The sequence below is a fragment of the Hyperoodon ampullatus genome (assembly GCF_949752795.1).
Source record: "Hyperoodon ampullatus genome assembly, chromosome: 7".
NCBI lineage: Eukaryota > Metazoa > Chordata > Mammalia > Artiodactyla > Ziphiidae > Hyperoodon > Hyperoodon ampullatus.
The window spans coordinates 5,524,870-6,066,041 of NC_136920.1; the positions used below are offsets into that span (position 1 = coordinate 5,524,870).

Here is a 541,172-nt window from a genome sequence, read left to right on the forward strand (position 1 = left end):
GTAGAGGAATATTTCAGATTTCCTGCCATGTGTGTCTTTATGCAGTAAGTACCTAGGGCGGCTGTGCTCGGTAGGGAACTGGCCTCTGGGGGACGTGCCCTGGAGGCGTGGGACACGGCTGCTGCAGGAGATGACATTTGTCCTCTCCAGGGGAAAGCGTTTCGGGGGCAGGTGCTTTTGGGAAATGCAGCATTTGCCACTCTCTGAGGCGACCACTCTGATAAATTCTACGGTAAAGTGATTGGTGCATTTTTGTTTAATCTAGTTATGTTTCCCAAACTTCTTTGACCAGGGGTGGATTGGAGTGTATGTGATGGAATGGTTCTCAGAACACTAGCTGGGAATCACTGGGGGTTAACAGGGAGGTGTGGACAACGGGTATTCCCGGGAGAGAGCGAGGAGAGGGGAGGAGAGTCTGTATAGTTTTGGGAGTCGGGTCTGACCTGGGCTGGGGTGAGCCAGGCTTGAAGGAAAGACTCAGGGAACTCGGGTGTCTTTGAGATTCCAGTTGAATAAAAACCTCTTTTTTGCAAGAAAATCATCACACACACACACACACACACACACACACACACACACACACACGAAATAAACCAGAGCTGACGGACCCTTTTCATTTTTAAGGTGATCTTCATATAGATGATTCTTGCAACTTTGACCTTGATAAGGTCAGCCTCGGCCATGGGTTTTTTGGTTTGTTTTTACTACCAAAAACAAACTGTCTTCTGTCCCAGGTCAGGTTTCATGTTTTCTCTGTGTCTAGCTGCCTGTTCCTCACAGGTGTTAGGGGACTCATGAGACAGTTTAAGATTTTATGTTTTCTTGGAACGATTGCATGCTTTCCTGGAACACTTCGGCAGCAGAACATGGAGTCTTTGTTAAAATTGCTTTTACCACCGTTATTTTCTTTTTCCCTTATTAATAGGTACCCAGCAGGGCCAATGAAACAAACACATTCTAAGAGACATTGAACTTTATCGACTTGTGTTTGTAGAGCCTGGTATTTTCCCCGAGAGGTTAGTTATACTAGAGACGCCTGCTCGTGGGTGGTGAGTAACCTTCCCTCCCGTGTCCTGGCGCTGACTTTTCCTGGGGGAGCTGGTATCCAGACTGAGTTTTGGTCTTTCGGTTCCTCTCCTCGGAACCTCCCCCGCCCCCTCATGATGATGGGGTTAGAGAAGCCCCTCCATCTCCCACGGCATTGCCAGATGAGATGCAGGATGCCCAGTTCTGTGTGAATTTCAGATGGATGATGTTTTAGTGTGAGTACGCCCCATGCGCTATTTTGGAAGTACTTAGGATAAAGCGTATCCGTTGTTTATCCAAAATGTAAATGTCCTGTGGTGCCCTCTGTGTCACCTGCGATCCCACCCACAGTTAATAATTAAGTGTTTTCCCAGGTGTTTGCTTTTCCCATGGATCAGATGATCACGTTACCCAAGCCCGTTATTAAGGTCAAGACCTTCTTGCTGGGGCTTTTGGTCTGAACTCCTAGGACATCCCGGAAGGAAGCAGGTGCCGGTGCTGCGTTTTCCCTTTCAGACCCTTCCAGTGGGTGTTGATGGCAGACACGTCCCTGTGTGACAATCATCCCTAAACCGATGTGAGGGCCACGGTGGGGTCCTCATGGCCAAATGATGTCTGTGGCCGGTGGGGACGCAGGACCCCTTCCCCTTGGTGTTGTCAGTTCTGTTCCCAGAGTCAATTTGATTGTAGCCTGGCACGAACATCCTCAAACCACCACCATCACCGCTTTTGCTTTTCTGGAAAGAAGACCCTGGGGTCAGGCACACTTTACTGTTTAGGCCTGCGTGTCCATGATGGGTCACCAGCATGGGGTCTGCAGCTGCAACGTCACCCTGGAAAAACAACGAATTTCCAACATTTGTACATTCCAAGCTTTTGCCTCTCATCAGACCTGTCTCAAAACCACCTGCGGATCTGGAAATGTGGGCTGTTCACAGTCCTGCCCAGCAGCAGTGGCTGGAGATTAAAGGCGGCTGACGCCTGCAGACTCAGCATGTGGCTGAGCTCGGAGCTTCCGCCAGAACTTGGCACCTCCCTGAGGCCTGCTGCCCCCACTACTGCCCAGGGTGCATCAAGTGTCCCCTGTGCCCCAGATGAGGGAGGGACGGTGAGGATGGATGGCAATGCTGCATTAGCAAGAGGATGAGATGGAAAGACATCCGAGGGCTTTAGAGAAAATGGACATGGTGGAGGTGAATGATCGGGGCACAATTATTTTTAAAAAATTTCAAGCCATGGTAGCTGTTTCTGGAGGCCGGATCTGGAATGCACTTGAGGGAGGCACACCAGGGCCTGGCAGGGATGGGCGGGGGCTGTGTCTGCTCTGACCGGGCTCTCCACGCACCTGATTCTCGAAAGCTGGCACTGAGGCCCACACTGCCTGAAGACGATGAGCTTTCTGGGGTCCCAGCTCATCCTGCATGGGAATGCTGCCCCAGAGACCCTCACCCTAACCCCAACTCCAACCCTAACCCTACCCCGACCCTAACCCCTACCCCAACCCTAACCCTACCCCACCTGCAGACGCTCCTGCCCCTGCCCATGCCTGGCCTCCCGTGGACCTGACCGTGGTCCCTCCTCATTTGGGACGGATCCCCAGCTGCGATGTGATGTCCCGTCCCATTATGTCTCTGCCTGTTTTCTGCTGGTCCCTGCTGGGTCCTGAAGCAGCACAGACACGGGGTCAGGAGGGGAAGAAGCAGTTCTTCCTGGGGCAGAAGCTACTCTGCACTAACTTCCACCCATCAGGACAGAAAGAAGCCACCGAACCCCGGAGGGACCAGACCCGACACCCGTGCCTGTCCCATCCACCACTGACATGGCCCCTCACCCCCCAGGAGGAGGCTGGGCTCATCCCCCAGGAGGAGGCTGGGCTCATCCCTCTGTGTCTCTCTGTGCTGATGCCTAGTGCTTCACAGTTACAGGCCAGGACTCCGCTCCAGGCGACCTGGAGCTCTGACTCATTGCATTCAGCTGGGGGGTGTCTAAAGATAATGTCGATATTGGGGCCTCACCCAGACCAATTGAATCAGACCTTCTGGCACCACTGTTTTTTTTTTGTTTGTTTGTTTTTAAAGATCCCAGGTAACTTCCCTGTGCAGCCAGGATGAAGAGCCCCTGTTCTAGAGGATACGCTTCATAGAAACCTGGAAACCTAGTTGGAAATAATTATGTATACCCAACTGTATAATACACAATTTACATTTATATTACATTATAATATATTATGATAATTACATACATATAATTATATGTAATATAATACTATACAATTATTTCTATATTATAATTGTAACTGTATTATATATTAGATAGTGTATATGTAGCATGTAATTATGCCAGGCACTTATTTTTTTCCTGTATAAATGGTGAATAAGCGAATGCAGGAGTGAACGTGTTAGTAAAAGTTGCAGCCAGGCTGTCTGGGACCTTCCTTCCTAAGGTAGAACCTGGATGGAGTATCCAGACCCTGCCCTTGGCCACAGCCCTCTCCGCCCTCACCACATTTTGCACTTGTATGGTTGGGAAAACAGTAAGCTGAAATGACAAAGGCATTTGGCAGTGAATACAGGAATCCCCAAGTGCCCTGAAATTTTAATGCAGAACGACACTGGGGTGAATTTTGGAGATTTTAATTTAAGAAGTCAAATCTTCCTGGGTGATTTGGATGATCTGCTGTTTGAGATGTTTAGCTGGGAGCCCCTCACGGGTGGTCTGAAGGCAGAAGACAGAGGAGAAGGCCAGCCTGGGGGATTGGGTGGATCAGTCGTCAGGTGCTCAGACTCATGGCCCGTGGGCCAGGGAGAGAGCCGGGCAGGAGGGACATCTGGCAGCATGGAGCCTCTTGGTTCCGGGAGGACCTGGGATGGAGGGTGGGCTGGCCAGGGAGGTCACCGCAGCTGGCTCCTGCCCCGAGAGCTGTGTGGCCACCCCCAGCAACGCCAGATTCTCCCACTGGTCACAATGAGCCAGAAATCTGTGTTTTCATGTGAAGCCTCTGGGTTAGGACACATTCTGAACCCTCTGCAGGCCGAACAGAACAGCATCTGTGGGCCGCACTATCCTGGCCCCTTGCCCAAGGATGGTCCAGATCCTCGTGGCTGTCAGGGAGCCCCTGACCTAGTCATGGTCTTGCCTTTCCCTGGGTGAGGGTGCGTTTCTAAAGTGGCTCCTGCACGTTGCTGGGCTGTGTGTGCCTGGTCAGTTGCTGCAAATGTCCAGGGACCTGGTGGACGAGCAGAGAAACACTTCCCGGGGTGTTCACCGTCCTTCAACGAACTCTGGAAATAAATGGTGGGCATCAGCCTTCCCAAACTGGACACCGAGTTGGCAGTGGCCGAGCTTTGTCCTACCTGGGACTTTTCTGAGGCTCCCCCCAAAATGAAACAGTGCAGGGGCCATGCAGCCCAGCACCTGAGGCAGACGGGCAGGCGACCGTGTTCCTCCCTCTCCCCCCTCCCCCTCCTGCTTTTCTCCCTCCTTCCTCCCTCCCCCATCCCCTCCTTCTGCTGTGAAATGTTTCCACCACAGTGAAAGGAAAGCACAGAGAATAATGTAGCAAACGTCCGTGTCCCCAGGTTTGTCGAAGTTCGGCGTTCTGTCCTGTTGGCTGGAACCACACGTTACAAGTGGCGTCACAGGCCCTGTGAACCCCTTTCTGCCCCTCCCGACTTTAGGCCTTTGTGTTTCCCATCGGTGCCTCTGCCCTGTCGCGCACATCACACTCACAGTCAGTAGACAAGTCTGCATCTTTCCAGCCTTTGTGAACAAGGACGCCATCTCTCAATGGTCCTACAGACCGATTTCCTTTCTCAGGATTACATTTGGGGTCCTGCGTGTGTATCTGGGGTTCAGGCCTGCTCACAGCTGTGCAGTCCATGGGAAGAAGAGACCACGCCTTGGTCAGGCAGACCCCAAATGATTAGGGTGGCCTGTGAGCCAGGTCGCCCAGGACACCCTGGTTTTGCAGGGAACAGTCTTGGACATCTTTCCTGTGCACGTGACCTTGACCTTTGACCTCCTTTACCGAGTCACGCAGAAGTGCAACTGCTGGTTTGGCACGTTCGTTCCCCACCAGCACCCCCGGGTCGCACTGGCTTTTATCCGAACCTTTCTGGACCCCTGCCCATAGAGCTGGGGGTGTCCCAGTGGGCTGCCTGCTGCCCAGTTCTGTCCCGCGAACAGCCGTGGTCCAGGGTGGCAGTTGGCCTCCTGACCTGGGTCCTTGATGGGGAACTTTGAACTTTCATTGCGCTTGATGGTAAGGAAGCTGCCCTCCCAGCCTCCACGGGCTCTTGGGGACCCCCGAGCCTCCCCCATCAGCCTGCCCACGACTTTGGGTTCTGCTGCACTCCTGGGCCTGGAGATTATCTCATTTCTGAGCCTGGCCCTGCGCGCTGGGTCTATTTTTACACGATACCCATCGTTGCTGTGTTTGAAGCAGAGGGGTTATTATAGCAGGAGCTCAGTACCCTTCTGACCTGAGGCCGGCATCTCTTCCTTTCCTGCTGCTCTGTCCTCCAAGAAAAACAAAGGGAGCCTTTTCTCTTACCTCGGAACGTTTCAAACTGCCCCACTGCCCCTTTGGTTAATCCCCGTAAGCTGTGGTCATGGCCACAGCGAGTTAGGGCTCCTTTTAAATGCTGGGTTTCCAAGCACCGGGGCAGACAGAGCTCACGGGGTCCCCACTGGGTCCTGGCGGCCTCGTGGCTCGAGCGCTGGACTCGGGTCACTCTGCCTGGGACCACGCCCACACACGAGGGAGCCTGCCTCACTCAGACGCCCCCGGCTTCTTTCTTCAATTTCCCCTAAGTCCGTTTTCCTTCTCCCCCTCCGTGTAGACACCAGCAGCCATGCCGCGCAGCCCGACGTCCAGCGAGGACGAGATGGCCCAGAGCTTCTCCGACTCTTCGGAGGAATCGGACTCGGACAGCTCCAGGGAAGAGACCATCTACGACACCATCCGGGCCACGGCGGAGAAGCCGGGCGGCGCCAGGACGGAGGAGAGCCAGGGCAACACGCTGGTGCTGCGTATCGTCATCGAGGACCTGCAGCAGACGGTGAGCCTGCGCCCGGCTCAGCGCCAGGCGTGACCTGAACTCCAGATGCCCCTGGGCCCCTCTGCCCGGCCGGTCCCTGTGGCCCACGCGTTGGGCTCCAGCCCCCTCCCCACCGAGCTCCCCGCCCCGCCTGCCCCCTCCTGGTGGTCCCCACCACCTCCCCCTCCGTCCTGTTTGTGCACTGCCAGCAGCACCTGCTGCGCGCAGGGACGGAGGCCAAGCCTCGGGGGCACAGAGACCAGCCTTGCAGCGGCAACGCGCACAGTGGGCGCCTTAGCAAGCGGGCTGCCGGCACTCAGGAGGGCCCTGCCGCTTCCCCTGCCACTCTGTGCCCCCCACTTCCTGGGGTGTGCAAGCTGTGTCCGGTGTGCCCTTCCCCGCACTGCCTGATGGCCACCTCCTAGCTGTCCCTGGAGGCCCAGGCCCGATGCTGTTTGCAGCATCGCCCACGAGGAAGACCGTCGTTCTGGGGTGAACGTGCGTGAGGTACCTGGGGGTGCAGGAGAGGGGTCTTCCCGGCCGTGGTTCCATTTCAGCGGGGCCTCGCAAGATGGAGGAGGGTTTCCCTCTGGCGTGGGCATGGCAGGTGACAGGGACGCACGCGGAAGCCTGGAGGGGGGGCACCTGGCAGTGGGGAACAATGTGGCAGGGGACCCATTGGGCTGGGCTGGGCTGGACTTGAACCCCCCGAGGACACTGTCCAGGGTCTGGCTACTGGGTACGGCGTCTGGGCCAACGGGGAGGCTGGGATGGGTCGGGGAACCCAGGAGGGGCTTTCTGGAGGCCGGCAGTTCGCAGACCCACAGAGTGGGCGCCTCTGGCTGGGAATTCTTGTCTCTCGGATGTAGACAGCCTCTGGGGCGCTGTGGAAGGGGGTTCGGGTGTGCTACGTCCAGCCTTTGTACTTGAAGGCCCTGATGGGGAAGGGGCCGCGCTTGGGATCAGAGGGACTGTGGGGTGAGGCTCATCGCGCCACCACCTGGCCATTTGGTGCAGGTGCAGCATCACGTGGCCTCTGACCCAGGACCTCATCTCCTGGTGCCCTGGGGGTCTAATGAGTAGGTTTGGTGCCTCGGGGGCTGGGTCTCTGCTCTCCCAGGAGACCTCTGCTCGTGGTCTCCCCCGGCCCTGCTCTCTGGGGAGGGGCCCTCCGTGGGCCGAGGGTGCTGTGCTGCTGCCACCGGTCATCTAAGAGCGAGGTCAGACAGCCCTACCTTCTAGGGAGAGCTCAGGGTGACCTGAACCCCAGAATGAATCCAGCAATGTGGCTGTCCTGGCGTTCAGCTCTTCCTTTTTTTTTTTAAGATTTTAATTTTTTTTGATGTGGACCATTTTTTTTAAGTCTTTATTGAATTTGTTACAATATTGCTTGTGTTCTATGTTTTGGTTTTTTGGCCCAGAGGCATGTGAGTTCCTAGCTCCCTGACCAGGGATCGAACCCACATCCCCCTGCACTGGAAGGTCCCAACCCCTGGACCTCCAGGGAAGTCCCAGCTCTTCTTCCTTCCATGTCATTTAACACCTCGTATAAAAGTTAACAAGATTATTATAAAAACTTCGTCATATGGAAAAGCACAGATGCCAGTGCCAGAAGTGGTTGTCAGTAACATTTAATGAGTATTTCAGATGTGTCTCTCCAAAGGGTTACAGGTAACGGGTGGCCGTGTACGGATAGAAATACGTGGGTGAGGCTCAAAGTACACACAGTTAATAAATCAACATCATTATGATGATTTCATTTGACTCTAAAAGGAGAAAAACTCAGTGAAGGAAATGCTAAACTTTAGTTATTTTATTTTATTTATTTTTTTGCCATAAGGGAGACTGTTTCCAAATGAATCTGTAAACTTAAGAGAAACAATTACAAAACACTGGAAGGCTGAAATCTTTATTTGTCGTCATTTTTGATTACAGCTTTTTGCCTCCTTTTTTATTGCTGTAAGGAACTTAGTGTTCTCTCCTTGTATTGTTTGGGGTGGATTAAGCTGATAGCTGTGATAAACAACCTCTAAATCTCAGGCACTTGACCCATAGATGCTTTATTTCTCAGTCCACTGGGGATTGGCAGGAATGAAGAGGTGGCGGTGGTAGTTCTGATCCATGCAGCCATTCAGGGACTCAGGCTCCTCCAGCTGGGTAGTGGGGACATGCCCTGGCCTCTGGAGTCCTCCCCCGGGTCTCCTGTATCTGGTCAGAGGATGAGGCAGGGAAAAGAGATAAGTCGTGGACCACGTCTCTCCTCCCACCTTCTCTCACGTCCTCCGCAGGCTGCACCTGACCCCAAGCACCTGACCACAGAGGAGGCTGAGGAATGTAGTTTAGCTCTGAACCTGGGAAGGAAAAGGTCACAGTGTGTGGAGAACAAGCAGCTGTTTGCACGTGCACACACATGCACACACACACACGTGTACATGCGCGGCCTCTCCTCCCCACCCCCCAATTCTTGCTGGTGTAGAGCTCTGTGCACATGGTCACTGTCCACCCCACGTAACGCGCATCCTGCTGCAGCCCTCAGCGCCCCGGCATCTCTCAGGGCCTCTTCCAGGGTCACTGCTCATTGCTGGATGGACAGTGGCCTTCTCGTCACAGCTCTTTATTTCATTTCACCTCTTAAGTGGATGGAGTTGACTGTCCAGGGTTTTTTCAGGAAGACGTCCTGGGGGCAGTGCTTCCTCAGTGAACGGCCCACTGGTCTCGTCACTGGCGGTCGGGATGCTCTTTGAAGTCACCTTGATCCAGGGAGTCCTGGGCCGTCGTCCGCAGGTGACACACAGGTGAGGATCCTGCGAGCCTCTGGTTGCATCTTCATCCATGGATCAGTATGCAGCCTTGTTGTAGGTGCGTTTCTGCGTGAAGAATGTTACTTAATACATAGAGTTGACTCAGTTTTAACACCAAGCTCACGGCCAGCAGCCTGTAACTCACACCTGGGTGCAGCTCAGCTGACACGTGGTGATTTCTCCCCGAGGCACGTCACAGCCTTTTCACCCATGGACACCAGACCCCACTTCAGCATTGTGCCCAGGGACCGTTTTAAACAGCAAAATCAGCAACAGAAAGCACAGAAATGCAAAAACAGAACACTGAATAGACTAGGATAAGGACACTTGTTTACAAGATCACAGCTGACACAGAAGGCAGCAGGTCCTCTGTTCAAACTCGGCTGGGAATGGGCATGTCTGTGCTGTGCCTGTAAGTGGTCACAGAGGTGCCACAAGAATTGATTTGAGGTTCCCAGTAAATTTCAGCAAGTAGGCAAATTCCCAGATACGGAATCTGCAAATAACAAGCATCAACGATATGCTTGAAATTGTCGGCTTGCGTGTGGTTTTCCTGTGTGATCTTTGAGTCAGTTCCTGCCCCACATTGCCCCAGATTTGCAGGGATGTTGTTCCATGGTCCGCTTGCCCTGAACTTGGACACACCTTGTCGGGGACTTGATGTTTTTCTTTACTGGATTCCTAAAGAATCAGTTTTAGTTACTAGACCAGGAAGCGTTTGGTGCTGGCCATTCTGTTTTTCCTGGAAAAGCTTCTGATCTGCAGATGCTTCTTGCCCTCTGTTTCACAGATTTTTCCTTTTTTCTCCTCTCCTCTGGGGGAAGCGTCCTCTGTTTCAGAGACAAAATTGCTCTTTTTTTAAATTGAAGTATAGTTGATTTACAGTGTTGTGTTAGTGTCACGTGTACAGCAAAGTGATTCAGTTATACATATACATATGTATCTATTCTTTTTCAAATTCTTTTCCATTATAGGTTATTACGAGATATTGAGTATAGTTCCCTGTGCTATACAGTAGGTTCTTGTTGTTTATCTATTTTATATATAGTGATATGTATCTGTTAATTCCAAACTCCTAATTTATCTCTCCTCCCACCTTTCCCCTTTGGTAACCATGTTTGTTTTCTATGTCTGTGAGTCTATTTCTGTTTTGTATATAAGTTCGTTTGTATCTTTTTTTTATTCCACATATAAATGATATCATATGGTATTTGTCTTTCTCTGTCTGACTTACTTCGCTTAGTATGATAATCTCTAGGTCCATCCATGTTGCTGCAAATGACATTATTTCGTTCTCTTTTATGGCTGAGTAGTATTCCTGTGTGTGTGTGTGTGTGTGTGTGTGTGTGTGTATACCATATCCTCTTTATCCATTCATCTGTCACTGGACACTTGGGTTGCTTCCATGTCGTGACTACTGTAAATAGTGCTGCAATGAACGTTGGGATACATGACTCTTTTTGAATTATGGTTTTCTCAGGGTATATGCCCAGGAGTGGGATTGCTGGATCATATGGTAGCTCTGTTTTTAGTTTTTTCAGGAACCTCCGTGCTGTTCTCCGTAGTGGAGACACAGTTGCTCTCATATGGGCTTTTCCTTCTCTGGTTCTGTCATCTTTTCTCTCATTGCTTTGATCACCTGGCGTTTTCCCTGTTGGTTCTTTCTTTACAGTGTTTTCCGGTGCATCCATTCTGTTCTGTGCCTTCTGATTTATCACCGTCTTGTTATTTTGCTTTTCCATTTGTTTTCATAGCCCTGTGCTTGCTGTTTTTGAAGATCATTCTTTTGAGTTATTTGTTTGTAGAGTTGGTTTCATGGCTTATTATTTTCCTCCTTAGCAGGAAGTACTGATACCTTTCTTCTTCCTAATCGGGGTGTATTTTCATCCAGAACAGACGAACCCGGTGTCTGATTTTTGCACGCCGTTCTTCTTCCTTTTCGCTGTTTCTTTCCCTGTAACGTCTCTGTTATTTCTTTACTGTTTCTCCCGACCTGTTCCTGTGGTTTTTCAGTGACTTGCTCTTCTCTGTTGTGGTCACGAGAGTGAGTGACCTGGGGGTCTGTCTCTTGGCTGTCTTAGACACTAAGGCCCAGGGGTGGGGAGTGTTGAGTCTTTTTAGGAGGTCCAGGCTCTTTCTTCTGAGATTTTTCTGGTGCAGGGAGCTGTCCCGTTCTTGTGCATGGACACCCCCAGCCCTCGGAGCACCCCCAGTTAGCAAGCAGCCCTTCCGGCGGGGGGGTCTCCTTTTGTCTCCCCAACCCTTGCCCAGTCAGAGGAGGGAAGGGAGAAGGGCCCCATATTCACGTCTGTCCAGGTTTGAGTATCTTGATGCAAAATGTCTGGATTTTTGTCCCTGCCAGAACCACTTCCGGGAATGAAGGTTGGGAGTTTTCCCCTGGAGGATTCAGTTTCTCTGGGGTGTACGAGAAGGATGTTTATGGCCTTAGTTGTGCCCATTTTCCACTTTGGGTGCTTTTGGGGGTGGCTTTCATTATTTGGGGTCACTGGGTTGGACCTGGCTTCACCTCTTCTTGGCCCCTGGGTGCTGAACTGCTCATCCAAAGACCCTCCCTGGTGGGGGCCTGGGTGACCCCCGCTGGCCTGGCATGGACCTGTCCTCACGCTGCAGGGTTTAACCCTTTGAGCCCCTGAATTCTGTTACTGTTTATCGATGCTGGAGGGGTTCGGGGGACTGGAGAAGCACTCCCCTCAGACTTCAGACCCCAGACCTAAGATGCAAATGGGAAGGTGGGGGAAGGGGGGATGATGTGTCCCTTCCCCACCCGTCTTCGTTTCTGTGCGAGGGTTTTCTCTAGTTGTGGCAAGCGGGGGCCACTCTTCATCGCGGTGTGTGGGCCTCTCACTATCGCGGCCTCTCTTGTTGCGGAGCACAGGCTCCAGACGCACAGGCTCAGTAGTTGTGGCTCACGGGCCTAGTTGCTCTGCGGCATGTGGGATCCACCCAGACCAGGGCTCGAACCCGTGTCCCCTGCATTAGCAGGCAGATTCTCAACCACTGCGCCACCAGGGAAGCCCCAAGAGCTTTTATAGACGGAGCAAGAAACAGCACAGTCAGCTCTGATGGTCATCTTGACATTGGTCATGCAGTGGTCTGATTAGCATCATCTTGATTGTTTTAAGGACAGTTAATCTTCAGTTCCAGGATGGGTTTGTTCCCATTTCCTTGAGACCAGTTCTCATAATTGTGGCAGCTTATGTCACGGCCACAGTCTGGTCATCATGTAGTTAACTTCTTCTACCTGGTGGGGTTTCTGTATCTAAAATAGCTCAAAGGACATGGCTCAGAATATTATCTCTAGCCCTTGAGGAGGAACTAAAGGTCCTTGACTTTGCTTAATGACTAAACTATTATTATTTGGTCTCGTTTGACTGTTTTCCTTTGTTTCTGCATTTTCTCACCTCTCTGATTAAACCTATTGTTTGGCTAACGTTTTTTTCCCAGATGAAAGGCGGGCGGGGGGAAAGGCCATAGGGTCCTGCTCCATTTCACCTCCCCAGGTGGGGTCTGGACCTGCCTCTCCTTCTGAGTGATTGCTGTTTCTGCATCTCAGTGGGACTGGAGTGTTGAACCTTGGATGGAGAGTCTCTGGCAGCACTGATCCTCCTTCCAGGAAGGCTCCCCGGGGGCCACCGCACGCACTGATGAGCAGAGTCCCGGGTGGGTGGGTGGGTGGGTGTGCAGGCCACGCGGGGACGACAGGTGGGGTGGGCTCTGGAGCGTGGCAGGCGGGCCTTCCTTCTGCTTGCTGGAGCATTGCAGATGCACAAGGAGCTTACGGTGGGGTTAAGCTCTGGCACCTGTCGGTAAACTTGGCCTTTTAAGCAAGAGGCACGAGCCAAAATCAATAGAAACTATATAGCTCTTGTGCTATTTCTACTTGGGAGCACAGCACACGGGGAAGTGGGGACAGAGCTGCCACCAGGACCTTCACAGTCCCCTTTCCAAGCCTCCCTGAATGTCACATCACAAGGACGGCTCAGAGGAAAACAGAAGGGGACAGTGACGAGCTTTCGGGATCCCCCTGGGTGTGTACAGCATCCGCCCTCCACGCCCACCTCCGCCCAGGGGTTGGCACCGAGTGGCTGCGGGGAAGCTGTCAGTCCACGTGTCTGTCCCCACGACCCGTCTGAGCCAGTTAGCGGAGGTGCAGGAGCCTGGCCCACCTGGCAGAGGCTTCTGGAAAATGCCTTTTTGCTTTAATCAATGCTTCCATGTATTAGATAACTGCGTCTTCGAGTTTATTTCATTGAGGAAAGAGCATCTCAGCTGCTCTCCTGACCCCTCAGCCACAATTTGTTTCTGTCCACCCATTCCTCCCTCCCTCGAATTTCTCCCCGAGAGCAGCAGCCCGTAGCATCCCCGATCCCCGCCGCATCCTTCATCCCCGCCGCATTCTTCATCCCCGCTGCATCCCCGCCTTGCCTGCCTCCCCCGCCCTGACCCCCACATCAGCTGACTGGAGTGCCCCCCTGATCCATCACTTGCCTCCAGTTGGGCTGTCAGGGCTGCTCGATCCAAGTGGCCTTGGGTCCTCCCGCTCATCACTGAGAATCAAAGCAGAACTCCAAGAGCACAGAGGGCTCACTGCCGCCTCCTTCAGGTTTTTAAATCCCCTTTATCCTGTTGCCGCAGACAACCGTCGTATTTGCTTTTTATATCTGAGGCTTCCCTGGTTTTTGAATATGAGGAGGACTTTGCCTGTCCTGTCTGTTTTTGAGCCCATCTCCTCCTACAGTAGCTGAAAATCCAGCCCCGACGGCTGGCCTCTCATTCTGCAAAGACCAGGAGGTGGGCATGCATCGTGAGAGAAGGTTCTGGAAGGCCGTGCAGGAGTGGCTCGTCACCTTGAGAAGCTCCGTCGGAGCACACGGCTGGGCGGGTATTCAGTCCATCACTCTGGGCCCCTTGGGAGGTGAGAGTCTCCTTCCAGGAGTTAATTGCAGCCTCTGAATTCCACACCCAGGAGGTTTGTCCTTAACTGCCAAGGACTCATCTTTCCAGAGGGAATGTGGTTGGCTGGGTGGACCCTCTGCCACGTTCTCTGGACATCCAGGCACTGGGTGAACGGAGAGCGGGAGGCTCGGGCCGAGGAAGCACAGGTTGGCCGAGCCTGGCCCCTGCAGCCTGGCCCTCCCGGGCTCCCTCCTGCCTGGGTTTGTCTCACATTCAGACAGGATTCCTTTTCCTGGGATCCCTCCCCGGCTCCCTCATCCGTCCACCTCTACTCATGTCTCACGGCAACCAAGCTCGGCAAGGCCTCCCTGACCCTCTGGCTAGCGGGAGGTCCTGTTACCACATCTGTCCAACACCGTCCCAACCACGGTCACGGCCCCAGCTCGACCTCCCATCCGGGGCCTGGACCTTATTTCTTCCTTGACATCTCTGAAAGCTCAGAGGCCCCTCGACTCACATGGTCCAGAGCAGATGCCATGACCCTTTGCTTCTTCCCTCTGACCCCACAGCTGACCCCACTGGTTTCCCTGTCTTGGCCAGTGGTTACATTAAAAAACCCAGCTCTGGGCTTCCCTGGTGGCGCAGTGGTTGAGAGTCCGCCTGCCGATGCAGGGGACATGGGTTTGTGCCCTGGTCCGGGAAGATCTCACATGCCGTGGAACGGCTGGGCCCGTGAGCCATGGCCGCTGGGCCTGCGCGTCCGGAGCCTGTGCTCCACAACGGGAGAGGCCACAGCAGTGAGAGGCCCGCGTACCGCAAAAAAAACAAAACAAAACAAAAAAACCCCCAAAAAACCCAGCTCCACTGAGGTGTAATTTACAAGCCGTGAAGCTCACGCAGTTTAAGGGCCCTGTGCAGTGGTTTTCAGTAAGTCTGCCGAGTGGCCCGGCCACCTCGGTCTGGGCTCTTCCCATCACCACCTTGTGCCTGTTTGCAGTTCCTCCTCGTCCCCACTTCTAGCCCCGACAACCACTAACCGTGTTCTGTCTCCACGGAGCCCCCGCTTCTGCACCACCCACGTGAACAGGTCACACGACGTGTGGCCTTCTTTCACCCAGCGCCTTGGGAGTGAGGTTCATCCATGTCGGGGCATCCGTCCATTCTTTCCTTTTTATCGCCGGGTAGCAGCCCATCGTGCGGTTGAATCCATTCCCCGGTTGGTGGCCAGTTGGGTTGTTCCCACTTTGGGCTGCGAACCTTCTCTGATTCTGTTGTCTGAGCCAGAGCCCAGGAGCTATCCCGAGCCTTCCATCGCCCGTCAACCAATCCACTCCCAAGTCCTGCCCTGTGACCTTCTGAATCCCTTTGCACCCGTGTCACTCTCTCCCCCACCCCAGCCCTGTCTCTGCCACCTTCCTCCTGGACCAGGGGAGCTGCAGACCCCTCTTTCCTCTCAGAAGTTTGGCACACAGTGCTGAAAGCAGGTGTTTTTAATGCGAACCCGGTTGCCTCTTTGTTGTAGACCATCCCCGTCCAGGAGTCTTACTGTTCTTAGAATATGATCAAATGCACAAACTTATTTACAAAACAGAAATAGAGTCACAGATGTAGAAAATAAACTTATGGTTACCAAGGGGAAAGGGGGGAGGAGGGATAAATTGGGAGGTTGGGATTAACGTATACACACGACTGTATATAAAATAGATAATCAACAAGGACCTACTCTGTAGCACAGGGAACTCTACCCAATACTCTGTAGTGACCTATATGGGAAAAGAATCTAAAGTTTTTCTTTATTTTTGGCTGCGTTGGATCTTTGTTGCTGCATGTGGGCTTTCTCTAGTTGCGGTGAGCAGGGGCTACTCTTGGTTGCAGTGCGCGGGCTTCTCATTGCGGTGGCTTCTCTTGTTGCGGAGCCTAGGCTCTAGGCACGCGGGCTTCAGTAGTTGCAGCACGTGGGCTCATTAGCTGTGGCTCGCGGGCTCTAGAGCGCAGGAGTTGTGGCACACGGGCTTAGTTGCTCCGCGGCACGTGGGATCCTCCCGGACCAGGGGTCGAACCGTGTCCCCTGCATTGGCAGGTGGATTCTTAACCACTGTGCCACCAGGCAAGTCCTGGGAAAAGAATCTAAAGAAGAGTGGGTATATGTATACGTATAAGTGAATCACTTTGCTGTACACCTGGAACTAACACAACGTTGTAAATCAACTCTATGCCAATAAAAATTAATTTTAAAAAGGGGATCAAATGCTAGACGTCTTATGAATTCATCTCAGCCCTCGCCTGCCGAGGTGACATCTGAGCTGAGCCCCAGGTGATGAGAGGTTGGCTTGTAAGGATCTTTGCCCAGAACATTCCGGGCAGAGGGTCGCAGGAGCGGCATGCCTGGGGTGGGAATGAACTTGGTTGGCAAGTCAGAGCAGCGGGGAAGGCCGAGGCCGCCGGCTGGGCGGGTGCACAGGGCGGAGGGCAGTGGGTACGGGCTGAGGCGAGGGAGTGTGATTCCCCCTGAAGAACAGTGGGAGTTTTGGAAAGGTTTGGCACGGAGCCTGTGACCTCGTTTATATTTGAAAGGGGACCCTGGCTTCTTTCGGGGGAGGAGGGAAGGGAGCAGAAGCAGGTAGGAGGCTTCTGCAGGAATCCAGGGGGTACGGGGTGTCGGAGGCTGGGGCCAGGGGTTGGGGGAGAAAGTGGAGATGGGGACAGGTTCCTGATGACAAAGTCGAGGTCATCAGAGCACATGTGGCTGTTGCAGGGGATTGTGCTCTGGCCAAGGAAAGGGTCCTTAAGGGTGACTTGTATCAACACCCTGCCTGCGTCTTTGCAGTTTCTCAGCACAGGAACGAAAAAAGACTCCTTTTCTTTTAAAGATTGAGATGTAATTCACATACCATACACTTTGCCCATTGAAAGTGTACAATTCAGTGGATTTTTTTTAACATCTTTATTGGAGTATAATTGCTCTACAATGGTGTGTTAGTTTCTGCTTTATAACAAAGTGAATCAGTTATACATATACATATGTCCCCATATCTCTTCCCTCTTGCGTCTCCCTCCCTCCCTCCCACCCTCCCTATCCCACCCCTCTAGGTGCTCACAAAGCACCAAGCTGATCTCCCTGTGCTATGCAGCTGCTTCCTACTCAGAGTGAAGTAAGTCAGAAAGAGAAAAACAAATACCGTATGCTAACACATATATATGGAATCTAAGAGAAAAAAAAATTCAGTGGATTTTAGTAAATTCACAAATGAGGGTACCCACCACCACAGTCAATCTTAGAACATTTTCATCACCCTAAAAGGAAACCTCATACCTGTTAGCAGGGTGTCCCCATACCCCTCCCCCAGTCCCTGGCGACCACTGATCTGCTTCCTGTCTCGATGGATTTGCCTGTTCTGGACGTTCCATGTCAGTGGGATCAGGTGATGTGTGGCCTGGGAGGCAGCACATATTTATTCACTCTTGTTGTCAGCTTCTCCTGTTGGAGACAAGCCCATCCCGCTAGGTCTTCCCCTGAAAACAACGCTTATCTCATTGATGCCTTAAATGTCTCCATTAAATGGCCTCACGGGTCACCCAGTAGCCCAGGCAATACAGAGGTGAGAGACTCTTGTATCAGAATATTCTTTCGTCTTTTGTGCTGCCATTTTGTTTTCAGATTTTCCTGTCCCAGATTTTCCTTCCTCGCCTGCTTGTTGGCTGACCACAAGGAAATGTGTTTGGGATTTTAGACTTGATTAGAAAATTAGTTGTACATGACCCTGACTTGAGTATATCTTCTGCCCTAAAAAAGTCATCAAAGAGGACTTGATGGGCAGAAGGTGCTAACGGTGATGATGTTCTTTGTTCAGGAACTTGGTTTATGGCGTGGAGTATGGCCCAGGGCCAATGCCAGTTCAGCCAGGGAAGCCCCCAAGAGGCCAGGGAACGCCTTAGGTTCCAGATTGGTGTATCTTTTTTTCATTTAGAGAAAATTTAAAATATAGGAAAAATACAAAGAATAATATCATACATACCAGCTTTATTGTTTATTATGTAGAATTGACAGTGGTTAACATTTTGTCTTTTTTCAATTATAGGGTTAAAATGTTTCTGATAAAACCCAAGTCTCCCTCACCCTCCTGCCCAGGCCCCTCTGCTCAGAGGCAGATACTGCCATGATTCACTGTGAATTCCTCTTGTCCCTTTTCCTCTTTTTATATGTATCAGTGATCTCTATATACTGTTTTGTTGTTGTGTAAAAATGAATATTTATATACCTGGTATCACACTGGGCATGTCATTTATAACTTACGTTTTCCACTTGATGTTATATTTTTAAGATTTGTCTTTATTTATTTTATGTATCCACTCATCCATCCATCCATCCATCCATCCATCTCCCCTTTTGGCATTACAGAAATATATGGTTTGGATCTTTGATCTTTACTTTCAGCAAGTCTGTTAATGTCGTTTGTAGCATATGCATTTGGATCACTTTGGGGGGTAAAAGCACGGAACCTTGTTATCTTGTGGTTTCATTAATTGCTTGGTAAAGCCAGAGAGAGCCCACCTCCCCACACCCTTTGACTCCCCTCTGCCTCCATTTTCTCTGTGATGTGGTGATAATCAGCCTCATTGTCCTTATTGTTTTTTGTTTTTTGGGGTTTTTTTGGCCAAAACAAGGTAATCATTTTATTTTTTTAATTAATTAATTAATTAATTTTAACATCATTATTAGAGTATAATTGCTTTACAATGGTGTGTCAGTTTCTGCTTTATAACAAAGTGAATCAGCTATACATAAACATATATCCCCATATCCCCTCCCTCTTGCGTCTCCCTCCCACCCTCCCTATCCCACCCCTCTAGGTGGTCACAAAGCACCGAGCTGATCTCCTTGTGCTATGCGGCTGCTTCCCACTAGCTATCTATTTTACATTTGGTAGCGTATATATGTCCATGCCACTCTCTCACTTCGTCCCAGCTTACCCTTCCCCCTCCCCATATCCTCAAGTCCATTCTCTAGTAGGTCGGCATCTTTATTCCCGTCTTGCCCCTAGGTCCTTCTGACCATTTTCTTTTCTTTTCTTTCTTTTTTTTTTTTAGATTCCATATATATGTGTTAGCATACGGTATTTGTTTTTCTCTTTCTGACTTACTTCACTCTGTATGACAGACTCTAGGTCCATCCACCTCACTACAAATAACTCAGTTTTGTTCATTTTTATGGCCGAGTAATATTCCATTGTATATATGTGCCACATCTTCTTTATCCATTCATCTGTTGATGGACACTTACGTTGCTTCCATGTCCTGGCTATTGTAAATAGAGCTGCAGTGAACGTTGTAGTACATGACTCTTTTTGAATTATGGTTTTCTCAGGATATATGCCCAGTAGTGGGATTGCTGGGTCGGGGGAAAGCTCAAGGGCCCTCCTGTGAAAGGCCCGCAAGCAAGTCAGGCCCTGAATTTGTTGGTTACCATTCATGTCACGGGGCAGCTTGCTAAAGGCTGAGAGGAGCTTTATTTTCATATGTACCATCAAGAAGCGAAAAGCCTATTTAACCAGCCCCAGTGTTGTGTGTTGTAAGGATTCCATGCTGCGTCTTCCTGTTAGGTGTGAGGCTAACGCTCCGTACATGAGCGTGATCAGGCCAGCTCACTCAGTCTCAGTAGCCCAAGGGATGCATGTCTGGCTTGGTGAGCTCTTCTGCTTAAGCTTACTGTCAAAACCCGCTTAAATCCTTTCAAGAAACTAATGCCTGGGTCTGGAATTAGTACACATTCTGTCAAAAGCTTTGTAAATCCCACAATGTGGTGAGAATATTGTGGTTCAAAGGTCACCCTCGGGAAGAGCAGAGCTCTCCTCCTTCCCTGATGTCCCGGGCTGATAAGAATGATCCAGAAAGTGGCAATAAGGGCGCACGAGTCATCAGAATTTAATTCTGTGCATTAACGCCAAGGGTGAGGCTCTTTTCTAGCACCTTTGCTCTGTGGTTGCATTTCCGTGGCTCCTTCCCTCCCAGTCCTGACCGTTCTTCTCACAGTCCTCCTTTCTGGGTGGACAGACAGGAGCTCTTAATTCCACTTGGTCAGCACAGCCTCTGCCCCTGTGTGATGCGGCCACCACCTCCCCTATCTCCCTTTCACTGCCTGGAATCCACTTCGTGGCCCCGCCTGGTGAACCCTCCTGATTTGCGGCTCCGTCCGGTGCAGTGGGACCAAGTTGAAACTCATCAGTCCTCTGGTCCATTCATTCCAGACCCGCCTCTGGCAGCTGTGTGACGTGGGGAGCAGTTCCTAGGGTTTACGGCATTCCTCTTTGGGCTTGGGGCTGCTCACACCTCCTCCAGGAGAACATAAGGAGAAGAGGGTGCATTTGACACGCTTTCTTTGCTGGGCTGGCGGGCGCACAGTGAGTGCTTTGTGTCTGCGGTCAGGACGGTTTAATTCTCCCCTGCCTGCTCTTACCCACCTCCACTTACTGCTTCTAGAAGGACCTCTTTAGCCATCATCATATCCTCTGCTTTGCTCTGAGCCTGCCTGAAATCGTGGGGACCAACAGAGGAAAGTGAACTCACCTCCAGGGAGGGTGTGAATCTCTGACAGAGCCCAACTAGTGCCTCTCAGTGACTATGGCCTTGACAGCCGCAGAGGACCACTAGCTGGCCCCTTAAAGGTCACCAGGATGCACGGTCCACCCACCACTTCACTAAAGCATCCAGGGCTGCTGTCAAGTTTTTATTCTTTGAAAAATGTTGTTCCGATTGGAAAAACCCTAACCCTAACCCTAATCCACAGCCACTTTGGCCTTTAGTGTTTAAACATTCAGAAGCACTAGTGTGGCTCCCGGCCTTCAGCTTCCTCGGGCCAGGCTGTTCTTCTCGGTCACAGTCACCCACCGTTTTCCCCGTTCCACATACATCCTTTCATGTGTTACCCGTGCCAGCATCTCCATGTTTTCCACCACAGGTACAGCCTGGTGGGTCTTTGTCCACAGCAAAAAGCATTGTTTCATTTGGATGATTGCCTTCGGAAACCACCCCCTCACAGTTTGGGGGGGCAGAGGTTTGCAGGTGTGCAGATGGCACGTGAACAGCTGTTAGAGGCCAGCCACCCCTCGATGCACCTTTAAATGACTCCCGGCAAGTTCTGTTTATTAAGGGTCTTTGAAATGCATCCCGAAAGAATTGAGGATGATGTGAAATGAGCTTCTTTTGTAATGAACGATGTGCTCAGAAACTGGGGTTTCTTTCAGAATATCTTGCGTTCCTCCTGAATGCACTGGGGTCCGTGTTTCCGGCCCTGTATCCTGAACAGGTGAACGGGGGTGATGCAGGGGGCTCCCTCAGCACCAGGACCCCTGAATGCTTTGTCAGGCCTCCCCCCAATTCTTCTCGCCTTTTCTGGGAGGCAGTCAAGAGTGAGCTGGATTTAGGTCTCACCTGAGGACCCTGAGTGAGCAGATGTGGCGGAGGAGGTGATCTGAATAGATGGTGTAATTCAACCCGTGTTGTCGATGCTTCCTCCCTTGGCCTCCAGACAGCTCACTGTAACAACAGACATTTTACACAGTGTAATATTTACCATTCCTCAAGCTTTGTCTAGACACGTCTTACCCTTCTGACATCTTACAAAACAACCATTGTCATCATTTCTGTTTCGCAGGGCCCAGGACAGATTTGGAGAGCTATTTACTCTCTTACATAAAATTCTCTCGCCGTGTTTTTGTGAATCACAAGAGCTTTGTCCAACTTCTGCCTGCTTCTGCCCTGCGGGCCAGCCCCTCCGGTAGATACACGTGACCCCAAAGCACCAGGTTGTGTGACCCTCTGTGGATCCTGTGAGTTAGTTGGCCACACAGACATGGCCCAGTGTGGCCCTCTGTGTGTGGCAGAGGCTTGGCCGTGGTCACAGTGTGATGGGCTGCCTTGTGTCCCCGTAAAATTCATATGTTAGAGTCCTGACGCCCAGCACCTCAGAAGGTGACTGTATTTGGAGAGGAGGATCTTTTAGGAGATGGATAAGGTAAAATGAGGTCACTGGGGTGGGGCCCTAATCCCATAAGACTGCTGTCCTTATAGGAAGAGGAGGTCAGGACACAGACACACACAGAGGGACGACCCCGTGAGGACACAGGGAGGAGACAGCCGTCTACATGCTGAGGAGAGAGGTCTCAGGAGGGACCAGCCCTGCCCACACCTGGATCTTGGATTCTAGACTCTAGACTGGAGACAGCACATGTCTGTTGTCTAAGCTCCCCAGCTGTGGTGTTTTGTTACAGTGGCCCAAGCTGACTCATACACACAGATCCAGGGTCTTACGTGGTTGACCCAGGCTGGGTGCCTGCCTCTCTCTGTCTTCAGGACCAGGGTGCCTCCCCTTGAGTCAAGATATTTCAGGTTTAGCCTCATATCTTGCAGAATAGCTCCAGCTCACGTTGACCATGTAGAATTTCTCTCACTCTCTTCATTGTAGATTTCAGTTTGACCATGAGCTCTACTAGCGGAAGGGCCAGAGTTTCGTGTGGGTTGACCGCACGCCGACCGCAGCTCTGCTCACTTTGGTGGTGTGTCTCTCCTCTCAGGATTTTTGGATTGTTCAAGGAGCTGATGAGGTCTCCGTGCACTTGGTGCAAAGCGGGGCCCCAGAAATGGTAGCTCCCACCATCCTCGCCTGATCACGGGTGGACCTTGCTTTACTGCTGGGTTCTGTCACCTAGGACGGTTCCATGTATGGAACTTTGTATTCAGTGCAGTTCACTTCCAGTGACATCCACTGAGCTGCATGGATATCAGGTATGGTTCTGCCAAGAAAAGGATGTAAACCCTGTCGTCATGCAGCAGCTCAGAGGGCCAGGGAGTGCTCTCGCCCGCTGAATGCCGGTGGTGCCAGGATCCGGGAGAGGGAGAGGGTGGGGGATGTGAATGGGTGCATCTTGGAGGAGGAGGAGGATGTAGGTGGTTACCTGGGCTTGACTGTGCCTCCCTCTGGAGGATGCTGAAGCTGGCCTGCGGGCGTCCTCAGAGCTTCCTGGATGCCGGGCTGCCCTCCTGTCATCCAGGCTGATGCCGGTCACAACCCCTTCTCTCTCTGTTAGAGTGCACGTCTCTGCCCCTCCCATTTCCAAACCACCCAGATCCCGTGTTGAGCGCTATGCTTGTCAGGATGTAAGCGAGAAGCGCTCTGATGTGGGTCTTGGAGATGTCCTTACATCCTCCTGCAAGTGTTCTGTATCTTAAGCCACCCAGCTCAGCCAGACCCACTGGGTGGCTTTGAGATGGATCTGGATGTCTTGGCATTTAGGCTGTCGCAGCAGGAGATCAGTGAGTGACAGGTACTGACTCCTACCTGAGTGTCAGGAGAAAAGGAGGAGGAATACATGCGTGTCCCACCTCCCAGGAGACAAGAAATGCAGGATGTAGAGGCTGTGACCTGCAGGCTGGACAGGAGGGGGCAAGGGGGCAGCCGGATTAGCTTGAATGGTCCGTGGGCTGTGGGTTCAACTTGGGGAGCTCAGCAGTCAGCTCAGCTGGGAGACCAGAGAGGGTGAGTCCCTGACCCCGTGGGAGGTGTGAGTGCAGTTTCAGCTGGTAGACGAGGTGGGGAGGGGACGGCCAGCTGGAAGCACAGGTGCACAGGTGCTGGAGGCTGGGGGCTCACGTGGCCTGGCTTTCCAGAGGACTGCCCGCGCATTGCTGGAGTGTGTGTGTGTGTGTGTGTGTGTTTGTCTGTGCATATGTGTGTGTGTCTGTGTATGTGTGTGTATATGTGTTCGCTGTGTGTATGTACAGGTATATATGTGTGTTTGTATTTGTGTGTCCTTATATGTTTGTGTACATGTGTTTGTGTGTGTATGTGTGTGTTTGTGTATGTTTTTATGTGCATGTGCATGTGTGTGTGTGCCAGCGCACACGTGTGTGGGGCTGGGGCCAGGGCAGAGGTGGTACCGACAGGCAGGACGAGGGGAGTTATTGGCTGGAGAGGGGACCCTGCCGGCCACTCAGGGAATCAGGTTGTGTGGGCCCGAGGGGCGTGGGGTGAGCTCAGTGCAGTGGCCGCTGGAGTGACCTGGTGAGAAAGGCTTGGGGCTGCTGGGCAGTGGAGGTGGGACAGATGAGGACTCACACACCCGAGGTCGTGGATTAATGCAGACCAATCCAGAAGCTGCGGGACAGGACGGAGTCAAGAGGTCCCCCTGGGTGTGTGGCATGGGAGGAGGGGCAGCTGCTGAGATCGAGAAGCGGGAGGGGGAGGGGCAGGGAGGGACGATGGGGAGGCATCTGTTTGGGGGTTGAGTTGTTAGGTTGGTGTCATCACTTAGCCCACACTGGAGCCACTCATCTGTCAGCTGGCGTCCAGGTCCCTGCGTCTCCCTGCTCGGTGAACTCAGGTTCATGGTCAGCACCTTCCTTTGTGTCCAGGGTCCTGCCACCGGTCCACCACGGTCACCATTGCTGGCTGAGGAGCCTGTTCCAAGATTTAGTTAGTCTTGTGAATTCACACCAGAGTGAAAATCTTTGAAGTGCTTTGTTGTCCTTCGGGGGTTTTCTTTTGTCCATCCTCCCTGAAGCCCAGCTGTTAAGTGGAAGAAAGGACACCGCGTCCGTGGCGCTCCCTCCCCTGCTTTTTCTGGGAGACATGTCCGCGGCTAATCTCCACAGCACCACATGCCTTGAGACCTGTGACGTTGTCTATTTTTAAAAGTATCTCGGAGCGTAGCCTTTACTTCTTTGAAAAAAGTTATTTAGCATCTCCCAAATAGTGTCCCTTGCTATGGAGGTGAAACGGCTTCTCCCTTGTAACTGTCAACATTTAACATTGGGGCAAGTTGACAGGTAATTGGAAAATCTGAACGAAGGCAGTATCTCCCTGGTCCACAGAGGACCTGAACATAAGTATTCTCTTCCGTTTTCTCAGTGACTAGACGTCTGATATTTTATAATTTGTCCGCACTGAGGTGCCGCGTGCACAGAGAAGAAATGACGTGTCAGTTAAATAGCGAGGACTTCGGAGCCGGGTCGATTCAACTTGGGTTCGGATTGAACCTCCACCATTTTCTAGACACGCGACCTTGGGGTAGATACGTGAGTCTCGGAGGCTCAGCTTCCTCATCTAGAAAATGGGAATAGTAATCATTGTTATTACATTGTATTTTAACATATAATTATATATTAATTATAGTTATTAATATAATAATCACACTATATCAATAATAATGATTATAATAATAATGACTCTCCACTCGTGGTTGTGTTGAAGGTAAATATAGTTATAGCACAGTTTCTGGCATTTAGGAGTCAATAAATGTCAGCCACGACTGTGTCATCATCATGATCATTGTCATCACCATTATGTTCACTGTCACCATCATCAACATCACCATCATCAACACCACCATCATCAACACCACCATCATTATCACCATCACCATAAACATCATCAACACCACCATCAACACCACCATCTTCAACACCACCATCATCATCACCCCACTAGGCTTTGAGCCCCTTAAGGGGCAGGAACCCTTATCTTCTGGGGGGACACAATTCAACCCATAATGACATGTATTATATATGTTCCGTCTGCTTCTTACAACTGCCCTGCAAGTTATGCAGTTACCATGGTTTTCATCACAGAAACAGGGGGACCACTGGGTTGGTAAATTTGCCCAGGATCACGAGGTTAGTGTATGCAGTTGGGTTGGAAATCCAAGCCTTTCTGACCTCCGAGCTCCTGCTGCTTCTATAGCAGTTTCTCAGTGGAGCCCTCTTGGCATTTTTTTTGGAGCAGGACATTTCTTCATTGTGCTGGGCTGGCCTGTACACGACTCAGCATCCCCAGCCCTGCCCCCTACGTGGCAGTGGACACCAGTCTCTGGGGTCATCTACAATTGCCACACAGATCCCCCGGGGGACAGTTTTCAGACCGTGCTCCGCTCAGCACCCACTTGCTGGCAGGCTCCTTTCTGCCCACCGCAGGGAGGGAGCCTCAGGCCCTCTTTGGATGCTGGTCTCTAAAGGAACTTGAGTTCATGTATCCATGTAGCTGGAACCAGAGGCCAACAGTGATTCTCAAAGCAGGAATTGGCGAGATATCCACGGCCCTCCTTGGTCACCGCTAATACAGCTCAGCTGTTGTGTTGGGAGTTTCCAGACAGTCTTCTCATTCACCCGAGGATGGCAGGGGTGCAGCTGGCAGTCACTGAAGCGAACAGCCAGCCCCCACCCAGCCTCGCAGCCCCGAGAGGAGCTCTGAGCCTTACTCTTGAATTCAGTCTTTGCCATCGGAGAGGGACAGACGGCACATTCATGCCCGTGGGGTCGGGTTTCCTGGCAGTGGGATTCCGGGCTGCCTGCTCAACCAACCTGTTGTTGAGAGTAGCGGTATCCTCTTACCAGCAGGGATGGGCTCCCCCGAGGCAGAGGGTCGGGGAGATAGCAGGGCCTTTTGCATCCTTGGGCGAGCAGAATCCGCCTGCAGAGAATTGGTTCCAGCCTCATACGCAGTCAAACCTCGTCGTTCTGAACGCTTTTACAGTGATTAAGCACATTTTTGAGCCCGTGCTGATGGCCGTGCAGTAGAATATAATTTTAATTCAATAAAAATTAGAAGTGATGGTCAGAAGCAGATTTGGCCTAACGTTTGTTTTCCTGGCTTATTGGCGGGTCTTACTGAAGGGACCTGGGAACGTGACCAAGTCGTGTCATTCTGGTTCTTAGCAGCTCCGCCCTGTTCTTGAAAAGTGTTCGTGGTTGGTTTGCAGGAACCGTCTGTACTATTTAACTTTTTCAAAAATTAACTTTCACGGCAACTGATACGATTTCTAAATCAAATCATTCTTCATAATTGCCGTTCTTCCTGGTTTGGGAGGGGCGGTGTCAGTGTTTTTACAGCTGTTACGTTCAGAGTCGGGGGTGGGGCGCTGACGCCTGTGCCCTGGGCTTTCCCATCAGTGAGGTTACGAGAGGAGATGCCCACCTGGGCCTGAGGTGCCAGGAGGGAGCGATCGGGGTAAAAACGAAGCCGCGCTGTAATTCGCTCGAGCCATGGTCCTCAGTCTGTTTCCGAGACCAGCTACAGCAGCATCACCTTGAAACTTATGAGAAATGCAGCTTCTGGGGCCCGACCTAGACCCGCTGCCTCAGACAGTCTGCTTGGAGGGGGTGCGGGTCAACAGTCTGTGTTGAACAAGCAGGGAGGTTTGAGAAGCTCGTACAAGTGAGAGAACTGCCCAAAGCAGTAGGTGGTGGGGCGTGATGACCAGCAAACACGGCTGGTCCCAGAGATTGGAGCCAATGGTGAGAGCTGAGGCCACAGAATCAGTGACTTGATCTGAGCTTTTCCCCTTTTATATTTACCGAAGCGACAAGAAGGTCGTATTTTTCATCCAGAAAAGCCAGGGGGTCCAAAGCTCAGAGGAGCTCTCAGGACGGAACCTTTGGCATCTCTGACCACGTGCTGGGCTGGCATCCTGCACCACTAACCAGGGGTCTCTGTCCTTCCACACAGAAGTGCATTCGATTTAACCCAGATGCGACGGTGTGGGTTGCGAAGCAGCGGATTCTGTGCTCGTTGAACCAGAGCCTGAAGGACGTCCTAAACTACGGGCTGTTCCAGCCGGCGAGCGACGGGCGAGACGGCAAGTTCTTGGATGAGGAGCGGCTTCTGCGCGCGTACCCGCAGCCCGCGGGCAGGGGCATCCCCTCCCTGGAGGTACTGGTCACCGCCTCAGAGCCTGGGCGTGATGGCGGAGGGAGGACCTTCCCCCAATTCCACATTTGATTCGGACTGGGAAATCGCCCTTAGCTCAAAACAGTAGTGTGCATTCTCAAGGTCGCAGTTGATTTTGTCGTGATTTGCGGACCAGTGTGCAATTTTTAGCCATTTGTTTTCCTACTATGGATTGGATGAACTTGTTGGAGGGACACCTTGGTGTGAGCAGACCGTGGGTGTGACTCAGGCTCGCGTCACCAGGAGCTGTGAGCCCTGGGGATGCAGAATGGGGTTTGCTTCTACCTCCCTGAACCTCCCCCCCGCCCCACCCTTGGGCATAGGGTGGCCCATGGCCATACAGCTGTTGTCAGAAGCATGACTCCCGGGAATGACCTGTGGGCTCTTTGAGCTGCTGTGGCCAGTCACGTGTTCTTGGGCTGCCTTGTGAAGTGGTGGGTGCATACACCCGGCAGCCTTACATCCACAGAACGTGTGTCCCCCGGCTCTGCCCTGGGGAGCCTGGGCTTGCTGCACCCTGAGTTTACATATGGTATTTCCACATGGTATATTAAAATTTTTATTATTATTATTATTTTTTTGTGTGTGTGGTACGCAGGCCTCTCACTGCTGTGGCCTCTCCCATCGCGGAGCACAGGCTCCAGACGTGCAGGCTCAGCGGCCATGGCTCACGGGCCCAGCCGCTCCGCGGCATGTGGGATCTTCCCGTACCGGGGCACGAACCCGTGTCCCCTGCATCAGCAGGCGGACTCTCAACCACTGCGCCACCAGGGAAGCCCCACATGGTATATCTTTAAATTAATTTTTAAGCAACTATACTCCAATAAAAACAAATAAAAAATTTTCATTGGCGCATAGTTGATTTACAATGTTGTGCTAGTTTCAGGTGCACAGCAGAGTGAATCAGTTATCCATCTACATACAGTCACTCTTTTTCAGGTTCATTTCCCACATAGGTCATTACAGAATATTGAGTAGTGTTCCCTGTGCTGTGCAGTAGGTCCTTGTTGGTTATCTGTTTTATATATAGTGGTGCGTATGTGTCAATCCCAATCTATCAGTTTATCCCTCCTCCCCCGCCCCACAATTATTAAGACAGCGACACAAGTAGGTGGAAATGTGGTCGTTTCTACTGTGACCCCATACGTCGCTATTATTATCAAGGGATCGTATTAGTTTCAGCTTAGTCAACAGTGAGAGCCTGTGAGTGTGGCATCGTGGGTGGCATCTGGGCCCTCGAAGGGGGTTGGTCTGAAGTCAGAGACATCCTGGACCACGGCAGCACCTCATCTGCACATTCCCAGGTCTGACAGTGACTTTGAAGCTGAGGTTCTGAGACCCCCCAACGTGTGTTGGACCAGAGAGAAGAGTTTCCATCAGGAAAAGCTGGGATGCCCCTGGGGAGTCAAGTGGTTCCCTGTTCTGGCCTCAGTTTGCTCACCTGTGAACTGGGTGTCCATTGAAAGACCCCTTGTCGGGGGCCTGCTCACAACCGGCCCCTTTCTCGGCATGGCCCACGTGCATGGGACAGTCAAGGTTCTGGTCTGATGGAGCTTACGCTCCTGTAGGAGACAACAGGCCAGGAACAGTAAACAAACAGCTCATTTGGGGGCTGATAATTTCTATAAAGACAGTAAAACAGGGGGAGAACAGGAAGTCCGGAGCCGACCCTTGATCAGAAAGCATCTTGGAGGAGGCGACACGGGCCCGTCCCCCAGCCCCCGAGAGCCGAGCAAGAGGAGGCCTGGGAGAGCCCGGCGGGAGCTGGGCAGGGCTGTGTCCTGGCTTTCAGGGCAGCCGGCACGCGTGTCCTTCTGCTGTCCCATCCAGGGACTCATGGCAGCCGAGGCTGAGAGGCGAGCACGTGAGCATTTGTTGCCCCATGTGGACGGGTGGTCTGTGACATCAGATGGACTTGGTCCGGTCCTGGCCACTGTGGGACCCTACATGCCACCCCACAGCCTCTCTGAGCCTCAGATTCCCAGCTTTGAAATCGGGGGAACATTACTACCATCTTCTCGGTGGCTGTGAGGCTCGGGTGAGCTATTCCTCTGGACAGCGGTCTTAGTGTAAGGCCTGGGGATGGGCGAGCACCTGCATTGGTGGGTGCTGCAGCTGCTCCTGCCATCAGCTTTCATTGCCATGAAGGAGTCATTTGCATGTATGTTCATGCATCTCCTTGGACCACCATCCTGCCAGGTGGTCCGCTGTGTGGGGCTGAGCCGGGCCTGGAGGTGGACACAGCAGGGGCAGCCTGGATCTGAGCTCTTTGCCTTGGATCGTGGCAGTAAAACACAGTTGGCTACGTATGAAACACGGAGAAAAGAGCAAGAGCAAGAAAAGGATGTGTGTTTCTGAGCTTGCATCCCTCTAGCCACAAGCTGTAAACATTTATGACTGTGGAAATTTATGACATTCTCCTCCATGTGTCCCCCCCCTACTAAGAGATTATATCGACCCTAGCATATTTCTTTTTATAACTGAAAAAGCACCCATTGACTTGAATTCCTACAGATCCGTCAAGTTAGCAAACTCTGTTATATCCCCTCATGTCACTCTCAGTGGCTTCTGAAGCCTCAGAGCCGTGATGCATGAAGATAAGCAATAGGGAGATTCACGGCCGTGCCCAGAATGTGCTGTCCTGGTTGAATCTAGAATCTGAGGGCTACAGTCCTAAAACGGCCTGCGTCTCCTCCTGTCAGGTCAGTTCAAGAAGGCGGACACTTACCGTTTGCGACGGTGCACGTGATCCAGGAACTGGGTGCAGCCTGCGTTTCACGGGACTTTCTGATTTCACTGGTTTAGTTTGGCACCTAAAAAAAAAATATATCAAGTTTTGGTCTGTGGCACCGAGGAATTTTGTCTGTTGTGGGATTGCTCTTTTGTTTGGAGTGGAGCGGAGGAGATGATAAGGTGGTCGCTCTGGAAACTTCACATGGGATGAGACTTTCAGGGTTAGGTCACCCCCTGTTCTGCACCTTTTGTGTCACGCCTGTGCTTGTTTAAGCTCCTCGGAGTGGGAGGGAATCAAGGGAAGTTGGGGAGGGAAGGGTAAGACAACATTTGCCCAGCACCGGTTCTGTGCCAGGAAGCTCACATTCAATCCTCGGGGCACCCTGGGAGCTCTGTGTTGTGATCCTCGTGTGACAGACAAGGAAACAGAGTCTGAGATGGGGGTGTCCAGCCCAGTGACTCAGCTGCTAGTGAAACAGAGCAGGACCCTATGGGCCTTCCCTCCCCGCCGTGTCCTCCACCTGTCTTTTGTCTGTGGAAAAACTTTAATCAAAGAATATGTTTGGGCTTCCCTGGTGGCGCAGTGGTTGAGAGTCCGCCTGCCGATGCAGGGGGTACGGGGTCGTGCCCCGGTCCGGGAAGATTCCACATGCCGCGGAGCGGCTGGGCCCGTGAGCCATGGCCGCTGAGCCTGCGCGTCCGGAGCCTGTGCTCCGCAACGGGAGAGGCCACAACAGTGAGAGGTCCGCGTACTGCAAAAAAAAAAAAAGAATATGTTTAATCAGAGAAGTGAGAAAATGCAGAAACAATGGAAAACAGTCAAAGGAGACCAAATAATAACAGTTTAGTCAGTAAGCAAAGTCAAGGACCTTTAGTTCCTCCTCAAGGGCTAGAGCTAATATTGTGAGCCGTATCCTGTGAGCTGTCTTATAGATACTGAAACCCCTACCAGGTGGAAGCATTTAACTGCATGGTGACCAGACTGTAGCCATAACATAAGCTGCCACAGTTCTGAGAATTGGCCTCAAAGAAATGGAAACAAACCAACCCTGGAACTGAGACTAACGGGCCCTAAAGCAATCAAGATGCCGCTGGTCAGACTACCGATGACCAATTTCAAGATGACTGCCAGAGCTGACCACGCTGTGTCTGCATGTAGCCCCCTCCCTCTGTCTATAAAAGCTCTAGCCCACTGACTGTCAGTGTGGGGGAGTCGGCCTTTGGACGGGAGTCCACCCTCCCTTGCCTCCAGGCTGCCAGTATCCAACATAAGGCAAACTCTCCTTTCCACCAGCCTGGCCTCTTTATTGGCTTTTGAGCAGCGAGCAGCGGGACCCCCCCTTTCCGTTACACTAGGGCAGTGGGGGGACTGGAGTTGGAGCTGTGTTTCAACTCAGAGTCCCAGTGACTCCCAAGCTGCCAGCCTCCTTCCCAAACCCGCCACAGTGCATCTACTACAGAGGCAGCCAGGGCACCCAGGAGAAGGAACAGGGTATCGGGTGAAAGGAGCTGGGGATTCGGAAGCAGCCTGCGGCCCCAGTGCACCCTCCTGGGCACCGTCACTCTACCTGAGCAAGGTAGACTTGCTCAGCAAGCCCCTCTGTTTCCATGACGTCTCTGCCAGGTTAGAGGAGGCGCTGCCGTTTGAAGGAGTGAGTCTGAGCCCCAGAGGCCCAGGCGGAGGTTGTGGGCTGAGGGCAGGTGGCTTTGCCAGGCTGGGGCTTTTGAGTGTGTTTAATAAGGGTTGACGATGTCGAAGACAGAGCCCACGTGAGAAGCGGGTCCTGATTTAGTGCCATGCTGACGATGCAGAGGACAGCAGAGCGCATCAGGCTCCTGAGTCCTCAGCCCTCTGGGATGCTCTCATCTCTTTTTGTGACTTTCCAGCCGAAACGGCAGCAGCATCTCTGCAGAAGTTACCCTTATGCTGTCGTAGGCTCTGTGATGCGGACACAAGTAGTTTATTTAACACAAAAGGGTTTGCTAGGGAACCCCCGCCCTGGGTGAAATACCCACGGACAAGGCAGGTTTTTCCTCTGAACGGCTGCGTGAAATATTTACCTGGTTTTCTTTTTGTCCTGTTTGTGTGTCTGTGCCAGTTTCGCTACAAGAAGCGGGTGTATAGACAGTCCAATCTGGATGAGAAACAGTTGGCCAAGCTGCACACGAAGGTAAGCAAGGGCTGGTTGTGTCGACCCTTGGTGTTCATTTCTGCATCATCATCTCAGAGATCAGGGGAGCTCTTGGGCAGAGGGTTCTTCTTCCTGTGAGATGCTGAGTCTGATGAGGCACCTGCTGCCGCCAGAGCCCTGTTAAATACCACCATCGTCTCCTCCCGTGTGATGCAAACACAGTCGATGCCTGCACATAAGGGAAGTAATATCCCTGAGAGTGGAGATTGGGGCCCTACTTTCTACTCACCTCCTCCCGGGTGTTTCTGGGAAGAGGGGTGGCCGTTCCCTCTGAGCCTTCGCTGCCGAAATAGGGGACAACACTGAAGTAGGCATCTGGTGCTGCCACTCTCGTGACTAAGGTGCTGTTTACATAAACTGCACGGAGGTAAGATGCACAAGGGAAGCAGGGGAGAAGGAGAGAGTTAAGGAAAGGGCTGTGGGCTGTGTGCCAGGCACACCTGCGCTCCGTCAGGGATGCTGTGCCTGTCCAGGGCGTGCAGGAGCTGGAGCGTGTGGTGGGCACCTCGCTCAGCACGGAGGAAGATGTGTGATACCCAAGGATGCTCTCAGATGCCCTCCTCCAGGTCCGGCCCTCCCCGGAGAGCCTGGAGCATTCCCTGCAGAGCACAGGGAGAGCCAGAGTCAGGACGGTGCCTGGCCAGCTTACCTAAGCCAGCCCCGATCTGCCCAGGTGAGCTCACCTGCAGCCGTGAGTCCACAGAGAGCGCCCCCAACCTCTGGGGTCCCCTTGTTTTTGTTTCATCCCCCCATTCATATCAGGATGGACTGTGGATTTTCACTGTGTTCACTGGGTTATGACATGCCATTCTCATGATTTATTTTTCTGCTCAAATTGTCCGGATGTGGCCAGTGGCCCTTCTGCCTGGCTCTCCTCCCTCTGGCGCTGTCCCACCATCCTTTGAGTACGGACGGCTTTCAGGCACAAGACGGTCAGGTTGCTCTTGCACTCTCCCTGCCCAGCTTGGAATCTGCCCACACAGGGGTATTTAGACTCCAAGTCTGGGCACTTCGGGTTTTTTTGATTACTCTCTGATGTGTACATGAAAATGTGTTTGTGCATTTAAAATAATGTCGATTAGTAAATAGCAATGAAGGTGTTCAGTGAAACCAAGTGTATCCTGTGTCCTTGAGCATTTGTTAATGTTTAGTCCCAGAATGTACAGAAAGCATCCAGGTGGAGATGCTTCAGCCCAGGTGGGCTGAAGGGTGCAGGGGTTGGTGACTGGGAAGGGGTGTGGAGTGCGGGTGGAGAACTGGGCCAGTGAGAGCATTAGAGTCATCTGACAGAGGCATCTCAGATACTGTGATTACCATCAAATAGCCCAGGCTATCTGCTAGATGGACAGAAAATTATTATTTTCCTTGCAGATGAGGCTGGGCAACCTGGTCAGGGTTGAGCCCCTGGTCATTCTGATCTCACAAGGAGTGACTGACTCCCTCACCTTGAATCGCTCGGTGACCCAAGCATCCCTGTGTCCACCTGCAGGTCACGGGATTACCCACAAGTGGGTTAAGCTGAGTAAGCAGTGCCCTTCTGCTCTCCGTAGCAGCCACCACTTTAGAGATTAGGAAACACAAATACCAGTCCTCGGGCCTCGCTCAAAAGAGGATGGAGTCAGAAGACCTGGGTGCACCCTGGAAAGTGTAGTTTTTCAAAGTGGTCCAGGTGGCTCATCCTTTTGAAAGTGAAGGAACATCCTGTGACTCTCGGCAAGCACAGAGATCGGTGGGGGATTTCTAGAACATTCATCCAGGACAGGCCAATTGCGTTTGCCATGTGCTGGGCTCCGGGCTTGGCCCCGGGGTTCCAGATGCAGAAGGATGCTGCCTGGTGAGCCTGGGGACTGCAGCGGGGCCCCATCAAGGGCCAGCTCTCCTCTCTGCAAAGGCGGCCAGCCAGGGTGCACCCCACAAAGAGCCTTCCTGTGGCCTGAAGAGACGTTTCTCTGTAAGACCAATTTTGCTTTTCTCTTTAGACCAACCTAAAAAAATGCATGGATTACATCCAGCATCGTTCGGTGGAGAAGATCGTCAAGATGCTGGAACGAGGCCTGGATCCGAATTTCCATGACCTGGAGACCGGAGGTAGGGGCTGGTTGGAGGGACTTGAGGAAACCCCGCAGGAACGTGGGTTTGGGGAGGAAAGGTGATTCTGTCGTTCGGATCACACGTGCATAGGCAGCATCACACTTTACTTGGTTTTAAAAGTGCATTCTGCCTCCTCCGGGAGCCTGTGTTAGCTGCATGGAATCGCCAGCATCCGGGAGGTGCCTGGCAAGTGGTAGGTGCTCAGCGCGTACCTGAGTTGAAGGGGAGAATGAGTGAATGAATGAATGACAACACAGAGCAGGCGTCTCATGCCAGCCCTGGGAGACACACGTGCACCCGCATGTGCCTGGCTCCCCCTGCTGGAAACCAAGTCCCTACGCGTGGGACCTCAGATCACGCGTGGGATAAAACGGTACAGGGCTCTCATCCTCCGCCCCGCTGACATTGGGGCCGGACGATCCTTTCTGTTTCTTACCAGTTCCAAATGGGCATTAACTTTTGTTTAATCTTATCTCTTCTCTTTTCATTTCCAGTTTTATGGAAATACAATTGATGCAAAACATTGTATTAATTTTCGGCGTACAATGTAACGATTTGGTATATGGATATACTGGGGAATGATCGCCACGATACGTTTCGTGAACATCCGTCACCGCTCATAGTTACACATCTTTTTTTATGATGAGAACTCTTGGGATCTACTCTCTTAGCCACTTTTTTTGGGGGGGGGCGGTACGCGGGCCTCTCACTGTTGTGGCCTCTCCCGTTGCGGAGCACAGGCTCCGGACGCGCAGGCTCAGCGGCCATGGCTCATGGGCCCAGCCGCTCCGCGGCATGTGGGATCTTCCCGGACTGGGGCACGAACCCGTGTCCCCTGCATCGGCAGGCGGACTCTCAACCACTGCGCCACCAGGGAAGCCCATCTTAGCCACTTTTATATATACAACACAGTATTATTAACTGCAGTGGCTGTGCCGTACACAACATCCCCAGGACTTACTTATCTCATAACTGGAAGCTTGGACCTTTGAACCCCTCCACCCATTCCGCCCACCCCACCTCCTACCTCTGGAGACCACTTTCTCTGGGTTCAGTTGTTTTAGATTCCACACGTAAGCGAGATCATACAGATTTGTCTTTCTCCGTCTGACTTATTTCACATGGCATTATGCCCTCAAAGTCCGTCCACGTTCTTGCACATGGCAGGATTTCTTTCTTTTTCGTGGCTGAATGATGTTCCATGGCGGGGCTGGACAGTCCTTTGTGCTGGGGTCTGTCCTGTGCACCGTAGGATGTGTACGGCATCGCTGACCTTCACCCACAAATGCCAGTAACACCCCCGAGTTGTGGCCGCCAAAGATGCCCCCAGACATTGCACAGTGTCCCCCCGGGGCGGGGGGAGGCACCATCATCCCAGGTGAGAGCCCTGTGCCCAGGGGACACGTGAACTCGACCAGCTGAGGTGAGGCTGTTGTGAGAGCCGAGAGCGGCTCAGGTGAGGGTTTCCATGGCAACTCGGAGCGTTCATCCGGGCAAGCGGGTGATGCTGAGCGGAGAATGTCTGTCTTGGCCTCAGCGAGCGGGGCCTCCCTGCCCTCGCCTCTTGGGTTGGGCCCGTCCTCCCTGTGCCAGTGTCACGTATATGTGACCCACCTCACACTTGCTGAACCCACAACAGGTGCGTCAGCTGAAGAAGGGAGCTTTCTCGTCACTCGTGGGGACTCTAAAGCTGGGGCAGGACCTGGCACCTGTGCTCCTGCAGCCGTGCACGTCCCCATCCGCACACAGGTGGCCGTGCTGTAATCACGGTCGACTCCTGTCTCCTAAATTTAACTGAGCAACGTGAGAACAGGGCTGCTGGCTTATCGGTGACACAGCTTCAATGCCCGAGATGCCAGGGGACAGGACATGCTTGGATGGGGACAGGAGAGCACAGGCCTGGAGGGGGGACGTGCGCAGAGGCCTGGCTGAAGGTGAGGAGGGTACCAGCCCAGGCAGACACTTGGTGAGACAGGAAGCTGGGGGTCTATGCGCCGGGAGCTGGGGCGGGGTGACGTGGACAAGCGGGCTTCCAGGCATCCTGGTGGGTGGATGGAGCACAAGGCAGAGGTGGGCCCTGCCGTACCTGCACAGGGCTGACCTTCTAAGGTCAGGAGTGATGGGGCAAGACCCCAGGGGTGGGGAGAAGGGCCTGTAGCAGGTGGTGGGTCAAGGGGGCACGGGCCTCTGCGGAGAGTCTGGACGGGGAGTGGGGCAGCTGCAGGGTTGGATGTTCTGTCTGCGGGGGAAGCAGGTATGGGGCCAGCAGCAGGGGTTCTGCTTCCTTCCTAGCTGAGCAGAGGGTCTGAGCACCAGGGCGGGGTGGGCACACGGTGAGCACGTGCTGGTTCTGGTCCCGTGGTCAGCGGGTGGCTCCTCTGTGCCCTGTCACCTAGGCTGGCTCCCAGCTCGTTGGGCGGGGGGTGGGTGGGTACCGTCCATCACTGCAGTGTAGCTCCCAGCACTTAGGCTCAGACCACCCATGGGCCTGTGGATTCCTGAGCATGGACTTGAGGCTTCAGGGACAGTGGCAGACCTGAGCCAGGCCTGGGGTCTGTGGTCCCTGACCTGGCTTCTCTCCTCGGGCAGCTTTTGGCCTGGGCTCCCGCTGGCCTGGCCGCGTCCATGGCTGTTTCCCGATGATTCCCCGGGCTGGACACCGCCCCTCCTGCTACCACCTCCCCATCCTGAAACAGGCCTGCTTCACTGGCGGGGTTGTCGCTGGATGCCAAGAGTTTGGGTCGACTGTGATTCCAGAGCCGACCCTAACTGAGCTTCTGAAAACACATCAGCAGAGACCCTAGATTATTTCAAAACGGGGGTCAGCGGTCACTTCTCCTGGCCCCGCCCGTAGTTAGAAACGCTGTCCTGGTGGTGGTGGATGGCCTCCTCATGAGAGCAGATGCAGTGGAGCCTCGGGGACCCGGGAAGGAGAAAGACGGAGGCAGCATGTTATCCACTCTTCTCAGACCTGGGATAGACGTGACCCGGGAGCAGCGGCCTGTGGAGAAGGTGGCGTGGGGTGAAATGAACGCCGGGATTTCCTGAACTATCCCCGTGACCACAGCCTCTGGGCTCACCGATCAGGAAGAGCCAACTCTGAGAAAAGAAACGGAAACCTGTTTTCCCCTGAAATCCGTGTAAACTGGCACCTGACAAAACACAGAATTCAGGGCAGGTGTTCCAGCGAAGGCTGAGACCAGGCTCCGACCCCATCCGACTGGGGACCAGGAGCGGGACGCCCGCCTCCCAGGCAGACAGTTCTTGTACAGGACTTCCCGGATCTCAACCAATAACTAACAGTAATCAGAAGATTTTGGTTGGATTCTTTTTTTGGGGGGTGGGGGTGGGGCTCTGGGCAGATCAATTATAAATTATTATTTATTTTCAGTTTTAACATTTTAAAGCAGAATTATTGAGCAACTCCCACATGGTGGCTGCCAAATGGTAATTTTCTACATCAGTTTTATGTCGTATAGCAAATATTCTCTGTAAGGCAGAACTTTCCCTCCCTTCACCCCACTCCCATATTTTTGAAATTAGCCTTCATTTTTTAGAGTAGTTTTAGGTTTACAGAAAATTGAATGTGAGAGTAGGGGGTCCTGTATAACCAGCCACCCCCAGGCTCCCCCGCTACTGACATCTTGCATCAGTGTGACCATTTTTACACTGATGAACCTATATTGCTACATTATTATTAACTCGAGTCCACTTTTGTTTTCAGTTGGGGTGTAGTTGTTTTACAGTGTTGTGTTCGTTTCTACTGTACAGCGAAGTGAAGCAGAATTCCCTGTGCTCTACAGCAGGTTCTCATTATTTATCTGTTTTATACATATTAGTGTATATATGTCCATCCCCATCTCCCAATTCATCCCACCCCTCCTTTCCCCCCTTGGTGTCCATACGTTTGTTCTCTACATCTGTGTCTCTATTTCTGCCTTGCAAACCAGTGCACCTATACCATTTTTCTAGATTCCACAAATAAGCGTTAATATATGATACTTGTTTTTCTGACCTAGAGACTGTCGTACAGAGTGAAGTAAGTCAGACAGTGAAATCAAGTCCACTTTTACATTAGTGTTCACTCAGTGTTGTACATTCCGTGGGTTTAGACACATGTATAAGGACATATATCCACCGTCATGCAGGCTAGTTTTCCTGCCCTGAAAATCCTCCGTGCTCTGCCTGTTCGTCCCCCCCTCCCACTAACTCCTGGCAGCCACTGATCTTTTTACTGTCTCCATAGTTTGGCTTTTTCCAGAATGTCATATGGTTGGAATCATATAGTGTGTGGCCTTTTCAGATTGCCTTCTTTCACTTACAAATATGCATTTATGTTTCCTCCCTGATTTTCATGGTTTGATAGCTCATTTTTTTATATTGAAGTAGAGTTGATTTACAGTGTTGTGCCAGTCTGTGCTGTACAGCAAAGTGATTCAGTTATACACAGAGACTTTCTTTTTTTATATTCTTTTCCATTGTGGTTTAACCCAGGAGGTTGGATATAGTTCCCTGTGCTCTACAGTAGGACCTTGTTGTCTATCCATCCTGTATATAATAGTTTACGTCTGCTAATCCCACACTCCCAGTCTTTCCCTCCCTCATTTCTTTCTAGTTCCAAAGAATATTCCATTGTGTGGATGGACCACATTTTATTTATCCATCCACCTACTGAGGTGCATCTTGGTGGCTTCCAAATTTTGGTGATTATGCTTAAAGTTGCTATAAACCTTTGTGCAGGTTTCTGTGTGGACAAAATTGACAGTCATCAAACATGGTGGGTTTTTTCTTTAAGACAAAAGACTATTTACAACAAACAAAAAGGGTAAAGGATGTAGTGAACACGGAAAGTTCTGAACCGGAAGCTGAGGGTGGACCCGAGATTCTGCTGCAGGTCAGCGCCTCGTCCAGCATCACTGCTCCACTCTCCACACCTAGAGAATTTTCACTCACATCCCCAGCTGAGAAGCAGACTGTCCTGGTTGAGAGGCAGGGAAAATGGGGACCAAGGGCAACACGTGAAATGAGAAAAGCGAATAATGGGGTGGACATTCTTGGAAATAAACTAAGTCATGGGCAGTTCCCCGGACAAGGGCGTATAGTGACCCAGTTACAAGCGGAGAAAATATCAGGAGAGGATGTGACACAGGCTCCACCGAGAGGCCAGCGCCTTAACGTCTGGGGGACAAGCACACAACTTCCCTCTCGCCTCTGTCCGCTCCATAGGGTGACGGTCCCCGCAGGGTGGGGACGTGTGAGTATTAGGTGAGTAGCATGTGAAGTGTCCCCGTGTGGAGCGGCTCACGCTCGGTGGGGTCTCCGGAATGTGGCTCTCATGTCAGTGGCGCAATGGAAACTCAGTTACATGTTGTTTTCTCCTGGCTGTGGACCCAGAGGGAGGAAAACGGGGTTGATTTTGTGGCCGCCCCCAGGTGATAGGTGGTGTGACCAACTTGTCCCAGTTTTCTAGGGACAGCTCTGGTTTTCACACTGAGGGTCTCCGTCTGGGAAGCCCCTTGGTCCCGGACACGCTGGCACCCTAGGCCTGTCACCTGAGAAGTGATGGGGGGCACTTAATAGTGACAGCCGAGGTGAAACAAGAACCTTCTGGGGCCCGATGATGTGCACAGGGCGTGGTAGGCCTGTCTCCCTCTGTCCTCGGGCTCCCACCAAGCAGGGCGTCTGCGAGGCCAGCATCCCTGGAGGAGCGGGGGCTCCGAGAGTGGAGGCCGGGCGCCAGGTCGCCTCGAGGGAGGGGGCCGAGGTCGGCTTGCTTGCCCTTGTTTGCCAGGCTCTCACCTGGGGTGGAAGGGAGGCGGGGTCGGCCGTGGGCTCCCTTCTCCCGTGCTGTGGCTGCTGGGATGTGGCTGAGGCCGTGACGAACACAGAGGGTCCGGGACTGGAGGGCCTGTGGTCGCCAAGCTCCTGGATGAAGTCGCCTGCTGCCGTGCCAGGCCGGCCCAAGGGGGGAAGAGCCGCCCCCATCCCCGTTACTCCAGACACTGCCCTGTTGTCCTCAGCGGCTCTGCCAGCCCCAGGCTGTGCCTCTGTCCTAGCAGCTCCACCCGGAGTTCTGTGACTTTCTTAAAAGCCACCTGGTAATCGGCAGAATCTGGCTGAGAACCAGACTTCACGTCCCAAGCAGAGAGCTGAAAGCAGCTTCCTTCCTAAGTGCAGGAAGTGCGATGATGCTCATACCTGAGCTGTATCCCTGCACTTGGCCTGCGTGGTTCTCAGGTGCCCCTGGGCTGAGCTCGGGAACCCGAGTGGGGCGAAGCATCACTTCTGGACTGAGGGACGCACAGAAGATAATTAAATCCTGGAGGAATGACCTGTCAATTAAAACAAAGCAGCCCGTGTTATTCCGACCTTCTAGTACCTTTTCTGATGGAAATTTGGTCAGGTAAGATGCCAGTAGCAGAAAGAAGTAGACTCGTCTGCCAGGCTCATCTCCTGTTTCAGCTGGAACCTCTGGGATGAGATGGATGGTGTTTCGAGCCCTGAAAGGGAAGTAAAACTAACAGCTCGAGCAAAACTTCGGGCTTCTGTTTTGCACTGTCTTCCCAAACTTGAAAGAAGCCCAGGCAAAACAAAGGCAGGACTGTAATAAAGCTAGAAACGTCTCTCAGCCCTTGAAGCATGTCGATGAGAAGTAGAAATTGAATAAGCGTTGATGGGGCTGTTTTTGCAGAGCCCCTGTGGTGAGTCGGGGCTTCGTTTCTGAGATCCAGTGACTCCGTTAGCCTCCAGGCGGGGATAGTCCAGCAGCTCGTCATCCAGGCCGAGATGTGCCTGCTTCTGCCACATGCCCCTGTAGCCGGGCTCCCGGGGAGCCCCTGCCCAGCTCCCACACGGCCCAACTAGAAGGTTTCTCGGACACTGGATTGCTGTCTGCTGATGGTGCTCCTTTGGTCCATATCCTACAGTCTCATCGTAATCCCTGAGCGAGTCCCTGTGTGAAATTCCCCAGGAATAGCACCTTGGGGACACAGCCCTGGGACCTCGTAAGCATCAGTCTGCAGGGGGTCCAAGACGCACAGAGTACCCAGTGCCAGTGGAGTTAGCTTGAGGGTTGCCGAGCCAATGACCCCGAAGACGTCTGGGTGTATTTGGCTTGTTGGGTGCAGTTTCTGGTACAGAGACCTGTTTTTAAGTGAGAGCTCCAAACGGCATATTCGATTATTGACGACGTTTTCTTATGTGTAATCTGCCATGTTTCAGAAAGGATTATAGGTGACTCATACAGGTGCGTGTGGTCCAGGAAGATGCAATGCATTAACTAAGAACTTGAGGTAGTAGGGAAAGGGGCGGTGATGTGGCGGCAGAGATGGGGCCCCCGGGAGTGAGCCTTGGCTTTGGGGATGGTGGCAGAGCCAGCCGGAGGGGGAGGAGGATGTCAGCCCAAGAACTCAGGTGACCCATGACAGGCACACACAGCCTTGGGTAAGTGGTGTCCCCAGGGGGCCACGTGGGGACAGTCAGCAGCAGCATTTTTACATGAAATGGTTAGCTGAAACATGAACCTTGGGGTGTTTTTTTTTTTCACAGCTCTTTTAAATGATTACTTTACAGCAGTTTTAGATTTACAGGATGTCTCCCCCTCCATGCCCCACACCCATTTTTCCCTGTCACTGTCTTACGTGAGTAGCGTACGTTTGTTATGATTAATGAACCAATATTGATGTGTTATAATTAACTCACGCCCATGCTTTCGTTAGTAGTTACTGAATGTCCTTTTTCTGTTCCAGGATCCCTCATGACAGTTAGCGCTCCCGTCTCTGTAGGCCCCTCTTGGTTGTGACAGTTTCTAGGGCTTTCCTTGTTTTTGATGACCTTGGCAGTTTTGAGGAGAACTGGTGCGGTGTTTCGTAGCATGTCCCTCTGCTGAGGTTTGTCTCAAGTTTAGGTCATGATTAGATGGGGCTGGTATGTAGGTTTGGGAAGAAGGCTGCAGAGGCAGATGCCCTTCTCATCGCACCGCATCAAGGGCACACTTCTCACTGTGATGTGGACCTTGCTCCCCTGGCTGAGGTGTGCTTGTCAGGCTTCCCACTGTAGTTAACTCTTTCCCCCGCTTTATGGACTGTCCTCTTCGGAAGGAAGTCACTAAGCCAAGCCAACACTTAAAGATGAGCAGTTCCGTTCCACCTCCTGGATGGCAGTGTAGCTCCATAAATTACTTGGAATTCTTCTGCAGAGGAGAGAATTCATTTATTTATGTAGTTATTTTTATCAGTGTGGACTCATGGATATTTAACTTACACCTTGCGTTATAATACAGTACTACTTTACATATTTTTTTGTTCAAATGGCTCCAGCTTCGGCCATTGGGAACTCTTTCATTTGGCTACTGTGTCTTTTTTCTTTTTTTAATAGAAGTGTTACTTCTTTTTTTAAAAAATATTTATTTATGTATTATTTGTTTATTTATTTACTTTGGCTGCGCCAGCTCTTAGTTGCAGCACGGGGGATCTTCATTGCAGCGTGTGGACTTCTTACTTGCGGCATGCATGTGGGATCCAGTTCCCCGACCAGGGATCGAACCTGGGCCCCCTGCACTGGGAGCACGGAGTCTTACCCACCGGGCCACCAGGGAAGTTCCACCTGTGTCCTTCTGACACATACCCATCCATGTGGATGATGATGAGGATGAGGATGATGATGGTGGTGGTGATGATGATTTGACCTCTTTCTTGCTTCCTGGCACCAGAAGGTGTTTCAGGCTCATTCTGTATGTTTCCTGCCCCAGTCCTAGAATCTGCTGTTCCTCCAAGTGCCCTGGAAGAGTGGTCTTAGGAACCAAGATCTGGGTACTGGGTGTGCTCATTGCCACTGGGAAGTAGTTCCTTCTGAGCTCTGTCAGAGGAAAGAACAAGGAGATCCATGTGTGTACCAATCTATAAATGTTTCTGTGTGTAACCACCTGAATCTGTATTAAGCTAAACATGAGTTCATACTGACCTCCCCAGTCCTAATCCATTGCCAGGGGGATCATTCTCTCCTCTCCTTGCTTTTTTGTAACCTCCCGCGTAGACAGTGAGAAGCCTGGCTTCCACTCTCTGCCGTCTGTGTATTTAATTGCTCAATTCCAGGGCACCTGTATAGTGGTTTCCAGATTGTTGACCTGCACCCCACAGTGGAAAGCAACTTTATCAAGTAGAGAACCGTGCTTGCGTGAAGTTCTTTTGCCTTTTGTCTTTCAGACTCTACTCATTCCCACAGTTACGCAGGTCAGCACGTTACTCCCCCACCTCCTCCAATGAGGTTGTTTCTAACGTTTTTAATACAATTAGACTCTTTTGTCACATTCTGCCTTCTATCCTGGGATCCCACATCTCCTAAAGGAGCTTTTAAGCTTTATTTTAAAAATTTGCATACATTATGCTTCACTCTTTGTGCTGTAGAGTTTATGATTTTGACAGATATTTAATTGTTATACTCACCATTACAGTGTCATACAGAATAGTTTTGCAACTTTTTAAAAAAATCCCCTGTGCCTTTTACCTATTCAATCCTGCCCCTCTCTGGAGCCCCTGGCAACCACTGATCTGTTTACCATCTCCATAGTTTAAGTTTTCCAGAATATCATATCATTGGAATTATACAGTGTGTAGCTTTTTCAGACTGGCTTCTTTCACTTAACCAAATGCATTTAAGATTTAGCCGTATCTTTTTTATGACTTGATAGCACTTTCCTTTTTAATTACTGAATAATCCACTGTATGGATGTCCTGGTTTTGTTTATCTGTTCACCTATTGAAGGGCTTCTTGGTTGCTTCCAGCTTTTGGTGAATATGAACAAAACTGCTGCAAACACTTGTGTGTAGGTTGTGGTGTAGACATAAGTTTTCAAATCAGTTGTGTGAATACCAAGGAGCACAGTTGTTGGATCATATGGTAAAACATTTTTTAGTTTAGAAAGAAACTGCCAGACTGTCTTCCTAAGAGGCTGTACCATTTTTGCCTTCCTACCAGCAATGATGAGAGTTCTCTGTTCTTGCTCTGCATCTTTGCCAGAAGTTGGGTTTGTCAGTGTTTTGGATTCTATCCATGCTAACAGGTGTGTAGTGGGATCTCATTGTTCCAGCCTTGAATGTTTACTTGCTCAAAATGTCCTGTACTTTCCAAATTCTTGGTTTGATAGGTCCCATGTGTCTGCTTCAAACCACATTAGTACCTGTGTGTCTGTGTGTGTGTGTTTTTTTTTTGCCCAGGGCTTTAGTTGTAAGAAAATCACAGCCTATTGGGACTTCCCTGGTGGTGCAGTGGTTAAGAATCTGCCTGCCAACACAGGGGACACGGGTTAGAGCCCTGGTCTGGGAAGATCCCACACGCCGCGGAGCAACTAAGCCCGTGTGCCACAACTACTGAGCCTGCGCTTTAGAGCCCGCGAGCCACAACTACTGAGCCCACGCGCCACAACTACTGAAACTCGCGTGCCTAGAGCCCATGCTCCACAACAAGAGAAGCTACCACAGTGAGAAGCCCGCACACCACAACGAAGAGTAGCCCCCGCTCGCCGCAGCTAGAGAAGCCAGCGCACAGCAACGAAGACCCGACACAGCCAAAAATAAATAAGTTAATTTAAAAAATAGTAATGCTTTAAAAAAAAAAAAAGAAAGAAGGAAAATCACAGGCCATAGACCACTTCTCAGAGCCTGCCCTCCTTGATTTTGCTATTGGAAGGACAAAAATCACAACTTCTCACCCATGCCTTCTCCACAACCTGATGGACAAATGGGACCGCATGGCCCATTCCCCTCATGGTCCTCGCAGCCGACACCAACAAGCCCCGGACACCTGTCTGGGAGCAAGAAGCATCCACTTTTAAAAAAAATTTTATGGAAGTATAGTTGACTTACAATGTTGTGTTAACTTTTGCTGTACAGCAAAGTGATTCAGTTATACCTGTATATATATATGTATATACCTTTTCATATTCTTTTCCATGGTGGTTTATCACAGGATGTTGAATATTTTTCCATGCGCTCTACAGCAGGACCTTGTGGTTTATCCGTCCTCTATATAATGTCGATAGTTTGCATCTGCTGATCCCAAACTCCCGACACTTCTGCCCCCACGGCCCCTCCCCCTTGGCAATCTCAAGTCTGAAGAATCATGCACTTTTAAACTGTTTGATCTCCAAGCAGTTGCTATGTGCGTTCTACCTTCACAGGCCTCATTCTATCTGACGTAATTCTATCAGGGGAACGAAGAACCTGCATGCGCGGCTTTCCTGGTGCTGTTGGAAATTCTGCTCATCTGGGTCCAGCAAGGCCAGATCCGCTAACTTTTATGAAATGAGCCAAGTCACCTCTTGGTAACAGAGATTTTTATCTGGAACACGAGACTCTTGTTCTTTTCACCAAAATCTCTTCATGTTGCCTCCATGCTTTTGTTCCCTGTTGTCAAAGATTCCCCTCGCAGAAAAGAGATTTGTGTCTGTTTCTCCCTGTCAGTTTCTGACCACAAATCTCGGCCTCATGAACCCATTCGGGACTGTCTGCTCTGCAGCACATCTGAGCACCGAAGCCAGAGTCAGGGAGACCGTGAGGATGGATGGTCAGGACCGTTCCGTTTGTGGCAGGTAGTGGGAATGCAAGGATGGCTCTGCTGGCTTGTGGACCCACATGGGAGCCAGTCGCTGGAATGCTCGGGGGTGCTGACAGTTTGGGGGAAACCCACCATCACCATCCACTCTGCTTAATGGCCTCAAAGGCCCTTGGGTCGTTTGGATGAGTCTCACATGCTGGCCTGGGAGCTCTTCACGGGGAGGTGTCCTCGCTCGAGAGCCATGACTGTGCAGAGGAAGATAACTGTAAATCTCATTCTCTTTCATGGTCAGGGGTGGGTTATTAATCAAATATTCTGGTGGATAGGGATCCCTATTTTAGCATACTAGAAGATTTTGTGATTTTGCATGATTCACTCATAACGAAATAATGAACACTGAAGCACTGAATGCAGATCAATGTCAGAGGTGCTGGTGTATCCAAACAGGTGCTGTCCATCCTGGTAAGTGGCTTCCATGCCCACAGCCACCCACCCACCCCACTGTCTGTGATAACAGGGCAGTGAGTTACCCCCTCCTGTGCACCCTGTGACCCCGAGTGCCAGAGGTGGAGTGGGGGGCCGAGTTAGCACACCTGGTTCTCACAGTCACGTGAGCATTTACGTGGACCAGGCAGGTTGTGTGGTTGCTGTGGACAGGTGTCAGTCGGTGAGCTGGATGATTGGAGAGCCTTAACCTACAAGACATTTTGGACTCACTTTCGCCGTCCTTTCGTCTTACAAAGAAGGCACAGATGACCACTGGGGTAGAGCAGAAAACACCAAACGATCTATCTCCCCATTTAAAAACATTTTATCTATGTGTATTCTGTAATTTATTTAATATATGAGTGCCATAGGGCGTGTATTTTTTATTTAAAAATTTTATTTTAAGGTATAATCGGCGTACGATTAAAATTCAATTTTTGTTTTTTGTAAGGCTTTGTTGAAACATTTCACGTACCATTAAATTCACCCATTTAAAGTGTGCAATTCATTGGTTTTTAAAAATATATTCACAGGTCTGTGCACCATCACCACTGTCTAATTCTTTTTAAATTTTTTTTTAATTCTTTTTTTTTAATTTCTTTTTTTTGTGGTACGCGGGCCTCCCACTGCTGTGGCCTCTCCCATTGTGGAGCACAGGCTCCGGACGTGCAGGCTCAGTGGCCATGGCTCACGGGCCCAGCCGCTCTGTGGCATGTGGGATCCTCCCGGACCGGGGCACAAACCCGCGTCCCCTGCATTGGCAGGTGGACTCTCAACCACTGTGCCACCAGGGAAGCCCACCACTGTCTAATTTTAGAACACTCTCATCGCATCAAAAAGAACCCCAGTACTCACTAGCAGTGACCCCCCTTTTCCTCCCACTCCCCACACCCCCCAGCCCCTGGCAACCACTCATCTACTTCCTGTCTCTGGATTTGCCTGTTCTGGACGCTTTGTAGAAATGGAATCACACAATATGTGCCCTTTCGTGTCTCGTTTCTTTGACTCAACATAATGTTTTCAAGGTTCATCCATGTTGTAGCATGTGTCAGTGCTTCGCTCCTTCTGATGGCCGGGTAATATTCCACTGTATCTACTCCTTTTGTTTATCAGCTCATCAGTTGATGGACATTTGGAGTTGTTTCCAGTTTTTGTCTGTTGTGACAATGCTGCTGTGATTATTCTTGTACAAATTGTGTGGACATACGCTTTCCCATCTCCTGGGTATATACCTGGCAGGGGGCAGGGAATTGCTGGGTCAAATAGTAGCTCCATGTTCAACCTTTTGAGGGGCTGCCAGATAGTTTTCCAAAGAAGCGGCACCATTTTACATCCCACCAGCAGTGGATGAGAGTTCCAGTTTCTCCACATCCTCATCAACATTTACTATTATCTTTTTTTTTTTTTTTTTTTACTATAACCATCTTAGTGAGTATAAAGTCATATCTCATTGTGGCTTTATTTGCATTTCCCTAATGACCAGTGATATTGGCTGGTTATTCTTTTCATGTGCTTACTAGCCATTTGTATATCTTTGGGGAAATGACTACTTGATCCTTTGCCCATATTTTGATATTATTGCCCGTATTTGTCTATTCTTGTTGAGTTGTAAGAGTTCTTTATATATTCTGGGTACAGGTTCCTTATCAGATATATGATTTGCACATATTGTCTCCCAGTCTGTGGGTTGTCTTTCCACTTTCTTGATAGTGTACTTTGATGCAGAAAAGTTTTAAATTTTGGTAACATCTAATTGATCTATTTTTTCTTTTGTTGCTTGTGCTTTGGGTGTCATATCTAAAAACATTGCCTAACCCAAGGTCACAAGGATCTAATCCTGAGTTCTCATCTGTGAGTTTTATAGTTTTAGCTTTTACATGTAGGTCTGTGATTCATTTTGATACGTTTTGTATATGGTGTGAGGTAGAGCTCTGACTTCATTCCTTTGCATGTGGAAATCCAGTGGACCCAGCACCACTTGTTTAAAAGACTGTTCTTTTTCCCATGGTCATGTATGACTTATAAATAAAGGGATAAATCCATATGGAGGACATAGCACCATTTTTCTTGGTTTGCTTGTTTATGGATCACATACGTGATAAAGTGGGAGAGCTGTGCTCTAGGTCCATGCATCTCAGACTTGATGTCTATGAGTTACCTGGCAATCTTGTTAAAAGTCAGTTCTGATTCTGTAGATCTGGAGTGGGACCAGAGATTTTGCATTTCTAACCAGTTCCTGGTCATGCCCACGTGCTGCTACCCATGGAGCACATTTGAATTAGCAGGTGTTTAGAGCAGAGGGTCTCAAACTCAGCTGCACGTTAAAAACCACTTTGGGAAGTTGTACGCATCCTGACACTTGGGTCATGCACCACACCGATTCAATTAGTGTCTGGGGGGTGGGAGCACGTGATGTCACCGTGCAGTCAAGTATGTGAAGCTGTCCTCTAGCAAAGTGCACCCCTTGGACCTCCAGGATCACTCTCAGAGATGCAGATTCTCAGCCCTCCAGTCCTATGGAAGCGTTTTTGGGAATGGAGCCAGTATGCTTTGCATTAACCAGCTCTTTGGGTGATTCTCACACATGCCAAAGTCTGAGAACTGCTGTTCTAGGTAATGAGGAAGGAATCCCCGAATCCCGCCTTTCCTCTCTCTGGTCCTTGGGAATTTTGAGGTGTGGCTGAGGTCCCTGTGGGGTTCAAGGCTTCTGTCCAAGTCACAACTGAGCCCAGACTCGAACTTGAAGTTTCCGGCCCCAAGGCCAGGCTTTTCCCACCTGTGTCGTTTTGCATGAGGCAAATGGGTACAGGGAATGGGGTGGGCGTAATCTCTCGATTAGGAATAATTCAGTAATGGGTCTTATATTCAGTAATGGGTTAATTATTTACAAAGATAAATTGAGTGCACTGTTTGTGCTCCCTCGGACAACCTTGAGATCAAATATTAATCTTGTGTTGTTTTGTTCAACTCATTTTTAACCGTCTGTGTGCATGTATGCATCTCTGTCTGTGTACCCTTCCTTTACCCATCCCTCCCTCCCTCCCTCCCTCCCTCTCTCTCCCTCCCTCACATCTACCCACCCACCCACCCACCTACCTATCTACCTGTCTGTGTATCCGTCTGTCTTATAATAGCTCGAGGAGATATGCCTGGTTCCCCCTGCCGCGGGACAGCCACCATCCCCAGCACAGGGCAGGGCACTTAGTAGGCCTGTGAATGCCTATTTCATTTGGTCTGCATCCTGGGGGCACCAAGACCATCTCTTGCTGAGAAAAGAAAGACAGTCATGAGGGGTTGTGCCTGTCCAGGGGGAGGGCGAGTGTGAGAATAAGCATTGGCTTCACAGTTTATTTTAGAAATCACTTTTATGATTATAACATAATAAACGCATGGCACAGGTTTTTAAAAATACAGGGAAAAAACGTAATGAAGAAAATAAAGCCCATTTCTAGCTGAATCCCCTGGAGAGACTCTGACTGTGGGCTGGGCACTGTTCCAGCATCACACGTGACATTCGATCCTCACAGAGCCCCACAGAGTGCAGGTCCTGCTTTTACCCTGACCATATAGGTGTGGAAACTGAGGCCCAGAGAGTTTGGGACACCTGCTGGAGGCCACCCAGCCTTTCAGGAGCAGAGCTGGGCTGTGCTGGCTCTGCGGGAGGTTCTCACCAAGCTCTGGTCCCCGGGTCCTTCCGAGGCCCCCGGATGCGCCCCTGCACCCAGGCTGGTGCACACTCCCAGCTGCAGGACTCGGCGGCCGTCCTGTGCCTGCACAGTCTCCTGCCCAGGTCTCCCCCCACACGCAGACAGACCGCAAGCCGTGGAGCTGGCGCCCTGCTGCTGTGCTCGTAGGCACCTCCCTCCTCGTGCCCACCCAAAAACCTACCCTTCAAAGCACGACCTGGTCATTCCCGGAGCCAAAATGCCAGCAGGCAGTTTCTAGGTTGGAGGGAGTTCTGTCTTTAGAGTCATCTCCAAAGATGAGAGACCTCGGTCCCCTGATGAGGTTATATTTGCGGAGGTTCCTGTGTATTTTTTATAAAACTTAAAAAATTACGAAATGCAAAACCAGAAAAATTTTCAAAGCACTGTGGTGCCAGGGAACTGCCATTCCCAAGTGCATTGGAGGAGGGACCCCATGTAACCCGGTTATACAGACAGTGCAGCAGCTGATTGATGAGCATCTTCTTGGTGGTCCCATCCGCCCATGTGGAGTTTCAATGGACGCCCCCTTCCTGAACCTTCCTGAACGTGAGGTCTAAGCTGGGGGCCCCCCTGACCTCGCCAGCGTGGGTCCTGGCCGGGTCTGAATGTGGCGGGTGTGAACGTGGCAGGTCTGCAGTGTCATTCAAGGAGGGTCTCTGGAACCCTCGAGATGCTGCCACATGCCACTCGATGTCCCTGGATGGCGTCCATGGGCTGGAGGTCCCAGCTCGTACAGGAGACGCACAGCCAGCGACGGCTGTCTAGTTCTCTCCACTTGCTTACGTGCCCAGCGCTGTCTGCCCGGCCGGGCCACAGGGGTCTGTGATTTGGAATTTTACCATTTGCCAATGCCTCCCTCTGAGACAGTGTTCTCATTGTAAAATGACCTTGACGCCGTCAGCTATGAAAATAGTGCCGTATAAACAAAAAAAAAAATCTCCTTTGGACCGCCTAGCTTTTCCGCTGGCCGCGTGCAGACAGCCACATAAGAAAGAAAAGCCCGAATCGTTTGGAAGGTTGACCTTGCCCCAGGTGCCATCATCCCGAATATGCTGACCTCAAACTTGAGGAGCTGCTCTGAGGGACTTGGCTTTGGAGGGTAGTTGCTGGCTGCTCCCGACGGCCCTGTCCTTTACGCCCTTCCCAGATCACCCCTCACCCACTGCCCTCCCGTGCTGTCTTTTCCCTGCAAGGAACCCAGACCCTCGGATGCTGCTGTCTCTCTCTGAGTGTGCTTCTCTCTGCACGTCTGCCCCGTTTCCACATCTCTACCCCTATTTCTCAGATGGTCTGGATTCCCAAACACCCCTCACCATGCCACGCTTTCCTTGCCTTGTGGATGATTTCTGTGAGGGCACATTCCCACTGTCACCAGAGTCCCCTGGCTGTCCCAGAAAATGCCTATTTTTATTTTTTATTAATTAATTAATTTATTTTATTATTTAGGCTGCACCAGGTCTTCATTGCAGCACGTGGGCTTCTCCAGTTGTGGCGCGTGGGTTCTAGAGCGTGCGGGCTCAGGAGTTGCGGCATGCAAGCTCTTAGTTGTGGTATATGGGATCTTAGTTTCCCGACCAGGGGTCGAATCCGGGTGCCCTGCATTGGGAGTGTGGAGTCTTAACCACTGGACCACCAGGGAAGTCCCCAAACTCCTAATTTTCAAAAACCCCCACGTGAGAAGGTGCCTCTCATAGGTACACAGCAGGGATGTGTCAGTGGCATTCGTAAGCATCGTACCACCTCCCTTGGGAGAGAATGCATAAGTTGCACTTTACACATGCTCTAGGGTGTGTCTACCCGCTGCAGATGAGTTTCAAGGAGCGGGGTAAGCCCACGAGACTCACCACGAAAAATCAAGGTGCAGAGGGATTCCAGCGGTGAATTTTAAGAGCCCCCCAAACCGTGCCCATTTATGGATAACTAAATGTAACTGAAAATAGAAGGGAGTCGTCAATCTAAATTCGTGATGAAGTTGCCTTTCCTGGGGATGGACGGTGACGTGACGATGTGTCAGTGACAGGCGGTTAGCAGGGCGTTCCACCCCGTGGAAGATGCCCCAGTCCTTTTACTCTCAAAACGTGCTCGAGGACAGAGCGATTCCTTATTGACTATTAGTGTTTGGGGCCACGGGAACCTGCATGTGTAGTTGTGTTCCTCTTTGCACTTTTCTGTAACGTAAGAGCCTCTCAAATTAACCACATCAGAGTCACGCGCTCTGCTTGGCGGTGGCGATGGCGGGCGCGTAAGGGTCACTGAGGAGGGATGTCTGATAACAAAGACTGACATCCTCGGCCATGGCCACCTGCAGCCTGGTCCACCTGCACGGGGTGTGGGAGCCCCTTCCCGACCCTCGTCGCCACAGAGGCGGGCTTCAGCCTTCGGCCCCCTGGGCTTCTGCTCCACTTCGTATGTGGGTCCTTCCTTGCGTTGGTCCGGTCCCATCGTGATGACTGCCGGGGTCTCTCTGCTCTCCCAGATGGAGACCCCAGCAGGGCACGACCCTATGTCTTACTCACGTTTGTTTCCCTGCAGCTCAGTCCCTGGCATCTGCCAAGATACCCGTAGATGCTGTGAAGTTTAAATGAGGAAAGGCGGGCATCTGCCTTTCCAGTCTTTAGCTGCAGCCCCGACTGACCCCTCCTCCTCCTACAGGGCAGCGTCGGCTGGGGCTGCGGGATTCTGTGTACCGAGGGCAGAGGCAGCCGGGGCAGCTTCTCGAACTCAGAGCCCACAAGGGGCTGATGTGGAACCCTGCCTCTGCCCCCGTTTTTATTTGCCCGTGACCGCGAGAGTCACCGCCATCGTCACTAGGGTTGCCAGAGCCATGCTAAGTGCACAGACATTTGGGGTCGGCAGGTGGGTGGGAGCCGTGATGCCCTGGCGGGTCAGTTTGTCAAGCTCGCTTTGGGACGTTTGAACTTGGTTAAGGGGGTCATGTGACTTGGCAGCTTTTCCCCAAGTGCTGGTTCTGATGTGCATGTGTTTGGGCCCCTAGAGACTCCCCTGACCTTAGCCGCGCAGCTGGACGACCCCGTGGAGGTGATCAAAGCTCTCCGAAACGGCGGGGCCCACCTGGACTTCCGCGCCAAAGACGGGATGACGGCCCTGCACAAAGCCGCCCGCGCCAGGAGCCTGCTGGCCCTGAAGGTACAGGCGGGGCCCATCTCACACGGTGACGCCCCCCCTTCCTTGATCCCCTGGGTACGCCCTGCCCCACTCCCCATCCCACGACAGCCACCTGCAGTGACCCCAAATTGTGTCTGACTAGAGCTCAGAAGTGTGGTCTGACCCTCCCCCCCACCCTTGGTGTGGTTGCTTTTATTATAGAATCTGCTGCTCACAGAAAGTTATCTTTCCCCTTCTGATTCCGCCTAAGGGCTCGTATTTTCAGCTCAAACCCACCTCCCTCCACGGGAGGGGGCTGCAAAGCCAGCCCTCCGCCACTGAGCCAGCCTCGCTGCTGCCAGAGCCGCCCCAGACATTGGAAGCTGATGCCGAGGGAGGGGTGAGGGCGGACCTCACCCCCGTCTTCCTCCCCACACTGTTCTTCGAGCATGCTCTACTGGCCCTGGCTCTGTGCCTGCGGGCACAGGGCGCATGCCCCCAGCCCATGCTCTATCAGGGCCCTGGCGAGGAGGGGAGAGGACCCGCTGCTGTGGGGTGACGACCCCCAAGATGGTGCTTTTCTGTAAAGCAGACTTCTTAACTGCATAGCAGCTGCACACTCATCAGCTGGCTTCCTCGGAAATCAAGTGTTCGTGACAATGCTTGCTAGTTTTGCCAGCTGCAGGACGTGCACGGAGATGGTTTACACTGGACTTTTAGGTTCACACCTTTTTCCTGCAAATGTCACCTTCCCCTCGTTGCTGTCTGCTGGTCCACAGGGACCAGCCGGGCTCAAGCAGGTAGTGCCCAGAGGGCCACGTGTGCAGAAGGCCTCCCCATCTCCCGGATGTGTAAGCACGTGTGCGTGCCTGGCACCAAGTGCTCCTTTAGGGCCAGAAACCTCGTCATCTAAGTTGAGGCCTCCTTAATTCTGGGAGGCCAGGAAAAGCTCGGGAGCCGAGGGCTCCGTCACCCTGGCCCGGGGGAGCGTGACCTTCCTCTTCCTTCTTGATCGATTCACTCCTGTGAAGGGGGGTGTGAGACCAATGACCACACGTTGGTGTTTTTTTCAGACCCTGTTGGAGCTTGGAGCATCCCCGGATTACAAGGACAGCTACGGTCTCACGCCGCTGTATCACACTGCGGTGGTCGGGGGCGACCCCTGCTGCTGCGAGCTGCTGCTGCACGAGCACGCGGCCGTGAGCTGCAAGGACGAGAATGGCTGGCACGAGATCCACCAGGTGCGTGGGGCTCGCCCCTCACCTGCTCTCCCGACGGGCGGGGCTGGGGTGCTGGGTGAATGTCCCCTCCGTAGGAGCCGTGGGCGCCCTGATAGAGCGTGCAGGTGCTTTCTGAGCACAGGTGACCCAGCACAGGGCCCGATTTCCATGGATGAGGCGAACGTTTCCCAGATGCCACCTGCAACAGTGGAGTTGGGGGAATGTCGGCTGTAGTCGTGACAGAAACAGATCCACCTAGTGGCTCCGATGAAGAGTCTTTAGTGGACCGAGGGCAAGGAGAGGAGACACTGTGTCCCCGGAAGCGGGGACAGCGGGCCGAGGAGGAGAGCCCCCAGCGGGAGACGTGTCGCGGAGGGATGCGGGAAAGAAGTACCACGGCTGCTTCATCCTCCAGCCCTCCCATTGGCTGAGCCCCGCCAGAGCAGGCCAATCACAGAGCCTAGTGGTGCAGGCCTGGAGGTCAGGGTCTCCGGGTGGAGAAGGGTGGACAGTGGGTTTGGGAAAGCAGAGGGGGAATATCCGCCCAGGAGGTCAAGGGGAGAGCCCGTCCAGGAGGTCAAGGAAGAGGCTCTGACGTTCTCTTGCTCGGCCTTTACGTTGCAGTGAATTTCACTGCTTCTCAGGCTGCCTGTTTCCCTCCACCGCCATCACCTTACACACCTGCCCATCTGAGCAGGGTCACACACCTGCCCACTGTGGTCAGAGGACCCGGCTGCTAAGGTGCAGCGGGTGGGCCCACCCCCCACCCCCCAGGGCCCACCCCCCACCCCCGCCTGGCCTTTCTAGTGCTCAGTTCCGGTTCATCAGCGTCCCCGCAGCCTGGAGAAGCATCCAGTTCCCTCCTGTGGTGTGACAGGGCTGTGCTGGGGGAGGGGGAACTTCTGAGAAGCTGTTCACAGCTTCGAGCCCACACCCTGGGCGGGACCTCAGAGGAGCAGTGATGCCTGCCTGCCCGCTGGGCCTCTGTTTGCTCCTCTGTAAAGTGGGCATCAGCAGGGCCTCCCACACCTTCGGGCCATAGAGAGGACGGAATGTTAGCAAGACCCAATGTTTTCCAGATAAGTCCAGCCTTCCTGCTTTGGCCTCTTGGCTGAAGCAGTTGCTTCTGCCTGGAGTGTCACATCCTGGGCCCCCAGCTCCCCGACCAAGGCTGCACACAACCCCAGAGCCCGCGTTGCTCTGTTTGTCGCCCACAGTGGTGCTGGGCAGTGGATGACGTCGGTACTGTTGGCTTCTTCCGTGCGGGGGGCGGGAGGTGAGCTGCTCAGGGGACACGGGGGACGGAGGGCCCAGCGTGGACCTCACCAGTGACCGGTTCCAGGTCTCCAGGGCTTCACTGAAGAAGGTACTGGGAGGAGTTGCCCCTCCCCCAGTGGGGTTGTCACTTGGCATCCGAGCATGAGGCTGGAGGCCGTGGTCCCGGCAGTGGAGCTCCCAGTGGGCACTGCCAGCCTGGACAGATGGCGTGGGCCTGCCCTCACACATCCGGGCGCTAAAGGCGCCCCCTGGGCCTGGAAGAGGCAAAGGAGTAGGGATGTGAGTCTCCCGCTGAGGGTCTCAGTGTCGCACCAGCTTGCATCCTTCTGGAGACATGGAAACGGAGCAGAAGGGCTTGGGTGGAGTGAAGACTCTGCGTCCCCGAGGTTTCCTGCTCGGCAGATCTCAAGTTCTGTGATGCTGTCTTCGTTTGGGTTCAGATTCGTCCTATGAAACCACCGCGTTCCCAGGGGAGGTGTGGGCCCTGTGGGGATGCCGCTCAGCCTGAGAGGAGGCACGCGTGCCTCTTGGTGGATGGAAGGGTCAGTTATGCGGGGAGTGAGGCCGCAAAGGGCCTGAGAGGCTGGGGGCGGAGGGCAGAGCTGAAGGGCAGGGGCACAGGCTCAGGGCGCCTCCACCACCGGCCACCTCGACTGGCGGCCTTGCCGATTGGGGGGCGTCTGCCGCCCCCAGGAATGGGCCGTGCTCCAAGGATCTGCCTCCTTTAATTCAGCAAAGCAAATGAGTGCTGGAGACCCCGTTGGGCCTGGGGCCTAGACCCATAACTGCTCACGTTCCGTGGTGTTCGGGTGCCAGGCGGCCACCATGAGCCACTTAGCCAAAGCCCCGGGCGTTGCAGCCACACCGCAGGCCCACGCCTACCCACTGGCACACGTGTCACCTGCCAGGCCCGCTCAGTGTCCTGGACACCGAACCCAGCGGTGAACAGAAACACCCAGTCCTGTGGGTCTTACGTCCCCGTGGCGGGGGGTGGGGACAGCGAGACAAATTGATGTGAACAAAGATTACAGACCCACACGTGCTCACACGCACACACTCACGTCTGTGCCCACACGTGGAGCAGGCCCGGCAGTGCTTCACATCTCCCCGGGTTGGTTCACACGGTGACCAGGCTGGGGCAGGACGGGCGTCCCCAAGGTGTGGGCAGTGCTCTGTCCGTCTGCTCATAGCTGCACTTGGCCGTCAGCTCCGTGGTGACCTTTAAAAGGCCAAGCCCATCGTCACACGTGGACCCGTTGAGGGTGTGAAAGGGGAGAGTTTCAGGCTCTGCCAGCGACTCCCAAGGGGGGTCCTAGCTCTGTTGGCGTGAGCAGCCCTGGGGGGACCATTCAGCCCCCCGGGGACCCCTGTGGAAGGAGGAGATGCAGACCGGGAGGCCCCGGGTGAGGAGGGGAGGCCACCTGAGGACAGGAGCCCCGCGCCCTCCTCGTGACCCTCGGGCTCTCTGCACAAGGGCTGCTGGTCCAGGGTACCAGGCCAAGCTGTGAGTGACAGGGTCAAGCGGGGCATCCCCCTGGGCCCATCCCCCTAGGCCCATCCCCCTAGCCCGTCCGAGGGAAGAGCTGGGCCAGGTCAGCTCCACGCCTGATGTCCCGTTCAGTGATGTGTCTGAGAGCAGCCTACCCCGCCCCACCCCTACCATCATTGGGAAAGGAGTGTCCACAGAACAGAGACGTTTAACTCCAGGGTTCCTTGAATGCCTGAGCCCTCCCAGGACGTGACGGGCCAAATGTGTATACGACCTGGGAACCAAACCATCCTACCTGAAAACGCCTACATTCTTTTTTTCCCTAGATTTATCCACCCTTTAGGCATATTCCTTTTGTTGTTTTGCAGAGTTCTCTTTTTGAACTCCAAAATGTGAATTCAGAGTATACTGTCCTTAAATGTGGGATTCGAGAGGGATGCAGGGAAAGCATTTGCCCCAAGCAGTCACGGCACTGGGGCAGGGTCCGAGTCCCCCGGGCGGTGGGCCCTGGACCCTACTGGGCACGGGGACGGTGTCCCAGATGCTGGGACAGACCTCAGGCCTTCACTGGCACAGATCGGAGCTTTATCGGCCCCTTTTGGAAGAATCCTCAAGGACCCTGTATTTCCGTATGCCCAGCATCTGCTCCTAAGCCTCTCTGTTAAATGTCGGTTTTTCTACTATTCACGCCTGGTGAGGCCAACCCATCAGGAGATACCTGCCAGCAAGAATGGTTTGTTACGGACCCCAAGAAGAGGGGCACAGCCCACCACCCATGGCCACGCAGGGAAGGCGGGGGTGTTGTGCGCGCAGAGACGTTACTGTGGTTTTCGAGGGAAGGAACAGGTGAGGCATGACAAGCAGGCTGAGTGACCTCAGTGGCCCTGAGGCACAGGGACCTGCCCTGGGTGCTTAGGACAGGGCTGAGGGGCCCTGAGTGTGAGGGCCCCATAGAGGAGGGCTCAGGTGAGGACTCTGCACGGTGGTTTGTATTTGGAAGCTGTGCTCATGGCTGAGTCCTTTTCCATCTCCGGGAATCAGCTCTTCCTGGCAGGGCAGTGCCTTCAGGGGAGCAGCCAGCAAGACCCCTGATGCCAGAGCATCAGAAACACAGAACACGAGGCGTTCAGCCCAAGTCCAGCTGAAGGACCCCTCACCGGGGGGGGCTCCGTGCCCCGACGACCTTGGAGAACTCTCTGGGCTCCCTTCTTTCCTCCCCTCACCCCCCTGCCTACCTGTTCTCCCCTCCCCCCTCAACCAGGCTAATGTTTCACCCTGCTCCGTGCTGGGTTGGCCTCACACTGAGTCTGACTCCCTCATCGAATGCAGGTGACAGTCGTGGCCATCTCGCTTGTCTCTTGGGACGGCTGCCCTGAGACGGAGGGTGACTCTGTGTGTTGGGGCAGTGGCCGTCACTTTCTTCGGTGCCGGCTCCCTGCCATGATTCCAGCCCCTGACACCCCCTGCGTGGATTCCGAGCATCCAGCACCAGAGCTACCCAACCTCCGGGGTCCCCGCCCCCGTCAGCGCCTTTGGAGCTTGGAGGCCTTCAGCCCAGTTGTCCCATCCTGCTCCGCTATCCCGCGTCACATGTCAGGGTCCGTCCACCGCCCTCTAATGGCGGGTTTCTTTTTCACGCAAGTCCTGCAGAAGCACCTGCGTTATCTAAGCCGCTGTCTTCACCTGCTCTGGCGTGACCGTCAGGAGGGCATCGTGCAGGGGGCTCAGCGAGGAACCTCGCACACTGCGTCCCCCCGCCCCCGGATTATCATCCTCCATCAGGGCTCACGGTCACCCAGCAAACTCTGTCCTCTCCATCTTTTCACACCCCTCCAGCAGCCCTCGCAGGCACCCTCGCTGGTCTCTGAGTTAGCCGGGCCCAGAGAGGGTGAGTGACCTGCCCGAGGCTCCCAGTGCGGCTCCCGCCAGAAGCCTGCTTCTTTATCCAGCCTCCAGGGCTCTCAGACAGAAGTCACCCCTCTAATGACAAGGCACTTGTGGCAGAAGGAAGTAGGGGGCAGGTGGGTTTGCATCGCCCGGCTGGACTGATTCTGGCCCTCCTGTCTTGGAGAAGCACCTCGGAGTTCTGGGGTCCACAACTCCCCCTGCGTGGCAGCCCACAGCTCCTTCCCAACCGGCTGGCTCCGCATCCTTCCAGGCCACCTGAGTGCCCGCAGCCTGACCTACTCACAGGTGTTGCAGAAGGCTTGCGTGGCTTTCCGGGGCGTTGCCCCGGGCAGGTGTTTAATTGCAAAGGGAGGTCTTCACATCCAGCCCCCAGGCCCCGCGACTGGGGGGGGCCCGTCCCCTGAATGCTGACTTTGGAAGAGAACTTTTTTGAACTGTCTGCAAACCATCTTTCAACTTATTCAGGTTACTCTAATTTTTTTCATTACAAAAGAAATATCTGCTCGACATGAAAGTCTTTAAAACTATGAAGAAACATAAAGAAGAAAGTAAAAAACACCCAGATGCATTCCCAGAACATGGTGGGCCAGATAACGGGGGCTTCACTGAAGTTTTAGTTGCCAAGTACTTTCATATCCACCGGGGCAGTGCCCGGCACCTAGCTCCGACCTAAGGGGGTGGGGGTTGGCTGTCTCAGGACCTGAGGAAGAGTTGCTGGTGAAGCCAAGGTTCCTGAAGAGGACGCCGTCCCCAGTGAGAGGACAGCTGCTTGGTCTCGTGTTTCCACACACCTTCGTGGGCAGCTATGCCCACAGGACTGGCCCACATGGGGCGTCTCGCTCCCTTCCTCCTTCCCTGAGTCTGTCGATTCCATTTGGAGGATGTGAGATTTCCTTCTCGTGCTGTCAGTAGCGTATATTCTGGGCTGGGATTGCAAAACCCCCTCGACATGGCCTGGGTCACCTGAGCAAGTGGCTTACCCTCTCTGTGCTTCTTTGCTAATCTCTAAAGCTGGCTGAGTAACAATTCATAAAGCTCTCAAGACAGATAAATGATGCATTGACTATAGCACCTGGCATCTAGTAAGTGCTCAATAAGTGCTGGCCACGCCCCCATCATCACCATCATTCTCATCTGGCCATGCCCCCATCATCACCATCCTCATCTGGCCACGCCACCATCATCACCATCATTCTCATCTGGCCACGCCACCATCATCACCATCATTCTCATCGGGCCACGCCACCATCATCACCATCATCACCATCATTCTCATCTGGCCACGCCCCCATCACCATCATGGTCGTTATCATCTGGCCACGCCCCCATCACTGTCATCCTTATCATTGTCATCAGGCCATGTCTGGGAGGAATGATACCTGTCAGTCAGAGAGCACTTAACCAATTTGCTCACAGGCCTTCACACAGGTCTCATTTGATTCCTGCAATGATTCTGTAAAGGATGTTTTATCATTTGGCCGTAACTTTGTTATTGGTTGCTATTTATTATTTATCATTTTCAAGTGAGGAGTTTTAACTTTAAGGAAATTACAGTTTTTGGCCACTGCTCCCTCCTGTCCCTCTTCCTTGCTGAGCTCACCCCTGCTCACCCTCAGCCCTGGGCTCCAAGTCCTTGGCGCTTCCCCTGACCCCACAGTAAGGGACAGGCCCCTGGGGAGTTTCCCTCATGGTGCTCAAAGCAGGGTGTGGTTCTGGGTCTCTCTGTGTGGGTGCTTACGGCATGCTAACTGTTCTGCTGTCATATCTCCCGCTTATCTTATAAAGTACATATTATAGGAGAAAAGCCTAAGTGTGGTGTGGACTTAAATAATTTTGCTGGTGGCACTGAACCAAGCAGAAGCACTTGCAATGCAGTGGACTCCTTATTGCTCCAATTGCATTGCACAACCCCAGGGGGCGCTGTTACACTTGCTGTAAATGTAGGCTTGTAGATTTATCACAACAGGTGTCCAGCAGGTGGCAGTGAAGTGCTTGAAGGAAGGAGCACTCTTTTCCCTAATTTACACCAAATTATGTGTTTGGGGGGGATGCCCAGCACAGGTCGGTGAATTCCAAATCCCAGATCTTGTGGGGAGTCTCCTCCAAATACTCGTGCCCGGGAGATTTGCAGGCAGGAGATGTGGGCAGAGCCCCACACATACATGCATTTTCCATAAAGCATCTCAGAAAAAAATGGGTAAGCAATGTGGGTGTAAGAGGTGCTGTTTTGTTTTACATTCTAGTTACTCTCTGACCTCTGTCAACCCTTTTAATCTGTCTCCCAAGGGCCAGAGAGGACAACACCCTTTTCAGAAGAAGGACAGAGGGTTAGCATGGCTTATCTTGGGGGAGGACAAATTCTTACTTTGATGAGCGTTGAGGTCCTTATGTCAAGCAAGCACTCATTTCTTTTTCTTTTTTTTTTTTAACTGTGAATGAGTATTTAATTTTAAACTTTAAGAGGAGTTACAAAAGCAATACAGAGAACTCCTGTATTCCCTTCATTCAGAGACCACATTTGAGTTTTTCCCATTGTCCCAATAATGCCCGTTACAGTCAAAGGATCCAGTCCGGGACCCTGCAGGAGCCCTTCCATCTGTGAGACTGCATCAGTCTTCCCTAGATTCTCTCAAGGGACTCTTTTGAAGATTATGGGGTAGTCAGTTTGGAGACTGTCTCCCAATTTGGGTTTGCTCCGTGTTTCCTCGTGATGAGATGCAAGATGTGCATTTTTGCAGGAATATCATGGAAGGGACCTGTGTTTCTGGCAGTCCTGTTACGTGGCAGGTGGTGACCATTTGCTGGGTGATGTTCACTCTGACCCCCTGATCACGGGAAATCTGCCAGGTTCTCCACCATAGTTTTCTCTTCCCTTTGAAGTTAGGATTTTGTGGGATCTTTAGACTATGTTAGAAAACCCCTTTTCTCATCTCCCTCTCACCTGCTAGTTTTAGCACCCAATGGTATTTCTTGTCTGAATTAAGTAATTAATTGCTAAGTGGAGATTTTCTCCTCCCATCCTTGCTTGTCACACTAATTAGTTGGCTTTCTGTTATCAGGAAGAGCTTTCTCTTCTTGTTTATTTATTCACTTATTTGTAGCAACGTGGTTTTGTGGATTTCTGTTTATTCAACAGGTAACCATTTGTTAATGTTGTCCCACCTTGGGTCCAGGGAGCCTCATCAAGATGGCCTGTGTGTCCTGTGGACACACCCCCATCGTTTCCTGAGCACTTCCTTACCTTCTGGCTCAACAAGGTATTCCAAGCTCATCTCGTTCTTTTCCTGCCTCAGCCCTGGAATAGGCCATCTCTGTAGAAGCCCTTGTTCTTTTGAGTTCAGTAAGTCCCTTACATACGAACCTTCAGGTTGCAAGCTTTCAAAGATGAGAATGTGTTCGCATGTCCAGTCACGTAACTTAGTTCCCGTGTCTGGTGTTATCTGCAACCTAGGCTAACTTTGTTGGACTTATGGAAAAATTGGACTTACGAAGGCCCTTTCAGAACTGGACTTTTTCATATGTAGGGGGACTTACTGTATAAAGTGGTATTTAGAACCCAAGATCCGAGTATTAAGTGTGTTCACTGCTACCGGGCTGTTGCTCATCCCAGCCCCTCCCAAGAGGGGGAGTTAGGGACACACGTCCTCGCACGTCCACGTGTACCTACACATTTACTTTTATGCTCTTCTCTATATTGAAAACCATGTGCTTATACTGATACCTCTTTTTCCCATCCAGTACCATAGAGTTTATTCTGGTTTTCTCCTGCACTGGATTAGTAACTCCCTTTCTTTGACAGTGGGAAACCTGCTCCCATTTTCCTTCATTCATTTACCTGTTGCTCAGCCCCGCTGAATGCAGCCAGCCTGCTGACTGGTCTGGCCGGCACCTTGCTCAGATTCCCTTCACCCTTTCCCGTCTGCGAGGCTGCTTCCTCAGCAAGTACGGCTTCTATCACATAACAGCCGGTGGTTTAAAAGAAGAGACATGCAAAGAAGATCCTTTAGAAAAGTGAATGGTAGAATTTAAGACTGTGGGATTACAGGAGATTTTTTTGTTTCAGCACTTGTCGATTTTTCTGGTTTCGCTTGTTTTCAAACAATAGGCTTGGAGAAAGAAGCCCTTGAGGGGGGTTCTTTCCCTGACAGTCCGCCCAGAGTAAAAGGCTCTATTTTACCTTTTCGCATTGATCCTATTGTAACCCTTGGTGGGGAGAACGTGAACACCATCCCGATGATGTAATGTAAAACCTCACAATTTCAGATTAACCAGGGGAAGAGGAAGGGTGAGCCTGGAGTGATCGTAAAAATGTTTTTTACGCTAACTCTCTTTGTTTTTGACTACAGGACAATTCAATTAAGCCATAACACAGTCTTGCCTCCTGGAAGTTCTTTGGAGAGAGTTGATTAGCCAGGGCTCCTTCAATTTAAGGAACAGAAATCCCAACTCAAACTGGCTTAAGGGAAAAATGAAAATTATGCCTAAGCTTACATCCTGAAAAACCCAGGCACAGTTGTAGCTGAGAGGGGTCCACAGGGCATCTGTTGCTTGGCCGTGTGTGTGTGTGTGTGTGTGTGTGTGTGTGTGTGTGTGTGTGTGTGTGTGTGTGTGTGTTTGTGTCTTGTTTTCTCTCTCCTTCCTTTAGCTCCCACTTCTCCCTTCCTCTGCATTGGTGGCCCCAGCAGCTCCGGGCTTCTGTGGCTTTTTTCCTGGCCACCTTGGAGGAAAAGAGAGAACTTCATTTTCTCAGTGGTTCTGACAGATGTTCCAGTCTCATCTTCACAGGCCCCCAAGAGTCACTTGGGCATCCCCAGCCCACGCCTGTGGCCAGAAGATAGAATGTTCTGTGTCCACTGCAGGCATGGGGGTGGGGCAGGCCCCCAGATCTCTGGGAGTGGGGTCAGGTGGCCCCCAGAGGAAGAGGCAGGCGCTGTTGCCACAAGAAGGGAAGGTGCGGGTGGGCAGGGAAAAGCAACCGTGTCTTCGGTAACGATCTGCTCTGTAAACGGATGAGATGATTTTATGGGCAGCACAGGGGTTGTAAGTGGGTGTTTCTCAGGGTTTTTTTTTTAAAGCTCATCCAATTACTAGTTCCCGTGTCTTTCCTGTCATCTCTCCTCTCTATTAATTGGCGAGGTGTAGCTCTTTGTCGTGTACTGTGCAGGGGTGAAACGCCCCTCAGTCTGTCTCAGTTATCGGAAAGGCAGAATTACTGAGCGTTTCTTCCTCTGGCTACTGTGCAGCCCAACCCGAACCACCCACAGCTGCCTGTCCTGGCCTGGCCGGCCATCTCCCCACCGGGTGCTTCCCCACCCTCGGAGTGAGCAGTTCTGAGTCAGAACCCCTGCTTCCTGCCTTTCATGTCTCCCTATCCGGTTGTCACCCCACCAGAGGGACAGTGGGTCTTACGCCCTTGGGACTGCCCATCGCTGGGTGTCCAGGAAGTGCCGGTGGATGGGGTGGGGTTAGTCGGATATGACTTGCTTCCCAAGGTCAAGGGTTGCTCCAGCATCGAGCGGCATGCACTGGACCCTCTGATGGACCTGGACAGCAGCCCCCTTGGTCACAGTACGGGGCCCTCCCTGCTCCCTGTGAGCTGCAAGGGGTGGGGGGCAGCTGGCCTGCCCCCGAGCATCACTGGGGGTCCTTTCAGGCCCCTTATTCATGTGACTCTCATGAGAACCCTGGGAAGAGTAGGGTTTCCATTTACACATGAAGACAGAGGCTCAGTGAAAGTTCTGGAAAACGAGGCCAGATCTGGTCGACCCCAAAGCCCTGTTGGCTCATAAATCACACATCACCTCCTAGAAGGGCTCAGAAAAGGGTGGGGCTGCCCCTTGCCTTGAAGAGGACAGGCGGGATCTCTTCCCAGGACACAGCCGGGTCCATGCACCGCTCCCGGCTGTTTCCACGCCTCCTCTGGGGTGGGGAGCTTGGATAAACAAGACCTGGGATGGAACATCCTGGTCTGCATTTCCTGGGGCAGGTCGCTGAGGCCAGGGGCAAAGACATGCCCTGGTCTCTCTGGGCTTCCCAGGCCTCGGGGCTGAATGGAAGGAACGGGGCCCCTTTGCAGACCCCCCAGTCGAACAGGTGAGCACAGTCCTCAAACCCAATACGAGTTCCTTCTCCTGATTCCCCAGGGGTCTGAGGGATGGGACCTGGTCCAGAATGGGGGCTGGGCTGTGTTGGCCACACCGTTGGTTCTGGGGGTGCTCGGTGCATCCCGGGCAGCTCCCGGTTTACAGCGTGGACTCTCCTTTCAGGCCTGCAGGTATGGACACGTGCAGCACCTGGAGCACCTGCTCTTCTACGGGGCTGACATGGGGGCCCAGAACGCCTCGGGGAACACGGCCCTGCACATCTGCGCCCTCTACAACCAGGTCAGTGAGCAGGGCAGCTGCCCCACACCCTCCATAACCACGTGGGCACCGGGGCCAGGGCTGTGCTGAGTGCTTTGCAGGTGGATGTCCAGCTCCAGCTGCCGGCACAGAGTCCCACAGATGGGGCAGCTTAAACAGCAGATGTTTATTTCTCACAGTCCTGGCTGGACGTCCCAGATCAAGGTGCCAGCCTGCTTGGTTCCAGGAGAAGGTCGTCTTCCTGGTTTGGGTTTGCATGACCCCTCTCACTGTGTCCTTACATGTGGAGAGAGAGAACGAGCACTGGTGTCTCTTCTTCTAAGGACACTAATCCTATCAGATCGGGGCCCCACCCTCATGACCTCATTTAACCTAATCACCTCCTGAAGACCCATCTCCAGATACAGTCACATTGGGAGGTTAGGGCTTCAACATAGGAATCTGGGGAGACGTGCTCAGTGCAGCGCGGGGAGTGGTCCTCACCTGCTTCTTTGAGAGTGGTTATCCCTGTTGTAGAGAAGAAAACTGAGTCACAGAAAATGAGAGGAGGGTCCTGGAGCACAGCTGGTACAGTCAGAGATGGGCATCGAAACCCCCATGGCTGAGGGTGCAGACTCTGCGGTTATGGTGTCACACGTACCCCACAGGGGGTCTCTACTGGGGCCTGGGGGGGGGAGCCATGAAATGGGGAAGGGTGTGGCTGACAGAGCCCCCAAGACAGTTATGGTGCCCCACCAGACCCCAACAGGACCACCATGAAACAGAGGCAAGCCTTACATCACTACATGTACAAACATGTCCTCAGTGGGCTTTTTCTTTTTAATTCCTTTTTAATTGTAGCTAAATATTGTAAAACATAACAAACATTTGACTGTCTTAACTATTTTTAAGCATGCAGTTCAGTGCATTGACTGCACTCGCATTATTGTATGACCATCCCCTCCATCCCTCTCCAGAACTTTCCATCCTTCCAAACTGACACTCTGTCCCCATTAAACATTCACTCCCCATGCCCTCTCCAGCCCCTGGCCCCCACCAGCTACTTTCTGTCTCTTTGGATTTGACTCCTCTAGGGACCTCATGGGAGTGGAATCACACAGTATTTGCCCTCTTGTGTCTGGCTTATTTCACTGAGCATAATATCCTCAAGGTTTATCCGTATTGTTGCCTGTGACAGAATTTCCTTCCTTTTTAAGGCTGAGTAATCTTCCATTGTGTGGATGGACCACATTTTGTCCATTCATCTGTCAGGGGACATGGGTCGCCTCCACCTCTTGGCTGTTGTGAATAGTGATGCTGTGAACGTGCATATCTTTCTTCAGGACCCCGCTCTCACTACTTTTGGGGACACACCCACAAGTGAAGCCTCGATGAGAACAATTTGTACAAAACCCACAGTCTTCTGTGTGAGATGGACTGAAAACCAAGGCGAGCTGGGAGTGAGTGTGCTTGGGAAGCCGCAGGGGTGGGATGTGCACACCCCATGCAGTGTGACCACTGGGCTACCACATGGAGAGTGAAGCTGAGAGCCTCTGGTCCTGCCGAGACGCAGGGGGAGGCCAGAAGTCAGTAGGGGGGCACATGGAGGGGTGTGGGAAGGGGCTGGCTCCCCAGAGATGGGTTGGGGCACTGCTTCAGGGGGTGGTGTCAGTTTCCTTGGTGCCTGAAGTCAAGATAGTTCCTGGACATCACTAGTAAGGGCTCCTCTGTCCTTTCTTTTATTCTTCTCTTTCTCTGATTTCAAGGAACTTAAGGTCTGGAGGGGGGAGGTGTGGACACTCCACAGAGCAGCTGAGCAAAATAGGGGTGGGGGGTCCACCACCTAGAGAAACAGAGGGGAAATCATGGATTAGGGTGACTGCCGGGGGCCCCTAACCTGTGTGCACTCTGCTTATCCTCTCTCTGCCATCCAATCCAAAGCAATGATTCCATCTTTTTGAGTGAAATCTCCAGCCTTTGCCTACACCCAAGTCCTTTCCCTGCTCACTCCATGGCTACTCCATCCAAGGCCCCTCCAGCCACTCTGTAATCCCACTTTGCTTCTAGCTATTGAAACCTCCTAGATTCTTTGCCCTAGAAAACTCCTATGCATCCTTCAAAACCCAACTGAGATATCCTGCCCTCAGTCAAGCCTTTCCTTGATGAGCCCCTGATAGAGTTAGTTGTACTTTTTACTCTGTAGCCCTTTGCAGTACAGCCAGGGTGAACTGCCCAGGAGCAGGTCATTATTAGGCCTTGCCTGTCTTCCCTAGGGGCATCCCCTCCCCGCTTGGGCTCACCTTCTCAGGGGCGTAAACCACCGTCCTTCAGGGTGTCCCCTGCTCCTGGCACAGGAGAGCAGCTCAGCCAGATGCAGTTGGGGAGGAATTTCAGTTTGACGCCAAGGAGTATTCTGAGAGGTGCTGGCCAGCTCCTCAATGAAAGCATACTGATGGGATTTGCACGCAGCTGGGGCCCTAGGTCTTCCAAGGCATTTGGATGTTGGAATGGCTTTATGAGCATGGAGAGACCTTGCTCGGCTGCACTAGAAAAACACGCATCGTGAGCCTTGGCTTTGGCTGGTAAAACATCTGTGCCAACGTGTGCTTCTTAATTATTGCCTTAGAGGGGAAAAACATCCCTTAATTGTCCCCAGTAGATTTTAAGCATATTTTATCATTAAAAAAACCAAAACAAAACCCAGAAAACCATGTTTTCTGTCTCTTGAAATAATGGTGGACAAGATGGTCTTTGAACATGTAACCTTTCTGTTAGAAAATGTCAAGACGTGTTGAGAATCTGAATTCTGAGTTATTCATGGTGCTGGGTTTGACTGGTGTCACTCTGCATCCTCCAGATTTGTCCCCACCCTCGGCTGATGGCTGTAGGAGGGCCCAGAGCTGCCCAGGGCTCTCAGGAAAACTCCTTCACTCCTGCCTTAGGTTAGAGGGTCCAGCAGACTTTTTCTGTAAAGAGTCACTTAGTAAATATTCTGGCTTTTCAGACCACGTGGACTTCTTCACAGCTACTCAACTCTGCTGCCGCAGTGTGAACTTAACCACAGATGATATGCAGATTAATGTGTGGCTGTGCGCCAATAAAACTTTATTTATAAAACAGGCAGCGGTCCAGGTTAGCCTGTGGACCCCAGTTTGCCAGGCCCGGCCAGGCATAGAAGGCCGCATCTGTCCTCTCACCAGACGTAAGGTGAGGACAGACTCCCCACTCCAGGGCTGAGTGCCCTCCTCCTAGCATGCCAGGAAGGCCCCTTCAGGGAGTGAGAGCTGGCCCCTCTCCAGGGTCCTGGGACCTTCGGGGCCAGCCTACTGCTGTCCAGCTCCACCCATCTGTCCCTCTGCGGCAGCATGGGTAGAAGTGCCTTTGGTGGCATCTCCTGTTTCGGACACCCTGAATTGCATTATGTCCCAGGGGCCATCACAGAGGGTCACAGACTGGTGCTTGGTGGCCCCATAGCCCCTGGACAGCATGTCCATTTGGGAGTCAGCAAGTGTTCTGGGATTCAGCTTCATGAATCCCTCGTGCCCCTCCCTGGGATGCTAGTGTGACCTTTAATCTTTTCCCTCAGCCCCGCCCCAGCCGTTGAGGCATCTCACTGATGTACTAAGAGAAGCCGGTCCATTCGGCCTCCCAGTGTGATTCAGAGATGCATAGCTCCATACACACTAGCGTCCTTGTGATGACCTGTCTGAGAGGAATGGAGGGAGGGATGGAGGTCCCTGAGCCTTTGTCTGGCGCACCCGGCAATTGTACCTAACCTGAAGCCCTGTCCTCCCCAAGTCACCGGTGTGCTGGCCTCCTTGCTGTGTCCACTTTCAATTTCTACATACATGGGATGTGTATGGCTGTGTGAGGCCAGGCTCAGGGCCAACAAGAGAAACCACTCTGCAACTTCAAGCAGAAAGGGGTGCCGTACAGGGCACTCTGGGGGGTAACGTTGAGAAATAGACTGTCCCAGGTGTGGGGACACAGTGCCTTTGGGTCAGGATGGGAGTCAGGGAAAGGCACTAAGAAGCAGCCTCAAGGTAGAGTTGCAATGCAGGGAGACATGGCAGTCTGGGTTTCATAAAATCCCTCCTCTGTAATATGGAGATAATTATACCCAACTTGCAGGGTTGCTAAGAGGCTTAAAATAGAAAGCAAACATATGGCATGCCTGGCACACGGCAGATTTTCAGTAAGAGTGGCTGTAATGGTGATGATTATGGTGTGATGATGGATGGTGACTATGGTGATGATGATGATGGTGGTGGTGATGATGATGGATGGTGACTATGGTGATGATGATGATGGTGATGGTAATGATGTTTATGGTGTGATGATGGATGGTGACTATGGTGATGATGATGATGATGGTGGTGGTCATGATGATGGATGGTGACTATGGTGATGATGATGATGGTGATGGTGATGATGTTTATGTTGTGATGATGGATGGTGACTATGGTGATGATGATGATGGTGGTGGTGATCATGATGATGGATCGTGACTACAGTGATGATGATGATGGTGATGGTGATGATGTTTATGGTGTGATGATGGATGGTGACTGTGGTGATGATGATGATGGTGGTGGTCATGATGATGGATGGTGACTATGGTGATGATGATGATGGTGATGGTGATGATGTTTATGGTGTGATGATGAATCGTGACTATGGTGATTATGATGATGGTGGTGGCGATGGTGATGGATGGTGACTATGGTGATGATGATGGTGGTGGTGATGGTGACGGATGGTGACTATGGTGATGGTGATGATGGTGGTGATGATGAGGATGGTGATGTTGATGGTGATGATGATGGTGGTGCTGATGATGGTGATGATGATGGATGGTGACTATGGTGATGATGATGGTGACTACTGTGACGATGATGGTGGTGATGGTGATGTTGACCGTAAAGGTGGTGATTAGGATGGTGAAGTGATACTGCCCATACTGCTGTTAATTTGACTTACAAAGCTTCTCATTAAATATGAAAGCATCAAGTTTATGGATTGATTGTTTTATCAATTTTAGGCAGACCTCATCTGTACACTTCCAGTAAAACACACGGTGATCGGAATATTCTCTCTTCTCCTCTTATGAAATCAACCTATTAGGGCTTTGATTTTAAGCAGCAAATTGCATCTAATCTACCAACTCCCTCGATCTGTTGCTGGCTTTCCAGGAGCACCAGAGGGAGGGCCGCAGCCTGGTGTTTGTTTTTCCACCTTGGACAAGGAAGGAAGGGAAGGAATATTAAATATCAAAAGGTTACTAGGCCGGGCCAATTTGTCTGGAAGATAGAAAAATAAACCCTGCCTCTCTGGAGCAGGCCTCTTTATTCTATTGAGAACCAAAGTAAAGAGACAGGCTGTGTTCTGTTTGTGTCTCTGTGCCCTGTTCGAATCCCATAGAGCAGTCATCATAGTAGCTGATGGGGGCCTCCGTGGGGGCAATCACAGGGGTAATCATTCCCTGGGCGTTGAGGGCGTGTAGAAAGTTATCCCCACGGTCCTTCCCCTTAGATCCCTGCAACGAGCCTTTGGTGGCTACTGTTGGTTGTCATTCCCTTGTACAGGCCAGGAGATGCAGGTTTGGTCCAAAGCAGCTCAGCTGGTAAATGCCAAAGCTGGGCTTCGAAACCCACCCTGTGTTTCTCCTCCCCCAGGCTTTGGGGACACGTTCCTGTAACCCCTCGACTGGGGGGAGGTTGGGGCTCCACTGGTCACAAGTTAGGTGAAGGTGTGCGCCACGGCGTGTGTGCAGCATGGTCTTTGGGGCACCACCCTTCAAAGGAGGGTGGTCTGTGGAGCCAGGTTCCAACCTCGCTCTGGTGACATCAACTTCCCAGCTCTTTACACTTTAAAATTTTACTGATCGCACGCATCTAGGCTCTTCTTGGGCTTATGAGAAGAAAGGACTTGGGAAATGAGTTCCTGACTTATAATTTGGAGCATTGAGTAGTTCACGTCTGTGACACTATGCGAAGACGGCCTCGGTGCAGTGGAAATGAGAGTTCCGGGGGTGGGAGGACTTGGAAATCCGGAGTTGAAGCCGGCCCGTCCTGGGTAATTTGAAGCAAAACGCCCAGACCGCCTGTCTTGGCCCTTCCTCCTCCATCTTTGGGCCGCGTGCGCATGCGCAGGCGCCGCCGTCTCCTCCGCATGTTGCCTTGGCTGCGCAAGCGCGTCCGCCTTCACTTCTCAGCACGTCTGCACCGCAGGGCTCGTCCAGACCTTGCTGGACTCGGCAGCCTCCACTTCCTGCCCCTGTTCTCTTACAGGACACTACGGCCAGACTCCACCCCTTCTCGCTCGGGGCAGCGGGTGGCATCGCCGCGGTCACGCCTTGTCCCCACGCAGCTCAGCCGCTCCGGGGCATCTTCTCTTGGCGTCCATGCCGCCCACTCCATTGCCCCAGGTCTCCCCACGGTGACCTCAGGCAGGCCTGTCTGTGTCCTTAGGTACCTTCCAGAAAACACCACCGGCTGGGTCCCAACGTGCCGACTCATCTCTCCCCTGGGCTCTGGCAGTGATGTCCACCCCCTGGCGACATCCCCGTGGAGACAGCGTGGGTGGCTCCAATAACGGCTCCTACCCCTGTGTACATAGTGCCCGACTCTCTGTGGCTCCAGCCTGAAGTCTGGTTGGCCTTCCTGGTCCTCACGACGCCTCTCCCAGGTCTGGTCAGCTCCCTTCTGACCCCTCCCAGCCTGGCCCAGGCCACGGGCATCCTTGCCCTGGACCGCTGCATTCACCCCCGCTCCCCCACCCATCTTCTGCCTTCCAGTCTTTATTCCCTCACTTTCTGCAGGACACTGGAGTGGCTTTGTGCCACGTGGATCAGTCTGCGTTCCCCGTGACCCAGAAGGCCCTTGTCGCTCCACCCCCAGCTCCTCTCCTGTCCCCTGGCCCCAGCTTCCTGCAGCCCCGGGGCCTTTGCACTTGCTGCTTCCTCTGCCAGGAACACTTCCCCCCTTTGCCACATGGCTCTTTCCTCGAGGCTGAGGCTCAGCTTGGAGGCCACCGCCTCAGGTAGGCCTTCCCTGACCACCCGCCCTCACTTGCTCCATCACATGACCGTCTTTTATGGTTTGCGTGGTGCTCTGTGTCCCCAGGGGCTGGGATGGTACATGGCGTGGCCAACACTCAGTAACGACTCGTTGCGTGCATGCATGAATACATTTTTGGGGCCTGCGTCTTCATGTATAAGATGAAAGCGATGTCACCTGGGCTCCTGCAGGGGGTGGTGACCCCAGGGGCTGCATGCCTTGACCAGCACAGAGCGACCCTCAGGATGCTCGGGGAGGAGAGGAGGGTGCGTTTGTTAAGGGTTATTTCTCCGCAAGTCATGCCCAGAAGATAACTGGATATTCTTCCTGATGACTTGGCCCTCAAAACACACAGATTGTATCTGAACTTCATGGACTTGTTTAAAAGGACGAAGGCACACCTCCCTCACAAGGGGACTCGGGCAGCTAGCGGCCGTGCAAGGGAAGAGCTAGGCTTCCATGAGCAACGCCTCTGGGTCACAACTTCTCCTTTTCCTCCCTTTCTGAAGCTGCAGTTTTTCACTTAACCCTTCCTGGCCTCTGCTGCCTTACCTGTGAAATGGGCCTCCTACTAGCCCCTTGCAGGGATGCTGTGAGGGTGGAATCAAGGAGCAGGTAGATGTGTTTTCTGAACTGCAAAGCATCCGTGCATGCACACAGACACATGCACACACACCCCTGTACTTACATGCACACACGTGTGCAAGACATGCATGCGTGTGCCTGTGTACACACACACACACACACTGTCATTGTTTAGAAGCCCTGTGAACCACTTGCCCTTCAGTTTTGAAATCACTCTCCGGGACATGCTCTCCCTTTGAAATCTGGTAAATATTAGAGCGAGGGGGTGTGTGCCTTCAGGTTGGTTAATATTGACTCAGAGTTGTCCGTCCATGGGTGAGCAAAGGAGTCCTCTGGGATCCTGGCTGGATTCCTCCCGGGAGAGTGTGCCTGGCATTGCCTGGCAAGGGTTTATTCTTAGCTTCATAGGAAACCGACCTCCTTTCTGATGGGAATTTTCAGTGGAAGCCCTCGCTGAGCATTGGGGGGCGTTTACAAAGAGTTGCCGAGTCAGGTTCTTGTTTGGGGTCCTGAAAGGCCAGGTAGCTCTGGGCATCTGAGGATGCTGAGCTGGCTGGTCCTCCCAGGCTGCCCTTGAGTTGGGCCAGGGCACACTTAGGCCCAGTGTGAATTCGTTTCAGGGTGAGACCCCCAGGCAGCCTTCAGGTCCCCTGAGCCCCTGGTGGGGCCTCCCCCGCTTGCTGCCTCAGGAATTGACTATCTTCTCTCTCTCACCTGCACGCCCACACCCCAAATGTCACCTGCCAAAGTTCTGCCCGTCTCCTGGCTCTGTGTTCCCTCCGTGCCAGGACTCTTTCAGACATCCTCGGCTTCTTTTCTCTCCTTGCAAACGTTGCTTGCTGAGGCATGATAGCACGGTCATTTTAATTAATTCGATTAATTTACTTTGGGTTGTAATTAACAAGACCCAGCTAGGTGTAATTCAAGGGGAGAAAGGGATGCTGGAGCGGGTTCTGGAAACCCAGCCAGGGGTAGGGAGGCTGGGGCAGGACTGGAGAGCTCAGGGATCTGTGTTTGAATAGAACTTGATTTACGGAACCAGCCGCGCGGGAGTTGAGACTGGAATAAAATAACAAGACCCGGGCGCGGTCTTCACCAGCCTTCAGTCCACTTGAAGTAATGCCTGGGACTCTTCTTTTAAACCCTGGGTTTCACTGTACCCCAGATACAAAAGGTGTGTTTGCCAAGCATAGTACATCTTTTTAAATTTTCTTAAATGCTTTTAGTTACTCAAAGCACTGCACGAACGCACGCTGATGGAAAAGGTGCAAACAGTGTAGACAGAGTCTCGGGTTTCCCTGCAATTTCCACCCCTATATTGTGGTGCGGGTCCTGCCCACCATCTGAACCTGGGCACGAACTCACACACTCACGGCTGTTTCAGGACACGGTGGGGCTCCTGGCGAGTGTTTCCTTCCACTGTCCTTTTCTCTCCTAACCTCTATCTTCAGGTGTTCTTCACGCCACCCCTCGGGGGCTGTCCTCACTCCTGACAGCCCCATGTCTCTCTGCCCCTCCTTGGGGACCCACCCCGACGTGGTCCCCGGGCCCTCTCTTTGCCCGCAGCGGTCCACGAAGGCAGCCTCCTCCAGGCCCATGCAGCAAGCACCCCTAAGTCTGCGGTGACCCTCACGGCCACCCAAGGGTACAGCTGAGGCCCCAGGACCCCCGCAGCCCGACGACAATCTTTCCCTGCAGAGCTCAGATCCGCCCCACCCCTGGCCGCGGGGTGTGCGAGCAGCTCCCACCCTGTCCGAGGCCTCCCTGGTCGCGGCTCAGAGAACAAGAGTTCCTCTGCCTCGGCTCCTGTCTGCTCCGTGCACAAGTGGTTTCCTCATCAAAGTCATCATCGTGCAGTGGAGGCCCCAGGGGGGCCCTCGCCCAGGTCACAGGGACCAGGGCCGCCCCAGCTGTGCTTTGCCTGACCCAGATGTGCTCTGGGCCAGACCTCGCGGTCAGAGAGTGATCTTCCTGCCAGCATGCTCAGCAGGCGTGCTCCCCTGTCTCTGTCTATCTCTGTGTCTCCCTTGGTCTCTGTCTCTGTGTCTCTCTTGGTCTCTCTGTCTCTCTATCTCTGTGTCTCCCTTGGTGTCTGTGTCTCTCTTGGTCTCTCTGTCTCTGTCTATCTCTGTGTCTCCCTCAGTCTCTGTGGTCTCTTGGTCTCTGACTCTGTCTCTATCTTTCTTACTTTTCTAATACATGACACCTTTATTGAGATATAACTCACACACCATACAGTTTGCCCATCTAAAATATACCGTTCAGTGTTTTTCAGTCTGTGTACACGGTTGGGTAACCATTCCCCACGGTCAGTCATAGGACATTTTCATCACCGCAGACCACTCCCCAGCTCCCGCCCTCCCTGGGCCCTGCTCACCCGCCTTCTGTCTCTGGATTTTCAGCTTTCGTCTCAGGCCTGCTCTTTCTCCAGGTCCTCCGGCACGTGCCGTGTGCCCTGGCCTCGGCCCTACTCTTCCCGGGACAGCGGATCCCTTTGGGCTGGGGTGGGGCTGTTGGCCTGGCCCCGTAAGCAGGCCCCTGGAGGGACCCTGGTCAGTGGCTTCATTTACTCACCACTCAGCAGTTGCCGTGTGTCCGCCCTGGGTGACCACGCCCGTTGCCTCTGCTCTGGACTCTGTAGGTGGAGGTGGACCAGGGAGATGGGCCCAGGGCTGGGGTTTGACCACGACTTGCACTGGTGCCCCTGTGCAGAGATCTGTACAAGTCGGAGCGGCCCAGCTGTGTGGGGCACCGGCACCTGCACTTGATCATCCAGACGCTCTTCCCAAAATGTAATTTGCCCATCATAACAGCCCAGCTGCATCTACTAGGCAAGGTGTTCATATTGTCACTGCTTCTATAGCCATGTGCTTCCACTTGTCTTTTTTTTTGGCTGCACCATGAAGCGTACAGGATCTCAGTTCCCCAACCAGGGATTGAACCCAGGCCACGGCAGTGAAAGCCCGGAATCCTAACCATTAGGCCACCAGGGAATTCCCTTCCGCGTGTCTTTTTATCTGTGGGTATTTGTCCCCACCCTCCCCATCAGGAGTTTCAAAAGGGTTGACCTCTCCAGGTGAGTAGTAGATGCTCAATAAGTGGACAGGAATAGGTTGATTTTCATTGTACAAATCCACAAGAAATGACTATTGGCTGCCTTTTAAAAACGTTAGAAAATGTAAGTACAGAAAATAATAATAACAAAAGATTTACTCCATCATCCCTTCTCCTTCCTGAGAAAGTAAAACCCCTTAACTGGTAACATCTTTCCAGACATATTCTTTGCTTTCTATAATACTGGCTTTAAAATGTAAGTGAAATTAGGCTATATCATTGTTCTAAGACTCACGTTTTCTACTTAGAAGTTCTTGGATATTTTTCTTGTCAGTTTATATCGGGCTGCCTTCTTGTTTTTGCTACCACTGCCTCGGCAAAGAATGTTCTATGGAGAACAGTATGGAGGTTCCTTAAAAATCTAAAAATAGAACTACCATATGATCCAGCAATCCCACTCCTGGGCATATATCCAGACAAAACTGCATTTTATTCAGAAAGATACATGCACCCCAATGTTTATAGCAGCACTATTGACCATAACCAAGACATGGAAGCAACCTAAGTGTCCACTGACAGAGGAACGGATAAAGAAGATGTGGTACATATAGACAGTGGACTCTTACTCAGCCATAAAAGAATGAAATAATGCCATTTGCAGCAACACGGATGGACCTAGAGATTGTCATACTGAGTGAAGTAAGTCGGACAGAGAAAGACAAATATATCGCTTATATGTGGAATCTAAAATATGACACAAATGAACTTATTTACAAAACAGGAAGAGACTCACAGACATAGAAAACAAACTTATGGTTACCAAAGTGGAAAGAGGAGGAGGGTCCGAGGAAGGACAAATGAGGAGTTTGGGATTAACATATATAGACGACTATATGTAAAATATAGATAGCAAGGACCTACTGTATAGCACAGGGAACTATATCAATATCTCGTAATAACTTATAATGGAAAAGCATCTGAAAAAGAATAGACATATATATGTATAACTGAATCACTCTGCTGTACTTCTCTGAAACATTGTAAATCAACTATACTTCAATAAAAAGTTGTTTGGGGAAAAAAAAAGAATGTTCCAAAATGATTCCCACTTTCCTTTATTTTAGAACGTTTTTGCCATCTCCAGGTTTTCTCTTCCTTTTTTTCCTTTTGTATTTTACTTGCAGGCTTTCTATTATTATGTATTTTATAGGCACGTGCAAAGCTCTCTGTAGATGGTCTTAAAAAAATGGAGTCCCTGGCTGTGGGATGTATGTATTTTAAATTTTTGTAGATTCTGCTGAGCTGCTCTCAAAGTCTTTGCAGCAGTTAAGCTTCAGCTGACAGCAGCCAGGGCCTGTCCACCCTCCTCCTGGCCCCTCCGATGAACAAAAATGCCCTCCTGTTGACTTTGCGTTTTCATTTCTCTGAATTCTTGTGAGATCGCCCTGTGAACAGGCTTCTTTAGAGGATGCCTGTGCCACTGCTTTACAAACAGATTTCTTCTTCCTTCTGTGCAGGACAGCTGTGCACGTGTGCTGCTGTTTCGGGGTGGAAATAAGGAATTGAAGAACTACAACAGCCAGACCCCATTCCAGGTAAGCGGACTTATCCAGCCCCTGAGACGCCGTGTCGTCGCCTTCCCACACATCCTCTGTGTGTGTTGACACGAGCTCAGCCCTTTCATCAGGGACGGGGTCTGTGTGTGGAGCTGCGGCCCTATTTCAGTTTGCCAGTCCACACTGGCTTCCTTCCAGTTAGACCAAACAGCATCGCTAATGCAGCGGTGCCTCCAGGTGGGCGATTCACGAAGGCAGCTTGGGAAAGGCCCCAGAGACGTGGATGCCGTGCATTGCAGCAGCTGTGGGGCAGTCCTGGCTTCGTGCTGATCCTGGGAATGGGGAGATCTTGGTAAGAATCTACCGGGAGGGAGCTGGCTTGCCATCATCCGGTGCCCTTACCCGGCCTGCTATCCTCGGTGAAGGGTGAACGACCCGGTCCAGAGTGGCCGTGGGGATTACATGGTGGAGGGAAAAGCCAGGGTCCTGAGTTTTTAAATTGTGGTAAAATACATATTACACAAAATGTACCGTCGTAGTCATATCAGTGTGTACAATTCAGTGACCTTCAGCACATGCACGATGTGGTAGCATCACTTCTGTGTAGTTAAGAACTTTTTCATCACCCCAAGGAAAGCTGTACCCACCGAGAGTTACTCCCTGTTCCTCCCTCCCGTGGCCCCTAGGCAACCACTCATCCGCTCTCTTCCCTGTGGACGGGCCTCTTCTGGACATTTCATGGCGATGGAATCGTACAATAGGTGGTCTTTTGTGTCTGGCTTCTTTCACTCAGCATTGTGTTTTCAAGGTCCATCTGTGTTGTAGTGTGTATTGCTGCTTCATCCCTTTTTAGGGCTAATATCCCATTTTATAAACATGGGGCTCATGGAACTTTGAGGCAGCTGGCCAGATGGTTTAGGGTGGAAAAACTTGTTTTTCTGGCTATAACTTTTTCAAAGTTACAGAAATGCTTTCTCATCCTAAACACAGCCCTCTCCACTCGAACTGAACATTGAGGTGACTGCGATTCTTTTGATTTGGAAATAATTTTTACATCTTATTGAGCTGAGAGAGGTCTTTCATTTAGACCTGGCTTCCACGGGCGACTTGACTAATCCTCTCCTTAGATATTACTAACACAGACAGGCTCGATGCCTGGAAAAGGAACCAGTTCAATCCCCTGACTGGGCTGGATGTCTAACAATCATCATTAAAACCACTTTGCTCAGTTCATGAGAACTGGCGGGCCTGGATTTTACTGTGAATCTGTGGCTTGAAGATATGTAATGGGAAATGGGTCATGGAAGTGAGTTCCTGCTGTGCTAATGGGTCTATAAAGACTACGGTTTCGCCCCAAAAGCATGTCCTCTTTCCAGTGGTGATGATGAGGGAGCCGTGGGCTCTTCCCACTTCGCGCTGGGACACATCTGCCCTTTTGGGCTCAGCAGTGGGTTGGTGGCCTTGGTTTAAATATTTTGTTGCCATTAAATAATATCTTTCTTTGGTCCTTTTTTTTTTTTTTTTTAAGTCAGAACAGTGCTTAAATTGCTTAGAAAAGAGCAGCTAATGCCCTTTGATTCATGGTAAACGCGTAGATGATAGAACAGAGCCATTTCTCCCCTTCTGGGCAGAGGTTTGTAACCGCCACCTGGCACTCCAGGGAAGTGAGTTGTGCACGGCGTCCAGGACAGAATGTCACTGTCAGTGACCTCCCTGTGAGTCCCCACTCCTGTCCTGTCACCATGGGCAGCGACTACCTAGGGCAGGGACACCCCTTCCAGGAAGCCTGGCAGGAAGCATCGTGCACCCTCCTGGCAGCAAATTCGCACCAGCTCAGACCCAAGGCCATCTGTCTCTATTTTGCTAACGATAATCAATCAAGTGCCCCAAATGATTCAGGAAGACAATTATGCAAACACGCTTGAATAATAGGACTTTGTGCCCTGCAGACACTGTTCATGTAACGGGCGGAACCAAAGCCTGGGATGCTTGCTCTGCACGCCCAGCACGGGCTCCGACTGCGTGTGCCAGGAGCTGCTCTCCCCCTCATGTCTCCCCACCTTCTCGTGTTTTCAGGGCACAAAGAGACTTAATTCAGTCTTTGGAGCCTTGCCTGTAAAATGTCCCCAGCATTCACGGTCCTTCCCTCCCAGTGATGAATCAACACCATTGATTTCGGGGGGAATGATTGCCTGCCCCACCGTTTAACAGGGATCGAGTATGTCCACCTGGGAAGCTTTGATGATATTCAGCTGCTGTTGTGGGCGTGGACTTTTCTAAGAAACCTTGGAATATTTGACAGACTTCATCTGGCCAAGCTTTGCTTAATGATTTAATCCAAAGGCTGGAGCAGCAGCAGCAGGACTCAGGGACTTGAGAGAAATGCAGATTCTCAGGCATCCCCTCAGGCACCCGGAATCTGAAGCTTGGGGGCAGGGCTTCAGGTCCTGTGTTCTCACAAGCCCCCTAGAGACCCTGACATCCACTCAGGTTTGAGAATCAAGAGAGACAGAGGTGAATTTCTGAAGGAAGAGGAGGAGGAGTACTCATATTACTTGTGATGATGGTGACGGTGACGGTGGTGACGGTGCTGATGATTGTGACGGTGGTGACGGTGGTGACGGTGCTGATGATTGTGATGGTGGTGACAGTGGTGATGGTGGTGATGATTGTGATGGTGGTGATGGTGCTGATGATTGTGATGGTGGTGACAGTGGTGATGGTGGTGATGATTGTGATGGTGGTGACGGTGCTGATGATTGTGATGGTGGTGATGGTGGTGACGGTGGTGATGGTGGTGATGGTGGTGACAGTGGTGATGGTGGTGATGATTGTGACGGTGGTGACTGAGTCAGCCCGGGCCGCCATAACAAAGTACCACAGGCTCAGGGGCTTAAACAACAGACATTTATTCCTCACAGTCTGGAGGCTGCAGGTCCAAGATTAACGTGCTGGCAGATCTGGTTTCTGGTGAGGGCTCTGTTCCTGCACCTACTCATTGGTATTTCTTCTGTGCAACATGTAGAAAGAGTGAGAGAGAGAGAAAGAGAGAGAGCTTTCTGGTGTTTCTTCCTCTTCTTGTAGGAGCAACAGTCTCATCTGATTAGGGCCCCACCCTTATGACTTCATTTAAACTTAATTACGTTTCTAAAGGCCCTATCTACAAATATCATCACAATGGGGGTTAGAGCTTCAACATATGAATTCTGGGGGAGACAGTTCAGTCCATAACATTGATGATGATGGTGGTGGTGTTGATGGTGATTAGGGTATTGACGGTCATAGTGATGATGATGAATCTTCCCAGTTGCACAGAATCTTTTTCTAAAAAATATGTATTTGTTTGTTTGTTTATTTGGCTGCACTGGGTCTTAGTTGCGGCATGTGGGACCTTTTAGCTGTGGCATGCATGTGAGATCTAGTTCCCTGACCAGGGGTTGAACCCAGGCCTCCTGCATTGGGATCGTGGAGTCTCAGCCCCTGGCCCACCTGGGAAGTCCCCAGTTGCACAGAATCTTAAAGCTCACAAATGCTCTTCTGTATGTTCTCGTTTAATGTTCAACAACCCAACAAAGTAGACGTTTTTTTTGCCCAATTTATAGGACACATGGAACTAGAGATGTTAAGCCTAGGAGTCCTGAATCAGTTAGTGGCCGAGTCTGTGACCCCCAGGCCTTCTGACCACCAGTCCAGGGCTCTGTGGTCTGGGGTGAGGCAGGCACATCCTCTGGCCTGTGATTCATCTTGCATCCTGAGATGGAGTGCACAGCACCACAGATTCCTTGCTGTTTGGATCACTCAGTCCAAGGGAGCAAACGTGTCCTGGTCCTGAAGATAAAGAGAAATGGGAAGGAAAGAATTCCGCAGAGGTGGAAGGTCTAAGTGAAGAGGGAGTACAGCTGGGGTGGGGGACGGAGGAACGGCCGTCTGCGGGTCAGCTGTGGTGTCCGCTGGGTTAGGCACCGGTGCGTGATGGTGCTGTGTAGGTATGGTCCATGTCTGCGGTTGACTCAGTCGAGGAGATGAACCTTCCATGATGTGGAGGGCCTCATCCCATCCGTCGGAGGCCTTGGGAGCCAAAACTGGGGTTCCCGAGAAGAAGGAATTCTGCCTCCACACTGTAACACGGAGACCCCGGCTAGGGTCCCCGCCGCTGGCCTGCCCCACTATCACATGGGCCAATTCCTTAAAATAAGTCTGTGCATGCGTGTGTGTGTGAGTGCGTGTGTGTGTGTGTGTGTACACATCCGATGGGTCTGTCTCCCTGGAGAGCTCTGGCTGATACCCTTCTTGCCCCCAGCAGCCTTCGTGGTCTTGGAGGTAAGGATTCCAGCCCCTGCGTGTTTGGAGGAGCAGCTCTCCCCCGACACGTGTCACCATTGTGTCCTCTGCAGCTGCTCATCAGGTGTCCAGGGGCAGAGAGGGAGGAGAGGATGAGGAGGAGAGGGAAAGGCAATGGGAGACATTCTGGAAGGGCTAATGTCCAGTCATACAGGGAGGGGCCTGTGAGGACAAGATGGGGGGAGACAGAGAAGTCCTGGCCGTGGGATCTTTTTGGTGAACATCGTGCCCGGGTATGTGGGCTGCCGCCCAGGGAGCAGGGGCTCTTTGCCCCGCCGGGCACTCAGTCTTTAACACGCATCATTCCTGATGCAGGTTCCCATCGTCCCCACTGGATGGAGAGGTGGGTGGATGCCGGGGTCCGCAGCTCGAAGGGGACGGGGAGGGTTGCCCACCGCCCGGGGCCCTGAGTCCTCCCTCCACCGTCACTCTGGATGTAACAGGAAGAGAAAGGCCAGAGCCAGGAAGGAGGGGTTTTCAATTCCTCGGGTCTTAGGCAGTAAATCACGGGGCCGAGCCGGGCATTGGCAGATGCCCATAAATCCATTTCCTGGAGCCCCTCCCTCTGTGACTGACACTCTGATGCCCAGGAACTGACCGTGCCGTCGCATGTTCTCTGGGGGTCACTCCACTCACAGGAATGACCTTGGGTCTCTCCTGAAGTGTCAGATCCCGGCTCCTGTCCTTCAGGTCTGTGAGCATCTCCTGGAGCTCTGATGGCGCTCGCTCATCCAGGGCACAGCTGGGGAGGGATGGAGATTCTCTCGGGTCACACCTGACGCCGTGCAATGCAGTGATGCCTTGCGAGTGACCAGGTCTCCCCGTCCTTCTCCGTGTGCTCCAAGCCACTGCTGCTGGGTTGGAAGACGGCCCAGAGACAAAGGCAGCCTGACACTTTGGGGGGTGTTCGGGTCCGGATGTTGTACTTTTTCTGGGAAATCAGTGAAATCCGCTCAGCAGGCACTTCGATGCCCTGTTTCCTCCAGTTGTCTTTCTAAACTTCTTTCTTCGTTAGCGATTCAACAGTAAGACTTCAGCAGCATTTTGTCGAAATCCACACAGATTGTAGAGCAAGGTCAAGGCAATGTTGTTCTCTCCTGTGACCTTATGCTTCCCCGTTGCATGTCATGGGCAGGGTCCCAGGCCCTCTCCTGCTGTGCTGCCTTCTGCGCCACAAATGGCGCGAGGTGACATTGCGAAATTGCAGAGTTAACACAAAACTGCATTAAAGGCACAGACACACACGTGCACACACACAGACACATAGACACACACACATACAGATACACACAGACACATGGACATGCACACATGCACACACATAGACACAGACACGTGCACACACAGACACATACACATGCACACACACCAACACATATGCACACGTGCACGCACACACACACGGACATGCACACGTGCACACACGCAGGCCCTCTGGAGGAGCGCGTCTAGCTCCGGGTTCGGAGGCTGCGACCATGCCTGTAACTTCATCCCCGCCAGGCACGCCGTGGCTCCGCCCCTCGTCCTCTGAGGGGTCACAGGGCCTCCTTCTCCCCGCTCCTGCTCAGGGAGACCAGCACCCATGTGACCCCTGCACACCATCCACGATGGACCCAAAGACAGATCCCAGCTTGACCTTCAGCTCACCTGGACCCGTGCACCTGACCTCACACCTGGGCCACGTGGATGTTCTGTGTCTGGGTGGGTGGACCAGCCGGGGGAGGAGCGGGGACTGTGGTGAGGGGACGACCAGACCCACACGGGCACAGCTGCCACCAAGTGAGACGGGCACATTGTGGCAGGTGACGAGAGAAAGCAGGGCTGAGTGAGAGGCCCGAGGACACAGGTGTGAGGTGGTGACACATCCGTGGAGCGGAGGCGGGGGCCGCTGTGTGGGGAGTGGGCACAGCATTCCAGGGGGCCGGGGCGTGAGCAAAGGCCAGGGGTCTGGGGAGAACGTGGCGTGTTTGGGAAGGAGGCGACCCCTGTGGCAGGCACGGGGCGAGGGCTGCAGGGCCCCCACATGGAAGGGCAGTGTCTGGGCTGAATAACGGCCCCAGAAGATTTAGGTCCTAATCCCCGGAACCTGCAAATGTGACCTTGTACGGCAAGGACTTTACAGAAGGGGTTAAGCATCTTGAGATGGGGGGTTACCCTGGATTATCCGGGAGGACTCGGTGTCATCACAAGGGTCCTTCTAACGGGATATGCACAGAAGAGGCCATGTGAAGACGGAGGCAGAGGCTGGAGGGACACGGCCACAAGCTAAGGAGCACCTGCAGCCCCCAGAAGCTGGAAGAGGCAGGAAAGACCCTCCCCTGGAGCCTCTGGAGGGAGCACGGCCCTTCCCACACCTTGGTTTTGGCCCAGTGATACTGATTTTGGGCTGTGGTCTCCAGAACTGGATGAGGTTCTGCTGCCTGAAGCCAGTTGTTTGTATTCATTTGTTCCAGTGGCCCCAGGACACTGACACAAGAGCCCACTGGTGGTTGTCAAGTTGCGAGCTCACAAGTTCCCACTGCTCAAGTCCCCGGGCGCCCTCCTGCCCGACCCTGCACCAGGCTCACTCCTTGGTCTCCCTTCTTCCCTCTGTGAAAATTGTCACCAGCTTGGGTGCATCTCTGCTCTTTGCCACCAATGAAAGCTACTAGGAAAGCCACGGTGTGGGAGCTGGGCCATACAGCCACCCAAAGGTGACATCTGCATTGCCTGTGGTGTGTCAAGTCCCACATTGGCCTCTGTGACAAGTCCCACAGGCGGGGTGGCTCAGACAGCAGGTGTTTATTACTTACGGCCCTAGAGGCCGGGGAGGCCAAGGTCAAGGTGCCAGCCCTCTGGTTCCTGGCGAGGGCTCTCTTCCTGGCTTGCAGATGGCCGCCTTCTCTCTGTGTCCTCACGTAGCCTCTCCACTTTCAAGCCCCATTCACGTGTGCTCTGTGAGAAGCAGCATTTAAACCCTCACAGGGTGGGCTAGGAAATACCAGGTTTCATCTGAGCCCTTTCCATGAGTGACAGTGAAAAACTATTTTTTTCTGTCCAGCCAGATTCTTTTTGCTTCTTTGGGTGTGTTTCTCTGGTGTGTTTAGAAGCAGCTCGGGGGGGGCGGGAGCGGGGCACCGCTGATACCTGCCTCATGTCTTGTGATCTGCTGACCTTCCACGGGGCAGACCACATGCCATGGGCCGGGGCACCCCGCTCTCCCACATTTGTTGGCGGAATAAGCCACAGTCTGCAGTTTGCCACCTGCCATCCAGATGGTGGATCTCAACCCAGAGACTTTGTGGCCTGCCCAGAGTTTTTTAAAAACCAAATTCTTTGCCAACATTTAAATCTCCAGAAATTTCATATAAACACTCCGATTCCCAGCTCCCCTCGAATAGTTAGGAAGAGTGGGCACACGCAGGCAGCCTTTGTGTGTGTTGGCATTTGGCCAGGTTTGGGCAGCACTACCCTTTTGGGAAGGTCGCCACTTGCCAGCCTGCTGCAGTCCCTACCGCTCCTTACTGCCTGCCCCCGCCTGCCTTTTCCACTTTGTGGCCTGGCTGGTCCCTCTAAGCACTTCTGCCCATGATCCCTGCTTAGGGCATGCGGTCGGGGAAGCCATTCATTTTTAAGTAGCTTCTTTAAAAAGTTCTTATTTGGGATTCAGACTCTGTGTTCCCATAGAAACAGGAAAGAGGAAGTCGTGTTTCTAGATTCGGGCATAGGAACCTGGGAAACCCGTGTTTTGGCTGATCTACTGTGCTGATCTATGATGAAGAAGAATCGGGTTTCAAGTTCATTATTCCAGCCAGTACGCACAGAGTTCCTGGTTAGAGCCGTGCTCCCTTCTAGATGCTGGGAAATGCATCAATGAATAGCGACGCCCCTGCTCTCATGGAGCGCGCATTAGTCAGACTTACGGTGAACAGTTAAACAGATATACAGGGAATGCGTCAGGGTTGCTAACTTACTTGAAGAGAAGCAGAGTGAGCGGGTAGAGACAGAGGGGTGTCTCTCTACCAGGCTGTATCATGATGGGAGCCTTGCACGACCTCTGATGTTTGAGCAGACGCCAGGAACGAGGGAGGGAGTGGGCCATGCAGATACCTGGGGGACGGGAACTGGCACGTGCAAAGGCCCTGGGGTCAGAGCATGCCTGGCCTGTTTGAGGAGCAGCAAGGAGGCCAGCCAGTGGGGGAGCGGGCAAGTGGAGGCCAAAGAGGCCCCCGTGACCCTGAAGGACTTTGTTCTTTACTCTGAGCAAGACGTGCAGCACCCACAGGACAGAAGAAAACTCTAAAATGGGAATCAACCCATCCCACCCGACAGCCTGCCGTGGTCCCATATGAAAAGCCGGGCTGATTTTTACCGTTTGAGTGACATGAGTGAGGGGTGCCCCATGAACTGAACCAGCCTAGGGTCAGGACAGGGAGATTTTCCTAATTAATTGGTTGGTTGATTGATTGTGCAACATTGGGGGAGGGGTGGCAAGGTGGAGAACAAGACTATGACAGATGTGTCTCGAGGTCAGGATCATGAGGGCCCCGGGGGACCCTGGGTAGACACCTGGTCAGGGGCAGGGGGTGAGTCATCAGAGCTCTTTCCCGGAACCCCTGCACCGCAGCTGAGGTGGGAAACCCAGGTTTCACAAGTTTAAAGTTACGCAGTCTGTCCCCCTAAACAAAGCACTGTGCGGCCAGCCTTGAGACCCCCCCACCCACCCTCCCATCCCCGGGCACGTGGGCAGGGCTGGGCTGGGGCCCAGGGAGGTCAGCTGGCAGGTGCTGCGGTCCACGAGCTGAGAAAAGCATGCCCGGTCCCCAGGTAACGTGTGAAGTTCAGGAAGCATGTGGGCACCTGACCCTATTATGTAAAAATGAAGGAGAGACAGTCACCAGTCCACAGCACCAGGATGGGGAGAAAAAAGAGACGAAGAGCATTAGGGAAACCGCCCCGCCTGCCATCAGTGCACAGAGCTAGGAGCCGGCCCGACCTCGGGTCAGGACCCCGGAGACTCTGGGTGTTGGAAGCAAGGCTCCTCTGTGTTGGGGATTGCAGGTAAGGCTGGAAACGGGTGTGTTGGTTGAACCTACTAGGCCCGTATGACCAGGCTCATGGGGACCTCACTGACGTCACAGCTTCCAACTCACTCCCTCTGCCCCAGACACTCTGGCCCCTGCTGTTCCTCAAGCACGCCAGACACACGCTTGCCCCAGGGCCTTTGCACCTGCTGTCACCTCTGTGAGTAGAACCCCTCCCCCAAGTATCCTGTGCTTCATTCCCCCCCATGAAAGCCCCCGGGAGGCGTCCTCCCACTGGCAAGAGCAGCCCACCACATCCAGAGTTTCCATTCTGCATGCAAACGCTTCAAATCGAAAATAGGAACAGACAGCTGAGAATCACCAGTCATTAAGGGAAAACTGCCAACATGAAAGGCAGACACCAAACAAGCAGAAATAAAGATGATGGATAGAAACTGAGAAATTTAGAGAACGGAAGGGGACTTCAAAAATATATACCACAGGGGGCTTCCCTTCCCTGGTGGCGCAGTGGTTGAGAGTCCGCCTGCCGATGCAGGGGACACGGGTTTGTGCCCCGGTCCGGGAGGATCCCACATGCCGCAGAGCGGCTGGGCCCGTGAGCCATGGCCACTGAGCCTGCGAGTCCGGAGCCTGTGCTCCGCAACGGGAGGGGCCACAGCAGTGAGAGGCCCGCGTACCGCAAAAAACAAACAACAACAACAACTACAAAAAAAAAATATATATATATATATATGTACCCCCAGGGACTTCCCTGGTGGTCTAGTGGGTAGGACTCTATGTTCCCAATGCAGCGGGCCCAGGTTCAATCCCTGGTCGGGGAACTAGATCCCACATGCATGCCGCAAGTAAGAAGTCTGCATGCCACAACTAAGAGCCCACATGCCGCAACTAAAGATCCCACATGCCACAACGAAGACCCGGCACAGCCAAAATAAATAAATAAATAAATAAAATAAATGTTTAAAAAAAATATATATGTGTATGTACCCCATCTCCTCAGTGTGATAAGAGAGGATAAAGCATTTGTGACGTGACGGTTGAAGGGGCTCATGACAAGTAATACGGCAGCTAAGCTATGAGCGCAGCCTTGCTGAAGAGGACCGGAGCTGGACGGGAGAACTGAGACATAAGGTAATCCAGGAGCTGGGAGAGGGTTTGACACCTGAGTGACGGAATTTCCAGAGAGAGCAGAAGAAATCAGCAAAGACATTATTCAAGACAATGCCACCAAACGGACACGAGGTTCCCCATTGGAAAGGCCCCTGAACTTACAGTATCAAATGTGAGCAAGTGTCCACAGCAAGGGCAGGGCTTGTGAGAGCCCAGAACTTTGGAAATAAAAATAAAAATGCGATCCTTAAATTTCAAAAAGGGAAAAGCCATTTCCATAGGGAGGATCGGGGGTCAGACATTTCAGCAACGGCACTAGAAGCTCATGGACCGTGAATCTCATCCTCCAGGGCAGATGTCACCTGGAAACGAAGGCAGCGGAGAGGTGACCTGATGTGCTTGCACCTGGAGAGGAGGCCTCTGTCAGAACCTGGGGATCCATTAATTATGGGTCAGTAGAAGAGCAGATTTTTAAAGGTGGCTGTTATTCACTCAAGGGAGAGAGACCCACACTTGGCTGGCTCTCTCGGCTGCGGGAAAGGTGGAGTTAGCCATCCTAATGTAGACACGGGGTGATGATTAACCAAAGCAGGGGACGCACCTGTACTGGGCTGTATGGTGGATGAGCTGAGCCCTCGTCTTCCACAGCAGGATGTCGATAACTAATATTTAAATGGAAAGAAATCAAGACAGAGCACCAGGAGTGTGCTGTTTAGAAGTAGGCAGCAAAGAACTGAGAAAGCAAGCAAGTGTGAACGTGGTCTGGGGCGTGTGTGTGTAGGCAGTAGGGGTGTGGACAACCGTGTAGAAGGATTTGACTTTTCAGACCATGCATCCAGATGTGTGGCACCTATGGAAGCAAAAATTTGATTTCATTTTTTTAAAGGCAGTCTTTCCTGTTCCCCCTTCCCCCTTACCGTGAGCTCACCTTTGCCCGGTGAACTCCTATTCACCCTTCAAAACCAAAGCTCTCTCTCTGCAGGCTGCTGTCCTGCAGCCTTGGGCTGTCCCCGTGGTGCTTTCCTTTTGGTGCCCGTGTTACTTGATATGCACCTGTAACGTAATGTATCGGCGTGGACGGTTTCCGCATCAGTCACCCAGCTACACTGTAAAGTTCTTTGAGGACAGGATGCCCTGTCTCTTCCATCTTTGAAGTCCGAGTGCTCAGCAGCAGATGAGGAACACACCTAACTGGAGATGGAATGAGCTGTGACTGGGCAGCTGTCCTTGGTCACCTGTCAGATAACCTTTGTAATTCCTCACACTGGCCACTAAGTGGCAGCGTTAACTTGAGACGGCTCGGTCCAGGTGTGCAGGTGGGGCAGCCAGGGTGCTGCTGATGTTTTGTTTTTTTTTTTTATTGGAGTGTAGTTGATTTACAATGTTGTGTTAGTTTCAGGTGTACAGCAAAGTGATTCAGTTATACGTACACATATATCCACTCTTTTTTAGATTCTTTTTCCCTTATAGGTCATTACAGAGTATTGAGTAGAGTTCCCTGTGCTACACAGTAGGTCCTTATTAGTTACCTATTTTATGTATAGTAGTGTGTATGTGTCAATACCAATCTCCTAATTTATCCCTGCCCCACTTACCCCCTTGTAACCAGAAGTTTCTTTTCTGCATCCGTAACTCTATTTCTGTTTTGTAGATAAGTTCATTTGTACCCTTTTAAAATTTATTTTATTTTATTTTATTTTTATTTATTTATTTATTTATGGCTGTGTTGGGTGTTCGTTTCTGTGCGAGGGCTTTCTCTAGTTGTGGCGAGCGGGGGCCATTCTTCATCGTGGTGCGCGGGCCTCTCACTGTCGCGGCCTCTCTTGTTGCGGAGCACAAGCTCCAGATGCGCAGGCTCAGTAGTTGTGGCACACGGGCTTAGTTGCTCTGCGGCATGTGGCATCTTCCCGGACCAGGGCTCGAACCCGTGTCCCCTGCATCAGCAGGCAGATTCTCAACCACTGTGCCACCAGGGAAGCCCTGTACCCTTTTTTTAGATTCCATATAAGTGATATCATATGATATTTGTCTTTCTCTGTTTGACTTACTTCACTCAGTATGACAACCTCTAGGTCCATCCATGTTGCTGCAAATGGCATTAGTTCATTCTTTTTTTATGGCTGAGTAATATTCCATTGTCTATGTGTACCACATCTTCTCTATCCATTCCTCTGTCGATGGACATTTAGGTTGCTTCCATGTCCTGGCTATTGTAAATAGTGCTGCATTGAACACTGGGGTACAGGATGCTGATGATTGATGTTTACTATTTCTATCCTGAAGAAACACGTCCTGAATGTCAGTCCTGGAATTGTTCATCTATTTGAAGTGAAGTAGAGATGACCCTGTATCAGTCAGCTCCGGCTGCCATAACAGAAGATCACAGATGGGGCAGCTTAAAGAACAACATTTATTTCTCACAGTTCTGGAGGCTGGAAGTCTGAGATCAAGGTGCCACCCCCTCTGGTGCCTGGTGAGGGCTCTCTTCCTGCCTTGCAGATGGCTGCCTTCTCACTGTGTCCTGGGGAGAGAGAGATCGCTGGTGTCCCTTCTTATAAGGGCACTGATCCCATCGTGACCTCCTCCAACCCTCTTCTCCTCCCAAAGGCCCCACCTCCAAATACATTCCACTGGGGGTTAGGGCCTCAACACAGGAATTTGGGAGCGGGGAGGACACATTCAGTCCTTAAACCCAAACCGCAAGACCAGGAGACGTTTGGGGCCAAGTTTTTCTCAGTTTGCTGTAATGCTTCTGTTATCTGTAGTTTCACATTTGACTTTGAATGGTACCCTGCTGTCCCTCTGCAGACATAATTCTGGGAGCAGTCATGCGTACACGTGTGTATCAGGTTAGAAAACTACCCAGTTCATCAGAAAACACCCCTGCAGCTTTCTAGAAAGAGGGAGGAGGGTGGAGAGACTGGCATTTACTGAGTGTCCACTGTGGACCGCGCACGGGGATTTTATTGGGAGAATGTGGTCCTCAGATGCCCTGCACATTTAAATATCTTGAACCCCTTTTACAGATGAGCTAGTAAAGGCAGAATTGAAATTTGGGGCTGTCAGCCTCCAAACTTACATCCCATCTCTAATCGGCCCATGCGCCTCCTGGGATTCAAGCTGATGACCCCCTGTTAATCTTGGTCTCCCTGCCCAGAATGAATGCAGCCTCTGCCATCGCCATGCTGTTCCCACAGGTGAACTTGCAGGCTGGCTAATGAGTGAGGGGTCCCCCAGGACCCCCGCTCGGTACTTGTTGGTTCAAGTTGGTGTTTCTCCCCTTTCTTTCCTAATTGCCCTCCCGCCCCCCGTGACATTTCTGTACTGCAGATACACTGTGAATCCTTTTTAGGCACTGTCCCTATGGCTGCGCTTTATGCATGAAAAGAGGAAAATATAATTGTCCCCCTGAGAACCAATCTTCATCTCCTTTGAGAATGGCTTAAGGCATCTGAGCGTTCTGTTTTTGGGAAAATGCCCGTTTTTGTATATAATTAAGTCACTTCTGTTGGGGATCGTCAGAAAGGAAAAGGACAATAGGAGAAGGGCAGAAATATAGGAGCTCCCCGGGGCTGCAACAAACTGACAATAACTGGGTGGCTTATAACAGCACAAGTGTATCTTCTCACAGTCTGGAGGCCAGAACTTTGAAATCAAGGTGTCAGCAGGGCCGCGTTCCCTCCCAAGGCTCTAGGGGAGGGTCCTTCCTGCCTCTTCCCGATCCTGGGGGCTCCGGGGTCCCTGGGCTTGTGGCTGCAACCCTCCCGTCTCTATCTCTTCTTCATGTGGCCTCCTCGTCATCTGTATTCAAATCCCCCTCTGCCTCCCTCTTATAAGGACACCTGTGATGACATTTAGGGCCCCCCCCGATAATCCCGGCTTATCCCGTGTCCCCATCTCAAGATCCTTAACTTTATTACACCTGCAGACCCCCCTTTTTGCCATGTAATCTCTGGTCAGGTTCCAGAGATTCGGACCTGATGTCTTTGGGGGCCATTAATCTGCCCACACGAGAGGTAAAGAGTAGCCAAGCAGAGTAGAGGGTTCTGGATGGGACTAGGGCAGAGGGACCCCCGCCTTAGAACTGCCTTCCCAGACCTGGTGGGGGAGGGGACAGGGGCACGAGAACTTCTGCAGGTCCAGGTGGACCAGGGAGGCCAGAGTGACCGAAACCCAAAGGCCTTGAGCCGTGCATGGAACCCCGGGCACGGGGCAGGGCCGACGGCAGGCTGGGTGCCCATCCCCGGGGGGACCACAGCAGCGCAGCAGACACTGAGAAGCTCCCAGCGAGACATGCAGCTGGGGATGGGAGGTGACAAGGAGCTGCCTGGGGCCACCATCTTGACGCCCCTGGGACCCATCGGTATGCCTCCCCCATTCTGTAGATCCCTCCTGCCCCCACCCCATCCCGGCTGTTACCCCCTCAGCCCTGAACCCTGTGCGTGTCTCCCGATTCCACCGGCCTCTCGCCGGCTCCAGGCCCCCGGTGACAGTCCACGGGGCGGAGTCCATTCCTGCACCTCCCAGCTGCGAGGCCGCCTCCCTCGATTCCCATCTCCCCCGCTTCCCTCTTGTGCTGCCTGACTCTGACCTCTGGGACTTTGCAGATGCTGTTCCCTCTGCCTGGAACTCCCCTCCCTCCCCGCACTGCTCAGCCGGCTAGGTTAGGGTTAGGTAGGGAGCTTCCCACAGGGAAGCTCCAGCCCTTCCGGAAGTGGGGTGTGATGCCCCAGCAGCACCCCTCACCTGCATCGTCATTGCCTCTGGGGTCTTGGTCTGTCTCCCCCACAGGGGGTGTGTTTCCACGGGGCAGAACCTCATCTCGCTCCCCTTGGGTCCTTGGATGACCCTCCATGGGTGGCCAGTATACGTCTGCTTATAGGTTGAATTTCAGTGAACAGAACTGTATCTATGTGGATTTTTATAAGTGCTGCAGTGGCCTCCAGCCCTTTAAGCCTTGTGATGCGTTTACCCCTTGGGTTAACGTGAGTGTCCGTTTTGAGGGACTTGCCCTTCCTCGATGGAGAGGGAACCCTGTGTTCCAACAAGATCCCAGAGCTTTAGCTTGATTGATGACATTCATGAAGGCTGCCTGCCTTCCCCGCTCCGTGTCATCACCCACTCCTCTGACCGTCCCTTCCAGGCACAGGGGTTAAAGGTGTACCTGGGACCGCCCCCCAGTGATGCTGGTCCCCTGAAAACCTTCTGGGATTCTGTTCTCACTCTCCTGTCTCCCTGCAACTGTTGCCTTGCCCAGTCCTCAGCCGACTGGCTGATTCAGGGTCAATTAGATTTTGTCCCCTAGGAAATTAGGATGAGGGGAGAGAGGGCAGGGTTATAAAGACCCCCTGGCAACCCAGAGCCTGGGGAAGCAGAGGGAGAGTGGGGTGGGACACAACGGACGGAGGAAAATGGGGAGGGGACGATGTGGATTGGGAGAGAGTAAGACAGACAGACAGACACGCACACAGACTCCTGCACACACATGCACACACACATGCACGTGCAGATGAAGAGGTCAAACATCCTGCACTAGGTTTTCATGAGATTCCCCCAAACTACCTTTTGGGTTGAGCCAACCAGTGGGTTTGTGTTCGTCAGATACAAGCAGTTCCCAGGCTGAACAGGGATGGCACCGGGTCGGACACAGATGTTCTTCCTCTGGATCCCACCTCTGTTCCACCACGTCTGCCTGCCTCGCAGTTCACACGTCTTTCCCACAGCCGTCCTTTGAGCCCCACCAAGTGCCAGGCTCTGGGGGCACTCGGCGGGCACGTGGTCACCTTGGCTGAGAGGTAAATGCCAGGTGCACAGAGAAGGAAACAGACGGAGGCTAAAGGACGGGTCACCGTCACCCCCGAAGGCAGCACCAAGCCTGTGTGGCCACAGGAAACCCTTTTCCAGAGTGTGTCTGGTGCGTGGGCTGTCCACGAAGGCAGGGCTGACCCTGCCCCCCGGGCCCTCGGGAGGCTTAGGGTCAGGGAGACACCAAGGGGGTGACGATGACGCAGCCACATGCTTCCATCCGCAGCTCCGCTGGGGAGGGTCTCATTCTGGCCTGGGGCCTCCAAGCTGGGTTCTCAGCACAGCCAAGTGACAGATCTCGGGGAAGGGCTCTGGTGTTCCTGTCTGCTTCTGGGTTTTGGACATTTCCCTGACTGCCACGTGGCTTCGGGACTTTTAGAAGATTTCTGTGCGCTCCCTCACCTCAAGAGACACTTTCTTCCACCTCCTCTCAGGTTTGAAAGTATCTGGGCATCTGCTGTTGTTTGTTTATAACACTTCCTCCACACATAAGCAATATTGATCCTATTACGTTATTAAAAACCCAGAGTCCCCTTGCACGGCATCTTAGCTTGTCCAGGGCTGGCACGTCCCGTTCTAATGCCAGGCGGAAGAGTGGGGTTTGGGCAGGACAGAGGTGCCTGTCTAATGCTACAGATCTCAGGCTTGCAACTTAAAAGCTGCAGCTAGCAGCGACATTTCAGGAAAGGTCACGCCAATCAACAAATCCCGGGCGGCGGGGGGAAGGGGCACCGACGAGTGAATTCCAACATGGATTGTTGTTTCTCCCAGGAAATTCGGTGTTGACTAGATCATGCTGGGGGCTGACGATGGGGACCAGTGTAATTTACCCTCCCTTTGGTGTATTCAGGGATTTTCACTTCCTCTTAATCTCTGGTCCTTCTTCTTCAGGGAGGGCTGTCGGCAATGGGGGTGAGCAGCTGGGCCCGGGGAGTTGGGGGTGGGTAAGACACAGGTCCCCCCAGAGCTCACCTGGCCAGCACCAGCTCCCCTCGGTGGAGAACTGCTTTGCTCATGGCTTCTAGGTGCTGATGTGGTCATCAGAAACCAAAAGGATTGCCAACAAAATGGACAAATAAATAGCCCAGACAAACAGGGGGGTCTCGCTTCTTTTGCCTTGTTGCTTTGAAGGTATTTATAAGTTCTCAAGTTGGTTTTAGCACTGGGATTCTTCCCTCATCGCGTTTGAACGTTTTGGGAATAGGCTCTAGAGATCTGGCATTTAAGGGAAGGATATTTATTCAAGAGAGAGGAAGCTCAGCCAGCTGTGACAGTGATAAAGCCAAATGGATGTCAATTCCTCTGAGACTTCAGCCTCGGGACCCAGGAGTGGTACCCTGTGCTGCTGGAGTGGGGATGCAGGCCCACGTTGGTCCCTGATGCACGTGAACCCCAAGCTGTCTGTGATGGAGGCCCCCAAACCCATGCTTTATTAGAAGCAATTCACAGTGCAGGCTCCAGCCTAAAATGCCTGTTAGCCTCACAAAGAAGGAACTTGGTATAAAGATTCGTCCTGCTTTTCAGAACTTGGAGTTTTAAAAGCATCATCAAGCCGCCTTCTCGCACACGGCTTTCTTGTCTTAGCAAAGCGTCTTCTGGGCAGAGTTTGTGTTTTCTTCATCTCTTAATTAAAGCCAAGGGCCCAGGTCAGGACCCAGCACAGAGTAGGGGTGCTTGTTGATTGAACCAATGAATAAAAAATAAGTTAGCCTACCAGGTTTGGAGAAGACCTCATGCCCAGACAGAATAGAATTGGTTGCACCTTTAGATTTTAGGGTGTTAGGAAGGCGGGCATGACCCACAGTGACCTCCTGAGATGGATTCGGGACAGCTCAGCAGCGAGCCCACAGGCCCCAGCTAACCACGTCGACTAGTTACTAACTTAAGACTCAGTTTTCCTGTCTGTGAAATGGGACTAGTAAACACAGCCACTTGACTGTGGACAGTACGTGGGATAAATGGAATAGGGCAGCTAACATAGGTCCACACTCCAGCTCCACCACTTTGGTTTATATCCTGGTCCCTGGCAAGATGCAAGCAGCTCAAGACAGGAAAGTTCTAGAAGTAAGTCCAGTGGTTGATGTGACTGGCCTTGGTTAGTCGGGCCAGCTCGTCTCCTTGGCAGCATCTCATCTCGGACCTCAAGTGGCTCGTCTGTTAAGCGGCAACGGTTCTGCCCATCCTGGGGAGCCCTTGTGTCCACTGCAGATCATTTACCCGTCAGCGCTTAGGATGAATCACTGTAGTGACCATCCTGGCTGGTGGCTGAGGGAAGACGTCTTGGCTCTTACGAGACCACCGTGGTGCTCAGCTCTGGGGGGCTCTCGGTGCCCACCTCTGCCAAGCAGACTCCCTGAAAATATGGTGTGTCCCGGGGGGGTGCCCCATTTCCTCCTGGGGGGGCCACCCCTTTGCCTGGGTGTGTACTCTGTGAGGGTTCCTGGCCCCCTGACTGTGATGTGATGGTCCAGGCTTGTTCGTCATTGAGCAAAAATTACTGAAAACCTTTTGAGTGTCTGTGGGTCCAGGGAAGGGACATCCTGCAGTGCCAGCTCCCTGCTGTCCCCGAGCCGGACTCCGTCAGGGGGAATCCCTGCTACCTTCTGAGTTCCGTGCCTGGTCTCCTCTGTCCTGAGGGCCTCCCTTCTCATGCTAGATCATTACCATCAGTGCTTTTCGATGTAGCCTCTTTTCTGTTGTCGAGTACATGAAATAGTGAGCATGATGCAGTCAGAGGGGTCTTGTAACTAATGAAGCACCGTCGTCACAGTGGCCGTAGACACGGGGAGTTGCGGGGGTTGGGGGGCGGATGTTTGAGGGTAACTTGGCCTGGGGCCCATCCGACATCTGAAAGCTGAGTCAGTAACGGCTCGGAAGCAAGAAGGCAGGTGGGGAAGGGCGGCTTTTCAGACTGGGGGCCGCGTGTTTGGAGGTCCCACGGCACGAAGATGCTGTCTGTGCGGGGAGGGGGATGGGAAAGGGGGAGGGGAGGCTGGCCCGATGCGGGGCCGTGTTCCCTGCGGCACTGAAGGCCATGGGTGGATTCTGGGTTTGCGATAAGAGGTGAACACCTGGTTTTCATGCACTGTATTTTTGTTGTTGTTTTGTTATGTTTGATTTTTGAAAATTACAGTAAAACACACGCATCCAATGTTGCTAGATCTTCCCGCTTTTCAAGGGAATTTAGAAATTCAGGTTCTTTTCAATTGTGGTAAAATATACATAATGTAGAAATTACCACCTTAACTATCTTTAAGCACACAGTTCAGCATCGTTAAGTACATTTACAGTGTCGTTCGACCATCCCCACCATCCATCCCCAGAACTTCTTCATCTTCAGAAACAGAAACTCTGTCCCCATCAAACACCCACTCCCCTCCCCGCTCCCAGCCCCAGGCACCCGCCATCCTCCTCTCTCTCTCTATGGATGTGACTCCTCTAGGGACCTCACATGAGTGGAATCAGACAGGATTTGTCCTTTTGTGTCTCTCTTATTTAACTTAGCATGATATCCTCAAGGTTCATCCATGTTGTAGCGAGTATCAGAATGTCCTTCCTTTTTAAGGCTGAGAAATACTCCCTTGTATGAATGGACCACATTTTCTTTATCCATCATCCATCCTGCACACCTGGGTTGCTTCCAGCCTTTCGCTATTATGAATAATGCTGCTATGAACATAGGTGTACAAATGCTTCTTCAAGTCCCTGCTTTCACTTCTTTGGGGTAAATACCCAGAAGCGGGAGTGCGGTGTCACGTGGTAATTTTATGTTTAATTTTTTGAGAAACCTCCATACTCTTTTCCACAGCAGCTACACTGCTTTACATCCCCACCAACAGGACACAAGGGTCCAATTTCTCCACATCCTCCCCAGTACTGGTGGTTTTCAGTTTTGTTTATATAGTAGCCATCCTGATGGGTGTGAGGTGCTGTGCTATGTGATTTTAGTAGTTCTGTTTCTGTGGCAACCACCAGAACAAGATCGTAAGGCGGCCACGAGCCTGAGCAGGGCGGTGGCTAGGAGAACCCACCCACCCCTCCAGGTGGTGGACCCCGTGTGGGGTCTTTGAGGCCTGGTTACGTCTCAGCTGCCTCTGTACTAACAGAAGACCCAACCGCTGTGAGAGGAGAGGATGCCTGCTCACACCCTGGGGCGCTGTGGCCCAGCAGCTGACTGGGAAAAGTGGAAAACAGAGCTGGTTTCCTGGGAATCGGCCTGAAGTTAGTGGCATGGGTGCCCCCTGGCTGGGACACCACAGTCATGGGGCCCATCAGAGCCTCGTTGCTTCTGCTGGCAATTGGGTTTGAGATCCCTTATTCATCCTGTTCCTGGGTGTCTAAGCTGAGACCCCGCTTTGTATAGGCCGGGGTTCAAGATGAAAACTGGTGCACCTGGAAATTAATATTTCCCGTGGCTCTTATCAGAGACAATGACTTTGTTTCCTCAAAGGGACTTTGCTTTTGTGGCTGAGGTTTCCATCGCCAAGGCAGAACCAGCGCTTTTGTCTAGAACCAGATGTCCCCCAAATGTTTTCTTTTCTTCCAGCATCACGGTTTCAGCTGGAAAAAGCCGTTTCCAATGGAAGCTGTAGTGTCATAGAGATTATGGTAATTCTAAGAAGTTTTGAGGGGGCTTATGGAAATGGGTAATAAATATTGCACGTAGAGACTCAGAGTTTTCTAAAAAAACAATATTTGTTATGCTGATTTTGAATCTCCAGGGTTTCTGCCGATTTGAAAACGGATGATGTTTTTCGTTCTTTTTTAAAAATGTTAGGAGGATGATTTTCACTTTGGAAAAATAATCAGGGTGGTAGAGAGTGTGGGTCTGTGCAAAGAAGCCCATCAGACAGGCAGTGGCTTCAGCCTGCCAGGGACTCGGGAGGTGGTTAGACGTTAGCACCAGCTCCCAGGCCAGCAGTGACCTTTAAAGCAGAAGCTTCTCAGGATACTTTCTCTTCTAACTTTGAAAGGGGTCGGTGAGGTCTTAAAGATGCCCTGGAAAACACTGACCCTGGCGGCTGGTTGACAGTGTCCCCACCTGTAAAACACACCTGAAGTCAGAGGACCGTTCAGCATCTTCACTTGCCCTTGACTCCACCTGCTGCGGCCAAGTCAGCAGCTTTATTGAGATATAATTCACATGCCGTACAACTCACCCACTGACCGTGTGTAATTCAGTGGTTTTCAGTACATTCACAGAGGCCCACAGCCATCATCACCACTGTCAATGTTAGAACACTTTCCACAGCTGAGAAAGAAGCCCTCTCCCTGTCATTCCCCTAACCGCACCTCCCCCTAGTCGCTGGCCACTACGAACCCACTTCCTGTCCCTGTGGATTTCCCCCTTTTGGACATTTCGTATAAATGGGGTTCTACAATCTCTGTCGTTTTGCGTCTGGCTTCTGTCACTGTGCATCCTCTTTTCAAGGTTCCTCTGTGCTCTGGCCTGTCTCAGGGCTTCATTCCTTTCCGTGGGAATGATGCTTCATTGTGTGGATGGGCCACAGTTTGTATATCCGTTCATCAGCTGACGGCTTCTGTGCTCTCCTGTCCTTTTACGAAATGCATTTAGCTTTGCAGAATCAGCCCCCATGGCCAGTGACCACTTCCCAGACGCGCTGGTTACTTGGGAGTGGTTCGGCCTCAGCATCCAGTGCTGGCCAGATGGGGTGATGGAAAGAGCCAGAATAATGTAAAAACAGTAAACAGAATAATACTGACTAGCACCTGTTACTTTGCAGTGGTCAGCTTAGACTAGGTCGTGTGCGGTAACAAACATCCCCACGTTTTCAGTGGCTTCCAACCATCTGGTGACGATGCCTAAAGGCTTCACCCCAGTTTAGCCTCTATCCCAGAATCCAGACTGAAGGAGATATGGCCGTTCTCTGGGCAGAGGGACAGAGCACAGGCAGAGCCTGGTGTCAGTGGGGCAGGAAGGACACACTTCCCTTCCCCAGGGGGCCCTACTGGTCACAGGTGGTGGGCATGGCTGTCTAAGTCTCGTCCAGGGAGAAGCAATAGAAAGACTGGAACCAAGAAAGCTCTACTTCAGGACTTGGCCACCTAGGACCACATCTGGCAAGGTCCATTGCCTTGTCTTTGTCAATAAAGTTTTGTTGGAGCACAGCTGCACCCATTCGTGTATACGTGATCTCTGGTTGCTTTTGTAATACGGCAGCAGAGTTGAGTAGCTGTGAAAGAGGCCATAGGGCCTGCAAAGGTGGAAACATTTACTCCTGTGCTCATCTCTGCTCTCCCTCCCCATCAGCATTCCCATCCTTGTCATCATCACAGCAGCATGGACGGCTCACATTTCTGTAGCCAGCCAGGGCCTGACTCCTTTATAGGTCATGGTCAGCTGAATAATGGTCCCCCAATGATGCCTACATCCCAATCCCCAGAACCTGTGACTACGTGACCTTACACGGCAAGAGGAACTCTGCAGAGGTGATGAAGTGCAGGATCTTGAGATGGGACAATCTGGGCCTTAAAAGAGGGAGGCAGGAGGGTCAGAGTGAGAGAAGGTGGTGTGATGCTGGGAATGTAGGTCGGAGAGAAGAAAGGATCTGAAGATGCTGGGCTGCCGGCCTTGTAGATGGAGGCAGCGGCCGCGAGCCAAGGATGCAGGTGCCTCTAGAGGCTGGAAAAGCAAGGACACCGATTGTGCCCTAGAGCTGTCACACGGAACCAGCCCTGATGACACCTTGATTTTAGGACTTCTGACCTCCAGAACTGTAAGATAATACAGGTATGTTGTTTTGAGCCACTGCATCTGTGGTCCTTTGTCTCAGCGGCCACAGGAAACTCATGTCCCGGTCACTGAATCCTCACACACCCCTTTGAGGCAGGTCCTGTTATTGTCCCCATGTGACAGAGGAGGAAACTGCACATGACATTGAGTGGCCCCAGTTGGGGGCAGAGCCATGTTCATACCCAGGTGTCCCACGCTCTCCATTGCACCCCTCATATTTCTCTGCAAAAATTTGCTTCCTCATTATGATGCAAGCTAATGAATGGTGACCATGGGTGAAGTCGCACTAGAGAAGATTAAAGAGGTGACAAGCCCTTGGACGTGTGGCTCCCCCCAGTGGACGCCATGTCTTTTTGCACCAGCAGCTCCCCTGAGCCCTCCCTTTCTACTTTACATCAGTCAGCTTCCTCAGGGCTGTGTTCCCCTCAGTCCCCTTTAGAATGGGTCTGCTTCCTCTCCCGCCAGCCTCACCCACCCCAGAGGTACCGGGAGTCACTTTGGGGTCACCCCTCGCCCTTTGTCATGTGTGGGGTATTCGGACTCCCATCTCTGGCACAGTCTGGGTGTGGGGTTGAAGGGGGACTTGCTGCCTGTCCAGGTTCAGGGTCATAGGCTGACTCCTACCTGCCAGCACTGTGCACCTTTGTCTGTGCTCCTGTGACTTTTTCTTTCCTTGGTCCTGATTCTGTCCTATGGGTGACTTTGGAGGAAGCTGGTTCCTCCCTCAGGAAAGAGGATCCCTGGTGCCCCCCCCAATCTCACCTCCTCCCAGAGATCAGCTTTGAAACAAACGCCCGCACCTTATATCTTGTGCTTTGTCTCCAACCCAAGGCTCTGCAATCCCATCCCACATTCCAGGTCAAAGCAGGCGGGAGACCCCTGCAGCATCTTTCCCCTGGAGGGCCCTGTCTGGGGATGAGGTTGCCCTGGCAAGCACACTCTGCTTCCCATCTCAGTGAACGCATCTCAGGACTGCCCCAGCACGAGCCCTTGATCAGTGCCTGGTCCGCCCTGGGAGCTGGTTTCCTCACTGAATTTCAAGGCATCTTGGCTGGTTGACCAGCTGTCTCCGGCCTCAGTTGTTCTCCCTTCAGATAGATAAGCCTTTCCTTCTAGACATCTTTGAAGCACAAGGGTTGAAGAGGACAGGGCCAAGCTTCTTGGAGTCTCTCCTAAGTGACTAAGGAATTGTGGAATCTGAGCCATCTCCAAAGATGGAAACAGGTGTTGAAAGGAATATCCTCATACATCTGAGTCTCAGGGCATGTGATTCATGGTGTGGAAGTGTCTTGAAGACCACCTGGACACTCCTTGCGTCCTAATGGCAGTTATCATATCCTTAGGAGCTTGCCCTCCCTCCCTTGAACCCCTTCAGAGATGGGGAGCTCATTACTTCTCAAGTGGCCTGCCGTCAGGGTCTCTTCCCACACTGACTTACATACTCCCTCCCCTGTTTGCTCCCATTGCTTCCACCTCGGACCAAATTCATCAGTCCCATGGGAAAAGCCCTCCTCCCACACACACCAGGGGGTGAAACGACCCGGGACTCGTAGGAAGAAGGACTGCATAAAGGGAATATTTAATTGTGAAATCTCTTCTGGAGATAGAGTTCAGAATCTTCATGAATATTTAAATGACATTCAGAGTCAGCATTCAGGGATGTTTATTTTAACACTATGGGAAGTATTATTGTTTATAAAATAGATACAAAGAATCCTTTGTCTCCATGTGTTTCTTCTGAGTCTATTTCTTATTATGAGTCCTTGTTTTTTTTTAAACAAAGAAGCTAACCTATTGAGATGGCTTAACAAACATAGGCTGTGTGCCTGCCTGGGGCTCCACTTCCCAGCCACACGATGGAGCAGGGGATTGTGATCACGGGTTTTTACCTATCTTAGTGTTGCAAGCAGGTGGGGAGGAACCAACCAGGAGACAGAAGAGAGACTCGTGCTTCATGGCAGAAAGTAAGGATGAGATGTCTCCTTTTAGCAGGATGGGCCAGACTAGGGGATTCTGAAGACCTCCGTGCTGTCCCTCTCGTTATTTGCAGATTCTGTATCTGCGAATTCACTGGCTCAGTAAAATTTATGTTTAACTCCCCAGATAAAAACTTGAAGCACTTTTCACAGTTCTGTGCTTTCTGTTGGTGATGGTGCTGCATAAAATTGCCCCCAGCTGTGGTACTGAAGAGCTGTCTAGTGTCCTAAGTGCACGAAGCCTGCAACATGCCTTGTGGAGAAATACATGCATTAGATAAGCTTTGTCCAGGCGTAAGTGATGGTGCTGCTGGCTGTGAGTTCAGTGTTAAGGAATCAACAGTACGTATTAAATAAGGTGTCTTTCAACAGAAACACACATAAAGCAAGGCTATGTCATTATCAGTTGATGAAAATGTAACCATGAGCCTGCAGGAACCCAACCCTTATCTCTGCTGGGATCCCTGGTTCAAGGATCTCTAAATCACTCTAAATCAGTGTTCACAGCGATTTCACAGGTCATAATTACCGTAAGGGATGACACGGGACTGTGCGTGCATGCAGCACTGTGAGAAGCTGGTGCTTTGTGCGCCTTGCCGGGCAAGCAGGGAAAACCCCAGCTCCCCCAAGTTCAGTTACATCATATTTGGTCTGCTCACCTGTTGAGAATCCAGCGTCTCTTCCCACTGGGCTCGACCTGCAGGGTGTGTAGCCTAGGTTTGCTTTTATACGTGAACCCTAACACTGGCATACAGGCAGCAATGATCTGCCTCAAATGTTTTTTTCTACAGGTTTTAAGTATCTGGCTTTCGCACAGGGACGTTTCAAGATTTCTGCTTGGTGTTGACTGTAGGTGCAGGAAGTGGGGCAGAGATTTTGTGCAAAAGATGAAAGGACACATTCCGTGAACAGGCTGTTTCCTTATGAAGCGGCCTGGAGAGTTCTGTAGCCATCAGGCACCTCACGTGCAAGCATTAGAAGGGTTTTCTTCACTTCGGTGGGCCGTCTTCAATAAAGTGCGTGTTTCTTAGCCTGGAGTCAGCCTAGCAGGATACCTTAGAAATGTTTATTCCATAAAGTCCCTGATGAAATGGGGCATCTATTTAACCACTTCTTTCCTAAACGTACAGAAACAGCTTAAGGCTGCTGATTCATGCAGATATAAATAGTGGCCCCCTGTGAAACCCCTCACACCTTCCCTCTGGGCTGTGGACCGTCATCTCGTAGCTGACTTTGTACATTTCCTTACCCACTGGTGGAAGGAAGCTTAGGGGAACAGTCTGGAGTGGACAAGGGTGTTAAATTCCTTTCGTCAAGAATCTGCCCTCCTGGGGGGCAGGATGGTGGTAGGAGGAGAAAGGTCCAGCTGAACTTGTAGGATAGGGGGTGGGCGACGGCTACAGAACAGAAACTCGAGGACACAGTGTCCCCAAAGCATTGAGTTTTGGGGGAGACAGAAGGCAACCCCAGAGTTGCCTGTGATGGGTGCCATTTCTCCAAGAAGACTGTGGCCTCCCTGTGTACATGGGATGGGGGTGGGAGGAAGGAAAGAAAGAACGTGAAAGAGAGGGTGATCTCCAACTACTCAGGCCAGAATCTCGAGGTGGACTTATAGAATTGTGAGCTGTCTATGTTGACATCTTCCTGGGTGAGACTTTCTGGTATGGCTGCCCACGGAAGCCACGTGAAGGATGGAAAAATCTTCAGCAAGGAACCCAGGGGGGCTCAGCCACACCTTTTCCAGGAGCGAGGGTGGGAGGGACACTGACCGTCACACATCTGAAAACCAGCGTTTCACAGCAGCACCCAAGACCCGGTGGGTAACTAGCCAGCCTCGTGTCTCCTGGACCCACTGACCACATGCAGGGCTCCCCACTGTGTCTCCCGGCACTTGTGAAAATGGTCATTGGGCAGTGACGGGCGCGTCTGCCTTCTCAAGGCTGAATGCCAAAGGCTGGGAGGGAAGAAATGCTGCTAGCTAAGCTAGTCAGGGTTCAAATACAATGATGCCAGAGCTCAGGGATGTGGGCGAAAGCCGAGATCCGGGCAGGCATTCGTGTGGGGACCGCTTCCCCAGCTGTTACCTCCTGCACTGTCATACACACAGCCCCTGTCCAGAGACATGAACCCCACGTCTCTCATCAGCCCCGCCCGCCACGCAGAGCAGACTTTTCCTTCCTCTGATGGTTTTTACCACCTGCTTGGCAACCCACGGACTCCTTGGTATGAAGATTCCTCATTGGGTCTTGCCTGTTTGGGGGTTGGGGTTTGAGCCTTTTTGTTGTAGGTTTATAATAATATACTAGGTATTGTACCTCTTACCAATCATAGGTTATAGATTTTTTTTTAAATTAATCCTTTCCTTTAACTTTGCTTATAGTTTTTTTCAGCTCAGAAAATTTTGTTGTGTTTTGTTTATTCTTTACGTCACCAAGTCGGCTTTCTCCTCATTGTGTCCTGGCTCTGGTGACACATTTAGAAATTTTACACCCGTGAATTTGAGGGTTCTTTCTCCCTTGCACATTTATTTCCCATTTGCTGTTTTCATTTCTTCCTGAATCTCTGGGGGTTTTGGGGGGGGGACCCACTTTTGCTAGAAGGAATCCCGTTTCGATTTCATGCTAGAGGTAGACTCTCTGCTTTGATTTTCCTGAACACGATTTGATTCAGCCCTGTTGCTAGAGAATGTTTTTGTTAGGTATAGATTCTACCCTGGCCATTATTTTCTTTAAGCGTTTCTTTTGAAAAGAATTCTGCCAGTGTCATTGTAGAAATGGTCATTTGCTATAGCTGCTTTTAGAAACTTTCTCTTTGTCCTTAGTTTTGAGAATTTGTGGGCCTAGATGTAGTTTTTCCTGTATTTATCTTACTTGAGACTCATACAACTTTCTGAATCTTTGGGTTTACGTGTTTCATTGGTTTAGGCTTAATGTAAAATAGTACTCCTGCCCCATTATCTGTCTTCTCTCCTAGGTGGACTGATCACACAACATGAGTTATATATCTCCTTCCCATATTTTCAATTGCTTCTTCTCTCTGTGCTTTAGTTTGTGCATTTTCTTTTGACCTATTTTCCAATTTCCTTATCCATCTTCTATGTATAACCTCACCCTAAATCCACCTTGTAGGTCCTTAATTAGAGATACTATATTTTCAGGTCTGGAGTTTACAATTGATTCTTTTTTGTGCATTTCAATTATCTGGCAAAATTCTCCCATCTTTTCAGCTATTTTTTCTAGTTTTTCCTTTATTTTCTGGAAGATATTAATTATTGCAAAGTTCTCAGCTGCTCACGCTAATGCCTGGACCATCCATGGGTCTGTCTCTATTGACGGTTTTTTTCTCTTTGTTTTCCACCACGTCTCTGCAGCCCTTGGTACTGTCTCTGGGAATGACTAGTAGTTGTTTATAGAGCATAGGCCTTGCATACATTTATAAAACTATAGAGATTCCAGGGAATGTTGTTTTCCTTCAGGGAAGATTACTCTCTCTTGTGCAAGGTTAACAGAGTTGGGGCTTTTCATTTCATCTGGTCAGAGACTGGTCTGAGTCAAGGCTGGGTTGCAGTTTTCTGAGCATTCGTTCTCCTGTTATCCTCTGGCTCTCCCTTTCTTCTGAAATGCAGCCCTAAGATGCCCTCAGCTGAGAGCCTGGTGTGCCTACATGTCCCTCTCCCTGGTGGGTCCTGCACTCCAATTCTCATAAATAGATTTTTAGCCCTCTGTCCTTCCCAGTCTCGGAGTTTGCTAAATGTCTTGAAGGGACAGCGGCTGAATGTCTCATTCAGTTTCCCACCGCTCCCTTCCCACCCAGACTTTGGTCAGTCAGGTCTGCAGTTTTGACTGTTTGGAAGCCTCACTTGACGGCTAAAAACTCCACTGATTTCTCTGCACTCAGCAGGGATCAGCCCTCAGGGTCTTAGCCGTGTTACTGAGTCTGGAATGTGTAGCTGATCTCGGGAAATAGACAGCTCTAGGATGTCAGCTCCCTTTTTGCTGCCGTCCCCTCTCAGAACTTGGCACTCTGGTCTCTGTCACATCCTTAGCTCCCTGTTGCTTTACAGAGATGTCTGTTGTGTTGTGTTTGTTTATCCTCTTCTGTTCTTCTTGGCAGGAGCGTACACCTGCCTCTAGTGACTTCACCACACCTGTTTGTGCTCAGTGGAGACTTACTCAGATTATTTCCTGAGTCCTTTTGACCTGACCTCATAGTCTTTGATAGCTTCCCTATTTTCTGGTGTGGCCAGATGTTTCATGCTCCTCTAGTAAGCTTCTTGTCTCAGACATGACATCAGCCATTTTTCCAGGGATGCCTCATTCCTTTTATTGTAAATGGGTGTTAGGGGCCACATTCTAAGTGCACGGAGAGGCTTATTTTAAAGATGCTGTACATGAGTCTTCCGATGTTGCCGATCCAAATTCAGGACAAGTTTTTTACCTAATCACCTTGAACCTCCATCTGTGTCTCCTTTCTGCCATGCCAAAACCTGAAAGTTTTATCAGCAACATCACTCTTGTCCTGGTTTCTTCCACCAGGCACACACAGAATTCTCCCGGTCATCACACCAACACTTCCACCAACAATGTCATGCTCAAATGGCTTAAGATTTTCATTTGCAGTTAGGTTTTTGTCATCAGAGTAGCTCTCATCAGCGATGTGCAATCAAATTACAGGGTTTAAAAGTCACTTGGAGTAATTTTTCTCTACTTGTTTATGCCACCAGCTGTATACACATACAGGTTTATTTGTTTTTATTTTTAATGATTGCTTTTTAAATTTTTAATAATTATATAAAATGTTTGCATCATTCTCATATTAAATCTATAAAACAAGGTAAATACAAAGAAGTCCAGCATTTCATCCCCTCCTTTCTATTCTATTCTCTTTTTCCCCCTTAGGTAATAATTTTTTAAAACACATTCTTCCATTGTTTACAGAGAATGCTTTTAAAAATAATAATTATTAAGTACCTACCATTTATTGAGTGCTTATTGGGCAGTGCTGCTAATAATCTACAAGCACGGTCTCACTTTAATTGATAAGATATCTGTGAGGTAGAGTCTGTTATTCCTCCTGTTTACAGATGAGGAAACTGAGGCTCAGAGATGTTAATTAACATAGCCAAAGCCACACAGCACATAAACTACACCCTGGAACTAGAAGCAGCGTCGTCTCCCTGCGTGACCACTGTACTGTGTTTCCATAGCTTTGGAAACTGTCAGTTACAAGCAATAGTTGGTTGCTTTTGATGAATGTTTTAAAATATCCACACAGGCTTTGGCCCTTTTACCCCTGATTACTATGCAGCTGCCAGAGCCACCTGTGCTGTACCTGACGTGGATGATGAACTAGGAGTGGTTGGTGGCCTGGTGGTTCTAGGATGTAATTGTGTCAGTGGAATTGGTGCCGTTGGCTTCTCTCCCTGGAGAGAGGAACGCTGTGATGATTTATCAGGAGTACATCTGACTCGTGTCCTCAGGGCTGATGCAGGAGCCCCGTCAGGAGCCCCCAGTGGCCTTTCTGCCCAAAGCTCCCTCCCCGCCACAGAGCAGCATGCCGGCCGTGTGGCTGGAGATTCCTTTCTCCTACTGACTTGGCCTTCGTCGTGGAAGGTGGGTGGGCGCCTGTGTTTCAGCACTTGATTTTCTTTCCTGATTCTCACAGTGAAACAATTTAAAGTGTGGGCTGGCTGGACAGCTTCCAGAGCTCACCAGGTGCGACCTTAACCCCCATCTCCTTTGCAGCAGGCGGGGCTGCTGAGCTCTCCGAGGCTGGCGTGGGGACTGGCTCCATCCCCCTGCCCTGCTGCATAGTGGTTCTTCCTAGTCACTTCCCCGCTGTCACCCTGCTTTCCCATGTCCTGTTTACTAATAAAAACGAAGCAAAGCAACCCAAAGTAATGGCCTGGTGTACTGAGTCCCCGGCCACACACATATACACACACCCCTCGCACACATACACACACACACAAATACACACATATACACACATCCCACACATACACACACATACACACATATACACACATCACACACACACATACACAGATGCACACACACAAATACACATACACACATCCCACACATACACACACACATACCCACACACATACACACATATACACACATCACACACACACATACACAGACGCACACACACAAATACACATACACACATCCCACACATACACACACACGTACCCACACACATATACACATATACACACATCTCCCCCCACACACATACACAGATGCACACACACACATACACACATTCACACTCACACCTCACACACACACACACGCACACACACACACCCCTGCACCAGACCTCAGGGACCATGGGGATTTAGAAATGAAGCCCTGCTCGTTGAGGGGGAGGTTTGGCACCCCTGCACCAGCTGCTGGGCCTGTTTCTCCCTGGACTCCGTCTGGTCCCGGCTCACCTCTCCCCAGGCTGCTGGCCCCGGGCATGCACACCTGTGGGCTCGGAGGAGAGACAGCCACTCCTTCAAACCTCAGTGCGGACGGCAGGGAGATGCAGAACGGTGTGCAGGCTGCGGGGGGGGGGAAGGGGGCGGGGGACCCTTGTTGTGTGAATGACACACGTGGATAATTATATCCTTGTCCTCCTGCCAGTGACTCAGGCTCCATTAGAATTCTGGTAACCACTTCTGCAGCTTGCTGTGCCGGGGGAGGGACAGGGCAGTGGTGTGTGTGTGTGTGTGTGTGTGCAGCCGATGTAGGATTTAGCATCTCTGGTCTCTGCCAGCTCTGCATTCAGGAAGCACCAAGGATGTTTATGCCTCCGGCCACTCTGTGACCGTGTGACAGGCCAGCAGAGGGGACGTGGGCGGGGCTCTTCTATTCCAGCTCCCACCCCATCCCTTCTAGGTTGTTCCCACGTCCTCTGACCATTCTCCAGAGCAGCGCCTGTGAGGATGACACCCAGCAGGAAAGGTTCCAGGAGGCCGGGGCATGTCAGCTCCGGTCTGGCCTCTGCCTGGGGAGCAATCAGCAGTGGAGGGGGACCTTTGTCCTGCAGGATTTATGGGAAGGCGTCCAGCCCGCCTTTCAATGGCTTTGAGCAAACCACTGACACAGAGGGTAGCATCACCATTCGTTCTTTAACCCTTTCCTGCAGAAAGTACATAGACCTCCCCAGACACATCGGCTCTGGAGAGGAAGGGCAAGTGCCCGGTGGAGAGCGTGCAGTGAGGCCCAGTGGACACGGCGCATCACTTAGGTGTCCACGGTCCAGGTGTGCATTCTGAAATAAAAGGGGATACAAGAAACGTGATGGAGTTTAGTTTTCAAAAAGTTGTGACTTGCTCAAGCGTAATTAGTCAAGTAGTCCAGAAGGCTTTGCAGCGTGCCCTTGGGTTTACAGCCTTCCTGTTCCCCCTGAGCTGGGCTCCTTCCTCCCAGCCCCCAACCCCCTCCGCCCCGGCAGGCAGGGTGGCAGCCCCGTGCGGGGGAGCCTTCCTGGGGCTCCTCTCCTTCCTGGACTCCGAGGCCACACTCTGGGTGTTCTCAGGATCTGAGGACAGCTGGTGCCGGTGATGTCACAGAGGTGGGCCCAGCACCCCAGACCCTCTGCTCCAACCGGCTGGGTCCCGTGTACCGTGGCAGCACCCTCAGTGGACCGGGGCCTCCCCAGAGGTGGGCTGCAGCTCTGCTGAACGAATGCCTCAGAGCTATTCTTGGATCATTGTCTCTCATTATGTGTCCACAGACGGCACCATGAATCATAACCGAAAGAATTAAAATGTGAGGCACCAGGATGTCGTTGCTAAGGGATTTGGGGGTGGGGTACAGTCTGTTAACATGTGCCAGCAGATTTGGGAACAGCAGCCATGCACATCTGAGATGAGATTCCCAGTAGCAGCAAAAGTATCTCCAAGGGACCAAGGTCTGCTTTTAAAAGAAGACATCCATATTTTGATCCATAGTATCAAGACCAAGGACGGACTTGCCATGCAAGAAGCAGTACCCAGGGGCTTCCCTGGTGGCGCAGTGGTTGAGAGTCCGCCTGCCGATGCAGGGGACACGGGTTCGTGCCCCGGTCCGGGAAGATCCCACATGCCGCGGAGCGGCTGGGCCCATGAGCCATGGCCGCTGGGCCTGCGCGTCCGGAGCCTGTGCTCCGCAACGGGAGAGGCCACAACAGTGAGAGGCCCACATAGTGCAAAAAAAAAAAAAAAAGAAGAAGAAGCAGTACCCAGAAACCCTCCAGAGGCAACTGTAAGCGTAAGCCAATAGCGGGGAGCATCCAGCTGCCCCCCAAAGCCCATCACTAAGATGAAGGAGGCGGAAGCCAGTGCATAGATCACAGTGGATAAAGGGCATTTAAAAGTAATAAATAAACCATAACGGAAAAGAATATGAAAAAGAATATATATGTGTATAACTGAATCACTTTGCTGTACAGCAGAAATTAACACAACACTATAAATCAACTAGACTTCAAAAACATTTTTTTAAAAAGTGAACGGCCCTCTGACCCCAAAGCTTCCTAGACGCTTTTAGCAACAGAATTTTCTTCCTTTTCGTAGACTTGTCATTTCACGTTTGCTTACAAGATAGTTGTTTGGAGGAGCCTTTCGGTGCCAGCTCAGAGTTTCCCGTCTCACTCTGGGTTTTCTTGGGCCCCAGATGTGCAGGTGGGGAGAACTTCCTCTAGCCCTGGCTTGGGGAGCTGGTCACTCCCCTGGTGACTGGCAGGCTGTGCCCAGAAGAGAGAGCCAGGGAGTCAGGGAGAATCAGTGTGAAGCACAAGATGTCCTTGTTCCCGTGGCCCTGTGCAAGCCAGGGCACGTCTCTAGGTCCCCAAACAGAGGCCCGGAGTGGGCAGGCAGGCCGGTGGGGTTCCTGACGTAAACCCTCCACCGCTAGGACTTCCTCTGTCGGCTGTACCAGTATAAATATGCTGTCACGTGAAATTTTTTTTTTTGGCAACGCTGTACAGGTTGCGGGATCTTAGTTCCCTGACCATGAATCGAACCCGGGCCCATAGCAGTGAAAGCGCGCAGTCCTAACCACTGGACTGCCAGGGAAGTCCCCAGTGTAAATATGTTCAGTCACAAAGTGCATTAATTTAAAAGCAATGAGCACTCACGTGGCTGCTCTAACAGCAGCATCCTGATGCCAGCTGCTTTTCCTAATGAAGCACGGTGGGCATCACCTGAACACTTAGATGAGTGTGTAGTTAAACCGAGCGGTGTTTTCGGGGTGTAAATGAAAGGGCTGCTCTGACTGGGCCGCAGATGCAGGAGAGCTGGGCCAGCCAGAACTTAAACCGGGGGCCCGAGCGCATACAATTCCTTTTCCCGGGAAAAGACCCGTTGGGGACTGTGTTTCAGCGTGAGTTCTGGGGTGGGGTTTAAAACGCACCAACCTCCAAGCACGGAATCATCTCTTTTAGACCCCAGACCCCAAAGTGGGAACATTTGAGTCCTTGGCTTCTGCTTTTAGTGGTTTGAAATGAAAGCTCAGTTAGGGAACTGCCCCTTATTCTTTTCTATCTTTTCCCCCGTTTTCTCCCTCTCCACTCATTCCTCCGTGTTTTGCTTTCTTCCAAACTTTACCTGCTGTTTACAAATAACTGAAGTCACCACCCCCAGGTTTCTCCTAATAAAGTAAATGTCTTGTGATTCATTGCTGTTTTTTTTTTTATTCCTAAAGGCATTAAAATGTAACTTTATGTTATTTAGTCGTGTTGAATTTAATTCACGTCCATCCCATGTATTTAGCAGATAGAATCCTCCGGGTACAGTATCTTGTTCCCTGAGTGGTCAAAGTTATAATAATAGGAGCTGTAATTTAGGGTGTATGAAGGAAAAGAAGGAAACTCTCTTTATGTAATAAGTTTCTTCTGTAGCACTGGGATTAATTATAAGTTGACGGCTTTTTTGTCTAAAGGGCGTGACCCAGCCTGTGTTTATTTATAAACGCACCAGGAGGAGTTTTAGCGAGGGAAAGAGGGGGACAAGGGGAGAGTGTTTTATTTCCTTTTCCATTTCTTTGCTGGAGAAGTGGGGGAGGCAGTGGACTGAACCTGGAACTTGCCTTTCAAGATGTCTAATGAGACCACAGCAGCTGGGGAACAGAGCTGAAAGACACAGGGCAGATTCCACCAAAGAGCTTTGGGTTTTGATGGGAAAATGCTGGTTCACATCTCAGAAATCTTTCCCCCATGTGCCACGTGACAGTTATTTTAGTGAAATTGTTTATTTGGTTTCTTGGAGAAGCGGAGCAAGTAAAATTCCTCCTAAAGACCAAACTAGCTCCCTTTTTATTTACAGCCTTGTATTACCACACAAGCACGATGTTAGCTTATGTGGTTTAATTTGTTAAACTTGCTTCACATCCCTGAATAAAGTAAAATGTTCTTTGTGTCTATCGGGTCAACTTGGAAGTAGTATCACAACCTTCAGAAACTGACCCCTGCTACCGCCATCCTCACTTCTGTTATTTTGGGGTGAGAAATGATGTTTCTGGGGAAGGAGCAGTGGCCGGTCTTTTCTCACACTCCTTGGCCCTGTGGACGCTGCAGGTGCAGTCGCTGTGTTAGCAGTGGCTTCAGTGAGGTTGAGATTTTCAGTTCTTTGTCTGAGTCTTGGAATCATGTTTTCAAACTTTGGGGAAAATGGAAAGTTCATTTTATTTTATTTTTATTCTATTTATATATATTTTTTTACTGAAATAGAGTTGATTTATAGTGTTGTGCCATTCTCTGCTGTACAGCAAAGTGACTCAGTTATACACAGAGACATTCTTTTTTTAAATTCTTCTCCGTTATGGTTTATCACAGGATATTGAATATGGTTCCCTGTGCTCTGCAGTAGGACCTTGTTGTTTATCCATCCTACATATACTAGTTCACATCTGCTAATCCCAACTTCCCAGTCCTTCCCTCCCCCACCCTCCTCCCCCCTCCCCCTTGGCAACCACAGGTCTGTTCTCTTAAGTCTACAAGTCTGTTTCTATTTTGTAGATATGTTCATTTGTGCCATATTTACTCCTCAGCCATAAAAAAGAACGAAATAATGTCATTTGCAGCAACATGGATACAACTAGAGATTATCTTACTAAGAGTGAAGTAAGTCAGAAAGAGGAGGACAAATGCCACATGAGTTCATTTTATTTTAAAGGTAGCAGTGATGAGGTTTAAAAAAAGGGGAGGGGGAGATAAATGTATCTTAAAAATATAACTTAAGGGCTTCCCTGGTGGCACAGTGGTTGAGAGTCCGCCTGCCGATGCAGGGGACACGGGTTCATGCCCTGGTCCGGGAAGATCCCACATGCCGCGGAGCGGCTGCGCCCATGAGCCATGGCAGCTGAGCCTGCGCGTCCAGAGCCTGTGCTCCGCAGCGGGAGAGGCCACAACAGTGAGAGGCCCGCGTAACGGAAAAAAAAAAAAAAATATATATATATATATATATATATATATATATATATATATGACTTAAAAGTGCCAAAATAGCCAAAATGAAAAAGATGGGCAACACCAAATGTCGGTGAGAATGTGGGGTAACTAGAACTCTCAGGTGTTGCTGGTAGGGACACAGAACAGCAGCCCCATCTTGGAAGGAAGGCAGTTTCTTGCAAAGTTAGAGCTGCACCACCCCATCACCAGCCATCGCGCCCCTAGGGAGGTTATGAACAAGAGAACCAAAGCTACGATACCCAACAGGATGAGTGATGCTCATAAACGGGATGCTAAGCACAAGAATCCAGGCACAAAGAGTATGTAACATATGATCTCATGTGTGTGGCATTCAACACATGGACATAAGCAATGTGAGGTCACCTGTTGTCTCCGTTGGCGAGGGAGAGGGAGAAAATTGACTAGAAGGGGGTGACGGAAATGCTCTAGTTCTTTTTTTAATTTAACTTTTTTATTTTATATTGGACTATAGTTGATTTGTAATGTTGTGTTAGTTTCAGGTGTACAGCAAAGTGATGCAGTTATACATATACATGTATCTGTTTTTTTTTCAGATTCTTTACCCATATAGGCTATTACAGAATATTGAGTAGAATTCCCTGTGCTGTACAGTAGGTCCTTGTTGGTTATCTGTTTTATATATAGCAGTGTGTATCTGTTAATCCCAAACTCCTAATTTATCCTCCCCACCTTTCCCATTTGGTAACCATAAGTTTGTTTTCCAAGTCTGTGAGTCTGTTCCTGTTTTGTAAATAAGTTCATTTGTATCATTGTTTTTAGATTCCGCATATAGGTAATATCATCTGATACTTGTCTTTCTCTGTCTGACTTAACTTCACTCAATATGGTTGTCTCCAGGTCCATCCAGAAATTCTCTATTTCTTTTTTTTTTTTTTTTTTTTGCGGTACGCAAGCCTCTCACTGTTGTGGCCTCTCCCGTTGCGGAGCACAGGCTCCGGACGCACAGGCTCAGCGGCCATGGCTCACGGGCCCAGCCGCTCCGCGGCATGTGGGATCTTCCCGGACCGGGGCACGAACCCGTGTCCCCTGCATCGGCAGGCGGACTCTCAACCACTGCGCCACCAAGGAAGCCCAGAAATGCTCTATTTCTTGACAGGAGTGATGGTTACATGGGTTACATACATTCGTCAAATTGTACACGTACCTTCTTTGCATTTCGATGTAGGTACTTTGACCTAAATGAAAACAATTTAAAAATTGCTGGGATAGAGGCCCTTGGAGAACTCTATGTATGGAGTGGTTATGAGAGAATGTTTGGAAATGAAGGCTGATCTTCCATTTGTGACAATACGTGTAAGAGAATGTCTTTCAGCTCTGCAGATATTGCGATAATTTAGAAGGAAAAACGTCACGATGCATTAGCCAAAAACTGATTGTGCACACAGGTGCGTGTATACATGCCATACCAAGCAATGTGGAAACCATTGTGTAACCTAGCTGTATTACATGGTGTATTGATTTTCATTGCTGTATTCCTTCAACTTCTTAGGTGTGTTTGAAATTTTTCCTAAGGAAACCTTGAGGGTGGAGGGGATAAAGGCTCTGTGTAAAGATAAGACAGAGGAAGCAATTTCTGCTCCTGCGTTTCCATTGTGACAGTAGCCCCAGACCCCCCGCATGCACCCTAAAAACCGACCACATTGAGGGGATTCTCAAGCCATCGTGTGCCCCCATCATGTCTGATCCAGGTCTTTGCCGGGGGAACGTACGTGTCTGGGAGGAAGGTAAAGAGATTCTCCGTACTCTTGTGCTAAGCAAGCAAGGTCTTATCGGCTGAATTGTGTCCCCAAATCCCTATGTTGGAGTTCTAACCCCCAGGACCTCAGAATGTGGCTATGTTTGCAGAGGGGTCTTTAAAGAGGTGATTAAGGTGAAATGAGGTCACAAGGGTGGGGCCCTAATCCCATAGGACTGGTGTCCTTATAAGAAGAGGAGACCAGGACACAGACACACACAGAGGGACGACCCCGTGAGGACACAGGGAGGAGACGGCCATCTACACGCTGAGGAGAGAGGCCTCAGGAGAACCCAGCCCTGCCCACACCTGGATCTCAGATTCCAGCCTCCAGGACTGGAGACAGTGAATGTCTGTGGTTTGAGCCTCCCAGGCTGTGGGACTTACTAGGGTGGCCTAAGCTGATTCACTAACGGGTGTCTGGTGGCCCCAACTGTTACTCCTTTCTTTGGTTGCTGACCTGCAGAAAATGGTGCTGAATTTCTGCTTCGGAATCAGATCTCATTATTAATCTCTCCCGAACCTCTTTTCAGGCAAGGGGTCCTTGCCTAAGCCCAGGTGCAGGAGAATTTTCTGGGGTGAGAGCCATGCGAGGCCATGTACATAGCACCGGATTATAGCCCCAGGCTTTGTGATCAGACGACAAGGTCTACCTGTATGAAAGGTACACACCTAACTTCCTGGAGCTCTTAAAGCCTGTTCCCTCATCTGGGAAACAGGAGTCACAGTAGCTCTCCTTCCCAGGCGTGAGAATTAAATCAGATAACTGCATTTAGGTGCTCGGGTGAGCATGCCTGTTGAGTCAGCATGAGCTGTCGTCGTTGCTATTAGTTTGACCACTGTAGTCATCGTTATTACAGCGTGGTAGAAGCCAATCTAGGAACATCTGTAATCCCCGAAATCTCAGATTCTCACCATACAGTGGTTTCATTCATTCTGCCCTGTGAGTCAGGGGGACTGAGGGGACAAGTAGAAAAGTCCTACGTCCCCGTTGGGTTCATGCCTCTCCAACCTGTTGGTCCCATCGGGAGCTGCCCTCATGAAGGCAGTTTTATTTTTATTTTTTGCAAACGAGGAAGAACTGTTTGCTTTTTATCAAGATTCCCGGGAGCAAAGGGTGTCCTTCAAAGCCATTGCTATTTCAAAGGAGAAATTTGCATTTTATTGGCAAACCCATCTGGGAGAGGGACTATACTTTGGGTCCATGGGAAGGAATCATTTCTCATTCTTTCATGCACGTGGTAGACTTTTATGCCTCTCTTATGGCTGCTTTTCCCTTGACTGTCATGAATATTTTATACCACTGAGGACTGGATAATACCGTGCAGAGGGTCTCTACTGCATCAGAGGGGTTGGGGGTTGCAGTCCCCTTCCCTGGGCCTGGGAGGTTTCTCCCTGGTTGGTGTTGCCACAGCTAGAAGTAGATCAGCTAGATGGAGTCTGACCTCATGTGTTGATCAGGTCAGAAACTTCTGAACATTGAAAAGAGGTTTTCTCCATAAATATGCATTCTCAGCACCAACCGCGGGTTCAGCATCTCCGTGTGAGCAGGGAGGTATTCTGGTGCTGAGCCCCAGCCTCCCTGGGAGGTAAATGACAGAGGCTGGTGTCCTGCTTTGAAACAGCTGTAACCTGACAGCACCGTGTGCAGCACTTAGGAGTGTAGTCTCTGGAGTCTGGAGACAAATTCTGAATGGCTGTGTGAACTTGGAGGCTTCCGCCTGGTTTCAGGTGCAAAAGGACAGACGAGACCCCCCCCACCCCATGGGGACCGGTGAATGTGCCCAGGCTGTGGTCACCAGGCGGTGCAGAGTGGAATTGTAGGAGGTTGAGAAGTGTGGCCACGGTGACTTGCAGCCCCTCCCCAAAGAGGTGGAGTGTATTTCCCCTCGTGCCTTGACTCTGGTCGTGTGCTTTGACCAGTAGAATATTCCAGAAGTGGTGCTGCAGAGTGGGGTTCCAGAGCCTACCCTCTGGAGGCTTTGCAGCTTTAGATTTTGCCCAGGTGGAACACTGTTCTGAGGCCACCGTGTAAGGGACTCGGGTCTGCTGAGGCCAGGAGGCCTGGTGGAAGCAAACACGTGGGCTTCGGTCAATGCCAAGACACGCGGTGAGGTCATCGGACCCACCAGCCCAGCTGGACCCCCACTTAAGGCATGGGGAGCCCACATCAGTGGTCCTTGGAGCTGTGACCCGCTTTGTTTCATGGAGCCTTCTTAGGCAGTGAGATATTTCACTGATGCACTAGCAGATTACGTTCTCTTTTATTCCCGGTCTATTAAGTTTTATCATGAATCAGTATTAAGTTTCATCAAATGCTTTCTGGTAAAGTACTTACGAAAATTGATAACAGTTGCTGCAATCATCAAGATGATCCTACTGATTTTCCCTTTTTTCTGTTAATGTGATGAATTATACTGATCGCTCTTTTATTCCTGTAATAAGTCTACCTAATGGTGATGTCTCCTCCTTCATACACAAACCTCTGCATTTGATTTGCTCGTATTTGTTTGGGATTCCTGCCTCTTTGGGAGAGGTGACTCTTGCCCTTGTGGAGCTCTGGTACTGAGATCATGTTGGCCTCATCCATGGAGTTGGGGACGTTCTCCCTCTTTATTCTCTGGAGGAATTTGGGTGAGATGGGTGTTAGTTCCTCCTTATGTGTTTGGGAAAATTCATCTAAGAAGCCACCTGGGCCTGGAGTTTTCTTTGTGGAACTTCAGGCTCTGTTGTGAGCCATTTATCAGTATGAACAATTTTAATCCTCCAAGCATCATAGAAGGGTTAGACTTGTAATGATCCCCAGTTACAGAGGAGGTGAGGTAGTTGCCTGCGGTGTCCGTGCTAGAGGGATCCACGCCGGGGAGTCTGTGGCCGTGACCACAGCACCACACTGCCCAAGTGAAGGCTGACCACCGCCCAGGGCGTCCCCTTCACTCCTGGGCCAGGGGACAAGGAGGCCATTTCACCCCCAGCCTTGGGGTTCCAGCAAAGGAGAGGCCTCGCCTGGACGGGTGTCCCAGGAATGCTCAGGGTCCCCCTTTAACCTGGGGAGGCAGGTGGGTCATCCAGCATGGCACTGCCCATACAGCAGCCTCGCAGCCCTGGCTGCTTCGTCTGGCTCAGTGCCGGAAGCCCCTGGAGCCGGAACTTCCGGTGGTACGGATGCCGATTGCTTCCACTGCCGAGTGGGGCTCTCTCCAGGCAGCCCCGCTGAGGTTGGTGTGCAGTCCCTGAGTCTCCAGGTAGCACGTCAGTTTGCAAAGGCTCCCGGCTCCACAGGGGATTTGTCTGGAACCTGCAGAATTGCGCACGTCCTCCCTGGTCCGGAGCCCAGCCTAGAGGCGGCGGAGACTCCCTTGGCGTTTGTCTGGTGGAGTCCGTGACCTCTGACCCCCCTGAGCCTGGGGCCCAGTCCCCTCCCCGTATGCTTGAAGGATGCTCAGAAGTAAGATACCTTCCCAGGCTCCTGAGTCTTCGGGTGTCAGTCACTTCCTGATTCACCATTGGAGTCTCAGGTAGGGGACATGGCGTCATCTGGAAGGAAAACCAAAGAAGGAGACGGGCCGAGCCCGTGGTTTCCATCGTTGTCTATGTGTGGAGCTGTTTTCCAGTTTTGGCGAGGACGTGTCAGGATCTCAGAGCCGCCTATAAATAGCTCTGTGTTGGGAGGCACATTTGGCTTTGGGGAGAGGAGGATGCTTCATTCAGGGCAGGAGAGTGGGTTTCCTCCACATTCTGGCTGCGGATCCCAGGAGATGACAGTTTCGCCAGTGATGAGAACAGAGGCAGCTTCTCCCTCACCCTGATTCCAACTCCAGCGCCAGCCCGGAGGGGTGCAGCGGGGCCCACCGTGGGCACCACAGCAGGGCCACAGCATCTCCAGGGCACTGACCGCCCATCGCCAGAGCCAGGAGACCGAGCGGAATGTCCAAATGGGGCAGCCCAGCTCCCTGGCAGATTTACTGACACTCAGGTGCCAGGGTCCGTGTGCACCGCCCCTCCTCCAGCCCTCTCAGGAAGGCATCTCCTTGGAGCTCAGCACTGGACCAGGTGACAGGTGGAAAAGGATGCAAGTCCACTTGATACCTGGGCTCAGATAGGGTCATTTCCTCACGTGGAATGCAAACTTACGCAAACCAAGGAGAGCTTTAAAATAGACCAGATTAAGTGCTACGTGGCATAGGGCATGGCAAGTGGTGATGCTCAGATTATGGTGGCTGGGTGGGTGGGTATGTTGGTAGGTGTTTGGGTGAGTGGATGAGTAGATGACTGGGTGGGTGGGCGATTGGATGGGTGGAGGGATGGTTGTATGAGCAGGTGCATGGGTGGGTGGGTGAATAGGTGATTGGGTGGGAGCGTGAATGTGTGGTTGGATAGGTGTGTGGGTGGATGTAAGGATGGCAGGGTGAGTGGATAATTGGATGGATGGTAGAGTGGATGGGTGGATGGATGAGTAGGTGACTGGAGGGTGGTCAAACAGGTGGGTGGGTGGATGGATGGATGGATGGATGAATGGATAGATGGGTGGATGGATGGATGGGTGACTTGAGCCCACAGAGGGGGTTCTGCACATGGTGCTGGAGTCTTCCAGGAGACTCTCTGGAGGGGGCTGCCTGATACAGGAGGGGTAGAAGTAGATCAGCAGGAAGTCTGAGCGAGGACCAGCCAGACCGCCTTGCACTCTCCTCCCCTACCTGCCTGTCGAGTTAATTTTCCTGAATCAAATCTTCCCCTGGGTCTGTCCTTGCCCCTGGTGCTGTACGGAGCCCCCTCAGCTGTGTGAGCCTGACTGCACGTTCTGTTCCTTACGTTTCCCCATGGTGGTCCTTAAGCCCCACGGAGGGCACAGCGTGTTAGGAGACAGTGTGGGATTCCAGCCATCTGGTTGTGGGACAGCCTTGAGGGTAGGACTGGAGTTGCACCCAGGCCCCCAGTGTCTGACACAAAGCCTGGCACATAGTAGGTGTGCAGTGTCAGCTTCCTTTGTTGACCTGGAGAGGGACGACCGGCAGGTGCCCAGTGCAGTTAGGGGGTGGCACCTCACACCACCCGTGGGACCCTGAGCAGAGGGCACCCCCTGCTGCACCACACACAGCACTGACCTGCCCAGGCCCCCGTGTGCATCCAGCATGGCCCGTTGGCCCGAGACCTGGACCATTTTCAGGCACCCAGGATGGCTGCAGCCTGAACCTTTCCTCCGCTTACTCACTGAGGAGTGTGTCCCTGAGTCTGTAGGGCACAGTCACCTTGGTCCAGTGTCTGCCCACAGGAAATCCACCAGCATCGCTGATGGGGGAGATGCAGAGACTGGGTGGATGGGAGAATCTGCCTCATTCAGATGTAGATTAGAGGGTTGAAATAAGCGCCAGAAGTGAGGGGCTTACTGGGAATTTGGGGCACTTCCTCTGTGACGGGCCCCCTCTACTTGCACAGAGGCTAGACATGGGAATGAGGACGGGGCAGAGCTCGGGGTTCTAGAAGGACATCATCCCTGTGCATTTCCTCCAGGCTCTGATGGAGCACTGGGGTGTGGGCAGGCGGCCGCTGGGACACATGTGGGGTGAAGAGAAACACCCAGGACCTGAGGTGTCGAGATGCTGGTCACAAAGGAGCCTGGACCCCGGGCCCAGCCTCTTGTGAACAAGGCAGCCCCAACTGCTGTCTTCCCTGTGATGCTGGATCCTGCTCTGCAGTGGGACTTCCTGTGATGCCAGGTGGAGTCCCCAAACCTCATCTTTCTACGAGCGTAATTCCTTGTGAGCTATGTTGTCCTATATAGATTTTGAAAACATTCTTCAAGGACCAAATTTTGTGAAAACAAAACAAAACAAAACAAAAAAAGGATTGAAATCAAGTCGATTTGAGGTGTCAATTTCTGAGTTACAGAAACAGATCAAAAGCCCCGCCCTTGCCCTCGGCCATTCAAGTCCAGGAGGAAGAGGGAGCAAGCTTGCGGAGGGGGTTTTGCTGCTGGGGGGGTTGCCCTGCCAGGTGGAGAGGCGTCTGGGGCACCTTTCCCTGCCCACTGCATGCTGCTGTTGGGGAGAAGATGTGGGTTGCCCTTGCCTGCATGTTCCTGCATCCTCAGGACTCCCCACAGCCTGGTCACCAAGGCAGAGCCCCTGGAGGCATCGGGCAGCGGGTTCCATCTGACCTCGTTCCCCACACTCCATTGGCCTCTCGGAAGGGACCTCGTCAGCGTCGGCAAAGGGTCATGCCTTCATGGCGCATCGCCGTTGATGCTGCCCGGACGGTTGTAACACCTGAAATGCATCGTGTCAGTAACAAGGCAACATCTGAGGCTTTATAAAATGAGCCATGTTCAGGTGCTGACTGTGCCTCGGGACAAGAATAATGGGGACCCACAAGCATGAAAGCCTCACCCTGAGGCGGCTGTGTTAGGCGGGGAAGCACAGCCCCGCTTCTGCAGAGAGAAGGGGACAAGAAGGGCTCCACGCGTCTTCCCTGGAGGCCTCGGCGAGTGACCGGTGTGGACCACAGAACTGGCCGCCTGCCATCTGGGTCCTCCCTCACCCACTGCCCGGCCCCTGGAGACCCCTGGCGAGTTGCTTTACCCATGGCTGCCCTCACATCCTATGGTTTCTCCCCGCCGCCTCTCCGTTCCGTGGGTTTCTCCTTCCCTCTTCTCTGCAGAAGCCCCGGCTCCCTTAGCCTTTTTTTTTTTTTTTTTTACATCTTTATTGGAGTATAATTGCTTTACAATGGTGTGTTAGTTTCTGCTTTATAACAAAGTGAATCAGTTATACATATACATCTGTTCCCATATCTCTTCCCTCTTGCGTCTCCCTCCGTCCCACCCTCCCTATCCCACCCCTCTAGGTGGTCACAAAGCACCGAGCTGACCTCCCTGTGCTATGCGGCTGCTTCCCACTGGCTATCTATTTTACATTTGGTAGTGTATATATGTCCATGCCACTCTCTCAGTTTGCCCCAGATTCCCCTTCCCTCTCCCTTAGCCTTTCCCTTCTGAGTTCTTCACAGGACCCGCCAGTCTGTCCCCAGCTAGCCTCTGCCCTTCCCCCGCTCCACCGCATCCATCCTGCCTGTGGTGCGGACCGATGGGGCACGTTCACTACTCCGACCAGGAGTGCCTCCTCCCGGTAGCCTCGCCAGCACCCTCCCTGCGCCCACCCATGAAGCCTGGCGATGGCTGAAGAAAGGAGGGTACAGGAGGAGCCTGTGAGTCCAAAAGGGAGTCCTTGCTGTCCTGGATTTCCAGACATTTCCCCTCGAGTTGGACACCTGCCTTTCCTTATGGCCGTGCCCAAACGCCTGGCTTTGGCACGTGTTGCTGAGACGGTGTTGAGAGCAAGACGGGAGAAGGAAAGTTGAGTTAAGGGAGGGGGCGTGGAGGTGGGGGAGGAGGACAGGTAAGCCGGGAAGGGCTCGGTTCTCACTTTCAGATCCTGAAGAACCTGTAAATGGCAGCATCCGTCCTTATAGAAAGCGCATTTGCCTGCACTTTTCACAACAGAGAATTCTGTGGTCACTCAACCGACTCAGCACGCTAAATGTGCCTTGTCACATGATTGAGAACAATCTGTCATATTTTTCTTGTGCTGCTGTTTTTCTACTAAGGTGTCCAAACTGCGATTCTGTTACAAGTTAACTTTTTTTAAAATGCCATGTGATGAAAATCAAAATTATTTATAGACATCATTCTGTGCCTTGAAAATTAGATCAAGATTCTGGCCCTGCATGTCTTGAGTTATTAATAATATCTTGGCTTCAGCACTGACTGCTGTGTGATGTCAGGCAAGTGACTTAACCTCTCTGTGCCTCAGTTTCGTCACATGTCAAGTAGTCAAGTAGAGATAACGGTGCCCAGTTCACAGAGTTGTTGGGATCAAAGAGGCTCTATCCGTGTCAAGCCCTTAGAACAGTGTGTCTACCTAAGTGCTTGGTATAACTTGATTTTATTATTAGTATTGATATTGTATGCCTGGAACCAAAGAAAACAGACCCCAACCTTCTGCCTTCTTTACACATCAGACCAGCAGCCAGACGCTTGCTGGATGGAACGGAAACGCCGCCATCAAACCCAGCCCACTCTCCATCCTCACATCATACACTTAGTGGGATGCCCAAGCATGGGGTGGGCAGCAGGACAGGCAGGCGGCTGCTTCCTGCAAGAGAGGACTTTCCTGGCCTTGAAATCATCAGGGGAGAAACAGTCAGCCAATTACCACAAATACAAGTCTGCATTGTTCTCACTTGCGTCGTGGACTCGGTTCTTTTGGCCAGAAGAGCGCATGTGGCTTCCGTGCTGCGGTAACTCAGTTTGCAGCTCTTAAAGCTTTTCTTTGGAAGCATAAGCTCAGAACTGCTGGTTGCGGGTCCATCTTTAGGTTATTTTCAGCAGCTGTCCTGGGTGTGCATTGGAGTGCAGACGTGCGGTGTGCGCTTGTATGTTTCTGATGGCGTGTTTATTGTGGGCGCTTAGGGGACCTTTATAACGAGCTGTCTGCTGCTTACAGACAAGTAGTCAGTAAAAATCATGTGAACAACAATAGTAACAGCAGACTTTTTTAGGGCTTACCATGTGCCGGTCTTTGCTCTAAACCTTTACATACGTAATCTCATCGAATCCCCACACCAAACCCATTTTTTTTTATATTTGTTTATTAATTTGGCTGCACTGGGTCTTAGTTGTGGATCTTTGTTGCCACGTGTGGGATCTTCGTTGTGGCATGTGGGATCTTTAGTTGTGGCATGCAAACTCTTAGCTGCGGCATGCATATGGGATCTAGTTCCCTGACCAGGCATCGAACCCGGGCCCCCTGCCTTGGGAGCCACTGGACCACCAGGGAAGTCCCCCAAACCCATTTTAAAGTTGAGAAAACCGAGACCCGTGGATTAAGCGTCATGCCTGATGTCACCTAGTACAGGTATGGGATTCGCAGCCAAGCAGCCTGAGGCCAGAGCCCCTCTCCTCTACGGCACCTGTCTGCCAGGTTCACGTCAGGCTTCGGCTGGGGCCAGCCTGTAGGAATAGGTGAGCCGTGGGGAGCAGCGTCTCCCTTAGAGAGGAAGGCATCTCGGTCTCTGTCTCTCTGATTGAAGGTGCCTGCCTGCTTACCTTCACTCCCAGCAGAAGCAACAGCTCGGGAGTCTGGACAAGATTGCCCGGAGGCAAGTAGCCGCAGATAGGTCCATGTACCCGGGACCATCCTGCTAACTAGATAGGTTCTCCCTGCTCAGCTGTGGGCTGTCTCAGGCCCCTCCTCCCTCATCCTCCTTAGGGCTGGGTCATCCCCCCCACCCCCCAGCCCCAACCCCTGCCTGTGGAGGGATGGCTGTTCCAAAGCCCCGGTGTCTCTCCTAACACCTGCCTGACTGTTCAGGGTGGGTCCGTGTTCTCATATCTGACCTTCTCACCTTCTGATCCACACAGGTGGACTTTTACCTTTTTTTTAATTACGGTAAAATACAGGTAACACAGATCTTACTATCTTAACGATTTTTAACGGTACAGTTCAGCGGCATTAAGTACATTGCAGCCATCACCACCGTCCCTCTCCAGAACTCTACATCTGGCAAAACTGAAACTCTGTCCCCATTAAACAACAACCCCCCAGCCCCGGGCCCCCACCGTCTACTTTCTGTCTCCATGAGACTGACTCCCCCAGGGACCTCATGTGAGTGAAATCACACAGGATTTGTCCTTTTGCATCTGGCTTATTTCACTTAGTATAATGTCTGCAAGGCTCATCCATGTTGTAGCCTGTGTCAAAATTTCATTTCTTTTTAAGGCTGAATAATATTCTATTCTATGTATATACCACATTTTATGTATCCGTTCATCCATCAGTGGACACTTGGGTTGCTTCTACTTTCTGATTATTGTGACTAATGCTGCTATGAACACGGGTGTGCAAATATTTGTTTGAGTCCCCGCTGTCTTAATCTGCTCAGGCTGCTATGACAAAATACCATGGGCTGGGTGGTTTAAACAACAGGAATTTATTTCTCACAGCTCTGGAGGCTGGAAGTCCGAGATCAGGGTGCCAGCGTGGTCAGGTTCTGGTGAGAGCTGTCTTCCTGGCTTGCAGATGGCCACCTTCGTGCTTTGTTCTCACGTGGCAGAGAGAGCAAGCTCTCTGGTGTGTCTTCTTATAAGGGCGCTAACCCATCATGAGGGCCCCACCCTCATAACTTTATCTAATCTCATCCCCTCCTGAAGGCCCTACCTCCTAATACTGTCACTTGGGGAGTTAGGGCCTCAAAATATGAATTTGAGGGGACACAAACATCCAGTCCGTAGTATTCCACATCCTGGCCCCCAAATTCATGTCCTTCTCACATGTAAAATAACTTCTTCCACCTCAGCGGCCCCCAAAGTCTTCATTTGTTTCAGCACCACCCCCAAACTCTCAAGTCCAAGTCTCATGTAAATATCATCTAAGTCAGGTGTGGGTCAAACTTCAGGTACGAGTCATCCTGCAGCCAGTTCCTCTCCAGCTGTGAACCTGTGAAACCAAACAAGTTATGTGCTTCCAAAACACGACATTGGGTCAAACGTAGGGTAGACATTCCCGTTCCAAAAGGGAAAAATCGGGAAGTAGGAAGGAGCAACAGGTCCCAAGCAAGTTCCAAACCTATCAGGGTGAATCAATCAGACCTTAAGACGTAGAACTCTCCTCTTTGGTTCGGCATTCTGTCCGCTAGGCCCGTTGGGGCGGCAGTGTCAGCCACACAGTGCAGCAGGGTGGTCCTACCCCCAAGGTTTCTGGCAAAGGCTCTCTGACCTGTTGAAACCAAGGTGGCCCTCATGTTCTCTGACTCACTTTTGGGGTCATTTTCCCCTCTTTTTGAAGAATAGCACATGTTCGCAATTGAGTGGCTCTATCATGCCGTCTTGTTAAACCCTAGAAGTCCGACAGCCTCCCCTCGCTTCACCTGACTCTACCCCCTTCTGAGTAAACTGGCAGTACCTATGTGCGTATAATTCTGCAACCTCGTTATCACGTGATGGTCCAGCCACACCCTCAGCATTCTCTTCAGAACCTGCTTTCTCATTTCCTGCACCACGGGCAGGCTGAGGATTTTCCAAATCTCCAAATTCCAGTTCCTTCTTGCTAAACAATTCCTCCTTCAATTCATCCGTCTTTTTGCATTTTACCATCAGCAGCCCTCCAGCACTTTGCTTGGGAATCACCTTGGCTAAACGTCCATGTTCATGGCTCACAAGGTGTGCCCCCCACAAAACCCCAGGACATAAGTCGGCCAAGCTCTTGGCCACTTGATAACAAGGATCACCTCTCCTCCAATTTCCAATAACAAGCTCCTCATTTCCATCTGAGATCTGATCGGAATAACATTTAACATCTGTATTCCTACCATGCACCTCAAAACTCTCCCAGGATCAACCCACTTTGAAAGCTGCTTCCACATTTTTAGTTATTTGTTACAGCAGCGCCCCACTTGCACAACACACACACACACACACACACACACACACACACACACACACACACACACACACACACACACACAAAGAGATTTATTACAGAGGCTGAGGTCATGGCGAGCTGGAGGCCCAGGAGAGCTGATGGTGTAAGTTTCAATCCAAAAGCCAGCAGGCTCAAGACCCAAGAAAAGATGACGCTTCTCAGAGTCTGAAGGCTGGAAAAGAGAGATGTCCCAGCTCACAATCAGGCAGCAGGAGTTTCCTCTTACTCAGCCTTTTTGTTCTAGTCAGGTCGTCAGCTGATTAGATGAGACTCACCCACACTAGGGAGGGCAATCTGCTTTACTCAGTCTACTGAGTCAGATGTTAATTTCATCCAGAAACACCCTCCCCAAAACACCCAGAATAATTTTTGGCCAAATATCTAGGCCCCCTGTGGCCCAGTCAAGATGACACATAAAATTAACCATTATACAGTAACTGCTTTCAGATCCTTTGGGTGCATCCCCAGAAGTGGAGCAGCTGGATCATATAGTAGTTCTATGTGGAATTTTAAAAAAATATTTATTTATTTACTTATTTATTTACTTACTTATTTGGCTGCGCCAGGTTTTAGTCACAGCACATAGGATCTTCGCTGTGGTATGCAGGATCTTTTAGTTGCGGCATGTAGGTAGGATCTAGTTCCCTGACTAGGGATCGAACCCAGGCCCCCCTGCACTGGGAGTGTGGAGTCTTAGCCACTGGACCACCAGGGAAATCCCATATGTGGAATTTTTTTGAGAAACCTGAATGCTGTTTTCCACAGCAGCTCTACCATTTTGCATCCCCACCAGCAATACACAAGCCTTCCAGTTTCTCCACATCCTTGCCAACACTTGTTGTTTTCTGTCTTTTGATAGTAGCCATCCCGACGGGTGGGAGCGAACTTTACATTAGAGGGTCTGGCTGGAAGACGACGAATGATTCTTTTCTTTCTTTTTTTCTTTTTTTTCCTTTTTTTTTGGCCATGCCACGTGGCTTGCGGGATCCTAGTTCCTGACCAGGGATTGAACTCGGGCCCCCCGCAGTGGAAGCGTGGAGTCCTACCCACTGGACCACCAGGGAATTCTGACCAGGAATGATTCTGACCATTTGTCACGTAAATAACATTGGGTCACATGTTACGTGTAACCCTGCAGAGCCGCCCTTTCACGTTCACATCGTAAATGCCAGCACACTAGGTCATGGGCTTCTCAGGGCCTGTGAGGACCTCCTGCCTGGGTTCCTCACCTCTGTCCCTGTCGTGTTTCAAGATCCATGGTCTGAAGCCTGGGTCCCAGATGGGTGGCCACTGTGCAGGAGGCTGGTGAAGCGCCTTTCACCAGATGGTTCTAACCCTGCCCCTGAAATGGCCTTTGCTTTCCATTCCCACGGCCCCCGGCTGGTGTGGACAGGGGCTGCCATGACTCCCCTGACATTAGCAGACCGGGGAGGGGCTGGATTTGGCTACGGGCTGCTCCTGTTGGTGGCATCCTTGGAGGACACCTAGCATTAGGTGGGGCCCAAGAGTTGAAATCAATGTCACTTCCTAGGACGGAAGCCTGGGGTCCCTGGGTCTCTGTAGTGCCGCAGCCCCTGGCCCCCATGTGAAGCTGTATCAATCAAGTTCTCCAGGGAAACAGAGCTGGCAGGATGGAGATATATATATATTTAAGAGGTTTCTTGTAAGGGGTTGGCTCCCAGGACAGTGGGAGCTGGCAGGTCTGCAGTCTGAAGAGCAGGCTGGGAACTCAGGCAGGAGCTGGTGCTACAAATTGAGGCAGAATTTCTCCTCCAGGAAATCTCAGTTTTTGCTCTGAAGGCCTCCAAAGGATTGGGAAAGGCCCACCCACATCATCACTGAAAGTCGACTGACACTCCACGTGTGTGTCTGCAGGCTGGCATCTGAATGCCCAGCTCATTTGAGGGTGGAGACGGCCGCCCCCGGGCCCACCAGGTCTCCCTGTCTGGGGCATGGAGAGCCCTGCCCATGGGGGCTCTGGTTCAGGTCTCCCCAGGAGCCCCAGGCCACTCCAGGGGACTTCGGCTTCGCCTGTCTGGCTGTCGCAGTGCATCAGGGACCACGTGGCCTCTTTACTTTAGTCAGTGCATCTGTAAGGCTCAAGTTGGACTGTTTCCTGTAGGTGCTGGTTTCATTTCCGTGCACAGGTGCATGGGTGGAGTTTTTTTCTGCTTGAGTGAAAACCAGTGAACAGCTTTGAATGCTTTTTCGAGATTTCCCCCTCCCTCCAGTTAAGGGGACCAATCAGAGGAATAGATTACCCACCAGGGGAGGGTGTAGGGACCAGTTGGGCTTGGTGGGGATGCAGGACGTGGTCCATGGGAGTTTCCAGGCTCAGCCCCTTGAACTGCCCCCGCTGTGGCCTCCTGGGCCAAGGACTCTCTCACGTAGATTCTCACAGAATGATGGCCTCATTGTCAAAGAACTCCCAGGGGCCTAGAGAGGGGCAGTGTGGGAAGATGTGCCTCTGCCTGGGGACGATGGGTATTGTAGCTGCCATTTTAGCAGTTACGATTGGTCCACAGCATGGATGGGCCTTGAGGGCACTACACTGTTTGAAATCAGACAGAGAAAGACAAATACTCTATGATCTCACTCTGAGTGGAATCTAAACCAAACTCATAGAAAAAGAGATCAGATCTGTGGTTCCCAGAGGCAGGGGGTGTGGGAAGTGGGGGAAGGTGGTCCAAAGTTGGACTTCCAGTTACAAGATGAATTAGCCTGGGGGTGTCACATTCAGCACGATGGTTACAGGTAATGCTGCCACGTGGTACACGTGAAGGTTGCTAAGACAGTAGATCTCCCATGTTCTCATCACAAAGAAAAAAAAATTTTGTAACCATATGAGGTGATGGCCCTGAACTAAACTTATTGTGGTCATTTCGCAAAATACATAAGTCAAGTCATTATGCAGTACACCTTCAGCTTAGTGCTGGGTTATCAACTGTATCTCCATAAACTGGAGGAAGGGGAGTATCTCTTGTTTTTAAAAAAGGAAGTTCTGTTTGGGCTCATTCTGCTGTCAGGCCGTCAGGAAGTGGAAGAGTGTCGTGCACTTAGTGCTTTAACGTGATTCCCACTCTTGCAGGTGGCGATCATAGCTGGTAACTTCGAGCTGGCTGAGTACATCAAGAACCACAAGGAAACCGACATCGGTGAGTAGGCTGGTGGCGAACGAACCGTGAGGGGTTCTGTTGGATTGGTCACCTCGTTAGATTGGTTCAGAGTCTGCTTTTAGCAAACCTTCACAGGAAGCAGAGTGCTATAGCGTCTCCTCCGCCTCTCTTGCTCCAGTTTCTTAACTCTTGGCAGGGTTGGGGTAAGGGAAACCTTAGAGGTCAGGTGAGGACGCCGGCAGTGGCTGCAGGGCACTGCTGTCCACCCAGAGAACCAGATCACTTTGCAACTCATGGAGATGGGTTTCTGGGAAGATTCTGTAACAGACATGATTCCACTTAAAGTAAGAGATGGCAACGAAATGAAGCAGGAAAGAGCCAGGGGCATCCCCTCCCCTCCCTCCTCTGCATCCTTCCCACTGTCTGCTGATGACCACTCCCCTTTCTAGTACCCCTCGTGCCAACCAGGAGGACTGTCTCTGGGGCTCCTCCCCTCTTCCATCGCCCTGCCGGCGGCTGGGCCCAGTCTTGCATCTTGGAAGAGCCCGCTGGCCTGTTTCCTCCAGCCCCGGGCTTACACAGGACATGCAGCGGGGAGCAGTCCCACTGGACCAGCAGCGGTGAGATTTCAAGATGGTGCCATCCCATCGAGGGGGTGGGCAGCGGGGCTCCAGGGCGCCTGGAGAAGGAGCCAGATGGCGTCTGTGTCTTGTTGCCTGTGCCCCTCACCCTGAGTTTGGGGCTGGGGGACGAGCAATACCGTGTGTTTGGCTGTCCAGTCTTTACCGTGTCGAGTGTCTGGCGGGCGCCCGCCTGCCCCTGAGAATCGCACAAGGATGCGCGGCTGGATGCCTGCTTGCCTCATCCGGTCCCCTGAGCCGAGCATCGGGGCCTCCCAGACGCTGCGCCCGATGCTGACGCAAGTCCCCCCGCGAGCCGGGGTGGACCTCCTAATTGCCCTGAGATCCGGGCCTCTGCCATGGCCACATCAGCATCTTCCTAAGCACATTATGCAGATGGGCGAGTTGACGTCCGCAAAGTGCTTTAGGAAATGAACTGAGCTCTCCACCTCTAACCACCACCCCCCTAAGACGAGAGACCAGGACAGGCGGACAGGGTTGGCTTGAGGTCTAAAAACACCGGTTACTGTGAAGGGAATGGGAACTCTGTTGAGCAGGGCAGGCATCCAAGGAGACAGGTGTGCAGGCCCCAAGCATGACCGCGGGATGGTTAATGGCCCCAGGACCCCTGGATCTCTGAGTTTCTGCGATGGTGACAAACTTGGGGCTACCTACCCTCGTTGTTTTCACTTGCCCTTGCCTGGGGCCCGCACTCCAGGGCTCGGAGGCGTGAAGTGGTTTCCTTACCCAGCCGTCGGAAGGGAGCCGAGAGAAACTAGGGACTCTACCCCCTGCCCCCCAAGCCCAGCCTTCCACATTCACACCCCTCCCCACCCCAGCCATGAACCCATCCTGCTCAAAAAGTGCCCGTATTAAAACCCACATCGGGGAGGTTCCTGGCTTGTCTCTTCCATGTCCTATCTGGGATGCAAACACCTCTCTACAAACAGGTTTTCTTATTATAAAAGTAATACCTGTTTGTTGGGTGAACACATTTTAATTACCACTCACCCGATCGAATCAATGATTTCTTTAAACTGTAAAGGGCTTGCCCTGTCGAGCGATGGGGTCGTCACGGTGGGCACGAGCGACTTCCGTGGGTCACGGTGTGGGGATTGAGGTTTGAAGTCTGCCTGCTGTACCTTTGTAGACGCCCTGGGGCTCCGTGAGGATGTGGGGTGGCTTTTCCTATCAATCCATGTCCCTCGTTACCTGCACCGTGGGCTTTCCCTGGCATATCCCAAAGGGAAAGGATAGTGCGGAAACTCTCCTTCCCTGCCGGGTCCTTTCAGCATCTCCAAAGACGGGGAAAAAAGAGTCCTCCTCTTTCCTCTGGGTCGTCTGACTCAGCGTCTGTGATTGTGAACTAGCACACTGTGCCATTTAAGTGGATTCTATTGAAAATTTCACAGAGAGGTGATGAAGGGCATGGAAGCTGTGGGTCCCTCGTGGGTGCAGGTGTCACTCAATGTGTTCATTCTCAAACGCACGGTAAATCCATCCTAAGGTCCCGATTCGGCGTCCTGTTAACTGAACCTTGAGGTTTGAACCCGGTTGTTCGCTCTGTGCCCTGTGGCCCCCCCCAGCTTTGCATCTCCCCTCGTTACTGGCGGGGCTGGATGCTGGGCGTGGGGGTGGGGAGGGTCTGGCGCCGTCCCACCCCCCACGTGAGTCTGGCTAAGTCCCGCGTGCGGGTCCGTGCCTGCCATCTCAGAAAGCCGCCCTGCCTCTGGGGGAAGGAATAAGCCCAGGGAAACAGCCAACCCTTTCTGAGCCTGCGAGCCCAGCATCCCATGCTCCTCCAAGGATGCGGTCGCTGTCTCCGTGTGACCAAGGACGAAGCTGACATGGGACATGGCACTTGGGTTGAGTTCCCCCAGAAGCAGACCTTGAGGCAAGGATTTGAGGGAAGTGGTTTGCCGTGGAGGTGGTGCCAGGCGGCAGCAGTAGAAGCACAGAGAGTAAGTCTGGAAGGGATAGGATGCCAGCTCAGGTACCTTGACAAGCAGGTACTGCAGGCACCAGAGGCCCAGTCCCATCAGGACCTCCGGGGGGGGGGTGTCGTGGGAGCACACCTTGGCCTTGTCTCACCCCAGGGGCGAGGTGACTTGTACATTTACCCACCAGGTTAAGTTCTGTTAGTTCAGGCCTGCTCCGTGCCAGGGAGGACCCTCCTCAGGGAGACGCAGGGGCCCGTAGGGGCAAGTGGCCCACGTACCCGGCGCACTGAGTGCCAGTGGCTGTCTGTGGGCAGGGCTCCAGTGGCGTCTCCCAGGCGGGACTCTCCCAGAACCACGTGGTAGAGTGATTGGCCGGGCTGGGCCTTGAAGCCAGGCTCACGTGACTCTGGGGGGCTCTGGGCTCTTCACCGCCAGTCTCCCTGCCTCCCTGTGAGCCTAGAACAGGGGGCTGCACGCCAGGGCTTCAGGCAGCAACGCAGGCTGGGGCAGGGGAGGTTGGGGGTCTCCACACAGGCTGGCGCTGGATGCATGGGTGGAGGGATGGAGAGGGAAGAAGAAGGTGCTTGGATCCCAGACCGCTGACAGGGGGATGGTCTCCCAGGAAGTTCTCCTCTGGGCCTCCTGGTTCAGGCTTAGCGTTCTGTGACCGCCGGAGTTGAGCATCTCTCCGCTGAATTCTGCTCCCGAGGTGGGCTGAGAGGGCAGGGGCAGGGGAGGAGGAGGACACTTCGGGGGCAGCGTGAAGCTGGGCCTGGGGGCTGCAGAGGGGTCATCTGAGAATCAGTAGGATTAGGACAGAGGTACGGGCCCTGCAGGCCAGCAGCCCTGAGCTGTGCCATCAGGACGACCCCGGAAGAGGCTTCGAGGCTCAGGCAGGCCTCTCACCGCCTGTGTGTGAGTTTTCAGGGGGGGAAATCCTGCTCTAGAGCCTCCCTGTCTTCATCCAAGGCCCAGGTTAAGCCCTCACCTATGGAGTCCATTGTTTTCTCTCCCAGTCCTGGCTTCTCCCTGGCTTCCACATTGAGTTTTCACATTTCAAAGAGAAATGTCGGCCTTCCCTGGTGGCGCAGCGGTTGAGAGTCCACCTGCCGACGCAGGGGACACGGGTTCGTGCCCCAGTCTGGGAAGATCCCACATGCCGCGGAGCGGCTGGGCCCGTGAGCCATGGCCGCTGAGCCTGTGCATCCGGAGCCTGTGCTCCGCGACGGGAGAGGCCACAACAGTGAGAGGCCCAAGTACCGCAAAAAAAAAAAAAAAGAGAGAGAGAGAAATGTCTAGCCTGATGCTTCTCTCCCGCTGTGACATATTCAAGGACACTGCTCCTCCCGTGCGGGGTCAGGGTCCTCAGGAGGCCTTACCGAGGAAGGACACGGCCTGCAAGCTGCTCTCTGGAGGAGGGACAGAGGACAGGAGGCCGGAGGACAAGCTTTGGGGATAGAGCCACCCCCGTGGGGCGACCAAAGGGAAGAGTTCTGACGGGAAAACCTCAGGGGCCATTGGTCCAGAACTCCGACACCACGGCCCCCCAGTTCATTCCAGTCTCGAGAAGAATTCACGCCTCCCGGGAAAGGCGGAGGCAGCCTTTTTCCCCACTGTGCTGTGCTTGAACAGCCCTGGAAGGCCTGGGAGGAGCTGAACTAGCTGGTTCCTGAGGGGCCTGCTCTTTCCCCTCCTCCGCCATCTTCCCCGGAGCATCTTCTTGGTGCATTCTGTCTGCTTGGGCCCCCTGCTCATCTGGGGCTTCGGAAACATTCCTTTGTCCCAGGCCTGGCCCTTTAGGAGCTGATGACACAGAGGGCGATGTCCTCCTTGCGTCCCTGCCCCCGGGGTTCAGGAGTTCGTTGAAAGGACCGCAGACTCCGGACCTTCCAAACTGGGAACTGCCCATCAACCGCTGTCCCAGGGAGAACGGCACACGTCTGCTCAGAAAAGCAGCTCCCCATGCGCTCGGCCACTGTGATTGTTGTGTCCACCCCACTTCCCCCATGTCCCAGTACCCAGGCACCTCGGCTGCTTTTTCATCCCCCACCCCAGCGAGCCTTCTGTGTTTCTGGCAGTCGATCCCCTAGATGGGGAATTCTTTCCTGTTCCTGTTCTTGACGTGCTGACAGACACCCTCCGAGGCTCCCCAGTGGCCAGCAGTGCGTGCCAGGTGTGGGTGCCCCTGGGGAGCTCGTGTAGAAAGCAGGTGCTCAGAGCAGCCCCTCCCCCCCGAGAACCTGACCCAAGAGGCCCAGGGTGGCCCCTGCCATCGCCATTTTCCATCCTCCAGCAGTTCTGATGCTGGACATCTGAGCCCCAGTCCACCTCTGCTTTCCGGGACCTTCCAGGCCTGCCTGCCCTGCCCCCATGTCTGGTGGGCTTTTCACAGAACACGAGGATGGGGCTGCCATAACAAAATGCCACCAACTGGGTGGCTTCAAGCAGCCGAAATGTATTCTTTCATGGTTCTGGAGGCTGGAAGTCCAAAGTCAAGGTGTCGGCAGGGCTGTTTCCCTCTGGATGCTCCAGGGGAGGCTCCTCCCTCACGTTTCTCCCCCAGCTTTCTGCCGTGTCTCAGATCTCCTCTGCTTCCTCTGGTAAGGCCGTCAGCCTCTGTATTGGGGGCCCACCCGAAATCCAGACCATCTCTTCTTGAGATCCTGAAATTAATTACACCTGCGAAGTCCCTACTTCCAAATAAGGTCCCGATGATAGGATCCAGGGATTCGGACTTGGACACGTCTTCTGGGGTCTGCCATCAACCCCCCGGAGGGCACTCACATTGCTGTATGACTGTCACTCTGGCTGTTACAGTGCCTGACGCACAGTGGGGCCTCAGTAAATGTCCACTGAATGAATGACCCCCTCCCCCACCAGTGTTCCCACTCCACATTCAGCCCCTCCCCGCCCACTCTTCTTGACGTAAAATCCCAATTTCCCGGCACCTGGAGTTGGGTGTCAAGGAGCCGAGCCCTTGTGGGCAAATCGATTCCTGGATTGGGTGTGTTTGCCGGAGTGTAATGTTCTCTGCCCCCCAAGCATCGTCAGAGGCGGGGGCACGGGGCAGTGGGTCGTGGTGGGGGCCGTGCTCTCCGACCACACAGCAGGTCTTTCTGGGGCCATATGAGATTGGGGGTCTCCAGTTGGTTGTGTGCGAGGCTCCCTGGCCACATGGCTTTTCCGCTCCAGCTTCTGTGGCTTGGCTTCCCTGACCCCTGTGACCTGGGAGGGTGCTGTCAGAGTCCGTCTTGGTCAGGGCTGTCTTTCATCTGCCCCCGGACTCTTGAGTGGTAGGTGTCTGGTATGATTGCTGGGGAACTTCACAGGCCGTTTGCCTCTTGTTGCAGCCTCAGGAATCATGGTCGGGGTGCTGGAGAGGGATGGGGGGGCCGTATTTCTACCTTATGATCTTCAGCAAAATTTGACTTATAAGCTGTACCGCAGCGTAGCAGCGATCCAGAAGAATGGGGGACTCACGTCCTGTATCTGAGGCTGCTGGCTCTTGCCTCTGTCAGGAGGTGCCTGTGATGCTAGCTAGCAGGGTTGTGTTTATCAGACATTTAGTGGGGCTAAATGGGGGCTGGGACACCATTTTGGAGAACACAGCCTCACACGTCAGGATCCTGAACTCAGAGGAAATGAAGGTAAGACTCAACCTTTGCCTAAATCGTGTTGGGTTGCATTTTTGAAGATAAACATGGTGGAAGCGTCCCCCAGATTCCAAGTTAGGCGTGGAGTTGATTTTGGTGTTCAAAGTGAGCAAATTGAAATGCTACACATTTTCCTGACTTTCTACATGCAGCCTAATCAGTGGGATGCCTTTCTGAAAAAGTCCCTTTAACGGCTCGAATATCCCCCACCTCAAGCCACGGAGCCAGCCTTTGTTTTCCAGACACAAAAGTGCCCCACCGAGAAATCAGGGCACTTAGGAGGCTCCGCTGTGGCTCTAGGGGAAGACGCTAACCGTGTGGAAACACAGGAGGTGATTCATGGGCCCTCCGAGGTCTGTAGAATCCGGAAGTGGATCCAGCTTGCCATGTAGATAGAACCCTATCCCTTTAAAAGAGAGATTGCATCTTGTCGTGAAGCGTTTCTGTTCACAGTCCGGCCAGCATGTATGTTGCTGCTTACCGGAGCTGTGGTTCATTTTTCTTTTTTTAAACTCCCTTCCTCTTTAAAAAATTAAATGTGACCTCCATTTGGTTATTTCATTTGCCTACTCAGAGAAAGTGATGGTTTACAAGCGAGCGTGAATACCAAAGTTAATCCTTTGCTTGTTGTCATCCACTGCTGAGCTGCGGCTGAGTCCATGAGCCCAGCAGGTCTTAAAAGCTTTTGCCATCGAGCATTTGCGATGGCTTCTGTAGGATGGAGGTCCCCCAAAGCAAGGCTGTTGGGGAGCTGGGGAGCTCGAATCCGAAATAGTCATGCAAAGATTAAGCATGTTGCAAGCTGATAAGCTTTGGACTGGGATAACCTATTTTTTACCACCTTTGTTATTTTTGTTTTTGCCTGGCTCTGTGGGGAGATGCACTGTCAGATGGATTAAATGACATGGGTTGTTCTTCTTCAGCGGAACAAGGTTTGTTTTCCTATATCTTGTCCTTCCGCAGCTACGGGGAGAGAAGCGAGAGGTTTTGCTTTTTTTAAATGAAGTCCATTGAGCTGATGTGTGAGTTTGGGTGTCTGATGAGCCGCCCAAGGATCGCTTGGATACTGTTGCTAGGTTTCGAGATGGAGTGGCTATGTAATTACGTTTTAGATATGTATAGATGATGAAGAGAGGGAGGTGTTTTCAAACAGATTTCTTAATGCATTATTCAGGGTGGGGTGCGGTGTGTGTGTGTTTATGTGTGAGAATGTAAAATCTGTGCTGATATGGAGCTACGATGCTTTAAAAAAATAATAATACCTGCTTGGTAGCTATTCACCTGCTGTGAAATAAAATAGATCTGATTTGAAAGCAGCATTTCCTGGCATTGGGACTGTCAAATACGCTACTTACCATGAAACGTAGCAATGATATTAAGTATGCACGGCATCCTTTGTTTGCACGCAGAGCCGGCAGGTCCTGGGGAGAACCCAGTGTTCTAAACTGCTTCATTTCATCAGATTGACTCGTTTGGGGTCAGCACTGCCGAGCCTTCCCCTTGTGAGCTTACAGAACGAGCCTTCCCAGGGAAAGCTGGGCTAGTTTATTCCCTAGAATGATGCGGCCATCACAGCTGTTGCCTGGATGCCCAGAGAATATTTTCAAAGCAAGTTGCTGAGGGAGGGAGGCGTGATAAAGCCCCAGCAGACACAGCAGCCCGAGCAGACGCGAGCAGCCCGCTGTCGCCCCGTCACGGCTGATTCTGCTCCCGTGTCACCGCCCTCTCGGGGCTGAGGGAGCTGTGCGGCGTGCGCGGGCCACCCGTGCCGGATGCCCCGTCCAGCCGGGTGCGCGTGGCTCCCTCCTTGCCGTGTCCGGTGCCGCCAGCCCCCCTCTTCTGTGTGCCGCCCGGGCTCTCCATCGTCCTGCTCTGGGTGTGTGGTCATGCGCTCGCTGCTGTAGCTCCCTTCCCCTCCCCCAGGCATAGCTGTCTCCGAGTTTATCCCCAAATCCTGGAACATAGCTGATGCTCCGGGGCGCAAGCTAAGGTGAGGCCCGTTTGTGACCCCGCACAAGGGTTGCTCTTGTGTTCAGTCGGGATGGCCGACTCCCAGCCCTGATGTCCGGTGAGTGTCCACTGGGGATCCACAGTGGCCTTGGTCTGTCCCAGATGCTCTGTTCACTGGACTCCCGAAGACACTTGTCGTCTTGGTCCCGAGAGGGTGCAGCAGCGGCCGTGAGGCCTTGACCCCCTGTGCCCTGTGGGTTTCCCCTGCTGTGTCGTTTTTGCCCGTGTTCTGCCCCCGGGGCTCTCCCTGGCCCCTTCACATGCATGCGGCCTTGGAACGCTGCCTGATGGCGGCCCGGGCTGGGGACGTGTCCTCCAAGAAGTCCCCGGCTGTGATGCCCCCCGTGCAGGGGATGTACGTGGCTGCTGGAGCACGTGTCCCACCAGAGATGCTCAGAGGATCCGCCCACCTGCCCGCACACATCTACTCCTCTGGGTTGAACTGGTCCCCAACCCTGAGCCTTTCTTGGCTATTTGTTTCCCGCTCCTGCACAGTTTGGGCCCCTGGGGAAGACCCCTCCCTGACTCCATCCCCTGCGGACAAGCGGGAGCCCCAGAGACCCTCCCATCTCTCCCCGGCCTCAACCACACATTCTGTGCACAATTCCCTTCAAGGTGAGCACCTGCCCGTGTTGTAGCTCTCGAGCACCTCAGGCCCCAGCGCCTTTTATAACCATTATCGCGTAGCACCACCGTCATTGTCCGAGGGTGAGATTCATAGATAACATAAACTAACACACACATGGAATTTTTAAAAATCGGCGTAACATCCTAACTGTCCTGTAAGGAACGGAAGGCAGAGAGGGGTGGGCGGGGAGGTGGCCTGCGCGTCCACGAGAGGGTGTCCCACGCAGGAGGGCGCAGGCCGGGGGGGATGCTGTTCCCCTCCAATCACACTCAGCCTCATATCCCTGAGCGCCTCGGGCAGCTGTGACACGCCAGGAGGGCCCCGCCAGCCACCGGTGCTGCGGTTTCCTGAAATCGTGAGCTGTGCTTGGCAAAGTTCCAGACCAAACACCACGAACGCTCTTTCATTTAGGTAGTGGCTGCATTTCCGGAGAGCTCAGTGAGTATCCGTGCAGAAGGCAGTGTGTCTGTTGAGTCGGGGTGGGCGGGAGGTTATGCTCAGATAAACAGGCTTTGCGTCTCTACGAACGTCTGGAGGGTCACTCACAACTCACTGACTGTCGCACGACTGCTGGACATTTAGGGAGCCTGGCCCCTGCCCACCCCCTGTGACAAGTACCCCCCCACCCCCGACCAGCTATAGGAACGCCCCCCAAGGCCCCTGCAGCAGGGTGGACACCGGCCCATGTGGGAACCATAGCTGCGGTACTGACGGGGTGGTCCCGGGCACAGGTGGAAGGCAACCCCGGACTGCAGGCCGCTGCACCTCTGCATTCCCTCTCCAGGGGGGCTCCTCTCCGACCCCGAGCACCCACTGCATCTGATCCTCGGGCCTGCTTCCAAGACCCGGCCTCTGATCCCGTGTCCTGGGACACACGTCTCAGCCCAGGCCCATCCTTTCCTTTCTCTGAGGCTGTGTTCAGACCCAGTGGAAGTGGGTCCGAGAGCGGGAAGGAATGAGTGGGTGCCCTTGGGTCCCTGGCTTTGCCACTCACCCTGCTTTCTGCAGCTCTGCTGGGCCTCCCCTCCCCTCCCCCAGCCCCCGGGTCCCCTCGGCTGGGCTCTGGCTTTTCTCCACCCCACGCCATTCTTCTCGCGCCGTGACTGTCCCCCTGGTGGACATCGTGTCCCAGCTGAAGGGCTGGACTTTTGGTGGTCGATTCCCTGCAGATGGAGAATGTCTATGCCTGTGGGAGGGAGTGGGGAGGGGCTGAAGCCAGCATTAGGGGCAGCGAATCCCAATGGACCGTAGAGTCGGGATGGCTCCCTGGAGGAGGAGGCAACAGGCTGTCTTGATCTGAACAGCAGAAACAGTTAATGCTATCTCAGTGCCCTTTCATGCCTGGATCGCACTCACTGCTTTTGTTTGATCCCTGCCAGCGAGGTGGCACTGTCGCTGTCCCCATTTTACAGATGAGGAGAGTGAGGCTCCCAGACTCAGAAATGCGTTCCATGTCGAGGTCACAGGGAGCTGGGGTTTGGACCGAGCCACCCTTAGCTGCCACGATGCTGTCCTTGACCCTTTGTGCATCCTGGACCCTCCCTTCCCGCTCCCGAGTTTGCTGCTCTCCCCACCCCCCCACCCCACCCCCACCCCCCACCCCCGCTCACCGGCAGTCCTGCCTCCTGGGGGGTCGGCAGGCAGCTCCCCAAGGCTGCGCACAGAGGAGCACTTCCCCGCGGACAAGCCGCCACCTTCCAGGAGGGCCCCGAGGGCACCCGTCCTTCCCCCACCCCCAGAGCTCTTGGCTGATTTTACCAGCACCTTCTGGGTTCTGCCTGCAGAGCCCATGGGCCCCCTCTGCACCCACCGCGCAGTTGCCCCAGCTCCGGTCTGTCTCCCGTTGACACCAGCTCAACGGGAGCTGGTGCAGGCTCCTGTCCCAGAGCCGGCACAGCGGTGACGGGACCTTCCAAGGAGAGCAGCCCTTGGCCATTTCCAGCCGGGGCTCATTATCTGAGCCATTTCATCCAGGAAAACCAGTGTCCCTGCTGCTCCGAGATGTGCCTTAGCGAGTGGCCTGTAGGATGAGGAACAGTGGTACTCACCTCTGGCTCACCCAGCACCTCTCCACCGGCTCATCCCTCAGGGTCCCTTCCTCTTCCTTCCCCTTGACCACATCCCCATCCCCACCCCCCTTCTCCTCCATGCTGGCTGACCTGTGCCCTAACTCTGGTCCTCAGTATGTGCCTCTAGGGGGTGGTTTCCAAACTCTGCTTTAGCACTAGTGAGTTAAGTGCACCTGTGTCACAGACGAAGGCTCCAGTACAGCCGAAGGAGACCAGGCTTCTGGAACTCACTACCCACCCTTAATTCCCACATCTGGGGAGACGGTCTAGTGGGGCCTCCTGAAAAGAGAACAGGCCAGGCTCCTCGGAGATTCACCTCTGTCTTAAGGTTTGCACACGCCCTCCCCCCACAGTCTTCATGGTGAGAGCTGTAGAAGGTCAGGGTGTTTTCAGAAGTAATCGTCTTTTGAGGGGGTGACAGTTGGTGACCCCAGGGAAACCCAGACTCAGAACGTAAAGGAGTCCAGAGGAAACTTACAGACGCCTCCAGAAACCCAGGCCTCCCCCAGGAGGTCCCGTGCCTGGCCTGAGTTGGGGGGCGGGGACGAGAAGCCTCCTTCCCAGCGGGATGCCTGTCATCAGGAAGCAGTGCGACCCTGACCTGGAGCCCCACGTCCTGGGGACGGGAGCCTGTGATTCAGAGAGGCAGGGCTGTCACAAGGCTGTTCCGCTCGGGCAGTGGCACCAGGAGCTGCATCTTTTCACCCCAGCCCGGGGCACTCCCTGTAGGATCGAAGGACCAGCCAGAGCAGATGGCCCTCGGCTCCCCCAGGCACGCACCCCCAGGCCGCACTAGGAAGACCCGTCCACCTCCAGGTTCCTCGATGCCGCCCACCTGTGTGGCCTTCCCTTCTAGCCGCTTCCACGTGGCTCAGACGGCTGCTGGCCCACCCGCCTGCCGCCCTCTGTCCACCCACCCCCTTTCCCAGGGCACCTTTGCCGCCTCCGTGGGTCACCCCCGCCTTCCCCGTGGTTCTCCCAGCAGGGGCCCTACCCCGCCACACTTTCTCCCATTTGCAGGATTCCCTTCTGCATTCAGAGTAGAAACTTACTTCACCGAAATCGGGGTGCACGGTCCCCTGGGCTGGATGGGGTGCTCCCGAGACCAGGCTCTGGGCCACTCCCCATCCTTTACCACCACAGCGAGAGTGCTGGGTCCCATCTGGGCTCTGCTCTGACCCCTCACCTACGACCTTCCGTTGTAGGGTCCCTGACTCACCAAGCCTCGGAGCGACTACAGGACCCCAGGCAAGGTCCCCGTCAGGCTGGTGTCCTGATGCCAGGAGAGGGGGTCCCTCCCCTGGTGTCCTGCTTTTAAGGACCCATCCGTTCTCAGCAAGCCTGGCAAAGCCCCACGTGGCCTTCAGGAAAACGCGCACACCCCGGAATTTCTGGACTTTGGGGCGTAGAACCAGCTAGAGTGTGCACATCTCAACTTGTTAGGAAATAGGCACAGGAAGCTTCCCTGTCGTGAAGGTGCAAAGGCGGCTGGGTAGTGGGACCAGAAGAAAACATTAGGCCAAGTGCCAGGAGAACATGGGTTCCACCTGAACTCATCTGTGGGACCTTGGGGGAGCGCCAGCATCTCTCCCGGTCTCAGCAGCGACTGCAGGCGTGAGCGCTGTCTCCACTCTGCCCCACGGCTGCACTGGGGGCCCTTTTATGATTAGGGCTGAGCCCAAATTCACATAGAGAGAACTAAGTGTCTTTTCTTGAAGTTCTTCGTGGCTTTGCAAGTATTTGATCTCATACGCAGGCTGAGGGCTTAGAAGACTGTGTGGGGTAAATTCGACTGAAGGCAGAAAAAGGTTTCTGTTCTGGGTTTAATGAGAGAGAGTGGAAAGACGCTTAAGGTGGCTTTCAAGAAAGAAGAATTGTCCACATGGGCACAGAAGAGGTGCCGATTTTAGCCAAGCTAGAAGGGACACATTGATGCTAAGGGAGCATCAGGTGGTCAGAAGGGAGGCCGAAGAAGAGAAAATCATCCTGTCTTGGCTCGTGGGGTGATGAGTGTCAAGTTCTCAGTCATCCGGGTCCAGGCACAAAACAGACATCAATTTACACTCATCCCTGGGGCCATTAGCCACACGGGGTGCCCTGACCAAGGAGACCACCAGATGGGGGCGTCTCCAGGAAAAGGACGATAAGTAGCCCCAGAAAGCATTTTCCTTCCCCTGGACCAGACCTTTGGGAGGTCCACGGGTGTCCTCCACGGGAGAGCTGGGAAGGGAAGGCTGGACAAATACCACGGGCTGGAGGGGCAGGATGCGGCCGGAGCTGGGCTGAGGGCAGGGAAGCAGCCCGTCCCTTAAATCACGGTGGCATCATTCATTGTTGGCCAATGGCCGGTTCCAGGTTCCGTGATCCTCCTGCAGCCAGCGGGGTGGGGAGGGATGCTACTCCAGAGAAAGGACCGGAGAAGGGCAGGTGACGAGTGCTGGTGAGCACAGTGGGCGGTTCCTACAGAACTCTGACTCAGACAGCTTGATGACTTCCCCAGGATCACGTGCTCATCGCTGGGGTGAGGTCGGGGTTCAAGCCCAGGTCTCCGACTCTGCCTCTTGTCCATCACATGCCCTGCTTTCTTGTAGAGTTTTCCAGCTCGTGGAAGCCAAATTCGACATGGATGTGCTCCAGAAGGGGAAAAAAATTTCAGAACACTGTGTTTTGCTCCTTTGGTTACGCATTTATCGATGTCCTTTTTGGTGCCCAGAACAGATAATCAAATATTGATGAGGAAGAGTGATGACAAAATTGTGTGACCAAGGGCTTGGGGTGGAAGTGGGGGGCAGGCGATAATCTTTGCTCAGTTCTCGCTGGGGCCACGCTTAGATCCGCTCCGCCAGGCGGACAGCTCCCAGACAGCACCAAAGCTTGTGTGAAGGACTCCGAGTCCTGGAATTCTCCAAGGCTGGGGGGTAAGGGCACTTGTCAGTGTTCAGATGGGCCAGGCCAAGAGGCAGTCAGAGCACTGGGGGGGGCCATGCCTGTGGCCCCAAGAGAGGACGTCCTGCCTCTAAATGCTTGCTCGGCTGCATCGTTTCAGTAGAATTCACCGCCGTCGCTCAGAGCTAGGGACACCTGTGGTTGGCAACGAGGTCCTGGGTGTCCATTGCCTGTAGGGCCTGGGACAGAGTGGGCATCCAGTAAACGTCAGGTGACATGTTTAGACGTATATTCTCTTCATTCCGTCAAAAGCATGCTTTGTATTGAAGCCCTGCATCCCCTGCCCCCGCCCAGACCCTGCCATCTTTCTGGCCACACATGTTTCTGTCACCGACCATCCAGTGTCGGTGAGGATAGTTTGTCCATCGTGCTGACCACAGGTCACCGGTGCTGGGAACAAACCCAATTTTGTCTTCTCGGTGTCACCATTTAGCATCCTGATCCCGTGAGATGCTCTCAAACAACACCAGAGTTTTATGTGAACTGGCAAAAAGTTGGGAGAACGGTAAGAGCGGAGGGTGACGGTGGCTGCCGTAGGCCCTTGCCCTCCATCGGGGTCTTTGCAGTGATGCTGAAGAAGGCAAGTCTCCCAGGTGGTTCTGCTCAGCAGCTCTCTCGTGAAATAGCCTTGGATGTCGGCAGCGTCTCCCACCTGCCCCGGGCCATTGGCTGAAGGGTCAGGGATCCTGCCCGCTCCCGGCCTGAGACCTGCCATTTCCGTTTCCTCATTTCGCTCATTACATGTCTCGGGCCACTGTGTCCTCTTGTCTCCCGAGCAGATGTCGCTCGTGGGGGCTTTTTGAGTGTCAGCCGTTGGAAGCCTTCCCTCCTTCTGCTGTTCACACGTCTTGCCAGAGAATGTTACCACGGTCAAAGCCAGTCGTATCAAATTCGTTTAAAGGTAGAGCTCACGGCTCTGTGTCTCAGAATAGTCCCTGAGTTCTGGAACGCCGCAGTTGTCATGGCAATGGTTCTTTGTTTGGGGAACCACAAGCGTTATCCTGTGAATGGCATGGGTCCAAACTGCAGGTTTCACCTCCCTTGGGGGCCACCATCCAGCAAGTAGAGGCACCAAACGGACTTGGGGACTGTCTGCACTCCTCCCCTTTCCGTCGGCGCCTGTGACCATCTCCGATCTTTTAGATGTCTGGGCTGAGTGGAGGATAATGAGTATAGAATGAAGGACTGTGTAGAGGGGATGAACACCAGGGGTGTGCTCATCCTGCCCCGAGGAAGCGGGTTCTTTGGGGTGTCACCGGCTCCCTTCCTTGTGGCAAGCCAGGAGATCCCCAGCTCTTTGCCCTGCCCAAGCGTGATCCCATATTTCAGCACCAACAAAGGAGCCCACAACACTTAAGACAGTGACAGATGAGAATTACTACAAATCAGTTTAAATTGGCCCAACGGGGGAGGGGGAGGGGGGGTGAGAAGGGAACCGCAGGTGTCCGTGGTTTAGAGGACACACACCAGAGAGTGGATATGAACATGGTCCAGGGACTGGTCAGGGACGGGTCACCTCTTTCCCATGGCCCGTGGCCCCTGTGCACCAAGACCGTGGTCTGTGGAGGGTGCCTGTGTGGCCCTCGCCGTTCCTGCCGGGCCCTTTCTGGAAGGAGCTTTGTCCTTTTCTGCTTCCTCCCGCCCGGAGCCCCCAGCTCACAGCCTCTCCTGCTTGTGTTTCCTCTTCACACACGTGTTTTTCCTTCCTTTTCTGCTGTTCACCCTTCTCTGCAAACTTCAGGGCTGGGAGCAGGTACCTTTAGGGCAGGGCGTCTCCACTCCCATGCCCCACTCTTCACCCCACAGGCCGTCAGACGATGCAGGATCCACACCCTTTATCCGAAAAAAAGATCTCAGAAGCGAAAGCTTGTTCATAACTCATTGGCAGTCAAGCTTGACCTGAACTGATTTGAGGCTATTTATACCCTTTATTTACCCTGCTTTGTGTGACGATCCATCCATGCCCTGCAGGAATCCGCACGTGATTGATTATGGGACTCTCTCCAGACCCACCCGTGGTGCCCGTGATGGACAGCACGTGGGCTGTATTATCATGACGAAGCCAGGCAACAGCCCCACCCCGCGCTCTTCAGAGACGGTGCCCTGGATCGGTATTTGTTGAATGAACAAGAGTTCTTAACCTTAAACTAACCCTGGGTCTGCCTCCTAAGGATTTCAAAGGATCCTTTCAAGATGGTGTTGCCTCCGAGGATGGGGTGCATCTTTGCTTTAAAAATTCAAGGGCATCTTATTTGGAGATCACAGAGGCTTTCAGAGAATCTCTCCATCAAGGTCAGAGAAGGACTTTGCCTCTTTCCCTGCCCAGCCCCAGCCCCCTCCTGCCGCATGTGTCTACGGTTTCCCATAAAACCCCCGCAGGGGCCCGGGAGGGCCGGGCATATCTCCCTCTGCTGTGTTTAGGGTTTCTTCTCTTCCAGTCAGAGACACAGTTGTTTTTATTTCTCCAAATCTCTGTTTCCTCTTTTCCTGCCTGGCTGGTTCGGCAGATGGGTTAGGGGATCGTCAGGGTCTGGGGCCAGGGGCTCGTGGCCTCCGTGACAGTCACACGTGGGCTCGGTGCGGGCAGGCTGCCTGGGCACAGGCTGTGTCCATGTTCTGCCCTCTCTCTCCCCACCCTCCCACCCCCCGCACCCTAACCCTCTGTGCTGGTGGCTGGCAGAGCTCTCCCCTGACCTCTGCCGAGACCCTCAGACCCACCTCCTGCCTGCGGGATCCACCCACCCGGGTAGCCCAGACCCCTCGCTGCACCCCAGGCTGCCATCTGTTATGGGCTGAATTGTGTCCCCGCAAATCCATACGTTAAGAGTCCTAACGCCCCGTACCTCAGAATGTGACCTTATTTGAAAATAGGGTCTTTACAGAGGTAATCAAGTTAGGCCATTAGGGTGGACCCTAATCCAGTAGGTCCTTATAAAAAGGGGACATTTGGGGACAGACTTGCACACAGGGAGAACGGCCTGTGACGATGAAGGCCGAGGTGGGGGTGATGCTTCTCCAAGCCAAGGATCCCCAAAGATGGCCAAGAAATCTCCAGCAACGGCAGGGAAGACAGGGAAGAGATTCTCCCTCGTAGCCCCCGAGGGAACCCACCTGTCGACACCTCCATCTCAGACTTCCACCCTCCAGGACTGGGACAATAAATCTGTTGTTTAAGTCCCCAGTCCGTGGGGCTTTGTCGCGGCAGCCCTAAAAAACGGATACACCATCTTCCTGGCCGACAGCCCTTCCTCCTGTGTGTCCCCGTCTCAGGGCACGAGAAGCAGTCACCCCTGATCATCCTAGATTCTTCCTGCCTGCCCCGTCCAGTCCACCGGACTCCCATCTGTCTTCCCTCTGAGTATTTCCTGAATCTGCCCCTCCCTCCCCACTGGTTTGGGCTTTTGTTTCTATGTCACCTGGACCACGGCAAGAGGTCATGGTGGTCTTAGCCCTGGTTTTGTCCCCGTTCGCTACCGAGCACTGCAGGCCAAGCGAGCTTCCACCACTCCGATTCTGCTGTTCCACTCATCCTAAAATCCCTTCCATGGTGCCCTGGGCATCCTCTTCTTATAAGGACACCAGTAACGGGATGAGGACCCACCCTCCTCCAGTACAACCTCATCTTAACTCATTATATCTGCCAAGACCCTACTTCCAAACAAGGTCCCCTTCGCAGGTTCTGGGTGGACACGAATTTGGAAGCGGGGGAAACGACACTGTCAACCCCAGTGCAGGAGTCACTGTGCACCGCGTGTAGGGGTTTCCTGGACGAGGGGGCCTAGGGTGTCTCAGGCAGAGGAACGGGGTACAAATTGCTGGAGGTGAAGGGCCCCGCACGTCCCCAGCGGTGACCTAGCAGCAGGGCCATGGCGAGTGCTCTATGCAGAGCTCCCGTCACTCGGCGACCCGCTGCCCTGTCCACCCCACGTCTGGAGACCACGACTCAGAGCATGACGTGCCTGAGTTGCGCAGCCGCCTGCCCCAACGAATACCTCTGCTCATGGCCATGCATCAAGCCCCAGACACAGGGCAGGCAGCACGCCCCGGCGCCCTCCGGAGCTCTGTGCCCTGGAGCCTGGCTGGGAGCAGGGGCGGCAGGCAGTGAGGTGGGAGAGACAGGCTGGGTGGCCGGCAGGTCTGCACGGAGCTTCACTCCTCACAGTGCAAGCCTGGTCTGGAAGCATCAGTTCCCCTCCCCACCCCACCCCAAGTGAGACACATGGAGCTGTCGGTCCCGACCGGTTTCATAACGGCAAGGTGGTGCATGCCTTGCATCCCCTGCCTGCGGGCACGGCCCCCGTCATTCATGCTGGTCCAGAGGACTGGCCGAGGTCGTGGGGTTCTGCAGTGTATCGGTCAGCTCGGGCTGCCACCCCACGGCTCAAACAACAGCTTTTTTTTTTTTGCGGTACGTGGGCCTCTCACTGTTGTGGCCTCTCCCGTTGCAGAGCACAGGCTCCGGACGCGCAGGCTCAGTGGCCATGGCTCACGTGCCCAGCTGCTCCGTGGCATGTGGGATCCTCCCAGACCGGGGCACTAACCCATGTCCCCCACATCGGCAGGCGGACTCTCAACCACTGCGCCACCAGGGAAGCCCAAACAACAGCATTTTTTGTCTCCAGTCCTGGAGGCTGGAATCCGAGATCCAGGTGTGGGCAGGGCTGGGTCCTCCTGAGGCCTCTCTCCTCAGCGTGTAGATGGCCGTCTGCTCCCTGTGTCTTCACAGGGTCAGCCCTCTGTGTGTGCCTGTGTCCTGACCTCCTCTTCCTATAAGGACACCAGCCATGTAGGAGTAAGGCCCACCCTAGTGACCTCATAATTTACCCTAATCACCTCATTAAAGACCCTGCATCCTGGTGGGAAGCATCCGCACAGCACAGGGAGATAAGCTCGGTGCTTTGTGACCACCTAGAGGGGTGGAATAGGGAGGGTGGGAGGGAGATGCAAGAGGGAGGGGATATGGGGACATACATATGCATGTAGCTGATTCACTTTGTTATTCAGCAGAAACTAGCACAGCACTGTAAAGCAGTTATACTCCAACAAAGATGTTAAAAAGAAAAAGAAATATAGACCTTGCCTCCAAATACAGACACAGTTGTAGGTACCGGGGATTAGAGCTTCAACAGATGGATTTCAGAGGGACACGGTTCAGCTGATAGCACGCGGTGCCCCCCTGCACGCGCCCTCTGCCTTTGGAAGCCCCGCCCCTTGGTTCCAGGACAGTGGTGCTCTGGGTGGGAATCAGGTAGCTGAGCGGAAGGGACCTGCTAAGGATGAGAAGGAGGCTTTCTGCCTTGGGACCCCCGTCCTGCGGTGGTGACCTAGGCCTGGCACAGGCAGTTCCTGTGAGGTGGTCCTTGTCCTTGGGGGGTGCTCACCGATTGCATCCCCACCACCAGGTGTGGACACGGCGCAACTCGACATGCCGGCTACGAGCGTGGACTCTGGAGCCTGTCTTCTTGGTCTGCGTCTTGACTCTGCCACTTAGGGGCTGTGTGACTGTAGGGGGCTAGTAACTTAACCTGTCTGTGCCGTAGTTGCGTCCTCTGTGTCTCAGGGGAAAATGCCAGTCAGCCCCCTCGGGCGGTTCTTGTGAGGATTGCTTGTCGGAGCCGTGCCTGCCTTGAAGCGGTGGTGATGGAGCGGGACTCGTCACTACAGTACAAGCCCCAGTTCACAGAGGGAGAGACCAAGTCCTTGGAGTTGATACGACTTGGCCTGACTTACCCTGGAGGGCTCAGAGTGGGAAGCCAGGTTTGTCCGAGAACAGGTCACACACACAGCTCTGGGTCCGTGGCCCATGTCTCTGTGTCACCCCGACCCTGGGCAGGTGGGACCCTTTTCTAGGTTGAGCACATAACTCACCTGCAGGCTCTTGGCCACACTGTTGAAAGTAAGAAAAAACTGAGAAAAGAAAACTTCCTATCACTGCTTGCTATTTGTGTTTCTCATTAAGCCATCAAATGCCCGAAGGCTGCTGGATTTGCATAATCAGCACAGGGGTCGGGTCCGCCCCGTAATCCCACCCAACTGCTCGCCCAGCGTTGGCACTGATCAGTTTCATGGGAGGCAGCAGTCAGTGACGGAAGGAAGTGGTGACAGACACGCTGTCGGAACGTGGAATCCGGGGGGGGACGGGAGGGGAGACCATCGTCGCGGGTGCCTTGGGGGCCACCGTGGAAACCCACCAGCCATGTCCCTGGGGCATTGGTGCTGAGCGCTCAAAACCCTTCCTGGGAAATGTTACAGAGACATAGACAAAAATGCCCAGGCTGTAGCTATCGTCACAGAATAATGACTGTGCTGCGGGGTAAGTGTTACAGGGAGGCTTTTACTGGGGTGAGAGGTAGGCCTCGGGCTGGCTCTGACTTGGGTGCAGTGGAGTGAGCCACGGTGAGGGGTGAAACACCAGTGGGTTCGCTCCTGGGCCCTCGTCTCTTACCTAGAGATGTCCCCGGGACTCTGCTCCCACAGGATCACGTCCTCAGGACCGGTGGGGCCTGCCTAACGGCCGGGCTGTGCCCAGCCATGCCACGGGAGGGCGGCTGTCTCCAGGAACCCCTATGAAAATGTTTCTGACACTAGATCCCTTGAGAGCCCGACAGACCTGCATTTGGAACAGGAGTCCCGGTTGTGTGGGCATCTCTGCTCACCAGCAAGACGGCCTGTGTTTTTCATAAGATGGAACACGGCCTCACTCTGTGAGCGAGTCCCTGGGCAAGAGGAAAAGCCGTACCTGCCGCCCAGCTGGGGCTGGTGGTCCCACTGAGGGAGAAATCAGAGGGTCATTCACCAGGACATGATGAAGTTAGGCGTCCGTTAGCGGGAAAGGAAGGGTTAGGGCCTCGCACCTGCCCGGGGCTCTCCTGGCCAGAACTGCCCAGCCCAAGGGGAATTACTTGGGGGGCTTCGTTCTGGACGCTGCCCTTTCTGCAGGAGCTGTTGGGTTGCACTGGTGACAGGGTAGAAACGGGAAAACTCACGCCCAGAGGGACCTTTAGTGATGACTGATGTCTGCTCTTGGTTGGTTTGTGCCCAGCTCCTTTCGCGAACTGATAAGAAAAGTCATTCTTGCTGAGATATGACTTTTGGGTTTACCCTCCCTCCTTGGAGGTTGCTGCCCTCAGATCCTCAGACGCATCCTTGGGTGCATGAATTACTGAGGTCCGCAGCAAATCGTGATTTTGACTTTCTGGAAAATCAACACAGAGAAGCACTTGGGACTCTCTGTGTAGCCGAATATTAGTCCTGAATGTTCCCGGGTCTTATCTGCCCCTTGGTTTGCATTTCCATCTTGGCTCCAGCATGCTAATCACCCGCTTCTCACAGAAGCCTCCTGTCTTCTCTTCTGTGTCTCGGTTCCTCCTAAACCACCTCCCCCCATTTGGTGCCAAAAGGAAGCATGGGATCATGTCCCTGAGTTTTATTCTGCTTCCTGCTTTCCCGTTGGCAGGGAGCGGCCCGGCTATGCCGTCTGGGGTTGAAGCCCGTGTTTTGCTGAGAGGTGTAGACCTGGACGGCTCCCTTGTGATGTGTGCCTTGGAGTCCACTCCAGAACACGGGGCATTGCGGGGCCTTCAGACAGGGCAGGGACCTCGTCACCAATGTGCTGACAGCTCAGGAGCCTGAAGGATGGTGGAGGACCACCCGTGCCCCCGCCCCCATAGTAACTGCAGGGAGAGGAGGACGGTGATACCAGAGCCCAGGGGTGGAGCAGCTGCTTGGGAAGCCACTCGGGGGCTGGGATCACCAGGGAGGGGCCCCCTGACCGATGCCCCCAGACATTTTATCTGGTGACTGAAGTCACAGTGGGGGCGGGGAGCAGAAACTCAGGCACCATCTTTGCTGCTGGATCTTTGGGGCCGGGCAGCCCCTGGCCCAAGGTGGTACTCAGTTTCTACGGTTGGAAGGAAGGAAGGAAGGAAGGAAGGAAGGAAGGAGGGAGGGAGGGAGGGAGGGAGGGAGGGAGGGAAGGAAGACAGGTTCACTCTTTGGTGAGACAGTGGTCTGGTTCAGGCTGTAAGGAAAACACCACTTCTCAGCCACTTCATTGAAGGCGATGCCAGGTAGTCGCCACAGGCTTCGAGGGTGGTCTTGAAGATGCCTGGTTCTCCTCAGCTCCTGCCTTTTGAGTCTGCTTTGCTCCCCCGACCCCGCAAGTGTCCCTTCCCATGGATGCTGTAGGGGAAGCCGTCGGGGAGAAGTGAGTCCCCCAGGGAGCAGGCATCCAGGGAGGCCCCGCCCAGGGACTGGGCAAGCTGGGCATGTAGGAGGAGCCGCCCACATATTTTAATAACGTAATGAGTCTGGACGATATAATAACCTCCTGCCCTCCCCCCCACCCCCGGGATAAAACCTAGCAGGGCTGGAAAGCCAAAGGAGAGGAGGGCGTCATGGTCCTAGTTCAGCAACTTTTAGGCAGTTCTCTCTGCTTTGCCGTGACTAAGTATGGAATTTCCTTTTCTTTCTAAGTCGCCTTTTTGTTCTTTTATTGGTTTTTTTCCCCATAATAAAATAAAAAATTAATGTAAATGAAGGTATTAACATATATTTATTTATTGCACTGATGTCACTGCCATCATTTATTTTTAAGTTAAATTTTATTTAAATTATTTAAACAAATAAAGTTCCTTTTGTCGAACTAAACAGTGAAAAGTTTACAGATGAGGACACTGAGGCAGTTTCTCAGTTTTTATAAAGGGCGTGTGGGCAGGGAAAGCAGCTTCGGGGATAGGAATGGCAGACTTTGGGAAAAGATGTGGATTCCACTCAAGACCCCATCTTTGCCTGGCGACTGGGGGTTGTTGGGTAACGAGGCTGCTGCATCTCATCAAGGCTGGGCAGCCCAGGGAAGCTCCCTAAGGCAGGTGTCCTGGGGACAACCTCCATGCTCTCTCTGGCAGGGCAGCACACCTAAGCCCACTTACTCATAGGTGGATTCCTCACCCAGTCCACTGTGTTCTTTCTGTGTTCCTTCAGAACAGGGACATTCTAGGCTTACATGCTCCAGATTCTTGGTCAGGCTCAGTTTAGACTTTGCTGAATTCTGCACCATCTTTTCTTTCCTGTGTACTTGCTTCCCCAAGTGCCCGTGAGCCAGACCCAGGATTAGAAGTAGAATCTCTCCGGCTGCCCTCCGTGAGGCTGCAGGTCTGACTCCTCTGGCATCCCCAGCATCTCCAGGGCCCCTCAAACCCACCCCTGGGGTCTCAAAGGAGGATTGTCTTCGTCAGCTCGGGCTGCTGTGACAAAGCCCTACAGACTCGGTGACTTCTAAACAGCAGACATTTAGTTCTCACAGTGTGGAGGCAGGAAACCCGAGATCGAGGCCCGCGTGGTCGTTTCCGATCACCACCCTCTTTCCGCCATGCAGACGGCCTGCTGCCTGCTGTGTCCTCACATGTTGGAAGGAGAGCAAGCTAGCAGTGTGGCTTCTTCTTATAAGGGCGCTAATCCCACCATGGGGGCTCCATCCTCATGACCTCATCACCTCTGAAGTCCCCTCCTCCAAATGTCACCACATTGGGATTAGGTTTCCAATGTAAGGAATGTGGGTGACCCATTCAGTCCATTGCAGGAATAGAGAGCCTCTCCACAACCAGCTGGCTTTACCTTGAGAGCCCCCAGGTCACTGGGTCGGGATCTTGCCCAGGTCACTTCTCATCAGGCCTCAGTTTCCCCATCTGACAGTGAGGGACCTGAGCCAACTTGTGGCTGAGCCACCATCACTCACTTGGGACGGACGTTGCTGAGGACACCATGGGCTCACTCTGAACTCTGTGAGCACAGACAGTTCTTTCTTAACTTCTCTACTTTGCCCTGGACATTCCCATCTTCTTTGCCCCCCTCCCCTTTTCCCTATACACAAGCCCCTCCAATTTGAAAATGCGCAAATAGCCAGAGTCGCCAGCAGGGTCGCCACAGCAGCAGAGCGGGGTTTTATCTTCCAGAGGCTGGCCCTTGGAAAGACCTCTTCCGTTTTCCTTCTCTGCCATGAGAAGTGGATGGAAGTGGACTCCTGGGCCTGATCTGGTCCTCAGCAGGGTGTCTGGGGGTCAGTAACGAGGGCCCAGGACGGGGTTGCCAGTGCCTCTTCCCTGTGGCTCCTTGCATTAGTTTGTTAGGACAGTCGAAACAAAGTCCACAGACAGGGGCTTAAAACAGCAGAAACTGATGGTCTTCCCCATTCTGGAGGCTGGAAGTCCAAGGTCAAGGTGATGGCAGCACCGCTTCCTTCTGAGGGTTAGAGGGAGAATCTGTTCCGGACACCTCTCCTTGGCTTGTAGACGGCTGTCTTCATATTCACATGGGGTCCTACCTGTGTATGTGTGTGTGTGTGTGTGTGTGTGTGTGTGTCTCTGTCTGTCTGTCTCTCTCTCTCTCTCTGTCTCTCTCTGTCTCTGTGTCCAGATCTCTTATGAGGACACTACTTACATTGGACTAGGGCCCACCCTTATGACCTCCTTTCAACTTGATTACCCCTGTAAAGGCCCTATTTCCAAATAAAGTCACAACCCAGTCTCCACCCCAGCAGCTGGAAGAGGGATCTTCAAAATAGAACATAATTCTGACCATATCACCCCCACCCACTACCCCAACCCCACTGAAACACTTCATTGCCCTCTCGCAGTGGGTTTAGCATCAACTCCAGTCTCCTTTAGGCCTGGGAGGCCCTGTGTGACCAGCCTCTTCCCAGCTTCCACTCATCTTGGGGCCATTCCACCCGCTGCTCTCTGAGTTTCAGCTGCACCTGGGTCCCTTCTGCTCCTAAGACCACTTTATCTAATTTGGGAACTGCCCTGTTCTTCGTGACCGCGGCTGCCTGTTGTTCTTATGGTTCTCCAGATTAGATCACTGATTTGTTCCTGGGCTTGTTGATTATCTGATTCTAAGGACGGGACCGTGTCTGGCTTGCTCCCTGCCCTGACCCCGTGCCTGGCACTCAGTCAGCCCTCAGCTGAGTTTCTTGGTGGAGAAACGGACATGCGGCTGCCACTTGCAGGCCCTTTTGGCCTTGGTTCTGCACCTGCCAGCTCCTCACAGGGCACGGCCCCTGCAGCGGTGCCTGTGGGGTCCTGGGTTTGCACTCAGCTGGAAATTCAAAGACCAGGACCCCTGCTTCTGAGCAACAGAGAGTTAACTGGCATCAAAGAGGCCAATTCAGGGCAGTTACGCCTGGGAGGGCTATTTGCATGGGTTTTTTTTAACACCAATTCTAAAACCTATTTTCCACCAAATAAGACTTGATGAGCATTTTGATTGAAATCGTATGTTCTGATATGCGTTCAGGTGCTGGTCGGGCTGGGAATTTTTTTGCAGTCAGAAGGCCCAATTATTCTACCTCATTCAGAGCCTGTTTCAGTGCTGCTGATGCAGGAAAACATGTAAATTTCCATCCTGATACACTTTTGTGGCATCAGAGCCCTTCTGGACCTTGTTTTGCCGTACTTTTAAAGCATTAGTCCTCACAACCCATTTTAAAAGGACATTTGGAGGAGTAAAACCATTAGTAGATTTGGGACCTATTTATTTCCAAATGGAAACAAAGGCTTTGTATCAGGACTCGCTGTGAAACGTGACATTCCAAGTGCAGGGTTGAAACGCACAGGTGAGAGGCAGGATTTATTCACCAGGCCTGATTGAGATGCCTGGCGGGGTTGCCACTTTGGACTTGCAGGGCTCGTGGACTCAGCACATCAACCTCTCCCCTGAGCAAGCGGGGCCCAGAGGGCCAGCACTGCCCTCTGTGTAGCCAGCAGGTTGAGGGCCGCCTGCTGTGTCATCTCCCTGGGTCCTGGGGGAGAGCCTCGTCAAGCTGCACTTGGGCTCCCAGAGAAACGAGAAGTTAGAACGAAGGGAATTTATGTTATGGTTCGCATGCCCTTTTCCTTTATTGGCTTTCCCCTCCCCTCACTAGAATATACGCTCCTCGAAGGATGTTTCGTTCGTGACTTTATCCCAAGTGCTTAACACGGTGCCTGGCACACAGTAGGTGCTCCTTCACTATTTGTTGGATGAATGAAGGAAAGGATGGGTGGGTGGGTGGGTAGTTAGATGGATGGATGGATGAGTAGCTGGATGGATAGATGGGAGGATGGATGGATGGATGGATGGAGGAAGGGAAGGAAAGAGATACTCTTGATGACTTAAACTGGTACAGTTGGGCTGGAACACAGCTTCTATCCAAAGTTATGGTGAGGGAAAGGAATGGAGTGAGATACGAAAAGATATAGCAGCTAAAGAACCTGGCAAAGCATCCCCCCCACCTCCACAGAGTAGATGCTCATTCATTGTCATAGAACAGAACTAAGCAGCCACAATCTTGTCTCAATGTCAATACCTTGTATATCTTTCTAAAACTAGAATACAGGATTTCGAATCTATTTTCTATTTTTCGTTTGACTCAGTTTAAGGGGTCGTGATACCTATTCATCTACTTGTGCTTGTACCCATCTACCCATCCATCCTCCTGTCCATCCATCCATCCACTCACCTATCCTATCCATCCTTTCATCCATCCACCCAGAGTATGTACTATGCTTTCTTGACCCTGTGCTAGGCGCCAGTGCTGCCATGGGGGAGAGGACAGCTGAAGTCACAGGGAGAGATGGCTGTCCCCGCTTCAAAAAGAATTCTCAAGGGAGGCTTTACTGAGGGTGCCATTTGGTCTGGAAGCTGTATGGTGGGAGGCATCAGCTGTGCAGAGATGTGTGCAGATAACACATTCCTGAAAACAGCTCTTGCCACCTCCTTGTGGTGGAAAAAAACTTGCTTGGGCTCTCCTGAGTACCTGGGGACGCCAGGTGTGGTCATGTGAGAGGGCAGGGGGTCCACAGTCCTGGAGGAGAGGTGCAAGACAGGAGCGGGGTCCCCAGCGCCTCATGGTCCCAAATCAGTGGTCTGGATTTTGTTCTAAACGTGATGAAAAACCTTTTAGGGGTTTTGGTGAAGGAGTCTCCCTGATGTGTATTTTTAGGAAGAATCCGTGGACTGCTGTGTGGACAGTTGCCTTTAGGGAGGTGGGGGAAGCAGGGTGATGTGAAAGGAGGCTGCCGTGTCCAGGGAGATGGAGCAGTGGGCTTGGAGATAGAGAGTGGGGGCAGGTTGTGTGCCTGCCTTGCTGCCAAGGGAGGGGTGTGGAGGGTGATTCCTGGGTTTCTGGCTTAGCGCCTTGGTGGACGGCAAAGGCGGGAGGAAGCGACAGGCTTGGCAGTGTGCACAGGCACGCGTGTCATTTTAGACACAAGTCCTCGCTGCCTGTGCCTACTGACGTGGCACGTTAAGGATTAAGTGAAGAAGCAGCCTGACCACGCTGCGCTATGCACATTTCGTGGCCAGCGCTGCTGTTATTTTCTATGATCATGGCAGTGAATTTTGATGGCTCCATTTAGAACGCATTCGGAGCAGGAGACGGAGAGCAGATGCTCCGGGGTGGCTTCTGAGCAGCACTCTGCTCTTTCTCGACAGAGCACAGGCTGGGTACAAGCCACACCCTAATTTTAGCTCCCAGCACACTTGGGCTGGGATGAAAGCTGAGAAGCACAGGTCACGGGTATGCCATGATTTGAATAATTCCCCCTCCTCCCAGCGTCTTACAGCTTGCCACGGGCCCTGAGAGTCTGAGCTGCCGAGCAGAGATTCCGAGATGGGGCTGGCGGGGGCTGCAGCCAACCCCGCCAGGCACTGGTCCAGGGCTCCCTGTGAAATGATGTCCTGGTGTCTCTTCGGGAAAGCACGACGATGCCCATCTTCTGTCCTGCCCTGTGCTGAGGCTGCTGGGCCCCATGGGCCCTCATGATTCCTCCTGGGGCGTCCCAGACCTCCTGGACTCAAATCTCCCCATCATGCCCCGTGCCACCTTGGGCAGCACGTGCTGGGCCCCGGCATGGACTGGAGTGCTGGGGGCAGTGAGGTGGGCTGCCGGACCCGTGAGTCACCGCCTACTGAAGTGGTAGATGGCCAGGGGTCCCAAGCGATGCTGATTAGAGCAGGCAGAGCGATGCCAAGGGCTCTGGGCACAGAGACAGACGTGGGTGTGTTTGAATCCCAGCTCTGCCAGTAGCTTACTGGGTGAGATTTTATAAGCCCCCTGTAACTGTGATTCAAGAAAGCAGGAATCAGGTGCCTCGCTGTAGGGTCGAAGGCACACCGTGCCGAGGCAGGGGACTGGGTGAAGCCAGCCAAGCAGAGGGCAGTGTTTCCTTACACACACAGCTGGTCTGTGTTTCTTTGTCCCTCTTTTGAGAGAGACACGGAAGTGAAGAATCTTTCCCTCTCTTCCGAATCCTACAACTTGCGGAGGGGCCTCGAGGACCTGGAGAGCTCACCCCTTTTGGGGGTAGCTGGCGCTTGGCTCTGGCTGGCGGGTGCCATGCAGGAACGTGGGCGGGTGCCACCAAGTCCTCGAGTTGTACACGTGTGTCCCGAAGCACAGGCTTTGTATACGAAATAGCTCAACTTGTATATATCAGTGACCTATTAAAATAAAACCGTTTGACTTGGCCTCAGACCACCTATCAGCAGCCCCTCTTAAAGATGGTAGCGTAGACATAAATAATGCTGTAATTTTTCAAGTAACCATCCACCCACCCATTCATCCATCTGCCCGCCCATCCATCCATTTATCCATCTATCCATTTACCCACCCAGCCATTCAGTCTTCCAGCCATCCATTCAGTCCACGCACCCATATACCATTCATCCTTCCATCCTTTCAAGGACCCATCTATCCTCCCACCAATCCACCCATCCGTCCAGCCTCCCACCCACCTATCCACCCATCCATCCAACCATCTATCCATGCATCCATCATCCATCCATCAACCATCCATTCATTTATTCCTCATCTATCCACCTGTCCACCCATCCATCTGCTCATTCATCATCTGTCTATCCATCCACCCACTTACCTATCCTTCCTGCTTTCCTTTCTTCCTTTTTTCCTGTCGTCCACTCATCCATCCATCTCCCCTTCCTTTCTTCTTTCCTTCCTTCATTCTTCCCTGTTTTCTTCTCATCCACCCATCCATCCACCCATCCATTCATTCATCCCACATCTGCTCAGTGCTGAGGTTGTGCTCTCCACACAGAAGGTGGCTCTCCTGCCTTCAAGAACAGCCAGTTTACCTTCACCCACTGCCTGCTGTGAGTTTAGAGGCCCGGATTTGAACCCTGGAATTCCTTCACTCCTGTGTTCTTACCACTGTCCACACCTGGGGAGCCCCGTCACGAGTCCCAGGCACCCTGCGTGTTCTCTGCACACGTCTCAGCTCTCACCTTCGCAGCCAGCCTTTGACGTGATCCACAAACACGATTCCTGAGATCTCTGCCGATCGGTCTGTGTGACGCCTGTGTGGCACTACGTGGACCCTTCAGGGGGACAGAAAGAGGAGCCAGCAGGACCAGGGCACTCGGTCCCACTGGGCTGCACGTCCTGAGGGCCGTCCAAGGGCCAGGCATTACGTCCACTGCCAGCTCCCATCCTGGTCCTCGTAGGGGTTCCAGGCACAGGGCCCACTGAGCTTCTATACGTAGAGGAGGGCGGCGGAGGGGGAGAACTCTGCTCCGATAGGTACCGAGTACCTGGGACTCCCTCACGGGATGGTGGGTACAAGTTGGGTAAAGGGGTCGGGATTCACACCCTCCCAGGCTCCCATGGGGGTCAGTACATGCGAAGTTGCTAGAAACGTGCCTGACCCATCACCGGGCTCAGCGTCTGTTACTGTCTCCATCGCTGTCATCATCCACATGGTTCTGGGGGTCCCTCCCAGCTTGGGGGGGTGGGCTTGCTTGCACAGGATGGTGGTGCTGGGTGATGCTTTCCCCTTGTCCAGGGACCCATCGTAGGCAGGTGGGCGGGGCTAGGAGTCCCTCTGGGTAGTGGCAGCTGTGGACGATTCCCAAAATAGGGCCCTGGTTGCAGCTGCATTCTGGGGGGCTCTGCCTGGCTTCAGCTGGACCAAGAAGGAAGAGGCTGACTGAAGGGCTACTGTCCGTAGGTTGTTGGAATTGTTGGGAGGACGGGACCTGAGCCAGGGGGTGCAGGGGGTGGGGCTCAGTGGGGAGGGCCCTGCAGTCGTCTGTGACTCAGGTGGGCTGAGCCATCAGTTTTCCAGACTTCTCCAGAAGCCCTCTGACTTCTCAGCCACAGAATCGTCGGTCCCCCGGGCTCAGAATACCTTGTTTGTTTTCTCCAAGCTCTTTTCCTCACGTGACCAAATTAGATTAAGGAGGAGGAGAGAACAGGGCAAGCGTTTTTAATTATCCCTTGTAATGAAGGCGGTGACAAGCAGGCGAGCCTGCTGTGCGTACAGCCAGGGCCACAGGGGCACCTATTGGCGTCTGGCCAGAGGGCCGTCCATCCTTTCTCTATAACAGGTCACCAGAAGCGTCCAGATTTCTGGGACAGCAGGACCAGGCCCCAGGCCACCTCGCTCCACAGATGATAATTGGAGCATCCAGGGCCAGGTTTCCGATGGCCGTGGGTGAAACACGCCTCTGAACTTCTGCAGAAACATAATTGAGTGTGGCCGGTGCCACTGTCCCCTCCTGAAATGGGCCACCAATGCAGCAGGGAGACCAGTCCCGTCCCCTCTCAGGATGGGTTGGCCAGGGCCCGGGGGCTTTGCTGCCGTGTCACCTGCTCCCAGGGGGGAGCGGATCTGGATTGTACAGCTGTGCTTGCCAGCGGGGGGCTGAGCCTTTCTGAGTGTGAGTCCGTCCGTTTTCCATTCGCAGCTCCTGCAGCTCCGTTTCCAGAAGGGCCTTTCCTAGCTCATCCCTGAACAGGGAGACTGCGGTTTGTCCTTGGGGTCTGCGCCTAGCCCCTCCCCGGCTCCAGAGGGCGCCCTGGAGGCAGGAGGTTCAAGGCCAGGTTGCGGTCCCCAGAGAGCTGGCTCTGCAGCCCGCTCAGCCCGTTGGCTTATCCTCTCCCTCGAGCTCCTTACTTTATGTCAGCCGGGGGCTCGTCTGGGTAGCGGTGGCGGCCACGACTGTAAGGCACCACGCTTTCCTGAACCATCAGCTGGTCACCTTCTTGTGGGGTGGATTCACCAGGATTTATGCCAACATTATTGGGGGTGGAGGTAGCTTTCCTTCACGTGATGGTTGACAAAGGGCCTCGGGGACTTGAAATAACTGGGCTCTTTATCAAGAATGTATTTATTTATTTAGAGAGTTAATATTTGATCTTCACAGAAATTACACAAATATACATTCACGTGAAAATCACCCAAATCCCCATCCCTCTGAGATAATCACTGTCTACACTGATACGTCGTATTCCTGGGAGATCGTAGCGGGTTGAATAGTGTCCCCTCCAAAACTCACGTCCACCCAGAACCTCCGGATGTAACCTTATTTGGCAGTAAGGTCTTTGCACGTTTAATTAGTTCAGTTAAAATTAGGTTGTGCTGAATTAAGATGGGCCCTAAATCCATTGGCTGGCGTCTTTATAAGAGAAGAGAGGGGGCTTCAGACACAGAGACATGCAGATAGGCACACAGAGAAGATAGGGCAGAGGCTGGAGGGATGCAGCCACAATCCGAGAGACGCTGGAGCCCCCAGAGGTGGAAGAGGCAGGAAGCCTCCTCCCCCAGAGCCCCCAGAGGGAGTGCGGCTCTGCTGACACCTTGATTTTGGACTTCTGGCCTCCAGAACCGTGGGTGAATCCACTCCTGCTCTTTGCAGCCGCCCACTTCGCGGCAAGTTGAGGCAGCGCCAGGACACAGATTCAGAGATCACACCCATGTTTTAGTTTTACCTCCTTCTTTAACTGGGAGCCGACGAAGACGCCCAGAAATCATCCCACACGAGGCAAACTCCAAGTTGACAGGTGCTGTTTGGATGACACATCTGCCTGTGTCGTGCCCGCCAAGAGGGAGCAGCGTGGGACCCCGCTGGCCCATTAAGAAAGCAGAGAGACGCTGCCAGCTGCTCCCCAGGCTCCAGCGTTGCTTCACATTCATCCCCTTAGGCGGGGAATGTTCCCTGGGGCGGTGGAAGGCTCTGGGGCCCTCAAAGCTCTGGGCACCAGGGCTGTGGGAGGCTCTGGGACCCTTGGTCCAGCCCCACCCAGCTGGGGTTCTGCAGTCCACTCCCTGAAACAGTCTGGCTCCATCCCACGGGCTCTCCAGGGCCTGTCGGACCTGCCAAGGCCCCTTCTGTCCACGCACACCCAATGCCAGGTGCCAGAGGTACTGCAGCCGTGGCCCCCGGGACACGCCCCCTGCCCCCGAGTGTGCCTGAGTCATGGCTCCCACAGCCTCCTGCTTCGCTGGGTCAGGGGACATCAGCTTCATCTTGTGGACAAGGGTGCGGAGACCAGCTGGCTGTTGGCCTCGCCAAGGCAGCCACCACCTCCCTGGACCCCATGCTGGACCCTTCCTGTCGACACACTTGTCCTGGGTGTGGGTCTCAAGGAAAACACGCCACCCCGCAACCCCTGAGACCTGGGCTTTACGGAGCGAGGTCCTACCCCGCTGCCATCCTCGAGGGGGACAGCCTCAGTACTTCCTGCCGTCCACTGTCCTCCCACCCCCGCCCTGCATCGCACAGAGCCACGTCCTTAGCCTTCCCTGCCCTGCGTTCCCAGGGGGCACCTTCTAAATGATAGCCGGCCACACGCTCCGACACAGAGCAGTGTTTCGTGTCTGGATTGGAGCCCTTGTCGCCTCTGCAGACCGCCCCCGAGGTCTCCCCCCGGCTCAGCGGACCCTGCAGATTCCTCCACCCCTGCATGCAGAATGGCCTATAGGGTCTTGCTTTTAAAAGGAACTGTGTTTTATTACTTTCAGGGGTGTAGGATCTGGCACATAATGCCTGGCACATAGCTCCCTGGGTCAGTGGTTTTTATTAATTGATCACATTGTATTGTAATTATCTGTTTAGGAGTCCGTCTCTCCACCAGACTATGGGGGCCATGGGGGATCTGACCCTTGCACCCACTCAGTGTTATCAGGGGAGCTGAGCCTCACGCTCTGGTCCAACCGGCCCCAAAGCTCTTAATGACTCTGCCCTTCCGCTCTCGGGTATTAGAAAATCAGCACTGCCAGCCTCTAATAGTCATGGTGAGATCTGGTTGTGAGTAACCAGCTAATTCCAACTTTTTCAAAAGTTTGTCTTTCCAATAACATTTCAGTTAGGTGTTCTGGCCCTGGGGCAGCGTTCCATGGTGTCTGAGGCCTAGGTCCTTCTATCTCATTGCTCCGCTCTGTGTGGACGTCATTCCCAATTTCCCTCATAGTCCAAGGTGGCTGCTTCAGCTCTACCCATCACATCATCATTCTAATCAGCCAGAAGGAAAAAGGAGTAGGAGGCAGGCATGCCCCCACCCTGTAAGGATACGTCTCCTAAATGGCAACATTGCTTTCATTTGCATCTTGTTGGCTAGGACCTTACCACACGGCTCCCTCCTAGAAGGGAAATGCCATCTTCTTTCCGGGTGACCAGGTGACCAGTGGAAGGGCCAGGTTCTGTTACAGAAGAAGATAGAAGGACAGAAAGGGGGGACAGGCAGGAGCCCGAGCCACGCCAGACCTTTCTTTTGCCTTTATTGAGGCAGTCTTTTCCAGAGGAAGGTTTGTCCTTTCCCGGTGAGGCTCTGGGGTTTGGATCTAAGGGTTGGAGAGGAAGGGCTTGGCGGAATGGACAATTTGGAGACCTGGGCGTGATCGGGAGGGTCCGGTAATTCTGCTCGGGGGCTGACAGTCCCTTGGGGGCTGGGTCCCGCCCTCCCTCCCAGAGCCTCTTGGAGGGCCAGAGCCACACTTGTGCATCTTCAGGGCACAGATAGTCCCATTCTCGTTACCTCGCTCTGAGCCGGGGCACACGGCGGCAGTGTGCCCACATTACAGGAGGATACGCTTGGGCTTGGGGACCCCTGTCGAGACCCGGCCCCGCGGGTCCTCCTCCTCAACCTCCCCACAGTCTCGACGGGCTGCTGGCGTCCCTCTGGGCGGCGCCCTGAGCCTTCAGCTGTGATCGACGTTAACCCGCCTGAGCTGCAGGCACAGTTACATCCCAGGCCGGGGGCACTTGGAGCCGGGGTCCTTCCCAAGCACCAGGAGTAGCCAGGACACACGTTCCTCAGCAGAGACGGTTTCCGCGGGTGCCTGAGGCTTCTTCAGCAGCTCTGGACACCGCCTGGGGGAGTAGGAGGCAACGGGGTAGACCACCCGCGCCTACCCCCGGTGAACGCAGGCTTCTCATCCAGGGACACTTCAGTGAAAACCTGTGCTCCTCGTGGGCGTGAGGCTGGCCAGTGCCAGAGTGGGGCTTGGAGCAGACGTGTCCAGGGCCAAGTCCCAGGTGGAGCTGTGTGACCTTGGGCATGTCGCTTGACCTCTCTGAGCCCCTCCGGCTGTCTGAGTATCAACCTCCTGACACTGTGGTGAAGATTCAAGGGAATCGGGGAGGAAATTCTGACCCCTGCTACAACATGAACGAAACTGGAGGACATGCTGAGTGAGGCAGGCCAGTCACAGAAGGACAAATCCTGCCCGATTCCACTCATAGGAGGACCTAGAGTCCTCAACCCAGAGAGACAGAAAGTAGATGGTGGGACCAGGGCTGGGGAGGGGGTGGGGGGTTAGTGCTGAATGAGAACAGAGTGTCCGTTTGGGAAGATGGAGAAGTTCTCGAGATGGTTGGAGGGGATCCACACAGCAGTGTGAATGTACTTAATGCTACTGGCCTGTACACTTAGAAATGGTAAAAAAAAAAAAAAAAATTTTTTTTTTTTTGGCCATACCGCGCAGCTTGCGGGATCTCAGTTCCCCCACCAGGGGTTGAATCCGGGCCACAGCAGTGAAAGCGCCAAATCCTAACCACTAGGTCACCAGGGGACTCCCAGAAATAGTCAATTTTAGGTTGTGTGTATTTGACCATCATTACAAATAATTTTTCGAAAAAGGAGATAAGGTAATGAAATATTTACCCCGATCCTGAGCCCGAAGACTGGATAAATGGCGGCTGTCAGTGGATTTGACGTGATGCTCCCCTCTCTTGCTGCCTATTTGTTGCTTTGGTTGCCTTCTGACTGCATAAATGCCACAAGAAGAACTCTCAAAGGGAGAAAAGGGCCAGGAGTAGCTAACGTGTGTGTCAGCCCGTTTCATCCTCACTCGAGCACTTGCGTTGCCCATTTGGAGGAGGAGGAAACCGAGGCTCGGAGGTGAGGTCGCCTGCCCGGGGCTGCCTCGGGTGGATGTGCGATTCTGCCTCAGCCAGGCCCCTCATTCCTCGGCCAGGCCTGCGTCGGCCGCCAGCCCCGACGGAGTGGACAGCCTCACTGTCCTCGCCGACCCCGTCTGCCGTCCCAGGGGGCGTGCCCGGCCTGCTCCCCGCCCCGAGCGCTCGGCCCAGCCTGTTTGCAGCACTGACTGTGACCTGGGCGCCCTAGCTGCCCATGCTCGCGGCTCAGGCCTCCCGGGGTATAAACCCCCAAGCAGAGCCACCAGGCCAGAAGGCCTGAGTGTCCCTGTGGCGCTGGTCCTTAGACTCACATACTCGTTTGATTCCTGGTGGTCTCCAAAGGGGCTGGGGTCAGGCTCGCCCCGTGGGATGAGGCGGGGGCTCTGATTCTGAAAGTGAGAGCGATCGCACCCCGGGTGCACCGTGGGAAGCTTGCGTCTCGGTGGCATGCTGCCTGTGCCCTGATCACACGTGCAGAGTCCCGGGTTCTAGTGAGTTCCCGGCTGTTTTGCAAGAACACACAGGTCTGGGGCGGAATCCCGTTGGAAACACTGCCTGCTTTGTACCCTTCCTGGACCCTCGGGACGCACTTTAGAACGTTAAAGGCCCTGGTGGGTCCTGCAGTAAAGATGCTCCCTGACTTTGTTTGACCTGGTGTTTCCCAGACTCGACTGTGGAATCTGTTTTGCACCATCTGCCTCCAGGGTCCCCAGGGTCCCGTGGAACTCACTTTGGGAAAGTCGCACTGAGTCAACACCAGGGCCGCCGTGTGACTGTGCTGGGCCTGGTGGGGTGCTCGGGGGTGGGCTGGGGGTGCCTGCTTCCCCCTGCGGGGGTGCTCAGAGAGGGAGCAGCCGTCACTCAAGCCCCCCAGCCCCCAAATTCCCGGTGGCTCACAGCAGCTCCTTTTACCCGTACCTCAAGACACATTTCTATAATACAGTAACTAGTCGCGGCGTTTAAAATCAGATTTCATAAAAAAAAAAAAATCAGATTTCATGTAGAAATCCAGGGTGCCGGCTTCTTTTTTAGGAAGTCGTAATAATACTGCCGTAGCTAAGAGACTCGGGGAGAAACGCTGTCCTGGGAGAGGCCCCTCCTTCTGCTTCGTGGGCTGTAAAATGAAGAGCCACGGACTACACTCTCTTTCCAGCAGCTGAAAGTGGATGCACAGCCTCCTGCACCCGGGCCCTGCCAGGCCTGCTAGAGCCGCAAGGAAGCCGTGCCCCACGCTGGCCGGTTCCCCCCAGCCCGGCGCCCCACCCCGGTGCCCCCTGAGCCCTGCCCTCACCTTTGGTCCACACCTTCCCAGGTGACCCACTCTGAGGCCAGATTACGAGGGTTCAGGGGGAGGCAGACCCAAGTCGGTTCATTTTTTGTTTGTTTGTGTTTGTTTTTGTTTTTGAGGTACGCGGGCCTCTCACTGTTGTGGTCTCTCCCGTTGTGGAGCACAGGCTCCGGACGCGCAGGCTCAGCAGCCATGGCTCACGGGCCCAGCCGCTCCGCGGCATGTGGGATCTTCCCGGACCGGGGCACGAACCCGCGTCCCCTGCATCGGCAGGCGGACCCTCAACCACTAGCCACCAGGGAAGCCCTTAAGATTTTTTTGATGTGGACCATTTCTAAAGTCTTTATTGAACTTGTTACAATATTGCCTCTGTTTATATTTCGGTTTTTTGGCCGTAAGGCATGTGGGATCTTAGCTCCCCGACCAGGGCTCGAACCCGCACCCCCTGTGTTAGAAGGCGATGTCTTCACCCCTGGACCACCAGGGAAGGGAAGTCCCCGAGTCAGTTCATTGATCTGAAGACCCCAGGCGCATTCAGATGGCTCAGACGCTGCATCTGTGAACCTGAGCCCTGGGCTGAATTAACGGGGGGCCGAGGGTGGGGACTGAGCACTTGGTAGAGCGAGACCAGGTGCGGCGGCGGCCACGGGCAGAGACACGCTCGGGCAGGGTTTGTTGCCTGACCCCTTTCTAGAGGAATCTGAAGTTAATTCAAGATGCCTGTGTCGGGTGGGGTGAGGGGCAGTCCCCTCCTTGGCACGTGATCTGGAAGCCAGGCACGCCCCGCATTTTTAACACCGACAGCAGATTCTGAGGTGGACGGCTGTGCTTCCTGGCATTGCTTTCTTGCTTAAGAACACAGAGCAGAGGCGCTGCCCTGAGGGACAAGGCTGCGTTGGGGGACCCCGTCATCAGAGTGGTGTTGGCGGAGGGGAGGACATCCCATCCCAGCTGCCAGAGGAGCCCTGACTCCACGGAACGGCTCGTGAGACCTAAAGCAGAGGCCGGTGTCTCAGTCTCCCCGAGGCCCGCATAGACCCTGTGTGGGGTGGAGGCCCCCTCCTGCGTCAGCCTGCACCCCTCACCCATGAAGCCAAGGGCTCAGCCGTCTTGTTCCAGGACCCCGCTGGCCCTGCTGAGGTCACACCTCCTCAGAGAGGAGAAGGAGGCCCGGTCCCCTGGCGCAGTGCTCTTTTGCAAACCCAGACAAATTCCCAAATCCCATCGTGTGCCCGGGGCACATCCTCTGCACCAGGAAATGCACCAAAGGCTCCACGTTTGGATCAACCCGTTCGGTGCCCGCGGCACCCACTGCACGTAGGTCCTCCAGGCACCAGAGTGTGTGCGGGTTTAAATGAGAGCAGAGTCCGAGCCTCGGCTTGCATCCCAGCTCTGTGACCTTGGGCGGGTTACTGACCCTCTCTGAGCTGAAGTTACCTCCTTGGTGTCAGTGGGATAGTATGACTCCTTGTGGCTTGGGTGCTGAGATGAGGCACGCGCAGTGCTAAAGCAGGGCTGGGGCCTTGTCAGCAGCGGGTCAGTGTCAGCCGGCATCATCACCACCATTGTTGTTATTGTTAATTCCCAGATGAGCAGCCTGAGACCCTGAGGGCTCCGATGTCTCCCCCAGGAAGCCCACCGAAGGGTAGCGCCGTCCTTTTCTGCCCAGACAGATAGGTCCCTCCCCCACTTTCTGTCCCTGACTTTGCACAGCACCGCCGTCCTCCCAAAGGCATGTCCCAGACCCTCCAATCCCCCTCCCTGCCTCTCCACTTTGCAAAAGCCACGCAACCCAGTTCCGGTCTCAGGGTTGCTGTGCACCCAGACGGTATCCTGGGCTCCTGGCCGCTGCCCTAGGCCACCTTTTTCCCGGGGGGAGACAGGGACCATCTGTGCGCTTTCCTGCCCACTGAGCATTGCTTGCAGTCCGATTGCAGGAAGCGCGGGGTCAAGCGCTGGCGAGATCAGTCCAGCACCACCTCGAACTGCATCTATTTTCAGACCGCAGTGCAAACTAGTTGGAAATGCACTGTCTTTTGCTCCTTTGTTCTGGTCCCTTGTTTTCCATCTCTCTGTAATTATGGGAAGGAAATGTGTATTCATTCATTCAGGGCCACCTGTTTGATTCTTAATCTCACTGGGCATCTCTCTCTCCTTCATCACATACGTGCTGTTTCTAATGGGGTCTCAGTTTCATCAGCTTCCTCCGAATCCTGCCTCAGACTCCTGGGAGCAGTCTGTGCAAATGACACGGGGGCGTCATGAACTGCATCTCCCATCGCTCCACCTGTGCCCTTGGGGCCATGACAGCCTCCTGCCCTGGGTGCCTGCTCCAGTAAGGCCAGTGTCATCAGCTCGGTCTGTGCTGATAAGCAGACCCCTGGGAAGTTCATGAAGCCAAACAGGAGAAGCTTCATGGACTTGCCTGGTGACCTGGGGAGGCTGGGGTTATACCACAGCCCACTCCTCTGCTGGAAGGAGAAACCCTCTGGTGGTGGTGTGCCCCTCAGAGTGGGATCATATCCCCTCTAATAAGCCACTCCAGGTACGAGTGCTCTTATTAGCACTCTGATATTCTTGCTTTTCTCAATGTACCGTTGCCTGGTTGAGACACATTTTCTCTGTTTCTCACTCCAGAAATGATTTTTTTTCCTTTTAAGAGAAAATGTGGTTCCAATTGCCCATTTGTATAAACTGGTATAAATCTTTGGGGAAAGCAATTTACCAAAAGTGTATCCAGAGCCATAGAAACATTCAGACCTTTCGGCCTGGCAATTCCACTCACTCCTGGGAATAGAGTCAGAGGAAGTGACTTGAAAGAGGAAGGGGGGGACTACAGGCGTGAAGATGTTCTCGGCAGCGTTGTTTATAAAAGCGAGAAGCCAAAAACCATCTCAGCCTGACTCTAAGGAATTTGCCATGTTGACTCACCAGATATTCTGTGACGTGGAGCGGGCTGACCCATACTGCTGGGGCACTAGGTAGTACTTTAAAGGGCAGAATGCAGAACCCAGTCCACCTCCACAGCTGTTCCGGGTGTGTCTGAATCCTAGGAAGTGGGCAAGTCTGTGCCACACTGGAAAGTGTGCATGGCATTTTTAACAATATTTGTCTCAGCTGAATCACCTTGTGATACAGCAGAAACTAACACACCATTGTAAAGCAATTATACTCCAATAAAGATGTTAAAACAAAAACAAACAATATTCTTCTGGAAGATGCGGCTCTCTATGGTGGGCTAGATTCGGAGTTTAGGGAGCGGAATTGCATGACCGTTTCAGGCAGAAACAGAACAGCCTGGTGGTGACTCTGAACAGCTAGAGCTCTGCACAAGGGAGTGCTCTTCTGACCCCATTAGGAAAATGGGGCATTTGCTGGATTTTTTTTTTTTTTAAGCAGAGTATGCATGAGCTGAACTGATGCCGTGGAGGACGGGTTAGTCGGGATGATGGTGCTGGAGGTTCTTTCTGTCCAGAGACGTGGAGGAAAGCCGGCCGGGCTGGGCGTAGAGAGGGCACTGAACAGCTCGGGGTGCTCCCCCAACACATACTTGGGGAGTGACGGGGGGTGCAAAGGCTTCATGGCTCCTCCCAGGGAAGGCTGAGGGGTCTTTGGGGAAGGATTCACTGAGGCCCAATCTCCCAGCCCTGGAGGAAGATGAGGGTGGTACAGCCACTCATCCAAGGAGATGGAATTTAGGGACCGAAGGTGGAAGCACAGGGACATGTATATGCAGTCCCCTGGTTCCCAGCCCAGGCCTGAAGTACGGCGCTCAGGGAAGTGTGGCATGGAGGGACCTTGCCCGCCTCTTGGGCCTCTGGGCGGTGGGAGCCCTGCTTGCTGACCCCTGAGGCTTACAGCGAAGCTTCCTTTAGCTTTGAGACAGGGCTTGGCTTCTTCCCTGAGCATGAAGTGAGCCCCTGCCTCCCAGAAGGAGCCGGGTCCCATGAAGCAGAGAATCCTGGACTCAGGTCAGCAAGGTATGCAGAGGTGCCCACACCCGGCCGAAGGACCCAGGGGTGCAGGGCTGAAGACCCTTCCCCTCCTCCCACTTCTCTCCCACTGAAGGGGCCTCTGAAAGGCCATGTGCAAAGGACGCCACCAGAGCCCCACTTACAGGCTCAGAGAGGTCATTCAGCCTGTCTGTTGTCGCACAGCTAAACCTCGGCACAAGTGCAACCAGGACTGGCGGATGGCAGGGCCCTTGCAGTAGCCACTGTGGCCCTGGGGCTCTGTGACCCACATCTTGACCACCTCGGGACCGCCCATGGTGTCTCTGAGAGCCAGCCCGGGCTGCCCCAAGGGGAAAAGGTGCTTCCTCCCCCAGAATGGCTTTCTCTTTCCAGCTTGTGTGTTGGCCCCAAATCAAGGGAAGGCAAAACTCTCTTCTAATTTAAAAAGAGTGAGTGATTTGAAAGTCTTTTCAGAACATAATGAGATGTTGGATGTGTACAAGTGCTTTGGGAGTCCCCAAGGGCTACACGAGCATCACCTGAAGCCTCGCTGTCCCGCTGTGGTCTGGCAGCAGTGGTGGCCCTGGCAGGCAGCGGGGCACCTGAGAGAGACAGACAAGGTCCCTCCATCCTGCAGGAGCCCCGAGTGAATGGGGGGACACACAGAAGGTGGCCAAGTCCCACGGGGATGGCACCCTGCCGGGAAATAGGGCTGTGGTTGCAGGTGGACCACTTGATAGGGCAGGGGGTGGTCCCCTCTGGGACTGAAGGGTGGGGTGGGGTGGGCTCCAGGGACGGCTGCCCAGGCTGTGGCAGCCACTGAGACTTGACGTAGATGGGTGTGTCGGCTGGACACCCCGGACGAGGTAGGAGACAGCACAGGAGAAACAGGTAGATGCCCCCCCCAACCCTCCCCCGCCCCCGCCAGGCCCCTCATCCCGCAGGAGCTGGCTCGCCCAGTGAGTGAGGAGGACAGGCAGAGGGGCTGGTGACATCCCGGGGGCTGGTGACATCCCAGGCGCTGGTGCAAGCACCCAGGTCAGGGCTGAAATTCCAGGCCTTTCTGGGACATCGAATTGCAGGGCTTGGGTTCAGTATCAGCTGCGGGGTCAGGGATGGGGCTAAGGGCAGACACCCCCCCACCATGGCCAAGCTGTGTGACCTCAGGCAGATGACTGAAGTGCTCTGGGCCTCCTGCAGTGCATGACGGGGAGGAGTTGCCACCTGGCACGGTCGTGGGGAGAAGGGACAGATAGGAGACGCGTAGCAGTCATTGTCTACTGCTTCCACTTTTGCTGTTGTGGTAACTGTTGTCTTATTTCTGGATCCCACATCTTTTCTACATTTCTGCAAGAGAGCAGAACAAGCCAAGGTGTCTGTGGGGCCCCAGTGAAATCCATCAAGTCCCTTTGACCCGGGGAGGCCTGACCTGAGTCTCAGAGGTACCCCAGGGCCCAGGTGGCCAAGTGGGACCCTGCCCAGCAGCCCTGAAGATCCTGTGTTTCTGTCCTTGGCCTGTCGGGGTTGGGGGGGTGCCCATGGCCTGCAGGCCCCAGCCTCCCTGTGTGGCTGACCAGCTCCCCCGAAATCGCGCCACTCAGCTCCAAGAACCCTCTCTCCTCTTGGAGAAGGATGCTCCACAGAGCTGACAGGGTCCTCGGGTTTGCCAGCCAGAAGGACTTTTAGTGGGGATTCTACTTGACCCTTTATTCGACATATGGGGAAACTGAGGCCCAGGGGAGGTGGGACCCACAGCCAAGCAGAGGTGGGATCAGGACACACACAGGTGAGTCAGTTGACTTCCCCGTTCAGCATCACCTGCCCCCAAGGTGAGCCCCCTGCCCTCCCCCTGCAGGGTCTACCCCACTCTCTCCTGTCCAGCGGTCGGGACACCACTGGCTGGCTTTGACGTTGAGGTAGAGGTGGAAGTGAGGCCAGCGCTGCCTCAGAGTGAAGGGCACGGGGTTGAGTGAGTTCTGGCACCGCTTGAGCCTCAATCTTCACGTCCATAAAATGGGCATGAAAGGACCCACCTCACCTGGCTGTTGAGAGAACGGAATGTGTGACAGGCCCGGCCCTGGGCTGCGCTGGGTGGGCGTTCAGAGTGGGGGGCTACAGTGATGATGCGGGTATTAATGTTGGAGAAACGACCACCGCCTCAGCCCTCAGAGCCCTCCCTCTGCTCATCCCAAATTGCTCATGGGAGGCAGCCGCCGTCCGCATCTCTTCACCTTACTTTCCGAGGCCACGGCCCACTGGCTGGCCCACCAGAGTCTGCTCTCCTCACCTGCCCCTCGCGGTTGGGTTCTGCCTGGACTTGGGGTTTGCCTGATTTTGGCACCTGATCGAGCTCTGCTGCCAGCTCGGCCCGGGAAGGAATTCATTTGAAGGTGAAATCAGTCACCGAGGCTTAATTAGTTCACAGAATACAAACCTGCCTTAGGACCTGCTACCGAGGGCATGAACCCTGGTGGGACTGACACGGGGACCATCGCAGTGCTCACTCAGGGCTGTCACGAGCACTTCATTCTCCGGGCACCCTGGCACCTGTACAGGTTTTGATCCGCTAACACTTTGATCTAAAAGGTGGGGGCCCAAAACCTTCAAAGGCTGGATTCTTGTGTTGAAACAAACCTCCCCAGTGTCTGTGATGCTTCCCACCAGGCTGCAAGGGCACCCATGGTGCCAGGAACAACTGCATGTCTTGGCTTCCACGGTCAGTGGTCAAGGCACACCCAGGCTTCCTCACTCTGGCCTGTCTCTGCTTTGACACACTCACCATCTCCCCAACGGACATACCTGCTGCCTCTAGACACAGAGATCAGGGACTCACTGCCACGTACTGTGTGTGCATGCAGGTGGGCAGTTGGGGAGATGCTTATTTGCTTAATATATGTTTATGAACCCATGACTTCTACCTTCCAGTAATGTCAGAGCAGCTCAGGTCGGACGAACCCTCCTGCTGATAACAATGACAAACTTGAGACAAAATATATAAAAATAACAACAACTGCTTTTAGCCATTGATAGGTAACTGAAAGCAGATGGAACCAGAGGGGCCAGGACCCTTGACAGAGGGGGAGTCCTCCAGGTGAGACCCTCGTGAATGAGGGGGTTCCCTGATAGAAAGTGAGTTTCTCTGGGTTGAGGATCCAGCGGTTGGAGGTCAGGGTCAGGGCCACCTGAGTGGCTAGAAATGGGGGGGCAGGGGGAGTTGCTGGAAAGTGGATAGCCCCCAAATCTGCACATAAATCCCCCTCAAATCCTTGACTGACTTCTGAACTGTCATGTGCAAAATGAGAGTCCAGGGGTCCCAGTGGAACACAGTAGCTTAAAGCTCAGCGAGCCAAGGGGAGACAATGTGGAGTTGAGTTCTGTCTCATTAGAGGAGTTTGTTTCTGCCAGAGCCCAAGAAGGGCCCCAGAAGTCAGGACCTCCCATAAGGACCACACCAACAGAGATTTCCCCAAAAAGCCTAAAAGCCATGCCTTCATAGGACAAAGTGTTCTGCTGATAATTTTACTCCCTGCCAGAGGAACTCAACACTCTTCAGAGGAAGATAACAAGATGCAGAATCTCTACAACATATCAAACACAATGGCTGATATAGAATCAAAAATGACTAGACAAGCAAAGAAGCAGGAAAGCATGACATGTAATCAAAGGAGACCTCAATTAACAGAAGCAGACCCAGAGACAACCCAGATGTTAATAGGCAGACAAGGACCTCAAATAACTGGAACATGTATTTATAAGCTCCCACTTGGTGCCAGGTCTTGTGTTGTATCCTGTGTAAAGCCCCTCCCCCACCCATGCCTTCCAGAAGGTTCCAGCTGTGGGGTGGAGGTGTTCATGGTGGGAAGAGTTCTAGAAACAGATATTTCATGTAGTGAGACAAGCACAGTGAAAGCCTCAATGACAAAGTCCAGGATGTGAGGTAGGAAAGTGCCATTCTTTCATTTATTCATTTATCAAATCAAGGTAGAAAAGCACAGGTATCTAGTTGGAGGCTGAGTTGTGTTCTGGTGATGAAGTGGTGAATAAGACAGACACAGTCCCTATGGATAAAATACGGTAATATAAGCAAACTCACAAATGGTGTGATTTCAGTTTTTGAGAAGTGCAATGAAGGAAAAGTAACAAGGGGCTAAGAGAGAGAATAAGAGGGTTGCCTTATTAGAAAGGATGGTCAAGGAACACCTCTGGGATGAGGCGACGACCTCGAGAGTGAGTGCTGAAGGATGGGAGTTAGAGAAGCCAGCCAGACAGCAGAGGTGAGGCCCAGAGGGGTGTTCAGGGCACCGAGAGGGGCTGGCACGGGCCTGTGGGGGGAGGGGCGGTGTGGAGGAGCAGGGGGAGCGGAGGTGATGGCATGAGGACCCCTGGGGGCCTGTAAGGGAGAGCGACACAGCCTGCCACATGTAGTGTCTTTGAAGTTCAGGCAGCTCTAACAAAACACCACAGACAGGGCATGTTAAACAACAGACATTTATCTCTCACAGTCCTGGAGGCTGGATGTCCAAGATCAAGGTGCCTACCAGTTCAGGTCCCGGTGAGGCCGCACCACCTGGTTCGCAGATGGTGCCTTCTCTCTGTGTCCTCATGTGGCAGAGAGAGATATCTCTCCCTGCCTCTTCTTATAAGGGCACTAATCCCATCATGGGGCCCCACCCTCATGACCTAATCACCTCCCAAAGGCCCCACCTCCCAATACCATCCCACTGGGAGTCAGGGCTTCAGCATATGAATTTGGGGGAGATAACCTTCTGTCTCTAGCACGTGGTCACTCTGGTTACCCTCCAGCCAGCTCAGGGGCTGCCTTTCAACAAATCGCTCTGTGTGTGGTTAACTTTTCAGTGTGTCCTGAGACATGTGGGCGTCTGTGGCTGCAGAGGTTCACTCTGTGGGGCCCTGGCACCTGCAGTGCAGTCCCCAGTGTCCAGGCACCCAGAAGGCTTCCGGAAGAGGTGTCCACGTCTGGCCTTGGGGGTTGAGGGTGGTTCCGTTGAGTAGTTGGGCAGGGTGGGCACTGGTGACTTGTCTCAGTGCCCTGAGCCTCAGTTTCCCCTGTGGGAAGTCCAGATGTCCTCCATCGCTGGGCTCTCAGAAGGGCCACCCAGGGTGGCTCTTGCTTTCTTTATTAAGCCACAGTGCTGCCCCTTGCCCCACCCCACCCGGGGAGAGCATTTGCCTGGCATGCAGTGTCTCTGCAGGACTCTGGGGCACAGGCTGAAGCTGCACGGTGGGAGGGGCAAAGGCAAGGTTTGGAGTCTGCGGTCCTTCCAGAATGCACCTTGGGGACCCTCACTCTCTGTGTGGTCAGCCCCAGTTCAACCCTCCACAGCCCCTCTCCCTGTCCCTGCTCTGACCTTGGCCTTGACTCTAAAGCACTGAGTCAGGACTGGTGGGTAGACCCTGCCGGAGCCCCTGACCCCTGCTCCCATCAGCAGGGAGCCTGACCGCCCTGGGGAGAGACCCCCACCCCGGGGGGGTTCTGAAGCCCCCTCATCGGTGCCCCTTACCCGATTATCCAGGGGCCTCAATGGATCCTTCAGGAGCAAAGCTTCCCTCTGTGGCCCCAGCTGACGGGAACGTTACAAATCCTGCAGACACCTACATCTTTGTTCAAAGATAACCCCGCATTATTGCTGAGACTCCTTTTTATATCTCCTGTTATTTATAAAAGTATGATTCATTTAACAATTATTGTGAGATGGAGAAATGTTGCCTACTAATATTAAAATTGCAGTTATCTAAAGCAACACAGAAAGGAAGCAAGGTCTGCTATTTTGGATCAGGTGGGGAGTAAGCAGGAAGAATCCGGGTCTAGCCCACAGCCCCCCAGGACCTGCTGCCTCCCGGATCCTGGCTTGGTGAGCTGGGCGAGGCTCTCGCACACACAGTTTCCTCTTCAGCAATTGGTTTTCGCTTCTGTAAGATAAAGTGGAGGGCGGGGCTGGTGGGCCACTGAGACCCTCTGGAGTTTCGTTTCCTCTTTTCAGTTCCCCATGGGCCTCCTGTCTGTCGAGAGGCTACAGCCGCCTCCGCAAGTTTGCATTAAGGCAGAGATAGACTCAGGGACTCTCCTGCTTACCCAGCCCCTGTCTCCATCCCAGCCAGCTCTCCCTTCTCCACACCCCCCACAAGTAGGAGGCGGGGCCTGAGTGAATCCCCAGGCCGCCTGGAAAGAGAAGGGAAACAGCCACTATCTCTGGGATTTCAGGGCCTTGGAGACATTCATATCCCAGCCCCAGCCCCGCCAGCTGGTCAGCCAGGGTCTTATTGAAGAGATCACTCTGGCTGTTGATGAAGACGAGGAAGGTCCCAAAGGATTTTGGTGGCTCTCCGTGTGCCAAGGGGGCCAGAGAGCCAGGCTTGCGAGCTGTGTGGCCAGCCTGGTAACCAGCCCACGTGTGGCTGCTCCATGGAGCCGGCGCCACCCTGAGCCCACGCCCACTGGCCCCGTGGCGTTGCTTCTCCTGAATCAGAGCCTTGGCCGTGCCTCGGGTTGCCTGGAGCCCCGGCAGCAGCGCAAAAGCTGAAAGAATGAGCCCCAGCTCCCCCCACCCCCAGACAGGTGGGACAGAGGGTGGGGACTCTGCAGACACAGCAAGGACACTGAGGACACTGGCCTGACTGATGTCCAGCATGCCTGCCCGTGGGGACCGGGCGAGAGCCCTGCAGGGCTGTCCTTCTCTGGTGCCCATCAGGGCAGCTTGGCCTCCAAGGATTGGGCAGGGCCTGGGCGGACATGGGGGTGGATGGAGGTAGGGTGGGGCAGAGAAGGGAGGCGATTTCAGTACAACCCAGGAGACCAGCTTGGGGGCCTGGAGAAGGGCCTGGGGACACTCAGAACAAAGTAGAAGCTGGACTCGCCACCTCCCTCTTTTCCGGTTCATTCATTCACTCATGTCCACAGCAGTGGGAGCACACCCCGTTTGCAGGCCGATAGGGGAGCTGGACACTAGACCTGGCTTCAGGAAGCTTGATGTTCCCTGGAGTCGGGAAGGTCCCCAGGGTGGACTGCTGGCCTGGCGGCCCTCGGTGGGGCAGGTGTGGGGGGTGTCTCTCCAGTGACTGGATCCATCCGGGAGACTTCCTGGAGGAGGCGGCACCCAAAGAGGCCATGTAAATGCATTCTGAGAGAACTCGGAGGGCTTATCACAGACACAGGGGCAGGGTGGGTGCCAGGTAGGTTGACTTGGAATTCACTCAGATTTTTTTTTTTTTAGTTAAATGTATTTATTTAGCAGTTGCACATTTAGCCATGGCAACCTTCAAGTCCAGGCACTGTTACAGATATTGATTTGATCCTCACCTCCTGTGTGGCGACACCATTCACATCCCCCTTGATAGAAGAGGAAATGAATGTATGGAGATTTATCGTGACTTTCCCGGGTCACAGAGCTGGGAGGTGAAGGGACTGGGACTCGACCCCAGAAGGCTGACCTCCCCCTTTTTGTGCTCTAAACATGACTTATGCGATCCCACAGCCAACACTGGGAATGCATTGGGTTATTCCTACCTTACAGATGGGGAAACCGAGGGCCGGGGTGCCTGACCAGCCCATGGCCGCCAAGCAGTAAGACACAGAGCCGGCCCCTAAATCAGATGCTGGCCCACTTCCCCTCATCGGGCTCTTTCCCCGCCGGCTGGCGCGGCGAGGGGAGGTGGGCTGATTGTCCACGCCGAGCAGGCGACGTTCCTGAGACCCACCGGCCCCGCAGACTCTCACCAGGCTTGTTTATGATACCTGGCGCATCCTCCCTGCCAGGACTTCAGAGCGTCTTGAAATGTTCTGATGTGCAAAGAGCCTTTTTTAGAGGAAAAATGAAATTATTTTCAGCCTGTTATAAGGCAGTTGTCAAAAGATGTGGCAGATGAAGGGCCTAGACAGTGAGGGTTTGGGAGGCGGCCAGAGCGAGCGGGGGCAGGGAGCGCAGAGGCCAAAGCTGTGCAGGTCGGGGTAGGAGGGGAATGGGGCGGACGGGAGGACGGGGCCGTGTCACGCATCGTTTATAATTTGTTTATTACTTCTTACCGAGGGCCTGGCACTGGACTCGGGCTGGGTGGGGCTGAGGTGATGCTAAAGGGCCAGGCCAGAAGGCTGACAGCTTGGGGTTCATTCTGGGGTGACCTTCCTCCTTCCTGGAAGCTATCTGATTTGGGAGGCCTCCATCTAATCCCTCCTCCTGCCTTTTTGTCTTTCAAACAGGCCCCAACTCAAAAGATGCTCACTTATCCTTTGAGGCGGACGGGTGGGTGAGCAGGTGGACAGATTCACCAGGTAGCATCCCGGTCCCCACCTCCTGCCACCTGCCGCCCGCCTCAGCCCAGCCCAGCTTGGACACAGAATTCTTCTTCTCCCTTCTCCCCCTCGTTTGGAATGAAATCCATTTGAAACCAAACCTCAGTCAGCAGGAATGTGACCAGCACAGCCTCTGATAGTCACTTTGGATGCTCCGTGAAAGGACCCCGTGTAGGAAGAAAGGGTCTAGGAGTTGATGGGAGGAAAGCTTAGCCATCTTTGGGCTGGGCTCCGACACCTCCAAACCTACTTTATTTGTTGAGATGAAGTCTGTGCTTCGAATGCCTCGGCTTTCCCTTCCAATTAGTATGTGGCAGGTGCAGGCATGTTGTCTGTGTGACAGTAAAGGAGACTGGTGCACATGGGTGCAGAACCAGCACACGGGTAGTGAGCTCCCTGTTGCTGGAAGTATTCAAGGAGAGCATGCCTGCCAGTGGCGAGGAGGTGTTACATGGGCGAGGTGGGTGAGGTCAGGAATGGACCACCTCCTCCCCAAACCCCGGCAGGATTTCTGTGGGGGCAGAGCCTGGTCTGTGGGGCCGGGCACACAGTAGGTCTGCACATGAACCTAAGCTCTGGCTCCTAGTCTTGGTGAATTGTTTGCTCAGATTCCTGGAAGGGTGATTGGAAGAGTTGTCTGCTTATTAGAAGAACCGAAGGTGTCTGGAATGGGAATCCTTTGGCTAAGGGGTGTTTCCTGGGGTTCCTCAAATTCTGTTACGTCCAAAGTCTGCTCTTATGCCCCCACCCCGCCCCTCATGCAGCCTGGGAGGGAGCCAGAATCTTCTGTGTCCTGACCACTGCTGCATCCCCTGGGCCCGCACAGCTCGGGTCCACACGCGCAATGGGACGTGGACCCTGGTGGGGGGGGTGAGGGGTGATGGAGAGCCCCGCCTACCCTTCTGCCTGGGGCCAGCCAGCCCGTTTCCTGGTTACAGGGTCTGTCTCAGCAAGGCTCGCCTCTCGGGTGGGCAGCCGGGAGGGCCCCCTCGTTTCCAGACTCTGCTCCTACTTGTGGACAAACGCACCATGAGGGTCACTCTGAACACAGTGACGGGGAGGCGGGCTGGGGGCTGTCCCACCTGGGCCACGTGTAAATGCTCTTTGGGCATCTCTGGTTCTGCTCCCAGCACGGCGGCAAGGGCTCCGCCCCAGGTCCACAGCAGGGGAGCCGGCGATGGCCCGGCACCTCTGGCCTTTGGCGAGGTCGCCGCCCATCAACCCCGGAACACACGCACTCTGCTGACAGCAAAGGTGGCAGCGCCAGAGCAAAGGTTGTCGCAGGGACTCGGTGCGGGAGGAGGCTCACGCTCTGAGACAGCGTTGATCACTAGCAGATGGAGGGAGGGTTGAGCACCGCAGAGCCGCCCACTCCCCAGAGGGTTTCCCCGGCTGGGCAAGCGCTTGGGACCCACGTGGCAGGACCCCGGCCTCCGGGGGAAGTCCCTAGTTTCACGGTCCCTGTGGCATCCTGTCCCAGCCGGGGCAGATGGCCAACACACCCCCGATAAACTAGACATCCCCACCTTGAAGACCCCTGGCGAGTAAACCCAGTGGCAGAGCTGCAGGCCCCCCCAAGTGGAAGCAGCTGTGTCCTTGTTGGTGACGCTTTCTGCATCCGAGAGAGATGCTTCTGGAAGCTTTTCAGCCTTGCACCAAGGTCCAAGGACATCCAGCTGTGCCAGCGCCACCTCTGTCCCCCAGGGATGTGAGTGGTGAGGGGCAGATCGTGGGGTCTTTGTTGATAAGCTGCACCAGCGGCCAGATGTCTCCTGGGGCAGGTCTCAGAAATGGCCTGGGCTCTGGCCTGGCAGGGGAGGGTCGCCTGGGGCGGGGTTTGAAGGCAGCTCCGAGCTGTGCGATGGGGCGTCGTGGGAGTGCAAGGAGGATGATGCTCAAATGCTGGGCTGGTACAGGGCACCCAGTCTCCATTCTCGCTACCCTGGAGAGGCCGTTTGTTGGGACGTCCCGCCAGCCTGGGCATCCCGTGAGGAGATGTTCCCAGTGCTTACGCTGCCATTTTTGTTGGCACGAAGCATGTCGACCATATGGAATTCAACTTACAGGCTCCCGTTGCCCTCCCTCATCTCCTCCCATCTTTCTCTCTCGCTCGCTCTTTTTTTTTTTTTTTTTTTTCAAATTTCAGAAGCAGTTCTCTTAGCAACAGAAAAAACACACACTTAATTACAGCCCCAGCAGCAGATGCATCGGGTGGCAGAGCCCGCTCCCTGGGATGCTCCGTTTAGTTTTCGGGAAGACCTTTCTCCTTGTGTAGAAATAACCCCGTTCCACCTGCCGTGGGGCTCGCCAGCCACGGCCCCTCCCTTTGTGTTTCCCACGGGCAGAACTTTCTCCCTGTCGCCTCTCCCTGTGTCTCCCGGACCTCTGTAAGCAACGTGCAATGTGGCTCTGAAAACGCTCCTTTTTATCAGCTGCCTGGAATTAGGGCGAGCCGTGGCCGGGCTGCAGTTTGTTTTATCTCTCTTTTGTTTCAAAAAAAAAAAAAAGGAGGGTGGGTGGAAATCCTGTTTTCTCCAGGGTCATTACCTCCAAGGGAGGACGGGGGGAGCCAGAGAAGCAATGGGTCCTTGTGTGTGATTCTTGCCAATGGAAATCTGGGTCATGTTCAGAAATTCCAGAAGGCTGGCACCGGCCACCCAGTTAACACGGGTCTGGCGCGCGGCGTATCTGAAACCGGGATGTTTTATCTCCTCGACTGGCTCCCCACATCAGCTGGCGGACAAACGGCATTGGAGAGCACTTGGCTTTTTCTTTAAAATGAAAATCAGCGAAGCACAGTGCATGCTATGTAGCCCCGGGCGCCTCTGAGCGGGAGTGGCCGGAGCCCCAGCCGGAGGGTCCTTGGGTCATCGCGCGGTGGGGGCGGGGGGGGCCTCCGGCTCACCGATGCCGACCCTCCTCCCCGATGCACTGATCACAAAAGCAGGGTGGCACCCACCGCTCACATGACGGGCGCGGGGAGAGGCCGCGGGCTTTGAGAGCAGCCCCAGTCTACGCACAGTTGGCTCCCAGCTGACAGGCAGGATATGGGGTGGGCTTTGTCACCAGCATGCTGGGTCTGGCCTGCCCAGCTGTGCTCGGGAGCCGGCAGTGCCCAGAGGCCCGCCACCGCTCCCCGGGTCCAAGCCGCTCCAGAGCGCAGGGGCCGGACGGCTCTCCTCCCCTTCCTCCCATCCGAGAAGGTTATATAATGAGCGGACCACTGCCGAAGTCGGAGGGAAAATGAAGTCTTTGTTAAATGCCTTCACCAAGAAGGAAGGTAAGGAACGAGCTGTAGGATGCGTGGTGCACGGGAATGAGCAGTTTCCTACCGATTCTCCCGGGGAGCTGGGGCTTCCCGTTCCCCCTAAAATTGCTGGTTGTTTATCCCCGTCATGGAAGGGAGTAATTACTTCTGGTGGGAGATAGGGCTTTGTTGTAGTTGGTCTGGAATTTTAACCCACTTGAAGGTGCCGGGGGGGTGGTGGTGGGGGTTTGTCGTTGTTGTTGTTATTTTCCTAAGTCTCCAGCCCCTTTGCAGAATTGTGGCATGTGCATCCCTGGTGCTTCCAGAGGGCAGTTTAGGAACTAAGTCCTGGGGAAAATAGGAAGTTTGACTCTGGTCTGTCCGCTACCTGGAGCATATGCTGAGCACTTGGGCAGGAGTAAGGAAGGTCAGGACACTGCTGGCCGCCCCGGCCGGGTGGACGCTTTCAAAACCACCGCTCGGCTGTCCTTGGCCGTCCCCGGGTTGCAGTTTCAGGGAGCGGATGGGAAATGCAGCGCGGTAGACTTTAAAAGTGCATCTTCTTTTTGCATACCTTGTGTGATTTGTATTGTGGAAAAGAAACGTGTAAGTAAATGCATGGAAGACAGCTAAGAAAATATCCACCCACTTAGAGTTTGCAGATTGCCTGAAAGAAGGAAACAGTTGGGTGGAATATTAATTATTTTCAGACAGGAAAAGAGTTATTTCTAACCCTTTTCACACGAAAACCCCCAACATTTCCACGGCTGGTTCCAGTTAGTTTGTCAGACAGGGAGCTCTTGTTTTATGAAATCAGGAGGTTTATGAAGACGTGAGTTTAGAGGGATTAAAAAGATATTTCCCAGCCCAAGCCATAAAATAAACATGGAAGAAATTTCCAATTATACCGCATAGGAAACGAACTTAATGTGAATCTTGGTAATTAAGCGAGATAATTTTCATTAGAATGTTCACCCTGATGTCACCTAGGCGATTCCATCCGAGTAACTCGGTGGATCCTCAGGCAGAATGTATTTGCAAAAGTCCCAGCTCTTTTATCCCTTAATCTTCCAAGGGCAGCTGCCCCATGTGAATTGTCACCACTCTCAGAAAGACCTCTTCCGCCTGGTTCTCAGGAATGTTTAGAAAAAACAGACTTTGTCTGTCCTCGTTTGCTTACACGATGAACCCAGATTCACCTTCTGGGACTTTGGTCTTTGTAATCTGTGCACAGCATGAGTGTTTCAGTTGGGGGTATGGTGTTCTGTTCACTCTGCTCTCTGCTTCCCTCGATTTGTCTTCCCTTGTAAGTCTTTCTTAGCCATTGGCAGGACTCCCCCCCAAGTTCCATCACTTTCTGTCAAGGGCGTTAGTACTGTACGTACCCAGTTACATTGGTCAGAAAAATAGAATTGACCGTAGGTAGGGTCAGGGAAGCTGGGAGGCTCGGCCCAAGTTCGCGTCAGGGAGTGTGGGCGTTTCCTGGTCTCGGGGTGTCCCCTTTGAGCTGGGGTGACCCCTCCCCCTCCCCCCGGTCCCCCAGGCCTGTCCTTGGGTGGGGGGCGAGGAGGATGAGCCAGGACCCCGAGGGAGCTCTACCCCAAGCGTCTGCCTGAGAGGCTGGCTTCCTCCTGGTGCTGTGGTCCTGCAGCCAGCGGACTCTGTGAATGGAGAGCTTCCCTGCACTCGGAGATCCTGGAACCGCCGTCCTTTGCAAGGTCTCCGCAACCCCACCCCTTGCCCCCCCGGCCACTCCTCTGCGGGGCGGGGCTCAGATCACCCTCTGTCATTCCAGAAGTCTTCTGGCCTCCATCCGACACTGACAGAGGGAGTGACATGGATGAGGTTCTCCCCGGTGACCAGCAAACACAAACCCGGCACTTTTCCCAAAATTGAGATTTTACTAGGAGGTGGGGTAAGGCCTGGGCTGATTCCTCGTGGGCCGAGCCCTGGAGAGGGCAGCCTCTTGGGCCCTGGAGACAGGGGTCCACGGAGCACGCCTTTCCCACTCCATCTCCCTCCCGGCCGGGCTTTGAAGCGTTCCTCTGAAGAGTTCCTTTGCTTTGAGGATGCAAGTGATAGTGTCTCTTGCCCCGACAGACAGGCTTCAGAGGAAGCAGGTTGGCGTGAGGGTGCGGCTGGAAAGAGTGTGACCTCCCCCATGGGTCATTTCCAAGTTCTCACGACTGTAGGAGCCAGCTGTGGATTCTCAGTGTGTGTCCTCAGGAAGCCTTGTGACGTTTCTGTGTGGCTCCCCTGGGTTGTGGCCGCATCTCTGCTTTCCCAGGACTGCCCTGCATCCCAGGGAGGTGGCAAAGGGGTGCACTTGGTCACAGCTGTCTCAATGGAGCTCTGCAAGCGCTACCTCTGTCCCCGTGAGCCCTGCCAGCGCCACCTCTGTCCCCGTGAGCCCTGCCCGCGCCACCTCTGTCCCCCGTGAGCCGTGCCAGCGCCACCTCTGTCCCCCGTCAGCCCTGCCCGCCGCGCCGCCTCTGTCCCCCGTCAGCCCTGCCCGCACCACCTCTGTCCCGCGTCAGCCCTGCCCGCGCCACCTCTGTCCCCCGTCAGCCCTGCCCGCGCCACCTCTGTCCCCCGTCAGCCCTGCCCGCGCCACCTCTGTCCCCGTGAGCCCTGCCAGCGCCACCTCTGTCCCCTGTGAGCCCTGCCAGTGACACCTCTGTCCCCCGTGAGCCCTGCCTGCGCCACCTCTGTCCCCGTGAGCCCTGCCCGCGCCACCTCTGTCCCCGTGAGCCCTGCCAGCGCCACCTCTGTCCCCGTCAGCCCTGCCCTTCAGCGTGGGAGTGGGCTGGCAGCAGGGGGTTGCTATACTTCGTTTCCATGATGAACTTCACCACCTCTGACCTTGGGCAGCTGGGGTGGTGGATTGTGCAGGACTCCGTCCTGAACTGCTGATGCCGTCCTCTGAGATGCTGGCTTCCCCAGGTCCAGATAAGCCCCCCCGGAGGGGGTGTGTTTCCCGTGGCCCCTCAGGCCGGTTTGTGGACTGGCAGCCCAGGCTTCTGGCCAAAGTGTGCACAACCTCGTGTATTGGGCCTCAGCCTGGGGCAGCCAGCTCGAAGGAGGTCCGTGTCCTTTGCTGCTAGAATTGGCGTGTCGCTTCCCCTGCAACCCAGAGGCTTACGATTCTTTAGACGCCTCTTCTTGGAAAAGGCACTTTCTGTTTCTGGCCCAGGGCACCGGCCGTGTGGATTCCGGCCCTCACGGTCCCCGTGGGCAGTGTCCTCATTCCAAGTCCCTGGGTGTACTGATCTCACAGAGTGGGGGCCTTGCCTCTGGTCTAGAACTTCGTAAGAAGCATGGTGAGGCTTGTCCACCCCCTCCTGTCTCACGCTGCCGGGTCCCAGTTTGAAGGGTAGAGAAGGGAGCCCAGTGGGGTTCGGGAGAGACTGATTCCCACCAGGAGAGCTGGGGGCTGGGGGCGTCTGAGGTGCTCAAACCACAGACAATCCCTGTCTCCAGTCCTGGAGGCTGGAATCCGAGATCCAGGTGTGGGCAGGGCTGGTCCTCCTGAGGCCTCTCTCCTCGGCGTGTAGACGGCCGTCTCCTCCCTGTGTCCTCACGGGGTCATCCCTCTGTGTGTGTCTATGTGCTTTTCTCCTCTTCTTATAAGGACACCAGTCCTGTGGGATTAGGACCCACCCTAGTGACCTCGTTTTACCTTCATCACCTCTTTAAAGAACCCCATCTCCAAATACAGGCACATTCTGAGGTCCCAGGGGTTAGGTCTTCAGCATAGGGGTTTGGAGGTAGGACACCATCCAGCACACACAGGGGCTCAGTTCAGGTCATGGTGAGGAGGAACTCCATGGCCGCCTCAGGGTCCTGACTGTCATGTGCGATGGGGCGGCCCGTCCTTACACGGTCTCTGGGCTGCTGAGGGCCTGGGCGCCACCCGGATGGAAGTCGGACCCTGTGTCCCTTCCATCTCAAGTGCTGGCTTGAACCTCCGGGGAAGGAAGACTCTCTTGGTCTCCACCCGTCTCTGCTCCTGTGTCGGGGTGAGTTCTGCACATGGCAGTGTCCCGTGGGGGGATCGGTGCAGAACTCACGGTGTCCGTGTCCTTGGTGGCTGGGGGCCTCGATGACGGTGCCGTATGTGCCCTCACCCGCCTCTCGCGTTCTTTCCGACGCAGTGCCCTTCCGAGAGGCCCCGGCGTACTCCAACCGAAGGCGACGGCCCCCCAGCACACTGGCCGCCCCCCGGGTCCTGCTGCGTTCCAACAGCGACAACAACCTCAATGCCAGCGCACCTGACTGGGCCGTCTGCTCGGCCGGCCCCCACCGCAGCCTCTCGCCCCAGCTGCTGCAGCAGATGCCCAGCAGGCCCGACGGGGCCGTGAAGACCCTTGGGAGCTACACCTCCGGGCCCCGCAGCCGATCCCCCTCGCTCAACAGGCTGGGCGGCGCTGGCGAGGATGGCAAGAGGCCCTGGCAGCCCTGGCACGTCGGGTAAGGAGCGGCTGGGTGGGTGGGCTCCCGTGGGGACCAGGGAGAGGGAGACCTCCTTGCTCGGAGCCCCTGGATTCTAGAACTCAGGGCGGGGCCAGAGGTTGAGCAGAACACCTGTTTTATTCCAACCCAGATGTTAAAACACTTGAAAACCGAAATTCTGCCAACTGCCCTGGCTCAGACCATCATCGGAGAGTGGCCGGGGTGGCTTGGGCTGCTGCTGGTGTTTGGAGCCCGTCTCCTTTCCCTGTGCTTTGGCTTCTGGGTCTCAAAAGTGAAGTGTGGACAGACAGGGAGCTAAGGGCACCAGCCTGCCCTGGACTGAGGGCTCCTCCAGAGGACACTTTTTTCTTTGTTTCTTTGTTTGTTTTATTGAAGTACAGTTGATTTACAATGTTGTATTAATTTCTGCTGTACCACAAAGTGACTCAGTTATACATATATATATATTCTTTTTGTATGCTTTTTTGGATGCTCTTTTATCATTATGGTTTATCCCAGGGGATTAGATACAGTTCCCTGTGCTGTACAGGAGGACCTTGTTGTCCATCCATCCTCTGTATAATCGTTTGCATCTGCTGATCCCAAGCTCCCAGTCCTTCCCTCCCCCACTCCCTCCCCCTCGTCAACCACGAGTCTGTTCTCTATGTCCGTGAGTCTGTTTCTGTTTCACAGATAGGTTCAGTTGTGCCATATTTTAGATCCCACGTATAAATGATAACATACAGTATCCGTCTTTCTCTCTCTGACTGATTTCACTTAGTATGATCATCTCTAGGTCCATCCATGTAGCTGCAAGTGGCATTATTTCATTCTTTTTTTATGGCTGAGTAATATTCCATTGTATATATGTACCACATCTTCTTTATCCATTCATCTGTCGATAGATATTTAGGTTGTTCCTCCAGGGGCCATGTTTACTCTCGACGCACCTTAGCCAGAATGAGCCCTCACATTCGTAGCCACCAGAAACCCTGGCACAGGTGAGGCTCCGAGGGGTCCACGTCCAAGTGCTGGAGCCTGACGACCCCCCGCCCACCAGACTCAGTAGCAGCCCCGGCTGGTCCTCTTGTGTCTGCCCACAAGGCAGGGGCAGGGGGAGCGTCCCGGCAGACTCTGAAGCAGCCCAGGGGGCGGGAACCCCATTCCGTCCCCTTTCCAGAAGAGGAAACGAGGCCAGCATAGGCCAGAGCATGGACCCCCCTCAGGCATCTCACTCGGGCCTCCTCTGACTGCCCTGTCTCCCCAGCAGTCAGGGGGGCTGCATTCCCACCCAGAGTTCCAGCTCCCGGGCACACTGTCCACCTCCTCACGTGGCCTTCAGAGTTTGTCAGGCTAGGATGAGACTCCCTGGGGGTGGGCTCGTTGCTGGGGCCTCAGTGCTGGTTGAAGCAGCGAAAGCAGTGACCCCTTCCGACCCCGTCACCGCCTCTGCAATCTCATGTGGACCCACGCACTGCTCCGTGCACCTCAGCCCACCTGGCTAGTTCCCCACAGAGGACCCTGCAGCCTCCCGTTTCCCAGATGAGAGCACTGAGACTGGGTCACGTAGCTGGGGCAGGTCATGAGGGCTGTCCTCCTTGGACTCTGTCCTCACCCATGGTGGCCCAGGGAGAGCCGGCACACTGGTGTGTTCTGCCTGCCGTGGTGTTTCTGGTGAGGGTTGAATGTCCCCTTTGGTCCGGCCTTCTGCCTCGTGACCCGGTTCCCCATCCCACCGTGCCCCAGTCACCTGGGCTCACCACGCCTGCCTGCAGCGAGTCTGGCCAGTTATGTTCACTCCCGATGCCACGCCCACCAGCTCCGATCGGGGATGTCAAGGAGGCGGCCGGGCTCAGACCGGGTGGAGGGCTCAGTGCTTCACGTGGTCCTGGGAGAGGGCCGATTGCTGTGGCCGGGGGCAGCAGGCCAGGTGTCCGGGCTGCAGCTGTGAGGGCGTGAGGAGAGCGGGCCTGTGGCGACCCCGGTCTCCTGGCCCCTTCTCGGCGCCAGCGCCCCGAGGCCAACATCAGCGCTGGAGCCCATCCGCGTTTCCCCCCTGGAGTCTCATTCTCACACCCGAGAGCCCATCCTTTCTCTGGTCTAGATTCTCGCTCTGAGTCAACCCAAGGGAGAAGTCCCAGGTGCTGCCGAGCGGCATAAAGCTAAATTAAAGGGTTCCCCCAAGGCCTCAAATTCCACTTCACACCGTTAGCTGGAATTATGACTGTAATTTTGAAGAGAGTGTGTCCCCTTCCTCCAGTACAAAATCTAATAAGATACCGAAGGCAGGGTGGCCAGGGACTTGGAAAAGCTGCAAACGAAATATTGCTGTGAGAGGACAGCAGCTGGCGTGTTGCAGGGACCCCGATGTCCTGAGGGTGTGTGTGTGTGTGTGTGCGCACACTTGTGTGTCCATGTGTGCATTGTGTTTGTGTGTGTGTGCGTGCATTTGTGTGATGGTGTGTGTGCGCGTGGACTTGTGTGCCTGTGTGTGTGCACTTGCATGTCCATGTGTGCACGTGTGTCCGGATGTGCACGCATGTGTGTGTGTGCCTGTGTGCTCAGGATCTGCTCACTCATCAGTGACAGCAGCTACGCCCTGACAGGAGCCCCTTGAGTGGCTGGGGTCCTGCCCCCGAGGCTCCCGTGTCATAAAAGGGACCTGCCAGGCACCCTGGTTCCCCTTAGTCACCAGGATAATGGTGGCATTTGAGCCACACGCAGGCTCTCTGCTTTCATGCCTGTGCTCAGGTGTGGACACGGCCGTACACGCAGCCCCAGTGATGGGGTACCTGCGCTCAGGGTACCACAGCACAGCCCCTGGGCCTTGTGGGGGCCCAAGGAGGCAGCTGAACCCTCCATCCCATCTCTGTCTTCACAGCTCAGAGCCCAGCCCTTGCCTGGGACAGACGGGGACCCTTGCAGGGAGGACACGACTCCCAGCCTCGGGGTTGCCCAGGTGCCCCCAGAGCGCTTTCTGGTTATCACAGAACCCGGAGGTGGGTTGGGATACTCCCCAGTCATGGAGGGGAGAGCCCCAGCCCCACGCGCACCCATCTGTCTGGATCCTGTCTCAGTGGGTAGCTGCCAAACCGCCAGTTGCATCCAGCTCTGCTTCCTACCTGCTGTGTGACTTGAGGCAAGTCACTTAACCATTCTGTGCCTCTGTTTTCTCATATGTAAAAGGGGACTTCTAGGTTTGGGACGAGGATGCTGCTGAAGGTAGCACCCACCATGTGCTGAGACCCATGTAGGTTCCACAGAGGTGTTGGCTGCCTTAGTGTCATCATTGTAAAGGGCGTCTTGACAGACCCTCTGACCGCTGCAGAGGAGGTCATCCTGGTGACGGCTGTGGCTTTGGGCAAAGTAAGGGTCAGGGGAAGTGGAGGGCGTCAGGTCAGCCAGGTCGAGGGAGTCCCAGCATCCTGAGCATCTGGCGGGGGTTCCCCCTGGCTGCCCACCGCACCTCACCCCCTCCTTCCTCTCTCGCTGCCCACGGGGAATTCTGACCACTCAGCGCCCCTCCCTCAGGCAGAGCCCGTAAATGCCCACCTGAGGCCCCAGAAGCCTCAGCCGGGAGTGTGATGGGCACCTCCACGTGGCCAGAACCAGCCTCGGGCCAAACCCTCGGGTGTAGGTTTGACGAGATGGGGCCGAGGCCTCCCCAGCTGCCCAAGCCCCACACACCCGTCCCTGGGCTTCTGCCAGCCCTGGCCGAGCAGCTTCCTCCCGGGCCTGGGCTCTGCGCTGTGGGCCAGGGCAGCCTCCCACGTGGAGCCAGCCCTCGATAGCCAGCCAACCTGAGTGCAAATTAGAAGAGGGAAGAGGGTCCAGAACGGACGGGAACCCGTCCGCCTGCAGCTTGTCCCGGTGCCCTGCCTCACCTGGAGACTCTGCACGCGCCTGCCTGCGTCGCCCTCTAGTGGCGCCCACTGGCATGGCTGGTCCACGTTGCTTAGAACCGGCCTGAGAAGGGGTTTCACTGGGTGGCCCCATCACCCACCACCGGAGTCTGGAGAGGAGTGCGGGTCCTCCTAGGATCCCTCCCAGCTGCCGTGTTCTTGCCAGGTTGGGAACAGCTCTTGACGTATTCCTGCAAAGCTCGGGCAGCTAGTCCTGAGGGCTGCCCTGGCCTCACCAGCACCCGGGGGCATGCCGGCCACCCTCCCATCAAAGGAGCGGTTCCAGGGCGCGTTCGGCTCGGCAGAGAGAAAAGCCTGCTGCATTCAGGCGGGGAGGCTGGCTGGCCGTGTGTCGTGCGCGCCCACCTCCCCCATGGGCAGGGGCTGAGCTGGCAGGGCTCTCAAAGTCTGTCTCTCAACCACGTTGCTTTCGTTTCCCTGAACTCGGCTCTGTGGGCGGAGCGGGGGTCCCCGAAGGGTCTGGGTCAGTGGGAATCCACCCCACCCTGCACACCTCTTCCAGGGGATATGCCCCTATCTGGGCAGACTCGGGGGGTGACGGCACTGTGGGGTCCCCCTGGCTCGTGCCTGTCCACCTCCGTGCACCCTTGTTCCGCCTCTTGGGGACACAGGGACCAGGATGCCAGAGCTGTGCTCCCCCGGTGGCACAGGGACCTGGTTTCCTCGGTGAGAACTGCGGTGCTGCTCCCTCCCATGTGCCCGTCCTGACCCAGAAAGCGAGAGGGGGATCAGCAGACAGGGCAGGGGTGGAGTCAGGCTGTCCCCCGCCACCCTGCCCGCTGCCCGACCCCGGGTGCTAATGGCATGTCACCCGGATGTCAGGAGTAGGGGTTCTGTGAGGAGCTGGCCACCTGGCGGGTAGGCGGGGCCAGGTGAAGGGGGCGCCCCGGGGCAGCAGGTGCATCCGGCCTGCTGAGGAATCGGGTCCGGGCACCACACGGGCCGCCCTTGCCTGTCACTTTCTGTCCTTCTGCCCCGGGGACATTCAGTGTTTGCTCTCTCAGCTGGTGGCATAAACGCATGAACGACCGGCCTGTGATGGGCGCTCACCGTGCAGAGGCGAATACCCCAGAAATGAGGGCGGGAAGCATGTCAGCCCCCGGGGTTGATGTAGTCGATGACAGGGAGCTCCTAACAGAATGACTCCCCCAGTGACAGAGCTCACACAAGTCAGGGCTCAGACCTCCCTGGAGGAGATGAGGGGCCTCCACGGAGGAGGGGGGCTCCGGAGGTGGAGAAGCGGGCCAGCCAGGCATCGGGGAGAGGCAAGGGGTCCTGTGTGACCGGAGCAGAGTGTGGGAAGGTATCGGGAAGGACACACATTCCAGACCATTCCCCACCCCTCGGGGGCTCTAGGTGCCCACGCCCTGCCGCCTGGAGCCTTGGGTTTGCAAACAGGCAGAATCCCAACACCGGTGGCCTGGGGCCATCCTGGAATGTGTCGGGGCAGCTGGACAGCGCGGGTGCTCCGAGGCGGGTACACTTCTGAGATCACAGGGGGTCCCACTTCTCTGGAGTCCACAAAAGCCCCTGCTGCACACTGGCCACCCCAGCAGGACGGGACATCTAATGATTGCCCATCCCCGAAGCACCTCCTCAGGACCTTGCAGGGAGGCTGTGGCATGTGGGGTGCTGGCACCAGAGCCACGGAGGCCGGGCACGCAACCCAGAAGCCCGGGAGGGGGCCATGGTGCACAGGGAGGTGTGCGGGCTGAGAGCTCTGGCATTTCTTCCCGGCCCAAAGGCAGAGGAGGAAACAATGCTGATGGTACAGGGGGTAACGTGGAGTCTGAGCTTCCACGCTTAAGACAGCTGTCAGCGGGGTCAGGGCTTGGGACCTCTGTGTTGGAAACACCACCCTCTGCCAGAGCCGCCAGGAGGTAACCCTCCAGCAGCCTCCTTCCACCCGTCCCACGTGAGTCTGGAACCTGGATGACACCCCGATTTCTAGCAGGTCCCCAGCTCCGGGAGATTCTGCTTCTTCATATTTGTAATTCTGCCACCACTCTGCACACAGAGCTCCCCGTCTCCAGCCCAGCTAGGGTGACCCAGCGCCCCTCCAATCATGCCCCTGGTCTCTGTGGCATCACGTTTCCCCAAACGTCCCAGCAGAGCCTTTTGCGCAGCCCACGCCCTCTCCCCGTCACCCCAGCCTCTGTGCTGACCCATCGGACACACAGAGAAGCATCTTGTCAACTTGTACTCCTCCCCCATGAGGCTCAAGTCTGTCTCAAGTCCATGGTTGTCTGCAGATCCACTAAATACTTGCCCGGTGAAGGAGTGGATGGATGTGTAAGTGGCTGACGAAGGAACGAACAGAGAAAGTTCCATGTGTAGGCAGGTCCCTGTTCATCCAGGATAGCTGGGAAATGTCCAGGTCACCCCACAGCCGACCAGTTTTCTGATATTGACAATTCAGTGATGTCGCCCTCATACCAAAACAACGCAGTTGGAAACCCTCCTGGCTGTTCTTGGACGGAACACAGGAGAGTGTGGACAGTTTGGGGTGGGGGAAACTTCAGACCCATCCTCACTGTGCAGGCAGGATGGGCCCAGCCTGGCCTCCAAGAGGGGACGGCACTGCCAACCTGGAGCCATTGGGGGGCTGTGGCCCCTGCTGCCGTCGAGGGCTGCCACGGGTGAGCAGGGCCCAGCAGAGGGTGCATTTCATAAAACGGGGCAAGGGAGGTCATGGTCACCTGGTTCGTCACCGCACAGAGCAGGGAGCCTGCGGGGAACCCTGAGCTGGGATCAGGGAGCCAGGATATGAGGTCAGCTCTGTATCTCTGCGCCTAGGTCACTATTTATGGAGCCTCCATTTTTCCACTTGTGAAATGGCACTTTGCAAAGCTCAAATTAACCTGGAATGAGAAGATGCTTCAGCGTTTGTGTGGACCACACATCACTGTGGTACCTAGAACCGTAGACGCACTCTGGTCTTCAAGGACCAGTTTCTTCTGTTCTTAGACAAAGCCTTTCCGGGCTTGGACAAATGAGTTCGGGAGCTGACCGTCTGCAAAGTGACTCAAGGAACAGAACTCCCAGACTGGAGCTGTGTTCGCTTTGACTTCTCTGCCCAGTGACACACTCTGGCGCCGGCTGAAACCAGCTGGCTGACACATGCATCTTGTCACCCACTTTCCAGTTGAAGCAGAGAGGGAAGCAGACGTGTTGAGTGTTCACACACCTGTGCAGAGTGGTTCCTGCTGACTCACTCTCAGGTCTCTCCAGATCATCCCCTCTTTTCACATATGGGGAAACCGAGGCTTCCAGTGGTTAACTGACTTATCCAACATCTGGTAGTAAGTGATCAGCTGGGCTTCCGGCAGGGTTCTTTTGAAACTTGGATGAATGAGTGAATACATAATGTTTGTATAAGTGGTAAGATGGATGGATGGATGGATGGATAAGTGAGTGGATGGGTGGATAGATGGATAGGTGAATGGATGGCTGGATGATGGATGGATGGTCAGATGCATGATGGATGGATGGGTATATGGATAGATAGGTGAGTTGATGGATGATTGGATGGATGGGTGGGTGGGTGGGTGGGCAATGGATGGATGGTTGGATGGATGATGGATGGATGGAGGATGGATGGATAAGTGAGTGGATGGGTGGATAGATGGATAGATGAATGGATGGCTGGATGATGGATGGTCAGATGCATGATGGATGGATGGGTGTATGGATGGATAGGTGAGTCAATGGATGGCTGGATGGATGATGGATGGGTGGGCAGGTGGAGAGATGGGCAGCTGGATGGATTTCTCCTGAGGATCAAGTTTTCAGGTTGGACGCAGTCTCCTTGCTGATGTTGTTGATTGTGCACAGTGTGGTTCCTTGGGCTCCTCACGTGGTTCCCAAGCTCTGGGCACAGCAGCTGCTTCTGCAGGTAACCAGCAGCTGGGAGTCAGGTCTGGCGGCCCCAGCTGTGCTGCTTACCCTCTGCCCTGCCCCAGCCATCATCAGCATGGTCCATCTTTATCTTTTCTCTGGACTTTGACCTGCCCCCTCCCCTGGGGGAGAAGCCCACTTGCCTTAACCCTGCTGCCCTCAGAGTCATCTCCCCTTCTGGTGCTTGGGGACCAACTCACGGGCCCACCTGCCCTTCCGCTCATCGCCGCTGGTGTCTGCTGCAGCCACACCTCCTGTCCAGGCGTGTCCGTGCGGCCCATTTGTGACCTCCTTGGTAGGACAACCTGCAGTCTCTTATTGGGGTTTAACGCATCAGACACTTCCGAGCACCCACTGCTGCACCCCCAACCAGGGATGGGGGCATGGAGATGGTGTAGATATAGCCCTGTGTTGCATGGCTCCCAGGCCAGCCTGGGTGATGGTCAGATGCAGAGGTGATAACTGCCATCAAAGCTTCAGTGACAGAGCCGGCGGGGGGCAGAGAGGGGGAGTTTGGTCTGTCTTCCCTCACTGATCCTCCTGGCAGCCCCGGTGGTGGGCCCCACCCGGCCATCACTCAGTGCAGATACAGCAGGTGCATCGGGGGAGATCCAAGCACTGTTTGTGGAGGTCTGGGGAGAGGAGGCCTTCTGAGCCCGGTGTGGGGTGCCCCCCCCCAGAGCGCCTGCCCTCTGCCGACCCCAAGCCTCTTCTGAACCCTTGAGTCCAGGTGGAGTGGCCCCAAGGGACACTTCCCTATTGCTGAGGGACTGAGTCCCCTTGGTCACCAGGACTCACTGTCCCCTGGCCTGGGAGCCGGAGAGGAGACCCCTGATGATGCTCAGCCCCTAGTGGCAAAGGCGCTGTCTCCCCCCTCCCCGCCGAGCTCCGAGTAAGGCTGAGTTGAGGCACGTTGAATGGATGGATCTTCTTCCTGATGCAGAAGGCGGGCGGGACGTCCTCGCAGGCGGGAACTCTGAGGGCTGCTCTACTTTTCCCGGTTCTTTTCCACCACAGGCAGGTGGCCCAGATTGTCCTTCCTCTCTGTGAGTCAGCTGCCTTGCCAACTGTCACCTCGGGACCAGAGGCGGTCACACAACCTGGCTCTTGCAGGCGTCGCAGCTCTGGGCTCCTGGGGTGTTTGGGGATCAGTGATAGCCATCCAGAGGGAGCATCCGGCGCTCAGGGTGGATTTTCCCGTCTGTGCACGCCGATCTGTAGCTGGCTGGGTGGGGAGAAGGAAGTGGGGAGGGACAGGAAGGCCGCCGGGCAGGGCTGCCTGGTGGTGCCAGAGTTTACTGGGACACCTGTTTCCCAGGATGCTGTGACCTCCGTCTGTGGCTTCAACTTGGTCAGGGAAAGCTGGGGTCAAGGAGGCCAGAGAGGGGGCATCCCTGGGGACAGGAGAGCATGAGGACTGTGGCTCATCAACTCTCTGTGTCTCTGAGCCCAGGAGAGCACCTGGGAAAGGTCACATGCCTGCCCTCTGCTCCATGTGGTTTAGGGAGAGCTCTGGGCTTTGGGGTTGGGCAGGCAGATCTGACGGTCAATCCTTCTCCTCACCTGACTAGCATAAATTAGGGTGTAAACTGAGCATGTCCCATGTGTAGACATGGGTTCCTGTGGCCAGCTTATCACCATGAATGAAAAAGTAAAAAGCATGGCAAAATACAGTGCAGTCACGCTTCCATGAATTCTTACAAACATAAAGCAAACCATACATTATCTATCAGGGGTGCCGACGTGGGTAAAGCACAGCACAAAAGGAACATGGGGGGTTCGCGTTAAACCCCGAAAGTGAATGGTCACATCATATTCTAGAATTTTCCCTGCAAGCCTGTTTCACACCTAAAGGTGAGAACTTCTTCCTTGCAGGAAGCTCAAGCTCCCTGTGTGGGCTCCCAGGTCACGGCATCTGTAGTTTGAAAGGAGAACCATAGTTGGGGACCCTACCCTTCACGGCCATGAATTTGTGACATGAGTGGCCCCCCTCCCGAGACTCAGATGTGGCTCCCTGACTCGGGAACCTTCCCCAAGTATTATTAATATTCCTCTTCCCCGTGGCGGGTTGTCCTCTTGGGAGACACCAGCCGGCCGTGAATGCTTTTCTTGTCTTTCTGACCAGGAGGCTCTGGAGCATCACCCGAGTCCCTGCCCACGTTCATCCACGTGCCTGGGTTTTTTCTAAAGACCCCACCATGGGAGGAGAGCTCAGCATGACTCCTCCAGATTATGAGCGATAAGAACGTGCTCTCGGGCTTCCCTGGTGGCACAGTGGTTGAGAGTCCGCCTGCCGATGCAGGGGACACGGGTTCGTGCCCCGGTCCAGGAAGATCCCACATGCCGCGGAGCGGCTGGGCCTGTGAGCCATGGCTGCTGAGCCTGCGCGTCCGGAGCCTGTGCTCCGCAACGGGAGAGGCCACAACAGTGAGAGGCCCGCGTACCGCAAAAAAAAAAAAAAAAAGAACGTGCTCTCTTCTCCCTAGAAAGAGTCACCTGGGTCACCCATCAACCGTCACAATGACATGGGAATGTCGTCATGGAAAACCACTTTGCACGTTTCTCTGGGAACCTGTGCTTCTCTCTCTCTGTGTGTGTCTCTCTGTCTCTCTCTGTGTCTCTCTGTCTCTCTTATATCCCACCGTTGGGCCCCGTTAACTTAGGTGTCCACGCTCACTGTCAGGCAGGGAAGTTGGCCTAGAAACGCACATGCTTTGTGATGTAGTCACATAAAACAGGAAAGAATTAAAGTCCCACTTGTGAAATGTCACCAGGGCAGCTGGGCGTGGGCTGCCTGCACCGCGATAATGAAGGCTTTCTCCAGTAGGTTCTGGGTGTTTCCTCACGTGGTGTGGCTGGCGCTCACGGTGAGACTGATAAAATGGCAGAGACCCAGGGCCTGTCTTGATTGCTGCCTCCACTGGAGGTTTTTTTTTTTTTTTTTTTTTTGGCGGTACGCGGGCCTCTCACTGTTGTGTCCTCTCCCGTTGCGGAGCACAGGCTCCGGACACACAGGCTCAGTGGCCATGGCTCACGGGCGACATGTGGGATCCTCCCGGACCGGGGCACGAACCCATGTCCACTGCATCGGCAGGCGGACTCTCAACCACTGCACCACCAGGGAAGCCCAACTGGAGGTTTTTTTAAATTGAAACGTGCACATAAAATTTACCATCTTACCCATTTTTACGTGTGCGGTTCAGTGGCATTAAGTACATTCATGTTGTCGTGCGACCATCCCCACCATCCACCGCCATCTTCCTCATCTTCCTAAACTGACACTCTGTCCCCATTAAAGGCAAACTCCCCTCCCCCTCCCCCAGCCCCTGGCCCCCACCACCCTGCTTATGAATTCAGTACAGCAGGTACCTGCCCTAAGTGGAATCGCTCATTATCTGTCCTTCTGTGACGGTCTTCCTTTATTTAGCATAACATCCTCAAATTTCATTCATGTTGTCACCTGTGCCAGAATTTCCTCCCTTTTTAAGGCTGAATAATATTCCATTGTGTGGATGGACCACATTTTGGGTATCCGTTCATCCATCAGTGGAGACTTGGGTCGTTTCCATCTTTTGAGAATAATGCTGCTATGCACGTGGGTGTGCAAATATCTGTTTGAGACCATGCTTTCACTTCTTTGGGGTACCTACCCAGAAGTAGAACTGCCAGAATTACCTGAGTCTTTTAAGCACTAATGCTGCCTCCTGGGCCTTTTCACGTCTCCAGGCCCGTCTAGAATCAGGAGCTCCGATGTGACTGCTCGGGGCTCAGCGTTTGTTATGAACAGATGGGCCAAGGGTCTGGGGTGTGCCCTGCTCTGTCTCAGGCCGTGACCCGCCCTCTCTGTCTCTGCCCCCCTCTCACCTGCAGTCCGGCTTTCCTGCCAGGCGCCAACCAGGATGCGCTCTCGGCCTTCGAGTACCCGGGGCCCAAGCGGAAGCTGTACAGCGCGGTCCCCGGGAGGCTCTTCGTTGTCGTCAAGCCATACCAGCCCCAGGTCGATGGTGAGATCCCCCTTCACCGTGGTGACAGGGTCAAAGGTCAGTGTCCATTCTGCTTCCAGGGCGGGGTCAGGCCGGGGCCCCTCAGCCTCAGTTTATCCCCGTTGGGGTGACGGTGTCCAGGGCATTGCTTCTGCGGGGCCCCCTGTGGAAAATACGGAGCCCTGGGAGGGCGGAATGGGGATTAGAGTGATGCTCATGGCCGCAGTGACTCTAATGTCCATTAGGAAGGGTAGCACGTGAATATCTGGGACGGGAGAGTCCACTGCAGAAAAAAGCAGGGGAGGGGCAGGCGAGGGCGTCGATAGGCAGCTCTTTTCCGTCTGGAAAACCTCCCAGGGCCTCAGGAGGAGGTGGGAGGTGGAGCTGGGACGGGGCCGAGCACAGGTCAGACTCAGACGTGTCTCGGGGCTCAGGGAGGGGCATCCAGGTGGATGGTTCAGCCTGGGGGCCTGCAACATTCCAAGGAAGGCGATCCACTGGGTTATAGGGAAGGATGCCCAAAGCAGAATCCTGGGAAATGTGGGTGAAAAGCCTTGAGGGCCGCCATGCATGCCAGGAGTTAGACCAGGGGCAGTACCAGCGATGGGAGCCAGCGACGGTTTCTGAGCAGGAAGCTGAGGTGTATGAGGCCCTTAGGGAAGATGGGTTTAGTGCAGGCACGTGCATGAGGTTGTCAGTGGCGGTAGAGGTTCCCTGCGGTGCTGGAGGCCACACGAGGAGGGTAGAGAAGTGACAGGTGTGGGCTGCAGGCCACATGGGGGCAGCTGAGCTCACCAGGTGGAGCAGGAAAGGGCACACCATGCCTGGCCCTGTCGCTGCAGGGCAGCTTTCGGAAGAGGCATGGCAGGGGCAAGAAAGTCTGCCCCGTAGGGGTCAGTCGGTCAAGTTCAAATCCATCTGGCCCTGAGCTGGTAATGATGACCTGCTTCTTCCTCCGTACCGTGCCGTAATCTGGCCAACATCCCCTGGGTTTTACAAGTTTCCGAGGACAGCTGGAGACCCATTCTCTCTTTCAACTCCTTCTTGGAAGTCCAGCTGCATGGAAACTTGACCATCTGGTGGCACCAGCATGTCCCAGGGGCTCTGTTTATTTTATTCCCATCATTTTTTGTTTAACCTTAGGTCGTTTCTATTGGTCTCTTTTCAGGTTCACTTGCTCCTTCCTTTGAAATGTCCCCTTCACTGTTAAGTCCGTCTTGTGAATTTTTTAATTTCAGAAATGACACGTTTAAATTCGAGGGTTTCCACGTGTATTTTTTTATACTTTCTCTCTATCTGCCAAGACTTCCTATTGCTCTGTCGAGATTTTCACTCTTTGGATGTGCATTGCTGTTTTACAACATCGTGGATGGGTGTCATCGTCCCTCTAAAATCCCCGTCTGTAGTCCCACCATGAGGGTCATTTTGGGGTCAGGCTCACGTGGTTTTCTCTCCTCTGGAGGATGGGCCCCATCCTCTTGGGTCTTTGCATGTCCGGTCATCTTCTGTTGCGTTTTGGACATCAGGGTGTTAAGTTGTGGAGATTATGGCTTCAGTTCATTCTTTCTTTCTTTTTGGAGGGTTGCCTGGGTGACAGCTCAGGCCCCGACTTGAGCGGAGCTGCTCTGCATCTTTTCAGAGAGGTGGGTGCCCTGAGCTGGCCACCCCTCCCTGGCTGTTTCCCGTGTGAGGACACCCCGACGCTCTTCAGGGCGCCTGGTTTCCTGGCTCCATCCTTCTGGTTCTTTAGGCCACTCAGAACGCAGGTTTTTCCTCATGTGCCCCTCCTCTGCCAGCCCTGCCGTGGGGACCATACTTAGTCCAGGCTACCAGCTGTGGAGAAGGGGCTTCCCTATCCAGCTCCGCTCTCCTCTCTCCCCCTGGGCAAGCACGCATCCCACCAGGCCCGTCTACTTCTGTCCGCGTTCTGTACCTTTTTGCATCATATTCAGGGTGTACAGCTGCCTTCTGGGGTGGGGTCCAGTGGGGTCTTTGAGCATCATACCCATAAGTCCCTGATTGTCCCTATGCAGTTTAACACAGTATTTTTGTTAACTTTTAAATTATAAACATTCAAATTATAAATATAAGCACTCACATGACCTGCAATTTGGAATTTTAATACCAAAGAGCACCGGGTCTCGCTGCCCAGCCCAGCTCTGAAATCTGCTGAGCCCACACCCCTGGGCTTTCGTCCCCCATGTGTCCATCCGTCCACCTTGCTGTCACCCCCAGGCCCGTGGCGGGCTCCAGGCTGGGCTGGGAAGGGCCTGGGGAGCCTTCCCGGTGACCCAGTGACTGGTCAATTCATATCTGGGGGCCGCGTGTCCTTGTCCACACATCACAGATGATAACAGAGCAGATACAGGTGGAGACTTGTTAGCACCTGCTGTTTACCAGGCACCCTGCTTGGGGACGTCACATGTTTTTCCTTGTAAGCGTTATAGCCACTGTGGGCCGAAGGTGTCAGATCCCATTGTGTGAGTCAGCACGGGCCGCTGTAACAAGGCTCCCCAGACTGGGCAGTTTAAACCTCGGGATTTAACTGTCTCCAGTCCTGGAGGCTGGAATCCGAGATCCAGGTGTGGGCAGGGCTGGTCCTCCTGAGGCCTCTCTCCTCGGCGTGTAGACGGCCGTCTCCTCCCTGTGTCTTCATGGGGTCGTCCCTCTGTGTGTGTCTGTGTGCTTTTCTCCTCTTCTTATAAGGACACCAGTCCTGTGGGATTACGACCCACCCTAGTGACCTCATTTTACCATCATCACCTCTTTAAAGATTCCCATCTTCAAACACAGCCACATTCTGAGGTTCTGGGGGTCAGGACTGCCACATAGGGGTTTGGAGAGGACACCATCCAGCGCACACAGGGGCTCAGCTCAGGTCGTGGCGAGGAGGAACTCCATGGCTGCCTCAGTGCCCTGACTGTGCTGTGAGACTGGGCAGCCTGTCCTTACATGGTCTCTGGGCTGCTGAAGGACTGGGCGCCACCCGGATGGAATTTGGACTCCATTTTAACTTTTAAAGACCCCATCTCCAAGCACAGTCACAATCTCAGCTGCTGGGGGGTCAGGACTCCAACAGAGGAATATCGGGGACAGGATCCAGCCCATAAAAGACCCCTGTCTAAGTTACATGGTAACTTGGGGCAAGGCTCCCACAGCTGCCTACCTGGGGATGGGGATCCCGGTCTAGTTTGTCTGGACTGCGAGCGCAGCCCCCTTTGTCTCTCTGAGTCGCTCACCCCTGCAGTCGGCTTGGTGCCGGCGTCACTTGGCTGTGCCCAAGTGTGTGGCCTTGACATTGCCTGGAGAGACTAGAGGCAGATGCACGGTCCCCACCATGAGTTTCTACGTGGACCTTTGGCGGTCAGCCAGCCGTCTCCGGTAGCTGGACAGCGCCCAGGCAGGTCCCTGTGCTCCACTCGCCATCCAGGGCAGTGCTCCGAGACGCCCCTCTCACATCTGGATTCTGTTGGGCTGCCGTTGTGTATGTCCCCGTCCGCTGGGCTGCACTGAGTGTAAGGGGCCAGCACTGATTTTTGGAGAAAATGGTTCAAGCGATTATGATCGTGGTGGTCCTCAGGGAGGTTGCCTGTCTGTTCCCTTTAGGCCATTTCTTCAAATTATTAGGCAAAGACTTCTAAAGCGGAGGTACTCTGTGCTGTTGACCTTTAAAACTCATGGGTCCAGGTGTCCTTTATCTGGCCTTTGAGATTAAGATGATGGATGGAAGGAGGCATTTCTGTGGCCATGACCTCTTCTCCGCAGTTCTGGTGCCTGGGAGTCCTGAGTAATTTACAGAAGGTTAAGATGTGCAGAGATTATACTGACCTCCCACTGCACAGATACACTCTGAGGGAGCCAGGGCTTTGGGGTGGAGGTGCACCCCCAGCCCAGCATCACAGGCCTAAGAGACAGAGACCCTCCCCTACCTCACCCCTGAGAGCCTGACCCTTACAACCAAAATATTTGTCCAAGCAGTGCCTGGGCAGCACTTGGGACCTCATGTCTTTGGGTTTGCATTGCTCACCCACGCTCGGCATCGGTCCAGTTTAAAAATGAATATGCTTCATCCCCCCAGTGGGCGTCTGTGAGGCCCTCTGTGCACCCAGCACTGAGCCAAGGAAGGGGGAAACCCAGCGCCCTCAGCCCTGCACTCAGGGCAGCTGTGTCTGTCCCACGGCCCTTGACTTTGCGTTTTCACTGTGCAGTGGCCCCCTGCTGCTTATGGCACTAACATAATCCTCAGGTTCTTCATTAATAAGCCAGCCAGAAGCCCGGTACTGCCCGTGGGGCATCGGCCAGCCTGCCCTTGCACTTCAAGTCCAGGTAGTATCTTGTAGCTGCCAGGCAGGCTGCTTCCCTGTCTCCTGCTGTGAATTCTCTTTTCTCAAGCTAATTTCAAAGATCCTGTGGGCCTGGACTCTTGGCCTCTCCTTCCCCAGCTCCAGAGGGGCCGACACGACCTCATGGTTGCTTCTCTTCATCAGGGTGGCCTGTCCCCCGACTTTGACACCTGAAATAACTGATGGTGGGGACTCGGAGGTCCCACTCTCCCGTCTCAGCTGGGACCCGAGAGACGGGACACAGTGGCCACATGCCGAGTGCTGTGAGATACAAGGACGCCAGGACGCCCGGCGCTTGCATCCTCTCCCCCAAGCCTAACGGGCAGAGGGGACCTGGGGCTTCAGAGGCTCTGCAGTGCCCCCTCCGAGGGACACTTTGCCAGGCCCCTGGTCTACGGCTGAAGGAGGCATGGTCAGCCAGCAAATGGACCAGAGCCACCGGCCCCTCCTCCCTGCGTCCGCAACCCACACCCTCCAAGCCCCGCCCACTAACCCCTCCCCCTTTCCCTGTCTCTAGTTCTGAGCATCGGCGAAGGGGGCTTCTGGGAAGGCAGCGCCCGCGGCCACATCGGATGGTTCCCAGCTGAGTGTGTGGAGGAGGTCCAGTGCAAGCCCAAGGACAGCCAGGCAGGTAAGGCGGACCCCACCCTCGTCCGTTCACCTCTGTCCGGCCTGGGGTCGGCGTCGTTGCTGACATAGAGCGTGCGGCAGGTACGGGCAGGTGTGCGGTTACCGAGAAAGGCTGAGTTTCGGACCGAGGGCTTCTCTGATCCTCCGAGCGGTGGACGCCATCCCACTGGGCTTTGTCCAAACCAGAAATCAGTTGCAGGGCAGCCTGGAAGCTTTGAGTTAAAACGCTGGTCTATGCGTGTGCCAGGAAACTTGGAGCGTGCGTTCTAGCCGTCGGAAAAGGGCTTTGCGGGGAGAGTAAATGATTGAAACTGCTTTATTGCTCTCTCACGCCGACATCATAAACAGGCAGCTTCGCGTTTCCCCACCGGCCCCTGCCGTGCCCTCCCTGAGGACTCGAGGTTTGCTGTCTCAGTGAAAACTGCTCGAAACAGGCCTGTGCTCGAAACAGGTCTGAGGCACATCACTGCAGCACCTCGCAGAACTCCCAGACACAGACCCTGCTGACGCTCGTCCTGAAAGCGATTGCCAAAAGATTGGATTGATTGAAATGGTAGGAGGAAACCACTTATATAAAACGGTATTGAGAAACAAATAGGAGAGGTGGAGACGCACAAAGCACTAGGTTCTTCTAAGAGCCTGGTCTACGCATGCCCTGCTGGCTTCTGGTAGAATCCCAGACCCATGGTGCATCTGTCAGAAGTGGCCACGTTCGCTTTGTGGCCGATGGCTTTTCTGCATCCTTGGGCAGTCTCATCACGGCGCCAGTTGGGCTGTGTTCCTTTCCGGAACCTCTAGGGAACAGTTCATTCCTTTGCCTTTTCCAGGTTCTGGAGGTCACAGCATCCCTTGGCTGGGGGCCCCTCCTCTGTCCTCAAAGCCTGCAGTCGTGGGCCAGGTCTCAGGCCGCATCTCTCTGACCGTCCCTTTTGCCTCCCCTTTCTCCAGTTTTTAGGTCTAATGTAGTCAGATCGGCCCCACCTGGAGGACCCAGGTCAGGCTACACTGATTAGAAAGCTTAATTCCCTCTTACCTTGTAAGGTCATGTACTCACAGGCACGGGGGATTCGAACATGGGCGTCTTTTGGGGGGGACCATCCTCTGTCTACTAAGGATGGTAAATATGAACACGGTAACTCTACTTATGATATGGATTACTGGCCAGAGGAGGGAGGCACCGCTCTGACCCGGGGTGGAGTGGGGTGGAGGGAGAGAACAGTGCAAAGGAGATGGGATTTGAGCTGGATTTTAGGGTGGGGGAGAGTCCAGAGTGGTTCCTGTTGGGTTCTGTTTGCCTTGGGCTTTCTGAGATTGTGACTTAACATCGTCTTTTATAAAGGTATGGTTTACGTGCGGTAAAAAATGCACAGGTTATAGAAGAGTTCAGTGCATTTTGACAAACGTCTACTCCTGTGTCTCCAACTGCAGTTAAGAGGTGAAACCTGTCCATCACCCCAGAAAGGTCTCTCAGGCCGCTTTCCAGTCACCCACCTCCCAGCAGGAGGCAACCACGGTTCTGATTTTGCTACTGAACCAAAGTTGGGTTCATTCACCCGACGTGCAGCCAAGCCAATCTACTAATACCAGGTTGTGGTGAAGGAAGAAGGCAGTGTTTATTGCACGTGTCCGATGTGAGGCCGGCAAGGAGAATGGGCAGCTTATGTTTAAAAGCCCCAAACGCCCTGAAGGCTCTCAGGGAAGGGTTTTGAAAGATAGTCTGAGGGAGAGACTCATGGGGTGTGTGATCGGCTCGTGCACAATTCGCTGACTGATTGGTGGTGAGGTAACAGGATGATGTTTCAGGAATCTCCATCAACAACTTTCTGGTGCCGTTCAGTCTGGGGTCTACGTGCTGGTTGTCAGCATGCAATTAACTTCCTCCACCTGGTGGGCATTTTAGTATCTGCAAAACAACTCAGGGACATGACTCAGGATATAATCTATAGCACCTGAGGAGGAACTAAAGGTCCTTGACTTTGTTTTACGGCTAAACTATTATTATTTCGTCTTGCTTGACTGTCTTGGTGTTGTATTTCTCTGATTACATTTGCTCTTTGGAACTCGGGGAGGGCCTGGGAAGCTAAAGCTTTTCTACAAACAAGAGGGAAGCTACACGAGGGGTGGGGGTGGGGGGGTTCTGTCTCCAGGAAGTCCCCACAGGGTCCTGCTCGGTTTCAGTTTGTCACCAGAGATCAGTTTAGCCTGCTGTTGGATTTCAGAGCTGGAACCTACAGCACATCCTCCTGAGCCCGGTGTCTTTCACACAGCGGAATGCTATTGCTGGGCTGTAGATCGGTGCTCTGTATATTTTTGCTGCCGAAGAAGAGTGTTTGGCTGTATATTTATACCCCAGTATGTTTATTCATGCTCCTGGTGATGGATGTTTAGATTGCTTCTCAGTCTGGGCTCGCCACTTAGGCTGCTCTGAACATTTTTGTGCGAGTCTTTCTCCAGCCGTGTTTTCCTTTCTCTTGGAGAAACACCGAGGTGCGTAACTACTGGGTCACAAGGTAGGAGTGTATTTAATTTTATAAGAAACTGCCAAACAGTTGTCCAAACTGCTGTGCCTTCTTGTACTCCCATCCCCCAGTGTGTGTGCATTCCAGTGGCTCCACTTCTCAGTGACATTTGGTAACAACAGTCTGTTAAATTTCAGCCATTCTTAATGGGTGTGGAGAATATCTTACTGCGGGTATAATTTGCACTTTTCTGATGACTACTGTTATTAAACACCTTTTCGTGTGCTTTCTTACCTTATGTATAGCTTCTCTTGAGAAGTATCGGTTCAAGTCTTTTGTCCATTTTTAATTGGGCTGTTTATCTTTCCATCATTGGCTTGTAGGAGTCGTTTACAGAGCCTACTTATCAGGACTTGGTTAGATGTATGTTGCACATATTTTTCCCAGCCTGTGACTTAGCCTTTTCATTTCTGTGTCTTTTAACAAGGTTTTTAAAATTTTTAAATGAAGTCCAATTTCTCCATTCTTTGCTTTCACAATTAGCACTTTTTATAGCGCCTGTTTTTTTAATGTTGAAAGCCGTGTTGAATATACATAGAATCCAGAAGATGGCAGAAAATATTTTTTAAATATTTCCATGCAGCAAGCTCCTTCCATACAGAGTTGGCTGGTTTGAGCCCTTAGATGCTTTCTCTTTAGTGTAGGACCACTTTTATAGACTGTAAAGTGGACAATTAGCTGGCAGATGTCACTCACGTGCACTAAATGACAGGTGAATGATTCTAGGAAGGACCAGCAGGATGGAGAAACCGCTCGGGGCGCTTTATGCCTGTGAGTGGGACCAGCTGATTTCTCGCCGCCTGATGACAAAGATCAGAGGCCAAGGGTAGCCAAGAGCAGCCTGAAACAGCGGCCCCTGATCATTGGCTGATTCGTTGATAATAAGCTCCACTCGGTTCCATGAAGAGCATGGTGGTTATTTATTTAACAAGTGATGCACTTGCTCATTTAACCTTGGCTCTGATTTCTTAGGACCATGTGTATTTCCAGCAGGCATTCCTCCGTGGAAAGCCTCATCCGGCCTGTGGAATAAGCAGGGCAGGAAGTAAGCCTGTGACTTACACACAAGCCCCCCACATCTCAGCACCAGGTTGGGCCGTGAGCTGTTTCTTTGAAACTTCTCATGCTCTGTGCTCTGTCCTAGCACCACATCCGGGCAGCCTCCCTACGGGGCGCCCGGTGTGGGTTCCTGGAGTCGCACCACCACTGATTCATCCTGGTGCCCGTCCTCCCGGAGTGATGGGGACGCAGGGCCGGCCCAGGCTCCTTCTCAGTTCCGCTGCCTCCCAGCTGGCACGGGTGACTCAACGGCTCTGCATAGGTTTCTTCACCTGGGAAGGACGTCAAGGTGATGTGTGCACAGGGTCGGGGGGAAGGAGCCTAGTTGTAGGATTTTTTGTTTCTGTGCAGGAGAGACGGAGGTGAGTCCCGATTTATAAAAACACCCCTCTTTGCGTGCATCAGCCCAGAGAATTGACAGCAAGGTGCCCCGGGTGACGATGTTACTGTGTGTGTGTGGAGGGTGGAAATTTGGAGGAAATGGACAGTTAATTATGTACACGCCCCTCCCGCACACGCATCGCACGTTTATCATGGTATCTACAGAGCCGGTGCCCCGATGACAGTGGTGCAGTACCAGCCGCCTCGATGCTCTCTGAGGGCACGTGGTACCTGGACAGCAGCAGTGGGTCCTTATCCTGCTTGCTTGTCCCACCACCCCCCAACCCTGTGGGTCTTGGTCTAACAGCCCCTCCCCCACTGCATTCCAGAGGTGGCCAAGGTGACCACAGAGAGGACTGGCCTGCTCTGAGTTCCATGAGGCCGCCCTCCTCTGCCAGAGCTGCGGGGAGGCGTGAAAAGCTGATAGGAAATAGCAATTCCATCTAGTCGCCCTTGGCATTGTGAGGTCCTCAGGTCTTCATAACAGTTCTGTGTCTACATGAAAGTTGTCCCGGCCCACCCCCCTGCCCCGCTACTGCAAACACCTGCACAGTCTCGCTCACCCTCAGGAGGGGGCTGGGGCCATGGTACAGACCTCTGCTCCGGGTCCTTCTCCACAGCGTGGTGGGATGCCCAGCCCGTCGGGGGCCCCTCTGCTGAGAGCGAGATCCCCGCTCTTTGAGCCCCACCCAGAATCCAAACGGTCCCTGAAGCTCAGGCGGCTGTTTGAGCGTTTGTTTCCTCACTCCCAGCAAACGGGAATCCAGCTCATCTTTGGTTTCAGTTGCCGTGACCTGATGGGAACGATGCCTAAGGCCACGGCTGGCCTTCACCTTCAGCACAGAGTGCCCTGTGTGACCCAGACCCAAGTGATCCCACCCCTGGAAGGTGTTGAGTGAAGCCCAGGGACCCCTGCCACCCCCAAGCCAGGGGGGCTGCTCTGGGCCGCCTTCTGGAGCCTCCCCCGCTGGACACCCCAAGGCCCACCAGAGACCTCCCTTTACCCCACCACAGGGTTCACCCCAAAACTCTCAGTTGCCATCTTCAGGCCTCCTCAAGCTTGGGGGCGGGATGGTGAGCAGACATAGGGCCCAGCAGCCCCGGCCCAGGTCCTCCCAGGAGTCTGTCCTGGCACGGAAGCCCCCTCCGGCGGCAGCACGCCCTGAGGTCCTCTCTTCCAGCCCATCAGGCCCGCAGCCTGGGTCCAGCCCGGGGGCTCAAGGGCTACGCCGGGGTCTGGGCTGGGCTGGGCTGGACAGAGGTATCCTGCACGCCCGGAGGCTTTATTCTCTGGCCGGCTCACCTCTCAGGCTGGCCCCTGGGAACCCTGGGCTAGATCCAGGTCCAGCAGAGAGAGAGAGGGGTTGGGAGAGAGGGAAATTGGGTCTTCCCTGCCTCCTCTGCAGATGTCCCAGGACTGGCCCTGATTAGGTTGACTTGGGTCATATGTAGAATCATTCTTTGCCGCTGGGGGATGGGTGTGCTCGTGTGGCTTGCCAGGCCTGGGCAGGGCTGCGGGAGGAGGGCAATGCCAAGGCCAGTCTGGTGCTTGACCAGCAGAGGAGGGGGGCTGGGCTTCTGCGGGCCACGACTGCAGTCTCCCCTTCAGCTGGGAGGCCAGAGCGTCTGGGCTCTTTGACCAGGGGCGGAGGCCACTGCTGTGACCCGCCTTCACCCTGGGAGACAAGGTAGGCGTGGGAGCTGTCACCGCACCTCCGGGCAGCGCTGGTTGGAGCCACGGGGCAGCGGCCAGTGCGGTCCCCGCTATGAAACAGGCGTCCCGGTAATCACGGTGCGTGTGAACGGTCTGCGACGTATCACAGTGGGCACAGTCGGTTCCAAAATGGAATGTTTTTGTTATTTTTAGAACATTTAAAAATACAGGGCAAATGCCTCTATTAGCACAACTGTAACTTAAAATATTAATAAGAGACAAAAGAGCCGGCTTCCGAAGGAGTTACACGCTGTTCCCTAACGGAACATAAAATCAATATGGGGACTCATTGTCCCGGCTGCTAATGATTGTGTTTTTGTTAAACAACCGTAGCAGAAGCGTACAGCCTCCCCGCTTCTTTCTTTTACGCCATTTTATTAAAATACACTTGGAGCCTCGCCGCCTTGGTGTGTGTGCTGTTGTCTCCAAGCAGCTGCTCTGTGTTTTAAATACCAGTTTCCACGCTCGGGCTTGCCCCCAAAATAGAAATCTGCCAGGTCTCTCTGCTTCCGTCAGGAGTATTCAGTCCTTGACGTCACTCTGGGACCCAGACCCTCTTCCCTTCCCTGCAGCAGCGATGGCCTGCCCCTGGTTACCATGGCAACCTGTTGATGCTGGTACCAGCCCTGCCCTCCTTCCCCACGGCCCCTCCTGATGCTACAGGTTGTGGTCTGCAGCTCTGTCCCCAGTCGCCTTGCACAGTGGTGGTCACTACGGGCCAGTGTTCTGGGGGGGGCGGGCGAGGGTCACCGAGATTCTCATGGGGGTGGGGGACACTCTTAACTCCCACCCTGGGTCACCTGTGTGGATGGCAGTGGGCAGGAAAGGGCTGCCATGACAAAATACCACAGACCGGGGGCTTAAACAACAGATATTTATCTCCCAGAGTCCTGGAGGCTGGAATCCGAGATCCAGGTATGGGCAGGGCTGGTCCTCCTGAGGCCTCTCTCCTCGGCGTGTAGACGGCCGTCTTCTCCCCGTGTCCTAACGTGGCCTTTATTTGTGCTGGCACATTCCTGGTGTCTCTCCCTCTTCTCGTAAGGACACCCGTTCTATTGGATGAGGGTCCACACTTATGACCTCATTTAACTCTGATCAGCTCCCTAAAAACCGTATTTCCAAGTACAGTCATAGTAGGGGTTAGGGCATCACCACACGGACCTGGGGATACAGTTCAGTCTGTGACGGTGGTGAAAAGTGGTAGCCACGTGCCGTGCCCTGCTCCACGTGGGACTTTGCAGACGCGTCCCCCCGCCCTCCTGTCACACAGCCCCATCCCCAGTGGGCCCGTTCTTCTGTCTGAGTCGAGGGCAGTGACTGTGCTCTCCGTCCCGAGACTGTTCCCTGCCCAGGCTGCACGCTGACCCACCAGCATTTGGAAGCCTCTCGGGGTCAGCCCCAGGGCTGTCCTCTGCTCTGGGGCAGATTTCATCAGTACACTGGGTGCAAGCCAAGGGGATGGAGGAGAGGGCCTGTAAGTTAGTTTGTAAATACGGTTTGTAAGGTCAGTTGACCAAGGTGTATTGTCCTCTGTGAGGGCAAAGAACCAGGAGGATACAACGGGTTCACACTGGTGTTCCCCATACTGGACGTGGGGCCTGAAATGGAGCAGGTGCTGAGAAAGTACTTCTGGGATGGATGAGTGGATGGGGGTGTGGATGGGTGAGTGGACAGATGGGTGAAGGTTTGGGTGGATGGATGGATGGACAGATGGACGGATGGATGGACTGATGGAGAGATGGAGGGATGCGTGGATGGATGAATGGGTGGATGGATGGACGGACAGATGGATGGATGAAGAGATGGATGGATGGGTGGATGGACAGATGGACGGACGGACAGGTAGATGGGTGGACCGTGCATGAGGGTGGTGTCAATACCCATTCTCCCTCTCACACACAGCTCACCCCAATTCCAGTCGTGGAGCCTCTCCCACTTTAAACCTCCCCAGCTCTACTGGATGAGATCTCTTTAAAACCATTGTGTTTGCAGACAGCAGGGAAGGCAGTGGGCTACTATGATACCTAAGAAAAGACCAGCATCGTTGACATCCCAGGCCAGGGTGTCTTCGGGTCTGGCTGCTGGAGGTTGTTCAGGGAGCAGTCCCTTCAACTGACCCAGAGGCACAGCGGCCTCCGTCTCTGCCTGTCCTCCCCCCTGCAAATGCAGGGAACTGGACCTGCACCCCACCCCACAGAGCTGGCAGAGTGGCGCTGGGGTTAGGGCATCCTGCTGGAGCAGTCGACTGCCCCATCCCCCTTGTCTGTGTCGTGAGTGACTTGGCCTCTTGGGGGCCCCAGAAGACGGGTGTTGTCATGCGCTGCAAGAGGTGGGATGAATGAGCTGCTCCCAGTATGTGCAGGTGGCCACTGACCTGCCATCTGTCATTCTAGTGAGGACAGACCCGCGGCCTCTCCCTGGGCACCCAGTTTAGGGATGGTTAGCCAGGCCAGGAGCCCCCCCTCTATCTGGGACACAGACAGGACCCAAGGGCTACCCCCCAGAGTGAGCCGTGGCTCATTTTGGAGGACGGAAGCATCATATGGTGCTCTGTTATTGAGTTAAGATGTTGTTTCTGGCTCCTCTGAAATAGACGATAGGAAACAGATCCGGGGATAATGAATAAACATTGGCTTATGGGGGCTGCATGCTGGGAAAGATGAACTCTCACGTTGGCAGATTAAATGTAAGACATGCATATGTAAAGGAGATGTGTAAGGGCCAGCCTCCTGCTTCAACAAATCATACAGCCAAGGAAAGCATCTGGGGGGACGCTCTGAATATCCCCTGTCCCCAGCCGGGCAGGGTCTGTGGGCTTGGGGGCACCAGGAGGGGGAGGAGCCCAGGTTCCTGGAGGACCTGGCACCAGGGAGACAGGGCAGGAAGTGGCAGCCTGGGCACCATCCACAGACCTAAATCAAGAGTTAGCACTCGTGTTCAGCAAATGCAGCTTCCAGAAGCTTCCAAGTGGTTAAACAAGGGACTTCCCTGGTGGTCCAGTGGTTAGGACTCTGCACTTCCACTGCAGGGGGCATGGGTTCGATCCCTGGTCGGGGAACGAGGATCCCACATGCCATGTGGCGCAGCAGGAAAAAAAGTGGTTAATCAAATCAGGTGTAAGATCAGTGCTGGGCGTTCAAACCTTTTCTGCCTCCTTTTACTTCCCTCTACGATCTGAAGGACTTCAGACATGGCACCCACCTTTCTATCTCCTTAAACTGAGATGAACTTCTCCAACCATAAGACTTACCCTTTTAAAGTGTAGAATTCCGTGGTTTTTAGTCTAGTCTCAAGGTTGTGCACACATCACCACTATCTAATTCCAGGACATTTTCATCACCCCAGAAAGAAACCTGTCCCATTAGCAATCACTCCCCATCCCCCACTTCCCCCAGCCCCTAGCAGTCACTCATCTACTTTCTGTCTCCACGGATTTGCCCATCCTGGACATTTCCTATAAATGGAAGGCTACTATATGCAGTCTTTGGTGACTGACTTACTTTAGCGTAATGTTTTCAAGGTTCATCCATATCGCAGCAGGTGTCAGAATTTCATTTCTTTTTCAGGCTGGATAATATTTCCTTGTAAATGTAGACCACGTTTTGTTGATCCATTCATCAGCTGATGGACATTTGGGTTTCTGCTTTTTGGCTTTTGAATTAGTACTGCTGTGAATATTCATGTAAAAGTTTTGGTTTGAACACTTGTTTTCAGTTCTTTTGGGGCACACCTAGGAGTGGAATTGCCAGGTCACGTTTACGGTAACTCTGTTTCACCTTTTGAGGAACTGCCAGACTGCTTTCCATTTTCCATTCCCTCCAGCGGTGTATGAGAGTTCTAATTTCTCCCTGTCCTTGCCAACACCTATTTCTGGTTTTTTTGGTTATAGCCATCCTGGTGGGTGTGAGGTGGTATCTCATTGTGGTTTCGATCTGCACTTCCCTGATGACCAGTCATGTTGAGCATCTTTTTTTGTTTCGTTTTTGCTGGCCTCTCACTGTTGTGGCCTCTCCCGTTGCGGAGCACAGGTTCCAGACGTGCAGGCTCAGCGGCCATGGCTCACGGGCCCAGTCGCTCCGCAGCATGTGGGATCTTTCCGTACCAGGGCACGAACCCGTGTCCCCTGCATTGGCCAGCGGACTCCCAACCACTGCGCCACCAGGGAAGCCTGTTGAGCATCTTTTTATGTGCTTATTGGCCGTTTGTGTATAATCTTTGGAGAGGCATTCACTTTTTAAATTAACATGTTATCATACTCATCGCGTCTGGTCCTGCAGTGAATTTGGAAAACATAGAAAGGTATAAAGAAGAAAACAAAAATCACTCATAATCCTACCCCACATTGATAATCCCCACCCTAAATTTTGGTCCTCCTTTGAGTAAAAATGCATACTAAACAAAGTTGAATGTATCCTTTTAAATTATGGATCCTACTTTTTCTCTTTCCCAAGTGACAAAGGACATGGTGTCATGGATTGAAAACAGTCTTCCGAAACACCATTTCCGGAAGCCATCATGGTTGAGCCATTGATGGACAATGTCCACCACTGATGTCATTGATGTGACATTGACATGACACTGGCTACCCAGCTATCCGCTTTGCTATTGCAAGTAGCACTTCAGCGAGCAGCCTCACAATTTTTTTTTTTTTTTTTGGCTGCATTGAGTCTTCGTTGCTTCGTGCAGGCTTTCTCTAGTTGCGCTGAGCGGGGGCTACTCTTCGTTGCGGTGTGCAGGCTTCTCATTGTGGTGGCTTCTCTTGTTGTGGAGCACGGGCTCTAGGCACACGGGCTTCAGTAGTTGCAGCACACGGGCTTCAGTAATTGTGGCTCGCGGGCTCTAGAGCGCAGGCTCAGTAGTTGTGGCGTACGGGCTTCGTTGCTCTGCAGCATGTGGGATCTTCCCGGACCAGGGCTCGAACCCGTGTCCCCTGCATTGGTAGGTGGATTCTTAACCACTGCGCCACCAGGGAAGTCCCACAATGTAAAAGCTCTGTGTCCATGACCTCAGGATGCGTCGCCTTTAATCAACTTGCCCTGGTACATTGCCCAGCGTGAAGCCACCTCTTCTCTGTCTTCAGCCCTAGAACTGCACTGATGTCCGGGACAGACATCTGACTGTATCCCATCTATTTCCTTCAGGGAGTCCCCAAGGGTCCTCTTGGGGTGCAGCTCTCTGCAGCTCCCTAAAGATAGGACCTGCCTACAGCCCTCGGGGCAGGGGACTTGGGGACATAGAATACACCTTTCCTCAGATCAGCAGGGACTGGCTCCACGGGCAGGCGAGACCTGCCACTGCACCGGCCCTCGCCTCTTTAATGCTCCCAAGTCGCCACCCTGGAATTCTTCATCATTTTTGCACACCCTCCCCACCCCACCCCCATTTTCATTTTGCATTGGGTCCCTAAACTTTCCTAGAGGCTCTGCTGACTTGGATATGCCACCACCTGCCTCCACCTGGTGCCCGAGGGCATGCGTTTTGTGCTCATACTCAGAGATCGTCACCCTCTAGAGGGCTGCCATCTTTAAACAAAGGCGCCTTGTGTTGAAAACACCCAGGGTTTCCTAATTCCTGATGGCACGGACTGCGGCGCGTTGGGAGTTTTTCCTGCAGCTCAGCTGAGGTTGGGATTTGGCCGCAGGTAGTATGTATTATTGATGCACCCTCCAACTTCCCCGCGCCCAAGGATAGGGCTCTAAACTCGGCTCAGCAGTGGCCGTGCTGACCACAGTGGGCCAGGCTGACCTGCACCGTGGACCACCTGCTAGGATGGGCGTGGAGTGGTAGCCAGGCTGCAAAAGCCTGTTGTGACTAGACACAGGCTCCGGTGCCCCCTGCAGCGGGAGCCCCGGCTCCAGGTTGTCTCCATTAGAGATTTGTTTTGAGAAATCATTGCCGAATGCAGCCAGATCCCCCACGAACATGGTCAAACTCGGCACAGCTGTTGACCATGGCAAATGTGCCCCAGCGGCCCCTGCTTATTTAGCCGAGATGCAAATATGACCTTCACCTGAATCCAGAAGGTTCTCAGTTTGCCCTCCATGTGTGCAGAGGAGCCGCCCCTGGGCTTCTCTGTGGAGCACCCCCGCCCCCGCCACCCCGGGCTGACCACCTTCCTTTTTCAGGTGCCCAGGGAGCCAGCTGCCCTTGCATCTTTAGCACCAGCCAGTGGGGAGTGCGGCCCCAGAGCGTGCCCCAGCCTCCGTGGCTCTGAACAGTGCCCTCTGCCCGTGGGGCTGCCCGCAACCCTCCCTCCCCTCCTTTCAGGACCAGTGGCGGGTCCCCCGAGCCTGTTAACCCCTGGGGTGCGGTGTGGGGAGGAGGGACTGAAGTCGGAGCAGGGAGGACTCCTTGGGAGCCTTCTACTAAGGAGAGGGAAGGCCCACCTTCTGATTCGTGCTAAGAAAACTGACACCAAGGTCACTTTCCTTGTCACCGCAGTGCTTCTGGTTTGCAAATGGTTACAACTTCTCAAAGTGCCGGTTCTTTTTCCCGGGTGTCTTCTGTGGGATACAAAGGGCCCATTTTACAGAGAAGGACCCTATAGGTTAAGTAACTTCCTGGCAGTCACGCTGGGACCTGGGCTCACTGGCCTTCTCAGCACGATGACGTCCATCCAAATGGGTCTTTTAGGGCCAGCAGTGGGGGAGGGGGAGGGGTTGTCAAATAATTTAGCTGGACAGCTAATCAGGACAGTGCCTGACCATGACCTTGATGGGCTCCGGAAGTTCCCATCCAAGCAGATCAGTAGCGATGTTAGCAGTCGCCCTGAGGGCCTCCCCAAGCCTGCGTCGTGTTCCTAGATTTTATTATTGGAGCAGGGGCTGGGCTGGTGGCTCTGTTTCCCAGAAGGACACCCGAGTAAAGGACAGGAGAGAAGGCCAAGCTCTGATCCCACACGCAGGCTAGTGGGTGGAAACTAGAACTTTCTCTCTCCCCTAGACCAGAGCTTTATCTGACCTGATCCCCCACTGCACGCTGCCCATCAGAGATGGGGGCCCAGGTCGTGCCCCCCACCTGCTGTGACATGCCACCCAGAGGTCACACCCTCACAGTGGTCCCCCTTGTGACCCGCGTCGGGGTGGGAACTGGGGGCAGCCTCGTGCCTGCAGCCTCCCGGGTCTGCGGGATGCCATGTGTGTCGGAGCCTCTCCCACTGGCACAGATCAGAGCACTGGGGGCAGGGGTCACAGACCTCAGTGAGGGTCAGTGAGAGCTGCACACACACACGTACACACGCACGCCTGCATGGTGCACCATACGTGTGCACACGTGCTCACATGTGTGAGCATACACGCAGTGCCGTGGACTCTTCCAGAGGCTCAAGGAGCCCCCTCCAAGGGCCCCGGCTGCGTGGTGTGTCCCTTGAACACCCACTCAGGTAAACGTGCAGCTCCCGCTGGCTTCAGGGCCGAGCTGTCCTTGAGCCCTGGCACAGAGACAGAAGCCCGGCAATGATCTGACCCACTTCTTATTCCTGAAGCTCCCGGCTTTTCTCGTGGACGCTCCTAGAAGGAGTCTCAGTGCCAGGGAGACCGCATCATTTACCATCCAAACGGGGACACTTGTGAGAGCAAAGAGGGGCAGCTTGCATCACTTGCCGGCTGCCAGGTGCACGGGGCTGCTCTACTTACTGCCGGGAACAGAGGCCTGGCGGGTCCGGGTGTTAGGACGTGCTCCCTCGGTACGGGAGACCGGAGCCTCGGGGCCGGTCATTCACCCCCTCATTCATTCATTCACCCCAGCCCCCTCGCACTGGCCGACACCTGGGGTGGGGGGCCTGGATTCCACGGAGAGCCCACCCCTGAGTTACAGGAGGGGAAAGAGGGACTTTGAACCAGGGTGAACAAACCCCGCAGGGAGCCCCAGAGGCTCAGGGCGGCAGCACCCAGCACGCCGGGTGCTCAGCACGGCGCCCTCTGCTGCCACACTGGAGACCTGCCTCCCGTACACTGGCAGGGACTTGGCACCGACAGGACAAGTCCAGGTCCTGGGGCACTGCTTGGCTGAATGGGGCCAGGTCTGTCACCTTTGGACTCGTGTCCAGTGACCCTTCACGCCTGAGGGTCACGCCTCCACCCTCAGGGTCTGCCTGGAAGGGCTCCCCGCAGGGGCAGAGCTGCTGGGATGTCCGTGGCTCTGCACTGGTTGGTTGGGACCCCGGCTTGGCCCAGTGACCTGGGGACGTCACCTGCCCTCTCTGTGCTCGGTCCCTTCGCCCGCAGACGGTCCTGCTGGGCCTGACGAGAACTCACGTGACCCCCGTAGAGGCACCTGGCATCTCCTCGTGGCGCAGGGGCCCCGGTCCATTGCTGCACGGCAGTCAGAGTCCAGCCGCAGAGTGGCCTCCTGGGCCCAGGGTGACCCGCTGCGTCCCCCAGTGTGGCCGGGACTCGCACTGTGCACACCAGGGCAGGCCAGCCGGGGACCAGCAGCAGCCCTGCTGCCGGGTTTGCTCCGCAGGCAGTAGGGAACGTGAAGCTTTCTCCCCAAGGCCCGCGCAGCCAGCGTGGGGCCCGTGCCCCGGGCTCTGCTCTTGAGCGTATGCTCTTCCTCCTGGCAAAAGCCCTGCTTCGGGCTTCCCTGGTGGCGCAGTGGTTGAGAGTCCGCCTGCTGATGCAGGGACCACGGGTTCGTGCCCCGGTCCGGGAGGGTCCCGCGTGCCGCGGAGCGGCTGGGCCCGTGAGCCATGGTCGCTGAGCCTGCGCGTCCGGAGCCTGTGCTCCGCAACGGGAGAGGCCGCAGCGGTGAGAGGCCCGCGTACCGCAACAACGACAACAAAAAAAGCCCTGCTTCTCCACCAAGCCTGATCCAAGGGCCGCCTCCCCCTGGAAGCTCTCCCTGCCTCTTCCCGTCCTAGCAACAAGCGTGGTGCGTTCGGCTGTCTGCTGTTGGCAGTCTGCGAGCTCTGCGTGCAGGGCCCTGCCCAGGCTCCGTGAATCCGGGATGGCGGGTCACAGAGGCCCAGGGGGCATAGGGAAGGCCCCCTCTCCCTCCTCCCTCTCAGAGCTCCCCAAGGCCTGAGGCTTCCGCAGCCCTGCTCTCTCGCCTAGGAAACCCCCCGACCCATGGCCGCTCCCTCCCTTTGCTTGGTGAGCCAATCAGGAGCACAGTGTGGTGCCCGCCCACTCGGGAGGTGGCGGGGGAGTAGGGGGCGGGGCTCTCTCCCGCAGAGACCAGCCCCTCTGCTAGAACAGGGCCTGCTCTGAGGCCCGTCGCCCATGTGCCCGCACCCCTTCTCGGGAGCTTGGCCCGCACATTCTGTTCCGGCGCTGTTCCCAGCTCCAGTGCCCTTGCCAACAGCTCGCTCCTTCCCGGCCTCTGATTTCAGCTCAGACGCCGCGTCAAGGGCCCACCCTGCCGTCCTCTTGGTAGCATGAAACTCCTTGGCTGGTTGGGGTCTATCTGTTCCTCCTCTGTCCCCTGAGTGACAGCAGGGACCTTGTCGGCCTCGCTTGCCATTTTGTCAGCAATTCCGGGTCTGGTGTAGATCCCTCGCCGGGTCAGTACCAAGTCCCTGAATGAATCCACCACCAGGCGTGGCCCCTGCGCTTACAGACAGCGGGCAGGGAGCTCACCTTAAACAACGGGGCCCGGGATGTGTGACCCTCTCCAGTTTACAAGGAAGGACACCAAGGCTCCAAGAAGCTCTGCAGCTTTCTCGGGTCTCCCAGCTGGCAAGTGGCCACTCCGGCGCTGAACCAGGCCTGTGTATTTTGTCTCCATCACCCCACCCCCTGCTGCTTCTTGGCCCAGGGCCCTGCAGGGTCGGGCAGGAGAGACCCAGAGCATCCAAGGTGGTGACCCGAGGAGTCGGGGCTCGGAGGGAAGGCAGTGGTGGCCAAGCAGAGCCCCGGGCAGAATGTTCTGGAATCTCTTTTTCAGATGTGTTTAAATTGAAGTGAAATTCACATAATGTAAAATGAACCATTTTATTTTTTTTAACACTTTTTTTTAAGACTTTTTTGATATGGAACATTTTTAAAGTCTTTGTTGAATTTGTTACAATACTGCTTCTGTTTTATGTTTTGGTTTTTTGGCCCCGAGGCATGTGGGATCCCAGCTCCCTGACCAGGGATCGAACCTGTACCCCCTGCATCGGAAGGTGAAGTCTTAACCACTGGACCGGGCTGCCAGGGAAGTCCCCAGAGTGAACCATTTTAAATTGGACAATTCCGTGCCGTTTAGAATATCCACCTACCTGTGCAACCATCACCACCATCTAATTTTAGAACATTTTCATCGTCTCCCTAATCTACTTTCTGTCTCTATAGATTTCCCTTTTCTGTACATTTCATGTGAAAGGGACCACATAAGATGTGGTCCTTTGTGTCTTGCTTCCTTCGCCTACTGTAATGTTTTGTAAGTTCACCCATGTTGTAGCATAAATCAGTGCATCATTCCTTTTTAGCGCTGAATAAGGTCCCATTGTATGGATATGCCACATTTTATTTATCCATTCATCCATCGATGGACGTTTGGGTTGTTTCCACCCTTTCGGCGGTTATGAACATGTGTAAGTTTTGGGTTGGGTCCCTGTTTTCAGTTCTTTGGGGGACACACCTAGGAGAGGAATTGCTGGGTCATATGGTAATTCTATGTTGCACTTTTTGAAGACTTGCCAGGCTTCGTCACACCCTGGAACTTTGACTCTGAAGAGTGAGGTCAGTGTGGCTGGTGCCTCCCGGAGCTGGGGCAGGAGTGTGGGCTGGAAGGCTGCAGTGATGCCCTCGCCCCGCCTGGCCTGGCATCTTCTCTGCAGCCAGGATGTGGTGCACGAAGCCCAGCCCTCAGGCGGGCATCTGCTGTGACACTTTCCCGCATGTGTGTCCCCGCCCCGCGACTGTGCACGGCTCCCCAGGGCAGGGACCCTGCCTGCTGCCCCCCAGTGATCCAGGCCCGTGCCCAGGAGGCCCACCACACATGCCTGCCACGTTGGAGCTAGCAGAATGGACAGCAATCTGAAAGAGCTCGTTATTTTCTAACGAGAGTTAACCAGCCCGAAACAGATTTAGAATTCAGTGTGGTTAAAAATCATCAGTCTTATGCCGTTTAAAAATTGCTTGTCATTTTGTATGCCAAGAACTCTTCCAGCAGCCTACTTTTCCAAAATGATCGCTGATTGGAACAAAAACATTGCCACTAAAATTAGAGTGACAAAATGGAGTTGTTATGAAACAAAAAGGAAATCGACAGGTACATTTTAACAAGTGAGGAACACCCCCCCCTACCTGTGGGAGCAGCCTCGGGCACAGCTGCCCCATATACTCCCAGGAGCCTTTATTTCCACATGCGGGTTCTATGGTTTGATTAAACCCATGACGAGAACCCATCTGAGAAAGTGGTTGCTTAGGAGTAGAAAGTATTTTAGTGATTTAGGTCTGGGCCTGGAGATGTACAAGTGAGGCGTGGCTGGAGAACTCTAATAAATAGGATGCTTTCCAATTAGTGTCAAAATCCAGACATTTGTATCTTGAAAGAAGGGACCCTCCTCCCCTTTACCATCTCCCTCCCCCTCAGCTGGAGCATCTCGACGTGACAGGAAAACATACGAGAACCATGGCTTAAATGAGGTAGAGGTTTGTTCCTCTGTCATATTAGAGGAGACAGAGGAAGATGGTCCGATGCTGGGGTGGGGGCTCTGGGCGCTTGAGGATCTAAGCTTTTCCCGTCTTGCTGCTCCATCCTCCTTAACAGGCTGCCTCATGGTTCAAGGCAGCTGCTTAGATTCCACCCATTGCATCCACATTCCAGCAGAGGAAAGGAGAAGACACAAAACCACGCTCCCTCTTTTTAAGGACATGCAAAGTGTCCTCTATTCTTCCAACTATTGGCCACAACATAATCTCAAGGAAGGCTAAGCGTTATAGCCTTTATTCCAGACAACCTGCGGAAAAATTGGAGAACTGACGTTGGGGTAGACAGCTGGCCACTTTGCCATAGTATGTCCTAAAGAACGGCCTTCTTCCTGTTTTCATAGTGCGCACCGCATCTGGACAACCTCCCCTCCACCACTGCCACCCCCACCTCACCCAGAGCAGCTCAGGATGCAAGACATGAGATATCGTTTGAGCACAGTTAGGGGGGGATGCTTTAAGTAAGAAAAAATTTTATTCACGCACGGAGAAACTGAGGCTTGTATAGTGGAAGGGACTTGCCCAAGGTGAGTCAGTGCCTGCATACTTATACCAGCCACCCTGGGGGCCCTGGCTGGGGGTTCCAAAGTTCCCTCAGATTTCTCACCATCTTCTGAGATCCTGGACCTCTTACCAGGTCAGAACCTGTGTCCTGAAGCACGGAATATTACCGCTTATATTCATCAGGCCTCTTGATTACAAATGACAAAAATCAAGCTCAACCTGGCTGGAGCCAAAAAGGAAACATAATAGCTATAAAGGTTAAGAATAAGAGCTTCAGGCATGGCTGGATCCAGGTGTTCAGAGAGCATCAGGAAGCTCTCTTTCCATCCCTTTTCTCTGGCGTCCTCTGTATGGATTCTGTTCTTTGGCAGGCTCTCCCCGTACCATGTGGAGGTGGCCACCAGCAGCACCAGGTTAAGGTTCAACTATTTTAGCAGCCGTAGAAGGAGGAGAGTGCCTCTTTCCCAATCATCATGAGAGAAGTTTCAGGATTGGGTCTCGATGAACTGATTTAAGTCATGTGACCAAGGGGGTAGGCTGGACCCATTGACCAGACCAGGATCCCATGCCCATCCTTGGAGGGGACTGGGCACAGCACATACACTAAACTTGGGCTAAGTGTGTTTCCCCAGAAGCAGGAAATGGACACTGGCAGGCTGAACGCATACTTCCCTTCCACGCCTGCTCCTACACCCTGTGATTGCTTCCCTGACTCTTTTCTCCCCGATAAACACAGAGCTGTCCTCATCTCACCCCCTAGGGGTCTTGCTCGCTGGCTTGTCTTTTCATTTGTAAGCCTCTCCCTCCCAGTGCCTGGGAATCTAGTAGGAGAAGGACCGTAATAGCCTCTCTGGATCCTCAGTGCCTGCCCAGTACAGAACTTGGTGTGGAACAGGTGCTGCTCAGTGTAAGGTGGACAGTGGATGGAAGGAAGGACAGGCAGGTGGATGGATGGAAGGAAGGATGGGTGGCCAGAGTGATGCCTGGATGGGTGGGTGGAGGGATAAATGAATGGATAGTTTGGTGAGTGGTGGATGAATGCATAGGTGAATGGATGATGGATGGATGGGGATGGGTGGGTGGATGGATGGATGGTGGATAACGGATGGATGGTGGATACTGAATGCATGGATGGATGGATGGACAATGGATGGATGAGTAGATGGGTGGATGGACGGAGGAATGCGTGGGTGGATGGTTGGATGGATGGATTTGGAGGTGATCTAATAACCAGCTGGAGGAAGGAAAACTTGTGGGTCACACAACCCTGATTAACTGCATGCAGTTTAATGCGGTGGTATCATTTAACTTTCATACGTTCAGTCCTTTTTTTTTTTTTTTTTTTTTTTTGCGGTACGCGGGCCTCTCACCGTTGTGGCCTCTCCCGTTGCGGAGCACAGGCTCTGGACGCACAGGCTCAGCGGCCATGGCTCACGGGCCCAGCCGCTCCGCAGCATGTGGGATCCTCCCGGACCGGGGCACGAACCCGCGTCCCCTGCATCGGCAGGCAGACTCTCAACCACTGCGCCACCAGGGAAGCCCCGTTCAGCCCTTTTAAAAAGCATTTTAATAGCATGGGTGACACTAAGCCACACCCATTTGAGGAGAGTGAGAGGAGACACAGGCCAGCTGAGCATCCCTCGTGAGCTAGCAGGAACTGGGGCTGTGTTTTCACTGGTTCCTCGGGCTGACTCAGGTCCCCTGGCCTTGCCCAGGCCTCTCCTGCTTCACTGGGTGTGATGCTGGTGGGAAATACGTGGTTCTTTCCGAGTCCTCTTTATTACATGTAGCTCATGTCCGTTATGAGTGATGTATACGTGTGACCCGGCAGGCAGAACTCTCAAACCCAGGCGTGTTGCACTGTCTGGTCACGCGGTGTTCTCCATGTGTGCCATTGATGTGGAACTCGCTGACCCGAAAGCATATGCTGTTCCCCCGTGCGACTGACGGCTGGGACACAGCACGGGAGCACTGGGTGGGGCACGTGCCCTTCACCGAGCACAGTGAGCCCCGACGGTCCTGGGCAGCCCCAGGGCACCAGGAGGCGGGTGGACTCCCCCTGCGTGTGCCAGGACCGGGGCAAGTGCTTTACCCGCATCCTCAGCACAGTCCATCCAGACCCCCTGGGCTCCAGGCCACCTCCGCCCCTCCCTCCTGACCCTTGGTGCCTCCCTTTCCCCTTCTGGGCCACGTGGCCAGCAGTTATCCTATCACACAGCATTGTTTCGAGGATGATTAAATGACCCCATAATTATAAAGCTCTTACGGCCTCTGCACACAGTAGGCGCTCAATAAATGGGGTCCCTTAGGATTTATTGTTTTGGTTGCAGTTGTTGTGATTTAGACCCGCCCTTGGAAGTCACTGGTCTCTATTCTCTGAGTGAAGAAACGGAGGCTCAGAGAGGTTACGTCACTTGCTTCAGGTCACACAGCCATTGAGAGGCAGAGACGGGGCTTGAGTCCAGAGCCCGAGGGGAGTTCCCGCTTCACGCCAGGGGAAGCTGGGGGATGGGGGTGGTAATGTTTCACCCGTTTTTCTACCAGCTTCCTTTGGAGCTGGGACATCGTGTGGCCCAGGGCCTCGCGCCCGACCCAAGCGGGGTGTCCGATTACTGGGGAGACCTTGGCCTAGCTGGACCTCACAGTGGTGGCAGGTGGCGGTCACGTGGCCTGGCCGTGGGCCATGACTTCAGAAAGATGCTTCGCTCCTCCCCTCTCCTTCTGATCTCCTCAAACAAGGCCACCACCGGCCTTCCCTTCCTTCCTCCTTCGGGCAAACTGGGGGCATGTGTCAGTTGGCCACTGTGGGCAGCCAGGGTGACCTTGACTATGCTCACCTCTCGCCTCTTCAGGTGAGTGTGGCTGACCTGGAGGACCCAGGGCCAGCTGCCCCCAAGGCAAACAAAGTCCCAGGCTATCCAGAATGGCACACGCTGAGAAGTCGTGCCCTCCGCTGCCCAGGGGCCCCTGCACCCCGCGGTGGACCACCCGCCTTATCATACAGTGACTGCTTCTGGACTGGGCGGAGGTGCCTGGGGTGGGAAGATGCTTTATTTGCACCCCCAGAGCCTGCACAGAGCTGCTCATCCTGGTAGTCACAGCACAGCTGCCCGTGAGCGCCGTCACACCGACTCAGAGACGGCTGCATCCAACTTACCTCTCCCGGGGTCCCAACAGCAGTGATGCTCGGAGACCTGCCACCCCACCCCTGCACTAGGGGGGATGGCGATGAACGTGGGCCTGCTTTTCCCTCAGCTTAAAAGTAACCCTCGTGGGCTTCCCTGGTGGCACAGTGGTTGAGAGTCCGCCTGCCGATGCAGGGCACACAGGTTCGTGCCCCAGTCCGGGAAGATCCCACATGCCGCGGAGCGGCTGGGCCCGTGAGCGATGGCCGCTGAGCCTGTGCGTCCGGAGCCTGTGCTCCGCAACGGGAGAGGCCACAACAGTGAGAGGCCTGCGTACCACAAAAAAAAAAAAAAAAAGTAACCCTCGTTTACGCCATGTTTGGGAAACGGCAGCACTTTGATAACTAACGTGATGGCTTGGGTTTCACTTTGTTGGAGTTTTGCTCTCTCCCGTCAGCTTCGAGATGAAAAAATTCATGAGACGGTGTGGGCAGACTGCGGAGGAGGAGGTGGGATGGAAATCGGGGTTCTCAGAGTCCCTTGATGGGGGGCTCTAAAAATCCCACCCTGGAGGCTGACTGAGGTGGCCTGGGCTGGGGCCAGTGGGTCTCCGGATGTGCTCCCTGACCAGCAGCCGCTGCAGTGGTGTCACCTGGGAACTTGCCAGAAATGCAGGTGCTTGTGTTCTGCCCCCGAATTGGGAATTCCAGGGATTCGGGTGTACCTAGAGTCTGAGATCCTGGCTTAATGAAGTCAAGGGCCATCTGGGAAGGTTTTGCTACTCTGAGTGTGGTCCATAGACCACAGCATCGGCATGGCCACCTGGGTGTCTGTTAGGAATGCAGAATTCCAGGCCCCCTGGGACCTGCTGAAGGAGGACCTGCATGTGGACAGAGTCCCAGTGACTCGTGGGCACGTGAAGCTGGGGGCTGGGGTTGGGGTGCATTCAGAGGGTTTGAGCATCTTCTCTGCGATGGGAGGGAGACCTGGTGGGCCCAGGACGGCCTCGGGAGGCCGGTCACCTGCCCAGTTTCCCTTCCCGCTGGCTCTGCTCAGCCTTCCCGAGCCCCACCCTCCCTCCATCCAGGGGAAATGTGCTCCCGGCACACCTCACACCCCATCCAACTGCCTTGAGATAAGGGAGATGTGCAGTCTCGGTTCCAGAAGATTCTCAGCCCCTCTCCCTGAACCAGCTTTTGGGAGAACCAATCAAGATCACACAGGCCCCCACTAAGTCATCTGGGGACAGAAGGACGGCCCCCAGGCTGCCCAGGTCAGCACTTCGTCTTCCTGTACCAGGGTACAGGTCTGGTTATTCAAAACCTGGATAACCTGAAGCTGTTTTGTAATACGGAAATAACTGCCAGTTTCCAAGCATAGGAGCACAATGCAGAAGTTGTCCTAGTTGTCCTAGGACCTCCTGCGTCCTCTCAGCCCCCCGGGAAGCCTTCATGTTGGAGGAACCCCCCGACACAGTGACCTCACCTCCACTTCTTGCCGCTTTTCTTGGACCTTTGAGGAAGCGGTTCCGGCCCTGTGTTCCCTGTCTCCGTCGCTAGATGGCAGCCGCGGGGCGCAGAAGCCGCAGAGAGGGGCGTGTGGGTCCCTGCTCCAACCAGAGCCCCGGGGAGAAGTTCCTCCGGGGAATCGGGCATCCCTCCGCCAGGATTTCTAGTGGGGAGCATGTTTTCAAGGTTACTGTTCCGAGCAGAGCCCACTTGGCCCTGTCGACTGAGGAGTCAGAGGCCTGCAGTCACGTTGTGGCCTCTGCAGGGCCAGGTGGGGCTGCGGACACACCAGGAGGCCAGCGGGAGGATGGACGGTCCCTGCGCAGGGACAGGACAAGGGGGATTGAGGGAAGAGGGACAGAGGGCAGCCCTTCTGCACACACTCACCTCAAGGAAGCCCCTGGGAAGCTGACATCCCGTAAGAAGGCTGCACACGGACCTTCCACTTGTTCCAGACCCTCTGTGAGCGCAGGCAGCGGGTGCAGGAATGCCTGCACCACACAAAACGTACAGCGGCGGTGGGTTTTCATCTCAGACGGGCAGCGTGGGGCGAGGCCGTGGAGCCCCAGCGCCTGCCTTCAAACCCTAACCTCACCCCCGACTGTCCGCACGACGCCACGTGGGCTGGCTGCGTGGCCCCTCTGCTTCTCAGTTTCCTCGTGTGTAAAAGAGGGAGGCCGATGGATCTCGCCCCGTTCCCTTGGGAGGATCAACTGATTTAAGAAACGCAAAGCAGGGCTTCCCTGGTGGCGCAGTGGTTGAGAGTCCGCCTGCCGATGCAGGGGACACGGGTTCGTGCCCCAGTCCGGGAGGATCCCATATGCCGCGGAGCGGCTGGGCCCGTGAGCCATGGCCGCTGAGCCTGCGCATCCGGAGCCTGTGCTCTGCAACGTGAGAGGCCCGCGTACCGCAAAAAAAAAAAAAAATGCAAAGCAGTCAGCACAGCTTCTGGCACAGTATAGGCAGGTGCTGTTATACACAATATTACTGTTATTAATTAACTAACCATGGTGGTTATTTGCTGTCTTATATGTAACATGGATTCGGCTCTAGGCTCAAATAATTATAAACAGGCTTTTGACAGCCAGGGGGACTGTGCAAGACATTTCCAAGCGCTTCAGGCATTTTGCTTTTCTTATTGCCTGTCGCTATTATTGCATAATTGTCATGATTATAGTTACTATTATTGCTGTTATTCGTATCTTTGAGGGGACCCGCTACTCCCTGTAATCAATGTCTCTCCTGTCCAGGGCCGTCTTAGATCCAACCATTTAAGCAGTCCTTGCCAGCCCCTCAATTCAGTAAGCATTTCCTGGGAAACTGCTCTGTCTCCAAGGTGTCAGCATGGCCTGGGCCCCCCTGGTTTTTCTCATCTTTGTCTCCCCCTCCTGCCAGCAAGGCAGCTCCACTAACCCTCGTTGGTCTGTGCTGTTCAGGTAACAGCAGAGGCCGGTGTGGAGCCAGAAGGCTCTCGTCTCCACCACCTCCCGCCTCAGCCTTCCCCAAGCCACTTGGAGCCAAGATATGGGAGTCAGGGACCTGGGTCCCAGGCCTGGCACATGCCATCTCCTTATGGATACATTGAAATTTGTCACACACTTTTTCTGCATCCGTCGATGTGATTGTGTTGCTCTTTTTCAGTTTGTTTGTACGGTCCTGTGTGTCAATTGATTTTTCAGATATTGAACCGACCTTGCATTTCCGGAGGTAACATTCACTTGGTCATGAGGTATTTTTCTTTTTATGTGTTGAGAGGGATTTGAGTTCCTAGTATTTTGTTGAGGGCACTGTGAGAGATATTGGCCTGGTTTTCTGATGCTGCCTTTGTCTGGGTTGGGTTTCAGTGTAATGTTGCCTTCATAAATTGATTTGGGATGTGTTCCCTCCAGTTCTCTTTTCTGGGAAAGATTGTGTAGAATTGGTGTTGTTTCTTCTTGAAATGATTGGTAAAATTTGCCAGTGAAATCATTTGAGTCTAAAGATGACTTTTTCAGATGTTTATTAAACTACTAATTCAATATCTTTAATAGCTATAATGCAGTTTAGATTATCTACTTCTTCTTGGGTGAATTTGGGTAGTTTGCGACTTTCAAAGAATTAGTCCATTTTAAATTGTCAAATTTATCTGAGTTGTTCATAGAGTCCCTCATTATCTTTTTAATGTCTCTTCGGTAGTGATAGCACCTCTTTCACTACTGATATTGGTAATTCGTCTTATTTCCTTTGCCAATTTTGCTAAAATTTTATCAACTTTATTGATCTTTTCAAAGAACTAGCTTTCAGCTTCAATGATTTTCCTCTATTCTTTTTCTTTTTCTAGTTCACTGATTTCTTGCTTTTGTTATTTTCTTCCTCCTGCATGCTTTGAATTTATTTTGCACTTTTTCTAGTTCTGTGACGCAGGTTGTGTATTCTTGGTGAATATTCTGTGGGCATTGAAAAGAATGTGTATTCTGTGGACTGTTCTATAAATGTCAATTAGATCCTATTGATATTATTTTTCAGAAATTTTTATGCCTCTGTTGACTTGCCCTGTACTAGTTCTATTGATTGCTAAGAGAGGAATGTTGACATTTTGCAATATAATTATGTACTTGTCCATTTTTTCCTTTCAGTTCGGTCAGATTTTGCTTCATGTATTTTGGAGTTCTGGTGTTAGGTGCAAATTTATTCAAGACTGTTATGTACTCTTGGTGGGTTGATCTTTTTATTATTATTTAATGTTCCTGTTCATCCCTGGTAATTAGTATATGCAGGATATATCTTTTCCATCCTTTCACTTTAAACTTCCCTATGTCATTATATAAAAAGCTGATTCCTTGTAGACTGCAGATCATTGGGTGGTTTATTAAAAATCCATTCTGACAATCTCTTTATCTGATGTGTTTAGACTAAATTTGATCTACTTATTAATCTGTTTATATTTGTATCTACCATTTTACTTCTTGTTCTCTCCGTACTTTGTTCTCTTTTTTCTTTCCTGATTTTTTTTTAAATTTGGATAGTTTACTTTTCCAAGTTTTAATTTACTTACTGAAGTTTTTACTCTTATTTGTATAGCTTTATGTGTTTGTGGTTGCTCTGGTTACTTAACTTTTTACAGTTTTCTGAACGTTAATATTTTACTGCTACAAGTGGAATGTGAAAACCTTACCACTGTGTAGGTCCCCCTATTCTCCTCCTTTCATGTTATATTTTTCACGTGTATTAAATCTGCATGTATTGAAAACCCTATCATGTGATGTAATAATTTTTACTTTCAACCATCGTAAATATCTTAAAGAAGGTCAGAAGTGAGTAATATCCTATGACACAGCTATTTACCAATTTTGTTGCACTTCCTTTATTCCTGTTTTTCAGTTTCTCTCTTGTATCATTTCCATCCCAGTGGAAGAATTTCCTTCACCATTTCTTTTAGAGTTGGCTTGCTGGCAAAAAATTCTCTTGCTTTTTCTTCATCTGAAAATGTCGTGATTTAACCGTTATTCCTGAAAGGTATTCACTGGATATAGAGTTTTGGGTTAACAGCACTTTTTTGTTTGTTTGTTTATTTATTTTGGCTGCGCCAGGTCTTAGTTGCGGCACTTGGGATCTTCGTTGAGGCATGTGAGATCTTTTAGTTATGGCGTGTGAACTCTTAGTTGAGGCATGCGTGCAGGATCTAGTTCCCTGACCAGGGATCGAACCCGGGTCCCCTGCATTGGGAGCACAGAGTCTTACCCACTGGACCACCAGGGAAGTCCCTTAACAGCCCTTTTAAAACACTATTCCACTTCCTTTTGACCCCCATGGTTTCTGATGAGGAATCTGCAATAATTCAAATTGTTGTTCATCTATAAGAGAGGACTCATATTTCTCTATCTGTTTGTAGGATATTTTATTGGCTTTTCATTTTCATCAATCTGCGTATGGTGTGTCTGGGTATGAATTTCTTGAGCTAATCCAGTTGGGCTACACTGAGCTTCTTGAATTTATGTTTATGTAATTCTCTCTGTCAGACTGGATAATTTCTATTGATCTATCTTCAAGTTCACTGATTCTTTCCTCAATCTTGTTTTTGAGCATATCCAGTAAATATTTTTACTTCTATTGTTTCCCTCGAGAGCTGGCATATTTCTAGCTCTTTGTATACCAACTAAGTTCATCTTGTATCCTGGACATTTTGAATATTTTGTTACAATACTGTGGGTCTTGTGTAAATCCTATGGAAAATGTTGATTTAGGCAATTACTTGGTTGGGGTCAGACCCCAAGTTCCAACCAATTTTTCATGGGTGTGATTGCAATGTCAGTTTAGTCTTCAAAGCCTTTGCTATTCAGATCTGCCCCACATATGCACCAACAGTGGCCAGTCTTGGAGATGGGTGGTGGATCACCTCTTAGACCCGTTCTCAATATCTTCACATGCTATTGAAGGTCCGATCCACACATGCACAACATGAAGTGAGCACAGAAGTTCATATACCACTTTACATGATCACTCCCCCGCTCCCTCCTCTCCACAGTCTCCCTGACACTTTCCAGTGCTCTGGGCACCCCTGTTGCATGCTCCAGACAAAAAGCTGGGACCTTAATTTCCCTGCCTTGCCATGAACTACTGCAAATGTGTCTTCGCCCATGGCCATGTGGCAGGAGAACAGAGAGAAGAAGAAAGCAGTGAGGATTCATCACACGTTCTTGGAACCACACCTCCTATGGCCAGAGAGAAGGTCTCCTGTCCTTCAGAGTTTTAGGTGCCCGCCCGGTATCCACTGCCACTGTGCCACTGCAGGATTTCCTGGGGCCATCGGTAGGAAAAAATGCAATAAAGAATAAAAGAGATGATTTCCCCACACACACGCTGTCTCTCTCTCTGAGCCCTAGGATTCCCTTGTCCTACTCCTTGGGTCAAAAAAACAAAGGCTCGTCTTGAAGCTTTTTTCATCTGCACTTGGTGTGCAGGCCTGGCCTTCAGGTGACCTTGGAATCCAGCCAGCTTCTACCTGAAGAAAAATAAGTGGAAACTCACAGCCTGTTTATTGGTGCTTTGAAATCTGGCCTCCTTCCCCAGTCTGCCTGCTGCTATTTTTAGTCCACAGGTAATTAGTCCTGCATCTGTCCAGGTTTATAACTGTGTTCATTAGGGGAGACACAGTGGAATGTGCTTACTCTAGCTTTCCAGGAACTAGAACCCCTTGCTGACCTTGCATCTGTACAGTTATTTCTTTCATCAAATTTTGGAAGTTTATATCCATTCTTTCTTTTTTTTCATTTTTTATTGTGGTATAATTGACATATAACATTATATTAGTTTCAGATGCACAACATAATGATTTGATATTTATATATATATTGCAAAATGATCACCGCAATAAGTCTAGTTAACATCTGCCACCATATATAGTTGACACATTTTTTTCTTTTGATGAGGACATTATGTCTTAAAGTATATATTTTTTTTTTTTGCCTCATTCTCTGGAATTCTGATTACCCAATTCTAGTATATCTTTTTATGTTGTCCTTTGAAACCCTGATTCTCTCTTAATTTTTTTCAATCTTTTTTTTCCCTCTCTTCTTCCTATCAGGTAAATTCTATTGATCTGTCTTCAAATTCACTCACTCTTTTCTCTGTCATCTCCATTCTACCACCTAGGCCATCCATTGCATTTTTTTCCAGATATTGTATTTCTCAGTTTTAAATTTTCCATTTTGTCCTTTTCAATGAAAATGTCAACTACGTCTCCCTTGCCTCAGGGAAATAGTTATAACAATAGCATTAAAGCCATCATTTACCGATTCCAGAATCCGCATCATCTCAAGATTGGTATCTATTGGTTGTCTTTTCCCTTGAGAATGGGTCCTGTTTTTCTGGAAATTTGGGGTTGTTTGCTTGACATGGTGAGTATGATGTTGTTTAGACTCTGGGCTCTGTTATATTCCTCTGAGGGCTCTTTATGTTTTGTTGCAGTTGACAGTTACTCAAGCTACTTAAGCTGCATCTCACTGTCAGTGGTTCAAGTCTTAGTTCAACAATATAGTCTTTTGCTGCACTTACATTTGAGTCTGACACACACACTCCTAAGTCAAGGTCAGGCTGAAACTTCTGCAGACATACCCAGAATTAGGGACATCTTTCCTCTGGCTTTCTTCCCTCCGGGACTCTCTCCTCTCCCCCTCCAGCACCAGCTACGTCTGCCTGAGCATCTTCCCCAGTTCTTACAGCCAGGAAGATGGGCAGTGTGCTATTAGGGTTTTACCTGCCTGTGCCTCCTGGCTTTGTGTCTGCAGCATGCCCTCAGGGCCAAGCCCCACAAAATAGAAACTTGCCCCTGTGCCAGTCTGTTCTTGTTTATTCTACAGACTCCCTGGGTCACTGCTGTGGTGGTGGTGGGGGCAGTCTTTTTATTGTGCAGAGTCTTATGATTGTGACCATTGGGAAGGTCATTCTATAGCAGTTTCACACCACCATGCTGAGAGCAGAACTCTCCTGTGTGCTGGGTTTTCATTTGGAACTTTACCAAGAGCCTTTTCCCACTTCGGTGCTGACAGCAGCAGGGCTGGTGGGACGGGAGTCACCTGCTTATTCTGAATTTGTGGCTTTCACATTCGTGGTGATGCTATATATAGGTATAAGCATTTCATATTGAAATGCAGATAATTTTACTGTGAACTACTTCCTTGTTCTAGTTAGCCTGCATCTTACAGTCAGAAGGCATTATATTGGGATTAGGTATACGGGAAATGTACATCATCTATGAATTTCACTTCGGGAGAGTACAGGAATAGCACCACAGAATTTTTAAAGGTTGTCTGTAAGGTCTGAGAAGATTAGGAACTGATGGATCAGGTGCTGTGAGGTCCCCCCCTTGAGCACCAGCCCTCTCTGATTCTGGGCGGTCACTTCCTGCCCCCGGACCAGCAGTCCCTACAGGCAACACCAGAGATGAGCACAGCGCCCACCCATAGCTATGGGGAGCAAGAAGGGAGCAGCCGGCTCTTCTGGTGAATGAATGCTTGCTTTTGAGTTGCTCACCCTTGCCAAAAGGAGCCCGTGCTCCAAGGAATCCATCCGTGGGGCAGTTGCTTCACCAGCAGTTTGAGGAACGGTGGTGCCTTGTGGGGACTTAATCTGGGGAGAGGCCACCCCTGTTGGGCTGTTACGTTGCAGCTCTGAGCAGGGCTGCATCTGCTGGTGGGCATCCTGGGAGCAGCTTGGAGTTCCTGGGAAGGGAAAGAGCCTCCCAGGTAGTGTGGTGCAGTGGACGGGGCACCCGGCTGGGCGCCAAAGCCTAGGATGCTTCCTTCTGCCAAGATCTGTGTGATCTTGGCCAAGCCACGGAACCTCTTTGGCTCTCCTGACTGTTGAATGGACTGGTGGGCACAGTGGTCTTCAGGCTACTTTCACCTCTCGGGATCTACATACTTTTTCTGTCTCCTTCCCTTCTTTCTTCCTCTAACATCCATTGATATTTTCTGTGCCAGGCGCGGTGCCGGCTACAGAGAACCAGGCGTGCGCATTTATGGGTGAAGAGGGTGGATGCTTGTGGACGGTGGGACAGGTAGCAGTGCCCTGGCACGTGCCCTGAGCGTCTCCACTGGGGTGGCCAGGCATGGATGGAGTGAGGGGGTCTGGGCAGTCTGAAAGTGGGGCTGGGAGGCTCTTCCAGGGTGAGAAAACCCCGAGCTGGGGGGTGCCCAGGCACAAGGCAGCTTTACAGTGGGCTCCAGGGTTGGGCCCAGCCAGGGCCAGTGTCTGGCTGCTTCTTCCTCGTTGCCCTAAGAGCAGCACAGAGGGTGGCACAGACCCCAAGGATGGATGTAACACATGTCTGTCGGGCACATCCTGGGCAGGCGTGCCGGCCACCCTCCTGAGACTCTGCAGATAGTCACGCGTGGAGCCCTGTCCTCAGCCCAGTACACGGGCGTGATTTTCACCCATTTCACAGGTTGAGCGTTGTGCAAATAATCAGGTGTCCAGGTGGTCCATTAGGATGAGGGTCAGCACAGACCAGGGTGGGGGGGTGGTCTTACTGCCGTGGACCTCCTGCCCCTTTATGGCACGTGGGCCAGGGAGAGGGAGACGGAGAAGGGCTGGGGTGGAAGGTTCTGAGTCACAGTGGTCGGTCAGAGTGCGGGTGCCTCAGCCGGGCCCCCGACGAGGAGCTGCGGCTACGGGCACCTGGGCTGGGAACGCAGACTTGCAATGAACGAGGCTGGCCTGGGGCCTGAGGCCTTGCCTGTGCATCAGGTCTGCTGGAGGGTCAGCTCCCCCAAGCCTCACCATGAGACCAGCCTCCGGTCGGGCGGGGACACCACGCGCTGGCGGTGGCCAGGACCGTGAGGAGGACGGAGCCACGGGGGCGGGGACAGGGAGAAACCCCTCGCCCGGGCACTGCTGACCCTGGGAGGGAGGTGGAATGGGCCTCCCTTTGGTGTGAGGGATGCTCACAGCCCCAGTGTCTCCCCGTGGCTCTCAGGGTCACCCCAGAAGAGCCCAATGGGGCCTCTGGATCTGACCCCTGCTCGCCCCTGCCCTCAGGCGCTGACGTCCCTCTGTTGGCCTTCTGTGATACTCTGTCCCCAGGCACGTCCTGTCCTCCCCCACCTCTGTGCCTTGGCACCTGGCCACACCCCGCAGCCTGATGTCTGGCCCGCCCTCCTCATCCTCCCAGCCTCAGCCTCAGCCTCAGGGCCAAGCTCTCCTGCGCCCCCTGCCGATGCCCCTGGTGGCCCAGGTGTGCCCGCCTGCTTGCTCTGAGCCCCTCCCTCCCAACCCCTGCACACAGCGCTCTGGCCTGGAGCTGGAAGGGGACTTCGTGGTCCCCGCAGGTGACTGCAGACAGGGCTCATCAGGACCCTGCTTGGCTTCATGGAGGTGGGTCACCTGAGGGCCAGGTGGGCACATGCCATCCTGAAGGTGGAGCCCGGGACAGAGCAGCCCGTAGGGACGGGTGGGCGTGGCCCCACGGTCCGTGCAGCCAGGGCCTGAGAGCTGCCAGGGAGGCCGGACTCGGACCTGGAGGATGGCCAGCTGCAGGCCTGGAGAACCAGGTCTTGTTTGCTGTGGACAGAAAAGTCCTTTCCCCGCCAGGCTTCCCCACCCTCTCAACATCCCAAGTAGGCAGAGCCGGAAGCCGTAGGCGCTGGGGTTCCCTGTCACAGCCCAGGCGGGCCCACTGCGGAGCTGGGGCTCAGCTCGCAGACCCCCTGGGATTTGAGGGCTGGCTGACCGGGCAGCGTGCAGAGGCTTGCGCCAGAAATGGGGCTGTTTGGGGGCTGCTGTGGGCCCCCTCTCAGTGCTGAGCGCTAGGGGCCACAGCGTGTGTGTGTACGTATGTGTGTGCGTGTACGTGTGTGTGCATAAGACTGCATTGTGCTCATGTGTGTACATGGGTATGTGATGTGTAAGTGTGTGGGGGTGTGTGTGTGTGTGCTCAAGTGCACATACGTGTGTCTGGGTGTGTGTACACATGACCCCACTGGGTTATCTCACACCCCTCGGAGGTCATCCCAGTCAGCCCTCGGAAGCCTCTGTCTGTGACTCTGCCCGCTGACCCTGCACTGGTCCAGGCGCGGCGTTTGTGTCATTCCTCCTCCCATAACCTGTCGAAGCCCCTTCCGGGTCCGTGGCTGGCCGGGTGGGCGTCTGGGGTCCCAGTCTGGTCGGCAGGAAGGCTGAGCACGACAGATGAGCGCACACGTGTTCTGCTTTTCAAATACTTGTGTTTTCCCTGAATGTGCCCCTGGCTTTCACACTTTAGAGCTTTTTCAAACACTAAAAAATAATGGCCAGGAGGGAGGAAGGGAGTAGCCCTTGCTTGAAACCTGCGACATGGCAAATTGAGATGCGAAGCTGCCATTTGAACCAGAATTGCATTCTCGTCTTCAGAAATGTAGGGTGCACCGGGGCCCTGAGCCCCCCGAGGTTGCCGGTGAGAGGAGGCCCACTCTGGCCGGCACAGGTGAGGGCAGGAGCAGGGCGGTGGCTCACAGGATTGGAGGCAGAGGCGCCAGGCAGGGCAGGGGCTCGGGCAGCTCTGCCCACGTTTCCTCTGTTCAGGACGCCCGCTCCCAGGAGAGGGCGCGGGGATCCCGCTGGGCTTCAGGCCCACCCCAGGCTAGGGCAGGGCAGGACGGTCCAGAGGCAGCCCCACTGAGACCACTCACAGGATTGGGACTGAGCCCAGGGGAACAGGGGTGCATTTCCGGGTGCACCAGGAGGAGGGGATGCAGGGTGGAGGGCTGTGTCCTGGAGCTGTGAACTCAGGCCGGAAAGCAGAGCAGCCAGAGTCTGACCCTGTGCTCTGCAGCTTTCCTACGATGTGACGTGGGGCTGCTGGTGTGGCCTCAGGTGCCCGGGCCCCTCGTTGCAGCATGGGGTCCGTTGTCCGCTCTGCAGGGCTGCTTGAGAACATTTCGAGCTGATGCTTATAAAGCACTTGGGGCAGCTACATGTGTGCATGAGCACTACATACTTTTTCGTAGAACAAACCCTGGGTTTTAGAATCAGATATTTCTGGGTTTTAGAATCAGATATTTCCGAGTTCAGATTCGCACCTCTGCTGCTGACCTTGGTCCGTGACTTTGGGCCCACCCCCGAGCCTCCATTTGCCCATCTGTAGAATGGGAGCAGTCATCTCCACCCCACGGGCTCTGCAGTCCTGTCACGGGGCTAAGGGAAAGAATGTCCTGCAGGGCGTCTCACACTCTAGTGTGCAGGTTCAAGGATCACTGTCTTCAAGCTTATCCACAGACAGGCAGCATGGACCCTGCTCCCCAGCCCGTGGGGAGATGGAATACGGAGTGAGAGGTGGGGGTGGGGGGCAGATGAAGGTGGGGAGGACATTGGTGAGCAGAGGAGGAAGAACATTCTAGAATGAGGGCAGGACTTCGCTGGTGGCGCAGTAGTTGAGAGTCCGCCTGCCAATGCAGGGGACGTGGGTTCGTGCCCCGGTCCGGGAAGATCCCACGTGCCACGGAGCGGCTGGGCCCGTGAGCCATGGCCGCTGAGCCTGCGCGTCCAGAGCCTGTGCTCCACAACGGGGGAGGCCACAACAGTGAGAGGCCCGCGTACTGCAAAAAAAAAAAAAAAAAAAAAGGGAGCGTGTCCAGGAAGATGGGATGGGAGATCTGACCGGAAGGGCAGGCTGTGTGGTGATCGGGAGCTTTCCTGGGCCCTTGGACCAGCTCCGCCCCTCACTGAGTAGCTAGGAACGCGGGCTTGGGGCTGGGGAAGTAGGGTTTGCATCCTGACGCTGTGTGTTCTTGAGCACTTCCCATAACCTCTCTGTGCCTCAGCTTCCTCTTCATCCCTGGGATGACCTATGAGTCCTGGGGCAGCTGTAACAAAGTCCCAAAAATGGGCGGGGAGGGGCTTCAAACAACAGATATTTATTCTCTCACAGTTCTGGAGGCCAGATGTCTGAGGTTAAGGTGTGGGCAGGGCTGGCTCCCTCTGAAGCCGCTGGGGGAGGATCCTTCCTGCCTCTTCCAGCTCCTGGGGGCTTCAGGGGTTCCTTGGCTTGTGGCTGCGTCCCTCCAGTCTCTGCCTCCCTCTTCACCTGGCCTTCTCCTCTTCTGTCGGTCAGATCTCCCCTGTGTGTCTCTTCTGACTTTGATCGTTAGATTTGGGGTCCACCTGGATAATCCAGGATGGTCGCATCTCAAGATTCTTAACTTAATCACATCTGCAAAGACCATCTTCCAAATAAGGTCACATCCACGACTTCTGGAGATTAGGACATGGACATAACGTTTGGGGTCCACCTTTCAATCCACAGCACTGACAAAGGCCCAGGAATAGGGAGCCCCCTGTCCTGACCCACCCAGTGCCCCCAGCCCCTCACAAGGGAGCCTTTCCCCGCCCCTCTCCTCTGCCCAACCTCCTTCGGTCAGGAGGGCGGACACATCTGACCGTGCCGCAGGCCAGGCACCAGCCAGGGCCCCATCAGCAAACAGAAACCAGATGTTTCGGTCGGGGAAAGGTGACATAGGAGATTCAGGTAGTGTGGAAACAGACAAAGACCACCCAAAGGAGAACAGCAGCACTGTGTACTTGCAGCTGCTACAGCAGGGTGGTGGGCACCCTCCCCTGTGTTTGCAGAGACTCAAAGGCAGCCGGGGAGCAGGAGAACTTCGTGGAAAAGGGAGGCTCAGCAGTGCCCCGATGGGGGCTGGGCCCGGGGGCTGGAGGAGGCTGCTAGGAGCCGGCGGCCCAGGGGACTGGTCAGGGGCATGTTAGGCTTTCTCTGCTTGGTCTGAGTTGGAAACAGGGTACGAATGAGTGAAGTCGGCAGTTAATCATCAATGCAGTCCCGGCCACCTGGGGCTGATGGTACCGAGGTTTTTGTTTGCCTTCCTGGACTGGTTGCTGCAGGTCGTGGGTCAGAGTTCTGCTGTCTTGTATGGTCTGGCCCTCGACCCTTCGTGTATTCGGTCTCTCACTGAGGACCCTGTTTGGCCCCTGAGATTTGGAATTGCCCCTCAGACTGGAGGCAAGGTGGAGCAGGTTACCCAGAACCAAGCCTTCGTGGGGGGCCCAGGTGGCGCTTGGCACTCTGGAGGGCCCCGCAGGGTGAGCAGCGGGGATGGGGGGTGGGGGGCTGCAGCTTCTGAGGTTGAATGTGGCCAGACCTGTGCTCCAAGGGCGTTGGGCCCTGAGAGGACTTGGCTGGCCCGAGGGCATGTCCCCGTGTGTGAAGGAACACAGTGGGCTGGTACTTCGACCCCCAGCATCGCAACTCCCCCTGCCGTGCGTGCCACTGCAGGGGGCATGGCCAGGTGGGTACCAGGCCTGCTGAAAGATGCTGGCGGCCGGAGCCCCTGTCTGCTGCGGCTGGAGGGACGTGGGCGGAAGCAGGAAGATGGGAAGGAAGTTTCATCTCCCCTCCTCTAGGCTTCCTGTCTCCTCTCGTGCCTGCCTCCCACTGGCAGATCGTGAGAGGTCTGGGGAGTGTCATGCAACATGTGCCAGCCCCAGGCTCACAGAGCAGAGCACAGAGTGGGGACGGGGCCCGGCAGGCTTCCTGGGAGTGGAAGGCTCCTGTGCACAGGTAGCAGGCCTCCCTCTGCTTGCCTTCGTGGAAGGGCTGCCCTCAGGTCTGATTTCTGGACTCTGCGTGGGGGCCCGAAGGGGCGGGGCCTTCCTGGGGGTGGCAGAGACCCCCTCTGGGCCTCAGGCCCCAGGCGGCGTGGGAGGGGGGCACTTGCAGGCCCATGAACAAGGCCAGCCCTGGGTCCTTCCTGCCTCTCTGTTCCTGTCATCTGTCCTCCCTTCCGTGGGGAGAGGAGGGGGGCGGTCCTGCAGCAGCACGTGGGTGAGGGCTCCATCCTCACCGCCCATTGCCCCCATCCCATCGGGAGCCTGTGTCCCTGTGGCGGGGTACGGGGTGTGTACGATGGATGTTTCAGGAAGATGTCTCTGAGGGCAAGGCGGAGCAGGGCTTGCGGGCCTCAGAGGGCCACGGAGAGTCCTATGGCAAAGGAGGGAAGGAGATGTGATGGAAAAAGACATTTTAGAGCCGGAATCTGCAGGATTTGGTGGCAGGAGGGCCGTGGGAGCTGGGTGGAGCTGGCCAAGACCTGAGTTTCCCCTTGGGTGGGTGGGGGGTGGGAAGAGGTGGAAGTATCCCCGCCAGGTTCCCTGCCTCTCCCGTGGGCACGCGCTGCTGTCTGCCTGTGGGGTGTCCCCTAGCCCTTTGATTCACTGTAGCACATGCTTATCCCAGAGAGGCAGTGTTGATGAATCAAGTGCTGGGTGTGAATCGCGTCTTCTCTGTATGAGTCAGCTCGGGCTGTGTAACAGAACAGCAAAGACTGGGGGCTCCACAACAGGTTCACACAGTCTGGAGGCTGGGAAGCCCAAGATCAAGGTGCTGGCCAATTTGGTTTTGGTGAGAGCTGCTTCCTGTTTTGCAAACAGCCACCTTCTCGCTGTGTCCTCACATGGCAGAGAGAGAGGAAACGTGCTCATGCCTCTTCTTATAAGGGCACTAATTCCTTCATGGGGGCACCACCCTCATGGCCTCACCTCCAAATCCCACTGCATGGGAGATTGGAGTTTCAGCGTATGAAATGGGGGTGGCATGAACATGGGGGTGCACCTCCACTCTGCAGTTCCATCTCCCAAAGCGTATTTCCCTAGCTGCGTGCTGTAAGCAGTCGCTTCAAGAGCTCCCCCCTCTCCGCCCACCCACCCCAGACCTTCATACCCACACCCTGGGGTGCCTCGCTGCTGCACACAGCTTCTCAGGCCTTCCTTCCTTCCTTCCTTGCCCAGGCTCCGATTCCCTTTCAGATCTGATCAGCTCTCCAGCCACGAGTGCACATCCAGGTAAAATGTGCCTGAAGCTTCTGGAGAATCACAGGTGCCAGGAGTCCAAGAGTCCAGGCTAAGAGCCAGACGTACAGACGACACGCAAGTCACCCGAGGCATGAACTTTCTGCTTCCAGCCAGTGGCAAACTTTCTCTTCATTTCTCTCATCAGCTCTGGTCACACCTGTGCAGGGAGACTTCAGAATATGTGGCTGTCTTCCCGCCCCCAGGCACAGAGAGTGGCCGAGAGCCAAGCATCCTCCCCTCCCCTCCTTATCTCCGCCAGCCAGTGGGGTGGCCGCAGCCGGACCACTCTGTGTTTGCAGCCTCTGGAGCCAAAACAGATTAGGGCTAATGTTGCTTCCCATCCCGGGCCTGCCTGTCTGTCATCCAGGAGTTCTGGACTGTGGGGTGACAAAACCAGTTGGTGGCCTAGTGTGGAGTGTGGTTTCTGAAACTGGGATTCCAGGCCCCCTTCCTACTTGGTCTCAGGTGGTTCCTAATAAAAGGAAATCTGCCAAGAATGGGCCCAGACCTGGGCAGGGAGACCATGTTCCTCCCATAGGAAAAGCATCCCAAGCTTCCACCTCGTGCAGTGGCTTGAGGGGCGGGCAGGGATCCCTTTGGCCTTCTTCAGCCCAGTGGGCTCCTGGACAGCTATGACCTCCCAGGTGGGGTGACAGCCAACTCGGGTGTTGAAGGATGAGTAGGAGGTCACCAGGAGGAGAAGAGGGAAGGGGCCATGCTGTGCTGCAGGGAGAACTGCAAAGTCTCTGCTTCCCTGGCCCCTGAGGCCACCAAGGGTGTGGCTTGGGGACAGAGCAGTGGCCTCCGGTGGCTGAAAGTTGCCGGAACATGCAGCAGCCAAGGTGGCCAGCTGAAGGAACAGCAGGTAATGCTGGATCCTGTAAGATGGGTACGTTATCCCATCTTACTGGGAGTAAATGGAGGCTGAGAGAGGTCCAGCCCCTTAGCTGGGACAGCGCAGGAACCAGGGTGGCAGTCTGGAACTTTGGACACTGAGTCTGTCCTTGAGACTTTTCAGAGTCCATTAGCACAAGGACTGCTTCCTGGGGAGCCACCAGGGGGAGTAGAGGGAATCCTGGATCCAGAGTCCAACGTGCAGGTTCTCCTGGGAAAAGCAGGGTGGACTTGAATAACCACTTAGTGAGAAAACAGAGGTGGCGTGCCCAACACACATTAGGTGTCCTGTTAGTTTCCTTCCTTCCCTGAGGGGGGGAGCATCAGCTGCTTAAGTTATGATGAGGGGTGGGCCAGCCAAGGTGGTGGGAAGGGCCCAGAGACCCCTACCAACTGGGAGTGAGGAGTAGGCCCCACATCTTAGAAAGTAAGTGGGGTTAAAGTTCGGAGAAAGTGTCTGGTAGGTGCTTAGTGAACAGTAGGTGAATGGATGGGATGGATGGATGGATGGGATGGATAGATGGATGGGTGGATGGATGAGTTGGCAACCCCTCAGGGAAGTTGAGTGGGTCTGAAGGTGGGAGGAGGTACCTGGTAGATGTGCAGTGAACAGTGGATCCATGTATGAGATGGATGAATGGGTGGTTGGGAAGGATGGGTGACTGGATGGATGGATGGATGCACAGGATGGGCGGGTAGGTGAATGGATGAACAGCTAAGCAAGGGATAACACAGATAAACTTTGTCCCTTCCACTTTACTGCCCATCAAGAGTCTTCAGCTGCGACTTGTCTCCATGGCCAACCCCTATGAACACCCCCTGCCCTGGGGCTGCAGGTCCTCAAGGAGCTTCCCCTCAGTGGAGGGGATTAGTTCTCCCTCATCTGCCTGATGGTGCTAGACTGGCTCTGGATGTCTGGAGCACCCCAGAGAAGGGGCTGGCTCCAGGGACAAGGCCCTCCCCACCTGCCGCCACCGGGGTGTTCCAGCTGACGTCTCCTCCAGCATCTGCTGTCGGCGGGCCACAGCTCCCAATTAAACTGTTTAAGTGACAAAAGACCCCGGGTAATCATGTGATTAAAAATAACTGGGGCCGGGCTTCCCGGTCGCGCAGTGGTTGAGAGTCCGCCTGCCGATGCAGGGGACACGGGTTCGTGCCCCGGTCCGGGAAGATTCCACATGCCGCGGAGCGGCTGGGCCCATGAGCCATGGCCGCTGAGCCTGCGCGTCCGGAGCCTGTGCTCCGCAACGGGAGAGGCCACAATGGTGAGAGGCCCGCGTACCACAAAAAAAATAAAAAATAAAAAATAAAATAACTGGGGCCGGCTGATGCTGTTGCCCAGGCCTATCAGAGCGGGCAGCGGGTGAGAGAGAGGAGGAGGCCTTCGATCCCAGGCCCTCTGATGCCGTCTCCCCAGGGGAGGGGTGCTTCTGCCTCTCCCTGTTTATAGCGGCAGGATGTATGAGACCCAGAAAAGACGGGGTTTAACCACTGAAGGAGGGTTTCCCAAGGCTTTGGGTGCAGGGTGGGTGGTCCTAGCGTGGGGGACTTCCAGGCCACAGCGACGCAGAGCAGAGATCAGGATAGATGAACCAGCTTTACTGAGCACCTACTATGTTCCGGTCCTGGTGTGGGGCCCTTTCCCAGGGGTTCTCCCAAGAACCCAGCGCAATCAGATGTTAAAATTTTTATTCACATGAATGTGAGGCAGGGGTTCTGAGAAGCCCACATTCAGCAGGTGTTTACTGAGCATCTACAATGTGCCAAGCGCTGTTCAAGGTGCCAGGGATAGAGTAAGTGAGCAAATGCAAAAATCCCAAACCTCGGGGAGCCCCTGGTCTGGCTGGTCCTGTGATTGTCCAGGGTCTCCATACAGTAGAGAGGCCAAGCCCAGGATCTGCCCCCCATCCCATGGTTTGCTTCAGGCTCATTACCTGAGATACAGCACATCCCCCCGGATAAGGGGGGCTCAGGTGTGACAGCTGGCTGCTTGGTTGGGAGGTTGGGGGGATCTTTCCTCTCCGTGTCCTTAACCAGCTAAGAACAGACACCAGGAACCAAATTGGCTTCAGGTCACAGAATCAATGCGGAAAGGGACCTCATCTGGTCTAGCCTGACCCCGGCCTGTGGCTGGATGCTTTCCGGCTACCTCCCAGGTCAGCCAGTCCCATCTGCCTTGAGCCCAGATGTGCCTCCTGATCATTTTTACACATTGGGCCCAACCTCTCTTCCGAGGTCATAAGCAAAACACTTGACCGTTTTCACAGCAGGCTACCAAGTTCATCTTTTAATTATGATTTATCGAGGTATTTTTCTTTCTCTAAAAATATGTTCCTCATAGAAAATCTAGAAACTATAAAAAAGAAAATTAAAATCACCTGTTATCCCCCCATGAAGAAGCACACGTTGTTAATATTTTGGCATGTTTCCTTCCCAACTTTTTATTTCCCAACCAAAAGGTCCCTGGGTCATCCAGCAGCTCCTCATCTCAAAGGGTTTCCAGACCTTTCATCACGACGGTGAAAGACCCGGCATCTCTTGCACACATTTAGCTGGCCCTTCATCAAATGTGGAGGCCACTCAAAGTGAAGATGACGTTCCAGGTTAGGGCTAAATAAAAGGGCACTATTTTTTCACTGGCAAATAAAATTGTAAGATATTTAGGACTTCCCTGCAGTCCAGTGGTTAGGACTTGGTGCTCTCACTGCCAGGGACCCAGGTTCGATCCCTGGTCAGGGGAGCTAAGATCCTGCAGGATGCACGGTGAGGCCCCAAAAAATTGTAAGATATTTAAGATATGTACAACGTTAGGATTTCATATATATACACATCGTGAAAGGATTTCCTCACTGACTTAATTACCACACACGTCGCCTCACTTATATGTATCTCTCTTTTTTGGGTGAGAACATTGAGGTTCTACTCTCTTAGCAAGTTTCAGTTTTACAATAGTGTAATCAACTGTAGTCACCATGCTTGCTGTACATTAGATCCTCAGACCTTATTCATCTTATAACTGAAACTTGGTACTCTTTGACCTACGTCTCCCCATCTCCCCACCCCAGTCCCTGGCAACTACCATTCTACTCTCTTTCTATGAGGTTTTGTTTAGATGCACATATAAATGAGATCATGTGGCATATATGTCTTTCTCTGATTACTTGGCAGAATGTCTTCCGGGTTCATCCATGTTGTTGAAAACTGCAGGATTTCCTTCTGTTGTTATGGCTGAGTAATATTCCACTATGTATATTTACCACAGTTTCTTTGCCTGTTCCTCCATCCATGGACATTTAGGTTGTTTCCATACCTTGGCTATTGTGAAAATTCTCTGTTGAACTTGGGAGTACAGATCTCTCTTTGAGATAGTGAATTCATTTCCTTTGGATAAATACCCAGAAGTGGGATTGCTGGATGATACGCTCGTTTTATTTTAATCTGGGGTGTGGGAAAACTCCATACTGTTTTCTGTAGTGGCTGCACCGGTTTACGTTCCCGCCGACAGCGCACAGAGTTGAAAGGGGACTTTTCTTAGGCGCTGGGGAAATCACTGTGGTAAAGTTGAAAGGCCAGAGCCTTTGTCACACGACAGACCTGGGTTCCCGTCCAGGTTCCACTGATGTGTGGTCTCTGAGCTCCAGGTTCTCCATCTGTAAAATGGGGATAATTGTGTGCCTTTTAAAGATTGTCAGGAGGCAGAAAGGAATGTATGTGAAGTGCTTGCTGCATGAGATGTGCAAATAGACGATTATAATAGTAACTAAAAAATAAAAATAAATCGATGGGCTTCGAGGCACAGTGCCGATTTACTAGGAAGGCCGAGTGGGGGAATGAGTGGAGCTCTGTGTCAATCTGCTCGAGCTGCCATTACAGAATCACACGGATGGGGCAGCTTAAACAACACATGTTTATCTTCTCCCAGTCCTGGAGGCCAGAAGTCTGAGATCGAAGTGTAGGCAGGTGTGGTCCCTTGGGAGGCCTCTCTGCCTGCTGGCTCGTGACCCCCGTTCTTGCTGTGTCCTCACATGGTCACCCAGAGCTGTGCGTGTGCATCCCTGATGACTCTCTGAGTGTCCAAATATCCTCTCCTTATGACACCAGTCCGACTGGATTAGGGCCCGTCCACATGACCTCATTCAACCTTTATTGCCTCTGCAAAGGCCCCGTCTCCAAACCCAGTCACATTCTAGGGTACTGGGAGTTAGGGCTTCAACATACAATTTTGGGAGAGACACAGTTCAGCCCATAGCAGCCTCTTTGGGATCCACGTGGCCCTGGTTGATGGCACCCTTATAGGCTTAGAATCTGGAACCAAGCAGAATAGAACACACACCCTCTCCACGTGGGCACAGACGGGCCTGCGAGGCTGAGAAAGCGAGTGAGAGGCGGGGGCCTGGGTATAAAGGCTGGTGCGTGTTCCTGCCCTAATGGCGGCAGGTTCTCCCCAGGTGGTGAGCAGGTAAAGGGAGAAGGGCCTTGTTGCGGATGGATTCCTGCCTTCTTCTGAGAAGAGGAGAGAGGATGGAGGGAGAAGGGCCCGGGTCCGGGTCTGGGGGGTGTGTACACCCCAAGTGCTCACGCCCTTATGCACAGTCCTTGGTCAGTCAGGTCCCCTGGTGGACGTGGCCCCACTGGCCACACCAAGTCATTGGTTAACAAGCCAAGTAGGTGCAGCCCGTCACCAGGTGTCCACACCAAGATGGCAGACGAGCCAACACCTCGGTTGGAGAAACTCAACAGCCTTGCTCTTTGGCATCCCGAGGGCTGTCTGAACCCCCTTTTGCCCCAGTCCTTGCTCTGGAAGTCCTTTGGTCAGACCATGGACCCCTTCCCTGCCTTGGACCTGTTCTGTTCTCCGTGGTCCTGGACCACCATTTGGGGTGGCTGGGGAAGCTGGGTGGGCCAATGGGCAGTGTGCGGACTGTGGCGCCTCCCTGCGTCTGTGTGATCTTGAGTGCTGCTGGAGGGAGTGTGATGTTGATTTTACTGATTCTGCGGGATTTTACCACTTCCTCCAAAGAGCAGCGTGTTTTCCAGGAGGTTGGGCCTCTGGTTCATCCTCCACCCTCCCTGCACTCAGTCTGCACGGTCAGGACTGGCCAAGTGACAGGCAGCCCACTGCGGGAAGATGGGAGAGGGAGCATCCTACGGCCGTCCTTCCAGCCGCCCCTTGATTTGTTGAAATAGGAGGATGAGTTTGGGTCTAAACTGACCAGAACGGAACAGGGCAGCTGTGCAGACTCCAGGGCCATCGCCACGAGCAAGCCTGCTGCTGCCGTCACACCTGGGTCCCCATGCAGGCTGCCTCTTTCTCTGTCTCCTCGGCCACACCGTGTACCTTCCCCGAGGCTCGGGTGGCTGGCCTGTAACCCGCCCGTGAGAGCAGCGCCCCGCAGGCTGTTGTGAAGACTGACCCGGGTGTGTATTTAATGTAGGGTCAGTACGAAGTAGGAAAACGCGGACTCGGGATTTCTGCCAGGCCATGCCTGTTTCCCTCTGTGGCTTTGCTTGTTCTTTAATTTAAGCATCTGATCTGCCAGGTCTCTGAGCACTTTTGAAACTCGTGTCATTTCTTCCAAGCCCCTTCTGCTCCGGTTGTGCTGCCCCAGGGACGCTTTGGTGTCAGGACAGGTGGAACGGCCTTTGGACCCACCCCTCGATGTGTGAACCAGCTCTGCCCCTGGGCGCAAACATCCCCCTTAGCCCCCGAGGCTCCCGTGGCTGTGGCCTAGTGTGGCACCCACATCCTGGTCACTACGGGCCACTGTTCTTACATTTACCTCCCAGCAGACCCAAACGGGGGACCCTTCCAGAAGTTTTCCTTCACAGGCTCTCAGTCTCCACGGGTCACAGCAGCCCAGGGGAGGGTCACCTCCACCTCCAGCCCAGGTGAGGGTTTGCCACGAGCATCAGGAATCAGGGCGCAGGGGACCCAATCCAGCCCCAGGCATCTCTCTAGAATTGACGGAGCTTTAGTGAGTTCGGGAAACTCATTTGTCACACGCCCTTAAGAACACGTGGCTTGGGGCTTCCCTGGTGGCACAGTGGTTAAAAATCTGCCTGCCAATGCAGGGGACACGGGATCGAGCCCTGGTCCGGGAAGATCCCACATGCCGCGGAACAACTAAGCCCGCGCGCCACAACTACTGAGCCCACGTGCTGCAACTACTGAAGCCTGCGCTCTAGAGCCCATGCTCTGCAACAAGAGAAGCCACCACAATGAGAAGCCCATGCACCGCAATGAAGAGCAGCCCCCGCTCGCCGCAACTAGAGAAAGCCTGAGCACAGCAGCGAAGACCTGACACAGCCAAAAGTTAATTAATTAATTTTTAAAAAAGAGAGAATACATAGCTTCATTTTGCATGAAGATGCAGCTCTTCACTGTGGGTGGGGAGGAGTAGGACCCCCAAGGGGTGTCCCAGACGTCAGCTTCCTGCTCAGACGCAGCCACTCCTCCAGACCGGGGATCCAGGTTCTGTCCTATTGGCTGGGGCCACGCCGTCCTCCTACAACTTAGCAACAAGGAGGTGAGTGGGTCCCCGTATTGTGCGGGTCCCACACTTGCACCTGGCACCCGGGAGTCAGGAGTCCGGAGCCCTTGTCCTGCAGAGGAGATCCACGCTCTTCACTCCCTGGGTACTGGGCACTGGGCACTGGGCATCCTTGTCTTTGTCCTGCACGTTCTCTGTGGAGCCTTATTAACAAATATATTTTCTGTTTCTTCGTTTTTGTGCCAACTTTTGTTACTGACAAGGAGCAAATGACGGGCCTTCTCACCATCTGTGTGCAGGAAAACTGGCCCCATAGAGCCTGTATTCTAGAAGCATCAGCCCTCTGAACATTGGAGATGTAAGAGTCTGTGGGTGGATCACGGCCTCGCCTTCCTGGGCACGGCTGAGGCTGCAGCCCCGCCCGGGCCGGCTTCCCCGCACAGGCCCGCCATCGGGGGCAGGCCGCCCGCTCTGGCCAGTTAGCACAAAGAAGCATTTACAGACGTCTCCTTGTGTTGGTCTCCCAACCCCTTCCCCTCCCAGACCAGCTAGAAGAGCATCTTTGTCAGGGAGAGAGGACTCAGGAGGATGGGTAACCACCTCGGGGAGGACTTGGGAAGGGCAGGTGACCACCTCAGGAGCACTTCCTCCTCTCCATGCCCAGGGCCCCTGGAGCGTCCTCTGATCCACAGGTACCAGGAGCTGGGGCGCTGTCTAGGGCTCCCCCGGCCCACGGCACTGACCCAGCCTCTCCTACAAGGAGTAGCTGTGCTCTGGAGCTGTGGTCTGGGAGGAAAGCTTCCGTTACAAGTTTGCTCCGTCCCCAAGATACCAGGGAGAGGGAAGTTCACATGCTGCTGTATCAGGGACACTGGTCCTTCCAGGTCACTTTCTGGGGAGCCCTTAGGCTCAGCCACCCCCAGACACACCGTCATCGTCACGGGGACATCGGTGTTGAGGGTCCTTGATGTGCAGGATCTTCTGACCTGAGTCTGACTCTCTACTATTCTTCACTCCAACCCTTGTGAGCCTGCACAAGTCGGTTTTGCCACCTGAGAAATGGGGGTGCCGTCTGACCTCACGGGGCTGCTGGGAGGCACCGGTGGGTTCATAGTGGAGCATGCAGTGCAGACCCCAGCGTGAGGCAGAGCTGGTGCGTTTCTGGCTGGGGTGTCTGGGAAGCTGGGTGTCACTGTGTCCTCATGTAGCAGAGAGAGAGAGAGTGAGCTCGTCTTCCTCTTCTTGTAAGGGCACTAATCCCATCATGGGGACCCCATCCTCATGACCTCATCCAACCCTAATTAACTCGCAAAGGCTCCACCTCCAAATACCATCACATTGGGCTGTATTCGACATAGAAATTGCGGGGAGACACAAACATCGAGTCCATAGCCATCAGTGACAAGGTGTCGGGGTCAGGGTGGGGCAGGGGCCGTGTCAAGGATGAGTGGGAGAAGCTCAGTGATACTGTGAACTCAGGAAGACAGTGGGCATCACAGGTCTGTGCCCAGGGCCATTGTCCCTGAGGACACAGCCTTGGAGCTGCATGAACAAGAGCGGAACAGCAGGAAGAGTGACGCCGGTGGGACGTGGGTGGGAGGTAGATGAGGGCCACAGCCAGGTGTCGGGCCGAGTGGCCAGTTCTGTAGCCAGAGTGGCTAAGTCTTGAGTAGGATGATGTGGAATAAAGCAGCCGCCAGACCGTTCCTCTTTGAGGCTCACCCTGAGGCACCCAGGCCCGCAGCTGCTCCTGGGGCACCTGCCAGGTTGCACTTTGCCTCAACAGGTGACATCCCTGCTAATGCCCTGCCCCCGCCATGGGAGCTCTGTGCACAGGGTCCCATGTGTGACCGAGCGCCAGGCAACTCAGAGTCACACTCCAGTCCCCTTCGTCCTGGGGCCGTGTCCTCGGCACCGGACTCCTGGGGGTCTTCGTCTGGAGAATGGGCTCAGTGGCGGGAATGCCTGCTGGGCTCAGAAGGGCTTTGTAGCCGCCTAGCAAGTCCTGCCTGTAAAGCGCCTAGAATGTGTCTGGCACCAGTGACACTCTTAGTAAATGCTGCTCACTCCATCGGCGTCCTGGGGCGGCCATGACGAACGACCACACGCTGGGCAGAGACATTGATTCTCTCACAGTCTGGAGTCTGGAAGTCTGAAATCAAGGTGTCCCAGGGCTGTGCTCCCTCCATGGCTCCAGGGAAGGGTCCTTCCTGCCTCTCCCAGCTCCTGGGAGCCCCAGGTGTTCCTGGGCTTGTGGCCGCATCCCTCCAACCTGTGCCTCCATCTTCACACGGCCTCCCCCTCTGTGTGTCTGTGTCTCTTCTGTCCCTTACGAGCATACTTGTCATTGGATTTGAGGCCCACCTGGGTAACCCAGGACGATCCCATCTCGAGATCCTTAACAGCTGCAAAGACTTCTTTTCCAGATAAGATCACATCTGCCGGCAGTACCTTCCTCCTTATTGGAGAAGCATCCAGTGACTATTTACAGTTGGGGGCACGAGCTTTCGAACCTGCCTGCGGTCACCAGCTGAGCACCCACCTCTCCTGGCCAGGGGCCTCTGTCATTCCTCTGCTACCAGGCTCATTTGGGTACTTACCCAAGAGCCTCAGACATGGGCCAGCTTGGGTCCAGCTTGGCGGGGCCTCAGGGGGCCTCTGACGAGGAGACTACCATTTAACGAAGTTGAAGGCTGCCCTGGTGACTGTGGAGGAAGGCGAATGGCCTGGGCCAGGAGAACCTGGAAAGCAGCAGAGTGGTCTGAGGCCGTATCATAAGGAGCATGTGTCCAGGGCAAGGGAGGTGAGAAGATAACATCCCCCTATCACTCCCTCTTGACACTCGCCATCATGCTGGGCTGGGGCTGCCTCAGGGACCCCAGGGTTCCCTGGGGTCGTAGGTTCCCTCGCAGGGCAGGGGCCCTTAAAGCTGCCCACCGCCAGGGCAGCCACAGACACCTCCACCCGCCCACACTGACCCCCACGATGGAGGGATCACACTGGCCACTCCAGCCCAGACTCGGTACCGGCCTCTCGCTGAGCACAGACGCTCTGCAGCCGCTGAAGCCTGCATCCACCCCATCTCCAGGGTAACGCAGAATTCCTCCATGCGCTGCTTAAAATATCCTGCCTTTCCGAGCCACACAGCATTTGCTCTGTTCTTGGCTGGGCTGCCTCCTGCCCGGGCTCCCTCCCCCAGGGCCCTCTTCTCTCAGGCGGTCACTGGGAAGGCCCCAGGGCCAGTAACCCCTCTTCTCGCCTGACACAAGCCCATCCCCAGGCTGCCCTCTGGCCTCTAGGAGGGGCGGGTGGCTGCCCCCAAGGCCCCCAGGACCCAGGCCATAGTCCACAGCCTCTCCTGACAGGAAGGTCGATGCCAGCCCTCCCTGCCACGCCCGAGAGCACCGGCTGTGCCCACTTTCTCTGGGCTCTCGCCCTCTAGGTTCTCAGCAGGGACAGCTGAAGGACTGTATGTCCTTGGGGCACTGGAGTTCTGCTCCAGGTCCGTGGAGCCCGACTGTGTCTCGCCTACCTAACCACAGACGTGGCTGCACTGGGCAGGGAGACCCAGGCTCTCCTTTCTTGCTCCCTGTCACTCATCATGACATGGTCTTCTAGATGCATCTTTTAAGTGTGACCTTCACGCATATTCCTTTAACATCTCTCAGATTTTAATTATTCTGGTTCTTCAAAACCTGCTCAGAAGCATCAGGCAAAATATTCCCAGACAAGCAGCTCAAATACCTTTGCACTTAGCAAAGGCTCCACGCACGGTGCCCTGTGGGGTCGGCCTCTGTGCCGCAGCCCAGCTGCCCGGCCTGTTCCTCCCCTCCTCCCGCCTCCCCGCTGACCGCTCCTCCCAGCTCCGGCTGGTTCTCCCCTCTCTCCTCCTCTCTGCACCTTCTGTCTCCTGTCGTGAGCATGTCCATGGGAGGGTCTCAGCCCCACACTCTGTCTCCATCCCTTTGGCCAGGCACGGGCCAGGCCCAGAAGGCACCAGGGTAACAAGCCCCTTTCCACACCTCCCCCTTCCCCGGCCCTCCTGCCTGGACCCCACACCAGGGGCCCCGCCTACCCCCGACCTGCCTGCCCAACCTCATCTCCATCCCCTGGGCCAGGGCTCCACGAACCGTGCCTTGAAGGGCCAGAGAGTAAGTATCTGTCTTCAAGGGCAGGGTGGGTAACAGCAGCTACCCCCTTGCATCATAGCCCAAAAGCAGCCACACACAGTACGTGGTGAAAGGAGGTGAGTGTGTCCCAACAGAACTTTAGTGACAAGCCATGGCCGCTGAGCCTGCGCGTCCGGAGCCTGTGCTCCGCAATGGGAGAGGCCACGGCAGTGAGAGGCCCGCGTACCGCAAAAAAAAAAACAACAAAACTTTAGTGACAAAGTGGGTGGCGGCCTCACTTGCAGACCCTGTGGTGGCCAGGAGTTCAGGCCCCGGCTTTCAATCCCAGCTCTACTTCCAACAGTTATGAAGCTTCCAGAAGGGGATGGATCCTCTCTAAGTCTCAGTGTCCCTGTCGAAAATGAAGATGGTCATTCTGTCACCACTCCGGGCTGGAGTGAACACTGGCAAGGTGACCCAGGGTGGTCATTCATTGTTATTAAAGATCGTTACTGTCAATAATACCAGCCCCTCCACTCCTTGCCTTGTGAAAATGTGCCCAATTTTGTGCACTGCTGGGTCTCTGCTTGTGCTGTTCCTCCTGCCTGGGATAGCCTTCCCTCACTTGTCCGTCTGCCAAGCACTCATCCTGCAAGACCCAGCTGGGAGAGCCTGCGCTCTTGTTTGCCCCCAGAGTGCACGACACGTCTCCCCTCCGTGGCCCATCCCACTCTGTTGTGATGATCTGTTCCGTGTCTGTCTCCCCCCAGCCTGTGCCTCGTCTTAGCTTACTCATCTCTCCATCCCCAGCATCTGACACGCAGAGACGCTCAGATTCATTCATTAGGCAAAGATGTGCTCGTGCAGGCTGTGTGTGCCAGACACTGTTCCAGGAGCTGGGTTCCAGCAACAGGCGGGGAAATGGCAACCACTGGGGGACGAAGCCGCATGTCGGGGGTGGGAGCGCTGGCAAGCTGAGGGGCAGGTGGTGTACAGCGAGGCCACAGATGGCAATGCCGAGGTGGGATGTGCAACCTGGAGGAAATGAGGGGTGAGCCGTGCAGACGTGGGGTAAGGGCATTCCAGGCAGGAGAAGCAGGTGCAAAGGCCCTGAGGCAGGAAGGGGCTTGTGCTTTGGGACCAGCAAGGAGAGTGTCGTGACTGTAGCCTGATGGGGAGGGGTGATCTGACTGAGGGATGGGCCACAGTAAGGACTCTGGGTTTTGTTCTGACCCATGGGGCCGTTCAAGGGTTTGAGCAGAGAAACGACGTGTTAGTAGAAAGGAAAGTTTGCTTTATTCAGGAGGCCGGCAACCTGGGGAGAAGGTAGACTCCTGTCCAAAAGCCAACTCCCCCCTGTGGATCAGGGGACAAGAGCTTTTAGAGGAGAGTTTCGGGGCCGCACAGGCGGAGGGAGCGGGGGCTACATGCAGAACAGCACAGTCAGCTCCGGCAGTCATCTTTGAAATTGGTCTGATCAGCATCATCTTGATGGGTTTAAGTACAGCTAATCTTTGGTTCCAGGGTCAGTTTGTTCCCATTTCCTTGAGGCCAGTCCTCAGAATTGTGGCATCTTATGTCCTGGCTACAGTCTGGTCGTCATGTAGTTCACTTCTTCTACCTGGTAGGGGTTTCAGTATCTACAAGACAGTTCACAGGATATGGCTCAGAATGTGATCTAGAGCCCTTGAGAAGGAAATAAAGGTCCTTGACTTTGTTTAATGGCTAAACTATTATTATTTTGGCCTGTTTGACTGCTTTTCCTTTGTTTCCGTATTTTCTCACTTCTCTGATTAAATTTATTCTTTGGCTAAATTTTTCCTACAGACAAGAGGCAGGTGGAGGACATGAGGCAGGGGGGTCTGTCCTGGGAAGGCCCCATAGGGTCCTTCTCGATTTGAAGGCTGCAAACAGCGTTAATAATAAGAGTCCTTGGGCTTCCCTGGTGGTGCAGTGGTTGAGAATCTGCCTGCCGATGCAGGGGACGCGGGTTCATACCCCGGTCCGGGAAGATCCCGCATGCCGCGGAGCGGCTGGGCCCGTGAGCCATGGCTGCTGAGCCTGAGTGTCTGGAGCCTGTGCTCCGCAACGGGAGAGGCCACAACAGTGAGAGACCCGTGTACCGCAAAAAAAAAAATAATAATAACAATAAGGGTCCTAGGAGTAGGCACAGCTAGGATGCAGTTACTGCTTGCTCTTTGCAGGCTCCACGCATCTGCGTGTGATTGGTACCGTTACAGATGAGGAAATCGAGGTGTGGAGGGGCTGACTGGCTTGCCCAAAGCCTCAAAGCCATCCATGGTGGAGCAGGACTGGAACCTAGGCCATGGGGCACAGACACCCATGCGATCTATTACTTTTCTGTAACGATTCTTGAGATGTCATTCAAATACTATAATAACCAAGCTTTGAAAGTGCACAATTCTGTGGCAGTTGGTGCATTTACAAAATTGCACCACCATCACCACTGTCTAGTTCCCAGAGCATTCTCATCACCCCAGAGGGGAACCCTGGACCCGTTAGCAGCCACTCCCCATTCTCCCCTCCGTCCAGCCCCTGGCAATACCAGTCGACTTCCTGCCTCTGGGATTTACCTGTTCTGGACCTTTTGCACCAATGCAGTCGTGCATCTGGAGGGCACTCCCTCCCTCACTGAGCATTGTGTTTCATCAGAGGGAGGGCGTGGGGTAGCGTGTGAGTGTAATTAAAAGTGTTTGGGGGCTTCCCTGGTGGCGCAGTGGTTGAGAGTCCGCCTGCCGATGAAGGGGACGCAGGTTCGTGCCCCGGTCCGGGAAGATCCCACATGCCGCGGAGCGGCTGGGCCCGTGAGCCGTGGCCGCTGAGCCTGCGCGTCCGGAGCCTGTGCTCCGCAACGGGAGAGGCCACAACAGTGAGAGGCCCGCGTACCGCAAAAAAAAAAAAAAAAAAGTGTTTGGAACTTGCTTTTCTTTAAAGAAAGCCTGAATTAGGGGTAACCTGGTCATTCCAACATCGCATCTAAGACAAAACAAGAACTACGTGGCTTCTCCGTTATCTAAGTGCATGTTTGTTTCAGCCTTGAGTGTTTCCAGACAGATGTGTTGATTGGGTGGAAATTAATTTTCTCTGCCTGTCAGGCTAACGAGCCTGGCCCCATTCTGCCCAGGCGACTTGGAGCCCCGGTTTTCATGCTGGGTTCCTTGGAGCCCGGGGAATTGACTCACATTTGCTGACAACTCATCCGAGTCTGCGCGGTGAACAGGCAAGGGGCAGGCTGCCAGGTTGTCTTGAGTTAATTGGCAGTCGGGAGGGGCCGCCTTCTACCAGATGAATTCAGCGTGATCGCTCTGGAAACACAGTGCCTCGGACCAGCCCCCTGGCTGAGGATGAATTGGTCCCCTTCTCACTCATCCCAGAGGAAGGCTGTGTGATGCATCTGCGCGTCCTGCAAAATCCCATCTGCATTTGTGGAGGCGTGCGACGCTCCCGTGTCCTCAGCAAGCAGATGGAGTGCCCTGGGCACTGGCTGGGTACCAAACGGGGAGCATCTTTCCCTGTGTTGGTTACCAGGCGCTGCCCTCTCTCTGCCTGGCTCGGTCTCTATGGCAGTAGTAAACAGGGAGCTGGGAGGGAGGTGTTGGCTCCATGTATACCTGCCTGTTCTTGCCCTGACACAGAATGCTCGTGTAGTCGTTTACTCTTTATTTAAAGCATTCACAGCACAGAACAGTAAACACAGCAAAAGCCTTCGTCGAGCCCTGTAAATAAGTTCTGAAAAATGTCAGCCAACGAAATGGTCAGAAAACCTCTTGCCTTCTTTTCCCACATGAAGAGAGTCACCTTGTTGCTTTGTAGGTTTCCTTTTGTTCACATAAACGTTCATGCACAGAAATGGAGAGCAGCCCACGGCCTCCACAGGATGGTGTGGTGGAAAAGAAGTTTGCTTCTGCCGGGCCTCCAGCTGAATGTCTGTGGGCACAGCTGATCTTCCTAGGACCTCAGGAGGTCACTTACGTGGAGTCATAACTCAGGATTGTCCTGAACGTTGACCTGGGTTTTCTCATCTCCGCCTTATACCTGCCCCTCGTGGGGTGCAGAGCTGGGATGGCGGCATGCATTTTACAAACGTGGAAACAGCTTAGCAAGGGGAACACTCTTGTCCAAGGGCATAAACTACGAAATGGCAATGATTCTGGCTATACAGCCAGAATCCAACACCTTCTCCACGACTCCAGCTCCTAGGATGCTCTCTGCTGTTCCTGGTGCCTCTTCCATCATAAAGCACATAACCTACCACCTTAGCAACCAGAAAGCCTTGGAAACTACCCAGAAGTCAGTGGAGACTCAGCATCCCCACAGCAGACCCCACAGGTAGCTCTACCATTCTCTGGAAGAAGACATCAAACATGGCAGTTTATACATGAAGCATTAGCCAACCACCCACACCAAGTTTTCCAGACCATCCTTCTAACGCTAATAACTTCTCCCCTCGGTTGTCTTGCACTTTAAAATTCGCAGTGCGCTTTTTTGCAGTTACGCATGTGACTCTTACACACTGCTCCATGAAGGGGGCAAGACTTGTCTCCTCCAGTTAGATGGTGAAACCATCGCCAAGTGATGGAGTGACTTGCCCAAAGTCAGGTAACTAATGTAGCAGTCAGCAGTTGCTGCATAAGAAACTGCCCCCAAACTTAGTGGCTCAAAACAATAATCTTTTATCTCATGACTGTGTAAATCAGCAAATTTGGCTGGGCTCTGCTGGGAGCTTCTGCCATTCTCACTAGCTGCCGACTTGTGTCTGTAGAGGCAGTTGGTAAACAACCAGCAAGTTGGCAGGGATGCTGGGTCGCTGGTCTCATGGTCCAGCGGGCTAGCCTGGGCTTATTGGCCTGGCAGCTGTGCAGCATTCAGGACAAGCAGAAAAGGTACGGCCTCTGGAAATCTGGACTCAGAACTGGGACAGTGTCACCGACACTATGTTCTGTTGGACAAGGTCACAGGGCCAGCCGGCATTTAGGGGCTGGGCAAATAGACCTTGTCTCTCCATGGAAAGACTTCAAAGTCACATTGCAAGTGGTTGTGGATATAAAGAGGGGAATAATTGCAGCTATTTTTGTGAACAGTCTACTGCAGTCGACTGCTACCTGCCATCCTGGGTAATCTTAATTTCTTCTTTCCTGAAAACTTCCAGTGAGCCTCACAGACAGAGATGCCTGTTGGTTGCCCCTGGCTTTGTTCGCACCTCTGGTCAAGCCCTGGTCCCAACCAGATGGGAGCTGCTTCGGGGCCAAGACCCTGCATCTCCAGCCCCTGCCCAGAGCCTGGCACATGGGGCTTCACGAAGCCCTGGTGGGTGGACGTCGTTGACCGCAGGGGTCTGAGCCCATCTGGTTCCTGGACCTCTGCTCTCCCTGCCTCAGAGACAGCCGAGGGCCCTTCACCCCCAGCTTCCACCAGCCCCGGGGAGCCCAGGCCCCTCCAAGATGCTGATGGGAACTGAGTGGGCCTCCACCTCCAACTGCTTTGTGTGTTAGAACCTGGGTAGGATTTCACTGGAGAAGAGGCACCCACTGTGGCAGGCTGGGAAAGAGATTTAAAAGCCCTCTGAATACTTGAAAGAAGTACAGCTCTGAGGAGCTCGGCCGAGCTTGGAGAAAATGCGTGCAGCTGAGACAGCACGCCTGCGTTGGGCCCCAGCCCTGCCAATGCCGGGCACCTTCACACCCGCCCACGTGGGCATGTGGCCCTTGGAGGTGGCCACGTCAACTGTCAGATGGGACTGGTTATAAGAACAAGCCCGCCTTGGGTGCTTGTGAAGATGGGCACAGATGCTGCAGCTTTGGAGGGCCCTGCGTGTTCCCCACGCTTTCTCGGGTATCTTTTCATTCACTTCAGTTGTCTGCAGAGGATGATGGGAGAATCCGTGAAGATGGGAATCAATACATAGGGTGCCTGCCATATGCTGGCAAGAAGTGGGCCTCAGGAACTGACCCTACTCACTGTTGTTGATACTGAGACTTTGAAGCTGATACTGATGCATCCCTTCACGCCACGCCACGCCCACGTGGGACAGTGGCCTGCCTCGGGGTGAGGTCGTGTGAATATGCCCACAGGTCAGAGTGATTCAGCCCCATCAGGAGCCTTTTCAGGCATCAGTCCCTCGCTCTGACCCCGTTAGCTCAGAGCTCCAGCCAGCTGGTGACAGCGGAGATACGGCAGCTGGCAAAGACCTTGGAGGGGTGTCATTCCAGGCCACTGCACATTGACAAGCCCTCAGCCCTCTCTGTTCCTACCCTGATATCCAAGGAAATTCCTCCTGCGAACTCAGTTTTTAATAGTCCCCAAATGTTGCAATATGATTCGTGTTAAATGTGACACAGAACCAGATGCAGATAAGTTAAATGTTGCTGGTTTGGGGTGTTAGTGGCATTTATGAATTTTGTAGGAAAACATTTACTCACTGAAATTTCACAGTAAAAAAAAAAAAAAATCACTCCCTTTAGTACACTCTACAGCACTCATTTTTGCCTATGTTATTTAGGTTAATGAGAGTCTTAACATGAGCTTCAGGATTTTCCCCCCAAAGAATCAAGCTTTAAAGCACCATTTTCACGAAACATAGTATTTTCCTAAAACATAGTATTTTCCTTTTCCTTTCTTATCTATGAAAGTTCATGACACATAGCGAAACCGATCAATCCCTGGACCAGCTTTTCTCAGTAACAGACCCCTGCGTGTTCCTCTCCTCTAGCTTAAATAAAAACTTAAGCCTCCTGAACCCTCCCTGAATTTCAGAAAGTCTGGCCCAAGTGTTAACGATCAGAGGAGTGAGACCACGTAGAAACAAAGAACAGCAATCCAGCAGGAGAGCTGGTAGCAACTTAAACAATAGATCAGTGGGTGCAGCAGAGCGGCGGGACCTATACGTCCTCTCTGAAGGACCTAGAAACCAATGTCTGATGCACATTCCTCAGTTGTTTTTACAGAAACCAGAATCCCACCAGATGGAAACTGTTGGCCACAAGCACATAGACCCCGGACCAGCTGGAACAAGAAGGTTGATGACCGAGACTCCCGAACCATCACCCTGTTACCTCACCACCAGCCAATCAGAGAATTGTGCATGAGCTGATCACACACCTCGAGATCCTCTCCCTCACCCTGTCTTTAAAAAACCCCTGAAAGCCACTGGGGAGCTCGGGTCCTTTGAGCACGAGCCGCCCGTTCTCCTTGGTTGGCACCTGGAATAGACGCTGCACTTTCCTTAACCACAAGCCTGTGTCAGTAGATTGGCTTTATTGAGTGGACGAGCAGATTCAAGTTCGGTTTGGTGATAATAGCCAGCCTTCAGCAGGTGTTGGCTTCCTTACCTTTGGACTGAAATTTGCGTTGGGTTTGGTTTTTGCTATCATGGAGGCTTTTCTTTCTATCTCTTAACTCATTTTCTCTGGACAGCTGCCCAGTGGGGGTTCATGGACATAAACACGCAAGCCACCCGCTCCTGACCAGTGTTCACCACCTCATCAGATCCTTAGACCTTGACAGGTTTCCACTCCCAAACACTGAGCGTGTGGCTTCTCTGAACCCAGAGTTAGCCTGGGTTCCTGCCACTTCTGGGCTGGTGTTCGGACCCAGAGCTGCCCAGACTTGTCCTGACCGCAGGGGCCCCAGCACAGCTCTGTGTGGGGCGGTCAGCAGCAGCCATCTGGTCGCCATGCTTTTCTTGGGGAAATTCCAGCCTCTTGAATCCTCTGAATTACACGTTGTCTGAATTTCTAAAAGGAAGTGTTAAGAGATTAAAGGAGAAGACAGCCCGGCTAAGATCCAGAAGGGTTCTGGGGAGGATGCTCAGGGATTCTTCTGGCAGTGATAGTTCTTGGGAAAGTTTGTGCATATTCATGAACATGCACACACACACACATGCATGCACACGCATGCACGCACACACACACCAAAAACCACTCCCCGATTGGATCTTCCTTCACTGACCAAGTGTGTGAATAACCTTTGGGCTATTATATAATAACCTCTGGACGAGGGGTCCAGGGTTGGCTGTGAGTTTGAGGTTTTTTCCATGCGTCCATTGACCGGGCTGGGGCTTAAGCCATGAGAAGGCTCTGTGTGCGACCCCAGTGTGCCCAGAACAGCACTGAGGGGACAGCTGACCCATCGCAGCTGCTCAACAAACCACCATCTGGAGATGCTTCCGTTTGTTCCTCTCTTAGATTTGCCGTTTGTGTATTATCTGTCTGCCTCCTTCGTCTCTGTGCTTACTAGAGTCTAGGACAGTCTCACCTGCAGAATGGCTGTATCGTGTTACACAAGTACAGATACTTGGTATGGCTCTGAACTCTAAACAGCAACCCTGTTGCTGCATGACGGTGTTACCGCAAACTGAGAGGCTTGCGCTGTGCGCGGGTGAGCTCACGGTTTCTGTGGGTCAGGCCTGGGCTTGGTTCCGCTGGTTCCTCTGCTCAGCATGGTGGCTGGGCTGTGTCCTCATCGGAAACTTGACTGGCGAAGGATCCCTTCCAAGCCGTCTCGGGCTTTCGGCAGAATTGAGTCCCCTGGGTTTGTAGGACTGAATGCTTCCGTTTCTTCCTGGCTGGAGACTGCGGGCCCCTCTCAGCGGACAGAGGCCACCCCCCGTTCCTCCCAGGTGGGATTCCCCACGAGGGTCACCTGCTTCGTCCCACCGGCAAGAGACAGAGGCGCAGTGAGAAAGGCGCCGCAATCTCATAAGTGTCAGAGTCATGTGATCGCACACACCCTGTCCCCTTTGCCATATCCTGCCAGTGAGAGGCACGTCCTCGGTCCCCCTACACACACTCACATGGAGGGAATCTCCTGGGAGGTGGGATCCTCAGGGCCACTTAACAGTCTCTCTGCCATGGAGACCATTAGCATATTTTTTAACCCCACATGGAGTCTGGTGGTACTTCGTAAAACGTCATATCAAGAGAAGGAAAGCAGGAACCAAACAGAAAAGTGCGAGCTGGGGCTTCTCCAGTGTTAGTGGTGGGGTTTTTCTCTACCTGGTGTCCTTTGGAAAGCTTTGGTTATTCCAAACCTGTTTTATCAGGAGGCTTAGAGTCTTCCAGAGCCCATTGTATTCTGCCGCCACTTCTCCTGTCATCCATCCTGCTTTGAAGCTAAGAGATTCTTGGAATAACTCCCCACCGTTAATGTGCCATGAGGCTTTGAGGTGCGGCGGAGTGGGAGGTGAGGTTTTGACTCGTATTTCCGGCTCAGTCCTCTCAGTCCTTTCAGAAACCATCTCTCACAGCAGCTCTCAGGCTCCCAGCTCTAAGAAGCACGATGCACCCATTTATAAAAACAGTTATGGGGCTTCCCTGGTGGCGCAGTGGTTGAGAGTCCTCCTGCCGATGCAGGGGACACGGGTTCATGCCCCGGTCTGGGAAGATCCCACATGCCGCGGAGCGGCTGGGCCCGTGAGCCATGGCCGCTGAGCCTGCGCGTCCGGAGCCTGTGCTCCGCAACGGGAGAGGCCACAACAGTGAGAGGCCCGCGTACCGCTAAAAAAATAAATAAATAAATAAATAAACGGTTATGTCGAGGATCCCTTTCTCTTTAAATGAAATTCTTACCCAAAAAACCCCCAATACACCTAATTTCAAAAAAATAATATCACACTCTTTATCAACCAATGCCCAGTGAGGAACAAACCAACACCTCTGCAGGTGCTTCAAGCAGAGAGGATGGAATAAGGGAAATTGGTTTCAAAAGTACAGGAAGGGGGACTTCCCTGGTGGCACAGTGGCTAAGAATCCACCTGCCGATGCAGGGGACACGGGTTCGAGCCCTGGTCCGGGAAGATCCCACATGCCGCAGAGCAACTAAGCCTGTGCGCCACAACTACTGAGCCCGTGTGCTGCAACTACTGAAGCCCGCACGCCTAGAGCCTGTGCTCCGCAACAAAAGAACCCACCGCAGTGAGAAGCCCGTACACCACAATGAAGAGTAGCCCCCGCTCACCACAACTAGAGAAAGCCCGTGAGCAGCAGTGAAGACCCAACGCAGCCAAAAACAAAAAATACATTTTAAAGTAAAAAATGTTAAAAGTACGGGAAGAAGGACTTCCCTGGTGGCGCAGTGGATAAGACTGCACGCTCCCAATGCAGTGGGCCCGGGTTCAATCCCTGGTCAGATCCCACATGCATGCTGCAACTAAGAGTTCATATGCCACAACTAAGGAGCCCACCTGCCACAACTAAGAACCAGTGCAACCAAAAAAAAAAAAAAAGTACGGGAATGTCTGGAGGAAGAGAAAGGGGCAGGTGATGCCACCCAGTGATGGGTCATGGCAAGATGCCACCGCTGCCCCTGGGTTAGGGGGTCGAAAAGAGCCAAGAGGCGCTCCTCAGGGTGTGCAGAACCTTCCCACCAGGGACACCAGAGCAGTGGCACTTCCCCGCAGTCTGGCACCAGGGTCTCCTCCAGAACCCCTTTGACTGTTGTCCTGGCAAAGGGGTCTGGGAAACGCAGTGTCCATACTTACCCCCTTCCCAGGGTGCAGAACGGTGGGAGGGAGACAGAGTACCAAAGGGGACACACATCCCCACTGGGGTGTCAGGGAGGTATGAAAGGGCCCTGCGACGGTGCAGGATTATTTCGGTGTGTGCATGCTCTGGGGCCACCAGACTGGAAGACAGTAGTTACATGGATGCTTCTGCTCAGGGAGGTGCCATGGTTGCTCCAGACGCTGCCTGATAGGCTTACACACCTTGAGGGTCCCCACCGCTAGGGGTGTGGTTTGGGGACTCAGTGAGCATCATGGAAAGGCTCCAGATGAACAAAGGATATTCTTCGCTTAATGTTGAAGGTGCTGGCATTTCTGGAGAATCCAGTGTGTGTTTGATCGACGCCAAAAATCCCGTGTCTCGTGTGACAAGAATGTAGATCTGAGCTCAGAGATCCGTCCTCCTGCAGCTGGCACGTGCTCATAGTACTTTCCAGCACTGGGGCAGAGGACCTCCAAACCAGCCCCAGGACACAGGACTGCCCCACCGTGAGAACACTGCCGGGGCCCCTGCAGCTTGCAAGGTGGTGCCCAGAGCCCGATTCCACCTGCAGCTGCATTCAGAAGGAACACAGCTTTCCTGGAAAGTAGGATTTGCACACTGTTGAGATTCCGTTGACCCCAGACCCCACCGCTCCCTACTGTCTGATGCCTGTTCCTTTACACATGGCCCGCCTGGAGACATCTGGGTCTGTGACTCCTGCACGTAACTCTGGTTTATTAAACCCAAGGGACAGATACCCATTGAGAACTGAGCCCGTGCTGGGTGCCAGGGAGGAAGCGTCAGAGACGGGAAAGCGAGTGTGTGCCCATGAGCAGCTCACACTCTGGGAAGCCCCACACACCCCAACGCGCAGACCTGCTGGCTGTGACACATGTGAATGGGACTTGAGAGAGGTGCTGGGTCCTCCCAGGAAGGAACACGGAGCCCGCCTGAGAGACCGGGTCTCTACGCGGAGAGCAGAGGCATCCCGAAGTCCTGGATGCTAACTGGAGCCGAGGGAGGTGCTGGATGGGATCCGGGGAGGGGTCCAACCTCAGCCCTGTGGTACCAGGCAAAAGGGGGGCTCCGACGTCCCAGGAGCGTGCCCTGGGCTCCTTTGGGCTCTGGAAAGAAGCTCTGAGTTTTAGGTCTTCTTTGAAAAGAGAAGAATTCTGAATCCCCAGCCTGTGCTCCGTCCCTCCCACCGTGAGAGAGAGAGAGAGAGAGAGAGAGAGAGAGAGTGTGTGTGTGTGTGTGTGTGTGCGCGCGCGTGCACGTGTGCGCACGCGCACACGAGCCTCAAGAACACACAACTGTCAGTCCTGCCAGTTTCTAAGTCATTAGAGGCAGGTGTTCTACAGAGAGAAGTAAATGCGTCTCAGTGTCTTGGGTCTCCCAGCCGGGAAGCTCCGTGGGTGTGATGGGCGCAGTCTCCAGCTGCTCTGTCCATGGCGCAGCCAGCGGGCGCCCTTGGGGCTGCACGTCCATCCCCTGAGAGTCGGTGCCCTGTTCATCCCCACTTCCCTGATGCAGGAACACACTTGTCTCATCTGCTTGGGCCGCCCTGACCAGGGCTCACACAGCAGATGCTTACTTCTCACGGTTCTGGAAGCTGAAGCCCAAGGTCAAGGCACCGGGTTTGTCTCTGGAGAGGGTTCTCTTCTCGGTGTGCAGGCGGCCGTCTTTTCCTGCTCCCTCGCAGGGCGGGAGGAGTGAGCTCTGGTCTCTTCCTCTCCTTATAAGGACTCTAATCCCCTGCTGGGGGCTTACCCCCCCATGACCTCCTCTAACCCTAATCACCTCCAAATGCCACCCCACAGGAGGGGGGTTAGGTCTGCAACATATGAGTTTGAGGGGAGTGAGAACACAATTCAGTCCATAACGCAGCACAAAGCTTCAGGAACGTCCCTAAAGACCCGTAACCCGTGGGCGTGTCAGGGAGGGGATGCAGACCCAGGCCGTCGTGACCACGAGGCGCGGAGCTAATCCTTTGCTGTCTCTGGAGGCGTCAGCAGGAAGGACCACGTCCATGCGTGTGTGTGGTGCCCTGGGCCACGTCCACCCTTGTGGTAAGCTGGTTGGACAGGTGATGATCCCACAGCACTTCACAGTTTCTGTGGCGCGTTCGTGTGTTCCGTGGGAACATGGGGGTGTCTGGGGGCACAGGCATGGGGACACAGGGGTGTCCGGGTCAGACTCACCTCTGCCCACCTGGAGCTACCTCCCAGCCATCTCGTGGTTTTCAGTTTGTCCTTCCAAGAGGACATGCTCTCGCTGGCCCGTTTTTCATGAAGCTGAACCTCAAGGTGGGTGAGAAACTTGCCGAAGGTCACAAACCAGGCACGGCCAGCCCCGCACCTAGAGCCCGGGGTCTGCCCGCCGCCCGCTCCCCCATCGGCCTGCCGCGCAGCTCAGCAACCTGGAAGGAGGTGGAAGCTCCCCTCCCGCGTGCAGCCCCAGCGGATCGCCCTCCAAGGGGGACGGGGCACCTCCAAGGACATGAGCCTTTGAGCCGCCTACGCATAGGGGACTTGGGGCTGAGGGCCATGTGCGTGGCGTGGAGCGCAGAGAAGGGGGCCGGGCTGTGGTGGAAAACTCGCTCCTGTCTCCACTGCCGCCTCCCATGGGCTCCCTCCTGGGGAGTGGCGGCCACAGCCCCTGGGCCTCCCGCGTGCCAGGCACGGGCTGTTTCTGTGACCCCTGCTTTGCCCAGAGACCAGTTATCTGCGGGTGGAGGGAAGGGACTCTGAAGAAGCAGGAGTCCACTTAGGTCTGGGCCACAGGGTAGCAGGATCAGGGAACCGTTCAGATCAGCCAGGACACCCAGTTAGGGACCCGCATTTTACCTCCTAGGAGGAAGCTCACGGCCTACACATCCCAGCGCACCTTGGTCTCCATCCGCACCGGGCAGCTGAAAGCCCTGAGTCCCCGGGAGTGTGAGGCAGTGGGTGGGGACATGGCGTGGGCACAGGGCTGGGGCCTGTGGTCCCAGGTTCCAGGCCCACTTTCACCTGGCTGTGTGCCCTTAGGTCACTCACTTAACTTCTCTGGGCCAGTGTCCTCATCTCTTGAGTCTTCATGGGGCATTTATTCCAACACGGTTGCGTGAACAGGACTCAGAGGGCGAGTTATACCTTGAACCAGGTGGCGTCGAGCCACACCAATGTACGGGAAGCAGGGGTTTTTGCACTCTTTACATTAGCACTGAAATAAAAATACTAACAACCCTAGCATCCCATTTTAATAATTTATGTATTAATTATCAAATTAATAAGTAACTGGTTTAATTAATTGATAATCAACTTCAGAGAACTTATTATTACCCCCGTCTGACAAATAAGAGGCTGGACCCGGGACAGAGCTGGGACCTGGATCCTGGCAGGCTCCTGGCCACATGGCCTGCCTTTCGGGGTCCAGAGAACCTTGACTGAGAATCACCAACCCTTTGGACCAACAGAAGTCCTGCAGCTCAGACAGGTGAGGGGTCGTGTCCAAGGACACACAGTGAGCTCATGGCAGCTGTTTAAGAAAAGAAATTGATGACAGATGAGAAAAAGGAACCAGAGCCCAGGCTCTACCCCATTGATGCTTCCCAAACACGAGCCTAGAGGTGAGAGGATGTCGCTGAGAAGCAGACGGGCTTGGTCCCCGCCCCCCGAAGCAAGGCTCGGCCGCCCGCCCCTGCCTCCCATCCTGCAGACCGCTCACCACCAGCCTTCACACTGAACGTACAGAGTGTCGCTGGATTTCCCCCACAGGTCCCTCCAAACCGCCCCACGTCCCATTCCCGCCTCCCCCCACTAGGGATGCATGGACCAAAGGAAGGCATAACGGACAGCGTCAGCCAAGACCAACTTCATGGAGATGCTGTCCCTCCCTTTGGCCTTGGCTCAGCTGGCTGGCGCGGCGAAAATGGACTTGGCTGCCTAGCCGTCCACCCGGCAGAACGCCGGGCTCAAAAACTGCCGGGACTGAAAAAAACCCTGTGTCACAAAATGAGAAAGCAATTACTCTGGACAACGGTGACAGCACCCTCTAAGTGTTACCTCGGCCCCGTGCTTATCGCCGGGTTGAATCATTTTCCTCTCCCCGCTAATGGCATGCGTAATTGCACTGGTTTTCCAGGCGTCCTTCACCCGTACTTATTTAGACTAGTGACTGATGCATTGCCATGGAAACCGGCACTAGGAAAAAAAAAAAAAAAAAACCATCCCCAGTACAGTGGGAAGTGAAAGGATGCGGCTCCAACCTGGAGCTTACAACTTGTGTCAAAGAGCCGAATTTTCAGCCGATCCCAACGTGCGGTCTCCAAAAGTCAAATTTGTGAACCTCCCCGTGGATTAAACACTCGGAGCCGTCTTTCTTCTTCCTCTGATTTTTCCCCCCCTTTTGTTCCGCAATTCTGACCCCAGAGGGCTGCAACTTTTTTCCTCTTGGATTAACGGACAATAGCAGATGAGGCCGGCCTCGTGGACGCGGGCTCCGCATGGACCCCGACAAGCAGTGGGACCACCCTGAGTGAGATGGTCACACCCAGGTTAGAGATGATGGCTGAGAATTCCCGGTTCAAGAAGAAAGTTCATTTTGGAGGTACGATGCCGTCGCCGGGACCTGCTCCGGGTGCATGTGCCGAGTCTTTGTTCTTGACCCGCCGGGGATGGTGGCGCGGCAGGTCTGCCGGTCCTGCCGGTGCTGGGTGAGACGGGGTGGCTGGCTATGTAGGCGATGGCTGGGCACTGGGTGTGTTTTAAAATTACTGTATTTCTGGTGGTTGTGTTTCACCAGGGAAGGCTATTGTTTCCATAACGGCTTTCTAGTGCTCCCGAGATAGAAGGGAAGATCAAGGTAGCCGTCAGATCACCCGGGCAGACTCCGGCCTCTTGGGCACTGTTAGCGTCCCAGGGCCATTTCCGTGTTCTCAGGAGTCCTTTCGAGCATCCAGGCGGGGTTAAGACCAACTGGAGCATCTATTCCTAGTAAAGCACTGTTACTGAACTCCAGGGGTGGACGACTGCATTGTGTGTCGCTGTGACTTCAATGCATAGATTTGTCCAGGATTCCTGTGTGTTCTCCCTGACAGACTGTATGGCACCTCCCCCGAGACTGGAGCACGGCAGTGTGCCTCCCCACCTGTCCAGGCAGCCCTCCTTCAAAGAAGGCATGGCTACTGTGGTTTTGGTTCTGGGGGTTTTTTTAATCAAGTGGACTGGGTGCTCCGCCACCGTTGTAGCCGTTGAGGCAAGAAAACACCATCTGTATTTTCAGATTGCATCACCTTCTTCACTTTCTACAGTTGGGTGTTACCAACTGCTCCCTCTCACTCCCAGAAGTGGAGGACAGGGGACACGGCTGGCTTGCGAGGGCTCCGGCCGGGGAGCTTGGCGACCTGGTCAGATAAGACGCATCTCCTTGAAGGAGCCCACTCCCAGGTGTCACTCTGAGGTGCGCAAAGAGAGATTGAGCCGCGGATGGTCGAGGCTCCGGCGACCACCCCCCTTCCCAGTCCCCTCTGCTGGTCCTCACCTACCAGTGTCTGTCAGGGACGTGTAGCATCTTTGGGGGGCAGCTTGGCAGGTTGCAGGGTGTGAGTACCTAAGAGGCTGGCACCATTTGTAAGGTCACTGCCAGGGTGGGTCTTTGTGCGATCCTTTAGCACCGTTGGGATCCACTTAACCCTCCCCCCAACCCACCCTGCTCCTTCTAGGGATGAATGCAGTTACTCCCTTGGTCCTGAACCGTGCTTATTAGCCCAAGATGTGCCTGCCTCGACGCCGAGCTGGGAAGACTCAGCTGCCTTCCCACACAAACAGGGCGGTTTCCTTGCGCTCAACAGGTCCCTTTTGCTCTGTGTCCTATTTCCTAAGCCTCAGCTGCCAGTGCCCCTAAAAAAGATTTTAAGGGACTAAAAAGAATCCTTCCACCCCCAGTCGGTTCCTGGGTTTAAATCCAGCTCTACTGCTCGCACTTGTATGCCCTTGGGCCTCTCACTTCACCTTTCTGGGCCCTGGCGGTGGGAGGTGACTAAGCCTGCCTCGGGGGTTGTAAGGTTGGAGGGAGGGGCTCCACAGCAGGGGCTCCCCTGCACCTCGGTTCTGTGCCAGGCGCTGCAGTTGGCAGGGAAAGGCTGCAGTCAAGTGGGACCTAAGAGGTGACGCTTTTTGGGGGGAGGTCTTGTTGTTGGGGGGGCGGGCGTTGGGCGGAGGCAGTGAGCTGGGGAAGCAAAAGGAGGGTCAGTCCAGGTACCCTGGAAGGACAGAGGGAGGCGCGCTGCTGCTCCCCCGGGCCTGGCTGCTGGATTCAGTGCCAGAAAAGTCTTTTCCAGGTCCTGGCATGTTTTCAAACACCCTGCCCCTCTGCACGGTCGCGCCAGCCCTGGGCTGCTGGGCCAGGGCAGGTCAGCTTCCCCCGGCCCCTGTGCGTTCCCTGTAATGGAGAGAGACGTGCAGGGCCTCCTTGGCTTGGACACTCCAGCCGAGCTTAGCAACAACATGCAATCAGCCTCCTCCATTTACTGTAATTTCCATTTAAACTGCCTGTCTGGCTCCATGTATTGGTATAAATGCTTCCACTGAGCCGCCTGGGCTGATTTTTTTTTTAAAAAAACATTCTAATTACTAGAGTAGAAAGCAACTCATTGACAGCCAGCAGCTTTTTTCATTTGTCCAGCCAATTTGGGAGGGTGGAGATCGGGGAAACGTGGCCAGGAACCCAGCTTAGTCAGCTTCCCTCCAGTGGTGCCCCCGCCTCGCTTGGCCCAAGATTGGCGAGACGGGGAGAGAGGTGGGCAAAGCAGTGCTTCAGACCCCCGGTCACAGCGCCGGGTGCCCGGGCAGGAGATGTCCGATGAGTGAATGGGGATCTTGGTGTCGGGAGGTGCATCCCCACACCGTGGCCTTGGGCAAGTCCCGCTCATTCTCAGATGGGGGTCCTGAATCTGAAAGCCTGGGGTCCAGGTTTCTTACATTCCCTAGTAATTTTCAAGGGCAGCCTCGTAAATCATCTTCTGCAGGGAACTACTCATCTCGAAGGTTTGTCCTTTAAAGATGCAAAGGGGAGACTTCCCTGGTGGTCCAATGGTTAAGACTTCACCTTCTAATGCAGAGGATGTGGGTTCGATCCCTGGTCGGGGAGCTAGGATCCCACATGCCTTGGGGCCAAAAAACCAAAACATAAAACAGAAACAATATTGTAACAAATTCAATAAAGACTTTTAAAATGGTCTACATCAAAAAAGGAAATCTTAAAAAAAAATTTTTCTTAAAAGATGTGAAGGGGAGAATGCAGTCAAGTGCATGGCGTCCCCTTGAGCCGGGTTAGGATCCCACCCTGCCACTCACGAGCTGAGCACCTTGCACGTTGTCCCATGGTGTCTGGTCTTCTCCTGGTAGAACAGACATGCCTCGTGGAGCTGCCAGGTGGTGACAGCAGAGGCGTTAAGAGAGCAACCTGAAAACCAGTCCATCACTCGTGAGCTGTGTGACTTGGGGTGGTCACTTAACCTCTCTGTGCTTGGTTTCCTCCCCTGTAACAACAGCGCCTGTCTCATGGGGCTGTTGGTGACTAAACCAGAGGAGGTGTGTCTTTGCAGTGGGGATGGTGCCAGGTTGGCTTCCAGAAACAGAACCCTCAGGAGCTGCTACCTAAACACAGGGCTTTCCCTGTCCCACCCAACAGGAAGGCGGGGCCAGACCCAGCTCTTTCCTCCTGCCTCAGTCCTCAGCCGGCTTGGCTTCCACAATCCAGATGGGAAAGGGAGCCGTGCCCTGGGGAGGCCTGGTCTGGGAGGGAAAGCCCCACCCAGCAGACACCTGCTCCCATCTCACTGGCCAAGACCTGGTCACGTGGCTGCTCCTGGAAGATGGCTGGGGAAGTGGGTTCTTGGCCACCCAGTCCCCATAGAGGGAAAGGAGACAGTGCTTAGAAATAGGTGTTGAGTGGCTGGCAGAGGGTGCTGGTCGGAAGGAAGGCCACCTGGGCACAGGGCAGAGCGGGCTCTGCTCCCAGGTGTGCTGGGCAGTGCAGGGCAGTGGTTAGGACAACCAGCTGCAAGGCTGGACCACCCGGGCTGGAGTCCCAGCTGCTGCTCAGCCTCACCGACACAGCGCAGGGCGCCACTGCTGAGGGCATAGGGTTGCTGGAGCATTGCAAGGAGCTCACGTGTTTTGCACTGAGAACAGTGCGTGGCCACTGGGTGTCACCTGTGATGGTGATGGCGGATGATGGATGTCCACAGATCAGGACGGTGATGGCGGCAGTGATGCACCTGTGGTCCTCTCCCCCTGCCCCCAGTCCTCGTCCTCGAGCCCTGCTCTGGGAGGCTGGCCTCTCCCTCCCTTTGGGTCCTCCTGCCTTCTGAGCATTTATGAAGCATCCCGGCTGAGCCACGGCCACGGCCCTTGGCCGCGGGCACCCTCGGCTACCTGGCGCACGGGCTTATCTTGCCGGGGCTGAATGGATGAAGCGGGTGCTGGTGGGCCTCGGCTGGTGGGTGCCCGAGCCCCACTGCCTCCAGGCTCTGTGAGGGCTTCACAGCTGCGCCTGGTGTGGGGCCAGAAGACCACTTCGTGAAGTTACAGCTGCACGAGCAGCCTTCGCTCAGCGATGCCACTACTGTTAGTTCTCCAGGTGTTTTCTGTCCTCTTACAGCACAGTGGTCAATGGGCTGGGATGACTAAGGGGAAAAACCAAGCGTGCTGGGAGTGCCCAGTTCTCTGAAGTGCTTTCCGTGTATCCTGGGAAGGAAAATCAGCCGCATCCCCGCACCTTCCTTTGCCTTTGGTTTCTGGAGTCCGTAGGTTTGGCTCTCATGTGGTGCCGGTGTGTTTTGGGACCCTACAGGGCTGGGAACGGCTGGCACTCCCCGTAGCCACACCCCCATGCCCACTCTAAGGGAATTCAAGACACATGGTTATTTTTGAAAACTTACAGCAGCCCCTGCCGCTGGGGCCTTACCCAGCTGTGTGAGCACAGGGCCGCTTCTCCCCATGACACACGGCACACGTGTGCACACACGCTGGGGGGCACAGAACGATACTCCAGGGAGCTGGGAATAAATAGAACCAATGACTCAGTTGCATGTTGGTGCCATAGCCCACCGTAGAGGCGGCTTCTACTACTGAAACCAAGATGCTTCAGGGGAAGAGAGTGAGGTCGCAGGGCAGGTGGGGCTGCAGGCCCCTAGGGGAAGGGCCGTCACTTGTCCAGAGCCTGGTTCCATTCTCTGAAGGAGGAATCATTGTGTAGCGGCCGCAGGCACGGAGTGAACCATTTATCCACCTTTGCACAGAGGAGAGGACGAGGGTCGGAGGAACCTGCACTCCCCCGGGTCTCACCATGATTCTGCAGAGTCAGACATTGAACTGAGTTCCTGCAAACAGGGAAATACATTTCCTAGAGAAAGAAGGACTTTTCTTTCACTTGGACAGTTTTTGACCTGAAAGCAAGATTCTGAGTTCTTTAACTATGATGGGTTTAAACAGTTTTCTGAACAAGTTTTGCCCCACTGTGCTATCCCTACAGGGATGGTCTCTTTGCGGTCATGGTGGGCAGATAATGGCCGAAGATGTCTGTGTCCTGATTCCTGGAACAGGTGACCATGTCCGGATACATGGCAAAGGGCAAGTAAGGTCACAGATGGAATGAGGGTTGCTAGCCGACTGACTTCAAGATGAAGAGATGATCCCGGGTTATCCCTGAAGCCCCCTGTAATCCCAGGCGTCCTTAAAGTGGAAGAGGGAGGCGCAGACTTCAGAGTCAGAGTGATGGGGATTTGAGGACTCGACCTACCGGTGCTGGCTTGGGAGGTGGAGGGAGGGGTCACGAGCCAAGGACTGGGGGCGCCTCTAGAAGCCGGAAAAGGCAAGGGAACAGGTTCATCCCGGGAGCCTCCTGCAGCCACGAGCCCCACCCTCACCTTGGTGTTAGCCCAGAGAGACCCCCGCTGGATGCTGACCTACGGAACTGTAGGGTAATAGACTTCTGTTGCTCTGGGCCAGTAGGTTCGGGGGTCATTCGTGACAGCTGCCACGGGGAGCTAATCCTCTGTCCTTAGGGGGTATGGAGTGAAGTCTGGCTATCTTTTTTTTTTTTTTTCTTTTTTTGCGGTACGCGGGCCTCTCACTGCTGTGGCCTCTTCCGTTGCGGAGCACAGGCTCTGGACGCGCAGGCTCAGCGGCCATGGCTCACGGGCCTAGCCGCTCCGCGGCATGTGGGATCCTCCCGGACCGGGGCACGAACCCGTGTCCCCCGCATCGGCAGGCGGACTCTCAACCACTGCACCACCAGGGAAGCCCCGTAGTCTGGCTATCTTTGAAGAGCAGGGTCCCTGTTTTCCCTCCCCTCCCCCTCGAGCCCAACATCCAGCGCCCAGAAGGTGCTGGATCAATGATCTGCAGCTGATGTAGTGATTGCACGAGTGACCCAAGCTGCCGTAGTGTGAGCGTGAGAAGTGGCTTCAGATCAAAGTCGTGCCCCTCGGCCGGTGTTCCTCAGAGGTGAGGCCCTGATCTCCGTGCCCAGCGATGGGATGGGCACCTGTCAGCACAGCGCCCTGACCCACTGTGGTGGAGCTGGGCCGTGCAGGCTGCGAGCTCCGTGCCCCCTGCCCCTGCCCTGCCCAGGCTCCAGCCAGCCCTTCACGCGGTTTGCCCCCTTTTCTGCGTCCTGGGGTCTGGCCCCGGGCGGGAGGTGATGGTGAGCTTGGAGACGCCACCAGCCCCCCACACCCGCGTCCCGCCAGCCTGCCTGTGCCCACTGGGGCTTCTCCCCACGCTCCTGTCTGTGGTTCTCCGCTTTGCATGGAGCCCATCGGCATCTTTGGTTTTAAAAAAGAAGGGTTATTTCTGTCTCCATCCCCATCAGTAATTTCTTTCTTCCTTGTGGTCCGGATCCTGCATTTGGCTCTCCAGCCGGGGCGCGGCCCGAACAGTGTCTGATTTCAAACCCGCTGGAGATCACAGGAGCCGGCATGGGAGGGAGGCGTGTGGATGAGAAGCTGGGGGGGGGAGTTGGGCGTGCCTGCACCCTGTGCCCGGGCAGGAAGTGCCACCTCGCAGGCTGGCCCGGCCCGTCCAGCTCGGCCAGGCGCTGCCGTGATGAGGGAGTGGGACCCCGCCTGCTCAGGGGTCCACCCTGCCCTTTCTGCCTCTTCAGGGTGAGGGGCCGAGAATAACAGCCAGGAGGGTGTGGAGTCCAAGGGAGGGGCTGGAGCAGAGGGGAGCTGGGGATGGGGTTGCGGAACCCAGGGACCACTTTCCCTTCTCTCTCTGACTCTCTTTGTATCTCCATCTCCGTGTGTGTGTCTTTGTCTCTCTCTTTCTCTTTCTTTGTCTCTCTGTGTGTCTCTGTCTCTCTGTGTCTCTCTCTGTCTCTGTGTATCCTCTGTCTCTGTGGGTGTCTCTCTGTCTCTCTCTGCCTCTGTCTCTGACTCACTGTCTCCCCCTCTGTCTTTTTCTGTATCTCTGTCTCCATCTCTGTCTCTGCTTTTGGTGGGATGGAGGCTCAGCTCCAGAGGAACCCCCAGGCAGGACCCTGAAGGAAGCCGAGGCCCCAGCTCTCTGCATTTCTGTGCTGCATGGCGAGTAACCTCAGCTACGCAGCTCTGGACCCCAGCCCAAAATCAGCTCAGAGGTCTGAGGGTCAGCAGTGCAGCTGGGCGCACCTGGATTCTGTGCTCAGGGTCTTATGGGCCCAGAGTCGGGGTGTCACCGGGCTGGGCTCTAGCTGGAGGCCCTGAAGGAGGACCCCGTCCCCCCAGCACGCTGAGCTGTCGGGGATGAACCAGGCAGTGCGACACAGAAGTGTTTTATCATCTTTACACGCAGTCTCCCGTCCGTGGCCGATCCAGGGTCTTTATCACAGAGAGGGGAGATGTCTGGACCCCCTGCGTCCCTAGTGCCCTCCGTCTGGTCGTGTGAACCCAGGGATGTTGGCCTGTGGCCAGGTCGGCGGCCCTCACTGAGGACACGCTGCCCCCAGGGCTGTTTGGAACTGTGCAGGCCAGGTGTTGTCCCAGTCAATACCAGCACATAGGACCTTGGACGCAGGTGTCCAGGGCTGCCCTGGCCGGCAGCACCGCCATGGTGGACGGGCCCCCAGCCAGGCCCCGGGGTGAGATCCAGAGGTGCCACCACCATCCGCTTGGGTAACGAGACTTCCTACCCGGAGCCACAGAGTAGCTGAAAGACCAGGGCTCTTGTGGTTCACGAAACCTAAAACCCACGTGAGCTGGGTCAGAGGAAGAAAGGTCCTCCACCGCAGGGATGCAGCGGCCTTTCCTGGACCCCGAGGGTGGAACGTGGGGTCCAGCCTTCCCCAATCTTGGAAGCAGGTTCTGGAAGCAGGATGCCGGGGGGAGCTTGTCGGGAGCCAGGCCAGCTCAGCCGTCTCTCTAGGGCCACACATGCGTCATCACCGCCCCGAGCCCCTTGCCTCAGTCTCGCTCCTTCGCTTCTCCCCCACCCCACAAAGTGTTCCCACAGTGACAGCCTCTCTGCATGAATGGAGGTGTCCTCTGTTCACACGGGGAGCAGATACTGGCCACTCCTATTCCAGGTCCCCAGGACGGGGTCTGATGGGCCGGGCCGGGCAGCTCTGACCAGGGCGTGAGGTTCTGTGTACAGGTATGGTTGGGGTCCTGCTCTGTCCCGGGTGCAGAAGGATACTTTCAGAGAGGGAAGACCAAGACGTCTTCCTGGAGGACAACTGTGGCCGACAGCCCACCTGGGAAGGGACTTAAACGCGTGACGGTGTTATACCTTCACCACAAGGCCAAGGTCAATACTGCTGCTAGCCCCATGTACAGATGAGAAAACTGAGATTTGGAGAGCTTGTTTCCTGCCCAGGCCCTGCAGCTAGTGAGGACTTAAGCTCACGTTTCCTTGTCTAGATGCAGGCTTCCTTCCTGCCTCTCCTGTCTGTAGCATCTCACGAGCAAGGGAACCGTCCCACGTGGGACCTGGGTACGGATCGGGGCCGGCGTGCCCACGCAGCCTTGGCCCTGCTCTGGCGTTCTGGCCTCTCCCCACGCCCGTCTCTTGACCCGACAGCCCACCTCCTCCCCACGCCGTCCTTTGAATTCTTTTTTGGCCTTTCAGAGTCTTAATAGATTTCTTTGAGAAGATTCCTCTGGATAAACAGTCACACTCGAGGCTCAGAGGCCATTAGTATCTCCCTAGATGCCCTATCCTGGCTTCCTCGCGAGCTAGACGGGATCCTTTTCCCAGCCGCTCTGCGTAAAAGGCTATTTTAAATGCTGACAGTCTGAAGCTTGGCATGCGATCTGTCACTCACTTTCACGAGTCACAAGAGGTATATGGAATGGAATTTCCAGGGTGTTTTTTTTTCCCCCCCCTTTCAATGTAGGTTTTTCTAGGCCATATTCCAAGAAAAACTTTCAGGGCACATCAGCTTAATCACTGCGTGGTTCTCCCCTGGGAAAGGGGGGTTACGTCCCTAGTCGCATTGGTGGCGGAGGGGATGTGTCATGTTGAGAAGGCAGAGCGTCCGAACATCTGGTGTGATAGTTGAGTAAACCAGAGCTCAGAGGTCCCACGCCATCACCACCAAGGTCAGGACTAGAAATCCAGTTTCTCATTTTGTAGAACGGCTACTTCCATTCCCTTGGCAGTCGAAACTAAACGCAGCCTCTGTGCCATATCCTCAACTCTTCACAGTCAGATGCAAGGAGGTGACAGTGCCCACGCTGGATAAGAACAAAGGGTCCAAGAGCGTGTGGGTTTTATCCCATTGTTCAGTTACTCCACAGCTGTTGATCACCTACTGTGTGTCAGGCTGTGTTGTAGGAGCTGGGGACCCAGCAGTGCAGTGAACTTTGAGCTGGGGAAGGAATGTCCCAGAGAGTCTAGCAAGTGCAAAGGCCCTGAGGTGCAAACGAGCTTGTCATGTTCAAGGAACAAAAAGGAGGCTAATAGGGCGGGAGTGGAGTGACTGCGGGGGCCGGGGCAGGGAGCAATGGGCGAGGAGGGTTCAAAGGCAGGGCTGCATAGCGTCGGGCCTGTGTCATCGGAGGGCTCGAGGATGGGACTCGAATTCCACTGGGAAACTGTCAGAAAACATTAAGCAGAAAAGTGGCATCACCTGATTACATTTTTTTTTTTTTTTTATGGCGGTACGCGGGCCTCTCACTGTTGTGGCCTCTCCCGTTGCGGAGCACAGGCTCCAGATGCGCAGGCCCAGCGGCCATGGCTCACGGGCCCAGCCGCTCCGCGGCATGTGGGATCCTCCCAGACCAGGGCACGAACCCACGTCCCCTGCATCGGCAGGCGGACTCTCAACCACTGCGCCACCAGGGAAGCCCCCTGATTACATTTTTTGAAGCTCATTCTGTATAGAGGTTCAGGAGATGATGGTTCAGATCATTCAGCAGTAGTGACTGCTGGCCTCCAAGCTGAGTGGGACTACAGACACTTCTGAGCGCCTGCTGTATGAAGCACCGAGCCTGGAACCTGGCCCAGGAGGTGGGCCTGTCTATGAACTACTAGGTTCTTGCTTTTGAGAAGTTTCTACGTGGCTTAGGAAACAAACGAGTGAATAGTTCCCTCTTGGTTGGCTGGTTTTTCTGTCTCCTTTGTCGTAACCAGAGGCCTCCTCTGAGACATGTAGAGACCTGTGCTGTGTGCTGTGCTCTCTCCATGTCCGATGGGATGCATTCCTGTCATCCGTTGTGTGGTTTTCCATTTTCTCCTAGAAGGTGTGAGATCCTCACAGACAAGGGGCCATACTCAGCCTCTGCCTTGATGTTGTCTGGGCTTCCTTTCTACACTTGCCAGGACTCTTTGGGCTGCCAGAAAGCCAGCTCTGCCACACTTGAGCAAAACATGGAATGTACTGGCTCGCACGACAGAGAAGGCCATGCATGGTCTGCGTCGGTCAGCTTAGGCCAGGGAAGGCTGCAGTAACAAACAGGCCCCTGATCTCAGTGGCCTAAAACCACCAAGGTTTATTTCCCACTCACACCACCTGTTTGTCACGTGTCCCAGGGGGCACACCCAGGGACCCTGACTGATAGAATAACCACTGTCTCAAACATTTTGGTTGCCATGCCCATGGACAAAGAAACAGTAGGGGGCGGGGGGGCAGGGGGGAATCTTGGACTGGGAATTAAATGTTCCATCCACCCCGGAAGTGAAGTAAATGAGTTCTTCCGAAAACGCATTGGCCACAATGAATCTCAGGGATCCATCCAACCACATGCCCAGAGGGAGGAAAGACAGAAATATTGAATGAGTAGCCCTCATGGCCACCACAAGCCAAGATCCAGGGATTCTCAGCATCAGGCCGCGTGCGTGCCTCTGTCCCCCAGCCTCCCGCTGTGTGCGGGCTGCATTCGTTGGCTAGTTCTCCCCACGATGTGGTGTGATGGCCACTGGTTGCCCACACCCCACGTCCTCCCACCTCACGGCCCATGAGAAAGCCGAGATCTCTTTCCTCAGCATCCAGACCTCAGCACATCTCAGAAAAAGGCCAGCTGACCCTCCGTGGGCCATGGGCAGGTTGCTGGTGAAGAGGCCTCCTCCCAGGGCCCCAAGTGGATGCTGACCCAGGAGGCTGTGCTGTGCAGTATCCCTGCCACCTGCTGGCTTGGTGACCTCAGGCAACTCACTCAACCTCTCTGAGCCTCACCTTCCTCAGTTGTAAACCAGCTGTAAAACCAGTTGTAAACAGTATTGAGCTCTTGCCCATAAAGCACTTAGAAAACGCGGGGCCCTGCATGGATGTTTCGAAACACGATAGCTGTTGGCTGCTGTCAGCCAGGCTGGGGAGGCACAGAGGTGGGGGTCTGCTCACTTTAGTTTGCAGTGAGCATGCCTGCCCCTCCCCCGAGCTCCTCCCCCGTTGCCGGGCCCCACCCCCGTGCCAGCACCTCCCCAACTCCCTTCCTGGGCCTCCCAGGTCACACCCCCGCAGCAGCTGCCCCCGCCAATTCCCCTCCCTCTCAGCCTCCTAGATGGGGGCCGGCCGGGGCGCCGCCAGAGCCCTGGCCGCCCCCAGCATCAGCACGGCCAGGGCCTCGGGCCCCGCCGCGTGGATCTTCTCGTGCCAGTGCAGGTTGGAGCGCCGGCTGAAGCGCTTGCCGCACAGGGGGCAGCAGCAGGGCCAGACGTGGCGGTGGGTGCGCTGGTGGGCGGTGAGGTGTGAGCTGTGGCTGAAGCTCTTGCTGCAGTCGAGGCAGTGGTAGGGCTTCTCGCCGGTGTGCGTGCAGCTGTGGGCGATGAGGTTAGAACGCCGGCTGAAGCACTCGCTGCACTCGCGGCACGGGTAGGGCTTGACCCTGGTGTGGGTGCGCTGGTGCGCTGTGTGACCTCGAGGGCCACCTTGGAAGGTGGAAGACCCCAATCCTCCGTGCACAGCGATAACCAGGTAATACAGCGCTTTCCATTCGCCAAGCACCGTTCCAGCATTTTCCCTGTATTAATTCATTTACTCCTCCATCACTTCCCTGTGAGTAGGAGCTATTATTATCCCCACTTTACAAATGAAGAGCCTGGTGACTTGCAGCCAGTAAACGGCAGAGCTGGGCTCTGAATTCAAGCCAGTCTAGCCTGCGAGCCCACATCCCTCATCATGGCACTCTGCTACTTCTGCAAAACAGCGACAAGAAATCCACTTAGCCCTGGCTGCTGTGGGAAGACCAAATAAGGTGAAAGACTTTCATTTACTAAAAAAAAGAGATAGGGCTTCCCTGGTGGCACAGTGGTTGAGAGTCCGCCTGCCGATGCAGGGGACGTGGGTTCGTGCCCCGGTCTGGGAGGATCCCACATGCCACAGAGTGGCTGGGCCCGTGAGCCATGGCCGCTGAGCCTGCGCGTCCGGAGCCTGTGCTCCACAACGGGAGAGGCCACAACAGTGAGAGGCCCGTGTACCAAAAAAAAAAAAAGATAATTTAGCAAAGCTGCAGTGATGATTATGATGATGATGATGGTGATGACGACAGTGATGATGGTGATGACAGTGATGACGGTGATGACGACAGTGATGACGGTGATGGTGGTGATGATGATGGTGATGATGACGGCGGTGGTGGTGATGGTGGTGACAGTGATGATGCTGTTATGAAGGTGATGATGGTAGCAATGGTGATGATGATGGTGGCGGTGATGCTGTCCCTCAGGACCCCTTTCCTGTCCCTTGGGGCCATATCTCAGAGTAGAAGTCTGACTGTGTCCAGAAGCCAGAGGACAGGGAAGGCCTGTGCAGTGAGAGAGAGTTTTTCACAAAACAGTTAGAGATAATATGATTCCAAAAGTTCCCCTTTCTCTTATAAAACAATTATGGTACTGGAAGGGAATCCATTGTTTTTAAGGCAAGATTAATAACTTCTTAAATCCCGTGTTTGTCTCCACCCTTCCCTCTTTTGTTTAACATTTTCTTGGCCCATGAAATCCCAAAGTCTGGGCACCACTGGCTAACTGACCTAGAAAGAATCCCTTTCTGAAACATTTGTTTCCTCTGGCAAAGATGTGGACCAGGTACACACAACACACACACACGCGCGCGCACACACGTTGACTACGCTCTCTGCTCCTTCGATCTGGAGCCTCTGACCTCAGCCGAGGGCCTGCACCAGCCAGCTCTCAGGGCCCAGCGGTTCCCTGGGCAACAAGCACAGAGCTGCCACGGGGAGCATAAGCAATAGGCAATTAAGAGTAATACTAACAATTAACAGCCCATCCCCACGGTCATTCAGTGGCTTCACGAGCTACTCTGCTTAACCCTACAAGCAGGTTCCAATCCCACTTATCCCTCCCGGGCCCAGCCCATCTGTGGGCTCCACGCGGATGTCACAGGGCTGGCCTGGCCAGATGCACGGCCTGGCCCACATGCTCCCCCCTTGCACAGTGATCTGACTGCTGGGGCCCTCAGCCCAGCCCGTGGAAAGTCAGCGTCTGTTAGCTTTATCCTCACCCCACCCGCAGGATCCTGAGCCCCAGAGAACAGAGCTGAGGCCCCACCCCATCTGAGCAGCCTTCTAATCCCTGCATTTGGGGCACACGGCCTGACCTTCAGGTGGACTTGATAAATGGTAACTAGATTTGAACATGTACGCAATGCAAGATGCCAGGGAGGAGGGGAAGAGGGACTCGGAACACCTGGGTACGTTGCGTCTGGCTGCCAGGCACAGGGGATGTGCATGCAGCTCGGCTGGACCAATGCCCTCGGGCCGCTCTGCCAGTGTGCAGTGTATTTCTATTTGCTGATTTGCAATGGACTGTTGAGATTGGCTCAGCAAGCTCTGACATTGGGTATCTGCCAGGAGTTAAACACCAGAGGTGATACAGAGAGAAATAAGGCCAAATCCCCACCTTTGAGCCCCGTAGAGAGCACGCAGACTCGGGTCCTCTCCAAGGGTCCCTTGGTGTGGCCTGCTGGTTCTGAGCCTGGGCCCTGGAGCCCACCTGCCCGCCAGGGGCCCACCCTGCCCCTACTGTTGAGCAGGATGTGCCTTTGCATCGGCAGTGCTCACCAGCACCATCCGTAAAATGGGTCCAACCATTGTGCTTCCCTCGCTGGGCTGCTGTGACCAGCAAGTGGGAGTGGATCAGCCCAGATGGCCACAAATTGTAGCCCAGGGGAAGAACTCAATAAATGTTAGTGAGGACGAAGATGTTATTGACCCAGGTTCTTGGACTCTTTAATCAATAGAAATTGATGAGGCCAGACGAGAAATTCAGACAGAGCTTTACTGGGACTCATGCTGCAGCATAGGAAGAGAGAACAAGAAACAGGTTCCCTTGCTTGCTCCCCAAGCGAGCTGGTGAGGGCGGGGCAGATCGGGGGGGCCGAGCCAGAGGAGGGGCTTAGGTGGTCTGCCCACCCCCTTGGTGGTGCCATATTCAGGGATCATGCATTGTACCCTGCTTTCCCTCCCTGTACCTCAGAAGTGGCAGTTGGGCTTTTGGGTCTTTTTGCATCTTGTTGTTAATAATTTGCCCCAACTGTGCATGTGAGTGTTTATTTTTATTTTATTTTTATTTAATTTATTTATTTTATTTATTTTTTTTAACATCCACCCCTCCCCTGGCCACAGTGACATTTTAAAAATTTTAATTTTATTTTTTTGGCTGTGCAGCATGTGGGATCTTAGTTCCCCGACCAGGGATCGAACCCACGCCCCTTGCACTGGGAGCGCGGATTTATTTTTAGTCCCTTAGAGGTTCTTTGTATCTGTTGCTTGAGGAGACGTTTGTCCAGGAGCAAACACTCTGGTCAGGGGTCCCAGGTCCCAGCCTGTCTCAAAGACAATGATGACACAGCAGAGACACGCCGAGCAGAGGCGAGTGCCTCACTCCACAACGAGGACACAAGGTCCTGCAGAGGGATTGGAAGGGTGGCGTGAAATGGAGCAAAAGCAGAGGGGCCACACTTGGCTGGACTTGGTGGGACCTGCAGAGTGACATGCGCACCCTCTCCCTGGGGGCCGTGACAGACAAATGAGAGCATATAGGAGCGGCACTTGGAACAGGGTCTGGTACCCAGTCAGCACTCAATTGGTGTCAGGGACCGAGATGGTGGTGAAGATGTTGTCACCGTTCAGGGAATTGTAACTTCCGTATTGTTGGAGCCTCAGGTGGAGTGATGGGAAAGGGGCAGAGAGGCAGGGGGAGCCGAGTCACTGAGAACCCGGCCGCCAGTCCTTTAAGACATCACTAGCTGCTGTAACAAGCAAATCCCTAGAGTGTAGCACAAGGCAATACAAGTTTGTTGCTTCTTTTAAGAGCGAATGCACAGAGACCCAGGCTTTTGCCAGGAATCCCTGAGGATCCCATCATCCTGTCGAGCCTGGGAGTCCTAGCTTTGAGCTGGGAGAAGCAGCAAGAGAGGTTAGGGAGAGCTCCCTGGCCTCCATAGAAGCCAAGCTTGGAAGGGACACACACACACACACACACACGCACACACGCACACACGCACACACGCACGCACGCACGCGTTCCATTGGTGGGAGCTGGTCACGTGGCCACACCTGGCTGCAAGGGCTGCTGGGAAATGTAGTCCCGGGCTGGACATCTGCTCCTCCCAGCCCCCCAAAGGCAACACCACACCATGTGGAAAGGGAACGTGTGTTTTTGCTGCACAGGCTGCCTCTGGGCATGAAAGGAGCCGAGAGGTATCAGCGCGACCCTTCTCAGTGCCCTTGCATGTGTTCACTTTTCAGCCGAAAACGTGCATTTGGGTTTGAGTAAAATCACGTTCACCTTGGAAGGTAGTGTCAAGGAAACTGACAACAGAGAGGGTCACAGGGTTTAAATGAGAGTTTGAGCCATTTTTCCTAAAGCCAATCACATAATTTCTCTGTATTTTTTCCAGGGTTTGGGAAAGAAAGTGCCCAGGAGATTTTATTTGGGGGAAAATATCTAAACAGTAAATCATAAGCTGCTGTATTTCTTGCATTTGTGTTGTTGTGGGGTTTTTTTCCCTCCACCTCTGAGCTATCGATTAAGTCTAATTACATCATTCATATAATTTCCCGTGAAATTTAAGTCGAAAGTTGCTGAGTAAGGGAAGTAAGCAGGGGACTTAATTAGGAACTTAATCATGTTTGTTTGTTTGTTTCTAGGAGAAAGCAACTATAATCAGGAAAAATAACAATAAACATTTCCTTTCTCCCAAAGCAGTCATCCGCAGGTTCTCGGAGTTGCTAGACGGCTCGGCAGCGTCACTTGAGAGTACCGTTGTCGCGGATTCTATGTGCTGAGTGGACCTGCTGCTGTTCTGGCCGGAACCTGCAGAGCCCCGTCTTCTTTGCAGAGAGCATCCTGCACCAGCCAGGGACCCTGGGACTTGCCTCCATTTGGGAATGGAGCTCATGACTCTCCAGTAGTCAGCCTTGAGGTTCATCTGCGCCCCCCAGAGTTTGCAAAGTTAGGCCACGGAGCAAGGCCTCGTCTTCCTCCCAGATCTTTCCGCAGGAGAGCGGGTCTCACGCTTCGTAGGTCAGATAAATGAGGGGCCCAGCCGGCCTCACGTGGTTTCAACGTTCGGGGACCGTGACTTTCTAAACGATGTCTCTCTTCCCTCTCTGCAGAAACTCGTGCAGACCGCAGCAAGAAACTCTTCCGGCACTACACGGTCGGCTCTTATGACAGCTTCGATGCTTCCAGGTAAGATGCGATTCTTTCTCTGCCAGGCCCCCTCTGGTCAAAGAAGCTCATAGGTGTCCCAAAAGCGCTGGACCGTCTTGCATGGAGCACTCGGAACCCCTTGGCTTGCTTCCCCCTATGGGTCCCATCACCCACCGCCCAAACATGGGCTGGGATGGTGGAGACCACCGTCTTCCAGAGGACCCGCCCGAGAGGTGGGCTCTGTGCCGCCTGCAGTTTGGGGTCGGGCTGGAGCGCACTTGTGGGATGGCCAAGGGAGAGAGCTGTCTTTCAAGGAGGAGGAAACCTGGCGTTGTTTGGGGGGAAAGCAGTACAAATGGTAAAGGTGACAGTGCTTGGCCACAGGAGCCTTGAGGCAGCACCAACGTATCAGCATCCCCCCCTCGGGGGGTGGGGGGCGGAATATGAGGATGCCTCTGGGTTTCCCCTCCTCCAGCCCCCTACAACCACCAATCTGCTTTCTGTCACTAAGGATTTGCCTGTTCTAGACTTTTCCTAGAAATGGAATCCTACAGTATGTAATCTTCCGTGAATGGCTTCTTTACCTAGAAGAATATTCTCAAGGTTCATCCATGCTGTAACATGTATCAGTGCTTCATCCCTTTTTTCCTCTAATTTTTCCCTGTGGTAAAATATAAATAACATACAGTGTGCTGTCTTAACCATTTTGAAGTGTACAGCTCAGTGGCGTTAAGTACATTTACATTCTTGTGCAACCATCACACCACCCATTTCCAGAACACCTTCCATCTTCCCAAACTGAAACTCCATCCCCACGAAACACTCGCTCCCCTTCCCCTCCCCCAGCCCCTGGCGCCCACCATCCCACTGTGTGTCTTCATGAATTTGACTCCTCTAGGGACCTCGTATGAGTGGAATCATACAGTATTTGTCCTTTTGTGTCTGGCTTCTTTCACTGAGCATCATGTCCTCAGAGTTCATGCCTGTTGGACCAGGTGTCACAGCGTCCTTCCTTTTTGAGGCTGAATAATATTCCTTTGTATGGATGGACCACATTTTGTGTATCCATTCATCCGTGGATGGACGCTTGAGGTGCTCTTACCTTCTGGCTGTCGTAAATATGCGGCTGTGGACATTGTGTACAGATACTTTTTTGAATACCTGTTTCCAGTTCTTTGGGGTGTATACTTAGGAGTGGAACTGCTGGTCACCTGGTTTTAGCATTGACCTGTCCCAACCACCTTTCTCTTATAAACAAGATGCACTATAACAGAAATGCCATTCCCAGCAGAGTAGCCGGTCCCGTCTTCCGGGGGGGCTTTGCAGACTCTCCAGGTCTTGCTAAGATTGTCCACTTTTTTACCTTAAAAGCCCAGGTTGTGATCCTTAGCCTGGCTACCAGCGCAGCCCCACGAGAGCACTCAGAGGCTGATGGCTTCCAGGGAGTTACACCCACCCCCGGCTCCTGCTGATGAGTCTTTATCTGGGTCAGATGAGTCGTTTTTGCCTTAGCTGGAGGCCGTCTGTGAAAGTGGACCCTGGGCCCATGGTCACGGTCAGCATGCTATCACGCTTTTCTTCCATTCTAGCAGGGAGAGTGCCTGAGTCTCCGAGAAGCCCAAGAGCTGTTGCCATGGTGACTTGGAGGGCTGTCCAGGCTGGGAGTGGGGCTTTGGGGGAAAGAGGGCCTCTGGATGCTGGAAGGGTCCAGGCCATGTCTTGCCCTCAGGCCGTGGCTTTTGCAAAGCCATGTCCCCACGAGATCCGTTGTCATCAGACAGCAGCCAGCAGGCCACCCTTGGTGTGTGTGTGTGTGAGGGCGGGTGTGCATGCACACTCAGTGCTCGAGACAGGCAGGGCTAACTTGAGCTGGGAAAAGAGAAGACCACAGGGCCAGGCTGTCTGGGCCACGTGTCCTGTGGCTGAGAACAGGCCAGAGCGCACCAGGGATGCTCATTGCAGGTCGGCCGACAGGGGACATGTGGAACCATCATAGCTGTTAAGCGATAGGACAGAGCCGTCTCGGGAGGTGATGAGCTCCCCATCGCTGGAGGAAGTCAAGCAGGGTGGGCATCGTCGTGGCAGAATGTCGTAGAAGTTTGGACTAAATGACCTCCGAGATCACAGCCAGGTCTGCATCCCTGTTTTGACCCCAGATGAAGGCTTGCATTCTACGTATATACTGACCACCTGCTCAGTGCCAGGGTCCAGGACCACAGAGGAGGGGGGCAGCTGGACACACCTGGGTCACGTGGTAGCTTCTAAGCAGATGGTAGAAGAACCTTGACCGCAGTTTGGGAGCCAGCCCTCCTTTCCCACAAGAAGGAATCAGGCCGTGGGACTCACTTGACGAGGTGTCGCGGTGAAAGAAATCAGAGTAACGATCGCGCTATTTGTTGACCTCCTGCCACGGGCCAGCCACCTTGCATTGATCCCAGCACCACCGACCACACACCCTCCCAGCAACCTTGAAATTAGTGTCATTCTCCACTTGGCAGGAGGTTGCTGGAGAGGAGACAGGAGGGCCTGAGTGTCTCAGACACAAGTGTCTGAGGCCATCAGAGTACAGAGCCCGTGCCCTCAGCCCCCCTAACCCCCCACCAAGGTGAAGATGTTACTGCCCCAGGCTGGCCAAGGGATCAGCCTGGGATTGAGGAAAGCTAGTTCAGGACAGAACCATCACCCTGTGACGGGTGTTGGGAGGATGGACAGTGGTGTTGCCTTGGTTATCGCAGGGCCTCCGAGCTTTTCCATAAAGTGTGCCGGGGTCAGCCTGTGGGATCCTGCTGCCTCCCGGAACTGGCCTTATCCAGACTGTGAATTTGACAGAGGCCATGGAGGGCGGGCAGTGAGGGAGCCTGGGGTCCCGACGCACCATTGTCACCCAGGTGGCTGGCGGGGGCGGCTCTGGAGCACGTGCCAGAGTAAGAGACTGACCTCTGGTCCTCTGGGTGCACGGCAGAAAGCGTCCGAGGGAATTGCATGCCGCGGTGCGGGCTCAAACCAACCGGCCGCTTGTTAGCCTGCTTCTGAATTCATGTTAGACGCAGAGGTCTGGGGGCCGCGCCAGCCCCCGGGCCAATTACCTGCAGCCACTGGTTGGGTGATCGTCCGGGCAGGCGGTTCGTGGCTGAGGCTGCCCCAGTGCCGACGCAAATGTGATGAAGGAACATGCCATGGGAAATGAGACTCAATGGAGACAGTTTCTGAATCAGTCAGGAGGTTTCTCCCCTTCCCACCCCCTCTAATGTCAAAAACTTTACTCAGGGCTTCCCTGGTGGCGCAGTGGTTGAGGGTCTGCCTGCCGATGCAGGGGACACGAGTTCGTGCCCCTGTCCGGGAAGATCCCACATGCCGTGGAGCGGCTGGGCCCGTGAGCCATGGCCGCTGAGCCTGCGCATCCGGAGCCTGTGCTCCACAATGGGAGAGGCCACAACAGTGAGAGGCCCGCGTACCAGAAAAAAAAAAAAAACTTTACTCAGAGATTCAGGGCTGAGAGCGAAATGGTGGGAACACACCCGGTCGTGGTTGAACGTGTCTAGTTGCTCCAGCTGATTCCCTCCTCAGATTCCCTGCCATCTACCCAGCCTGCACCTGAAAAAAGGGTCTAGAAATGTGGACACGTGGTCAAGGTCAGAAGGCAGAGGACCTGGGGCCATTTCTACAAGGACCTTACAGATATTTCAATGTCATTTTTAGAAACACTTCTCAACACTAGGGGGTGGAGTCTCAAGTTCTCACTGCCCTTAAATCAGATCCTGAGCCTCATTAGCTTGGGGCATCCAGGGGGAGGCAGGGAGGACCTCAGGGTCTCACCCTAGGATGATTAGACTCCATCCACCCATCCACCCAACCAGGTACCCATCCATCCAACTACCTGTCTACTCAGCCAACCAGCCAGCTTGCTGTCTTCACAGCCATCTATCCATCCATCCATCCATCCATCTATCCATCCATCCATCCATCCATCCATCCATCTATCCAATTCATCCATCCATCCATCATCCATCCATCCATCATCCATCCACCTACCCATCCATTCATCCATTCATCCCCTCCATTCATCCCCTCCATTCATCTATCCCTCTGTTAGCCAGTATTCAACACAACCTAACTATTCAGGAAGCTAAGGGTATGGGGGTAAACAAGACAAGCTCAGTCTCTGACCTCATGTAGATTAAAGTCTAATTAGCGAAGACAACAGCAAGGTTAACAAATAAGCCAGAAAATCCCTCTTTGTGGTTATGCTGTGAAGCAAATCAGCAGTGCCGTCAGGCAGCCTCTTGGGCAGGTTGGGGAAGGCCCACTTTGGGTAGGGAGCCAGAAGGGCTCTTGGAGGAAGTGACTTTTGAGTTGAAACCTGAAGGTCAAGGAGGAATCAGCAAATGCAGAGGCACTGGGGTGAAAAGAACCTGACGTGCAGGGTGGCAGGGGACGAGGAGGGCAGAGAAGACAATGTCGGGGAGGACCTGAGGCTTCGTGGAAGGAGTTTGCATTTTCCACGCTTGCAGTCCGAGGAGACTGGAGGGCTTTAAACACAAGAGTGACATGGTCTGGTTCACTTGGCTGCAGGAAAACAGTAGTAGGATGAATGCATGAGTCATGAGATCATTGCCGCCATCTTGGTGGTGTTTGGCGATGGTGCTTTGGGCTGGAGAGGAGATGGAGGGGGAGGGGTGGGTGGATTCGAGGTATGGGGTGAAGCTGGAGTGGACGGAACCTGCCGAGGCACTGGATGTGGGGATGAGGGACAGCAAGGGGGGCTCCCCACCTTCCCTTGGGTTTTGCAGGGAGGAGCACCCAGAGGTGAGGGGGCTTCAGACCCAGTACCTGCCGGCACCTCTAGTGCACCTCCGAAGCTGCACAGGCAGCTTCTCATCCACTTGGAAGGAACGCGCTCACAAACAGCTCTGGGAAAGGGTCTCAGAAGGTGCGAGATTTCATTATTCCTCTCCCTTGGTGAGACCAGTTTGCTCTTAGAGATTGAATTAGAAGGATGGCAAATCATGCCCATCCACCAGTTGAATATCCACTATCCGTAACTACTTATTTTCATGGCGTTCCGACATCATAGTCCAATTTTTATACCTTTTTAAATTGGTAATTGGAAATAGATACCCACAGTTCAAAAATGCAAAGTGTGCACAAGTGCTACAGCCTGAAGAGTGCGGCTCCCTGTCGCCCTTAGCACACAGCCCCTGTTTCTGTCCCCAGAGAGAACCTCCGTTACTGGTTTCCTGAGGATTTTTCCAGAGATGGACTCTGAGTACAGAAGCATGTGTGCATATTCTCTGAAGCCCTTTAAAGCCCTTGATAATAGAGCATGCTAAGTTTTCGATCTGACTTTCCAACTAACTCCCTGTGTGACTTTGGGCAATTTGCTATCCCTCTCTGAGCTTCAGTCCCTGACCCACAACCAGGTTTGCAGAGTGGAGATCATGCTTCCGACTGGTGCCATGTCCCCAGCGGTGTTCATGTAAGAATGAATGAAAAAACATGTGTTTAGTGCTTGCAGCTCCTTCGAAGCATGGGCTATATAAATCCAGAGAGATGCGGAATTGTGAACGCGTGTGTGGGTAGCTGGCTTTCCTTTGAAACCCTAACTCTGTGTTCTGGAAGACTGCCTCAGTGTGTAGGTAGTAAGAACTGAATGGCAAGAAGCATTGATTTCCCCCATTCTTCCTCCACCATCATTTTATATTTTTTATTATGCCTTAGACTCAAATAAGAGGCATCAATCTCTGAGAACGTGCTCCGGCTGGATTCGTAAGGAAACATACTCTTGTTTTTCTCTCTCTTAATTGATGGCTGGGCCCAGCGGTTAGTCATGGAGCCCTCGGGGCAGCTCCTTTGTGGTAGGGAAAGAGGTACTTTTGCTTTTTATTTGATAGATATCTGTATTTTTAATTTTTTGATTTTACATATATGTATTTTAATTTTTTTAATTCTAATTTTTAATTTTCTTAATGCTGTATTGCTTTCGTAATTTTGTGAAACCAAGGAAGAAGAGAGGGGTGGCTCTCTGGGCACAGAGTCAGAGGTCACCCCAACTGCGCATCCCCACTCTTCCGTCTCCCTCTCCCAGGGGGACCACTTGCGTACATATGGCCACTGGGATCCAGGTCTCCATTGGCACCAGTCACAGCCCCAGTGAATGTGCCCCACTCTGAGCCTGTTATGGTTTCCCCCCAAAATCGCTCTTCTCTGCAGTCTGGTCCCCCCTCCTCCCTTTCTCCTCCCTTTCCTCCTCACTCAATTCATCACGAGGGTCTGAGGAGACCTGCCCCCTCCCCCCAACACCCTGCCGCCCCAGGTGGGGCCCCCTCAGCGCTGGTCCACACTCTCGGTTCCCCCCACCGCTGTCTGACTGCCCAGGAGACCCGCTCCTTAGTCACTCTCAGGCTAACATTTTCCCTCCCGTCACAGATTTTGGTCCAAGTGCTACGTGCATGTAATAAAGTAAGTCATTAATTTAACCAAACCACAAGGCAGGGCTGGGAAAGGAAGGAAAACTTTGTCTTTCCACCGCTCCCCAGCCTCATCCACACAACCCCAGATGGCAGAGGGACCACTTTAACTGGTTTTGCTTCATTCTTCGGATGGTTACCTCCGTAACCCTCCGATTACCTCCTTATGTCTTAATTTAACAACGTAAAGCACCGTTGATTCTTTGCTGTAAAAGATGAGGCTTTCGCCGATCTACCACTTCTCTCCCCTGTTTTTTTTTTTTACATCTTTATTGGAGTATAATTGCTCTACAATGGTGTGTTAGTTTCTGCTTTATAACAAAGTGAATCAGTTATACATATATATATGTTCCCATATCTCTTCCCTCTTGTGTCTTCTCCCCAGTTTTGAACAGTTACTGTTGATCTGCTGATTACCTTTAAGTAACATTCTCAAATTCCTCTCTGGCTTAATACATTTTAGACAGTATCACTTGACCCTTCGTTATATTTATGTCCATATTTAAGCATTCTCAGTTCTGTCTCTAAGTTGGGTTCGAAAGTTAAAAACCGGCAGAAAACAGTACATTATTATGATAATGTAAACGTTTACATGAGTCCCAAGAATGGGGCTAGGACTCCAGTTCCTCTTTATAGACCCATGAGAAGGGTCTTTCTAACATCACAGACCAGTGGATCCTTTTTTCTTCTACTCCATTAGTTGTTCAAAATCATGACACATTTTAGCTTAGCATTAGGGTCATGATGTTCGCATTGCCTTTCTTCTTTTCTTGTGGGAGAAGAATTATGTCTTCTTTTTATGTCATCAAAATATCATCCTGTTTCTTATGTATCACTGGGATCCCTGTCACTCTCATCGGAGGCCTCTGGCTCTCGGCCCTAATGTGGAGGTCCCAGTGGACAGTTATCATTCTGGGAGTCCCCTTCCTTGAGCTACTGGATAAGAGAGCTGTGTCTTTATCCTTGTGCTGCTGGGACACACATTCAGGTAACAACCTCAAGAAAGGCACCTAGAGTATAAGCTCTCATATCTGAAAAGTCTCTGATTTTCAAACGTGCTCAATTTTGTAGAATTCCAGATTCAAGATGGTTATCTTTCTGAACGATCAAGGCATCACCTCCTCTTCATCTCGCCTTTCCTTATTGCTGGTGACAAGTTACAGTGCTGATTCTTTGTTTCCTCCCTGGAACTTTGTAGGAACGTCATTGTATTCATTGCATCTACTTTCCTCCCTGCTCTGAAATGCCCTGGTGATGGGCCTGGGTGTGAGTCTTATCTTTATCCATTATCTTCACTGTCGTGGAGGCTCCTTCAGACTGAAGCAGCTTCAGCTTTAAGAATATCCTTGTATCCTTGCCCTGAAAAACTCCCTCACTTCTCCGTCTCTGTCTTTCTGGATTTCCTGCTGGACCATTTGAGTTTGTTCCCCTTGTCCCTCATTCTTTCTCATGTTTTCTAACTCTGCCTTTTTGCTCTGTGTTCCGGGAACTTCCTTCAACTTCTCACCTGTCCCTGTAAGTTATTATTTTGGCCATCACATTGTGATGTTCCAACAGCTTTTCCCTTCAGTGATGGGATAAGCTTCTAAGGCTTGAGAAAAGTGGTTTCTGGGTTTTGAGGGGGGTAAACCAGACAGCCTTGCATGGGCAGGTCTCTGCACCCAACTGTTCTCAAGGCAGAGCCCAAGCCGGCGCGTTTCCCTTTTGGAGTGAGTGCGCACAGAGGAGCGGATGATGCGGTGGGGATGAGCACAGGTCCCGGGGATGCTGGGTCCACGCTGGGTGGTGGAGAGCGGGGGCGCCCTCTGGTCAGGGAAGGGTGTGCGGTGCAAAGGGCTCAGACCTGCGTCCCCACAGCCTCACCTCTCCAGCTCCATGACCCCGGCAAGACCATTCACTCCGCTCCACCTGGTGTCGAAAACCAGCAAAGCAGCAGCTGTGATTCTGCCTCGGCCACAGGGATTTGAATAGATAGTTATTCAGGAAGCAGAGCACAGGCCTGGCTCTTAGTATGTGTCCTGGGTGCGCTCTGGTTCCCAGCCCCTCAGGACAGCCAGGGGTTGCTGGCTTGGCGGGGTCAAGGGGACTCTGGCCTCAAAGCACTGGACTTGGGGGCTTTGGGTCCTCCTGGTGTCCCCAGACCCATGTGAGGGGAGGTTGCTCTGGCTGGGGAAATACTCAGACCCTCTACAATGGCAGGAGTCTCCTCTTGACCGGCCTGGGGACCCAGCTCAGAACTGCTCTGCAGGGGGTTGGGGAGCCCGGGGCCTCCCAGGTTGGGGGAGGGGCGCTTTACCGGAGCTGCTGAGCCTGGCCGGCGAGGGCCCCGGGGCCACCCTCCTCCAGGGCAGAGAAGCTGAGTCTCTCAGGGACCCAGGGCTCTCTCATCAGCCTTTTCAAGGAGCCTCTGGCCCCTTTTTTCTGGACCTCAAGGCCCCTGCCTGGGGGCCGGGGGGTGGGTCTCTCCCCACAAGGGAGGCGCCTGGCTCCGTGCTCCCTGAGACCACATTTAGAACACGCCCAGGTGGCCAGCAGGTGTGTGGGCTGGGGGAGTGCAGGCGGATGGGGGGACGATGGAGAAACAGCCAAGGAGGAGCCGGGGGAGGCTGGGGTTCCAGGCACACCTCCAGGCTGGACCCCACTGTGGCCTGCCTGTTCCCCACGGGGGTGGAGCCGGTGAGGACCACGTGGCACAAGAACCTCCCAACCCCCAGAGCACCCGGCCGGAGGACCCGGCTGGTTCTCCCTAATGTTTAACACGGTCACTGCCGCCAGAGCAGCCTCTGCCTCTGCGCACCTCCTCCCCGACTGCCTGGCCTCTCCCTGCCCCTGTCCTGTCTCCGCCCTGGTTTGTAGCTTTTGCCAGTGCCCACAGTGTGAATATTCCCGCCGTGGCTGATTTCAGGCTGCCCACGTGACGTCACCAGGTGCAGAGACAGCCCTGCGAGCCGGCAGGAGCCCCCACCGCCTCCCCTGGCCAATGTCCGCATCCCTCCAACCCCTGCGGCCCTGGCTCAGGGTGTGAGACAGGGCCAGCCCTCAAATATGTGACCAGGTGAACTAATCTGAAATCCTGGGGGCAGCTTCAAGCCCAAGCCAACTGGCTCACATGCCAGGGTCCCAGTCCCAGCTCTGACACTGGCCGCCTGCCTGGGCCTCAGTTTCCCCACCTGGTAGCTGGGGAGCCGCTCTGCCTTTGCCCCTTCTGTCCTGCACCTGATACATCTGTCTCCTCCAGGGCAGGACCGGGGCTGACCCTGACTGTCACCTTTTCCCTGGTATCTGACGTAGGGCTTTGGCAAGTGCTCAACCCTCAGAGAATGGGAAGTGGGCGGTGAAAGCAGATTCAGGGGATGTGGGGACAGGAAGTCGATGGATGGATGGGTGGATGGGTGATGGGTGAGCAGATGGGTGGATGGATGGGTGAATGAATAGATGGATGAATAGATGAGTGGATGGGTGGATAGATGAATGGGATGGAGGTGGATGGTTGATGAATGGATGGATGGATGGATGGATGGATGGATGGATGGATGGATGGGTGGGTGGAGGGAGGAGATGGATGGATGGTTGCCGGAGTGAGTGGGTTGGTGGGTGAGTAGATGGAAGGAAGACAGGCAAGCCAGGGCTCTGGCCTCCTCATGTAGAGCATAGGCATTTCCGAAGCAGACGTGGCCAGGTAGCAGGCGGCAGCTACTGGCCTCTCCCTGGTAGGCAGTCAACCCCAAGTCCTGTCAATTCCCCTGGCTGGGCCTCCTCCCCCATCGCTGCAGCCTGGGCCAGATTCAGATTCGCCCCTCCCCCACCTCTCACCTGGACTGGGCTTCAGTTCTCTGACTCATCTCCCGGCTACCAGCAGCTTTGTCCCCCTCACAGTCCACCCACTCGAGTGGTATTTCTGAAATGAGAGTTTCCTGCACGCGTACAACCTGCACTGGACGCAGTACGTTCGGCGCCTTTGTGTGCCGTATAAGAACCTCTCCTCCACCCGCAGGCCCCTATGCTCCCTCCATGGTCCTCTGTGCCTTTGCCCTGGCTGGCTCTGCTTCCCGACACACACTCACCCCAGCCCCAGCCTAAGTCATCCTCCACAGATCCCCTCCCCGACCTTCATCAGATTTACCGCAGCACCAGCACTGGGGCCCCCAAAGCATTGAGCACCTACCGTGTGCAGAGCCCTTGCCCTGCATCCTTGCTTCTGGTCCTCACGCAGATGTGGAGACTGAGGCTTGCTCATTCAGAGCACCCCAATGTCACACCCTCTTCTCAGCACCTCACCCCACCTCACCCCACGGGAACGTCCGTGTCCTGTTCTGTGCAGATGAGGAAACCCACAGCGGGGCGGCCAGGTGCTCTCAGCCTCAGCCTTATGAGGATTCGAGGGACTTTCTCCTTTAGCGCCATCTTATGCCCATTTTTGATATAGTATGTTCCGCGAGGGCCCTTTCTTCCCTGTGTCTTCAAGAATCATTCCAGTGGGGCGTGCCCACCTCACAGGCATGGTTTCCTTTAGGGGTGATGAATATTCTGGAACTATACAGAGCTGGTGGATGCACAGAACGGTAAATGCACTAACTTCCTCTGAAGTGTTCGCTTCACAGTGGTTAATTTCACGTTTTGTCGATCGCACTTCAATTTTTTTGAACAGAAAAGAATCTAGCTTTTTCTAAAGGTTGGTTTAGTCCAAAGAGCAGGCAGGCAGGACCGGCCCCAGGCAGGCAAGCAAGGTAAGGGCCGGGTCCTGGGACGCAGGGAGAGGAAAGGGGCAGCTGTCTTCTGCCCTCCAGGGCAGAAGGACACCTGTCTCAGCCCCCAGGACACTGGCCCAGATGCAGCCACCCGGGCCTGCAGGAAGGCGTGGCCTAGAAGCCCTGCTGCCTTCTCTCCCCGGGAGGTGGGTTACACCGTCTGCAGCCCCAGGATGTCTGTCCACACTCTGGGTGGCTGCCAGCCAGCAAGCAGGGCCTTGCAGATTCCTGTCCGACTCCGCTAATCAAGGTCCAAGTGGAGGCTGCCGCGGTGGCCGGAAGCCTGGCGTGGCAGATGGCACCATTGTGTCCTTGGTCCCTGGCCTGGAGTTGGCCCTGCGGAGCCCAGGCTGTTTGTGGATGAGCAGGGCTGGAGGATGAGCCAAGGGGGCCTGGGGGGCGGTGGGGAGGTGGGGAGGTGAGCTCTACGGAAGGTGGAGCTTCCGAAGCCGGGTTCCGGCTGGAGATGGGGAGGTTCCTCTGTCCTGTTCCAGAAGTGTGACCTCTTTTCTGCTCACAAATCACCTTTTTTGCCCAAGCCTCTGGGGACTCTCAGATGGCAAGGCGGGGGTCCCCTGGCAGCACCGCCTGGGGACGTGGCTGGGATTGAGGTCAGGGATCTGAGTCGGGTACCAAGAAAATGTTAGGGTCTTTGGTTTCATCGTTTTGAATCACGATGTCTCCACCCAGGAAACGCACAAATGCTTTACCTCTCCCCTATTCTCTTCTCGTCTGTATGCTTAGAGCTTCTTTGTCCTGATGGGGACACCGAGGCAGAGAGGCATGTGACCTACTGGAAGTGCCACAGCCATCGGCCCTCCTCCACTGGAAGGACAGTGGGGGTGCCTGTGCGTCCTGCCGGGCACAGCGTAGGGGCGGGGGACGCCTGTGTCCTGCCCCAGTGGTTCCTGCCATGGCCTGCACTTCCCGATGGGGAGATCGTGAGGGAATGAGTGGCATTGTCCCAGGAAACCAGGGAGTGGGTCTCTGAACGTGCATGGTGCCAGGCTCTGGGGGCCATTTCTTACATCTCAGGGTGATGAATGGATGAGGCGATGGGTTGGTGAAGACCCTTGGGAGGGGGACGTGGATACCGAGAAGGGGGGAGCACAGTGGGGACCCAGCACTTCGTCCATCTCTTGTTATAAGTTCATGGAGAAAACATGCATCATATGTGCAGAGATTCTGTTTGATGTAATTGGCATGTGTGGTCAGCTGTATAACGGCACCCAAAGACGTCCGTGTCAAGTCCCCGGCACCTGTGCATGTCACCTTATATGGCAAAAAATGGAGGTCTTTGCAGATGTGGTTAAGAATGTCAAGGTGGGGACATTATCTGGGATTATACGCAGGGGGGCGGGGCTAAATGTCATCACAGGTGGTCCTCATAAGTGGGAGCCAGAGGGGGATGTGACTACAGACAAGGAGGAGACCACGTGATGACAGACAGAGGCTGGAGGGACGTGGCCACAGGCCCAGGGATGCCTGGAGCCCCCAGGAGCTGGAAGAGGCAGGAAGGACCCTCCTTTAGGACCCCTGGAGGGAGCCGTCCCAGCCAATGCCTTGGCTTTGGCCGGGTGACAACTGACAGTGAACTTCTGCCTCCAGAGCTGTGAGAAATTTAGCTTCCTCTGTTTGAAGCCAGCCAGTGTGCTGTCACTGGTCGCAGCAGCCCCAGGACACTCACACAGGGTCAACAGGAGGTGACACGTTTTGCAGAAGCAATGGAAAGTGGGTGCTGGTCGGCAGGGGGAGGGCAGGCCGCTGCATTAAACAGAGACACCCGGTGGACCCCGCTGAGGAGGTGCGGGTGGACCAAAGACGTGGGAAGGTTGGAGAGAGGGGTGAGAGGAGCAGCGGAAGAGAGACGCCGGGGCCGGGAGCGAAGCTGGTGCCACCACCTCCCAGGGGGAACCCTCTCCTCTGAGTTCCCACTCGGCCCCCTCCGCTGTTTCACCTCAGACGCGTCACCATGTGTACCTCCGTTTCCTCACCTGTGGGGTGATCCCTGACCCCTAGGCATAGGGACACTACCTGTTCTCTCCTGCCGTTTAGGGCATGGGCCCCAGGGTACCCAGAAGCCTCCTCCTGGCAGGTAGCTGGGGCCCTTCCGGTCTGGGGAATACAGCAGTGTCACCCTCCTGGACACGCCTCGCTGTGCCCTTGAGGACGTCTTTCTATCTGGTCAGTCCCTAAAACCACTTGCTGGGTCAGATGCACTCCCGAGCCCTCCCCTCTGGGACTCACTCGCACGCTGGCCGATGGCATGGGGCCCCCGTTTCTGTCACAGGGAAAAAGCAGCTGCCTCCGACCTGGAGAAAGTCCCCCTCACCCCAGGTGGGTTCCCTGCAGGTTTCAACCTAAACAAGTCTAGATCCTGTTCTTATAAAGCCAAGGTTGTTCAGCCATCAGCATCCTCGCGCAACCAGCGCAGAACCCCGTGTGTTCTGGACATCGGGAGGGGGTTTCTGTTACTGAAACCAAGAGCTCCAACTGATAGACCAAGAAAGGATGGGTTTTCTCTGAAGGGCATTGGGGGCTCCCTGCCCCCACCCTGGGTCACGGTGTTGGCAGGCTGGGCTCGATCCATTACTTGAACCAAAACGACTGAGCAGGTAGGAAACTGAACGATCTGGGAACCTGGCATGCTCCAAGTTCACTGCTCCGCCCGCGAAAATGGGGTGCATCCACTGCCACCGGCAAGGCAGTGGGCGCCCAGGGCTGGCGGTGGATCTAGTTTCCCGGAGTAGCTGCGGTGGATGCCCAGCGACGTGCACCTCTCAGCCTTCATGGAGATGATTCCCCAGGGGGCCTGAGTTCCATCTTTATCTCATTAGTTTCTGTGCTGGGAATCTGATGGACTCTTTAACCTTGCAAGCCGAGGTGCCCGCCAGCCCCGGCTGAAATTCATCAGCGTCGCGTGCTGGATTAGAGTTGGGTCTCACAAAGAGTTTACTGCCGAATTCTCCTCCACTGGGGGCCTGGAAACACGGAGGAACATTTCCACGCGTGAGCTGTTCTCGGGTGCTCTCCGGGGTGACCTTACACCGCGGAGCAAGGGCCCCTGAGACGCCCGTGTCACCACCCAGCTCTCTTACCAGTCAGGGCACTTGACAGTCAGAGCCACCAGGAAATGGCATGTTTGCTGTTTCTGTGGGTAACTGCATGTGATCTAATTACTGACCTGGCTTTGTTTCTCCAACCCCTGGAGAGCGTGGCTTACAAGGAAAGAATGCGTGAATGTGTCCGCCGCGGTACTGTCTGCCTGCTCCCGTGCCGGTGCCCGTGCCCGTGCCAACCTGCTTCTCCCCCAACCCCAGCATCTCCCCAGGTAGGGCCTGGGACGTGATGCGTCAGCCCCAGATCGGCGAGGTTTAGTGGAAACACCCCCAGCCTGCATGGCAAGCCGGGTCTGTCTCGCCGTCTCTCCACAGGCGGGGAGGGGCGGCTTAGGCGGTGTGGTGGTCCGAGTCGTGGCCCCCCAGAGATGCCACGTCCTGATCTCTGGCACATGTCTATGTCACATGGCCAAGGAGAATTAAGTTTGCACGTCAGACCTTGTCAGCCTGTCCAGCTGACCTCAAGATTGGAATGTGATACTGGAGCATCTGGTGGGCCCCGTGTTGGTTGCGGGGTCCTTAGTAGAGGGGGGAAGGAGGGCCAGAAGCAGAGGGAGGGAGGAGGTATGACAGAAGAGCAGAGGATGGAGTGACGGAGGAAGGGGCCACGAGCCGAGGGGTACAGGCGGCCTCTAGAAATGAAAGGGCGAGAAACAGATTCTCCCCTGGGGCCTCCGGGAGGAGCTAGCCCTGCCACACCCTGATGTTAGCCCCGTGAGACCTGCGACCTCCAGCAGTGTAAGAGTAAATCTGCGTTGTGGACGCCACCAAGTTTGTGTTAAGTTGTTCCAGAAGCGACAGAAACGAATACAAGTGTTTGTGAGCAGTGAGAACACACCCTGGCACAGGCCGTTCTGATCCCTGTTCGCCATAAGCACATTGCTGCCCAGGACAGGGAGAGAGGGACCCACTCTACAGATGGGGAGACTGAGGCTGCAAGAGTTCCGGCCACTTGCCCAAGGCCAGGAAGGGACTCGGGACCCTGGCTTCTCTCCTAGATGGTTCCCGCCACACCCCCTCCCTCGCTCATAGGCCTCCTTGGGACCCCCGGTCATCCCAGAGACTTGCAGGACAGGAGATGAGGTCTGGGCTCGTGTGCCCACTGGGAAAATCCATGGGGCCCCCTGGCTCTGAGGCTGTGCCGGGGCCACCCAGGAGGAGGGTAGGCGTTTGCTGCCGCAGAGGCCCCGGCCAGAGCCCACCTGCATCCGGGAACGAAGGCGCTGGCCGGGAGCACTGTGCACAGGGCAGGGCCGGGCCACAGAGGCCGGACTCACGCAGCATCTGGAGGAAGGCCACCTTGGCCAGTGTGGCATCAGGACGGCGCCCGGCCTGCTCCTCACTTGCCTTCTCAGTGCTGCTCCCCCAGGGAGCCAGCTACCCCTGGTCAGGGTGCTGGCAGTCCCGGGAGCCTCGGAAGACCGCAGGGCCCTGAGGGACCCATCCCGGCCCCGGCACCTTGCAGAGGTTTGTGCAGACAGAGCGCGGAGCCGGCGTTTGCCGCTGAGCCCACAGTATCCTCTCTGGGCAGCCTGTGCGGCCACGTCCCTCCACAGGTCACTCCCCGAATGAGTGACCTGGGCTGCCCTGCAGGCGCCCGTACACTGGGCAGCTTAGACCAGCACAGATTTGTCCTCCCGCAGTTCTGGAGGCCAGAGGCTGAGGTCCAGGTGTGGGCAGGCCCCTGCTCCTTCCTGCCTCTTCCAGCTTCTGGGGCCCCGGATGTCCCTGAGCTTGTGTCCGCGTCGCTCCAGTCTGTGCCTGGTCTTCACATAGCTTTCTCCTCTTCCCTCTCTGTCTGCCCTCTCATGAGGGCACCTCTCACTGGGTTCAGGGCCCTCCAGATTCAGAGCAGGCTCTCCTCCATCCTTACCTTAATTACTTCTGCAAAGACCCTGTTTCCTAATAGGTCACATTCCGAGTTCAGGGTGGACATGAATTTGGGGGGAGCGCTGTCCAGCCACTGTGCATATGTCTTCCCTCGGGCACACAAGCACCCCCAACGAGTGCCCAGGACTGACACCCGCCTGCCGCCACCCTCCGTGCACCCCCAGAGGTGGAACACACACCCTGGGTGGGCCCTGGGGGCTTGGAAATGGATCACACTGCGTGTTGGCATGTGGGCCACCAGGAGCCTGTAGGGCGCTGGGGTGGGTGGCAGGCAGTGGGCGAGGAAGGGTCTGGGCCAGGCCTGGGCTCTGACGGGGGACTCAGGTCACACACAGAAGCCACCTGGTGCCCACTGTGCATGGAGACACCCCAGGCTTCGGGGAGGGCGGGGCCAGCAGGAAGGACAGCACCCTGCCCTCCCCTCCCCAGGCCCCATCCAGGGGTTTCCCCCAGGGACTTGGGGAGAGGAAGGGAGGTCGTTTCAGACTGTTGTCGATCTGGTGGAGGGAAGGGGACAGGCTGACGGCGTGGGGCAGGCGGCTGGAAGAGGCAGGCAGGCGTTTCAGGGAGGTCACTCGGAGGGCAGGCCTGCAGGGGGCGCTGGGGGCCCGTCCTTCCCGACTCCCTCGCTGCTCCAGGGCTAAGGCTCTGGTCCTCACCCGGCTCGGGCACAGCGGCCCTTTGTGTTAGTTGTGGGGAGACTGGGCGTGGGTCCCAGGCCCCCAGGTTCTGCAGGGCCTGGAGGAACTGGCCCAGACAGCGCACATACCAAAGAGGATGCTGAGGGCCGGGGAGGAGCTCTGTGGTCTCCCTCCTCCGGCCAAGGGGACTCTGCAGCCCAGCACCTCCTCTGGATGCCCAGCTCCGGGCAGCTGTATGACCTTGAGCTTTGGATCAGCTGGGTTGCTTGGGGAGTCCGTGCTATGGTTAGCGGGAAATTGGTCTTGGCTAAGACCAAGGAAACCACTTTTATTTCGCTCTCAGCTCTCTGAACTGAGTCCATTTGAGAGAAGGCGCTGTCACCAAATCTTCCCTGGAAGATTGAAGGTTGTGCAGATCTTCAGGTCTGTGTCACCAGGGCTCCTGAATCCTCACCGCCAACAAGCAGCCAGCAAAGGAGCAGGGTCTGGAGGACTCTTTCCCAGCCCAGAACATAACTTGAAGGATTTATCAGGAAGTCTTAGCATCCTGAAATCTGGGCATGGTCCATATCCTCTAATCTATAACCAACCTCCCCACCCTCCCTCTCCAACCTCTAGATGTGTCCATTAGGAAGCTTTTATTATTTGCAAATAATAAAAACCCCACTAATGGTGGCTGAGGCCACAATGGTGAACCTGGAGGAAGGCATGTCCAGGGTTTGTCCTGTGGGTCAGTGGCATCTCTTTAAGCTTCTTGGCCTTTCCCTCATGGCCACAAGATGGTGGCCACAGCTCCGCATATCATGTCCTTAGAGCAAATCTTACGCAAGAATATAGGGGAATGGGCTTCCCGGGTGGCGCAGTGGTTTAGAGTCCGCCTGCCGATGCAGGGGACGCGGGTTCGTGCCCTGGTCCGGGAGGATCCCACATGCCGTGGAGCAGCTGGGCTCGTGAGCCGTGGCCGCTGAGCCTGTGCTCCGCAACGGGAGAGACCACAACAGTGAGAGGCCCACGTACCGCAAAGAAAAAAAAAAATATATAGGGGAATAAAGCGCCAGGAAGCACTCCTCTGATCTCTCTGCCCCCAAGTAAAATATTTCCAAGAGGGCCCCCAGAGACTCACCCTCAGGTTTCATTGGCCAAAACCATGTCCAGTGACCGCCCCTAATTGCAAGGGAGGCTGGGAAAGCAAGGATCTGACTTTTCCAGCCTTGGTAGTAGAAAGCAGGCTGGGGGAAGGAGCTGGGTGTGTGAGAGGGACAAGGCTCCGTGCCATGCCTGGAAATGGTGGCTTTTGGCGGGTTTTGAAAGATGAATAGGACTTCGGTATATAGCAATAGCAAGCCTACAGAGCGTGTTCCAGGCAGAAGTAAAAAGATGAGCACAAGAGCAGCACACCTCTCAGCCAGGAAGACCTTCTCATCTGGCAGATCGCCCATTCGTTGCAACAAGGAGTCGTAAGCGTGCACTTTCAGAACTACACATGGTGTTTCAACGCCAAACCTTCACACGGAAGGTTTGGCTTCTGCACCGCGTTAGGTGTCGGGCCTCTCTCTGCTTTGGGCTCTGCTCACCGCACTGTGCTCTTCCTTGCTTGCATTCGCTGTGGCACACCATTTCCGGTTCTATTTTGATGTGGAGCAGGATGTACCAGCAGAAGCTTCTTGGGGGACCCCCAGGGGCTCTCTGGAGAGCTCGGATATTGACAGGAAGTCACAGATGCCTTCTCCAGGATGTGCTACTGGAACGGCCCCTCTGCCACCCCGACAGGTCCTTCCCCACCTGGCCAGTGACCCCCAGCTGTTCAGTGTCATGCAGTCCTAGGTCATGGCACCAGCCCCAGACAGCACGGCTTGGCCTCCAGCTGTGTGTCCTCATGCAAATCACTCAACCTCTCTGTGCCTCAGTTGCTTCATCCAGAGAGTGGCAGTAATAACAGTACCTCCTTCATGGGGTCATTGTGAGGATTCAGTGAATTGAACACAGGAGGCACTTAGAACCATGCCCAGTGACCAAAAGTGCTCAAAGACTGTGCATAATAATTGTAACGCCTACTATTATTACTTCTCCATTATAACCAGTTAAGCCAGAATCCAGACCTCCTCCCACTTTGAGCCAACTAAGCACACAAAAACCCAGACACAGTAAGGGGGGAGGGTGTCTCTTTGTGTTTCAGAAAGGACTCTCCGTATGATCCTCTGAACCTTTCTAGGGCACCTCACAGATGACCCCATTTCTAAAAAGTTTTTTTTTTCTTTTCAGAGGAAAAGCTCAGATATATCAAACCTGGCACCTGTGTGTGGTCGTATAAATGTTGCTTGCAAAGGAGGATTCTTAGCTTTTATTATATGTAGGTACATGTGGGTTATCTTGAGGCACTCATATACATGTATTATTTGTGTCAGTTCAGGTGTCTTCAGGACATTTAGAACATGTCTTTATAACCCACGGCCACAATCCGGCCCACCGCTTGTTTTTGTAAATAAAGTTTTATTGGAACATAGCTCCGCCCAGTCATTTACATAGTGTCATGGCTGCCTTTCAGCCACAACTAGCAGAATGAGTAGTTACAACAGGGACTCTGTGTCCCAGAACACCTGAAATGTTTACTCTCCGACCCTTCACAGAAAGAAGGCCAACCCCTGATCTAGCACGTTTGCCAAGCTCCTTTCACAGGGCTCCATCCACCTGGAAGTGTGTCTCCTTCACCCTTTGAGTGACTTTTAGAACTTCCCCTTCAGTGGAGGCAATCTCTCATCTAAGCCTCAGCACTTGGAACAAGAATAAAATGTTCCCGTGGAAGGAGGTTGGTGTTCTGGGGTGGACAGGAGCGGTGCCCGGGCTCTCCCCTCCAGCCGGGGCCTGGCCTGGAGTTCTCATGACCTCTCACCTTAGAGGTCAGAACCATCCTGGGCAGGTGAGCTTGGCAGGGAAACTGTGGGGTCAGGGTGGGCCCTCCATGCCCCTCACCCCACCCAGGTTCCACCTCCTCTCCAAAGCCAGGGTCCCCGAGTGACACCCCCGCTCAGTCTGATTCAGTGGCTTTATAGCTGTGGACAACGCCCACCTCCCCCAGAGGGACTCGGGAACTGGCCTTGCCAGCTGAGCCCAGTGTCTGTCCGCCAGCCCACTCAGTGTGGTCTTTGGGGGCAAACTCGAGACCGACAGATGGGGCGGCCTGGCCTGTTGTTTTGATCACCAAAGGGAGAAAAGTCACGGCATCCCCTTCCTGCACTCCCAGCAAAATGCCAGGAACGTGTCCTTCTCCCCTAGTTTTGGTTTCTTTGGGTGTGTCTGTATTTTGCTTGTTTTCTTTTTTTTTTTTTTTTTAATTTATTTTTTTATTTTTTGCTTTATAACAAATTTAATCAGTTATACATATACATATGTTCCCATATCCCCTCCCTTTTGCGTCTCCCTCCCACCCTCCCTATCCCACCCCTCCAGGCGGTCACAAAGCACCGAGCTGATCTCCCTGTGCTATGCGGCTGCTTCCCACTAGCTATCTACCTTACTTTTGGTAGTGTATATATGTCCATGCCGCTCTTTCACTTTGTCACAGCTTACCCTTCCCCCTCCCCATATCCTCAAGTCCATTCTCTAGTAGGTCTGTGTCTTTATTCCTGTCTTACCCCTATGTTCTTCATGACATTTTTTTTTTCTTAAATTCCATATATATGTGTCAGCATACAGTATTTGTCTTTCACTTTCCGACTTACTTCACTCTGTATGACAGACTCTAGGTCCATCCACCTCATTACAAATAGCTCAATTTCATTTCTTTTTATGGCTGAGTAATATTCCATTGTATATATGTGCCACATCTTCTTTACCCATTCATCTGATGATGGACACTTAGGTTGTTTCCATCTCCGGGCTATTGTAAATAGGGCTGCTATGAACATTTTGGTACATGTCTCTTTTTGAATTAAGGTTTTCTCAGGGTATATGCCCAGTAGTGGGATTGCTGGGTCATATGGTAGTTCTATTTGTAGTTTTTTAAGGAACCTCCATACCGTTCTCCATAGTGGCTGTACCAATTCACATTCCCACCAGCAGTGCAAGAGTGTTCCCTTTTTTCCACACCCTCTCCAGCATTTATTGTTTCTAGATTTTTTGATGATGGCCATTCTGACTGGTGTGAGATGATATCTCATTGTAGTTTTGATTTGCATTTCTCTAATGAGTAAAGATGTTGAGCATCCTTTCATGTGTTTGTTGGCAGTCTGTATATCTTCTGTGGAGAAATGTCTATGTAGGTCTTCTGCCCATTTTTGGATTGGGTTGTTTGTTTTTTTGTTATTGAGCTGCATGAGCTGCTTATAAATTTTGGAGATTAATCCTTTGTCAGTTGCTTCATTTGCAAATATTTTCTCCCATTCTGAGGGTTGTCTTTTGGTCTTGTTTATGGTTTCCTTTGCTGTGCAAAAGCTTTGAAGTTTCATTAGGTCCCATGTGTTTATTTTTGTCTTTATTTCCATTTCTCTAGGAGGTGGGTCAAAAAGGATCTTGCTGTGATTGATGTCATAGAGTGTTCTGCCTATGTTTTCCTCTAAGAGTTTGATAGTGTCTGGCCTTACATTTAGGTCTTTAATCCATTTTGAGCTTATTTTTGTGTATGGTGTTAGGGAGTGATCTAATCTCATACTTTTACATGTCCCTATCCAGTTTTCCCAGCACCACTTATTGAAGAGACTGTCCTTTCTCCACTGTACATTCCTGCCTCCTTTATCAAAGATAAGGTGACCATATGTCCGTGGGTTTATCTCTGGGCTTTCTATCCTGTTCCATTGATCTATCTTTCTGTTTTTGTGCCAGTACCATACTGTCTTGATTACTGTAGCTTTGTAGTATAGTCTGAAGTCAGGGAGCCTGATTCCTCCAGCTCCATTTTTCGTTCTCAAGATTGCTTTGGCTATTCGCGGTCTTTTGTGTTTCCATACAAATTGTGAAATTTTTTGCTCTAGTTCTGTGAAAAATGCCAGTGGTAGTTTGATAGGGATTGCATTGAATCTGTAGATTGCTTTGGGTAGTAGAGTCATTTTCACAATGTTGATTCTTCCAATCCAAGAACATGGTACATCTCTCCATCTATTTGTATCATCTTTAATTTCTTTCATCAGTGTCTTATAATTTTCTGCATACAGGTCTTTTGTCTCCTTAGGTAGGTTTATTCCTAGATATTTTATTCTTTTTGTTGCAATGGTAAATGGGAGTGTTTCCTTGATTTCACTTTCAGATTTTTCATCATTAGTATATAGGAATGCCAGAGATTTCTGTGCATTAATTTTGTATCCTGCAACTTTACCAAATTCATTGATTAGCTCTAGTAGTTTTCTGGTAGCATCTTTAGGATTCTCTATGTATAGTATCATGTCATCTGCAAACAGTGACAGCTTTACTTCTTCTTTTCCGATTTGGATTCCTTTTATTTCCTTTTCTTCTCTGATTGCTGTGGCTAAAACTTCCAAAACTATGTTGAATAAGAGTGGTGAGAGTGGGCAACCTTGTCTTGTTCCTGATCTTAGTGGAAATGGTTTCAGTTTTTCACCATTGAGGACGATGCTGGCTGTGGGTTTGTCATATATGGCCTTTATTATGTTGAGGAAAGTTCCCTCTATGCCTACTTTCTGCAGGGTTTTTATCACAAATGGGTGTTGAATTTTGTCAAAAGCTTTCTCTGCATCTATTTAGATGATCATATGGTTTTTCTCCTTCAATTTGTTAATATGGTGTATCACGTTGATTGATTTGCGTATATTGAAGAATCCTTGCATTCCTGGAATAAACCCCACTTGATCATGGTGTATGATCCTTTTAATGTGCTGTTGGATTCTGTTTGCTAGTATTTTGTTGAGGATTTTTGCATCTATGTTCATCAGTGATATTGGCCTGTAGTTTTCTTTCTTTGTGACATCCTTGTCTGGTTTTGGTATCAAGGTGATGGTGGCCTCGTACAATGAGTTTGGGAGTGTTCCTCCCTCTGCTATATTTTGGAAGAGTTTGAGAAGGATAGGTGTTAGCTCTTCTCTAAATGCTTGATAGAATTTGCCTGTGAAGCCATCTGGTCCTGGGCTTTTGTTTGTTGGAAGATTTTTTATCACAGTTTCAATTTCAGTGCTTGTGATTGGTCTGTTCATATTTTCTATTTCTTCCTGATTCAGTCTTGGCAGGTTGTGCATTTCTAAGAATTTGTCGATTTCTTCCAGGTTGTCCATTTTATTGGCATAGAGTTGCTTAAAGTAATCTCTCATGATCTTTTGTATTTCTGCAGTGTCAGTTGTTACTTCTCCTTTTTCATTTCTAATTCTATTGATTTGAGTCTTCTCCCTTTTTTTCTTGATGAGTCTGGCTAATGGTTTATCAATTTTGTTTATCTTCTCAAAGAACCAGCTTTTAGTTTTATTGATCTTTGCTATCGTTTCCTTCATTTCTTTTCCATTTATTTCTGATCTGATCTTTATGATTTCTTTCCTTCTGCTAACTTTGGGATGTTTTTGTTCTTCTTTCTCTAATTGCTTTAGGTGCAAGGTTAGGTTGTTTATTCGAGATGCTTCCTGTTTCTTAAGGTGGGATTGTATTGCTATAAACTTCCCCCTTAGAACTGCTTTTGCTGCATCCCATAGGTTTTGGGTCGTCGTGTCTCCATTGTCATTTGTTTCTAGGTATTCTTTAATTTCCTCTTTGATTTCTTCAGTGATCACTTCGTTATTAAGTAGTGTATTGTTTAGCCTCCATGTGTTTGTATTTTTTACAGCTCTTTTCCTGTAATTGATATCTAGTCTCATAGCATTGTGGTCGGAAAAGATACTTGATACAATTTCAATTTTCTTAAATTTACCAAGGCTTGATTTGTGACCCAAGATATGATCTATCCTGGAGAATGTTCCATGAGCACTTGAGAAAAATGTGTATTCTGTTGTTTTTGGATGGAATGTCCTATAAATATCAATTAAGTCCATCTTGTTTAATGTATCATTTAAAGCTTGTGTTTCCTTATTTATTTTCATTTTGGATGATCTGTCCATTGGTGAAAGTGGGGTGTTAAAGTCCCCTACTATGATTGTGTTACTGTCGATTTCTCCTTTTATGGCTGTTAGTATTTGCCTTATGTATTGAGGTGCTCCTATGTTGGGTGCATAAATATTTACCATTGTTATATCTTCTTCTTGGATCGATCCCTTGATCATTATGTAGTGTCCTTCTTTGTCTCTTCTAGTAGTCTTTACTTTAAAGTCTATTTTGTCTGATATGAGAATTGCTACTCCAGCTTTCTTTTGGTTTCCATTTGCATGGAATATCTTTTTCCATCCCCTTACTTTCAGTCTGTATGTGTCTCTAGGTCTGAAGTGGGTCTCTTGTAGACAGCATATATATGGGTCTTGTTTTTGTATCCATTCAGCCAATCTGTGTCTTTTGGTGGGAGCATTTAGTCCATTTACATTTAAGGTAATTATCTATATGTATGTTCCTATTCCCATTTTCTTAATTGTTTTGGGTTTGTTATTGAAGGTCTTTTCCTTCTGTTGTGTTTCTTGCCTAGAGAAGTTCCTTTAGCATTTGTTGTAAAGCTGGTTTGGTGGTGCTGAACTCTCTCAGCTTTTGCTTGTCTGTAAACGTTTTAATTTCTCCATCCAATCTGAATGAGATCCTTGCTGGGTAGAGTAATCTTGGTTGCAGGTTTTTCTCCTTCATCACTTTAATTATGTCCTGCCACTCCCTTCTGGCTTGTAGAGTTTCTGCTGAGAGATCAGCTGTTATCCTGATGGGGATTCCCTTGTGTGTTATTTGTTGTTTTTGCCTTGCTGCTTTTAATATGATTTCTTTGTGTTTAATTTTTGACAGTTTGATTAATATGTGTCTTGGCGTATTTCTCCTTGGATTTATTCTGTATGGGACTCTCTGTGCCTCCTGGACTTGATTAACTATTTCCTTTCCCATATTAGGGAAGTTTTCAACTATAATCTCTTCAAATATTTTCTCAGTCCCTTTCTTTTTCTCTTCTTCTTCTGGAACCCCTATAATTCGAATGTTGGTGCGTTTAATGTTGTCCCAGAGGTCTCTGAGACTGTCCTCTGTTCTTTTCATTCTTTTTTCTTTATTTTGCTCTGCAGCAGTTATTTCCACTATTTTATCTTCCACCTCACTTATCCGTTCTTCTGCCTCAGTTATTCTGCTATTAATCCCATCTAGAGTATTTTTTATTTCATTTACTGTGTTTTTAATCGATGCTTGATTCATCTTTAGTTCTTCTAGGTCCTTGTTAACTGTTTCTTGCATTTTGTCTATTCTATTTCCAAGATTTTGGATCTGGGAAATAGAATCTTGGATCATCTTTACCATCACTATTCTGAATTCTTTTTCAGGTAGACTGCCTATTACCTCTTCATTTGTTAGGTCTGGTGGGTTTTTATCTTGCTCCTTCTCCTGCTGTGTGTTTTTCTGTCTTCTCATTTTGCTTATGTTACTGTGTTTGGGGTCTCCTTTTTGCAGGCTGCAGGTTCGTAGTTCCTGTTGTTTTTGGTGTCTGTCCCCAGTGGCTAAGGTTGGTTTAGTGGGTTGTGTAGGCTTCCTGGTGGAGGGGACTAGTGCCTGTGTTCTGGTGGATGAGGCTGGATCTTGTCTTTCTGGTGGGCAGGTCCACGTCTGGTGGTGTGTTTTGGGGTGTCTGCGGGCTTTTTATGATTTTAGGCCACCTCTCTGCTAATGGGTGGCGTTGTGTTCCTGTCTTGCTAGTTGTTTGGCATAGGGTGTCCAGCACTGTAGCTTGCTGGTCGTTGAGTGAAGATGGGTGCTGGTGTTGAGATGGAGATCTCTGGAAGATTTTCACCATTTGATATTATGTGGAGCTCTGGGAGGTCTCTTGTGGACCAGTGTCCTGAAGTTGGGTCTCCCACCTCAGAGGCACAGCACTGACTCCTGGCTCCTCAATTTGGGATGATTTGTTGTCTATTCATGTATTCCACAGATGCAGGGTACATCAAGTTGATTGTGGAGCTTTAATCCGCTGCTTCTGAGGCTGCTGGGAGAGGTTTCCCTTTCTCTTCTTTGTTCTCACAGCTCCTGGGTATCAGCTTTGGATTTGGCCCCGCCTCTGCGTGTAGGTCGCCGGAGGGCGTCTGTCCTTCGCTCAGACAGGACAGGGTTAAAGGAGCAGCCTCGTCGGGGACTCTGGCTCACTCAGGCCGGGCGGGATGGAGGGGCACGGAGTGCGGGGCGAGCCTGCAGCGGCAGAGGTCGGCGTGACGTTGCACCAGCCCGAGGCGCGCCGTGCGTTCTCCCAGGGAAGCCGCCCCTGGATCCCGGGACCCCGGCAGTGGCGGGCTGCACAGGCTCTCGGAAGGGCGGTGTGGACAGTGACCTGCGCTCGCACACAGGCTTCTTGGCGGCGGCAGCAGCAGCCCCAGCGTCCCACGCCCGTCACTGGGCTCCGCGCTTTCAGTCGTGACTCGCGCCCGTCTGTGGAGCCCCTTTAAGCAGCGCTCTTAATCCCCTCTCCTCGCGCACCAGGGAACCAAGAGGGAAGAAAAAGTCTCTTGCCTCTTCGGCAGCTCCAGAGTTTTCCCGGACTCCCTTCCGGCTAGCTGTGGCACATTAGTCCCCTTCAGGCTGAGTTCTCGCCGCCAGCCCCAGTCCTCTCTCTGCGCTCTGACCGAAGCCCGAGCCTCAGCTTCCAGCACCGCCCGCCCTGGCGGGCGAGCAGACAAGCCTCTCGGGCTGGTGAGTGCCGCTCGGCACCGATCCTCTGTGCGGGAATCTCTCCGCTTTGCCCTACCCAGGTATGTGGGGAGTTTCTTGCCTTTTGGGAGGTCTGGGGTCTTCTGCCAGCGTTCAGTAGGTGTTCTCTAGGAGTTGTTCCACGTGTAGCTGTATTTCTGGTGTATCCGTGGGGAGGAAGGTGATCTCCGCGTCTTACTCTTCCGCCATCTTACCCGGAAGTGCTTGTTTTCTTTAAAGAACGTTCAGTTCAGGGTCAAAGGCCAAGGTTGATGAGTTGGCCCTGCCCCTGGCCGAGCCACGTGGCCCTGGGAAAACCCTTCCCCCACCAGCTTCATGGACTCTCATGAGAATGATCCCACCCGCCTGGAGGGTGGGAAGGGTCTTGGGGGAGGTAGTGTGGGAAAGCGGCTTAAACAGGGCTGTGGGCACCGTGCTCCCCACTGAAGGCGGCGGAACAGGAGGGTGACCATCTCTTCCTGGTTTGCCTGGGACCAGCCTGGTTTTAAAACTGAAAGCGCCGTGTCTCAGGAAACCCCTCGGTCTCGGGTAGCCCAGGACATGGGTCACCCCATCTGCATCACAGACCGTACAGAAGAGTCCCGGGCTTAGGTTTCATTTGTTGAGTCAGTGAGCATCATTTAAGTACCTACTGGAATGTTCTGATCCCAAGCCCAGAGTGGGTGGGGATCCTGTCCAGGGTCCCATTGCCAGCCTTTGCCAGAGCCAGGACTAGAAAGTGGGCCGTCTAGAAGTGAGGCGGGCAGGACCAGGCCCCGACCTGGGGGCACTCACACGCTGCTGGGAGAATCAGACTGTAAACAAATCAATCACAATTTCAAATTCAGTAAAAGTGAAAAGAGAGAAATAAAGCAGAGGGCAAGGCAGAGCACTGGTACCATGGAGGGTGCGTCTGGGCGGTAAGGAAGGCCCCTCCGCAAAGTGACCTCGGGACGTGACCAGTGACGGGAGTCTGGCTCATGAGGACCTGGAGCAGCATTCCAGGGAGAGCGCAGGCACCAGAGTGGAGGTAAGCTTGACCTGATGGCGGCAGCGTGGCTGGAACACAGAGAATGAGGAAGAGCACCGGGCAGATCACATAGGGTCTTCGCCATGGTGGGGAATTTGGATTTTTACCCGATTCTGATGAGCAGATGTCGGAGTATTTTTTTTTTTTTTTTTTTTTTGCGGTACGCGGGCCTCTCACTGTTGTGGCCTCTCCCGTCGCAGAGCACAGGCTCCGGACGCACAGCCTCAGCAGCCATGGCTCATGGGCCCAGCCGCTCTGCGTCATGTGGGATCTTCCCGGACCGGGGCACGAACTCGTGTTCCCTGCATCAGCAGGCGGACTCTCAACCACTGCGCCACCAGGGAAGCCCTGTCGGAGTATTTTAAGTGAGAAAGATATGATCTGATTTAAGGTTTTTATAATAAAGAGTGAATTCAGGGGAGACTTGTCAGGAAGATTTGTGGTCCTCACGTGAAAAGATGACGGGGCCTTGGAATACGGGGAGTTCAGGACAGGTGTGCAAATGCCGGCTCTGTCTTGGCACTCCTGCAGATGACACGTACCGACAGTGTTGGGAGGGAAGACTCCTCGGGTTGGGACCGGCACCTGGGCATTCTGCGTCCCACTTGCATGGGTACCAAGGCTCTTCTCCTCTGGCCCTGGAACCTGGAGCATCTTTTCCCTGGTTGCTGGGGGGCCCCGTCCTGCAAGGCTGAGCTCCCTGCTTTTCCGTTGACACGGGACGGCATGTTGCTCATGACAGCAGCACGCAGCGTCTACACAGGCAGAGCCCTGGAGGCTCCTGCCACTTTGAAAGCACAGGGAGGTGCCTGGGCATCCCTCCCTCACGGGCCCCCTGCCTCCTGGCTTTCTGACTCACAGGAGTGTCCTGCTCTAAATAAGCGCACGTGAGGGATGTCCAGGCACACCTCACTTTACTGCACTTTGCTTCATTGTGTATTTTTTACAAATTGAAGGTTTGTGGCAACTCTGTGTCCAGCAAGTCTGTTGGCACCGTTTTTCCAACATCTGCTCACTTGGTGTCTCTGCGTCACACTTTGGTAATTCTCACAACATTTCAAACGTTTTCATTGTTATTATGTTTGCTACGGTGATCTGTGATCAATGATCTTTCATGTTACTGTTGCAAAAAGACTACATCTCACTAAAGGTTCAGATGATGGTTAATATTTCTTAGCCATAAAGTATTTTTTTTTCTATTTTTTTATTTTTATTTTTTTGGCTGTGTTGGGTCTTTGTTGCTGCACGTGGGCTTTCTCTACTGGCAGTGAGCGGGGGCTACTCTTCGCTGCGGTGTGTGGGCTTCTCATTGCGGGGGCTTCTCTTGTTATGGAGCACGGGCTCTAGGCACGCGGGCTCCGTAGTTGTGGCGCACGGGCTTAGTTGCTTCGCGGCATGTGGGATCTTCCCAGACCAGGGATCAAACCCATGTCCCCTGCATTGGCAGGTGGATTCTTAACCACCGTGCCACCAGGGAAGCCCAGCCATGAAGTGTTCTTTAATTAACGTATGTACGTTATTTTTGTAGACATAATGCTTTTACATACTTAATAGACTGCAGTGTAGTGTAAACATCACTTTTATATGCACTGGGAATCCAGAAAACTCGTGTGACTTGCTCCGTTTCCATATTCCCTTTATTTCCGTGATCTGGAACTGAACCCCCAATATCTGCAAGGTCTGCCTGCACCTTTATAAGGAAGGAAGCCTTGGGGGTGCTCTGCTGATGTCACCAGGAGATTCTTTTACGTAGGGAGCATGTATAAATATTTCAGTTTACGTTTAACGTTTTCAGAATGAATGCATAAGATACATTCTCACTAGCTGATAAAGTCTGCCACCCTCTGCTATATGTCACACCCTGTGCTGTGGACTTTCTTTCTTTCTTTTTTTTTTATTGGAGTATAGTTGATTTACAATGTTGTGTTAGTTTCAGGCGTACAGCAAAGTGATATAGTTTTATATATATATATATATATATATATATATATATATATATATATATATATATATATATATTCTTTTTCAAATTCTTTTCCATTATAGGTTATTACAAGATATTGAATGTAGTTCCCTGTGCTATACAGTAGGTCCTTGTTGGTTATCTATTTTATATATAGTAGTGTGTATCTGTTAGTCCCAAACTCCTAGTTTCTTTTTTATTTACCCCATTTCTTATCTCGTTGTGATGTTTCAAGGCTGCGGTTGCCATCCATATTTTGACATCCAAGGTCGCAGAGCTGGTTTGGTGAAACCGGGACCCCCCACCCGGGTCTTTCAGCTTCCTAACTGGCTGGTTCCCTTTTCGATCACATTTCCGTTCATCTCCTCGGGGAGCGATGATCACCTCCTGTCACTATTCTGAAAGCATTTAAACTGTGTCTTTGTCTTCTCCATTCTTGGCAGGTAACACAGCCTGGTTGTGCTTAGGAAATGCTTTGGGGTGATTTATTACAAAGTAATGAGACAATTTAATTTGAATCAAGTTCTTTGCACATTATTGCTTCGATTGGGAAAAACTTGTCATTGTTTATCATGTCAGTGATGGGGGGGGATGCCGTGATCATGGCAGGCGGGGCGTGTGCGGAATCGCCTGTTGGAGAAACGGCTCCCGTCATAGCACGTCTCCGCGGATTGGGTGGGTGCGCTCCGTGGGGGCAGCCCATCATCCTCACCCGTGAGATTGAGATGATGCCGCTTCACGGGCAGGGCCCCCAGGAGCCAGGAGCCGTGTCACCGGTGAATGAATTGGCCACGTTCGTCATCTCCCGCGCGTGACACAGAGCAGCCTTGCGCAGTCCGTCTCCCTGAGCACCAAGGTGGCATGGGCTTCCCATCCCCTGGGAATTAGGGCTGCCTCCTGCTCGTAAGGGGTGGGGAGGGCGAGAGAGCAACACCGAGCGTTCCCCTGACGGGGATGCAGGAAGCACGATTCAGGGAGCAGCAGCGTGTGTGGCTGCGAGCTGAGAGGTGCCCCACCGGTAGTGTGTTGGCGGCGAGTGACAGATGACTTGGGGAACCCCTCCTGCTCGCTCGTGACCCACCAGCCCTTCCCAAGGACCGGGCCTGGCCCTGCCCTCTGTGGAGCGGCCCTCTGTACCACTCCGCAGCCAGCACCGCCGTGGTGAGCTCGGCCGCCTGCCCGCGCCTGGCATCTCTGCCCAGCTGGGACACCTGTTGAGGCCCCTGGCATCCCCCTTGGAAGAGCTGACGGGCTCTCTGTGTAGCCTCATCCTTCCTGATTGGCAGAGCCCGGAAATTTCTAGGACAGCCGCTGCCATTCCCAGTCCCTACAGGCCCCTCTTTCTAACAGTGTCCCAGTTCCCATCTCCATTGGGCTCTGTCACCGAAATGCGTTTCCACGGGGAGTGATGCACACGCGGATTCTCTGGGGCTCCGTTTCCCTGCCCTGGAGAAGGTGAGGTCCCCCCCACAAGTGCTCTGGGAGGAGCTTTCAGAGGTGATACACGTGCCGGCCTCTCCTCCAGGATCTTCCCCGGGTGTCCCCAGGCTGCCCACGTGGCCTCCGCTGCTTTAGAAAGACCCCCCTGGTGCCCTGCACCCTGAGTTCCGGCCGCCCCAGCCCAGATCTAATCAGCTGTGTTCATCATGCCCATAGCCCACATTCAATATACCTTCTTACCACACACACAATAGTTTTGAAATGATTTTGGTAATTCTGCCTTTGGACCCATTTGCCTGTGAGTAGCTCAGTGCAGGAAGACCCCCAGTGGCTTCTGTGATTTCTTTGCCTTGAGCCACATACCCACGAAGTGTCTCCAAGTGAGAAAATCTGACTCGCAGGTAGTTTTCACATGCAAGGGTGTGTGATGGATACAAAATTTAGCCAGTAATGAAGTTGACTCCATGTTCAATTTCAGAGACACTTAATTAAACACAGGCTAATTTCCATGTTGTTTGCTGTTTGGATTTTGGAGCCAGTGGATTTTCTTTTCCAGCTTGCAAACATGTTTGTGGGGTCCCCAAAGCTTTGAGGCACTGGGGGCTGGGTTGTAGGGCCCAGTTGCCGAAAGAGCCCTGCTGCCTGTGCCCAGCAGTCCACAGCGCCCCTTCCGCAAAGCTGAAGGGAATCAGCGCTTCTGACCAAGGCACCGCGTCCGGCATGTGTGCCCCTCCCGCACCCGCGTTTGTGCCTCATCTGACATCTTCTACTGCCACAGGGCCGGGCTGGCCCGATGACCTGCAGCATCTCTGGCCAGCATCTCGTTCTGGTGCCTGGGAAGAGCTGTTACACCAGCAACAGCAGACCTCCCTGCGTGAATTGTTGAGCAGGAAACATGGCTGTGGGACAGAGTTTCTGCCACATGCTTAAGTCAGCCTTGGGCTATCCCAGCGGGATTCAGGCCTGGCCGGGAAAAGGCTAGTGGGGAAAGTAGTAGATCAGCTGCTTTCTATCATTTTGGCCTTCCGGGTGATACTAGGGGGAAGCATGGGCTGTCCTGGGCCTGCCTGAAGCTGCATTCCAGCCTCTCGCCACCCCTGGGCCTTGCTCTTGGTGTGCAGGCAGCCCACACCCACAGCCTGGTGTGATCGGCCCCTCCTGCCTCCCAGGTGGGCCTCAGAACCTTTATTCCCGTGGTTCCACCTCTGTCTGGAATGTTCTCCTCTCCCTCTTTCCCTCTCCATTCTCTCAACCCATTCACTCCTATTCGTGCATTGGTCCTCCTCCTACAGGAAGCCCTCCAGTGCCCTTCTAGTTCACACAGCACTATATCCTACACATTTGTGTGACGGTTGGATTCATATTTATCTTCCCACCCACCAGGTGTATGAGTTTCCTGGTGCTACTGTAACCAGTGACCACAGAGTGAGTGGCTGCAAACAGCAGAAATGTATCCTCCCCCAGTTCTGGAGCCAGAAGTCTGAGATCAAGGTGTCGGCAGGGCAGTGCTCCCTCCAGAAGCTCCGGGGGAGGATCTTTCCTTCCCTCTTCCAGCTTCTGGTGCTTGCCAGCGATCTTGGTGCTTCTCGGCTTGTGGCTGGATCCCTCTTGTCTGGCTGTCTTCACATGCACGGCCTTCTCTCCCCTGAGCATCTGTCTCAAATCTCCCTCTCTTTTCTCTTCTAAGGACCAAGTCATTGGTTCTAGGGCCCTCACTAAATCCAGGACAATCTCTTCTTGAGTGCCTTAACTAATCACATCTGCAAAGACTTCATTCTGAAATAAGGTCACCTTCACAGATATGGGGGGTTGGACTTGAACATAATTTTGGGATCCACATTCAACCCACTACCCCCGACATGTCCACAAGGGCCAGACTGGGTCTGGTTTGTTTCCTCCAAAAATGTCGAATATCCATTCCCTCACCTGACACTTCAGGTGAAGTAAGGTATTCAGTAAGGAAGGGCTGCGTTAATTTATGAATTAACGTGGTAGCTTAACCATTGGCCCCAGTTGCTTCTAAACTTTAGTTCCAGGCCAAAACCCAATCCCGGTGGAGCAGGGAAGAAATGGAGCTGTTTGACTTGTCAGGGTCACATCCCGGCCGGGATCCCGAGAGCCCGGCTGAGGCCATCTGGTCTACCCCAACAATCCTTGTGTTCAAAATTAAAATGCCTGCAATGAGCCTTCCCACGTGAGACAGGGCAGACAGAGCCACCCCAGGGCCCCACTTGCTCATATATCTCAGCTGCCCAGGCCCGGCTTCCTGTGGCTTCAGGTTTACAGCTCCTCCAGGATCAGACACCACTGCCAAGGGAGCTTGTTCAGTGACTGACAAATCCTAAATGCCGACTGTCTTTGCTGGCACCTGCTACCTTCTGGACCCAAGCAAAGTGCAGCCTTCTCTGTAGGCCCATCATGGGGCCACAGTTGAGGCCACTTGAGGCCCGGCCACCTGCGGTCTTGCCAGGCAAGCACCAGGAGTGTCTTCAGGCCTGCCCGTGGGGCAGGGACTCTGAGGCCCTCTCTGGCAGCCAACCGATTCCCCACCATGCTCCTGCCTTGCTCCACGTGTATTCAGCACACTCTTTCCCGCCGTGTGCACGGGGCTATCAGGGAGTGAAACGATGGAAACCTTGCATGGTCTCTACCGTGTGGCTCCCAGGAGACTTACAACACAGGGTTGTGTCTGCCAGTGTTGATGTGGCTCTATATGGATGCCTCCTGATTCCATGGCAGCCCAGCCCCCAGGTAGACAGGCATCTACGGACATCTCTTGCATTCCCCAAGGCAGCCAAAAGCCTGTACTCCATCTTTGCATGAACTCGATAAAGGTGCCTGCCCCTTCCTCGAGGCCCTTTACTTCCAGCTGAGCCAAAACCACTGCAATAGCCATATGGGTCTATGATGGCCATGATATAATGGTATTCTCCGTAGTTGTACGGTGTGCAACCTGAGCAACTGTACTTGGCTGGGCTAAATGCCCACCCCCTTTACCTTCTGCAGCTCCTGTTAGAGGAAACTGCCAAAGGAGGGTACATTTGGGGTACGTTAAAGTGCTCTCCTGCCCTGTTCAGAAAACACATTTGAAGAGAGCACAACTGGATTACATTTTTTTCTCATTAACAAACACAGTTAGAATCTTACCAAGAGTAGATGTTATGCCACGTAGGGAGATTCAGAGAGAAAGGGGCGTGACGTTTGCGCCCAAGGAGCCCACAGGTGATGGCTTTGAAGGTGAGAAGGGCCCCATCAGAGGCTGGGGCAAGGCTGGAGGGAACCCCCGTGGAGAGATTACGTGATGGCCCCTCGTCAGGAGGGCTTGGGTGGACGTGGCCGGCGAAGGGAACGTGGAACAGAAGGCAGTGAGGTACTTACTACGAGGACGTGGGTAAATTATAAGGCCAAGTGGAGGGCATTTCAGGGGAGTGAAACTGAGTAGATGGGGGAGACTTGGCCGTGAGGCTGGGCTGCGATTGAGGTCCAAGGCAGGGGGAAGATGCAAAGCAGGGTGGGCGTGATCACTTTTGGGTTGGGCTGTTTGCATCCCTAGGCCCCGTCCCCAGGGACCAGGTGGTGGTGACTTCTGCGTGCACAGCAGGGGGAGCAGCATGGGGACCGTGCAGGTGCCGAGGTCCTGCCCCAGTGAAGTCAGATCTCGCGCGTTGGGGCCGCATCTGGAGGGCAGATCTGCTCGGGCGGGACCAGGGTTGGCCTGGGGCGGAGGTTCAGGCGGCCTCTGGTTCTCGGGGCTTTGGCGCATCTCTGGCGGCAGCACACAGAAGCCACGTCTTCCGGATGCCGCGGCTGCCATCCTGAGATGGTTTTTAGGTTCATAAAGCAGCCAAAAGAGCCCCCCTGGGAGATTCTCACCTGGGGAAGGACCCGCCCTGAGGTCTGGACTGTGGGATTTCCCATTCTGATCCCATGCGGGTGGTCAGGCCATTCGGACAAAACTGGACGTTTGCTCCTGTTTTAAGGGAATGACTCTTGTGTTGGAGTTTCCCATCACTTCTCAAGGACTGCTACCCAGATTGTAGGTTTCTAACAGCCCGGAACTGCTTTTCCTGCCCTGGGCGGAGCCAGCTGCGTGCAGTAGGCCCTTCACAATGCTGAGCTGCGCTGCCCTCTGGGGACTGTCCCGGAGACCTCTTCACTCGAAACCCTGCGGTCTTTCTTCGGCCACTGCCACCCCTGTTTTGCACGCCTGCGTTCATGCCCATTTTGCTCCATTTCACGTGGCCCTGTGCTGGGTAACCCCAGGAAGAGGTCACTGTCTCCTGGGGGGGTTCGGCACATGGGGATCCTGACGAGGGCACCTTCCCCTGTTGTGAGGGCAGGGGGACTGCCCTCACTTGCTCTCAGAGTCCCAGCAAGGCAGGAATTACTGTTCCCACATTGCAGATAGGGAAGCTGAGGCTCTGAGAAGCTAAGCTGGTGAATGCCCAGGTCGGGATTCAAACCCAGGTCTGTGTGTGAATGAAGGTGAGATGGGGTCATGATGGGCAGGGGACTAGGGGCTGTTTAGCTACTGAACTAATGCAGGAGAGAGGAATTCAAGCTGCCTATCTTCAGATCAGAGACTAAGGAGTCAGGCGTTTTCTCGGTGAGCAGGATGACGTAGCCACACGGCACAGGGGCAAGACAGGCAGCCATGAGCAAGTCAGGAAGTTCTTCAACAAGTCAGGAACCGATGAGAGGTGTAAGAGGGGACTCAGGAGAGGGGCTCTGCCATTAGCCTGGGAGGGGTCCTTACAGGAGGAGGAGGGGGTTGGCACATGCAAACGATGACCCCACTCGGGACGGTTTCTGTTCCTAACACGCGCTGCATACCTGGGCTCAGATGGATTGCTTGGCTGACTCCTCGTGAGGTCCTCAAGGCGTGCCTTGCTATTATTCCCATTCTGCAGAGCGGGACCCTGAGGCTCTGAAGGTCAGAGTGACCTTGGGGCCAGAGCAAAGCCGGGATCTGAGCTGAGCTCTGCGTGACGCTAATGCCTTCCCTCGCCCACCACGGTCAGTAGGGAGGGAGTCAGCCAGTGGCCGGCCAGCCACCCTGCCCCTAGCAAGTTCCCCGGCCTGGGGGACAGCTGGAGGGTCCAGCTGAAGGTGTCGGGGTCGCCTGCCAGGCGGGCGGAGCCGGCCCACCGTGAGGCCACGAGAGGGGAGAGCGGGACAGGGTCACCTTGGAGCTGGGCAGAGGCAGGTGTCGGAGGCCACATGTGTCCCCAGGGGGGGCAGGCATCATCCTCCCAGAGTTTCAAGGGGCCGCTGCCATGCAGCAGCAAAAGGCGTGGCTTCAGCAGCCTGGCCCTTGGAGGCCTCTCGCTGGAGGAGCAGGTGGCGGGTTTGCACCTGCCCAGCCAGGGCGCCCTCAGGCTTGATAAGTTCAGAGGTGGGGAGAAGGGGTGGTGGGGAGAGAGCTGTGTCTGTATTCTGGCTGGGGAAGGCATGGGATGGAAAGGTGGACAGGCCTGGTGGAGGGTCCACTCCCCCCAGAGCCCCGCCCACCCAGCTCCTCCCCTTCCGCTCCTGTGGTTCCTGGGTCCTGGCTCCCCGCCAGGCAGCAGTTAAATTAGTGGCTCCCTGGGGCCCCCTGTACTTGGCAGGCTGAGTCGAGTGCCCAGGGACTGAACCCCGGCCCAGGTTCTGAGAACACCCTGGACCGGTCATCCTGGATTGTGTGCTCTGCCTATTGTCAAGGTGTGTTTCCCTCCGAGCTTTCCTGGAAGGCAGGGTCGCGCCCACGAGTTCCTTTGTGTGGCACCTCATGCAGGGCTGGGGGGCTCAGCAGTGGGTTCGGACACCTGTGTGTCCTCCGGCTGCGTCCCCCACCTCTCGGAAGCTGCCCCGGCTCGTCCGTGCTGTGCGATGCTCTCGGCTGCTGCCCCCTCCCGGGCCACTCTACCTGGGTTGCAAGCGGGGGCCACGTGCTTCCTGCAGGTGGCGAATCCCGTGCTGGGCAAAGCTGACCTTCAGTCGTCTGCGACTTCGAGCCCGTCCCACCGTTCGCCGTTTGCATCCCCAGGCCTTCCCCTCCAGGACAGAGGTCTGCGGAATTCTTGGGGGCCCGCCCGCCGGGGCCCTTCCTCCTCACCCTGCCCTCCCACGCCAGCCCCTTAGGACCCTGGAGAAAGCCTCTCCGGGCTGCCTCCTCCCCCTTCCCTGCAGCGGCCCGCCCCGCCCCCTCCGACTTACTTCCGGGGCAGCAGGGAATCCTAGAGGGATGCAGCCCCCGGAAGGTGGGCGGGGTGCCGGGAAGTCCACCTCGGTCCTGCACCCGGTGCCGCGGGCGGTTGATCACGTGGCGACGCGCCCATACTTTGTATGGTGGGAGGCTTTGGCCACCGAAGCAAAGTTGGAGCTTTGGGGTTTCTTTCCTTTAAAAAAAAAAAAAAAAATCTGTGCCAAGAGGCAGCTGGTGTGGCTTTAGACTGTCTCTCCAAGGGGGAGCCTGCAGCCCCCTTTCTCCCCATCCCCACGGCACGCCACCCCCCAAAGGAGGCCGGGTTGTCAGTGGCTTCCGTGTCACTGGAGTGACCTGCCCCCGCCCGCCGGCCGCCCCCTCCGCCAGCCTGCGGTTTCTCCGCTCGGGATGACGCCCGGCCGCCGCCGCCGCCGCCGGTGGCATTGTGGGCTCCGCGGAAGACCGAGGGGGGCCCGCGTTCCCCCGGAGCAGAGGGAGGGGTCGCCGCGTCTCCCGGTGCCTGCGGCTGCAGGGAGCACAAAGAATGTGATGTTTTTTTAAAGCCCTTCGAGAAGAGGAAGAAAAAAAAAAACAAAAAAACCCTGCTGCCTCCAGTCTGCTCCGGCTGATTTCCTTGCGCTGCCCTGGATGCTGCCTCCGGCCCGGGCTCCGTAACGCGCGGCCTCCTCCGTGCCCGCGGGCCACTTACTTTCTCTGCTTTCCGGTGCCCAGAGCCAGCCCGCGCTGCCATCACCATGTATGACTCCTGCCTCCTGCTCGCTCCCGCTCTGCCTCTGCCCGGCCCCCCCCTCCGAGCCCGCCTATCCCGTTAGCCTGCCCCCCAGCTGCCTTCACTCCTCCTGCACCCGGCTTGCTTGCCTCCATGCTGCCTGGATCCCGCGAGCTGGGGTGATTAATTGGCTATGATGATGAACGTCCCCGCTGGAGGATCGGCCACGGTGATGATGACGGGCTACAGTAATGGGCGCTATCCCCGGAATTCTCTCTACAGTGACTGCATCATCGAGGAGAAGACCGTGGTCCTGCAGAAGAAAGACAATGAGGGCTTCGGATTTGTGCTCCGCGGGGCGAAAGGTAAGAGCAGCGGCTCCCAGCCTGGATACATCCACATGTGTGTGTGTGTGTGTGTGTGTGTGTGTGTGTGTGTGCACGCCTGTAGAAAAAATGTTCCCCAGCTCAAAAAGAAGCCCTTTTCCTGGGGGTACTTGGTTGCTAGACAACCATGTTCTTTAACATTCTGCCTGTTAAAACATCGGGGCTTCCTTTAGGAATATTTTTAATTTTCTGTACACAATATTGCTCTCTCTCTCTCTCCCCCAGTCCCTCCCTCCCTCCCTCCCCCCACTCTTTTTTTTTTTTTTTTTAATTCCTGGGTTTCATCTATGTTTCATGGTTTAGTTCAGCCTGATTGTGGCTGGCTTCGGAGCTCCTGGTCTCAGACGCCCAGAATTACCCGGTCCCGAGTTTCAGGCACCTCAGAACTGCCCCGTTCTGGGAGTGGGCCCCAGCTCCGAGTGCGGCAGGCGTCCGGGTGCCCGCCTCTAAGGTGACTTTGCAAGATGGTCCCCTCCGCCGTGGCCCAGCCGGCAGCATACATGTCACGTGGCCTGCAGTGAGGGCTCCAGGAACATGTTCCACGGCAGTGCACCCACTGCCAGCCCTGAACTTGGGGTCTTCCCTTCCAGAATAAAACAAAATGGCATCACCTCCCCGTGAGAGGAGACATCTGTGCCCCGCGTGTGTGGGGAAACCGTGTGCAAGTTTGATCTCCGAGCCTCCTGTGCCACGCTGGGGGTCCTGCACCTGTGCTGGCCCGGGAGGCCTCCTTCCCCGGTGGCAGCCCCACCTGCTCAAGGCTCAGGCTGCCCTGACAGCAGCTCGTCCAGAGGGAGGGAGAAGAGATACATCTGTCCCCGTGTGTGTCCATGACTGTCTGTGTGATGTCTCCCCTCCCCCGACCGAGGCCGTCTTCCTCTTCCCACCCTCCACCCCCGGCCTCACATGACCACCCAGGAAAGTCCACCTCTTCCCCTAGAGTTTCCCTCTGCAGCTCTGGGGCCCAGAAGCCAAAGCTGGCTCTGCTGGGGAGCGGGGGCCCAGCCCTCCCGTGGACGCTGGCCACAGAGTGGCCACAGAGAGCCGGGCTCCCAACAGAGGGAATTCATAAGCGGATTCCAAATCTGCAGCCACCCACTGGGTCAGCGTTCTGTTCCGTCCACGCTCCAAGTTGAATTCCCTTGGTTGCGAGTCTACGTAGATGTAAATTTGGCAAGCGGTTCAGTGTGGTGTTTCTGTAGCTCCATGTGGTTATGGGGGGAACTTTTCCATTTATAGAACTGAAAATGTTTAGTCACTGATGCTTTTAAAGAAAATGACAGGCGTGTACATACAGACATGGACAGGGGAGCACGTTATCCTGTGTTTTCAGCGCAGAGGCCAAGAGAGATGTTGGTGGCACCAAAATGCAGTTGGCTCCATCGCTTGAGTTGGTGTTGACCCGTGACCAGGAGTGTCAGCCCCTTCCCAGGGGAGAGCTGGCCTGGGCCACCCACTTCCCACGGAGACACAAGGGCCTGCTTTCTCCCAGGGTCCTGTGGGAGGCCTGGGCTACCAACTTGGAAACATCTCCCAGGCTTGTAATGAGGTATACCTTGCCTTCCCAGCGGATACGCCCATCGAAGAGTTCACACCAACGCCAGCGTTCCCAGCCCTGCAGTACCTGGAGTCCGTGGATGAAGGTGGGGTGGCATGGCAAGCCGGACTGAGGACTGGGGACTTCTTGATTGAGGTAGGGACAGCAGTGTTCATATCTTTCTGCTTGGGGAGAGTGCCGACTCTCGTGGGGTTGGGGTCTGTGGTCTTGGCAGCATGGTCATTGGGCCAGATCTGGGGTCACGCATGGAGGCTGCCATGGAATGGGGTTGCTTGGTTATCTCCACCCACGGTGGATGCCATTTTCTGAGGACTGTGCTTTGGGATTGTCTTTGAGACTTTGGCTTTATCTCTTTGGAGGCTTGAAATGTATGTAACTTGGCCGTTGGTCTTGAAGTAGGAGGTAGACGGAAGAGAAAGATGGTTGCCGTGATGTCAGGGACACGCGTGGATGTGTGGTTGTGACTGTATGAATAGACCCAAGAGGAGCCATGGCCCATTCTTGTGTCACGAGGGCAGGCTGGAAACCACTGTACTATGGCTGTTGCTCACATGAGGTCTGTAGCGTTGGTGGCTGAGAGTCTGTTGATTTTTAAGTCGAAGTAACTGACCGGTTGGATGGATGATGGCCTTCCAACACCAAGGAGCCTGGGCAAGATGGGTGGCTGGAATTGATGGTACAAAAAGGAAACTTTTAAAGTCAGGCGCTGGGAAAACTAGCTTTTGCTAGTAGGTGAAAGGAGGGAGAGTCCTCTTCACTTAAAAAATCTCACCAGACGTGAGTGCCCGGCTGCTTCAAGCCTCACCTGGAGTCGCCATGTTGGTGTGTCTGAGGTACCAAGCTGCCGGCACACTTGAGCTCCCTGCCCTTTGCAGGTTTAGGTGTTACTTTCAAAGGGATGTGTTACTCTTTGGAAATATCAAGAATAAAAGACTATGTTATACCTTGAAACAGTTATTTGTAAGAGGCTTGGTCAGCTCAGATGGCCCCCGCTGGGAGTTCATGTTTCTTGCAAGAGCGTTCCTTAGGGCTAACCCTCAGCCCTGTCTCATCTGCTCTGGAAATCCACCTGTAGATGGAAAGAATGGGTGCACGGTGTCTAGCTGGGCACTCGGTGCCTCCGCCGTGGGGCCGGCCAGACACTTGTTCGTTCTGGAAAGGAGGAGATCCAGGCCATGGCGAGACGGCCGCTTGAAGCCATTTCTCCCCATGATGCCTCACCTTCCAAGGGTGCTTTTTGAGCTGCAGTTCTGCTCATGATCTCCTAGGTGTTTCTGAAGGCTATTAGAGTGATGGAAATCCGGAAGGAAAGATACTATTAGAGGAGAGAGAGCCAGGTAAAACAGAGAAGGTGCTTTACCTTAGACCAGGCATCGTGCATCGGTCTCACTTTATGTGCTGAAAGATGTATTTCAATTACTACTGACCAATCAGAGCCTGGCTCAGATGAAGAATTGCACTCCTTTGGATTCTTGTCCACTGAAACTGTGGGATGCGTATCCAGCATGGTGGAGACTGAAACCCACTGTGGTTTCATGAGTTAACTTGATTTGTAACCTCATGAAAATGCAGAGAGACTGGGTTGAATCATCTTCTGTAGGTTGCAGTTGTGATGTAAGTCCTCTTCCCGTGTGTGTGTGTGTGTGTGTGTGTGCGTGCGTGTGCGCGCGCGCGCGTGTGTGTGTGTGTGTGTATGAGAGAGAGGCAGAGACAGAGAGAGAGACTCCAGTAGGTTGCTATAGCTGTTGCTGGTTCTCGGTTTTAAATAATAGATGAGGGCTGCAGATGCAGGAGCATCCCTGGTTGTTAGGCTCATCACACTGTTTCCTTGACAAACTAGTCAATAAAGGAAGCGTGGGACGGCCGCAGAGTGTTTGCTGGGTCCACCCCTCTCCCAGGAAGCAGAGCTGCGCTCGGTTGGCGGACGTGTCCACAGCGCACACCTGGGCCGGGTAGAGAAGGCATGCCACCTGGTCAGATGGATGGAAGGCTCCATGGAAATTAGGAGCATGAAGAGTTTCTGCCCTTCTGTTTTCGAAGCACCTCCTTTGACATTGCTCTTAACCTCTGCTATGCAAACATATTTGCCATTTTGGAACAGCTTTTATATTCTGGGTAGCCTCTGAATTCCAGGATTCCAGGAATGACTGGCCCTGAGCTGCCTTAAGGTTATGTTTGTCTTATTATGTCTCAAATGACCTGAAGGAGACCGTGGGGCCAAAACAGCCCCAGGCCCTGCAAGGCTGCTCACCACGGATCCTCCTTTAATGGGGAGCACAGTGGGCCGGCCGAGTGGGGTGGGGGGTGGGCCCTGGGAACCTTGCTCCTCCCACTTCATTCCACGGCTGCCTCATGGGGCTCAGAAATTCTCCTTTAGGAGCTTGGGTGTAAAAGACTATCTCCATTGAGTTGTTTTCCTAGCTCCCGGGTTCCGCCACTGGAATAGTAAAATCATTTATAGCCTTATAGGTGCGTGTTTTTTGCAACGGAAAATTTTTCTATGTTTTTCAGTGAAAAGCTTCAACCTTGGAAGGATTGTTTTAGACAGACTCACATGTCTTAGGTGGATCTTTGTTTTGACCGGAAGCCATCCTGGAGGCTGGGGTTTCTGGGCTCTTGGTCAAGTGCAGGGTCCTGTTTGGAAGCTGCCCCGAGGGCGGGCAAACTGTCCACATCTCCCCACATGCCCCCGCAAGCCTTCCTTTCTCTTTGCCATTGGAAAGGAACTCAAAGCGTGTCCGATTTTTATTTTCACTTTAAAAACGCATGCTGCAGTGTGAACTCTGGGACCAAGAGGCAACTTCTGAAGGGAGTGTTCACTCTTCAAAATCTTCAGCAACTACTGAATTTCATTTTTCCTTCTTGGACTTTGTCAGAACGCACACAGGGTCATCTTGCCGGCATTGACCCTGTCAAGAAGGGTTTCCTTTGTGCGTGCATTTCTTAGGTGCTCGCACTCTAAAATGTATATCTCTCTGCTTTGCCCTTGGAAAGGAGTCTGTTCTTTTGTTGTTGGTATCGTTTCTTTGTTGACCATGCCCCTCCCTCGTGCCAAAAAGCCAAAGGTTTGAATGAAGTTCTGTGGAAAAGGCTATCTTCCAGTTGGGAATTATGATGAAATAGATGGGCCGTGGTGTGCCAGCAAGTTGTCATGAAATCTCATCCCAGGGGTGGAGAAGAGGAAATGGGCGCTCTGTGCATGGGGACATTCGAACAGGTGGCTCCATAGACCACGTGTGTTTACCATTTTCAGATCAGCTTGATGTGCTAGGGTCCCCCTGGATGGCTGATGACACTGAAGCTTCCCCAGAGAGCTGTCAGGGGCAGTGGGAGTGGACAGGGTGGGCAGTGGGCTCTGAGTGTCCCTTTGGGGACCTGGGTGGGTGAGCAGTGATCCTCAGAGAGGTGGGCCGGGGGCAGTGACAGCCCAGAGGGAGAAGCAAGTGGGGCAGTCTGGGCAAGTTTTCTTCCTGTGCGGGTCAAATTTAAGGTTGGGACCTCCACCAGCCAAGAATGATTAAGGACCAAATGGAAACCCAATTCAGACTGGTTTAAATAACAGGGAGACTTCTCGGGAGAGTTGCAGTGGAAGTTTAGAGGCAGTCAGCCTCAGGCACAGTGTGTTGAATACTCCGTCTGCTATTTCTTTGAGATTATCTCGGTTCAAGCGCCTCACCCTGCCAGGAGGAGTCGTCAGGAGGACGTGGATGTCACGGGTGACAGTTTTGCACGGAGTAATTAAGGAGACTGGAGGTGGGGATGTCATTCTGACTCCTGCAGGGACTCAACAAACTGGAGTGCCCGTCGGCCTCACCCAGTGAAAGCAGGCTGGGCACCAGGGTAACCTGCAGACCTTTCAAAGACACTGAGACCTGGGCCCAGCCCACACCTACAGAATCGGAACCACGAGGCAGGAGCATCTGTGTTTCTAGGGAGCTTCGGTGCCACCGCCGGGGGTTCCGCTGGGCAGGCAAGGTGATGACCGGCTGGCCTCATTGTTTGGCTCTTTGAACATCTTAATTTAGCATTCTAACAAAAAAATAGAAGCAGGCACCGCGCTGATCTCACTGGCTTTCTTCCACAAGCCTCTCCATTTGGAAACTCGAGTTTTGTTTCTTGCATTACTTTTGTAAACTAAAATATCCTGTATCTCAAGAATTGCTCATACTACAACTAAACCGTAAACATCAAAAGAGCAAACAACATTGACAACAAATACAACCAAGGGCCCGTGTCCTTATTTGTAGTCATCGAGGGTGTATCTGCCATGCACTGCAATATCTCATCCGACCCTCACAATAATCCTGTAAAATAGCATCCGTATTATCCCCATTTTACAGATGAGGAGACTGAGGCACGGAGAGGTTAAATCACTTGCCCACAGTCATGCAGCAGGGGAGCTGGGATTCCAACCCAGGCTGTCTGAGTCAATAACGCCACAGCTTAGAGATGCTAGGGGATGTTTTGATGGGCCGGATGTATACATGGGCACAGAGTAAGAAGAAACAGACAATGAGAGGCCCACTTTTATTTTCAAATTAGCAAACACTTTTTTTTATTACTATACCTGTTACTGCTGACAGCACTCCTAGGTTGCCACGTGAAAGAATAAATTGCCATAAACTTTTTAGAAATTGATGTGGCAGTATGTAATAACCATAAAGCTGAACCAGGAATTTAACATCTAGGAACGCATCCTCAGGGAATGATCTAAAAAACAAAAACAAAAACAAAGCAAAAAAACAGGCAAAGATCACAGTGCAGCAAAAAGAAAAGGGTGGAGGTGGAGGGGGATGGTTAAGGGGACACCATGCATCTGTTGTGGATTTATAAGAAAGCATTAAAAATTATGCTTGCGAATTTATTATGCAAAGTTCTTACTACCAGCAGGAAACGGTTACCTCGTATTAGGTGAAGAGGGCAGAATTAACGTTATCTGCACAATATCATCTAAATGATACCACCTCCCCCCAATATAAGCATAGGAAAAAAAGGAGAAAAAGTGTTAACCCCTAGGTGATGGGATCCTGTGTGATCATTTTCTCTTTTGCAGACTTCTATTTCTCAGATTTTCTAGAATGACAATATTAACTTTTGACAGGGATTCATTTCACAAATGGAAAATTCTTCCTTAGAAGAAGCCATCTCATGCACACGAGCAATGTCTCAGCCTCCGTGGCCACAAGGAGTTACTGTTTGCTTTCAGGTCAACAGCACTGTGGTGGTCGTTAATTATTCTCCTGGGGCCAGCACTCCCCAACCTGATGCAGTTCGGGAGACTCCCATGGTTTTTGTGATTGTTTTCTTAGTCCTGAAGTGGCCAATCTCGTTTTGTGTTAATTTCCCTAAACAGGTTTTCCCTTGCAATTAAAGCAGGCAGCAATATCCTTCCTCCTAGAAAAGTGATGCTTGAGTTTGCTAATTACTTTTTCCTCGTATTAAATACTTGCACTAAAGATGGCCTGGAACTGTTTTATCATCTCAGTTTGCATTGAAGTGAGGACGCTGAGGGATGCCCTGGTGTTTTCCTTAGAGACCTTTTGAGTACCTTATAAAATGTTTGTCAGGCTGCTGCTTGGGAACCGGGACTTGGAAAATGTACCACAGATCCTAGCTGCACGTTTGCCCAAACCATTGCTTTCAACCCAGCTGGAGGTATGAACAGTTGTTACAACCCGGTGATAATCGGTCAGCCTCCCCAGCTTGAAAATTAAGTATTACACGGAGGAGAGTAAATAGTAAAGTCCAGGTGATTCCTGATCAGTGGTTATGCACATCATCAGTCAGCACACGCTTCTTGGGTCTCAACATTCCCATCAGCAAATTGGGTGGTTGTGTGAATTAAGGCGCCGGAGATGAACTACAGTCCCTTGGTGTATCTGCGGGACGATTGGTTCCAGGGCCCACCGCAGATGCCAAAATCCATAAATGCTCAGCGTCATAGTCAGCCCTCTGTATCCGAGGATTCAGTATCCACAAGTGTGGAACCTGCAGATACGGAGGGCCAACTATATATTTATTGGAAAAATACGAATATAAGTGGATCCAGACCGTTCAAACCCGTGTTGTGCAAGGGTCCATTGTATGTGCCACCCTAACTCTAGGCACGCGAGCTGCTGTTATAGCCCCTCTCTTGTTGGCTAGGAGATCATGCAGGGCTAGTGGTGCTGGGCATAGTATCCCATCAGTATTTGTTATTGATCATCATCTTGTCCTTCATCATCATTAATGGTGCCTGACTCAGAAGATGAAACCAATGCTGCTTAGCTGAACCAATAATAATAATAAGTCACACATGGAGGACATGGTTGCCAAGGGGGAGGCAGGGAGGGGGAAGGAAGGATTGGGAGTTTGGGATTAGCAGATGCAAACTAGTATATATAGAACTGGATAAATAACAGGGCCCTACTGTGTAGTACAGGGAACTGTATTTCATATCCTGTGATAAACCATAATGGAAAAGAATATGAGAAAGAGTGTATATATACATAGAACCAAACCACTTTACTGTACAGCGGAAATTAACACAACACTGTAAATCAGTTATACTTCAATTAAAAAATAATAAGTCACAATGTTATAATAATGACAGGTGATTGTTACCACCGTCGTCTCCAGCATTGTTACCACCGTCGTCTCCAGCATGTAGCTGTTACAGAGCACACCCGCCACGGGCCAAGCACATACAGTTGGGCACTTCCAGCCAAGAGCGCACTGGCTGTAGCTCCGTGGTGCCTCTCTGTGGAGGGGACATCAGCTAATGCAGACACCTACCCCGCCCCACCCCAAGCCCCAAATATCCTTGGCAGGCATGCCTCCGGATTTGGCTTGAACCTCTTTTCCCCAGGCACTCACTGCCTTGCTCAATCCTATTTTGGCACGAGTCTGGCTTTTAGGTAATCTTGGAACTCCTGTTCATGGTTCTCATTTTACCCTCTAGCAACAAATCCCAGAGACGAGGCCAGAGCCCTTTGTGGTCTCCCCAGTGCCAGCATTCCTTTTCAGCCACGCCACACCGCTCACTTTCTCTGTCTTGCCTTCCAGGATATCATGAGAGGCTTTGTCACATGTCCTGCTGGTGGCCTGTGTGGCCAATCTAGGAACTCTACCCACTGCCCTCCCCCGCGAAATTCTTAATATCTTATTTAAGTCATTTTAAATGGATATTTAATTCAATAACTAAGTTAAAGAGCGAATGCCAGATGTTAGCAGGAAGCTAGGGCGACTGGCGAATTCTTGACCTTGACTCATACTGATAATTTGGTGGTCAGGTTTTGTCAGTTTTATGTTAAAAGACGAGTAGGTTCCAGTGGCTGTCCTGGGTCCCTCCGGATGTGGAGTGTCTCTGTTCTGAAGCTCTGTGGCTTCTTGCTGTGCTGGTTTTGGAAAAGACCTGGGCTCCCTGGCTAGCTTCCCACTCCAGCTCCCCTGATCCTGGGCTGCCAGCACCTGAGCTACTGTAGGAGGGGAGGCTGTGGCCATCTTGACCTGCCTCTCCATCACCTTGCCGAGCCTTTGCTAAGGTCTAAGCTTCCTGCTATCTTCTCAGGGATGGTTGAAGAACATTCCTTTAGTAGCAAAAAAAAGTCAGCACAGAGGAGTTCAGCTGATTTTGTTGGTTTTGCCTTCAGAATATGTCAGTGCCCAGGGCAAACTGCTGTCATTAGAGTCTTTGCCCTCCAAGGCTCCTACCACTGGGGTCTTTGCTGTCCGAGGCCATAGCACTGGGGTCTTTGCTCTCTGAGGCTCTAAAGAGGACACTGCTCTTGGGAAGTCCCTGGAAGGCTGGGACGCTGGTCCCCTTTCCTGCACATAGACGTAGCCCCTCCTGTACCTAGAGAATAGTTCGCTTTGTCCTCCATACTGACTGAGAACAGGTGGTCCAGGCTGAGGAATAACCCAGAATCCTGCTGAGAAGGTGGATGCGGGTGGCTTAGCCATTGCAGGTGTGAAGTCTTGGCTCGTTCATTTTGGGGTTCTAATTTGAAGTATCAGTGATTTCAATTTCAGGCTAAAAAAAGATTCAGAATCACTTCAGGGGACCACGGCTGCTGTGCTCAAGGCTCCGCGGGACTGGCAGATGGCAGCGCACTGGGCTGGATGGGGACAGAGGGGAGCCACGGTCAAGGGCACGGGCTGTGCAGTGTGATCTGGGTTTGAATCCAGGCTCTGTCACTTCTTCACTGTGTGAACTTGGGCAAATCCTTCATCTCTTGGCCTCAGTTTCTTAAACTAGATAAAAATGTGTGTGAAGCATGCAGTTTCTGGCAGAGAGAGCTCTCAACAATTGGTGGTAATTGTATAAATCATTTTTGCAACTTCATTCATTCACTTCTGCAGCACACATTGGGTGCCCACCAGGTGCTGGGCTGGCATGTGCTGTTGGGAGGGAAGGCATGAATCAGACACAGTTCCTCGAGGAACTCACAGTCTGGAAGGAGGGCAAAAAGTAGGGTATGGGGGCTTCCCTGGTGGCGCAGTGGTTGAGAGTCTGCCTGCCGATGCAGGGGACGCGGGTTCGTGCCCCGGTCCGGGAAAATCCCGCATGCCGCGGAGCAGCTGGGCCCGTGAGCCGTGGCTGCTGAGCCTGCGCGTCCGGAGCCTGTGCTCCGCAGCGGGAGAGGCCACAACAGTGAGAGGCCCGTGTACCGCAAAAAAAAAAAAAAAAAAAAAAAAAAAAAGGGTATGGTGAAGGCCCCAATTTAAATCAGGAAAAGGTCTTCATGAAAGAGGTGGTGTTGGCTCAATGCTTTGATAAGTCAGTGGGGTTTCTACAGGCAGAAGACTAAAGAGGAAGGGGTCCAGAGAAAGCTCAGGGGGTCAGGAACATTCAGGGGGGTTTGGAGAGTGGTCAGATGTTGTAGAGCTGAGAGGCTGGTCCAGGGAGGGCCTGGAATGTCAGTTTAAGTAGGTGCAACTATGTATGGCTGGTCGGTGGCAGGGAGCAACAGAAGGAAGGGTGGCGTGACTGGACCTGTCCAAGGTACTGGATCTCTGCGGTGCATGGAGGCTCTGCAGGGTTTAGACCTGTCCGTGGTGCTGAAATCTATCCAGGGGTCAGACCTCTCCAGGGTGCTGAACCTGAGAGCCGAGAGGACGGAGCCTGCCATCGGGAGGAGCCTGGTGCAAGGGCTCGGCACTTCCCCTCCCTCATTCCCTTCTCCTCCCATCTCTGTGTCCTGTGTCCTTGGCCTTCCTGGACACAGCAGCTTATGATTCAGTGAGTGTGCTTGTCTGCTTGGTGGAGACATCTCTTCTGTGAGGAGGGGTGAAGGGATCACTGCGGTTAAGCATCTGTGCTGTCCTGTGCTCTAAGCCAGCCTGACGTCTCAGCTCACACATCACCTTCTCAGGGAGGGCTTCCCAGCCTCCCTCTGGTTGCCCCCGACACTAATGCTTCCTCCGTGTGCTTCCTCAACTGTCCGAATCTTCTCGTGTGTTGGGTGGTTGACTTATGTTTGTCTCCTTCCCAAGAATGCCTGCTCCCTCTGGGATGGACAGTTTGCTGACCTGGTCTCTACTGTGTGTCCAGTACACAGCACAGTGCCTGATACATAAAAGAGGCCCCAAAACATGTTCAATGGTGGACACTCCTGGGAAATAGGTGTTTTATGCTCATTTTGCAGGTGATGAAACCGAGAGATTATGTAGCCTGCCAGGACCCTGCAGGGAGATCTGAATCTAGGCTGACTCCCAAGCTTGGGTCTGGCTGATACCCTGGATAAATCCTGGGTCACTGAAATGTAATCTTATAATGATCTTCCTCAACCCAGGAAGGATGCTATATATTCAGCCCCAGTCTACACAGGGTGAGGTTTGCAGAAGGCATGGTGAGCTGAGATCCCACGTAGGAAGCTTCTGGTTCAGTCTTCTCTGGTGGGCCTCTTGATTCACCTGTAAGGAGCCCTCCTGGGTCTTTTCCACCTGCCCTCCCTCCCTCCCTTTCTACCACTCACCCACCTCCCAGTGAGCTCTGCAGGCTCTCGTTAGCATTGATTTATCTCTGTCTGCAGTGCCCTTTTGTGGGGAGTTTCATGATACAGTGGTTAGGTTGGCAAATGAACTGAAGGAAGGCCTTGTGCTAAATGCCCTGTAGGATCTTTTAATTGATGGAGTTTGTCAGTCTTGGGCATGAGGGGGTGTGTGTGTGTGTGCCAAAAATAAATAGAGTTGAAATAAGAATGAGCGGGGAAGGGGTCATGGAAGGCCACAGTTACCGTCGGATGCTGCAAAATCCTGGGGAGGGTCTCCTTGCTTTTGTGCCATGAGACCAGCCACCCACCGGCCAGTTTTCCGCTTCCCTCTCCCGGGGGCCTTCGGTTTCATATGACAAAGTTTTCAGTGCGCGTCCTCTGTGCTCGGCCCTCTGTGGGCAGGGCTAGGGGTCCTGGAGATGAAAGAGGCCACCTCTGAGTTGAGGGGCAAAGTGTGTGGGGAGAGGGAGGCCTGTAAACTCGGCTGGGGTGCAGAGGGAGGAACGGGTTGTTTGGGCAGGCGCAGGAGATGGCAGATCAGCCTTGACCTTGGCCCTCTCCCCCTGGTCTCCCCAGCACTTGCCCACGCCACTGCCTCCCCCTCTTTCCCCTCTTTCCCTCCTTCTCTCACACTCGCTCTCTCACCGTCACCCCTCTTCCACCTCCCCCTTGTCCAGCAGGGGGACTCCAGCTCGCTCTCAGATCTCTGCCCAGTGGACCCTCCTCCGGGAAGCCTCCCCAACTTTCCCCATGACACCTGTTCACTGTCAGCACCTGTCACTGACCCTGCCTGGCCTGGAAGCTCCACGAGCTAAGGAGCCATCCAGAGCCGAGCACGTGGCAGGCACTCGGTCAGTATCTGTTAAATGATGGAAGGTACCACAGGGGCAAGGCACAGCCTGGATGAAGGCTCAGAGGCAGGGACGTGTAGGAACGTGTGGGGAATGTCGGGAGGCCCAGGACGGACAAAGAAGATGGGACCTGCAGGCCAGGGAAGGCCTTGAAGCCCGAGCTGAGTGGTGGGACCTCACTCAGTCACTGGAAGCAAGCTGCCTCGGGCATTTTAGCAGGGAAGTCCATGGCCCGTGGATCACCGAGCTGGGGCCTTGTAAAGAAAGGGGGTGGAGGCAGAGAGACCAGATTAGAGGCTGCTGCCCTTGAGAAGCAGGTTAGAGCAGGAGGCAGCCCACCTGGGTCCAAATCCAACTCCTCTACCTATGTGCTCTGTGGCCTTAGGTAAGCCACACAACCCCTCTGTGCCTCAATTTCCTCATCTGCAAAGAAGACTCATAGTATACACAAGAGGAACCATTACTATTGTCATTGCTGTTGTTGTTAGCCCGTGGGAGGGATACAGAGCTGACCAGAAACCAGCTGCCTTTTGTGGCCACCCGTGGCGGCAGGCTGCTGGGAGCCAGGCCAGTGCTTAATGGCGTGGCTCCTGGTACGATGACTTGAGTTTCTAGATTTCTCCCAAGCAAGGATGCCGGACTGAACATCCCACCCCCCACCCTCACCCCCACCCATTCCTACTGTGTCTCCAGCATCGGCTACCAATGCTAACACACATCCCTAAGCATTCTGTGTGTACTGATTCGTTTAGGCATCATCAGAAGCCTGTGAGGTGGGTTCTCGCAGTGTCCCCGTTTCTCAAACGAGGAAGCTGAAGCACAAAAAGGTCAGATTAGCAGGTTCAGAGTCACAGAGCTCCTACAAGCTCTACCAGCTGGGTTTCCAAGGAGGTCTGGGCCCAGCGCCATGTTCTGACCACGTAACACTCCTGCCTCTCAGACATTCACACTGTCACCCAAGGAAAAGGTCGGGTAATGCCACCAGGAGACAGGGTTACTATAGTGAGATTTATCTTGGGTTTTTATTTCTTTATATGTATCCGTTAGAGATACATTTTGTCACGTGTGTATACACGTGTACTTTCCTCCTTGTGTATATCTTTTTTTATTGTGGTGAAATACACATACCTGAAAATGTATTATTGTAATCATTTTTAAACATGCAATAGAGTAGCATTTAGTACATTCACAACGTTGTGCAACCATCACCTCTGTCTAGTTCCAGAAGGTTTTCATCACCCCAAAAAGACAAGCCCACAGCCATTTAGCAGACATTCCCCATCCCCCCACCTCCCTCAGCCTCAGGCTACTGCTAATGTGCTTTCTGTCTCTACTGACTTCCTGTTCTGGACTTTTCGTATACGTGGAATCCTACTGCACATGGCCTTTTCGCGTGGGATGTTTCCAAGGTCCATCCGTGTTGTAGCCTGTGTCAGTGCTCTCCCTTCTGTGGCCAAATAATACCCCACTGATGGTTGAGCCACGCTTTGTTTATCCATTTATCGGTTGATGGGTATTTGGGTTGTTTTTACCTTTGGGCTATTTGTGAATAATACTGCTGTGAACAAAAGTGTACAAGTATTTGTTTGAGTCCCTGTTTTCAGCTTTTGGGGGGCATGTACCTAGGAGTGGGCTTGCTGGGTCCTAGGGTAACTCTTTGTTTATCTAAAGTGCTGAGCCAGCCTTGGGTGGAATCAACAGGTGTTCAGTGAGCACTTAGTAAGTAACCCCCTTGATGCTGGGCCTGGTGGAAGAAGCCTAGGAGCAGAGGAGGGGAGCCAGCCCAGCCCATGGAGCCAGAGCTCAAACCCACTGGCGACATCTCTGCTGGACGGCATATGCTGACTGCAAACAACATAAACAGCAATGACGACAATGACAAAGGGAGATGCTTGGATTTCTTGAGCACCTCCTGTGTGCCAGGCTTCATTGCTGGGATTTCATGTGCTGAACCCACTTAGTGCTCAGCTGAGTTTGGATGCTCCTATCAGCAACTTTCTCTGCACACAGAGGCTGGAGCACAGAGAGGGAGACTCACTTGCCTACAGACACACAGCGAGTGGGCAGCAGGGCCGGGCTGTGGCCCAGGCAGGCGGCTGCTTCAGAGCCCACATCGTGAACATCTCTACCACATGGCCTGGAACAAGGAACGGAGTAAAGGGGCTGGCCAGGGAGGGACCATGGTGGGCTGGAGGGTCGGGGAAGGCTTCCTGGGGTGGGGGATAGTAGCAGAACTGACTTCCCAGGAGAGCGTGGGATGGGACATCCACACAGAGCTCCTTGCCCAGCATCCAGAACACAACTGACCAAGGGGCAGGGCCTTGAGAGATGGGGGCCCAGGGGACGGTGGGGTCGGGACATCTCCCAGGGCTGTCTTGGCACCCAAGCTGGTCAGGGGAGGCAGGACATGCCTCAAAGGGCTGCATCTTCCCCGGGCGGGTAGTTTTCATATAGAAGGCATGTAAACCTGTTGCCCCTGGATTTACAGAGGCTGGGACTGGAGATGGTAGAACCAAGGAGGACCAGGGGCCAGAGGGACCATAGCAGGGGTGGCAAGAAGGACTGTGGGGACAGGTTGTGAGGACGGGCATAGCCCTGGTTCTGGGTGGCCGGTCATCTTGGAGGTCATGGGTGGGTCACCTGCCAAGAGGGCCAGAGGTGGAAGGAATAGGAGAGCCTAGAAAAGGGACACCTTAGGCGAAGGAGGCGTGGGTTACAGCGTCCACGGGGGCAGTGGGGACGGCAGGGTCAAGAGCAGGAAGGGCCGGTTTCAGCTTTAAGCAATGGATGTTCACCCAAATAACAGGGTTCACGGCCACTCACTCAGAATATGCATCTGCTGCTGGTGGTCAGCTGTGTGCAGGAGATGCCAGGGTCTCATGTCACACTCCCCCCAGCACCAGGAGCTCAGTTCTGTTGATGGTCCCATTTTGTAGACGAGGAAGTTGAGGCTCAAAAAGGCCACATGATGTGCCCAGACTCACACAGTTCTCATGGTGGGGCTGGGCTTGACCCTGGAGCTTGGACTCGAGGGCTGCAGTGTCCCCTGTCACATTTTTCCAGGTGGATCCTACTGCCCAGCCTGGAGGCCCAACTGGAGATTATGAAACAGTTCAGGTCTTGAGGGGAGGCACTGACTAAGCAGATTGAAAGTCCATGGAGGGTGAAGGTCATAACTCCTTAGAGGACCCCCGGGGAGCTTCCTGGAGGAGGTGAAGGGAACTGTCTTAAAGCATCAAGGGAAGTTGGTTAAGGGTGGGAGCAAAGCAAGAGTGCCCCACCTCCTCCATTCTCTCCAATGTGTGTTATTCCAGAGCTTTCTCTACAACTGACACAACTCAATCCAAACTGGCTCAGCATGCAGAGGGAGTTTACTGGTTTGAGTAAGTGAAAATCCCAGAGATGTTTGGCTTCAGGCTCAGCTGGATCCAGGTGCTCAGTGATGTTCCCAGGATCTTACTCCCTCTCTCTGTTTTCCTCTGTGTTGACTTCACTCTCAGGTGGGTTCTCCCCATGAAGGTGGCAGATGTGGTTTCCAGCAGCTGCAGGTTCTCATCCTGTCCATTGAAGAACCCCAGCAGAAAGAGAGCATCTCATTGGCCTACTTTGGGTCACATGTCCATCCCTGAGCCAGTGATTGGCTAAGCCGCTGGAAGATGCTAATTGCCCGAGTTGGATCACATGCCCTCCCCTAGACCTTGGGCTGGGTCAGCCCCCTTGGCCACAGGACTGAGAGTCGGGGTGGGTGGGCTCGCAAAGGAAGGTTGAGTTTCAGGTGTGAGAAAGAGGAAGACGAACCGCTGGGTAGGCAGATTCAGCAGAGTTTGAAACTCATTTTAGGCACGGACTGAACGTGTGGGATCAAGTGTGTGTCTGGGTCACATATCTACAGACTTACTTTGAGCAATGGTTATATAAGTCCAGGCCTGGTGGCTGGGGAAAACAGAAATGAATCAGGCCCAATCCTTCTTCCCAAAGACCATGGAGTTAGACTCTCCCCCAAGCCTCATGCCCAAGAGGAAGGCATCCATCACACATTAGTATTTCCTCGGCCAGTATTTTCAAAGGGAGGGAAGGAGTGAAAACATGAACTGGAGAACAGGAGGAGTCGAGGGAGCACAGAAGCTCCTGGCTGTCCCCAGCAGAGCTGAGAGGGGGCAGCCCTGGGGGCCGTGCATATTGGGAGAGATAAGCTGTGGCCACACTATGCATTAATTTTGAGGGTGAGGGGCCTGGTTGGGCACCTTTGCTTGGGCCGGGGGCAAACTTGCGATAAGTGAGTGTCTCAGTCAGCTCAGGCTGCTGTAAAAGTTACTATCTCGACAGGGCAGCTTAAACAGTAGACATCTACTTCTCATATTTCTTTTCTTTCTGGAGACTGGGGAGGCCAAGACCAAGGTGTTGACTGATTTAGTTCCTGTTGAGGCCTCTCTTCCTGGCTTGCAGACGGCTGTCTGCTTGCTTTGTCCTCACATAGTAGAGAGGGAAAGAGAGCATCGCTCTGGCACCTCTTCTTGTAAAGGCACTAATCCCGTCATGGGGGCGCACCCTCACCTAACCCTAATCACCTCCTAAGTGCCCCACAAATACCATCACACTGGGAGTTAGGGCTTCAAGGTAAGGATTTGGGGATAACACACATTCAGTCCATAAGAGCATGCTTGGGAAATGAGCTCCCGGGGCCTAGGACCTGCTGTGCGGGGCGAGGCCACGTCTGATGGACCATCTTTCCAGCCTGAGACTCAGTCAGTTACACAGAACGGCCTCCCTTAGGGAGGCATGGTAGCCAGGGAGACCAGAAACGCTACCGTCTCGGCCCCAGGCCTCCATGTGCGAGTTGCTGAGGTCCACACTGGGCTGGAACGCTCTCTCCTTTGCTGAGCACCTGCTGTGTCTCGTAAGGGAGGTGACAGTCGTGCCCTTCTGCACCCTAGGCTCTGGGGGCTTGGTTAGCATGACGACCTTGAGAGCAAGGGGATGGGTCAGAACTCGAGCCCAAGTCCGGGCTCCGGGTCGGTGGCTCTTGAGCACCATGTGGTCTTCTGGGAGGGTGGCCCTGAGGGCTGGCAGGGAACCTGGCCGCCTGCACTGGGTCCCAGGCGTGCTTCGAGACGGGGGCGTGTCAGTCTCTGAGCACAAGGTGACTCAGCCCAGGGGCTGGTGGCAGGCACACGCGTCATGACCTTGTCGTTAGGCAGCAGTCCAGCCCCTGCAGCGCCGAGTGAGCCCGTAGCGATTGGTTCCCATTCTCGTGTCTGGCCTGGCCTCCTCTGTACCAGGAAGAAATTGTGTTTGTTGTCCGTTAATTTTCCAGGAGTGTTTTTTAATGAGCCTTCTGGATGGAATTGCCTGTTTTGGTTTCATTTGGGGTTTTTTTGGAGAACAGGCTGTGTGCCCAGCAGCCCCCTGGCCAGCCCTCTCCATACGCACCCTCATCATGACCTTCTGATTAGCCCCTTGCTTGTCCATCGCCCCCGCTCGGCTGAGGTCACCTTAAATAGCCAGTGACCTCCTTCTTCATTTGCTTATCAAGATACAGGTGCAGGTACTGGTTGGCACAAGGCACGGGCTATTGTTTGGGAGATAAATGCATGATGGAAGGAATTAACGGAATGATCACAGCAAAATGGGACTCAGCGGCTGGGAGGCTTGGCCAGCAGGTCTGGGCATGGATTCTGAGGTCGTCCTCTCTCTGGCGTTGCTCATACTAAGCCTGTCTCTGGAATACTCTTGCGAAAGGTGTGCCTTCAAAGGTCCACCTTCCTCTTTACTTACCGTAGGAAGGGGAGCATTGCCACCTCGCTCAGAGCAGGAGCTGACCTGCGGAGAGGGGCTGTGGACTCTGCCCTGGGATGGGAGCCCCTCTCCATTCTCGCCACTGCCCCCCGAGGTGTCCAGGCTGGGAGGCTTCGGGAAACAGAGGGACGGGGACCAGGAATTCCAAAGCCGGGGTAGAAAGGCTGTGTGATTCCACTCATAGCAGGTCCCTAGAGGAGTCGAAACCCTAGAGAAAGTAGACGGTGAGGGCCAGGGGCTAGGGGAGGGGGACGGGGAGCTAGTGTTTAATGGGGACCGAGTGTCAGTTTGTGACATGACGTTCTGGAGATGGACAGCGGTGATGGCTACACAACAGTTTGAATGTGCTTGATGCCCGTGAGCTGTACACTTAGATATGGTTAAGATGGTGAATTTTGTGTTATGTGTACTTTACAATTTATTTTTTATTTTTTTATTCTTTTGAAAGAAAGCAAGCAATGTTCTTGACTTTTTAAAAATACCGTGAGACCACAGGTGAGTCATAACTGTTCCTTCGGCTCTGAAACGGATTACCGATGCCCCTACCCGCTGTGCATGGTCCTAGGCTCCCACAAGGCATGGACGTGCTCTGTGTTGTGCGTGACCTGTCCCACCGGGATACTTGCCTGTCACATGAACGAGCATGTTCCCTGCAGCATCTTTGAAATGGTGAAAAGATGGGGAAGACCCCAGCAGTAGGGGTGAGTCAGGGGAGCTGCGAGCATCCTGATGGCCACCCTTTCTCCCCCGGGCCCCATCTCAGAGGCCCCCAGAGGCCTCCCGGCTCCCAGCACTCCTGCCTTCCCCCCATCCCCAGTCCTTTGATCAGCTTTCTGTGTATTCAGGGCACTCAGCACCACATGGCATAGTTTATATGCATATTTTATTGTAGGTCTGTCTCCCCGGCCCCAGAGGGGGCTGTAAACTCTAAGAGGTCAAAGACTGTCTTTTTTATTCACCTGGCATGTAGCAGGCCCTCAGTAAATCCTTGTCAGATGAAGGAAAACTGTGCAGAAGTTCAAAAGAAAGAGGTGAGTCTCTGTAATGGCCTGTATGGGAAAAGGATCTAGAAAAAGAGTAGATATATGTATTTGTATAACAGATGCACTTTGCTGCACACCTGAAACTGGCACAACATTGTAAATCAATTATACCCCAATAAAAATTGGAAAAAAAAATAACTTGCAACATAAAAAAAAAAGAAAGAGGTGGGCTTCCCTGGTGGCGCGACGGTTGAGAATCTGCCTGCCAATGCAGGGGACACGGGTTCGAGCCCTGGTCTGGGAGGATCCCACATGCCGCGGAGCCACTGGGCCCGTGAGCCATGGCCGCTGAGCCTGCGCGTCTGGAGCCTGTGCTCCGCAACAAGAGAGGCCGCGATAGTGAGAGGCCCGCGCACCGCGATGAAGAGTGGCCCCCACTTGCCGCAACTAGAGAAAGCCCTCGCACAGAAACGAAGACCCAACACAGCAAAAATAAATATAAAAAAATAAATAAATAAATAAATAAATAAATAAATAAATAAAAAAAAAGAAAGAGGTAAGTGCAGACACAAGGGATCCCCAAAATGTAACCCTAAGGGGCAGACACAGGTTTTAGAACAGCCACTATAACATGGAAACGTTTATGCTTTCTTTAAAGTGTTCAAAGATACTGTACTCATTCTCCGTACTGTGAATTTTCCGAGGGAACATGAATGTGTGTAGAAGTTCTGTGATAACTAGGTTCCCTGGGAGAAGGAGGTGGGCACGGGGGTGAGTCAAAGGGAGGCAACTCCTATGAAGTGCAAGTTTCTCTAAAACTTGTATTTGTCACCTGATTAAAGTTGAGCAAACCGGCAAGATTATGGCTGGCGAGCCCGAGGGTCCCCGCTGCATCGTTCCCGATCTCTTAAGGCCTTCGGAATTCCTAGCCGCCTTCAGCGGTGAGACTCCCGTTCCAGCTGTAAATCTCCAGGAAATGCGTGCCCCACTTGTGTCACTTGCTGTTTCCCAGAAGACAAGGGCAGGTACAGGCAGCCGCGGGAGGCCTCCCTTTCCGGCTAGTGTGAGCAGAAGGGAACACTCCTCAGCTTTCCCTGAGTTGTGATCACGAGCCACTGTCCCCGTAAATCAGGCAGAACTTCGTTCTCAAACGCGGTTCACCCGGGACGATCCAGCAGGCCACCTTCTGCTTGGGGTTACTGCTAAGTACCCCCCACCTCCCCGCCATGTCATCCGCTGTCTCCACCTGGTCATTTCCCCCCAGCGCTGCAATTAGGGATTTAAGTTTGACTCGAACAGGAAATCAAAGTGATAAGGCTCGTGGCATTTTCGGCCACAAAAGTTCACCTGGAAGCCAGCCTGACTGCTTGCTGCTCCTCAGAATGGTCTGCGATCAGGGGATCAGGGCACAATGCAGGAAGTGTCGGGATGACTTCGCCTGGTGTCCTTTGAAAGAGACCCTGATGGCAGAAACTGTGAATCTGTCCAAGGAGAAAAACCCATGAAATAGCCTTCCACAGGGACAGTGGGGACACACAGCAGCCCCGGCCCCTGTCCTTCTGACCTTCCCCACCCTGGCGTGACCCTCTCCCTGACCCTGAGAAGTCCCAAGAAAGAATGTGACTGTACTCACCCAGAAGAGCCAGCGCCAATGACAGTCCCTAGTGCTGGACCCTTGCCCAGGGACAGCTGCCTTCACAGGACTCCCACCACGTTGGAAACTCCCACCACATTGGACCTTGTGTCGTGGTGGTAACGCCAGACGCTGTAACAAACAGGCCCCAGGATGAATAATGGTTGTAATTTGAACAACGGAAGTTTACTTCTTGCTCCTTTCAAGTCGCAAAAGGATGCTCCCAAAGGCTGGCCAGCCCTCATCCACGCTGTGATTAGAGACCCAGGCTCTCCCCATCTCCTGGGTCTTCTATCCCCAATATATGGGTGCCTGGGTCGCCAGGCTCCACCGCATCTGGCTGGCTAGTTACTTCCACCTACGTTCCACTGACTGGAACCCCATGTCCTGGCCGTCCCTCACTGCAGGGGAGGTGGGGCCCTGGTCTCCCTGGGCCATAAGGAGAGCAAAGGGTCAGTCTCGGCCATTGACGGAGAAGTGCCTTCTACTAGATCCTATGGACAGACTTAAGCACTTTAAAAGAAATGCATCGTAGAAAAATTTACCATTAAAAGAATTCTGTACAGTATTGGGACTTCCCTGGTGGCGCAGTGGTTAAGAATCCGCCTGCCAGTGCAGGGGACACGGGTTGAGCCCCGGTCCGGGAAGATCCCATGTGCCGTGGAGCAACTAAGCCCATGTGCCACAACTACTGAGCCCGTGTGCCGCAACTACGGAAGCCCATGCACCTAGAGCCCGTGCTCCACAACAAGAGAAGCCACCGCCATGAGAAGCCTGCGCACCACAACGAAGAGTAGCGCCCCTCCTGCAACTAGAGAAAAAAGCCCACGCGCAGCAATGAAGACCCAATGCAGCCAAAAGAAAAAAATTCTGTCCAGTATCTATTGTTACTTTTCATGAGGGAATGGCCAGTGTGTGACTTTAGCTGAAATTTTATAAGTGGAGCAAAGAGGCTCTTCCTGACCCTCTGAGTCCCGTCCCGGGTGGTCACCACTAGGATGCTGGTCAGTCGTACTCTCGGATTAGCATCTTCGACCCCATTTTACAGATGAAGATGCTGATGCTTCCAGCGATTGAGTGGCTCACTCAGGATTCCAGAGCCCAGACTCAAGAGCACTCTATGGGCATCCCGCCCTGGGGTTGACTTCCTTCCTGACCCCCAGCCAGAGGGGCTGCTCTGTGTGAGCAGGGGGCAAATCAGGCCTCCCTCGGGCCGCAGCTCTGCCCGGTCGGTCCTCGTGGGGCAGAGGGCCAAGGAGCTCTCCGGGGTCTCCTTTATAAGGGCACTAATCCCGTTTATTAGGGCTCTAGCCTCGTGACCTAATCACCTCGCCAAGGTCCCACCTCCACCCACCATCACACTGGAGGGTTAGGATTTCAACATAGGCATGTTGGCGGTCAGCAGGGCGGGAGGGGACTCAAACATTTAGGCTATAGCAGCCGGACGTCAAGATTTTTCTAGCACATCTCCACATTGCATATGTTGGTAATTGTTCAGATTTTCTATTATTACTACACTAGAAACTCAGAGTGAACAAAACGGGGCTCCCTTGGCCACCTCTGATCCAACACAGCACCTCCCATCAGAGTGAGTGGTGGTCCGTTTGTTCTGAGCCTCCCGGACTCACTCTCTGCTTCAGTGAAAAGGGGGAGAGCTTCAGGCTGACTCATCTTGCATCCCAGCTCCAGGGATGGTCGGCAGGGAGACACGGGGCCAGTCCACACCCTCAGCCTCAGTGTCCTCGTCTGTAAGTGGTGCCAGGCAGGCGCGTGGTGTGGGATTCAGTGACTGCAGGGGTGGCACGTCCCACACGGAGCCTGTCCTCGGTCACCGGAAGCCTTTCCTACTCCAGCCTTGGCTTTGGGAGTCCCTCTTCCCGGCAGCGTGTTCTTCATGCTGGCAGCTGGCGGTGTCTCCTCCACCAGCCCATTCCCCCCGGACCCCGGAGCACATACACTCCCTGCACAGCAATGATTAGTGTAGTTACCAGATTATAGGATCAACTTCTCTGCAGGAGAAAATTAGCCCCAGTTGCCATGTGCATCCCAGCCCACTGCGGGCTGCCGGCTGGCCCAGGGGTACCTTCTAGCTTCCTCTGCTGGGCCGAGAGCACTTACCTGCGACGGGACCCGCCTGTACGGACCTCTCAGGTGAGCTCCGCAGGCCTGGGTCCACAGGTAAAGCCGAGGCTGGTGGCTCACAGACCCCAGACGAGGCTACCTGTCACACGGCAGGCTCGCTGGCTTGCTGGAGGCTGGCCCAGGTGCCATGGTGGCTGCTCCTTGGCATTTCCCTGGGCTGCTGGCATTCTGGGGGTACCGGGGTGCTGGGATCTGGGGTTACAGGGCTACTGGGGTCCTGGTGTGCCAGGGGCCAAGATCTGGGGTTCAGGAGGCCGGGGTAAGGGCAGCAAGGCTGCTGGGGTTCTGGGGGTGCAGGGGGCCAGTCACACTCACAGTGCCCCATCTTTCTCCACCCTGCTGTCCGGAGCACCGGGCAGCATCCCTGTGAGCCCAGGCCCCACCTGCTCCCCACCTGTGAATAACAAACAAGGCCTGGCTTCCTTCAGGCACCGGGTCTAGTCAAGCTAACTATGCTGTCATTCATCTGAAAGGGCTGGATTCCGGCTACCTGGTTCAAGTACAGGGTGTTCACGTGGAAAACCTGTATCGATAGTCAGTTCTGTGCCCCATGGCGGGGCCTCGGCAGAGGTGGAGAGCCCTGGCCCCGCCCAGGCGTGCTGGGGGGACTGGAGTACACAGTCCACAAGCACCAGGACAGGGGTGGCGGTGATGGCTCAAGGGAAACAGGTCTACACACACATACACACATACTCCTACATTCACACACATTCAGGGACACACATGTGCGCACATGCACACATACATACATACTCGTGCACACTCTCTCTCATGCACACACTATAGTAGGACAAATAATGGCCACCCAAAGATCCTCATCCCTGGGACCTATAAATGTCACCTTATATGGGAAAAGGGTCTTTGCAGACTTGATGAAGTTAAGGATCTTGACATGGGAGGATGATCGCAGATTATCCAGGTGGGCCCTAAATGCCATCACAGGTGTCCTTGTAAGAAGGGGCCAGAGGCAGATTTTACACGGACGAGGAGGAGGCCACGTGAAGTCAGAGGCACAGACTGGAGGCCGGAAGGGTCTTCCCCTAGAGCCTTCTAAGGGAAGGACGGCCCTGTTGACACCTTGATTTCTCACTTCTGGTCTCCAGACTGAGAGAATCCATTGTTTTAAGCCCCCCAGTTTGGGGTCATTTGTCACAGCAGCCCCAGGAAACGAATGTATACACGCACACGTGCACACACTCACACACGCACCTGCTAGGACGCGGTGGCACAGAGCAGCAGGGACAGAGCCTTCATCCATGGGTGTCGGGAAGGGACCCCAGAGGAGTGAGATTTAGGCTGAAACCTAGAAGATGAGGGAAATGCTGGGGAAAGGGCTGGCCAGGCAGATGGGGGGTGAGTGCCAAGGCCCTGCCTGGGCCAGGAAGGGGTGACGTGCGTTCTAGAACACTCTGGGAGGGGGCAGATGAGGTCAGAGGAATGGGTGGGGGCCAGGTCCTAGGGGGCCTTTTAAGATGCAGTGAGGCCCAGGACAGTGGGGACAGGGTCAAGGATTTTTGAAGCCTTGGTCTGGCCACGTGGAGGTCTGTCCTTCAAGAAATCACAGCCTGCGTTCACTCCCTCCATCCCTTCCCTTTTTCTTTTTTTGACCGTTAACATTCATTTAATGCTTTTTAAAATTGTGGTAAAATACACATAGCAAACTTTACCATCTTCACCATTTCTGAGTGTCCAGTTCAGTGGCCTTAAGTACGTTCATAATGTGCAACCATTCCCACCATCCGTCTCCAGAACTCTTTTCATCTTGGAAAACTGAAGCTCTGTCCCGATTGAACACTCACTCCCCCTCCCCCTCCCCCCAGCCGTGGCATCCACCATCCTGCTTCCTGTCTCTATGAATCTGACTCCCCCAGGGACCTCATAGAAGTGTAATCCTGCAGGATTTATCCTTGCATGTTTGGCTCCTTTCACTTGAAGCAGAATGTCCTCAAGGTTCATCCACGTCGTAGCAAGTGCCAGAATTTCTTTCCCTCCTAAGGTTGAATAGTATTCCATTGTATGGATGGACCACATTTTGTTTATCCACTCAGCCATCCGTGGACACTTGGATTGCTTCCACCTTTGGACTATTACGAATCATGCTGCTGTGGACGTGGGTGTACAAATATCTGTTCAAGTCCCTGCTTTCAGTTCTTTGGGGTACATACCCAGAAGTGAAATCACTGGATCAAATGGTAATATTATGTTGAATTCTTTTTGAGGAACCACCATACTGTTCTCCAGAGCAGCTGCACCATTTTACATTCCCACCGGCAGTGCACAAGGTTCCAGGTTCCCCAACTCTTGTTATTTTGGTTGTTTTTAGTGTGACGTGGTATCTCATTATGGTGTTGACTTGCATAATGACCGGTGCTGTTGGCGATCTTTTCGTGTGCTTTTTATTGGACATTTGTTTACCCTCTTTGGAGAAATACCTGTTCAGGTCCTTTGCCCATTTTTAAATTGAATTATGTTTTTGTTATTGCTGAGTAGTGGGAGTTCTTTGTATTCTGGTTATTCATCTCTTATCAGATAGACAGTTTTCAAACATTTTCTCATTCACTGGGTTGCGTTTTCACTCCGTTGATTGTGTCCTTTGATGCACCTAAGTTTTTAATTTTGATGCAGTCCAATCTATTTTTTCTTTTGCTTCCTGTACTTCTGTGTTATAGCCAAGAATTCGTTACCAGCCAGCCAGCCCTTTCTTTTCTCTTCTTACTTTTCTCAGCAAATCCCAGGCATCGAGTCACTTCCCCTGGAACACTTCAGTCTGCATTTCTTAAACGCACAGCATCCTGCTCGCGAGACCCAACACCGCCGTCCAACCTAAGCGTTCAGTTGGTCCCTCAGCATCCTCTGAAACCCACCCATCGTCCCCTTTCCCCAGTCGTCTCAGGAATGGTCCTTTCAAAGCAGTGACTTGTCTCAGGACTCAGCGTGGCTTGTGGCGGCTCCGTCCCCCAAGTTTCTTTCAGTCTAATCCGTCTCCCCTCCTTTTCCTGGGTTGGCTGGCCATAGGCTGCTGCACACCTGGATGCATCTCTGTCTCCTGTGCTGTCATTGACCTGTTCCTTCTGTGCCTCCTACTTCTTGTAGGTGGAGGTGAGCGCCAGCAGCTCCATCCACTGGGCCCGACAGCCCACTGGGGGTACCACATGCTTCATGCCTCATCCCATCAGGAGGCACGGAGATCTGGTCCCTCTCTGCAGGGTGACAGAAGCTGGGGCTGCGGGGTTGGGCGGTGATGGCTCTGTCGTGAAGCTCCCCACCCGCCTTTCGCCCAGGGGGTCTCTCTGTCTCACCAGGGCGGGCTCCACCGACATCAATGAGTTCATGAGGCTGGCGAATGGTCATTTCCCAACCTAACACCCCTTGCACAGTTATTAGCTGGCATTCTCCAATCGTGAAGAATGTTCCCCGATCAAATAAAACGATTTGGGGGAATTCCCTGGCGGTCCAGTGGTTAGGACTCGGCGCTTTCACTGCCAGGGCCTGGGTTTGATCCCTGGTCAGGGAACTAAGATCCTGCCAAGCTGCGTGTGGTGAGGCAAAAAACAAACAAACAACCATGTGGTTAAGCCGAAACACTATTGTACAAGAAGGCAAAATAGATGCTTGATACCTTCTTTTGCATTATCAAGTTTCTCTGTAAGAAGCTAGTGCCTTAGCGATCTCCATCCACATCCAGGGAGTTGGGTCTGTATTGCTTTGTTGGGGGTGGAGCGGGGGGGTCTCTTTCTGCCTCTGTCTGTCTGTCTCTCTCTTACATGTCCTTATGGACTCACAGGAGGTTATATATTCAGTGCATCTAAATCCGTTGCAGACATTATTCTCTTTGACTGTCCCGTCTTTGCCCGGTGGCAGCCCCTCCTGCCCATATCCAGGTCTGGGGACCTGAGGGCCTGTCTCCTCAACAGGCACTAGTGACTCTCCAGACCCTCCTGCCCTTTCATCGGTCCGAGGGCCTCACTGGGATTCAGGGGTTCATGTAATGATGTCTCTCGGAGACCCGGCGTGCCTGCCCACGTGGCTGAGCAGTGTCTTCTTTCTGGTAATATCTGCACCCTCACCCCGTTGCCTTCTAAGTCAACAGCACCTTATTTCAAAAAATTAAAAAATCAATAGTAATTTTTTCTGAAAAAAATTATTGCTGTACATTTACCCTTTTTAGCTTTTTGTGGAATGACCGTCCTGGTTACCATATTTACTGAGTGCCTGCCATGTGTTGGACCAATACCAGTTCACCACAGCCCTGGTGGACGGGGGTCTCCAAGCAGCATCAGATATAAATGGGGGGTGGGGGCAGTATTTTGTTGTAAAAGAAGGTTCTATAAAATAATCCAAATCTGGGCTGTTATCAAGGAAAGAAAGGAGCCTCTGGTTGAACCAAGAACATGGGTCTGACTCAAAGGCGCTTTCCAACCCACCTGGGAAGGGAGCCACACCTGGGGCCGCTCAGATCTCAGGAGAGAACCAGGAGCACACAGTGTGGATGCTGGAGAGAAATCTGGTACCGTCCACTTTTTTAAGATTTTTTTTGAGGTGGACCATTTTTAAAGTCTTTATTGAATTTGTTACAGTATTGCTTCTGTTTTTTTTTAATGTTTTGGTTTCTTGGCCACGAGGCATGTGGGATCTTAGCTCCCCGACCAGGGATCAAACCTGCCCCCGCTACACTGGAAGGCAAAGTCCTAACCACTGGACCGCCAGGAAGTCCTGTACAGTCCACTCTTGAAGAACAAATCTCATCGGAATGTTTAGCGTTTCAATGTAGCCTTTCTCAGAAAAGAGTTGACATTTTCGTTGTACTTTGTGGTTTTTTTTTGCTTGTTTGTTTTTTAATTTAATTTTTATTTTATATTGGAGTATAGTTGATTTACGATGTTGTGTTAGTTTCAGGTATACGGCAAAGTGATTCAGTTATACATATACATATATCTATTCTTTTTCAGATTCTTTTCCCATATAGGTTATTATAGAATACTGAGTAGCATTCCCTGTGCTATACAGTAGGTCCTTGTGGATCATCTATTTTATGTATAGTGGTGTGTATGTGTTAATCCCAAGCTCCTAATTTATCCCTCCCCCCTCTGGTAACCTTTCCCCTTTGGTAACCATAAGTTTGTTTTTGAAGTCTGTGAGTCTGTTTCTGTTTTGTAAATGAAAACCACTTAAGCCTTCAAAGTCATAAATTTTCTTTTCAAAAATAAGGGGAAATCTAATGAGTCAACTTTCACATGTGATTCTGAGAAATGTAATAGAGAAAATTACCTTTGGAAACCGCTTTCCTCTTCCGAGACTTGTGTTTTCCAAGGTGGGCCGCAGATGGGCAGTCAGAACGAAGTGGATCGTGATCCAATTACCCCACAGATTTCAGCCCCGAGACTCGAGCTCAGGAGGCCTGGCGGCGAGGAGGGCTGTCCGAGAGAGGCTGATTAGATCAGAGGACACGGCTCCATCCTGCTCGGGATGTGCGTATTTACAGCCCTATCTGCCCATCCAGGAAGCATCCCCGCATCCCTGGCCCCCAGGTTAGGACAGATGCCGGGCCCATGTCCCCACTGCTAGGGGCACCGGCACCACCCTTTTCCCGGCACCCTTTACAATCACCCCCCTTGCTCGGAGTTCTGCTGTGTGCCTGGCTCTCGGACCTCAGTAAGTCAGTGTCCCTTGAGTGACTTGGCTGAGCCGACGGGGAGCCCAAGCCTCGGTTGCCTGGACGGGGAAGTCAATGCTGAGAAAAAGGGAGCGGGACCACAGTTTTGTTTGGAGAGGGCGGGGAAGGGGTGTGTGTGCACCCGTGCGCCGGGGGACATTCTGATGACACAGCCCCGTAGGCTCCTCTCAGACTCCACCTAAATGTGTCGCTTGCACAAAATCTAAGAGCCTGGAAAAGCCCTGATGGCCCTCCCTCCTTGTAGGCAACTGGGCCTCATTTATTCTGGGAAAATCAACCCCCTTCTCTTTCTAAAGGCCACGCAGAAGGGATCTGCCCACTTCTCTCGGTAGCTGGTTGCTCTACACTTTGCCTCCACATAGTTAATCTGATGCTCTGTTCTTGCTATTTAAATCCATTCCTATGTGTCTGGGGGACGGGGCCACCAGGGGGTGGGAGCCGGGTCACCAGGGCCAGGGGTGGGATGACAGGCAGATGTCAGAGCCGGCTAGGCTGGCCGTGGGGCCTCGAGACCCTGCCTTTGCATGCAGACCTGTTACTGTTCCCGCCGCAGTCAGGGCAGCCCTGGACCCGCCTCCCCTTCCGTTTGCTGCCCTCTGGGTCTGTCCCGGGCTGACCAGCCCTCTGGGGCCCGGAGTGTCGGACCTGCGGGCACCTGCGAAGTCAGGGCCAGCCCACTGGGGGTGGTTTCTCCTGCTCCAAACACAGGCCCTCACCTCAAGCCTTGAACCTCCAGGTAGCTGCGCAGCGTGGTGGGGAGCAGGGTGTGAGCTAGAGCCCACTGTGGTCACATCTCCAGCTCAGGCTCTCCCGGTGTGGCCCTGTATGTCTTTTTAGGACTCATTGTTGCCTTTGGCCCAGTTGTGGACTGGAGGTGGGCCCCTGGGGGATCTGTAGTCCCAGCAGGAAGGATGCTGGATGCTCAGGCCTCAACCAGTCAGCTGCAGGCACAGCCCACACCCCAGGACTCCCTGTGAGTTCTTGGAGATGCAGCCACAGTCCCCTGCCATCCTCAGGACCAGGCTGGGGCTGGTGCCTCATTGCTCCCTGTGGATGGGGATGACAAAGCCAGGGCTCCCGTGTCCCCCCCCAGAGAGGAGACCAGGAGGCCCTGTTCTTAAGGCATCTTACAGTGTTGTGCAAACGCCACCACTTCCTAGTTCCAGGACATTCCCATCGCCCGAAAAAGGAGCCCCGTACCCATTAGCAATCACCCCCCACCCCATGCCCCTGCCCTGCAACGCCTGGCAGCCAGGAATCTGCTTTCTGTCTCGATGGATTTGCCTGTTGTGGGCATTTCCTGTAAATGGCATCGTACAACCTGTGACGTTTTCTGTCCCGCTTCTTTCGCCTAGAGCTGTTGCCTTTGGCCCTCAAAATGAAGCCCCCTCCCCAAATCGGGGCAACTGACCACCATCTCTCAGCCCCGTCAGTGAAATGGACACAGGAGCGAGACTGGCCTCACACTGCTGTCGTGGATGAGATCCTCAGGGCTGCAGGGCTCAGCGCGGCCCCTGTGTTAGTAATAATGGCACAGCTGTTATTATTATCCCTGTGTTCGGAGCTTGCATCACTGAGGAGCTGCATCCAGTGGCCAGGAACAAACCTCAGGGTCTTAATCCACAGAGGGATCCTGGGGCTCTCATGGAGCCAGAAATCCGGGGGTGACACTGAGCCTCCTCCTGGCCGTTGGCATGTCCATCCTCAGTATGGGGCCTCCTTGGGGTCCCAAGATGCCCACTCCACCCCAGCAGGTCGTGGGAGCTCGGGCAGCAAGAAGGGGAAGGGCCGGGGGCAAAGGAGTGAAGGCTGGGCCCACCCCCGTGGAGAGCTTTCTCAAAGCCCCTTAGGTGGTCTTCCCTCGTGGCCACTCTTAGCAGTGAGGTCAGGCTCAGGGGAGACCTTTAGAGCTGGTCCATTGCCTCCACCCCCAAAGATGCAGTTGGGGTCCCCGGAGCAAGGAAGAGGAGTGTAGAATGGGTGTTGTCAAACTGGTCCCCCACGGAGCTGGCCACCAGCCGCTGGCCAGACAGCTGGGGAAACTGAGGCCCAGGGACGGGGTGGGGCTTACCAGTCAGGGGTCAGTGGGGAGGCCTGTCCGCTCTAGGTCTCCGGGCTCAGGGAGGAATGGCAGAGGCTTGATCAGAGTGTCCAGGGCATTTGCAAGAGGTGGTTCTATTCGGCCCACTGCCCTGCCCCTGCCTCTTTGCATCTGGTGGGTGGCAGCCCAGGGTGGGTACATTTTAGTGGGACAGGGAAGGGTCCAGGGAGAGGAACTAGCTCTAGAAAAGCACATCCAAGACCTTCTGGGTGGGATGAGGGGGCCAGGACCTCTTCCTATGCCAGGATGTAGGGGTGGGCTTGGGGTGCTAATGACAGAGGGTCCCCAGGGAGGCTGTGCTGCCTTGGGTACCCGTTGGGCTGCATGTCCCCCCACATTCAGGCTGCAGTGGCCACGTGAGCAGCAGCACATGCCTGCCACCAGCCCTCTCTGAGCGTTGGCACTTCCCTCCCAGGCTGGAATCGACTCCAAGATTAAAATTAATTTCTCTTCCACTTCACAACAATTGTGCGGCCTCTCCCAAGTACATCCTGTCTTTGATTGCACAGAACACGCTCTGCCTTGCCGCGCTGGAGGCTGGAGCCCCAGAACTGGGATTATTTACCCAACCAGGGCCTCAGGCGTGCTGCTGATGCTGCCACACCTGTTCACTCTGCCGGTGGAGAGGTTCTCCCAGAACCTGTCGGGTGGGGGGTGGGTGTAGCGTGGGAGATGCTGCTGCAGCCTCTCCCCACCCAGAGACCACACCCACAGCCGGAGGGAAGGCAGAGCTCAGGGGCCTGCAGCTCCGGAAATCAGAGGAGTGACGCTGGCTTGATGCTGGGTGCGAGCTCTGCCTTCAATGGGCTGGGTGACCTGGGGCAAGCCACCGGCCCTGCGTTACTTCTGCAAAAGAAGGAGCCGGATACTTACCTCTCAGGACTACTGCAAGACTGAACAAGATCCCAGAAAGACATGCTCTTTATATATTGAGGCACTACCATGGTACTGTGTATCCAGCCCTCACAGTACAAAGAGTCCTCCCATTGGTCTTCACCGGGTGAGACTGTGTGCAGGACAGGAGTGACTCAGCCCATTTTGAAGGTAGAGAAACTGAGGCCCAGAGAATGATGGAAGGGATGGGCCTGGGTAGGAAAGAGAAGGAGGGGGCGTGTGCATTTGGTACCTGCCTCACCTTCCTCCTTCCGTCACATAACAAGCATCCCTTCCGTCTCCACTCCTGAAGTCGGCCTCCTGCCCATGCCACCTCCTGCCTGGAACACCCCCGCAGGCTCCTGTCAGAACTGAGCTCCCAAGTCCCCTTCCTCTGGGACCTCCCGGCTTAACCTGTGGACCTCCTCATGCAAAGGTGGGCTACCTGAGCAAATCTTCAGATTTAAGAAACCTCCCCCATGCCAGGGATGCCAGCATTTTAAAGGGTGCCCTTGAGGTGTGATACCTTCCTAGCCTGTAGCAGTCAGCACAGCCTAGGTCAGGCTGCGGTAACAAACAGCCCCAAGATCACGGTGGTTTATTTCCTGCTGGCCCTCATGGCCTGATGGCTCTGCTCTGTCCCATGTCATCCTCAGTTAGAAGCCCGGGTGGGTGCAGCCCCCACCCACTGGCCGTCACCAGCTGGTGACGGTGGCCGAGGTGGGTTGAAGGAGGGAGCCTGGTGAATGGCGTGGTGGCTCTCTAAGCTTTGCCTGGATAACTTGTCACTTCTGCTCCCCTCTCATCGGACACACGCAGCCTCAGGAGGGTGGAGAAGTGACACCTTGCATATGCCCAGACAGAAAAATGGGGCTTCTGGTGAACAGAACCCAAAAGCGAGAGCCTTTCATGCTAGAATTCCTGGCCAGATGGAGGGCTGGAGAGAAGAGATGCTTTGGGCAAAGTGCCTTGCCTCAGCTGTGCCACTGTCCTAACTTCTGGGCATCTGTCTGACTCGCTGTCTGTGTCAGCTCCTGGGCTCCCTGGGTTGGGGTCCCCAAAAATGAAATATATGTGGCCTGAAGAGCTGATGAAGAGCATCTCAGCCCTTGCTGGTGGGGCTCAGCCCTCGTCCTACGTCTGCTCTGGGCCTTGGGGCGTCAGGAAGTGGCTCGGGCTGTGATATTTCTCCACACGGCAGCAGAGACACCCTGCCTTGCTCCGGGGTGAGAGCCATCGGCCTCTCCTGCTTTTCCATGAATCTGCTGGGCCTTGGACTCCATGGTGTGAAGCTGCCTGCTTGGGGTTTGATCAGATGAGACAAGGTCCTAAATCAGCCGAGGGCCCCGGCCTGCCTGTGGTAAGAAGTGTACTCTCCCCACGGTGTCTCCCTGCCTCTCGGTCCCGGGCTTCACGCCACATTAAATGCAGACATAGTGACTGGTATGTTTGTTTCACAACTACACCCAAACATAGAGTGCATGCTCCGTGACGTCCAGATACCATGGGAGAGGAAATCATTCAGATGTCTGCACAGAGGCCGAGGTATTGAGCGGACCAGAAAACACGTCTGTCTAAATGGGCCCGGCAAACCATGTTGCTGGGGGCGTTTTCCGTTGCCACCTGAGTTGTGACTCTCGGCAACCGTCTCTTAGCAACTGTGGGTGTGGGGTACCACGCTCAGCTGGGAGGGGGGCTCTGGGACCAAGGCTGCCTGGGAGGAGATGAAGGCAGAGCTGTTTAGGGGGTGGGGCAGAGGCCTGGGCTCTGCAGCAGGCAGGGGTCCACTAAGACGCCAGGCCCCCATGTCCCAGAGGTCTCCGTGGGGTGAATGGGTGGGGACTGCTCTTCCTCCATTACTCATCCTTCTACGTGCGCATTTTATACACGAGCATGTCCTACTTTTCCATATTTACACAAATATCTTTTATTCCATTTCCCGGATTTGTTGGCAAGCAGCTGGGCTGGGGTTACATCTGGCACCGGCGTGATCGATCTCTGGATGGTGTGGGGTATGGAGATTTGAGGGTCTTTCTGAAACAGCAGAGGGGCTGAGCCATCAGAGCTCAGTTCCCCCACTGCTCGGACTCTGGGCAGGTTCCCTGATGTCTGGGCCTCAGTTTTCTGACCTGTAAAATGGGGGTAGGCCCAGGCACTGAAGAGCTAGCCTGACCCAAAGAGAGGTCCGGCCCTTGCCTTCGGCTCCTGGGAGGGGATCTCTGGGCCCCTGGGACGTCCTGTCCTGCCTGATACGTGTCTTTGTCTGCTGGGGCTTCAGCCACCACAGTCTAACAGTGTGGTTTGTAATGGGGGGTTGGGGCCACCCCATATCAGTTTTTTTTTTTTTTTTTTAATATTTATCTATGGCTGTGTTGGCTCTTCGTTTCTGTGCGAGGGCTTTCTCTAGTTGCGGCAAGTGGGGGCCACTCCTCATCACGGTGCGTGGGCCTCTCACTATCGCGGCCTCTCTTGCGGAGCACAGGCTCCAGGCGCGCAGGCTCAGTAATTGTGGCTCACGGGGCTAGTTGCTCCGCGGCATGTGGGATCTTCCAAGACCAGGGCTCGAACCGACGTCCCCTACATCGGCAGGCGGACTCTCAACCACTGCGCCACCAGGGAAGCCCCCATATCAGTTTTGACCTCTGGAACAGGCCGGAGAGAAAACGTATTAGCCCAACCCTCTGGGAGGGGCTGGAGGCCAAAGGTCACCACGGGGCAGTGTGTGATGGAGCCCCAGGAAAGACTTCGACACCCTGGTGGGGGGAGCGTCCTGAGTTGGGAGTATGTGCATGTGTTATCACGCGATGATGCTGGGGTGAACGTGTCCACCAGGCAACAAGCAGACAGAGATGGCGCTCGGGTGGTGATACCTGCTGAAGGGGACCCTCACGTGGGTGCTTAAGGACCAGGGCAGGAGGGCGTCTCTCCAGAAAGGCGTCATTGGAGCCTGAGTGGGGCAGCCCTTCCAGACCAGGGAAAGGTGTTCCAGGCAGAGGGAACAGCCAGTGCAAAGCCCTGGAGGCAGGAAGGAAGTCCCAGGGCATGTTCTGGGAGCCGAGAGCCCCACAGGGAAGCAGGCGTGGGTCGTGGCAGAAGGGGTGAGGGTGACATAGGCAAAGCAGCGGTGGCCTCACTCCGGGAGCAGGGGTGGCCTGGGGCCCGACCTACACTGGGGAAGGTCACGCTGGCCGTGTGTGGAGAGCAGGTTACAGAGGCACCAGCGGGAGAGCCAGCCCAGTCGAGTGCAGGGATGCCACTGGACGGGGGGGACAGGTCAGAAGGATGGTCTGAGGGAGAGAGGACAGGACTGGCTGATGACTCTGAACTGGGGGGGACGGTGAAAAGAGGAATCAGGCTGACCACACTCCCCGGTTGGCCGTAAGCATCTGGGTGGAGGCTGCGGCTTGCTGGGCTGTGAAGGCAGGGCCAGGACAGGTAGGGGGGCCAGAGCCGGGGCCTGGCTCTCAGACGGTGTGGTCTGTGGTGCTTCCTGGACGTCCAGGTGAGGGGCAGGTGCCGAGAGCAGGGCCGGGGCCAAGAGGCAGCGTCCAGGTAAGAGCAGTGCGTGAGAGGCCCCCGGATGACCCAAGACATCACTTAGGATGGGGGAAAAGAACAGTGGCCGGAGCCAAGAGGTTCGTGGGAGAATTGGGGGTGGGAACCACGGAGCCCCTGGGAGAGGCCGACGGACGGGGAGCAATGCGAGGGGACCGCGTGGGGAGGTTCTCTTTGCAAAAGAGACGAGAGAAACGGGGCCTAGTGGCTGGGAGGGAGGTGGGATCGGGCAGCCTCTCCCCACCGAGGCTCTCTCAGCTTGTGGGGCCCATCTGCACGTCGTGGGGTGTCGAGCACCTCCTGGTCGTGACATCCAAAAACGTCTCCAGGCGGGGGTCGCCCGGGCTGAGGACCCCTGCGTTGCGTTGCGGGGAGATGGTTCAAGGTTCGGCTTTGTTCTTTATCAGGCCCCTGGCCCTGGGGGCCGTTATTTGACAGACAGGACTGGGTGGCAGAGGAAAAGGTGGCCGTGAGTCCTGCGAAGGCTGGGGGACCGTGGTTGCCCTCTGGGAGGGGGCAGCATCCACCAGGCCTCCTGGAGGAGCCCCTCCCCGGAAAGGGGGAGGAGGGGACCAAGCACCGCCTGTCCTCGGGGGCGTGGTCCTTTCCCCGTGTTCCCCGGGAGAGCGGTAGGACATGCACCCACCTCACGGAGACTCGGGGCTGGGCAGTGAGATGCTGCGAGTGACAGGCCACCCCCCGCCGCGTCCATCCATCCGTTCTCAGCGCTGGTGGCTGCACGTCCTCCCGCGAATGCCCCCAGCCTCGGCCCCTCCTGAAGCCGGGAAGCCTCCTGGAGGCGGGGCGCCTGCAGGTCCCGGGATGTTGGGTCCCAGAAGGTTCTGGGCAGGCTGAGGCTGGCCTCTCCCGTCCCACACCCCCCAGAGCACACCAGGCCCTCCCGCTCTGAGGTGACCACACTCGAAACGGCTCCTCCCCGTGCGGGGGCAGAGGCCCCGGCAGTTCCCACTTCTGGGATGTCGTCTGCGTTCTTGGCAGCAGGCCCCGCTGTCCACCCGCCCTTAGGACCGAGGCTGGGGACCGTCCCCCACTCCCACTGCCCAGCACAGCCCAGCGTGTCTTCCCCACATCAGCCTGGCTCCCGCCTGCCTGGGAGGGATCAGGAGGTTGGAGGAGAATCCCAGGGCCCCTTGCTACCCTGACGGCCTCTGATTCTCTCTGGTTCATTGGTCCGGAGCAATGCGGTCCAGCAGAACTTTCTGGAAATGTCCCATCCACCCGATATGGTACCACTGGCCACACATAACTGTTGACCACGTAAAATGTGGCCACGTGACTAAGGAACTGAATTTTTATTTAATCTTAAGCAATTTAAACTTAAGCATCCACAGGTGGCTGGGTCACCATATTAGACTGCCATCACCGTCCGCTTAGAAGACTCCCCAGCGGCTCCTCCCTCCCTTTCTCCCTCCCTTCCTTCCTTCCTTCCCTCCTTCCTTCCTGTCAGTCTCTTCGCAGCACCTGCACGTGCCCCATCCACACCTGGGCCTGCCGGACTTCTGGGCCGGGGGGTGGGTCGGGCAGCAATAAATTAACAAGAGCACATGCTCTGAAGGACATAAGCCAGAGGGACATGCTGGAGGCCAGCCAGGAGGTCAGGGCCACCTCTCTGAGGAGGTGAGCGGGGAGCTGAGAGCAGAGAAGCCGAGGCTGGCAGCACCCCCCATCCCCTGGCAGTGGGAGCGGCTGCAGGAAGGCCCAGAGGTGGAGACTGGCAAGAGCCTTGGGGACAGGAGGTCCAAGTGACGAGACAGAGGTAGCGCGGGCGGGAGAGGCAGGCACAGGCCCCGAAGGACGCGGTGAGGAATTCAGACTTTACCTCCAGGGCGACAGGGTTTGGGATGGTCAGTAACACGGGGTGGGTGAGTGTGCCTCGGCCTGTCTGGCTTCCACGGGAAGAATGGATTGGAGGGTGCAGCGGGTTACGTAGTGTCCCCCGCCCAAATCTCACTCCATCAGCAGCCTCGTTTGGAGCTAGGGTCTTTGCATGTGTAATTATAAGGATCTTGAGATGAAATCATCCTGCATCCGGGACCCCAAATCCAATGACTGGTGTCCTTCTGGCAGGAGGGGAGACACAAGAAGTTGGGAGAAGCCCCCGGCAGAGCTGGGAGGGAGGCTGCAACAGATGCCCCTCTGTACCTGCAGGAGCTTCGGTTTGGGGCTTCTGGCCCCCTGAACTGTGAGAGAATAGGTTTCTGTTGGTTGCAGCCCCCAGTGTGTGGTACTCAGTTGTGTGGCCCCAGGAAACTCAGCCAGGGGACAGCAAGACCCAGAGGAGGCCCACGGTCCATCCAAACACTGGGGTGGAGAGAAAGTGTCAGCCTGGGGGTCTCTTCCGAGGCTAGAACTCACAGATGGGGGGAATCTGGTTTTCTTCACACTCAGCGGGGCAACCGCAGGGCCCTCTAGGATAGGCAGCTGGGGTTGGGGTGGATGGAGAGCCCCGCTGTGCCCTGGGGGGGTGAGATGCCCACTAGACCCCCCGCTGGGTCCAAAAGGTGCCAAGGAGCCGTCGGCCAGCTGTTCTTGTCGGCTGGCCCACTGACAGCCCCAGTGACATGCTTTGACCCGGACTCACCTCAGGGACAGCCCAGCAGAGGCCCAGGGCCCCTCCTTGGGGGGACCGGGCTCAGCTCTGGGAACCCCAGCAAGGTGTGGATAGAACCAGGAGGTTTGTTGTAGCTCAGAGAAACCAGAGCTCCGAAGCCTGTCTTCTCCTGGGTTGAGGGAAGGGGCCGCAGGTGGCCTTGGGCGTGGGGTCCCACCCCTCAAAGTCTTTCCCCCTCCCCAGCAGGGACCTGCAGGCTCCTTAGGCCTGAACACAAGCATGCCTCCCACTGGCAATACCTGTCAGGCACACTCTGTCGCGTTCTGCCTTGAAGCCATAAATCATGTGTTTCTCAGCTTAGTTTACTGATGTGCTGGGAAAGATTCATAGCAGTGGTCCTCATCCATCTCCATCCTCCCTCTTAAATTCTCCTTGCCCACATGCACCGGCAAAATCTCCTCCCTCTGAGATGGTCACCAGCCTGGGTTGCTTGGGGACGTCGCAGTCCAGACTGGCCCCGGGCTGGAGCCGGGTCTCTGGATTCAGAAGGCCTAGTTGTGAGTCCCATTCCTCCACATATTCCCGCTTGTCAGCTCCTGCCTCAGTTTCCTCGGCTGTAAAATGGGGATCAGGACGGAGGGACATTGTGAGAATAGGTGCCTCAGTGTGAGTAAAGCATTTAAAACTCCTGTTGGACATACAGAGCCCCAGAAATGGGGCCGTCCGGGGAGGTCATCAGCAGACTGTTTCTCTACACCCCAGTATTTGCATGGAAGCTTCCTATGGGTCTCCCTGCCCTGCTGTGTGGTCACTCAGAGGGGAGACTGGAAGGTTTAATCCCCCTGTAGCCTTTGGAGCAGGCGCTGTTCCCACCCCCCTTACAGATGGGGAACTGAGGCCTGGTGGATGTCACACTTGGCCCTACAAATGTCTTCGTCAGCACAGGCTGCCATAGGCTGACAGCTTAAACAACAGACATTTATTTCTCAATGTCCTGGAGGCCGGACGTCCACGATCAAGGTGCAGGTAGATTCAGATCCTGGTGAGGGGCCTCTTCCTGGTTTGCGTCCTCGAATGACAGGGAGAAACGGGGAGAACACGGCACTGGTGTCTCTTCTTATAAGGACGCTGACCCTGTCAGATCAGGGCCCCACCCTCATGACCTCACTTAACCTTGCTTACCTCCTTAAGTGTTCCATCTGCAAAGGCAGGCACATTGGGGGTTGGGACCTCAACAAATGAATTTGGCGGGGGGACACACACGTATTCAGCCCGTCACAACAGACTGCACTTGGCCTGCGGGCAAGGCAAGCATGGATGAACAGCCCAGCTAGTGATTTCAGAGCAGATGAGAAAGAAGGACCCCACGATGGAGTCTCTGGAGGGAAGGAGGACAGGAAGAGGCATCACCTCTGGGCCCACAGGTGGCGGCAGCGTTGCCCAGAAGAGTCAGCTCTCCGAGTTCCCGGTGATCCTGATGGGGTTACCTGTTCTGCTTAATTAACCCTTCACTGACAGCCCCTGAAATCTGCATTTCTCCCAACCCAGTACAGGCTTCTTAAAGGCAGAACGATTATGTTTTTGTTAGGGTGAGGCTGCAGCAGGGAGATGACGCTTCTGCCATGGGAACTATTGAACCATGTCTCAATTAGGCTGGCTAATATTTTAGGCTCCCGAAGTGCCAGGCACCGTGAGAAGAGCTTAACTTGCATTCTCACCCTGAAACTCCACACCCACCCCATGGCACCTCTGGGGAAGCCGAAGTAGAGAGGTGGGCATGGAGTGGATGCACCTGTGACCCTAGGGGGGTAAGGACCCATTTCCACCCAAGTGTGGAGACCAGGGCAGGACAAAGTGAAGGCACACGTGTTCTGGACCAAGCAGGTCCTCGCAGCAGGGAGGGTTGGCATCCATGGACCAAGGCCAGCCCAAGGGTCAGTTCCAGCAAATATCACCAGCCGGTGCCAGCACTGTGGGGTCCCTGGGCTGTGACCTCCCCTCCAAGCCCAGGGTCCTCCTGATGGAAGGGCACCGTCTTCCTGTGGTCGGCTGAATCACAGTCCCCAGGACATCCACATCCTAATCCTCCCGACCTGTGTATGTTGCCAGCCACGGCAGAAGGGACCCTGCAGGTGGGACGGAGTCAAGGCTATTGAGATGGGAGGCTATCCAGGGTCATCCAGGTGGGCCCAGTCTCATCGCAAGCCTCCTTACTAGAGGGAAGCAGAGGCAGATAGGAATACAGCTGGGGAGCGGGCAGAGGTTGGGGTGTTGCAGCCACAGCCACGGAACAGCTGGAGCCCCCAGAAGCCAGAAGCGGCAGGAAGGGTCCTCCCTCCCCTGGCGCTTCCAGAAGGAGCGGGGGCCCTGCCCACACCCTGATTTCAGCCGACAGTTGGACCTGCAGAGCTGCGAGATAAGTTCGTGTTAAGCCACTGAATTTGTGGTCATGTGTTTCAGCCGTGATAAGAAATCTAATACACTCGCATCTGGGTCTTCAGGCTTAAGTGATTAACACACAGGAAGTGCTTAGAGCCGTGCCTGGGGGCGGGGCTGGGGGCTGCCCTGAGGGAAGCTTGACAGAAGCCCGGCCTGCGGGCAGGAAGAGGCAGGATGACGGGTGATGAGCAGGTGGGCAGTGGCTCCCCCTCATTCATCTCCTGGCTGCTTTTGGGGTGTCCCTGGTCCCCGCGGAGCTCACCACCCTTTGACGTAACTCTCAGGATCGGTGGTTCTGCTCCACTGTCACGTGTAGGTCCTGGAGAGCCGGCCTCCACATTTGCAGACCTTCCCGGCCCGATTTCCCAGGCCCGGGTTTGTTTTCACCACATTCCGCGTGGTGTCGGCCTTTAGACGTGGGCTAATGTGACCCAGAAGTTTGGTACCCCTCTCCGAGCCGGTGTTAATTACGCTGGATTACGGTATTCATAAACCGCGTGCCTCGCAGTTCTTCTCTAGGCAGCCAGCCTCGTGCTCTGTGACTTACTTACTGAGTCCCAGCCGCAGGCCTGGGGTTGGGTTACGGGTCCTGCTGCTCGTGGGATTCTAGTGGGAGGACTGCCGAGGAATCGTGCGCCTCTGTCTTTGGAGAGCGAGGTGGGATGTGAGTGCCTGTTAACACGGGACTTGGGTCCTAAGGCCCAAGGACTTTTCCCTCTGGGTTCATTTTCACCTTCTGAAATGGCCTTGTCCGTGCATTACACTGTGAACACCAAGTTAAAATCACCCTGTCATCTAGGAAATCAAACTTACACGTGCCTGACATGGTTGACATCCCTCAGGAGTTCCGTTTTCAAGCTTAGGTCGTGTTTGCTGGCGGCAGACCCCACCCTGCTACTGAACATCTGGTCTCCATTCCTGCCGCCCTCTCAGTTTCCATATTCACCCTGAACTTGAACTTTCTCTGGGGCTGGTGGGTCCTGGAAACCCGAAGGGCTACTGTGTTGCCTCAGGCTTCAGTTGCTATGTCTCCCCTTTTACCCAGCCCCCCAGGAAGCCCAGAACTAAATTTGCATCCTAACCAGAGTGCACTTGTGGTCTGTCCCGACAACCCCTGGTTTTGACAATTCACTCAGGGTCTTCTTACACCCGGCTCTTTAATGAGTTTCTCTTTTATAGCAAGTTTGGCAAACTATGGCCAAATTTGACCCACCAACTGTTTTGGTGCACCCTGCAAGCAGACAAGTTCTTATATTTTTAAAGGGTTATCCACACACACACGCACACACACACACACACACACACACACACACACGGGAGAATCTGTGACCTTGACCCTAAAATATCTAAACTCTGGCCTTTGCAGGTGACGTTTGCCATCCCTCTTGCACGACGGCAGGTGCGTGTTCAGGAGGTTGGCTGCTCACCTGTGGGCCGTGTTAGGTGGTGGCCTTGACAGAAGGCCTGCCTGGGACGCAGCCAGGCTCTGGGCCTCTTGGGCCTGGAAACGCATCCCAGCCTCCATCCTGGCAGCCTCAGCCTCCCTCCTTCCAGCCCACCACCCTCCTCAGGTGTCAGGTCCTTACCTGGAAGGACCCGCCCAGGACCCAGAGCTGGGCTCTGGAGACCAGGTCCTGGGCCTGGAGGACGCGGCACCCGGCTCCAGCCTGGGGCCTGGTCCTGCCTCCCGTCCCTTCTCCCTCCTCCCCAGCCTCTCCCGCTAGTACTCAGATATTATTCCTCTGCTGGGCTCACCCTCCAAGGCTGTGGACGGCCTCCTCTTGGGGTCCCCCGAACTCGCTCACCCTTACGTCACCACTGACCCAAGGGGGAGCCAGACCAGGGAGCAAGAGAGGTGTGGGGACAGAGACCTCCCTGACCGCTCACAAAGCCAGCGCTGGTCCATGAAGCTGAGCTCTGTGGGCGGGCGGGCTGCTGGCACCGAGCCCGGAACTGGACCAACCAGCCCAATAGCTGCCACCCAAGGAGCCGGGCCCCGCCACGGAGGGCAGATGGGGGCTGCCACAGGCAGAGGTGCTCCAGCCCCACTTCCCCTCTGAGCCCACCTGGTGGTGGGCCATTCCTCGCCCACGCCTCGGGCTCTGGGCCCCGAGAGAGGCTGAATCGGGCCCTCCGAAGGCCTCGCCCACGAAGTGCTGCAGGTATTAGCACGTGGCAAATGGGTCCGTGCACCGTGTGGATCAAAGAAGGTTGTCTTTCTTTCCTTCCCCCAGCCTCACCAGACCCCCGGGACCACAGTCCCCCCGACAGGAGCAGAATAGCTGCCGCTTCCCTGTCCCATCTTAGAAGCATCTAAACACAGGGATGGAAAGTGCAGTCCTTCCTGTTGCTGAGATAAAGTGGTGGAATCGGGCGGCTGCAGAGCTGTGTGGAGAAGGATTCCAGTGTTCACCCCGTGCTCAGGGGATGTGCACGTCCTTGTGGATCTGTGCAGGGCTTTGGCCGTCCTCGCGCTCACAGCGATGAACTAAGGACCTGTCTGGTCACGAGACAATGGCTGGGCTGGAGGGCGGGCGCGGGGAGGACCTGGAATGCTGCTTGTATTAGTGTCTTAGGGGCTATAAGGAAGTGCCACAGCTGGGGGCTTAGAACAACGGAAATGTACTGTCTCATTGTTCTGGATGCTAGAGATTCCACATCAGGGTGTCAGCAGGGCCTCCCTCTGCTGCGGCTCTAGGTAAAGATGCCTCCCTGCCTCTTCCCGCTTCTGGGGGCCGCCAGCAATCCTGAGCCGGCAGCTGCTTCCCTCCAACTCCACCTCTCTTGTCGCATGGCCTTGCCCCTCTGTCTATATCTGTGTCCACATTCCCCTCTTCTTATAAGAAGAGTCATTTTGGTTTAAGGACCCACCCTAACCCAGTACAGCCTCATCTTAACTTACATCCTAATTATATCTGCTAAGACCCTATTTCCAAAGAAGGCCACATTGACAGGTGCCGGGAGGTAGGACTTCAGTGTATCTTTTCGGGGGGGACGCACCTCCAGCGACAGCACTGTTGCACAAAGCCAGGCCTTTCAGAGCCTTTTCCAGTTTCAACACTTTGTTTTTGGAAGGATACATGAAAAAGACCCCAAGTTGCAATTTCTTTGGAAAACAATTGTCATTGTCCACAAAAACTGAAAATGTGCCAACTGTAAGAGCAGCGGTTCACTCTGGGGCACACACACCACCACTACCACCCCCTGCCAGACTCACGAGCGCTGGGGACACACACAAGAAGGTTCCGAGCCGCTCTGCTCACGGTGGCAAGAAACTGGGAATGACACGAGTACCTATTAACAAGAGAAATGATCAGGAAACTGTGATGCGTTCGAAGAAGCGATGCTCTCCAGCAGTGGGGAAATGAAGGAATGTCAGCCACGCACATCAGCGCGGAGAAATCTCAGAAGCAGCGTGGAGGGAAAACTTTAAGCTGTAGAGGAAGGCGTAACGTTTGCTTACAATTTACGTCAAGTTCCCTAAAAAGGAGGCAGAATGAATCAATGGATTGTTTAGGGTTATGAACATGTAATAACACACAAAAACACAAATGCAGAATCCCAGTTACTTTGGGATAGAGGTGGGGTTGGCACCTGGTGGCCTCAGCAGTGTCACAGCGCTCTGATATATATATATATACTCCTAGGATGATGCTTCATTAAAAGTATGATTTATCTAAATACACTTATATAAAGAAGGAGAGAAATATTCGAGAGGACATATGCATGTGTGTGTATAAGTGAAGAAAAACATTTGAGCGGCCACGGACGGGCCCTGCAGCCATCAGAACAAAGACCAGACACCCGGGAACTGAAGAGATGGCCCTAGCCCTGGTGGTGGCGAGGCAAGCAGGGTCCCAGGAGCCGGGGTCCTGAGCTCACCAGGGCTTTTGATTTGCACCCATTTCGTTGCACTTTTCCACAGGCGTGTGCCCAAGCAGCAGCCATGTCCCGGGAGTGTGGAAGTTGCAGCTGAGCTGTTTTGTCCTTTTCCTCGTTGCCTGAGCACCCACCCGGGACCTTGTCCTCGGGGAGACCCCCAGGCCAGGGCTGCTGCCTGGGCTCCTTGCAGTGACAGGCCGGGAAACCCGCAGAGCTGGCCCATGAAGCACACCTGGGGAGCACCTGAGCGGGGCCCATGTCAGAACACCCCGTGTGCAAGACGTACGGCGGGGCGGCGGCGGGGGCGTTGTCCAGGGCTCTGTGTAGGGACGGCCCCGGGACCCAGCTGCCCCAGGCTCCCCTGGCTCCAGGCCTGGGCCTGTTCTTGGTGAGAAGGCGCATCTTCCAGAGCCTTCTTGCTCTGGCCTGAAGCCCCACCTGGAGACACGGGCCTGGTCAGCTGGATGCCAGGTGTTCACCTGTCCTGCCGCAGTCTTGAACTGTACCACTGACATCAGAGGCGGGGTGTTGTGAGTGGGCTTCTGTGGCTCTCCGGGTGGTCCTCACCAGCCCCACCTTGCCTGCTCTCGCACTCAGAGCCCGTGTGTGCAGGCAGGAGGGGGCACCTTCAGGGCCCTTATTAGAACACGCACCTCCACAGGTGACCCTCGAAGGCCCCCCTGACCCGGCATGGAGCCCGGGGTCCCCAGGCTCCCCCTATGATGGTCTCAGTGCTCACGACCCCCAAGGGCTGCCATCCTTAGCAGCTTGCAGATATATTTGGGATGAGGCTTTTGGTTCCCTTTCAGCAGCAGCCTAGTTTCGTGATCCTAAGTGCCTGGGAGAAGAACTGAAAATTGCCTTTTATTGCCATTTTCCGTAGAAATGAAGACAATTCTCTAAACTCCTGTGTTCATCCTGGAAGGCCCATCCTGAGTGCCTGGCTACCTAGAAATTCTCCCTAAACAGTTAAAGGAATAAAGGATTCTCAGATGGCACCTCCCCTAGGACGCCCTCCTGGATTGCCCCTGGCCAACAGGTCCCTGCCCTCTGTGAGTTTTTAACCTTTCCAAGACCATGGTTTGATGCAGGGCTGAGGTAAAGCATGGGAAGATAAATAAATGCAGAAATGCCCTCAGACCCGAAGTCTTCTGTCTCTCTCCCATGTCACTCTGCCCTGCGATATAGCCCAGGGGTGGGGGGGATCCATGAAGGATGAGATATAGGTGGTAGGTGGTGACCGAGTGCCTGGGGCTGCTGAGGAAACAATGCAGGAACGATATGGGAAGGGGAGATGGGGAGCAGCCAGGGGCTCCAGTTGGGCCTGTGGAGTCCGGGGTGACAGTGCCGTCTGGACCAGCCCTATCCTGCCTCACCGTCCCCTCCGACAGCAGGACCCCAGCTGACCGGCACCTGTGAACTCGCCCTTTGCAACCTTCGTGAACTTTCCATCGGGGACTTCTGTGAAAGAACCCTTTCCTGCACTGTTTTAGCACCAGCCCTGGGAAGTGGCATCTTTGATTTGAGAACCTCAGAGCTCTTTTTCAAAGGATGCCGCTTCTAATAAATTCCAAAGCCTCGGCATTTGGGGGTAAGCAGGTCTTGGGTTATAGAAATCTGGAAAGCCTAAGTTTGCCTATTAGTCACTATGGCGACAGGTTCAACATCCTCAGGGTGCCCAGAGGTTCCATGTGGAAGCAGCGTTCATCCTTAAAGGACCATTTGTTTTTCACAATCAAGGCGTTTTAAGATGAGAGAGATTTCAGTTGTTCTTGGCACAAGTCCTGTGGATCCCCACGGGTCCTCTCGCGTGACACTGGGATATAAGAGCCGCTTTAAATATTCAGAAAGCCTAAAGGAGCTGGAAGTGCAGCCTGGGGACCCCGTGCATGCCAGCACTGTGTCACATTTACGTCTGGGCTAAAATCACATCCGCTAACTCAGAATTCTCCAGACCTGTTCTGTCCACTGGCACCAATCAACAGCTCTGGCTGGCAGTTACATTTGTCTTTCATTAATATAAAATGGAAAATTAATTATTACTTCACAAGTGCAGGCTGCTTAGAAGACCATCATCCTCAGAATCAGTGAACAAAGGGAATCCTTGGAGCCCAGTTCAAGCTTCCGTGTTTGCCTTTGAGAAGCCCAAGGCTTCGTGCGGGATGGGGACTGGCCCAAGGTTACAGGGCGTGACGTCTGCCTCCCCACAGACCCTCCGGCAGAGCGGCAGCAAACCAGACTCAGGCATGAAGTAATTCTTTGCTGGTCAGGCCGCAGGCGGGGCCTGGAAGCTGAGCACAGAGGCCATCTATGTTAGAGGCAAACGTGCCCATTTTCCAAATCTAAGAATGGGTTAAGCTGATGGAATTTCAGGGGCACTGAAGCACCCCTCTAAGGCCCCCATTGGTCCTGTAACTGTTTTTTTTACTTTTTGTTTTTTGTTTTTTGCGGTATGCGGGCCTCTCACTGTTGTGGCCTCTCCCGTTGCGGAGCACAGGCTCCGGACGCGCAGGCTCAGCGGCCATGGCTCACGGGCCCAGCCGCTCCGCGCCATGTGAGCTCTTCCCAGACCGGGGCACGAACCCATGTCCCCTGCATCGGCAGGTGGACTTTCAACCACTGCGCCACCAGGGAAGCCCGAGAACCTTTTCATCCCCACAAAAGGAAACCCCATTCACTTTAAGCAACTCCCCTGCCCCTCCCCCCTAGTCCCCAGCAACCACCAATCTGATCTCTGTCTCTGGATTTACCTATTCTGGACATTTCTTACAAATGGAGCCCTGCACTGTGGGACCTTCTGTGTCTGGCTTCTGTCACCAAGCAGAATGTTTTCAAGGTTCGTCTGCATGGTAGCATGTATCAGTGCCTCGTTCCTTTTTCTTCTTTTTTAATTGAAGTAAAGTTGATTTACAGTGTTGTGTCAGTCTCTGCTATACAGCAAAGTGACTCAGTTATACACATACATGTGTTCTTTTTTATATGCTTCTCCATTATGGTTTATCCCAGGCTACTGAATATAGTTCCCTGTGCTGTACATTAGGACCTTGTTGTTTATCCACTCGAAATGTAATAGTTTGCATCTACCAACCCCAAACTCCCACTCCATCCCTCCCCTCCCCCTGCCTTGGCAACCACAAGCCTGTTCTCTGTGTCCGTGAGTCTGTTTCTGTTTTATAGGTAAGTTCATCTGTGCCTCGTTCCTTTTTATGGCCAAATAACGTTCCACTGTGTGGACGGACCCCCTTCTGGCTTCTCCTTTCTTCTGGTGATGGACATGTGGGTTGTTTCTCCCTTTTGGCCGTTGTGAATCATGCAGTTCTGAACATGGGGGTACACGTGTGTGGACGCGCATTTTTGGTTCTTTGGGGCGCATCCCCCAGGGGTGGGGTCCTGGGTCCTAGGGTGACTCTACAGTTGACTTATGGAAGCCCTGCCAGACTGTCCCTGTACCCATCGCCGGGTTCCATGCCCTCGGTGACATCTCTCTGGGGGCCCGACTTGAGTAGACAGAGCAGCCTTCTGGGAACTCTCATCCTCCCTGCAGCCGAGTCCCCCAGGGTCCTCTTCTCTTCTTCCACTCAGAAAATATCTGCCTTCAAAGGCAGTCCAGATGCCCTTTCATTTCTTTTTGTGTGTGTGCGGTAAATGCTCTCTGAGCCTCTCCTCCTCCTGGGGCCGAGGGCTGAGGAGTGAGCAGACAGCCCGACCCCTCTCAAGCCGGTCCAGCGGCCGGGCCCTCGCACAGGCAGGGTTTTCTTGATTGAGTCCCACTGCCCCCAGCTGCAGAGGCAAGCGTCCTCTCCAAACAGCGAACTTCATTAGCATCAATTTGTGTTTCCATTATCTCATATTCAAAACCAGGCAGCATCCTTCCAGAGAATTCCTGGGGTCTGTGTTTTGAGGGTCATTTATAGCCATCCAAGTGAGGTCTGCGTAATAAACCTCATTGAGCTGAGTGGCTTGTAACTTGAGATCAAGTTCCATCATCTGCTGTAAACACACGAGACTAAATAGGATAGACTTTCCATCATGAATGAGCCTCTGTGTGCCCGGGCCCCATGCCCAGGTGGTTGTGTGGGGAGCTGAGTCCTGCAGTGAGAGGCCGGGACAGAGCAGTGCCCCGTTGCTGACCACTGGGGACATGGCCAGAAGGAAGAGCCCTCACTGGGTCCCTCTGCTGAGCATGGGCTGGACACTAGCCCTTCCATGAACCCATTTTCCAGATGAAGAAACTGAGGCTCAGAGGAAGGATGGGTGATGTCGACTGAAATAAAAAACAGACAGCGTGAGAGCTGTGAGTTTCAGTTTTATTCAGGGACGTACTGAGGACTATAGCCCGGGAGACAGCCTCTCAGAAAGCTCTGAGGAACTGCTCCAAAGAGGTCGGGGGAGAGGCCCGTATAGATGTGATTTTGGCCAAGGGGGTACGTGCCATCAAGCACAAGTCCCGGTAGAAGGTTGCTGCTGGTCACGAGGAACAGACATCTCAGTTAATGATTTTAGTGCTTTCCCAAGTATGGGAAGATGCAAGAATTCGGGTTCGTAAAAACTTTTTCCTGAAATGTAACTATCTAAGGGCCTGTTTTCCCAAAGCACAGAGTCCCTCGTCCTGCCCTTTCTCCGGAACTCCTTTCAGGGTGTATTGTAGGTCAGTGACTGCAGTGGTCAATGACTTGATCCTTGCAGAACCAGATGGGAAGCGACGTTCCTTGCTTTGCAGTGACCTGCCTGGGCTCCCAGGTCTCAGAGCTACAGGGCTGTGATTGAACCCAGCCTGCCTCTCAGACCCATGGGCCCACTCCCCAGGGGCTGAGATTTCCCCAGGGGGCCCCCTAGCTGTCCGACTAAGTCAGTCCCTGTGCATCCCAACCAGTGACTGAAAAACTAGCTCTTCGCCCAAAGGGAGGCAAGAAAAAGACCCTCCTTGCACGTCAGGAAACATTTCCAGCAAAAGCGTCTGGGGAAACCTGCCTCTGTTTCTTCCGCAGAAAACTTGATAGGAAGTGGTCCGGAGACCTGGTGCTGCCTTTCCTGTGTGACCCTGGGGGAGTCACTCAGCCTCTCTGGTCAGAGTCAAGCAGACGACAGGCAGCTGCTCACCCTGCCCCACAAGGACAGACCAGAAGTAGCTTCTTCTTTCTAAGAGAGGGTGGGGAGGAAGGGGTTAAACCCTGTCCAACAACAAGAACGCTGGGTGACCTCCTCTCGACCCCAGTTGGCCGGGACCTCTTGCCCTCACCCCTGGCCCTCTCTCTCTGGACAGCACACTGGCTTCCTAAGGGACAAGCCAGCCTGGAGCCAGACAGCACGGCTGCTTCCAAACGACGTACACCGGCCAGTGCCTGTCCACGGGCGTGGTGGCAGGCCCACATGGGACCCTGGTGCCACTTTCCCCTTGGACAGGACAGAGGAGTGTGAGAGACACCAGCCCCTCCTCCAGGCCAATCCGCTTGGTCCCCAGCGAGCAAGTGTTTTAGGTTGGGGGGGGGGGGGTGGTGGGTAGCACCAGATGGGAGCACCAGGAAGGGGGAGTCTGATGGTGACCAGGTCCCCGGGTCCTTGGCATCTGCCGGTGGGACACCTCTGACCTTCCAGGGAGGCCTGGCCCGGAGTTTAGCCCAGAAACCACTTCATGCAATAAAATCTCCCCAGGCCTGTGGTATGAGGCTTGGGTAAGTTGTGAATACCCCGAGCCTGGACCACTTCTTTTCAGGCTTGAGGAGGGCCCATCGCCTCATTAGTTTCCGGGGGTGAGGCTGGATGCTTTGTGGCAAGTTGCTTCCCTCTGAGGGGCCTCGGATCCTCGCATGGATCTGAGGCCCGTCTGACCCCAGCTCTGTGGAGAGGCTGGAGCAGGGGCACGGCCCTCGCTGCCTGCGACCCCACCCAGGTGCCTCATCTCTGAGCTGAAACACATGCATCATGGCAGGGGCCTGGGGGTCACAAGCCAGAGGCTGAGCCTTGCTCGCCTGTCTCCAGGGCCGAGTCCAGGGATGAGGACCCTGTGAGCACAAAGCCTCCCCAGGGTGTTGCCTGGCCCTCCCCCGTCCCAGCATCTTCCTGCTGCTGCCTGACCCAGTAACGGGGATCGTGGCTGGGGGGGGGGCGCCCGAGGACGGGGAACACATGAGGTTTGCTCCTCTGGACTCTGCACCTGGGTACCTCCCAGCCCTGACTGGGTCCTGGGGGTCAAAAAGGCGGCTGGGACTCGGCATGGCCCTCAAGGACAGGGGGAGGGTCCGTGTGTCACAGGTAACTGTGGTGCAGCGTGGTCTGGGATGCGCAAGGATGTTTGCAGGTGGGTCAGTGGAAGAATGGAGTAGTCAGGGCTCTAGAACATCGGACTCCAAACAAGGCTCTGGACCAGCAGCCTCCGCACCACCCAGGAGCCTGTTTGAAACGCAGGTCTCGTCTCCACCCAGCACCTGCTGAATCCTACTCTGAATCCTAACAAGATCCCAGGCAATTTGCTTGAGCGTTAAGGTTGTAAATGCAAACGAGGATTTTAAGAGAGTGGGTAGGAGGAGTCTGTTAGATGGAAAAGGTGGGGGAAAGACGTCCAGAGGCGTCAAGAGCACGTGCAAAGGCACTGAGGCAGGAAGTAGCTGGACTTGCTAAGGCTGTTTCTATGAGACCCTCAGTCCCAGTGGAGAATAAGGAGATGGTTTCCAAATAATGGGATGGGCTGATTTTCAGATGGGTCTTTGACGGTGATGGGGTAGCTCAGAACATTCTTCGGGTGCCCCGGACCAAGAATACTCCCAGGCAGTGGGGCTCTGAGAAGCAGCCCCAACTTTCTGTGGCCCATCTGGGGACCCCAAGCCCTCTGGTGGTTTTTCCCCAGAGTTCCTGCGTGATGATATTTTACAGCATCTTTTTATTCCAGGGAGGGAGGGAAGGAAGAATAAATTATTTCAGAGGGATCACTTCAATCCTGTGTGTCCTCTGGTGTCTCCATGCTTCCTGCAGAGGACGTGGAGAGAGGTGAAATCACTGAAGCAGCAGCTGCATTTCTCTTCAGTCCCGTTCCAAGTAGGAATGTGGCTTTGGTGCCAGGCTTACAGCTCGGCTGCCGTGGTGGCCGCGGACCAGAGCCAGCCTGCCTGCCGTCTTGGGGCTGGTTGCCATCAGACTTCCCAGGTTCCCTTTGCTCTGGCACCAGGAGAAGAAAGGGGTTGGAAATTTATATCTGTAACTTGCTTTTGTGCACTGGGTCCAGGGAACTGCGGGGTCCGGTTTTGTACCCCTTGCCTCCATCCGCCTCGTTGGAAGAAAGTATGAGGTGGAAAAAGTTCCTGATCCGCCTGCACTTCCACTGAGCGGTAACTGGAGTGGAAACTGCTAAAAATAAGGTGACTGAAGGCCTCGGGCCATTAAGAACTTGGCAGGAGCTCACGCCACGCTGGAAGGTGAGAGACCAGCTGCATTAGGAAAACTCAAGGGTTGAGAGTTTGACCTAAAAATGAGTGGTGATGAGAGGCCATCCCAAGAAGAGGCCCTTGCCGGGCAGACGGCAGGCACACAGCCCGCCCTTGGGGGTGTGCGCTCGGCTGCCCCTGGGGCTGCACTTCTCACTGCGGGCGTGCCCGCCCCAAGGCACACGACCGTGTGACCGTGTGACCCTGTGACCAGGCCACCCAGAGCAAGAGCTTCTTCCCAAGGAATCGCTCTCAGTTAAGATCTGGAGTAGCCGGGAGGACTTTTTTTTTTTTTTTTTTTTTTTGCTGTACGTGGGCCTCTCACTGTTGTGGCCTCTCCCGTTGCAGAGCACAGGCTCCGGACGCGCAGGCTCAGCGGCCATGGCTCACGGGCCCAGCCGCTCCATGGCATGTGGGATCCTCCCGGACTGGGGCACGAACCCGCGTCCGCTGCATCGGCAGGCAGACTCTCAACCACTGCGCCACCAGGGAAGCCCTAGGACATTTTTATATACAAAGAATTGCGGCCTGATGGAAGGGGCCGTCCAGGCTGGAAACACTGTTCGTAATTAAATGTGTCCCCTCCTTGGAGGGCCGCTGCAGGCCTCCGGCCTGGCCCTACCCAAGGTCAAGTCCCTGCCCCTGGCCGCCCCACTCCGAGGCCCATCTAGACTCCAGCTGAATGAAGGGCCTTGTGATCCAGGGATGGTGCCTACAGATCAGCCTCCAAACTGCTGAGCCCGCCCTGTAAGCCCTCATGCGTGTGTGCGCAGGTGTGCGTGTCTGCACCACCCCTTCCCCTCCCCGGGTGTCAGGCTCCAGGACCGCTCTGTGTGTGTGTTACTGTGTTACATTGTATGTCTGTGTATGTGCACACGTGTGACAGTTCACATGGCACACACAGTGCGGGGGAAGGTCTCCCACCCCTTCTGGCAGTGGCATCATCATCCTTACGCAGTGACCACTACCCTTTCCCGGGCTGAGGGTCACGTCCACAAAGCAGGTGTGAGGATGGTGCCCACCCCGGTCCAGAGTGCCGGCGCCACCTCTCCTAGGGCCCACTAGACTCACCGTCCAGACCATTCAGAGGGCAGAGGGACCTGCGGGCCCCCGAGTAGCTGTCTATGTTGGGGGTCCCCAGTCGCTGTGTCCAGACTGGACAGGGGTGCCGGGAGGACCCAGGGAGGGGGTTCAGGGCTGGGCGTCAACCAGTGGACAGTCTTCACGAGGCTTCCTCTCCCGGGAGAGCCGGCCGCTCAACGAGCCCCCCGAGGCCCTGCACATCCTCATGTCCCACTGCTCCCCCCTCTGGAAGTGACTGCTGCCCTCAGGTCAGGCCAGACAGCCCCCCAGGAACACTCAGAGCTCCACACCCGCCTCCCTGACTGTTAGGTCAGCCAAGGTCACAGACATGTGCTTGCTCGGTTCGCTTTTGTCTGGTTGTTCCGAAGCCCCCTCCCCCCACCATGGGTGGGAGAGCCATTTGGGGATATTTATTAAAGGAGGGAGAAGAAGGGGGGCAGGAGCGGGTGTACGTGAGCGCTGGGAGCGCCCGCCCACTGGTTAAGTATTTGCTTGAGTCATTGTCCTGGGCTGTCCTGCTTCCCTGAGCCTCTCTGCTGGGCGCTGACCCCCATCTGCTCACATCACTGCGGCCACCAGCATCCAGGTGGGTCACTGCATGCCCCCTGGGTGGGGGGAGGCTCCTTATAAGCGGAGGGCTCCCTGGCCATCTCCTCACCTGCCAGTTAAGCTGGGAAAGGGGCACGATGAGGGAGGCAGTCCGGGGGCCGACCCCCACCTGTCCCGTCTTCTTCCAGGGCCTTTTGAGTTTTCGTGAAAGCACCAAAGCTTGGGGGTTAGAGGAGGGGTTGGGAATTGGAGAAGGACTGGCCCAGGAAAGGACTGCCCAGCATGGAGGAGGCCACTTCCCCAGATCCCAGCTCTGTGGCTGTGTGACCTTAAGCAAGTTACTCAACCTCTCTGTTCCCTGGTGTCATTATCATTATTCTTAGTGGTTCATCTGCTCAAGAGTATTTGTGTTCCTCCTGAGTAAAGGTTCTACTGGACCCTGGGTTCACGACAGAGACAAACACAAATATTTCCCATACTTAGCTTGTCGTTCAAGGAGACAGAAAATAAATAAGGAAGGAAAACTGTTTACAAACTGTGAGAATGCCACATAGGCGGCAGCCAGGGTGTGGTGACAGTAATGCAGGGGACCTGGATAATTTGGGCAGGTGATCCTGGGGGCCTTCCTGGAGGAGGTGACACTTCAGCTGAAACCTGGGTAATGGTAGAGCCAGGCGGTACCCAGAGAGGAGCATCACAGGCATGGAGGAGGGAGGCCTGGACCCCTGTGCTTTAGGCTGACCTGTGGCCCTGAGAGACCATGAGGTTGCCATGGGGACCGTGGAGTGTGGGGAGGATGATGCGTCAGGCAGCCACCGCTTTTTGTTTCCAGGGCCATTTTGATGGGGAGTTTGGGAGATGATGTTGGTCTCTGCCGTCGTGTAGGTGGTCCACTCTCCCGTTGGCGAACGCTGGGTGGCCTCCTGGCTTTTGTGGCTGTAACCAGGGCAGCTGTGGATGGGCCGGACCGGCCGCTGGATTGGATCTGGGGGGGCCAGGTTGAGGAGAGTACCCAGGACATAGGTTTCTCCTTCAGGCAGTGGGGTGGGGGTGGGGTGCCTGTACAGAAGAGGGAGGGCTGGAAGAAACATCTGGAGGGCAGTGAAGGGTGTGGCTAGGCGAAGCTCTCAGCGGAAGTTTGCAGCCCCCTGCCTGCTCTTGCCTGGAGTGACATGTGTGGCCTGAGCTAGGGTCCCTTGCTGTCCAGGACTGGACTAGTCTGGTGGACGTCGCCCATCAGTGGCAGGTTCTGTCCTACGTTCCTTCATCCAGGAGTCAGCAGGGAGATGCTGGCCTGAGCCCAGGGACCGTTTGCGGGGACAGCAGGGCCCTTGGCTGTGAGCTGTCTCCCTGCCCCTGCTTCTGGGCTCCCTTTGTGGTGGGCTACCTGAGTTGTTTTTTTTTTAATTGAAGTATAGTTGATTTACAGTATCGTGTTAGTTTCTGGATGGCTACCTGCGTTTATATCACAAACAGAGCTTACTTTTGCCCGCTTCCCAACTTTACGTAAGTGGAATTTGGGCATCTAGGTTCTTGGATGACCTGCTTCTTTGGCTCTCATGATGCATTTGAGGTTTATCCTCAAAGAAGTATGTGCCTTGTTTATTTGTTTCCCAGGAAACGTAAAGGATTCCACTTCAGACCAGACCTTAGTGCCTCATCCAGAGCCCATGGGGCCAGGTTCCTTTCAGAGCAAAGGTGATAAAATAAATATGCATTATGTGTATATGTTATACTATAAACTAAATTTTACAAAATATAAGGTTCTATTGTATTTTGTATAATCCCAGTGAGTAGCAAACGCGTTGATTTTTCCGCATCAGAATATCCGGATGTTCACACAAAGTGGGATAAATGTAGGTGATTAATGCCTTTGCTTCTGTTGTGGCCAGGTTTTGCCACCAATCAAATTACCCAAAAAAAGGAGAAACGCTTTTTGTTTCCAGGGCCATTTTGATGGGGAGTGTGGGAGATGATGTTGGCCTCTGCCGTCGTGTGGGTGTCCACTCTCCCGTTGGCGAACGCTTGGCGGCCTCCTGGCTTTTGTGGCTGTAACCAGGGCAGCTTTCCCAGGGGCTGGCACAGAGCTTTTGGTAGTGGCCGTTCTGGTTGCCACACCGCCCCCCCTCCCCACCCCACCCCCCACCCCCGCCCCGCACCCCAGCCCATCACGCTGGGAGGCAGGTCTCAGAGCTTCGCAGCTATTGTCCAGACCTTGTGGTTTTTGCCCATCTAAGGGCATTCAATGGTTTTTCATTGGCATTTCAATTCGTATCGCCTGATCACCAACGCACCCCCTGGAGCATCTTTTCATGTGTTTATGAACTGTTTGGGGTTCCATTTCTGGGAAATGCTTGCTTTCCTCTCTCGCCCAGTTTTCCCTGGGGTTGGTTATCTGTTTCTTCCTGATTTGTGTTCTTTGTATATTCCGTTTGCTACTCCTTAGCTTTCCCCTTCCCTCTTTTTGATGAGGAGCAGTTCATCATGTAATATAGATGAATTTATCCAACTTTTCCTTAAGGGCTTGTGCTTTTTTGTGACTTATTTAATAAATTCTTTCCTACCAAGAGGTCATAAAGATATTTTCCAGTCTTACTTTCTAGGAATTTAATAAGTTTGCCTTTCACATCTAAGTCTTTAATCCAGGAATGTGTGCGTGTGTGTGTATGGTACGAAGTAGGGACCCAATTTCATTTCTCGCCCCACCCCGCCCCCGCCGAGGTGGAAAAACCCGTTCTTCCGGCATCATTTGTGGAGACACTTTTCTCCAAGTAATGCAGTGCTGGCTCCATCACAAACCAAGCGTCCACGCGGATGCGGGTCTGTTTCTGGGCTGGGCATTGGTGCCTTTGTCCCGAACACATCTCCCTTCCCCCACCCAACCCACCTTGTTCCTCTTTAGGATTATTTGAACTATTCTTGTATCTTTACTCTCCCATATACTTTTTTTTTCAGTGAATCAAATTACACCAAATAACAAACAAAAAAAACCCTGTTGGGATTTTTAGTAGCATCGCATTGACCCAAAATAGACCAATTTGGGGAGAATCCACACCTATGCCATATCATCTTCCTCTCCAAGAATGTAACTGTTTCTCCATCTGTTAAGGTCTCTTTTTGTGTCATTCAGAAAGATTTAATAATTGTCTCCATAAAGAGCTTAAAGGCGACGTTTTTAGATTTATTCCTAGGTAGTTTCACCTTTTGTGGTTTCGTGGTATATTTGTTTTTAATTACATTTGCTGATTGTTGCAGGAGTGTAGAAATGCAGCTGTCTTAAGTATATTGATTTTTTATCCTGCTACCTTGCTAAAATTCTCTTATTAATTCTCATCTTTTATCTGTTGGTCGTATCTCTTACTCTTTTTTCTCGCCGCTGAGTAGGACCCACCCGTCATAAAATATTGAATAGAAGTGGTGATAGAGGGTGTACTTGTCTTGATCCTAAAAGAAATGCTTTCAAAATTTCTGTTGACTCTAGGCGTTTTTGGATGCACAGTTTATCAGGTTAAAGTATTTCATTCTCTTCCCAATGTGCTGAGGGGTTTTGGTTTAATTACAAATGGATATTGAATTTTATCAAGGGTGTTTGCGTATCACTTGATAAAATCGTGTGGCTTTTCCCCTTTGCTAATTAATTACATGAATCGATTTTCTAAGAGACCCGCCTTAGGCTCCTAGGCTAACCCAAGTTGCCATGATGAAGTAATCTTTTTAATACATCGCTAAATTCCATTCGCTAATATTTCATTTAGGATTTTTGCATCTAAGTTCATGAATGAGGTTTCCTGTAATTTTCCTTTCGGATACTGTCCTTTTCTGATCTGAGAATCAATTCAGGCTCACAAAACAAGCTGGGGAGCGGTGTTCTCGCATTTTACCTCTGGAAGACGTTCTTGCGGTTAGAATCATTTTTTCCTTCCGTGCTGGGTTGACCCTGCTCAGACAGCCAACTGAGCCTCATATTTTCCTGATGAAAAGATGGGTAATTGCTGGTGTGATGTCTTTCATGGTTACCGGACTATTCCGGTTTTGATTCCTTCTTGAGTCATTTGTGCTAACTTGGGATCCATTCTAAACTCCTTGCCCAGATATTTAAGGTCCCCGAGCCTACATTTCCAGCCTCTTCCCTGCCTTCTCCACCTTCCAACACCCTACACTCCAGCCGAGCAAAGCTATGTGGTGCTCCACGCACGCGCCCTTCATTCATCCGACAAACTCATATCAAACGCCTGCTGCAGCCTTCCTGCCCCTCTTCCTGCAGCGGCCTCGGGCTCTGCTGGCCCTGGACTCCACGGGGGTGGGGGTGGGGGGATGGATAGGGTCTCATTCACTGCCAGATCCCAGCCAGGCCCCGCCGGTGCCGGAGGGAAAGTGCAGGCATCCGGGTGGGCTGCTCCTGGATGGGATGCCCGGAAGGCATCTCTTGGGAGGTGACATCTCAGGTGGGACCTGCAGGGGCAGGGTGACTGTGACAGGTGAGGAAGCTCTCTAGTCCCGACTGTGGCCAGCTGCCACAGGTGACCTTTCACATGGCTTTTCCAACAGGCCCCAGACCCATGGTGAGGTCCAGAGAAAACTACCCCTGGGCTCCTTGGCCTCTAGGGTCTTCTGGAGCCATAGCTCTCCTGTCTCCCAGTCTGAGCCCTCGAGTTGTGGGTGCTCTGGAAGGGACAAGCCCCAAGAAGGCAGAGGGGCAAGAGTGAAGCCAGAGCAGGACACGGGGCAGGAGCCAGCAGCCTCGTGCCCCTTATGTGCCCAAACCTGCCCCCAGCGCCCCACTGCTGCTGCCCACCTGGCCAGGAGGGAACAGCCACACCTGGCAGCAGGTGCATTTCATACTCAGCTTTCTCCAGAGGGCCCTGGGGGGGCCTGTTCAGGGCTTTCAAAATGGATATAAAATACAGGTGCAGACAGGTCTCACCCACTGGGGCGTGGGGGCAGCTTGTATCCGTCCACGGCCATCAGAAGACTGAAATGAAATAAACTAAAATATTCACAGAGCGTAGGGGCTGAGTGGGGGCCTCTAAAATTCATGTGAATGTGACCTTATTTGGGGAAAAGGTCTTTGTAGGTGTAATCAAGGTAAAGGTCTCAAGACAAGGTCCTGCTGGATTACCCGGGGTGGGAATGGGGCCCCTAAAGCCAGTGAGGGGTGTCCTTATAAGAGACAGAAGATGCCATGTGACAACGAGGCAGAGGCCAAGTGAGGCGGGGACTTGACCCCAGATTGTGGAGGCTCCTGGGATAGCCGGGTGGTAGACCCCAGGGTCACAACCACACAGGAGCCCCTTTGTCCCAGTCGGTCCTCCTGTCACTTCACTCATGAGTGTGATCTCCCCCAGCAAGACCTCAAAGAAAGGGCCAGGCCCTCCCCTGGGCACACCCTCTGGCCGTGGTGGCAGAGGTCAGCAGTTAGCGTCGGTTGCGGGTAGGCACTCAGCCTGTCCCACTGTGGCCGGACGAGACACGCATTGCCCACTGCCCCCGGGATGAAGCCCGTGGCAGGACGGCCGCGTCTCCCTCCATCTTCTCTCAGCTCCCCCCAGCCCTCCACCTCTAGGCCTGTGTCCATGCTGTGCCCCAGCCCCTCCCAGCCTTCAGGCTGCACTGTGGACCCCACTTCCTCCTCTGAGGAGCCTCCCGTGACTCCCCGAGTTGGGGTGAGGGCCCAGCTCTGGCACCCCCAGTGCCCTAGGCACACCCCCATCAAAGCACCCGTGCCCCTGGGCTAGGTGAGTTGTCTGTGGGGCCATGGCACAGGGCGCCCGATAAATGCTCGCCGAGGGGAGGGACAGGGAGGGAGTGGAGAAGCAGTGGCTGCCCGGCACCGGCCCCTTGACCCACCGGCCCCGCTGCCTGGGCAGCGCCTGCTGGACCCCCAGAGCCAGGACCCAGGCCACGGCTCTGGGTCACGGCGCTTCTCCGGCCCCAGAAGCTAGAACCCCTGAAGCCCCTCGCCCTCGCTCCCACCCAGCCCCAGCCCATCTCAGAAGCACCCCCCCGCCCCCCTTGGGCTGTGGTTTCTTCTGGAACCGCCTGGCAGACGCGCCCCCGGCCCTTTGGTCCCCACACACCAGGTCAGCCAGGAGGAAATACAAGGGGTAGGAAGCCTGCAGGGCAGCGAAGTGTCCAGTACGGCCATGCGCCCCTCAGGCCTTCCATAGATTTGTGCCAGGGGCTTTTGTCAGAGCACAGGGGAGGGAGCTGTCCTTGGAGCGGGGATGGTCCACGTCCCGGGGCAGCCGGAACAAGTGACCACACACCGGGCGGCTTAAACCACACAAACTGATACTCTCACCATCTGGAGGCCAGAATCCCAAAATTAAGGTGTCAGGAGGCTTGGTTTCTCCAGAGGCTCCAGGGGAGGGTCCTTCCTGCCTCTTCCAGCTTCTGGGGGCTCCAGCTGTCCCTGGGCTTGTGGCCTCGTCCCTCCGGCCCCTGCCTCTGTCATCCCATGGCCACCGCCTCCGTGTTTGTGTATTTTCTCCTCTTATAAGGACACCAGCTGTGGGATCAGGGCCCACCCTACTCCCCGTGACCTCATCTTAACTGATGACATCTGCAGAGACCCCGTTTCCAAATGAGGTCACATTCTGAGGCTCTGGGTGGACATGAATTTTGAGGGGACACCATTAAACCCAGTACGGGGGGGACCCTTGGCCCGGGGAAGGCCTGCGGGTCCCACCTCTCCTGTGACTGGGGGGTGGAGTCTGGGCCTGGGGCTGGGGTTTTCTCCTCCGACTTCATAGACATGTCTGAGGCTGCTGGGTGGCAGAGCAAGTGGCCCTGGACGGAGAGAGCTCGGTGCCAGGCTGGGTGCTTCCCTAGGAGGGCACGGCTCCCTCTGGGCCTCCGAAGCCGCACTCAGAGGTGAAAGTTCATCTTTAAAAGAAGCCTCGGTCGCGTTATAAAGAAATTTATTCAATTAAATGTTGCTGCGCATGGTGCTGTGGATTTTGAACAAACGGGCACAGACTCCGCTGGCTGCGGGAAGGCCGGGGAGGGTGGGGCTGGCACGGGGGCCTCCGGGCCAGCCAGGCCTGCAGCCCTCCCCCCACCCAGTCCCGGGGGCTGGTGCCAGGGCCGACCTGCGGTTCTGCCTGGGCTGTGGGGCAAACAGCAAGAGCAGGAGGGGCCTCGGGCTGCAGTAAGCAAGGCTCTGGCAGCCGGGCACCCCCCCCTTGGGCACCGCCCATACCGGGAGCTGCAGGGGCAGCTGGCCCCTTCCCCAGCCGCCCAGGGAGCGGGGAGCGTGAAATGACTGGCGTCCGTGAGAAATGAGCTCCCTGAGGAGGACCCAGCCCATCAGTCTTGAAGCCTTTCTCACCCATCATAGATTCAAGTTCACTTTTTTTTTTTTTTTTTTTTTTTTGCGGTACGCGGGCCTCTCACTGTTGTGGCCTCTCCCGTTGCGGAGCACAGGCTCCGGACGCGCAGGCTCAGCGGCCATGGCTCACGGGCCCAGCCGCTCCGCGGCATGTGGGATCTTCCTGGACCGGGGCACGAACCCATGTCCCCTGCATCGGCAGGCGGACTCTCAACCACTGTGCCACCAGGGAAGCCCTCAAGTTCACTTTTTAAACGTTTTATTGAGGTGAAGATAAACCATTTCAGAGTGTCCAATTCAGCGGCATTCACTGCTTCCACAGTGTCCCGCAAGCACCACCTCTAGCAGGTTCCAGAGCATTTTCATGCCCCCCCAAAGGAAGCCGTGCGCCATCAGCTGTCCCTCCCCTCCCCCTCCCCCCAGCCTGGCAGCCACTCGTGGATTTTTGGTCTCTGTGGATTCTGGACGTCTCTACGGATGCTGGACACCTGTTCTGGATGTTTCATGCACATGAAATCACACAGGATGTGACCTTCTGAGTCTGGATACATTCACTTAGAGCACAACGTCATGGAGGGTCATCCACATGGCGGCGTGTGTCATGGCTTCATTCCTTCTTGTGGCCGGAAAACATTCCCCTGCACGGATGGACGTACAGGTTTCGTTCACCCATTTGTCCATCGGTGGTGTTTGATGGGTGTCAAGCTCCCTCTTTAAAGGGACCTGTTTTCTATTGATACAAAGTGCTCATGGCCCTGAAGAATATTCTTTCGTCTGGATGGGCAGGGAGGCAGGGCCAAGCCTCTGAGGACGGGGGAATTCAGGTAGGACAGTGTCACGGTGCCTTCCTGGTCTTGCCCGGCTGCCCGCAAGGTGTCAGGGGTGGCCGCATGTGTCAGGCCTGTGGACACAGCCAGGGCGGCCTGGGAAGGTCAGGTGCAGGCTGGCCTCACTGCCGTCAGGTGGGTCCAGACCACGCCTGACACCACAGGCCCCGCACAGGTGTCCTCATCGTTGTATCAGAGGGGCCAGCGCGGTGTCTGCCATGTGCTTGCTGAATGAATGAATGAATGAACTAGTGAAGGAATGATGACGGCTGCACAGACACCCCGCCCCCCAGCTCTCCGTCTGCTCCCTCCCTTCTCGCATCGGCAGTGACCTAGGACTGCGAGGCTCCGGGGGCCTGGCCCCCCTCCAGGAGGTGGACAGGCTGTGCGAGGACCCCCGTCACGGGGTGCGAGGGCGGAGCGCCCGTTTCCTCTGGGCTTTTCATGTTCTGTCCTTCACGGCGGGAGCTGGGAGGATGCTTGCCTCTGCTCTCGGCCTGTTGGGGAACTTTGGAGAGAAGCTTGTGTTGGAACGGCCTTTCTGTCTATGGAGGATGGGAAAGGGGACCCCGGTGGCCCCCACTGTCTCCGTCTGCCTCGCCTGGGTGCCTCCCAACAGCCGGGGGAGGGGGACTGCCAGCCAGCAGGCTCGGGGGCTGGTTGAAAGGACAAGATCGCCCCTTTGTCCCTTCAGAAGGTGGACACGCTTTGCTTGGCAGACCCTGAGGCTTCCTGGGCCTTAACCCTCGTTTGCTCGCTCAGCCATTCATTCATTCATTCATTCGACAGATCGGTCGTGGACGCCCGCTGCCTGGTGGTGGTGTAAGAGGGTGCCTTCTGAGCACTTTGGTGTTTGCTGACTCTTCTCCTCGGCAGCCCCATGGGGCAGGCGGGCGGAAGAGCCACCCGGCCCCGTGAGGAAGCGGAGGCTGGGGGAGGGGGCGGTGGCATGGCACCGGCATCCTCCAGGACGCCTTTGCCAGGAGCTGAGAGCTCGCGAGCTTTGCCAAAGCAAAGAGATCTAGAAAAGACATTTTGAGGCTCTAAAACTTGAAAAGATAATAAAACCATTTAAATGAGTAAATATTTAATGAAGTTTGTATCCGAACTTCATTTACTGTTACATGGAATGTTCATTTTAAACTAACGTGTAGGTGAGATTTCTCAGTGGGCAAGAAATCTCAGAACCACGTGAGGATCACTGAGCAGGTACGGTCCATCCCCAGCAGAGGACCCACCCAGCCAGACGGCTGCAGAAGCAAAAGTGTACAAATGTCTTCCGATATCTCACAGCCCAAAAGTTAACACTTGCTGGGCTGCATGTGCACTGATATTTGAAATAGTGTTGGAGGCAGGGGCTTCAAAAGGCAGCAGAGGTGGCCTGGGCCTCCCCTGGGCTGTGGGCACCATGCATGGTCCTGGGCACGAGCGGTCTGTGATGTGGGGTGAGAACCCCCTGGCCCCCACTCACGGCCAGCACCCCAGAAAGCCTCCGGCTTCCCGAGTGACTCTGTCTTCCTTTCACCCAGGGTTTGCTGAGCACCTGCTTTGTGGCAGGCCGGGGTGGGGGGATGGCTGGACGTTGATCGTTACCACAGTGAGATGGACACGCCCAGCCTCCCTGGGTGGGAAACGGGCGCCCAGAAGGTCCTCATTTCAGGCAGGTGTGACTGATCGAGGCCGCAGGCACGTAGTGAGTCCCAGGCAGAGGTCAGCCCGTGCGTGGTGAGATGATGTGCAGAAATGGGGGTGGGCGTGTAGGAGGACGCTGTGGACCCAGAGACACGGGCCAAGGAGCCTGCCCAGCAGCCTCAGCCAGGGTGCACATAGCTTCCGCTAGAGAGGATGGATTCCCAGCCACAGGGCTGTCCACCACTTGGTGGAGGGTTCGGAGTGTGTTCACCCTCCAGCGAGCCAGGCCCTTCTGCCTCATTGTCCAGCCCAGGCCTCGTCCCCTCTTGAGGCAGCCAGAGACCAGGGTCCCCAGTGCCCAGCTTTCCCCACAGTGTCCACCTGACTGGTGGTCTGTGCACGATGAGGGAGACCACCCCTCACTTCTTAGCTGGCATATACTGGTGTCCCAGCCTGTGCTCACTCCCAGCAGGGGTGACAGAGGGACAAGCCAGTGAGCACAGGACAGTGTCCGGGAGAGAAAGGGTGATGTGACGGAGGAAGATGAGCCTTGAGGTTTTTCGATGGCCTGGACTGTGCCCCCCTAAATTCACATGTTGGAGCCCTAACCACATGTGAGGGTGTTAGCAAACTCGGGTCCGGCTGCTCACAGCTCGAAAGCCAATACTCGAGAGACAAGTGTTGGCAGGAAGGAAAGTTTGCTTTATTCAGGAGGCCGGCGACCTGGGGAGAAGGTAGACTCGTGTCCAAGAACCAGTCAGGGGGCAAGAGCTTTTAGAGGGGAGTTTCAGGGGTGCACAGGCGGAGGGAGGGGGCTACGTGCAGAACAGCACAGTCAGCCCTGACAGTCGTCTTGAAATTGCTTGTGTGTGGTCTGACCAGCGTCATCTTGATTGTTTTGTTTTTTTTGTTTTTTTTTTTTAAAGAAGATGTTGGTGGGTAGGAGTTTATTAATTAATTTATTTATTTATTTATTTATTTTTTTGCTATGTTGGGTCTTCGTTTCTGTGCGAGGGCTTTCTCTAGTTGCGGCGAGCGGGGGCCACTTTTCATCGCGGTGCGCGGGCCTCTCACTATCACGGCCTCTCTTGTTGCGGAGCACAGGCTCCAGATGCGCAGGCTCAGTAGCTGTGGCTCACGGGCCTAGTTGCTCCGCGGCATGTGGGATCCTCCCAGACCAGGGCTCGAACCCGTGTCCCCTGCATTGGGAGGCAGATTCTCAACCACTGCGCCACCAGGGAAGCCCTTGATTGTTTTAAATAATCTTCAGTTCCAGGGTCAGTTTGTTGCCATTTCCTTGAGGCCAGTCCTCAGAATTGTGTAAGATGGAGCAGCTTATGTCATGGCTACAGTATGGTTATCATGCAATTAACTTCCTCCACCTGGTGGGGATTTCAGTAGCTACGTAACAGCTCCAAGGGTACTGCTCAGGGTATTAGCTACAGCCCTGGCGGAGGAACTGAAGGTCCTTGACTTTGTCTGATGGCTAAACTATTATTATTTTGTCTTGTTTGACTGCTTTTCTTTACTTCTGCATTTTTTCAATTCTCTGGAGAAATTTATTCTTTGAGTAAAGTTTTTCTACAGAGAAGAGGCAGGCGAAGGTCGTGGGTGGCTGGGGGAATGGGGGGCGTGTGTCCTGGGAGAGCCCCATCGGGTCCTGCTTAGTTACAAGGGTATGTGGAGGGGGGGTCTTTGGGAGGTAGTTAGGGTTAGATGAGTGTGGAGCCCCATGATGGGATCAGTGTCCTTTTTACAGGAAGAGGAAGAGACCAGAACTCCCTTCTGCCATGTGAGGACACAGAAAGAAGGCAGCCGTCTGCAAGCCAGGGAGAGGGTCCTCAGCAGAGCCTGGCTCTGCTGACACCCTGACTTCTAGCCTCCACACTGTGAGACGATCAATTCCTGTCATTTAAGCCCCAGTCTAGTATTTCGTTACAGCCATCTGAGCTGACTTATACAAGGTCTGACAGAGCCGGGTTCAAATCCCAGCTCTGCAGGGTCCTAGTCAATGACTTGCCAATGACTCCTGACCACAGATCTGGTGTGGAATCCCAGATGGGCAGAAATCCTGCCTCTCACTCTGGGTGGGGACTGGTGATGGCATCCCCTCCCCAACTGGCCGACAATGGATTCCGTTTACCTGCGCTGCTAGTTCACCTGTGATCACCTGGGCCGGCATGCCCCGGGGTTGGGCCCCCCCGGGGGGTGGGCCCCTTTTCCCACCCTTGCTTCTTTCTTCTCTGTCTTCTGTTTTCCATCCCATTCTAGTTCTGGACCTTCTCTTTCCCTCCAGCTCTCCGTCTTTTCCTTTTTAAGACTTAACATCTGTCAGGGGCAGAGACAATACTTAAAAGAGTAATTATTCAAAGGGCAACGGTCTTGCCCCCAAGAGCACCCTCATCAGCCCCAGATGCCCCTGGCCCTTGTTTTCTATGGATCTTCTCCACAAACACCTTTTCTCTCTGAAATATGGACTCGTCATGTTCTCCATTGTAACCTGCCCTTTTTCAGACAACATAGGGAAACCACTTTTCCACACCAGTTAAGTACCGATGTCTGTGATCTTGATGGCTGCACAAAATCCCCCAACCCAATTTCGTCTCCCTGGCTTTCACTGCCAGGAATGTTCCTGCGATGATGGTGCTGTTTCGGGGCATTTCCCTAGGGTCTCCTCGCCTCCCCTTCTGCCGCCCGGTCTCTGGCCTGGTAGGACTTGCCTACTGGGGGTTTCGATAGCCAGTCTGCCTTTAGAGAGCCTTTACAAGAGGGGCAGGGAGGTGTACTGTTTGATCCTCTGGGTGATTTGTGCGGTGTGATGTCCCTGGACGGCTGAGGGAACTGCCTTCATAAACCCCAGCACAATTCGTGGAATACGGTGCAGCCGTGGAAAACAATGCCAGAAATCCAGTGTCCCAGCCAAGACAGCCAGGTGATGAGAGCACGTTGCAGGAACCACAGACTCGAGAGTGACCCCATTTTATTAAAAAGGACACCTACATGTTTCTGTATTTGTACAAATGTCTGAAGAGGCATGTTTGCAGTGCTCCCGGGACGGGGATGATGAAGTTGGCAGCAGTGAGGGTGGCGGGGAGGACTTTTACTTTTCTATGATATTCAGTAGCAAAGCATTCTGGGACAACGTAACTTAAGCACCACCCCCACTCTGGTAGGTGAGGCTCTCACCCGTCCCAGGTAGAAGCCTCCAGAGCACACTCCCACAAACAGCACTGGCTATGAGCTGTGCTTCCTGTATCATTCTCCTGGAAGAAGGGAGTCCAGAAAAATAAACAAGAGGAGGGAAATGCCTTGTTCAAAAATTCAGGTGCCTTGTGACCAGTCCTGCCAGTTGGTTTTCAGGGAGATGGTGCTCGAGCCCAGCAATGGACGCTAAGGGTCCACACATGTCCCCTCCACGTGCCACTTGGCCAGCCGCACAAGATCCTCATGGAGATCCGTGTGTCACACTGCCCGGCTCTGAGTGACCCACTGGGCGCCAGGACCACCTGTGCTGCTGGTTCCTGGCTCTTCCCTAAGAGAAGCAAAACCAATAGACAAACACAGTGACCTTCTAACAGCATCCCCATCCCATGCCTGCAGGGATCTCTCTAAGATACCTAGACGCTTCCACTGAGGACGAGCCCCTCTCCCCTGGCTCTCCGGCGTCCCATATTCTGCCCAGAATGCTTCGTTACTGCACACATAAATAAGGCAGAAAAGTAAATGCCCCCCCTTTCCCTGCCCCAATCTCGCCTGCCAGCCCCGGGCACCAGCCAGGTCTGATGGTTGCGTGCTGGGAAAAGCCTTTTCTGACCTTGCTTGATTAGAATAGCCCCCACTGTGTTACTCACCCCAAGGGCAGGCACCTGTGCCACCCTCCAAGAACCTTCACACTCTGATTAATTGTTCATTCAGTGTTCCTGCAAGCTGGGAGCTCCACGGGTCAAATCTGTCTTATTCCTCACTGTCTCCCTAGGGGAGGTGCTTATTCAGTAGTTCAAATCGCTGTTGGATGGAAGGATGGATGGATGGCTGAATAGACTGATGGATGGATGGAAGGATGGATGAGAGCACACCTGCACTTATTAGCAACAAAGAACAGGGACAGATTCTGGCCAATTTATTAATGACAGGGTTGGGCGGGGGCGCGTATTGTAGGACAGTGTCCTCTGGGAGTCGGAGCCTGGGGGCCTGGGGCAGCTTTACAGACTGGCTACTGTCTCTGTCCCTCCCTCATGCTGTCCCATCTCCCCTCTGTTAGTCTGTTCTACTACCACTGGCCCCGAATTCTCTGATTCTAAAAGTAGGCAGTCCATCTGGCTCTACAGGTCATCCCCACTCCATCGGGCAATGACTTTTGCATCAGACCTTGACAGTGGCCCCTGGCCCTGGGTCAAGTCCTCTCTGGGGTCAGTGGGGCTGCCAGCGCACAGAGTATGGTGCAGTGTCCGAGCTGAGGTGAGGTGGGGTGGCCGGGGCAGATCCAGCGAGGCGGGGCTGTGAGGTGGCACTCACCATGCCTCCCGCACAAATCCAGGACAACCTCTACAGCACCGAAATCAAGCCCCAGGCCCAATGCTGCCCCAGGGGTGGTGGCAGTGAAGCTGCAGGGCTTGTCCTCCAACCCTCCGACCTCCACGTCTCTGCTGACCGTCTGGACAGGCACCAGCTCGAGTTGCAAATGGGCAGAGCCGCGAAGTGAATGGTCTGGGTAGGAAGCAGGCGATGATTGCTAGAGGGCGGCAAAGGGCGGCCGGGAGAGGGGCGGTGGCAGCATTCAACGCGGTGGTCAGGGCTGCTCGGCACAAGGGGAGAGAGGGAGCTGAGTGGGTGTCTGGAGAACATCATTCCGGACCCCACGAGCCGTGCCTAGAAGCTGGAGGAGAGCAGGGGGCGGGGTGGGGGGGTGTTGAGGCTGGGCTGAGTGAGCCGGGAGAATGGTTGGTGGTGACATATGGGGCATGGCTGGGCCAGGCCGCAGGGACCTCACAGGCCACTGTGCAGGGTTGGCTTTAACTGCCTGTGTTTTGTGCCCTGGGCAGTAAGATCTTCTTTGGCCGCCTGCTTGAGAATAGACTGCAGGGGGACGAGGGCAGCTCCGAGGTCCCTGCCCGAATCCATGTGAGAGGGTCCTGGCAGTGGGCATGTGGGGTGGGCGGACTCAAGGTCGACGTTGGAGAAGGTGGGTGCTGGTTTGCTGGTGGGGGCGTGGAGGGGTGGAGGGGTGAGGAGGGCCCCCAGGAGGACTCCAGGGTTTTATCCTGAGCAACTCAGCACAGAGTGGGCCAACCCTGGGGACCTGGGGATACGGCTATCTGGAGCGTCTGCGCCCTGCTCTGTTTGCCTGGGCCCCCTGGCACTGCCCCTCTGTAGCCCGGAAGTCAGCTGGCCCATGGCAATTGCTTGACCTGGCTGAAGGAGACCCCTGCTGGTATTTGCCAACCGCTCACTCGGTTGTGTAACGTAATACAACCTGGGGGTCTCTGAGCACTGCCTTCCCTCCTAGTCGCTAGCTCCTGTGCTCCCAAGCACTCCCCCCACCCAGGAGGCCTCCTTCCCACTCCTGCATCAGTTGGGGTGACACTGCTGGGCCACCCGGAGTCCCCCAAGGTCCCCTCCTCCAGAGACGCCCCCATCCCCTGGTCTCCACGGCTCCCTCACACCCCTCAGAGAAAGCCCCTTGTCCCTCCCCCAGGGCACAGCAGAATTCGGAACCCCCCACTGTCCCCTGCCATGACGGCCCCCCAGGTCGGCACCCAGCACCAGCCCTGACCGGCCAGCAGGTCCTTCCCCGGCACCGAGCATCACCCCGTCCATACGGCAGCACCCATATCCGACATGCAGACCCCACGCACTGACCCCAGCCCAGACCCACCAGCTCGGATCGTCTGGGGATAGGGCCCAGGGTTCCACATTTCTCCGAAGCCCCCCTCCCCACTGGCTCTGAAGAGCCACCAGATTCCTGCACGGCAGACTCAGTGACCCCTCTGGCTGTGACCTCTGGGCAAAGCCTCTTCAGGAACCCCCGCTGCATCCAACACCAGCTGGGGGTCCTCAGGACCAGTATCACTCAGGGGCCACCCTTGATTTGCCCGGAACGTGGGGACACATTTGCCTGGCCTCCAGCCTGCAGCGCCTCATCAGACCAGAGCGGGTTCCTGTCTGTATTGTCTGTGTTGTCTGCTGCTTCTGTGCAGAGCACAGGGGGTCCAAGACTTGAAGGAGGAGGAGAGGCTGAGTGTTCTGAGCAGATAAAGTCTCACTCTGGTGCTCGCCGTGTTCAGACATGTGTTCACACGCTAACTGGATCTGGGTCCCGGGCATGGCGGGCTCCGCGGAGATCAACCAGCACAGATGGAGTTGAGGGGCTCGGAGGGACGGGGTGCCGAGGGTGCAGGCCCTTCCCATCGCTCGGACGCTGGCACTGGGTGTTTTCTTCCCTTTGTTCTGCACGGTACGAGCTCTCTGGACGCCTCACAAAGCAGGCCCCGGGCGGCTGCCCCGTCCGCATCTGCTCTCTCCTTGGGCCGAGCCCTCCCCCTGGTGCGGGCTCTTTGGCTGAAAGGAGAGACTAGGCCGCGACAGACATTCCAACCCCACCTGCCTCAGCCTGAGAGATGGCATCGGGACCTTCTCTGTATGGGAGATGAAGTGAAAGCCCAGAGAGGTCAGATGGTTTCCGAGGGTCACACAGCTCGGAGATGGCACAGCAAGGATGGAGGCAGGTTCCTTCCATGAAGATGCCAGGCTCATTATACTTCCCGTACTGCCTCTGAGCGCCAGCCAGTCCCCAGATTCGTTCTTTGCCCTCAGCTTAAAAAATACTGTGAAGGGGCTTGGGCTTCCCTGGTGGCACAGTGGTTGAGGGTCCGCCTGCCGATGCAGGGGACACGGGTTCGTGCCCCTGTCCGGGAAGATCCCACATGCCGCGGAGCGGCTGGGCCCGTGAGCCATGGCCGCTGAGCCTGCGCGTCCAGAGCCTGTGCTCCGCAACGGGAGAGGCCACAACAGTGAGAGGCCCAAGTACCGCAAAAAAATTAAAAAAAAAAAAAAATACAGTGAAGTTGTGCTGTCAGTCAGAAGTAAAATATATATAAATAAATAAAAAGAAAGCCCAAGCAGCCCTAATGTAACGCACAATGTGTTCTTCAGATAGAAAGGCGACCTCTGTGGGACGACAGCAGGCCTTTCCTAATTTAGTGGAATAACTGATTAGCTGGCGGTTTTATTTCAGCGACCACAAAACCCTTTCCTGCCCTGCCACCCCGCAAAGGAACTGATTCCCCCACTGCGTCCCTCCCCCCGAGGTCCCCATGGACGACTCGTCTGCAGGAAAGGAGGACCGTGAGCCTGGGTTGAGCCTGAATTCAGGCTCCTCTGGTCCCCAGCCTAGCATCTTCCTCCCTGGGTTACCTCGCTGAGGCGGTTTAACCCAGGACGGACAGGGGCTGATGACGGCAGAAAGGGGTTGGGGGCCTCACGAGTGCCCTGGACACGGCAGGCTCTGTGACAAGGCAGGGCGACTGGGGTGGGGGGGCGCTCCTGGTGTTCACAGAGGGGCTCGAAAACCAGCAGACCAGCCCCCAGGCCCGCCCTCACCTGCCCTGCGTGTCTCAGCCGCTGCGGGCGGCACGCTCCCAAAGCCTCCCGCTGGCACATAGACTTGGTGCTGGAGCCGGGCCCATTGGCCCCACTCCTGCCCGTGCCAGGTTCTCTCTGGCTGTCTCAGGAAGCCCGGCCAGGCGACCGCTGGTGGAGCTGCAGGTGGACTGTGGCCGGAGAGTGGGGAGGCCGCTCGCGTGCACGGTCTCGAGGCGCCTCGGCCGAGGAGCCGTCCTTGGTCCTGGCGGGGGGCCTGACCCCTCCTCTTCATCTGGAGTCCCCGTTGGCGGCAACAGTGAGCAAACCCCAGCGTGCCCAGAGCGAGGCTGTGTCACCAGCAGCCCAGCCTGCTGACCCACGCAGCACATCAGCGGCTGGACTTCCTTTTGCGGGTGGGCGATGGACGGGGTTGAGCGTTCTGGAGGCTGGCGGGGTCTGTGACAGCGAGGGCCACTCGGAGACGGCCCGCTGGTGCCACGTGGACACGGGGGCAGTTTCGGGGAACAGAGCTGAGTGCCGCCGCCTGCCTGTCGAGAGGTATTCAAGCACAGCTGGTCCCCACCAGCGGGCAACCCCGCAACCGAGAGGGGAGGAGCTGGCCTGGGAAGACCCCTCCCCCACCGCCGTCAGCCCTCGGCCGGGTCCCCCGCGGCTCCCCCTGCTCCGGCCTCTGCAGAAGCCAGCTCTACCTGCGTATGTGTTCCCTGCGGCTGCTGTAACACGTGACCTTGTATGTAGTGGCTTAAAACAACCCACGTTTATTATCTTGGAGTTCTGGAGATGAGAAGTCCAAAGTGGTCTCACAGGGCTAAAACCAAGGTAGCGGCAGGGCTGGTTCTTTCTGGAAGCTCCAGGGGAGAATCCATTCTTTGTATGTTCTTGCTGGGTCTTCGGGGAGGCGATGCGGCGTGGGGGGGCCATCAGGACAGACGGCACGCCATTGGTTTCAGCCAGTGACTGCTCCCCCGTCCCCCCGATTCTGCCCACACTCCAGAGTCCCAGGTGCCCCCCATCCCATAGCTCTGGCTCCCACCCACCCCCAGTGGAGCTGTTCTTCCCTCTCCTCCTTCCCGGTGCCAACGCCCCTGCCCCCACTCCCCAGGATCCGCTTTTCTGCTCTACGTGCTCTGCCCGCCCAGCCCCTAGCACGTATCACCAAGGGCACGTGGCTGCGTCCCCTGCCGCGGTGTGGCCGTGTCTGTCTCCTTCCCCATCACATCCCGGCCTGGACACAGGGCTGGCACGGAGGCCCCGAGGAGAACGTGTGGGGTGAACGTTGACATCAAAGAGTCCTGTGCCACAGGCCAGGCTGCAGAGGTGGGCATCACATTGTACTTCAAAGCCCTCTGCATCCTTGTGGGCGACTCTGGGGGTCTCCTCTGTCTGGCACAGGCTGGGGCTGGTTGTGAGGTTTTGCCGAGAGAGCCACAGCGCCCGGGTGCAAGCCTTTGCCTGCAGGGCTTGGGGGGTCCCCCAGATGCCGCCTTTCACACAGGACAGTCGGCTCAGCGGCAGATTCTGGTCACAGCCACGCAGCACCGTTGAAGGGCCAGCCCAGGCTGCCACGTGGCGGAGGTGGGTCTGTGCCGTCAGGTGGCCGACACGGATCAATCACCAGGCAGCGAGCAGGGCCGATCGAGTCTAGGTTGGGGTCCCCGGGCCTGGCACGGAGCCTACGCATCCTAGGTGCCCCGTACAGGCCAGCTCCTTCCCTCCAGGGTTCTGCTCGGCGGGCTCACCCAGGTTCCCTGTGATTGTAGACACGGGCCAGGGTCTCGCAGGGGCCTCCTTTAAGTAAGACGCATTTAAACCCTGCCCAGCCGTGGATGCCCCCGGGCAACGGGTCCCACCCATCTGTCCTCTCTGAGCTGTGTGGCAGCCAGACACTGATGGGGGCTGTCACGGGGACCACACCGGGGCCTCCTTCTGTTTTATCAGGAAGTCGCACCTTTGTTGTTCATTTAGACGCTTGGTCATGCCTCATGGGTTCGCTGGCTGGGAATGCTGGTCTTGAACAGTAGGAAGACCTCACCACAACTGGTACAGAGTGGGGCTGGGCCGGGGCGATGTCCACACCCTCTGGGTCTTCACGCACGCAGCAGTGATGGGGTGGGTGCAGAAGTTACAGAAGGCCCTACTTTTTTTTCTTTTCCATGATGGTTTATTACAAGATATTGAATATAGTTCCCTGTGCTATATAGTAGGACCTTGTTGCTTATCTGTTTTACATATAGTAGGGTTTTTTGGGGGGTTTTTTTTTGTTTTTTGGGTTTTTTTTTTTGTGATATGCGGGTCTGTCACTGCTGTGGCCTCTCCCGTTGTGGAGCACAGGCTCCGGACGCGCAGGCTCAGCGGCCATGGCTCACGGGCCCAGCTGCTCCGCGGCATGTGGGATCTTCCCGGACCGGGGCACGAACCCGTGTCCCCTGCATCGGCAGGCGGACTCTCAACCACTGCGCCACCAGGGAAGCCCCTACATATAGTAGTTTTTATCTGCTAATCCCAAACTCCTAATTTATCTCTCCCCCAACCCTTTCCACTTCGGTAACCATAAGTTTGTTTTCTATGACTACTGTGACTCTGTTTCCGTTTTGTAAATAAGATCTTTTGTATCATATTATATTCCACATATAAGTGATATCATATGATTTTTGTCTTTCTCTGCCTGACATACTTCACTCAGTATGATAACCTCTAGGTCCATCTATGTTGCTGCAAATGGCATTATTTCATTCTTTCTTTTTATAAATTTATTTATTTTATTTATTTTTGTCTGCGTTGGGTCTTCTTTGCTGCATGCAAGCTTTCTCTAGTTGCAGTGAGTGGAGGCCACTCTTCGTTGCGGTGCACGGGCTTCTCATTGCGGTGGGTTCTCTTGTTGCAGAGCACAGGCTCTAGGCGTATGGGCTTCAGTAGTTGTGGCTCATGGGCTCAGTAGTTGTGGCTCACGGGCTCTAGAGCATAGGCTCAGTAGTTGTGGCACACGGGCTTAGTTGCTCCGCGGCATGTGGGATCTTCCCGGACCAGGGCTCAAACCCGTGTCCCCCGCATTGGCAGGTGGATTCTTAACCACTGCGCCACCAGGGAAGCCCCTTTGTTCTCTTTTGTGGCTAGTACTGCATTATATTTCTATATATTATATATATATATATATATATATATATATATATATATATATAGCCACCTCGTCTTTACCCATTCGTCTGTCGATGGACAGTTAGGTTGTTTCCATGTCTCGGCTATTGTGAATAGTGCTGCTATGAACATTGGGGCGCATGTATCTTTTTGAATTAGAGTTTTGTCCTGATATATGCCCAGGAGTGGGATTGCAGGATGATATATGGTAGCTCTATTTTTAGTTTTTTTAGAAACCTCAGTAACGTTCTCCATAGTGGCTGCACCAATTTACACTCACACCAACAGTGTAGGAGGGTTCCCTTTTCTCCACACTCCCTCCAGCATTTATAATTTGTAGGAATTTTTAATGACGGCCATTCTGACCGGTGTGAGGTGGTACCTCATTGTAGTTTTGATTTGCATTTCTTTAATATTAGTGATGTTGAGCATCATTTCATTTGTCTGTTGGCCATCTGTATGTCTTCTTCGGGGAAATATCTATTTAGGTCTTCTGCCCATTTTTTTGATTGGGTTTTTTGGTTTTTTGTCATTGAGTTGTACGAGCTGTTTGTATATTTTGGAAATTAAGCCCTCGTCGGTCACATCATTTGCTCTTAGGTTGTCTTTTTGTTTTGTTTGTGGTTTCCTTTGGTGTGCAAAAGCTTATAAATTTGATTAGGTCCCATTTGTTTATTTTTGCTTTTATTTCTATTGCCCTAGGAGACTGACCTAAGAAAACATAGATACAATTTATGTCAGAGAATGTTTTGCCTGTGTTCTCATCTAGGAGAGATGTTGTATGGTGTCATGTCTTACATTTAAGCAGAAGGACTACTTATAATAAGTCAGAGTGAGAAGGGTATTTAACCTAGTGTTTACACTCGCCTGTATTCAGCAAAGGCTGGAAAGAAAGGGCAGATGTGAGACCCTCTTCTGACACTGCTATGGGCATGGGAATGCCACCCATCCTGGGTCAAGGCAAGACACAGGCTGAGAATCGCCACAGTAGATGATGCCTGAGCTCATGGCATCCCAAGGGTCTAAACCATCACAAATGAGCGACATTTTCTTGGAAGGAACAGTCATTTCCACTTGAGAAGAAAATCAGTTCCTTAGTTATCTCTGAGCTGGGCTAAGATCCTTTGGCTGGCTGTTCTGATTGTTCCAATACTGTGAAAATCAGCAGGTGGAATCATGTACCCACTTTGCTTGCCTTCCGGCACAAGGCCGCCCCTTGGCTGGTAAGCCCTGGTGTGTGAAATAACGGCTCAGCCTGTGACCCACCCGGGCCCCTCGGGCCGTGGCCACCATACCCTCCACCTTCCTGGGGACACGCTGTTGCCATCACTGTGGCCAGACCACCGTCGTCGCCTCATGGGAGTGAGCAATGGGGGCCCTGGGACATAGGCCAGGAAGTCTGTGTCCTCTCTCGGCATCTCTCGTGCCCGCTGCGGGAAAGGATGGTGTGTGCCACCTGCGACCTCATGGGCTGTGCGTGATGTCACCATCCTCGGGTGAGCAGAGAGTGAAGCCTCTTGGAAACTGGCTCGTGTAGAGCTGGGGTACAAGTTCAAAAGCAGTACCCATCCCTCCTTTCCTCGGGAGGCAGGGGCCCCGGCTCTGGCAGCCTGCTGTCATTCTGAGAATCACAAACGCATTCTGCAGACAGAGGAAGGTGGGGCCTTTCATGGCGAGGGGGTCTCTGGGCGTCAGCCTGCCAGGTGCCATACACCTCTGTGTGTCCGTGTCCCGCTCTGTGAAATGGGTACAGAGCGTCTAAGCATTGACAGGACACTGCACTTACCACGTGTATAAGTTTGCTCAGGCTGCTGCCACAGAGTGCCACAGACAGGGTGGCTTAAACAGCAGAAATTATTGTCTCCAGTCCTGAGGCTGGAATCCGAGATCCAGGTGTGGGCAGGGCTGGTCCTCCTGAGGCCTCTCTCCTCGGCGTGTAGACGGCCGTCTCCTCCCTGTGTCCTCATGGGGTCGTCCCTCTGTGTGTGTCTGTGTCCTGACCTCCTCTTCTTATAAGGACCCCAGTCCTATGGGATTAGGGCCCCACCCTAGTGACCTTGTTTTACCTTCATCACCTCTTCAAAGACCCTGTCTCCAAACATAGCCACATCCTGAGGTGCTGGGGGTCAGGACTCCAACATGGGTATTTCAGGGACACAGGCCAGCCTGTAAGTGTGTTCTGGGCACTGCTCAAGTACTTCACGTCCCAGCCATGAAGCTCCCACAGCCCTGGGAGGGTGAACTGGTTGGAGGCCCGGGCAGCTAACCTCTGACCTCTTCTCCTCCAGACCTGCCCAGCCCCCAGCCTGTGCACTCTCCGCCCCCTACCAGGCCCTCCCCAGACCTGACGTCTTGCTCAGAGGGGCCGCCCTGAGCCCACCGCCCCTGGCCCTTCCCCAGCATCCTGAGCCCCTTTCGGTCCTGACATTCCCTCCACCCTCTCCACCCCTACCCTGAGGCAAGAATCAAGAGCTGATTCTACCGGAAGCCGAGGTACCTGATGCAGCTCAGGCATCGAGATCGAAGTCCAGGCACCGCTCAGGTGGCTGCTCGTGGCTGGTCCCAAACTCCTCTTCCTCTTGGTTTGGGGTCTCTGCCAGGGTCGAAGGAAGGACCCTGGTGACACAGGCCGTGTGGAGGCCCAGCTGCGTCTCTGGGGAAGCCACCAAAGCAGCAGGTCCCACGGAGCTTCGGGATGGGGGCTGCGAAGAGAGCCTTCTGGGAAATGGAAGGTTCTGGAGCAGAGCTCCTGACGTGGACGGGCCACCGAGGGGAGTTGGGCCCGGAGCCCCATCGCCGTCCTCACCGACCACTTGTCCTGTGATGCGGTGTTGGTCAGGGCTCCTGGGGGCTGCAGGGCTGACCGTGACCAGGCGGGGAGTCCTGGGCTCTTGTCCGCACATGCCCTGTGCCGGGAGCAGCAGTGGTCAGTCGGCGTCTGTGCTGCCGGCCACTGTGCAGGTCCCACACGCCTGTCACCCGGCTTCATTCTCGAAACTGGCCTGTGCGCTTTGGGTCCCTGTTTATGATGAAGTGGAGGCTCTGGGAGGCTGTGTGACCCCCTCCCCCCGAGCGCCAGTGGTGCTGCCTGGGGGTCCGAGCCTGGCCCGTCCACCGTGGCCATCCTGCAGGGAGCTGGACAGCCACAGCCAGGGTCTGGGACACCAACAACCCCCTTGTCGTGCTTCAGAATGTCAGTGGTCACCCCAGGCGTGGTTTTGAGTCACTCTTCCTCTTTCTAACGGGGTGGGAACTACCAGTCCCCTGGGGGCTTCCGGCCTCTGCTTTGTCACGGTTTCCAGACTGAGGGAAGAGGGTCCTTGGTGACGCAGGCACGGAGATGGGGGTGGGCAAGGAAGGCCCTCACTGCTCATGCTGCCCCGGGAGAGAGGGAGCGGGGACGGGGGCCTCGAGCCTAGGCCCCTGAGCGGCTGGTGGAGGACCAGCGGGCCTGGGCAGCCGTGTCTTGGGACCTATGTAGTGGTAATGACCGTCCCATCCACAAGCTGCATGACTGTGGTTACTTCTAACGGGCTGACGTTCGCTGGGTGTTCACGGCCTGCGGACTGTGTCCCTGTTTCGAGTCATTAACCAAACCGATCCCTCTGGGATAGCGGCTCTGCTGTCCTGTTTCCCAGTGAGGCCTCAAGAGAGGATGGCTCACAGGTGCTTTCAAGGACCTCTGCTGAGCCTCACAGCGGCCGTGGGTGTCCCCATCATATAAAGGGAGACACTGAGGCTCGGGGCGGCTGTGGCCCCTCCCTCAAGCGGCTAAGGGCAGAGCTAGGGCTGGGAGTGTGCTTTCCCGACCCCGGGGCCGCTGCTTCTTCCACTGGCGGGGCTGCCTCGCAGGAAGTGCAGGGCCCACACACCGCCCACTTTCCCTCGCAGGCAGGGCTCAGCGCTGGACCCGCACCCCATCCCCCCGGGAATGAGGATTCTCGTCCGGTCTCATCCCATTCCATCCCATAAGGAGCTCTGGGTGGGAACAAATGGCCCGGTGCTCAGAGATTCCACACGCCTGTTCTCAGACTTCATGCCCCACGAGACACTCCACCAAACGCCTGCCTTCCCAGGCTGGGGAGGGCACACAGCGTACCGACCCCAGGCACCCTGAACACTCCACTGAGTCAGTCAACAGATGCTGAGCCCCTGACGCCACCAGGCTGCACATGGCCAAGCTCCGCGGATCTGAGGTGGATGCTGGGAAAGGAACGTCCAGCCCCCGCCCTCGGGGGCCTCGGGAGCTCGCCTTCCATTGCTCTGCCCAGCCCGTGTTCCCGAACCTCTGCACTCGCCACTCAGCCACGGGCCAGGTTTTCCAGAAACATGTCAGGCAGTGCTCTGAAGCCCCCAAACCCCTTCCTTCTCCGACTTTGCACCCCCAATGTCTGTGTGTCTGTTTATGTATCCACACACTGGGGTGCACGCACGCCTTATCAAGCCAGCCCCCCACACACACACTCCCTGCCCGGGGTGGGGGCCAGGAGTGCATGCTGAGTGGGGGAAGGGCAAGGGGTCCCGTGAGCCAGGCCCCCCTCGAGGGCAGAGGGACGATGACCAGAAGCTCCTTGTTAGTGCAAACCTGTGAACATGGGAGGAACCAGGGGCCAGGAGTCAAGTACTTGATTGATGAATGAATGAATGAATGAATGAATGGAGATGTCAGGCGACCAGTCCAAAGGTGCAGTGTGAGGGAGGGGCAGAGGTAGGCACCAAACCAGCCTGTCCTGCCTCCAATGGCCCCCCACCCTCCTAGTACCGTCCACCGTGGGGAGGTGGGGCTTTGACATCCTACGATGTTAGTTCCAGAGGGATGTGTGTGGAGCACCCAGCCCTGTGCACCAAGATGTTCCCAAGAGGCCGGCACAGCCTGGGACCGGTGACAGTGCCCCAGCAGAAAGGCCCCAAACAAAACGTGAGCTGGAGATTGATCGGCCGGGGTAAACTCAGGCAGGATCCAGCGGGATGGGGCCGGGGGCTGCTGTGAGTACTGTGGGCCGTGAGGTCATACACAAGGGGGGCACTTGCTGGGCTCTCCCCGTCAGTGCCAAGCTGGGGGGCATGGCTGCGCCTGGGCCCTGGCCCAAGCAGACCAGACTGGGCAGAACTGGGAGATCTGGGCTGGGGGCAGAGCTTTGGGCGGGAAAAGAGAAGGGCTGGTGGCCAGAGAGCACCTGGCATAGCAGGGCCAGCCCCAGGGAGGATGCAGAGACCAGGGCTCTGCCGGGACACCATCGATGTCGGCCCAGGCCCTGCAGCAGGGCGGGGAGCAGCCCCACTGTCACGGGGGGGGGGGCTGAGCGCCCCCAAATCCTCAGGCTGAGAAGCACTTTGCAGCCGCGAGAACAGAATACAGAAATGGTCTTTCCTGGGCTGACGTGCAGGGTTTGGGGCAGGAGTGTCAGTTAGGGTCCCATTTCCTGTCCTCACCGCAGGAGCAGTGGGGCTGGCAGAGGACATGGATTCGGACAGCGTCTCCCAGAAACTTGAAACGTTGGAGGGGCCGTTGCGAAGTCACGTTCGCGTCTTGGTCACACTTTTGTATTTTCTTCATACTGAATGCCGTTTCCCCACGTGGGGCAGCCTCTCTGGTGACCTCTCGCAATATGGTGTGAGGATTTTTTTCCCAAAGAGCTTTACTGAGGAATCAATATAATCAATGTACAATAAACTTCAGGTATTTAAAGTGTACAATATTCGAATTTTGACATATGTGTACCCTGGTGAAGCCGTCACCAAGTTCGGGATAACAAGCACATCCGTCACTCCAGAAGTTTCCCATGCCCCTGTGTCACCCCGCCTCCTGCCGGCCACCATCACTCAGCTTGCTGCTTCTGTAGAGTAGTTTGCTGTTTCTAGAATTTTACATAAGTGGAATCACACTGTCTATGCTCTTTTTTTGGTTTCTTTTGCTCAGCGTAATTATTTCAAGATTTGCTTGTGCCGGCCTTTCCTTCCCCCGTGTTTCTGAGTGAGGGTCCCATCTACGATGTCCCACTGTGTGGTTGTGCACTCACCTGCTGATGGGCATTGGACGGTTTCCACTCGGCTGCAGATAACAGTGCTGTGAATATTCACGTTCAAGTCTTTGCTCAGATATGTGTTTTTGTCTCTTGGATAAATACTCAGAAGGGGAAAGGGCTGGGTCACGTGGTAGATAAATGTGTAACTTTTTAAGAAATTCACAAACCGTCTTCCAAAGCGCCTGCCCCATTGTGTGTTCCCGCCAGCCACGTGTGAGAGTTCCGGTTCCTGCACACCCTCACCTACGCTTGGCGTGGTCGGTCTTTTTCATTCTAAACGTTCTGATAGGTGTGCAGAAGTGTCTCGTTGTGGTTTTAACTTGCATTTCTCTTATGACCCACAATGCTGCCCTTACTGGCCAGCTATGTGTCTTCTTTGTGACCAGAACTAGGAAGCTGTGGGCAACACGCCAGGTTGGGGTGTCTCCTTGTCCTATTCTCTGTCTCTTTTCCTCTCCCTCCACCCTCTCACTTGGCACCTACATCTTCGGTTGTGTGACAGGCAGGGTCTATGTCCCTGGAACCACACTGATAGCTCTAAAAAGGGAGCTGCATTTGAGGCCCCGAGGGATGTGGGGCTGAGTGGGCACGAGTTTCTGGGTGCCTCGGCCACCCTGGTCCCCACTCCAGGCCTCCCCACGTCCTACAGCCCCTCGGCTGAGAGAGGCCCCCTCGGTGTTCCCTCTCAAGAAGCCAGCCTGGAAGGAGGCTTGGATCCAGGAAGGAGGCGGCACTGTCTGAATCTGGGCCCACAGGCGGCATCAGGCTTTCAGCAGAACAGGCAAGGTGCCAGCCCTGCCCACAGAGAGGCGTGGGGTGCAGGCTGCTTCCAGGGTAAGGCCTCCACGAGGAGGCGGGTGATGGGACAGGGGTCCGTATCCCCAGAAGCAGGCTCGGGGGTGCCCTCGGGGTCCCCAGCTTCTAAAGAGAACCAGGCAGCACCCCTGCTGGGTCAGGGCCACCTAGAGAGCGTACCCCAGGGAGGTTCTACCATTAGGAATTTGAAATACATTTTTTTTAGACTGCTCGTCAAGGACAGGAGTGCCCTGTGCCCCTCATGAACCCCATAAGATCTAAAAGAAGGAAGGGCTTCAAAGGGCCAGGGCAATGCAGTTCAGCATAGCAACCAGCTGAATCCATTTTTATTCTGGGCTCTTTCAACTTTGAGTGATACAAGTCCCCTCTCAACAGTGGAAGCTGCCATTTTTTTAGGTCAAAAAACAGTCAGATAGCGACAGCTTATATGGTCCAACTGAATAGCTGAGGTTCATTCAGTTGGCAACTAACGTGCAGGTGACTGAACAATTAGGGAGTGGGTCCCCCGATGCTCGGCTGGATGCAGAGGTCCACAGTGGCACCCCGCTCTCACTCTCTCTCTGTATCTCTCTTTCCTCTCTCTGTGTCTCTCTGTCTTTCTGTCCCGGTCTGTCCCTATCTCTTGCTCTGTATCTCTGTCTCTGTCTCTCTGTGCCTCTCTATCTCTCTCTGTCTCTGTGTCTCTGTTTCTGTCTCTCCATCTCTGTCTCTCTGGCTTTGTCTCTATCTCCCTCTCTCTCTGTTTCTCCCCGGTTGACCTGCTGCTCTTCCGCGTGCTGGCCTGTCTTTCCCACTAAGGACCCCCGGACCCCCTTCCCTGTTCACACACTCTCCCAGCCCTCCCCTAAAACAGACCACCTTCCCCAGGAGATCTGGCAGAATCCAGGCAGGATTCTGACTGGCCTGACTTGGGTCACATGACCCTCCCTAAACCAATCACTGTGGCCTGGGAAATGGGGAGCTCTGATTGGCCAGGACTAGATCATGTGGGTGTTCCCATGACCAGAGAGGGCTGTCCTCCCATTGGCAGTGTGCGGGACCACATGGGGAGGCCGGGGAAAGAAAAGGACTGCAGTTACCAGCAGGAGGGAACTGGGGAGCCACTGGACAAACAGAGCTAGGACCCCCATCACCGCCACCTGGGCCTCTTCTCCCTCCTGGGGTCTCCTCCCTGTGTCAGCCCACCATCCACCCCTGCCCAAGGCAGGGGGCAGGGAGTTTCCTCCTGGGCCTTCACAGGGGCCCAGGTCGTGCTGCTCCACCCTCCGTAGCTCTGGGACCAGTCAGACCGAATTCCGTGCCACACCCTGCCTGGAAACCAGGGAACAGGACGTCCCACTGGGGAAGACAAGCAGAAGAAAACCCAGGCACAGCTGATCAGCGCCCCCCACCCCAGGCCCCCCGCAGCCATCCACCACGGAGGCTCAGCCGGTTAGCCCTGCGCACCCTCAGTCGGCACTGATGTCTGCTCAGAGGGCAGGGACCCCAGAGCTGGACTCACTTTCCCCTGGTCATTCTAGGGTAAAAGGAGGCAGTGGAGGCCACGCCCTGTGTGCCCAAAGTGGAAGAAAGGGCAGACGGGGAGCTTAGAGCTTCCTCGGGGAACGGGAACCGTGGCCTGGCTGTGGCTGTGTCACTCACCGTCCAGGGCTTCCCAGGCATCTGGTAACCAGCTGCGTGGGAGTACCAGGGGCTCGAGTCCCCAGGAAGGAAGTGGGGGGGAGGGCACTCTACAATGAGGATGATGTCAAGAACAAAAGGTTTGGAGGCCGCACGTTGCAAACAAACCCGGCTTTGCCCCGCGTAATTGCCTCCAGACCAACACTCCCCCTGGATGAACCATCCCCAGACCGCTCCGTTCTGCCTCTCATTCATTGCTTTCCTGAAGAGAACAAACCCCTCCCCTCCCGGAAGAAGTGGGCACGCCAGCAACAATGTGCTGCCCACACAGGGAAGGAGGTGCCGAGTGGCCCCGTCGTCCAGGAGGAAAGCTGGCTGTCTTCCACAGCAAGGTGGCTTTGGGGAAATGCAGGCACTTTCCCTCCAGCCAGAGGTTCTACCCAGAACGAGAAGTTCCCCAGCTCCCCGGAGCTCTGAGAATTTCAGCCGCCTCCAAGAATCCATCAGGTGCGGTCTCCGGGATCATTTTTAGTGCTTTTTCTGGGTTATGAAGCTGAGGAATTCCCGCAAGGGCCTTTCGGGGAACTGAGAGGGGGAAGGGAACTTAGCTCTCTGCATTTCTTTCATGGCACTACCTTTTACTGAGTTCTTAAGCTCATGGCCGGGATGTTTTCAACCAGGAGGTCAGGATCCATCCTGGGGCTGGAGACAGCTCCGCCCCTAGCAGGGTCCCCACCTCCAGCCTCCCCCGGTGACTGTCTCCGTGTAAGGGGTGACAGTTGCAGTTACCAGAGGAAGCTGACCTCTAGATTCCTCCTGTTGGGAGGTCTCCTCTGACCCCTTAGCGGAAAACACCCCAGCCAGGATGGAGGCCGAATTCCAGCCACCTGCCCCAGCCTGGCAGCCCTCCGTGAATGCACCCCCAAACTGCGGTTGACCGTGAACTAACTGCCTGGACATCTCACTTCTAGGGTCATTATTCAGTCTTCTGTGGCCTCTCTCTTCACTGTGTTTCGGTTTGAATTAGCCTCGTCCATTTTAAGCTGCTTACGTTGGAAAATACTCAACTCAGCATCCACAGTCTCCCAGCCATCCCTACAGCTAGCACAGGGCTTAGCACCTGTCTCAGCTCGAAATGCCATAGCCAGACACCACAGACTGGGTGGCTTAAACAACAGAAATTCATTTTCTCACAGTTCTGGAGGCCGGAAGGGCCAGTTTCCTCTGAGGTGTCACTCCTTGTCTTGCGCACGGCCACCCTCTTCACACGGCCATCTCTCTGTGCAGGCACATCCCTGGGGTCTCTTGGGGTGTCCCAGTTTCCTCTTATAAGGACACCAGTCAGGTTGGATTAGGGCTTACCCGACCTGCCTCGCTGTTACCTCTTTAAAGGCCCAATTTCCAGATACATTCACACTCTGAGGTACTGGGGGGTCTAGACTTTAAAATATGAATTTGGAGGGGACAATTTAGCCCATCACAGCAGCCCTATAAAAGATGCTCTGCAGACCACCTTTTCATCAGTTGTAGCCAAGTGTGCCTGGCGTAAGGTGGAAGGGTGGCACCCCTTGCAAGAGGGGTGGCACTCAGAAGCCTTGTGCCTCAGTGAAGGGGACCGTGCATCCTGCTAACAGAGGAATCGATCAAGCCAGGCAGGGCTGCTTCGATCGCGGTTAGCAGATGTGTGGCTGAGTAGAGATCCTTCCTTCCTTCCTTCTGTCCAGGTAATTAGTGAGCAATTTCAAAAGCTGGAGGCTTTCCTGCTCAAATCAATTATTCAGACTGAGGCATCCAAAGGTCCCCAAACAGGAAATAGAGAGAAAAGAGGTGCTAAGTGGTTATGATAGAGACTAAATGACTTACTTCTTAGTGGCCCGCGCCAGATCTCACAGAATCTGTGAGCTGCTGTAGCAGCTAGGTGCCCGCAGTCTGCCAGTGCAGGAGTGGGGCGGGGGGGAGGCTCGGGCTCTCAGGAGTACCAGTAATTTCTTCCTTTATCCAGATCAGTGGTCACCTGTGTCTTCGTCAGTTGTGATCACAGATCCCAGAATGAGCCCAAGTGGATAGCCTCAGTGTTCATTCTGGCATTCGGGCTGCGGGCACCACCTCACCTGCCAGTGAGCCTGGGGCCAGGGGCTGCTGAGGGTCTTCTCAGCCCTGAGCTGGGGTCAGGGGGTGAACAGTCACTGTCCAGGGCTGGATGGCAGTGTCACTTTTCCACTCCCACTGGGGGGCAGCTACTAACAGCACAGTGAGAAGCAAGGTGGTGTGGATTCAAGGCAGGGAAGTGTGATTTTGCTTAGTAAAAATAATACCATGACTCAGATGATCGTGGAAGTTTCAGGAAAGGTTGTAGGGTTTCCCGTGGTACTCTTCTTTCCTCTTGTTTATGTTTGCAATTTTCAAAAAAGAAACTTAGACATTAAAAAATAATAATAATGCTTACTGCTAAGGCTGTTTCTACTTGTGGCCGTGATGGGAAAACAGAGGCCAGATTTACCTTTCTGCAGGAAACAACCAAAGCTCAGACAATATAGGAAACAATAGATTTAAGACTAGGCATTGGGCAACAAGTGACAGTGATCCCTGAAAGGTGGGAAACAAAAGAGATTGTTACTGAACTCAGGTTTGGCTGCTCATCGCTCAAGAATCCAATACTGAGACAAGTGTTGGGTAAAAGGAAAGACAGCTTTATTGAGGAAGCTGGCAATCCTGGGGAGAAGGTGGACTCATGTCCCAAAGAACCAACTCCCCATTGCTGATCAGGGAGCAAAAGCTTTTTTTTTTTTTTTTTTTTTTGTGGTACGCGGGCCTCTCACTGTTGTGGCCTCTCCCGTTGCAGAGCACAGGCTCTGGACGTGCAGGCTCAGTGACCATGGCTCACGAGCCCAGCCTCTCTGCAGCATGTGGGATCTTCCCGGACCGGGGCACAAACCTGTGTCCCCTGCGTCGGCAGGTGGACTCTCAACCACTGTGCCACCAGGGAAGCTCCTGAGCAAGAGCCTTTAAAGGGGAGTTTCAGGGGTGCACATGCCGGGGGCAGAGGGAGGGTGCTACATGCAGAAACAGCACGGTCAGCTCTGACAGCCATCTTGAAATTAGTTGTGCGGTGGTCTGATCAGTGTCATCTTTATTGTTTTAAGTACAGTTAATCTTCACTTCCAGGGTCGGTTTGTTCCCATTTCCTTGAGGCCAGTTCTCGGAATTGTGGCAGCTTACGTCCTGGCTACAGTCTGGTCGTCACATAGTTAACTTCTTCCACCTGGTAGGGGTTTCAGTATCTATAAGACAGCTCACAGGATACGGCTCAGAATATTATCTAGAGCCCTTGAGGAGGAACTAAAGGTCCTTGACTTTGTTTAATGGCTAAATTATTATTATTTTGTCTTGTTTGACTGCCTTCCTTTGTCTCTGCATTTTCTCACTTCTCTGATTAAATTTGTTCTTTGGAACTCGGGGAAGGCCTAGGAGGCTAAAGTTTTTCTACAGACAAGAGACAGGCAGAGGACATGTCTCTTGTCCTCAAGGCCCCATAGGGCCCTGTTCCATTACGAGATGAGCCCTCTGACCACCCAGCTTCCTGCGCCGAGAGTTTCCAGGCTCCGCTCACAGAGTGAGAACCCGAGCAGAGGCTGGAGGGGTACTCCAGGAGAAAAAATGAGCTGAGAGCCAGTTGTGGGGGGTGGGCACGGCAGCTCAGTTTGCAGGCTAGAGTGCCAGAGGAGGCTGCCCTCCAGAATTCAGCAGAGCACTGATTAGCACGTGTGTTATGAAACTACCAGAAGCTGGAGAGAGTATCACCCAAAGGATTAGAGAACCAGTATCTGGCACTCATTCAGGTTGGGGACAGTACCTCTTCCCACCCACCAGACTGAATTCATGGAGCATCAGGAAGAGTCCTCAGAAGGGTCTTGCCTCCATACTGGAGAATAATTAGCCTTAGACCAATCATGGCTCTGGTCTCACCTAACAGATCTTAAAATCAAGACCTGAAAGAATCAAACTCTTTCCAGGTAATTTAGCCACACCCAGAACCAAGCTCAGGAATATCTATAAGAATATAAAAATATCCAGCACCCTCAAAGTGAAATATGCAACGTCTGGCATCTATTCAGAAATTCCTGGATATGCCAAGGGCAGGAAAACACCACCTGTAATGAGGAGAAAGTTCACTTGGTCAAAGCAGACCAGGGACACAAATGTTAGAATTTGCAGGCAAGGGTAGTAAGGAATCATTATAACTGTATTCCATATTCAAAACGTTAATATAGACATGAAAGATTTTTTTTTAACTCACTGAACTGTACATTTAAAAATGCGTAAGGTGACAAATTTTATGTTCTGTGCATTTTACCACAAATAAAAATTTAAAAATTTTAAAACTCAAACTTCTAGAGGTGAAAATTGCAATCAGTGTCTGAGATGAAAAATACAAAGGGTAGGGAACTTCCCTAGAGGCCCAGTGGTTAAGAATCTGCCTTCCAATGCAGGGGAATTGGGTTCCATCCCTGGTTGGGGAACTAGGATCCCACATGCCGCCGCAGGGCAACTAAGCCTGCACGCTCTAGAGCCTGCACACCACAACTGGAGAGAAGCCCACGCGCCACAACAAAAGATCCCACGTGCCGCAACTAAAACCTGACACAGCCAAATAAATAACTAAATAAATAAACAATTTTTTTTTTTAAGAAAAGAGGTTTGTTTTAAAAAAAGAAAGAAAAAGAAAGATACACAGGGTGGGATTCATGGCAGATCAGATGCTGCAGAAGAAAAGAAGAGTAAGCTTGCAGAAGCATTAGAAACTACCCAAAGGAAACACAGAGAGAAAAAGGAAGTGTCATTAAAAAATAAAAATAAGAAGAAAAGAACAGAGTTTCAGTGAGCTGTAGAACAACTCCAGGCAGCCTAATGTGTACATGTGAGTCCATGAAGTAGAGGGGATTGAGGTGAGGAAGAGAACAAAGAGAATATTTGAAGAAATAATGATGGAAATGTTTCCAAATCTGAAGAGGTCTGTGAACTCCCAGATCCAAGAAGCTCCATGAATCCCAAGCTCAAGACACACAGGGAAAAAATATACACCAAGGCGCATAGTTTTCAAATTGCTCAAAACCAGGGATAAAGGTAAAAATCTTAAAAGCCACCAGAGAGGAAAAAAAGACGCATTACATACAAGAAACAAAGACAAGCATGACAGCAGATACATTTTCAGAAACAATCAAGTGAGAAGACAGGGGAGAAATGTTTTTAAAGTGCTGAAAGGGAAGGAAAAAACAGCTATTTCAAAAACAAAGGTAATATCAAGACTTCTTCAAAATACCAAAGCTTTGATACTCCATCACCAGCAGACCACACTATAAGAAATGTTAAAGGATGTCTTTCAGGTGAAAGGAGGATGACAGGAGAGGGAAATGCTCAGAGGAATGAGGGGCACCAGAAATGGTAACTGCATGAATATGTAAGGAGATTGTCTTACTATTTAAGTCCCGTTAAAAGTCATTGACATTAAACAGAAATGACAACAATGTACTTTGTGGATATAACATGGAAAGGTAATATGTGTGCTCCCAATAGCACAGAGGCTGGGAGGAGAGGAGTGGAAAGGTTCTTATCCTGTATGCAAAGTTAGAAAACATCACTTGATTAAAAGTGAAGGATATACACCATAAACCCTAAGGCAACCACTAAAATAACCAAATAATTACAGCTAATGAGCTGACAGAGGAGATAAAATGGAATCATAAAAAATATTTAACCCAAGAGAAGGCAGAAAAAGAGGGAACGGGGGGTTACACACAGGACAAATAAAAAATGAATGGAAATAAGACAGAGCTAAACCTAGCCATATCAATAATCCTATTAAATATAAGTGGTATAAATTCTGCCCAATTAAAAGGCAGAATTATCCAGTTGGATGAAACAGCAAGATGCTTGCCTCCAGGGGACACACTTCAGTTACAGAAATGCAAATACGTTAAAAGTAAGAGGGTGAAAAGAATATACCACATTAACACTAATCAAAAGAAAACTGGGAGGGCTATTTTAGCATCAAAGTAGATTTCAGAACAAAGAATGTCAACAGAGTTAAAGAAGGTTAGTTCATAATGATAAAAAGGTCAGTTCTGTAGAAGGACATAAGAACCCTAAGCACCTAATAACAGAGCCTCAAAATACAGGAAGCAAAAACTTCAAGGAGAAATAGACAAATCCACAATTATAATCAGATTATTTCAACACCCCCTCTTTCAATAACTGATAGAACAAATAGACAGAAAATCAGTGGATAGAAAATTTGAACAACACCAACTAACTTACCTAACTGATGTTTATAGACCTCTTTATGCTTTCTTTTCAAACGCACTTGGAACAGTTATTGGATAAACCATATTCTCATTCATAAAACAAGTGTCAATAAACTCAAAATCATTCAGGTCATACAGATGTGTTCTCTAACCACAAGGGAATCACATTAAGAACCAAATAAGAGAAAGGTCTCTGTAAAATCCCCAAATATTTGGAAACTAACGAATACTATTTTAAATAATGCATGGGTCAAAGTAGAAATCCAATGGGAAATTAGAAAGTATTCAAGCTGAATGAAAATGAAAACACTACATATCAACATGTGTAGGATGCCACTAATGCGGTTCTTCATGAGAAATTTATAGCACAGAATGCCTCTATTAGAAAAGGAGAAAGCACTCAAATCAGTGACCTCAGCTTCTATTCTTAGAAGCTAAAAGAAAAAGAAAATTAAAGCCAAGTAAGCAGAAGAAAGGCAATAATGAAGATTACAACAATTGATGAAATAGAAAATAGAAAAACAATAAGGAAAAATGATGACACCAAAAGCTGGTTCTTTGAAAACATCAATAAAATTGATAAACCTCTAGCCAGGCTAACCCAGAAAAAAGAAAGAAAGGAAAGAAAAGAAAAAGGTACAATCTACCAGTAGCAGAAGTGAAAGCAGGGACTACAAGTCCTTTCTCCACTGAATTGCCTTTGTCTTTGTCAAAGACCAGATGTTCACATGTGAATGCAGGTCCAGTTCTGAGCCCTCTTCTGTTCCATTTTCGGTTTGTCTGTCCTGGACCACTGTCTCGATTACTACCTCTCCATGATACGTCTCCAAATCAGGTTGCGTTAGTTCTCCAACTTTGTCTTCTTTTTCACGAGTGTTTTGGTTATCCTAGGTATTCTGCATTTCCGTGTGAATTTAACAATCAGCTCATCATTTTCTATAAAAAGCCTGCTGGGATTTTGACTGGGATCAAGGTGGGGAGAACTGACATCTTAAGACAATACGGAGTCTTCTGCCCCAGAGTCGTGGGGAATCGCTCCTTCAAGTCCAGTCTTTCACATCTCTCAGCAGTGTTTTTGTTTGTTTTTCTGTTTTTTGGGTTTTGTGCGATGTTAATACTCAACTTTATTTCATGCGCACTGGTTGAATATCAGCTGGAGAAGTATTTCATTTACAACAAAAAGTCAGGATTCTGGGATATAAAACACAGTCTCGGTCATAAAAACACACGTCAAAAGAAAAATGTGGCTTAATTTATTCCCTCAATTTTGTGCCCAAGTTTCCCTTGCTATTGTTCTTTTTATTAATTTTATGATTTTTATGGTTTACTTATAAGCAGAATGCTGTCCCCAAATGGAAGAACCTGTTTACTAGTAAACTGTAAACACTGCTATAAAATAAAGCAGTGTTTTTAAACTTTACTTTTTTTAAATTTATTTATTTGTTTGTTTGTTTGTTTTGTTTTTGGCTGCGTGAGTCTTCATTGCTGCGCACGGGCTTTCTCTAGCTGTGGCGAGTGGGGCTACTCTTCGTTGTCGTGCACAGGCTTCTCATTGCGGTGGCTTCTCTTGTTGCGGAGCACAGGCTCTAGGTGCGCAGGCTTCAATAGTCGTGGTGCACGGGCTCAGTAGTTGTGGCTCGCGGGCTCTAGAGCACAGTCTCAGTAGTTGTGGCGCACGGGCTTAGTTGCTCCGCAGCATGTGGGATCTTCCTGGACCAGGGCTGGAACCCATGTCCCCTGCATTGGTAGGCAGATTCTTAACCACTGCGCCACCAGGGAAGTCCCTCTCAGCAGTGTTTTAAAGTTTTCAGTGTGCAGGGCTGAACATCTTTTACCAGATTTGTCCTGAGCCATTTCGTGTTTTTTGAAGATATTGTAAAGGTATTTATAAATTTCTGTCTTGATTGTTTGTTGCTGTTATACAGAATTACACTGATGGTCTCCACAGGGTTCCACAGTTTTTGCCAACTAGGTATACAGCCCCAGGGTATGGGTGGTCCCCGGAGGGAAGAGAGGGCCGATCTGTCTCAAGACCCTTTTTTTACATCCTACTACCTACTGTTTGGGCAAGAGTAGGGTGGGCAGAGGTGCTTTCTTACATTTGGGGGAGAGGTTACCTGGACCCAGGGCCTCTTGGTGGATGGCCGGGCCCTGCAATGTGAGTGCCACAGAGAGTAGACCCAGGCCCCTCTGTGGTATCGCCCCGTTTCCCAGCTCCTCGTGGCATTTCTTTGCTTGAAAGATGAAGGATGATAGAGTTCCTGGTGGCATTTTGTCTCTATTGGTATTTAATGTATTTGCCAAGCCTGTCATTTTGAAGAGGGAAATGTTCAAATAGCAGTGACTCAGACCCCGGCTCCGCATCCTGGTCTACCGGCCTCCCTCTCTCCACTGGGGGGTGGGGGGAATGTGTGATGGACACCCTTTCCCCACTAGGAACACAGGCAGCGGGAAGCCCAGCCTCCGGTCCAGGGTGGGCGCTGCTCCCCTCGGAATCACCAGGCAGCTGGGTGATTCCACGGGAAGCTGCCTGCCCACCTGGGAACTTCCAGGCCCGGCTCCCCTGGCATCACTAGGGACTCAGCACCAGGAGGGGTGCCTGGTCTGGGGGCGCTGGGCGGAGTGGGGCTTTCTGCTTTGGGGGGGCTGTGACGAGTGGGCTGCCAAGCATGTGGGATGTCGGGGGCCATGGCTGGAAGAGCAGGGGCTTCTCACTGCCCCTGTGCCTGCAGCACTGCCAGCCTCCACACCGGCTTCCTGCCCTCATCCCACCAGCACCCCCATACCTCGCCCCTCATGCTGCTGGCCTGGCCTCTACTCCATAGAGAGCTCACCCACACGCAGCCCCCAGGGGCCACATCAGGCCTCAGAGCCAAGGCTGCTGACCAGGTCCAGGGCTTCCTCACCCACAGCTCCTCCAGAACAGGCTTCCAGAAGCTTCCACGTGGAACCCCTGCAATGTCAGTCCCTCCCTTCAGGGTGACCAGCAGGGACTTTGGGGCAGGGGCAGGCCTGGGGACTCACTATATGACAGTACGTTTGTTCGCTTTTTGTCTGTAACTCACGCGAGCCTGAGATGGGTCGGCTGCCCTGTCCCCGGCCCTCAGACGGACCTGCCTGCAGGAAACACGTGGTGCATGTAGTGTGAAGAAGGAAAGCTTTTAGTGCAGTGCCTGGTGTGTGATGAGCAGCAGGTGGGATATGGGAGCTGTGAGGACCATAAGAGTCACAGCCGTGATGCCAAGACATTTATGGCTGTGGCTTTGTAAAAATACAGTGAGGCTCCACATGAGGATTTAAAGCGACTTTATTCATAATCACCAAAACCTGGAAGCAACCAAGATGTCCTTCAATAAAACTGTGGTACATCCATTCAGTAGAATATTATTTGTTGATGAAAAGAAACGAGCTACCAAGCCACAAAAAGACATGGAGGAACCTTAAGGGAAGTAAGCCAATCTGCAAAGGCTTCACACTGTGCGATTCCAAGGTATGACATTCTGGAAAAGGCAAAAGTATGGAGACAGTAAGAGCATCAGTGGTTGCCAGGGGCTGGGGAGGAGAGGGGTGAATAGGTGGACCACAGGGGATTCTTAGAGCAGTGACACTGTTCTGTAGGATGCTGGAACACAGGTGGATACATGACAGTATGCATTTGTCAAAACCTATAGAACCTACATCAGCAAGAGTGAACCTTCCTGTAAACCGAGGACTTTAGTTAATAATAATGTATCACTATTGGTTCACCAGTTGTAACAAGTGTAGCACATCAATGCCAGCTGTTAAGAGTAGGGGGACTGGGCTGCGGGAAGGGGGTCTGTGGGATCTCTTTGTCCTAAATACTCAATTTTTCTGTAAACCTAAAAATGTTCCAAAACATAAATATTTTTTTTTTGCGGTATGCGGGCCTCTCACTGCTGTGGCCTCTCCCGTTGCGGAGCACAGGCTCCGGACGCGCAGGCTCAGCAGCCATGGCTCACGGGCCCAGCCGCTCCGCAGCACGTGGGATCTTCCCAGACCGGGGCACGAACCCGTGTCCCCTGCATCGGCAGGTGGACTCTCAACCACTGCGCCACCAGGGAAGCCCAATATAAATTCGTAATTAAAAGAAAACGTGATCATGTACATCCTCCCAAGTTCTTACCTGTGGCAGAGTGGGCTTCTTAGGGAACCCATCACCCAGAGGACGGAAAAGAGAAGCAGCCCTAGAACCTTCTGCAGAGCCCCACGGGGGTGATGACCAGAGTGTGCCACTGGCCTTCCAGTCCATCTGAGGGGCGACTCCCTGTGATCCCATCAGAGCTGAGGTCCAGGGAGGAAAGCGGGGTGTCCGGAAGTGGCTGGCGGGTCAGGGAGGTGCATGTGGTTTCTGATCAGGGGACTTCGGGGCAGCGTTGCAGACGTGGCGTTTCCTCCTCCACGTGCAGCTCTGGGGAGGCTCCGGTGGAACCAGGAGTCCCTGGCACACGAGCACAGGCTGATAATGCCCTCCACTTCCTTCCCAAAGAGAAATCATTTTGAGGCCACCACCCACATGGAGGACATCCTGCAGCCAGAGGTCCCCACTCCTCAGTGGCCCCAGGCTGTTTCAGGTTCTCCTTCACAACTTTATTTAAGTCACAACCCCCTGCCATGCACCAGCTTGCGGTCCACTAGGTGCACAGCCTCTTCTTCTGGGGCACGCAGCTCGACACCACTGCCCAGGTGCCCATGTTCTGCTGTCAGGCTTGCCCGTGGATCTGAGCTCTCACTCTGTGGCCAGAGCTCCGTGTATCACCTCACACTCTCCATCCGTCCACCTCATGGATGCAGATGGGCCCCAGGCCCAGAAGCTCCCTGTTGAGAATGGCAGCCCCTGGGGCCCTGAATCACTGCTTGGAAGCGAGCTGCCACTTCTCATCACCTGGATGAGAAATAACTTCCGATGGGACTGAGCTCTTGTTCATTAGGGAGCGTTGGTTTTAGCAATGGGTGTGAACTTGTTCAAGGACACAGCACACACACCCTGACTTCGACCCCAAGTCACCCAGATGACGACCCCTTGAAACCCAAGTGCAGTAGAGGCAGAAGGGACCTTAATATTGTCCAATTTAGGCCAGTCAGTTCCCCAGAGAGGGGACGTCTTTCCAAAGATCACAAAGCCATGTGTAAAAGGGCAGGGTGCCGGGGGTCCTGACCCTGATTCATTGCCCTTCCCCACACATCACTTGGATGTGACCTCCAGCACCGAGGGGTCAAGAGAGGAGCTGGGGTGAGCAGTCAGGATGAGAAAAAAATTGTTGGGACTTCCCTGGTGGTCCAGTGGTTAGAACTCCACGTTCCCAATGCAGGGGGCACAGGTTCCCATCCCCGGTGTGGAGCTAAGATCCTTCCTGCCGCGAAGTGCAGCCAAAAAAAAAACTGGGGGACTGTCGTGGGCTGAACCGTGTCCCTCAAATTCATATACTGAAGCCCTAACCCCCAGCACCTCAGGATGTGGCTGTATTTCGAGGTGGGGCCTTTAAAGAGGTGATGAAGGTAAAATGAGGTCACGAGGGTGGGTCCTAATCCCGCAGGACTGGTGTCCTTATGAGAAGAGGAGGTCAGGACACAGACACACACAGAGGGACGACCCTGTGAGGACACAGGGAGGAGACGGCCGCCTACACGCCATGGAGAGAAAAGAAATTACCCTACTGACACCATGATCTCAGATTCCAGCTTCCGGGTCTGGGAGAAACATTCCTGTAGTTTAAGCCGCCCAGACTGTGGGACTTTGTTATGGCAGCTGAGCTGACTCACCCAGAGACTGTTGGAACTGGGTCCAGGTAGAGGTCAGCTGGACCCCAGATCATCCTCTGTCTTAAAACCCATGTGTAATGGAAAAAACATCCCAGTCCACGGGGACTTGGCTGGCCCCTTGCTTGTCTTGCATTATGAGGGCGTCCGCTCTCTGGCCACTCATCCAACGGGACCCTTGGGGCCACAGGTTTAATTAACACCCAGCAATGGGCCCTGGGACTGCCCAAGTGACCTACTGTTTGCCCAGAGGCAGCCACCACCCTCATGGGCCCAGGTGGGAAGTGATGAACTGCCTTCCGGATGAGCGCCTGGAGACCGGTACCTCGGAAATGAGGCATCTCATCCCCTTTGAGAGTTAATCCTTTGCTTCGGGGATTAATTTTTCACTTGCTGCCTTAGAGTTGACGCACTAGATAAATTACTCGTCGTGATTTGGGACACGCAGGAGCTCAACTGAGCGATAAATCTCCCAGGTCTCCTGGGTGCTAGAGCCCAGCCTCCGCCCACGTTCCTTCAGGAGGTGCTCACACACGTGCTCATCTGGGAGACCCGGCCGATAGATGATGCCTGTCCGGGGCTCTGCTGGGCCAGCCCAAACCGGCCTCCTGACCTCGGCCTGGGCTGGATACTCCCGGCAGGCTTTACTGCATCCCCTCCTCCTGGGAAAGGCCAGCACAGACGGCCGGGTTAGGGGGCCGAGTGGTGGGTGGCACCATGCACCTTACAACACCAAGAAAGCAGGAGGTGCCACGGCCTTAGGACCTGTGAGCCAGCCGGCTCCCACCCACCCCCAGGCAGGTGAAGGCAAGAGGGTCTTAATCCTCTGACAAAGGCTGCATTTCCCATCGCTGGTCCCCGCTTCCCCAGCCCTTACCAGGGTCCTTCCGCTAAAGACCGCGAGTGTTTTCCACTACCATAGCTGTGAGTCCGTGTCAGCCTCCAGTTGGAGGGTGAAGGCTTCTCTTAGGAAGGAAAACTCAAGTCCTGGGTTTGGGCTCATCTTCGGCCACCACCGTACCCCATCAGCCAATGGGCTGAGAACTGAGCGATGTGGGTGGCACCGGCCCCAAATCAGGGACAAATTTGGGAAGGGGCTCAGCAGAGATCAGGGAGCCCGGGCCCTGCGTCCTGTGTGCATCCCCACAAAGGAGGGGCAGCTGCCATTGTCATCAGAGCCGGAGGCAGGCCTGAACGCTGGTGGCGATAGGTATTCTGCTGTCTCCCCGGCCGAGATTGTGTGCAGTTTCATGAGCCTGTGTCCCGGGTCTTGGTGGGCAGGTCCTAAGAACGTAATCTGCAGGTGCCGTCAGGAGAGGCCGGCTAGAATCGGCTGAGAGCCGGACTGGGGCTTCAGGGTCTTTGCAAGCCTGTACCTGCTGGGGAGCCTGGATTTCGAAATGTCATGAGCATAACGCATAAAATGCATCTCTGTGTCCTTGACCCGTGCCTGTCGGTGTTGACGATCATGGAAATGGGCGGCCTTCCAAAGGCACGATTTTCTAGGGAATTCCTGGAGGGTCAGCCACACTGAGGCTGTTCCTCTGTTCCTGTTGGATGAAGCAGCCCTGTGCTGGGGGGCCCACAGCGTGGGGGTCCCATTCGCGCTGCCCCACTCCCCGGCTGGCGACCCCGGGCAACTCACGTCCCAGCGGAGCCCCGGCTCCTGAGAGGGAGTGACAGCCCCGGCTGCCCTCCCCAGGCTGCCCTCCACCCAGGGGACAGCGGCCGTGGACTTGCTTTGTGGTGTCAGCAAGGGTCGTCCTCGCGGCCTGGTGTCCGGCACCTCAGAAGGGCGGGTGGCTTCCAGGTCCTGAGTAAACAGGGCGCCTTTCTGGGCCATCAAGTCCCCGGTTTTCAGGGGCACACGTTGTGGATTTGCTGTGAGAGAACCCTCTGAATAAAGTAGAAAAAGGGCAAGTGAGGGCTCACTCCTCTGAAGCTGCCGGGTAGGAAGAGTTTTCCTCCGCCTTCTAGGGACCCTGGCGGGGTCTGAAAATTAACCTGACAAAAATTAACAGGAGAAAAGTATACAAATCTTACGGAATTCTTACAAGTACGTGGGAGCCTTCCCGAGAGAATGAAGACCCGAAAAAGTGACCGGAGCCGGAAGGTTTTATATCTTTTAGACAAAGAAACAATGAATGTGTGAAGAATTGACAAGACAAAGGGTTTGGGGTAGTCAATGGTGAAGGAGTCACTGGGAGATAAGGGTTAGTTTAACAAGGTTGGTTTGTCCAGATTTCTCGGCCAGAGGCTCTGGGGGAGCGTCCTTCCTGCCTCTTCCAGCTTCTGGGCTCCAGGCGTCCCTGGGATGTGGCCGCATCCCCCCAGGCTCTGCCTCTTGTCACACAACCTTCTTCCCTGTGTGTGTCCAAGTTTCCCTCTTCTTATGAGGACATCAGTCATTGGATTAGGACCCATCGCAATGCCCTCATCCTAACCTAATTGCATCTGCAAAGACCCTGTTTCCAAGTAAGCTGGAGTTAGAACAGGAACACACCTTTGTGGAGACACGCTTTTCACCCACAGTGACCCCTGATCCCAGAACCCAGGGTGCAGCACCATTAGCCCCTCCTGGGGGGCCACACCCAGAGCCCTGCAGGGACACAGCTCATCTGGACGCTGGGAGTCCCCACCTGCCACCACTGCAGGGAGAGCAGCGCGAGAGGACAGGGCTCCCGAAGCGTGTGCCCAGGCCTGTCCACGCTGGTCGGAGGCCAGGCCCTGAGGACGCTGCCACCAGCCCCGCTGAGTCCTCTGAGGCCAGCAGGAGAGGGCAGGCATGTCCACTTCTAGGAGTGCATCCTGGCCTGAGTTGATAACAAGCTGTCTCCGCTCTAGTGCCTCGGAGCTCAGACATGGGCTCCCAGGGGCTTGATAAGAGCTTTTAAATTCTCTGTTTCCATTCTGATTGTCCACGTAAACCGTGAGGAGGACAGAGCTTCCCTCTAGCAGAGATCATTTGCACCAGGAAGACAGTTACCTCAGATAAGCGCTGTCTTTCAAGTCGGTTATGCCAGCTGGGGTCTCCGGGAAGTTCTTCTTTTCCAAGTGGGTCCGTTCCTTCCTCATGGCTGAGGAATAGCGGTAAAACTCAGGCGTGCACTCCGGCCAGGCCCCGTGTGGGACAGGGGCCGGCGCAGAACCAGCTGAGGCAGGATTTGCGCAGAGGTTCCACAGCTGGAGGGGCCTCAGGGCCCGCAGGAGAGGTACCTGCTCTGCACTCACTTGGCCGGACCAGCGAGGGGCCCGGAGCATCCCAGCAGCTGCAGAGGCCGGTGGCACAGCAGGCAGATCCCAGGCGGACCCCGCCTGGTCCAGCAAGGGTCTACGCCAGCCCCGCCCCAGGGAGGGGCTCAGACAGAATCACCCAAACATGGAGTGATGGGGGGCCGAGAGGGGTTCATTCTGAAGGAAGGACTGCAGAAGGGGGCAGGGTATCTGGGCAGGTGACAGCTGTGACATGATAACAAATAAACTTGGTCTGTGTCCTCAGTTCCCGGCACAGAGGTCCTGAAAGTCTTGGGATTTACTGTCTTTTGTTCGCCAAGGAGATGACTCTGGTGTGCGTGGCAGGAGGGGTTTCCTAGAAGGCTTCAGGACGGCGGGCGGGGGGGGCGGTGCTGGTGCCAGAAAAACCCTCCTCTGGGGAGGGTGGGGCGAGCGGAGATGGGCTCAGTCACCATGGGCCAGTGATTCCGTGTCATCCCTACATAATGAAGCTCCCTCTAAAACTGAAACAGCAGGCTGGGGGAGCTTTGGGGTTCTGGGAGGGTGGGCCCCAAGAGGGTATGGAAACAGCCCCCGTACTATGTCCTGTGCATTTCTTCCATCTGGCTGTTCCTGAGTCAGGTCCTTTAAAATAAACAGGTAGGGGCTTCCCTGGTGGTGCAGTAGTTAAGAATCCGCCTGCCAATGCAGGGGACATGGGTTCGAGCCCTGGTCCGGGAAGATCCCACATGCCGTGGAGCAACTAAGCCCGTGCACCACAACTACTGAGCCTGCGCTCTAGAGCACGCGAGCCACAACTACTGAGAATGCACACCACAACTACGGAAGCCCGCGCGCCTAGAGCCCATGCTCCGCAACAAGAGAAGCCACCGCAATGAGAAGCCCACACACCGCAATGAAGAGTAGCCCCCGATCGCCGCAACTAGAGAACGCCCGCGTGCAGCAACGAAGACCCAATGCAGCCAAAAATAAATAAATAAAATTAAAAAAAAAACTTTAAGGGCTTCTCTGGTGGCGCAGTGGTTGCGAGTCCGCCTGCCGATGCAGGGGACACGGGTTCATGCCCCGGTCCGGGAGGATCCCACATGCCGCGGAGCGGATTGGCCCGTGAGCCATGGCCGCTGAGCCTGCGCGTCCGGAGCCTGTGCTCCGCAACGGGAGAGGCCACGACAGTGAGAGGCCCGCGTACCGCAAAAAAAAAAAAAAAAAAAAAAAACACACAGAAAACTTTACAATAAACAGGTAGTTTATTATAGTAAGTAAAGCACTTTCTTGAGTTCTGTGAACCATTCTATCTAATTACTGAGCCCGAGAAGGGGATCATGTGAACACCTAATTCCTAGCCAGCGGGTCAGAAGTGCGCGTGGCCCTGTCAGGCGATGTCAGAGCTGGGAGGGGCCGTCCATGGCACCGAGCCCTCCCCCGTGCGGTCTGCGCTGACTTGGGATTGAGTTAGTTGCGGGGGGCTGGTGTGGGAATGATGGATGTATTTGGTGTCAGAAAAAACACACGAGAACACTAATGGCTGTTCCTGGAGCCCCTGCAGCGCGCCAGGTGCTAAGGTGTTCTGTGCATGGTCCCCTCGCGGCCCCCCAGCAGCCTTGCGAGGTGGACACAGACACTAAGCCGCGTTGGGGGGTCAGGGGGGAGGGGGACTGAGGCTGGGAGGTTGGGACTCAGCTCTGCAATGGGCTCAGGCAGAGGCTGCACAGGAAAGCAGCGCAGGGCTTCTGGGGCCCATCCGTGCCCAGGGTCTGTGCCCGGGACGCCGCAGAGACCGAGGCCCCAGGCCCGCAAAGGCCGCAGTGGAGCGGAGGCAGCGAACGGCCCCTGGCGCGGGAGCAGGGAGCTCATTAAGAGGACGACACACGCGGGGAGAAGCTGATCAGCCACGTGGGGCGGCGCTAGACGAGCGGGATTAGTAGTGCGGACGGCGCGCTCGGGGACCCGGGAGGCCTCGTCCAGCCACGTACCAGGCTCCCTGATCGGGGAAGCACAGCAGACGGACTCGCCTGCAGCATCCGTCACCACAGGCTCTGCCTGCCCTCCGCCCTCTAAGGCTCACCATCCGGGACTGGCCTTTGCTCCGCTTGTGTTGGAGAAGCTTCTCAAACCCTGTGGCCCCCTTCTTCTTGGGCCCACTGCCATCCTGGAAACAACCCCGTGGCAGCTCTGGACCTCAGGCTAGGCAGCCCCGCGGCCCCTGGCATGCCTGTGACCGCTCCCCTTGGTCTCCAGGGCTCAGAAAGACTCAGCCCCTGCAGGGCTCTGGCAGGGACACGGAACAACAGAGGTGACGGCCTTGCCCACGACTCACCCACACCTGTGCCTCGAGGGCTCCCTCTGGACTCAGAAGCCAGGTGGGGTCTTGGGGTGGCCCCTGTTGCACTCGGCCCTTTGTTGCCGAACAAGCTCAGGGCAGGCTGAGGTCACCCTTTCAGGTAGAATAAAAAATAAATATTTGGTCTTTGTCCTCAGTTACTGGCACAGGCTTCCTAAAACTCTTGGCATGTAGGTCACTGGGGCAGTTGGTGCCCAAGTCACTGCAGGGGTGGTCTATTTAAGCCCTTGACATAGACCCTGCCTGTAGGGCCATCCTGACTCCAGCGGCTGCCCTGCTGGTCCCGGCGAGGGGAGGAGGCCCCAGGGGGCATTGTCCACCGTGGACTCAGGTGGAGGTGGCCCCCTCCTGCCCTTGCCTGGGGAGAGCCTCTTCCCGGCTTGCAGATGCCACCTTCTTTCTCACCGTGTGCTCGGGTGGCAGGAGGGAAACGGCGAGCTCTCTCCTTGTAAGGGCACCACTCCTGTCCGGTCAGGGCTCCACCCGTGTGACCCTAATCACCTCCCAAAGGCCTCGCCTCTGAACGCCATCCCACTGGGGGTTAGGGCTTCAACACATGAATCTGGGGGACACAAACATTCAGTCTGTAACAGGCGGCGGTCATTACCAGCTGGCGCAGAAGGTCCCAAACGTGAGGGCTCCACCTCCGGGGGCTCGTTCTACCCTCGTGGCAGCTCTGAGATGGGCACTGGGATCGCCCCATTTTACAGGCGAGGAAACTGAGGCCTGGAGCCGTACCATGGCCCCAGGCCTCTCCGCTGGACGTGGAGGGTGTGGACTTGAACCGGCCCGTCATCCTCAGCCTGGGCGCCCCTCCTGGGCTGATGCAGAGTGGGTACCAGGCTGGATTTCCCTATGGGCTTGCTTCTAGGCTTCTTCCAAGGAGGGGTCCTGCCAGGCGGAGACTTGTTTGCTAATTGCCTCCCGCTGACTACGAATTGGGCACCGAGTCCCTCTGTACCGCCCGGGCCGTGAGCTCTGTTTCCCAGTCCTGGAAACTCAAATCCTGGAGCCAGAACAGAGCCCTGACTCAGGCCCACGCTCTCTGTGTCTAGCTCCGTGTCCTCGTGGGTCCTGTGTGGCTTTGTCCTCCTGCCCATGGGCTTGACCCCTCAGCCTTTCCTCCCGCTTGGTTTCCTGCCTCTCCCCTGTGATCAGGGACCCGTGAGAGCGCGTAGGCTCCGAGGGACGGACGGAGCCGGCTGCTGGGCAGGCATGTGTGTCGGCCTTCGTGACGTGGCGGGCGGCTCAGGAGCTTCCTGGCTGGCAGAGGAGTGCCCCCTTGCTGGGGGGGCCCTGAGCAGCCCCCGGGATGGCCCCCACACTCAGGTGGACGGTTCTGCTCCAGACCGGCTTCTGCCTGGAGTCTGGCTCCGCCCAGGCGGTCGTTCTCACGGGGTCTGATGGGCCTCATTCCCGCGGGGACCCCCCATCGCCAGAACCGAAGTGGCCTGGCTTCCTGATCCTCCGTTTCTTGCTTTGGAAATGCCACTCCGGGTCCCTCTTTCTGTCCTGGCTCGACACCGACTAGGGCCAGGACCCCAGTCATCTCGTGGGAGAGTAAGGGGGCCGGGTCGGCTCCCCCAGGGCCCCAGTGAGCTGCCCACCATGCTCGCCCCGTCCTGACCCGGGCACAGAGACCCCATGTGCCGTCCAGGAGAGGCCCGAGCGGGTGGCTCTGGGCCTCTCCTGGATGTCCTGGGAGTCCTGGGCCTGGGTGTCCTAAGCCCAGCCCCTTGGGACAGACTGTGGCTCCAGACCCCCTGACCCCTCGGGCCACAGCTGAGCATCCCGGGCAAGGATGGGAGAGGCCGTTTGGGGCCTGCTGGCTGTGTCCACAGGTGGAACCACCTGATCCTGTGGGGCAGGGGTGACACTGGACCCCACCCCAAGGCCAGGCCTCAACCCAGTGGAGACAAGAGGGGACACATTGATCCCTCCCCTCCCCACCTTCGTGCTGTCCCTCTCCTGCTTGTGGGTGGCTGCACGCGGGACCAGATGGCTGAATGAGCGTTGGGCTGTAGCGCAAACCTGAAGTGAGTCAGCCACTTGGAAATATCACTCTTTCAGGAGTCTCTGGAGCCCTTCACTTGCCCTCTAAATTTAAAATCCAACTGAGCAGGTAACTCACCTGAGAGTCACACGATGGCTCCCGGACCCGGGGCTGGGATCCAGCGCGCTGGCCCCACCCCTCCCTGGTCCCTGCTGCCCAGGGAGCCCCCTACCCACCCCGAGCTGGCCGGGGTCTCCGCGGGAGCCCGTTTCTTCGCTTCATTCGGCGTTCGTGTGTATGAGTGTCCCGGAGCTGCCCTAGCAAATGACCACAAACCAGGCAGGCGGCTACAGACAACAGGAGTTTATTCTCTCCCAGTCCTGGAGGCCGGAAGTCCCAAATCAGTTTCACTGGGCTGAAATCTAGGTGTCGCAGGGCTGTCTCCCTCCAGAGGCTCCAGGGGAGGCTCCTGCCTGCCTCTTGCAGCCTCTGGGGGCTCCAGGCGTCCCTGGGCTGTGGCCGCATCCCTCCAGCCTCTGCCTCCGCCTTCACACGGCCTCCTCCCCTGCGTCTTCTCTTCTGTCTCAGGGTACTTCCGTGAGTAGATTTAGGGTCCACCCTAGATCCAGGGTCATCTCATCTTGAGATCCTTATCTTAGTTACATCTGCAAAGACTCTTTTTCCAAATAAGGTCACATTCACAGGTTCTCCTATTAGGGCACAGACGTGTCTTCTGGGGAGACCCCTGCAAGGGGCTTCCAAGGAGGGATGCTCGGGGGACACCCGGGGGCAGGGCTGCTGCCTGCTGAGGGGTCTACTGCACTGGTCCTAGCTCTGTCTTCTTCCTCGGGCCCCCTCCTTATCCACTCTGCTGTCACCCTGTCTGCCCTGGAAACCCTCCCCATCTGCCTGCCACCCACAGGACAAGCTCCCAGGCTCCTCGTCCCCAGCCTCTGACGGGGCCTGGCTGCCCCAGTCCTACTGCTTCTGGCCTTGCTCAGGCTTCGCCTTCACTCGGAAGGCTGCCCCACTCTCCCCAGCAAAGCTCCCCCTCCAGTGCCCACTCTTCCCTGCCAGGCCGCCCCTCTGGCCTTCTGTGTCTTCATTGCCTTCCCCTGGCACTGGGCCACCTGGGCACACATCTTGTCTGCTTCCCCCCTGGACCAAGTTGCAAGCAGGTCCCTCCTGGGCACTCACTTAGCAAATGTGTCCAGTGTGGAATACCTGGCCCAGCTGTGCTGGCCGCATCCTGGGGGGCTGCAGAGAAGGGAATGTGCCCACATGGAGCCATCACTTGGTTTTCCTAATGGAGGAAGCGGGAGAGAGATGCAGACAGACTGGCCCCAGCTTACACCTCATGTCCCCACCTGTCCTGAAGAGCTGGGTTTCGTAGTGATTGATCCTTCTGGCTTCTTATCAGGGCTATGGGCACAATGTCACAAGAGAGCAGGACCCAAGGGCACAGGGACGTGGAACCTCTGAGTGGGACAACACCTTATTACCAAGTTTCTCAATTAGGGACTGGCTTCCACTTTAAAGATAACCAAATTAAACAGCAGCTTTAAAACAAATTGAAGGTTATTTGATCTTTAAATCTGTAGGTCAGTAGTTACAGGCATTAGTTCAACAGGCCAAGGATCCAATAGTTCAAATTATCTTGGCCATCACCTCATTGTCACAAAATGGCTGCTGAAGGTCCAGCCTTAGCAGCCACATTCCAGTCAACAAGGCCAAAGGAAATGACAGATTAGCACCTATATTAGAAAAGCCAAACTTTCCTAGAAATCCCAGGAGAGTTGCACCTGCATCTCACTGGCTAGAACTCTGCTGCATGTCTCCCGCAGTTTCAAGGGAGACCGGGAAGTTATTCACTTTAGAACCTGGGCGCATTGCTGCCCCAAACAACATCAGGATTACAGCAAGGTGGAAGAATGGGGGAAAATATCCATCGGCTGGGCTCCGGGAAGTACCTGCCCTACCACACTCCTGGGGCCAGACATGTCCAAGCCCTAGAGCCCAGTGCTTGGGAGCCCCCGATGGAGGGAGAAGAAGGTGAACAGACCAGGCTCCAGCCCCTCCCCAGCCTCCTCCGGGGAGCGCCTCTTCTTGCTGGGGCACAGCCCGGAGCCCCGCACTCAGAGGGGCTCAGGAAGGGCCGTGTTTGTCTCCTTGTGGGAGAAAGCGGCCTCTGCTTTGTTCTGCCCCCGTGGCTCCCTGGCACAAGAAGTCAGAGCCAAGTCAGGGGTGCCTGCTGGCTCCCAAGCCACGCAGAGAGGCATCCACAGGCTCCAGCCCCAAGTGCTCATGGGGGAGACTGAGTATGGGAACCAGGCCCCGAGCAGTGCGTCCTTGTGTCCACCAGACACATGGCCTCCGGGCTTGGGGCTGGCTTCTCTGCCCTCGGGCGCCCAGGAAGTGGCACCTGGGCTCCGGGGGGAGGGCTCAGCTGGCCTGGTGGCGACTGGCCCGGGGCCACACAGCAGCACGCTGCCTGTAGCCCCCAGCCGCTGTGGAGCGGCCTGCAGCCTGAAGCACCAGCCCACACACTGACGCAGCTCCGGTTTTATTTTAGACCAAGTCTCATGCTCAGCACAGTCCAACAGATTTGAACTTTAACAAAAAAAGAAGAAGTATGACGGGCCCAGCCACGCCCTGCCATTTACAGCTGGCCCAGCCCCCCGGCTTCCGGCCACGTGGGGACGGCTCAGCATGACGCCAGGCAGAGGCAGGGAAACTGGGAGGTCTCCTGGGCTGATGTCCAGGCATGGGTGGCCTTCAGCCCAGGAGACCAGCCCCGGGAGGGCAGGTGTGGCGATGTCTGATGGCCTGGACCTGGGGGTGCTGGGCGTGTCCTCATGGCCCCAGAGGGTGTGAGGGTGTGCGTCTGCAGAATCGGGCCCAGCGCCCCCCAGCCCACCTCGGTCACACAGCCTCATTCTGGTCCACACTCCTTTCCTTGGGTCCCTGGCCAGTATCCACGTCCTCCCCTGGTTTTCCAGGGCCTGAGATCCCTGTCCATTCTTCTCAGGCTTTCAAGCTCCCTGAGTACTAGGGCCCTGCCCCCTGCCAGCAGGCGGCCCTGGGCTGCACGCCTGGATCTCCCTACAGGATTCAGGAACCTCGCCCAGCCCTGCAGGGGGGCACCGCCCTGCTGCAGCGCTGGCCCAGGCTCCTGCTGGTTGGCCATCCTCATACGTTATACGTTTACAGTGTGCCACACAGTGCTTGACCGAACAGACATCAGCTGGACCAGTGGATGGAAGGATGGGTGGATGGACAGACTGATGGGCAGATAGATGGATGGGAGTCAGGGTAGACGGATATGGGGACAGTGGGAGAATAGGAGGACAGGTAGATGGATGGACACTGCATAGGTGGACTGACGGATGGATAATGGGAGGGAGGGAGGAAGCATGTCTGCAGGAACTTTCTCTGGCTGTAGCATCGCGCTGGGACCCTGCCTTTTGTGCGGTGAAGCTGGTCTTCCCTCCAGCGTCAGCTCTGCCCCGTTCAGCGTGCCAGGGAAGGGAGGGTGTGGGCGCCGAGGACCACCCTGCTCAGGGCCCTGGAGCCACTCGTCTGTATGTCACCCGACCCCCTGCCCCCGTGCACAGGGGTCCAGCTCCCCCTCCTGTAGGTGTGAAACCTGGCAGCCCTGGCCCCGTCGGCTCCCATACACGAATGCGGGTGGTGACCGGACCTGCCTCCCAGGCCCAGCGAGGATGCAGGGGCTCCTGCCCTCCTGGTACAACACCAGGCAAATGCTGGCTCTTCTTTCTCCTTCTCAAAGAGACAGAGCAGGCAGACCAGCCACGCACAAGGGCTCCCATGAAAGTGCATGGGGAAATCCACGCCGTGGAATATTACTCACCCATAAACAGGAATGAAGCACTGCCACACACTACAGTGTGGATGGATGAACTGTGAAAAACATTGTGCTGGTGAAACAAGACAGGTACAAAAGACACATTTTGTATGATTTCATTGGTATGCAATGTCCCAGAATGAGCAAATCCAGAGAGACAGAAAGTAAATTAGTGGCTGCCAGGCGCTGGGGCAGGGTGTGACAATGGGCATTGAAAACATTCTGGAAGCAGCCAGGGGCGGTGGTTGTCCAGCACCGTGAATGTACTAAACTGCCGCTAATTAGGAAGGGTGAATTTTACATTATGTGAATTTCACCTCAACTTTGTCTGCATGTTCCAAACCAAAAAGGCTTGTGGGAGCAGGTTACTGGGAAGCAGGGAGGCGCTGGTCGGGGGGCGGCTGGTGCAAAGAATCCCAGGGGGGCGGGGCGGGGGGAGCTGGGCGACGGCGGGGCCGGAGCCCGTGGGCCCCGGGCCCTACGCGGAGCTGGGCAGGAGGCTTGAGCAGCCTGGGCGGCTCTTTCTTTGATTCCCTTGGCTTCAGGGCAGAAGTGGGCCACAGGAGGCCAGGGTCCTTCCCTCAAGGTCTCCCCCAGGCAGCTCACCCGGCGTGATGTCTGCTCTCCCGGCCACCCTGGCTCCAGGTGGGCCACCCAGGGCCACGTGCTGGGGGCGGGGGGTGGCACCAGCGGCTCGGCCCTGGGGCTGAGGCCTGGCTTTGGTGGCAGGAGAGACAAGAGCAGGTGGAAGGGGCTGTGACAGGCGGCCAGACGCTGCCTGATCTGGGGACCAGGGACGCCCCCTCCTACTGCCTGATGGAGGTGGCCAGATCTGGGGCTGTTGAAAGCCCACGGTTTTGTTTTTGTGTGTTCCTTAATCCCAAGAAGCATGTGCAGAGCTCCAGAGCGATTGCTCCTGTCAACTGCAGTTTCTCTCTTTTTCCTCTTTGTCTCGTCCGTGTGATGAGGACCCCAGTGCCGGGAGAGCGTGCCTGGTGCTGGGGTCCTCAGAGGGGCTGTCCAGGTGCCCTGTGATGAGGGACAGGCTGGGCAGATGAACAGGCTGTGTGTGCTCACAGGGGCCTGGCGTCTGTTCTGTGCTTCTCAGGGAAGCACTTGCCCGAAGATTGTGTCATTTCGCCACCCTGAGCAGGGGGTCATGGTGGCTCCGAATGTAGGTCTGTACGCAAAACTGTCCCTGAGCCAGCGACTTCCCGAAGACCTTGTGAGGACGAGACAGAGCCGCGTTCTTATGGGCTGTACGGCGTCCTCCAAAAGATGTTGGCATCCTGACCCCTAAAACCTCAGAATGTGACTATATTTGGAAAGAGTGTCTTCAAAGAGGTGATGAAGGTAAAATGAGGTCGCTAGGGTGGGGCCCTAATGCAGTGTGACTGGTGTCCTTATGAGAAGAGGGGAAAAGCACACAGACACACACAGGGACGACCCCGTGAGGACACAGGGAGGAGGCGGCCGTCTACACGCCAGGGAGAGAGGCCTCAGGAGGACCAGCCCTGCCCACACCCGGATCTCGGATTCTAGCCTCCCGGACTGGGAGACTGTGAATGTCTATTATTTAAGCTGCCTGTGGGGCTTTGTTACAGCAGCCGGAGCTGACGAACGCACAGGCCTTGACCCCTGGCTCCTGCCTCGAGTCCCAAGAGGGAGGCTGTGTGAGCACCACGTCTGGCCTGTGGGCTCTGGCCCCCGGTACTGGCCGCACCGCCCCGGAAATCCTCACACCCCAGGGCCCTAGCTTCCTGGACCCAGGTGGATGAAGTGCCCCCAGGCCCTCCGTCCAGAGCTGAGGTCCCTTCTACATCAACACAAAAAGCATCAATTCACACTGATAAATTGTAATTTGAAGGTACCCATGGCAACCACCAACCAGGGGGCTTGCTGCTTCCTATGGGGGCTTAGGGTTTGGTCTTTATAAGGCCAGACCCTGCATCTCGCGCCTGTGGGGTCTCCCCAAGGATGAGCGTCTTAGGAGAGACCAGCTTCCCTCTGTCTTCAAGCCCAGGGAAGGATAAGGGTATCTGCTTAAACGCTCACTTTTTTTTCAAATGAGGTGAAACTCACATAACATAAAATTAACCGTTTTAAAGTGAGCCATTCAATGCATTTAGTACATTCATAGTGTTGTACAACCACTACCTCTCTCTAGTTCCAGGACATTCTCGTCACCCCCGGGGAAGAATCTCTGAGTAGTCGTCCCCATCTCCCCTCCCCTAGCCCCTGCAGCCACTCATCTGCTTTCCGTCTCTGTGGATCCTCCTGTTCTGGACATTTCATAGAGTTGGAATCACACAATATGAGGTCATTTGTGTCTGCTTCTTTCATGCAGCAGAACATCTTCAAACCTCATCCACGCTGTAGCTAGCGTGTGTCCGTGCGACATTCCTTTTTACAGGTGAATAATATTCCATTGTGTGGCTAGACCACAATTTGTTTATCCATCCATCATTCATCTGTTGATGGATGTTAGGCTGTTTCCACCTCTTGGCTGTTGTGAAAACACTGCCGTGGACGTGGCTGTGCCGATACCTGTGCCAGCCCCAGGTATGTCCTACATACCTAGGGGTGGAATTGCTGGATCAGGTGGTCATTCTGCGTTTCACTTTTTAAGGAACCTTCAAACAGTTGTCCACATCAGCTGCCCATTTGCACATTCCCATGAAATGCTCACTTCTTTGCATAGGACGTGGACCGTGTGGGGTGCAGCCTTCGTTAGGATGGGCCTCCTTCCCTTGTGGGGGGCCTCTCCACCTCCATTGTAGAATCTGATGAGGACCGGGGGCCCTCCCCCTAGGAAGATGCACACAGACCCACAGTGCTGCCCACAGCCTCAAGGTAGATTAGAAAAGGCTCCCCCTTTGCGGGGCGGGGTGTGGTCTCAGTGAGGCAAGCAGAGCGCAGGCTGGACACGAGCGCCACCCAGTGGGCACGCTCACGCAGTGAACCACCTGCACCGTCGTCCAGGGCAGCCCCGGCCGCTGACGTGTGGAAGTGCATTCATCCCCTTATGGAACGGAGGTGTTCCGAGAGCAGCACCGCAGTGGAAATGTCTGTTCAGCAAACTCAGTCTTTCTCCGACGGGCAACAGCATCCAGGAGTGGTGTTCTCCGCTCTCCTGCCCAAGTGCTGTGAGCTGGAGCGGGGAGGCCCGGGAGGGGGAAAGTGCTTGGAGGCCCACGCCTGGCCTCTGCCCTAGAGACGGGAGCTCAGGACCCAGCACAGGGCAGCCCGGCTTCCAGGGCTGTGAGGCCGGAAAGAGACACACAGGTGGACGGCAGGGCTGAGGAGCCTCTCGGGTCGGCGCGGCACCAGCCAGCGAGTGACCGAGAGTGGACGAGCTACCGCCAGCCCCAGGTGACGTGCAGGCGGGGCTCCCTGGGGCTCAGCCTCTTCCGAGCTCTCACCTGAGCAGCGTACCAGCCAGGAGGCGCTGCTGGCCCCTGCAGGTCGGGGGACAGAGGTGCAGCACAGCATCCGCCGCCCCACGGCAGGGCCTGGGGGACGCGGGTGGGATCTTGGCCTCGTGCTCATCCCGGAAGCTGTGCTCCATCCCATGGGACCCTGGCCTGCCCTCCAAGTGGCGCCAGCCCTCCCACTGAGTCAGGGGAAAGAGCGTCCATTCACAGCAAGTCAGCCACCAGTCACCCCGTTGACTGTGCCCCTGCCCCAGGCTGGGGCCAGAACTTTGTGGGCATTTACTTGGCCCTCTGGGACCCCGTGAAGTGACCCACCGTGGCCCAGAGAGCGGCTCCCAGTGACCAGTGGGTGGGCATGGAACCAGGACTGGGCTCCTGGACCTCAGGAATTACTTTCCGTTTTGTTTTTTTTTTTAATTATTTTTAACTGTGGCAAATACACATAATGTGGAATTGACCGTCCTGACCATTTCTAAGTGTATAGTGGAGTGGCGTGAAGTACATTCATGATGTGCGACCATCCCCCGCGTCCATCTCCCAACTTCCCACTGTCCCAAACTGAAGCTCTGTCCCCATTAAACACCCACTCCCCTTCCCCTCCCCCAAACCCTGGCCCCCACCGTCCTACTGTCTTTCTCTATAAATGACGATTCTAGGTCCTCTTATGAGTGGAATCATACAGGATTGATCTTTTCATTGTCCGGCTTCTTTCACTGAGCACCACGTCCTCGAGGTTCATCCACGTGTGGCAGGTGTCAGAATTTCCTCCCTTTTTCAGGCTGAGTGACAATCCCTTGTATGGATGGACCACACTTTATCTGTGCATCCATCCACAGACCCTTGGGCGTTTCCACGGTTTAGCTGTTGTGAATCGTGCCACCATGAACGTTGCACACAGGTGTCTGTTCAAGTTCCTGCTTTCAGCTCTGTCGGGCACATACCCAGAAGTGGGATTGCTGGATCATAGGGAAATTCTATGTTTAAGTGTTTTTGTTGGTTTCGGGGTTTGGGGGGTTTTTTTTTGGCCACGCCACGCGGCACGTAGGTTCTTAGTTCCCCAATCAGGGATCAAACCCGTGCCCCCTGCATTGGAGGTGCGGAGTCTTAACCCCTGGACCGCCAGGGAAGTCCCCTGTGTGTAAGTTTTTGAACAACCACTACACTGCTCTCCACAGCGGCTACCCCATTTTGCATCCCCGCCAAGCCTTTTCCTTTTGGTATGAAATCCGGCCGTGCCCCGTGGACGTACTTAAGACCAGGTAACGGGTGAGTCACTGATGGAAGGACAGGTGTGCTAGGTCCTGAGCGTGTGTCTCTGGCCCGGAAACTGGAAACGTTTGTGTGAACTTTTTTTTTTTAATTTATTTATTTTATCTTTGGCTGCGTTGGGTCTTCATTGCTGTGTGCGGGCTTTCTCTAGTTGTGGTAAGTCGGGGCTACTCTTCGTTGCGGTGTGCAGGCTTCTCATTGCAGTGGCTTCTCTTGTTGCAGAGCACGGGCTCTAGGCGTGCAGGCTCAGCAGTCGTGCCACGAGGGCTCAGTAGTTGTGGCTCGTGGGCTCTAGAACGCAGGCTCAGTAGCTGTGACGCACGGGCTTAGTTGCTCCGCGGCATGTGGGATCTTCCCGGACCAGGGCTCGAACCCGCGTCCCCTGCACTGGCAGGTGGATTCTTAACCACTGCACCACCAGGGAAGCCCGTTTGCGTGAACTTTAACCCCAAAACTCCACTGCTCCCATGTTGCGGATACAAATACTTGATATAAAAGGCTTATATATGCTCAACATCATTAGTCATTAGGGAACTCCAAAGCAAACCACAGTGAGATGCCACCGCTCACCAACAGGATGTCTGTGAGCAAAAAGACAGTAAGAGGTGCTATTGCAGGGAAACCGGAACCCTCGTCCACAGCTGGTGGGGATGCCAAATGGTGCAGCTGCTGGGGGGGGACAGTTTGGAGGGTGCTCAGAAGTTACTCTCAGAATCACCGTATGACCCAGCAATTCCACTCCTAGGTGTGTCCCTGACCACCTGGTTCCACCGTGCGCTCACGGCCACCACTACAGGCGCTGTGGCTTTGGGCAAACTGCTTACCTTGTCTGGGCCCTGGTCGCCCATCTATAAGACGGGGATAATAGTGTCTGCTGACCAAGCTGTCCAGAGGATTCAATGCCAGTCCGCAAACGACATGCTGCCCTGTGTTGGCTCACAGGAGGCGCTGTTATTATGTTCTAGCGTGACCTGCAGGGTCGGGGGGCCGCCTTGGAGCTCAGATTGCTTGACTCTGAGATGCCAGGTCTGGGGCCCAGGGGCTGCTGTGAGGCCAGCCTGGCTCTTCCCCCCGTGCTGGGCACCCGCCCTGGGACTGGGCAGGTGGCGCTGGCGGGCAGACACCTGCACCGTGGGCTTCAGCCGTAGGACTCGGCCCGACCCGTGGAGAGGGAGGGGCCTGGATTCTGAGGGAGGGGCCCACCACCCGGAGTGGGCTCAGCTGGTCCTGGAGGTCTGGGGGGCACAGGCCAGTTCTCCCAGCCCATCCAGCGCCAGCATGGACAGGGAGCCGCAAGGCCAGGCACGCAGCTCGAGGCCCTGCTGGCCTCCTTGTGACCGACCCCCTGCAAGAGACTCAAGGTTTCCGGGGAACCTGCCCAGGTGCTGAACTGCCGTCAAGGCTGGTGGGGCAGGTCCTGACCCATGGATGACTCCCCGAGGCTCCACCGTCGTCCCCTCCTGCACGAGGAAGCTGAGGCTCCAGGGGGCCCCGTGCCCTTGGCTGCCCGGCCTCGCCCTGGGTACAACCACTGTCCTCACGGGCCGTCAGAGGAGAGGCGGCTTGCCCAGGAGCCTGGCCGCTGCTGGAGGGCTGGGCACGTCCGACCGCACCAGGCTCAGCCACGTGTCACCGGCTTCCCCTCCTCTGTGATCTCACGTCTCAGTCACCAGCCGTGGGGCGCAGGCAGCCCCTGCTCTGCTCGCTGCCGCCACGGGGCCTCCAGGGAGCAAAGCCCCCTCGCCAGCCCCAGCCGACTCTTAATTACGCACGTCGGTGCCGTGCGCGAGGCAGCTGGAGAGCCTTTTCTAGCAACTGCCCTTCTGAGTTAAGAGCAAAACAGTTATTTTAAACACACCGGGAAGTCAACCACTTTAGGATTCCCTAGCCTGAGTCAGGCCCACCTGAGCACACCCCCTTCCAGGGACCCACGGGGGCCGTTCCGGAATGAGCTCCAGGCAGTGGCAGCGGCTGCCCCAGAGGAAGGGGCCAGCGTCGGCACTTGCCCGTCCCCAATAGGGGTCACCAAGGTCTGCAGTCAGGCAGGGCACCCGCACCCTCTTTGGGAGGCTTAAGTCGAGGGGTCCTGGGGGCGGTGGTGGAACTTTCTGGAGAGCCTGGACAGTGGAGGGAGGTGCGTGGGTCAAGGGCCAGGTGTGCCCAGACCAAGGCAGCAGGACCCCAGGCCGTGCCGGAGGAAGCCAGGCCAGACAGAGGAGGGGTCCAGAGCACATCCCTTGGGGAAGCGTCAGGGGCCTGGGGCGTCTGGTCTACAGCCCAGGAGACCGGGTTGTTGGCACATCCCGGGGGGTGGGTGCCCCTGGAGGGGACAGAAAGGGCAGGTGCAGGGAGGTGGGCTGGGGCTCAGCTGGGCCCACGCGGGGTGAGATGGCTCAGGAAGGAGCGAGTCTGCCCCCCCCCCGAACAATCCCGGCGGGGAGGGGCTGATGACGAAGCACGGCTCCTGGCGCTAGGGGCTCGGGTGGGGCCTGTTCCTCCCAGCCGCCCAGCTCCAGCCCCAGCCCCAGCCCTAGTGCGGGACCCAGAGAGCCCACAGGCCTCGGAAGGCCAAGGCCTGAAGAGGAGCTGACTGGTGCCCGCTCCCCGCTGTACCCTGGCCCACCTACAGCCCAGCCTGGCCCAGAGCCTGACCGCCCCCATTACGGGGTTCCCTTGGGCGCCGGCCCGTTGAATAGCAGCACGCCCGCCCGCGCGATCGTGAGTCCTGAGTACGGACTCCCCAGGGACTCGTCCCGCCCATCCAAGCAGACACCCCACCGGCTTGGCCTCAGGTCCACTCTGTGAGGAACGCGTCCCCGGGCCGGGGGCCAATGTGCCCCACTCCCCCCGCCCAGGTCCTCCCCTCGTGCCCCCTGCAGGCCGCACCGCCTCCCCCCGCAGGCCACCCTCCACACCCGCTTGGCTTCCCCGGGAGGTGCCCACAGATTCGGGACTCTCGGAGGCCACCAGCCCCTGGGGTAACACCAGGGAGGAGAGATTCCTCCTTCTGGGTGTCCCCCAGGGCCGGCACGTGCCGAGGCTCGGTGCAGACACTGATGTCCAGCCCCCTTGAGTCAGACGTTGACGGGAACCCTGGAGCGTAAGAGCCAGGGGCTGGGATGTCGAGGGGAGGCAGCCAAGGCCCCACCTGAGGGGACCCGGCTGCCCAGCCCTCGGAGACGAGGCGGGCGCTCCATCCAAGGGGACGAGAGGAAAGGGGGCTTCTGAAAGCAGTGCCGTCCCGCCCAGGGCCTGGGAGTGGAGAAGCCCCTGCCCCACGTCCTGGCCCCTGGACCTGGTGTGTGCTCAGCCTGTCGCGGTGGGTCCCACCCGGTCCCGCCCGCCCTCTGGACGGACGTGCCTGGTCCCGAGGATCCTGTTTGCATCTGCCACCGCGGCCAACTCCTTCATTTCTCCACATGCCGTTTTCTCTTGCTGCTGTCTCGGTATGACTGATGCTCCAGACAGAAAGTGGGAAAACAGGAGGAAGCAGCATCCTGCCGCCCCGCCACCCGCCGCGACCTGCCGGCCAGGGGCTTACAGGTGGGGAGGAGCTGGCCTGGGTGCTGCCGCCCTAGCTTCCGGGCGGGCTGCGCGTCTGCGGTCGGTTCCTTTGCAGGGTTTGGGGCCGGCACAGAACTAACCGAGGCGTCTGATGAGACGGTTGCACCACCGCCTCCCTGCCAAGTGAGTCGTAGCGGGTGGCACCACCGCTCCGGCCTCAACCCCTCGAGGCCCCTAGTGAGCCAGTGGGTGTTTCTCCGAAGGAGAAGAGTCATCTGCAGAGAAGGGTGTCGGTCTGCTCCGTGGCGCCCGAGCTCTGCGCCGGGACCCGCTCTGTGCTCTCAGGACGGTCCATGCAGCATGCCCTTTGTCATGGGACCCGCTCTCAGCATCACTGGAACCCTCGGGTTCCATGTAGCCGACGGGCCTGCCCTGCAGCCTGGGACTTGCTGCAGGCTGTCCACACTCTCACCCTGGTCCCCACTCAGCGGCAGCCTCACAAGAGGGCTTTGTAGGCATGTGGGGAACACACGCTCAAACGTGGCACACGCTGCCTCCAGACTCCAGAAGGGCTGCCAGGCCTCGTGTGTGCACGCGTGCCCGTGTCTGTGGAGTCCTAACGTGTTCCAGACCACGGAGGCCCATGTGTGTGGAGTCCTAACGCGTTGCAGACCACAGAGGCCCAGAGCGTCTCAGAGCTGACGGCCCCTGCGTTTTTGTGGGGTACACCTCCCACCCTCCCGTTTGTGTGTAAGGCATCGGAAGCACTTGCTGCTTCCTGCTCAGCAGACACAGTCCCCACGATGTCACCCGCGCAGGGGCAGCGAGACGCTTTGTGGGAAGTCAGGTTGGTCGGCTCTGCAGCCGTGTTTCGGCAGAGTCAGACCCGGCATAGCCCCGAGGCCAGGCCGTGCGTGTGGGCTGTTGGCGTACTGCCCGCAGGATCCAATGACATAACCGTGACAAGTCCCCAGCACAGGGACACTCCACAGGTGCTCACTTAATGTTCGCTCTAGGTTTGGTTTGCTAGCAACGCTGCGGAGACGGCCTGGCCCCTCTGTGTTCCAGGAACCACGCCTGGGCCTCTGGGTCCTCTCGCCTCATGTGGGCCTTGGAGCTGGCCCCCCATGCCTCCCTGAGCAGGGGCAGTGAGGAGGAGGATGCGGGGATGGAGGGCACCATGATATAAGGGCAGCCTGCTTCCCCACTCAGCCTCCATCCAACACTCCTCCACTGCCTTGCCCTGAAATGCAGGATATTCACCTGGAGAAAGACAGCATAATGGGCTGAGAGCCCCTAAAGCCCCCGATTCATGCCCAGCTCAGCCCCAGCTTTGCCTCCGACACAGGAAGTGATGAATGTCTGGATGCTGGCAGAGGGGGGGACAGGTAGAGCAGCCGAGAAGGAGAAACGGCTGGAGACAAAGCCTGCCCGAGTGAGAGATGCTGGCCTGCGAGCGTCCCGTGAGAGAAGCCGTTTAGGGGGCGTCAGGGAGGGGGGGAGACCCTTTCCTGGAAGAGCCGAGCCTCAGCTTTGTCGACACTGATGTCACACACCCACCCACGTCATGTCCTCGTGGAGACGGGTGGGACTTGCTCTCCCGTTGCTGCCACTGGAGCTTCTGGTCTCGAAGCCCCATCCAGGATCACCGTCTCGCTTGGAAAATAGGAAGCTGGAACTTGAACCCGGCGTTCCGACCCCCAGTGTTTTCCCACCTTCCCAAATATTTATTGGGCGCCTGCTGTTGTGCGGTGCCGGGAATCTGTATCTGTCACGGCCCCCGCCACCATGCTGCACGCTGAGGTGTGAAGCTCAGCCCAGGTCAGGCCCTCCATGCGTGCACAGCCACACGCCAGCCTGAGTGAACACAGACACACGCCCACGGCACTGCCACGTGCCTCGCTGCTCGGCGAGGGCAGGAAGGAAGCGGCCGGCTCTGAGCCCACGCCGGGGTGCTGGATCCTGGGGCTCCCTGGAACAAGGAAGCCCTCCGCCCCCCATCTGGGGCCTTGCGTGCAGCATCCTTAAAGGGGGTGTGACTGGACCACCGCCGCACGTTGCCAGGAGCAACTGTGGCTGCTGAGAGGCGGGCCGTGGCATTTGGGGCCACAGCTCCTGACCAGCCTGGGGGCACCTCCTCTTCTCTCGAAGTGGTCCCAGGAGCGATCCGCCTGGTCGGGTAAAGCAGACAGTTACCCTGGAGGAGGGGATCTCCACGTCCCACCACAGTGGTACAGCTGAGGGAATAGCACACGCTCACGGATGCCAAGGGCAAGCTCAGGGCATCCTTGGAAGAACACAGCAGGTGGCTGGCCAGCCTGCGTGGGAGCCTGAGCGGGGGCCATGCCTGGAGCTGGGGGAGGGGCCCAGGTCTGGAGGGACCGCGTTCTAATCAAGAGGAAACAAGATCGGGGTTTGAACAGAACGTGGTTTGAGGCAAGCTAGGAATTAACGATGCCCCGAACTCCTGCACGTGCTCTCACACCCCCGCAAAGGACACGCGAGACGTGGCTCGCGGTGGCTGCCCTCGGGGAGGGCAACGGCCCGACCGCAGTGGGGGAGTCTGCCCGCTGGCGCCTTGTGAGTTGTGTCCCACGTGCGCCTTTCCCCGTAGAGGGGTTTTCAGGGACCTGATTGGCGACGTCCAGTTACGACAGCTGCTGAGGGCCGCACCTGCACTGCTTTCTCCTGAGGTGTAAACCACCCAAGACAAGGGGGTGAAAAGCCGGCGGTAACAGGATTTTGGACGCCTGATGGCAGGCAGACTTAGAGACCCCAGAGCGTACGCTCCTGGGCTGCTGAGGTGGAACTGCCCCGCGGGACCCCCGCAGGCCAAGGCCTGGCAGCACCCGGGTCCTCTGGAGACGGAGGTCACCTGGGGCCCCGTCAGATGAAGGAACCCCAGGGACTCCTCCCAGCGGAGGACCGGAGTGCTGGCAGGGGTCAGAGCGTCTCTGCGCGCCGCCCGGCACTGCCTCCGGGGCTCGTTGTCAGGAAGAGGCAAGGGCGAGAGAAGCGTGGTCAGAAGGGGGAGCGGACACACACGTGTACACACCATGCACGCGCATGTACACGCCTGCATACATAGAAGTGCACGTGTGCACTCACACACGTGCACACACACGCATGTGCATGGACACGTCTACAGACACACACAGGTGTTTTCTCGTTTCTTCTTTTCAATGGAAGGATAATCCACACACAGAAATGTTTTTTTAATTTACTGTTGCCTTGGGGGTAGAGCACACGAAGAGGAAGAAAAGACTTTTCTGAATACAAATTGTTGTAGATTAGATTATGAAATTGGGTGAATACTTCACAACTAAATCGACATTTTAAAAATCAAAACCAAAATAATAGAAATGAACATAACCACAAATTAAACTAATGGCATTAACGGAGAAATTCTTTCAAGTGACAGTCTGTGTATCGCTGCACGCTGAAACCTTACGCTCTTTTCAGTTATTGTTAGTAACGGTAATGATACAATTAGCCTGAAACTATCTAATGATTGTAATGATAGATATGATAGAAGATAGATAAACGATAGGTACTTAGATAGACAATGGATAGGTGGTAGATGGACAGATAGAGATAGATAGGCGATAGATAGGTGATGGATGGATGGATGGGCGGACGGACAGACAGAAAGACAGATAGATAATAGGGCAAGAAAATAAGTCATTACCTTAATGTCAGTCATTAGGAACCCAGATTTTTAGCACAGAGAAAGGGATACAGATATAAAATCAAAGAAGGAAAACCCCTGCTATTCTAAATTTCAGCTAAAATTATCTATAAACTCACAAAGAGCCTTGAACACGTTGTGTCACCAGCAAGCAAGGATGGTATTGAAGATGTTCACAGTCATGTAAAAAGGTCTCAGGAGTGGCTGCAAAGGGGCCCCACTGAGTACATGTGGGACAACGGAGCATAAAAGGAACAGGAGCCCAGGGCCTCTTGCGGGGCCAGAAAGAAAGGAAATGGTGAAAACACAGAGGAAGGAGGCAGGCCTCAGGGACACAGCAGCTCCCGACCGCGCAAGCCGGAGCAATCTGAGTGACCAAGTAAAGCAGTACTGGGTGCTAATCCACGAGTCCTGCTGATAGAAATAAACAACGGAATAATACATAAGGAGGAGAGACAACTCTCCCTGCAGAAGAATCCCTAAAACTGACGTGGACAGTCAGCCCTCAAAGAGATGGGCCTTAACTGCCCACCCCTTGGGGGGTGGCTGTGCACAGCGACTTCCTTCCAAAGAGGACCGGGTGGGAAGGAGGAGAGAGACTAGCTTCACAGGGGACAACCTGACAAGCACCCCTCAGCCAGGTGAGCACGTGCACCAGCGCAGGCATCAGCCGTGTGCCCTGATGTGATGGGGTGAGAAGGCACTTCCTCCCCATCGTGGGGGAGAGTCCCCAATAGACGGGATAGTCCACAAGACGCCTGACGGGTACTCAAAACCGTCTAGGTCATCAAAAACAAGGAAAGTCTGAGCTGTCACAGCCCAGAGGAGCCTAAACGTCATGTGTCGTCCTGGGGCAGAAAAGGACACTGGGTAAAAATTAAGGAAATCTGAATAAAATGTGGGCTTTAGTTAATAACAGTTTATCAACATTGGTTCATTGATTGTGACAAATGTACCATCTTAATGTAACGTGTTCGTAATAGGGGAGACCGGGGGCAGGCATGTGGGAATTCCCCGTGCTATCTTCACAATTTTTCTGTAAATCTAAAACTATTCTAAAAATTAAAAGTTTGGGGACTTCCCTGGTGGTGCAGTGGTTAAGAATCCGCCTGCCAATGCAGGGGAAAGGGGTTCGATCCCTGGTCCGGGAAGATGCCACAAGCTGCAGAGCAACTAAGCCCATGCGCCACAACTACTGAGCCCGCATGCCCTAGAGCCCACACACTGCAACTACTGAAGCCCGCGTGCCTAGAGCCTGTGATCCACAACAAGAGAAGTCACCGCAACGAGAAGCCCACTCACTGCAATGAAGAGTAGCCCCCAATCGCCGCAACTAGAGAAAGCCCGCACACAGCAGCGAAGACCCAACGCAGCCAAAAATAAGTATTTTTTTAATTAGACTCCACATATGAGTGCTATCATATATTTATCTTTCTGACTTCACTTAGTATGATCATCTCTAGGTCCATCCATGTTGCTGCAAGTGGCATTATTTCATTCTCTTTATGGCTGAGTAATATTCCATTGTATATATGTACCACATCTTCTTTATCCATCCATCTGTTAATGGACATTTAGTTTGCTTCCATTTCTTGGCTACTGTAAATGGTGCTGCAGTGAACACTGGGGTGCATGTATTCTTTCGGATTATGGTTTGCTCCAGATATATGCCCAGCGCTGGGATTGCTGGATCCTATGGTAGCTCTGTTTTTAGGTTTTTTAGGACCCTCCATACTGTTCTCCATAGTGGCTGTAACAGTTTACCTTCAAGAAAGGGTCGCTCCTGAAGTTTCATTAATCTGAAAGCCGGTGAATAAAAAGAAAGAATGAAGCACGCCTCTTGCTCTTCTTATAGAGACTGTCCCTCAGGGCAACCAAATAATTGAGGAGGGAAAGTTTCTCTTTACAAATTATTCCAAATAATAAATGGAGAAGCAACAACAGAAGTAGAATATCACCATTTTACAGCCCCCGAGCAGTAGACGATCCAGGCAGTGACCATCGGTGGTAGCTAAAAATGTTAGTGACCAGCTAGCGGGTAGTGGTGACCATGCCTGAACCCACCCATAAATCTTAACATCGCAGAAGGCCACAAGCAGCAGACACTCGGGGGCTCTGACATGGGGGGCACACAGCCCCACCTGTGACGTCCGCCTGCCACAAACCAAACCTGAACCAGGTTCCAGCCTCCAGCCAGCAGCGGATGGCAAAACAGAGGAAAGAGGCACACGGCAAACAAAACCAAGGGGGTGCGATGGCTTTTCTGCTGCAGCAAATGGACTGCGAGGGAATAAAAGAGGAATGGGGAACCCCACAGAGTAAAAAAGACCCATGCCGACAGACACAACGTGTGGCTTGTGTCCAGCTCCTGATTCCAGCGAACCAGCTGTGTGCTTGGGGACAGTTACGAGACAGTCAGGAAAACTCCAGCCTGATGGGAGTATTTCGTGATATGAGGATTGAGAGTTACCTTGTAGGTGTGATCGTGGTATTGTGGCTCTGCTTTTAGTGTGAGACTTTGTCTTTTAACACAAAGCAGCCTGGATTGCTTTCAGGCAGGGTGAGAGGAGGCTGGGACTTGCTCCATGGGGGGCAGGGCGGTGGGGTGCGTAGAGGCACTGGAACTGCTCCAGCCGGTCATGCTGGCGCTGGCTGCCAAGGCCGCGGTTGTCCAGAGTAATGGTCTCTCTGCTCTTGGTTATTTGTGGGACAATCTTCCATAATAAAAAACTGTAGAAATGAGCTTTTTAATTAACTTTATTTTATTTTTAATTGTTTATTTTCTGATAGTTTTAATTTACAGGAAGAAAATAGAGTGAAAAGTACAAGAGTTCCCACATACTCCCTTACCCCTCCCCACCTACCCATTTCTGTATTTTTAACATCTTGTTCTTCCGTGGTACATTCGTTACAATTGATGAACCAATACTGATATAATATTATACAATATTGATACATTATTATTAACTGAGGTCCACAGTTTACATTAGGGCTCCCTCTTTGCATTGTACATTCTATGGATTTGGACAAATGTATAATGTCATCTGTCCACCATTACAGTATCATATAGAATAAGAATTTCATGGCTCTAAAAATCTCCTGTGCTCCACCTGTTCCTCCCTCCCTCCCCCCAACCCCTGGGAACCACTGATCTTTTTATGGTCTCCATAGTTTTGCTTTTTCCAGAATATCATGTAGTTGGCATCATACAAGGTGTGTCCTTTTCAGATTGGCTTCTTTCACTTAGCAAGGTGCACTTAAGGTTCCCCCATGTCCTTCAGTGGCTTGATAGTCCATTTGTTTTTATCACTGAATAACAGTCCCGTTGTCTGGATGTATCACAGTTTATTTATCCACTCACCTATTGAAAGACATCTTGGTTGTGTCCAAGTTTTGGCGATTATGAATAAAGGTGCTATAAACATCCATGTGCAGGGTTTTGTGTAGACACAGGTTTTCGCTTATTGGGGTGAATGATCACCAAGGAGCCTGATGGCTGAGTCACACGGAAGCAGTATGCTTAGTTTTGTAAGAAACTACCAAACTGTCTACCAAGTGGCTGTACCGTTTTAGCATTTCCACCAGCAACGAATGAGAGTTTCTATTGCTCCACGTCCTCGCCAGCATTTGGCGTTGTCAGTGTTCTGGATTTGGGCTACTCTAGTAGGTGTGTAATGGTATCTCATTGTTGTTTTAATTTGCATTTCCCTAATGACATAGGATATTGATCATCTGTATATCTTTTTTTGGTGAGATATCCAGATCTTTTGCCCAATTTTTATTTGGGTTGTTTTCTTATTATTTTAAGAGTTCTTTGTGTATTTTGGACGCTGGTCCTTTATCTGATATGTGTTTTGCAAAAATTCTCTCCCCATCTGTGGACTGTCTTCTCATTCTCTTGACAGTGTATTCTGCAGAGCAGTTTTTCATTTTAATGGACTGTTTATCAATTTTTTTCTTTTATGGATAGTGCTTCTGGTGTTTTATCTAAGAAGTCATTGCTAAACTCAAGGTCACCTAAATTTTCTTTTACATTATCTTCCAGAAGTCTTATAATCTTGTGTTTTAACCTTTAGGTCTGTGACCCATTTGGGGTTAATTTTTTGTGAAAGGTGTAAGGTCTGTGTCTAGTTTTGTTTTGTTTTTTTTTTTTTTGCATGTGGCTGTCCCATTGTTCCAGCACCATTGTTGAAAGATATCTTTTGTCCATTGAATTGCCTTTGCTCCTTTGTAAAAGATCAGTTACTGGATTTGTGTGGGTCTATTTCTGGGCTATCTGTTCTATTCCGTTGATCTATTTGTCTATTCTTTCTTCCTTCGCCAATACTTGATCAGTGAAGTTCTGTAGTAAGTCTTGACGTCAGGCACCCGACTTTGTACTGCTTCAGTACTGCATTAACTATTTTGGGTCTTTTGCCTTTCCATATGAAGTTTAGGATCAGTTTGTCAGTATTCACAAAATAACTGGCTGGGACAGGAATCAGCTCTTTAGGGGTCTTCCTTAAATATGACATCGGTGAAAGAATTAATATGAAAGAGAAAGCCCCAAACAAACATACTGTAGAGGAAAAAAAGGAGGAAACAGGCTATGCAGGGAGAGGAGAGTAAGATTATGAAAAGACATTATTAATATGATCGGTGAGATAAAAGAAGATATTGCATCCTTGCGGTAAGGACAAAACGCTCTTTTTTAAACTAATAGAGAACAAAATAAGAGCTCTTGAAATTAAAAATACAGCAGATATGAACATTTTGATAGACAAATTGAAAGATAAATTGAAAAGAATCTCCCAGAAAGAGATGTGGAAAGTTGGAGAGGAAAGATAATTAGAGGGCCAGCCCAGAAGGTCCACCATGTGCTAAATAAGTGTACCTCAAAGAGAAAATGAGGGACTTCCTTGGCGGTCCAGTGGTTAAAACTCCGTGCTTCCACTGCAGGGGGCGCTGGTTTGATCCCTGGTTGAGGAACTAAGATGCCGCATGCTGCGCAGTGAGGGCAAATTTTTTTTAAAAAGAGAGAGAGAGAAAATGAAAGAAAAGAAGTGTTCAGGAAATAACGGAAGGAAACTTTCTAGAATGGAGGAATGCAAGTTTCCTGATGGAAAGGGATTCATGAGTACCCAGTATAAGAGATGAAAACAGAGACACACCAAGGCATATCAGCAAATTTCAGAAAACCTGGACCAAGGAAAATATGTTCCTTCTCCGTCTAGCTGTTTCATCAGTTTGAGACAGGGGCATTAAGATGTCCTACTATGTTTGCAGAGTTGCCTATTGCTTTCATTCTGTCAAATCTGGCTTCATTATATTGAGGCTCTGTTATTAGTTGCATAAATGTTTATGACTGTTATGTCCTTATGAATGACCTCTTGTATCATTATGAAATATCCCATTTTATTTCTGGTAATGCTCTTTTCCTTAAGTCTTTTTTTTTTTTTTTTTTTTTTTTTTTTTTGCGGTACGCGGGCCTCTCACTGTTGCGGCCTCTCCCGTTGCGGAGCACAGGCTCCGGACGCGCAGGCTCAGCGGCCATGGCTCACGGGCCCAGCCGCTCCGCGGCATGCGGGATCTTCCCGGACCAGGGCACAAACCCGTGTCCCCTGCATCGGCTGGCGGACTCTCAACCACTGCGCCACCAGGGAAGCCCCATGTTTAACTTTTTGAGGAACTGCCAAACTGTTTTGCAAAGTGGATAAAGTCTATTTTGTCAGATATTAATACAGCCACTCCATCTATGGGAAATCCTTTTTCCATTGATTTACTTTCAATCTCTGTGTCAAGTGCACAAACAGCATATTTAGGTCTTTTTTAAAATCTGTTCTTATAGCTTCTGCTTTTTAACTGGAGCTTTATCCCATTAATTTCATTATTGACGCTACTCTTCCGTCCACTTAGAATTCACACTGCACACTTCACGTGAAGTATAAAAACTTGGCAGCCGTACAGCTGTATCTGCCTCACTCCTGCCTTCCTTTATGCTTCATCTGTCTAAGGTATTGCATCTACTCACATTATAAACCCCACAAAACAATAGCATTTCTGCCTAAAACAGTCGTATCTATTTTTTAATGAGAATGAAAATCATCTTTTATATTTTGCCCAGGCATTTATCATTTCTCACATCCTTCATGCCTTCTAAAGATTCTTCATCATTTTCCTCCAGCTTAAAGAACTTCCTTTAGCATTATTTGCAGTACAGGTCTGCTGGCAATGAATTAATTCTCTTGGTTATCATTTATTTACAAAGGTCTTTATTATTTTGCCTTCCTTCTTTATATTTTCAGTGGTTATAGAATTCTAGGTTGACGATTATTTTAATTTTACAGTTTTAAAATGCTGTTCCAGGCTCTTCTTGTCTCCATGGTTTCTGATGTGAGGTCCACAATAGTTCAAATCACGGTTCCTATGTAAGTAGTACGTCCTTCTCTGGCTGCTTTAAGATTTCTCTGGCTTTCAGCAGATTGACTATCATGTGCCTAGGCATGATATTCTTGGTATTTATCATACTTGGGAATCACTGAGCTTCTTGAATCTGTACGTTAATGTCCTTCACCTAACTGGGGAACTTTTCAGCCATCATATTTTCTGACCCGTTTTCTCTCTCTCTTCTGGGCCTCTGACTACTCTCCCCTTCTGGGCCTCTAATTATCATTATGTTAGACCTTCTGACCTTGTCCCCCAAGTCCTTAACACTGCGTTCACTTCTGAAAATCTTCTCTCTTCATATTGGATAAGTCCTGTTTCTGTACTGAAGTTCACTCTTTGCGCTGTCATACCCATTCTGCTATTAAACCCGTCCAGTGCTTTTTTAAATTTCAGATACTGTATTTTTTTAGCTCTAACATTTCTCATATTTTTTTTCTTTGCTGAGATTTCCTATTTTTCATGCATTAAGAGCGTATTTTCTTTTACCCAGTTGAGTATTGTTATAACAGCTGCTTTAAGGTCCTTGTCTAGTAATTCCAACACCTTGGTCACCTGTGGATTCGTCAGGTAAGTTTGTATTGTATCCTGCATATTGTGAATGTTATGCTGTGGCAACTCTAGATTCTGTTACACTTCTTGCTTGAGTGCTGATGTTTCTGTTTCAGTTGACAACTGCCTTGGTTAGACTCAAGCTGCAAACTGTCTAGCCTGCTGTGGCAGCTACTCAAATATCGGTTCCGGTGTTTTAACCTTATCTGCAAGCTATTTTGAGTTGGCCCTGTGCACACACAGTTCAGATGTCAACCACAGACTTGGGAAGAGTTTACACACAGAACACGGAACTACTCTTCTCTGGCTCTCTCCTCTCTGGAATTCTCCCCTCACTTTGGCAGCTGTGGACACAAAGGGCTCTGTCCTCTGATTTCTCAAACCAGAAAGGCTTCGGTTTCTACCAGAGCATCAGGTAACTCACACCACTCTGTGTCCATGGCCCAAAGCTTCCGATTTTCCACTCCCATCCAAAATCTGCCTACCTTTGTTCACGTTCCAGAGCTTTCAGGGAACTGTTTTTGTTGGTTTGGGTTTGAGGATGAGGGAGTATATTCTGTCCAGACTTTACAGTTTTTACCTGCAGAAGAGTTAGTCTTAGGAGCTTACTTTACCTTACCCTCCAACCTCAAATTTTATACCCAGGCAAACTACTATTTAAGTGTGCAGGTAAAGCCATTTAAAATAGACAATGTCTAAAAAAAATCACCTCCCAAACTCCTTTGATTGGAAAACTACTGGAGAACGTCCTCTACCAAAAATGAGGTTCTGAATCAAAGAAATACATACATGTGGTCTAAGATCCAACACAAGACAGAATCAGAAGGAATCCTGAGGGTGACAGTAATGGGGACACAGGCCAACAGAACACTGAACCCACACTGTTAGAGAAGTCTTCAGGAGTGATTTGTTCAAGAAGACAAACTTAACAAGACATCCAATGTACCTGAAGATTTTGAAAAGAGATTTACGTAATTAAGGAAGTGTTTGGACTTGAATTACTGTTAAGTACACAGAAAATTAAACCAGTCTAAAAACACCAGAAAATTATTTCACTCCAGGGGAAACAAAACGCACTGGAAAAGGCAAAGTCATCATAGTATACCATGTGGTTTACCTGTAGACAGATGTTAGTCATGACGTAAACCCTGAAGGTTGATCTGGTTAAAACTACTATGTAACTATCACCTGAGGATGGAAGTCCTGGAAAACTGGTGGTACGGGGGATGCAGAAAAAGAGCTAAATTCGTAGTTATCAGCCTCAGCTGAGGGTGACTTCGACCTCCCAGAGGACAACTGGCAATGGCTAGAGACCTTCCTGCTTGTCACTTTGCGGGGGAGTGGATTGCTGGACCTGGTGGGTGGAACGCAGGGATGCTGCTTAACATCCTGCAGTGCATACCCGAACAAAGAACTGATTGATTGGTCCAGAACTGCAGTAGTGCCACAGCTGAGAATGCTGAGCTAGATCATCACTTCCAGTAGTGGTGTGTCAGCAGATGACATCTAAAATTAAAGCACCAAGTAGCAGCATGGTGAGAGACGCAGTGATGGATATAGAAAGAACGGGTTGAAGGCTTTGGGAATGAGAAGTGGGGCTAGGTGGTGAGGTCCTGTTGGCTTTGTAACAAGCCTTGTAGAATTCTGCCTCTGCCTCTTTAAACTATGTACACATACAAGCTTGATATTTCAAGTAACAATTTAAGTGGAATTAGAGAATTATTTAGAAGGATACGAAAGCGTGTAAAGGAAGGCAGAAGTTCCCTGAACCAAGGTGGTGGCCAGGCTGGTATTCTTGCCCTCTGCCAGGACGTGGCCATGCTTTACTCCCTGTGTAAATTGCACCATGTCTGCATGTAAGAATGATGCGATGGAGAGAATGGCACTGTTACAGGTGACTAGATCTGCTCCAAGGCTGTAATCTTCAGGACTTGGCTTAACCTGTAAATGTGGTGGCTGATTAAGGCACACACCTCCTGGTGGCAGCATGCCAGAATTGTAGGCCCAGTGTGGTGTGTGTTTGTTTTTTGGGTTTTTTGTTTTTGTTTTTGTCTTTGAGGAACCATGAAAGTTCAGTGGGCAATTGAAGCAACAGCAAGCATTTAACTTACTCAGCCTCTGAGGTTCCTGTCACCACATGAGCAATTTGGAGCATCTGCTTTAAGGATGGTAGCTGGCTCCACAGTCCCGTTCTGGTTACACTGCAGCTTCAGTTTGTTCAAAGGCTGGGAAACTGAAGTGCAGCCCTGCTCTCTGCTCTTCTGTCCCTCTGTGCTGGAAGGAGGAGGGAGCTGCATGCTCCCATCCTGCCTCGCCGGTCATGGGCTTCCTGATTCCAGGTTGAATTGTGTTGCTGGTGTTCCTGTGCCTTCTTGGAAGAGGGTATTCGTATGTGTCACAGCACAGCCACTGGACACCTCCATGCTGTCGCTGCTGAAGTGCCACCTGTGCAGCAGCCGCTGATCCACAAAAGCCCACGCAGCCCGCGGCTCTGGCCTTGGTGTGCTTCTTGCTCTGGGGGCCGGACTTCATCCAGAGCTTCTTTACTTGCAAAGCAGCCTGTGACCTTAAGTTGGGTGTGGCTGAGGGGAGATGGAAGGGGCTGCTACCCACTGTGGGCTTGAGAAGCTGGTCCTTCTGTCTGGAGCAGGTGTCGCGCTCGTCCTTGGGGGGTCTTTGAGCCCCTCCCCATGCCTGCACTGGGCCATCACGAATAGCGCAGGGGCCCGCCCGTCGGCGGCAGGGTGCGGTCCTCCTCTTGGTCCGCCCTCCTCGCACCGGGCTGGCCGCCGAGGCCTGAAGGGTGGGCGGCCGGGGGCCGTCTGTGCTACAGGCATCTCACCAGGGCCTCGGGCAGCTCCGTCCCACACAACCCAAGTTGCCGCGTCCCGTGGTTCCAGACCTGACCGGGTCTCCCCACCCCGCCTGCCTCCCTCCGGTCCAAGCGGCCCGGGTTCTGCCCCACCCCCTCCCCCCATCCCGAGTGACTGGCGCTCCTGAAACATCAATCTGCCGCACCCCTCTCATGCTCAAAACCTAAGGTCTCAGCTGGCACTCAAGGCTCCTCTGATTGGGCCTCTCAGAACCCAGGCTTTTCTTCTACTCTCTCCCCGCTGGGTTCACACTGCTCTGGCCCCCTGGCCGTCTTGCTGTCCCACGAACGTGCCAGGCTCGTGCTCGCCTCAGCGCTCGGCCCTGGCTGCGCCGGATGTCCGGTGCCCCATCACCACAACCCAATGCCTGTGCACAGCGCCCGCCCCTCTCTCTTGCCGGCCCTGCTTTCTCTGGTGGCACTCAGCACAGCTGAGATGACATTTGTTCATTGACTTCCATGCCGTCCGACTCCCCCATGAAAATGTAAGCCCCCGGAGGGTGGGGACGGACCGTCCACCCCCTGTACCTCCTGGATTTAGGGGGCCCTCAGAGCAAGAGTGGTGGCTGGAATGAATGAATGAATGAGCACTGCTGTCTCAGCATACTTGTGGGAGGAGAGACGCAGAGGGAGGGAGATCAGTGGGCCTCGGGCTGCGTGTCCCGGGTGTCTGCGGTCTGGCTGAGTTGGGCCCGTTGCTTCCCCGCTGGCAAGCTCGGGGACAGCCGTGCCCTCTCCCTCCACCGAACTTCTTTACTCCCTGAATTCATCTGGCTCCCTAATCACCCTCTGAGAAAACCAGCGAAAAGGAGAGCCGCTAGGAGTCACTGCAAAGACTGCAGCTGCCGCCCGGAATCAGGCACATCTCCCCCTCCCAAGCAGCCTCCTGAACCGCCCTTCCCCGGTGGCCAGCTGTCTGGTTTGCCCATCCAGGCCTGAAGGGGTTCCCGGGCCCTGGGAGAGCCGGGGTGAAGCAGGCCGAGCTGGCCTGGAAGAGGCCCGCAGAGGTGATCAGACCCGCTCGCCTGGGTCCTGGTCGTCAGAGCCGGGCACCTGGTGCGTCCGCTGGGGTCTGGTTACATGGGGTGCTGGATTTGTGAAGACTCACCAAACCTTGCTGACTCTTCTGTTTGTGGCTACACTGCACTTTGACGGTTTTTAAGGAATCCACAGCAGGAGAAAGAAGTACAGCAAAACGTGGACTGGCGATCGCAAGCCTGGGCAGGGTTTCAGGTGCTTCTTTCAGTTCTCGATCATTAGGGCAGTTTTCTTTCCTCGAAGACAGCACTTGGAGCCGCCATGGACCCCACCTCCTGTGGGTTTGCTCTCTGTGCCTCCCTCCGTGCCCGGCACTCACCCTGGGAGCTGGGGGGACAGCGGGTGCCAAAGCCCACCTGGGAGGGGATGGGGGCTGGGCCACCAAGGGAGGCTCTCCCCGCTCCGAGCCCGGTCCGCCTTCCTCGCAGCAGCCGCAGGGACGTTCGCTCCTGGAAAGCGGCCCCGGCGGTGACCAGCTCTGGGCTGCAGGAGGCCCGGCCTCACCCTCCAGGCCGCGCGGCTGCTGCTCGGTTTCCCCGAAGGCTCCTTGGCCCCCACGGGGCCTGCCCACGTGCGCCCCCCTCCAGGCGGGCGCCGGATCCCATTAGCTCACCGCCCTGCCCTCTCTCCCCGCAGGTTAACGACGAGAACGTTGTGAAGGTCGGCCACCGGCAGGTGGTGAACCTGATCCGCCAGGGGGGGAATCACCTCGTCCTCAAGGTGGTCACAGTGACCAGGAATCTCGACCCGGACGACACGGCCAGGAAGAAAGGTGCCCTCCCAGCCGCCAGCCCTGCCCGAAGGATGGGTGGGGGGCAGGGCTCTTTCCCCCCAGCCCCCTGTGCTCAGGCGCTTGTGAGGGGGGCCCCATCTCCTGCCGCTAGGGGCGGGGGGTCCCGTTCCCCCTGCCCCAGAGTAGGAAACAAGTCAGAAAGGGAGGTTAGGAGGGGACTCGGGCTTGCCCACAGGGAGGGGCGGCCTCAGGCCAGGGCTGTGCTCAGCAGACAGGGGCCTGGGGGCTCCCGCTCCAAACTGACCTGCATCGGTCACTGTGATGGCACGCAGCCTGGGGCCGTGGAACGGAGAGGTCCTCGGGCCCACCCTCCTTCCCAAGGGAGGTCACAGCTGGGGGACACTGGGGCTGAGCAAGGCCTGCAGAGGGGCGCCGGGAGCAGGCCAGAGCCACCCCTCGGCAGGAAAGGGACTGGAGAAGCACGTCGGGACCTCCGGTATTTCAGCACAGCCGTGACCACTGCCAGCTTCCCCACCTCGGGGGAGGCCCCATCTCAGCCTTCCCAGCAGGTCCAGGGGCCCCACCTGCTGTCTGTTCTGGAAGGGGCAGGGGGTGGCGGCACTGGGGCCCGGCTCTCACCTCCCTCCCTCCCTCCCGTCTGCCCCCCAAGCTCCTCCACCCCCGAAGCGCGCCCCGACCACGGCCCTCACGCTGCGCTCCAAGTCCATGACCTCGGAGCTGGAGGAGCTCGGTGAGTGCCACGTCCAAGCCGCCCCAGCCCTGCGTCGTCGCCAGCACCCAGCACGCCGGCGGGCCTGCCCCGGCGAAGCCCCAGCCTCTGCATGGCCCTCTGCTTGCTCTCTCGCCCCTCTCCTGGCCCCGACACCCAGAGAGGGGTCAGGAAGCGCCCCCGTGTGCGGTGCTCCCACGCTGGCCCGCTGGGGCCCTGCAGGCTTCGGGGGTGGTTAGTGGTTTCGCCTAACCTCCTTTTGGTTCGTCTAACATTGTTTTGTTTTGAATTTTTGGGCCTCTCACTAGTGGATAAAGGTAAGCTGCCCCACTGTGGCCCCCCTCAAGCAGCCCCCCTGCCGTCTAGGGTGCCCCCCCAAATCTTTCCCACCGTGTGTGGCTCAGACCAGAAAGCTGTGGCCCTGGCGAGGGGTTGGCGGGCCTGGTGGGCTGCAGGCCAAGTGCAGGGGGTTCCTGGTGCCTTCTCGAAAGGACTGCAGAGGACAGAGGGCTGTGGCCGCTGGACACCCCCCACGGCCTGGGGAAGGACGCGCAGAGCACCGTGAGCCCTGGGCCTAGTGGCCACGTGGCTGATGGAGAGGGAGGACTCCGGGTGCTGGCCAGACGTCACACTGGGGTGTCACCACGGCGCCCAGGGACTCCTCCAGGAGGAGGGCGCTCTGACCCCATGGGAGGGGACGAGTGGACTGACGGCTTCCTCCGCTGAGGGGGCTCAGTGGGCAGGCAGGGGAAGCATCTGTGAGCTCTGCCCAGGGCGCGTTACGGGGGCACAAAACAAATCGTCAGGCCCAGCTGGTCCAGGGGCTGGGAGTCCGAGCATCCTCACTGGTCTGCAGCTTGCTGTCGCTGGTCCCAGCCTTCGGGGAGAGACCCTTACCTCCAGGAAAGTACAGAGCGGCCCCTTCTTCCTGGCAGCTCCTTTGGGAGGGTCTCCCACACTCTGTCCTCCCCACGAGGGCCCCCTCGCCTGTCACCGTGTCCGGGGTCTAGAATCTGCAGCTTAGCTGGAGGCCTAGGTCTTCTAGAAAAGGGCAGCACTGCTGTGGGGCTGCCCACCTCCACCCAGAGCCACGAGTTCACCCAGAGCCCCTTTCCTCTGGCCCTCTCCTTGCCCACACCCTGTCTGCCCAAACAAGACCCTGCAGGAAACGCCCCCTGAACCCCAGGCCTGGCCCAGCCCCCGACGGGGAGGACAGTGTGAATTATCACCCGTTTTTCTCTAAAGCCAGGCAGCATGTGCCACGCAGGCTCCTCCAAGGCGCCTGTGGCGGGCTCCCCCCAGGAGAACCCGCGGGCAGGTCACCTTTAAGGGGGTGCAGCTCAGGGCGCTGTGAGGGTCCTTCCTAAGAGCTGCCTCAGCTCACGCGGTCCAGTTTGGCGGAGTGCCAGGAAGGGGCGGGTGCTGAGTGAGAGGAAAGCCCCTTGTCCCCGCGGGGAAGCAGGTTTGCCGGACAGCAAGTCAGAAAAGGCAGGCCACCTGCCAGCAGGTCCCAGGAGAGCGTAGACAGTGCATCCCTGCCCACCCGCGTGTGCCCCAGAGCCAGGGGTGTGCGCGGTGGGGCAGTCGGCCCCCAGCGAGGCAGCACCGCCGCCACGGGACTCACGCTCCCCTTTCTGTTTGCAAGCCTCCGTCCGGAAGAAGAAGGGTAAGGGGCGACCCAGTGTCTGTCTCACCCCCGCACGCACGCCTGTGGCCCTCAGCGTCGAGTCTAGACCGTGCCGTGACCTTGTACTGTCTTCTCCCTGCTCGGGGTCCTGCAGGGGCCCAGCCCCAGGACACATCCCGTTTCAGTCTGTCACACCTGCCCCGCCCCTCCCGTCTGTGGTGCCCCAGCGTGTTCTGCGTCTCCCCAAGTCGTGTCCACGTCATCGTAACTGTGGGGACCCCGCGCCCTGCCACAGCTTGGCCTGCCCGGGTCAGGGGGGCAGGCAGCCTCCGTGGCTGCTGGCCAGAATGCAGGCCAGCAGGGTCCCTGGCAAATGGACCCCTGAGCGCCCTCTGCCGTGGGTGGCGGCTGCCGCCTCCCTTTAGCTCCAGAAAACCCCCCGCTCTCCAGGAGTCCTGCTCTACACGTGCAGGAAGACTGCCCTTGAGCTGGGGGCAGCTGCAAGGCCATGCCGCTCCCTACCCCTGCCCCTGCCCCAGGCCGGCGTGGAGACGGAGGACCCAGCCTCTGTGCCGTGAGCAGCTAAGACACCAGCCGGGCCCCAACCAGCCCCTCCCGCAGCAGTGCCCACCACATCTGGGGGATTTCTCCCCTAGTAGCTGGAGATGACTACCCCAGCGACTAAGAGCAGCACTGTCAGTTCAGGGGCAGGCGGGGACCCTCTCACAGGCCCGAGGCACTACCTGAAATGCTGAGATGGGGAGGCGGGTCTCGGAACCCAGCAGGGCGGTATCTGGGGGCAGGGTCGCGGGTCCTAGAGCACCGGGAAGCGCCTCCTCTCTCACCCACTGTCTCCCCAGAGGCAGGCTGACCCTCTCAGCCTCTCTGGAGCAGTCCTGGGCCTCCCCCCCACCCCCCAGGGGCTGCCCGGGAAATTCCCAGTGGGCTTTCTAGGACGGGTCTCTGTGTCAACCACGTGATGGATGCCCAGGGCACAGAAAGTTTCCTGGGAAGTTTCCCTCTGAACCCCCCCTTCGATCCAAGGCCAACGCCAGCTGGCAGGAACAGCCCCCACCGTAACTTCCAGAAGAGGCACCGCACCAGGGGCCGCAGGAGCCCCGTGGCCACAACAGGGCTAGCCGTAAAAGTCTGTTGTCAGGGGGGAGCAAGCAGCTCAGACTTGGAGCCGGCCCAGCCTTGGGGGTGCCTGTGGCCTGCCCCCACCCGCTCCCAGGGGCCCCAGCAGCCAAACACCCCGGGCTGTGACAAAAGGACAGAAGTCGTGTTCTGCACGGCCAGCCTGGGCCAGGGCAGAGTCGCACAGAGGACAGGCCAGAGCCCCAGAGAGGGGGACCCACCTTCCTTCGGAGAGTGGAGAAAACTGGATGCGAGTCTGAGCTCAGACGCCTCGAGCCTTTCCTGAGGACCTGCTCTGGTCCCCAGACACCATGCTCACAGGCACCAGGGGGCGTGAGGGCCACGCTGGCCCAGGGCAGCTCCAGGCCAGAGCCGGTGGGACCGGCTTCACCACGGCTTCCAGGCCCCGCGGGCACCTCTGGCTGCTCCCGCGGGCCCGTCCCTTGGAAGGTGTGTGACCCACAGGCCAGGGGCAGTCTGCTGGGGTCAGACCGCCCGCCCCCATTCCCGCACGGCCTCCTGGGACGATTAAGCAAGAGACGGGCAGCTGGCAACAGCTGCTGCTTTGGCGCGAGCGGCTCACCATCTGTGACGTCGGTGCCGTCGGCGCTTGGCTTTCCTCTTGGAAGCTGTGTCGTGGAGGAAATCCTGTGCCGTGCCCTCTCACTCCGAGACGGGGCGAGGCTGGCCCTGCCCCCCAGAGAGCCTGGCCAAACAAGCTGTTCAAGGTCACAAGGAGGGACAGGCTTCCTGGACGCCTCCGGGACTAGGACACATTCCATGAAGCCGACTGCCCGAACAGCTGCAGGGGCTGTGAATCCCAATTGCCGGACATTTCTGGAGCACCTGGGATGCTCTCCCGACGGTTCTGAGGGGCAGGGGTGCTGGAACCAGCCCGGCACGTGGCCACAGGCAGATGGGCGGTCACAGAGTCTCTGCGGTGGGTGCCCCATTGCCCCCCGGGGAGCAGTGCAGCAGGAAACACGGCCACAGGCTCCTCTCGCAGCCAGGTGTGCCGCGTCAGCCCGGGGGCAGCCTCAGCTTCCCCGGCTCGCCCGATTTCGGGGGTTTCACTCCACGATTTGATGCCTCCCTCCTGCAAAGCCGGCGACGTCTGCTGGACGAGCTGGGATCTCTCCCGCGGGAGGGCTCGGACACGCGGTTGACCCTGCCTGTGGTCAGCCGAGGGCCCCAGGTGGGGACTCCGGTGACAGGCAGGGGTCCCCACCTGTGCTCTGGTTCCCGAGACACGTGGCTGTGCGCGACCCACCCATGCTTGACATCCACCACCCGCCCTCCCCACCCAGGAAGGGTGCAGCCTGTGGACGGTGGGCACCAGACTGTTCGTCTGCTTAGAAACTTAAAACACAGGAGTCACTTCCAGAGCGTTTCCATCAACTCCCTACTAGATTGTTTCTGAAGAGCTGACAGCTTTCCAGTCGGCCTGCAGGACTGCTTTCGGCCTCAGAGTGCTTCATTTTAAGACTGCAGGGGGCTGGACTCACTAATCCTCTTCATCTGGAATCCTTGAATAGAGACGCAACTCCAGGCTCTTACAAACCGTGAATAATCCTTATGAGACCAGAAAGACAAGCAGGAACCCAGTCTCACAGCTTTTCTTAAAAGGCTTCACGTGCAGGCAAGCAAACCCTCCAACACAGGAGCTGAGCAGAGTCTCGAGTCAGGCCACCAGCCTCCCCTTGAGACGAGGGCCAGGAGGGGACCCAGGCCCCCGGGAGGGAAGCGACGCAGGGTGGCCTTCTGTACACGAACCGCACAAACCCGCACTAACTAGCTGTCACGAAGGACAGAACGATAGCCCCCGACACAACCCCACAGACCAAGACGCTCTCACGTGTCCTGGTTCAAAAGAAGGCTTAGGTGGCATGGAGACCAGAGGGCAAAGGCCTAAACAAAGACCAGGACGTCCACGGCAAGGTCGCCGTGGCTCCAGGGGATACACCTTCAATCACACCCCAGGCCCAACGTGGATGTGGCGTGACTGTGCAGGCGCGGCACCCTGACTTTCCAGTCAGCTGGACCAGGCAGACCGTTCCGACGGCAACCCATCGGATGGCCGCTGTCGGCCAAGGCTCGGCACCCTGGCCCGGGGTGGACACGGGGGCCAGGTGACCCCAACTGGAGCCCAAGCTCCCACCTGCTCCCAGAGTTCCACCTGCACAGATGACCTTAGGCATCCCAGATCCCCAGTTGTTCTCTCTGCAGAACGGGAATGACCCCTCCCCTAATGGCCAGGTTCCCGTTAGAATGGGAAACGGGATGAAGGTGCCGAGAATTTCCATGGGGTCGGGGACTGCTGTCGTTAATGATGGCGCCTTTGCCTCACCTGTGCACACCCACCGTCGAGGTGTGTTTTGGGGGTGCCTGCCACATGCCTGGGGCCCCAGGCGTGCTGGGGGTGGGGGTGGGGGGACCAGACGTGGACTCGCCGGGCCCAGCTGGAGATAGGAGCCTCTGGAAGGTCCAGCTGTTGTAACTCTCCATCCCAGGAGAGCCGTCTGGCCCCGGAGCCCCTCAGCCCTCGCCCCGTGCTGTGCCCCGACGTGGCCAGCTGCACGGTGGCCGAGCTCCCCACCTGCAGTGCCCGCCATGGGAGAGTCGCCCTTTCCCTAACTCAGTGGCATCCCCTCCAGGCCCACGTTCCTGGAGGCCCCAGGGAAGGGGGGGAGCCTAGCGGAGCTGCACAGGCTGAAGCTAAGGCTGGGCCTGAGAAGACGGCTGAACCTGCGGACGAAGGTCCCAACGCGGGAGACGGACCTGACTCCCCGCCGTCGTCGGAGAAAGAGCTGCACCTTGGCCGAAGCAAAGCCGACAGCCACCGGGAGGTGCCCGGCTTCCAGGAGCGGGCCAAGGGGACCTGCAGGTCACCATGGGCTCACTGGGGACGTCAACCAAGGACCCTGAGTCCTCTAGCCAAGGGGGCGGGTGCAGGGGGGAGACGAGCACAGGAACAAGTTAAACCCCAGCCTGAAGAGAATCCTGGCCCAGACCCGAGCGGAAGGCTTCCTGAAGGAGGCACGTCGCTGGGACTGGGGGTGTGGGGCAGGGGATCTGGCAAAGGGAGGAGGGTCAGAGGAGAGGCTGGGCCACGAGGGTGGGCGCTAAGCCGCACCACAACCGTAGCTGGGCTGGCCAGAGACGTGGGTGTTTCCAACCGACTCCCTAAGGGGGCGGGTGCTTACCAGTGTCCCCCGAGGCGGCCAGAAGCCGGGAGAGCCGGGGGTCCCGGAAGCAGGGAGGATGCCGGGGCGAGGGTGGGGGACCTGGGAGTCCCCGTGCCAGCTGGCGGGTCGGGAAGGGCCTCCCGCGAGCTGCCGTGCCTGAGCTCCTCGGCCTTCCCCGAGCAGGCGACCTGGGACTGTGGGGCCCTCACCCTGGTCCAGGATGTGGCTGGGCACCGGCCAGGAAGGGGCCCCGAGAAGCCAGAGGCCTGCCTTTTAGGGTCTGTGGGGACCTCTCCAGCGGCTGCGCTCTTCTTGGGGGGCCACGGGCCTTAAACCCGGTGCCTGGAGCTCCCGCCCGGACTCTCACGCTGGCCTCGCAGCTTGGGGCTGCTGAGACCCCAGAGGCCTGGGCCTTTCTGATGGCACGAGCTTCGTGGGGCGTCGCAAGACCCCAGAAGGGTGTGGGGTGAGCTAGGAGGAGACCTCGAGCTGTGGACAGAATGTTCTCGGGGGGTGGCCGGGAGAGTGCAGCGCCTCACAGGGTCCAAAGTGGGAGAGTCCCACCAGGCCCGCCTCACGCTGGCTTCTGCTCCCCGGGGGCGCCCCTGGTGTCAGCAAACCAGGGCCCTGCACTTTAACAGCCCTGACGGCTTGCAGGCGGAGGCTAGGGTGTCGGGCGGGTCCAGGACATGCTCCAGTTTTCGGGTTTTCCCCCAAGTGTAACATTTTAAATTTAAATTTTACAATCGCTTCTTCATCTGTAAGCATCACCGATAACTAACCCTTGGCTTTCTTTTTCACAAGGAACTGAGAATGTTCAGCTCTTGGGGGAGGGGGGACTCCCCCGCACAGCAAGGCACAAACCTCGACTGGCTCCTGAGCGGGGGGCTGCCTCCCCTCCCCACCTCTACCCCTGCCTACACCCACGCTGCCCAGCCGCCTCCAGCCCTGGGTGCTGGGTCCTTAGGCCCTGGCAACTGCGCTTAGGTTCAAAGGAGCCACACCTCTGAGCTCTTGAAAAGAAAAATGTTCAAAACGTTGACTTAGCTTCCACCAGCAACAAGAAACCGCGCTAGTATGAACAAAGCGATGCCCTCTGAGTGCCGGGGCCTCCGGGGCTGAGGCTGCGTTGCCCCCGCGAGGGTCTCCTTCCCCTCTTGTCCACGTGCACCCGGCGGCGGGGGCGGGTACAGCTTGGGGGACACGTCCTGTCAGTGTCAGCGCTTGTGGCCGAGAGGCACGCGTGCTCCACACCACAGTGACAAACCACGTGTACCATAAAAGCTTTGTGAAAAGGCGCAAAGCACTCGGGCATTTTTCTAACTCGGCCCCTTGCCCGATTGTGTTTTGGGGCTTCGCTCACTGACGCCCGTCCTGACGGTCATGTTCACGTTGCAGATAAACCCGATGAGATAGTCCCAGCCTCCAAGCCATCCCGGACTGCTGAGAGCGTGGCAGTGGAGTCCAGGGTGGCCACCATCAAGCAGCGGCCCACCAGCCGGTGCTTCCCCTCTGTCTCGGACGTGAACGTGAGTGGCCGGGCCGGGGGAGCGGGCAGCAGGCCGGCGTGGGCGGACCTCGCGGTTGCAGTTCACCCTCCCCAGCGTCCAGACCCGGAGCCCCAATCCGCGTGCACGTGGCAGGCACCCCAGTCCAGTGCAGACCCGCAGTGAGGGGCAGGCCACCGCGTGACCGGCTCAGTACCTCGCCCCGAGGGCCTTCCCGTAGGCCGCCCGGAGCGAAGCAGCCTTCTGGGGCGGACGAGGCCCGACCCCACCACCCCGGGGAGCAGGGCCTCCGCGTACGCCTGGGACCCCGCCCCTCGAAGGTCTCAGGCCACCGTTACTCCCGGGGGGCGGTCAGCAGAGACCACGGGCCACGACGGGCTGGCAGAGCCGCCCGTCGTCCGGGCAGGCTGCTTCTCTCAGGCTCCAGACGTGGACCTCTCCACCCCAGCTTCGTGCCTGCTGCCGGTCTGAGCCCCACCTGTCACGGTTACTTCCGGACTTTGTATCTTCTCTGAATCCGCCTCCCACTGACTCACTCTGTTTAACCGCGCCTCTTCCTAATAACGCCCAGAAGTGTCATCAGTTCGACGTGATGGTTTTGCGTAGTGCACGATACACGCTGCCCCCTGCCTGCCCTCATCTCCAGAACGCCCGGGCGGCTCCTCCAGGGCCCTGCGTCCCGAATCCCCACCCCCAGTGGCACCCCGTACCCAGCTCGTTCCAGACACCCTCCAGGCCCCGGGCCGGGCCGACGCCCAGAGCCTGGCTAGACTGGGTCTCGCGGGAACAGCCTGGGCGCGTGCACGCCCGTTTCCTTCGGGCTCCGCACCCGGCTGTTCCGAGTGGCCCTCCGACGCCGCGAGGTGAGGCCGGCCAGCAACCTGCCTTCCGGTCGAGAAAGCAGCAGCTTGGGCGGGGGCTGCACAGGGAAGCCATTTGCAAAGCGAAGGAGGGACACGCGAGGCTCCTCCTGGACCAGGCGGAGGAGGAAGGACTGGCAGCCTGCCTGCCACGGGGCCCACGTGCCCCAGGGCACCGCGCTCGGCTTGTCCCCCTCTCTGGGCCACTGCGGTCAGCCCACTTTGCGGAGGCGGACGTGGCCAAGGTCGGACCCCACTGCCCACCACCAGGTGCTCTTTCCTACAGGACATGCGTCCTGGCCATTCTCAGTCAATGTCAGGCAGACCATGGCTCTGCTGAGCAGGACTCATCGGCCCTTTGAGGGCAGACAGGGCCCCTTCTGGGTCCTGGACGCTGGTGTGGCCCGTCGTCGGCCTCAGCTGGACACTGAGGTGCTCCCAGAAGCAGCTGGGGGAAGCCCCATGACAGGTGTCTACTGCCCAGGGCTTCTGTGTCTGGCTGCCGTGGGTGGCGCTGGTCTGACACAGCTCACCCCGGGCTCTCTGGTTTGCAGTCCGTGTATGAACGCCAGGGGATCGCCGTGATGACGCCCACCGTTCCTGGGAGCCCGAAAGGCCCATTTCTGGGCCTCCCTCGAGGTACGATGCGAAGGCAAAAATCAATAGGTAAGCAGCGTGGCCACACCCGCAAAGGTGCCCCTTGGCTCTCAGCACCCTCGGCAGTGCCCCTCAGAGGCCCCAGGCCCGCCCACCAGAGGACGGGCACCCGGCCTCACCCCCAGGGAGGCCTTGACCATCTGAGCTGTCTGAAACTCTCCTACCCTCTGGATACCAAATCCAGGGTGGCTTCCCAGCCTCACAAGCCAAGTATCCATGATAATAGCAGCAGGGTGAGGGGCCGCAGTCAGGAGGGAGGTGGAGGTGGGCAGGTGACGTCCAGGAAGCCCCTCGCCCCCGCCCTGCATGTTTAGAGTGGGCCGGCGGGGTGGGCCCAGGTCCCCTGTGAACTGCCACTGCCGCGCTTTGTGGATGAGCTCGATGGACACACTTCTAAGGGTGGCTGGGCCAGGCTCTCGCGCTCTGCGGGTACAACGTGCTCTGTGCTGCGGGAAACTGCTACCTTCTTGTTAACTTCACGTGGTTCCTGCTGACTCTGTTCCGGGCAAGGTAAATGTGACCCCTTCAGACAGCCCCTTTGTGAGATAATCCAGCGCTGTCTTTACCGTGTAAATTCTCAGAGGAGCTAAGGCCACTGCCGGACACTGGGGGACGCGGCACTGCTCTGTGTGTCCAGCACTGCGGCCTCAGGCCTGGCGCCTCTGTCGCTAGTTTGAAGGGGTGGCAGCTGGCGGGAACTAAACGATAAGGGATGGCGGGGGTGGCATCTGCCGGTCCCCAGAGTCCCCCCAGGAGCTTGGGGCCACCGCAGAGCAGCGCACACGCCATCTCCTGCCCCGGCTCTCTAACTGATTAATAACAGTCGATTTCCTCCTGCCAGACAGCAGAATCTTTCTATCAGGTTAGTGAACCTTACAGTTCGGCATCTGTAACATGAATGTAACAATTTACTCCATAAGGCGTATTCTTAAATTATTGCTCCTTGGGCACGTAATTGTCAGGCAGCCACCACGTACGCACGCTCAATGAGAGGCCTCTGAGCAACCATCTTTGCGATGCCAAAACGCCCTCCCACAAGGAGTATGTGAAATTTGGAATACCCTTATCGAATGGAAGTTCTCACTGGAATAAATTATTGTAGTTTGTCCTAGGAGCGTTTTTGATTTGGAGTGATTCGTTTTGTTACTTCTTTGAAAAACCTGCATGCCCCCCACGCGAGACCCTCGTACTTGACGTCTGTCAGCGTCCGTGTCTGTGTGCCGCTTCCCGTGTCCGGAGTGCGTTCCGTTGATGGTTTTGTATCTTGAGCTGTCGGAAAGAATCTGAAAGTCCACCCAGGGGACACACCAGAGCTCTGGGGCCCAACGCGGCCGTCGCCCCTGCGGGCCCTCAGCACCCTCTCTCACCCAACACCCACGGGCTCCATAGGTCCAGTCCTCCAACTCGGACCGTGGTCAGTGGGGACCATGGTAAACCACCGGGCCCCTCGGCCCAGCCCAGAGGGTCTTAGGACCCAGAGGACTTCGCTGGGGCAGGCGGCCGAGTGTTTGGTCAGGATCCTGCTCCCGGCTTGGGATGGGGTCTTGGGTTAGTAGAGGGTCTGGGCGTGTTGCAGCACCTTCTCCTGCCGGGGCCGCTCAGCCATCCTCCTGAGGGCCTGGGGAGCTCCAGTACCCTTCGGGGGCCCAGAGAAGTGAGGCAACAAAATGGGTTCCTGTCGAGCGGGCGAGGCCGCCCCAGGGTCGCCATATGCACAGGCTGTACTCGAGGGCGCCAGGCCTCCCCTGCGCATACCCGCAGCACCTGCAGGACATCGGTGCTCTGATGCCCCGGGGACAGCGGCACAATCCGCGTCCCATAAGCCAGCGCAGCCACCTGTGTTCCCTGTGCCCTCGTTTCCCACACGCAGCTCGACAGCCTCAGTCCCAAACCCGAAAACACCCGCCAGGGGCCCTGGCCAAGCCTGAAGGGATGGTTGCCCCCTGATGCAGGCCACCCCTGCCCCCGACACACACTCACACGTGCGCATACGAACCCCGGGGAGTCAGGCGCCCTCCCCGGCTCGCGCCCGTCGCTCTGGGCACCATCTCTCTCAACAGCACGCACTCCGTGCCTCCCCGGGCCTTTCCTTCTTTTTTTTTTTTTGGCTCGGAATGGGCCACGTGACCTCTTGGCATTGTGGCTTGTGCTGCATTCTGTGAACAAGTGCGCATCGTGATTCTTTGTGAGTCTGCAGAGACACAGCGTGTCGCACCTTCCTAGCAGCTTAGCGGGGTGTCTGTCATTGCCGTGATTGAAATCTAAACCTGCCTTCTACTTGTAGGAATCACGGGGGACGAGCGACAATTTCTGGCCCCTCCGATGCTCAAGTTCACCAGAAGCCTGTCCATGCCGGACACCTCCGAGGACATCCCCCCGCCGCCGCAGTCGGTGCCCCCCTCTCCTCCCCCACCCTCCCCCACCGCCTACAACTGCCCCAAGTCCCCAACTCCCAGAGCCTACGGGACGATCAAGCCCGCGTTCAATCAGAACTCCGCCGCCAAAGTGTCCCCGGCAGCTCGCTCCGACACGGTGGCCACCATGATGAGGGAGAAGGGGCTGTACCACAGGAGGGAGCTGGACCGCTACTCCCTGGACTCCGAGGACCTCTACAGCCGCAACGCCGCCGCCCAGGCCACCTTCCGCGGCAAGAGGGGCCAGATGCCCGAAAACCCGTACTCCGAGGTCGGGAAGATCGCCAGCAAAGCCGTCTACGTCCCCGCCAAGCCTGCCAGGCGGAAGGGCATGCTGGTGAAGCAGTCCAACGTGGAGGACAGCCCCGAGAAGACGTGCTCCATCCCCATCCCGACCATCATCGTCAAGGAGCCCTCCACCAGCAGCAGCGGGAAGAGCAGCCAGGGCAGCAGCATGGAGATCGACCCCCAGGCCTCCGAGCAGCCGGGCCAGCTGCGGCCCGACGACAGCCTGACCGCCAGCAGCCCCTTCGCCGCCGCCATCGCCGGGGCCGTCCGCGACCGGGAGAAGCGGCTGGAGGCCAGGAGGAACTCGCCGGCCTTCCTGTCCACGGACCTGGGGGACGAGGACGTGGGCCTGGGGCCGCCCGCCCCCCAGGCACGGCCCTCCAAGTTCCCCGAGGAGGGCGGGTTCGGCGAGGCGGACGGCACCGAGCAGCTGTCGTCACCCACGCCGGGGGCAGCCACCAGGGAGCCCGAGAACCACTTTGTGGGTGGTGGCGAGGCCGGAGGCCAGGGTGAGGCCGGCAGGCCGCTGAACTCCACGTCCAAAGCCAAGGGGCCCGAGAGCAGCCCTGCAGCTCCCCTCAAGAGCAGCAATGCGGCCGGCCCCGAGAATTACGTCCACCCGCTCACAGGGAGGCTGCTGGACCCGAGCTCCCCGCTGGCCCTGGCGCTCTCCGCGAGGGACCGAGCCTTGAAGGAGTCCCAGCAGGGCCCCAAGGGGGAGGCCCCCAAGGCTGACCTCAACAAACCTCTCTACATCGATACCAAAATGCGGCCCAACGGGGAAGCAGGCTTCCCTCCGGTCACCAGGCAGAACACGCGGGGGCCCCTGAGGCGGCAGGAGACAGAAAACAAGTACGAGACCGACCTGGGCAAGGAGCGGAAGGACGACAAGAAGGGCATGCTCATCAACATCGTGGACGCGTCCCAGCAGAAGTCGGCCGGGCTGCTGATGGTCCACACCGTGGACGCGGCCAGGCCGGACGACTTCCTGCAGGAAGAGGATGAGAATGCCGACGCGGAACCGAAGCTGGACCGCTCGCCGTCCGAGGTGCCAGAAGGTGTTCCCGAAACTGAAGGTGCTTTACCGATCCCCGCTGGCCCCGAGCCCGCGGCCGCCGCGCCCGGCAGGACCGTCGTGGCGGCGGGCTCCGTGGAGGAGGCGGTGATCTTGCCGTTCCGCATCCCTCCCCCACCTCTGGCGTCCGTGGATCTGGATGAGGATTTTATTTTTACAGAGCCACTGCCTCCTCCCCTGGAATTCGCCAACAGTTTTGATATCCCCGATGACCGCGCTGCTTCTATCCCCGCACTCTCAGACCTGGTCAAGCCGAAGACAAACGACGCCCCCCTGTCCCCTGCGTTGAACTCCAGCCAGCCCACCAACTCCGCGGACGGCAAGAAGCCAGCTGGCCTTTCGAACTGTCTGCCCGCCTCCTTCCTGCCACCCCCTGAAAGCTTCGACGCCGTCACGGACTCTGGGATCGAGGAGGTGGACAGCCGGAGCAGCAGCGACCACCACCTCGAGACGACCAGCACCATCTCCACGGTTTCCAGCATCTCCACCCTGTCCTCCGAGGGCGGGGAGAACGTGGACACGTGCACAGTCTATGCAGATGGGCAAGCATTTACGGTTGACAAACCCCCGGTACCTCCTAAGCCAAAAATGAAGCCCATAATTCACAAAGGCAACGCACTTTATCACGACGCGCTGCTGGAGGAGGACGTGGACAGCTTTGTGATCCCCCCGCCGGCACGCCCGCCGCCCCCCGGCGGGGCCCAGCCCGGGACCACAAAGGTTATCCAACCGAGGACCTCCAGGCTGTGGGGTGACATCTCGGAGGTCAAAAGCCCGATCCTCTCCGGCCCAAAGGCGAACGTGATTAGTGAGTTGAACTCAATCCTGCAGCAAATGAACCGAGAGAAAACGGCAAAGCCGGGGGAAGGACTGGACTCGCCAGCGGGATCCAAGCCTGCCAGCCTCGCTCCAAGGTAAGTGCGCGGCCGGCGTGGGCGCAGCCCATCCCGAGCCGGGCTGTCCTGTCTCGGCCAATGCTGACCAGGAAATGCCCTTGGGAGCAACGGAAGCGGACACGGAAATTCCTAGAGCCTTCTGTGTCGGCCGCCTCTGTCGTGCGCTCACGTGCTCCTTTCTCGCCCCCTGGACGCCGGTGCAGCAGAGCTGAGCGCGTCTGGCCCGGCAGGACGTGGCCCCCGCGTAGAGACGCGTAACGAGACGCTGCCACACAGGCCATCCCCGCCTTGGCTTCCAGGGAGGAGCCCTGCTCTCTCCTCCCGCGTCCTCCAGGTCTTGGCCAGGACCCCTCAAAGGCCATTCTGGAGCCTCACCCAGGGGTTGCAGGGGAGGGGTGCAGCGGCCGGGGGTCGAGTGAGCAGTGTGCGTGCAATCACGTGTGTGGTCACATGTGCGTGAGGGGCTCTTTTCCCCTCCTCCCGTCACTAACTGGTCTGAGGCCGGGGAGGGGCCGGGTTGCAGATCCACTAGTGAGCTCACAGTGAAATGCAGCCCCAGAGCCCATCCTGACCCAGGGCAGACATCGTGGAAGAAAAGCATCCGGTCCTCCCCGCGTGGGTGCTCACAAGGTCAGGCAGAGCGGAAGGCACTGCCTAGGAACCGGGGGTCGCATGTGGGGGCCAGTCCTAAACCCAACTGCAGGGCTCTGTCCAGGCACACCACGCTGCAACTGGCCCCCGACCCCCTGCCTGTAGCTGGTGGATGATCCTCACCAGAGCCCAGTGCCTCCGGCCATCGCTCACAGTTCTCGGTTTCTTTCGCCCAAGACACACGCCACTGCTCGGGTCCCCAGGCAGCAGGGCTCTTCACGTTCCCCCACTGATGTTTACTCTCAGGTTTCATCATCTCAGCTACTGAAGTCGTTCTTCATACTCCTGCTGGGCAGGCGTTGGATTCAAACATCTCAGTCCATTAATCAGCACTATCGCACTACGGTCGGGTCCTGAGAGCAGGCTGAGAGCCACCATTTTCCCGATTACCTTCCGGTGTGGGCGTAAGTTAGGCGCACAGCTCCCACCGCTCCTCCGAGGAATGCTGATGGGCAGGTCTCGGTAGAGAGAAGCACGCCGACACCCCCGTCTTTTAATGGGGCACCCATCATTAGTGGCGTTCAAAGAGCACTCCGGCAGAACAGAGATTCCTTACAAATTCCCCGTTTCTGGTGGACGTACGTACACACGTACCTACAGGTGTTACGTGCTTGAAAGTCTCAAGGAAATGTTTAAAACTGGCTCCGTCATGTAATAGTACCGGTCTTTAGCTGCTAGGTTATGTGGAAGTACAACAATTAAGATGCTTTATCACTGTGTTTCATATTTTACAAAACACTTGGACGTGGGTGAGTAGTCTTTCTAACAGCTGCTGGAGAGCATGTATAATTATACCCATTTTTCAGAAGGGGAAATGGAGATTCAGAGAGGCCAAGCGGCTTGTCCATGTGCACAGCCAGCAGAAGACAGAGCCAGGACCAGGCCAAGGTCTTCTGACTGGAACTTCCCACCGCTAGCGATGTCTGAAGTATGGAAGATGCAGAAGAAGGGCACAAATTCTAGGGCCGCTCTGGCCAGTGGGGCAGCCCACACGGCACCATGCTCCCCGGAGCACTCCCACCCAGGAGTCCAGGGGCCTCTCTGAACGGCATCAGATTGTAGGCCTCCCCAGCTCCTCTCCTGGCTGGGTGGGCTCACAGGAGAGGGGGTCTCCGAGTTGCAGGGGTCTCTAGGGTTTCCCTGAGTGGGAGGGGCCTGAGAGCAGGGGTCAGCGGGCAGAATCCTGTCGGACTTCTTGAGAGCAGCTGCAAGACCGATTCTGTCGACCCAGGCTCAGCTGCCAGGAACAGCCACCACCAGTCTGTTCTATCATTTATACCCCAGCCCATCACGGTACAAGCATGAGCTGCCGTCTATTCTGCACCCACCAAATGCCGGGCATCGTGCAGCACAGGCACCCGAAGCAGAGCCTGAACCTGCTCCCACGGGGTCAGAGAGGAGAAGCCCTTGGCCACGGGCACTCGGCTGGAAGGCACAGAAGCACTGCGACCTACGGAGCTGCCTCAGGGTTCGACTCCTCCCCTCTCGCTGGAGCCAGGAATCAGCCTGGAAGAAAGGCGCCGCTACCTAACCGAACATCCGCAGGGCCGAGCTCACCGGGGCAGGGCTATTCTCAGGCCTTCGGAACCCCCCTTGAGTCCAGCTGAGCACCCAGAAGTCTTCTCTGCTTACCTGGTGACTGATAATCTGCAAGGGTGGTCACCGGGCGGCCTCCGGCACTGGTGACCTCCCCGAGGCGGTGTCCCCTCCCTTTCCCTACTCACTGCTAAGGGCTACACTGAGTTGGACCAGGAATAGGTCAGCCTGAGGCCCAAGGACAAGGAGAAAGGTCAGTCACTGACTCCAGGCACAAAATTGGACACTCGCCTGGCTACCCTGGCTTTTCCGATCTCACGGCCTCATCGGGCAAAGCCCAGTGGGCGTGAGCTGCAGCCAGGAGGTGGACTGACCAGGGTAAGAAGGGGGCAGCTCCTCAGCAGAGCCCCCCGAGCGGGTGACCGAGCACCGGGCACCAGGTATTTCTCATGAGCAGGCAGCACTCAACTATTTTCCTTCTCACACACACACCCTCCCTGGGTCAGGCCTCCGCTTCTCTGGGTCGTGCCTTCATTGAGAGGCCTGGGATTCAGCCATTCAGGCAGCAGACAAAACGCAGGATACTCCCAGCCAGGGCTCCACCTGCTTGGGTGTGTCTCACTGCTACTTTTAAATGCATCTACAAAGTAAGAGCTGTGAATGGCCCTGGGCAAAATGAGGCACGAAACTGGATGAAGGAAATTCCTAGTGAGGGAAAAGAAATGAGTTTTTCTAGGGAAAACTGAAAACCGGCCGTGCTCTGAAATGACAGACAAGCAGCAGTGCAAACGCCCCAATTTCCACAGAAAGAAGTCTGATCGCCCAAGAAAGGGGCAGTTTTTTGAGCTGCTCCACAATCGTTTGTCCGCTAAGAGGGCAGAAACCTCAGGTGAACCTGCCCCTTTGTAAGTTACTTTTGCCCTCGGGGTTCTTAACTCTGAGGTGTGGTGACCCTGGGCAGGGTCGGGGAAAAGAGGACACTGAGCGACTACGCCCTCGCTTACTGGGGTACACGTGACTTAACCTGAGCCGTGCATGGGTGTCTGCTGCTATCACGTGTCCCCCGAAATCAGGGACGACACGGGCTCTGCCGACATCTTGATTACAGACATGTTGGCGAAAAGAAGACGATCAGGTCATTTTCTTTACTACCTAGCGTTCGTGGCATCCCCCCAGGCCTGATCTGGAAACACCTCCTAAGAACTAGGCCTCTGGGGTGATCGGCTGCTTCTCCTACTCAGCACCGCCCCAAGCTACCCCACGGGCTGGAGGCCCGGCACAGGTGCCTGGCGTCCTGCAGGCCCAGACCTTCCCTGCAAAGCTCAGAGCTCGAGAGGATGACCGTGAACGGCCAGAGAGGCGCGAGAGCACTGCCGACACCCACGAGCACGGCCTTGCCCTGCAGCGGGCGGCCTGCCGTGCGGAGCCCTGTGGAAATCTAGACGCACGAGCGGTGTTCCCCTCGTTTCAGAGCACCTGATGTTTTCTGTAAAGTCACAGAGCCGGGAAGCCAGAGGAGCCACAGCCCAGCCCCATGGCCTCCTGAGGGGTTCTTGGTAGGAGCCCAAGGTCAGACCTCAGGGAGGACAGTAACAAAAGGGGTCAAGGAGGCCCGGGCCCCGGGGAGCTGGGCGCAGACTTAGTCACGAATTGTTCACTGGACCAGGGGTCACTGATTACACCTCAGTGTGCCAGGCACCGGGCTGGGCCCCAGGATTCCTCGCTGAACAAGGAAACATTCAAGGTCTCTCCTCTGAAGGGCTACATTCTCGAGGGGGAATGGATCAGAAACAATAAACAAGACGAACCCGAAGTGCGCAGGTACTGCCAAGGGACGAAGATGTCCCAACGCGTCAGCGACCATGGGCAGGACGGAGGTGACCCTCCTTAAGGAAGTGGCATTGGAACCACCTGAAGTAGTAAAAGGAGCCAGCTGGGCAGAAACGCAGGAGAAGAGCATCCCGGGCACCAGGACCAGCAAACAGAAAGCCCAGGCACGGGCAAGTGCCCTCCACGCTGAAGAAACTGGCAGGGCTGGCGGGGGGGGGGGGTGCCCAGAGGGGACCCGGCGTGCCAAGGGGAAGCGCTGGGCTGCGTCTGAGTTGTGGCAGCCATTGAGGGCTTAAGCAAAGGCTTGGCGTGAACTTTCGTTTCACGAAGGTGACCCAGCAGCTATGCAGTCAGGTGGGTCACAGTGACACAGGGAAGCCCACGAGCAGGCCCATGTGGGGTCCCGGCGGCCTCTGCTCCGGAGACAGCGGGTAGATGATGGCGTCTGACACATGCACTCTGACCTAAAACAAAGGGGCTTGACCTAGGAAACCCAGGAATTGTTTTTTTTTTTTTTTTTTTTTTTTTTTTTGGCGGTACGCGGGCCTCTCACCGTTGTGGCCCCTCCCGTTGCGGAGCACAGGCTCCGGACGCGCAGGCTCAGCGGCCATGGCTCACGGGCCCAGCCGCCCCGCGGCATGTGGGATCCTCCCGGACCGGGGCACGAACCCGTGTCCCCTGCATCGGCAGCCGGACTCCCAACCACTGCGCCACCAGGGAAGCCCCCCAGGCATCATTTTTAAAGCAAGATAAATCTGTTCTTTGTCAGGACTCCCAGGGGAGCGGAAGGTCAGTTTGGGTTTCGCTTTCATTCTCCGGCCGTTGTGAGGAGTATCAGAGCAGTGAGTGGATGCCTGCGGGGGACCCACTGGCTTCCGTCCAGGGCGCACTGCATCGGCTCAACCCCCCAGGAGCCCCTCCGATCGCCTCGCTCTTTTCGGTTCATCCAGACTGGCCTTCACTTCACGGAGGCAGCGACGGCGCTCCAGGTCCCCTGGGGGGTTCAGGCTGCTTGCAGGGGAGCACTGGCCGGTTCTTAGGCGATGCCCTCCGGCCTCCGGCTGCCCTGGCCAGTGGCACCAGCTCCTCACTGGCTCTCCACAGTATTATCCTGAGAGCCTCTCGGTTTTAAAATAAATCTATCTGGGTTGTTAAAAAATGACCTCTGCCCAGCCGGTCCCAGGGCAAAGACTCTTCAAAACTGACTCGATAATAGAAGCTGCTTAATGGCACTTTCATCACCTCAGCGCCGTCACGGAGGCTTTCCCATTCCACGGCAGCAACTGAAACGTTCAGGTAGTGTCAGTGACTGAAATCGTGGATAAGGCGGTGGACACTAGGGAGGGTGGTTGTGAAGCTCGCTGTCGCGTCTCTCCTCGTACACGGGTTCGTGAAGGGGCTCTTCTGGTCAGGCTGCGGCATTTTATCCTTCAAGTCTGATTCTCATGCTCTCATTTCCCAGTCTGGATGCCAGGACCATTCAGCCGAAGTGTATCAGGGGATGGATACCTCCCGCTGAAAACTGGGTGCCTTCCCACCTGCTCAGATATGTCAAAAGGGCTGCTGAAGCCGAGGCAGCCCCCTGCCCCCGCCCAGTTCCGACCCCTCTGCTTGGCCGAGTCACGTCACTTCCTGATCTGGGAAACCAGCTTCCCACACCCATCCGCCGTTCTTGCGGGCCAGGCCCGGGACTGCAGACACACAGGGGCTCGCGGTGCTCAGAGCCGGGAACCAGGGCCAGGCTCAGGCCTTGTGCAGACCTGTTAACGCCTCGGGCCACTTTCCCCGTCTTTTTTTTTTTTTTTTTTTTTTGAGGTACGCGGGCCTCTCGTCGTGGCCTCTCCCGTTGCGGAGCACAGGCTCCGGACGCGCAGGCTCAGCGGCCATGGCTCACGGGCCCAGCCGCTCCGCGGCATGTGGGATCTTCCCGGACCGGGGCACGAACCCGTGTCCCCTGCATCGGCAGGCGGACTCTCAACCACTGCGCCACCAGGGAAGCCCTTTCCCCGTCTTTTGAACGACCTACCTTTGGAAGTGCTATAAAGATAGAAACTAAGAAGAGAGCAGTCTGGAAGTGCGTGCCATTTTACATGCAAGACAGGGGTTCCTCACGAAAACCCTACGGTCTCTAGAAGGCAGAGGTCCGGCAGGCGTGCTGGAGAGAGGCTTGTGCGGGAAGGTTCCAGAACCCCAGCGCCGGCTCCCTGAGCAGCCTCTGGCCCACAGCCAGTCACTGCTCGACAGCCAAACTGCATTTGTAAACACAACAGAAAGGCTACTTGAGTCCTCACTTCCCCGACCCCAGTCAACTCGGGCTGACCGATAAAATAACAGCGCATCTCGGGGTGTCATTTAACCCTCCATTTTTGTTTTAATCCTCATGTTCCCATACGGATTGGATTGAAGAGGCAGGATAGAGAGTAATAGTCCAAGAGAGGGCGTGTGTGTGCGTGTGTATGTGTCTGTGTTCTAAATCGGGGCAACAGATTCTTGTGTGTTCCACCCAGGAACCCAGTGGTTGCTTAGCAACGTAATGATCTCTGCAACCAGGAGATCCAGTGAACGATACCCGCCTGATTAACCGAGAGTCCATCAAACCACTGAGAAGGAGGGCAGGGTGGACCGGCCCCGGGCAGGCCTCCACTGGGCTCCTCAAACACGCTGGTTCTTTTCCACGGCGACATCCCGCAGGGCCGTGGGTGGCCCCAAGCATGGGGCCAGATCTGACAACCCCCTTTATTAGCTGCCGGGCTCTCCTCTCTCGGTGTAGACTTGACGCAAAGCACGGCCTCCCCCAACCAGGAACGCTGATTTGTCCTTCCTAAGCTGCAGAAGACAAAGGCAGCCCGGGAACCCAAGTCTGGGTATCAGCAGTGAACGGGCTCTCGGGGACTTCAAGCAGAGGCTAACGTCATTCTCCTTCTGAACGTCTTCCTGGATGTTTCTCTCTAGATTCACATCATCCCCAGCCAAGGCAGGCACAGGTGTGAGTCTCCTAAATCTGAAAGCGATGCCCCTTCTGACCTTCTCTTCCGGGCAGCTCTGTGCACTGCCCGCTCTACTAAAGGAGCAGCGCGGGTAGACTCTCAGCCAGCATCTGTGCCATTGCTTTAGTTTCATCCATCGAAAAAAGCTTCTTTTTTTAACTGTAATTAATTTTGCAGTGCTGTCTCAACCCATTCCATTTTGTCATTTCCATTTGCTCCCATGATGGGTGGTAACAGAAGAGGGTCGTGCTGAACAGAAGTAAGTGCCGCGTGCAGAAACCTCTTCTCTCTGGTGTGTTCTCCTGTCCCTCGCTCTCACTGCCCACCCATCTGTGTGCTTCTGACGACACACACAGCTGCCTGCAGAGCCTGCCTTTTAAAAAACATCCCAACTACCTGGGAATCGCCGGGGTGTTCCCACAGGAGGGGGGTGCTGACACCCACCCTCTGGCTCAGAGAGGCCCACGGTTAAAGGCTGCCTGCGTTTAAAGCAGTTGCTGTCACTTTGGGGGATTAACTTGCCTCTGCTTCACAAAGCCCGATGAACAAGGTCACTTCCCAACTGTACTGCCCCAGTCGACCCAGTCAGGGTCACAGGCCCGGCGCCATGCAAAGTCACCTTAGAGGAAGTGCCACGTGCTCCCGTGAGACACTGACCCGCTTCACAAAAAACCCCTCTCTCCCCTGAAGGTCCTAATTAACAACTCAAATCCCCTCTGGGTGGAGCTGCTTTACCATCTCAGATCAGCTGTTGTATCAAAGTGGTTCAAATGAGCCTTCCCCAGACAGGTGTGCCCACAGCCATGGGGCAGACATGGAGGGGAGATGGGCCCTCCGGAGTGGGAACTGGGGAGTATCTTTCAGCCCTACTTGAGCCCCAGAGTTTGCAGGTTTCTTAAATGCCCGCTGTGCGCACGGCCCACCTCTCTCCAGGACCGAGGTCTGGGGGCCAGAGGGGCGGCTCCCCACTCCCTGCGGGTGACGCCCTGGACCAGGAGGGCTCCTGTTTCTTGATTTTGAGTAGCAAGCCTGGCAGTAGTGGAGGAGGCATCCTCAGGGTCTCTCCTGGGGCTGCCTTTACCTGCTGGTGCCCAGTGCACCAGTACAACCAGTAACCAAGGCCCCTGGAAGTTCTCAACAGGGGTCCCCTATGTGTAACAGATCCGGCCCTGGAGCCCCTGGCCCTCCAGGAAACTGTATCTGAATGCCCTGTGGGGGATGCGGGTCCCAGCCACGTGCACCCCCTGCCCCTGGAAATGCTCCTCCTCAGGACAAGATCGAAGCCTGCGTCGGCACAGGTCCCCCCTCAGACCTGCTGCTGCTTCCTCACGCAGAGACGCCATGCTCGACGTAGCATCAAGTGGGGAAGTGTCACGAGGCTGAGAGGCACCCCGGTTACCAACTGGCAGTTTCACCCAAATACACACCCGCGGCAGAGAAAACAAAGAGCAGCAGCAGGACAGTCCAGAGCGCAGACAGATCGGGCCCCGGCGCCGGCTCCCTCCCGCCCGCTGATAAAGCCCCTCTCCCGACCCTGACCCTTTCACGCTGACACAGCGGCGTCCACGAGCACCCCCAGGGAGCCGTGGGGCTTCCCCCTTACTGAAACAGGGCCAGCCCGTGAGGTGCCCCTCCCTGCACTTGTCCTTTTAAGCCAAAAAGTCTCAGGCCTGGCAGGCAGTTAAGAAGGAGGGTCTCTTCTCAAGGGTGCCCCCCTCTGCTTGCTGAAATGGAGGCAAAAGATGCCACTTCCTCAGGCGGTACTGGCGTGGCAGACACGCCCCGGCCAGGGAGCAGGACTTGATGGGGGCCTGTCTTCAGGTCTCCCTGCGCCCCCCCCAACCTGCCAGGCTCCGGTGAGTGGCCGCCCCGTGTGCTCTGGTGCCTCCCTCTCGTGTGCCCCCGCCCCGCCCCCGGCACGGCAAAGCGTGTGCTCACTGCCAGCGCACCTGCCCTCAGATGCTCTGCTGTGGTTTGGGTGTGTCCCGCCCCCTCCTCGGGGCGTTGTGAGCGGACCTGTGATGGTTTTCTCTGTTGCTGCCGTTTCAGAGGCCCAGAGGTCATGAGCACCGTCTCAGGTACGCGGAGCACGACGGTCACCTTCACGGTTCGCCCTGGGACCTCCCAGCCCATCACCCTGCAGAGCCGGCCCCCAGACTATGAGAGCAGGACCTCAGGACCAAGACGTGCCCCCAGCCCCGTGGTCTCGCCCACAGAGCTGAACAAAGAGATCCTGCCTGCGCCCCCGTCCGCTGCCGCCGCCGCTCCCCCTCCCACCCTCTCGGATGTCTTCGGCCTCCCAAGCCAGCCCCCTCCCGGGGACCTGTTTGGCTTGAACCCAGCGGGACGCAGCAGGTCACCATCCCCCTCCATACTGCAACAGCCAATCTCCAATAAGCCTTTTACAACTAAACCTGTCCACCTGTGGACTAAACCAGACGTGGCGGACTGGCTGGAAAGCCTCAACTTGGGTGAGCATAAAGAGGCCTTCATGGACAACGAAATCGACGGCAGCCACCTGCCAAACCTCCAGAAAGAAGACCTCATAGATCTGGGCGTGACTCGAGTCGGGCACAGAATGAACATAGAAAGGGCTTTGAAACAGCTGCTGGACAGATAAGGGTGGCTGCGCTTTACCTTTACAGACTCCTTGTTATAAATAGAGATGGGCTTGCACTGAAGTGTTTGGATGGTGAGCGCCAGCCCCGTTCCGCGGGCTGGTCTCCTGCTACCCAGAGAAATGCTGTGTGTCCCTAGCGTGGCTGAGCAGAGGCCTTCAACCCCGCCCCCCCACCCCCACCCCCCCGGCTCTCTGTGTGGGCTCCTTGGGCTGTTTCTGTCAAAGAGGGGACCAGGGGAGGGAGAGCTTGTAAGGTGGAAAGATGCGCGGCTTGCCTCCTGCACGCAGGCGACCTGACCTCACGGGCCCGGGAGATGCCCGCCGCCGCGCGCGCCCCTTGCTCCTGCAGGCAGACACCACTGCACTCTAGACACATACCTCCCGCGGCCTCCTCTGCCGTCCGGCAGCTCCGCCCGGGCCCGGGCGCAAGGCCTTCCTCAGCCTGCGGCCCCTCGAGGGCACTCAAGCCCACGTGCTCCTTTCTTTCCCGGACTTGGCTCGCAGAGAGACGCCCGCGGATGTGTGTAGCCGGTGCCCCTTTGGAAGGTAGAGAAACTTTCTTCCCACGGATCCTTTACCCTGTCTCCTCCGACGTGCACCCGTGGTTCTCTGGCCATGAGGTTCCTGGCAGTGGTGGGTTGTCCGAATGGGATCGTGCCCAGCTTTGCTTAGCTTTCTTTCTTTCTTTCTGCAAATCTGTTAGCATAATCCCAAAGTGGCCAAACAGATGTCACATGGAGTTAGTCAAAGCACAAAGTCACGATTCCAAGGAGGAGGGAGACCTGGCCGTGGGAAGCAGCCGGCGTGCAGCTGCTGTGCCCAGAGTGTCCGCAGGAGGGGAGCCGCTCCCCAGGAGCCGGGGAAGGGGCTTCTCTGCCTTTCGGCATTTTTTAAAATCGAAAGCGTGTTGAATTCTGCAAAGGTCAGAGCAGGCGAGCAACCAGTTCGACACGCAGGATGCCACAGGGCTCACGGTGGGCGTGCGCCGCGGCCACCCCCAGTTCTGAGCCCGGCCAAGGGGAAGAATCGCAGCTGAGACAGCCCCTTTGTCCCCCCGAGGCCAAGGAAGAGGGGATTTAGGGGCTTCTCCCCTTTTCCTCTGAGCGTCCAGGAATCCCACCAGCTTGTCTTAATAGTACAGCAGGTTTTTTGAAAACGCAGCGGGTATGGCGCATAGACAGAAGCCAGGGTGAGGGTGCAGTGCAGACGAAGGGAGGGCAGAGCAGGGGGGTCTCGTGGGCGGCCAGTCTGGCCTCTGGGGAGGCTTGCTTGGGCCCCGCCGCATTCCTTCCCCTGGAGCCCCTCCCCTGTCACAGTACCTCTAATTTCCAAGGGAGGTCGCCACTGGCACACGAGCCACAGGACACCCAGTCAGGGGTCAGCATGCTCTCCCACGTGTGGAAGAAACTCGAATGTCAGGTGTTTGGCTTTTATTATGATTTCAGAACTAGCCTAGCCCATCTCTAATTATAAAAACATGATTTTTTTTTCCTTTTTTTCTTTATGCTCACAATCCAGTGTCTGATTAGGTCTGGAACAGCTCTAGAATGAATACGTAAAATTTAGCGATTTAAAATCTCTTTCTTTACTGCAAGTTTAAATAGTTGTACAGATAGTTTATAAGCACAATATTTTAAGAAAAAAAAAAGTGGCTGGTCTACTAGGCAGCCTTTGTGCCACTTCAGTGCTAGAAAGTTAAAGAAAAAAAAAACTTTTGTGATTTAATAATACTATTTCTGTGGAATAATTATAAAAGTATGACCTTTTTAAATCAACCTTATTTGGATGCATCTGAACCAGCAGAGCTGTGTTATATTTTCTATCTTTGCTAGAACTTCGTCATCGAAGGACAATTATTTCTTCAGAAGTGGTTGTAATTCACAATGCAGCAGTTTCTCCAAAAACAAACACACTCACCACACACACCATCTTTCCAGCCACACGCCCCTGAATTGGAAACTGAGTTTTGGACCTTCTGTTCCAAAACCTTCTGCAGGTCCATCTTTGTATCTGAATGATCCATTCCAACTTGAAATCAATTGAATATTAAGGCGCTTTACTTCCGTATACTTTCAATTTTTCCATCATGAGATGAACAGATCTTACCCTAGAGAAATTTCAAGCCAAGATACTACAGGTGGCCTGCTGAGGCTGCCCGATAGATCAGAAAATGTAAAATGGTGGTTTGGCCATTATCTGTCTTCCATTTGGTGATACTGCAAAATCCAGTAAGTACACCACCTCACCGTGGCTCTTTTCTCCTTTGCCTACTGTTGGTATTACCTCTCTGCTCGGTGCCAGGCAAAATGCTAGACAGACAGGACGAGAGTAAAGGAGGCCGCGGGTAGACAGTAACCAACGGCAACTCGGGGGCGTTGGGGTTACTGAACTTTGGTAACCAGAAGGTGAGAGCTGGCTGCTACTCCCTTTCTTAAAGAGACTTCAAGTCACGTGCAACTGACCGGAAGCAAGCAGACTGAGAGACAAAAGAGCTGATGACATTGGTTGTTTCACACTGTCTTACTGTAGAAAAGTAACAGGACCCATCAGAACCTGCCCTGACCGACAAAATAAACACATTGCCAAGATGAATCAGTCTCTAGCTCTGTTCGCCAGGTTTGCAACAGAAAGCAATAGTTCCTCATTTAAACCACCGCCCACTGTTCTCCCCCTTGGGACATGTCAGGACCAGGCCCTACCCTATGCCCCTCTTTAATGGTGAAACAGATGTTAAACTGCTCATATAAAGATCATGTTAATACTATTCCAGGTTTTAAAAAGATCCACTTTTGTTATATACTGTAATTTAAATAAATTGCATTTACATGCCTAGTTTCTGTAATAATTGTGTATACAAAACCAAAATTGCTCAAGATGTAAATTATGTATACCTGCCAAGATACCTTCTCCAGGGTGTCTGTGCACATTTTAAGTAAATCCATATAATATAAAAATGACTCAATGTGACTGTTGATTTGCTGAACTTTACATATCACAAAGTGAATTATTTGTGGCACTTTAGTTAATAAAACGGTGATTTTTTTTTTTTTTTTTTTTCTGAGTTACTGAACAAGCAAGCATTACCCAGGGTGATCTGGCAATGACTTTGCGTGTGGGCCACAAATATTGATTTTTTTTCCCATTAACAAATTTTTTTTGTTTTTTTTAGAAATTAATACTTTTCACACTATAGTTTGTGTAACATGTGTTCGCATTATCTATGTTTCTGTTACTTTTGTGCTTTTATTCTTTTTAGACCTTATTAAAAACAAAAAGGAAAAACAAGCTCCTGTAATTTGCACTTTCTCCCAATCCTTAAATCTCTTGTATGGCAACCAAAATTACTGTTAAAAAAAATAATAAATATACTATTGCACTAAGGTTGTGGTTCTGATTGCAAACAGTGAAAACTTTCTGAATCAAACAAAAAGTTGCCAAGCTTACAATCCAGCCACTTGACCTCTGTGAAGCTGACCAGATGGTAGCCTTCCTCAAAGAGTGAAGATTCTCCTTTCGGTGAGCTAATCTGCCCTGGTTCCACTTCCTTAAAGCTTTCTCAGTGTATGGGTGGAAACGAGTATTCTTTCAGAACTGGGAAAGCGTCACGGCGGGCGGACGTCTGCGAACGCTGGCGCTCCTGTTTGGGACGGAAGCAGAGGGGCCCGGAGGGTGAGCCTGATGCAAGCCTTCCCCCCGAGGGCACAGGCTCCTGCGCACCCGTGGCGGCGGCGGCGGTCTTCCTGCCGTGGGGTCTGCACAACCAGCCAGGCAGCCCCGCCGGCTGACACAGAGCCACAACGTTTCGGTGAACGAGGCAAGAGAATGCGTCTTCTGGCCAAGAACTGAGCCCGGAAGACACGGGCTATCCCTTCAGCTGGAGGGAAGCATATTTTCAACTTCAATACTGAACCTCTTCCGCCTCACAGCAGTGAAAAGTCACTGTCTTTAGTTCCTGAACAGTTCCTTCTGTTCTGGCACATTCTCCTCTTGAACGGCAGCCACTCTGTTTCTATGTTCCTGAAAACGTCTCAGCCTCGTACCTTTTGTAGTTTACCCTCCCTGAAGTCCCCCTGCTCCACCATCCAATGGTTCTTCCCAGACCCTAGCCACCACCCCCATCTTCACTGTCCAGTGGTTTCTTCCAGACCACTTCTTCCTGATGAATGTATCCGTTTGTCTTGTTAAGAAAAAAACAGACACTGGAAGACTTTTTCTTTTATCTGTACTTTATTTGATGCATTTTAATAACCAGTGAACTGGAATGTCTTCTGTATCTGTAGATATCCACGTACACACGCAAGTAGGTGACAATCCCACAGTGGCTGGGTGACCACAGCGGCTGCATGCATACGGGCCTGCCCGTGCTTTGTGGGGAAGCGGGTAGTTTCCAGGCTTGTTTCTCAGACTTCAGCAGATCTGATCACTTCAATTTATAATCCACGCTGTATCAGTGGTTTTGTTTCTTTATTGTTCCTGTAACATGTTTCTACATTTCACAGTCTTTACTGTGTTATGTTTAAAATTACAACAGTCACTGTCCATTGCTTCTACTCTGGAACTCTTTGTTTATAGCAATTCTGAAACTTTAATATGAGCCTTCAAATAAATACAGAAACAAAAAAAAAAAAAAGGAAAAAAAAGTAAAGTGTGTGCCTTGGGTGTTTTGAACCTGATCTGCATAAAACCATATTGTACTCAAATGCTGTATATTTAATGAAAGGGTAAATATACCTTCACTGTATTAATGTAGCTGATAAAATAGTTATAGTGCCTTGGTTTCTGAACTGAGAAGCCCATATCAATGCACAATGAAAAGTAAAAAACAGTTCGAGAAATGAAATGTTGAGAAGACCTAGACATGATTCTGGAGCCTTCCTCATCAAAAGACTGTGGGATATACACAGTCATTTAAGTTAAAAAATAAAAAGAAAATTGAAATAAGATTGTGTTATCAATTAATTTTCCATTAAAAGTGCTCTCTACTATATCACTTTCAGTATTCTCATTTAGTTGAAATACAAAACATGGTTGAGAACTTCCAGGGAAAAGAAAATGACATTTTTACCAAGAGTCCTGGGCTTTCAGACCTACTTCCCCGTGTGTTGTGTCGCCCCCCAGTGGTACTTGTTGGTAATGCTTATGCAAGTCAGCAGTACCGATCCATCATCTTCCACGTTTTGTGAAAAATAAACGAAATGTTTGTTTTTGGTGATTGAGGCCACTCATCACAAAAGAATTACTTCCATTTTTCGTAAGCTATAGGCGTGGCAACACACAGTCTGTTTGTTTTTTAAAAGAAAGACGATGTGAGAAGTACATCCGTCTAGTTCTCAAGGCCGTCGTCTGCATTCGCTCCAAGTTAAGATGTTACCCTGCCCGTCAACCGTGCAAGCTGGGTGTGAGGTGCAGGAAGAACGGCCGCCCTGCCTGGGGCTAGATTAATCACAGCAACAGTGAGGCCCGCGCGGCAGTGCCGCCCATCTTCTGGGGCCCCTCGGCAAGTGGGTCGGACCCTTCCGGAGGCAGGGCAGACACCACATGCTGTGTCCACAGCACACCTCTGGCTTCTTCCGCCAGGTGCCTGTGCCTCTTCACCTCCCAAGACTATCAGTGGTGCTGCTGTTCACCGGGCCAAAGGCAACCAGATACCCAGGCTTTTTCATTTCAGTCAACAAACGTAGCCGCCATGGGAGAACCTGAACGGGGTGGCTGGGGAGACACCACCCAGTTTCCCAGGGGGCGCTACTGCACACGCTGCTGTGGCCTCTGCTGGAGGTATGTACCAGCCCAAGAGCCAAAGGGGTGAGCCACCGACCACGGCTGCTGGGCAAGACAGACGGGCAGGCCAGCCCTGGGCCCTGCGTGAGATGGGGGCACCGGAAACAGCCAGGTGAGCAGGACTGAGGTCAGAGACATCTGATCACATGCCTGCGTCTGGCGGCCGGCCCACCTGTTCTGATGCTCCAACACCTCAAGCCATCCTGCCACTGCCCACCCAGAGTCTTCCTTGGCAAGGAACTTAAACGGAATTAGATGTGTTCTTCAAACCCCAGAACACAGAGAGCAGGAAGGGAACACAGCCCTTAAAGCTCCAGAGAAGAGACCACAGCACAAGGCAGAAATCCATTATTTCTGCGCACAGTCCCGAGAGGGAGTACAAGCTGGAAACAATAGTAAATCTCTCCGCGCCAGGCACCATTCAGAGCACTGCACCTCCAGTGTCTAACAGAGCTGTGAGGCAGGAACAAACAGCCCCATTTTACAGATAAGGAGACACAGTCCTGCCAAGGTCCACAGCGACTGCAGGACCAGGACGTGCTGTAGAGCTTCCACAGCTACACCCACTTGCAGGGAAGAGCCCCGAGGGGTGCTGCTTGTGTCAGGATCCACCACTGGTGACAAGGACACAACACTCTGCCCCCCTCCAAATGCATGTGCGAAGAGCCAGGGGCCCAGGAGGCTGGGCAAGCTGGGGGCTCCTCCCAGCTGAAACCCCTCAGGGTTGTGAAAAAGGGAGATTTAATTCAGAGGCAACCCGATACCTCACTTCCCTTGGCTAGAACCAGGGAGACTGGACTTCAGGATCCCAGGCTTTCACAGAGCAAAGACATGATATTTGTAAAATGACCCCCGGCTTTGAGCCACGTGACATGTGGCATCTGCTTTTATTCCCATCAGAATTCCCACTCAAAGCTGATTATCTGGGCTTCCCTGGTGGCGCAGTGGTTGCGAGTCCGCCTGCCGATGCAGGGGACACGGGTTCGTGCCCCGGTCCGGGAGGATCCCACATGCCGCGGAGCGGCTGGGCCCGTGAGCCATGGCCGCTGAGCCTGCGCGTCCGGAGCCTGTGCTCCGCAGCGGGAGAGGCCACAACAGTGAGAGGCCCGCGTACCACACACACACACACACACAAAAGCTGATTATCTCCTTTACCGACAAGGAAACAGAGGCTCAGAGAGAGCAGATGCCACCTCCCGTGGGACACAGCAGCTGGAGACTGTGAGTCCTACCGAGGGAGCGGCCCCGGCCCATCCTCCCATTAAACTCCTCCTGCCCTGGCCCTGAGCTACCCCAATTCCTCCCAGCGCGCTCCTCTGTGGCCTAAGTCAGTCCAAGCCCGTCTCTGTTGCCTGCAGCTGCAGCTTCCTGGCTGACACAGCACCTGACGCCAATGCCAGTGTCTTTTCTCCCACACCCTGCAGCCTCCTTCTGCAGTGAGAACTGGAGCAGCCCCCTCCTCTCCCTTCACTACCCCCCTCAGTGGCAGAGACAAAGGCCAATTGAAAAGGAGTCACCGAGCTGCAGAATGGGTTTGAAAATGAGTCTAACAGGCCCACATAGCTTTGAAGCTTCACATAAAGCCAAAGGCAGGGAGCAGCGGCTTCCTGCCTTGGCCTTGGAGCCTGCCATCTGGGCAAGCTAAAAATAAAGGCTCCTTTTTCAAGCAAGAGTTTATAAATGTGACCACAAAGGCCCTGATGAAGACATCAAGGCCCTGGAGAAAACCACATGGCCTGAAACCTTTAGCACCCCACAGGCTCGCCAGGAAAGCCCAGCTCTCCCTCTCCCACACAGGCACCAGTGACCAGCTTTTTCTGGCAGCGACCAGGAGAACGAAGTGGAGAGTGTGGGGCCTCTTTATGGTGGCAGGGAAGGAGACCATAAAAGGAGAAGACTGGGTATAACACGAAGTACAGGCCGCTGTGTATTCACAGCGGCAACACAGAAACAGAAACGGCCACGCCGCTCCCAGGCCTGCCATCCAGCCGCGCGCCCCCAGCGTCCCAGTGACCTGGGCCCGCCCGCCTCTCCAAGCCTTTCCTCCTTGCTCACCTTTTGCTCCAGCTGCATTCCCACCTTTGGGCCTCCTCTGTGCCTGAACCTGGAATGTTCTTCCCCCTCTCTGCGTGGCCGGGACCACCAGATTTCGAGTAGAATCGCCCCGATTACGCGCTCACATCTCTCCATTTTCTCTTTTCATGGCGCTCATTACTACCTCAGATTGGCTTATTAATTTGCTTATTGATTATCTGCCCCTCACAAACACACACACACACACTTCTGGAAGATAAGTCCCACGAAGACAGGAGCTCTGCCTACCTCATGCCCTGCTGTCTCCCTGGCAAAGGCAATGTCTGCACAGGACTTCTTCCAGAGGCCCCTAGTTGCCGCGCAAGCCTCGGGCCCACCACAGCCATCCTGCAGCCACTCCGGCTCCGGAAGCTTCCATCTGGTCCTCAGAGACCTGGTAAAGACAGAGACTTCCCTAGTGCCCCCAGGGACTCCTCCCAAGCGCTGCCTGCCCCTGTACTGACCCTTCTTTTTTTTTTTTTTTGCGGTACCCGGGCCTCTCACTGTTGTGGCCTCTCCCGTTGCGGAGCACAGGCTCCGGACGCGCAGGCTCAGTGGCCATGGCTCACGGGCCCAGCCGCTCCGCAGCATGTGGGATCTTCCCGGACCGGGGCACGAACCCGTGTCCCCTGCATCGGCAGGCGGACTCTCAACCACTGCGCCACTAGGGAAGCCCTGACTCTTCTTGACCCCTGGCCCAGAAAGTTACTGGGAATCCTCCCGCTGGCCCATCCATGTTTCTGCAGCCCGCGTCCTAACCGCCTGCAGCCCCGCCACCCCGTGAAACCAGGCACCTCCTCTATCTAGAGCTATATGCCTCCCAGGTCCTGCCCCAGTAGCACCTGCTGGGGCAGAAATCAGAGCCGTTCCCAGGTGGAGGGGGTGGAAGCTTCTCCCCAGGGAGGCGGTGGGTCACCAGGTGGGGAAAGAGGCACTTCCCAAATCCCTCACCAGCGGCTAAGCAGACGGCGCTGGGCCGATGCCCGGGCTCAATCGCCTCCTGCCCTCTCCCTCTCCCGCCACGGGCCTGTCACACAGGATGGGCCGCACCAGGCAGGTGGAAAGCACCAGCACCATGGGGGAACTCGGGGGATGGCTGGGGGGAACAGAATCCCCCAGGGCCGGGGCTGGGAGCGCAGTGACTCTCCCAGAACCGGGGGTGTGGCTAACTTACCTCAATTCCCAGCTTCTGGAAGAAGGCGCCCGTTCTGCCGTCCGCTGGCGGAGAGCTGCTCCGCGGACCACAAAGGCGCCCGGGGTTGGAGGGGCCTGTGCCCCAGGTAGCCCCGGGAGCCGCTGCCAGGCTCCGGGTGGAAATGGGCCGGAAAACGGAGTGCAGAGGGGTCACAGGGACCGGCCGGGCATCGAGGGGCTTCGCGCGCCATCTCGTCGGCCTCCTCCACCCCGCCCGCCCTGGGCACGGCCTATGTCGGAACTGCCTCCAGCCTGGGACGCCTGTGCCACCCCAGCCGCCGTCCCCAGGGCCTGCACCAGTGCCGCAAGGCCCCGGCGCACCCAGCGGAGCCAGTGGGTCCAGCAGGCCCGCAGCCCGGCCTCCCAGGCCCGTCGCTCCTGCCTTGCGCGGGCGCTTGAGCAGAGTGCAGAGAACGCTGGGCCCGCGGGACACGTGCCCCTTGTGAACCAATCACGACTGGCAAAAAAAGGACCGCGGGGCACGTGCCCCCGTGAACCAATCACGACTGGCCAATAAAGGAGAGCGGGGCTCGTGCCCCATGGGGACCAATCATGACCGGCAAAGAAGCGTGAATCCATGATTAGCCCACCTGAAGTAGGCCGGGCAGCTTCTGACCAATCCGGAGACCAGGAGGCGGGCCATGGACGAGGCGGCCCCGCCCACCCGGAACCTCGGCTCTGGAGACATGGGCTTCTTGGCCTTCCTAGGCGCAGCGGGGCCTGGCAGCTACAAGTGCTCTCCAGGAGCCAGCCCTGGGGGAAGCAGGGAGAGCCGCTGCGGAGAAAACCGAGAGCTCCACCCTGGCTCCCTTTCCTCGGCGAGGTCTATGTTCCCCCGCCCCCACGCCCACTCTCAGCTGCCAGGCCAGGGAGACTCCTGTGTCGTGGGGCTCAGACAGCCGTGCGACCCCCGCTTTTCCATTGGGAGGAGCACACTGTTGAGGGTCATTGTCTTAACAGATGTGTCGTTTTGAGTTTCAGGGCCTCACAACCACAGTGGGTGTATATGGAGAAAGAATTACTGCAGTCCTGCCGCCAGACCTTTAGCACCTAGGCGAACATATCCCCTTCCCTCTTCAACACCCATCCCCTTACCTTTCTCCAATCACGATGCGCTTGCACTATATTGCTTTCCCTTCCCCCAAGCCTTGTTACAGGATTGCAGTGTCCCCAGCTCTTCGTGGTAATAGCGGTGAGATATTCTTCCCTGAAGAATAAACTTACCCGTAACCCTCCAGCTGTGCAGCGTCGGGGTGCAGCTGAAGTGCCACAGTGTCCTATTTGGCTGTGTGGCACTGAGTGCATGCCCCTCCCACTCTCCCAGGGGCCGTGGCCCTGCAGTTTGCAGAGCCTGCATGGGGACACCTCTGAGGGCAGCCCATCCGGCCACACCGAACACCCAGAGGCCGCCTCCATCCTCCTGAGCAGAGGGGCCAGTGGTTTTGCCCTGGGTGACCCCCCAAACCATGGTTTACTCTCCAGGGTGGGACCTCCTCATCTGGGAACCAGCCGCCCGGTTCCTACCTGCACCAACCACCAATGAACCAAGCAACCTCTGGGCTTCTCAGTGTTTCCATCTGAAATATGGGCTGACAATCCCTGCGGCCCCAGGACCTTCGTGGGGGCAGATGAGGTCCTGCCTGGGAAATTCTTTGGCAATGCAAAAGGGAATAACCACACACAGGCTGAACTATTTATTTAACCAGGAGGTAAAAATACATGTGGTATAAAACTCAAATCAGGAAAAGGCATGTCTCCCTGCCCCACTGGGCTCCCCAGACTTGGCGCCCCACCCCAAAGCCTATTAAAGATTCCTTGTGATTCTTTCCTGGCCGGGTGCATACATCTGCAAGCATATGCGTATGAATCATTAAAAAAAACCCAAGTATATCTCACTCTACACACTGCTGGGTACTAGTCTTGCTCTTTTTAAAATTATTATTGGACACGCCAAAAGGATGGGGAAAAAGGAGCACCCAGGTCCCCACCCAAATGGAGACACCAAACACCACAGGTAGCTGTGGTGTTTGGTGTCCAAGACCCTTGCACCCTCCCTCCAGAGTCTACCTCCTTTCCTCCCACCCAGAGGTAACCACTGCCCTGAGCTTGGCGTTTATCATTTCTATGGATGTTTATATGTTTATTGCTTGTGTATGTGTCCATAAACAATATGTAGTATTATTGTGCACATTTTAAAGCCTTATGTAATTGGTCTCTACTTCATGCATGATAAACCCGTAGTCCTTATAAAGATTTATTCATTCACCACGCAGTTGTGTCTGCTGCCATCATCAGTGATAGTATCCTGATTATTGGCATTCATGAACTCTGCAGCTGTTCCAATACGACTTTTGAGATTCATCTAAGATGACAGATGCATCTCTAAATCATTTGTGGTCACAGTTGAGTAGTATTTTATTATATACACATATCAAAATTTATTTATCCATTCATTTGTTGATCCATCTTATAGAGTAGTTCCTTTTTTTTTTTTTTTTTTTTTTTTGCTATAAAAACAATGCTTTTGGGGCTTCCCTGGTAGCACAGTGGTTAAGAATCCGCCTGCCAATGCAGGGGACATGGGTTTGAGCCCTGGTCTGGGACGATTCCACATGCCGCGGAGCAACTAAGCCCATACGCCACAACTACTGAGCCTGCGCTCTAGAGCCTTCGAGCCACAGCTGCTGAAGCCCGTGCGCCTAGAGCCCGTGCTCCGCAACAAGAGAAGCCACTGCAATGAGAAGCCCTCACACCGCAACAAAGAGTAGCCCCTGCTCGCCACAACAAGAGAAAGCCTGCATGCAGCAACGAAGACCCAGTGCAGCCAAAAATAAATAAAAAATTTAAAAAAAATCTTCATCACCCCAAAAGGAAACCCCATGCCCGTTAGCAGTCACTCCCCACTCCTCGTCGTCCCCCAGCCCCCAGCAATCACTAGTCTGCTTTCTATGGATTTATTGAGGCTGTCTTTTATCTCTACGTGACCAATTCTTATGCAAAAAGGCAAGTATAGTCAGTCAGCCTTCCATATTCATGGGTTCTGTATCCTCAGATTCAACCAGCCACAGATTGAAAGTATGTGGGGGGAAAAGTTCCAGAAAGTTCCAAAATGCAAAGCTTGAATTTTCCATGCACCCAGCAACTATCTTCATAGTATTGACATTGTATTAGGTATTATATGTAATCTACAGAGATTTAAAGTATATGGGAGAATGTGCATGGATTATTTGCAAATACTACGCCACTTTACATAAGGGACTGGGGCATCCACAGATTTTGGTGTCCGTGGGGGTCCCGGAAGCACCCTCCCCCCTCCCCGGGATACTGCGGGACAACTATAGTGGGAAACAAATCACTGCTTTGCTCAGAGAGGGCAACCAAGCTGTATGGAGTTCTTGGCACCATCTAGTGGTCAGTTTGAGGAAATGTCTTGCTAAACCTCCTCAGGCCCTTCTCTATTCCAGCCACGCCCCTTACAGGATCCTGCCCAAGCTTGCCCTTTCCAGCTTCTTCCAACAGTCATTAATCTCCTTTAGGCAAAATCTCCACCAAATACCACACAACCTCTTCCCCCACCCAGAAATGAGGACTAGACAAACAAGTGATGTCAGTATCTCTCTTTGCCAGTGGGAAGATTTTTCACAAACGCCGCTGCCACCCTCTCCTTGAGGCAATGTCCCCTTACGGACCCAAGCTCTACTCACGTCCTCTGTTCCAGCAGCACACCTTGCTGGACCTAAAGCCTCATCTCCTGCCGCATGTGCCTGGCAACCCCCCTAGGGCCTAGGTGCAGGTACTGACGCATCAATGACCTCGTGGTAATTGGGATGTCAGGGCTAGCTTTCTGTTCTGTGTGCCTGCTCCCTCTTCTGTTTCACCCCTCAAAGATGTTCTTTACCTTCTTACAGGCTGGACTCTGCATTAACAAGATGCTTGTTAAAATTTATCTAACACTCTTGGTATTTTATGGCAAGAAGGTTTTCATAATGTCCAGTCCCAAATATTTCCAGAATTGAAAGTCCTTGTTTGAATTTCCCATGAGCTTGTAGAGAATCATTTGTGTATTTTTAAGAAAGGAAGCAAACAAAGGAGAAAAGGAAGAAAAAAGGGAGCCATTCACTGGAAGTAAAATTAAACACAAGCAACAACAAAAAAATATGTTTTCACTTACTAGATTGTCAGAGATTTAAAATTTTTACAATACTCATATTTGGCAAGAATACGAAGAAACACGCTCTCCTGTGTAAGCTACAGCAAACCTATTTACAGGGAAATTTCCTCCTCATTGACCCAGTGAATCAACTGGGAATTGTGTTTGCACTTACAACGGATACTGAAAATAACAATGGTTTAAATAGAATAAAAGCTTTATCAAGTTAAAACACACACGCACACACACACACCTGAGCTGTGAGTTGAGTTTCACTCAGGTTCTCACTGAACTGAACCTGAACTGGAGACCACCTCTCAGATAGCTCTGACGATCTGCTCTGAGAGGAAGGGGGAGGGGCCAGTCTGTATATGGCCAGCTACAGAACATGCACAGCCAAGCATCTCTCTCAATAAAAGGTCACTGTTGGGACTTCCCTGGCGGTCCAGTGGTTAGGACCCAGAACTTTCACTGCCAGGGGCCCAGGTTCGATCCCTGGTTGGGGAACTAAGATCCCTCACGCCACGTGGTGCAGCCAAAAAACATTTTTTAAATAAAAATAAAAAAACAAAAGGTCACTGCTAGTCACGAGCAACAGGTATCCATCTCAGTTAATGATTTGTGTGTGTGTGTGTGTGTGTGTGTGTGTGTGTGTGTGTGTGTGTGTGTGTGTGTGTGTTTTCTGTGTATGGGAAGATGCAAGAATCTGGGTTCATTACAATTCTTCTGAGGTATCTACGGGGCCTATCTTTCCAAAGTACAGAGAGCCTCATCCTGTTCTTTGTCCTGAATTCCTCTCAGGGTGCACTGTCCATCAGCAGCTGCAGTGACTAATGATTTAATCCTTGTAGAACTGGATGGTGGGCATCATTCTTTATTTTAGCTTATTTCTCTGCCTCATTAAAAAAAAAACAAAAAGGACTGAAGCAGGCAAGACTAGTGTGGCAGCTCCATGACGTCATCATGAACCCAAGCTCTGTTTCTGCTCCGCCATCTTCAGAGGGGACCTTCAAAGTGCCTCATAGTCCAAAACAGCCGGCAGAATGCCAGCCATCACACCCATATTCCAGACTATAGAAAGGAGAAACAGGGGAATGGGGACTGGCTGTGAATGGGCATGGGATCAGGACCTCACCTACGAGGAACACTGGCCGAGGGGAACGACTTTGATTTGAAGCCACTTCTCAACGCTCACACCACGGCATCTTGGGTCACTCGTTCAGTCACTGCATCAGCTGCAGATCATCGATCCAGCGCAATCTGGCAACCTGATATCGGCCTCGTGGGGGAGGAGAGGGAAAATAGGGACCCTGCTCTTCAAAAACAGCCTAAGGACGGGAGATTAGCTCCCCGTGGCAGCTGTCACGAATGACCCCCGAACCTACTGGCCCAGAGCAACAGAAGTCTATTACCCTACAGCTCCGTAGGTCAGCATCCAGCGGGGGTCTCTCTGGGCTAACACCAAGGTGAGGGTGGGGCTCGTGGCTGCAGGAGGCTCCCGGGATGAACCTGTTCCCTTGCCTTTTCCGGCTTCTAGAGGCGCCCCCAGTCCTTGGCTCGTGACCCCTCCCTCCACCTCCCAAGCCAGCACCGGTAGGTCGAGTCCTGTTACAGGCCATCACTCTGATACCCCTTCTGTCTCCCTCCTCCACTCTTAAGGACCCTTGGGATTACATGGCACCCATCGGATAACCCCAAACCAAGGCCAGCTGATTAGAGACCTTACTTGCCCTTTGCCATGTAGGGTGACACAGTCACAGGCTCCCAGGACTGGCACCTGGACATCTTTGGGAGATCACTATTCTGTCCACTCGAGGGTTATTATCAGGCCTACAGAAAACATTCACACACATCTCCTCACACAGCCCACTCGGGAGGTGGTGTTTCCATTTCTTTTTTTTTAAAATTTATTTATTTTATTTATTTATTTTTCGCTGCGTTGGGTCTTTGTTGCTGCACACGGGCTTTCTTTAGTCGCGGTGAGCGCGTGGGCTTCTCATTGCGGTGGCTTCTCTTGGAGCACGGGCTCTAGGCCTGCAGGCTTCAGTAGTTGTGGCATGCAGGCTCAGGAGTTATGGTGCACGGGCTTAGCTGCTCCGCGGCATGTGGGATCTTCCCAGACCACGGCTCAAACCCGTGTCCCCTGCGTTGGCAGGCGGATTCTAAACCACTGCGCCACAAGGGAAGCCCGGTGTTTCCGTTTCGAATAGGAGGTCTGATCAACAGAGAAAATATTGACGTTAATCTAGAGATGGCAGATGTTAGTGGGAAATCTCTACAGCTCACAAATGACAACTCAACTGTCCCAGGTGGTTTTGAGCATCACTGAAAGAACAATATTATAACTCTGATAGTGGGTAGGAAAAAAGAAGCTTCTCAGCCAACCTATTTCTATTTGCTCACGTTCCCTTCCATTTGTCATTTTCACAATCACAGATGCAGAGTTTGTCTTCCCAGGGTAGAACAAACAGGTCAGAAGAAATATCCAAAGGGATATTGGGAGAAAAAAAAAAAGACAAAACAGAATTTAAAACCTGGGTCTGAGAGAATAAGATTAGGGTCTCCTAATGTTTCAGGAAAAACAAATTCCTAAAACGTATTGTTATGTCTTACTGGTAAGATGCATACACTCTACCCATCAGATCCTTAAGGTGCATCCTGGCAAAACACTGCAAATTCAAGTATGGAGAATGAGTCCTGAAGCCCCTGTCTGGGAGGAAAGAGGACGCCATTTTTAATCCCTTTTTCAGATGAAGAAATCAGAGCGTAAAGTCAAGCAGGTGCACGCTCCACGCGGCACGTCCAGGGCACAGAGCATCTGAACAGGGCATCCTTTCCCGAGAGGCCCCACCTGCCCGCCAGGCTCTGCGGTCAGCAGGACACACACAGACACGTCACGCAGACACGGCCAAGAGGTGGTCACAGGCGGAGACGGGCTGGGCAGACGCTGGGGCCTTCCTGCCCCTGCCTTTGTCCCGTTCTGCCCTCACCCCATCGTGGGGAAGCCTCCCTGTCCCGTTGCTTCAGGAGCAGCGTCCCCCGCAGGCGGCTGCAGGCAGGGCGGCCCGACTCCCAGCACTGGGGCCTCCCATCGGACCCCACCCATTGCCGTGGGGGGAGGGGGCCTCTCAGGTTTGGGTCCCGCGAGCAGAGCTGGCCAAGGGGCAGCACGAGTGTCCAGGGGGCAATGGTGCTACCTCCAGGCTTGAAGGGGCTCAATGGGGCAACTCAGCACCACGAGAAGGTTCCACAGGGGGGTCTGGTGGGAAGGAAATGAGCCCAGGAACTCAGGCTCCCAGCTCCCAGGTAACCCAGGTCAGCTCCCACCAGACCCGGGGAGTCAGGAACACGATGGGGGGCAGCCAGGGCTGACTTCCAAATTCCTGAGTATTCAGAGAGCGCCACTGTTAACAGTCCTCCAGTCTTAGCTTGAAAGCAAAAGGTCACCACCACCCCTGCCTGAGGATATAGGCAGCCCGCCAGGCCAAGGCCCTCAAGAGGGGGCTGGGGAGAGCACATCTTCCAGAAGCTTCGAAGCTCTCGTTCCGCCAGACAAGCCGCCTGCAAGGGGAGCCCTGCCTACCGCCTTGGGAACCGGGGAGCCAGGTTAGCACGCAGCACGCCCCACCCCTCACCGTCGGAGGCTCCGAAGCAGGAACCTACACAACTGGGAGCGGACCACCACTGAGCAGGGCGGCCTGGACGTGTCAGTCCTGACACTTCTCTGCTGCCGCCCACGACCTCCGGGGCTTCTCAGCTGACCTGGCAGCTGCGACCCCTCTCCCCCCGCCACCCAAGCCTGCCCATCCTCTGCTCAGTGCCACTGTCTCCTGGACACGGACTGCTGCGCCCCAGAGGAAAATGATACCTTTGGCTACACTGCAATCACCTCACAATGTATTTTGAAAACTGTAATTCAGAAATGAGTTTTAAACACAGCATTTTCCGTCTTGCTTGGAATCCTTGCACAAATGATTGATAATCCGAGAGTTAAAACATTTCATCTCCTAAAAAATACCTTGTAAGGAGCGTGCCTCTTCAAAAGGGAAGCTAGTTGGCCCAGAGCTGATAAATACAAGGCTTTACCTCGCTGGGTGGTGACAGCAAAGCCATCCCCCACTGTAGAATGAAGCGACCAAATGCAGACTGAATCAGCAGCAAGTGGATCAAAAAAAGTTTATTTTGAATACTTAATTTAAAAAAATCATACCTATGAGGTGTGCTACAGAAATTCAGATACAAGAATTGCATATAAAACCCGACCTAATCGTGGTAAAGCAAATGCACTTCAGGAAAGAAAACGTGTACCTCACGGTCACTGGCGTCCCAACACCAGAGACATTTCCACGTGGTCACCGGGAGGACGCTGCCCCGACCACGTGCGGGAGCTGGCGGGCCTCGCGGTCTCTCCCGGGGGATGGGCTCCCCGCAGCGGCCACGGCAGCGTCTCGGGCCACAGCACTCCCTCCTGTTCACCTCACATTCTCAGCCAAGTCGATCCATCAGATTTTGCTGTCACTTAACATGGTATTTTGGCAAAAACATCACAGCCTCCTTGATGGGAAGCGTTTCTGCGGTTCACCACGGGGAAGGGACCTGCCTTCCCCCAGCAGCAGCTGTTTCCCCACAGGGCGGACACAGGCCAGCTGCCCGGGGCTGGGGACAGCGGGAGGGACCGTCTTTAAGGGACTGGTGACACTGCGGGGGGGCGGGGGGGCGCAGGGGCAGGGGCCCCGCAGCCCTCCTGGAGGCCGGGCATCGGGGGAGGCAAGAGAACGAGGACGAGGAGGGAGCCGCGGAGAAAGGGGGGGTCTTGGCTGAAACCCAGCAAAGACTGGGATTTCACAGCGCGAGAGGCTTCTCCGACTGAGCGGGCAGCTCCCGTACTTTCTAGCGATTGCCCGCAATTCTAACTTCCTGTCAGGCCCTCCCTCTTCTTCCAAAACCCTGGGCGGGGACTCCTGCCCCCACCTCGTTGGAGCGGAGGGCGAGAGGTGGGCAGGGACAACACGCACACAGGACCAAAGGTCCCCGAAGTGGCTCCAGGCAACAGTTGATTTGGCAAAAAAAAAACAAAAAAAACAAAAAACAAACAAACAAAAAAAAACTTAAATGCATAAAAACAATCACCGAGTCCTCCAAGGAGCATGATTACAATATATTAGCAAGTTCTGTGGCGTAAACACTTTCAAAAGCATCAGCAAAAGTATTAAAGCAGTATGCATACTCCCCTCGGCACCCTGAAGAAAACACCAGAAGGCAGGCGTGGCCACAGACGGCGAGGGCGTGGCCAGCTACGGCGAGGGCGTGGCCAGCTACCTACTGCCGCAGCTCCACGTAGTTGGCGGGGAAGAGCCCGTACCTGCCCTTGCACAGCCCGCGCCACCAGCCATCATCAATCATCTCGATGTTGGTGATGATGTCGTCGGGGTCGAAGGAGATCTCATCATCGCCCGCTAGGGAGGAGGGCACAGAGAGAGGGCAGCGGTCACACTCAGCGTTCCCTGCTCAGCCACCGGAGGAAAACCCTCCAGCAGCCCCTCGAGCTGGCGGCCTCCCACCAAGGCTCCATGGGGGTGCAGGGTTCTGGGGGTGCAGGGTTCTGGGGGTGGAAGCTCCATGGGGGTGGAGGCTCCTTGGGGTGGAGGCTCCTTGGGGGTGGAGGCTCCTTGGGGGTGGAGGCTCCTTGGGGGTGGAGGCTCCTTGGGGGTGGAGTGTTCGCTGTCTCCCCTACTCTGTGAAGGTGGCTTTGCACGCACAGGGGCGGACACAGAGACAGGGCAGAGAGAGCCCTTCGAACAAAACCCTAACCCAGAGCAGATGAAGTGTGGTTGAGGTAGATACAGGAATTCCTTGCACTGTATCTGCAACTTTTCTATAACCTTGAAATTGTTCCAAAATAAATTCTTTTTAAAAATTGTAAATAACGCTCTGAGAGCCAGACTTTGAAGAGACGAACCACCGGAAGCCCCGGCCCCACCACTCGGGGCCCTCGGGGCGGTGTCTCACCAGCCTGGTAGTCGTAGAGGGCGACGGCTGTGATCCCAAGGTCGTTCTCATAGTCCCCGTAGGCGCCCTCCTCTAGAATAAACCAGAACAGGGCCTGAGAGGGAAGCAGAGCTCCACGCTCACTCCCGTCAGACGCCCCTTCCTCAGGTCCGGGTGGAGGAGCCAGTCAGGAGAGGACGCTGCAGGGGTGCCGAGCGAGAATCGGGCGGATGCGCCGTGGGCCGTCGGGCACCTGCTCCCAAGGGGAGGACCCGGCTCCAAGGAGCGAATCGCGTGTGATGATCTCGATAGAGGCACTGACCGTTTTCAGGGTATCATTTTTTACATTTTAAAGACTGAGCACTATTTTTAGGAAAGGTCGTATCATGAACAAACGAACGGCAAGCAGGAGACGGCCGATCACACCTCACGCTGTGCTCAGGGAAGGTGAGAGCCCTGCCCTGGTGCGGATTCTGATACTGATTTTCATGTCACTCCAAGCGGGAGAACGGGCTTGTGTTACATCTGTCCAAACACATTAAAGGAAACCTCATCTCTAGAAATCAAAGACCAATTTGAGTGTTCATCCATCTGTAAGATTTTCAGAGTGTGCAGAAATCTCCCTCTTCAGAGACCTCAACGTACTCTGGCTTCCTGGAAGACCTCACGAGCAGAATCTACTCTGATACAACAGCAGCAGAAGCCCCTTCCTCCACGCCCACCCCTCTCAGCGCCCTCAGCACAAGCAGGGATCTCCTGGAACCCCCCGGGAGGCCAGGCCAAGCCCCCTGGGGTCTGGGGCCCGCAGCAGGAGGACAGGAGCCCCGCAAGCACGGCAGAGGCGGGGCAGGTCGGCCAGCCGGGGAACAGAAGCAGAGGCGGGCGGATGCAGGAGACCCATGTACCTGCTTGGTAGTGGCCCGGGGCCTCCGTGCTTTCGTAGACGGCCTCCGGGGCATAGGCCTCCTGGTACTCGGTGGTCTCCGTGCTATACACCGGCTCAGGCTCACTGGTGTAGCTCGGCTCGGCCTGGATCGGAGCCGCGGCCTGGGGAAAGTCAAGGAGACGGTTCCCGTGGCCCGTGCCGGGTCACGACCATGGCCACACGGCCAAGAGAGACACGCGGACCACTCTCAGCCCCGGCTGAGACGAGACAGACACAGGGATGGGGAGGCGTCACCTGCTCACACCCCGCGGACGCCTGGGTCCTAAAGGGTCCCGCAGTGCTGAGGGCCAGGTTCCTCCTCACAAGCCTGTCCTCACACCCCCAACACCCTGAGTCCTGCCGTCGCCAAAGACCTGACGGCTGCGAGAGCCCCACTTTCTTGGGGCAGGTCTGGCCCGTTTCCTCTTTGGGTCCCAGCCCTCCCGGGCCTCTGCCGGCAGCTCCACGGCATCGCCCCACCCCACGAGCTAAGGGCAGGTGGGCCCGCGGGTGGCGGGTCCATCCTCACGGAACCCTCCGTGGAGGTGAGTCAAGGGGGTGACCAACCAGTCCCACGCAAGAGGGCATCAAGAGCGCGCTGCTGACAGCCACCTGAGCCGCGACCCCAGGTCCCAACATCCACCACCAACAGTGGCTTCAACCAGCGTTTCCGACCAGGGTCCACCTAAGGGCACCCTCGTGGGTCAGGAAAGGCAGGCGCACACGGAAAGCCCCAGGGAGAGCCGGTGGTCAGGCCTCGGCTTCCCACAGAGGGTGACAGAGGGGTGCGGCAGGCCGGGAGCGCTACTCCAGAGGCCACAGGGCAGGGCTCCACCTGGGCCGGGCACCGGGCGCCACTCCAGGGCTCAACAAGGGAGTGACGGACTCCTACTGGCAATTGCCCGTGGAGGCGAGAGGAACAGATCGGAGGGTGAGGGGCCACACGGTGTTGCGGGGTCGCGCGGAGCCGCTCAGCGGTCAGGGGGTCACCCCGAGCAGGTCACTGCAGGGACACCGCACACGGCCGCCAGCAACGCCCTAACCTCCTATCTTCCCGCAGCAGCCCCTCCGCCCACGCCCACCCCTCCCGTCACGTGGTTGGGCAGGGCTCCCTGCCCCCCCAGGACAACGTGTCATTCCAGCCTTCTCAAAGGACCAACTGCTAGCGTCGGGCCCAGCAGCGGGCCCCGATGGGCGGGTGCACAGGGGGCCCTGTCCACGGGATTACAGACTCTAGGACCGCACCCGCCATACCTGTCACACCCGCCAGGCAGAGGGGTGAGCCTACGGAGCACCCCGGGCCCCAGGCCCGCCCACGGTGCTCCCGCACCCTCAGCCCCTTTAGGCCTCAGCCGAGCTGAGCCAGTTTCAGTCCCTTGTGACTCAGTGAGCTCTAAGTGGTGACGTCCAGGTGAGGGAAGACGAGTGAGTGAAAGGGACAGCGGGACACAGGCGACTCGGGCTGGGCCGGCTGAGGAAGGCAGGGGCCGAGCTGCTCTGGGAGGGGGGCCCGCAGAGCCTGTGGAGACCCGGCCATGGGGAGGGGGGCAGGTGGCTCAGTGACCCAGGGGTCAAAGGAGCAGGTCCCGGGGGCTGAAGGCTGAGGAGGAAGGGCCGAAGACAGAGTCTCCGGAGAGGCCAGGGGAGGGGAGCCGAGGGGCGGCGGCCGGGCGGGGACGAGGGTCCTGGAAGGGAGTGTGGTCCCCGTCGAGGGCAGCAGGGAGTGGGTGAGGCAAAGACCCGCACCGGCTGACCCTTGGAGGCTGACTCAGGAGAGTGCCGTGGGGCCCGCGGGCGGGTGAGAAGGCCGGTGCGGAAGCCGAGGCGGCGAGAGGCCCCGCGCTCAGGAGGGCTGCCCTCCGGGCACCGGGCAGCGCAGGGAGGGACCCCGCCCACGGGGCGCTGAGCTGGGAAGGGTGTCTCCGGGGCGTCAGGGACTCACGGGCAAAGTGGATAAAAGCACCAACCTCGTAGACGGGGCTCGAAGGCGGCCTCTCCTGGGCCAGCTGGGGCGTGGGCGACGCGGGGGGCGTGGGCTTCTGGGCCCGGGCTTGCTCCTGGAATGCAGAGACAGCGGCAGTCAGTGCGTCACCAGGCCTCCCCGCGGTCGCGCCCGAGCGTGAAGCGCGCTCGCTGCCGCTGCGGGAGGAAGGAGAGGCAACACGGAGCAGAGGTGGGGCGCCAGAGATGTCCAGGGCGCGTCTGCTCTGCAGCCAAGGTCACGCGGTCAAGTCTTCTCAAGACACGGCCCCGGTGGCCCACACAGTCCTGCCCCCAGGGCTGACGGAACCAGCCGGAGGCGGCAGTGCCCCCCCCCGCACACCTGATCCGGACGCCACCACCTGGGCTCCGAGCTGATGCTGTAACGGATTGAGACCGCCGGGGACCTTCTAACGGAGTGAAGGGATTTTGCACATAGCACGGACGTGAATCTTGGGGAGGCCAGAGGGTGGACAGCGGTGGACAGATGCTGACATCCCAACCCCCAAGGTCCTGTGAATGTATGACCTTACAGGGCAAGAGGCTGCAGCCATGACCAAGGTAAGGACCCGAGACAGGAGGTGACCCTGGATTACCCGGGTGGGCCCGGTGTCATCACAGGTCCTTACAAGCGGGAGACAAGACAGTGAAAGCAGAGCTTGGAAGGGGCCACAAGCCAAGGCGGGGGCGGGGGTGAGGGGTGCGGGGCGGGCTCTAGAAGCTGAAAAAGGCAAGGATGCGATTCCCCTCTGCGGCCTCCAGAAGGAAGCAGCCCCGTCACCCCTCCCAGGCCTTCCGGCCTCCAGCCTCTGAGGCGGTAACCGTGCGCCGTCCTAAGCCATGGCGCACGGCCCCGGGAAACCAGTGCTGACGCCTGTGAGGTGGACTTTCTCCACGCCACCGATCAGGAACCTGACGGCCTGGGGAGGGAAGTCGCTCCCCCAGGGACACGACAGCTGTCAGCCTAACGCGCGTCGGCGGCGCTGCCCTGTGGGAAACCAACCCCTCCGGAGACCACGCAGCTCTGGACGCCAGGGTGGCTTTGCCTGACCCGCACCAGCAGGACGGTCACGAGTCCTCACGGCGCTGGCAGCTCACCCACGAGTTAAATCCCTGAGGCAGCATGATTCCCCGAAGGGGCCGGGCCTAGGCCGGGCTGAGCATGGGCTTCTGGAGACCCGGGCCTGCGGCCCACCACACAGCGGCACGAGGACCCGTGACAGCCCCCCTCCACCCCGCCACACCCCGATCTGGCGGGGAACAGAGACGTTCCTTCTCGGGGGCACCCTTGCTCCCGGGAATGTGTGGGTCGAGCAAGCGTGGCCGCCCCACCTGCCAGAGGGAGCACTCGGCCACGTGCGGGCCGCGTCCTGCCCCAGGAGAGCGCCTCACAACCCAGAGGGCTCTGGCGCGAGCGGTACCGTGCCCATCGATGGGAGTCAGTCACTCAGGGGACAGGCGGGCGGGGAGAGGCTGGCAGGGGCTGGACACAGCGAGGGACAACACGGCGGAAGGGACGGCGAGAGAACCTCAAAGGCAGAGGGGCTGGACAACGGCGGCCGAGAGCCTCCTTCTTCTCAAGCCCTCCAACCCTTCTGCAGCTTTCAGACTGCAGGGGTCCAACTCCGAGCCATAAAACGAGGAAGGCGTTACGTGAAAACGAGACCAAGTTATCGGAAAAAATGCCTCCTAGTGTGCACGTGTGTGTGTCTGCAACAAAGAAAAACTTACAAGCGCCTAAGTAAAAACTTAAAGGAGAGAAAGCTTTAAAGTTTCTGGCAATTAAGGAACGGTATGTGGTAATTATACACGTTTGCTATCATCCCGACTTCACCACATGTGATAAAAACGTGTTATCAGGGCTTATTTAATTCCCGGCTCCAGCGCCCAGCATTTCCTGACCGTTGCATGTTAACTACCTCAACCGCCCAACTCTCCCTTGATGGGCTCTTCAGAGCCCTAACCCACTGATTTGAGGAGGAAATGTCCTTAAGTTTAAATAGAGCTTTACAATCTATAAAACAACACACACGTTATTTCAGATTCGACTTCCTAGCCACCCGAGTCGTGGCGATTCCACACCCGTTTCACGGGCAAGAACGTGGGCCACGGGACGGTGGCTGCTTTGCATCAGGCCGCCCGGTTGGTAGGTGACGGAGTGGGACCCGGGCCATCAGACATCAGTCCATCTACAGGAGTTTTAGGAAGGAGTCCGCACCCTCCTGCTCACCCCTCACAGCTCCCACTTCCACCTTCTCCAGTGCAAAGACAGTTTGTGAAGAATCACAAAAACACCTGCAGACCCGAGCTCCAGAAGCAAGAGCTACAAGAGCCAGCAGACAGCCTTCTTCACAGGGATTCCTTCTGTGTCCTCAACCTGCCACCCAAGGAGACAGCGGGTTCCCGAGGGTGACGGGTGGGAACAGACTGCGGGGGAGACGTGTGGACGGGGGCTGGGCCAAGGGCATGGGTGCCGCCAGCCTGACGGGGGGAGGACAGGCCCGCAGTCGCCCAGCGCTGGAGCAGCACGGCTGGAGCCGGGGCGGGTCGACTGCTCGTGTCTGGTGGCGAGAGACTGGATCGTCTGTGTGGCTGAAAGCTAAGTTCCTGAGAGCACAGCTTCCGGCGCGAGTTCAAAATGCTTTCTACTGATAACTTCCTGCAGCAGACGCAGGAACGAGCCAGACACGCGGCCCTGAGCACGCAAGGGGGGCCCGGGTGCCACCCGCACTCACGTCCGGCTGCCTGCGCGCCGCCTCCTGTTCCCGCTGCTGCTTCGCCATCCTCTGCGCCCGCTCCGCCTCTGCCTCCGCCTTCCGCCTGTCCTCGTGCTCCTTCTCCCTCGCCAGGTTTTCAAAGTTAGCTCTGATGTTACTGGTTTTGCTGCTCACTACAGAGGAAGGAGAGATTTACTCAGGGCACCACCATCTCCCCCAGACCGGGCCTGCACCAGGGCGGCCTGTCCCTTGGGAGGCGATGCGCCCCCTCGGCTGCCGGCTCAGCCCCCACCAGGAACGGCCTTCACCGTCGCGTGTGCTGCACCCACAGCGGGAAGACGGCACAGCCCTGCGTCTGGAACGCTCTTACGTTCTGAACACCACTGTATTCTTTACCACCAGACACTCACAAGGAAAAAAAATCCCCCTAAGGATGCCCTTGATAAAACAGTAAAAAGTACTGATTGTGAGTAGATCTCAACCCTTTTAACATTTCGTGTGACAAAATGGGAGGGCAGAGCCCACTGCGACTGCCCCTGTGGATGTGCCGTGGGGCCTCCAGGGAAAACACGTGCTACTATCTGAGATGCAGGCCGAACTGATTTTTCCTGGAACATCATTGTCCCTGAAATGACAATGGACAAACTACGGTTACACCATTTGGGTACGTGCCAGACCCTTTCTCCGAAAGGAACGAGCTAAGCCTATCCTGTTAAAAAACAACTACAGTATTTGTTGTCAGTGGGAAAACTCAAGCTTTCAAGCAAAATCAGAATTTTGGAAAATCCGTGTCCACTGCCACGAGTATGACAATTTCCCGGTTTTACTCAGAGACTCCGCGACAAGGTTGATACTATTACCGGACGTGACCTGGGAGGCGCTGTATAGTGAAAGGTGCCAGTGTGTGGAACATCAGCGTGACTCGGTGATTAATACTCTCCAGTGGCCCTGACGCGATGTCACAAAGTCTTGCTGCGCAAGAGAGACCAACCTTTAAGAAAAACACTGGACGGCCGCCTGCTGGACTGGGGTACAGAGAACACGACCAGAAACGGCCAGTAAAATACTCTTCCCTTTTCCCACTGCTTATCTGGGGAGTCCAGATTTTCTTCACCACCCTAACGTGTCACGAGAGACTGAACGAGTGAGAAGCAGCTAAGAGAGCTCAGCTGGCCGACACGGAGGAGATTCCACAGAAACGGAACACAATGCTGCCCTGGAACCTAGCCAGTATAGTACAATAACTGTAAACAGAGGATAATCTCTAAAACTTTTGAATCACTAGGTTGTACATCTGAAACTAATATTGTAAATCAACTAACTATACCTTAATTTAAAGAAATGCTACTCTTCTGCACTTTCTGGTTTTGAAAATGTAGTTATTTTTTTCATAAAAAGTATTATGCTAATATGTGAGTTTCACTACTTTTAAATGTTTAAGTAATAAAATGGTAAATTCTTCTCGTCTCTGTTTTAATTCTAACACAGTAAAGATCAGAAAACATAACCCACGTAAACAAAAGTTCTTTGGGGCCTCAGCAATTTCTGCCAGTGTCCTGACACCAGAGTGTGTGGACTGCTGACCCACAGAGCATCCACAGGAAATAAATGGTGATCTCCACGTGCTGCATTTAACTGACCACTTCCATCACGTGTAATAATTTCCCCAACTAAACGATATTCTCTTAGGCTGGCCCATGTTTAACGGTTCCCCAGCAGACACCAGGACCACAGGAGGCCTACGCATGCAGCAGGCACCGGAAGGGCAGGTTGCGGGCAACCTGGTCCTCACCCGCGAGTGAGGAAGGAGAGGGCTGCCTTAACTCATGCAGACGCGGTGACATGCTGCTCAGACACGCCACGGCCGGGGGAGCGGCAGGTACCACAGGGACCTCCCAGGGCCTGGGCCCCGGCAGTGAGCAGGGCCCTTGAGGACGTGCAGTTAACCTAGCTCTGCTTTGGAAAGCACCCCCCAAAACAGATCCCCGCCGCCAGAGAGCTGCAAAGCCCGTGTCTGAAAGGGGCCTCTGAACCTCTGCAGGAACAAACAGCATCAAACAGGTGATCAGCTGCCGTCCCCGAAATACACAGATCAACTACGGTCTCCGTTAATGCTTCATCTGCTCCTGCCGACTCTCCTTTCCCCCTTAGCACTGTCCTGGGGACACCACACAGCGTGGAACTTCTCCCAGGAAAAACCACGGTGCTGCCAGGGGGTCTGCTAGGACTTACCTGCTTCGACAGGGACAGTCTTCTGGTAAGTGGAGGCCACCGTGGCAACGTCCTCAAAGGTGGAAGCGTTCTACCAAGACAGGAAAGGGGAGATCAGGAACGTATTTTTCTTTCTTCCTTCCCTCTCCCTGCACAAAGGCCTGCCCCAGATCTTCCAAAAGAACCAACCAGAGAGCCCAAAGATTTCATATCCACCCGTTCTGCACATTAACAGAGGCGTGAAAAGTGTGTTGATAACACATTGGCTGGTGACCATACGGGTCAGCGTCAGAGAAGAAACACACCTATGGGAGGGTGAATGGGCAGGGCCAGGCTGTTTAGGGCAGTGAGAAACTACTGTGTAGGAATCGACAGTGGCAGATACGAGTCACTACACGCCTGTGCAAACCCACAGAATGTATGATCCCAGGAGAGAACCCTAAAGCCGACCTCAGCGTTGGGTGCCTACAATGTAGGCTCAACGTAGGTTCACAGATCGATCGTAACAGATGGACCACTGGGTGGGGGAGGGGTGGTAGGGAGTATACGGGAAATCTCTGCACCTTCCTCTCCAATTTGAGCAAAACTGCTCAAAAAAGCAGAAAAACCAAAAACCCTACCACATGCCTCCATTTCACAACCATAGACCAAGCACGTGTTCCTCCCAAGCTCTCGCCACAGACAGAATTTGCAGGGGAGCCCAGAAGCCTCTGCTGCACTGGGAAAGGACCCTGGGACGTACAAAGGCCCCCCAATCGTCCAACTCTCCCAGTAAGCGCGACTCTAGTTTGGTTCTGCAGGGACCCAACTCTGTGAGACTAAAAGGACAGCGACAACCGTCCACATAAAGGTTGACACGGGCGTGGACTGACAGCTCAGGGAAGCACTGGCCGCCGGGCACAAACGCTTCCCAGGGAAACACGCCGGGGGCTCAGGACGGTCACTGCTTTCCTGACACAGGAACTGGAAGAAAGGATGCGCAGAAGGAAGCCTGCCCTGCGGCCTGGGCAGGGAAGGGGTCAGCACCCCCCCAGCTCCTGGGCCATGGCTCCTGCACACCCGCTGCCCGTCCCGTCCGGCCAACCCTCCAGCACAATGCTCAGAGCCGCCTCTCTGCCTTCGCCCACAGGCTTCCGGCAAACACCACGACCCCAAGCCTCTCGTTTCCAGCTGTGGGGTCCCCACCACACTGCACCCCCATCACCAAGACCCGCCCACCGACTACAGCCTTCCCCTCTCCCGCTGGCCACCCTCTTCCACCTGGACCCAGCTCCCCGCTCCCCACCGTCCAGCCTGACCAACTCAAGGTCTCGGCCTCTCCTGGGGCTCACCTGCCCGGAACCTCTCAGCTGCTTCCACCACCCACAGGGACTATGTGAGACCTGAGTTCCTGCGCCACCCATGCCCAGGGATGATCTCATGCTGCCGCCAAGGCTGAGACCTGGGCAGGTGCCTCACCCTTCTAAGCCCCAGGCTTCCCAAGCACACAGCACAGACCACCAGCTGGCCACAGGGGCACCCCATGCCCCCGCCATGCCCCAGGGTCTCCCTGCACCTCCCCGTCTATGGCCTGGGCTCCTCCCACCTTAAAACAGAACCATTCCCTCGGCTGACCAGTGCCCAGCTCTCCCCGATCATGGCCCAAACGTGCCAACGCCACGGCTCCCTCCCTCCCACAGCCCAGACCCCTGCCAGACGCCAAGCGCCACCACCTGGCTTGCCCAGACAGGACGTCCCCAGCAACGCCTCGGGGCAGAGATGGCCCCTCCCACCACCACCACCACCCCGCAACTCTCCACCCTCAGACCAGCACCAGTGGACCCTGTGGGCTCCCCGCACCTCGCCAGGTGCCCTGCCCAGTCTCCTCTGACCAGCCTGCCCGCTGCATGGCCTGTGGCCCCCTCACCGTTCTGCAGGCTCCCCAACTCCATCTCCGTCTGCAGGCACCCCCCCCACACCCTCCCTCCGAACTACCTGAGCCGCCTGGCAGCCCAACCAGACGTGCCCACGGGGAACTCATCCCACCCGGCCCTGCCCCTCCCCCCGAGTTCCTGAGCTCAGCAGACGGCCCCACCATCCACCCGGGAGGCCCTCACCCTCACCCCTTAAACGAAGGGGCTTCGGCACCCACGCTGGCTCAAGGAAGCATCTCTCTCCCTCCGCTGCCATCCCCAGGCCGAGCCAGAAGCACCAATCAAAGCGCTGAAGCCGCCTCCTAACCGGGGCCACAGCCTGGCGGCTTCCCCCGCGATCCATTCTCCACCCCGAGGCAGGGGGGCTGCTCAGTGCACGTCCTATTCACGTCATTTGCCTGTCAAACCCTTGCAGGGCCGCTCAGAACCCATCTGACGAAACACAAAACCTCACCGGGGGTCCGCAGGGCTCCCTGAAGTGGGTCGTCACCGGCCCCCCTGCAGCGGGCCCCGCCTGGCTTCTCTCAGACCTTCTGTATCTGCGACGACACCTACCCCAGGCCCGCAAGGTCCTCGGTGTCCCCGTCCCCACGCCCACACACACACTGGCCCCGTCCTCCCTGGTGAGCTCCCACCACCCGCAAAGCCGAGCTCAGACTCTCACCCCTCAGGACACTCCTGGCCCCGCGGCCAGAGCTCTGTGCCCTGCCGCTCGCTCCCAGGGCCCACACGCGGTCACATGACGGGGTCCCCCGAGGGGTCAGCTGGGAGCGTGATGGACAGGGAACTCCACGGGGACCAGCCCTGGCGCCCAGACACCCGACTGGGCACGGTGGCCTCAACCTCGGTCCGGCTGAACCGACGGGAGACAAGGCCACGCCCGGTCCCCAGCGAGGAACGCTCCACGCGGCTCGTGGGTCTGCTCCTCTGACGCGGTTGGAATTTGGACCAGAAACCCAATCACCTGACACGCTGAGACTCTGAAACCAAGCAGGAGGGACCAGCTGGGCAAGGGCACCCCAGGGAGAGGCGAGCGTGGAGCCGCGCGGCCGTGTCGCCCCGCCTCTGGCTCGGGGCGGACGCCGTGGGGACTTCCTGCAGCGACGTGCACCTTCCAGATCCGCCTTCCCCAAGAGGGCAGGCCCCACGACGTGGCCAGCGTGACCGAAGAGCTCGGTTTCCAGCTGGGTTCACCACCACGTACAGTCACAGCCACGTGTCCGGGAGGCGCTCGCGACGGCGGCCCAGCGCTGCGCCTGCCTGGCCGGGGACCCCGCCCCACCCTAAAACGTGACAGGGACAGAAACTGCCTCACAGCGTGGCCTCGAGGGGTCCAGGAGAGGACACCCGTGACACAGGAGACGAAGCCCGGCACGCGTGTCAGCTACTGGCACCGCCGCGGTGATGACACACACCTGCCTGAAATGTTCGCGCTCTGCAAACACGCGCCAGGCGCCCCCCAGAGACCAGGGACCACCCAGGGAACAGGCCTCGGCCCGCCAAGAGCGTCAGACGCCCGACCCTCTCAGCGGACAACACTGAGCCCCGGCCGGGAAGCACTCACCTTATCCATCCGGTCCTTCTGCACCCCGTACTTCCCGCCGAAGCCTCTGGAGTAGTCTGCAATGTGACAGCACGGCACTCAGTCCCGGGCTGAGGTCCGCCAGCTGCCGGCAGCCAGGCGCATGCAAACAGGTCCAGAAAGAGCCCGAGAAAATGCACCCAGGGCAACAGAACGAGAACATGGAACGATGAGCCTTTGCTTGCAAGGCGAGTTGGGCTTCTACCCGTGGTGCTCGGTAGCAAGCAGGTGAGAGGCAGGAAAGAGGTGCGGCATGCTCCCCGCGTGCTCCCGGGGGACAGGGGTGCGGGTGGCAGGCAGGGCGCCACCTCCTAGCACAGTCTCTGCTCTGCGCTCCTGCTCTACTGAGTGCTAAAAAGAAGCTCAAGTGCGGGGATTCTCTTGTTTTACTTATTTTTTTTCTCTTGCTTTTTTAAAAGAGAAAAAGTTTCCCGGAACTTCTACCAGCCAAATACTTGGGTTGCAGCAACGCAGGTCTACATGACAGTCACACTGCCGTGCAGTACCAACGCCACATCCATGCGGTCTGCCGGGTCAGCCCGAGGTGATTCTCTCCCTGAACACTGGGGCTGAGCGCCTAAACTCAGCCCCATAAAATGAGGACACGACTCTTTGCCAACTGTGTGTCCCGGTTCTAATGACCAAGCCTGAATTTTGACAGACATTAGATAACTGCTCTGAGCAAAACCACGTTTGCCATCTGGACTCCCAATATATGCACCCAGAAACCTCCTGTCGAGTTCCAGCTTTGCGCACGTACTGTCTGGTTCTGTGTGAAGGAGTCACACGTAGATGGTGTCATCAAAAAAAACTAGCAAAAACCAAAAAAACACCACCACAGATGAGACACAGAAACCACGTGGACACGCCTGCCCCACGCCCCTGGTCCAAGGCCAGTGATCGGGCGGAACCAGACACGTTTCTCCCGGTCTCAGAGGAAGGGAGGCGGCCTACTCAACACTCACAGGAGTCCCAGCAACAGCAAGCGCTGCTGCAGAAGGCCGCCGGAGACCAGAGACAGCCCACTCCAGGAGCGAGGCACGTCACGGGGTTAGAGTGACCTGCACCTCACGCCACCTTTGACCAGACACACACCCCAACGGTTATGGGAGAGAAAAAGTCAACAGGGAAGAAAGGGTGCGAGTGAATTCCGCTCCAGCACAGCATTGGGCTGGAAGTGCCCAGGTGCCCCTGCAGGTGACAGCGGGTGACTCGGAGGCTGAGCCCTGAAGTCTGTGCTAGAAGTGGCGGCACTGGGCGGGGCTGGGGGGAGCCGGGGAGCAACTGTGCCTTGCTGGGACTCGTGCTTGGCCAGTCTCTCCTTGTAATCAAAGCCCACAGCACAGGGGTCCTGCCTCTCGGACTGAACACCAAATCTGCCTCCGAAACCAGTCTTATAATCTGAAGATCCACAGGTGACAGTGGAGAAAACAACCGAGAGGAAACACAAGTTTGGTTAGACTCAAACACGTCGCCTGGAGGAAACAAGGGCTGCGCCGAGCTCGGGGACGACAGAGCCAGCTCCCAGTCTCACCAACGGTCACAAAGGGCTCAAAAGGTTAAAGGACAAACAACGTCTGAACACGCGGCCCAGGCCCGAAAGCAGGTTAGCGACTGTGTTTGAGCCCATTCGGAAAAGCCTCCCCGTGCTCCGGGACTCTCTGCGGGGCCCCGCCCATGCTGCAGACAAGAGCCCGCGTCTCTGCTCACTTGAAGAAAGAGACACGTTACACGCATGGCCCACCCCACAGCCGCGCGGCAGCCCCGCTCCCCAACGTGCTGGCTGCGAGCCCGGGGCCCCAGCGGCCACGCTCCCAGGGACGGGGCGCCCCTCGGGCTGCGACCACAGTGCCACCCCTGTGGCCGCCCGGAGGGGCAGGCAGCAGCCCCTCAGGAACACTGCCACAGCAGCTGGGGCTTCAGGGCCCAGGCGAGCACAGGCGCCCTGCCCCGCCCAACCGCAGCCCCCCAAGGGGGAAGGGGGAATCAGTACGGGCGGAGGGGTCCTTCCAGAGCCGTGGGGACAGAGGACCCCCTCCCCCACTGAAGACAGGACAGCACTGCGACACAAGTACCGTGAGGCCAGGCACACGTGGACCTGTAAACAGAAAGGAACTTCTCGAAGGGCCTCGCGGGCGAGCAGCCAGCGTGAACGAACCTTTTTGGGATTCGTGCAGATGCAGCTTCTCCTGGTGATCCCAGCCAAGGGCACACTTGTCCTGTCTGTCTGTCTGCACACCGAACTTCCCTCCAAAGCCTTTCACGTAGTCTGCGTGGACAATAAAAGGCCATAATCGAGTATTAATGGGCAGCCTGCGTCAACAGGGAGAAAGCAGGTTTTCCGTGAAGTTCAACGTACACGATTCACTAAACCATCCTTTCTTTCCCCGACCTTTGGTGAAACTTCAGGTGACATTCCTTAAGAGGACCGCCCCGTAGTGTGTCGGGAAAATAACCTCATCTACCATCTCGGCACCGTGGATCAACACCGACGGGACCCCCTACAGGAACCCCCGAGGCATGCAGTGTCACAGCACGGACACGCCATTGGGTCTCACCATGTACACAGACGTGCAACACGCGGCCCCTGCTACAAGCCACGCCACTGCCGTGTTCAAGCTAAAAGAGCTCTAAGGACTGCCTTTCTTAGTTAACAGCTCTATTTTTGGATTTTCTGTTTTAAAGTTCAATGTTTAACAGAAAGAGACATCCACCCTAAGGGTTCCCGGGTACGTTCCGTTTTTCCATCTCTGTTCTGGTTATCACCCATCACGTGAATAGCTGCTAGCTGGACAATAAGGGAAAACGGAAGCCACCTTTCTGGGACTCGTGCTTCTCGGTTCTGCCCTGATACTCAAAGCCGACCGCGCTCTTGTCCACCTTGTCCTTGTCGATGCCGTATTTGCCACCAAAACCTTTGGAGTAATCTGCAAACGAGAAAAGTACTGTTCACAAACCAGCCACAAGGTCAGGGAGCACGCTGTGGATTTTCGCAGTCTTTAAGGGAGTATTTTAATCACTCAATTTAAAAAAACAAACCTCAACTCTCGGAGGCTCACTCCAAGATCACTTACGTAGGAAACATTTAAAAGCATTCTTTGTAACGATGGAACTATGAAGTGCAGCAAACAGAGCAGACGGACAAGTGTGGCGCCCCTCCTTCACCCCAAAAGACAGCGTGAGGTAACAGGTGACATAAAGTTTCTGGATTCAGGATGAGCCACGGGAGCAAGCTCTCAGAGGGGCAGCCCACCTCCTAACCAAAGCTGGCAGAGCTGTACCGGGGGCACCGCCAAAGGAACAGGATAAACACGGACTACCTTCCAGAAACGTCAGTTCAACTCAAAGCTAATTTATTATTATACTGAGTAGCTATCTTTACACTAAGGCATGACTCCATCACGGACACATTGACGGAGCAGAACGCACGCAGAGATCAAATCCCTTCCGGGAACGGCTAGGGCTGCTCCCGGCACTTCGGCCTCTGCTCCCCGACTGCCCAGAGGCGTATTTAGTCGCCTTCAAGGACATCTCGGGGAGAAAATCTGGTAAAAATGAACGGGATCCAACAGCGGGTGCTGACTGGCAGCGGGCATACGGGGCAAAGGAGTACAGGGGTGTGCCTAGCAGAGAGAGAAGGCAGAGTTTAAAGGAACCCCATGCAGCAGGCCCAGCGGCCTCAGGGCAGGCAGGCCCCGCCAGGTGTAAGGGAAGCCAGGCCCTCAGCAAACAGGAACCCCTCAGGCCCAACGGCCATCCCCTTGGGGAAATGCCAAGCCCGTGGGGGTTTCCAGTGCTGGCTTTCATTTTTGTTTCTTAAAAAAAATCTGGGGTTTTAAAAAATACGTGAGCTCTCAGTTTATACGCTGGCCATTATTCAAATAATTTACATGTGCAGGCCAAACAAAACAAACGATGCAGAACCACCAACAGATCAGGAGCTCTGCAGCGGGGGTTGAATCTTTAAGTCAAGCTCCATAAACACACACCTCAGCGGGCAGAGGGCCGTAACTGATCACATACATCACAGTGAAGGGAAAGTCAGGATGGCTTTTAAGGACAATCTAGAATGCTCTATCAAAATTTTAAATTCAACGTCTTTTGACCCAGCAACTCCACTGCTAGGAATTTATTCTTTTAAATAATCACTCATGTATATAACAGAATATTCACTGCAGTCAATTTTTTTTTTTTTAAATGAATTTACTTATTTTACTTTCAGGTCTTCAGGTTTACTTCGGGTTGGGTCTTTGTTGCTGCGTGTGGGCTTTCTCTAGTTGCGGCGAGCAGGGGCTACTCTTGGTTGCGGTGCGCGGGCTTCTCCTTGCAGTGGCTTCTCTTGTTGCGGATCGCGGGCTCTAGGCACGGGGGCTCAGTAGTTGTGTCTCGTGGGCTCTAAAGCGCAGGCTCAGTAGCTGTAGCGCACAGGTTTAGCTGCTCTGTGGCATGTGGGATCTTCCCGGACCAGGGCTCGAACCCGTGTCCCCTGCACTGGCAGGCAGGTTCTTAACCACTCCACCAGGGAAGTCCCTGCAGGCAATTTTTAACATCAGAAATTGGAAATAACGTAAATTCCACATTCCAGAGAGGAACAGTTAAGTGGACCACGGAACAGAGGACTCAGCAGTCATCAAAATTACGACAAACCGCGACTTCCTTGGTGGTCCAGTGGTAAAGAATCTGCCTTACAACGCAGGGGACGTGGGTTCAATCCCTGGTCAGGGAGCTAAGATCCCACATGCTGCGGGTCAACTAAGCTCGCGTGCCTCAACTAGAGAGCCCACGTGCCCTGGAGCCTGCACGCCACATCTAGAGAAGAGAAAACCCGCATGCCACAACTGGAGAGGAGCCCGCGCGCCACAACGAAGAGCTCACGTGCCACAACCAAGACCTGATGCAGCCAAAAATAAACAAAATGGATACGTAAATCTTTAAAGAAAAAAAAATATGACAAACCACCTACACCGTCCAGAAAGTAACAGGGGCATCCAAGCACTTTTAAGTTAGAAAAATTATATAAATATAACATAAACCGATCTGCATCAGGGAGAAGTCCCCTGGGTGTGTGTCGGTGAATGCATGAGAAACGACGGGGCCCGGGATGCCTGACGGGCAGCAGGGCGCCACTGCGGCTCACCTCTCTGCGACTCGTGCTTCTCCGTCTTGCCCTGGTAGTCGAAGCCCACGGCGCTCTTGTCCACGCGGTCAGACTGCACGCCGAACTTGCCGCCGAAGCCGCTCGAGTAGTCTGGGGACACAGGGCAGCGGTCAGCAAAGCGTGTCAGGCCAAGTGCCACCTTGGTTAAATGAAGCAAGACTCACCAGGAGGTCAAGCACGCATCTTAAAATGTACAAGCTACCCGCTGTCACACACGGGTGACGCTGGACGCGTCTATGTGCCTCTGCAGTCTGGTCCCTTTCAACTGCTGGAGGTCAGAGGTGAGCTGCAGGCCCACTTTGGGAAGTAACCGTTCAAATAAAGGTCAGTGTATAAAGACAGCTACGCAGCTGCACGGGTCTTTCTAGAAAAGACCCGACCCCTCCAACACATCGAGCCAGGTGGGCTGGGTGGACCGGCGGCGCCTAGAGCACTCCCAGGCCGAGCTACTTCCCTGGGTCATCGGATGACCCGCAAGAGGCAGAAGTAAACAAGCTTGCAAAAAGCACCTCAAGGGACGTCCCTGGCGGTCCAGTGTTTAAGGCTCCACTGCAGGGGGCACAGGTTTGATCCCTGGTCAGGGAACGAGGATCCCACAGGCTTTCATTTACAAAAAGGCTTTACCAGGGAGCACTACCTCATTAAGATTAGCCTACGCTGTGTTAAAGACGCACGTACACGCTGAAAACGTCGGTAATTTAACGGCTCTGTTTCCATCCTCAGGGGAAAGTTAGTTTTGCCAACCAAGTTAGAGAGGAAAGTGTTCGGGGTCAACGCTGCATGGATGAGGGGAAGCAGCTTCTGCTGCCACACGGGAGGTGGCACGGGGACACGAGACGCCAGCGCTTCGTGGGCTGCGTGGCGGGGACCCCACTGTCACACCACACCCAGAAGACCAGACACCTGAAGACAGCAGCTAACTGCCCGTGGCGACACCCCTGCCCCCAGGAAGAGGCCTCGAGTGACAACGTGCTCCTGCCCTCCAAAAGCAGGCGGGGCTGCCTTCCCGGAGTCTTTCATATCTCACCTTTCTGCGAGGCGTGTTTCTCAGTTTTCCCCTGGTACTCAAAGCCCACAGCAGACTGCAGTCACAGAGAAAAGGGAAATGCAGTTTTAAATGCCTGGATCCACGATGCATAGGACACTTTAAAAAACATGAACCATGTTATCTTTTGATCTTTGATCTTCTAAGCCATTAACACCCAAAGCCCTGCTGTTTTGAATTCGTACCCCGTGAAACGCTCACGGAAGCCCGGGGGCTGCCCGGGCCAAGCTGTGAGCGTAGCGGCCTGTCCCTCCCTGCCTCCCCCCCGGTGGCCGACCCCGCGGCCGCAGGACACCGACCTGGGCCGACTCCCATCGGCCCGCTTCTCAAATGGGGTCCCCAAGAGCCACACGAACAGCAGGAACAAGGCCCGGCACCGAGGTGGGCACCACGCACGCAGCCCGGGGGAAGGGCAAACGCGGGACCGTGGCCACACACAGCCTGGCCTGACCCCCAAGCCCAGGCTCTCAATGCCAGGACATAAAACAAAGGGGCTGACGGCCCTGAGCCAGGGACTCGAGAACAGTGGAGCAGCATCCGGATGCTCAGCACAGCGCGGTAAGCGGGCGGCCCTCTGCCAGTCCGCTCCGAACACCCTTGGGGGATCCCTGTCACAGTGACATCCAGGCAGGGACAGTGGGTGTAAACAGTCCCCGCTGGCATCCTGGGACAAATCTAAGGCTGTCCCGGAGTCATCGGATGAGTAGATACCAACATGGGGGTTTCTACAGCAATCAGTTAAAAAAAAACCCTTACACTTGACTGTTCTTTTGTTTGTTGGTGTGTCTGGCCGCACGGCCTGTGGGATCCTAGTTCCCCGACCAGGGATCGAACCCGGGCCCCTGGCAGTGAGAGCATGGAGCCCCAACCACTGCACCACCAGGGAAGTCCCTGTTCTCGCCTCTTAAAGAGCCAATCATCTCAAAGCAACTGGAAAGGGGGGCCCTGTGAGCCCTGTGGTCAGGACGCCCACCCTGCAGTCCCACGGAGTCGAGGCCCGGAGCACACACACCTGATGGTGTGCTCTGACCTACGAGGACTGGCTCCCGTGCCCTCCCCGGGCGCCAGCTGCCCAGGATGCTTCACTCACCTGATCAACTCTGTCCATCTGGACACCAAACTTGCCTCCAAACCCCCGGACGGAGTCGACCTGCGAGCAGTGCTTGGAAAGCTTCGACTGATACTCATGGCCGACAGCTGACTGGAACAGGTGGCAAAAATGAAGTGTCAGACTCCCGCCGGTATCCCCACATTGCCCGCCCCCCATGCGGGGTCTAAGGGGGCAGCCCGTACCTGTGGTCAGCGTGGGTGACCCTAATTGAAACCACTCAATGTGGAAGTTAGCCTGGGGGGAGCTGCCTCCCGGGGGGCATCGCAAGCCACGGCCACCGGTCAGGTGTTCCCCGAACTCTCTCTGTATAGGCCTCCCTGGAAGCTGCCCAAGAAGCCCGGCCACAAGGGGGACTTCTGACATGACTGGGCATGGAGAACCAGGAGGCCAGGCCCCACCCGGAAACCGCAGAGCCAGCAGCCGGCAACGTGACTCCTGAGATCCAGCTCTGGGAAGACTGCTGGCAACAATCACCCTACTCAAACGGGACACTTTCACACCACAGGACCCAGGAATTAGGACACAACATGCATTTTGCTAACAAATCGAGACACAGACAGGTGCGCTGGAGTCACGCCTCGCGTTCAGTCAACAGCCACTGTGCGCCCAGCCTGTCCGGGAGCGGAGTGGGCCCGTCAGCACGTCATCAGCCCCACGGACGGGCAGGAAGGGAGTCTGGTGACATCGTCTCAAGGTCACGTGCCGAACAAGCAGTCCACCCCGGGGTTTCCACAGCGTTTCCCACGGTGGAGTCAGCAAACCATGGCCCAGGGCCCACGCCCGGCACTGAGACTTTTTGTAAATAAAGCTTTTCGGAACATACCACCTCTATGCACTCACAGAACGTCTACGGCTGCCTCTGTGTCTCGACAACGCAGCTGGTTCGGGAGCTGCCTGAGATCTTGCGGCGGCCGCAAGGCTGAAAACACTCCCCGAATTCTGAGCAGCCCCCGTCCTGCTCCAGCCTCCCAGGCCCCTGACCCTCAGTGCTCGGCACCAGGGTCCCAGGCTCCCTCAGCAGAATGGACAGTGGTCACGGACCCCTTGGCGGACATCGAGGACACAAGACGCATGCCTGCCACATGACCCAGCGCGGGGCGAGAAGGCACATCCAAACCCTGGTTAACTATTACTCCAGTGAGCCACCCCGCCTCGGGCCCCTCCTACAGTGAGGGACCCGCTAGCGCACCGTGGACCCCCTTCCTGTTTATCTAGAACTTCAGCAGCTGGGTTTGGGATCCAACCACTGCAGAGTCACCGCCACAACTGAGAACTCTGCAGGCCACTCGGAGTGTGCATTCTTTCCACAGCCCGGGGAGCAAAGTAGGTTCTACTTTAAAGTTCGGAGCTGTTTCTTTCTCTCCTTTCCGGGTTGGTTCCGATGCCCGTAGCTAACAGCAGATCCACAGCACAGCAGCCTCGGAAAACCTCTGTGGCAGAGACCACCCACCCGCAGCTTCTGGGGTCTCATGCAGAGAACGTCAGCAGAGTAACACGGAGGCAGCAGCACGCAGAGAGGATTCCCCAACTTGACTCTTCATCACAAAGAAGTTATAAGGACACTGCTCTAAAATACGGCCAGTGACAGCTTATTAATTTTTCCAACTTTTTGATCAAAACAGATTTATCCCTCAAACTGCCCTTGATCTTATGTTGACAAGACCGTATTTATTATTGAACAGTCAGCACCGGGCAGAGCGCTGCCAAAAGCAGGAATGTACACTGGTCCCGAGATGTGCCCGGCGAGGAACAAAACCTGCATCACGGACCACGGCCCCCTCTGAGCCCCGAAAGAGGCGTGCGAGATGCTCAGGCCACAGCGCAGATGGGATCCCGATGGCTGCTGCACCTTCCCAGTCCGCAATCCTCTCACAAGTAGGTGCCTGCCCAAGATGCGTTTTTTTCTGGAAGTCTCTATCACACAGTCTCAACACGCAGATCTCAGGGCTTTTTTTCAATTTCTGGAAAGGACAAGTTATGAATAACTTCAGGGTTATTTGTTTCGGTTTGGAACCTTAGTGATTTCTGATGACAGGCTGGTCCAGTGGCGCTCCAGTGAGCTGCCAGGTGTGCAGGGAGGTGCAGGGGGAGGAAGCGCCCGCCGACCGCGGTGCCCCCGCTGGATCCACCTGAGGAGAACCACCGGCTGGAGTGAGGGCTCGGTTCCCTGAGCCGTCCGGGTGCCGTCAACACACGGCTCCAGGCACTCACACACCGTCCGCTGAGCGCCTTCACGGTGCCAGGCCAAGCACGAGGCGAGGACAGCTCGTCCAGGCCTCGACGGGAAGGACAGCACGACGCAGGAGTGACGCTGACAGCAGGCAGCGCAGACAAAGCACGGGGAGAGGCAGCCGCGGGCCGGCGGGAAGGCTGCAGGACCAGAGGGGCCTGGGCTGGGGGTGCCAGGGTGATGAGGCTCAGGCGGCACAGCGCAGTCCGGCAGCAGCCAAAACAACTGTTTCGTTGTCCTTACCCAGAGCTTCCTGGATGCATCTGCAACGTTCTCCCCAACAGGTTTTTTCCAACCCAGAGCTGGGGACCCAGATTTATACTGAACGTCTCTTTGCTTTCACTCCCGTAACCCTGAGAGCCTGGACTCCGTTGGGTGGGAAAGGCTTCTACCTACATGATGCTTTCATTGCCCGAAAAACATGGGGATTTTGCCCGTCTGTGCTCCTAAAAGCCACCAGACTTTCTAGGATCCAAAGATGGTTTCTGCTCCCCACGCCCCTGTGTGCTGTCCGGACGTCTCTGGGAGTGACGGGGTCACTGGGGGCGTCCCTGTCTCTCTCCTGAAGCCTGCCCTTTATAGACTGCGTCTCCAGGCTCATTTCAGACCTGGCTTGGGGTGCCCACAGGTCCCCATGTATCCACTCTGTGGTGACAGAGCCCAGACGGCACACTGTGACACAGCTGTGTCATTCCAGGCCCAGCTCAGATGCCAAGTCCGATCCAGGCACAAGGGGGACAGGGGTGGAATTACAACCCAGAACCCGACCCAGATGATACCTCTGCACAGAATAAAGGCAGACGTCTCGCATTACCAGCCTGGGAAACCTACCTCTCTGGGGACGTCTAAAGACTGCAGACCTGCTTCACTGCAAACGCGCTACGGACTACCGTCCTCTCTGCAGGGCGGACACCAGCCCCACCAGCTGATCCAGTCCCTTCTCTGAGTGCCAGCAAAGGCTGCTGCATTGTTAACAGCTTCCATCTCCACCTACTTGGACTTGCCTGCCCCCAGCCTGGTGGGCAGTGGCATAACGCCGGGGACCAGGGTCCTCTCTGAAGTTCACTCAATGTGGGAAGGACATCAGCACGCCTGGTGGCTGAATTTCCACCCTTGACATGAAACAAGGCCCGCAGACTCGGCTCCGGTCTGCAGATGGGTAGCATTCAGGCCGCAGGCTGAACCGCCCCGGTGACGACCACACCCATACCCGCCTTCCAGGCCTCCGTCCTGGTCACAGAGCGGCAGAACCGGATCTCCCGCTCCGGGGCTCCCGACACACCACCCACTCCCCAGCAACTCAGCAACTTAAAAGACCTTCCAAAAACGGAAGCCCTTCACGGGTAAGGTCAATGGAGAGAGGATTACTTCTGGCAAATCCGTCCTCAACAAGTGGACTCCCAACTTTTCACCCAAGGGGGAGGTTCCTGAGTGACCACTCTGCCGACCGCGGTGAGGTCAGGCACGCCAGGGCCCCACCACGACGCGGCCGCGCACTTACTTTGTCCATTCTGTCCTGCTCCACACCAAACTTCCCTCCGTAGCCGTGCGAGGCTTTGGGTCCCGTTTCGAGCTCCTTCTCCTTGAGGGTCTGGTGTTCTTGAAACACATTCTCTCTCAGCTTGTGTATGCTTGGGGGGAAGAGATCAAACAGGAAGAAACCGGTCAGACAGACGTGCGTCCTTGCTTTCCAGGAGGACAGACGAGGACAGGACGTGTCATCTCGGCAGATCTGCAAGGTTTCACTACTCGGTGGCTCCCCAATCCCTGTCTCCCTTGTGTTTGCTTTATTATTCCACCAGCTGGTCCCCCAACTTAGCAGTTCTCAGAGTCAGATGCCAGTTAACAGAAAAAAGAAACTAATCTGAACTCACACAGTGAGTCATCCCAAACCCCCCGCCGCCACACACACACACACACACACACACACACACACACACACACACACACAGAGTTGTGCTGAAATGTGGACTTCCTCCCTTAAGGGGAAAAGCTCCTCGGCCTTTATCAGACACCTGACTTGGGAGAGCTAGTTCTGTGAACGTCCCCAGAGGCAGAGGGGAAAAGCAGAGTCCACAGCCCCGCACCCCAGGCAGCCCTAGGACAGAAGCCCAGAGACGCAGAACCCTTAGACGGCTGCTCTTTCCCTGGAGTACGCCAGCTTTTCATTCAAAGGTGAAGTGAGAGGTCTGCAGAATTTACAATGTGAGCGCCATTTTTACTTTAAACACTGGGAACAGTGGGACACATCACAAGATGTGGCCAAAACCAGGCAGGCCAGGAAGCCTCTGCAGCTGTCTCCATCGGGAGACCCACAGCAACACGACGGCCACCTGATCCGGCGCCTCTCTGCCCAAGGGACAACACGTCCACACCTCAACGTTTGGACAACAATCCCAGAAGTTCGGCTACAAAACCAACCAGGCCTGGCCACCTCCCGACCCCCTGACGAGCACGGGAGGAAGACCAGCCTCCCAAGAACACAGAAGGACCAACAGCCGTCCTGTCCCTGTGTGCTCTCTGAGCTCTACCCACCCGGAGGCTGCCTGACGAGAGCGAGCTCCTTTCTCCTCCAACCCGCCCTCCCCAACGTGTTCTGAAGCCACGGGGAACAGCAGAGATGAGAGGCCCAGATGGCATCAAGTCAGAAGGCAGCCTGACCCCACAGCGGGTGACCCGAGTCAGCCCCTGGCACCACCTCCTCCGGCCAGTCCCAGGCCCTTCTTCAGGGGCTGTGGGGAGAGGGTGGGCTCAGCGGCTCTGGGAGGGAGGAACACTAGTGTCTAAAACGCCCGAGCTGCAGACTTCACCTCCTTTTCGGGACGATCTACTGAGTCTCTCAGCCAAGAACAGCTTCATTTTACTGCAAAGATCCTAAGGCCAAGCAAGACCAGCTCTCTGCCAATGACCAAAGCGGGTCACCAGTCTGTGAGGACACCTTCACAATCAGGGCACGGGAGCACACGCTCTGAAGCCGGCACAGACTGAGCACATTCTAAAAGGTCCCTTTATCTACACCTCCTGACAGGAAAACAAGCTGCCCCAGAGGTGGCCAGTTTCAACAGTGCCGAGTCAGACAATGACACGCTTCAAGCAGCTCTCCTATTTGAGGCTTTTATGAGAACACAATGCTTAGAATTCAGCTCATGGCATCCAACTGATGACGATAAAATAATAAAAGTATAACAAAATAATAAAAATTAAAGAAGGGTGTTTATGGTCTAAAGTAGTCAAAGACATCCCACGCTTTAGAAACCTCCCGTCAGCAGAGAGAAGAGCTTAGGTAACTGTGTTCCTTGATGAAAACCACAATACTGAAAAACAGACTCTAGAATTAGAAGCATGAAAGTCATTTGCGATGGGAATTTTTTAGTTACTGAGCACATGTGTACAGGTACACAAACATGTAGATATATACGTCAGGTCTTACGTGCACCTACTGTATAAATATTGAGTCACAGCGTGCAGCAACGAAGACCCAACGCAGCCAAAACATACATACATACATAAAATAGAAAATACAATGAAAATATCGAGTCACAAAACAAAAGCGATCCCACCGTATGAAGCCATGACCTCATCTCGTATCCCTGCCTTATCTCTTCATCTTTCAGAACATCACTGTCACACAAATACTGAGAAAGGCTCTTACTTGATGTGCTCCTGGTGCCCAGACCCCTGGACGGTTTTGGCCCCCCATCGCTGCTCTTTTTCACTTACGTCATTCTGAAAAGAAAAACAAATGACGAGTGCACCCCACAGCCTGGACTGTAAGACAACCACCCACCCGCCCACCCAAACCCAAACCCTGGGGCAATCCACTCCGGGAGACGTGGAAGGCAAGCAGACTGGTGACTTGTACCACAAAATCAGGGTCGGTTTCCCAGTCGTCGGCTCCCGCGTCGTCCTGGGTGATGGACACGGTGTGGCCGGCCGAGGCTTTCCACATCTGGAAGAGCAGCGCCGCAGTTAGAGGCTCGAGAGAACCCTGCGCAGAGGCCGACGCAGACACCTTTGCCTGGGACCCCCAAACCCTAGAGGGCACAGGGCAGGCTGGGGGGCTACAAGCTCAAATAGTCACTCATAATCCCCGTGCCTGAGTGACACCCGTAGGAACAAAAGAAACGCAACATTTTTTAGCTCTAATACTGCTGTCAACCGGCATCAGAAACACATAAGAAATGCTCCTGGCTTCAACTCAAGTGAGGAAATTTTCTGGAAAATAAAAAAGTCACGTGTGCACTTACTTCACTCATTGGGAAGATCTTCCTCTCCCACTAAGTCTCATGACAACGATACCGTCCCACATTGGGAATGCACCGAATGTCACCAATGGTAAATTCTGTTGTATTTTATGACAATTTTTTTTTTTTTTTTTTTTTTTTTTTTTTTTGTGGTACGCGGGCCTCTCACTGCTGTGGTCTCTCCCGTTGCAGAGCACAGGCTCCGGACGTGCAGGCTCAGCGGCCATGGCTCACGGGCCCAGCCGCTCCGCGGCATGTGGGATCCTCCCGGACCGGGGCACGAACCCGTGTCCCCTGCATTGGCAGGCGGACTCTCAACCACTGCACCACCAGGGAAGCCCCGACAATTTTTTTAAAAAGCACCCATCTTAACTTCAAACTGGAAATTTGGAAATTACTGGGAACCTAATAATGATTTTAACTCGGACTCTGACAAGTCAATAAATATTTCAAGCGTTGTTTTGCCATCTACTTGGGGAAATAGCCCATAAATGCCAACCTGTCCTCTACTAGGCAGCTCTGAAGACTGGCCACCTTGCTTCCTCAGTAGAGTCCTGAAATTCTGTATATTTTATCTAGTGGACAGAACAATGGTGCAGCTTCACAACTGCAAAGGCAAAATCTAGCTTTTAAGGGTTTCAAAAGAAAACTATGTATAAGAAGAATGGATTCATTCTCCCCAAAAGTACTTATAAAATTTCACATAGGCCAGGAAGCAACTGAAAGCTTATTTTCATCTAATCAACCAGAAGCCCCATCCCAGCCTTTGAACTGAGGACGAGCAAGTCTCGCTTTGTGGGGTCACTGGGCTTCTGTGTGAATCCAGGCTGGACGAGAGCCCTTCACAAGCCTGAGACTCCCCTGTCCAGGTCCACCACCACCCGCCAGCTCTGCTGGGTCACAAGTCCAAGGTGGTGGCGGGGGCGAATCAGGGTGCAGAGCTCTCAGATTTCCAGACGCAACTCCCGCCACGTCACCTGGGCAGGGAATCATGTGCCACCAGGTGGGACAGGACCAGCAATGTCCCTTCATGGCCACTTCAAACCTTGCTCCCCTCTGACCAGGTATGGCAAAGCATGGCAACCATTTCCCAGACGTGGACTTCCCTGGTGGCTCAGTGGTTAAGAATCCGCCTGCCAGTGCAGGGGACACGGGTTCGAGCCCTGGTCCGGGAAGATCCCACATGCCGCGGAGCAACTGAGCCCATGCACCGCAACTACTGAGCCTGCACTCTAGAGCCCGCGAGCCACAACTACTGAGCCCACGTGCCGCAACTACAGAAAGCCCACACGCGGGACCAAAGACTCAACGCAGCCAAAGATAAATAAATAAATAAAAGACCAGTTTCTTTTGAGATTAAAGTAAAACATAGAACTTAACCAAGAAATAGTTTCTTTAAAAAAAAAAAATTTCCCAGACGTGAACTGCTTTTGGCACAGTTTTCGTGAGCCGACGGACTAGCTTCAGCCCGACCAGCGCACCCCTTCACAGACGGAGAAACAGCTGCCTGAAGCTAAATTTGGTCTGCCCTCAGCGTCTGACACCCCAAGCCACGTGCGCCCCATGACACCACACTGTCCCGGAGAAGGTGCCGCCCGCCTGCAGGACTCCAGCTGCCTAGAGTTCCAACCACTGAGGAGACGGTCACACACAAGACGGGGGTCCCCAGCGAGGCTCACTTCCCCCCAAAGGCAAAGATGAAAGCCAATGTCCCGGCCTGAGACTTTTCCAGACTCACGGGGCTAGAGCTAGCAGAGCCCACTCTTCACCCACCTTTCCCAAAACCAGCTTCACTCGTGCGCAGGCGAGCACTTCCAGGCTCTCCCTAACGTCGTGCCCGCTGCCTCCCCCGCCCACCATGGGACAGGAAGAAGGCGCCAGGTGGCTGCTCAGACAGGACAGAGGTGCTCCAAGTCCTGCACTCTAGAGTTCTGCGGAATCCCCTCCACTTCCTAGACCACGGGCAACACTGGAAATTGACTTTATTTTTCAAACAAGGAAATTTCCTCCCAGACAGTTATCATCCCAATCTCTGCAAACCCAGCAAAAGAACACCCCTCTCATTCCCCGTCAAAGGAGTTTACCTTGCCCACCCGTGGGAGAGCACAGGAGAATGTTCGCAGTGCACAAACCTTTCTTTTCCAAGTAAAGATGAAAGATGCTCACAAATCTCTGTTTAAAACACGGGAATCCAACGAGGAATTTCCAGGCATTTGTGAATGATTCTGTCTGTAAAAAGATTAAGAGTAAAAAGCTCAGAAGGATATGTGCTGACCGGCACCCAGGGCAAATCTTTATGTGTGGAGATCCTTTTAGAATACCTCTGAAATCCTCCCAAACATAACGAGGTTTTTGCAAAGCAATCTGAAAGGAGGGTGGGAAGAGTTGCATTTTACTAACCAAAAAACTCAACGGATTTTCAGGCACAGTGAGAAACTACAGAAAATAAAGAAGTTCCAAAAGATTTATAACTGTTTGAAGTTTCTTCTTAATGCAAACAGAAACTATTGCCTCAATTGCTAACATACATTTCCTGTTTGCTAGAATCCTGACTGCTTTCCATTTCTGGTCCATCCTAATTTATGACTCTACTAAAAATCATAAAATTCTATTACCCTGGGTTTTTAAGAAACAATAACATAAGAGAAGCACTCCCTGAAGGAAGGGATCATGATGTGGCTGGGATAAAACCAAGCTTGGCGACAGCTACTGGAATGTGAAGAGGGGCGACTCGGGGAGCAAAGGACAAGCAGGCTGCATCTCTGATGCACGGGTACGGTTACTGCACAGGACCAAGACTCCAATTCCCCAAGCCACCAGCTCAGCACCTCTTGACTGGACACTGCACTGCCAGACATTACAGATGAATACAATCCCCTTGTTCTCCAGGAACAAACCAGTCACAGGTACACACCACTTGTATTGGCACAGGGCTTGCCATGCTTTAGGAGCCAGAGGGGTGATGCTGTGCTGGCCCTCCTCACACTCAATTTCCCCTTTGGAAACCCTAACTTCTGCAGGTTGCTTAGTACATTCTGGCAGTTATCAGCCAGCATCTATAAAAGTCTACCCAAGGGCAGCTAGTGATAGGCTCAAATCTACAATAATTTATTACCCTCTCAGTACTTTTAAGTTTTTGAAAAATCATGGAAACAGCTGTTTGAAAAATTAAAAGCCTGGGTTTTTTTGGATCCAGAGGTAATGCCTCTGGACCCCTACCTCACATCATACACAAAAACTAACTGAAAAATGGATCAAAGACCTAAATGTCTGAACTAAAACTATTAAACTCTTAGGGAAAAAAAAAACACATAAGCATAGATTTTTATAACCTTGAATTTGGCAATAATTCTTAGATATGATACCAAAAGCACAAGTGAAAAAAAATAAATTGGACAAAGTTTTAAACTTTGTGCTTCAAAGGACACCTCTCAAGAAAGTGAAAATAGAGCTTCCCTGGTGGCGCAGTGGTTGAGTCCACCTGCTGATGCAGGGGACACAGGTTCATGCCCCGGTCTGGGAAGATCCCACATGCCACAGAGCAGCTGGGCCCGTGAGCCATGGCCGCTGAGCCTGTGCTCTGCAGCGGGAGAGGCCACAACAGTGAGAGGCCCGCGTACCGCATATATTTTCAAATCATATAGAGAATATATAAAGAACTCTTACAGTTCAATAATAAAAAGGACAATTAACCGTATTTTTAAATGGGGAAAGGACCTGAACAGACATTTCTCCAAAGATACAGAAATGGATGATAAGCTCAAGAAAAGACAGTATCATTAACCATCAAGGAAATGCAAATCAAAACCAATGAGATACCACTCCACACATTCTAGAATGGCTACTATCCAAAAAACAAACAATAATAAGTTTGCTAAGGGTGTGGAGCAATCAGAACCCTCTTATGTTGCTGGTGGGAAAGTAAAATGAAAAAGTCTGGCAGTTCCTCAAAAGGTTAAACACAGAGGTACCGTATGTCCCAGCAATTCCACTCCTAGGTATACACCCAGAGAAATGAAAACTTCCACAGAAAACCTGTAAAGGAATGTTCATAGCGCATTACTCCTAACAGCCCCAGAGTGAAAATAACCTAAGTGTCCATGTTATGTAATAGATACACAGCAGGCAGTCTATGCATACAATGGAATACAATTTGGCAGTAAAAGGAGTGAAGCACTGACACACGCTACAACACGGATGACTCCTGAAAACATTATGCTAAGTGAAAGAAGCCAGACACGAAAGACCATATATTATACAGTCCCATTTATATGAATGGCCAGATCTGGCAAATCTACAGAGACCAAAAGTAGATTGGTGGTCGCTTAGTGTTGGGGGGCTGGGGGAGGGGGACAGGGCTTCTTTGCGAGGTGATGAAACCACCCACGCACAATTAGCTTTCCATTAACCTCGCCCTCTCCAGGGCAGCAGGAAGCCAAAGGGAACAGAAAGGCATCTGAGCAGCCAAAAGAGATATCACAAGGCCCACTCTCTGCACCACAATTGCTCAGAGGACTCCCCTCCCACCTGGGCCTCCTGCAAGGTGACTCAAAGCACCGCCTGCCCAGTGAAAGACGAGACCCCTGGTGGACAACGCGGCACCCCAGGATGTGGGCCACTGCAACACAAGGCAGTCCCCGGGGCTCACCACCATTCTCTCCCTCAACCATGTGCCTCCCCAGCCCCTACTGCGTGCCACGGACCAAAGATCTGCATCACCAATGCCGTTCATCCAATTTGTTTTATAGATACGTCCCGCAAAATGTTTCAACTAAAAGTCACAGACAGTGGGGGCAAGCTGCCAGTTGGGGGGGGGGGGGGAGGGGCAGAGCATCAAAGACAGCCCTGAATCCCCGGCTCTTCACTCTTGTGTCCGGAGGGGCCTTTAGGACCCTTCCTTGCTCCTTGGGCTCCGGGAGTACCTTCCATCCAGGAGAGGAGCGGGCCCGCCTGCGGCAACGGCGCGGTGACTCACCCCGCCGTCAGGCCCGGCCCAGCGCCGGCCTGCGGGGCCGCCGGGCCGAATCACGCGGTCGGGCCCCGGCGGCTTAAGCCCCAACCAAGCTCCGCGGGGCCAAGTCACCGCGAAGCCCCAGCGGCGAGCGCTCGCCCGGGACGCCTCCGGAGCTGCGTCCAGCGGGAAGAGGATTCCTCGCCCCGGAGCCCGACGCGGCCAGATCCCAGAGGGAGGAAGCCCTGTCCCCCTCCTCCACCCGAGACCCTCCGGCAGGGCCATCCAGCTCGCGTCGGAATACTCCCCAAGAGCCCCTTCCAGCCGATTTCCAGCACACCCAGACGAGGGGCTGTTCCCAACCCACAGCCTCTCAACTCTGCAGCTGCGCCGGTCGCTGCATTTCCACTGACCTGATTGCAACACCTCCCGCTAGGTGCGGGCCCGGGAGCGGGGTGGGAACTGCCCCGCCCGGCCGCCGGGAGACCCCAGCCCCTCCGCCCCTGACCCCCCCCCCCGGGTCCCCTTCCTGTAGGGCTCCTCTCCTACCCTAGTCCCCCTCAGCCCTCCGCCCAGGCCCCTCCCTCTCGGCTCTCTGCCCCCGTCTCCTAACCCTCCAGGTCCTGGATCCCCTCCCCGTAGGGCCCCTCTCCTCCTAGTTTCCCTCGGCCCTCCGCCCCCTTCCCCTAAATCCTCGGGGCCCGACCTCTCCCCCTAAGCCCTCTCTCTGCCCCTTCCCCCGACCTTGCGGGTCCTGCACCCCCTCCTGGAGGGCCCTTACCCTAGACCCCCTCGGCCCTCTGGCCCCTTCCTCCTAGGGACTCGGGCAACCTCCCCTCATACCCCGGACCCCTCCGCCTCTGGTCCCTCTCCTCCCCCTTCCTGCCCGCAGCCCCGGGCCCCTCCCCCTCCATCGCCCCCCGACCGCTCAGAACCGTGTGCCCTTCCCCCTCAGGCCCCGACCCCTTCCTCTTCCCCCAACCCGCCCCCTTTCCTCTGACCTCAGCCTTTCCCTCCGGCCCAGCCCCTCCCTCAGCCCCCAGCCAGCCCATCCCCTTCTCTCCGACCTCAGCCCCCTGCCCCGGGAAGCCTCGCCCGCGCTCCCCCCGCGCCCGAAACCGCGAGCGGAAATGCGGCGACACCGCCGCGGCCGCCGCTTCCTTCCCGTTTCAGGACCCGGCGGCGCCCCGGGACCGCAACTGAGGAACCGGCCCTCCCCGCCTGGCGGAAGGCGCGCTCGCTCACCACCGCTGGGGTCGCTCCGGTCCGGCCCAGCTCCGCCCTGTCTCCGGCGCGCCCCCCGCTCCCGCCGCTCCGACCGCTGCCGCTGCTCCTAGGCGCCCCTCTCCACTTCCGGTTCCGCGGCGGGGGGGGGGGGGGGGGGCGGGGGCGGGGCCGCATCCGGGTCCCCGAGGCCACGCCCCCGCCGGCACGCCCCCGCCCCCGCCCGGTCAGAGACCTACGGCCTTGCTGAGACGGCGGGGTGGGAGCCGTGGTCCAACCCCGGCTGACCGGCCCGCGGTCCCTGCCGCTTCCCTCGTCCACGTGGCGCCGGAAGCGCCCCCCGCTGGCGCAGGCGCGAGCTCCGCCCAGGTGCCAGCCTGCAAAGCATGCTTGAAAGTTAGATGACTGTACAGAGTATATTTAGGCCCACCGTGCGCGGGCCAGACTGTGCTCAGATGCACACAATCCAAGGTGGTCATACTGAATTCATAGCACAGCCCGAGGGAACAAAGGGAAAATGAGCCGGGAAAGGGGACAATGCCAAGTGCGCTGAGCCCTGAGGACACAGGAGGTAACTGTGACGGCCAGTTACCTGGAAGGAATAGCGCCCTCCTCATCCATCCATGTGACCATCCATTACCCATACGTACATCATCCATCCATCCATCTTCTCCATCCATTTTCCATCCATCATCCATTCACCCACCTATCCATCCACCCACCCATCCATCCACCCACCCATCCATCCACCTGTCCATCCTGAGAAGGCCAGATAGGTGTCACGAATAGAGGTCAGCAGAATAAACGTGGTCCTTGCCCTCAGAGACCTTTCAGCCTAGAAGAGGGGTCAGGCATTAATCGAATAGGTATATACTTAGGAAACAAGGTATATGCTATAGAAGAAGTCAAAGGTCATGAGATTATATTGGGGAGAAGATGGGACCCGAGCTCATCCAGGAGATCGGAGGTTTCTGTGAGCGATTAACATTTGTGCTAAGATCTGAAGGCCAAACAGAAGTAAACAAGGTAAGAAGGGAAAAATTTTCCAGGCAAGGAAAGAGCCTGTGCGAAGGCCCTGAGGCAGGAAAGGTCTTGCCACGTGGGAACTGAAGGAAGTTCAGTGCAGCAGAAGTGTGGTGATGAAGCAGGGTAGTGGGGCCAGACGGGGCCAGGTCATGTAGAGATTGGGAGGGCACAGCAAGGACCTTAGTCTTTATTCTAGAAGAAACAGGAAGTCCTTGGAGGAGATTAAGCAGACGGGAGACATCATACAGTTTGAACTGTAATGAAATCCCTCTGGCTGCTGGGTGGAGAGTGGACAGGAAGAGGGCCAGGCAGGATCCTAGTATCCTACTGGCTACCACCAGTTCAGGCAAACTGGTGGTAGCAAGTAAGATGGAGAGAAGTGAGTAGGTACAAGATACATTTAGGAAGTTAAATTGTCAGGTTTGAGGATGGACTGGGGGTATGGGGTGGGGAAGGAGATGTCAGGGGTCAAAGGATAATTTTTTAAAGATAAAATCATGATTTTCATACGCATGTAAAATGAGCACATGTCAAAGATCTTATTTCACTTCATAATAAATGAAGCAAAAATGTGTTACAACTTGTTCAGAGGAGAAGTCGAAGGCATGCTGAAATGAAGTTGCAAAAACCGGTCTATCCATAGGGCAATGTCAGTTGTATTTCATTGGACACAGGTAATTTGCCTTTCTGTGGATGCAAATTGTTTGCACTGCTGTCTGTTTTCTACAGGTTAACTTCTGCCTCTACAGAGGTACGGAATAATCAAGGCAAAAATAATAAAGGCACACATCCTGTAGAATCATGTTTATCAGAGGCTCCAGCATTCTGTTAAAAGAATGTCTAAGAATCATTTTTGCCCATTCTAAAGTCTGGAATTTTTCCTTACAAAAGGATGACTCCTGGTATCTGAGTAGATGCTCAGACAGGGCAGATGGGCAGGGTGGGGAATGAGGGTTGGAGGGTGGGGGAGAAGATGCACCAAGATTGCGGTGGAAAAGTGAGGATACCTTTGTGGACTTGATACCTTTGAGGGGCCTGTTGCATGTCAAAATGAGGTCCACGAAGTGATGCTGGAGAGATGGCTTTTGAGCAGGAGCTTTAAGACTAAGCAGGATAAGGACGTAAAAAGGTAGGAAGGCCATCCCGGGAAGAGGGAGGGATTGCGGCAAAGGCACAGAGGTGGGAAAGAACGGGGTCCGCATAGAAAACCTTGAGGTCAGATGGATAGAATCGAAGTGTTTTCACTTCCATCATTACAACGGACAGTGCAGTGCTATGTGCAGTCAGGCCTCAAGCTAATTGCTTGGTGGACTAAGGGAAGGCTCCCTTTTGATATAGGACTTTAGGCTCTGGAGGCAGAGGGTCTGACAATAGATCCCAACGCCGAGGCCTACTAGCTTTGTGACCGTGGCCAGTCACTCCGTCTTTCTGAGCCCCGGTCTCCCCGTTTGTGCAGCTAGCTGTTGTCTCCTGGAGATTGTAATATGCAGGTCCCATGTTGCTTGGTTAGCCCAGGGCCCGGCCTACAGTAAGTGCCCAGTAAGTGTTGGCCCTGTTGACTGAAAAAGGATGCACAACATGAGAGTTGTGAGTTAAGTTTTATTTGGGGCAAAATGAGGACGACAGTCTGAGAGACAGCCTTTCAGATGGCTCTGAGGGACTGCTCCAAAGAGGTGGAGTCGGGGGGGGTCAGTATACACATGATTTTAGTGCAGGGAGGGGTACATGCAGTCAAACACACATTCTCACAGAGACTTGCTGCTAGCCACAAGGTGCAGATGTCCCTGTTAATAATTTTAGTGCTTTTCTAGGTATGAGAAGACGCAAGAAATTGGGCTCAGAAAATCTTCTCCTGAAAATATCTAACTATCTGAAGACCTGTTCTGCCAGCTTTTCCCGGAGTACAGAGCGCCTCATTCCTGATCTCCACCCTGACCTCCTTTCAGGGTAGGTTGAGGGTCAGTGACTGCAGTGGCTCATGACCTCATCCTTGTAGAGGCAGAGGGAAATATCAGACCTGGAATTAGGGGAACTAACATTTGGGGACAGCCTGGCTTTGTCAGACACCACTGCGAGATTTTTAAAGTATGTGTGATGTTGTGATTTATAAGAAATATGGGGACTTCCCTGGCAGTCCAGTGGTTAGGATTCCGGGCTTTCACTGCTGTGGCCCGGGTTCAATCCCTGGTTGGGGAACTGAGATTCCCGCGAGCCACGCAGCACGGCCAAAATAAAAAATTTTTAAAAAGAAGTATGTATTTGGTCATTCAGATGACCAAATGTATATTTCTTATATATAGTTGATCTTCATTCACAGTTCCTGTTTTACAGCTCCCCAAACCCTTGGAATTTCCTAACTGTTAAGAGCATAAATGTGTCTCGTTAAATGAATGAGCTGACTTTTGGAAAGCACCTAAGAATGGGAGCTGGTTGCCAGGAGAACCAACTAAGTGACTAGAGGGTTGGAAATTTCAGTCCCACCCTTGAGCTCTGGGGAGGGGAGAAGTGAAGAACAGCGGGTGGAATTAATCGCCAGTGGCCAATAGTTCACCCGTGGTGCATGTGTAACGAATCCTCCATAGAGACCCAAAAGAACGGGTTCTGGGAGCTCCCAAGTTGGTGAACGTGTGCAGATTTGGGGAGAGTGCTGCTCGGAAAGCATGGAAGCTCTGAATCCTTTCTCACACCTTGCCCTGTGCATCTCTTCCATCTGGCTGTTCCTGAGTTCATAACCTTTTAAAATAAATCTGTGATCTAGTAAGTAACAAGGTTCTCTGAGTTCTGTGAGCCACTCTAGCAAATTCATCAACCCCAAGGAAGGTTGGGAACCTCTGACTTATAGCCAGTGGCTTAGAAGCACAGGTGACAACCTGCACTTGGGGCTGGTGTCTGAAGTCCAAGGAGGAGGTCGTGGGAACCTCCAGTCTGTAGCCGGTGAGTCAGAAGTGCAGGTAGCAACCTAGACTTGCAGTTGACATCTGAAGTGGGCGTGCGGGAGTTGTGCGACTGAATCTGTAACCTTCAGGCTCTGACGCCACCTCGGAGCAGGTAGCGTGAGAACTGAGCTGAATTCTCAGGCGCCCTGCCGGTGTCTGAGAATTGTTTGTTGGTGTGGGGGGACTACCCCGACATTAGAAGTGGAGTCTCAGAACACCAATAGGATATTTCATTTTCCCCTCAAAACAGCTTTATGCGTTGAAATTATTATTATTATTATTTTGTTGTTCTTGTTGTTGTATGCGGGCCTCTCACTGCTGTGGCCACTCCCGTTGCGGAGCACAGGCTCCAGACGCGCAGGCTCAGCGGCCATGGCTCACGGGCCCAGAGCCGCTCCACGGCATGTGGGATCCTCCCGGACCGGGGCGCGAACCCGCGTTCCCTTCACCGGCAGGCGGACTCACAACCACTGCGCCACCAGGGAAGCCCTGAAATTATTTTTTAAGAGTAGTTTTTATTGAGCTATAATTACATAAAATACAACACACCCACTTAAAGCATACCATTCAGTGGTTTTTTAGTATTGTCACGAGGTGGTGCTGTTACCCTCCAGGGCTCTTGGCCCCCTTAATCAATAGAAATGGATCAGAGGCCAGACAAGAAATTCAGGCAGGGCTGTACTGGGGCCCCTGCAGCAGCAGGGGGGAGCGAGAACAAGTAACAGGTTCCCTTGCTTGCTCACTTCCCGAGGGGAGGCCAGCTGGTTCCTTCTATGGGGTGAGGGTAGGGGTGTGTCCTGGGGTCGGGCTGGAGGTGTGACTTAGGGGGTTTGCCCAGCCCTTTGGTCGTGGTGTGTGCAGGGGGCCTGCGCAGTACCCTGCTTCTGCTCCCAGCTCTTCGGAAGCGGCAGTTGGGTTTTGGGGCTTTTTGTATCTTCTTGTCCATAATTTGCCCCCACTGTACATGCATGCAGTTATTTTTAGTCCCTTAAAGCTCCTTTGTATTTTGTTGCTCAAGGAGATGTTTGTCCAGATGTAAGCACTGCAGCAAAGGGTCCCAGGTCCCAGGTCCCAGGTCCCAGGCTGTCTCAGTGCAACCATCACCACAACCGACCTTTAGAACATTTTCATACCCCCCGAGAGGAGACCCTGCTTGTTAGTGATCAATTCCTAACCACCCCACCCCACCCCAAGCAACCACTCATCTGCTTTCTCTCGATGAGCTGGAATTATTTTTTTTAATGTTTATTATATTACATAATTATATAATACATACACCACATTCAATGAGCTGGAATTACTGCTTCCATTGTCTAGATTAGAATAACCAAAGCTCACAGGAGACTGGTCAGCAGGAAGGTGGCATGAGCTTTGTGACGCACAAAGACCACTGTGGCTGCTACGGGGAGGACAGACCATGCTTCAGAGTGACTTCTGGGGAAAAGGTGTGGCAGGCTCCCCCGCTGAAGCACTGTTTCTGTCCCTCAGGAGGGTGCGGGAAAGACCAGCTGGCCACCTAGCAACTATAGAACCGATGTAAACTTTCAAAAGCAAAAAGGTGCAGCCATGCTCCAAGGTGAATACCTCTGTGGACCAAAAGTGAACAGAAATGCAAAGCAGTGAGGAGGCTGAGGCTGCGGGTCCACTTACACATGGATTATTTTCCAACAGTAAATGCGTTAGACCCACGTGGTTCAAGGTTTGTTGAATCTTCAGCTGTGGAGGAACCGCGCCTACAGAGGGCCCACTATAAATTATACTCAGATTTTTGACTTTGAGGAGGGCTGGCACCCCTAACCCCTGAGTGGCTCAAGGGTCACCTATGCACCAAGAAATACAGTAAAACTGCAAACTCTCAAGAATCAAAAATCATAAAAGCTACCAGAATGAAAAGACAGATGGTTTGTGAAAGGATGACAGTTAGCCCCACTACAGACATGCCCTCTGCTTAAAGGGTGTCAGGTGACAGTGGGCTAATATCTTTGAAGGGTTGAGAAAAAATAACCATCAATATGGAATGTGATAGAGTATTTCCGAGAGTGTGTTGTAGATGGTATAATAATGAGCCTTATTATGGACCGAATGGTGTTCCTGACCCCCAGCACCTCAGAATGTTGACTGTATTTGGAGATGAGATAGGGCCCTTAAGGACGTAACTAAGGTTAAATGAGGTCATAAGGGTGAGGCCCTAACCTAATAGGACTGGTGTCCTTATGAGAAGAGGAGAAAAGCACACAGACACACAGAGGGACGACCCCGTGAGGACACAGGGAGGAGACGGCCGTCTACGTGCAGAGGAGAGAGGCCTCAGGAGGACCTGGCCCCGCCCACACCTGGATCTCGGATTCCAGCCTCCAGGACTGGGGACAGTGGTGTCAGTTGGTTAAAGCCCCTCGTGTGTGATATTGTGTTGTAGCAGGCAGACTCATACAGCCCTCAGTGTGTCCACACCTCTTTGTTGTGTGACTGACCTAGCCGGTTTGGGCTATAATAACACAATACCTTAGGCTGGGTGGCTTATGAATTTATTTATCACAGTTCTAGAGGCTGGGAGTCCCAGATCAAGGTGCCAGCAGAATTGGTGTCTGGTGAGAGCTGGCTTCCTGATTCATAGCCGGCCAGCTTCTCCTTGTGTCTTCACGTGGCGAGGGAGCTCTCTGGGTCTCTTTTATAAGAAAACGAATCCCATTCATGAGGTCTCCACCCTCAGGACCTAAGCATCTCCCAAAGGCCTCACCTCCAAATACCATCACACTGGGCATTAGGTTTCAACGTATGAATTGGCGGGGGGAACACAAACATTCAGTCCACAGCAGTGATGTAACTGCTCCGCTTATCAGGAAACAGATCTATTTCTCCAAGCTTTTGAATCTGGACTGGCATTGTGACACTCTGATCAATAGAACATGGCAGAAATGACATTGTATGAATTCTGTTTTTTGGGGGGGATCCCCCCACACCACACAGCATGTGGGATCTTAGCTCCCTGACCAGGGATCGAACACGTGCCCCCTGCAGTGGAAGCATGGAGTCTTAACCACTGGACCACCAGGGAAGTCCCATTGTATGCATTCTAAATATAATGTTAAGGATCCTTAACATTACGATGTTAGCCCTTACGATGCCTTGCTGCTTCTGGTCTTGCAATCTTGGAACTTGAGACTACACTGCTGTGAAGAATCTCCTGGAGTGTGAGAGATGCCACATGAAGGAGAAGCCAGGCCTCCCAGCCAAAAGCCAGCACCAGCTTCCAGGTACTTGACTGAGACCATCTCGGACTTCCCAGCCCCACAGGAGCTGTCAGGTGACTGCCATCACGTAAGTGGTTCCAGGAAAGGCCAGCAGAGGAACCACCCAGGTTGCCAGTCCACCGAATCAAGAGAAACAAGAAATCATTTTTTTTACCACCAAGTTTTGGGGTGGATTTTTACAAAGCAACAGATAAGATAGCAGATGGTGATCTTTCAGGGAACTGTGAAATCAATTTTCTGGGGGAGGAAAACAGCATAAAAAGTATATAAGACAGCAGAATAGAATATATGAGTTCATTTCATACATAATAGTTGCAATTATCTATTGCTGTGTAATAAGGCACTCCAAAAGTTCATGGTGAAAAACAACCACCATTTTATGCTGAAACTTCATGGATCAGGAGTTTGGAAAGTGCAGGGGGTGGCTCATCTTTGTTTTTGATGGAGCCTCGGCTGTGATAGATCAAATTTTGGGCTGTGGCTGGATGAACTGATTAGGACCGTATGTCTGGGGTCTTGGCTCTGCTGGGTGCGTTCCTCGTTTCTTCTCCCCATCATGTCTTCAGGAACAGGAACGTCCAACTTGGCTTCTTCACTTCCAATAGGCTGGCAGGAGCCGTGAGGATCTCGCTCTGCACAGCTCTCCATGGGGCCAGCTTGGGCTTCCTTACAGCACGGGGGGCCTGGGTAGCTGGACTTCTTACTCGTTGGCTGGTTTCTGCAAGGCTTCTGCTGACCTCGCTTCAGAGGTCCGTGAACATCACACCTGCTACATTCTTTTGGTCAACCACGTAGGTCACTGAGGCCAGCCCAGGCTTAAGGAGGTCCGGAGGTGGGGATTAAGACCCCACCTCTCAATGAGAGGAGCAGCAAAGGATCTGCAGCCTAGGTGGTATTTTGTCACATACTGTATTTCTAAGATGTCATTGCTTGTAAGACACATCCTGACTTCACGGGTAAAAAAATGTGAAAAAACGGTCTTAATAAAATTGATGAAATGTACTGTATACATGCTGAGCTGTGGTGTAAAATGTTTTCCACTGTGGGTTGCTTAAAAGTTCAAAACTAGGCTAAATTACATTCCAAAGTGAGAGCCAAGAAGCAATTTCCAGACATCTAGTCCAGACTAAGACAGTTTGTCACATGGAGGATGTCCCTAAAATAACTATTAAAATTTTTGTTATGCTAAAAAAATTCACACGAATGCAAAAGTAGATTAATATAATAAAACTTCATGAAACCGTTACCCATCTTTTTTTATTTTTTAACATCTGTATTGGAGGGTAATTGCTTTAAAATGTTGTTAGTTTCTGCTGTATAACAAAGTGAATCAGCTACATGTATACGTATATCCCCATATCCCCTCCCTCTTGTGTCTCCCTCCCTCCCACCCTCCCTATCCCACCCCTCTAGGTGGTCACAAATCACCCAGCTGATCTCCCTGTGCTATGCGGCTGCTTCCCACTAGCTATCTAGTTTACGTTTGGTAGTGGATATATGTCCATTCCACTCTCTCACTTCATCACAGCTTACCCTTCCCCTCCCCATGTCCTCAAGTCCATTCTCTATGTCTGCATCTTTATTCCTTTCCTGCCCCTAGGTTCATCAGAACCCTTTTTTTTTTTTTTTTAGATTTCATATATATATATATGGAACACATATATACGGTAGTTGCTTTTCTCTTTCTGACTTACTACACCCCGTATGACAGACTCTGGGTCCATCCACCTCATTACAAATAACTCAATTTTGTTTCTTTTTATAGCTAAGTAATGTTCCATTGTATGTATGTGCCACATCTTCTTTATCCATTCATCTGTCGATGGACACTTCCATCACCCATCTTTAACAGTTATCTCCCGACAGGGTCAATTTTGTTTGATCCATATCCTGACTTATCCCTGCCCCAGGATTATTTTAAAGCAAATGCCAGACACTGTATTATTGCATCTGTAAATACTGGGGAATACTGTCTTTCCACGTGCCTTTTTTGTTGTAATCATAGTAATCCATTTGGCTTGGCAATAAATAATATTTACAGCCTTATTAATGGAAACAGTGGGCATGGATTCAACCAACTTTGATTTAACTGTGTTGGGAGAGAAAAGGGCAGGGCAGAGGAATGCTAAAATTCCCATCTACCATAAAGAGTTGCCAATCTGCAAAGTCTAAAATTGGTGAATCAAGGGTTTCCCTGATGGCGCAGTGGTTAAGAATCCACCTGCCGGTGCAGGGAACACGGATTCGAGCCCTGGCCCGGGAAGATCCCACATGCCGCGGAGCAACTAAGCCTGTACGCCACAACTACTGAGCCCGAGAGCCACAACTACTGAAGCCCACGAGCCTAGAGCCCATGCTCCTCAACAAGAGAAGCCACCGCGACTAGAGAAAGCCCGCACGCAGCAACAGAGACCCAACGTTGCCAAAAATAAAAACAAATAAATAAATCTATAAAAAATAAAAATAAATAAAATTGGTGAATCAAGAGGCCACATTAAGCACAAATTATTTAGGAGTAAGGAAGCAAATAGAGGAAAGAGTTAACCCAGTTGTACATGGACCACAGAAGGGGGAGTCAGAGAGTGGGGCCGCTGGGGTTTCACTTAAGTGATATACATGTTATTACTTTGATTAAAATAAAACATTAAAAAGAAAATAAGGTGGGGACTTCCCTGGTGGTTCAGTGGTTAAGGCTCCACGCTCCCAATGCAGGGGCCCCGGGTTCGATCCATGGTCTGGGAACTAGATCCCACATGCATGCCACAACTGAGTTTGCATGCCACAGCTAAGGAGCCTGCCTGCTGCAACTAAGGAGCCTGCCTGCCACAACTAAGACCCGATGAAACCAAATAAATAAATATTAAATTAAAAAAATAAGAAGTTGGAGAATTGATGACTAAAATCTCTTTGGCCCTATAGGTAGTGTAATACTACAATTCCTCAGTTACGTTGTTTTTTTAAAAATAAATTTATTTATTTCATTTATTTTATTTTTGGCTGCATTGGGTCTTTGTTGCTGCGCGCGGCTTTCTCTAGTCGCAGCGAGCGGGGGCTACCGTTCGTTGCAGTGCACGGGCTTCTCATTGCGGTGGCTTCTCTTTGTTGCGGAGCACGTGCTCTAGGTGCGCAGGCTTCAGTAGTTGTGGCGTGCAAGCTCAGTACTTGTGGCGCATGGGCTTAGTTGCTCCGCAGCACGTGGGACCTTCCCGGACCAGGGCTCAAACCCGTGTACCCTGCATTGGCAGGCGGATTCTTAACCACTGTGCCACCAGGTAAGTCCCCAAACCACTTTTTAATAGAGCAGAGCCCGTCTGTCTACCTTTGCAGCTAGGGACACTCGACACACTCCAGTTGGAAGAATACCTCTCCTACCAGTCAAACCTGTTTGCACGCCACGGGTCATTTTGATTATTTTAAAATATTTTCCATGTTCTTCCTGGCCAGTCTCTGCCCGCACCTGCCAGGTCACTCTGAGCCGTCTGACGCTCCTTCCCCCACGTCCCAGCCCAGCACCCTGCTCTCTGCTCACAGCGCGGTTCACGGGATGTCGAGGGTCCAGTCTCCACTAGAGGGCAGTCCCTGGGGAGGGCCAGTTCTACCCATCCTGGTATCTCCAGGGCAGCAGGGTCTTCTCCAGAGTGCCTAATGGTGGTGGTCCCACAAAGATACGTCTGTGCACATCTCTGGAACTGGTGAATGTGACTTTATTTGGCAAAGTGATCTTTGTAATGTAATTAAGGATCTTGAGATGAGATCGCCTTGGATTACCTCGGTGGGCCAATGACAAGTGTTCTTATAAAGAGACAGAAGATGAGACACTCAGAGGAGAGGCCACGTGAAGACAGAGCAGACTGGAGGGATGCGGCCACGGCCACGGAAGCCAGCAACCACCGAACACAGGAAGAGAGAATGGACCCTCCCCTCGAGCCTCCGCAAGGACCTGGCCCACCTCCTCTCCCACTGCACCTGCACACCGGGCGGAGGGCTGCACACAGTGCTGGGCTCAGACAGCAGTACTTGAAAAGGTGCCCCGCTGAGTCCAGGACATGAAACAGCAAAGGCACCAGCTACCCATTCTCACCAAGGGATTAAGCCAATGAAATGTAAGAAACAAAAGGATCTGCTATATTTAGAAATGTATTGAGGACTTCCTTGGTGGCGCAGCGGTTAAGAATCCGCCTGCCAGTGCAGGGGACACAGGTTCGAGCCCTGGTCCAGGAAGATCCCACATGCCGCGGAGCAACTAAGTCCATGCACCACAACTACTGAGCCTGTGCTCTAGAGCCCGCGAGCCACAACTACTGAGCCCTCGTGCCACAACTACTGAAGCCCACATGCCCTAGAGCCCGTGCTCCGCAACAAGAGAAGCCACTGCAATGAGAAGCCCGCGCACTGCAACCAAGAGTAGCCCCCACTCGCCGCCACTAGAGAAAGCACGCACACAGCAACGAAGATCCAATGCAGCCAAAAATAAAAATAAACAAACACATTTATAGAAATGTACCGGATGCCACGTGGGTAGTTACAACAGCAGCTGTGGTAGCACTTGGATGTGCACCTACTCATCTATCTGGCAAGAACACAGGAAAGACGGACTCTTCCGGATGCCCCGGAAACCCATCTTGGGTGAGGAGAGGATTTAGCTTGCAAAAGGCAAAGGACAAAAACCAAAACCACAGTGACCTCAAAAATGCATGACGTCAAACTTAAAGAGAGATCCTTAAGGGTAGGATATGTAGCAAAGAGAGATCCTTAAGGGTAGGATATGTAGCCTAACAAAGAGTTTTTAATGGTGGGAAGAGTCAAGATCCTCTTTAACGTGACCACACCTGGACTGCAGACTGATTTCCCTCCCACCCCCGTGATGGGCAAGCCCTGGGCACTGGCTGTGAAGTGGAGCAGACCTAAGAAGCACGGCTAATGAGTGTTCTAAGAGAAGCAAAACTACAGAAACATCTCCTTACTGCTTTCTTTGGGTATTTCTCCATCGACACTAGTTTTTTTTTTATTTGTTTTGTTTTGTTTTTTGCAGTACGCGGGCCTCTCACTGCCGTGGCCTCTCCCATTGCAGAGCACAGGCTCCGGATGTGCAGGCTTAGCGGCCATGGCTCACGGGCCCAGACGCTCCACGGCATGTGGGATCTTCCCGGACCGGGGCACGAACCTGTGTCCCCTGCATCAGCAGGCGGACTCCCAACCACTGCGCCACCAGGGAAGCCCTCGACACTTGTTTTTAAAGGCCTAAGTGGAATCAATGAAACGAGTTGTCATAAAACACCTGCAGCTTATGAATCATGCATGACTCTGTTTCCAGAATCTTTCAGATACTCAAGGCTCGCTTGGCTTTGGTCAGACAAAAATGGAATGTGAGATGAGAAAAGCACTCTGTGGTTTTAAATCTCACACTTAAGTTAACCCTGAGATCTAGGACATGCAGAAAATAAGGCTGCCCCTAAGTTAAACTGGAATATGAGCAAGCACAGGTTCTAAAGAGGGAAACACACAATGACCTGACAGTTATGCTGGCAGAAACAAGCCGGAATGCATTCATCCACATAAACAAAACGTGCCATTCAGAAAGGGAGCCCATCAGCCCTGGAGGGACAGTCGGGACAGGAATGAAAACCGAGGCCATGGTCAGCAGTGCCCACCCAACAGGGCCCAAGTAGGGTGGTGGCAGTCACCAGGCTTGCTGCGTCCCCAGACCTGATGGCAGGAACACCTTCGTGGTGGTGAGGGCGGGAGACATCACCTAGTGAGCTCAGGCGTCCGTGCTGTCGTCCTCATGCCGCCTGCAGTGGCCCTTTGTGAGCAGCCACCTGCACCCACCCTGCCACCCACTAGTGCCCGGCCGTTCCCCTGGGGATCCACTTTCAGCCCTCCAGCTTGGGTGTTCCCACCCCTCTGTCACACTGAACCCGGATGTGACTCAGGACTTGGCTTGAGCTATCACAGAGGCCATGAATCTGGAAGGACACAGCTCTGGGAGCCTTGTGTGACCACGTGGGAAGAGCAGGACACCAAGCCTGCACAAAGGAAGCGGAGCTGAGGAACGCACGCGCGCACACCGCCACCAGCACGAGTGCCTCTGCTTTGCCACTTGCTCTGGCCCTCCGGCCTCACCTCAGCTTGAAACAGAGCCCAGCTGCCGCTGCTCCACCAGTGGCTCCTAGAAATGCACCTCCCGCAAGAGCTGCTGTTCCGGCTGCCCAGAGTGTGCCCAGGGCTGTGGCGGCACAGGGGCATCGGACAAGTGTGGCTGCCGTGCCTGATGCCGGGGGAGCCTGCTGTCGGGGGGAGCCTGCTGCCGGGGGAGCCTGCTGCCGGGGAGCCTGATGCCGGGGGGAGCGCCTGCTCCCAGACGTACCCAGAGCCGTGATTACGAATCTGCATTAAAAACCTTTTTTCATACTTCCCTAACTCCCTTGCTACATTCTCATTTCTATGGAATGTGTGAATAAAATTTGCTGACTAAAAAAAAAAATTAAAAAGCACCCACACACATACACATGCATGCGAGCACACGCACACCCCCGGGTCTCCTCCTTCGGGTCCAGGTCTGGGTTGCCCTCGGCCGCCCCATCCCTGGACTCCACAGGTGAGCCTACGCAGCTCCACGCTGTTTCCGACAATCGGCCCGGTGCCTGTGGCAGCAGAGGCTTCCAGGGCCCGGCTCCCCGTAGGTACTGATGAGAGGGCGCCTCTGGTCTCCAGAACCGAGGGTACGAACACCTGGTCACCCTCTGGAGGACACCTGACCCTACACTCTCATCGTTCAGCCTTTTTAGTCTGTCCATCCATTCCTATAACAGAATTTCCATATGACGACACTGGCTCCAATCAGTCGGCCTGGAGCGGGAGATACGACAGCTGCGGTCAATTCTCAGTAGGAGTACAGCTTACCCTCGTACTCTGTATTGGCAGTGGAAAATTTTGCTTCAGTACTTTATTGAAAGAAAGCAATAAATAATACTGTGATAAAAATAGTTCAAAAGTAGACTGTACATACTTTGTTACATAATCAGGAAGTTCACAAAAGATGAATAGAAAAACAGAACGGTAACAGTGAACTGTACAAGTAAATTAAAGGCAGAGCCCAAATGTAAAAAGACACGCCATCTCTGTCTACCGGTACATCAGCTGCGTAATAAATAATGCACCATGATCTGAACACATCTCTTGCTGGCTTTTTAATATGCCATTTAAAAAGTAAAAGTTACATTTGCTACTTATACAATCCAAAATGGCTATATCGTCAAAATCTAAAAATGTACGACTAGGTCCATTCTTTAAACATGTTTACAGACAAATGTAAAAGGATGATTTACATCAGAAAAATAAGGCCTTGATTAGAGCTGCACTACATTATTTTCAGGATCTCGTGCCTTCACCTTCCGCGTGCACCAGTGTCTCCTCAGTGAGTGCAGTGCTTCGTGATTGGTCCTCTAAGAGTCGGCGCCCTTGACCCGGCTTCCCAGGAGGGGGGCGGGGAAGGGGGCGGGCGCGGCGGGCTGCGGGGGCTCAGGCCCCACCCCCCCCACCGGAGTCGCTTTTCCCCCAGCTCGTGGCTTCTGCCAGTCACCCAAGACGAGGTATCCGGATCCACAGAGACCAGGCTATGGAAGAGTTCACCGGTCCTACGAGATTTTCATAGTGTTCTCATGATCCTTTCAGTCCAAATTTGATTAGAAGCTGATATTTAACACCCCGTATTTTTAATCTCTTCACGCTACAGAGTAAAGCATTTCTTGCTAGAAAAAGTATAGCTAAGGTCAGTCATTAAAATACAACAACAATTGCTTGAAAGTAAGTTGGCTTCTTTCAAAATGATTGTTGTAGGGCTAGGTTACACTTCGTAAAGGATATGCACACTGTGTGTCATGATGATTTTACAAACGCAGTAAAATCCTTTTCTCTGTCATGGTTTATCATTAAAAAATTAAACAAGAATAATTACAATAAATGCATAATTTACAAAAGCCCTATATTTGTTCACAGGATTTATACATACAAGCATTACAGTACATCCCTTTGAAAGACTAAAATCAGATATAAGAACATGAATTGACCTGAAAGGATATTTATAGCCTGGATATACATGAAAAAGTAAGTAACTATATAAATGAAGTCATAAGTTTACATAAATATAAGAAACATTAAATTCTAAAATATTTTCTCTATGGTATTCATGAATTTTTCACTAATTAAAAACTCTGTAATAAAATATCTTAGGGTCCATATAACAAGTATTAACAGATTAAAGATTCCATTGAGCTCAAAATGTAGTCTTCGCTGGATTCAAAATGCTGCATAATCATCTGTAGAAGTAGTGTGGGTAAACTGGAAAATAAAATAAAAGCAAACGAGTCAGTCTTGAGACAGCTTCAAGTGCCCGAGCTCCTACCCCTCCACGACCCCCCCAAGCCCTACTTTCTGTGCTTTGGCTGCTTTTAGAATTTAGGTAAGTATCAAGGACCAAG

The 541,172-nt window shown here is 54.3% G+C and overlaps 2 protein-coding genes across 3 annotated transcripts; one reads left to right on the forward strand and one right to left on the reverse strand.

The window, feature by feature from the left end:
* Positions 1-5,879: 5,879 nt before the first annotated feature.
* On the forward strand, positions 5,880-475,005 carry SHANK2 (SH3 and multiple ankyrin repeat domains 2; the record flags this gene model as incomplete). The annotated part of the gene is made up of 24 exons (XM_079709253.1): positions 5,880-6,086; positions 27,279-27,482; positions 32,333-32,404; positions 34,405-34,513; positions 53,258-53,409; positions 54,441-54,608; positions 65,529-65,645; positions 77,818-77,895; positions 130,636-130,702; positions 131,113-131,283; positions 186,675-186,990; positions 198,663-198,832; positions 203,636-203,749; positions 283,553-283,628; positions 321,804-321,886; positions 323,476-323,600; positions 450,908-451,043; positions 451,675-451,755; positions 453,380-453,400; positions 459,082-459,212; positions 460,606-460,717; positions 461,550-461,570; positions 462,993-465,399; positions 474,435-475,005. The coding sequence occupies 24 exons, from the start codon at positions 5,880-5,882 to the stop codon at positions 475,003-475,005; spliced, it is 5,709 nt and encodes a 1,902-aa protein (XP_079565379.1).
* Positions 475,006-492,359: 17,354 nt separating this feature from the next.
* Positions 492,360-520,405, reverse strand: CTTN (cortactin). 2 transcript variants are annotated; one of them, XM_079709466.1, is made up of 17 exons: positions 518,923-520,405; positions 518,713-518,786; positions 516,562-516,691; positions 513,192-513,305; positions 512,810-512,920; positions 511,702-511,756; positions 510,654-510,764; positions 508,333-508,443; positions 507,675-507,785; positions 506,807-506,917; positions 505,499-505,554; positions 502,043-502,112; positions 499,829-499,983; positions 497,081-497,170; positions 495,094-495,235; positions 494,210-494,281; positions 492,360-493,656 (listed from the first exon to the last, which is right to left on the reverse strand). In XM_079709466.1, the coding sequence occupies exons 1-17, from the start codon at positions 519,007-519,009 to the stop codon at positions 493,520-493,522; spliced, it is 1,737 nt and encodes a 578-aa protein (XP_079565592.1). In that variant the 5' UTR covers positions 519,010-520,405; the 3' UTR covers positions 492,360-493,519. The 2 variants fall into 2 exon arrangements, with proteins under 2 accessions (XP_079565592.1, XP_079565593.1); XM_079709467.1 differs by lacking the exons at positions 506,807-506,917; positions 513,192-513,305.
* Positions 520,406-541,172: the final 20,767 nt, after the last annotated feature.

What these genes read in the sequence shown, in the direction of transcription:
- CTTN (XM_079709466.1), bottom strand. Translation starts at nt 519,009, where the DNA reads ATGTGGAAAGCCTCGGCCGGCCACACCGTGTCCATCACCCAGGACGAC. An exon ending in GGTTCTCCATGCCCAGTCAT is followed by an intron (nt 512,921 to 513,191) that starts GTCAGAAGTCCC and finishes CACCTGTTCCAG; the next exon opens with TCAGCTGTCGGCCATGAGTA. An exon ending in CTTCGAGCCCCGTCTACGAG is followed by an intron (nt 495,236 to 497,080) that starts GTTGGTGCTTTT and finishes GACTTTCCCCAG; the next exon opens with GCCGCGGCTCCGATCCAGGC.